This window comes from Argiope bruennichi, chromosome 3 (assembly GCF_947563725.1).
Source record: "Argiope bruennichi chromosome 3, qqArgBrue1.1, whole genome shotgun sequence".
Lineage (NCBI taxonomy): Eukaryota > Metazoa > Arthropoda > Arachnida > Araneae > Araneidae > Argiope > Argiope bruennichi.
The window spans coordinates 66,465,310-67,042,025 of NC_079153.1; the positions used below are offsets into that span (position 1 = coordinate 66,465,310).

Sequence of the window (576,716 nt, forward strand, 5' to 3'; positions counted from 1 at the left end):
GATATGACCTTGTGACTGCAACTGTAGTTCCATATCAAATTTTGGTGTCATTCGGTTGGGAAAAAAACTTCACAATATATGTTCTCACGATAGATTTTAGTAAAAATGCTAGATTCTCGGAAAAAAAATCTATATTTCATAACAATTTTCACCAATCCCCTGCAAGGTATTCAAAACCTTAGCTAAGATCCATAATTTTTGCGGAAGAAGGGGTTAAGACCTTTATTGGAGAGTTGCGAGAAAATTTCAGGGAGACCATTCCAAACGTTTAAATTCATGCACCTAATTCTACTTTCTCCTTTGATTCTTTAAATTTTAATCTTAAAACTGAGTTAATTATTGAATTTAATATAATTTTGTATCTTCTCATTTGCAATAAATATTTAAAAACTTCAATTTTTAGAAACTTTATGCAGTTTCTATACATTTTATTTAGACGTTTATAACATTGTAAAAAAAATTTTTTTATGAGTTGTTAATATAGTTTTTCCGTTGTTTTCGAAAGTGATGTTATATTATTTGATCAAAGTATTAGCCCTTTTTATTGCCTTGAACAATAATTGCAGGCTCCTAATAAAAGAAAGCTTTGTACAGAATGAATGTTATATTATTTTTATTTCCAAATTTCAATGAATATGAGTATATCAGAAATTGCATAATGTATTAAAATCACAAATTTTCCTTGAAAGTTGAGCATAAAACTGAATGGGATATTTCGTTCATTTTTATAAAATTTTATTTTTAAATGATATTTTATATATATATTTGTAATTAAGTAACATTTTTTACTTTAAAAATATTATTTTCAATTTCTATTCAATCAAAACATGCATGGCCATTTTATTGCAATTTGAGATAATTCTTACACATTAACAGTATAATCTTTCTTTTGCAATAATACTTGTATTTTAAAAAAATCCTCAGATTCTCCTATTTGATTAGTAAATGCATTCTACCATGCTTATCAATGCATATATTAGGCCTAGAGATATCTCTATAATGTTATCAGTCGTTTTTCACAAGATATCCTGATAAATACTTAAAATCTTCAAGTTAATTGGCAAAAACAATGTTCTTGAACAATAAGTTTTAAATAATTATATCTTCTTAGAAATTATGCTGTAGCTTCTACCACCATTTGTTTGGAGCAGCATATTCCACCGAATCTATAAATATTCAATAAAACTCTTGAACAACAAACTGAATCCTTGTAACGAATACAATAAAATTGTGTAAGAAAACTGATGCTTGTGATCAATGACTTTACAGCAGAAGTAATTTGCATGAGAACCAATTGATTTTAATACGTTCTGCTTTAGATAATTGTATCCTTATAACAATTATGTATATTATTTGTTTGGCTCAGAATGAACAAAATCTAGCTCTTCTCGATAAAACTCTCGAATTCCAAATTGGAACTTTTTAACAATTGCAATACGATCCTGAAACAAAAATGACTCAAGAGATCCATGGGTTTGCGGCAGAAATAATTAATATGTGGGGCAATTAAAATTTAAACTATTCTGTGACATCAGATGTGTTTCATGAGTTCAATTTTGGTATCCATTGCTCATTTCAACAAGAGGAATAAAGATATGACATCAGTGAATGAAGCAAGTCAGGTGCAATTGGATGACAGGTTCAGTTATGTTTGGCATACGTCAGAATTCGTTCAAATAGAAAAAAGAGTTAATTTGAAATAAACTAGTTGTCTTCAGTAGCCAGCTGTTCACCCACCTTTTTAAAATAATTTAATTCAGTCACATCAACTAATTTTGATGAATGAAATTTTATCTCAACAATAGAAACCTTTATTTTAAATTATACTTACATAATAGACACAGAGCAGTTTGACTGGTAAATGATGCTTGCAAAGCGGCAAAATTAGTTATCAAACAAAATTGGTGAAATTGGTCCACTTGTTGAAGTTGAGAGATTTATTAAGCTTTTTTTCCCTTATAGAATGAAAATAATGAAACATGGAAGACAGACAAACGATTATTTATGCACATCTCATAATTATAAACATTTATATGAAACGAAAATTTTTGAAATCGGAATAGTGATTGTGGCTGGGGGATTCTGTAAAAGCTTTCTTTTATAAAACAGAACGTACAGTGGAGTTTTTGAGGTTTCTCTGAAGAATGGAGTGGATAAGTAGTCATTGATACATATTTAAAAATAATGAGCTTTCATATAAAATTAAAATTGGTGAGGTTGGACGTGTTTTGGAAATTAATTCTTTTGTTTTGCTAATAATTTTAAATACACAGATGATATTGAAAATTAATTTAAGCAAATACAACTGTTTACAAAATTTGATAAATATACTAATTAAAAGGAAATATATTGCCAGCGTTTCACAAAAAAGAAACTTTTTCCACATGAAAACTTAATAGCCAATTCGTCACTACTCAATAGTTTAATTCTACTTCATTTTATGCCATTCCTTTTCTCTAATAATTACCCCTTTCGATTGTTGAATTTTAAAGTTGCATTTACAATCGCTTTCTAATACAAGAATAAATTTTCCACCTTTAACTCTTGGAGATCTCTTTTAGATTTTAAATTAATGACACCGTTGCAAACGAAATTAACACTCAACCGAATATATCTAAAGCACTGCAAAAGTCATTTCACCATTTTGGCCCGAAGACATGAAAGGATTGAAATGCCAGTCGTTAAATGAAAACGAATTACTTTTGCCCAAAATTATGCTTCGGAAACGCTTTGCGATCGGCTAATAAAATGCTTCATTTAAAGATACAGTTGAGAAACATTACTTAATATTCGAAATTCGTCCTTCAAGTATTAAATGTAATATTTTAAAAGAGTTATGCAGTCTCTTCGAGTTGGAAGTATAGCGGATCTTAAAATTTAAGAGGATTTAATGTTGCGTATTATGGAAGTATTAGACACTTTTACAGACGTGCCTTTAATATTTCGAGGAAAGGGTTCATTGAAAGTTTCGAATTGTATATTTCAATGAAATGCTTAAATAATGTAATGAAATTTTAATTTTTTTTATATTTTTAAATAAATTATTGTGTCATTTTTCCTGGTTTTAAATTTGTCAAGTGCATTGATTGTTCATAATTAGTTGCGAAAGATTATTTCTTGGGAAACAGCAATGTTCAAAGCAGTTGAGGAATGTTGAAGTTTCAAAAAGATCTTGTGAATGAAAAAAATGTAATATTATGTACATCTTGTGAATGAAAAAAAAATGATAATATATAGATTATAAGTAGATCTTGTGAATGAAAAAAACAATTTGATAATATGTAGATTTTTTTTAAATGAAAAAGTTTAATAATATGTAGATTTTGTAAATTAAAAAAAAATGCTAATATGTAGATCTTATGAATGAAAAAAAATTGATATGTAGATAATCTATAAATATATTAATGCTCATATATTAAGAGTATTTAATGCAAAATTCGTGGCACAGGAAAAAATGTCGATATTGTATTTTTTTTTAATTTTTGAGTAAATTTTAGAGACATTTTCTTGTTTTTAAATTTGTCAGATATAATAATTGTACATAATTAGTTACGAAAAATTATTTTTTGGGAAACAGCAATGTTCAAAGCAATTGATGTTGAAATTTCAAAGAGATCTTGTGAATGAAAAAAAAAATTGCTAATATATAGATAATTTACAAATATATTAATACTCATACATTGAGTATTTTATGTAAAATTCGTGGTACAGGAAAAAATGTCGAGTATACATACTTTTTTAAAACAACATTTTGAGTAAATTCTAGTGACATTTACCCTGATTTTAAATTTGTCAGGTGTAATAATTGTACATAATTAGTTACAAAAAAATATTTTTTGGGAAACAGCAATGTTCAAAGCAATTGATGTTGAAATTTCAGAGATGTTATGAATGAAAAAAAATTGCTAATATATAGATAATTTACAAATATATTAATACTCATACATTGAGTATTTTATGTAAAATTCGTGGTACAGGAAAAAATGTCGAGGATGTATACTTTTTTAAAACAACATTTTGAGTAAATTCTAGTGACATTTACCCTGATTTTAAATTTGTCAGGTGTCATAATTAGTTACGAAAAATTATTTTTTGGGAAACAGCAATGTTCAGAGCAATTAAAGGAAGTTGAAGTTTCAAAGAGATCTTGTGAAACAAAACATTTGATAACAGGTAGATAGTCTATAAATATATTAATGCTCGTGCATTAAAAGTTTTTTTTTTATATCTGAGCATTAAATTAAAGGTACTAAATATAAAATTCATGATACAGGAAAGTATGCGTAGAATGCATATTGTGCCTCTTCCCCATTGATTTATTACACTGAAAATTTAATACAATTACATGACATCGAGATGACATACAGAATATCATTTATGCAACTTTTTGCACTTTTGAATTACAGCGTTCATTTATTCTAAATAGATAGAATCAATTCATTGATGGATTTGGGTTATGATTTTATAGAGATATGTTTTTCTGGTTATCAAATCATTTAAGAATCACAACAATTTGATTCATTACAGTTTTCAGCTGTCATGTTCATATGAACACGGATGTGCAGACAGACACTTTCTGTTGATGGATTTTGCTGAAAGTTTCTAAATTTTTATCAATTTTGGACAAACTAGCGTAATATTAAGACCACATATTAAATTTTATTTGCGTAGTTTTTTACAGATATCATGTTCTCATTTAGACATACATAATTCCAAAAGTGAGTTTCTGGCCCATGGAGATCTAGAAGTTCCAATGGCGCATTTTCTGGACAATTCAATATTTTCTCATTTTATGCATCTTAAATTAGCAAGTAAAAATGCCATGCATGTATAAAAAAAACTGCATTTTATCGAGTTTTTTTTTTTGTACAAAGCGTAAGGCATACATTTTGCACATTTTAATCAAATCATTATAACTGTGATTTCTTGGAAATTGTTTTTTGAACAAAGTCTATAAATTAAACCGTTGGTCAGTGACGTTAGACATATATGAAGCATAGATTCAACCAGAATATTAGTGGGGGGGGGGTCATTTGCATCTTTGTGCCATTTTTATGTCCAGAAATTCATTTAGCATTCTCAAACGTGTTCGATTGGATTTATGCCTAAAACATGTTGATAAAACTATCTAAATAGCTTCTTCGTCGATAAGAAAGTTACTCATTAATCAAGCCCATTTAAAACTCATACATGTTGTAAAGTATTACAAAATGTCCAAAACCTCATCCCGGTATCATTGACCCATTAAAGGTAATTTAATGATATGATGGTAGATCTGTCTAGCTATTTCATTTACATATTATGCATATTTGCTATCACATTAAGCACAAAATTCTTTTCGCCTCAAGCAAAGACATAACAGCAACTGGATCAGTCATAATATCATAACATATCATCAACTAAGTCATAACATCAATTATCAGGATCCAAATCTTCGATTCTTTTCCTGGTTTTTATCTATTTATTTTTATTACGCTCCTAACTATGAAACAGATACTTTTGTCTTATGATTTGAAATGATATTATCCTATTTTTTATCATCCTCAAAATGTGTGCATGTGCATGCATGTGTGTGTGTGTGTGTGTTCAGTTAATCTTCTTTTTTTAGAGAAAAAAATATCTTCCTTCGGTGAATTCAAGCGTTTTTACTAAAGCCACATGCTACATTAAATGATGCTTACACTCAAACCAACTATATGTGGATCCATTTCATGTAAAACCAACTCAATTCATATTATTTTGGCATCTAGTTATGGATTACCAATTCTTTAATCATTACCGAATGTTTTGCATAGTTACCAGTCTGGTTATATACATACTGGATATCATTAAAACTATTCAAAAATTCAGAAATCGACCTTCTCCTAAATTTTAACTTTGTTCATTAGTAGTATTTACCGTACTCTATTTCATTTGGATTGATAGTCCACTTTTATTCCATTTTATATTGTATTGTGTGTCTACTAAATTAAAGTGTATGAACATAACATAGAAATTTAATATTCGTATATACGACACTGATAGATGTGTTTCTGTTCTTTAAATCAACTTTATATCCTGTTAAAATGAGATAATAAAGGAATTAAAAATCATGCCCAATGGCTATATGAAGTGAAAGAACGCAATATCATTAAATTAAAAAAAAGAGGTGCTTTTTCAACTGTAGAGTTTTACAGAATAAAGAAAATTGAACAATCAGTTAAATTAATGATTGAATTATCGTCGTTTTAGCACTTACTTTTTTGAATTATTCTGGAAAAATTTTGTTAGCAATAAATCTCAAAAATAAACATTTTTTATCCATTTTTTGGCGATTAATCTTATTTATTGATAATTTTCTACTTAATGGCTTTAAAAATAAATTTCATAGGATAAATATTATTATATATATTATATACCTTATTAATATTATTTCAGAAATATCTGTATCATTTATTAAAAAAGAATTTCATTTATTTAATATTGAGCATTAAAAAAATGTTACTCGAGGTAATCGTTATCTCAGGAAAAAAAATTAAGAAAAAGTTATCTTAATTTCACCAATTACTTTTATTATTTTCATTGTTTTATCAAGGCACTTTTTATCTGACTATTTCACAAAAATTTATTCAGTATTTAAAATTTAAAAACAATTAAATAAGTAGAAAATCGCCTATTTCATTAAACAGCAAATAGTTTTGATTTGTAAAATTTAATCACTTTTAAGGCAACTGTATCAAACGTAGTTTACTCCAACCTGACTGATCTGTTTGAAAAACTGACGGCAAAAATTCTACTCTCAGTAATCATTACAACAGAATAAAATTAATAAATAGCTCCATTAATTTCACCAAATGTTTTTATCATTTTCATTGTTTTTTCATTGCATTTTTCTTATTTGTCTATTTCGACAAAAAAAAAAAATTATTCAGTATTTAAAATTTAAAAACAAATAAACAAGAAGCAAGATGTTCATTTCATTGAATAAAAATTAGTTTTTATTCGTAAAATGTAGTTTAGTCTAACCTGATTGATGGTTGAAATAATACATTGACAACAATAAGTGTACTAACATAAAAAGAAAAAGTTTTCATTCTTAGATTGGATCAATGAAGCGGAAATGATGTTCAAAAGCTTATTACACTTAGTCGCATGCAACCGAATAATAGCCGCCATCAAAAACTTTTCATTCGAACCATCCACGTTTCCATCGCCATTTACAAAGAAAAATTGGCAACAATGACGATCGTCGATTGAGAAAACACCTGGAAAAAGGCCCCACCACTAAATTAGATCTTTTAACGCATCGGGTATGCTTTGCTCCAAAAAAGAAAACCGTTTACCCCAAGAGAATGAGAAGGCAGACATTGATATAATACGCAGAAGACATTCATAATAAAACGCATGGAATGATCAAGTCGTGATCGAATCATTATATTCCGGCTGTTGGAATAAAAAAAAAGGGAAAAAGAAACGGTGCTCGCCTTTTCAGCTTTCTTTTTCTCAGCCAATACATAATTGTTGGCTTTGAAAAGCTCTCGGTCCCCCTATTTGCTGACCTTTGCAACGTGAAGTGGGGGGAAAACAAAAGGCAAAAAAGCCAGTCTCCAAGTCTTGAAACGTGATTGGTGCGATTGATGAAAATCGTGATTCGGGTTCGTTGGTCGAAATCCGTTTATATTCCTTCTTTTGTATTTTGCTTTCTTCATCAACTTGTCTTTGTGGTCTCGGATTGGTAAAGGCAAAAGTCATTTGTGGGGCCAGGCAAACAAATCACAGTTTCTTGCAGGATGGATTGCCCAATCGGCGAGCATCCGGCTCTAGAGTCACGTGTGAATCAAAGGGCCCATCACTGATGTGAATAGGAAAACTTATCGGTGAATCGAGGCGGTTTAGGTAAAATAAACAGAAAAACAAGCTTCCCCTTATTTGTATGACTAATGATTTACAGTTTCGTTACAAAAGCTGCCAAAAATTGTGTTTCCTTTATTGTCAATAAAGGTATTTACATTAGCGTTTCCTTATTTCCTAGGAGATAAGAATATGGAATACTTATGAGTGTCATGGAATACTTATGAGGAAAATGGAATACTTATGACATAAAAAAGCATATAATCGTTTATTTTGTTATGAAAAATGCAATCATACGGATATTCAATTTTGAACTATTTTGTAATCATAAACTGTAAAAAAGAATTGATTTTATTTTAAATTATTATTTATTTCATTTATTGAAGATGAATTATGAATCATATTTCATCATATTATTGAATCATGATGAATCACGAATCATATTTCACTGTATTATTTGAGTCATTATTAAACATGAATATTCAAAACGGAAGTGTTTTTATAATTATAAACTGTAAAAAGAGTTAAGTTTATTTATATTTCTCGTATCAAGAAATCTAAATAAAATCCTGAATTCGCTTGTGTATTTATATTGTCCCCAGAAAATACGTATTTATAAGTAATATGCCATGCGTATGCATTATAATTTCGGTGCTTATATTATATGCGAACACTTTGTATTGTTATATTAGCATTATTTCTGACTTTTTTAAGATCATAATCAAATACTGAAAAAGGAAAGCTCAGCACTAAAAATAGTCGCTGAATTAAAAAAAATACGAATATTTAAAAAATCTTAATAGAATTTAGAATTTCTAACAAATGTAGATATTTTAAAATTCAAAAATAAATATTGGAACCAAGAAACTGGAAATCAGACGTGAAACGGAGTCTATTGCGAATACGTTCGCACATTCGAACTAGGATTTTTTAAAATTATAATTTAAAATATACCCTGTAAGAGCTTGTAAAAAAATAAAATGAAAAAAAAAAGGTTCCATGATGATGTTGTTTCGAGAAGTGACAGGAGGAAAGATTTTCTGCTTATATAATTACATAGAATTATTATATTAATACAGTAAAAGATGAAAAATGATAGAAATTCTCAAGATTTTCTGGGTAAAATTCTTTTGAAATTGTGCTGTTTAAGGAAACTTTAAGATTTCTGTGCATGTGCAAACAACGGCTCAAAAATGCAATAATTTTCAGAGATCATTTTCATATAAAAATTATATTAGCTTATTTTCATTCATTTAAAAATTTGCTTAAATATTTTTATTAAATTTCCATCAATAATGGATTTTATTAATGTAAGGTATTTTATTGGTAAGGTGCGAATTTATGTTTATGTGAATCAACAACTTTAAATAAAAGCGATCCAAATAATTATCGTCTGCATAAATAAAACTAAAACGCCAAATTTTTTTGTTGCCTGTGGAAAAACAAATTGAAAAAGGGATTTTCTTCAAATTTTTCTTGCAAACACTCTGAATGTGGAAGGAGAGAATTTAATATCATTTTAGAGAATTAAATAAATATTTTTTGAATTAAAAACTATTTTTCCTTTGTTTATACATAATAATGTTCCAATATGCAACACGATGGATACTGAAACGTTTCTACTATTAGAAAAATGGTTTAGTGGTTGCCTGTTACTTAAAATTTGATTCAAAACTTCACCATTTGCTATAACTGTCGATGGAGATTGAAATTTACTGGTGAAAAAAACTGTTATATTCAACTTTATAAAGGCATATTCAAAGTACCATTCACAGTGTTTAGGAAAATTTTGTTCATTCATTTCATTAGTTCATTCAATTAATTGTCGGCTGTTTTATAATTATTAAACCTTTTTTTTTGCTATAGACTTTTTCATTTTAATTGAAAATAAAATAATATGCAAATAAATATAAAATAATATGAAAATAAAATGCAAATAAATATTATAATACTAAAAAAGATTTTATGTATTATGATATTTATATAAATATTATAATACACAAAAAGATTTTATGTATTATGATATTTATATAAATATAATAATACACAAAAGGAATTAGTGCATTATAATATTTATATTAAATAACCTTTTGTTTAAAAATATATATATTTTTTAAATTTGTTTTCGGGTTTTTTTTGGGGGGGATTTAATCGAGTTTTTATATTAGATACAGATTTAATTTTTCGCATTTACTTTTTTATATATAAAATTTATTTTATATGTAAATTTTATAAAATTTTTATTTATAAAATTTTACATACATACATTAAATCATAATAAGCTTAAAAAAAAGAGACGTGAAAATTTCAACTTAATGCTAAGTGTTAGATTTTCATATTTTATGCTTCATTATTATGCCGATTTTCTTTTTGCTTTGTGATCATATTTCCTCTTAGAAGTATGAGAATCATTTGCTCGTGATGTGATTTCACAAACGAGCCATTAAGTTTTTGTTCCTTCACTTTAAAATAGTTCATATCTCTGTGAACTTTCATATCTCTGTTCATATCGTACGTGTGGAGAGAAATTTTAAAGGAAGGGGTGTAAACTTATGTATTATTTTCATATTATGACCAATGCTCAAATTCAGCGAGTCCATCTTAGGAACTGAGCTTGGGTGGTTTTAAAAATGGTGAAAATCTATTCTCTTTAATAAATCTTCCAGTAATAAATTTATTCTACGATAATTCAATACTTACATGGATTCTAAAACCAGTTTGGTTAAACCAAGTAGTAATCATCCTATGCATTTGTATATACGTTGACTAGTTCGTTGAATCAGATTCATTTAAGCAGCTGAAATGAATAATTGGATTAAAAATATGCAATAACATGTGATTGCTGCTGTAACGCTCTGGAAACAAGTTGCAACAGTACAAATGCACACAATTATTTAATCTAGGATAAATATTGAATAAAAAATGTGCAGGGAAATTATTTACATTTCCCATTAATAGGTTCAATATTTAGAGATCAGGATTTTTTTTTTTTTAAATTGGTACTAGTCGGTTGTAACGGCGACCAAAAAGCGCCAATAAAAAAATTCGCTAATTGAATCGTTAAGCTATTTGCCACGTTCAAAATTTTTCATAATAAATAATAATACACTTGAGTATATTTTTATAATTTGGCGACATTTTTTTCTTGGCTCTTTCTGGTCGTCGTTAAAACCGAACTGTGCCAAAAAATCTTGCTGTTGAGTACCAGAGAATTTAGCTGGATCTTGTCCTCTTCCGACCGCAAGTGAAATCTTTCTGCTAAAGTTTCTATGTTCGTATCTTACTTTCTTCTTTTCTCTAAAAACTCATTATGCATTGTCGAGATATAATCCTTATTATTTCTTTAAAAATCTCGCTTTAACAATTGCCTCAAAAGTGAAAATCATTAGCATAACATCAACTAATGTGATAAATGAAAGGATCATCAAAATAAAAATGCTATAGCATTCTATTTACCACTTGTTCCCTATACAAAGTACTCATACGGTTAGCAAGATGTTTAGTGAAAATAATACACATTGCATCACATTGATTCAAGCTAAAACAAAATTTAAAATGTATTATTTTAAATTGTACTGGTTATAAAATCGATATATCTTGATTGAGCCTCTTATTTTCAAGATAAAACACTAAAATTCAAAATACATTATTTTAAATTGTATTGCTTAGTTATATCTTGATTGAGCCTTTCACTTATTGATTCATACCTTTTTTATTTTGTGATTGTAGAAAATAAATTTCGGAATATAAATCTTCTTTTTTTGTATGATAGTTATATAGAGGGGTTGGATTTTTTAAAAAAAAGTGCTATCTCTGCAGATACTTTGTGAGGCAAAAAAACTAAAGTAGAAGCAAAACTCTAAAAAACGTGATGCCCTTTTTTTTATAAATTGATGATACTCTGTTTATATATAGATATTCATGCAAAAAAATATATAAATGCACTTTATTCCTCTGTAGTCAAATTTAATGGATTTTAAAAATGATGTATAACATTGAAAAAGCACGAAAGAAGTGCGATTTCAATTTGTCTTCTGTCAGGCATAAACTGGACATTTTTCCTCACGCTTTATAAATCTCGTCATTTAGTGTTTGATAAATGTTAAAAAAGCGACGATAGAAAAAAATGTAGAGGAAATTCGGCGTTTTAAGTTTTGCTACCTGGTTTCGTCGCGTATGGATTCCAGGTTCCTCACAGCATGCCAAAATCGGGTCCCAGCGCCATTTTTGAATTATTTCTATAGAGTAAATAAGCTTATTTCAGGATAAAATAAAATTGGCTCTCAATCCAAGTGATACGCTTATCTAAATCATCCTAAAAGTTGAATTAAAAAGTTCTCTGAAGGAACTATTAAGGAAGGTAAAATATACAGATGCACGTTAAAAAGGAAACAATTGCATTTGTAGTAAACTACACTTAGAAAAGAGCACGGCATTATAAATTGTTTAATTTTCTTATAAAATCACACATGCTTTAAATAAAATAAATTTTTTGACAGAATTGGAAGCATGTAAAATGCAGTAAATTCCTGCCGAAAGCAAGGATTACGTTGTTAATACATTCAGTAAATTTAATTTTTATAAAAGAAATATATTATAGTTCAAACAAAAAAGGATGTATAAATTAAATAATCCAAAATATTATTGTAATTTAAATGAGAGAATGTAAGAAATGTTAATTGAAAAGATAACTATAATTATTTAATGAACATAATATATAATCATCATGTAATTATATTTTTTAAACGCTGGTGATATTTGCTTGAAAGTGACTTTTTAATAGTGCTGCAACCATTAAAAAATTTGGCAATAAAGGCAGCAGAATTTTTCACAGCCAAAAAAAAAACGTCCTCTTTATTCTTCATTAGGAGGGGGGGGGGGGTTCTTTTATAAAAAAAACAAGTAATGCCTGTTCCATTTGTATAGTTTTATTGAATTTTTTTAAAAGTTAAGATTATTTTAACTACTTCACCATCGTTGTTTCCATTGCCTGTTAATAATACAAAATCATCCAATTCATTCGTCATTTCTCAAATAATTATTGATTTTTTTCATTCTCCATTCTTAAAAATGCTTCACCAGTAATTGTCAATCAAATTTGTATAATTTGGCTTCATTTTCAATTGCTGGGAATCCTTTCAATTGTTGACAAGCTCTGGCAATATTCTGAAGTATATCTCTTAGGAATAGCCTTCGGGGTGGGCACTTCGAAATGAGGATGATATGCTTCCAGTATGGTGATTGGATCTCGCCACCCCGGAGGGTATACAAAAAGGTGGGGGATCTGGCTAATCCCATCGATGAGGGGACGTGCTTCCCTCTGGAAGGGTTGTACCGTGGCCGGGGATGGCCCTTAGGACTCAACCACAGTTCCCGCCAATGTTGCTGTTACGGCGGTCCGGTCATTCAGTTTTCTTTATCCGTGTGCCTTTGGGCGGGTCGGAGAGTCAATGTTATGACTATACCTCTTAGAAATGAAATTCTAGCGTTGAATAAATTAAAAGAAATCTTTTGATAGACCGCATATGGGCAAAATCCTGTTCTGAAGATATGCACGGCTCAGTGAATAAAATTCTACTGTTGAAAAAAAATTGAAAGAAAACGTTTAATATGCCACAGATGTATAAAAATTATGATTATAATTTCACTGTTATCTAATCTACTATAATGCATAATTGGTATGCTTTCCTATCTGAATATATACGAATAATAATAGATTATTATTATTCATAGAATATCTTGAATGATAAAAAATTATTTTATCATGAAATAACCTCTCCGTCGTTTTAAAAATGTCGACACGCGTGTCCTTTAAATATACGTAAATATGAGTGAAAACTTATCAATATTTTGCATTTAATAGAAATCAAACTACTAAAAATATTTTCTTAAAATATTGCTAATAAATATTATAAAACACAAAAGATTTTAGAGATGGATTACTTTATTATTTAGGCTTAACCTAGTATTGCTACTTTTTCATGAATTAAATTTTTTATTCAAAAGAAAAACTTATATATCAATTTAAATTTAAATCAAGTAATCAGCTAAACAATAACTTGACATTTCTAATAAATTTAAAGTAAATTATTTTCGTAATATTTTTTTGTCTCTTCATTTTGTGCTGATGATACGAAGATCTGAAATTTAATAACATAAACTTTTACCGTATGAGAATTATTATCAAAGTCACTGGATTTATTTCTGGGAATAAACTACTATTATTATATAATTTTCAAAAGAAAATTCAAACTATGATAAGTATTTGTTACTGAAACATGATATAGTTAAGATTTTTTAAATAAACATACCGATTTTTTATTCAATTAACTGCCACAATTTAATATTTATTTTAAATTAAATCTTCAGATCATGTTTGGAAATTCACTGAAATTCAGGCTGATTTTGTAAAATGAAGATAAATGCTTAATGAGATTTTTTTTTCTCTGGAAAAGCAATAATAAATAGTTCTGCAATTTCAATTTCAAGTCCTTTTGTGGCATTAAAACCGCTATACATAAAAAAACTGCATTTATTTATCATGGTAAACAGAAATAATTAATTAAAATTGAAAGAAGTACCGAGTTATTAAAAAGAGTAAATATATTCGAAAATGAAACTTGTTAATTAAAGAAAATCTTTACAATAAGCAATCTTAAAATAAACTGCAAATTATCAAAAAGAAAAAAAAATATCTATAATTTCTAAAAATTCGAAAATGAGTATGTTATGATAATACCATTGAAGTATTAATTAAGTTTTTTTGACCGTGTCTTACAATTCAATGCTTGAGTTACTGCAACCAAAATCATTAAAAATAGGTTATCAATTATTTACCCAAGAAAACTATCTTACGTTAGCTTTTGTTAAAAAGGGCATTTGAAAATTTAAAGCAAATATCTTTGGTTAGTTTTAAACTTTATTTTCTGCAACCCTGATAACCTAATGAATTATCTAATTTAAAAAGAAAAAAAATCAATTATCTATAGGACACTACGATGAAAAAAAAATATGATATAAATATTCTTAATATGGATAAAATATATTTTGCTTATCAGATAAAAAGTATAAGTCAAGTTTAAAAAAAAAAACACTGAATTCATTCAATTTTCCATTTTATTTGAACAATTTTTTTGAAATTATGTAATAAAGCTTTATGGGAAAATCTTATAAATTATAATCCAACTTTATAAAGAAAATTATACACATCACATGACTTATCTCATTTAAGAGAAGTCGGATTTGAAAATTGTGAAAATAACGATGGCTTTTAAACAGATTTCTGGAAAGATAATACTTGATGCCACGCCAGATGCCATGCTGTCAGATTTATCAACGGAATAAACGTAACACTAAAAAAATATGTTTTGACTACTTTCCATTAGTATTTACCTTAGAGCGGTTAAAAAAAAAATGGAATATATTTCAAACAATCTATAGCAGAGTGCAACGAAATTTTTTTTTTTTTTCATATGTCTAGTGTTGCTATAATTAAAGTTCCATTGTTCATAAAGCTCTAGAGTCGAGCCAATAATTCCAGACGAAACAAAATTTCAATGATTGCTCTGAAAACTGGTAAGAAAATTAGTTAAATTTTCATCAACAGGTAGAAATGTGCCAATTTATAGCGCGATTTTTTGTTAGATTTTTATTTATTTATTGTTAAATCAATCAAGGAAGGTTGTATTTTTGTTGTTACACTTTAGACGATACAGAAGAGGAAAAAAGTGATGACTTCATAAGATCCAATCTGCGCCAACAAACAAATATCAAAACTTGTCGTTCTTCCACGATGAATAAATAAAAATAGAATTATACATATTCAATAGGTCCTCCATTGCTTTTAATTACCTGAAAAGAGTTGGAGCTTAAAACCGTCACTCAAATCAGAAGTAATTTAACATCAATATCCTTTAAATAAATCCCTATCCGAAAATCGCATGGAGTAAAATCAGGTGATCGTGGTGGTAAAATTGGGTAAAAATAATATTTAGTCACAATACCTTGTGCGTAGCTATCTTTTTACGTAGTCTGAAGTGATGAAATAATGTAAAGTGTTACGCCATTTCGCAAAAAAAGGTTACAGGAATGAAGGAAAACAAATGATAGCATGTTCAGAACTGAATTTTGACACTGTTTTTATTTTTATTTTAAAAAACTCAATTGAACTATGCAATTTTGTTTTAATAATAAAAAGAAATTGTTTAAATATGACCATAAAGCTGTATAATGAAGAAAATTTTAAATATTTTTTTTCATTCTGTGTTTATTGTACAAATTATTTTTACATCTAACGAGTAAAATTTTGTTTTGTGTGGAGTCGTAGAAATAGATTCTTATGCTTTTTGAATTGTCTAACATTAGTTACAAAATCCCAGTATATTACAAATTCCTGAATTGCTTTTCGACAGTGCATAACATTTGGACCGTAAATGAACAAGAAATATATTTTTGACGATACAATTAACTTCATATTAGCAGTTTTGAATATCTAAATATGTATTTTTTAATAACATAATTATGCTTCTTATTGAAAATCATTCTTTGGCTGGCAACCCTTATAGAAGCTCTCTTTAATTATAAAGGCGAAATTTTGTTAAATGGATTTTATAAACATTATTTTTTTGTAATGATAAATAATAGCGTAACAATCATCAGAATAATGCCTCGTTAATGATTTTTGTACATATCTGTGTGTCTATCTACGATTCAGCACTTTTTTTTCTACTGAAAACACTTAAAATCGGAGGAGGGGTATATTTCTTTCATTTATTTTTTTAATTAGAGAAAAATAATCTATCCACTTATTTTGCGTTTACACAGAAAATAAATTGCTCAAGTGTAATATTAGTTAATGCAGAAAGTTTAAAAACAATAATTTAGAGTTATTGTTTCTTGAATTTTTAAATTCATCAAATAACTAAGCCAGCCACATGTTTAATATTTTTGAATTACATTTTGTTATTAAAATATACCGTAATTTGTTAAAGCTTTTTTTATTATGACTGCAACCAAAATAATTTTGAGACTTTTAGTATACGAAACATAAAATCGTAAGTATTGTTTTACTGCATGAGTTTAATTGGATGATAATGATGCACAAATAGCTTATTTTTATCATTCAAAAAATCTCTACGATGAATCAATGATTGAAAAATGGTCAGTTTTAGTTTTAAACCTTCAAATTTTAACATATTTTAATAAAACATTTGAATTCAAAATAATTTTTATCGACTTTTTCCAAATATAGTGAATAATTTCAACACATGATTAATCGTGACTTCATTATTTTTCTATTTATTCCCATTCGCCGTTCAGGATCATTGTTTAAGAAATAAATAAATATGATTCAAAATTCGCCCAGTGGCCTAAAATGGCTACACCGCCATTGCCTTGCCTTTGGAAGTGTCCCCAACCCAAAGATGATCGTCAATGCTAGATCGATGACTTTAAACTGAGTCATAGAGGGAGCAAAATCTGCATTTAGTATGCTCCAAGGCAGGAAAGCCGTGTATGTAGGGGGAGGTTGGTGATAAATGTTGTCATTGTACCCTCTGCATGAGGTACGATATAGTTGCGGTTTTTTTTATCCACCGACTAGCCCCCGGCTTTTCCAGCAATCGTTTTCTTTGTGTAGTCGCGCTGTTTTTTTAAACTCCGGCTTCAGATACGAGTTGAAAAATATGGTTTTACAAAAGTTTAAAAAATTGCTTTTCACTTCTTTTTGACAGCCGTGGCTTTGTGTGAAAAGGAATTTCATCTTACACATCCTTTACCCAATAAACGCCCGAAGCAGCGTTTGATTGTCTCTATCAATACTAATTCTCATCCTTATTTCATCCTTTTTAAATGAATGCAGGAGTTTTTGTATTTATAAGACTTTTGAGACAGTATGAATTGAGCTTATTGAAGAATGCTTTATTTACTATTTACATTAAAATGCAGCAAGTTAGGTTGTATTTACATAGAATACAGCGGCACATTTAAGCTTCTAAAATTACAAAAATATCGCTCATTTCAAGACTCTAAAATTCACATGCGTATTAAAGGCGAGATTTGTTTTAAGCCTTTAAGCAATTATTCTATAAGACCCAAAATCCATGGAGGTATACAAGATTAAAAATTTATTAGAAAATCTCTGAATGTCGCCTTTGACGACTTGTTCAAGGTTCGACGTTATTAGGAAATATGATTAGAATTGCTCGCAAATTGCAAAACGGAAATATGATTAGAATTGCTCGCAAATTGCAAAACGGAAATATGATTAGAATTGCAATGCAAAGCAGTTGTGAAGTTAAAATGAAAGGCTGAGAATTGAATTATGCAAATTAAATGTATAGTTTTTTTTACCTTGATGACTTTCAATTGACCTTCACCAAATACCTTTACTTTGATTCACTAATTGACTTTCAAGATAAGAGGCTCACTATCTTCTAAAAAAATGAATTCCTCATAAATTGTTTAACATTCAAGAAAGCTAATATTTCAGGCAATTAAGCTCATGGTCCAAAATTGCTGATTAAAAATATAGATTGTTCTATATTTTTAAGAATTTATGTTTGTAATTTCATTTGGCAATCATATATTCAATGAACCTCAGATGCCAAATTTTCAGCGGAGGTGAAAGTTTTCAAATTAATTTTATGATTATCATGTTATAAAATTTGTCCACTGGGCATTTATTAATGAACTAAATATATTTTTTACTGTGTATGACTAAATAATATAAAAAAATTTCCTACATGACCAACCATTAATCAGTAAGAATATCCCTTAATTAACATCCTTTTTCGGAAACATGGAAGACTTTTTTAATTTATAACTTTTTAAATATAACATTATTTATTTAAAAATCCTGATTTAAAAAAATTCTTATAAGGTCGACATTTATGATTATTTAGAATAAATAATATCTGTGGTTATTTTGTTTCTTTTCATATTTGCGTAAATTCTCAAAACATAAGGTATCTTAATGATTATATGAAATCTGAAAAAACTAAAGCCAAACTTTCTCCTCCATTCTATTCTGAAAACTTGTGTTCAAGAATTATTGGTTTAAGCAAAATTTCCATTTCAAATCAGCGAATTAAAGCATATTATTTCTTTATTAATTCTGATATCTTTTTGTATCATTGTGGTTTAAAACACGAGTGTCTTTGAGCAATGATTGCCATAGAGATTACAAGATAACATCTAAGTAACAATCACTTTCTATTCTTCCATGTTAAAGCCAATACAGAGAAATTCTATATCAACGCGACAGGCTTCTTCTTTTTCTTCCTTTTTTGATGGGGGGAGATGATAAGTGTTCAAGAGAAGCAACGGGTATGATTTCACTTATTCCCGAAAGAAGTAATCAACGAACAGTGACCCTCTTTCTAGATGGAAATGCAATTGTAAACCTTATTGAAATTCCGACTTGTCAGAAACTTTGCCATCCAGATTGTCGAAAAACTATGGTTTTAAGAACTGGGCGAAGCCTAGTCAATAGTAAGAAAATTCCTTATTTTGTTTTCCTCGTCTATTCTTTTTTATATATTTACATTCTTTTCGATTTTTTTCTAGTTTTATTGTCAATTATTTGGCCCTTTTGTTTTTGCTAAGGACTTTAGTGTAAATCAGCCGGTTTCAATTGGTCAGTTGATTGCCATTTCTCAGTGTTGTCATTTGGTAGACTGTGATTTCTTACTGGATGATTTTATTTTTTTCAACTTTTTCCCCTTATTGTGCTTTGGATCAGTAAAACAAATTTTCAGGGGGAATAAGGGTTTTTTTGTGCCCCTATTCTGTAGATCCAATATCATGTGGCATTAAAATATCAGACATGCATTGAAAGTTTGATCATAAGTTCTTGTTAAAGATTCATGAAATAACATCGGAACGCAGCATGAAATAACACAGCATTTTTTAAAACTATATTCTTCATACAAGCATAATGAAGCTTGCATGATCAACAATGAACGAATGTTAAACATGTATGTTATATTAATTAGCGTTAATATAATGTATGTTAAACGAATTTCCATAAAATACTACATTTTATACATATATGATCTTTTAACAAATACCATTTTTGAAATGATTGTGTATATTAACCCATTATCCAATGTTCCTTTTTTTTGGTAAGATGCAATATTTTTTATGTAAAAATATGTGATTTTATATGAAATCAAGTTAATTCCAGAAATGATTACTTTCTGTTAAATTTTCCAATCAATAACTTCGGTTTATATATACTAGAAGTGAATTTTCCCTCCAACCCCATCCTTCAACCTAGGCAACTGCCTAGAAAAAGCATATCAAGAAATTATTGTTCATACAAGCAAAAACTTTGACATTCCGTCTATATTAAGCTCAATTTTTTTCATCCTATCGTTGTAATAAGGAAATTAATTGTCGCTTATAATCGGTGCAATTGTTTAAGTTATGTTGTGCATGGCTTCATATAAAGTATAATTGAGTTCATTTTGAGTGATGAATAAGAACATAAGACAAAAAATTGAAAAGCATGTACAAACACTTTAAACTAATCTCCTATAACGACCGGTCTTTTCACACGAATATTGACTTTCTTGTCAATTAAACCATGAATATTGAATGAGGTCATTTAAAATGTCATCTTTTTATTTAATTAAGACAGAAAAATATGAATTTAACGGAATTAGGCTTCTACTGATTAAAAAATGTATGTACTATGAAATAAAAGCGGAAATGAAAATCCCATTTCGGAGTTCAATATTCAAATAAACACTTTTTTTAAATCTTAATTTTGACTTTGATAAAAAACATGCGATTGAAATGTTTGATAGAACAGTGATATCAACTTGGTTGCTAATTTATTAATATGGAATGCATTCATTTAAAATTTCACATTTGTACTTCATAAGATTGATTTAAAATCAGTTTACTACAAAACAAAAAGTTTATATACTAAGAAATAAACGCGAAAGTGTAAATCTTACTTCCGAGATAAATGACTAAAGGTAAGAATTAAAAAAAAAAATCTTAATTTTGACTTTGACAAAAACATACGATTGAATTGTTTGATTGAACAATGAAATTAGTTTGAAATTCATTAAAGCATTAAAATTACTGTTATGGAATCAAATTATGTGTATTAAATTAAATTTAAAAATTATATATATATATATATATATATATTCAAATTGCACGGAAATTAAATAGTGTCAATAAAAAGATAATTGTTTCAGCTTTAAGATAGACTACAAAATCTTTTTTATGAGCTAATAATTTTTCAGATGATACAGTTGAAAAGCACTAAGAGCTCGCTTATTTTTATTAACATATTTTAATTAACCTTTCAACTTTAAACTTAAAATTGAAAGTGACATTCCTCTTGTCTTTAAGAATTAATTTTTGAATCGAACTTTGAATTTCAAATTAAAAGTTACATTCCTCTTGTTTTGACGAATTAATTTTTAGACTGAACTTTTAACTTAAAATTAAAATTGACATTCCTCTTGTTTTGACGAATGAATTTTTGGATAGCACTTTGAATTTCAAATTAAAAATTATATTCCTCTTGTTTTGACGAATTAATTTTTGGACTGAACTTTTAATTTAAAATTGAAAGTGACATTCTTCTTGTTTTGACGAATGAATTTTTGGATCGAACTTTGAATTTCAATTAAAAATTACATTCCTGTTGTTTTGACGAATTAATTTTTGGACTGAACTTTCAACTTAAAATTGAAAGTGATCTTCCACTTATCTTGAAGATCACGTGCCAAATTTCATTAAGATCGTACAAAAAAATATAAATTTGTATAGAACAAACAAATTCTATTTTATGTATACAGATAGATTCTGATTTTCTTAATCTTTTTTGTAAAAATAACGATAAAAATATGAGACCGAATATCGTGTTCTAAAATGAGTTTATTGGCAGCAATACACAAATTCACACGCATAAAACATACATTAATACATGAAGTAAATTATGTACAAAAGATCAGAATCTTAGATTCCATGTATATATATCTATGGTGTTGATATTATGGTGATGATGTATTTAAGATATTCACACAATAATGTAACAACGACAAAAAATGCGAGTCACATAGAAAGTTGCATCGCGGTTCAACTTAACATTTTATTCTTATTAAACTCTTCGATACACATATTCACAGTTTACGTACAACAACGTCTCTTCTCAAAACGATCAGAGGAATTTAAAATGCTACGTACATACAAAATATACATTTTACTATTAAAAAAAAGAAATATCCATGAAATACCAGAGGTTTTTTTTTTAATTAAAAAATGATACAATTTTTTTTGTCGTCTTTGGATAAAAAAAAATATAGCTTTAAATTTAAGGGCCAAGTGTTTTTTAAAACCGGTGAAAAAATAAACATGCTATGAAATATAAAATAAGATTTTCCAATATTTTTATTAATAAAGAAAATTTAATTATGAAAATTAATATTTAGTGTACTACTATTTCATTTATTTTTTGCACAAATTTAAAAAGTTATTTTTAAGTAATTTTAATTCATCATAAACATAAAATGATATTAATTTGACCCTATATATTGGAATAATTTATAAGGATTATGTTAAAAACATTCATGTTAAATAATAAATAATTGAATTTACTAACAAGAAATAAATAAACAATATTTTAAAAATATTTTTAATTCATTAGTAAGGTTAAGAACAATCATGTATAAATAATAAATAATTCAATTCATTATTTATAAATAAATAAAAATTATTTTTAATTTATTCCAAATATGAAATAATATTAAGTTGACGCAACGTACTGGAAAAAAATTAGTTAATTAATTATTAATTTAATCATTCTAATAAAACTTGTTTTTAAATAATAAATAATTTGATTTATTATTTGTTATTTGGAACAAAAAATTAAAAATAAGTTAATTCGTAATTCAAAAAATTTCGTAATTTCTAAGCATGTAATAAAATTGATTCTAAACGATGTAATTGAATACTTTATACGATTCATATAAAGAGAATATTTAAGAAAAACCAAATTACGTAATTAATTTACAATATTAACCTCTATCAGTAATAAAACAGATATTTTTCTCATAAATTTGTAAACTAAAATTTCAAATTATTGCAAAAAATCCATTGATTTTAATTCGACATGAACATTATAGCTCCCATATTGACTCGTAATTCTGACAGTCAATACTAAGTTTAAGTTGAGGCTTAGTTATCAATATTAGCAAGCAAAGTACTCATGGATATCGAAACGAAATAATTTTACTATACAGGTAACATTTCAAAACTTAAATATCAACAGAATATTCAGAAATTATAGCATAATTTCTAAGATTATTCCAATAAACAAAACTGAAGACTGTTTTCGAAAAATTCTAGCTACAACGAGTGCACATTTAAAAAAACGATGCTTCTTCAAATCTCGCTTAAGAGTTCACAAAGTTCATATCTTCGTATCATACAACAAGTCACAACTGATCATTCAGCATCGACAACAGCAAACAAAAGCATCCAGCCTTTTACACAATAATGGGTATGCTTTAATCAATAAAATTACACAATTTCTTTTAAATATATGGCTTGTATTTAAAATTTCGATGAACTGTGACAAGAAAAATCGATTGCTTACAAATACAAAAACGGATTTCTTCTTTTAGAAATTAAACCTTAAGTTTTCTCATTATGTCAGTTCTTTTTCAATCTTATTATAAAGTTGTCAACTTGTTTTTGACACTTCGATTTAATGAAAATTTGAAAGAATTTATACAATGCCACTAAAAAATGCTTATCAATGTGCAATAGATTGTTAGAGTTAACTCAAGGATTTTCTTAACCTCAAAGGCTCTTAATCTCTGAACATTGCTATTACTGGAAAGAAAGCAGCAACATAAATACAATTGTTTAATTAAGCTGGAAATGCTGATTTATAACGTAATGACAAATTATTAGAATTCTTCATCAATTCAATTAATTAAAATAAAGTTGCAAATAAATAAAAGGAGGATAGATATGGTTTATTTAATATTGTTATAAAAAGTTTATTCATATTGCTGTAAAGCACACCAATATATATAACATTAATTAAATAATCATGATGACACTGTTATCTTGAAAGAAAATGCATTGCTGAATTCTAAATAATTACTATGCAGTCCTTTCAGCACAATCGTTTTGCTAATCATCATTGATCAATTCCATCATGTAGAAAGCTGAAAAGTCTTTATGAAATTCCATCAATTCCATGAAAAACATATTTGGAACTCATTCGATTCTTGAGATAAGGGGATATGTCAAGCAACATCACAGGGTTAAAGGTGAAATGTTTAAAATGTGAACACTGCTTTATGTCTTTAAGCATTCCGTAATCATTCATAGTTCGTAACAAGTAGATATAACAGAAAAATGTAGTATTGTCTTTTCATACATTTGAAATCTTTTTTTCTTCAACAGATATACATAAAAACATTTTATTCATTTTTTATATTACACATTGTCTTTCGGAAATGACGTTACTGACACGGTTTCCTCTGATTGGAGACCTTAAGCTGACATCTGGCAATCTGAAAAAGAAATGAACTAATCAAAACACTCAAACAGCTGAGTAAATAAATATTTAAAAAAAAGAACAATAAGTTCAGTATAATCAAATTCATAAAAGATAGTTTTATTTAAATATTAAAATAAACAAATGAAGAAAAGCTTACGAAAAGTGGAAAAAAACTATAAATAACATGATTTTAATGTTTTGAATCTTCTATTTTTATCCACTTTTTTAATGTTAACAGTTATATAGTAGCGACATTGTGAACATTAAAATGTATTTACTGTCGTCCAACGAGCGTGAATATAAATGGAACAACTAAAAGAAGCAAAGTATTGTTGTAAAATAAACTTAAAGTTAGCTCGAAAATTTATTAAAATTAGAGAAAAAAAATGGAAATAAAAATTGTATCAATGAAGAAATTATTCTGATACATTTTTAATTTAAATAGAAACAGAAATTCTGTCTTTTCTAATAGTGATTGTTTTCTTTCACTACTGACGCAATAGTTTAAAAATCACCTTACGAAAATAAGGAATCACATTTTCTGCGCAAATCGAAACAACGTGGTACTTGTATCATTGAATTGCATTCTATAGCATCCCATTAATCATATGATATGTGATGGTCCTAGCCTCCACGTAGGGGTTTCGACCTTAAGATGATTAAATAATTAAAGGAAGAATTAAATTAATAAGGAATTAATTAAAGAATTAAAGAAAGCGGAACAGTTGCGCCAATAAATTTTCCATAAAAAGGAAAATAGAGAAAGATTATTTTAATGAAACTAGTAATTAATATTTCAATCAATTGTAATAAATTCACATATATTGCAACCTATTCATGAATAACGACTGTATTTTGTTATTATATGTTACGTAATAAAAATAGAATAGAAACAATGTTAGTTAACCATGAGAAGATAATGCAATAAAAGTAATACAATTAACTTTAAATTTTTCGATAAAAATAAATTTGGATTTCAAGTACTTAATTGTGCAAAGAATAAATGCTGCAAATAAAATTAATAATAATAATAAATATATTTTTCAAATAATAATAAATATTTTTTTGAAAAAAAATCGACCACAGATTTTGATGACTTTTCATTTTAAGACACCCCTTAATCCAAAACAAAGTTATTCTGGAGACGGTGCCTATCTGTCAGTATTTTGAAATCTAGTATGCGGGCTTTACATCAAAACTGTTAGTTCTTATAAAAATTTGGACCGAATCAATCAACGTATAATCTACCTGCTTATCCTAAGCATGTAAATGTGTCAAACCGAAATCTAACTAAGTAAATTTTGCAACGTATTTCATCTGATATCTAAAACTGCCGCTCTATCATCCTGTTGTTCCATCTATTTGGTCTAAATAGGTGACATCATCAAATGTTTATTAGTCACTTTATTTATGAGCATTTGAACATACTAACTCAAAAATTCAATGAATTAGAAATATGGAATTGTAGTCTTGAACCACAATTATCGACATGTCAAAATTCAGATTCAATCCAGAAATGATCCATAATGTATACAGGAATTTTGTAGTACACTACGAAGCTTAACAAAAAACATACACTGTCTTGCTTTTATGGTATAAACATACGAGAAAATCAAAGGGAGAACTTTACTACTGATTTATCACTGAGTTTATATATTAAAGGAAAAAATAATTTTCAAAATGAAACAACTTACAGTACAACATGAACATAAAAACACTGTACTGATGTTACAGGTTTGTTTTTTAGTTTCCTCTATAAGAAGGCGTATAATTTCGATCAACGTATGAAAAGAGATAAAGCTGATACATCGTTTTTACGATAAAAAAACGAGAACAGTCCGAAAACTAATAAATTATGTAAGTGAAGAGCAGTTTTAAGCAGAAATATTTTGTGGAAGATTACCTTACATCCGAGCCCGTAAAGCTAAAAGAGAAATTTCGTAGGTAAAAAAATTATTATATATTTTTTTATTATTTTTTTTTTAAATATCGTATACCTAATTCCCCTCCCTACCAACACTTTCCCCTGAAAAATTTGCAATTCAAATCTACATGCAATTAGTGGCTAAGTTTTTCATTATTTTCTTTTTTCTTACAACTTATCGTCGCCTCGTGTTTTTTAATACTTTTTTTTTACTTTTCTCTCTGGAAAGCTTTTATCAGGTAACTGCAGATTTTAGCTATTAACCGCCTTTTTTCATTTATCCTTGGCGCTTAGGAGGGGAAGTCCTCGATTAGGTGTATTTCCTTATTTAAAATATAAGTAAAAAAATCCACGGTAGGAAATTAATGTTTTTGCAGAAGATTCTGTGCTCACTTTACGTTAAATTTCAGAATTAAAACATTATAACATTTGCTTTTTCTGCCTTTTCTGGCATGTGTAATATAAATGTTTGTTGTATTTTTTCGCTGAGACTTTTTCCTTCTAACTTAAATGTCTTAAAATATTTTCATTAATATGTTTGGCAGAGCCTGAATCTTTATTATTTTTTTTATTTATTTTCCATCCCACCTTCCGTCCCTCCGCTGCAGCAATGGTTTTTCCGCGTTTAATTTAAATGCTATTAAGCCACGGAGAATTTACAAAAAATGTAAGGGGAGGTGGGTGTAAAATAATTACTCAGAAATTCAGGCTTTTCGGATAGAATAATTATAAGAATCTAAGCTTTTAAGATAAACAAAAAAAAATCATAAATGGAGCTTAAAGCCTAATGAGAAGAAGAATGCAATGAAATCAGGGTGCAGAGATTAGTTATTCATAGATTATGAGTTTTGTGATGAATGATTCCAGCATTATCATATAAACGAAATTTTGATAATAAAAAAATAACTTCAATTTTTTTTCATCAAAAATTCCTTAATGTTTCTTAAATCTTCTCATTACACGCATGATTATATCAATTAATGCTTTTAATTACCAAATAAGCATTATCATGATAATTATAATAATAATTAATTAATAAATACATTCATTACGATTAAGCGAAATGTTTATATGTAGTTAATCACATGCAAGTTGGTTTCTTAAGAAGAAGTGATTCATAATTTGCATGGCAGGTTATTGAACAGAATTATGAATCTGTTATGACCGCTCTAGGTTAACAGTGTAAACTAAAAAAAATGTGAAATATAGGATACAACGCAGATTATTTTATGGTAAATTGTTAAATATTTTTGGATAAATTATACCAAAAGATATTTTTTCAGACATTCAAATGATTCAAGAGAAGAAGCGAAAGATAAAATTTCCCATTTATAATGCAGTAATTTTCTGCAATTATAAAAAAAAAGACTAAAAAAATAACTGCAAACTTAACATAAGAGATACTTTTCATACAGTCTGTTCTTATATGTACAATTTTATCACTGCTATGAGGATACAACATATATAAAAGAATCTGCGACAGAATTTTTAAGTCTAAATTTAAAAATTCGATTTCAAAACTATTCAAAATTTTAAATATTTTTAGATAAATTGTATCAAATGATACTTTTGGAAAAATCGAAATAATCCAACAGAAGAAATAAAACATAAAACTTTCCAGTTATAAAAGAATTATTTTCTGCAATTATATAAAAAAAAATCTAAAATGCATTGAAAATTTTACATAAGAGATATTTTTCATACAATTTACTCTTAGTTATAAAATTTTATAATTACGGAAAAAAAATTGTATAAGTAAAACCAATTCATTTTCGTACAAATTTCGATTTTCATTAAATTTATAGTCTCATCAAAAAACAATAAAAATAATCAAATAAAATTTATAGTTATGCAATCCATATTAATATTTTAAAATATAGGAGAGTCAATATTCCAAAAAGCCGACAAAAGCTATTAGTAAAAGATATTTTTCATATGTATTTATAAAGTTTTATTGTTAATTATAATGACAGTTTCAAACTATGTTTAGTGCCAAATAATAAACATAAAAAAAGACCTATAAAAAAAAGTACTTTTTTTTTAAATAGGGCTAAGGAATATACTTGAGCTAGTAACGAAAAATAACTTGAAGGAATAATTACGAAATATTTTACAATAAAAGCAAATGTTAAATTATAACACGAATAAAATTTATCAGATTAATAATTTCTACTACAATAGCTCTCATAATTTTCATTTTAAAGCAATTGATACATGGAATTAGAATAAATATACGTAATTCGTAAATGTATTTTCTGCACTTTTCTCTGAAAATGGTTTCAATAACTCCTAATTTTGAAATAAATTAAAAATAAAACTGGAATAAATGAACACAATTTATTTATTGTCACATGCATTTATTTCAGTAAGAAACCTAGTGATTTAAAAAAAAAAAAAACTTATCACACACAAAAAAAATTGCATATATCTTTATCTCTCTTAAAATGTGGAATTAAAAGTTTTCTATATTTAGGATGGGGATATATTTTTCAAAATATTATCTTTAATAAAGTACATTAAAGTTGATTACCAATATTTAATTACCATAATGGTACTTTGAAACAGCTGCGAACTAATTTTAGCGTTTTATACATCAATTAAGTTTCTTGTATTATTTTAATGAACTATTACATCAAATAGCAATATTTTGAAAATTTTTTGGAGCCGGCAAATATAATTTTGCTATTTGTCTAAAGTTATTTAATTGGAATGAAAAATAATTGTGAAAAATTCATTATTTAAAGTTACTAACGTCCAAAGATTTTTAGAATATTATATAGACAGGTTATTTATACTAAATTAACCATAGGTTTAAAGATTGGAAAATAATTCAACGGTAAATATTTCCTTCTCTATCGATATAGTATCAAAACAAAAATACTTAGCGAGTCAAAATTTTGAAAAAAAAAACCAATTTAATTGAAATGTCTTTTATTTCTCCTTAAGTTTTATTTTTTAAAAGTTTAAAATGCCATTTTATCTTAATTCCACTTCACTATGGTAATTTCCATCTGAGAACTCCCACATCTTAACGAATCCAGTCAGTGGCAAACTTGCTCCCAAGAAATTGCTTTTGAATTCCTTCTCCAATTCTTGCAAGCTCCCGAATCTGCATATCGTGTTTAATAAACGGTTAAAAATTCAAAAGAGCTTCCATTATCCAACCGGGGCGTTAAAGCCCTTAATATTATGATCATTGTTTTTGAAAAGTTCTCAGCACTTAAAACTGTTCTGGAACTTTTCCGGAACGCGTCATAATCGTCACGAGCGAGCGTCTCATTACTTTGGGGGGACCTTTGGAACGAAAGACGGTCCCCTCCTTTTCGCAATCCAGCATGAAAAGATTTCTCCTTATTCATTCCTTTTAAACTGCCATTGTGCCAGACCAGAAATAATAGATGGATAGAAAGAGAGAGAATCCAGAGAGAGAAAGAGAGAGTGAGAGAGAGAGAAAGAGAGGAGGAGAAGGGAGTGAGAGGAAGTGCAACTCCCAGGAAATCATCATCGCAACTTTGTTATTATTAAAAGGGGCAAAAGTTTTGGATTGGAGGGACGGGAAAGGGTAAACTGTTTCCAGAACGGATGATGTCTCATTCTAAGAGAAATCCACTACCCCCCCCCCTTCTGGACCATCGACATCCTATGCCGACCCACCACACACATTGTCCTCCCCCCACTATCCACCTTCAGCTTCCAATTCTGATTGGTTCGTAAAAAAGGTTTTTGTTGAATACATACTTGGGAGTGGAAACATCTGGTTGGGGCCATTAATGCCTGGCGGTCCATTCAGATCATGAGCAATTAGTAGATCCTTCAGCAGAAATTCATCAAAGAAGACAAAATCCATTAACTTAGCTGAGGCAGAGCAGCCCCGAAGATTACTTTGGGAGGGATTTCGTGGGGTGGTTGTGTGGGGGGCAGGCAGGGATAGTTACTCGGCGCACGGTATTTAATATTTCCGCTCGGCCGCCATTAGAAGGGGAGCGACGGTAATTCATTCAATAGAATATTGAGTTATCAACAATGGGGAAAGCAGGGCACAAGAAAATTAGAGCTCGTCACCGCAGCCTCTGCCAGACATATTTCACGGCGTCTTAATTAAAAGAGATCGAAAATTTCTCTCCGCCGTATTCGCGATGTTTCCTACTCTCTGCTGCTGCTGCTCAAACTTTTCTTCTCCCCTTGCCAGAAAATGACGTCTCGCAGAAAAGATTGTTATGGCCCCCTTATCATCGGTATATGGATGGGTCTCTCTTTTCCCATTGTCTTTGACTTCCACTGCCGGCACCAGAGTCCGAGAGATGAATGGGACACTGCCTTACACCGGTGTTCCCGTGCGGGGCCCGGCCCTCCAACATTTATCTTTTCTGCGGCTGTAGAGAGGGGGATGGAATCATACTTCATCGCAACCGCATCGATCCGAAACGATTTTAAATTTGAACAATTTATACCGTGGGAGAAACGAGGAAGAGTCCCCCTTGCAAAGCGGTTTCCGATGTCTTCTTGTTGAGTCAGAGATATATTTGCAATCAAGTGGAAATGCAGAAGTTTAAAATGTAATTTCTTAACAAATATGGCAGAAGGAAGAATCACGCTTCTTTCACATCAACCAATCTATCCAATAGGACTTTAAATTTGAACAATTTATACCGTGGGAGAAACGAGGAAGAGTCCCCCTTGCAAAGCGGTTTCCGATGTCTTCTTGTTGAGTCAGAGATATATTTGCAATCAAGTGGAAATGCAGAAGTTTAAAATGTAATTTCTTAACAAATATGGCAGAAGGAAGAATCACGCTTCTTTCACATCAACCAATCTATCCAATAGGACTTTAAATTTGAACAATTTATACCGTGGGAGAAACGAGGAAGAGTCCCCCTTGCAAAGCGGTTTCCGATGTCTTCTTGTTGAGTCAGAGATATATTTGCAATCAAGTGGAAATGCAGAAGTTTAAAATGTAATTTCTTAACAAATATGGCAGAAGGAAGAATCACGCTTCTTTCACATCAACCAATCTATCCAATAGGACTTTAAATTTGAACAATTTGTACCGTGGGAGAAACGAGAATCAGTTCCACTTGCAAAGCAGTTCTCGATGTCTTCTTGTTTAGTCAGATATTTACCATCAGGTGGAAATATACAGGTTTAAATTATAACATCTTATTTTCTTAGTAAATATTGTAGGAAGAAGAATCACGCTTCATTGAAACCACATCGATCTGAAACGATTTTAAATTTGAATGATTTGTACCGTGGGAGAAACGAGAATCAGTCTCACTTGCAAAGCAGTTCTCGACGTCTTCTTGTTGAGTCAGATATATATTTACAATCAGGAGGAAATATACAGGTTTAAATTATGTCAACTTATTTTATTAACAAATATTGCAGGAGGAAGAATCATGCTTCATTGAAACCGCATCGATTCGAAATGATTTTAAATTTGAACAGTTTGCACCGTGGGAGAAGGGAGAACCATTTCCACTTGCAAAGCAATGTCTTCTTGTTGAGTCAGAGAGATATATTAGCAATTAGGTGGAAATGCAGAAGTTTAAAATGTAACATCTTATTTTCTTAGTAGATAATGCAGGGGAAAGGATCATCCTTCTTTTACATCAACCAATCGATCCGAAACGATTTTAAATTTGAACAATTTATACTGTGGCAGAAACGAGAAAGAGTCCTACTTGCAAAGCGGTTTCCGATGTCTTCTTGTTGAGTCAGAGTTATGTATTTAGAATCAAATGGAAATGCAGAAGTTTAAAATGTAACATCTTATTTTCTTAATAAATATCACAAGAGGAAGAATTATCTTTTTTCTATATTAACCAATTGTTTCAAAAATATTGTAAATTTGAACAGTCTGTGCCGTGGAAGAAACAGGAAGACAGTCCCACTTACAAAGTTGTTCTCGATGTCTTGTTAAGTCGAAAATATGTATACAACAAGAGAGTGGAAATGCAGGAGTTTAAAATACAGTATCTTGTTGTTCAATAAATATTGCAGCAAGTGCAATCACAATTTATCCTAAACATGTCGATCCCAAAAGGATTTTAAAGTTTGACAGTTTGCGCCGTGGAAGAAAGAAAACACAGTCCGATTAATTGAGTGATTCTCGATGTCTATTGAGTCCGAGTTTTGCTTGCATTTGAAAAATGTAATGTTTGAAAAATTCCATCGACTAAAACTGATATTGCCATATATATCTTTCCTTAAACTGTAATGTAAACAAAAAAAAAATATGTTTATCTGTCCATCTTTTGCAAGAATGTTTTGAAATGGAGAACAACAGCAATGGAAAATGGTATTACATGCTGCGGTCCATTTATAAGGTAACAATATTACTGTCAAATTTAAAAGTAATTATTTCTTAGATATAATAGAAAATATCATTGCAAATTCTTAAATGAAAATCATTATTTAAGTGCACATAGTGACGTAAATATCTATTTTTTCAAACTCTTCCTATGTATGTATTTACACTCGGGCAGTACAAGCCATGATTGAGCGCAATAAAGCAAATGTTGCGCCGTAATGAATTGAAGAAAGTTGACGAGACGCATATTTTATGATAACTTTCATTATCTGCTCAAGGTTCTATGTGGAGAAGATTATTATGTAATTAATATTCAACAAGAGATTAAATTTCACATATGGACAAAGTCAGGAAACGAATGAATAATAATAATATTAAAAAAGAATTAACTAGCATGGATAAAATTTCGAATTCGAATCCATTCTGGGCTTAACCGAATAATAATAATAATAAAGGAAACTGATGATTTACAAAAGAAAATTTATCTGCAAAGATAGAATATACTGTTTAAAAGAAATCAAAACTGCAGTTTTTTAAACAAATTTAGTCATATGACAACGACACAAAAAGTGTATATTTCATAATATATAGAGACCGCAAGAAATGATTACTGAAAATAAAATACTTGATAATTTCAGAATTATAATTTATAGACGTGCTATTTTAAATCTGAGGTAAACTTATATATATATATGTGTGTGTTGGTTAAAATTTAAAAACTCATCATTTTCGACTGAGGAGTACTTTATTTTATTTAGTACTTAAAGCGTAATTTTTTAAATTTTGCAACGCATAACTTTTATTTTTACTTGTAATGATGAATTATAAGTAAAAATATATAGCTTAGATAATGAAGTTTGGATTTTAAAGAATAATTTTCATTGGTAAATTTTAAAAAATATATCACAACTCTTTAGAATTTTTCAAAGGAATAAAAAAATGTTTTTATAATAAACTTTTTGAAGCCAGCGACTTAAATTGTATTTTAATTCTAAGCACCTTTAATTTTATTCGACAACTGAGTCATTGGAAGTTTTAAACAATCACAAAAGAGGGTAAGTAAATATCAAAGAGCAACAAAGTTCTATACAAGAATATTTAAAAGTTTTCAAAAAGTTATCTTTAAAATTTTAATACTTATTTATTAACTATTTTAAGATTAGGCCCGTTTCTTATCTTTAATTTTGAATATAAATAATATAAACTATTGTAAAATTTTCTTTGCGATGCTCAATATCAATGTCTTTTAATTTCAACAAAGAATTATCCATGGGAAGTTTTTAAATGACTTCTAAAAGATGGTTGACCAAAAATAAACTATTTTAAGATTATCACCGTTTTTTATATTTTGTTTTAAATATAAATAATATAAACTATTGTAAAACTTCATTTGTAATGTTAAATGTCAATGTCTTTTAATTTCAACAAAGAATTATCCATGGGAAGTTTTTAAATTATTTCTAAAAGATGGTTGACCAAAAATACACTATTTTAAGATTAGCACCGTTCCTTATATTTTACTTTGAATATAAATAATATAAACTATTGTAAAACTTCCTTTATAATGTTAAATATCAATGATTTTTAAATTGCTTCTAAATGGTGGTTGACTAAAATAACCTTTACATCTGTCGATAAAATATTTATCTTACAATTGTTTAGATAAAATTTCTTGTTTCATATTTAAATACTTCATGTATTATCCGATTTTTATACAGATCTGAAAAATTTTTAAATGCTAAAAAAAGTGAACTCTTTATAAGTTTCACCTTTTTTTATTTCAATTTAAATGCTTTTGTTATTCCTAATTCCCATTTAATGAATCCAACAATAAATATGTGTTTTTTTTATATAAAGAAAAAAAATGCTTTTCTTTTCTTTAGGAGCATAGAAAGAAACACTGTTTTCACTTCGTCTTCTGTTTCAATTCTAGCATTTACTTTCTAATTAAGACAAACAGTGATGTGATATAAAAAAACATACATTTTAATAAAAAAAATTATTTTGATAAAATCCTTGCCTAAACTTCTAAAAATGTTTTCAAATAAATGGATGGGTACAATTACTGCTCATTAATTATTCACATGTAATACAATATTTATTTAAGATTTTCTCATTTTCATATTTATTTTGATCAATTGTGAAAAATAAATGTGAGGATTTGTGATATTTTTGTCCCATTAATATCATTAGATTCATATTTCGATTAAAAAAAACCTTTATTATTGGCCATTTTTTACAGTATCTAGACTATTAAAAAGAAGATTATACTTTAAAAAATTTAAAAGGTGGGTGTTTTTGCTTACTTTGAAATTTTTCTATATGAAAAGGAACGGATTAAAAATACTCATAAAATATGCGAACCATTTCAATTTATAGCGAAAGGCGGGCAAAAAAATATATAAAATAAAAAAAAAATTAAAAAGCGTTTAATTTTCTGAAAAATTATATTTAAAAAGAAATAAAAAATGATATTTTAAAGTAATAGTAAAAATTATAATTTTATTTTTAATTGATAAAATAATTAGAAACCTTAGAATTTTGAAGCTTAATATAAAAATGATATTACACATGGTTTAAAAGCCTCTCATTTATATAACATCGTGCATAAATTCAGTCGTACTTATAGTGATACTGATATTATGATTTCGGAATTTTTCACAACTGATAAATTATTAAAATTCGCATTACCTAATGTTAATCTAAGCTATGGTAAAGAAGAATGAGGAAAAAATATTCTATCAATTTTTAAAGAAGCAATGGATTGAATTAAAAAATCTCGAACTTATTTTGCACGTTAAAACTAGTAAAAAACATTCAATGAATTTAATATAATTCATAATGATTGCTTAATACATATATTAAAATGCATAATTATAAAATAATTATGCATTAATAATTTTTGCATATGAAAAAATACAATAAAGATATCGTAGTTCTCAATTTTGTTATACATTTTTAATTTAAAAACTTAAGTATTGTACAATACTATGCAGTACCAAACTAGAAATACCTTTAAAATTTTTAAATTATTATGTCTTAATGAATACATACTAGCAGCATTAAACTTAAAAACTCAAAATCATTAATTAAAATTTCATTTATACATCATTTTATAACCTTGCATTTATCTTGTGACGTATAAATGGTGCTTTACTGTTTCAATGTATCCTCAGTTTTATGACATATCCTAATATTTCCCAGTCTTATGATATGTACTAACAGAAAAAATATTAATTAAATGACAAATTTTCAATAGTAACTTATATAATTATTCTGGAATGGTGCAAAATCTATGTATCATCAAAATATTTGTACGTTGAGTAAGAACTTATCTGCTTACAATAGAAAGATAGAGTTGAAAATTCCCACTGCTTTCTTCTAAATAATGATTAATCAAGTTGTCATTCTGAATAGCTTTTGCATGCTAATACAAGTTGAGTTAAAACAAATATCACTATTTCGATGCTTTAATTTGCAACTAGTAGTTGCTACATTTGTTTAAAAGACACATATTTCCAGTACACAAATTTTGAGTACAAGCAACTGCACACATACTCAATATGCTCTCCGTTTATTACAACGTACATCAAGTCTATAGCACCGTTCTTGCTAAACTTTCTACAGAATGTCTCTGTCGAAGTTGAGATGGTAGATGTAATACGAGCTATCAAATTAATGATAGTCATTAAGAATGAAGGAATATATTCTATGCTTCTTTTAACAATCACACAAAAAGAAATCACATGGAAAGAGATCTGAATATTCTGATGCTCAAGATAGCAGTTCTTTATCTCTGTGAATGGGGTTCAACAATACGCATCGCTTAGTAAAGCTTTGAAATTAGAGAATCTTTTTATTTGCTAAACCGCTTAGCTTAGATTTTAACAGTTTAAAAGCATGACAACATTTTCGAAAACTTCAAGTTCATACACGCAAATTGAGATAGATTAAAAAGTTCTCATTATATCATCGCAATCAAATTTCAAAATAACTACATTAATTTTTAAAAAAGGCTTTAAAAGTTAACAGATATCAGACGAAAAAACAACAAAAAAATATGCCTTCTTACCATGGCCATTGTTCTCACTTTCAGCTATTGAATTTCTTTCCCTCTCTAATTCCTGAGACAGAGTGTCTGTGGAAGAGAAGTAAATACTTCACTCATCAGTGTTTTAGAAGCAAAAAAATATATTGTAATGATCAAAAATAAATCAATTGAACTCTCATATATTCCAGAAAATGAATGCAATTTCAGGAATCCATTTTCAACTTAAAAATTACTACTTAATTAATTCAAATATAGCGTTGAAATTTTAAGGTATATGACTACGTTCCGGATGAATTTTTTGAAAAACGTTCGAAAATTGTTATATTTATGAATATTTGAAAAAAAAAAGACTAGAAAAACATTTTTGAAACCAAAATATACCAGTTAGATGCCAAAAGTGTTTCAAAAAAATAAAAAAAAATGGCCTTTTTTGGCTAAAAAGAGGTATAAAGCAAAAATCTTCTATCATAGAGATTTATCAAATGATTTGCTCAAAACTTTGCAGATAGCTTAAGGAATATATTAACTAGTTCTTGAACTTAAAAAATAATCTGTATTTCTACCCATTCTTTAAATATTGGCGTTCGACTGACAAATAACACGAAATTTTCGATTTATTTTCACATTGCGAAACACTAAAAAAATTATAAAATATTTCTAAATGAATAGATTATTTATTCTCTAGTTCAGGAAGTCCAGAACGTATTGAGAATTAATTATACCAAATTTGAATTTAAAAAAATATATTAGATTTTAAATTTAAATTAGATTTTTAAAAATGTGCATTTATTTTTCGTAAGAAAATTCTATCATATTCTATATTTGAGAAAATAGCATCTAAAGATGTAAAAATTGCATTGAAACGCATGTAAATACAAATATAAAAATAAGTGTAAACACCCAAAAAATAGACTTAAAAATAAAATTCTAAAGCTTTTATAAAGAAACCTATCCAAACATTGAAAATATTAAATAAAAAAAATTCACAGTTGGAAAAAAACGCCATTTTAATGCAGTTACTGAAGATAAATTATAATACAGACAGTAACGAATTTCGAAATATTTTTACCACTGCCGAAACAGAACATTTTCATTTACCACAAGTTACGCATATAATCGGAATGTTTAACAAAATTGATAACTCAAAGCTGTTTACAATTATATTTACTCTTCATTTAACAATTTTTTTAGTTTTGTTTTAAAAACAAGTTTTTTTTTACTTGAATTTTTTTTTCACTTCAATGATATATTACAAAAAAACTTAGACATATTGAGATTTATTTTGTGTTTTTACAAGTAGAGATATGTAAAGGTGACTACTGGTTATAACCACCATTGAGTAAATATTTTTTAACAAAAGAAAAGAAAATCCTTCTTTAAACTTACAAAGCTTTCTCTTGCGTTTTCAACACATGAATCCTAGTCTTAATTTACAACCGCAGAAACACCGGAAATAACTACTGTTGAGTAAATATTTACCGAATATAAATCATTCTTTAATCCATATATGTTTTATTTCATATTTTTTTACCTTATAGATTTCTATTACATTTTAAGCGTAAGTCTTTAACACATAATAATATATATTTAACTCCAACCATTAAAAAAGAATGTTTAGATAAAAAAAAGACTGGTAGAAAGTGTCAGCAAATAGTACACCTGCTTCGGAACAACAGACGACAGACGACTCTTTAACTCCATTTATTCCAAAACCAATTAAAAGTTATTCCTGCTTCAATCTCATTTAATCAGACATTTTCCCGCTAATTCAAGCTTTTCAGAGCGTTCCAAATAGGCTTTTAGTGATTTAATCCTATTGAAGAAACCAGCATCCTTGGCTTCTTGATTAGTTTTACTCGCCGAGTGAAAATGCAAAAGAAAGGCAATGCAGAGTGAAAAAAGCAGTTGCCGACTTCGAAAGAGTCGAATTTACTGTCATAGCGAACACTTTTAGCGAGAGCTGAGTGCAGGTTGACATATGTCGGAGCATTGTCGTCGCATTATATTTCACAAATTCAATTACCGCACATGGGTTGCCGTCTAGAGCGGTGAAAATATTTCACTTCCACTTTTTTTTCCTCCTATTGTTTTATTTTTGGCGGTAAGTTGGAGTTGAACTTTGGCGATTGGAACAATGTTGCTTTTATTAAAGAGACGATGAATTTATTTAACTTTTTTTCTTCATATACCTTAATATCATTCATAAATTAAAGACAATTTAAGAAATTTTTTTATTGATGAAATTGATTTTAGAAGTTATTTTATTTGTGATTTTTTTATATATATTTGATTTTTTTAACTGCATAAGAAGAATATGTCAGTTTCATTTTTATTATAAGAAGGAAACAAACAAACAAAAAAGTAATGTAATCGTCAAAAATTTCATTTCCGGTTGTTTAATTTAATCTCCATTTTTTCAACCTCTCATTTTGAAAATTATATCTGCCTTTTTGTGGTATAATTTTAACGATAACTCAAAAGCGCAATGGACAAGATGGTTGAAATTTGCATAAGGTTTTTAGACTAACGTTGCAAATTTTTATCATTTTTTGACGAAATATGGATGTAAATATGATTTCTTGTTCATTTTTCTGCATGTCAATTCGATAACTCAAAGTCGTCTCGACATTGATAAAATTCACCAAGTGATTTCATAACCAAAAGTGCAGATTTATATCAAAGTTTGGATAAATTCATTGAAATACTGATATACTTTCGGTCTATTCTACAACAATGCCGTACATCAAAAACCCAAATCAGATAAATGAAATTTGGTATGTGATTTTAAGACAAAAATAAGACATTTTTTGGCTTTGGATCAAATTGATTGGATTGGATCAAAAATTTGGATTAAATCGATCAAAGGAGGAGGTTTAGAATGTACATCCTATTTTCTTTATTATATACGAATCTATGCTCAAATCGCAGCATGTTGAGAAATTATACGTAACAGTTGAGAAGAAAACTTTCTTGCAACTTCTTGCAAACTAGGCAGTAATGGCGATATGAGGGAATTGAATTGCTGAAATATGCTAAAACTGTTACTTTTAAAAAGGAGGCAAAGAATACATTTCATTTTTTTATTCGTATAACTTATAAAAATTCAAAAATTAAACATTATTTAAAGAACTGCATTTCCTAAGTTTTCCTATTTGTTAAGGTTAGTTATGGTTTATAAATTAATCATCTTATTTTAATACATAAATTTCATTATTTATCTCCTAAAAATGAAATAACCGTCATTAAATAGGATGACTTCAAGCCATCATATTGGTTCGTAGTACCTTATTTTCAGAAATGAAATAATCACGTAAAAGATTTTTAAAAAATTCGTAAATAATAATAAAACAATATTTGATAGTATATATATTTATTTAATATAAAAAGTGCAGTTGAAAAATATAACTCTTAACAGATATTCCTTCATTTCGTGTAACATACAGATAAAAAACATTAAAGAATACAATAAAAACTCTTTAAGGTAGCATCATATAAATAATAACAATTTGAATCTGCTACCATTCTAATTTTAAAACATTTAGAAACACATTTTATTTCATGACCAATAGCACATATAAAAATCATGTATTAAGTAAATGAATAAATCCATTTTAACGGCCAAGAAAAGGCACTGATTTTCAGTACCATATAACCAATAAAATTTATATACAAAACTAAGTTAATTATACGCTTATGAAATTATAAAAGAAAATTCGCTGTTTTTATGTGAGCAGGAAGTTTGAAATGAGAAAAGTAGGATTATGAAGACGCGATAGAATTTGTACACTTCAGTGCTTATTTTGATAAATATATTTGATTAGCAAAGTCTAACTGCCTACATAGTGGGATTTTTTCGACGTATTCCTTTACAGTCAAAATAAATGAAATAATAGAAAAATTAGAAGTTTTTGTAATATATATCATATTTATTACAGGACACGTATATTTTCCCCTAAAATTTGAATTCACACTATATGTTGAACCCTAAACATGGGAATTGGGAAACCCGATAGCATTGTGCGGCATTTTCAGATCAAAGTTTCTAAAAATCCCATCTCACTTATACTCATTCTTTTGAATGCTCTCACTTATTTATGTTAACCCTTACTAAGGCCGTGGGAAGTATGCTTCCCACCAAATTTATCAATCTTTGTATGAAATTATGTAGGTTGGCATACGTTCTGACAAATTTTTTTAGAAAGACAGAAACTTAGATGCTTCAGTTGTTTATCTCACACAAAATGATGTGTCTTGGTTCGTCACTTAATTATTAATTAACCAAATTAATTAACTGATCAAATTAAATTGATCTAATAAGCTAAATGAATCCCTTTTCTTATTCTAATTTCAAGCCTAAAAATATTTTAACATAATATGACTAGAAAAAAATAGCCCTTTAAAGGGTTAAATAATATACTTTAATTATCTATGTTACCAAATAAAATTGCTCGAGACTATGACTTTTATAAGTTTACCTTACATTGCGTAATGTCTATTAGTATATCACGATTGTCATACATTTCAAAGGTGTGTAAATTAGAATATAATTAAATGTATATACTAATTTCAAATTCAATCTATAAAATTAAGATTCAGTTAAATTCAAATTCTACTTTATAAATACAAAGATTTAATATTGTTAATAATATTAATTTATTCTCTTAAGGTCATATTTACTATAAGTTATAAAAATGTTAAAATTAAGTTATGAAATGTTAAGTTAATAAAAAATGACAATGTTCATTATAAAACTATTAGAGTGAACTTATAATGTTACAATCTACTTATTTTCACATTATTAACTAAAATATCAAATATATAATCCTATTTAAAAAAATAATTATTAGGTATAAACGAGTTTCATCAACATTTCATCTTTTAAGTGTGCAAAAAAACCCAAAAATAAGTGGAAAAAGTGCATGAAATATATCTTAACATCAGCAAGCGCCTATTAAAGTCGAATTGAACCGCATGCGTATTTTAAATTTGAAAACATGTATATAATGCTTTAAAATATAATTAAAATCGGTTCAAAATACAAAATATTTAATGTAACAAGTACAAGAATTAATAATTCTTTAAGATTAGGAAATAGGTATGAGAAATATTAAAAGAGAATATTAACAGGAAAACGCAGAAACAAGAATTTAACAATATAAATTATAATATGACCTTTTGATGTTAAAAATAATAATTCAGGCTACTTTTTTGTATATACATTTTATGATAGAATAAAAGTTTTAAATATAGATATAATAAGAAAGTTTAGCATTCAAAATGTGTGCGTATGAAAAATTTAAGTGGTGTCTTAACAAAGTTATATATGAACCCCCAACAGACTTATTAACTAAATGTATTTCAGAGGATAGGTGAAATTTCTTGACAAAATATTTTCAAAAGACTATACTAAGAAGCCGTGCAAATGACTTGGCTTATTGATTAAGGACCTAATTTATTTTTTTTCCGCTCGAAAACTATTTGTCAAGTTTTGGAGGCGACTTCTCTATCTCCGTTCGTTAATGCAGCTATTTAAGTATAGATAATAAAGTAATCTCTAAACATGAAACGGCGATATCTGAAAAGAAGTAATTAAGGAAAGTAAAAACACTGATAAAACTCTCTCTTACCGTACTTTTATAAATGGATTCCCCTAACGTAAATAAAGCAATGTTGCTCAATCTGTAACTTTTACAGGTTAATTTATCCTTGTTTGATGCGATATAGTGTGCAACGGTAACGCGAAATCATAATATACGGAAGTAAACCTCCCCCTATCCTAGAATGAAAAAAGTAAAAGGGAGGAAGAGAGAGAGAGAAAAAAAAATTCTTCTGAAGAATGAAAAAAAGTTCGAAAAAGAGGATTAGAAAAATATTAATTTGTAATTAAGTTTTTCTGGGTACAGGTTTTTAATTTTTTTAATTCATTCTTTTAAATCGGTAGTTTTCTGCTGCCTCTTGAAATAAATAACGAACGTAAAAGAAAAAAAAAATCCTAGCATCGAATGAAGAGAAAATAAATTAAAATTAGATAAATTATATAGTTTAAAAAAACGACGCTTTTTTTCCCTCCACCGTTTTCTTTGCTAGGTTCCCTTTGTTTTAATATTTTGCAAGCCTAAAAACTCGCGCATGATGTTGTGTTTTAATATGCCGAGTAACAGACGATTAAACGTGGGTATTCAACGTAAAAAAATGTGCAGCTGAAAAAGCAAAAGGGATGCCTTAAATCCGTGACGGAAAGTTAGAGTGATTGTGTTCCTGATTTTTTTTCTATTATGTTTTTTTTCTTTCTTTATTCCTTAATTTTTTAGTTGTAATTAAAGAATTTATAGTGCGATAATAATGTGCCAGAAATGTAAAAACAGACGGCTCTTCTTTTTAGTAGTTTATGTGTTGGTAATGCTTCGAGTGAGATTATTTTTTGCTTCACTTATGAATCAAAATTATGTGCACTAGCACTCGATCGAAATTATATATTATCTTTTAATTTTACTAAGATGGAAATTTCTTGCCCAGTAGCTTCAAGTAGGGACTATAGAGGTAAAAAATTAATTTTCCTTGATAATTTCTTTCACTGATACTTCTTTATCGTGATGTGTTGTGTTATTTACTTTCATCACTAAATTATTTTCTTAACGAAAGAAATGCATTTTTTTCCTTCCGACTAAATGCAAAAAGGTGTATTTTTTTTTTCATCCTTGTTCAATTCGGTATCGCATACAAACTAAAATTAATGTATTCTGTGTGTTGTTTGATGAAAGAAATTTAAGATAGCAGCTGTTAGCGTTATCAGCTGCTGTAATTATTTATCATGCACTACAATAACGACACTTTATTAAAATTTATTTATTTAAATTCTATGAGCGGCCATTTTTACTACAGATGAATATAAAAATTTTTTCAAAAGGACAATAATTAAAAGGGCGCCAAATCTACTATACTAAAAAAAGTTATTTTATTTTTCAACCATTTAATGATCAAATGAGTTTATTGTTACATGGGTATAAAATGCCCAACAACTATTATTTAATTCTATATTGCTTTAAACAGCTTTGTTTAAGATTAAATGAACATTACGATAAAAAGTTAAATCTTTAGAAATATACGGATACATTTAGATAGCAATAGCTGACAAAAACGAATTAGTTTCCTTAAAAAAAAAGTGATCGAAAAAAATATTGTTTTCTGACTTCGTTGTTCTAAGTTAAAAAATAAGACCTTTTGGCACAACCCTTTGTAAAAAGATGAATGAAGTCTTTGAAGGTACTCAAATTGCCCTTAGATAAGTGATAGGTGCAAAGTAAATTTCAGAAATATGACTGAGAAAAAATATAATTTCTATAAAAAATTTCTTTGCAGATTATTTAAATCAGTTTTTATATTTTTGTATTCAGATAAAAGAAAAAAATTGAAAGATTCTATTATATTTTATAATAATTTTTTGGATTTTAATCATATCGCTTTATAAATATTAAAAAACTCCATCTTTCTCAAAAATATATTTTTATTTTGTAAATGGTAAATTATTGAAAAATAGTTTTTTTTAGTCGTGTCCGTATTTCGTTCGTATTTAAAAGTAACTGTTTTTAAACGAAATATATACTTAATTACAAAGCATGTATTTATAAAATACACTAATTATTACCGTTAAAAAGATTTGAGCTAATTCTCTGATATTTTCTTTCATTTTAAATCTAAAACAAAAATTACTTGCATTTTTTGAATAAAAGAGCCACCCTATTTTATACTAAGAAAAGATAAAAGATTTGAAATATAATTAAAAGAGATCCATGTGAATTAATAAAAAACGAATAATATATATATATATATATTATGCTTTAACCAGTATGCATCCTATCAAAAAATATTTTGAATGATTTACAAAAAAATAATTAAAACTTCAATTTTATACAAAAAAATATTTGCTATTAGTTTACTGCATAAATAGACAGCAAAAAAACTATCCAGACCATTTTACACTTTGCAATATTAAATCACAAAAAAAAAAAAAAAAAAATACAAACCATAAGCAACACAAAAAAGAATTAATGCTTTTTACAATTTGATATTTATTCACATAAAATGAGAATTAAATATCCAATTACAGAAAAGATAAAAAAAATAATGGCATAATTAAGAGAACTGTAGATAAATACTGAAAACAGTTACTTAGAAACGAATTCCATTACGAGTGGATTTAAGTGGAACCATTAATTAAAATACATAATTAAAGCATAGCATTGTTCGCAATTTATCATGGTATTCTAAACAAGAAAAAAAATCCACAAAAAAACGACTTCAAACGAGTTGAATGTAATTATTTATACATTAGATATCATATTTCGCGAGTTTTTCTTTCTGTTATAAAATAAATATTTAGTTTTCAAAACAAATAAATGCCTTTTTTTTTAATTATTTTAATAAGATATTCAAATTCGGTTTCCAATTGTTTACTAACTTAAGAAAACGAAACGAAAACTAAACAAAAAAAAATTATTTACTATTTGCACGCAGGATTTTTTTTTTTTTTTTGTTGAATTTTTTTTCAGTAATAACGATATTGTTTTGGTGTAATTTGAACTCATAAATGGGAACTCTTTTTCGAAAATCGAACAGATGTTTGAATGCCAGTTTTTATTTCATTCAAGCAAAACAAAACTACAATGCGATGTCATGGACAATAACATAAAACTACAGAACATCACAGCAGAAGAGATAGATAAAAAAAGAAGAAAGAAAAATAGTAAGTTTTTCTCTTCAGAGCGTGTTGCGATAAATACGAAAAAAGTTAATTAGAAAACGAATATTTTTACAGAAGTACTTTTCGTGTGTTGAAACCTTTTTCTGCCTTTTCTTCTCTTATTTTCAATCTTTTTTTTTCATTGCCCCTTTACCTTTCATTACATATGTTTTTTTTTTCAGTCCTTTTCCTTATTTTCTGTTTTTGAAAGAAGGAGAAAGTTTCAGGTTGAGTAAGAAAGCGTTACATTTAACAAGATAAATTAATTCCTGTAATCTGGCATGCGTATGTGTTTATGTGTGAACAGCTACACGTCAGTGGACCATTCGTTTAAAAAAAATTCCAAAAAGAATAAAAGAAAAAAAGAACAAAAAAAGTTCCCATTTCCGTTTCTGTTAAAATCTTAACATAAGCAGTCACAAGAAGATTTAAAAAGGCAAAGAAAAAAAAAACGAAAAGAAAAAAAAGTTTTAAAAACAAAATTTAAAAAAATGGGGCATTGTAAAATATTTTTTAACGATGCGTTTAATTGCCTGCCTACTGTTTGCCTTGTGACAGATGATTATATAATTCGCGAATTCCCTTTGCTTGATTTCCAGTCGCACCACTAATACCTCATTAAACTTAGAGAAACGGTATTTTCACTGTGAATGATGAGGCATTACGATGAAGCAAAAGGAGAAAAAAATTAGCAAGAGAAAGATACGAAAAAAAAAAAAAATGCAACTCATTACGTTTTCTAATGCATTATTATTTTTTTTTTGTGCGCAAATGTTACAAATAATTGAAAGAATTGGATGGTTAAGTCTCATATTTAATGCTATTGTTTCATTTTAATGACGTATTTGACAATGCAGACATTAATGCCGTTATTCATTTCATACTCAAAAATATTTTTTTAATTATTTCAAAACCTATTTTGGTATAAATGGAAAGAAAGGGATTAATTTTTTATATCTTGTTTGAAATGGATCTAGTAATCAAAGTAAAATAATATCTGTCAAGATATTATTTTCCTTTGATATAAGATTCGTTGTTGAATTAAACAAAATTAATGATCAATCGGTTTTACTATTGAAATAAAAGAAAAGGAATAGAATTCTTGAATGTAATATACTTCAGATATATCTAATGATTTCGCTTTAAAGGAAAATAGCAGTTTTTTTAAGATATGGTTAAGCTCGCAATGTATTTTGAAGATAAAATTAAGGAAAAAAAAGATTTAAATTAAATAAGTTTAAAAATAATCTGAAACAAATGTAAATGATAAAATAAAATCGAAAGGATAATATGTAACAGATGCATATCAGAAATTTAGTTTTCTATTTAATATTTAATTAGCATAATTGTTCTATTTTGAAGCAAAACGAAGTTTATTTAACTTTATCATTTAGATCCGTGATGAGACGATGAGGGCGACATCTGATCCACCAAACTTTCTCCGAAATTTCGTAGCACACCGAATTCATAGTATGTTAGAAATAATTAATATTAATATAAAAGAAATCAGTTTGTTTAGTTGGCTAGGAATTTTTTGCACGTAATGACATCTTATAAATATTACAAACTATCCACAGTTGAATTCCATTTCTTATTGGAAAATTGATCTTATAATGACATCTAATTATTTCCCAATAATGTTCCGAATAGGGATAAATTTTTTGTAATCAGGCGTTTTTTATGTAAGATTTAAAGCAAATTCTTTTCAATGATGTTTTTTTTTTTTTTTTTCAACATACCATCTATAAATTCTTCGATCATTGAAGAAAATATCGTTAAAAATATTCGACAAAACGATAGACTAAAAAAATTCAGCGCTTAGTTATTTCTTGGAAATAGTTTCTGAGAATTTAAGGAAAAATAGTTAGATTTTTAAGGAACTAAAGGTTAATGGAAATTTTAACGCTCATCCTAAAACTATGGTTCATATACTTGCACAATTTTTTTACATCACCTTAAAAATTCAATGATACTATTTCATCTTTAAATACAAAATTTTTAAAAAAATTATATAAATTTATATTATTAGCAATGACCTTCTTTTACACAATCACAACAAAATAATAAAACTGTGGGAAAATCTATGAAAATTTTAATAGTTCTAGTGTGGCCAGTAAAAATAAGTATTAGATTAATTAATAAACATTTATTGGAATATAACATATTTATTAGCAGAATTTCAGTTTATTGTTAACTAATTCTGTAATAGATTTCATAATATTGGAACGTTTTCCAATATGAAAAAGTTTGGACTGTCTGGCTTTTTGCGAAGTTCATGTTGTTAACTCGTTATGCAGAGAATGCAATGACTGGTGCAACCAAGACAGATGAAGAAATAACAGGTGATTCAAGCCTAAAACTTATCATTCTATAATGTTTATTATGACGCACTTGAGTCTCTTCCCTCCTCCCTTTTTCACAGGGTACGGATAGTTTCATTCTAAGCAGGTGTGAGGATCTACAGATTCGAAACTCACTAGTGAAACCTAAGTTTTGGATCATGGTAATTATCCACCAGCATTCCAATTAAACTTTTAACATCTAAATGCCCAATATTAGCTGTAACCGCGAATTTGTATCTGTATTCCTATATAATAACCCATATTTGGACTAATCTGCAGAATATCAATTCATCAATCATATCGACATGAAATAAAAACCTTTGTTTTAGTTTTAAAGTGGTTTAAAGGCTAATCCAACATCTCATCTACCACGCAGTTTATCTACGTATTAGGTATGAAACAATTAAAAAACGATCAAACAAACTATTATTTACCGTATGAATATACAAATGTAACTATTAAATAGTAAAATATGCGTAGAGACATACCGTTGAGAAGGCGAATTGTATCAGCCGATGTTGTTCTCAGAGCTTCTTCGTATTGGGCTCTTTTCTTCACTTCAGCTTCCAATTGCTCTTGGAATCGCCTCCTGGATCGCTTCTCCTTTTTTAAGCGCTTTTGGTACAGGACTGTGGAATAAAAACAAAAATTATCAAAATGTTTCTATACAAGTTTTGTAATCAAAAACGTAGCCTAACTGAAAAAAAGATTTGAATGGAAAGAATAACCGATAGTATGTTTCAGTGTATGAATTTAACGGAATTAATGGGGAAAAAAACGATCGTGATTTACCTCAAGAAAAATTCGATTTTACAATAGAAATTGAAATGACATCGTTTTAATTTTAAATCATTCTTTCGATGCATTTAAAGTATGACCGAAAAATTAAATTATTTAAATAAACTCCCAACAGTAGTTATCTCTCTAAATTTTGAAGAATACTTCTGAATAAAGGTCTTATGCCCCCCCCACCTGCATAAAATTATGGACATCAAAAAAGGATGCGATATGTCTTGTATGATTTGACGAATAACAGTTACAAATGTAGTACTTTGGTGTAAATTTAGTATTTTTAATATCTATCGCAAGAACAAGTGTTTTGGAAACATATTTGGCCACCGATTATTGCCAAAATTTGAACAAATCTACATTTGTAATCACAAGACAGCATGCCGAATTTCAATGATATAAGTCTTTGCCTTTATGTGTAAGCCAAAATACATACTGACATATAGTTAACCCTTCGACAGATTTGAATCCAAATTTGACCAGTATCTACATTTTAGATGTTAATCCTATGTACCAAATTTTACCTTCATAGCTTTCTACTTTTAATAGCGATCGAAATCACTTGTACTAGACAGACAGATTTTCTCTGAATAGATTATATTCAAAATTTGATAGAAATTTACAAATGTGTAAATTACTAAAACATATAAATTACAATATACTAAATTTCGTATATTTAGCTTTAAGTGTTTTTCATTTATTGTGTTCGCAAACAGACAGACAGACTTAATTCTAAAAATCTGTTTTTGAACTCAGGAAGTCTGAAATGTGCAGATTTGTCAAAATCTCGAGCACAAAGTTTTTGACGATTACAATATTTTCTCTATACTTCGAATACGAGAAAGGTAATACTCTTGATATAATGCAACCACGCTTAATTACAAGAAATAAATATTTAAGAACCTGGGAGATTCAAAATTATTTTCGATTTTATTTTGGTGCCCAAAGATCGTATTTTATATAATTCTAATTTGCTTAAAAAAAGACAAGCAAATTATTAGAATATTAACAAATATAACTTATTGAATTTCCTGCTCAAAAATCGATTAATAGTTTATAAATATAATATAATTAACTTATAAAATGGCACGATACAAAAATATTTTGTTTCTAATTCAAACAAGTTACGATGTGAAGTACAATACTGCCAATGTTTGCGCGGATTTCTGTAAAAAAGAATCAAATTCAGCTCTACAAAATATTTACCAATAATAATAATAATAATAATAATAATAATAATAATATCCAATTAAATTAAAACATTTATTTCACAAAGTTGAGAACAAAAAAAAAATACGTAAATAAGTAACATTTGTATCAAAAAATAAAATAAATACAAAAATCAAACTCAAATATTAACCTGAAAATATAAACTGAAATAACTGAAAATATTAATCTAAAACTAAGTAATTAATTAATCAATCTGGTCATGATGAATCAGAGAAAATTTTGTTGACAATTTTTTGAAATATTACATAAATTAAGAAAGATATTCTTTAGTGCCCATAAAGTTTAAACACTCAGTGACTGTTTTCAATAATCATATTACAAAAAAAATACTTTGTTTCAGTAAAAAATATTATTATATTAATTGCAGATTAATCCTTTCCACTTTAATTTAAAGTATGAATTCTATGGGAGCCAACAGAAAATGAGAGTGATACATATTACGTTATGACTGAAGGCGTTTATAATATTATGAGTGAATTATATGCCTATCAAAATTTGAAGTTTTAAAATATTTTGATGAAGAAGCTATTAAAGTAGGAATTGCATAAAATATTTAATTATGAAAATTTTAACGAACATTAAGATTGGCGAACTGGCTGGTCGCCAAAGGCGGCTAGTAATTTATAAGGATGAACTTAGCCACATGTTTTGGATGATTTCATTAATATTGATACAATTAAGCCGTTTTACTAACCCTGACAGATAATTTTTTTTAAATTCATGAACTTGAAATCATATAAAGAATTACAAACTCTGCGTTGGCTTGATTATTTAATAAAATAAAATAAGTTGAAAAATGAGACATGCAAAATAAAGTTAGCCTTCAAGTTTATTTCATCTCAGCCTTATGGACTGCAAGAAGAAAAGATTGATTTACGTTCTCTAAATAAAATATTTATAAGTCGGAACCAAGCAATAAAAAAAAAAATGGAATTTCTCTGAAATTTAAAGTTCTTATTTTGCACATAGAGTGTTTTTTTAAAGTGTTTATTCTGCGACAAATTCACAAGAACAGTAAAAGCAAGACAACAGTCCTCCGAGGGACCATAAAACATAAAAGTGAATTCTATTCCAACAGCTGCATAAAATGGCTCAGCATTCCAGTGAGGGAAGAAAAAAAAAACTATAAAGCCAATCGGAAATATATATTTCTGGCGAAAATAAATAAAATAACTTTTTGAGAAATGTGTGAGGAACGCAGTTGAAAAGCGAATAAAGTAGGGTTGAACTCCATGGAGGCCTTGAGTCGAGAAAGGAGAACTCCAGGTTAGAGTGAAAGTGGCATGAGAAATCTACGACCTGAGATGTGAAATAAGTTATTAACAGAGTATTTAAATATTAATATACAATCTGTTCAAAATTATTTAAAGAATTTTTTAACGTTTTAATAGAAATTGACTAAATATTTAAAATAATTCACTAAGTCTTTTTCCATATTTTCCATTTCCTTCCAACGACTAAAATGTTCCTCAAAAATTAATTTTAGTCTTGATTTTAATAGATATTCTTTCTTATTTTGAATACTATTTTGAAACAAAATAGTATAATACTCTTATTATACCATTTTGTTTGTATTTTATGAAATTATTATTTTAGAGTCAATTTTCTTCTAAAATTAGTTCTGATAAAAATATAAAATATTCAAACAATACAATTTTGTTAATCTTGCATAAATTGAATGCTGTGAGGTTATTATCATTAACAAAAATGTTTATTTGTCTGAGATCTGTTAACATCAATTGGTTATTGTTTGCCGAAAGTAATTCCAATAAATACTATTTAAGTCCAATTTAACAAAATGGTTAAATTTTAACTAATCCACCTACATACGTTTTTTTTTTGTTCTTATTAATACGTTTAATATTGCAATGTGTTTTTCTGAAATTATGTAAACAACTATTAAAACACTTTGCTATCATAATATTTGTTTTCATTTTTCGGTTAAAATAAATATATTCTTTGTTTCATTTCATTTTATTCAAAATTTTATATCATTATTCATTTAAATTTCAAAGAAAAATTTATTAAAAAATAGCGGAATAATGAAATACAAAATTATCCTGTTCAAAATTCTGAAATCATAGTTTTCAATATAATTGTCATGTCTGTTAAAATTATGATTTATTTCAAGTATAAAAAAGAGCATTTTAATTTTTGAATATACTTTTAAAAAATTTATATATTCTAGTAAATTAAACATGCAACATTGTCATCTATTTATGTTTTGTTGTATAAATATATTTTCATAAGTTCTTGCCATAAATTTTACAATCTTAAACTATTTACATAGCATCATATTATTATGCATTTTATGAAAGGAATCCTTAAAATTAAAAATAAAATTTATTTGCGTATGCCTGCAGAAAAAAACACAACAGATCTTTTATACTTAAGAACATTTTATATTAAAACATATTCAGTCTGCTTTCATATAGTTTGTTAGTCAACACACCAGTGTTGTCCTCAGCCTGGCTTTCTATAAAAGGCTAGAGAATGACGTCATAATCAGCAGACCACAGCTGAGTCGCAACGCTTTTTCGGAACAGTAGCCCTAATATCTAGCGCCGCAAAAATCCCCACAGTGCCCTTTTATTTCCAATTCCCTTACAAATATATATGACTCCAATATATATATATATATATATATATACGCACGCACACAAACCCGGGCAGAAAAGGCAGCGGTACATAAAAATCGTAACATCCATTCGAAAAAGGGACCGCTCGTATTTCTCTCTCGCTCTGGCGAAACGGTTATGATTATTTTTATACTTCCCCGGGACTTTGTCACTCGGACGACGGAAGCGGAACGGATTACGATATCGGAAATCCGATGAATTACGACATTGGACCGATATTACGCCGGACGATACGATTGCAGGAGACGAAATGACAGACTTTTGTCTTGTGTCATTGACTTTTAACTGGAGACAATTCGAAACGCATCATATGAAGTTCTGCTGGAGATAGACATTACGTAGTGAGACTATTCTATTCTATGGCACAGAGAGAGGTACTTTAATAGGAAAAAAATGCATGCCATTTAGAATGGAGGAGGAACTTTTATGTCCCGAAAAGGAAATTGTGTAGTTGTACCAACTCTATAGTTGGATTGTCTACTGAAACATCATGAATAGAATTAATGTCATTATCTGTCGAAGCTTAAGCTCGGTAATACTTTGTTGGAAATGAGAATCTGACAAAGACTTCAAGAATATTTTATAAAATATGTTATTTTTTTTACATTGTGATGTAAATTTACTTCAGTGACTGGACGTTGATTGGAAAAAAGAATCAAAAATTTTATTGAAATCTTTCTCCGTGGATTTGAAACAAAAATGAGTAGAGTTTTTAATACTGGATTTTAGAAACAAATATCTTTTGTACTTAAAAATAAGCTATACAGTCTTTCATAAACTTAAATTAAAACCTAATTATTCCTAAATATAATTAACAGTCTGACAGTACGTAATTTAAAAATATTCATAAATATTCTGTGAAATAAAACTTTATATTTAAAACAAAAATTGTTATTTTCTTTATTGATTTTTAGAATCCCGAAGACACAAACAAATATATATTATCAACTAAGTTCTTTATGACTATAGTTATAAAATACATGTATCGGAAAGACAGAAATTAAAACTGTATTTATTATCACTATAATACAGAAAGCAATGACGCATTAAAAATTTAGGATTTGCAAGTATTTTCTTAAATTCATCTTTTCAATTTATTACCATTAACGTGAGCAAATTATTTTTAATCTTTATTTGGTTTAAGTAAAGAGCTGTCCACTTATTTGACGAGTATGATTCTCCACTTTTACCCTTTTTTTGTGTGTGTGCAATTTTGGCGAATCTCAACTGCTTTTGAACAAAGTTTTCGACTTAAAATGTAATTTTACAATGGTGTGACTAACCGCTTATTAAAGAATAACCAAAAAGTGAATTCTCAGAAATTAAGGAGTGGGGGGAGGGGGGTCATATCACTGATTCTCCAACCCGCCCGAAGGCACACGGATAAAAATACTGAATGACCGGACCGCCGCAACAGCAACACTGGCGGGAACTGTGGTTGAGTCCAAAGGGCCACCACCGGCCACGGTACAACCCTTCCCTAACGAAGTAAGCCCCATCATCGATGGGAGGTGTTAGATCCCCCACCTTTTTGTGTACCCTCCACGGTGGCGAGATCCAACCACCATACAGAAAGCATCTCATCCTCTTTTCGAGGTGTCCCCCCCCAGGGGTTAGAGGGGTAAATACCCCAAAAATAATTAAACAAAATAACCTTCTAAAAATAATTAAACAAAACAAATAAGTAACTATAAATCGCGATTTCATATATTTAAAAGAAATTCAGTGCAAATATCAGTTAAATGATAAACCTTTCTCTATTATTGATTATTTTTAATTTGAGATTATTGGAACGCATAATATGAAATTCCTAGCGGAATAAAAACTACGAATTGTGAGAGCCACAATTTATTTTCCTTCTCTTTATATTTATGGCCTATTATAAATATTTTATGGCCCCTTATATCCTATTATTTTAAAGAGTAGCATTTGCACTCTTTTCAGAAGAGAGTGTTGAGCAATGCAATCGTCGAGATGGTGTGATTTTTAATCCTTCAGTATAATATATTTGCGTACTATACTTGAAATCATTTCAATTGCAAATAGTCTCTTCCGATTCATTACATTCCTGAGGTTATAAATTTTTTTTAAATATAGGAAAACAGAGTTTACGTTATGACGCAGTTCCAGTAATCACCAAGGCAAGAAAAAATTATTAATTGTTTCTATTACCTCTATCTGTAAGTAATATTTTTGGAAATATATTTAATATTATTCATAGAAATTCCGTTCCAAGACGCTGTCTTTGTTCGTATTCTCAATCAATTGTTTTTGAATCGTGAATTGTAGAAAGTTTAGGGTCGCGGCAATTAAAAGCACCAAAAGAAAAACTGCATTATATTAGTTGTGTATTTACAAATTATGTAAAAAATATACAAATAAGTCGTTAAATTCATACACTGAAACATACTAGAAAGAGATGGGCGTGACGGTTCTGTAAAGCACGACGGTATGTAGACACGACTGTTAGACTCTAACTGCTTATTATTTGAAATTGACTAGAAGACACATTGAGAAAAGTCAGAGAAGCAATGCGTCATGATGTTGATGAAATTTCTGAACAAAAAGGTAAAAGGTTGCACACTGATAAATAAAAATTCAAAATATCTTCTATTGAATTCTTTTCCAAATTTGTAAATACACAACCAATCTAATGCAATTTATCATTTGCCGATTTTAATTGCTAAGACCTTCTATCTAATCTAATACGAAATCTTGACTCACAGTTCACAAACAATTGACTGAGAACATGACATAAGAAGGACAACACTTTTCAAAATCTGTTAATAAATTATAAAATACTTAACCAATAATATAAATGATATTAACAAATTTAACCGCACATAAGAATTTTAACCGTAAAAAAGAACAAGAAACAACTTATCTTATTATGCAAAGGCATGCGAAAGGTAAGAAAATAATTCTTCGGTAATTACTCTCATTAACAAATTCAATTCGGCTGTTGAAGTTTTAAAATGCATATAAGAAACCATGAATTTAATGCAAATATATGAAAAACTCGTCAAATAACGCAACATTAAATTCCAATGCTTTAAAATTCCTCAGTTAAATTTAGTTCACATAAGAACAGAAGTTTAACAATGATTCTATCCTGAACAATACTTATAAAAAACAAAGAATCTTTGCATTCATTCATTGCTTTTGCTTCTTTCTTTCCTTTCTTCCTAACTCAACGACTTTTTAGCGGTTGTCTTTTTGCAACATTGACATTAAAAAAAAAAAGTAGTTTCTGTACTCATCCCACGTACAACTTAAAGTACAACAGAATCCAATACGAGAGATCACCCTTGAAAAGAAATGTTTTGAATTCCTTACGAGTAAGTCCCTTGAAAACTTTTGATCTGTTTCAGTCCTTTTTTTTTTTTTTTGTCCGTTTTGTCCTCCTTTCAGTGTTCTCTACCTCTCACACATGAGAACTTTTCGTTCTGTTCTTCTTTGGGGGGAAGAAAAAGAATTCCTTTTAATCCACTTCTTATTTTTAATTTTTATTTGTGTTATATTTCGACTGAGCAGCCTCCTGGATCTAACTTGAAAAAGAAAATTCAAGAGCTGGAGAGGGTTGCTATTATTACAGAAAAGAGGTAAAAGGGAAAAAAAAAGTATATTTGACTTTCCAAATCAGAAAACGTTTTACAACAGAATAGATAGAGGAAAGGATATCCTTTGTGCTATTTCAAGCAATGAATTAAAGATTTCTAAAATAACAATTAGAAAAATTTCGACTTCTTTATGAATAATTCTTTTTCGTTAAGTTTTTTTTTTTTTTTTTTTTTTTTTTTTTCCGTTTTACTTACGTCGCATACATAGCGATAGATTCTATTTCACAAAAAATATCTATGACTGCAATGGATATATTAAGCCTTCTTAAGCTGCGAGGCTTCTTAAACTTCTGAAGCATTGAGTTTATTGCGGGTAGTGAATATTGTAGAATATCACATCATAAAATTTGTAATATGTGCGTGCATATTGCAGAGTTATTGAAACTTAATCAATCAGAAGATGAAAAAATTTTCATGCTACAAAATTTTTCGGACAAAAAAAAATTTGCAAAAACTTTGGAAAACAGTTTATAAATGAGAAAATAATGCACCGATTTACGCTATAAACAAAAACTCCACATAAACAATCATTAAGCCTTTGAGTTCATTGCGTTTAGTAAATTGTGTAGATTATCACATCATAAATCTTCAATATATTCTCACACATCGCAGATTTATTAAAATTTAATCAATCAGAAGATGGAAAAGTTTTCATAGCTACAAAATTGACAACAAGTTGAACTACAAAATTTTTCGGACCAAAAATTTTGTAACAACTTTAAAAAACAGCTTATAAATGAGAAAATAATGCACTGATTTGCGTTTTAAACGAAACTTCAACATAAAGAATTATTAAGCCTTTGATATTGCAAGGCTTCTTAAGCACTGAATTCATTGCGTGTAGTGAATTTTGTAAAATATTACATCATAAACTAGTAAGATATGCTCACAAACGGCAGATTTATTGAAATTTAATCAATCAGAAGATGGAAAAGTTTTCGGATAAAGAATTGTTGTAACTACTTTAAAAGCAGTTAATAAAAGCGAAATTAATGCATTGATTGGCGATTAAAAAAATTCGACATCGAACAATTATTAAACAAAATTTGCTGAAATTCTTTGCTTCAAGATGATTTTTTCAACAATACCGACATACTGAAGAGGAAGAAAAATTGTGAAATGTTCAAGTTCCTGCCTTCTAAGCTGCTGATTCCCTTTAAATTCACTGACCAATGCAATTAGCCTTTGCATAAAGCAAAAGTTTTTAATTTATAAGTAGCTATCCTTAAAAGAAATTTAAAAAATTTACAGTCTGAAATCAATCAGATTCTCTAACATCAATAACCAAAATGTATTAAGGAAATCTCCTTGGCATCCATCATTTCATTTAAAAGCTTTTATAAACAATGCAGCGAGGAAATTTGTATATCTGGTTCAAATACTGTCCTCATCATCTGATCAAAGAATTTTTCATTTTCAAATAACCTTCCAGTTGTTTCAATACAGTTCATTAATACAATTAAACTAAATTTAAAAAATTGAAATCCCCTAGTTTGTTATATCGTTCAGTTCTTTATTTGCATATTTATTTACATTAAATTTATATAAATATTTGATCGAAAGAATATTTTCATGTGGATTGAGAATGTGAGATAAAAGTTTCAAATCCTTAAACTAAGCAAGCGACCAAAAAAGAATTAAAAGATAATTTACTTTTTCTAAAGTATATTTTGAAATTCAAAAAAATAGTATAATCTATCGAATATTTAATATTATGAATAGTAAATTAAATATGTTCATTAAATTTAAATTGGATTTGAAAGCAAATAGAATTCAGTGTACAAAGATTGAATATTTTCAAAATAAAAAATACATATTTTCTTAAAATGCGCAAACTCTAAACCAATTACAAATATACGCCCTAGAATTAATGAGAAATATATTATACTACAAACATAATGTTATAATCACGTTTTCACAATTTTTGTTATATAATTTTATAAATTTTTTAAATAAAAAATTCGTTATTTTATCATATAAAACTACCTTAAGCACAATGAGCCAAAAATATTAAAAGTATGTCTCAATAAACGTTGAGAGAAATGTTTTATGTATAAAGCAGTCTTAAGAAATTCTTTTTTAAAAATCCGAAAATATTTTGAGAAAAATTTACCGATAGGAAAGGTTTAATTTTCTTTATCATCAAGTAAATAAATTCAGCGCTGGGAAAATAATTGCTCTAAATATGAATGCAACTATTTTATTAAACATTGCATTTTGTATTTAATGAACTAGAATTTTTATGTCAATATTTCTAATCTTTGAATAAATAAGCTTGAGTTAATTAATATTTGTAAAAGTTTTTATTAAATTCCATACATGTAGTTTTAACTAAACATACATGTAGACTTAACTAAAATTCATCAAGACTAAAATTCTTTAATTAAGATATTCTTTGTTGGTTCTATTACGAAACTTGTTTATACATGCGTAGAATCATTATGCTAAAACAATGTTTCAATAAAAAGAAACTTTTTGTTTACTTTTTCATTAAAGTAGATATATATTATCGGTCTCCAAAACCGCAATTCAGTAAAAACATTTCTCAGAATTTACTCAAAATTAACGCAAATATTTATCGAAGAAGATTTTAAGAGAAATAATCACTCATTAATCTGCACAAAAATACAAATCGTCGAAAAACTGAAGTGAAAAACAATTTTTTTAGGTGATGAGGTAGGATTTTTGAAGTAATTAATTTGTCTAAACACATAAAAGCAAATGTCTTTAATGAGATTTAATTATCTTTGTTGCTTAAAATCCCTAGCCCCCAAATTATTTATATTGCTGGGCAAATAATATTTTTCTTAATAAAATAACATTGATTTTTTTTCTGACCTCTGCAATATCTACGCCCATAATTTTTTACTATTTCGCTGTCGAAGCTTTCATTTATCTTTGCGTAACAGATATTAACAATTTAAATCAATTGATCACATATCCATGATTGCAAGATTAAGGCGATAACTAGTGCTAATAATCAGATGATAACTAGCACTACTCTAAGTGAGAAAATAAATATAACTTAAATAGAAATCATTAGATCAAGTTGAAGAATTTGAATTAAATAAGAAAAATGTTGAAAGCATTTTAAAGCTGAGTGTTACTAAATAATGGTAATCTGAAAATAGAATACAGAAGGTAAAAAATCTATTTTATTTAGCATGAGCAATAATTTGCTTGTTCAAAATTAAAACATGTCATTGTAAGTTTTGACAACGTATGTATTTAAAAAACGATACATATGGTAATTATATGATATGGTAACTATATATATAAATATGGCAATTTTTGATATATATATGTATGTATGTATTTAAAAGATGATAAATATAGTAATTATATGATATGGTAAGTATATATATAAATATGGTAATTTTGATGTATATATGTATGTATATAAATGTATGTATGTATTTAAAAGACGATAAATATAGTAATTATATGATATGGTAACTATATATATAAATATGGTAATTTTGATGTATATATGTATGTATATAAATGTATATATGTATTTAAAAGACGATAAATATAGTAATTATATGATATGGTAACTATATATATATATAAATATGGTAATTTTTGATGTATATATGTATGTATATAAATGTATGTATGTATTTAAAAGATGATAAATATAGTAATTATATGATATGGTAACTATATATATAAATTTTTGATGTGTTATTTTTTATTCATTTATTGAACTGACAATTTCTTTCATTGACATTGACATCTCAATAAGTTTGTAATAGTTTGTGGCAGAACAGAAAATAATGTGAAGTTTAATAATTACGGGGCCCAATATAAGTTTTTAATTGTCATTAAATATGATAACTATATTTCTTGTGAGACACAGGTTATTTCTCTAGATTTTTTTTATTATATATAATCAAAGTTATTTATAGTTAGTTAATCTTGTTATTTATTACATTTCGTAAATAAATCAATTATTTTACGAAATTCATACTACTATAAGTAGCAGAAGTCATTGGGTAAACATGGTTTAAATACATCGCATTTAAAATATCACTATCAGCTAAATCTCACATGATTAAATCAAATTGATTATTATGCTTAATATATTTTAAGAGGCAAAAGCCACAAAACTATAGAGCAATATCCTAAAGTGAATTATAATTCCATATCCGTAAGCGTATTCAAACTGAAACAGTACTCCCGGTAAGATATACATTACTGTAGACAACGGTTGCACCACAGTGGTAACAAAGTTCATTAAGACATCAAATTTAATTAATGATTGGGAAAAGAACCAAATATTAAACAACAACAACAAAAAAAAAGAAAAAAAAATTTGACAGGTGTAATAAAGAAGTTAAACAAGTAGAAAGGAAAAAAAAATTCAGTAACATTTTCTTCAACATTCATGGAAATGATGCACATCGCAGTTAAAACACAAGAAACAATTAATAGCGCTTGATTAAATTCAAATGACTACAATACATAACATATTTTATGACGTTAAACTTTTAAAATTGCGAGTAAATTATAATGTTAATTATTTTCAATCCAAAACCGAAAAATACGTCGGACAAGGTATATAGCATAGAGTGCGGCAGCATAATTTGCTGATTTGTACTTCCACAAACAACCGCTGGTACGATAGTTGTAATAAAAACATCAAGATATTAGACACGTATAGATAAAAAAGAAAGGTAAAAAAAATGCCTACAAAAATAACTAAACCGAACAATGGCAAAGCAAAAGGGGGGGGGACTAAACCGCATTACACTGAAGTTAAAGCACTTAGAAAAATTTAAATAGTATGATTAAATGAAACTATTTCGACATAAAATATATAATAACTTCGATATATTACATATTTTATGTGGTTAAATTTATACAATCGAACAAATGATACACTAATGTGAATTAACATTCGCCATCCATATGCCTATTCAAATTCGAACAATAAGTCGAACAAGATATACAATACTTCCATCAAACGACCGCCAGTGCCATAGTGGTAATGAAGTTCATTAAGACATCAGACACGCATAGATGGGAGGAGGGGTAAAAACTATGACCAAAAAAAATAACTGTAACCGGCCGATGCAATGAGGGAGAAGGGGATAGAGGACAGAATAGCGCAAAAAAACTGTAACACTTTCTTCTGCATTTGTGCAAACGATGACGCAGCAGGACATGGATGGCGTGAGCTAGGGGATGTTTCGAATCGAGGTGCGTATTTCCCTCAGCAGATGTCACTGGCATTTTATGGGATCCGTAGTGATCCGGAGAAGATGCAGCGGAGATGAGGGGGAAGGAGGGGGTGAGCAGGTGGGGGATGCTCGAAGTTTCTCCTTCCCTTGACGTTGATAAATGAGTCCGCACTCTGTCTAACCCTCTTTTATATTTTCTTTGTGATTTTTTTTTCGGTCCCAAGAACGCTTTGTGTTTTTTCACGTATGATTTTTATTGTTATCATTTTTGCTTCCTTCTCATCAGTATCCGATCACTAGAATAACCACGCCTCCAACTATTCCTTTTACTTCATTTCTTATTAGGCGCCCCCCCCTTTTTTTTCTATGCATGTGTGTGTTACGTTTTGTTTTGTTTACTTTTTAGGAATCTTTTTCTAATGTGGGAAGATCTTCTTCTCTAAGGTTTGCCGAAATTTTTTTTCGTTTTTCTTTTATTTATAATTACGGCCGAAAAATGGCAATCTTTTCCGGAATAGACTCGTAAAACCATTCGGCAGCTTTTGTTCCATTTTTTTTCCGTTTGTTCCATTTTTTTTTACTTCTTTTTATTATTTTTATCACTTTATCTTTTGTATGTTGAATAACTTTGGTGGTATTTGCTTTCAATAAATACGACGAATTCGGAAAAGCGAAAATCGCGAAAAGAAGAAGAAGAAAAAGTAATAGAGATGGAAAAAAAAAAAAAAAAGAATATCTTGTCGATGTTAATGACGAATTAATCATAGATGATCTTCAAAGTAATCCGAAGTTACATGAAAATATGCAAACGCGTCAAAAGGATTCTATGTTATTTTTTTTTCAACGGAATTTAAGCAGCAACGGAATTATAAAAGTTAGAAAGAAAGAAAAAAAAAAGCATTTCTTTATATTTGTAAGAAACGAAAATTTTAAACCCTTTCAACAGGATTTTGGAAAAAAAAAAAGATTTCAAGTGATTAATTGGCGAAATGAATAGCAAAGCGTAAATATTTTTTATTACATAAATGCATGTTAACTATAAATATTTAATTCCACCAAAATTCAAAAGATTATAAGAAAAATATTTTTTTGCTTTTTGCAAATATAAATAACCTTTTTTAGAGATTAGAAAGACGTTAGAAAATTGGATACTGGTAATATTTTGATGAAAGTAATGGAATTTATGAAACACAAAATCTTATTCAACAAGATAATTTAGCGAAGTCTTCTGGGACAAAATTCATAGAATTTCACAGACATGTAAGACAAATGTTAGTAGACAAGTAATATAACTATAATTATTTTTCTAGTAAGCTGTGAGACAACGCGTTCTTTTTTCTCTCTCACATAATAAACAAAATGAGATTTGCAAGGCATACCTGACGTATATTGCATGAATATGAACTGATTTTATAGTTAGAAATAAATGCCGAGTAGCTAGAAAATAACTTCTGTTGTTTAGAGACATCTACAATTAAAATTAATGAATGGAAATCAAATTTCATATACCCACTGTAGAAGACTGAGGATATATTCCGCAAAACACCAAATGTTTTTAATGTAATATCTTGTGTACAGGAAAGATCAGCACATTGGAAATATTGATGTAGGCATTTACTTTAATATTGATTTAAAAAATGTTTCTATATGTTTCATATTGTATAACATTCACTTCTGAATGCCAAATCTTTATCTTATCTAGAATTTTATGCAATTGATTTTCTGTATCTTTATTGTAATTACTGATCGGCTTTTGTTCAAAAGCACTATATTTCTTCCTATAGGTGATTTTTTTAATTAATTTTTCTTTATGCAATTCATTTTCCCACGTCTTCCACAATCTACATATGATATCCGATTTCATCAGTTTTAACTGCAGATGTCATAGAACAACGAGATTTATTTTTCTGTCACCTTGCAGATTCATATAAGCATTTTTTCCTACATTTAGTTTTGAATATTATTCATTTACTATTTTCTATTAATAAATTTTTTGATTGAAATTTAAACTAATTGAGAATATTCACCTTAGAAAGTAACCCAAATATCTATCTTGAAAAATAACTATGAAAATTTTATTAGTAAAGATAGCTAAATCCATAATACAAAAAAAAAAAAAAAAAAAAAAAAAAAAAAATCCTTCGTAAATTAAGGAGAGGGAAAAATAAATAAAGTTAAGTCTGCAACCTGATTAAAATTTTAAAATTGTATAAACTTTAAAAAGCCTTATTCTTGCCAAGATAAATTGTATATAGTTTTATTCCATAGCGTATATTATAAAATGCTGAAAAAAAAGGGCAGAACATGTTTTGTGAATTTCTGTCAACTAATTGATAAACAATGGTAATAAAACATGCTTTCGTCATATTAATTGATAAGCAATAGTAATAAAGCATAGCCTGAATATCATTTTTTTATTAAACTTAAAACCTGTTTTTATTTATAGATCGAAAAACGAAACGCTATCATCAGTTCTGATAGCTGAATGTTTGCATTTAAAAACTCAGGAAAGAAATTCATCCATAAAAAAATTCACATATTTTTCCATTGTAAATTGTAGCTGAAAACGCAGGGGGAAAAAATGTTCGATTTCCATCATTTCTAATCCGAAAACAGAACATTTTAAAACAACCGAGGTGATTTTTTTCCCTCTGAAGGAGTTAAGGAGGAAACACAAGCGCAGTGGACCTCAACACGAACAGTGTTGATTTTCTCAGTGCAATTCTTCTCCTTTTTCGAGCAGGAAAGGAAAAGTTTTCTCTACTTTTCTCTGCATTACTTCTCTCTTTTTTTCTCTGCTCCCTCTTTCTTTCGTATTCAACTCCCCAGTCCAGCCCTCCCGCCTTCAGACGTGTGAAAAAGCGATTAATCTTTCTGTCGTTTGGAGTTTTTCCGCTTGTTATTCGCCAAAAGTTTCCTTCTAGTAAGAGAAAATACACAAAGAAATATATATCTAGATTGGTGAAGGAAAAAAAAAATAGTAAAGAAATCCCAATGAGAAAAAGAAGTATAGGTCAATGGAGAGCGAAAAAATATATCCTTTAAAGGGATCCAAAGATGGTAGTTATATCTATCTGTGTGATCGTATCAATTCCTAATCTTTTTTTTTTATCTGGAGATTGATTCATTCGTTTCTGAAATAAGTGCGGAACGATTTAATGCCCGTTAAGAGTCAGAGAAAAATGTTCTTAGTAAGTGAAATCTCCAATATATTTGAGAAAAAAAAAGTACTTTTATATTTTATTGGTAGCGATTAAGGAACTATTTCGGTTCATTAAATATAAAAAAAAACGATATGAATAGCAGGAAACAGTTATTGGAAGCATTTTTTTTTTAAGAATTTCGCAATTATCTTTCAAATAATTTTAAAACGAAAAACAAAATGAAATATTTAGAATTTAATTCTTTTTTCAATTTCACGTTTCACATTCAAAGACCTACTCTCTATATGTAAGAAATTTCCAGAAAAATATACATTTTCACAGTTACTAATAATAAATAAAATCACAATTATTCAAGAAACAGTGTGAGGTAGCAATTACGGATAAGTCGATTCCAGGATAATCCGTAAAATTACTGAAAAACAAAATAATTCAACAGGAAAACTCTTTTGAAACATTTCTATTTACAGTTTGAGGCCAATGCAAACAAATGATTTAATAAACAGTGAGTTTTATTTTACTTATAAGTTTGTTCATTTATCTTTTTTTAGAAAAAAAAATCAATCTTTTGTTTCGGTTTCTTGAATGTTAAAAATCTCTTTTTTTTTTACTTTCTGGTATACAATGTATACAAAGTATTAAAAACGTCAAATAAAAAAAATCGAACTCGTGATTTTGACGAATCTTTACATTTCAAACCACCCCGAGACTGAAAAACACATTTTTGATGTATAATTTTTATACCAGATTTGTAGATTTCTGACAAAAGCACACACAAAATAAATGCTTATGTGTGGGACTATGAAAATTAAAATCTGGGCACTCGCAACGTTTATGACCCTATCATATATCGAAAAATTTTATACAGGGGGAGGAGTTGGGGAAGAGCATCTTGAATAGGGCATATAGGGGAAAGTTTGAGGTAGATATATCTTGCTGGTGAATTAGAAACATTTCTTAGATTAACGCAAAATTATGAAACTTGAAGAATACTTCGATGTTAAATGCAGCCTTACTTTGCTATAAGCATTTTCATGCTGAACATTATTTTCCTAATTCTTCAAAAGAGAATTTTAATCTTATTATTTAAAAATTAAGGGAACTAAGTTTTAAATTAAATATTTTCTGTAAAAGAAATTTTAATGTAATTAATGTTACAAACAGCAATGAAACTAGACTGAATGAATAACTTTATTTAATCAAAAATTAATTGAAAGGAAATTTTTGAAACTTTACAAATAATATTTATGGTTGTTCATTAGATGCTAAGAGTTTTACGAAGAAAACAGTGGTGTACATTTTCCACAAATAAATAATCGAATCAAAGTTTATAACTCTAGAAATCACATTATTTTAAACTTTTCTATTTGTTAATTCGAACCAAGTGTGTCAAGACTTCATGCTGTCCATTTATACTTTGAGACAATAGGAGCATCCAAAGCTTTTATTATATATTTTAAAGAAAAACCCAAGAGCTTTATACCAAAGACGAATTATTTAAGATTATATATATATAACACCATATTACGGGGTAAGAATGAAAGTAAAGCTGTATAAGCAAATTCAATGTCAACTAAATGTTCTCAAAACAATAATCTAAGACTAGAGAACTTGTCAGTAATATAGGTGTGTGTGTGTGTGTGTGTGTGTGTGTGTGTGTGTGTGTGTGTGTGTGTGTGTGTGTGTGTGTGTGTGTGTGTGTGTGTGTGCGTGTGTGCGGTGTGTGCGTGTGCGGTGTGTGTGTGCGTGCGTGCTTACGAAAAGAATATTGTCTACAAAAATACATGCGGAGTTCTTACTTGAGGTGTACAATACTCACCAATTTAATGAGAGAGAAAAAAATATTGTCCATAATACAATGGAGCATATACCTGCGGTGCTTAGCAGGAAAAAGCTAATGAATAAAATTTTATCTACAACAATTCACACTTCATGAAGCACATAATACGAAGATATGTTTTTATTAATGTAAGATGGCTTTTTTAACACAGTAATTTTACAAATTAAAAACAAAGTTGCCTTTTCTTTTTACATCACAAAAAGATAAAAACAAAACGCTTGCTAAATTTGATGAATAAGAAACAGTCTCTCTCTTTCATATTCAAATAAATTTATATTTTATTATTATTGAGGTTATGGTAAATACTTTATTATGATTACATTTTTGAGAGGAGTTTTTGGCAAAAGTTTAGCGACCGAGAACCACGGAATCACAAATGTGTCATACGCAAGTCAAAAGTTGCCACAGAGCCAAAATCTTCATTGAGATTAGGCCATTTTTTAAAGTCAAATATGATAAAGGGACGAATAAATAAAACCATGTCTCTTCCACAATTTGCCTTCAAAAACACTGGTGATAACGGACGAAATATTTACATTTTAACTTGGGCGCTACCTATTATCGCTATACTGCTGATTCTTGGGCATATGGAGTAGGTCCATTTAATCACAAAATACCTTTACCTCCACAGCACAATATTACTTTATGGCAGGAAGCATTACTTTCTATAGCACGATATATACATATGTTACAAACTTTAAAATTCAAAATTAAGCAAATTCTTATTTTAAGATGTTCTTGTCTTTAAAAACAATAAAAAATTAAAAAACAAGAGAATTAGCTATAAATGTATGAGCTTAGTTAAAAAATGCTCAAGAGAAAAATAATTTAGTTTGGAAGAAGAGTTTTTAATTTTGTATAAAAAAAATTTTTGTTTGAAAGAAGAGTTTATATATATATATATATATATATATATATATATATATATATATATATATATATATATAAAGAATTGAATACTCTAATGTTTTGCCTATGGTTATAAAAATAGCGAAACTCTACTTATTCATAGAATTGATTATTATCGTTACATATGGCGCAAAAATTCATTTTAAGAGAAAATCTTTGCTTGAGACACAATTGATTTAGCTATCTATCATCATCATAAAGCAGTGTTGGCAAAATATAATTTCGACGATTACTTTCCACTTAATAAAATAAAATTTCGTTGGCAGAAAAAAAAAAAAAGGTTATTCAATCCAACCAAAATCAATTCACGACACAGTAGAATCGACTTGACATTCTTTCATCTTCTCCAGAACTGAACCCAATTCATTCCGATAATCACTGATCGAGAGAAGTAGTCCTAAGATCTAAAGAAAGAAATACTGTTTAAAAGAAAGAGGGGAGGGGAAAAAAAGAAGTTATAGATGGGCAACCACTTCCTCGAACTGGATTTCTTCCTCCCCCCAACGTTTTTTCGTCTGCCACGTACTACAAGACAGATGGACCTTTAAGCGATTGGCAAATATCTGACTTGGCCCCCAGTTGGAACTCAAACTCGATGGTCAAGAGAACTGTCGATGATGGATGGGGGGTCTGACAGACGTTGGGGAGGGTAGGAGGCGAAACATTATACGCATTAAATAACTATAGAGGATAAGGTATTAAAATGATGAAGGGAAAGCTTTTATAAGGGAACCAGTGGGAATCATGGGAAATGGAGGCGGAATGATGCAGTGGAGTTGATGAATTAGCTCCATAGTGAATTGAATTCGAGACTCATTCTTTCCAGTGGTTTTTCTTGCTGTGTGAGTGCAGATAAAACGCTAGATAAACGCACAGTAAATAGTTTGGTTATTCTAGGGGATTTAATCAAATGCTTTCTATAAAATTGATGGATTTTTCGGTTATTGATATGTATTTTTTATATACATTCTCTTCAGATTCGTTATTGATACATGTTCCATTTTTCTGAATTCGAAAGTCGATTGCCCTCAGCAATTTACAAAGTTACTTTTTTATCTTTCTTTTTATTGCTTCCTTCTTTGTGTTAAGCATTTGAGAAGAAACTCTCCAGTTTCTAAAGTGCATTTTATAGCACAAATTTTAAATTACAGACACTATAGTTGTCAGATATATAATTTCAGAATATATTCAGTGATTATTTTTCCGAAAATTTTTAACTAGAGTTTTTTATAGTTTTGATGTTTTATTTACTGAATATCAGAGATTTTTTTTTTAATTTAAAAATATTGTTGGAATTAGAAATAGCACAAGTGAATAATTGGGCACTCAGTATAAGTTCTGAAATGAGCAAACAAATGCATTTCAATCAAGATTAACATTATATTATATTCAATCTAACTAAACAGAAATTATTTTACCTTGCCAATTCAGTGCATTTTTGCTTTGTTGATTACTAAAATCTGCTCACATTATAAATTAGCATAGCTATCAAAATGAACTTTAAAATGATAACAGTAAGTTAGCACGAAGAACTAAAAAAAAACAGATAAGCAGCTGATTATAATATAATGCATTATCATCAAATACTTAAGTATTTCTTCATTCTTAGAACATTAAACTAACTGCATTTCCAATCAATCATGACAGAATACAACTTCATATTAAAAAAGATATTTCCAAGATTAAAATTTAAAACATGCGCAGTAAAAAAAGGAATTCGCCAAAGAAAGAAATTTTATGAAATCTCACGAAACAAATCAATACTTTTAAATGATTACAACAAATTATTTTCTTTTCTGAATAACCTTTCAAAGCAAGGTTGCTAATATACACGAAACAAATCAATACTTTTAAATTATTAAAACAAATTATTTTCATTTCTGAATAAACTTCTAAAGCAATGTAAGGGAGAAATAAATTTATTTCATACTGGTATATTAGTAACGAATATATAATTCAAATTTCTCATTACATGTTGAATTTTAAACCGCATTTCCAATCACTGATAAGAACATGTTTATTTATCTCGGGAAAAAAAAATCTGCATGCAAAAAAAAAAAAGCTTTATTAACAGAACTTGATGAAAATAAAAAAAAGATTTAAAAAAAAAGATTATTTTGCATTCACAAGAAAATTTAAAGAATCCCACGAAGCAAATCAAGATCTCATAGCCATTTCTTCTCCAACAAAAGATTCGAAATAACGGTTCTTTAAATAGTTGTCAGTCGCACATGTCGTGACAGATGATAGAAATGCGAATTTTATTTTTTAAAAAAAGGAAAGCAATCAAAACGATGCAAAAAAAGAAACATAAATAATAAAGGATTAAGAAAATTTCGAAATATTCTTTAGATTACAAACGACGTTACAGGTGAATAGATAATACGTTGAAATAAATGGAAGAACAGAACATGAAGTGAAGGGATGAGGGGATGTAACAAATAATAACGGTCCACGAAAAAAATTTCAGGGGAAAGGGGAAAAAAATTCAAAGCCACACAAAACCCCCAGAAATATAAATCTTACAATACCAGTTCGATGTTCACAGGAGGTGGTCCTATATACGTCACTAGCTTTCATTTATTCACATCCAATCCATAAGTTCTGAAAGGGGTTTCATTTATTCTGCGAAAACGATGACAATGCAAGCAGCGGGGGTAAAAACGGAACCGAAACTAATGAAGAATTGCAAGCGCCGTACAAAAAAAGAATGGTTTTTCGGAATCGGCATATGATATATACCAAGCATCGGCAGTAGGAAAGATGGTTCAGTAACTGCAGCAAAATTGTCAAAACGAAAAACGAATTAATCGAAGAACCATTTATAACAACTTATTGCGGAAGATTTTTTTTTTCTTTTTTACTAATGAGCTGAGCTTTTTTTATCGTTTGGTTCTTCGGTTTGGGTTTATTTATCTGTTTTGCATTTCTAGAAACAATAGATGTATGCGAAAACAAAAAAAGAATGAAAGAGAAATAAATGGTCTCCATTGAAAATAGAAATATGTATTTTGAGATAAATTAACTTCAGAAATTGATGATTCTTTCGGATATTTCGAAAAGCATTTCCTATTTTATTTATAACGGTTTCTTTTCTTAACAACAGTTTTGTTTTGAGAGAATGAACTTTAATTTTATAATGTAAAGTAACATTTTTCAAGACCGCTTAATCAGCACTTATAAGTAAAGTCCTTTTGTATAAAAATATGTAGACGCCAAATCTAATTATCAGAAGTTGTTCACAATAATCTAAATACAACTAACACTTTAATTAGTGTAAAATAAATGGTGATATAACATTATTTCTTTTTTATATATTCGTCATTATGCTATTGGAAATATTTAAAAAAAATTACTCTAAATTACTTCCATAGAATTCAGCCAGATGCTTTAAGGAATATATGTATTTTAGGAAATTTAAATGCAATCAAAAATTCAAAATCAATGCAATAAAATTAGTTTTAAACCGATGTTATGAAGTTACTTTTAAAAATAATATCAAATATAACTGAATTAGATGGGTAAATTATTTTTTTTTAAATTTAAAATTGCTTGATTCTATATTTGATACCCAAAAGTGCAAACTATAAAGTTGCAATCAGTTTCATAAAGTTTAAATTCTATAACTAAACAATAAAATTGTTTAATTCTAAATTTCAAAATTTATTTTCATCTAATTAATTCAATTCTTTCACTTCGATAAAGAAATAAATTTCTCTAGGATTTTAGACTATCAGCCATTTCTGCCATTATTGATGCATTCATTGTTTTTGTGTAATTTAATATCAGTACCAACCATTAGAGCTTTCTAAATGGGGTATATACATGGGGTATAAATATATATAGAATTTAATGACAAAAATTCATGTTTTAATTCATTAAATAAGTTAAATTAAAATCTTGACAGAATTAAAATTTATTAAACATAGAATCAGATGGAATACATAAAACTTTTTTTTATTAATTATTTATCATGATTAAACATTTTGGCATTTAATTATAAATGTACTATAGTTAAAAGTGGAATTATAATTTAATGCAGTTAAATCAACAAATTTATACAAACAATTAATATACTTGATAGAATGCATCTATTGCCTATATTCTTCAGTAACAGAATACTAACATCTCTTACGTTAAACTTAATGCGCCACTCTTAATAACTACACTAATAACGCTATTAATTCGTTTAAGGAATGAAACCTTTAGTCAATTTTGATTTGCAATTCCTTTAACATTGATATAATCTTTCACACTAAGCTTTAATAGAGAAATTTTTAATTTTAAATCATAATTTAATAGTTTATTTGATACAATAAATTCTAATAAAATACTGCTTATATCCAGCAACATTTTACTTTGGTGAATCAAATAAAATCTTTGTCATGTGAATTCCTAAACGTAGCTAGTTCCAAAAAAATTCAGTTGTGAGTCAATCTAATTAAATTCAATAAGTTAAATAATATGCCTTCGATTATTAAAAATGAAACTTGCCCATTCCAGCTTCTATTCTTTTTTTAAAAAAAATCAATTCATAAGAAATTGCACTTACTTCTTGTCCTTTGTTCTTCAAGCAGTTGTTTTTCAAGAGTCTCTCGCAATTCTCTTTCTCGAAGAACTTCCATTTTGAGCTCAGCTACATAAACAAGTAAACACAATTATTATTTCATTTTATTTCTTAAAACAAAAATCAGAATAATACAAATGGAATCAAATCAGTCCATTTTTTTTTTCAAATTATAATACTTAATTGAAACTTGCCAACTCCAAATAATGATTGAATCATAATAAACCGAACCTCAAAAATAAATTTATTATTCAATGAAATCAGTCAACCTTATCATGTGTCCGTGAGTAACATAAAAGCTGCAGACGATTTTCTCCCCTTCTTTTTATCCTAACCATAACTCCTCCCTCAACTTGCGTGACTGAATCTAAAATTAAAATGGCTATCAAAGACAGAAACAAAGGGCTGTCACACAAAATACGCTCATTCATCACATTTCATTCAGAATCCCCTCCTTCTGTGGTTTTCACCTGAATACGATATAGACACTGAATAACTCAGTTAAAAGAATGAAGGGGAATGAATCACTTCTCATTCTTTTGTTTCTATTGGTTGAAAAGAGATAATTTACTCGCTTATGGGACACAGCTATAAGGATGTGGCACACTGATTAAAAATTTGATTTTAAAGGATATTAGTTTCAGTGAGGACACGAAACAAATGTACAAAGAAATGAATTTAGTAAATATATGAACAATTTATTAATTAACTTATTATAAAGTTTATTTGTGTGTATTTGCTTTTCTATAAAATGATGAAGATCAGATTTTTGAAACATAAAAATGTAATATGTTATAAAGAATAAGCAGTAAAAAAATTAGCATTCCGAAATTCTTGAACGATTAAAAGAATATTACAAAATAAGACTTATTTACTGCATTTATTTATTTCTAAAGATTATGCGATATTTTTTTACTAAGATTGTCTGAAAAATTTGAAATTATGAGGAAATAACCAGGCAGGATATTATTTTTTTAAAAATTATTTTATCCAGGCATATTGAAATTTCATTTCACATTCTTCTTAAATTTTATATCAAAAATGTGTTCTTCAAAAACATTATGTTCTTATAAGAAAATTTAATGTTTAATAAATTTTCATCTAATTTATTTAGAAATTTATTGATGTATCATTGGCGTTCCACTCGGGAAAAAATTGGAATTCGTATCCATTTTTATAATTTTGACAGTTGAAACAAATATTTCGAGGTACGTTTTGTTTACTTTATTTTTTTTATCGAAGTTCAAGATTTTTCTGAAAATTGATACTATGCTGCAGAGGAAGGGAAAATATAATAAGAATCTTTTAAATTTCCTTGTATTGAAGAATAAAGTAACACTAATTACAAAGAAATGTTGAAAGCTCATATATGTATGATAATTGGAATGTATATATGCATAAGATATTCAATCCAATCATCATACATTTAATCAATAGGAAACTCATAAAAGTGAGATAATTAATTAAAACTATGGTGCCTTCGACAAATTTTCTTTCTATTTATCAATACAAAAATAGTTAATATAAGTAACTAGACAAAAGAAATTCATGCACCATATTGCTGTTAAAGCAAAATATGACAGCTGCATTATTCGTTCAGTCTTATTTCTAATAGATAATTTTAATTTCTTTGGTGTGAAGATTGTTTTCAAATTAGAAATGGAAACAGAGAAGTCGTATGCAATTCTCCATTTCCCTCAGTAGTGATAGTAAATTATTTCTTGTTTTGAAATTTAATTAAAGATATGTACAGATTATTAAACAATAATTAATAAATATCGCACTGTGTTTTCTGTTAACCGAAACTGATTTATGTAACAATTTCTGTTTATTAAATTATTCTTGAAATCTGATTTAAGGTAGCAAATGAATCATTCCACAGATGTAATTTCTAAAACCTGACATTGTTAATTATGAATGAATAAAGAAGAACACAAAAAAGTAAAATATTCTTCCTTCCCCAATTTAATTAAATTAATAGCTTCAAAGAATATTTTACATTCCTCCTTTCCTGAAAGAAATTGGAATTCGTATTCTTGTAGTAAACGAAAAAGAACTAACTGTGCCAAATTCAATAAAAGAAAGAAAAAAAACTTTTGTTAAATAAAAATTTATCTTTATATCTTCTTCAACCATTTAAAAGGGGAAAATAAAATAAGAAAGAAAACGAATTAAAAAGTAACGGAACCCACCTGTAACAGTTAGAAAAGTTCAGAAAGCGGTTGTCGTATTGCTAAAACGATTAAGATCCCATTTCGCTTAAACGCTCTCTTCCTTCTCTTTAAACGGTTTGAAAAGTGCTCCTTCAAACACAGAACAAACCGCAAAAGCGACAGTCTCAATTTGATTTCTGTTTCTACCTTTCTATTTCCACTCCGTATTCGTTTGCCATTCGTTCACTCCCTTCAACTCTCCCCTCCATGATGCTTTCCCCCTCCTCTCCGGACACGTGATTAATGACGCAGCCACGAGCTCCTCTCCTGATTTGCCAGTCAATCGGTTTTCGCTTTCTTCTTCTCCCGCCGCTCCGTAAAAGAGAGAGCGAAAGAGATAAATGTTTACACAAACCGAAAGGCAGCTTTTATACGCCCCGAGTGGCAACAAGTGGGTTGTCATTTCATTTCTCTTTTTCTCTTTGCCTTTGTGTCGTCTGTTATTCCGATTTCAATTGCTGTGTGGGATTTTCATTTTAGTTGTTGCTGTTTTTATTTCAGATTTATTTTTCTTTTTATTTTGCTTCTCTAGCTTTTATACTCTCTCGAGACTATTTTTCTCTGATGTTATTTTGCCGTGCCTGCTTTTCTACTGTTTTATTGCTAAGCCATATTCGGCAATGGAGTCGTAAGCGGATCTGGAGGGGAAGATGATTGTTATTTTTATTTTGCTTTTTTGAAGGTCAACAAAGCGTATCATAACAGGTGCTGCCTTTTAGTTTTATTTCTTAATATGTCTATATATTTGTTTCTCGGTATGCTAGGTTCTTTTTAAGCTTGCAATTTTTTGAAGTGATTTTTTTTAAGCACTCAAGAGGGAGGTGGGTTTTTCAGTCGAGCATAAATTTATTTTTATTATTCTTACTTTCTTTCTTTTTAGTTAAAAGTTATTGTAGCATTCAATTGCCGCGGCTCTTTTTTTTATGGTTAATCAAAGAAAAAGGAAGCGCATATTATTTATGATATTAAAAGACTTTTATTGTATCTTTTAGAAATACAGTGATGCTCGGAACATTATATTTTGCATTTTTCATTTTATTAAATGAGCTATCAAGAAATAAAAATCTTTCAGAAAAGTAAAATTTTATCATTATCATTTTTTTTTGTTTGAAATTTTGTTTAAGGGGAAATGAAGCAACATGTTTGCACGAAAAATTAATATTCTTTTAATAGTAATATAGTATATTTGTTTAATAGGATTATATTAATTAATATTCATATATTTTACTTTAAAAATTCAAAAATCGTACTTATTTTTAATTCCGCTATCAAGATAAATTTTCTTTGGTTTAAAAATAGGGAATTACTTTTTGAATTTTGATTTTTGTAAGACAGTTTGGCATTTTACTATGAGAATATTTAATTGTATTTTAATTTAAGATTTATTGCTCATGATATTTCCTTATATGATAGGAATAAATATTTTTAAACAATATAAAAAAATGGGATTCTGTTCGGATGAAATGCAAAAAAAAATTGGACATTTAATACAAACTTGAAAGATAAACATAGATTTATTTTATGCGATTAATTGCTTAATTTTATTTCTATAAATATTCACGTAATGAGCATTTTGAATAGTTTTCATTATTACACGTTATTTACATGTTTCTTCTATTTAATTTCTATCTTTCTTAAATCCATTTACTTAATTATCTATTTCGTAAATTCTGTCAGGAACAGATGAAAACTGAAGGCGAAATATACAATCTTACTGATGAAGTGTCTGGACCTTTAGAGAAATAATGGCAAATGTTATACCTATCAAACGCAATTTTCAAATTTATATTCATTTTTAAAAAATAACAGATTTTTAAAGAATGTCTATAATAAAAGTAGGAAAGAATTACGATGATTTTCTTTGGGATATTTTTTTTACTTTTTATGTCTTTGTTTTAATTTTTTAAAGAAATTTTACATTCTTAAAAATATACTAAATATTAAATTCTTATGGAATAAAATACACCATCTTATTTTACTAAATATTTAGATTTCCGTCGAAGCCATCTTTAAAAAAAATTCCTATTTAAAATATACACACTATCCTTGAAACGTAATTAGATTTCCAACTCTCATGGTGTTAATTTCTTTCTCAATGTAACTTTGGGTCTATGTTGGATATGAAAGATTTTATTGGTACTATTTCTTGCAATATTAGAAAATTACCGAACTATATTACAAGACCATACCGAATTTAAGTCATCATGCATGATAAATTACAGATTGGCAGACACTCAACCTTTTGACTGATTTAGTCAAAATTTGATAGTAATCTAATTTTTAAATTCTCAATCTATGTATCAAATTTTATCTACTTAACTTTTTGCATTTCGTAGTTATCGAGTTCATTATATATATAGTATATATATATGTGTGTGTGTGTGTGCGTGCGCGCGCGCGCGCGTGTGTGTGTGTGTAATGATATAAACGTATAATTATAATCCTAATTATTTTTCCCAATTTTTATCTTAATTTAGCCCATATTAACATAATTCTAAAATGTTCTCTTATTTCCTGACCCATTCCTGATTCCCACTTTTTATTTAATTGATTCCACACGCGCTCTATAAAACTGTTAGTTTCAGCATTTTCTCCGTCTCCGAGTGAAAGGATAAAAATCTTTAATGCTTACAGCATTCTTTTTAAGATACCTAAATTTTCCTTTTCTTAAGACTACATGTGTCAAAGAAATCACTATCAAAATCTCATTGTAAAATCACCGAAGGGAAAATTTCGGTCGCTTCTGCTCTTGTATCGCGATGTAGACTAACGTATTTTTGTACCTAAATTATGCCTTCCGCGGTGAAAATAATTTTAAAAGTTTCTTATATTCGGCCACGCAACTGTTAAAATATACTTACCAAAGTTATGTTAAGACAAATACATGTTTTACTAACTTAGAGAGGGCTGAAAGATAGAGATTCGTCAAACTATAGAGTTCTCATTTTTTGATTATTGCAATGTTTTGTCTACATGTCATATATTAAAAAGTAAAAATGAAATAGTAAAGCCGAAATTCATATTCTGTTTAATGAGCTGAAACTCAAAGAATTCTAATACATCTAACACACACACACACACACACATATATATATATATATATATATATATATATAAGCACATAATTTTTTAAGCACATAAGAGACTTTCGATTTTTTGACGTCGTTTTATTTCTTCTTGGAGGAGCACGCATTATGTACAAGCAGAAGCGACGAGCACACTCAAAAAACAGAACGACAAAGAAAGAAATGAGGAAAAAGCTCTTGAATATTTTATCCCTAGTTTTATATTACATGAAATATTGATAGGGAAAATATCTCCATAGTGCTTTATACAATGCGATTTCGATACGGGTTTTCGTTACACGCGCCGACGAGGCAAGGGAAACACAGAAATCTTTTTAAAAAAATTTGTCACGTCAGCGGTATTTTGTCCTGTCACTCGGAGTGTGGGAAAATGAGGCTTTTAGCCGATTCAGCAATTTTACAAAGCTACTCTTGAATTAATTAAGTAGAGAAAGTGGAATTGGATCAAAAATTAAGAGAATGAAATTACTATGGGCTAAATTAAGATAAAGCTTTGGAAATTAATTTGAATTAAATTAAGAGTTTAAAATATCACTATATATATATATATTGCACGATCCATATTCATCTAAGATATTACGAATTCTGTTCCGTGCTTAATCTGTCTTTTGTGATTTTCTCCCAATTAAATTCTCCCAGAAACAGGAGTAGAGAAAATGGCTCTATGTAGACACAAAAACTGCTAGACATCAAAACATTCTTTCAAGTTTCATAACTATATCAAAGGGATGCAACCACCAAGTCTATCCCATACTATTTCATTCGATTTCGTATTTATTCCACAATTCTCCATCTCCACCTGTTCAGTAAAAGCATTTCCGTGTTTATTCCGAGCAATATCCCCCCAGTCGCTCATAAGAATCCATCTGTCCGCTCATGAATTTTTACGCTTCCTGGATGTAATAGCATCCGTTAATGCTCATAGTCAACGTAATTCACTGTACGTTTTGGTTTTCAGTCCTTTCTTTTGCCTAGCTTTTTTCCTTTATGCTTGCAATAATAATAAGAAGTAATAAGGAAGCTTCCCGGCCCGAGGCATTTGGTTAATTTAGAGGGTCTTAATTTCTGATTTCCAACCTTTTTATCCGTGTAATAAAACAGAAAATTTGGAAAACGTACCACTCAGAAGAAGGATTTTTTTTTTAATTTTGCTCAGTATACCTTGAATACTAATGAGAACTAAATGGAAAAGTATATGGATATTTTTAAAGCAAATATTGCATTAAAAATAAACAAACATGCGATGTGTCTTTCTATAATTTAAGGTTACTTTTAAAAAGCTATATTCAGAACGGATTTCGTATACCATAAACGTGCAACCACTTAAGATATTTTTTATAATGTAAGTTAACAGATATATTCAATTTTAATAATGGATACAGAGAATTTAATAAGCATATTATAATCCATGTGAATCTTAGAATTAAATCTAGAAAAGTGAAAATTAATGAAATGTTTTCAGTTGAATATTTATAAAAATTATTATAAATTTATTATAAAAAGGTTTGTAAAAAAATTAATTACGCAATAAGATGATGATAAAAAACGGTTATATTAAGCATTTGTTTTTTTAATCATAACAGAAAACTTTATCGTAACAGAAAACTTTTAAAAAACGAAAGGTAAGAAAGGATAAAGGAATAAAAGCCAGCATTCATTTTACAATTTAAAAAGAAATTTTAATTTTTTATGCGTATGCTCTAATGAATACTAGATATATCAAAGGGGTAAAATTCTAGCAAACTTAATCTTTTTTTATCAATTGACGAAATAATTTTAAATTGAACATTTAAAATTTATAATGAGTATTTCAAATTTATAATAAATATTATATATTAGAGCTTAATAGAACTGGCTATTATGTTCTAACAGTTATATTAGAAAATAATTATGTTCCAAATGAGTCATATTATCCAAATGTTCCCTAATAGTTATATTATGTTCTCTATGAGTCCAAATTATGTTCTTATTTTATCATCATAACAAAATAAATTTACTCAGTTAAAAAATACTTTCTAAACTTTAAAAAAAATTCAAAAAAATTTAATTATAATTAATATGTTATTTGCAGCTATGCCGTTTTTAGTAATTTTTTTTCTTGACTAATTTTCAAAACTAAATTTACTAATGTTTAAAAAAATGATTAATCAAGGATTTAGAATTGTTCTGCTTTTTAAAATAAAATGCTATTTTATATCATAAGCTAGAACATTCATTCTGGTTTAACATTCATATTTATATAAGCAAACACTTTGCCCAAATATTAAATATTAAAAAAAAAATCCCTTTAAAATCTCGCAAATGAAACTAGTTTATCTTCAGGATACCGTCGGGTGACATCTTTTAGTTGTGAAGATACCAGAATTCAAAATCTAAAAAGAGTAAGAGTAACTAAAAGGAAGGCTCCATCATTTTAAAAGTAGACGTTTGAGGATGTTGATATCTTTTTCGTTCTAATGAGAAACAATGTTTAATCGGTCAGATTAAATACTTCTGTAATTTATCTGTAATCTGTAATTTATCATGCATGATGACTTAAATTCGGTATGGTCTTGTAATATAGTTCGGTAATTTTCTAATATTGCAAGAAATAGCACCAATAAAATCTTTCATATCCAACATAGACCCAAAGTTACATTGAGAAAGAAATTAACACCATGAGAGTTGGAAATCTAATTACGTTTCAAGGATAGTGTGTATATTTTAAATAGGAATTTTTTTAAAAATAAGATGGCTTCGACGGAAATCTAAATATTTAGTAAAATAAGATGGTGTATTTTATTCCATAAGAATTTAATATTTAGTATATTTTTAAGAAGGTAAAATTTCTTTAAAAAATTAAAACGACGTAAAAAGTAAAAAAATATCCCAAAGAAAATCAAATGAAACTAATTTATCTTCAGGATACTGTCGGGTGACATCTTTTAGTTGTGAAGATACCAGAATTCAAAATCTAAAAAGAGTAAGAGTAACTAAAAGGAAGGGTCCATCATTTTAAAAGTAGACGTTTGAGGATGTTGATATCTTTTTCGTTCTAATGAGAAACAATGTTTAATCGGTCAGATTAAATACTTCTCTGTTCTATCTAGACCCAGAAACTTTTAAAATTATCTCAAAATATTCGCTTGAGCTAATTATCTGTAAAAACAGAACCAGTATCCCCTTTTATCACATCCCTGGCATTTAAGTCTCAAACTTCACATGCGAGACAAATCTGCCCAATTTCAGACGATTTCTGGCATAAATGGATTAAAAAGTCCACAGCTTCCGCTTGAGGAGTACAGCCCATGCAGTCAGTATCTATCCTAAAAATCCTAACTGCCTTCAAAACCAGTGGAATCCCACCGGGGCCGCTAGCACATCAAAAACGGTCTTCTCTAACAACAGCACACCTGCGTAAAGATGAAAGACCCTCCTTCTGTTTTACGATCACCACCCACCAACCCCAGTTACAAAACCCCATAAACACGAGAACAGTACGTCGAAGTATGGGGGAAGGTTTCTTGATTACCAATAAGGCACCAAGTGCGATTATTCGCGGCGTTATCTGCCCAGCACAGAACCTCTTGTTAATGATTTACAAAAGAAGGCTTGCAGAAGGCAGCCTCCGGCCCTCTTTTGTTTGCCTCCTAAGATCATTTACGCGCTCTTGCGCTTCTTCTTCTTCCTCCGTGAAGATGCTGAGTGAGTTGAAGTGAAAGTGAATCCGCGATAAGAAGGGGCCCAGACACGCCGGTGGTAATTTTTGGTTTCGCACCGTTGATGTTGTTCTGAGATTTGCGAAAGGGAAGGGGCCAGATTTGGAAAACAATAGGGTTTTTAAAGAGGGGCTAGGAAGGTACGGATGAGTTCTTTCATAAACCTGTTCCACTGCGATTAGATCTGCGAATTCAGATTGCCTGAATCGTAATGTGGGTAAAGGTTAGCTTTGTTCATTAGCTTGATTAATCTGAATTTTATGATGGAATAAAATGAAAGCATTATTTTAGGATCACTTTCCAATGAAAGTGCGAAAGTTTTCATTAAAAAAGAGGAATTAAATTTAACGACTTTTGGTAATAGTGTAGAGGAAATAAGCATTTTATCAATTCCGTAATCAATTCCTATCAGAAATGGTGCGATAATGAACAAATTAGTTTTATTCATGTCCAGTGATGGCACTTTTTATATTGTTCAAGACTGATTGCTTGGCTATGCTGTAATAAATTTGTTTATTATTATGCTGGATGAGAAAAGCACATTGGATATTATTAAAATGTTTCGATGTGGTACATCTAATAGATGTCCTGGTAATTTCGCAAAGTTGAGTGCGATGATGGAATAAAATTAAATCATTATTTCAGGATCATTCTCCAATGAAAGTGTAAAAGTTTTAATTAAAAAGAAAAGTTAAATTTCACGACTATTGCTAATATTATAGAGGAAATATAAGAGCCAGTTATAAAAATCCCTACTTATACGGCTTAGTTCTGTGGTAACAGGATGACTGGCTTTAATTTAAAAAATGTATAGAAGAAATAATCATTTCTTTCTTTCTTTCTTTTTCTTGTTCTATTATCAATTGATATCCTGAAATGATGCGATAATGAACAGATTAATTTCAGTGATGTCCACTGATGGCGTTTTTTATATTGTTTAAGGTTGATTGATTGGCTATGCTGTGATAAATTACTTTATTATAATGCAGGATGGAAAAAAACACATGAAAGATCATCATAACTTTTCGATTTAATTGCATCTTTTCAATGTCCTGATAATTTCGCTAAGTTGGGGGCACACAAGCACGAATAATCCTCAGACAATTATAATTTAAAACATTGTACCAGATAGCAATAAAATAAAACTTAATTCAACAAATAAAATTAATTGATTTACTGCAAAAATATTTTCAAAAATAGAATCACAATAAATTAGGAGTTTTAAAAGATATTTCTGTTGTGTCACGTACATGGAGCGTGTTGTGATTCCCCATAATACTATGCAATATCCCGGATTATAAGAAAATAAAAGATAGAAACAGATGAAGAAAGTTGTAGAAATATGTTTGCCATCGATCAGATAACAACTGAATTTCGTATGCATAATTTTTCTTTCTTTATAATTTGAAGCAATAACACGTTTAACATCGAATTGAGAACATATACTACATCGCAAAGCATGAATAGCAACGCTCAGATCTTGCTATGTTGCAAAAACTTAATTCGGCGATGGAGAAATAAGTTGATGAATTTCTGATGTCAGCCTTGTCGCTGAAATTAATAAGAAACCTACAGCAAACTAAATAAACACTTTTCGTTCGAATACGTAAAGAGAGTTTTCACTGTATCAGAGTTCAGAATATCAACTTATGCGCAATTTTTAGTACTAAACAGAATACATAAAAACAACAGTTTCAGTGTCTTAATGACGATAGTGTCTGGTGCGCAATATAATTTTTTACATATGCAGTATTCATTGATGGTTTAGCAATGCAAATAGTATGCTTTTCCCCCACTTATCGTGTTTGCTTTTAAAAAGCGAAGGGATTCCAAAACTTATAGACATTGCGACCCACTTTTTTAGAAATCGAATCTACAGCGATTCGTCTCATTCTCGGCGCATTATTTTCTTTCTTTATTTTTTTTAAAATTTTATTTATTATTTTGAAACGAACAGCACATGTTTTTTTCTAAAAAGGTTTTATGGACCAAAAAGGAAATTTTGCCAAAACAAAAACAAAAAACATTTAGTATTAAATATAGTAAATACTTACACACATAACAAGTTGTTTCGAAATTAAAAATCATATCATAACGAAACATATTATATCATATCGAACAATCATATCGAAAAGGAATTTCTAATTAGAAGAAGGGAATCTGAGCAGACATGAGCCTTTTATTTGTGTATTAAACCTGTTTTTTTTTATTTTTTTATTTTTTTATTGTGTTACTATTATAGGACATGATCCATTAAGACATCCATATTTTCCACAGCTTGTGAACCCTTGTATTTCTCCTCAGTTTTGTTTTAATGACTCGCTAACTCCATCAACATTTTTTTCATGGTAACACCACTGCCTAGTTTCAAGAATTATTTAAAAATCTTTTTAAAATCTTATTATAAAATCTTACTGGTAAATATCATCACAGAATATGTTTTATTTGTCGATATCTACTGCTTTTGCTTTGTATATATTTCTTATATTTCATTTTTAACGTTCCTTATAGTTTCAAAGAGCAAATTGGTGAGTTTCCCTGCTTTCCAAACAAATGAAGAGAAACAGAAAGGAAGAATATGCACGTGCATAAATTTCTATATGGAAGATGACCGTAAAATTTCGCTACACCAACATGATGGTAATCGAAAACAAGAATACTCATTTATCACACTGGCTAACATTAAAAAAAAAAAAAGACGGACCAAAAATGGCACTTTAAACTTCATATTCGATAACAATTTTAAGTAATTACAATCTCCTACTAATTGCATTTTGAAAGAGCAAATTTTAGAATTTTTCGAGTTGCCAAGTGAACGAAAAGAAATCAAAAGAGCGAAAAAAATATGCAAATGTATAAAAATTTTAGTATACGAAACGACAATAAACTTACTGGTGGTAGTCGAAAACAAGAATATTTTTCTATCACATTGCTTTAAAAAAAGTACCACGAAAATTGCACTTTTAAATTCGCATTAAACTCAAATTTCATTTTTGATAATGATAACAATTTTAAGTAATTACAATCTATTACTTGTTGCATTTTGAAAGAGCAAATTTTTGAATTTTTCGAGTTTCCAAATATAAGAAAAGCTATAGAAAGACAGAAAAAGAATATGCACATATATAAATTTCCACATGAGAAACAACGATAAACTTTCGTCGTTAGTCGAAAACAAGAAACTTCCTCAACCACATTAGTTAAACGGATGAACCACAAAAAACTGAACTTTCATATTTGCACTAAACTAAAACCGCATATTCAGTAACACTTTTAAGTAATTACAATCTACTACTAGTTACATTTTGAAAGAGCAAATTTTGGAACTTTCGAGTTGCCAAACGAAAGAATAGAAGCAGAAAGGCAGAAAAAATAAGCACACGTATAAATTTCCACATGAGAAACGACGATAAGCTTTCGCTATACCAATGTGTCTTCCCAAAACAAGAAAATTCCTCGAACCACAAGAATCTTTCATATTCGAACTGAACTGAAACCTCATATTGGGCAACACCTTTAAATAATTACAATCAACTGTTAGTTGCCTTTTGAAAGAGCACATTTTGTAACTTTTCGAGTAGCCAAATGAAAGAAAAGAAGTAGAAAGAGAGGGGAAAAAAATGCACACGTATAAATTTCCACATGAGAAATGGCGCTAAACTTTCACTGTACCAGCATGTCGTTAATCGAAAACAAGAAACTTCTTCAGACCACGTTAGTTAAACGAATGAACCAGAAAAATCGAACTTTCATATTCGCACTGAACTGAAACCTCATATTCAGTAACACCTTTAAGTAATTACAATCGAATTACAGAGCCGACGGAGCAGTCCAACTCTCTTGGTGAAACAGAATTAGAGAGCGCACAGGGGTAAGAAACCTGAAGAAAAAAAAAATCCACCCAAACTCTTCCTTCAAAATAAAATTATTAACGCCACTTTCTCATCCACATATACAGACACACAAAAATCGCGCATTCCTTTTTCTTAGTTAACACTTAAACCGGATCAAAAGGTACGAAGAGGCAGAAAGAAAGGGGAACTATGCGGTTGCTAATCCAATAGAAAGAGATTCCCCTATCTAACACTCCGCATGTGCTGTTTGGTGTATAAGGCACACGGGGTGTGCACGCATGCCTGAACACAGTCAGATAAAACCTCTTCGCACAATGGCTTCCTTGGTGCTTAATTAAGAAGGGCAAGGGGGTGTTGGAAGGGGTGGAGTTGTTCGCTTGCGGTGCATGATTAAATTACTACATTTCTTTCCCCAGTTTTAAGAGAGGTTGTAAAAGATAGCGATTAGGTGCGTTTAAAAGCGCGTTTTGGGATGCGATGAAGATGAGGGTTTGAAGAAGGAAGGGGGAAGGGATGTAAAAATTGGGAGAGGGTGGGCGAAGGTTAGGTATATGCGTTGTAAAGTAAGTTATGTATGAATGACAAAGAGATGTAAATCTGAAATTCGATTAATTTTTTTTTTCAAAATGTATATTAAAAATTCAGCCTATAATTTGGGGACGGGGAAGCACGAAGAAGAACCAAGAATTTTTATTCATATCGCTTTTTTAAATAATTTCGTTATACTTAATAATATGATTATACTAGATCAAGGATTTAGTTGGATAAATGAAATTTCTCTGTTTGAAGTAGATTTTACAACTAGCATTATGTTTTGTATTGTCAATAAAAATTGAATTTCAGAGTCGAAAAGCATATCTTGTATAAATTATAGTCTTCACAAGGCCAATCTAATTCATAAATAACTTTGCTACATAGAAAATTCATATGCGATAATAATATTTATTTATATGTTTTAATATTTCAATCAAAAATTTTGATAAGAGATAAGGCATTTTTCAAAACTCAATTGTTGTGAACGTTTCGAAAATACAGATATCAAAAGTAACCATGAAGAAATTATAAAAGCTATATTTGTACTAGATATTTAAATTTTAGTGAATTTTTAAAAATTGGCAAAAAAACTGTATAAAATAACCACAATTACTACCTACTAATCCCAATTATCAAAGATTAAATAAGTGATTCATTTTCAGTGTCAAATCAAGAAAAAATTTTTAATTAGATTTCATTAAGTGAAGTATATTATTTTTACTATTTGATGCAAGCCCTAAGTTTTATATTTAGAAAAGAAAAACAGAAAATAATCCAGGAAAAGGGGGGGGGGATCTGAAAAGAATTTTTCAATCAGCTTTCCAGATCTGTCCCAATAAAGAATATAAAATGTAAAAAGATGAAAGTATAGTTAAATTTGATAAGGGATTGAATAAAGGCAATTAAAAAAATTTATGAATATTGAGAGAAGAGGAAGTATGTCCATTTTATGTCCAAATGTCTGATACATTTATACATTAATGTACGAAAAAAAATATTACCATACCCTGGGCGTCGTTTGCCACTGATGACAGCTGAAGATTGATATTATATCCCATATAATACTTAATCTCCCTAAGTCACTGATTCTATTCGAAATGGCACATAAAACTGAAGATGTCTAATAACTCCATCATTATTGAGATATCTTTTTATTGAAATATATTTTATCCTTTCTTAGCAGCGAAAAATTAAACTTTTAATAAGAAAGATGCTAAAATGGCAATTAAATGAAGAAATATATATTAGCAAGGTTTTAAAAGTATTTAATAACAATTATGTTTATTAAAAATGTGATATGAATTTCGAGAAAATGCGAAATGAATCGAGATTTTTTATTAAAAAGTTAGTTTATACAGATGAGGAAAAAGAAACAAAATGTATGAAATTGGAAGAAATTCAGGTTTAGAAGAACAGAGAGTCAAATAAATCATTAAATCTTTTTATGTGTATACAGTGGAAGTAAAAATGCAAGCTCACAACTATTATTTATTGACAGATAAGAAAAATAAAACTTTCAAAATAAGTAGATCTCAGCAATATGATTTCAATATTTCTTAAAATTTTAAAATAGATCGTAATCGAGATCAAATGCTGTGTGATTTAAATTTCTCAACATGAATAAAAATATATTTCCCAAATACATTCGATGAAATATTTCAAATGTTCAAGTACCAAGTTTTTATTTTAATTTCTGAGGCTGCGTCTAAGAAATTATTTCCTAATAAATGTTAAAAAAAAATTGTAAAAAATATTTCCCCAAAAATGTAAAGTAAAAATTTTTCGAAATAGCACCATTAAGTAGTCACCTAATTAAATTTCAATTTACTATCTTTTATGTCGATTTCTAAAACAATCAAACAATCTTTTGAAATTCTAAACAAACCTTACTACAAACTTATGCGCCTGTTTTAAACATAAATCATGAGTCAAAGTTAATTTTTATACATAACTTACCAGTCCAGTTGAGCAGATGGGGGAAAAAATAAATAAAACTGTGTCTCTTACATACCCAATTTTTAATTCAAAGCACAGAGCGTTTGTTTCTACTCTTGATGTTAGAATAATTTTACTAAAAATATTTTCGAATATTTAAAATTGAACAAAACAATCAAACAATCTTTTGAAATTCTGTATCTTTTAAACAACCTTTTCTACAAACTTATGCGCCTGTTTTAAACATAAATCATTAGTCAAAGTTAATTTTTATACATAACTTACCAGTCCAGTTGAACAGGTGGGGGAAAAAATAAATAAAACTGTGTCCCTTACATACCCATTTTTTAATTCAAAGCACAAAGCGTTTGTTTCTACTCTTGATGTTAGAATAATTTTACTAAAAATATTTTCGAATATTTAAAATTGAACAAAACTAGATAATATAAAAACTTGATATTATAATGATGATACTGAGCGGCTCAACCTTACTGTACTTCTGTTTATCACCAAAAGAACTTCCGCGATCTTTTAAACAACCTCTTCTACAAAATCCCATTCCACCTGCAACTCATTCCCGGGAATCCCTTTTATCACCTGCAAGAGAACATCTTACACATATCTGCTTCGATACTTTTTTTCCCCCTCCCAAACACTCTCGAAATCTAGCAGCACTCGAGTCGAAAACAGAGTGAACAATCGCAAACCAACTGCGGAAGTGTGAAAGCTGCTCATTAGCATAATTTTGGGATCTTTCGCTTTGTGTTACAGTCCGGAAATTTAAAGCAATAGAAGCGGGGTGGGGGTACACGGAAGGGGTTGGGGGTGTCAGATAGATATTTTGTATGTAGGAGAAGGAACCGAAAATGAGAAAAGAGAGGAAATATTTTAATAAGGTACATTTCCGAAGAGAGCACTCAAGGGTTACTCGTTTTTTGGATCATTGACGAATTTGTGGTCGCCAATATGAGACGCCAATGGGTCATTCTTTGCTATTCTTGCTATTGATGAGAATTTATTTATACATTTTTTGTTGTTGTTGTTAGCAAGGTCGGATTATTAAATAGGGGGCCCCGAATTTCAGGGGTCTCCAGAATTTTTTTGAAATATTCTCAGGGTTATCGAATATTTGGCTTTCATTTCATTTTAAAGGGTCTTATACTTGAGCATATTCAAATTAAAATTAAATATTTTTTAGAGTTCAGAAAATTATTTTTCATGTTTCAGATTATTGTTTTTTTCTGTGTTATAAATACACTTGCAAATTAATCTGGAACATTTATTTTTATTTATTTATTTTAATTTTTCAGTTAGCCAACGGATGCACAGTTTAACAGTTCTGGAAAATTTCTTACAATCCATTTTAAATTTAAATTGAACAATTTTTATACATTATATGGTAATAGCAATTATGCTGAGTATAACCAGCAATAAAATGTTTTATAATTTTATTTTGTCGTAATATTTGTTGTCGACAAACTATTTATATTTATATGAAATAAAAAAAAAAGCAATAATATAATTGGTGTCGGAAGTTTGGAAGTTGAAAAAAAGTGCAAAACTTGTATTGACTAATAGTCTTAACAGAGCTAAATCTGATCTTGAGAGCTATTTAGGATATATGTACAAATCTCAAATTTCGTTATGTTGACCCGAAAATATTTATTCCTAAAATTAATATTAAAAATCAATACAAGAATTTAAATAAATTAAACACTCGTTCAAATATTAAGCAGTAAATTTTCAAAAGCAAAACTTTTATTAGAATTCTCAGCCACCCGAATTTAAGGAATTTTTTGAAGAGTTCCCCAATAATTAAATTTAATCAAATATAGTATAAAATTAACCAGTTTTTATTACAAATACAAACTTTTTTTTAATAAAAAAACATTTATATTATATTTCATGAATAAAGATGCAGTTAAAGTAATGTTACAGTTTGGTAGAAAATGATCTAAATTTAGTTTTAATGAATAGTAGAAAATTTTATCCTTTATTAATATTTAATAATCACTTAAAATACGCTATTATGTCATTCGTAAATTCAAGAGTGATATCACATTTAAATAAAGCTTAACAGTGAATCGAAATTAAATAAGAGAATAAACAGATAAAATATCGTAAATTTGTGAGAAGAAAACATAATAAATGGTTATTTAAGTTTTGTAATTTAGGAACAAATACAGACTTCGTTTTTAAAAAATAGTATTCAATATTATCATGATTAATTTAATTCGAATAACATTAATACGACTGCATGTAGTCTATACATAAAATATATTATTCTTGTATCGATCCATTACTGCTCGTGATAATCATTTGCAAGGTTTACTTACTTTTGTTTTATCTTTAGAAATAAGGATAAATAAAAAGTGTGATTTCTGAATGAAACATTTAATTTAAATTTGAAGTCATATAAGTCATATTTGATTGTATATCCATTTATGATTTAAAATCTATTTCTGTTCTTAGACCAAGTTTATACAAAAAATGAATATGAATCATTTATAAGTTATTAATTTAAAAAAAATTCATCCCCCCCTATTGATATTGAAAAATGCACCAGAACTACTCTTTGTAAGTGATTTTAGAACGACTAATGGGACCTTAATTATAGTTTAAGTTACTTTTATAGATAATTAAAAAATTCTCCAAGATTTATAGTTTTTAACTTATTTTTTAATATAAATAAATATAAAATACGAAGTACATAGTAAACTACTAAAAAAATTCGCAATAGGATTTCAAATTGAATTGATATTATCCTTTCTAATAACAAAATGATGTTTTTCTGACAAAAACATGTCTAAAGGCACCCTATATCGCCAAATGTGGGGGCCTGTCCCTTGGCTTTTATCCGCGGGTAGAGCAATGGAAAAGCGCGTCTTTTACGAGGGGTCGTAAAAGGCGGTCGTGAAGGAGTTTACGAGGCGGTTGATGGCAGCGATCGCACGCCAAGCCTGATGAAGAGCTTTTCACACGAGTTTTCATTTTGTGTACTTTGCTTTTAATGAGGCCCCGCTGCCCCTTGTTATCTGCTCCCCACCTCGCCGGCCCATATCCAGATTAGTCCGCCAGATCAAATCTTGCTTCCAAATTGAGCTGGATTCGAGAATAAGGAGTCTCTTCACTTGAAAATGAAAGCTACTTCTCCCCTACTACAATCTTTTTTTTCTCCCTTCCGCAGTATTTTCGTTTGGTGCAAAAGGAAATTTGTTAGTTTGTTTACTTGCTTTTTGAAATCGTCTGCAATATGTGTTTCGTTCTTTTTTGTGAGTGTGTTATGTATAAGGATATATATGGTCTATCTTCTTTTTAAGCCAAATTATTCTCTCAACTTTTTTTTTTCGAGTGTAGGAGAAAAACTCCAGTAAGAATGAAATGAATAATCAAGGCTATAAAGGATAGAAGAGGCGACAGTAAATTTCGTTTGTTTTGTACATTCGTATATATTTGGGTTTTTTCCCCCAACTTTTATTTTTTATTTTTTTTTGTGTTGTGTATTCCCGTGTACTTATTTTACGAATCTAAAAGCGAGATTGGAGATAGCTTTCTCCTAGTCATAAAAGAAACCCTTCGTAAATTTTCTCTTTAAAGGCTTTAAAAGCAAACATGTTTGTTAATTAAAATAGTTGTATTTTTACAAAAAATATTCTGAAAAACAATATTATCTATTTAATTAGAAACATTTCATTTAAGTAGATCATTCAATTATCCATTTGTCAGATTGTGGCTTTGTTGTAATATTTATTTTCACATCACAATTATTGAATAATGCATTGTTCATTTTTTTAGCAACTTTTAGAATTGTTCGTAAATTTTTTTTCTGCGTAACATGCTATAAATAGATTCTAAATTATCTTTATTATTAAAAACATTTTAAAATTTTTAATGTGATATATTAAAAGTTCAAAGCAAAAATAGTAGCGATTAGAGTTATTTGTGAATTTGTGGAAAGTTATGCATCGAAATAAATGTCATGCCATTTCCTTTCGTTTAAAAGTATCAGTGCAAAGAATGCTGTACGAATCCTCGTTGTTGTTGTTGAATCATGTTGAGTAGAAAATGAATAAAATACTTCACATAATCATTGATTTGAAAACATGAAGTAAATACACGGTACATTTTCAGATACAGTACTTCCAAAAATTGGTATTTGTACATTTGGGTATCGTTAAAAAAAAAAAGTCAGCATACATAGGCAATTAGTATCGTCAAATATATGGTTTCTTTTGTATGAGATATAGGAAGACAAATTAAAGTTTATTAGAAAAATTATCATTGTCTTTTTAAGATGGATAAAAGTGGCAAGCAGAAAAATAATAGTATATTCTACAAATGTAAAATCAATCATTTATTAAAGGAATTCATGTATTTCTCGGTTATTTATAAAAATTCCTAAAGAAATTTCAATTATAAAAAGTTCCAAAAGATTGAAGTGTGTTTTTTGATAATTTTTAATTAACTTAATTATAAATACGAAATTGCGTTTACTTTAAACAGTTAAAAAGTTGATTATGAATTCGGTTAAGTGGTCAATACCTTTCTCAATGTTTATCTGTCTTTCCTGCTGCCTAGCGTTGTCGGCAGCCACCTTGAGTAGGCCTTGAATGTTCCGGAGGAGTGTTTCGATAGAAGAAACCACTTGACCGGTCGGGGATCCGCCGTCCACTGTGAGGTGACTGAATGGAAACATTTGACTAGGAGCCAATCGCTCGCCGTTGGCTGTGCTGCTGACATCGGGGTGATCACTGAAATCTATAGTCAATACAAGAAAAGGATTAAGCAAAATTTCAAGCTTGAATTGCAGTTCATCTTATTAATGAAAAAAAAGTGATTAAATAAAAATATTAAGGATATACTGGTAATAAACTAATAATAGATTCAGCCCTAAATTTTAAAAAAAAATTGCTTTCAATATTTTTCAAAAACATAAATTATTATCAATCACTCTCTCTCTCTCTCACACACGCACGCACGCACACACACACGCACACACACACACACACACACAGATAGATAGATAGAGAGAGAAAATAATTTTAGGGCTAATCCATTAATGTTGAAAATCTTTTTAGTTTTATGTCCTATTATACATGTTAACTTGGATTTACTAATAAAAATTTTATCTTAAAATTGTCTCGTGTTAATACAGTGCTTTATATCGTTCGTTATCGGGGGAGAGAGAGAAAATGAGATAATTCATATTAAGACAATTTCAATTTTAAACATGAAGTACTTCTTATTGTTTCTAGGAACATGTCAAATCTTTCTAAATTCAATTAAAATAAATAGTTCATAAATACAGGTATTCGATAAAAGTTCCTTATTAAAGAAATTTTTTATTCAATTTTGATTTTTTTTCTTTCAATTAATTAAAAATTAACACATATTCTTGAAATTTTAGAGTTTATATTTTGTTTAAAACACTATTGTCTAAATAGAAATTAAAAATAATCACGCAATTTTTCAACCTTGTAAAAATTTCTCAGAATTTAGATAAAAATTCCTAAATTCTTTAAAGATATTTAAAATTATCTAAAAAATATTAATATTCCATTGACGATATTAACATTCGAATTTTGAATACTAGCCAAATATATAAACATACAACACCTATACAAAATATAAGTAAGCAGACGTGCTTAATGATAAAGTAATAATTATTATTAATAATAATAATTTAATATTTAATAAAGAGACCTTGATCTCTGTCATCATCATCATCGTCACTATAGTCATCATCTGCGCCATCATTATAGGCCCCTTCGCTGCCACTGCCCTCTGCACTGTTGAGGTGGACTCCAGGACCTCCTCCACCACCACCACCAACCCCGCCGCCTCCCCCACGGCTGCTATTTTGAGAGAGGTTGAGTACGGGACTATGACCGCTACCACCTGTTCATACAGAAGAGATTTCAATTAGCAGACGATCAGATCAGATTACACGCAGATAGGGGAAGAAAAAAATTAATATTTTTTTTTTAAAAGCGACGAAAAATTGATTTGATATGATTGGTGGAATACAAGGTATTTAAGAAAAAAAAGTGGTTCTAAACTGAATCGTAACTCTCAGATAGTATTTAGGAGTCATTTCAAGCGTGGTTAATGTAAATGAGGCGGAAAATCGCCACACAGGTCAGTAAATCGAATACTTGTAATATTAAAGATTACATGTTAAAAAGTATAAATAAAATGTATTTAATTTTAATAAATTAAATATCTAAAAAAGTTTAAATAAATTAAATATAAAAAAGTTTAATCAAAATTATTTTGTATCATTGAAATTCTGTACAAGTAAGTGTATATTACCAAACGTTAGACTTTATTAAGATACATTTGATAACATATTGCAATTTAATGTGATAATATCTATGATTAACGATATTTTCGTAAATTACTGTGAAATATTCAACTGATGACATGGCTATTACTTGACCAAAACTGATTAAAAAAGGGGGAATAATTCAGTTTGTAATGCATGTATTGTAAAACTGTTAAAACATTTTTCAGGTTACATAATATAATATTTAAAATGAAACTTTTTTTTTTGTATTCCTGGATAAGAATTTCAATACTCATATTTAAATAAGGTATAAAATTTGTCTATTACATAATTTTTTAATAAAAGCTAGAGTTAGCAATTTTACTAACTTATATATACATTTTATCTATTTGTAAAAAGAACCTTAAACCAGACTTTTTTTTTAGAATGTTATTATGAAAAGTTTGGTTTCATAATAACATTCTAATTTTAAATGATATATTTTTTAATCCTTTGAAAAAAGTACATATAGGATTACTGAATTTTAGAAGCAAAATAATTAGAATAAAATTTATTCAATAGTGGCTTGTCATAGTTGGATGAAAATAATATTATGCATTATTATTATATTTCAGCTTAAGCTAACACAGCATCACATGTTTAATTAATAAACATATTCATTTTAAGATTATCGTTTTTCAATCAGTCTTACCATTTACATAATTATCCTTCGCTCTGGATACATCATAATACATCCTGTCCTTAACTTCAGAAGCATCTACTCTATCATCACGTAATCTGAAAAAAAAAAAAAAAAAAAACGTATATTGAGTTTAGTTGGGAAATTTATAAATCATATTTAATAGGAAATAATATAAATCAGAGAACGAGAGAGAATGAACTCTATTTAGATCTTTTCGTGCATATAAATATAACTTCTTTTATATGCAATAGATTTAGTCTAAATATTCATTCAAGAAATTTGTAAGAAAGTTTTAAATAATTAATAGAAATTTAACTGGTGTGTTTTTATTGTTTCTTAGTTATTAGTTATTAAGGTTTTTTTTTAATTTTTACATTCGAATTTGCATATGCCACAGCATTCCAAGTATAGCACACTTCCCTTATTTTGACAAGGGGGCAGTGATATCATTAATGTATGTAGGGAGAAAATGAAAAAAAAAAAAAAATAGTATATTTCTGAATAAAATGAAATGAAATCAACACTGACTATTCGAGTGGTGTTTTAGAAATTGTATGACTTATTTTAGTCGCAAAGATGTTGTATTTTATGTTTTAATATTATTTAATATCATTTTAATCAGTGTTTTGATAGATACAATACCGTAAAAATACCTTACAATATTTTGCGTTTATTTAATCCTAAGGTATAAAAACTTTATTGTTTATATCCATAAGGCATATAAATTATAAAATAAACTTAGGAGAATAATTACTGAAATAACTAAACAGCGCAGTATAACAGTCTGCTCTACGTATTACCGCAGTTGCAGGTACAATTCTCTTGTTTTTCAAAAGAAATCATATTTGAATATTTATGTAATTAAATTAATATTTTGTTCATATGAGCTTTTCTGGAATAAAACTAGTAACATTGAACTGTAGCCAGGTAATAAATACAACAGCTGAACATGATCCACCTTCCACACCAACGAAAGAACATTTGTCTTAGACCAGAGGTTCCCAAACTTTTTTTTCTCGTGGACCACTTTCAAAGTTTTACTATTTTCGGTAGACCCCCTGCTGCTACATTTCTATTGTATTCCCAAAACTCCTAAAAAATATCACCTTAAATTGGGGGTGTTAAGAAGAAAAAAAAAGTAGCTCATTTTCTTGTGTCCTATTTATTAAAATAATACTTGTGGTTATACAAAATTATAAACGTTTATTATTACAAAAAATCAACAATGAACTCTGAAATGTAAATCAACAATAAAAAATAGTCATACTTTTAATGATACGGATGTACTTGATGAATTGACAGCAAATTATTAATATTTGGCTTCAGTTTTGTAAGAAGTAATCTCAAATCTCCCCATTCTGTGATGTTCAATCTGCTCCTTTATTTTTGTTAACAGGTTGGTAACGGCACTATAACTTATTTCGACAAGATATGACGAGGGAAACACTATCAAAAATTTTCTCGCAATTTCCCACAATCCAGGATATTTTTCGCTGATTTCTGCCTGCAGCCAAAATGTTTGATAGAGTTTTTTAAATTCCACCTTCAGTTCCTCGTTGGTGCTGAGCTCAAGTAGCTCTTCTTGTAATACCACATTCGCCTCTTCCATTTCATCAAATGGGGTTATGATCCATGGTGGTATTTCCATCGTCAGAATATCTTCCAATCTATTTTTGAAGTCATCATGCAGGGCATTTAAATGTCGAGCGTATGTCTGAATATTCTCATCAAGACATTCTATCTGTGACAAGTGCGGAAACTGGGAGAATTTTCGCCGACTAAGATTTTGCTTCATTAATTTCAATTTACCAAGAAAAGTCGTAATTACACCATTTGTTTTTATTAAATTAAGGCTGTCCCCTTGTAACTGCAAGTTAACGTCATTGAATTTTATGAACAAATCTGTTAAGTACGCAATTTCCGCTTTATATTTGATCAGATTTTCTTTTAAATCTGGTGCTTTAGTTTCCAGACACTCTATCACTGATTCGAAAAGTGAGTAAAATCTCGATAAGCATGCACCTTTCGACAACCAGCGTACTTCAGTATGCAAGAGCAGTCGTTGGAAATCTTCATCATTTTCATCGCACACTAGTGCAAATAAACGGGTATTCAAAACATTGCTTCTTATTTTATTAACTGCGTTAATCACAAAGTGAAGCGATTGGTGCAATCTATCACTCAAATTTTTCGCTACAAGGTGTTGTCGGTGGCTGACACAGTGAATTGCAATTAGTCCTGGTATTATTCTTTTAAGATGGCTTATAAACCCAAGACATGGCAGGATCTCCATCTGCTGCCACCGAAATAATGTTTGTAAATGGAATAGATTTTTCTGTGAAAAAATCACTCAGGACATTAAATATCGATTCGCCTTTAGTGTCGTGAAATTTTTCGTTTTTAGTGTTTAGCAATTTTTCGTGAACCCCCACTTACAACTTGTGAACCCCTGTTTTCTTTTCACGTCTACGTGGACCCCCGTGTGGTCTCCTATGGACCCCTGGGGGTCCACCTGGACCACTTTGGGAACCTATGTCTTAGACAAATTCACCAGGTCATGGAGAATGAGGTTTCGAACATGCGAATCTCTGGTCCGGAAGGCTAGGCCACCGAAACCATTGGATAATTGTTTACAATAACTATTTTTCAATACAAATAAATTGAACGATATTTATAAGAACATCAGAACAATGTCTTCACAAGACCAATAAAAACACTGCATTTTTCTTCCTAAACAAAACACTGTTTAAAAAAAACTAATCAGTACCACAAACGATCCCCTCCGATGACTCCCCTCCTCCCAAAACCAAAAGGTGGAGATAGCCCCATTCTAAAACACCCCACCTTTTCCTTTCTCAAAGACAAAAGAAAAGGCAGAAGATGCGAAGTGGTGATAAGTATCGAGCTGAAAAGTCGTCTGAAATCCAAAAGTAGTAGGAACGAGATGTTTCAACCATTATCCCATTTGTTGGAAAGTGTTCACTCTCCTAATTTACATACACGTTTAATGAAACACAGTTCACTTCAACACTCCCTCTTTTCCTGGTGCTTCCTTCCCCCCAAAGGACTGGTGATTAATGAAATCTCAGCAAATGTAATTTTAAGCGCGTATTTTTCGCGCCCCCTTTTCACTTTTCTCTCGGCCCCGGACTTTCGTTCCAAGCGAAAGTGACGTGAAGTAACTTTAGTTGGAGGAGGTTGCAATAAGCTGTTGTGGAAACTTAGGAGAAGTTGTAGATACTTTTATAAAATGTATATATTGATTTCTTCATTATTAAGAAACACAAGAATAAAAAGTTCCAATTAATAGAATTATACATTTCAGAATGCTCAGGAAAATAGGTAATGAAAGCAATAGGAATCGCCTGACGCTAAATGCAACGTATATTTATATTTTCTCACGATTTCAAGGACATTTTTTTCTTTTTTTTATGCAAATTTAAATAAAGTCACTTTTGCAATTTATCTATAAGAAACAGATTTTTAAAGTTCGATTTTTTTATAGCAAATAGTAATCTTCCATGTTAGATTTGCATACAATACACAAAAAATGAATGCAAATTTTTATTTAAATGTATATAACCTATCATGTATATAACAAATGCACACGCATAAAAAACTATTACATTTACTCACAAAAAAAAGTATGATATTCTTTATAATGGAGTCCATGTCTGTAGTGATTTTTAAGAATTTCATTTGATGGATAATATCACGGAAATTCAGGAAGCAATGAATGTCAATGAATTATTTTTAGAAAGAAAAATAATTCAAATTTTGTACTGTCTTTAACGCAGAAATGTCTTAAAGGCAAATTACATAAATTCTTATTTAAACTGATTAAATATAAAAGGCAAACTTTTTCAAATACAAAAAAAAAAAAAAAAAAAAATCAATAACCTTCGAACTTTTTTAATAACAAAAAAAAAAATGATTCATTATTAAAAATAATTATATCTTAATTTAAAATGGTTCATTTATCATGGTTTAATTCATTTACGGCAATCAAATAGATATCAATAGTCCTTAAAAAGGTTCTTTAAAAGAAAACTAATGATCTTAGGAAGCAGTATTAACGACAGTGCTGACTTCGTGAAATAAGTTATTAAAATGTAACCACCCATTATACATGAAATATACTTTTACATTATAACTCTAAAAATTATATAATCCGTGAATCAGAAACATGTATGCATATAATATATTTACCTGTAATACATATAGACACTTTTATATCAATATATCATATGTCAAAACCATAAGTATGCAAAATTTTAATGCAATTATTGAACCACTATCGAATATTGGTCCCATATGTAACAATTATATATTTTATAAACAACAATTTGAGAACAGACGTGTTTTACTTTTTTACGAGTGTTTTTAGAAATAAAAAGTTCCAGCACATTTGATATACGAACATTTTGATTTAACAGTGACAATATACATTAAAAGGGTTCAACTTTTAATCAATATTTCAGCGAAACAATTTTTTTTTATTATTCACAAATATAATATTATTCAAAACAATAATATTTTATCCTTATGTAGTTAGTTAAGCCTAAAAAGCATTCAAAAAATAAATTGATTTTTTTTACTCAAGAATAATGCCCAAACATGTATTATGAGGGAAGCTTTAAATTCAACGTAGAAATCTACCATAAAAACACCTGGTCTGACTTACGCCATAGTGCCAACAAATGAGCAAATTCCTCTTACTTCCGATTGATAAGTGGGAAAAGATAAGGCAAAAGTGAAGCTTTTGTTTTCTACTGTTTGATATCCAATTTAACCGTTTGTCTTTTTCAAAAAGCTTCGAACAATGAAGTCGGTAATTCAGACGTCAATCTTCAAACAGAAAGTTTCTTTTTAAAAACAAATTAGCATCAGAATGATTCAAAGATACTTATAGCTTTATTTGTTCACCCTGTTCAAAACAAGAGATACCGAAGAAGGGGAACAGTAGGCTAATTATCGTGTGGGTTTTTCCCTTTCGGTAATTTATAATTGTCGATTTTCGGACTGTCTGCGGTGAGGATTTCCAAGTAAAATGAATGAGGTTTTCAAATTAAAGGATATATATGTTCCTTGGTAATTTAGTGAGTTTTTCGAAAAAAGCAAAGTTTGTTTTGAAATAATTTCTTAAAAATGTAAAGGAAATATTTAGGAAGGAGATGATTGTTGACTAAAACCGGTGAATTTGTTAATGGCATTATGGTTTTGTTTTCTGATTTACTTCAAGAGGTTGTATATTATTCCTCGATTTAAGAAATTTTTTCGTCTCTAAATGCCTTAAATGTAAAAAAAAAATAATAATAAATTGTTTTCAATATTTTTTTAAAATATAAAGGAAATATTCAGGAAGGAGATGCTTGTTAACTGACATTGGTACAGAACTTGAAACGGTGTTACTTCAAGGGTTTGTATATTCCTCCTCAATTTAAGACATTTCTTTGCCACAGAATATCCAAATGCAATAAAAAATAAATTGTTTGAAATAATTTCTTAAAAATGCAAAGGGAATATTCAGGAGGGAGATGCTTGTTAACTAAGACCGGTTACTGAACTTGAAACGGTGAGATGGTTTTGTTTTCTTTTTTTACATCAAGGGCTTGTATATTCCTTTTCGATTTAAGAAATTTCTTTGATTCCAAATGTTTTAAATGCAATAAAAAATTTAAATCAGTTGTGATATTTAAGTACTCTTTGGGTGAAAATTCTTCATTAAAATTTATTTCTAATTTTATATTAATAAGCATTTATTTATTCCAATAACCATGACAAATTTTGGCAAATTTCCTTTTAAATTTGACACATATCTATATTTTAGATATTAAAACTGTGCATCAAATTTTGTATATCTAGCCTCTCTTCGTTTTGTAGATATCCTATTAACTTACGTAGGACAAATAGACTTCCTCTGAATAGATTTCGTTCAATTTTTGATAGAAATCCTCAAATTTGGAATCACGATCAAATATCAAATTTGATCCTTCAAACTTAAAGCGGTTTTGAAGTATCATGTTGACAAGCAGACAAAATTCCAAAGGTGTGAAGAAAAGATTCGTCAAAATCTCGAGTTAGAATTCTTTTACGATTACGATATTTGCAAGACCGATGATCAAGGTTTCTTCCATGCAAGAAGGCATGAAAAAAAGAAAACCTCATTAGCAAATGCGCAGTTAGAAATAAGAGATATGTTTGAACTTGCAGAAAGTCGTCCGAGATAACATGATTTCAAATTATGCAGAATATATTCTCCCTCCCACGTTATACAAGAGCTTACTACATAAGACAAATTACCACGTAAACATTATTCACGAAGTTTTATTTCCTGTTTAACTGTCGATGTTTCAATAACTTCCGTTGAAATCCAGGGTGAAAATGTCATGAAATTTAAGTCCCATGAAACCATATTAATTGTAAATTTAAAGCTAAATATTTTCTTTTATCTGTTTTCATCTTCCTGGCATCTTGTTCTCAAGAAACGATACGGATGCAGCCTGATTCTCGGCTCCCTTACAAACTGGCGGTTTGCTTTAAAACCAATGTACCAAAGATTGATTCAAAGAAAAAATGGCATTTTAAGTAGTTTATCCATGGAACAAATTTAGGGTTTCAAATAAAATTTCAACCTGATAGCATTTTTAAATAGCTATTAAGTCATGAATGTATTTTAAAAGTCTTGTTTTCGATCGGCGCCTTTCAAAATTAAACAACTATAATATAAACGGCTATAATTCACACGCTTGTTTTTAACGAGATTCGAGAGTCTCTTCAAAATAATATAAAATCAGCGATATCTTATCAATCGTATTCTAAAATTAGGATATTCCACGTTTTGAATTCATAAAATCGTGTCTGTAATTCGAGGTGTGTTTTTTCCCCTTGCTATGATTTGATATATTCGGGAAGTTATTCAATTTTTCTCGTCCAATGGTCAAAAGTAGCTCATACTTTAGAATCAGCTGAAATTTAATCTAAAACGTTTAAATCAATATCTTTCATCTATAGGTTGCTTTCATCTGTTCCATAACATAGTGTTTTTTAAATTGCAATGTAGGACTAGTCGTATAGTAGTTATTTTTTCAGATCTCTATAAAGAAGTTGCTGAAGCTTTGAGTCTTACATTCCAAAATGGTAATTAGCTGGAATTCGATTTAATACTTTTTATCTATTGACTGTTTTCAGTCGTGCCATATGGCAACAGTTTTGCTTTGAAATTGTAATGTAAAACTAATTATATGGCAGATTTTTTTTTTCAGATCTCCATCAGGGAGTTTCTGAAACTTTGCGTCTAATATTTCAAAACGGCAATAGGTTGGGATTAAATGTAACTCGATCTAAAAAGTTTAATCCAATACCTTTTATCAATTGACTTTTTTGGTTATTCTTTAAAACTAAAATGTTGGCCGTGCCATAAGGCATTTTTTCTTTGTAAAAGTTCCAATGACATCAAAAGAAAAGATTGCAATAGGAGACTGTGTTTAACTATGTTTAAAATTGTGTTGTATACGGAAAAGTAATAATAAATAAGAGTAATATAAATAGTAATAAAAATAATAATAAAAGTAATATAAATAAAAGTAACAAAAAGTAATAATAATAATAAATAAAGTAATAATAAATACTATGGCTTGCAAAATGCTCGTATTCAAATATTATCTTTAAAAAATATCGTTAAAAATTAAAATAACAATAACACACTTTTAAAACTTATTGAAACGCACCTTCAAAAATTAATAACACAAATAACATTACATGAAAATGCAATATAAGTAATTTTATATAAATTACGAATTGAAAAGATTAATATCTTCAATATGCATGACCGGGTTAACCAATTATTTGAATTCAGTATCCTTATTAAGGTCAGTATCTATTCGAAAAATTATCAAATTATATTTTTGTAAATATAATTTAAAAAAGCCTTGTTTCTGTTTTGAAATATACGTTTTAATTTTCCGTGAAAAAATATCCAACTTATCTGCATATTACTCTACCAAAAGTGTTATGAATATGGAAAAATTTGCACTTCCACAAATGGCAACTAAATCATATTTTTTTTCAACTTTTTCTCTCCCTATCACTTTTTTTCTCTTCTTCATTCTACACTTTGTTAAAAGTGTTTCGGTCATTTTCTTCTTCAGTAGTTTTTCATACGGATGCTCATTTTTTACCTCGAAAAATCTAAATACTCTGTTGCTCTGTGTTGCATATAAGAGCAGCACATTCGTCTAAATTAAAAGTGCCTATTCCCCTGCCGTCTAACCCTTTTTGAAATGCATATTCATTAGGGAACGAGGGTCTTAGAGTTGAGCAAAAGGCAAAAGACATCCAGATTTTGAATAATAATTAAGCCCACCCCCCCTTTACACACATATATACATATACAAACCGTCTTTTAACTTCCCTTTAGGCCAAATTAAAGCCCCTGAAGAAAGTGGCAGAGATGTGATTATCTCTTTTCCCCTAGAAACGATATGAAGGTTTTAAATCTCGACTATTTTTTTATTCATTTATTACTGGAAAATTTTCTTCAGCCTTTTCTTTCTTTTTCAGCTATAAAAAAAAAGTCTTTTTTAAATATTTCTTTCTTACTCTCGTACTCTCCAGCGCTTCAAATTCGCATTTTATTTTATTTTCTCGTCATGTCCTTTTGCTTTCTTCTTCTCTTCTGGTCCGTTAATTTTTTTTTTCCTTTATTATTCATAATATGCCGCTTTCTTTTTAGCACTTTTCCCTGTCTAATTACTTATGGGATGGAAATAAATGAATGTGTGAATTAGAAGAGAGAAAGAAGAAGAAGAAATATATTCATGTATGTATTCGTTTAAGTTTATTAAGAAAAAACGAATTAACAAAGAGAGAAAGAGAGAGGGGAGGTAAGGAGAGAAATAAAAAAAATGCATGATTAAAGTCATTATGAAAATAATCTTTCAAATGTAAATTCAAGCCTGACCGAATGCAATAAATATTTCTCTTAAGTCCTTTTAATATCTAAGACAGATGGAGGCGGCGAGACTCTTTAATGTGGTTTCGGAAATTAGAATAAATATCGTGATCTCTCGTTTTCTTAATCTGTAGCTTAAGTCAAAGCAGAGATATGGAGCGAGTTCACTTTTTTTTTTTTTTTTTTTTTTTTTTCGTTACGTCGACTGAATTGCTTAAGAAGTTAAAACGAAGATGATCGGGACCTAGCGTAATCTAGAAGAGGAAATAAATTTGCTGTAATGATGAAAGAGTGGAATCGTACTTTTTATTTAAATAAGGAAATATTTTAAATGGATAACAGGAGTTTTATACTTAATTTTTAGTTCAATGAAAAATTGTAAAGTAATTTAATTAATCGAGTATGATTTGGAGATTCATTTACAAGAATTTCTTTTTTTTTCCTAAGCCAGTGATTAAAAATTAATTTTAAAAAAGCTAATATGAACAATTAAATAAATAGAAACGCCAAAGTAAGGAATGTTCATGCCATATTGTGGCCTAAGGAAATAAAAAAATTGTGAATGGTCGATAAATATAAATTGAAGGGAAAAGGTAATAAGTCAAGTCCTCTCATTGTTTTCTCATTACCATTAATCAAAAACCGCTAGACTGTTGTATGGTTTAGCAACAATGTTGAAATTAAGATGCATGCTGATACTTTTTTGGATTTTCACTAAATGAAAAAACAAACCCGGAAGTTCTCTAAGGAGCAGCTTACCCTTATATAAAAAAAGCAGTCAAGAAATTGCTACCTATATGCTCCAAAGTCATTTTGACTAACAGAAGATCTCATAGCCTTCTTTAATCATCAGCTTTGGACTCATGACTTGGCCTAGTTTTTGCGACTCCGATGTATTTCTAATAAACCACTGCTACATCTAAGGGATTCTTATATAATGAATGAACAAATCTGTTCATTTGAATTTATTGAGCTTCCGTTCTAAATATCAATATAGAAATCTTACTTAGCGCGGTTTTCACGATGCCAATATATTTTCACATAAATCTATTAGGGGCAGCGATACCCAAGTAATCCTCAATTTAGACAAATTAACCTATTTATTGATTTAAATTGGCTGAGTTTTCGTTCTAAATCAAGGGAGTCTCTACCTATGTTAGTGAATCGCTACCTACGTCAGCACAAGTGAGGAATTCTCTATCTATGTGCTCCAAGATCATTTTGACAAACAGAAGATCCAGGATAGGTTTGAAACATAACTACACCTAATTTTCCCGCACCCAATATATTTCCACATAATTTCATTTGGTTCAGCGATTCCCAAGAAATCCTTAGTTTAAACAAATGAACTAATTTGTTAATTTGGATTTTTGAGCTTCGTACGTACTTATTACTACATTCTGCGAAATGCACTAGCAATTAAATGACAAACAATTATTTATTTTCAAAATCATTTTGATTAAAATTATTCCCCAGATATTTCAAACAACTTTTGTCCGAAGTTTCTTTTTTCAAAAAACAAGATACGACCCACTGATCTAGAATTATTTCTTTCCATAAATTGTTCGCATCACAGTCCATGCTATTTCCAGAACCTCACTTCGATATCTTTAAAGTTTACGTAAAAAATAAAAACGAAAAAAAAAACTCTTTTGGAACAAGGTACCGCACTTCTTATTATTGCACAGATACTGCTCCCAATTCAACAAAAATTTTGATCAGGGAAAAAAAAAAGCAAAGAAATGAAAGAAGAGAACGCAAGAGAAAACTATCCAGTCGGATAGAATGGGAGAAAAACTATCTAAAATATTTTATCGTCCATTGTTTAGGTGTGGAATTCTGGGACGGAAAATTGAAATGAAGTAAATTCCGCACGACCATCTATCATGCTAGCAGTGACAGGAATACGCAGGGCTCCTTGTATGACCAATGACATCAAAGGCGAGGCGGGGCTGGATTGCCTTTTATGGGTAGAAAAAAAATTACAAAAAGGTACAAATGTCAAGTAGAATGACAAATCATATCGCTCGCTTTCCAGTTATTCATCATAAAAGGACATTTTGCAAGATTAAGTATTCTGCAAAGGGAAAGGAAGTGAAGAATTTTGTTGCAGATCACGCAATTTTTTTTTTTTTTTTGGGGGGGGGAGGACAATTGTATGGTTTAGAGCATTGTATTCTGGTAATATGAAATGGATTTCTTTGAAATAAATTGATTTAAGTTTCACTATGAGATTTGAAATATCTCATTTGTAAAGCGCTTTGGGCTTTATTTTATAACTGAAGATAACTTAAAACTTCTTTTTTGCAAAATTTTAATTATGATGTTGATTTTTATGCTAATTTGTTAGTTATTGAAGCTCTAAATATTTTCATCTAAATCAACAACAACGACAAGAACCCCCCTCCCTCCCCAGATAATCCGAAATATATATATATATATATATACAAAAGTATTAGAATCAAGTTAATAGGAAATATTAACTTGATTCTAATACTTTTGTATAAATTCATCTGTGTTTTAGAAGTAGCTGCAATTGCGCTCTCTAAATACTATGAAGTTCCTTTTTGGTTTTAGTTTAAATAGATAATAAATTTTAGTTGCGATTTCGAAACTGTTTTGTTTCGTTTTCATTTTAGTTTCGTTTTCAAACTTTTTCTTACTTTAGATTGGTTACTTATATATATATATATATATATATATATATATATTTAATGAATTGATTTCATTGCCATTCTGGTATCATTTATAACAGAAGAATCGCATCATACTTTCTAATTTAAAGTAATTTAAAATCGGAATACTTTACAGAATTTGAACTGTGATACTTTTTCAACTCCAAGTCGTTTTCATTACTATATCTAAAATTTAAAAAAAATAACATAATTTTATTACAATTTTTCCTCCAGCTTTTTCAGATAAGAAAGTCAATAAATATATTAGCAAATACTGAAACATGAAGAACTAATGGAAAAATTTTTTGAAAAAAGGTACATACAGGAGTCTTATATCAAAAATCTTTACACATTCTTATGAAAATGCATAAACTATATTTATAATTCTATTTTCAAGATAAGTTTCATTAGATCAAATATCCAATGCCAGCAAATTCAACTGTAAAAATAATCTTAAAAATAAAAGAAAAAAAATGTATTGGTATCAATATCTAACATACTTATTTTCAAAATACCTTTTCAATACACTTTAATCAACTCATAAATTTATAAGCTCTTCTCTAAATTAAGGATTTAAAAATTAAATTAGAAATGAATATATTGTTCAAACAACCGATAAATTAATAATAAATTTATTGAACCCATATTAAGCGAAGTAAAATCAAAAAAGTTTTAAATTAAAAATATTAAATTTCTTAAAATAAATCATGTGAAATTTTTATCTGATTTTTAAAGCAATTGAAACAATAAGTAAGATTTGCTTTCGTAGAAAAATTAAATTTATAAGGGATCACTGAAAATAAATATTTCTTTGATTTTAATTCAGTTTAATTAGCGTCTTCTTTTATTTTAATGAACTCATTAAAGTATATTCAAAATATATCCCAATATATTTAAAGTTTTAAATATAAAGTCTTTTGAAACCTCATTATAGTTTCCCTCATAGATATACGGAAACTGTAATTAAACCACAATAAAAAAATCGACTCAATATAATCAGATTTAATTTAATTTCTACACTTTTTCATCCCATATTAATTCCCCTACATCATCATCATTATTTTTCTTAAATCAAAAAATAAGAAATACTATGAAATTAACAACAGATGCAATTAAGCCAATGAATCAATAAATATATTACAGAAAATAAAGCCAGGATTCCATATGCTGGCAACAACTCTTACCACATTTCATCATCATACTCCTGTTTCCATCCTCATCATCACCGTGCTTTCGAAATGGAACTTCAATCGAATCTTGTATAATTAAAGTTTAATTTCAACCCCCGTCTAATGAGGTGTGAGTAAAAGAGTTTGCAACAAAACCGGAGGGACAGGACGATGTTTAAATTAACATCCACCAAATCACCCCCATCCCAGAGATTTGGGGTGTTGAGTACAACTCTTGGGTTGCATGAATACAACAGGAAATTCGGATCATTCTGTCTCAGAGTGATTAGCAAAGGTAAAAGGCTTTAGGTTTGGATGTGGGATTAAAATGTCATAAAGGCTTAAAATTTTCCAGCTTGCCTTTTCATTAAAGGTGGTGGCGAAGAATGGGAATATTTTGTTTTGTTTCCGAGTTGGTCCTTGTGTTGTTTTGAGATTCGGTTTCCTGGGTTTTGAGTGTAAAATTTAAAACTGTCGTTTTGTAGTGACGTAAATGTGATAAACGGTCAGGAAGGAGAGTGGTGTGATTTCAGAAGTTGGCGATGAAAACATTAGCCGAGGTGGAATATGCTGCAGCTAATCTCTGAACGTAAATTTGATTTTTTAAAATTCTTTCCACTCTATCTTCAATAAAAATATGCTAATAATGAAAGAAAATAGATCGAGTATAAAATTCAAAACTCCTCTTTATGTAATAAATAGTCAGGAAGGAGATTGGTGTGATTTCATAAATTGGCGATGAAAATGTTGGCTGAGTTTGAATATTCTGCAGCTAATCTCAGAAAATATATTTGCTTTAAAAAAAAAATTCTTTCCACACGATTTTCAATAAAAAGTACGCTAATAATGAAACAAAATATATTGAGTGTAAAATTCAAAACTGTTGCTTTGTAATGGCGTAAATGTGATAAACGGTTAAGAAGGAGAGTGGTGTGATTTTAAAAGTTGGCGATGAAAACGTTGGCTGAGTAGGAAGATTCTGCAGCTAATCTCTGAAGATAGATTTACTTTTTAAAAAAGTCTTTCCACTCTATTTTTAATAAAAATTCTCTAATAATGAAAGAAAATTAACTGAGTGTAAAATTTAAAACTGTCGTTTTATAGTGATGTAAATCTGATAAACAATCAGGGATTTCAGTGAAAAAGTTGTCTGAGTTGGAATATTCTATGGCTAATCTCTGAAACTAGATTTTTTTTTTGTTTTTTTTTAATTCTTTTCATACAATTTTCAAAAAATAAAACTGTTCACAATTTAAAACTGTTGTATTGTAGTGACATAAAGGCGATAAATGGTCAGGAAGGAGAGTGGTGTGATTTCAGAATTGGCGATGAAAACGCTGGTTGACTAGGAAGATTCTGCAGCTAATCTCTGAAAGTAGATTTACATTTTTTAAAATTCTTTACACTCGATTTTTAATAAAAAATAAGCCAATAATTAAAGAAAATAGATGAATTGTCAAATTATATGAAGATAAGAGGAGAATATATATATATATATATATATATATATATATATCAGTTACTGATCAATTATTGAAAATATATATATATCAATTATTTTATATCATTTTCTCTGCTTTTTTTAAATTTATGTTTACATGCTATGTACATGTTTTTTTAATGACAAAAACAATAGGATTTGGAAATCAAAATGGAACTGCATTTTATATATCTTTTGCTTATAACGTGATTATTTTGATTATCAGTTGCATTTTAAGAACAATCAACTTTAGTTAATCCTATACTGCATGACTTTTATAAAAAAAAATGTTTGTTTTGAATAGCTACATATAATTTAGAAATATTATTAAACCCATTTTTTAAATTAATTTTTTGATAAATTAAAAAAAAATTAAAATGAGCCAGATGCCTCCATTATGAATTAAACAATATCTTAGTTACACAAATCACATCATAGTAATTTTGAAATAAAAATGAAAATTCTTTTTTACCAATATATTTTTCGCATTGCAAAAAAATATTTCGATAGTGAAAACATTGCTGCTTTGATATGATGTCAATACAATGTAATTTTATTTTCATCTTTTTTTTTCTTCTTTTAAACAGAAATGACATGGATTTTCTAAAAAAAAAAATAAAAAAAATGTTGTATTTATGAAAAGTTTCGTTTAATTTGAGCAAAATTTCCGAAACGCTTTCACTTCATAGCTCTTATTTCTCAAATACAAATTCTCTTTCTCTGCATTTCAGAGTTTTCGATTTAAATTCAACAAAATAAAAACATTCGGTGCATATTGGGCTTAAATGTATGCAATGCATGAAAACTCTATCTTAGATTACTTTTCCATCTTCAATAAGCAATACTTTCTATTCCACCCCCACCCCCCATTCATCTCATACATATATGAGTCACTTTTTTTTTTTTCTTCCCAGAATGGACCTGCAAGACAGCACCGGTGCATTTGTTCACAAAGTGGTCTCTGTCTTCTACCTCGGAAAGGAAGGACATCGGCGAAGTAGGTGCGCACGCATCCAGACAACTATCCCCACCCCCTTTTCATCCAGGGCGGAAAATTCTTGACACCTCAGTGATGGATGATACTCAACACCGAAACGAGAGAACGAAGAAAACGGAAAAGAACGCACAGACGGGGCTAAAAAAATTAAGAGGAAGGCGAAAACATATATGTATGCCTTATGACTGTGTGTATGTATGTGTTCATGTAGTAGATAGACATATATCTATATAAACTATACGGGGGGATGTGTCGCGGCAGAGGGGGGATGGCAGAAAGGCTGGAGTAATCCATCATGCTGTCGGTTTAAATTAACTCTGCAACCGAATGGAACGGGGATGAGTTCGGAGAGGGTGGAGGCCATATATATTTTTTTATTTTAGAGGAGAAGGGATGGCGCACGACCATGCTGGAAGGTATAGCCAAAAGATAAAATTTTTGTGAAAAGGTGTATGGAAAATGTATAAATATATATACATGTAAACTTCGCTTCTTCTGAAAAAAAGTGTGACTATATATACATTTATTTCCTTCAAAAGTGGTTGGTGTCATAGTGTTGGCGACTTTATCGCTAATTTTGAGAGGTTACGAAAAAAGGATGAATGAGTGTAAAATAGATTGAGTTGGAGTAATGACTGGAGGAGGTGAATGATGTGGAGTTAGTTTTGTTTGTGCGCCTTTTGTATGTTAGGAATGACGGTGAAAGGTCGTTTGCCTTAATCTGATAATAAACTAAAAGTCGAGGCATGATATGCATTAGATTAGCTCATTTTGTTGTAGAAAGTTTCCGAGGAAGTCAATATTTATTTTTAACTAAAACATAAATGTAATACATATCGTAGATTTCTTTTTTTTGATTTATTAACTAATATCTCTATATACAACATTAAAATTAAAAGTTCTAAAGTTACAAATGCTCTCTCGGAAAGTAATTTCTCATCTATCATTTTAAAAAAAATCTCTGTATTTTGAAAAAAGAAAGAGTATTTAATTAATGTTAGCACGAATATAATATTAAACTTGGAGGTTCTAAAATACCAATAATATATCATAATTCAATTTCTTTGGAATAAATGTCGAATTGAATGTTTGAAATAAATGTCAATAATATGTCAAAAAATATTTTTCATTAGTTCTTTCTCCAAATTTTCCTTATAAAATAATAAATAAAATTCGTCTTCATTATCTCAAAAAAATTTCCGAATTTAATGTTGACAGTTTCTTTTGATACAAATATTTATTTTATCTACTTGGAAATTTTATTTTATAAAAGCATACCAGAAAACAATACTTTATCAAAATTCTTCAAATTTATCCAAACTTATATATAATATTTAATTATATATATTAAAATAAAATATATCTTTCATCCAAATTTATATATAATATTTAATTATATATATTAAAATAAAATATATCTTTCATCCAAATTTATATATAAAATAAATTGGTGATCAAAATAATTTTTATTCCGTTTTGTTATATATATACATTTTTTTCAAAGTATTAGTAATGTATTCTTTCGAGTACCTTAAGATTACCTCGGTCTATTTTACTATCTGATAATTTAAGGACGTGTCTTAAGAACTGTATTAACATATAATGATATGCCTTTTTTTTAATTCATGGTATATAAAAAAAGAGGATTTTAACCTGGATTCAAAACCTTTAAAATTCTTTCATTTTCTGAACATTTTGTAAAAACAATCAGATGAAAAATATATACTGTAACACAGTGTAATAATGTTTTATTTAATATAGTATACGTGTATATTACTATGCTACTTTTACATTTTTCAAAGAACCAGAAGTTTGAACATTGATGTAAATTGGGGAAAGAGTGAAGGAAAATTGGCTGCATTAATAATCATTTAAGAAAGGAACCAAGAAAAGTATTGTACGTAAAGAACATAATCATAAATGTGGTGTAATAGTGTATAGCTAAATGCATTGCAGGGTATAGATGGAAAAATGTGTATCAGCATATCTTTTAAAACTGAATAACTTTTTACTCCATAGTTAAAAAAAAACTTTCAAAACAACAAATAATAATCTGAAATATTTTTTAAATGCTGCATTTGTTGTAATGCAAATATATATCTCGGTAAATAAATAATTTTCAAACCCCTAACATTTTTTTATGATTTCAAAAATAATTTTTAAAGATTTTTTTATAAAATTTTTTTAATCGAAGTACAATGCAATGCTCTACATTTAAAATTGATTTAGTTGCTTCAATGACAAAAATATGAACAAGAATACTATGTATCCTAAAAAAATTTTTTTCACATCAGAACTTAATATCTTTATGCTAAATATTGGCTAAATGTTAGCACAAGATTTTCTTGTTATCATGTTCAATAGATACTTCAACATCAACATACCAAACCAACATTTTTATTTATTTATTTAAAAAGGTAATTTTAAAAATATCTCTCATCATTTCCAAGTCATTACCAGCTACAGCAGTGTTGCAAGTAGTATGTAAGGAAATACATGGGTCGATAATGACCAATCAATTAAGAGAAGGCTTTTGGTGGAAGGGGGTGGGAGAATGGTGAGGTGAAAGTTACGGTTAGGGAGAAGTGGGGCTTATAAGAAAGTACACACCAGATGGCGTTAATTACCATGTGCGACATCAATTCTAGCGGTGTAAAAAACACAAGTGAAAAAAATCTAGAGTAATCAGCATTAAAAGAAAAAACAGGGGGAAAAAATAGCTACTATGCGCGGCTTACCATGGTACAAAACTTAAGAATATCCGCAGGGCCGAAAGAGTGACAAAAACTGCGTTCGTTTTTATTAATAAAAAGTGCTGGGATGACTTTAAAAAACGACACATGAATAAAAATGAAAGGTATTAAAAATGCAAAATTAAAAACTGTGTTGAAAAAAATTTCTCTAAGGTTTTTCTCAATTAAATGTTAAAATAATGGATTTGTCTGGAAATTTATTGGTAAAATAAAAAAAAAAGATAATAATTTGCAGATCATTATATAAATTATTTTTAAATTATCAAAAGAATTACACGCTTATGGCTATATTTTTAAAAACAAAAAAAACATCGACATTTGTTTATTATCGGACAAAAGAAGAAAAAAGAGAGAGAAGTGTTTCTTAAACATTAGTTAAATTTTTTCTGAAATAAGGATAAAATGTTAAAACTAACTTCGGAAAATAGTTGAATAAGATTGTGAATAACATTAAATTAACAAAACGTTAAAAAAATAGTAGATGTAAGCTTATTAACTTGTCGTTTAAAATATTACATTTAAATTTAATTTATTAATAACAGTTAGCTGAAAATTAAAGAATGTATGTAAAGAATTTAAGGCAAGTAAAAACTTATATTTATTAATAAATTTAAAATAAAAAATTAAAATGTCTGAATGCGCTAAAAGCAAATACAAGAAATTAGAACGAAAATATTGTTTGCTAACTCTACACCAAATATTAAATTTCGGTCGTAATTTTATCAAATCACTTATGAGAAATCTATTTATGAAGTATATTTATCCTTAAATAATAATTCAAAAACACAGCAAAATAGTTTGAAGATTTTGTACACAGTCTGGACATAAAAATTTTAAATCTGTATCAGATTTAAGATCTAATCCTTCAATTATCGATTTTATAATTGTTTTATATACTCTTATTTCTTTTGCAAACAGACCGACTATTTATAAAATAAAAGTATAAACATTTTTTGTTCCAAGTTTATCAAAAAAATCTATTTGTTTTTACATGATTATAGAAGAAACAAAGATTTTTTTTAGCATCAAACGTTAAAAATTATTTTAATTGCTTGAAATTTAAATGAAGAAGGGTTTTTTTTTTTAAATTCAAGATCAAATAGTGGGTTTATTTTCTATCGTTTTTTTTTTTTTTTTTTTGTCTCAGTAGTAAAACACTCATAGAATGCTTTATAACTTTTTTAATTAGCATTTCGATTTTATCATAAAGAAAGTTTTTAGTTAGAGTTTACCGTTGGATCTTTTATTTCTTTGAGCATTATTACATTTAACAGTTATTTATTAACTATATATCATTCATTAAACCTTCTAAATATTAAAAATAAATCTTTACTACAAATCTTCATTTTAAAAATCGTCATTTCCATCCATTTATATATTTATATTCAATTTTATTCCTATTTCTATGTCTTCTATTTTCATTTTTAGACTCAGGGTTTCTTAATTAGAATTTTAGGATAAATTGATTTTCTATCGTAATCTTTTTCATTTAAAATCCATCAAGTCGGAATTATTAAAATTTTATTTTAATAAATTGGAATTCCAAATAGTTTTTTTTCCGGAGATAGGCAGGAATAAATATGGGGACTCACCAAAATCTAGAGATGAAATTTTCGACGATTATATTACTGTCTCATTATATACTTCTCGTATGAAAGTGTAAAAAGAACTGAAATCTCAATTTTAGGCATAATAGAACATTAAATTACATCCGAATCAAAATTTCAAATTGTTTTTCCCGAAGATATGAAGGAATGGCTCAAAAAAAATCTATAGATGGAATTTTTGACGATTATATTACTATCTCTTCGTATAGGAAAAGTTAAAAACTGAAATCTCAATTTTGGGCATAAGAGAATATTAACTTTTTCTTTCATTTTCAGTGTTAGTTTCAATTGCTAAGAGGAGCTTTCATGAAGTGACTGCCCTCTCAAGTACGTCATAGGCACGAACTTCAGTTTCTCTTCTTGATTCCCTAATTAAGTTCTGAATGGTGATTTATTTGATTCAAATGAAGCTCTCACAGCACTGAAGTATCATTTCAAAACGATTTCAAAGTACTTTGTTTTATGGTACTCTTTAATTCCAATTCTTCATTTCTTATGCAATCTCATTTTTTTCCCTTGGAAATTACCAACGTCAATTCCAATAAGAAAAACATCAATATTTAGGGTATTTTTAGTTCTCAGACTACTTCTTCCAAGACCAAAGAAAATAAATCCTCAACAAGCAAACAGTCGAAGCATTTGTTTTCCACTTTTAGCGAAATTCTTTTAAGTGTCCTTGTATGAAACGAAAGAAGTGTTGGTAGAAATGCGAAAAATGTGGTAAAGTTGAAACATCAATCATATTATCAACCGTTCCTTTGAGAAAAAATTGAAGCAGCCAGCTTTTAGGTCATTCCATTCATTTTAAAAGGACAATTCACGAGTCAGTCAGCTATCAAAAATCCTCCAGTCCCTTTCGCCGTGTGAACTTCTCCTTTGTTCTTTCTATTACTTACAAAAGCCGCGAAACTGGATGAAAAGAGAGTAAGCGAAAAAAACTTGATTAATTCCATTGAAAATGGAAACGAGTGAAAGGGGAGGGGGCAGGAGAAAAAAGAAATATTTGCGCATTTAAGTGTGAGTCGGTAAAGCAACATATTACATTTCCCTCGACGCAAATCGAACAAACAAAGACCACATTTAATTCTTTCCGATTATTCTTCATTTTTTGGTGCCATTTAAAAGAGCTGCTGTTGTATTCACGTAGACGACGAATTAAAGCGGAGTTGTGTTGTTTGAAAGCTTTTGCCGAATGCGTTAATGCATTGTTTCGCAATAATAAATGTAACTCATGGTTTCGAATGCTTTGTTCTCTATTTTGCGAGAGTAAATATTTCCAGGCATTTTTTTTTCCTTCTCCCTATCCTTCCCTCGTATTCTTTTCTTGTTTAAATGGAACATGAGCTTTATGTAACGTCAATGATGATTGATTAAAGAATAAATTAATGTTTTATTTGTTGAACATAAACAGAAAAGAACAAGAAGAAGTGAAATGTTAATCTGATTCTCTTTGTTTGGGGTATTTGAGATTTAATAACCTTCCTCAGAAAGAAAAAAAAAGAAGCATTTTATGCTCATTTCAAAGAGTAGTAGCTATTATTAAAGCTTATTTTCTGTTATTTTATAGTAAAAGGAAGACACGCAATTAAATAAAAGTTTTAAATAAAATGTTTATTGGAATTAATTTTATTATTTTTTTTAAAAACATAATTATTAAAGGGAACATCAAATGAATTTTAATATGCAAAGACCCATTATTGAAAGAAGGCAATTTTTTTATGAAAAATGTATTTAATTTTTCGGAGAAATTATTCTTTTTCTCGATAGAATTTCTTGCTATTAGAATGGATATTCAGCTATTATATTTTGAAATATAGATTCACACTTTTTTAAATATACTTATAGGTTTTAAGTCAAGATTCAGATTTTAATTTTAATTATCGAATAAAAAAATGTTAGCACATTGTAGTTCTGAAATATTTGCTTTCCATTTCTAATGCTTCCATCAATTGCACTTCGTTTTTCTTTACAGGCTTTCAAAAGACTCCTAAGTAACGTCTACCACACGGAAGGAAGGTTCAAGCTCTCCGCCGGGCGGTAGTTGGAAGCCAGCGAACCATAATTTACAGTTCGCACGTTCTGCCTATCGCTAAATGAAAACAAGGATTTTTATCTGCCAGCTCCGAGGCAAACAAACGCACCAAGAAGAACTTCCAATCTCTATCTGAAAAGTTTTCGACGCATTTCGGAAGCAAAACTCATCGTAGCGTTGAACGGATACCACTACTACACCTTCCAAACTACTAACCCGTCCGCGTATCGTAACGACGGTAGGAAACCAATTTGCTAAAATGAACACCCAAAAGAGGGGAAGGCATAAAACGCAGCCCGGCCCGGTCTTCTTCAGTATTCAAAAGGGTGTGAAATATTTCACTTTTCTGAGTTCTGCCGGGCCAGAGCCCTCCTAATTCCTCTCTTCATCATCATCTGCCCCTCATTATTAATTCTTCTAACGATCTTCTAACTTGAAGTTGTCACTCCAACACCAGGCTAAGTTTCGCAGTTGTGCAAAAGAGAGAAAGTGAGCAAAAGATTCTTCTGCACCTGGTTCCTTCCTTCTTGAGTCATCTGCTTTATCCGCTTGCTTGAGCCCGTGAAGGGGTACCCCCACACCACACACAAGTAAAAGAGGTTTAGTATTAATCACGAAAGTGGGTGGGTGGCAGTGGTAGTTTCCATCTTGTTTTGCTGCAGCAACGGCGGAGGTTTTGGTTTATCTTTGCTTCCAATGGAGCACGGTTCAGCGATGGCGTTATGAAATTTTCAATATGGACACAGAGCACAAACTTCTGGTAGAGTGGTTTAGGATTTGCAATTAGCGTGAATGTGATGGAGGAGGGGCGGCAGGGAAAGCAAGTTGAATCTTTCGTGTTTCGGTTGCTTGTAAAGCCCCTTCTCCAATTCCTCCTGGTGACTTTCAACGGCGGTTTAATGCAGTTAGCGCTTTTCGCCTTTTGGAAAGTTGATTAACTTCAACTGTCATCGGCGAACTCGAAAGCGAGTCTTTTCAAAAGTGCAATAACTCGCTCGATAGTGGTGGAAGGAATCCTTAATCCTTTTGCTCGTCTTTTCATGCGAGATTAAATTCGAGTTCCGATTTGCTGTCTCTCAGTTTTTCTTTTTTTTTTCTCTCCCCACCTCCCCCGCACCCACGCTAGCGAATTCTTGCGAAACCATGTCTGTACTTGTTAATTTAAACTTTTCTCTCTCATCCACTTTTCAAAACTTTAATCCCGTGCATCACCTAATCATGGATTTGGGATGCGCTTTGCCATTGTTAGTACTGGACACCTTTTGTAAAAGCAGGTAGCTGGCTTTAAAAGTGGATAGAACATGAAAGGTTTTGAATTTTATTCCGTTATTGATTCGGTGGCTTTTAATTAAATTATAGGATATGCAAAGCTAAGAGTGTTTTATTACATTCTTAGTTTCGTGCCTTCAAAATTCTATTCTCTTTGCGATCGCAATCGGCTTAGAGATGACACTTTTAATTAATTAGAGATTAATTAAAAGTATAAACTAATTAAGAAATCAAGACTCAGTTAATATGAATGTAAACTTTTCTTAACTTTATAATTTCTTAGTTTTTAAGCTGTAATACGTTTCAAATTACGTTTCCCCCCCCCCATTGAAAAGGAATTAGTATTTTTCATTATTTGTTTAATAAGAAATGAAAATTGTGAGGAAAACATAATTTTGACGAAAACTTGCATAAATTGAAGAAATGGGAAACGTCATTGAAAATCATTTCTTTATTTAAAGTGTAAATTTTAAAACTCAATATTTTTCAAACAAATCTCACTTTATGTCAATAGTATTAGTTCTTTAGGATATACTTTAAATCACGTAATATACCAACTATCATGATAAAAACTCATATATTTTTTTAAATAATTCCATTTGTTCATAAAATAGCGAAAATTAAATGGAAAAAATGAAGCGTCTGCATTTGCAAACACTAGAATCCAAAAGAATAAAAAATTAAATGAGACTAAAATTTAACATAAAAAATAAAGAGGAAATATCAGAAAATCTTTAATTTTATAGACTGTTTGAGACAAAGAATTCATGAACTGTGTTATGATAAATATTTAAAATAATATATTGAACATGAAAATTTGTTACACAATACAGAAGTAAAATAGTTCATACACATACGAAAACTCTATATAACTGTGGGATTAGAAAGATGGAAAAAAAAGGTCCAAAATTTCAGCCGCGTTTACATTGAATATTGTTTTTTTTTTCAATGAATAAAAATCTAAACAACATGAAATGTTCATAATAAGTCAGCACTCAGAGATATGTAATTTAATATATTACGATATATATTGACATATTATAATATGACCGCTGTCACGTCCTTCAAAAATATAGTTGAAGTTTTGTTTTATAGTCTTTATTTCATTAATTGTACTTGTTCGTTATTTAAAAATTTTTGCATTGAAATCTAAAATTCGTAGATTTGAGGATAAATTAGGAAACAATTTCCAGTATTTATTAAAGCAAGGCTTTTTCACAGTATTCCTGTTTACTACCAGTGTAATTTAGAAATGTTTGCACTATCATATTTGGCAAAAGAATAGAAAAAAAGATACGAATGAATGGAATGAATACGAATGAATGGAAGGAATGATACGAATGAAGAAACGAATGAAAAGAAAAGATTTGTAAAAAAAAAGATACGGATATTAATAAGTTTAGAATTATTTGAGCATTCTTTTAAAGTTTTTTTCATGTATGTATCATGTTGCACACTGTATGAAGCGTAATATTAAGTAAAATAGTTGCAATATACACAATATAAGTTTTAAAAAGATATTTTCCTTCTCTAGCAATGTAATATTTATCTAATATTACATTCATTCACACAAATAATAATCAAATTTTATTTCATCTTTCATTAAAGAAATACTTAAAATAAAACGAAACAAACATTGTCGTTTTATTTATTATCCAATTTAATTTAATTTATGTTAGGGTCATTTGTAGAATTATCGGTAATTATTATAATTACCTTCCATGGAAAAGACTAATCTTAAATCTTCAACCAAACAACAGCACTAAGATATCATCCTTTCACAACAATATAGCTTTTAAAACTGTTTTTCTCTTTTTTTTTAAGTTTTAAAAGTATATATGTAAAGCAGTTTAAAACAAAAAAAAAAGTATTTTTGAAAGAAAAAAAAGCAATTTATCTTTTACTTAATGTCATATCACAACTTCATCTCACTTGAGAAAACTGTGTAAGAGAGAGAAAATTTTGGGCAAAAGAAATTTTTTCCTCCTTCATTGTCTGAAACAAAAGTCTTTTCTTAATCATCATTTAAAATCTAAAGAGAAGGAGAAGAAGACGCAAAAAAATTTTCACCATCGTGTCAGAAAGTTACAGACACTCCATCTTTTGCCTCTCTTATTTATAAACACCTGCCAAGGATATTTTACAAAAGCTACTTTAAACACTTTCTATTGTTCTATCCAGGCAACTAAAATAGAAAGCTCGTATTTTGAAGTGGGGAAAAAATTAACAAAACCGATACAAAAGGTTATGGAGTTGCAAAGGAGTGAAAAAACATCTCTACTGCGCTTCTAACTGAGATCAGGTTCGGAAAAAAAGGGTTGAAAATTGTTCACTTTAGCGGTGGCATCGCCTGCACGTCAACGGCAACTGTCGAACGAACAAAACACCGAGATTATTTTTGCCTAGGGTTAGTAATTAAAATGGATAAGCTCCTCCCCCATCCCCCTGAAGATTCTCTTTTGTTATAGTGAACTAATTAATATTTCTGGACCAAACAACAGATACCTTAGTGAAGATTTAAAGAAGTGAGGGAAAAAAAGCTCTTTTTGGTGATTATCAGGAGCCGTGAAGCCATTGTCTATCGGCTTTAAATCACTAGTATAAAAGAAGTTTTTATGCATGTAGCCAAATAACGTTCTTTTCCAGGAAGTAAAAGTGCTTATATGTTTGATAAATTATTTTACTCTTGATTGACTAACTCAACTGCAGCCACAACTTAATGAATTCAAAATGCTATCTAAGAAAAATTATTAAGTATTTTTCAAGGGACAAAAAAATGTTGAAATCTAAAATTGCATCTAGAAGATTATTTTATGCATAACGGAAGAATATCTGAGAGCTCCCGGAGCAGATGCTCAAATGAGATAATTTAATATAAATTTACTACTAATTTATCTTATAAGAATATTTTACTTATTCAGATAATTTATTTTATAAGATTATTTTATGCCTAACGGAAGAATATTTGAGAGTCCCATGAGCAAATACTCAAATGAGATAATTTATCTTTAACATAAATTTACTACTAATTTATCTTATAAGATTATTTTACTTATAAGATAATTTATCTTATAAAATTATTTTTTGCATAACGGAAGAATATTTGTGAGCCCCAAGAGCAGATCACAAATGAGAAAATTTATCTTATAAGATTATTCTACTTATAAGATAATTCAACTTATAATTTATCTTATAAGATTATTTTGTGCATAACGGAAGAATATTGGAGAATCGCAAGAGCAGATATTCAAATGAGATTTAATATAAATTCAAATTTATATTTAATAAAAATTTATTACTAATTTATCTAGTTAGATTATTTTACTTATAAGATAGTTTATCTTATAAGATTATTTTATACATAACGGAACAAAATTTGAGAGCCCAGGAGCAGATGCTCAAATGAGATAATTTGTCTTTAATATTAAATTTACTACTAAATTATCTTATAAGATTATTTTACTTATAATTTATTTTATAAGATTATTTTATGACTAACAGAAGAATATTTGAGAGCACCAGGAGCAGATACTCAAATGAGATAATAATTATTTTCTGGCGAAACAAAACTCGTTATATGGGTCTGTTTTAAATAAGATGCTTACTATTTCAGATACATACAAAAGATAAGAAAAAAATACAAACATAAAATTAAATTATGAAGAGCGCATGAGTGTTTGAAAATGCTAATTAGTATTTTTTAGATAGAATTTGTTACGTGAAATCAAAAATTTATAATTATCTGAAGGTGTTATACTTGTTACTAGAGTTAAATTGATTTTTAATATATATTTTTCCAAATTTTTTTTCAACTTACGATAATAATTTTAATTTTTCCATTCATGTATAGGTAATCCAAAAGGTAATCCAAAAATTAAATTAAATCATCTTCTTTTTAAATATCTGGAAAAGAGCGTAAGTTTAAAGTAATTTTATTCAATATTATAAGACAGCCAGTATAAAAATCATAATTAGCAATAAAGTTTAACGGACCCAAATATTTCAAATTGTATCAGCCAGTTAAATCATATAATCTATCCGAAATAATTAAAAAGATAAAGATTTAAAGAATTATGTTGAAAAATGTTTTTTTCTTAATTCCGGAATTATTTTTTTACGAAGTATTACATTCCTTTTTTTAATCAATACTAAATAAGTCTTCCTTGTTTTACGCGAATGTAATGTTTCACAGAAATGCATATTTAATATTGTAGAACAATTTATTTTATCGAACAATATATTATATAACAATAAACGTTAATTTACACAAAACTTTTCTATTGTATGCGATTTCCCTATTATGTTCCCTATTGAGGTTGGATTTTTGTTAGATACACTATTCGATAATTCCGAATAAGCTTAAAAAATGAAGAGCAGAAGTTTGCTTTTATGACAAAGTTATACTGTTTAATTTATGAGTTTTATTTCAAATTAAGAACCTAATAAATCTAATCTTAATCATTGTCTTTTCTTCATCTTCCCGAATAGCCTAACTGACAGCACCAGAATTAATTATGAGGCTCCCTAAGATTTTTCGTTCATACATTTTTTCAATAAAATATCAAACTTGCTTTTAACAGTCAACTGCGAAATTCAATTATCCACAAAACTTCTTTGAAAGAAATAGCGAAATAGGCAGATAGAATGGATGTGTTTTAGTCCCATTGATAATTGACCAGAACACTTGGCGAGCAAATAGGATTATAACAGTCACCCCGGGACAGTTATGAATTCTCGATGCCATATCCCAAACCGCCAAAACCAATTACTCTAGCCAATACCAAAGAGGGGATAAAAAACCTCGCCGAGTTAAATGATTAGCCTCTTCAAACCTATCCAAAGACTTAAAGTAGTTTTTTTGTTGCGTGAGAATGCCCTCTATTTCCTCTGAAGTCAAATAGCCCCAGGAATGATTAAAAGGTCTACTCAAGAAGTGAAAATCTTTATTCTATCCTTTTCCTCACTTTTTGCGAGAAAATTAAGACACTCAAGTGAGGCAGTGGGGTGCTTTTTAAGCGAGGGGAGCAAGTGTAAAGCCGTGTCTATATGACTTGCAACTTCTTCAGTTATTTCCAAAGTAAATATTCGCATAATTTGAAGACTCGATGGCAGCAAAAAAACTATCATTATGTCGTTCTATACCACGTATAAGCATTCAGCACTATCAGAAGTGAAAAGCCCTTCGGATATAATTTTATTGTTTGTTATGCTCTCTTCTTTCTTATTTGAAAGCATGAAAAGCAATTTAATCATTATAGGGGAAATTAGTTTGTTTAAAGAAATTATAATATTTTTTTTTAAGTTTTATTAAAGAAGAACGAAACGAAATAACGCATTTTATTTGATAATTTTCCAAAATTTCTTTTTCAATGCAAACTGCTCATGAAGATCATAATTATTAATTTGTGTTTCTAAAATAAAGTAATTAAATTTAATCTTTGAACAAATAAATTCTCTTTATAAATTCAATAGAATATGATAATTTTATGAATAAATATTCTTTTTATTCCAATTTGCTTTATGAATTAACTAAATACAGCAAATAAAATATGCGAAAAATTTTGATATAAAAATTCTGTCATGTTACCGAATATTCTCTAATTTATAAACAAGATGCACTGTATTTAAATTTTCATATATATGGTTTGTTGATTATTAGAATATCTTTCATTGTTCAAATTTCAATGGAAATTTTGAACAATCTTTCCGATAATATTTTTTTAGGCAGACAAATCTTAAAAGAATTGAAGAATCTTTAAATGTTATAATAATACAACGAATGAATACTACGCCACTAAAAAAAGAATTTCTCACAGTTGAAAATTCAAAACATTTTTACAGCTGCAAATTAAATATTTTTTCAAAAAACGAAAGGTGTTATTTTCGCCCCTTTAACATTTCGCCGGGGAAAAAATGAATCGAAAAATAAATAACATATCATATGTACCAAAGAAAAAAAAAATTCCTAACACTTTAAACAACCGTATCGATTCCACTTAAATGCATCGTAAAAAAAATACGTTTATGGCGTAAGTTACACCTAAGGGAAAAATTAATTTGAATGAAACTGCACTTCAATTACAGTGAATCTTGAAAGATTTCCGCACATGACCGACAATTGTTATTCATTTTCATTTCATTTTTATTCTCTGTATTTTTTTATTTTCATTTTGGCAACGTATGTCTCTACACAATTGTTCTTTTTCTCTTTTTTTTCTTTCGAATATTTGTATAACGATAAACAAAACACTCTTCAGATATTTTATTCAAACGCTTTTTCTTCCTTTTCATTGTTATTTTTTCCAAGTGCCACTGTTCTATTTAATTTTTTTTGTTTCGTTTTTTTTTAAATTTTATTTATCATTATTTCGTTTGTTATTTTAACGACTATTTACGGATGATTTCGAAAGGCAAAGACTTGGTTATTGTTTAAATTGCATAATTTAAAAGATTGGAAATTATTCATTGCAAGAGAAGGGATTGGTTTCTTTTCCCCCCTTTACAGTTTTATTATTTATTTCTATTCCAGAAAAATGGGGAAAAAGAATTAAATATGATAAAAAGAGCAAAAATTCTCTCTTTTTTTTTCTCCTTCCCTTTTCACTGCAGCAAGAGCTGTATTATTTACTTATGAAGAAAAAACTTCTTTTGGGAATAAGAAGGATTTATATCGCTTCTTAAATGCTGCCAAAGTAATTGTCAGGGATGGTAATTTGTTTTATTTTATTTCATTGTCTCAGAATGATAAATTGCATTTATGGCAGGGAGTGAGGTTTAAATTTAATACGTGTCATCTCGGCCACTTTTGAAGATGCAAATGTAAAACAAAACAATAAAAAAATCGTTCCAGCTGTTTTTCTTACAATCATTTGAATCCACTAATTAACTCATTCTAAATACCAGGTGACAAATAAACTTTGATTTATGGGGACTCAAAGATTTTTTAACGCTATCATTATTTTAATGTTCTGCAGCATTATTAAGATACATTAAAATTATATTCCAGAAAAACGTATATATATATTCGTTTGTCCAAATCTCTCTCTCTCTCTTTCTCTCTCTCTCTCTCTCTCTCTCTCTCTCTCTATATATATATATATATATATATATATATATATATATATATATATATATATATATATATATATATATATATATATAATGATATTTTAAACTCTTAATTTCAATTTATTTAATTTCCAAGATTTTACCTTAATTTAGCCCATAATAAGTTCATTCTCTTATTTCTTGATCCAATTTCACTTTCTCTACTTAATTAATTCAAGAGAAGCTATGTAAAATTGCTGAATCGGCTAAAAGCCTTATTTTCCCACACTCCGCGTGAAGAGACAAAATACCGCTGATGAGGCAAATTCTTTTTTAAAATCTCCCTGTGTTTCCCCTACCTCTTCGGCGCGTGTAACGAAAATCCCTATGGAAATCTTAATAATATATTAGCACTGTAAAGAAATATTTTCCTTATCAAAATCTCAGGTTATATAAGACTAGTGATAAAATGTCCAAGAGCTTTTTCCTCATTTCCTTTCTGTGTGCTCATCGCTTGTCCGTATGCTTGCTTCAAACAAAATGAAATAAAACGACGTCACGAAAGGGGACACACACACACACAAAATTTTCATATAAGGCCTTTCAGACAAACTTCGAATTCCAAATTTTTACTTATTTAAATTTAATTCTTTAAAAGCTTTTATAAAAACAAATAAGATAAATACTTATTTATGAAAGAATTTAAAAGGTATATTTATTTAATAGTAAAACTGAATAGTTTAAAACATATTTACAGCTTCTAATTAAATGTGTTTGTAAAAATAAAGGTATAAGTTTTATCCCTAATTAATTTACTAAACTAACGGAATAAAAGTTTGGAGGCATCACATAAAGGAATGAAAGAAAAATTACTTTTTAGTACTCAAGAAAAAATTATTCTCGTAAGTTTTAAGGGAGGAAAAAAATTAATTTCCGAGTTTTACAAACCCTTTTATTATAGAAAACCATATTTTACTTCGGAGGTTGGAGCATTAAGATTAATAGTTTATCAGAAAAACAGTTAAGTATCAAAATGCTATAATCAGACATAGACTAAAATAATTAATATGTTTAGTTATAGATATTTTAGAGGCAAACGTACAGCATTATTTATGGAAATGTCATTTTCTAAAGAGACATGCTATGTTTTAAAGATAAATTTCATTTTGAAAGACTTGAAAAATCAGATTAAATCTCTAGTAAATTTAACTTCTTCAACATCACCATTTTAATGAGAGATATTTTCATTTTTATATAGAACAATGATTTTATATAATTCTTACAAACTATAGAAATGCTATATTATTAGATTTTATTTTTTTGCTTACGGTCTAATACATATACTACACTATTAACAATTTATCTTCATCTAGTTAATCATCGTAACTCTAATCACGATATTTTTCTATTCCCTTGTTCAACTGTATCAATACATGTATGAATTTGAGTTTTATTATTAATGAATTATTGCTCTTATGTTAAAATTTCTTTTTTAAAAAATATTTGAAATTTTGTTTAATTATCTAGAGAATAAATCTACTCTCCCTTTTTTTTCGCCAAAATATTTAGCATTCAAATAAATTAAACGTATATCTTGTTTCCGATATGTCTTTAGTATGCTTAGAACAAAAAAAATGCAAAGAAGAAAGGACAGATTTTTCCCCACCCGCTTTCTACCTAAGCACTGTTATACTATAAACCCATCTCAGTTCTATTTCCCGTAGAGAACTAATCTGTGTGGTCTCTAAAATAATTTTATTCTCTTTTTTTATTGTTCCAATATACATAAGATTAGTAGACTGATTGTTAATTAGCTAAGATATAACTAGGTTAAAGTTCATTTCTTTTTTTCATCAAAATCCTGATTCTAAAAGAATATCTGAGATTTTGTCTAGTCTTTATTTTGTATTTCTACTTCTTTTCCAGTGTAGCATAATAGATACGAATGAAATAAATGTAGCGCATGCCTTGTTGTTAGGGAAATACCCCCCTCCCCCCCTTATATAGCATAGCCAAATGATCTTCAAATTTTTTCAGATTCACAGCACACTCAGAATTATATGATCTTCTGGCATTAAACTTTATACCTTTCTCCAAAAGTATACATAATTTAGAGTTTGTAATTATATTATATATGTGCTGATGGTAAAAAAAAAGAAATAAGATGCAGCTGAATTTAAAATTTCCATAAAATTATTTTATTTACCAACTTAATAATAGCATAATTCGCGTTACTAATGCATCGTATTACATCTTGACAACAAGAAATTGAGATGTGCTTGCATTTTTTTATACAAACAATTGAAACTTAATTCTATACAGTTTTCTGCAGGCTCGTTTTGTATTCATTACTAAGCCTTCTGCAGAATCAGCATTTCTAGAATGGAGTATATTTTTAATACATTTTTATGAGATCGCTTTCTGTTCTCTTTGTTTTATCTATTCGGTGAAAACTTTGGAATCGATTTTAACTTAATCTCCAGGTGATCTGGAAACTTTAAACATTGTTCAGAATTGGATGACAATGCAGTATCAACCCTCTTTCTGGCATGTCTATTTGTTTCTACGTTCGATACAAATCTTGCGATAATAACTTTCATTACCGATAGATGGCGCCATGCTAAATTGATTGCTCATCGGGAAGTTAGTTTAAAATCGATTGCAATTTCACACACACAAGACTAAAAAGCAAAAACTAATAATTTACATAAAAAATAACATACCTCATTTTTAAAACGAATTTAAAAGTATAAAATAACTTCTCTTTGCCTCATACAGATATATAAGCCTATACAAATTGTTTTGAAATTTAGGATTGTGAATTTTAAAAATGTGATATAATTTTTTATTTTATTTAAATGATTAATTACCATTCGTAGCGCATAGGGTTCTACGAAACCGAGTTTGAAGTCTAGTGGCAAAGTCTAATTTATTGAAACTGGGTTGAAAAAAGATGTTCTAGAAATTTTGCTCTGCGATCGTCGGCCAAGGATTTGGTAGCGGAGACATAAAATACATGTCATGCTGCGAACACGTGCTCGCTTGTAAAAGATGAACAGAGACTTTGGCGAAAGTTATTGAAATAGCCATTTATCCGAGGCGAATGACACAAAAGAATCGATAGCATGTGTTTCCGTCAAGATTAATGGAAGTCCGATAAATCGACCTCTTTTAATTTTCCCCTCACTCCTTTGAAGCCGACCCTCCCTGCGAGCTCGGGTGATTAGCGCAAACTGCGGTTTAATCGTTCGGATATTGTTGATCTTATCTTGGGACGGAAAACAAACGTCAAAGTTGCTGCCATGCGAAACTGTTACAATGTATGTGCCTGTTAAAAGCGCGAGCAGTCATCGTTCCACTTTCCTCGACTCTTTTTTGGATGCGTTGCCTTGTTGAAAGTCAGCTTCATCACCAATTAGAAGGAATAGTCATTCTGTTGAAGGTCAAATCATTAAAAATGAAATTGCTTTATCGCAAAGGTAGCAGCTTTTAATACAGTTAGTTGTCTAACATACAGTTGTCTGTATACAGAGAAAAAATAGCAATCGTTGAAAAAAAAATTTGATTTCGATTCGTCGAAAAATTCAATATTTGGACAAATCTTTATGCTTTAGATCAGTCTGAGGAAAAAAATTATTTTTGAAACTAAGCCTATCTGATACCACTTTATGAACACGATAATTAAAATATGAAACACAATAGAAAGATAAAATTTTGCCTGTGGTTTGGTTTCTTCATACTGAAATTGCAGATCTCTCAAATTTTAAAACAAGACAAATTTTAGACAATTTCCATCAGCAGAAAATCTGTCCGTCTGTCAATAGCATAGTTGTTCAAAAATGCAATAGAGCAACATGGATGAAAATTGGCATATGATTTTATGACCGAAATTGTAGTTACGTAAGAAGTTTTTAACCATATCCATTTCCAGATTGAATGCTTGCAGATAATGCAGTCGTTCAACAATTTATAGGAAGGAAGAATTGACACCGTCAAAAAATTCGACCTCGATCTTTTGACTTCACGGTTTAGAAAATTTTGAATAAAAATAAATAATATCAATTTGTTTTAATTTATATATAATAATAATAATAAAACAGAACAAGTTAGAAAGGTAAAACTGGACTTTTTTTTAATGGAAATTGTAGATTATCAAAATTTTGATGATATCCATCGGTAGGAAATCTGTCTGTTAATCAATTAGCATGTGAAAATAATGTACAATAAAAAAGTGCATTTATGAACAAGATAGATTGATTTTAGAATATAGATTTATCACCAAAATTATAAATATGTATCAAATTTTGAACCATATTCGACATTGTATTGATTATATGGAATGCCTTTTCATTTGCATGCAATTGATGAAGCTCAGAAAAGCAATATTCTAAATGGATAAAATATAGCACATAATTTTTTATCCAAAACTGTAAATCTCTGCAAAATTTTGGAACCTATCATTCAATGGTATATAGACGAGAATTATTCTTGACTTTTCTATACTATAAGAAAGTATAGAAAAGTCAAGTCAAAGTCAAAGAAGTCTATACTATTCTTCTTTTCTATACTATAAAAAGATGGAACAAAATACATGGTATTTCCAGTAAATAACAGGGGACAAATTCTGGAAGTTTAATTAATACTCATTCTATTTTAATTTCATTGCGAAAGATATAAATATTCTTAATTTGGTATCGATAAATTTTACAGATGGTTCTTTTTATTACTTTTATAAATTTCAAATAATAAAAATTTAATAATAGAAGAATTGCAATGTTAAAAGTTAACAAATGTTAAATTTTAACAAATTTCAAAAGATATTTAATAGCATTGGAAAGTATCTAAATTTTCATAAATGAAACTATTCTATTTTTTCCCCGATTTCATGAGTAATTTTTTTATGTATGTTGTTATTTCATTGATGGAATTTCACTATCATTCTGATGATATTATTTCACGCCTTTTTAAGAAAAATATTTCTTAAATGTGTTAAATTCATCAAGAATTATAGATTTTTGAGTTGGCTAGAATTTTTAAATAATCTAATAATTTCTAAAGGAATGTATGTGATTTCCTTGTAATCAATAATATTCTATTTCCTAAAAAATATTTACCTCCAATTTTTCACTCAGATAAGTCATTACTTTGAGTCAAATCTAGAATCAGATAAGTCTTTGCTAAAATCGGATACGATTTCAAATATCCATAGTTTGCCATTTTCTCTCTTTTCAAAAATGAATAATTCGAATATTTTAATGCAAATTCTATTTCAATAATTATTACTACTAAAATTATTTGCTAATACAGCAAAAACAGATTAAATTACCCAATACAAAATGTATTATTATAAGATATTTTTGTATTAGAAGTCAGTATTTTTATAGGACGGTGATAAAACATTGAAAATTAAATTCTCATTCTGATGGTTAAGTTAGGAACAATGCAATTAATCAGTAAATATTAATAAAATCCGATTATTATTCATATTAACCTCAAGAAATTTTAATAATTAATGATTTAAAAGCCTAATTAGTATTAATAATTATAGATTAACCATATTGAGAATTACAACTATATATTTGATATCCCCAGGTTATTTAATACAATAATTAAAGGTAAATAATTTTTAAATGCGATTTTTTTTTACCTTGTGGAGGCTATGACATCACTGCCCATCTGTCGTTCCCTCGTGACTTCCCCTCTAGAGGTGGGGTGGGATGAGTGGGAGGCTGTGGTCGCCATGGAAACGCCTCCTGTGATGACACTGTTATGGTGGGAGGAATTGAGAGCCATGAAGGGTAGAGGAGAAAGATGACTTGTCGTGCCTGGATGACCATAGCCGTTGGGCATCATGTGTTTGTCCAGCCGGTCACCTGTAAGGGGCAAAATTTTATTAAAAATTTCGTCATTCATCGTAACTTATTATAAACTGAAGATAATATGTTTTGTGGTTCTGAAATATGTAAGATTTGATGTTGTATTGAGTGCCCAAATTAAAAAAATAAAGAAATAAAATGTATATTGTATATTAAGGAGGATTAAATTTTTTTTTTACTCTATATTTTCAAAATATAAATATTTGTAAAGAACACCAAAGATTACAATAAATATCTCTAATTCGTTTATTAGTGCAGTAGAAGCTCGACTATCACTTGTGCCGTAATCACTTCGGATAATCAAAAATTTGGTTTAAAAAAATGAAACTAAATTTTAAATAATGATTTTTTTGGCGACAAAATTTTCCAAAATTGTCATCAAATAAAAAATATAGCTTTTCATTTGAAATTACAAAAATTAAACTGCTTTTTTTAACATTAAAAAAAATTCATTACCGATTTAAAATTTTACGAAAATTACTGTGTTTTTGTTGCATTTTTAAAAATATTTCAGTTTGAAATTTTCTGACACATTTATATAGGTACATTTTTTAAAGAAAATGTGCGGGAGTTGTTCACGTCTATATTAAAGTGTTTAAGTGTATTTTTAAGTGTAAAGTGTATTTTTTCTTCCTTAAATACTTTGCAGATTAACCAATGATTGCGTTCCAAGAGGAATATCATGGACTTTTATTCCAATGTCAATTAAATATCTTTTCATGGGATTTTGGTAATTTTTTTATTTTAAAACGTAAAAGATAGTTTAATTTCTATTACCGACTTGGTTAAAAAGTAATTGGTCAGGATGACCGGGTTCTACAGCACTAAGGCGACAGAATTTTCATTTTTGCTATTTAAAAAATGTATTCTCTAAAATTAGTCAAATTATAGCTATAGTCTTTGAAAAATAACGAATATACTAATTGTTTCGTTTATTAAGAGTTACAAATTGAACAAATTCAAAAAATATTTTAAGCTATTCATATTTCTTCATAAATCAATTAAAATGAGGCAGGGGGACTGAAAAAGTAGACTTCCCCTGAACTGACATCGATAAATTATATTATAGTTTCAAAGGCGATAAATGATATAAAATACATTAAATTTTTCATTATTTATAAAAGCAGATTATTTTCCTTTATAATTTCCGACAAGCTTGACCACAATAGTTAAGATCAGAAGTTTTGCTCCTAGTTGCAACATATATAAATGAAACTTATTACGCTGACTCTATTTTTCAATTTAACGTGATCTGATACCTTGAAAAAGATTGACCATTTTCAGTTCGTTTAAAAGCAAGAATAAGAAAAAAGGAAGACATAACACATATTATTGGCAAAGAAAATTCCAATTGCAATTCCTTGCTGAATCTTTAAGCGCAAATGCCTTTAACTATTGAATAAATTGTCTTGAAACATGTTTCACAGTTCCGCTGCCATTTTTCAAATTTTGAATTATTTCACAAAACCTTTTAAGTGATTGAACATAAATCACGTGTTGAACTATAAAAAACTGATATAGAATCGTCTTTTGAAACTGACATAGAATCGTCTTTTAAATAGATATAATTATGTACACTATCAAGGCATTTTCTCTCTCCAGACAATCATTGCTAACTCTTCCACTACGATAGTCGGCATGATACAATACAATTGTGCACGCAGAAATCTTTTGATACACTTTTGAACTTGTCAACACCGACATCAATGATTTGTATATGAAAAAAAAAATTGATGAAAACATTGATTTCGATTATTTTTTTTTCATTCTCCTTTAAACCAGAACGGCTATTCTGAGAGGCACTGATATAAATTATGAAATTAAAAAATGAATTTCACTTTTTATATTTTCCACTAAAACTATAAAAATTACGTATTAGATTACATATTTCTCGATGCCGGCAAAAATCAGACTCGAAAGACGGTTTGTTTATTGCAAAATTTGAATTGTCAAGAATGAAATAATGATATGATAAATATTAAGTCATGCAGAACAGACTTCATACAATTAACGTTATTATCATTTTGGCGGTTTTGACGTGATAACAATTTACTGCTTTTACCTAACTTTTTATATCTGCCTTTAGGGTAGATGCAATACACTAAAGCGTCAATTTTATACACAGATCTAAAGTAATGAAAGAAGCTCATAAATATGAACTTGATTATAGGCTATGACTATAGGCTATGAATTAAAGCTGTTTGGGAAAAAAATTTACAAAGATATGAGAATTAGATAAATGTTGGGTACTTATAAGTTCATGAAAATGTTGTAATGCTCAAAGTATATGTCTAAATCATGACTTCTTTCACTTTTCTAATCTTTACTTCTTTCAGGGCAGAAAATAAATGGCAAAAAAAAAGTAATTTTGGGTAAAAGATTTTAAATTGTTTCTAATATTGGAAGATGAATACAAAATTTTACATTTACTAGTTATAAATGAAAATAAATTCCATTTTAAACAGTTAACCAGGAATCTTTAACGAAATATTCAAAGTCACAATGACAATCGTAATAACATTTGCTCAAAAAAATATTGAATCATTTAAAAAAAAAAATTGGCGATACATTTTTTAAAATTCTAATGGAAATATGTGAAACGTGATTCGCTTTCTGTGGTATAAATATAAAGCATTGTAAATTGATTGTCTTACCTGAATCCTGCATTTTACCTATTTTAATTCAGTTTTTGTGATTACGAAATAATTTTGGAATATCTGTTTAATGATGTGCATTATGATATATATATATATATATATATATATATATATATATATATATATATATATATATATATATATATATATATATATAATTTAAATTTTAATTCATATCCTAATTTTAATTTTAATTTTGCCCATATAATTTAATTCTCTTATTTCTTGATTCGATTTCCATCCTTTATTTGATTAATTCTACACGAGCTCCATAAAACTGCTGATCTCAGCATTTTCTCACGCTCCGAGAGAAGGGATAAAAATCCTTAATGCTTACAACATTCTTTTAAAGGTACCTAAAATTCCCTTTCCTAATTCGACATGTGCCAAAGAAGTTCCTATCAAAATCTCATAGTAAAATCACCGAAGGGAATAATGTCTGCTTTTCTATAGCATTGTAGGCTGATGCATCTTTTCCCGCTTTTTATCTATACAAATTATGCCTCCCATGTTAAAATAAATCGGAGTTAAACATTTAAGTTTCGTCATATTCGGCCACAAAACTGCTAAAATATGTTTACATATATAAGTAATAAATCCTTAAATTAATTTAACTAAAACTATCTTTAACTACAGTTAGCGTCTTTCAAAAAAAAAAAAAAAAACTTGTTGCCATTTTCAGCTGTTAAGCATAGTCATATGTCTCCACGTGTTTCCTGGCTTCTTCCTTATGTTTAATCAGTGATATCTTATATATTGCATTTCGAAATGAGAGTTATTTCCCTGTTTCAAATTCATAAAATGTTCAGTCACTAATCAGATACGCTCTTTCCAGAATTTGATCATCAAGGTGATACGTAAAATTTCGCATCAAGATTTTTTTTTTCAATGAAAGAAATAAAACATTCGGCTAAAATTTAATCCATAGTTTTTCTATCTAGTTATTTTACCAAATCAACTATAAAGTATTTTATCCGAATAACTGCAAAGAATGAAAAATCTAATTATAAACAGATATATTTTTTGCAAATAATTTATCAAAATAAAAATATAAATATGAATAACGACAAAACAAATATATTTATCCACATGATTACTTAATATTCTTATAACGTTTAAAGATAAGAGTTCGTCATCACTGGTTAAAAAAAAAAGACACTAATCTAAAAATCGAATTATTTTCATGGCGAGGAGCCCGTGTTCGTCAAATACCTCACTGAGTGCTCACTTCGTTACATCTGTCAAATCTGTCTCTTCAAAAGCATGGGAGAAATGCCTTCGCAAAGGCAGAACTAACCTGACATCAATAACACTGTCATTTTGATGTTTTCAGAGAGCGCGTTTTGATTGCTGGGGAGATTGACATTTTGCAAAGATACGCCCAGTTCTTGCTCAGGTGCAAGATGGTCTTTTTTTTTTTCTTCTTTTCCTTTTAACTTAGTATTATTGTTATTGTTTAACTTTTTATTGATAAGTTGTATAATATTCATGCAAGGTTTGAAGGTCTGCCAGTGAAAGGAGGGTGTTCGCACAGGTTGGAGTATTTTGGGTTCTATAGTGTTGAACGATTTGCCGTTTTCCGCCACTACTGAATTTCAAAAAAATGTCAGCTCATACAGTTTTCAGATTATTAATTGCTTAAATATTGTATATAATTAATCTGAAGCAACTATGACTGCAATTTAACAGATTAATGATTAAACAGATTAAAAATTTAAAGGAGGTTCGCATTTCAATCATGAAGAATCATAGGATGATAATATTTTAGCTTTGTTTGGACCCAAGAAAGAGTATAATTTATTTATAGTCGCGCTTAAACTTTTTTTTCCTATTTATAATCCGAACAGAAGTTTCTGTTTCCTTAAATGGCTACATTTCAGTTCCAGATTCAGCATTCGAATTCTGTATTATTAGTTAAGTTTTCTTATTTTAGTTTTATACTTTTTTTATTTATCAGTAAATAAATTGCTTATATTAAATAAAAATATTTTTGGGCTACTCGAACAATTATTTATGATGACGGATGGGCTTGATTTCTCTTTTATTTTACTTTTAAAATCTATTCTTAAATATATAGCAGGATACACTACATTAACAAATTGTATTCAATATCGTGCGAAATTCTGTAATTGAAACAATGAAAAGAACTGTCAAAAAGTGTAATTAAAAATATTCTTAAAAAATTTAAATTACAGAAAAATGCTTGAAAATAAAATTATTATAATTAAAAAGGTTATTTTTTTTGAATTTTAAAGTGCCATAAAAATAGTTTTTGTACTATAATACATTTCAAAAATATTGAAGATAATCTTTAAAATTTCGTTTAATTTTTAATTAAGAATTTAATTAAAAGTTTAAAAACCAGTTATCTCTTTCTACTGAAGAAGAAAATATGCACCAAATTTAGTTTCTAGTCATTTTATAAAAAAGAAATTTTAAATCACAACTGAAATCTATTAATCATTTTTATCACACTGTATCAATTATTATGAGAAAATTCCAGGAAATAAATAAATACAATGAATCTCGCAGTTTAATCAATGAATAAAAATAATTATAAAAAAAGCCCGAAAGATAGAATTTTTTTTTTTTCATTTTATTCAGCAATGAGAGATTTTATCATAAAATAGTATAAAATGTAAAAGGCGTTCAAGACATTTCAATATAAATATTATTAGTTGCTCAGACAATGTTGCAACATCGATTTTTTCCCAAGACTATTTCATTTATAAAAAAGAATATATAATTCGGCTATTGACGAAAATTAAATATTTTTGAATCTGAACATTTGTACTGTATTTTTAAGGAAGACTTCAATAATTTTAATTTATATCTGTTTAATATATGGATATGCCGTACTACAATAATTGCATTCGATAGTAAGAAACGACGCAAATAAAACACCTGCAATATTTTATTGTCTTTTCATTATTCGTAAAATGTTCTAAAAACATTAAATATCTGCTGATATCTATTAATAAATGATGTAATCTCTAACATGAGACCACTAGGTACAAAATAACAAATAGAAATTATTAGTCACTGTACAAAGTATTTTTCTGTTAAAGAATGAGAAAATTCTGCATTTAGTATTAAATGAATTTTACAAACTGTATGAAACTGGTTTGACGAAAAAGTCGGCGTCAAAACCCTCAGTGAAAGAATAGCCTTAAACAATAGAAAAAATGTAATTTCTTAGATATAATCAGTATTCAATACAGGATCGAGCATTATTTAATACAGGCGTACCAAATGATTCTTAATCCAATAATATTCAAATCATTCTTAAGCAAAATAGAATGGGGGAAAAAAAAACTACCTAAGACTACCGTAAAAATAAATTTCGTTAACTAAACAACTGCTCATTTTTGCTTTTAATTCATTCAGAATTACACACTTAACCTCGTAAAGCGTAGTAATTTTTTTAAAATTGATTTATGGCACAGTGTAAAGGATTGTAAAAAACACTTTTTTAAAAACTCAAGCTATTAAAATTATTAATAGTACAAATAAAAGTCACTTTTCTTCAACAGGTAGACAGAAATGGTAGTTTTTTGCCCGATATATTATTTCTAAAAGCAATTTCTTTTCATTATTTTTAGCTGTATATTGCATCATATATCTTGCTAATTACAAGCAAGAATACTAATTGTAATTAGCATTCTGATGTACCGTATCCTTTTAATTTTAATTCATTTCAATGAAAGTTGTTTCTTCTACTATCTATGATTACTAATGCTAAGAATTCTGACAAAAACATTTGTTTCAAATTTTATGAATTGAAAATTTGAAGCTCCAAAACTTTGACCATCGCTAATGAGCAAAGTATGTTTCAAAGGAAAATAAAGACGCAGTATATTCCACGCTTTATTTGTCTATTCTAATCATTCACTTCCTGTACAATCATTTGTTTAAATCGAAAAGATAAGTTTTCCGAAACTTGAGTTTATAAATAAGACTAATATTTATGCATTTCGATGATATCATGAATATATAGGGTTTAACCCTACTGACGGTACTTAAAAGTACCATTTAAATCTGGCTTATATCTTCGTAATATGACAATTTTTGCTGATGATATTCTAAAGAACACGGAGAATGTAACCCAAATAGCAAGAAGTCAGTATAAGCTAAAAGTAGGAATTAAAAATATTGAATTAATAATTAAATTAATTAAGATATTTCTATTAATTAAAATATTTTTCTTGGGTTCCCTCGGATTATTCTGCAAGAAAACTTAACTACTAGCGCAAAAATGAAGTTGAAAAATTGATGGCAACATAATTCAGTTAATAAAGGGTTAAACCTTTTCTATCAAATAAATGCAGTCAAACAGGATTTGATAATTAATTTTTAAGAACTGCAGACCACAATTTTAAAATCCGTGGGAGTTGACTTTCTGAAATTTTTTTGCATATTCACGAATAAATTTTTTACCCCCTTACTCCCGCATAAAATTGGTAAGGCTGCGATGAATGATACTTACAAAATATAGGTTTTTTTTTTTTTTTTTCATGAATCTAGCATTTTTATCGAATTTATCGTGCGAATGTATTTTGAATACCTTTTTACCGATTGATTGACACCAAAATTTAACATGGTATCACAGTAGTAATCCCAAAATAATATATCGAATTTCAATGATTTAAGTCATTGATTATAGGAGCTAATATGTTTATACGTTACGAAAATTCAGGCCGACAGACAACCGAATGTTTGATATATTGGGTTTAAAAATTGATAATTATATTATGCTAAACTATATTATATTATACTATACTATATTATGCTAAACTTAAGAACGAAATCTTATTTACTTTGTTCTCTGTGTTTTGTAATTATAAAGTTACCATGTATTTGAACAGATAGGCTTCTTGTGAATGAATTTCGTTCAACATTTGATAAAAATATACAAATTTGATTGAAGGTCAATGTCAAATTTCATTGGTAAGCGTTTTTGCGTTATTTTGTCCGTAGACAGATAGACTGACTAATATAAGTTCAAAATTTAATTTTTCGTCTCGGTGAAGTGAAACGTGGAGATCCATCAAAATCTTCAAGTTTTATTTTTTATTTTATTTTATTTATTTGTTTATTTTGCGATTACAATATTTTTTTCTATGCTTTATTTACTAGAAAGCAAAAATAATTGTACATTATGATATAAAATCATTTAATAATCTAAACTGAAAATGAATTCAAATGCTTTCGACATAATGAACTAAAAAAATTGGACATCAAACCAGTTTTTCATAAGACTACAAAAAGATACCATTGCTATAAAAACAGATAATTAATAGTTTTTTCTTTGTACTTTTAGATATTGCTTCGTAATTTATTACAAAAAACAATGTTTGATTTAAAATAGGTTATATTTTGTGATTTCAGAGCTTTAACATTTAATTTTGGAATTTTTTTCATGTTTTTTTTTTATTTTATTTGTTGGCTACTCTGAAAAATTATAAATTTTCGATTAGCTCAAGGATATTTTTGAAAAGAAGTGCAAAATTTCTGAGCAAAATATTGAAAAGATCTTAATGTTATCATACAGCAAAATAATTCTGATAAATCCAACTATATGCATTGAAAAGCATTTTTCTTTTCTTTTGAAGACACAGATTTTGCCCATGCGAATTTCTAGAAAATATTTTTCAAGACATTTATTTCATTTTTTGTTCTTTGTTTCTTCTAAGGCGTTTTTGAACTGCTTCTCGATAGATGGTATAATGCTAAAGTCAAAGGAATTTTTCACACTTAAAAAGAAAAATAAATGATTTTTTTTTTGTTAGTCAGCCATGATTGATGAAAAATCAGATGATCATAAAATTTCATTATATTTTAGTAAAAATTTAAAAAAAATATTTCAATGAATGTTTTTCTTCTCTTTTATAACAAGTTAAATTTATGGTAAGCATTAGATTCATATAAACTATTTTTAAAATTTTTTTATTCATTACATGGTAAAATTTGGGGAAAATTATTCTTTTATTATTAATTTCTTAGATAAATGACATCTAAACAATTTATTTAATTTATAATGAATCGGATGAAAATTAATAAAGCAAATGATGCTCTCCTGCAGAATACTCTTAAGTAAATTTGTTAAACCTAAAAAAAAAAAAAAAATTAATGTTTTTTTCTCAAACGATTTCGTTAAGTTTTGTTAAATTTTTATGATTGTTTCCTTTGCATTCCATTCTTTAATTTAATTATTTATTTTCTAATGATATATGAATTATACGATAGACATTTCTGCAAATTGAAGTGATTTTCTTTTCAATAAAATTTAACCTAGACCTTCTAAGATTTATATTCGATCTAATATTTAATAGTCAACGCAAATAGTTTAATTAGTTCCTTAAAACGATTTTTAATAACCTAATTACAAAATTCTATTGGAAGGAAATAGCAATAACCATACACCAATTCAAACAAACATTGAAAGATATTCATATACCATCAATATACATCATGCTGATATCTTGGGTCGCAATTTTCCTTGTCCTCCTACCTGGGGTGAGGTGACCCCTTGCCAATTCCCCGGTCACTTCCACCCCCAATTAATTAAATTAATATTCTTGGCGACGTTCTTCCCCAGTGTATCATCTCCGTGGCAAACCTATTGCTCCCTGCAGCGAGCGGGAGTCAAAAGTTCGCCAAGCCCGAGACGTTGATAGCCAAGTGAGATGGGACCACCGACGGAGACTGTCAACGAACGCCAAGGGCTGGCGTCAAACCTACGCGGTTGTGCTTGTCATATCTAGCTCGGAATGGATATTTAAGTTGCCTTCATACCTCGGGCATAGGGAGGATAAGAAAACAAAGTGGATTTTTATTTTTATTTTCCGTTTTCTCTTGTCTCTGTCGAATTTAGATAGTTAAAAAGAAAAGTAAGAACATGAAATACATTTGCTGTAAGTTGTGAGTTATGAGCTATGGGAAAAGCAGCCAAAGAGCAGGTTGGAGAGCATAAATCTACAGTTAACCTGTTGCCAAGATAATATACCATACAAATGGGATTTTGTCTATGAAGAATGGAGGTTTTCAATTAACTGCTTGTTCAAAACAAACTGAAAGCAGCAATTTTGAATAAAATCAATTTATTTGCGAATGGTTCATAAATCTAGACCATTCCGTTTCAGAATGAGTTATATGGATGCCAAATATATGCATATTCCAGCGATCTTGCGTACATATTGCAGGAATTTTTGGGTCAAATATATTACATTTTCCATATTTTTTATGTTGATTTTTAAAAAAGAAGATGATTTATGAAAAGCCCAAGAGGATGTGAATTCTTCAATGTAAATATTGCCAATTTTGAGACAGACCTTCAGTATTTTGTACACTAAATATTCAATGCGAAAATTCAATTAAAAATTATAAAAAATTATAAGTTTTGGCAGTATTTTTCTAAATATGAATCTTAATTTATAAAAAGAAAACTAAAAAAAGCAATAAATAGGTCAATAAACCTACTTTTTAAATAAAAATATTCTTTTAAAAAAGAAAATGTGTTTCGATGTATTATTATGCATAGTAGTGATGAAGTACATATAAAACGATCGATTCAATGTATGCAAAACTGAGAATAATATGGTAACATAAAAATTTTAATGTTACTAAGTATTTAAAATTTATACCAAAATAACATTTATACTTAAATTATTCATTTTTTTCTCCATATTTATATGAACGTGGAAATACAAAACCTTTCATTACGATATTAAAAATACATGTTTTATAGCCTTTATAATAATAAAATTTTATTTAATGCAGCACATTCAATTCCGACAAAGAAATAATGAGACTCAAAATTTCATTAGCTTTGATATTTTTAATTCTTACCATGAAAATAAGTGAAGAGGGAATAGCATTTAAATAAAAGAGATAAAAAGTCGAAAAGTTTCGAATATGAACATTCTCATTTGAAATTAGTATTTTAAAAATTCCATTGAGTGAAGTAGAATTCTAAATCTAACTTTAATAAAAGAATAATTTTTATTATTCTATTAATTAAAGCAATTATTTCTATAGCTGTTTGATCAAAGGAAAACCTATAATGAATCTAATGTTGAAAATTTTTATTTTACATTAGCGAATTCTTTTACAGCAATACATAAAGAAAATTATTCGTGCTTTCGTTTGAAGTTATTAAGGGATGCATAGAAACTGATATTTTGACAAAAAAGTTTTTAATTCTTTCTGAGGTATACAGAAACAGTTTTACCTGTCAAGTTGATAAAAGGAATCAAATAAGAAGAAATATTACAGTTACTATTTAAATGGAAAATATTTTTAATTCTTTAAAGTAGAAAGTTGAAAAAGATGCAAAATTTAATATTTCTAAAAGCGAAATGGCATTTCTAAATAGATTTTTCTTTTTTTTTGTTGCAAAGTCGTTTGAACCGACAACTCAATTCATTTCATGAATGTATTAATCACCAAATAAAAACACATTTTTAATGGCTTAATAAACACAAAAGTTTATTTATACCAATATTGAAAAACAATATATATATATATATATATATATATATATATATATATATATATATATATATATATATATATATATATATATATATATATATATATATATATATATATATATATATATATATATATATATATTTGGTTTTTATTTTAGCAAATAGTTTTATACAGTAATGAAATAAATTAATAAATAAAAAGTGAATTTTTTACAGTTAAAATTTAGATCATATCAAATTTTCCTTATAAAAAGTTCACTATGTAGAATTAAAATTCTAAATCTTTTATTCTTGTTAGAAATAAATTCTTGTTAGAAATCTTGTTAGAAATCTATTCTAATCTATCTTAAATTCTAATCTATTCTATTTATCTTAAATTCTTGTTAGAAATCTATTTCTTTTCATATATATCAAAATTATATAGAGGTAATAAGAAATGGGCTCAGATAATTTGTTCTTGTGTTTTCTAAAAATGAATCTTCGAATGTATGTAATTTTTGTCTTTTTTATTTCATTAAAACGCAAGTAAAATATCATTATTAACATTAAATAATATTTAATGAAGGTATACATAAATATAAACTTCTTACATATTTGAATTCTTAAATTATAAAACTTCATTTAATTTTTAAAGTTCACAAAATAAGTCTCAAAATCGATTCAGTGGACACTGCAATCCTTAAAAACGATATCCATTCTAAACTAACTTTTTAAAAAATTTTATCCTTTAAAGATATATGCCACAAAATATATTTTAATGGAATAAGTAAGAAAAAAAGACAACTGAACTAAAGAAAATTTTCGTTCTCTGAATAACGATATTCATTCTAAACTAACTTTTTTTTAAAGTTAAGTTTTTTTTAAAGTTAAGTTTCTCTTACAAAAATGATCGTTCCCTTAAAAATGATATCAATTTTAAACTAACTTTTCCTTAAGTATAACTTTAACAAGAATATGGCATAACATAAATTTGATTGAAATAAGTAAGGAAAAATGACTACTGAACTAAAGGAAATCTTTAATCCCAATAATTAAAGAAATTCAAAAAGTTTTTTATTTACTTGTAAATGTGGAAATTAACAAATATATATTTCTTGTTTTTTCGAATTTCTTTTAAATTCTCATATGGGTAGATTCTATGGATTTGTAGTATTTTAAAAATATTCCACTGGTATATTATTCATTTAATTTTAGCTTTTCATATAAATGGTTTAAGTTAATTTTGTGATATTTTAATTGGAAAACAGATGTAAATAATAATATAGCATTTCTTTATAGATTTGCATAGCTCTTAATTTCTTTACAAAAAATTTTAAAATCAACTATTGTTCTTCCTCTCTTCTTTTTTAGAAAAATCCATCTCTAGCAGACTTCAAAATCATTTCCATTGCCCATGCGACTCATTCCACAAAATAAAGCCGTAAATGAAACCACAATTTCTGCGAAGCCAGTAGACAGATGAGTGAAGTCGTTTGAAATGACCCGACAGCCCGTTCATCAATCTGACACTCAGACCAAGATGGCCCTCACAATCTTACAATTCTCGTCAAAAAAGAAAAACATTCACTTTCCATGGAAAATAAAGATGCAGACGATTCTATCAATGTCACATTGCCTTGAATGAACCCAATTCATAAATGGTAAGCATAGCATTGCTTTCAAAATTCAAATATCGAGACAATGAAATGAAATTTCTTGAAAACTTCTTCACTGATAATTGAAATACGTCGACATGGTTTTTAACGAAATATCAGACAGCTAATCTAATGAGACTTCTGTGAGTTGTTTTTTTAATACATTCCTCTTTTTTCCCTCATGTACGTGACTTGTTTTAATGAATTATTGGGTGACTAAATTTGAAAGAAAGGTTGATTAGGAACATGTTTTGACAGCTAATAAAGTTTAAGCTCTCAGCTAGGATTTATGCTCTCAATTAAAGGTGCGACCGATACTTTTATGTACTTTACCTTTCGGTTGCTTCTCCAATTTCTTTCCTCGCCGCTTTTTTTTTTCTATTTCTATTTCTTTTTCCTTCTTTGTATTTTTATTTGGTTAAGAAGACGAAGAGTCAAAAGAAAATGCTAATATTGACCATTAGCTAAATTGATAGATTTTTACGGCAAATACCAGTAAAAAAGAGAAAAGGTAAAAGCAAGAAAGAATGTGAAATCGTTGATTTAAATTATTATAAGTAAATACTTGAGTGTGTATTTTAAAACTACAATAGGTACAGTGTATTTGCTTTTTTTACTGTTGAAAAAAAAATGACAAAAAAATTATCTTAATGCAGCGTCTTATACATATATTTTCTTACACTAAAGAAAATACACAGCGTCTTATACTTACTTTTCTTACACTTCTCACGCTAATATCTCTAACTTCAATTATTTTATATTATATATTTTTATTTTTGAATATTAAATGCATTTTATTTTATTATCGCATTAGTAAATTTGACTGTTTTTCTTATATTTCATGGAGTGAAAAAATGAATACATACACGCACATAGCAAAATCAAAACAAAATAGTTTGTTAGCTGATAATTTGTTAATTTAACTCTATAAATGAAAACTCTATAAATGAAATGAATCACTATAGATTCAACATTTGTAAAATAAGTTTAAGCAGCTTTGCAATAATCGAATTATACTTCCTAATAAACAATGTTATCATTATACAAAGATAAATTTTTTTTTATATGCTTTAATACAAATTTACAATTTGTGTTCGATCTTGAAATTTAACACATGTTCTCTTTAAGAAAAAAGAGAAAGATCAGTGCCAGATTTTCGAAGATTTAAAAAATAAGCAAGCTTTTGGTGTTTTTCAGCTGTTTTTTTTTAAAAACATTAAACTGACAAAATATTAACTTGTTAGCAGATAATTTGTTAACCTCATAAATGAGGAATATATTTAAAACACTATAGATTCAATACTTGTAGAATAAATTCAAACCATTTTGCAACAATCGAATCATCCTTTCTAACAGACAATATTAAAATCTCTCTATACACAAAGACAAGTATTTACTTACATGCTTTAATACAAATATACAATTTTTGTATGTTCTTGATGAAATTTGATTGTCTTTAAGAGAAGATCAAGGTCATCTTTTAGAATATTTTTAAAAAATCAGCAAGATTTGGGCATTTTTTAGCTGTACTTTCCGAAAGCATTTACTCATAAAAAAATGAGTTTTACATTATTTTAAAACACACACAAAAAATATCTTCTTTATGGAACGAATTTCAATTTAGTACAATTTTTTACACTAATTTTAGAAATTTATTTTGTTTGCAGTCTGCATCAATGTTTTTATTCTTATAATGAAATTCAAACGAATTTTATTTTTTTCATCAAACCAAACAATCGTGTATTTTAGCCAATGTTAAAATTAAGATTGAAAAAAAAATCGTTTTTTATAGGGGGGGTGCACTAACTTTTATACAGTTATTCTTTTTAATTCTCATTTTCCGTCTTATCAAACAGTATTGTGAAATTTTAAATAAATATATTCTATATAAGAAAATTAAAAGACTGGGAAGTCTATTTTCCAAACAAAAGCGGATCTCCAAAGATGGTTAATAACTTAATGTAATTTGATTTTTTTTTTTTTTTTGCTGAGGAAGCCATTAAATCTGAGTTAGGCAAAATATTTAATTGAAATTGTTTCGCAACCATTAATTTTAGCGGAATAACTGGTCGCCAGAAACGGCTAGAATATATTCTAACGTCGTATATGATAGCAATTTTCTTTTTTTAAATATCTGTGTCGCATATTAATAAATAAATAATAGACTTGACAGTGCTGCATAATTTCACATCATTTTATTGTTGGAGTCCTTATTTTGATAACACTAACAAGACCCCACCGCAACACTAATATTCCCTTCACGCAAACTACAGGTAGTGAAAAGTCATTTATATCAATAAACACCCATGCCATCCTAAGCGCCAGCCTTTTGAGTAAATTCGCATTTTACAAGGCTCTCAGCCTTGTTTAATACCAGAGAAATTTCCCTTCCCCTTGCTAAGCGAGCGAACACTGACTACCATCCTAAGCGCTCGCCTAATAAACGCTTTAAACGACGAGTTTCAAAATTTTAACCATAGCTTTTAAATCCTGCGGCCTTTGGGGAAATCTATCGCATTATCGGGAAAGATTATCAGCTTGGCAGCTTTCAAAATCTGGGGTCCGTCCTCAAACTTTTGCTTTTATTAAAAGAGGCATATCAGGTCGGCCCTGCTCTTGGAAAATCCAGAAGATCTAGTTGCGGCTAAATCTCTACTAGCCCTTTAAACGTGGAGGGGTGGGGTGGGGGGCTTGTTACGTCAATTTTGAGCCTCCCTTCTCCTTCCCTGCTGTGGGTAGGAGGAGGAGGTGATCAAGTAGAGATGCTCTGTCTGCATCTTTGCTGGACTGCTACAACACGGTGCTCGAGCGTCGACAACTTTCGCCTTAGGGTTGTTGGAGTGGGAGTTGGACGCCAAACTGGAGCATTTTAAATCGCCAATGAGATAAGGGAAATAATTTTGTTTCTCATAAAGCACCTTCGTCCTTAGAAATAATATAAGCAATGAGAATTATGTTTCAATGACAAGGTTATTCTCATATTTAGATAGGTATTTAATTATAAATGAACACTCATATTTAGCTAATTTTTTGGTTAATAGTTTTATTTAAAGACATTAATATATACTTAATTAATATGTGCATATAGTAACGTTAAAAATAAATTAAATGCTCTAATATCATGATTGAATATTTCAAGATTATTGTAACATGTCTATATGATTTTCAATTTTATTCTCCTGAATTCATAAACGAATCAAGAACGATTAGCATTTTCAAATCAAAGAAAATTATAGCTTCGACAAAACCTGAATAATATTTAGAGAAAAAAATTAATTTTTAATGTAAGTGTGATCACAAATTTTTACCTTAAATATAAAAATTTATTACAATATAACCATGCATTGTGATAATGTAATTTTGGTATCATTCAAAAGTTCATTTTTAACAGATTTTTCATCAATAAATAATGGCATTTTGTTGTCAGGATTGAATCAGCGATAAACTTTTAAGGCAGACATCGTTTTAGTCTGAAATGGTCTCGATGAAGGAAAAATCAAAACGTATGCTTTAATTTTAATAAATGAAACTTTCGATGTTGTTATAAATGTAATGTAAATGTAAAGGTTTTAAAGCCATTTAAAAAAACACTCCTGTGATATTATTCCACTTATTTTCGTGGGGGGGGGCATTTTAACAGGGAAAGAAGTTTCACGACATTATTTGACATTGAAAAACTGAAGGCTACAATAAAAAATATACCTCGTACATCATTACAGACGATATATTAAATATTACGTGTGAATAAGAATACCATTTTGATATTCTCCAAGTATCAAGGGGGTCTATTAAAGTGTGCATTCTGATTAAAAAATTTACAACACAATGGATCTAAACAAACATACGTTTTATATACAAACATAAGAATAATATTTGCATAATAAGTTTTTATAATCAGGACTTTTGTATTCACTCGGTATTTTTAATACACCAGCTTATAATTTTATGAATAAGAACGTGAGATGTTTAAGAGATAATAACTCATAAAAATTAAGAATTATCTTTTTTTTTTTACAGAAAAATTGTAATAGCTTTTAACTTTAGACACTAATTCTATAATTTTAAATTCTGCAATGGTTACAGATTTCTAGCCAGCGAACTATTTATGGTGAAAGGGTTATAAAATTTAGTTGAAAAGATTTTATTAGCCTGCTTTTTAAAATAAATTAGACAATAATTTTCTACAAATAAAAACAAAGGATAATAAAAAATGTGTCTAATATATTGTGGCCAGATTTCTATCTATTTCCCTATATTCACTTAAATATCATAGTAATCATATGTACTAAGTGTCTGCTTAATAATACTATGTACACATGTTATGTCACATATGTCAAAATAAATAAATAAGCAAACATACACATTTTCACAAAATTACTTAAGTAAATATTAATCAATAATTAATCATTAAACCCTTATTTGGTTTAAAATGTGTTAAAACATGAAACTAAATGGATTAATTTTTTAAAGCGAAAGACCTCATAGTATGCATTGCTTAAGGCTACAAAATACCTAAATTCATCAATACTCAGCTGCAAATATATGTAGATAGGTTGATTAGTTAAAGAAATCAGCAGACTTTTGAAGATGCTATGTTATAATGCGTATCATAATTAAAACCAGACACTCTAACCTTAAATTGAAGGCTTGGACACTTTTGGAATAACTAATGGAAATGGATTTAAAGTTTAAGAAAGGTGTTTCATTGTTAAAGAGTTAAAAAGTGAAACTCTAAGTTAAAAGAGTTTTTATTAATTAAAACAAAACAAAAAAAGGAAAGTGAGTTTTTATTAAAAAGTATTAAAGAGAGTATGAAGTCTGACAACATACAAGATACGTATCAAAGATTCTGCTTTGCAAATTGTACTGTAAATGAGGATATAAATAGTTTTTTTTCGAATGATTTAATGAATTTTCACATGTACATCGAACAAAAGAAAAATTGCTCTACTTAAGTCTTTATAAATCTCCCCCAAATAAATATAGTTCTCATTAACAGTAATCTCAAAATACATTCGCTTTCCATTTAGATTAAGCAAATCCCACATACAACAGCCATGCTGATGCATTAAACATCATAAAACAACCCAGTCAATGCTGTTATTGTTTACACCGACACAGCTTGTGACAATTTGCGTGACACAGCACAGACACCTCATTAGTCACTATCGAAAGCTTTCCGCTTCGCCAAGCCGCTGAAAATCAGCCAAATATGCACACCCGCCGCACCATCCCAATCTTCATCATGATGCCGTTCATTCGCCTTACGAGGAAAAGGATAGGGACGCTTCAGAAACACAACACAACGTTGACTGGACCTAATCCATCATGATTATCTGGTCCGCATGATTGATTAATGCAATACGAAGACAGCTTAACTGTGAAAGGGAGCAGGGAGACCGAACACTTGGGGGCTTCCTAAAACCCAAACGAACAACAGATCGCCGGCGGATGAGTGGGTGTGGATGAAGATGATGCGAAAGTTTTATTTCGCGCCACCAAAAGTGACTGAAGACTTCACTGATGTCCCCTCTTCTCGCGGGATCTAACTCCCCCATGGAACGTGCTATAATTAATGCTTTTAAAGTGGTCAAGTGTCAACTGGCGTTTTATTTTAAAACTTAACGGCCCCGACTTGATTGGGTTGTAATGAAGCGGGGGCTTATACATCATTGAGGTGTGTTTCCGGTGGCAGTGAGCTCGATTGGCGCAGATTAGATGGATGCAAATAAAGGACTGGGGACCTCTCAAAGATTAGGAGGTGTCAAACGCTTTGGTCTTTTGATGCTGGCTATTGAAAAAATGTTAGAGATAATCTTTAATTAAGTGGGTATCAGTTGATGTGCCGAGGGGAGCTTGAATGCCACTGTGAGGTTGAGCAAGATTATATAAAATAGACTTTCAGCGGCTTTTAAATCGATATTTAGATGCTTGTTCGCAAATAATTGTAAAAATAATTAAAATATTAGCACATGGAAACTTTAAAAAGCTATTTGCATTAGTAATAAATTATTAAAATAAACTGATATACCATATTACCTAGTACTTATATTACCATTTTATCGACGTTTATAACAGTTTTTGTTGGCCTCTTCAGATTGACAAAATATTTTTCATCTATGTCAGGAATTCCCTGCGATTAACATATTACTACTCTAGTTACTTGAAAAGTACGAAAGAGATGTAATATTACTTACAATTTAGTTGACTGCTGGAAAAATTAAAATTTAGTAATGCTTAAAAGGTTTCAAATAAATGAAGCGCTTTTCTTATAAAAAAAGTTATGCAAGAAACTTGCGGAATCAAAAGCTTCATGAAATTTACCGGAATAGATTATTTCTAACTTAGCATTAACGATTATATTTTGATATTTTATCATAATACAAAACAGTCAGGATGTTAGTACCTAAATTACTTTAATATACAATAAATAAGTAAAACAGTTTAATAATGTTTTGAATTATCAGTTTTAGTTATGATACCATTTCAAAGCAAAATAAATAAATAAATCATTTTTAGAAGTTGTCTAATACTATTAACTTTCAACTTAAATTAGATTTCAAAATTTTGTAAAATTTCAAGTGAAATAAATAATTTTCCAAGAAAGAGAAGTGTAAATTTTCTAATTACACCTATATAGATAGAATATTTGCAGTAGCAGAAAAAAATTATTTCAGAAAAGATTTCAAATATATTTTTTGTTATTACTGTTGTTGTTGAAAATGACATTAATCCCAAACAAGACAATTTAGATTAATAATATATATGCTTTTACCTGTTATGTGACCGTTCTCATAACCATGATAATCGCCATCCATCCGGGACTTTTTCACCAGACCACTTGTCGTCACACTAGACGGCATGCTGACCATTGAAACCCGCTTTGGGGGTCTGCCAGGTCTCGAACTAGAATGGAACATTAAAAAACATTAATATAACTGAACTACATGGATTCTGAGAAGTTCAATAAATTAATTTTTGTTTATTTAACCCTTTAAAGGGCCATTTTATTCTAGTCATATTATGTTAAAATATTTTTAGGCTTGAAATTAGAATAAGAAAAGGAATTCATTTAGCTTATTAGATAAATTTAATTTGATAAATTAATTAATTTAGTTACTTAATAATTAAGTAACAAATAAAGACACGTCATTTTGTGTGAGATAAAGAACTGAAGCATCTAAGTTTCTGTCTTTCTAAAAAAATTGGTCAGAACTTATACCAACCTACGTAATTTCATACAAAGATTGATAAATTTAGTGGGAAGTATACTTCCCGCGGCCCTAGAAAGGGTTAAGTAAGTTATTTTATTAATCTTTTTAAATAAATTATCTATACAGGTAATAATTGTTCATAGTAACTAATTCAAACTAAATTTAGGAAGTTTATAAAAAATGAAAAGAAATTCGAGTCCTGGTATATTATAAACACCGGAAAGCTGACAATGTAGTTTTGTTATTAAACGGTAGCATATAATATTGTTCTAAAAAATACTCATTTAATAATTATAATATAATGTTATAGTTTAAAAAATTATTCATTTTCAAGTCTTTATTATATTTCTCTTTACTACCGCCATAAAAAATCGATATGTCTTTCAGACAAAAAGGGTCAGTTTAACAACTGACAAAAGTCAGAATCGTACCGTTTCTATCCGTCGGGAATAAAAGGAAATATAGCTACAGGATTCATTAAATAAGATTATTTTTATCCCTTTCAAATTTATATGATATCTATAAAGGATGTCTCAGCACCAGGATCATAGACTTCTAGGGACAAAAGGGAACATCTATAAGATTCGGACTCACATAGCAATGCTGGGGCAGGAAAGCTTGCCAGATATGATAGATGGCTTGTACGTCATTTTCCGTGCGTTCCCTAAGATAATATTTATTTCAGCATTCCAAAGCAAGATTCAATGCTCGTAACCATTAATACCACATAACTCTTCATCTGAACAAAGCAAGATCACGACCAATGATATAGCAATGATGTCACAACTACAGTCAGCAGACCCAAAATTATATCCAATATGCATAGTTCATGCGTAGAAAAAACAACCTTTCCCTCTTCAACATATGCATATCAATATTTCAATGAATGCTGCCATCAAGATTTTATTATATTTTTGAATTACATAAAAATAGTTTGACATTCACATGCTCGTTATAATTTTTTGTTTTTGGTTGATTGAAAATGTAAGGTGGAATGAATCTCTTCACGTAGTGGATTATTGTTGTTCCTATCAAAGTGTATGGTACGTTTTGAATCGACTGTGAAAGTGTTTTTCGCAACTTTGATATGATCTATCCATTTTAGTCCAGCTCTGATTGACGTCGTTGGCTATACATCATGCTCTTTTCAATGCGAACAGCTGTAATGTCATTGGTTACGATCATCAATTCTCATTTTGGAAGGCCGAAATGAAGATTCTCTAAGTAAGAACTCACGCATTTGCAGACGTGCAATGTCATCCACCAAGTTTAGCTAATATTTCCAATTCAGCAATTCTATATCATTCCGTGTCGTCTAAGTATATTCTATCCTTACTAGAAGTTTGTACCATGATGCTGAGACACTCTGTATACATTTTTAAGTTATAATTAAAATGACTGCAAAGAATAATTGTAAATATATACTTTTGTTTTGCAAAAGTATGTTTGGTCGTTAAATTTAACTAAAGAAAAATAAATAAAACTACTCATATAAATATATCAAAGCTTTCATGTTTTTTTTCTGAGAAAATAAATTATTTTTACTAAAGAAATTGAGGACATAATATAGGTGTACTTATTATTAAAAAAAATATTTCTGCAGTTTCTTAAGTTATAGAAAGGAGCATAACTAAAAATACAATAATATATCAGAGTCCTGATTTTTAAAATCTAATCTCATATGTAACATTTTATTTTAATTAAATAAATCTTTAATTTAATTTATGTCTTGTAAATAAATACAGTATAAAAAATTAATAGTCAAATATACATCGTCATTTGAATGCTTAATTTTAAAAAAATGGACATATTTTCATTTTAAAACTTTCCTAAGACCAAATGATCATATAATTTGCAGTGTATTTTAAAAATGAGACGACGGAAGATAAAGTTTGATTTAATAAAACTCAAAATAAAAGCGGTGTCACTATATTAGTATAAATAAAAATTTACCGAACCAAAGATTTTTGAACAAAAGTTTGGATAAGAATCTTTATTGGTTTATAGATGGATTTATAATACGAGTTAAATAAAAGTTAAAATCTATCTATCTATCTATCTTAGAAGATTATGCCGTTAAAAAATATTAAAAATTCATGCGCAGTCTCTGTGGCAATCTGTAAACACGCCGTCAAATTTACCAAGAGTTGAATCGTATCAATATGTCATTCCGTCAGTTTATTTTTGAAAGCAGTTTGATGAAGAACCGTCGCATCAGATTATAAATCTCATTTCTAGTGGCAGTAAACAAGTCTCAATCAGGTCAAACTCACTTTTCATAACCCAAGAACAACTCTAAAAAAATTTCAAAGAATGAAAAAAAAAAAAAAAAAAAAAAAAAAAAACGAAGCTAGAGAGAGAAATCGAGTTTACGCTATCGTTTTAAAAAATATGCAGATCCGTATACTATGAATATACTATCGTTTGGCCCACCTACTCAGATATTGGCAATTACTATCCCTACACGGAAACCTGGCAACAAGTTTCAAATTTTAAAACGCAATTTTCCGCTACTTATGAAAGATTTATGGAATTCTTTTGACTGCTATGTAAAAATGAAACGAAACAAAAAAGAAACACCTTACTGTGTTCCGTGAACTCCCCCCCCCGTCCCCTTCCCATTCTGTATGGAGCCTGATTCGGTTCTGCCCTTCAAAAACGTGGGAAGAGTGCTACTTTTTAAAATTTATCGCTTTTTCATCTTTGCGTTGATTTTGTAGTCATATTTCAAGCACCATTCTGGCGAGGAAAATGTTAAATCAATGAATGATTTGAATCTGGGCAAATGCAAAATTTCGGTAGTTGTTCTTTCTCATGACCAAATAAGGACAGAAGAAGGATGATTCTTGTTTGGTGATTAGATAAAATTTTTTTAACATCAATATGAACAAAAAAAAAATGTTTATAGTTTTAGGACTTGTGATCATTTCTTATGTCGTTATCAGCAATTTTATAAAAATTTATTTAATATAGAGACTAAAATTAACAATTTCTTAAAGGTTAGAGATAGGCATACATCTCCAATTCAAAATAATATCTTATATCGTTAGAAAAATCGAAAACGAGACTATTTTGAAAATTGATTGATCTATATAAATTTGATTTTCATTATTTTAGACCAATCAACAATCGTTTCGAGAAAGTGCCATAAACTTATTTACAGGTTTTCGTCAAAATGGTTCAAAATATTATAAATAACTTAAATAATTGATACACAAAGCTTCATAACTCGGTCATTTTTATCTACAAAAGAGAAACATTTTTCCTTTAAAATATTAATGCAATGTGAATATGATAACGTAATTTTCTTTGCATTTATTGAGTCAAGAACATAACATATACCTCCCCCCACCCTTTCATTTAAAAAAACTCATCCACAAATATATACCATCAAACGATTTAGAAATTAACTGCAGAGCCAGACTTAGAGTTATTTCCCTATATAAAAAATACATATAAATGATTTATAATATTTATTATGATTTCTATTAAATTATGATGTAGTCATCAATGAAATATTAATGCCTTTCAAAAACGATTGCTAAAAATTAGATATTTGAATTGGATAGATTAGTTTTAAAATATTTTGAAGAAATCAGAAATAAATTTTTCCTGAATTAGGGAAACTTTTGATAAAGTTAATAATGCATCAATTATTTTCTTTTTATGAATTTGCATAAAATATCTAATGGAATATGGCATATTAAAATGTGATTCATACTGAAGTCACAAAGAAATGATTTCTTAAGATCTTACTAATAATTAATATTTTGAAATTTGACAACAAAAATAGATAGTTTTTTTTAAAGAAACTTTTTTGTATAAGAAAGGTGTTAAAAGTTTTTGGTAGATTTTTCAAAGATATTTTCATTTATTATTCACAGCTTTGTTTAAAAATGTCATATTAACTCAAGAGAAAGCGAGACTAAAATTAATTACAACCAAAATAAAACTAGCACGATTATTATGAATTATTATGAAGGTTTGAAATTTGTATTTGAATTTTTTATAAGTAATAAATACTAATTTTAAATAAGTAAAAACATCTGAATAAATTTTTTAAAGTATCGATAATTTTTGATAAATCTTTAATTTTTCCAAAGAAAATTCATCCCATTAAAATATTTTTACTAACGAATAAAACCAATCTTAATCATTTGTTTAAGATTACCAGTATTTTCAATAAAGCAAAATCTTTTCATCTCTAATTTAATTTCTATTAAAACATTAAAGATAAATCATTCTTTGATAAACTACAGAGTTCTTAACCACAAAACTTTATTTAAAATTTTAAGAAAGGAAGTGAAATTAATATATGATGATTAAAAGTTGTTAAATTTAGCAAATATAAAACTCTTACGAATTAACAGAAGAAAAAAAACCAGGCGATTTTTTTTTTTTTTCGAAATGTATATACTATAATTTTCGTTTTTGGCTAGAATTGGCGATAAAGTCCCCGCCAAACGCATTTTAAAGTAGCCAAAATGGCGGTGCCGAACAACCGGACTCTGCTCTTCCTTCCTTATTTTCCAAAACACGATAGTTATTTGCAGCAGGGAAGAATGATAATCCTTCGACTTTTCGATAGATATTTTCCCTTAAATTTTAAAGTAGGTGCAAGATTACGCGTCCATTCTATAATGTATATTTAAAAAAGTAGACAGGATAAAAGGATGAAAAATAAAAGGACGGATATTTGCTTCCCTTCCTCTGTTTGCTCTTTAAAAATATCTGAAAAAAATACGATGGGATTTCTTTTGTATAGCTCGGTTTTGTTTGGAAAAAGGTATTTTGAAATATGCTATGAATACGTTTCTGTTTGAGTACCAGGGGAATACGAGTTTGATACATTGATTAAAGCTACAGGTTTTGAAATGTAAGTACTTGGTATAGATTTGAAGTTCCACGCCAAAAAAATTCGCCAATGTCATTATTAATATTTTTTTTTCTTTTTACTGGCATTGCCGTTTAAAGATACGGAGTTTTTGACAAGATTGGGAGTTATTTTTCAGCTCCACTAACGTCTTCATAATAAGCGTTTTTAATAACGAAATTCAGAAATTACTTTAGAAATTCAAACATGTAACAACCAAACAGTATAAGAACTAGCGAAATATTTAATTTATCATTCATAAAGATGAAAGATTTAATTTTATTGTTTGCATAATATCAATTCTATGAAATATTTAATTATACTTTTAGAATAAAATGAAAGCGAATTCATTAAAATGATATACAGGATTCCCATTGCACCCCAAAAAATAATCTTTAATAATACTGAATCATAAAAAGAATTTAAGAATTTGAGGATTGTACGAACAAAAAAGGTTTGCAATTCGTACAACAGCAACTAGTGCACAAATTTTCAGCAATTACAACTCACATTTTTAAAAGATTAAAAGTATGTCAATGAAAGTGAGTCTAACAAAATCCTTTTTTAGATTCTCAGTTCAAATAACATAATACAAATAAATTTTCAGATCAATAAATAATTCTCTTCTTATAACAACTGAATTTATCATCAAATGATCGAAAGGGAATGAATAAAAAAATTCAATTACTAAACAGCACTTGAAGAAGTAATGTATCATTCCTAAACACTTACTTGACCTCACAAGTTTAGGTTACAAGGTAGATTAAACTTCAGGCGATAAAAAATTATTTCCTATCCTATAACCTTGACCGAAGGCCTCGCATATGTTTCTTCCTTTTTTTCGTCATTTATCAACTAAATATGTTACTGTAAAATTAGTAATTCGACTTTTTTTTACAAATTGAAAGAATAAATAACAAGTTAGTTTTAGTTACACTGTATATTTATTTATTCGTAAATGAACATTAATTATTCCTTTTGCACCCACAGCATATTCTGCATATGAATATAATTTTCTTTTTTATTCACTCTCTGTCACTAGATATCAGCAGAATTATTTTATGAAATGATAATTCTACAAAACTGGTGTAATTATTGAAATGAGTTTTTATTTTTCATTCTTAGCATTTTACATCCTCAAAGTTATAATTACAGGTACAGTTATAGTTATAATTACGTTATTAAGGTTATGAATTATGAAAATTGAGATTTCATAATTCATAATCGCAATTTTAAAATCATACTAAATCATTAAATTCACACCGAATACATTGCTACGTGTGAATATATTCTTATTGCACACTGCCTAGACTCTATTTTTTAAAATAAAAAATGAAGTAAAATTATTAACATATGAAATTGTTTTATTTATCAAATTGTAAACTCCAACAGGGGTACACCTCAGATACGAGGATGAGAAGCTTCCTGCATGGTCTTTGGTTTTCACTATCCGGGAGTGTACAAAAATGGCGGGGCCAGGCTACTTCCTACGATGACAGGACAGGGAAGAGTTGTACCGTAGCGGTGTTGGCTCTCAGAATTCAAGCTTAGTTCCTGCCAATGCTGTCACGGCGGTCCGAACATTCGAAATTTATCCGTGTGCTTTAATTAGCTGTGTCGGAGTAGCCAAATTGTGGTTATCACATTGTAAAAAGGATTGATTTTATTTATTAGTGAATAAAATTTCTCAGAAAGTATTGCTTTGTATTTAAACTTTTTTTTACATATGAGAATCATTTTATTGTGCGTCATATTGTGCGGAAAATGCAAAAAAAAAAAAAAAAAAAAAAAAAAAAAGATGGTTATTAAGCTTCTGGCTGCGTAATTCTTTAAAATCACCATTTAGATACGATGTTTGCAAATAAATTCAGATATTTTTCAAAGAAAGTGAACTGATACTATATAATATAATATAATACAGGACAATAATATAATATAATAAAAAACTGTAATTGTAAAAATAGACACTCTAAACCGCGAAAAACGAGGGATGCAGCAGAAAACGGACTGACTGCCAATCCGTGAAAATTGCGGGATACGCAGTTGGAGGGTTAATTTTACTCAAAATTCGGAACAATCACAATATTCGAAATCTATATAACTCATATCAGAAAACAGATTTTTGTATAAATCTAACGGCTTCTGTAATATTTCGAGTCAAAAGTTTATATATATATATATTTTTAATTCTGACCGTATGTTCCAATTCATTGTTCTATTTTATTTTAGACCTTTCATAGAAAGAAACCCTTAAAGCTTCCAAATTTTTCTAATGTAATGGACAAACGTCAAATTAAAACACAGAAGTCACAGAACGTCAAGTGCTGATCTGGAACATTTCCTATTTTTATTAACACACCAAACTTTCGATTTCATATGCTTTCTTTTTTTGTGGCCCCCATTTAAATCCCCTCTTACTCCCAAACAACGGGTTAGGTGCAGAGATAAAAGACCGAAATCTCCGGCAGCAGTCGACGAACAACCCAACACTATTTCCGTTTTTAACGATTCTGGATCGTTTGCCATTTAATTGGCCCGGATGTTTCGATTTGATTGTTTTTCCAAAACAACTCTCAGACTTCACGACTCTTTTACTACCAGCAGAACGGAGTAAATTAAAGAAGGCAAAACAAGAAGAAAAAAAAATGGCAACCAGCAAACAAAAATCTTTTCCCTCCGCGTCGTAATTGTAACAGATCTCATGAAAGGAACGAAATGAATCACTGTAGTTTGGGCGGGAAAAGAAACAGCAGCAGTAGAAGAAGAGGAACGTTTCAGTTTTGTAGGTGCAGTAGAAGTCTTCGGAATCGAATGACGTTGTCGTGAGTGCCTTTAGCTCCTTCTGTGCCGTAATAAAGCTAGTTTTACGTTCCCGCTTGCCCGGGCATCGGAGGGCGTAAAATCATCGTAAAACAACGCACTTTTAACCTTAATAAACCTGGCCGGCCAAATAAAGAGCATTAACCCTGTATCCCAAGCGGCCGTCCGACAGACAGACAGTCTTAACCTCAAAATAAAAGCCTTTCTCTCCCTTCGCTTTGATGTTAGGGGAGAGAAAAACGACTTATTTCACCTTCCAAGTTAGGGGAAATCAGAACAGCCTATAGCATTCGGTAAATAACTAAAAATGGTATTATTCTTCCTAATGTACGAAAAGAATTGCCTCCCTTCATCATTTACTGCTTATCATTCGATCTTACTGTCGTAATAGCGTGGTTTATGGATATGCTCATGAACATTATGACCTACAGGTATTTGGTTCCATATCTCATATCTTTAATAATAAAGGACAATTACTATGAGCAACTATAGAAAATAATTTGATTAATTAATGCAATATGTGTAAGCTATTTTAAAAGTACTTTTAAATAATAAAAATTTTCATTCGAACCGGAATAGCAATTTTTACTTTAAATGAACATTATGAGCTACAGGTATTTTGTTCCATATCTCATATCTTTAATAATAAAGGACAATTACAATGAGCAACCATATCAGTTAAGATAATATTTTGAATTAATTTATGCAATTTGTGCACGATTCATTTTAAAAATTTTTAAATAATAAAAATTTTTATTTGAAACAGAATAGCAATTTTTGCTTTAGATATCTCATAAAAACTATGAGTTAGAGATATTTTATTCCATATCTCATATCTTTAATAATAAAGGTCAATTACTATGAGCAACCATATCAGTTTACAAATTGTTTTGATTAATTCGTGCAATTTGTGCAAGATTCATTAAAAATACTTTTAAATAATAAAAATTTCCATTCGAATCGGAATAGCAATTTTTGCTTTAGATATATACATGAAAATTATGAGTTGCAAGTATTTTGTCTCATATCCCACATCTTTAATAATAAAGGACAATTACTATGAGCAACCAACCATATGAGATTAAAAAATATCTTGATTAATTAATGCAATTTGTGTAAGATTCTTTAAAACTATTTTTAAATAATAAAAATTTCCATTTCAACTGGAATAGTAATTTTTGCTCGTGATATATCCATGAAAATTACGAGTTCAAGTACTTTGTTCCATATCTTTTTTCTTTATTAAAGGTGAACAGTTTCTGAGATTAGTTAATAGCAGTACAAGTAATTTTAGCATTAATTTCATTAAGAGTATCATTCAACTTTTTATTATAACCGTAATGATACCTATTTCACTGGATTAAATCTATGTTTTGGATATAACAATATAATTGCTATGATAAATTAAAAATATTTCTTGATATCAAATACATTTAACTACAATGAATAAACTGATACCTTTATTGTATATTTACAAAATATGACAATTTTTGTCCACTGTATTATATTGAAGAAAATCGAGTACATAGTTTAGACTCTTTCCCTTTTACCGATTGTATCCACAATTTTGATCAAACCTACTTTCATTCATCTAGGTGCAATGTTCAAATGCACACGAATAGGCAGACAATCAACCTAATGATTATTTAATCTAAAATTTCAATTCAAAATTCATTTTCAAAGATAATGCAAATTTCATTCATCGGCTCGTTGTAAGGTTGGATTGATAATCGGTTTTTGCTGTATCCAGTACAGATTGATAGTAATACATGATTGCACCGGATACTTTTACCTCACACTTATGTTCTTGATACAGGAAATGATTTTTTCCCCGTCCTGAAACCGGGTAATCCGCGAATATCGGTCTTCGCACATTCGCCGAGACTAGTAGATGATACTGATATTCGTTCATATCATATGATACTGATATTCAATCTCATATCATATGATACTGATATTCAATTTCATATCAGATGATACTGATATTCAATTTCATATCAGATGATACTGATAACAATATGATTCCAAATTTGGAACTCGCTTCTTCTGAAGAGATACTGACGACGATATAACAGTAGCCTAGTTTTTGAGAATGATTGACAGATGGGTGAGATGAGGAGAAAAAAAAAGTATTTCTGTTATAATTATTATAATAGAAAGTGAAGGTTCTTCAGTGGTTTGTGCATCGTTATTTGGATAAAGAGCAATAAAGTTTGGAAATGAAATGTATATATTGGAATAAAAAACATCATACTTGGCCATTATGCCGTTGAGGCAGATTGGTGAATTAGAGCTATAAAATCTAATACAAAGTATGAAAATCTAATACAAAGTATTAGATTGGTATAATATCTACCAACTGCAAAAGAATGCGTTAAGTGAGATTAACAATCGAGTCCAAAAACAGATAGTCTTAACCTGTATTAGTTTTATATACTTGATACTTTTGCATGACTGACAAAAAATATAAGGCTTATTTATGCAATATCACCCAACCCTAGCTCCTTACAGATTTCAGTCATCATAATCATGAGCAAACAGCAAGAGTAATATGTCCCGTAAATGAATTTCACCCAAACATTTGACATAATTTTTTTTTAATGTAAAAATAGCATATAATACTCCATTTGCATAATACATTACGTTTATCATATTTACAGACAGAGGGTTTTTTTTTTTAAAAAAATGCTATTTTATTTTTAAATTTAGGATGATTTTAAGAGCTTAGACTCATCAAAATCTTAAAATAGAATTTTTTTATGATCATAATACTTTCTCTTCGTATAATTGGTACTCGATAAAATAAAGTAAAAAATAAATGCAATTTAAACTGTAATAAAGAGGAAAAATTGATACAAGCACTCTAACTGTTTTTCACAGACATAATTGATAAATTAGTAATGGACAGTTTATTTTTATCAGTCTTAAAGATACTCTTGTTTCATGAAAATAAATGTGCCATTAATGCAATATGAATCACATTTTTAGCCCGCTTTTGACGAATACTATCTACCTCGTATCTAATGTTTATCTGGTCATGGGAACTGGACTGGAATTTATCTGGTCATTGCTGAACACAAATGAATAAATTCCAGCTATTGTATCGATCTCGATTTGAGATTATGAAGTTGCAAAGTATTCTAAAGCAAAGTATTGATTATGTTTAAAATAAACATAAGAAGAGCTTTAGCAGGGAGATACATAGCCATTCGTTTGAATATCGTCGATATTATATTACTGAATATCGTCAATATAGCAGCTGAAATCGCACTTTTGCCAACTCAAAAGTAAATGTTAAAGCACCAATTTCTCGAAATTTTAACATGTGAAGGTTAATGAAATTTATAAACGTATGTAACAATTTTTTTTAATTTTTTGCATTGAAAACATAAATTTAATCTACAGAGCGTTTGTATTTCTGAAATGTGAGATTTGTAATATAAAAAAATTATATGAAAAAAAAAATGCTTTTTTTCTGGGCTAGAAAAATGAAGCTATACGTTTAAAATAATTAGTAAAAACAATAATGCCTCCCATTGGACCCATTACGCGAATTTTTATTTTACATAAAGTCTTACTTAACTTGAAGTCAACGATCACCTGTTCCCCCCGCGCATACACACGACCACCACTATTACCACCCCTATTTTTAGAAAAATCTCAAAAATATTACTTCACTATTGTACAACATATCATAAGAGGAAATTTGACTTTTAAAATATTTTTACTAAGGGAATCATGATGAGAAATGAAAGTTATGAGAAAAAAATTAAAAACAATCAACATTCTTGGCAAACCATCTGGTCGCCAAAGGCGTCTACTTTAAACAGATGCAATTTAACAAAAAAACTAAATGAAATAATTCAGCGTAATTATATATCAACTCAATATAACATAATTTTATACCAAGTTCGTAAAAAGTCGGTAAAATCGTTAAAATGATTCATCACATCTTCTCACTATCACACCCATTCGCAACTGCCATCAATTGTATTCCAAACAAAATTGCTTCAGTAGAAGAATGCCCATGAATAAAATAAACAGAAAACCAGCAGCAAGAATTTTACTCCAGACTGAGTTACAATATTAAAGAAATGTTAAAAAAGCAATACCACACACAGAACAAGTGTTCAGACTAACGACTCGAGGAACAAAAGAAAAGAGCTATTTCATTCCTCCTCCTCGGTTTCCTTTGCAACCCATCCTTTGCAATTCTCATCTCTCTCCACCCACTTGAGAACGACTTAGTCTGCAATTGCTATGCCATTTGCAACCGAGTTTTAGGATATATTTGAGTGCGTGTGGGTCTCTTTTTCTTTTTCTGCTTATTTATTCCAGACTACTTCTTTCTATTCGGGGATGGTTAATAAAATGGTAGGCAATGAAAGAAATGGCTGGCGATTTCGGTGTGTAATTGTCAACGAATCGTTGTTGGGGTGCTTAAAAGGTGGGCACTAAGTTAGATATGAATATACATGCATACACTTAACAAGTTACCAAGTACGTAGGATGAAAAATAATAGTTTCTAAGCTTTTAATAGATGAAACAGCATGCGTAGAATATATTTTTTGTATCGAATTAAAATTCCGTAATTTTGATAACTGAATACATTCTTTTTCGCTACTCTTATGTTTAATATTTCAGAGGTTTCACTTCTCTGAGCAACATAGTAATTTCAGACACTTTAAAAAAATTTCGTCACCTATAAAACTAATTGCTGAAATCCACTATGAAGATTTTTGTGACTTTCTTTATGTATGTATGTCCATAAACTCTCTCTCTCTCTCTCTCTCTCTCTCTCTATATATATATATATATATATATATATATATATATATATATATATATATATATATATATATATATATATATATATATATATATATATATATATATATATATATATATATTAAAGCAAGAATTTTTAGGCAGAAGACACTTAAAATTTTTAACCTTCCTTTTATTCCATCCCTGGAGGCATAATCTATGTACAAGCAAGAAGCAACAAGGTACTTCAACATCACAATACAAGATCGAAAAGAGAAAAAGCCAACGAAATATTTATCCCCATGATTATATACTGTGAGATTCTGATACCGATTTCTTTACACGTGTTGATTTAGGTAAGGGAATTATAGGATCTTTTAAAAGAATGTGTTTAGATAACAAATTTTTATCCCTTCCCTCAGAGTGTGGGAACTTGTCGATTTCAGCAATTTTACAGAGTTTCTGTTTCTTTAATTAAATAAAGAAAAGGTGGTATAGGAAATACGAGATTTTAGAATGAAGTTAATATGGGCTAAATTAAGATAAAAATTAGGATTGAATTTAGATTTAGAGCCATCTTTACATAATTTTTTGGAAAGCACTTTTTTTACTCACTGTTTATCATCCATTTGCGGAGTAAAATTGTCCAAAAGTGATAGGCACGGTTTTCTGAAGTGTACAGTACTTGTTATATAGCTATTTAAATGAAATATCAGTGTCTCGAGTTAAGCCATGTTTTAATTGTGTACATTAGTATATGTTTTATGTATTAAAACATTTTATTAAAAATTAATAATCATTTGAATTTAAATAAATTAATCTTTCTTTACAATAACGTATCAAAAGTAAGTAGCTAATTCTTCTATGTTCCCAAATGTTAAGTAAATTGCGAACTATTGCCCTTAAATAGGATGTCTAATTTTGGTTTCTAAACTAATATAAGAATGATATTGAAATTTCACTTCTTGTTGTTGCCAATAAGATACAAACTGATTTTATTTTTTAAATAATTTCTAATATGTTTTTGGCAACACGAATGCTGGGGATTTACTTGTGACTGCATGATCTTTTGTTTTGCTTCTGTAAATGAGAATAATAAATACTTTATTTCACATCGTTGAATTAAAAATTGTTACTTAGAAAAATAAAGTATTTAAATCTATATTTATTATTGCTTACAAATATCCTTGGCGAATTACAATATTGTGTTACCAATTGGCAATGAGCGGGTTCTTAGCCTTGAGCTATATTTAAAAGGAAATATAATTTTTATAAAAGGAAATATATTTAAGAAATTAAAAAAAATATTTCGAAATTAACTTTTTTAAAAATTAGAGATTTAAGAATTATGACAAGTAAGCTAGCTACTTTGAATGTAAGAAATAATATTAATTGTTTTTAGTAAGTTTTCATCCAGGGTTTCTCATTAAAATAATGCTGCGAATCTTTTTAAGAAAAACTTATTCCATTTATATTATTAAAGAGTTACAATCAAAATTGATTTTTTCAGACGATAAAATAATTGATTATTTTAGACTCAATGAAAATTGTTGTGAATAGTTTCAGAAATACTTCCTGAAAATTTATTATTTTATTTCGCCTTTTTTTCATTTATAACAAAGTTGTCCGATACCTGTATATTATAAGAATAAATTAATAGAAAAGCTTTTTAAAGTAATTTTTATTTCTACATTAATTTGCATCAGAAAATGATAATAGTACTTTGTCATCACTAAAATATATTTGAGTTGATTTTATAGAAACAAATATTGCGATAATTCATTTACGTTTGAAATTGTTTTCATTGAATTTCTTATAGAACAGATAGGGAAGGACAGAAATGATTTCCTAATTTTACTAATCATTTAATTCACAATAAATATTAATTCCCTAGATCTTTAATATAAAAATATTCGATAACAAAAAATTATCAATAGCTTTCTAGATAATTTAAAATTTTACATAAAAACGAAAAACAATAATAAAATCTCTTTAAACATATTTTCACGACAATATATTTTTAATGTATGTTGATAACATTAATGCATAAAATTTTATAAAACCTATTCTATTACTATAAATTAAATGGCGCAGCTTAAATGAATTTAAATCTTGAAAACATATTAATTTAGAAAAAAAAATAACGGAGTGCTTCATTTTCGAAAACTATTATTCAGGAAAAATCAATAAAAGAAAAAAAATCGTCTGCAGCTATTAAAAAAAGATTCTTCAGAATTGGCATCTCTATAAAACATAATACACTAATTTAAATATTTGTTTTTATTTTAAGTGCGATTTTTACTTCGAATATTTATTAATTTGTGTGAGAACACCATTTCATTAAATTCATATTCCATAAAATTTCATTATTTTTCGAACAATGGAATTTTAAGCTTTTTTTTGTCAAAGAATTTTCAAAAGGCAGCATCGAGAAATTAATTGACAAAGAACAACATTAAGAAACGTTATTCTAAGAAGTCAAATAAATCCAATTCTAATCGCTTATACATCGAGAATATATCTACATATTCCTGGCTCAATACATCTACATATTGAGCTAGGAATCTTCAAACGGAATCCAAATCCATTTCTTCGGAATTTCTATTATTCGAGAAATTAACTTCCCAAGTCTATTGTCTTCTCAGTCTCTGAAGTTCCTGCTTTCCAAATACAAAAGTAGTATCTTTCAAATTAAAAAGGAATCAAAAGATATATTTCTGGCAACACTTTTTCAATGAAAAAATCCTCTCATTATATTTTTTCCTAGATCAATTGCTAAGGTAACAGATACTTTTAATTGAACAAAAACACTCTTTCAATTCAAATGAAAGCTAAAAAAGATTTTTTTTATGCAATTGCTTTCCAACAAGCAGTGAATACCCACCCCACGTTTGAAAATGATTTTTTAAATTTATTTTTTTCTTCCTATTTTTAATTCTTAGATTGTCTATATGCTGAGGAATGATTTTTTTTATGTATGCATATCATTCGATTCATTTCTGAACAAATCCACATATAAATGAATAGGTAAAATCGCGAATGAAAAAAAAAATCGTCTTACAATAAGTTTTTATAAGAAAGACAAGAAATAGCTGAAAATGTTTTGTTTTAAATGCGACTTTGTCAGAATTCTGCATTTGAAGTAGATCTCCAAGGAGAATTGTACAGCGATATTGAATGCCTTGTATAATATAGCGTTACCTTCATTTAAAGAAAGGGACGATTTAAATATTAAAATATGTGATTCGACTTCAGATACATTTGGTAATTTGTTATACTCAAAAAGAAAAATCATGTTTTTTTTTAAAAAGAATTTGCCGAAATAGCTAAATAAATGTTTAATGCATTTTGTCGATATTTTTTTTAAATAGATTGTTACTTTTCTAAAAAGGGCATTGTTTTTATGAATATTATTATCCAATTGAAGTATAAATTTTATTTGATGAAATTTGTACATCATTTCCATGCTTTAACACAAGCACGATCTGGAATTTTTTACTATTTACAAACTATTTTTTAATTATTCTAACTTAGAATTTAGTTAACTTTTAAAATTTCTCAAGTAGAAAGAAGGAAATAATCTAAAAACTTGTATAACAATCATAATATATATGCTAAAGTATGTAATTCATTTAATAGGATATCTAGTTATTTCATGAAATAATTTAGCGTGATTTATCCATTATTTTAAAGAATATCTAGTTATTTCACGAAATAGTTGATCATTTTCTATGAAAAAAGAAAACGGATTTCCTATTTTAACAACCTACATATTATGCTGTTTTTAATGTTTTACTAACAATTATTAATATATTTTTCATGAAATTTATTATTTCAAAATTTAACAATTTTGCATTACACATGCATTGGAACATTTTATAACCGCTTTTTCTAATGAATATAAATTTTATTAAAATTGTTTTTCTCAATACAATCTGTCGTATAACTTGTTTACTTAAGTAATTCGGCCTTTCATTAATTTAAAACTTGTAAATTGTTTTATTTATAAATTTGATAATGTAATAATAAGTAAAAAAAATGATAATAAGTAATAAAAAAACTATTTAGAAATATAAAAAGCTTTCACAATTTAAAGCATATATAGATCGATAATTTATATTTAATTGCAAACAAAACGAACCAAAGATTTTATTATTAAATAACAGTTTACCTAAATTAATTCAGATAGATATTCTTATGGATTATTTAAATAACTAATTGCATGAGATCATGAACCACATAAATTTAATTTTCAGTAGATCCCTTTCCAAATCCCAGGGGAGGGAGCTCCTCTCTTAAATTTCCGTAAGAATTCTATTACCTCTCATTTCGTTGACTCAATTTTTATGGCATTTCTTTCTATCCCCCTCCCCCTTCATCTCTCGCTTTGCTCTTGGAGTTATTCTGTGGTGTTTCTTGTACAATTTGATGTATTTACTTTTAAATTGGAATTAGTTGTCTGATAAATGTATCCTATGCAGCTTTGAAAAAAAAATAAGCAGAAATTCTGAAAACAAAATTATTATTTGGGTAATTTTATCTTTTCTGTTTGAAGGATTATATCTGGCATAAGCTGATATTTCATAAGCGAATTTGTTATTTTAAGCTTAAAATATAAAAATAAGAATATATATAAGTTACAGCTTACAAAAAAAAATTAATTTCATATTTTTGAATTATTCTTTGAGAAGTGGTTTGGTTTGATTTGAGGTTTTCTTGGCCCTGAAGTCATTAGGTTAATTATACTCCTCCAATCTCAGTATATAAACTTTAAAAAAATTACCATAGTACCATAGTTTATTATTGTAATAAAATGAAAGACATTATTAATTTTTTCCGCGAAAATGACTATAATCATTAATAAATATAAATTATATTAAAATCTTCTTTTATTAGCAAATGAATTTAAAATCTCATAGAATAAAGAGAATTTGAATTCATTGTTTATATTTTTATGTTTATGTTTTAATTTGTAGTAGATATTTTGTTACTATTTATTATATTATGACAATATCATTCATTATAACTATTAAGATTTTTTAATTATAAAAGTTAAAAACCATTACACCAGCACAAAATGTACATCATATAATGAAACTTTATATATGATAACTTCATATTGCATTTATAACAAACATAATAAAATATCAGATGTTTAAAACTTTATGAAATTACTAGCTATATTTAATTTGTTTTTGTTTTTAATCAACTATCAGAACATGCGAAATAATTTTTCGATTAATTCTATACCAAGAAATAATTCTGAATATGAACTAAAAAAATTATGGGTTATTAATACTTTCACGTTAGTTTATAAAAATATGGTGCCGTTATTTTCCGGTGAAGTCAATGTGGTGCGATCAGTATGTGACTGATATATGTCACGTAAGCTGTTCACATCTCATGAGAAAACCACAAATTTGATGCTAAATCTTGCAAAATTGCGTTATATTTAAAGGACTGTTTTGCTTCCTATCATCAAAAATAGAAATATTAAATGAATGCAGAAGTGTGTTGAAATGGAGTTATTTTCTTTTTAACTAAACAAGAATATATTTTAATGACTTTTTTCAATAATTTCCAAAAATCACATTTATTTACATGCATCATTTTACAGCAGTTAGACTTATTATGCTGTAAAAGAATTTTATAAAAAGTTCCAATGATAGAAAAGAACCCTTTTGTAGACAGCGCGGACATCAAAGTGCTCATTTATTTCTGATGGAATACAATCAATATTATTTTAGAATACTGTTTGGGTTTCAAAGACATTAAATAAAACACACTTCTGAAAAGTTACTTTTTCACCCAATACTCTACCACACGATGTTATTATTTTTTAAGTCTTTATGTGGTTACGGTCTAAACTCAAATATCGCTTAAGAGTTCCAATTTCCGCAACAGCGCGTCCCAATCCGCAACACAAAAGAAAATAGACCACTCTTATTCAGGTGAGTTTCACACAGTAGTTCAACACTACATCAAACAATCCATTACAATCAATTTACTTAAACCACGAACACGCATTTTCTTACTTCCAGCAACTCTCTTTTCTTTGAACAGGCTTGTATCATTTTCCACAATACAATAGAACATTCGAAAGGTAATGCCGAAGCGTTCCAAGTACAATACCTTATCAAGTTCGTATTTCTTAAATTGATGAAACATTGTGAAAGATAAGACACGGCGAAAGAGAAAATACCAAAAAGCAAACAACTTGCGGTCACCCTTAAACAATCCAGTATCGTTTTTCAAAGCGGTCGTTACCGGACTGTTCTGTGAATTGTTATTTAAATAATAGTACAGTAGAGAGGTGCCTATTATTGATGTATGGGCTTACTAGATGGTGAGGTAGGAAGGGAAAATAATCTCTTGCAGTAACATTGTTTCATTGTAATAAGAAAGAAGATATATTGATTTAAGGGCACACTGGTATGATGGAGGATCCCGGTTGGAACGTGAAATGCTGGGAACTGAAATTCGAACGGAATCTCAAGCTATGTACAGAAATACAGATTGATTTTATTTTAATTGTTTATTTTTTGTTTTAAATTGAAGGATAGAATTCTACATTTTAAATCAAATTTTAATCTTAGAGTTAGCTTTGAATTCATCTTATGATAGAATCTATCAATTTTAAGATTCTTATATTTTGGGTCTTTCAATTATCTCCAATAGTTAATTAAAAAACATCAGGATAATATTATATCAGTGTGCAACCTAATAAACTGAAAATATAATTTACTAATAAAATGAATTTAATTTCCTATTGAATAAGTTTAACATCAAAACTCAATGTCGTTAAGAAACAGAAGAACAAAACACAATTTCATTCACTGCATAATAATTAAGATTTTCTCACAAAACTGATTCGAGTAAATAATGAACTAAATTAGTAGTAAAAATTCTTATGTTTCTTGCAATATCATAAAATAATAGTTCTTAAAATATCAATAAAATAATTTATATGATTAATTAAAATTAAGTATATCATAACTTCCAATTTATTACAAACACATACATTAGAAGTAAATTCTTTTTCCTTAGATTAAACCGTTTCAGATATAGAATATCATTCCGAAATAAAAATAAAAAAACTGCAAAGCTTAATTTTAAAATTATGCCATTGCACAGCATGTTCCTGTACGAAAAAATAATACAAGCAAAAAATATCTTCAAAAAATTGATAAAACTTTACAACCTCAATATCAAAAATATTTTGCATTTATTTCTCATAGCCAATGCGAGATTTTAAAAAAGTTATAATTACAGAAAATTATTCTCAAATTCTAAAACAAAATGCTTCCATTATTTATCTTTAATTGCGATTTAAATATCGGCAAAATAAGGAATACAGTTAAAATTTTGCAAAAATGTTAGATGACATAAGCATTACAACTGAGATAATTTGCAACAAAATAAAAGTGAAAGCATCTTTATGAAGTCGTTTAATGTATTTAATTCAAAAATACGAGTATTATAAAAAAATGAGAATTTATAGCAGACGTTGAAAAAAAAAATATCAAAATAAATAATATTATATATCAAAACTAGCTACTTGTTTAAAATTGAATGAAATGTCTATGAAAATTACTGAAAGTTTAGTTTATTAAATTATAAATTTCCCAAACAAAACATTTAATTTCTAAAATAACGTTAAATCAATCTGATTACTGAACACTAAAATTTGCATTTTACAAGCTTATTTTAGAGATTAACATCACATCAGATATTAAAACCACTCAGTCAAAAGAAAACATAACGGAAAATATAGAATCTTTCTTTTCCAAGTTACTTTTGCTTCATTTCCTCTCATGTAACATGCTAGCTTTCTGTAACGTTGTTTTTGCTGCTTGATACCTCAACAGCAAAGAACATATTAAGAAAAAGAACAGTCTGGACTCTCCCCAAAGTATGTCAACTCCTCCTCAAGCCGTTGAAGGATAGATTTCAACTAAGGGCCCCCTTGAGTGACGTGCTTCATCGTCAGTGGTCTCACAGGGGTGCCATCAAGGGAAATTGCCACAGTGTGAGCAGCATTGAATGCTTAGTTTGATTATTTGCAACTGACGTTTTGACTGCAATGGCCAACTCTGGTCTTTCCCAAAACATCATTTTTGTTGTTGTGCTTGAAATGTGCGCTCAGATTTGGAATCAAATAAATGACAGCTGTAGTCTTCGTTTATTTCTATATATACATAATCATTTCGTTTCTGGTTGGTAAATCAGGCAACAATATATCATTACAGCTGACATAATTTTGCATCGTTAATTATTTACTTTTTTCTGTCAAAGTAGAAGAAGTATTTAAACGCAGAATAAATTTTTTGTAATTTAATACGACTTCATGAACGGTAAAAGATAATTTTTAAGTTGTTAATCATTTTAATGAGAGAATACTATAAAAATCGAGCAAACTGCATTGCGTGATTTTTAAAAAATGGCAACATTAAGTTTCTGTAACATAACAAACTTTCATTTTAAAATCCGCATGCTTATATAATTTTCGATGTTTCAACAAAATTTATAAGTTATTTATAATGCATCTAAAAAAATTCAATAAAAAATTATAATTTACGAAGAAGAATTAGTAATTTATGAAGTCAAAAGTTACGCAGCTTTGTAATCTTTATTGTAAAATTTAAGAAAGATGGAAACCTTAAAAAAATGTCAAAAAGTGAAAAAAAAAAATTAATTATTAGTAAAGTAATATTTTTTTTTATCTCTATGCTGAAAGTCATATTGACGGAATGAAAAAAAACATAACAATATGAAAGATTACATTTTGCAATTTAGTTAAAGAAAAACCTCCATTAATACTCATCTGGTATCTTTGATCAATCTGTAAGAAAATATCGCTTTAAAATATTACAAAATATCACATCAAATATTTAGCTAAACTTAGTCTTCTTTTATATTTTTATTTATATGAATTATTATGAATTATTAAAATTTTTTATTGTGGTTTTAAATATCGGTATTTTTTTAAAAAATTGCGCAAAATTTTAGTTTAAAAAGAAATTTTAATCACAAATTATTCCATGGATATACTATTCCAACAGCTATGATTATGATATTAAAACTTAAATCTGTGCAGTTTTTCCAAGCAAATAATTTATATTTAAATAATTATTTAGACGTTGCTGATATAAATGCCATCTTAATTCAAATTAATCTCTACCATAAAAGTATTTCATCTTCTAACATATAATAATCCACAAAACATTGGATTATAGCACACTGAAAAAAAAACCATCACGGAACATGGTTAACAACCAATTTACTAATTGGTGGTTGTTTCCAATAATACAATGCACCATAATTGGTGCTTCTACGTGTTTTTGATTCAGCCCGCTGAACAATTATTGTGCGACAAAGTTTGTCAAATTGCTCATCAACTCATTTTTTTATGTGCGTTAATAATCTATCCATTGTCTTTTCAAAGATACCTTGAAGATTACCCAATGTAAGAAACGTGTTCAACAATAACTGATTCGTGTTTGATTATTATGCGAATGGTGATGCATTTTATTTCGAAAAGTTCAAATAAATGGGAACGATGTCTACATGATAGATACAGGAAAAGTTTAGGGTTTTGAAATAAGCAACAGTAAAATCTGTCTGCCTTTATCAATGCCAAATTATTTTCACAGCATCTCTCAATTTCTGGACACAATTTTTTTTTCGTTGTATATTTTTCTGATGAAAGAGCGGTGAAAGCATTCAAAATGATTATTTCCTTTATCAATGACAAATTATTTTAACAGCATCTCTTAACTTCTGAACACTCTTTTCTTCACGTTGTATATTTTTCTGATGGAAAAGCACTGAAAGTATACAAAATGATTATATTCTTCAACGACGTCAAATTATTTTAACATCATTTCCCAATTTCTGGACATTCTTTTTCCAACGTTATATATTTTTTCTGATGAAAGAGTGGTGAAAGTATTCAAAATGATTATATTCTTTAACGTCGTCAAATTATTTTAACATCATTTCCCAATTTCTGGACATTCTTTTTCCCACGTTATATATTTTTTCTGATGAAAGAGCGGTGAAAGTATTCAAAATGATTATTTCCCTTATCAATGTCAAATTATTTTAACAGCATCTCTTAACTTCTGAACACTCTTTTCTTTACGTTGTATATTTTTCTGATGGAAAAGCAGCGAAAGTATACAAAATGATTATATCCTTTATCGATGCCGAATTATTTTAACAGCATTTCCCAATTTCTGGACATTCTTTTTTCCACGTTAAATATTTTTTCTCATAAAAGAGCGGTTAAAATATTCAAAATGATTATTTCCTTTATCAATGCCAAATTATTTTAATAGCATCTCTTAACTTCTGAACACTCTTTTCTTCACGTTGTATATTTTTCTGATGGAAAAGCAGTGAAAGATTCAAAATGATTATATCCTTTATCAATGCCAAATTATTTTAACAACATCTCTTAACTTCTGAACACTCTTTTCTTCACGTTGTATATATTTCTGATTTAAAAAAAAACAGTGAAAGTATTCAAAATGATAATTTTTATTAAAATTATCCTTCTTGTTTCTATTTTTTAAAGAAAGTCCAGAAAAATGCCCACAATTTAATTCGGTTGGTTGCAGTTGTCATGACATTTGAATTCAAATTAGATCACAGTTAATCAAGTATTTCAGCTATGAAATGAAAGAAAATAGTCTGGACTAAAGCGAAACGACGTACTAAAGTCATTACATTCCTATTTTGGAACGATGTAATTTACGAGACATCAGTTGTTGCAAATGAAAACAATGTTGAAATATCACAGGAATTTTTCAAACGTCTCATTTACTTCTTTATTTAAATTTATAACTTTTCTTACAGACATACTCATTTTAATTTATTTTTATGTATGCCTTCTTCAGCAAAGAATATTTTAGACACTACGCCATTGCGATCAAAATGAAATTTAAGAATTTATTTCTGGAAGTCTACTTTAACACCAGACTACGTTCTGTCGAATGCAGTTTTGTTTCTTAATCATTAATTTTAATTAATTCCGCTGCTTTGTGCGCTGAAATACTTTTAGACATGGTTCTAATATAAAAGATTGCTGTAGGTCTAATTATTCTTGGAACTTTTTTTAGTCATTTAATGCATATTTCCAGACAACAAAAGTAATATATTTAATTCTCAGACCTCGAAGACCAACTAAATACTGTTTATTTAAAAAAAAAAAACAATTCGATAGAAAAATGGAGAAGCAATAGATATATACATAATCGGGGGGGGGGGGCGTCTGGACTTTGAAAAATATACTATTTCTTTTCTACACATTTTATTTCAAAACTTGTTAAAAATTCATTTTGTGATTTCAGGACAGGAATGTATTTTACCAAAGTTAATGTTTCATCATAAACAAAAATTTTGTTTTAGATATGAAAGCATTTTATATGCGTTTATTTGAGTTTTTATTTTGATTAGTCGATATCGTTTTAAATTATTTAAAATAATCATCCTCAAATTATTTAATGTCTTCCTTTTTTCACTCCACTTATGTTCTCAAAAATATTAAAATTTCTAATTTAGTTAACTAGCTCATTCAAATGTAAAAATTAGATCTCCTTTATTTAATTTGGAAATTAAACATAAAATTTTAAAACTATGCATCTGTGCTTTAAAATTTAAGCATATTCTCTCCTAATGTGTGCAATTTTTGTTTAAATTATCATTTATTCTGAAAGTACATATCAAAATAAGTGGATGAAAAGTGGAACGGCATGAAGCCAAAACATCCAAAGTAATAATAGAACTCTATCGTAATTGACAGTTCGCCGGTTGCAAACGCATGTTAAAAAATAAACAAACGAACGTAAAAAATTTTAAAATATCAGATTTGCTTCACAATAGTTTCACAATTATTTATTCTGCAAGTGTATAATAAAATAAATAGATGAAAATTGAAACGGAATGAAGCCAAAACATCCAAAGTAATAATCCAACTCTATCGTAATTGACAGTTCGCCGGTTGCAAACAAATGTTAAAAAAAAAAAAAAAAAAAAAAACGAACATAAAAAAAAAAAAATCAGATTTACTTCACAATAAATTCATTCATTCCTATCTATGGAGGGAAGTGAACGAAATACGAGGTCATTTCTGTACGGCACCCTTCTCTGATGCAATTTTTCTTTCTTTTACTCTAACTTTTAATTTCATTCCAAACCCCTCAGTCCTCCACCCTTCGCACTTTATGAAACAATACCACTCCTACGGGGGAGTGGAAAAAAATAATAAAAAAAAAGGCGAGTGTTCTGTTAACCAGAATAAAATGAAAAACATAATAAATACGGTAAAAATTCGTTTTTATCATCCCCTACCTCTCTGGTACTCTTCTAACCCTCACCCCCTAAAGTAAAGGGGTGGGAATAGCGGATAAAAAAATTACTACACCCGGCTTGTATTCTTTCGCCTCCCTCGAAATGAAGCACTATTTTCTTCCGCATTAAGCATTAAGAAAGAGCATTCGAGGCAAAAAAGGGGGGTAAGCAAGCCCGAATGGAAAAGTTGCTTTCTATTTCATTAACTCGTGTTTCAATCATATTAATTTTTAAGGACCATGGCGTGGTTCGCGCGAATAGGTATATAATAATCACAATAGAGATAAATAAATAAATAAAAAAAGGAATTATTTTACTCCGCTCTTTTGTGAGGCAAGTGTTAAAGAAATTTGAGAGAAGTGTGGGTAGCAGCAGAAAAAAGGGGAAAGAAACACAGAGGGAAAAGCCTTCACAAATTTAATTACAAATATCGGATTATATGCAGGTGTAAAGGCCGGGATATGGCAGAGATACGAGATGACTTTTTTAAGATGAAGCGAGAAGAACAGTGGGGATGTAAAGAGCGAGAGGAAGCACTGTGGCAGGGGGGGGGGGCACAAAAAAAAATAAGACCAGACGATTTCAAAAGCTCATCTTCACTCTCCAGAACCCCTTCTTCTGAACTGAATTGAAAAAGAATAAATGAAAATGAGAGTGACTTTTGAGAAGATCCCGCTTCTCGCTATAAACGAAATGAATTATAATAATAGTAATGAGATCCGCCAATAAGAAGTTGAAAGATATTCTAGTCCAGTTTCTTGTTGTTGTGGGTTTAGATAGGGTGAGATATGAGGCCACGGTTGGGTAGTTCCATCTTTTATCATTTATTTATTTATTTACTGTTGCATTTTTTTTATATATTTCTGGTGGCTCATCATGGATGTGATGTATAATGAAATGTAACTTTTAGGAAGAAAGTATCTCGGCAAAGTGCTCGTAAGCGGTCAATAGCCTGGAAAAGTTCGGAAGGAGGATGATGGTGTACAAACCAGGACCCCAACGTTAATGAATTCTGAACAGCTTAATTGCGTTTTGAGGGTGCTAATTGCATTACAACAGTGGAGAGCGCCGATGCGCAGACAACGAATTGGTCCACACAAGTATAAAAAAAAAGCTCAAACATGAGAGGAAAAAGTGATCAAGTCTTAAATGGTTTTGGGTTAAGAGTTTGAATAACAGCTCTAAAAAAAATCTGTCGTCTATGCTTATTGTGAAAGATGATGTGACAAGACCGCTTACGTGTTAAAGAAATTTGGTTGAAGAACCACTTAACGTAAAATTCAAGGAAGATTTTTATGTGAATTTTGAGGGGGTGGTAAATTTGTGGTGACGGCTATCAAACTTGTTTTGCGTGCTCACAAGTAATATTCGAACCAGTTTTTCAACCTGTGCGTTAATAATTACTTGTTAGAAACAACAAACAAATTCAATTATTGGCACTGTTTAAAATATTGTAAACAAGCTTTTTTCCCCTTATGCATGGAATATTTCATCTTGAAAAGTTCACGAAATTTTATAGAAAAACAAATTTTTAAGTAACTAAAATATCTTGCAGTAAAGATAGATTAAAGATATTGGGCGTTTCATTTAATAGAAATTTAAAAAAAAATTTAAAGAATGTGCTATCTGTTATAATAAAATATTTGTTTAAAAATGGAGGCGGACTTAAAAATTAACATTTTAAATTCCCGCTGGGACAATACTAAAATAAAATTATAACGGTCCATCTAAACTTTCAAAAACCTCTCTAAGGCTGAAATTAAAAACTTTAATTAATGCATTCAATCAAGATAAATGCATTGTTGATATATATAAGTGGTAATAAACAATTAGTTAGAATTTAATTCCAGCATTTCAATAAAATAAACTACAATATGAATTCTTTTCCATGAAAAAACAATAATTTAAAAAATATATATATCTTATAACCTTTTCGATTGAATTGAATATCAAAGAAAATATTATTGATTAGAAATAACTCAAAATCATAACGAAATCTGATAACAGGGGATAATTTTTTTTTTCTTTGCTCAGTATTTTGCATGTTAGTGATCTTTAAAATAAAGAATCAGAAATTTACAGATTCAAGGAACTTCTAAATTACTTGTCTGTGAAACTCACCGATAGAGGATAAATATAATTTAAAGGAGGATCAAACCCTTTGAAACTTATGAGACAAGATAATATTTTAGGCTTAATTCAATAATCTTAATTTTAATTTTTCAAAATTTTCTTTTAAGTACATAGAGGTAATTACATGTTTCAAATGTAATCATGTTCTGTTTAAATGCAAAATCTAAAACAATGGCATGGTATTGTTGTAAAATATGTGTATAATATTTTGAAAAATCATCATAATTATAGCAAAAATTATACGGAAATACGAAGGATACCTATATAAGCTAACATTCTACATTTTAAATTACTATAAAAACACTTTTTGTATGATAATGTACTTACGAAATTATTGACAATTTTTTTAAAAATTATATTAAAAGTTTTTTAAACTCTTTTTTTGGGATCAATTACTTTTAAAAAAATAATTACGTGCCATATTTTATTACTCTGGGTTTATACGTTTGAAGAACGGGACAGTTTTGAAGGATTTTCATATTGCATTACGTATCTCAAAAATTAAAGGTCATGTGCCAATCTATAGCCATTATAATGTTAAAATCAGAAAATCTTTAATTTAAAAATTGAAATAATTTGCAAAATTAATTAATAAAATAACATTTTCCCCATATTTCAATGATTAATTTTTTAAATCTTTTTTTTATATATATATAATCCCTGAATCGCGAATGGGAATATATATTACTAATTTTAAACACACAAGGATTTATTTGAATATCTGGTATACAGACGGATATTTCTGTATTAATTTTAGTTACTATTAAATCTATGATATTTCCTAATATAAAAAAGTTGTTTCTTGAAAAATCTATTTAACTGAGAGGCATTTTACAATAGTTTGGAAGATAAAATACTCAAACTGACATTTTTTTTTCACGCATTCATTCAGAAATACTTGTTGGAAGATCTCTATTATTCCAAAAAGATTCAATATATCAGTAATTTTTTTCTTTTAAAAAAATGCGATTTCCCAATAGAATTTTCATGCCCCATCGCTTTCTCAAAGAAGAATGTTGAAAGGTAATGATTAAAATACTTTTAATTCAGATAACACACAAAATATATCGAAAAGAAAAGCGTTCGAGAAAAAAAAATCCTTGACGTCAAGATGTTGTTAAACTGAAATCTAAAGAAACACAAAAAGATCTGACAAAAGACAAATCTCGAAACTAGACCCCTATAAAGAAAAGCAGATTTCGTGTTTTGCCTAAAGGTTTAAAAACATGATTGAGATTTGGGCTGAAACAATGAGAAGTTGAAGACTGCAATAGCAGAAGTGATGGAATAAGGATTTTTCACACAATCAGTGTTAATAAAGAGAATGAGTAAGTAATATAAAAAAAAATCCAATTTCTGGAATTTTTTTCTCTCTCTTTTATTGATTTGATCTTTTTTTTTTCTTTCCCTCTTCATCTTTTGCGATTGAGTAAGTATACCATTGTTTCCTATGGATCGCTTTCCTTTCTTTTCAGACAAACATATGTCGCTCTTCTTTGTTTGATTTGCGATGATGACGTTTCAGAACTCATTTCTGCGAACAATAAAGCGAACTAGACTATGCAGCGAAAAAAAAATCTAGAAACTTTTATCTATATTGAATTTTAGAAGGTTTAAAAAATTGCGATTAGGAAATAGAAAAATAAATCAACCCTCAAACTTTTAGATAAAAAGAAGCAAACGGCTTATCAGAATTAACCCTGAGGGTTCGAATATTGTTAGAAGAATTCTGTTATATATACTTACACAATTCCTTACGATATATTCACAGCATTCCATTTTCTTAACAATTCGAAAGAGTTGTTTTCTTCTCTCTCTCTCTCTCTTTTTTGGTTCGGTATTTTTTTTTTTTTTTTTTTTTTTTTGTAAGAACTTGCGCATTGGGTTTTGAATGGGTAATTTTTTAAGGGAATTTGTATTGTAGAAATCGAACGTTCATTATTTACTTGTTTTTGCTTGAGAGAATAAAAACTAGAGTTAACTATATAAAGATTATCATAAATGAGATTTTTTTCTTTACATTTCATTGTACAGAGGTTTTTCAGTTGGAGTATCGTACTAAAATTGGAATATTTAATTAATCTATAGCAAAGATTTAATTTAAAATAATTCTCGACGATAAAATACAGAACTGTGAAAACTATTATTAATAGTATTTGCTACGATGAAGTTGCCGTAGCCAACAACAATATTTCCTGCTGTAAACATACAATACCTTGAAAACCAATTTTCTCTCGGCAGGGTTTTTTTTTTTTTTTTTTTTTTTTTGTAAAATTATAAATAAAATCCTATTCTATAGCTCTTTTAAAGGTATAAGGGAAATCTAATTGAATTGTTAACGAGGGGTCGAACATGAGAAAAATGCATAGGAGTCCAAAGCCCTAAACACGACTCCACCTCTGATAAGCCTATGTGAGTCATGTATAACCATATGCCAATATTTAGTTATAAAAGAAATTGTGTTAAAAATCACGTTTTTTCAGAAAAGACATATAAATATATAAACTTTAAAAGCAAAACCTTATCTGAATATAAAATTTGATCCAAATCGTCAGATCCGTTTCCGGGAAACATCAAATAAATTTTTATATGTACAAGAATTTTTCGTTTAAAGTTATAAGATGAAAGATGTAACACTCAAGAAAGATCATTGTCATAACAGATATGCAATTAACAATTACTTTTAAAAAATGTAATTTTTATAATGTTAACCAATTTTAAACTTTATTGTTTGAAATTACAAAACATATTTATAAACTATAATAACTATGAGGGCAGTATGTCGTTTTGGAACACTTCAACGGCGTTCTAAAAGGATTTTATAATGGTAAATAATCTTTTTTCATTTAAATCAAAATTTATAAAAATATTTTGTTAGAAAGCATTCAAAGTTTTTTTTCATATGTCTAGCGGAATTTGTTTAAGTAAATTCCAGTTATATTTAACATGCTCAGCCACTGGCTGTCAATTATAAAAGAAATAGATTGATATTTCAAAAAGCAAATTCACTCCTTTCCAATTTTCATCCATTTCGGTTTAAGTAAAACAAATGAATATTGAACAATATCAGTATAACCCATTTCGTTAATGGCAAAAGAATAGGCCTGTTCATGTTAGTTCTGTCTCTTGGAACAAAGCTTAAATGGTACAAGTCCAGCAGATGCTGCTTACTAACTAAAACCGTTTTTACCTGAAGCAAGAAAGTGCCTTTGCAAGAGCAAGAGAAAATGAAATAAGTTTGCGTTCTTCAGTTGTTTTAAGATTCTTTCAAATTCAGAATGCTTTTATCGGATTTATTTCATTTTCATTTATCTATTAGCACCAAATGCCTAAAATTTTCTGAAAGAGTTGAGTTCTAAGTGAAGCGATTGTTCCTACATTCTTTAGATATAGAGCGGTAATGGAAATGGCAAGGAATAGAGTCGTTATCGGAAGATGAATTCCATCTGAATCCGATTTTCATTCTTGATAAAAAAAAAGTTGTTTGCAGTTTATCATGGGAGTAATTGTATTATAAAACCATAACAATAACACCATCGAGCCATAAACGAAAAATTTTCATTGATTATTTTTTGCAGTGTTACTTGACTTTAAAAAAATTGCATTAAATGACAGCATTAATAAAAATAAACTCTTGAACTGAGCAATCAAAACTGAAGAATAACAAAAAATAATTCAATATGAAACGATTTTAGTTGATATTGGTTTTTCACAAAGTATATAAGGTTAATGATGTGATAATAATGTTAATAACAAGGTTCAGCTCTTTTCAGAGTAAGAATCAAGACTCCATGATGTAATGTGTTCACATGCATGAAACCATGTATCGCATTTTCCTTATAATTACATATCTAGTTTATATGTTTTCAACACTCGAGATTTGAACCTTAGATTGATTCCATTGAAACTAGCGTTTTTCCAATTTTATCTTATACATATAGATACACCAGGAATTTTTAGAAATTCAAAAGAAACTAGCGGAAAAAGTCTCACCGAATCTTTCCATATACTAGCTAATAAATGTACTTGTGTATTATTAACCGCATATCATTGGCGAAAATTAGTTAAAAAAGAATCGAATAGTGCTCGATCTTTCGTGATTTATTTTTGAAATTAATCGCGGGGATAATGTTAACACACAAGAACAAAAACACAATGTGTATTTCGGACTAATAAAACCAAAACTGGACATAGAATTAAAATTGTTTTCACAAAATCATATACCGGATTTTATGTATTTAAATTATTGCGTTATCACGTTCACGTGCTTGTGTAAACACAGACCGGTATTGACAGATTTGATTTCAAAATTGATACGTATCTTCGCGTGAGATGTTCAATAAAGCATATGCAGTGGAGATTTACTCACTAATATATTTGGCATAAGAGATTTATAAGTATATTTAATATAGTAAAATTGTGGTTAATATTCAAGCTGTCCAAGATGAGGCACTTAATAAATATCATAATCGAAAATCTTTAATAATTCGTCTTAATAAAAAAGTTACATTTCGATCCATCAGTTAGATGCAAAAAGATGTATTAACAATACATGCCAGGCCTGTGCCAGTGTTAGACAATTTATACTATATATTTTATCAATGGCGGCATGAAATATTTATATATAGAGAATATATGTCCAACTATAAACTTTGTCTGGTAGTTACGATTCAGAACTTTACAATAAATTTTATATTTTGCTTTAAATAATGTAACTAGGTGCGGCTATTAAAATGTCTTTAAAATTATTTTTATTGTTTTTTGTAAGCTATAGCTCACAGAGATGTAAAAAAGCTGTTCCAATAAATTTGATCAAAAGTTCTTACTCAAAAGAAACTTTTTGAAAGAAAAAGAAATAGAATAGAAAATACAATTAATTTGGTTTCAAGTTTCATATTTAAAAGAAAACAGTTCTAAACATCGTTCAAACACATTGGATATAATAAAACTTGTTAAGAAATGTCAGTCAGAGTATTGTAATTTATTTTGTGTTTATACCTGCATGAAAATAAGAAACTTGAGGCTTCTTTTATCTATAAGAAAAGCTGGAAGTTAAAGATCGAATTGCACACACAACAAATTCTGAGACACTTAGATTCTATTTGTTCTTCTTAAACAAATCATTCTCAGGTTTTTCGATCGTCACAGTCGTCTTATTTCGGCAGGGATCGCCTGTCATCGGAGATAGACGTATGACGTCACGCTTTGTCGTAATGCTGGCTGAAAATGACAGATGAGATTCGGGGAGCATCAAGGTTTCGGTTTCAATTCTTCTCCTCAGTTTATAGAAGAGTGCCGGCAAACGATTTTTGATCAGAGACATCTGCATGGGGGACGAAAGGGACGATTCATATCGGGTGTCATTGTGTTGGGTGAACCCCGTGGGAATAAAGGGGCTTTATCTCCTAGTATCCAAAAAGAATTTGTTTTCCCTCCTTCAAAAAACGAATTTTCTTTAACTTATTTCTGCCCTATTTTTGATTAGCAATAGTCTTTTATTTTAATTCATTCGAATTTCTTCTTTATTACGTCATTTTTTTCTCGATTCTGGTTCATTCCTATTCATTTCACTAATTTAAAAAAGTCTTTATAACTTTATAAATATTAGATCATTTGTTACCTGAACACTGGGGAAAAAATTCTTTTTCCAAATATAAAGACAATCGCATCAAATAAGAATTTGTGGGAAACAAAATTCAAAATTCAAATTTGAGCAATTATTTGAAAATTTAATTAAATTTAAATGAAAATCAATCTGCAATAATCTTTTTAATAAACTGTGATGAAATTATTTGGAATATTAAAATGTATCCAATCCAATAATGATGTTTATATTTTGTTATATGTTCTATTATTCAAAAGAATCAAGTAAAAGAATTATATTTACATTATTCAAAAATGAGTTTTGGAACTAAATTTCTATAATTATCATTAAAAAATGATCAATTAATTAAAAATATTAGCATGGTAAAAGTGCATATTTTATCATATCTTGAACTAAGATTTAATAGTACTTTGTTTTGTAATTTAAATTATTTTTTATATTCAGTGCTATTATTATGTTTAAAAATGAATTTATTTTGATGATTAAATAAAATAATAAATTAAATTCTTCTTTTTTTTTTTAGCTCGGATAGAAAAAACGACAAAGCAAGCACTTAACAGAACCGAAATTTAAATTGAAAGATCTCTAATGCTTACTAGCAAGTATAGTTAAGTAACTAAATCAAACATGTCAAATCGAAAAGTTAAAAAAAAGGCTCTTAAGTTGTTAGTTTCATGCGTTAAATGTTTATTTTGGAAATTATAGCATAAAAAAATAACAAATTCAATGGCATAACAAGTTCTTTCGTTACCGATACTCAACTTTTTTTTTTCTCTGATACCATTCGGATTTCATTAAAACAATGAAACAAAGAAAATGCAAAAATAATTCATTTTCCGATATCGACAAAACATGAATATCAACAATATGAATCATCCTTGAGCGATATATTAAAAGGTTTTTATTGTAATATAGTACAATAGTAAGAAGATGCGGTAGATTGAGCAGTTGACTAAGGCCTCATGCTGATCAATTAAAAAGAATTATTAACTTACTTGCCAAATAAATAAATTTGTAAAAAATTATTAATTCAAGGCATTATTGTAAAATATTATTATAAAAAATCAAATTTACACCGTTTTAAAATTTAAAAAATTTATAGTTCCTTAATTAATTAAATAGTTTTAATTAATAGTCGTGCAAAGTTTACTGAATTTTGGTGATTCTTTGAAATTTTGATAATTCTTTTTGGATTAACTTCCATAATAGATTTCATTGTTGCCTTGAAATTCAAACCATTTTCATTATTTCTTCAAATATGTAATATCCTGATTTTTTTTCATTATTAAAAGTTAAAGAAGAAGGATTCTGTTTAATATCAGTGTAGTTTGCAAAAAGAATAAAAACGTGAAGTAACAATAACGCGAAATTTAGAATAGCATCATTATTTTTAATTGTAATCTGCCTTTTTATAGCGTTATTTGTCATAAAACTGGTCTCCTTTAGAAGAGTTCATTTACACAAAAACACATACACAATACAAGACAAATAAAATAACATGGCTTTAATGTTTGGCAGAATTAAGGACATGGAGTTATATCTAAGGGATTTAATTGTCAGCTAGTCACCAAAGAGAACTAGTTCTCAAATAAAAAACAACATCTTATGCATTTATCATATCATTATGAAATATTATTATCTATTATGAAAAAATGAAATGAGTTGAGAATCTGCTCTTTTCCAGCCTTGTACATATTTGGTTAATTAACTGAAATAAATAGCATTCGACAGTACATGATAGATTAAAAGCTTCTTACACCTTCATTCTTTGTTGTATATCACTGCAGAGTGTAAGAAGAAGTATAGAAAATATATTTATCACATGGTAATGATTAATAACCACATCAGAAACGCAACTCCCCTTTTAATAAGAGACGTAAATTAATGAAATACGAAAGAAATCATCATTTTGCAAAGTATTTCTTATAGTTAAACACTGAAAAAGGTTTTCACAACAATTTTTACAAATTAATTAATTAACTCATATACCAGAAACTGAAATGATTTTTTTCTTACATTCTCTAAATTTTACAACTCGGCTCTATTTGTGATCGCAGTTCATAGTCTCAAAAAATAAGGAAAGTAGATGTCACAAACGAATTAATGTTAGTTTCTATGCGTATAAAAAATGTACCATATTCAGACGGTTAGGCTTATATATCCTTATTTCATGCAGAAACAAGCACGCATGAAATTATTACACATTTCGGGACACTGCCCATACTTCTATAAAGTAAGGAAAGTAAATGTTAAAAATAAATTAATACTGGTTCTACTGTATGAAAATTACCACTTTCAAACAGCTATGCGTGAAGTATTTACCACAATACTATGCAGGAATTACAGAAACAAACACGCAATTCCAAATAACAGGGAATCCGAACTCAGAAACTCGAGTAAGTGATGCTTTCTTTACACTCCCGGCAAACGACAACGAACAGAGTTCCAGCACAATTATTCTAAACACTCCGACCCTCAAATTTATTATTTTATCTTTCAAAGACTGCATTCTCTTCAACAGCAACAGCACTTACACCGCTGAAAGATCCGAGTCGAGGTGGTGATTTCAAACTAGGGCCCATCCACCCTAACCCCTGATGACAGAATTCCGTGACGAATCCCGGCTGGTAGTCATATCTGGCCTGCTTCGAAGTAACAAGAGACCACGGTTTGCAACCATCCCCCATGAAATTCCACATACAGGGAAGTAAGTGTTATTGTTGTCATCACGATCAAAAAACAAGGCATTGATTTAAGGGACTGGGTTCTTTTTAAGTAGTATGCCAAGAAAGAGTAGATGAATTATAGGGTCTTTCTGTTTAGTCTGTCGCGGGGGACGATGCTTCGTACGAAACAAATGGTTGGATTTAATGAGATTGAAACGGAATGGTGTCTGGTGTCGTTTTTCCAGAAGCGGGTCGCTTAGATTAGACGTTACGGGTCCGTTTATTTTGAGGTCACGAATCTGAGCAAAAATTCTTAGAAGAAATGCTCTTTCCTGCACCTCAAGGAATTTCGAGTTTAAGAAGTAAATATGTGACGCGTTTGTATTTCATATGCAGTGTATAATGGTCGTACATACAAAATGTGAAGATATATCATTTGAAACTGAAATTAGACAATGAAAAGAATACAGAATGAAAATGTATGGAGTTTCTTGCTGTATTTTATTTAAACATTCAAAACATTCATGGGAAATGAATCATTTATATTCCCTTAACTGTTTTGCCCTATTTTTTATTATATAATTAAATATTACTTTCCGTTTCGGGAATTCGCTGTCTTGCCGATTCATTTATGAATCCATGAAGTATTTCTAAATTATACATAATCTTTGTATTGAAATACAACAGTTTCAAATGCTTAAATTGATCTTATAAGTTTGAAAAGTGATAATTCGATGCCCATATGTCGCAAGAGCATGACGATTAATCAGAGACAAGAATGAATACGAAAATTAATACGCAACGAAGAAAGGAAATAAAACTTATAGATGCATAAATTTCTTTTTTGTTTTTATGTGCTCATTTTTTTTCAACATTAGATGTAATCATAAACAGTAAAAAATTAAAATTAAATAAAGGAGTATCAATTAAATGATGAAAAAAATCAGATGCTGTTACGTAATAATCGATTAAGCACTTCAAGATGCTAAACAAAAAAATATTGTTACTCAGTTATATATTTAAAATTGAAATTCACGTATTTACTATTGTTTGTACAATTATTATTTACTATTGTACTATACTATTTGTACTATTTTTTTAATTACAATTATTTTATTATTGTACAATAATATCTTTCGAAGATTTTGAAGTTCAAAATTTCAAATTGATCAAATTCTATGTAGAATTAATTAATTCATCTGATAAATAATTCCAATTTAAATACAGGATTTGGAAATTTAATAGTACCATCTAATAATAGCCGATATTGGTACTAATTTGGTACTAAAAATATTGGTACTAATTTGGTACTAAAAATATTGGTACTAATTTGGTACTAAAAATATTGGTACTAATTTGGTACTAAAAATATTGGTACTAAGATTATAGTCCTCCTATGAAGATTATAGTCCTCCTAAGTTAATAAATTTGAAAAGATTATAGTCCTCCTATGAAGTCCACAGTAACTAGTGCAACTAGTTTTCAGCGATTTTGAATTCAAAGTATACCTGAAGCACTACCAGTTCTACTGATGGATCAAGTAGAACGATCTATCGGTTTAAGAGTGTTTGGAACATTTACGCAAAGAATGCCACGAAGAATCTAATTCTTTCAGGAAAATAATCTTTACCACTGGGACTTATATTTGGTTTGAGAAATTCTCAAATTCAGTGAACATAAAACAAAGTTTCAAAATTGATATTAGGATAAGCTATAGAGTTTTAAATAACAAACCATCTTATTGAGATTTAGAACTACTTTAAGTAATTTTCTATTTTCATAGATAACTAATTGCATAAAATACTAGTGACTTCATCAAATGATCATTCAAGCAAGTATCATTCTTTTCTAGTTAGATGGTTACCACAATTAAATTTCCGACCTTTGTAATTTATTAATCAGTTATATTAATTGGCACAAAAGAGCGTTAAATTCTCAAAGACATGTTTATTTCACCTTGTAAATGACATACACTCATCAACAAGAATCTTCTAGAATTTATCACGCGAACAGATATTCGAATATTTTTATCAATGCCTTTTTCTAAATTTATGATTAATTTATTATCTTCGCGTTTTAAAAAATAAAATCATGGGAAAAACATTACACAACCTCCAATAAATTAGAGCTTTATCAAAGCATTAGCCTTCCACAAGATTCTACTTCTTTTTTTTTTTAGTTTAATTTTTCTTACTTTGGAAATAAAGTTAAACCATATTTACTAACAAAACCGCAGTGAATCGCTCAATAGACGATTAACAAGATTACAGAATGATAAAAAAAGAATGAAAAAACATGAAACCCGAGGAGTTGTTATGATAAGGCTATCAAAACTACACTAGGAATGGAAGAAAAATTTGAGTCACTCTCTTCACAATGGCGCCAAGTAGAAATGCACTCTTAGATGTCACGAGAAAGTATTTTATTATTGTACCACAGATTGCTTTTTTTCATTCTTCCAAAGAATTTCCCTTTCCATATACAAATACTCTAATCCATTTGCTCTATTTAAAGATGAAATAAAAATATAAGAATGATAACAATAATAAAACTGTGGAAAGAGCTATTGTGCGCCATTTTCATGGCTCTATATCAATGTCGAGGTTTTAGGTTGGAGGCGGAGATAGTGATTTATCGTGCTGCCACAAGAAATATGAAAAATAGCTTTATCGTTATCGTTTGCTTGAAAGTATAAGATGTGATTGGTATATTCGATTTATTTTTGTGAAAATAAAATTTGGAGAATATCCGCTTCATTTTAAGTCGTAAATGCAATCGAGTTTATGTGGAATGTCGCAGCATAAGAGATTTTGTTTGAATGTTTCGTTAGCAGAACTCTGCTATATGTAGTAAGAGATATATATTCATGCGTTCCTTAAAAAACAATTAAAAATGTAATTCAGTGTCGCATGACAAATGTAAAGTGGTCTACATAAATTCAAACTGAAACCTACTGCTCATGCTGGAATTATTATTTACTCTAAACGTTAAGAAAATTTTTCAACTGTTTCAAATAATTGTTTGTTTTTTACTTTATATTTTGTCTGAAAACATAAATCTTGTTCTTGTATTAAGATTTTAATTAAATTTTCATTTTTTCAGTAGTTCTTAAAATTTATTCAGTTTATTTGACATGGTTTTCAATCTAAATTAAAATCATATGTGCTAAGTAATATTATTAATCTCCAGGATCAAAATCAATATAAGCTGTTTATCTTCCACAGTAGAATATTCATTTTATTTATTAATTTATTAAATCATTATTAAATATTTTTTAAATAGTAGGCAGTTAATAAGTTTGAACAACAGCGTGTATGATTACAGAAATGCAGTAGCATTTAGACTTAAAAACCAACATACTATTTTTATTATTCACAAATTTTTAATAATCTAGGATTACTTTAGTCCAAATTTTATAAACTTTTTTTTATTCGACAGTCTCCTGACAATCACCTCATTAAATTTTAATAATCAAATTATAAACCATAGTATTTTTCCTACTCATTAATTTTTATGTAAAAATGAAAACAATGTAAATATGGTATAATGAGTTAGATAACAAGTGCATATCCATTATATCATGCAAAGCACCATTTAATTACTTCTGTTTAGATCTCCTGACCATCACCCCCATTAAAATTCTAAACTATAGCATTTTTTCTACTCATTAATTTTATGTAAAAATGAAAACAATTTAAATTTGGTATAATGCACTAGATAATAAGTGGATATCCATTATATCATGCATAGCAATGAAATCCACTGGTGACCAATCATACGTTTGTTACGTGGTCGAGACTTCTTGTATACAGCCAACCACCCCGCCACTACTAAACGAAGCAGTATCATAGGATGTGTGGTTAAGACTCGTAGGAATTGATTTTATTTAAATAACAGCATTAATAGTAATTTTTAAATAATGCATCATTTCACATTTCACTCCAATTAAAATATTATTTTATTCCTTTATTTTTTTTTAGACCTTAGGTATTTCGAAGAATTTTAAATACAGGCTTAATGTTCTTTACATCATGCGCAAACCAGAAATTTTCAAATATGTCTCTGAATATAAAGAATATAAAAATTCAAATGACCTTGTTAATATTGCCAACTATAAATTTAGTTTTACGACTATTATGATTAAAGATTTGTTATGACGATCAAATATCTAGATATTAACAAAACAAATATGTATTATTTCACTTTTAAGTAATTAATGCATTTAACAGGTGGAAAATGCTTTTGCAAACTAATAAGTTATCAATAAGATATCGTGCCAAATTATAATTTTTGATACTGAAAACATACAACATTAGCAATACTGAATAGATATTTTCTGAAGATCTAAATACGTCTTCTCAGCGATCTAGTCAGATACAACTTGAAAATAAATCCATTAATTAAAGATAACGATTGAAAGAAATAAGAAATAAAAAAAAGGAAAAGTGTTGTGATGTATTGCTTGCTTGGATTTATTAATTAAGATAAAAACTGGAAATGATATTGAATGCAAAGCAATCTCTCTCTCTCTCTCTCTCTCTTATCGTATTTCCAATTCTAGAGATCTCCATTTTCACATCAGTGACGCGCAGATTACTAAACCAGACTAATAAAAGTAATTACATAATTCAGATATAAAGTTCATTTTCCAAGCTTCAACGATTTGCTTTTACTTAAAATAACTTCATCGAGGGCATTGGAGAACAGCAGCTCTTCCCAAATTTTTTAAGAGTGTAAATATAATCATTAATTTAATCCATCTCACACGTGATATCTAAATTACCAGCAATATATATATCTTAAGGATTTCAATGTTATGCAGAAAAGCAGATGAAAACAAATATCTCTATTTCAAAGAGAGAAAGAAATTCTTAAAAAGTGCTAAGTTTCCAATAATGCTAATTTCTACTCTGTGCTTCGTAGTAACCCACAGTAACCGAGCACACAGTGTGCAACCACAGTAGCCAAGCTTAATCGTTCCGTTGAGTGTTCCTCCCCGTTTTAGGAACAGAGAAAAAACACTTCCGGAATTGTCGAAAAAACAACTTCTTTTTTAGAGATGCTAAAAGCAATATTGAAATGTTTTAAACCTCAGAAGAAAGGAAAAAAAATACGGTTTTGCGCTTTGAATATAAATAAAAAAAATGAAAAGCAATTAATTAAACAATACTATAGTCTAATAATTTTTTTCATAATTAGTTATATTAACATTCTTAGATGAGTATTTATTTTAATCTCATACTTTCATGAGTTTTTATTATGTAGCGGTAGATCAGAAAATATTTATGAAAAAGGATGAAAAAAAAATGTAAGGGAAACATTGGAATGGAAAACATTTATTTTAAAGTTCAAATTTTAATTACAATTGATTAAAAATTAGTATCTTCATAGTTTGTTTTTTAACACTAATTAGCATCAAGCGAAAATCAAATTATTATGTTTCCTTTGGCGAATAACCAAATGAATTTCAATTAAATAGAAAGTGAATTTATTGTTAAATAGTGTACTATTTGCTGTTCAAATAGAAGCTACGCTGAAAGAGCTTAGTGGATAATATAGTTTAGATATCAAATCCCTCTTCCATTGCTACAATGCACCAGCCATTTGTGGCTGCACTTTTAACAAAAATCACGAATCCGCGTACATCGTTCAATCAATCCACACAACAACTAAGAAGATGGCGAAAAAACTGGTTAAAGTTGACGTTAATTTTGTTAATTGACGCTAAAAAGACGACAGAATAACACATAAATATGTTTACATTAATATGCATAAGAAATTTCGATGGCTCTCTCTACAGCCGCTTAAGAGATCTTGTGTTCGGTAATCACGCGATATACTTTACATGCCAACAATCTTAAAAATCTTTTTGAAAGACGTAAACATGAATGAATAGTCTCCTTTATATTGTGTTCTTTTCCCGGTCTCGGGGTTCATACAGTTTGTTCCGCCACCTACGTTACTTCATCCATTTCACAACTGACAGTTGCGACACCAGGCTAGTTCATTATCCTAATTGCTTCGTCTGGCCGCATCCAGCTTTGCCATGGCTTGCTTTTGAACCTGTGAATTCCGTCTCACAGAACAATAAGAAAAACAGCGCTTATCGTTTGTTTTGTGTTATTTTCCGATGGCCGTGTTATTAGCCATCCTGAATTTCAAATCTACTAAGTGATTTTGTTACCTCTTTGAAGAGACACAGTACATGTATAGAATAATAACACGCAGAAAATTCCAAAAACTAATTCTGACAAACGAGAAATTCTGAAATACTCATTTTCGTATGCATTCCGGCCATCAAAATGATACAAAGATGGCTGAGAAGAGTAAAAAAGGACTTAGACAGTATCGGCAAATTAGTTAATAAAGGTTTCAATGTTATTCGTGTTTATTTCAATTTCAAAAGAGAGGAAGTATTCAACGCTTGACTGTTTTGAATATTTAACTTGATATATTTTGTGTTTAACATCATATAATTAAGAAAACAGAGTATATCATTTAGACTTATTTATGTAAACCGATTGGAGTCAAAATTTGAAATTGATCTAGAAGTTTGATATCAAGAATGCATAACAAATTATAATTAACGTGCTCGCTGTGTTTGTTAGTGTCCACAAGCGCGTGGCTAGACTAACAAAGAGTCGCGCTATCCTTTGGCATATTCATCTCAAATTTACATTTATTATTTTGGGACTGTAGAGGGACGAGACTCTTCATACCTTCATTATGAGGTAGATGAAAATAATAGACGAGTTTCAGGAACAGTTGTTTTAATTATTTTCTAAATGACTCTTTATACCTTCATTATGAGGTAGATGAAAATAATAGACGAGTTTCAGGAACAGTTGTTTTAATTATTTTCTAAATGACTCTTTATACCTTCATTATGAGGTAGATGAAAATAATAGACGAGTTTCATGAACAGTTTTTTAATTATTTTCTAAATGTCTCTTTATACCTTCATTATGAGGTAGATGAAAATAATAGACGAGTTTCAGGAACAGTTTTTTAATTATTTTCCAAGTCCCACATTTCACAAGACAAAACAAACACTAAAATAAACGACATCCACTTAGATTACAGTCTAATAATGACCCCCCAAGAAGGATTATGGAAAATATACCTTGATGTTAATAAAGAAACGCCATCTGTTGTATCAAAAGAGAAGGTAGTATTGTTATGTAACCGCTACAGGGTTAAAATTATAATTACTTATCTATTTTATTACTTTTTTGAGCTATCGCCTTCATATGTCCATGAATAGAAAAATCTCTAGACATTTAGCCCACAAATAGATTTGGTTCAAAATATGACACAAATCAAAATGGGAAGAATAAAATCATACATAAAATTTTATCCATAGATTGTCGAGTTTCAGAGCCAGCTTGAAAAACCGTGATATATAATTCGAAAAATAATTGTTTCGGACTTGGAGCGGTTCAAAATTCATTAAAATCTCGATGCCATACAACTTCTTTTTCTGCAGTACTCTTTAAACTTTCCGTTTATGAGACAACAACAAAAAATGGATATTGATTCTTAATGGAAAGAACAACTTGTAAGTTACCAATGCTATTTTTATCCAATCTTTCATTTTCAAATTTGAAATCCCTAATGTATATTGTTTTTTAAACAAAGAAAACGTAATAAAAAATCACAAACAAACGTTACACAAAAATTATAAGCAGAAATAAAGTGCAATGTAAACAATGTCTTTACAATTTTTTTTGTTATTAAAATTCGTCGACTCCTTAGTACATATTTCTTTTGTGACTAAAGATTAACTTATATCAGCCATTTCAAAACATTAATCTAGCTTGACAAACTAGAATAATGATAATAATAATGAAAAAATAAAGGAAATGTCTGAATTTAACTGCAGGAAAATAATATTGATTTAAAGGATAAAAGGATTGAATTTTCAGAAAGAAACATTCGCGTAGTTGAAAAAATGAATAAGAAACTTTTATTCAGTTGTGAAATAATCATGGCCATTTGGAAAAATAAAGTTATCGATACTATTCTTTTTGAACTATCCAATACTTGCTCAAACTGTTAACTGCATTAGTGAGTTGTAGATTAATCCAGTTTTTATCTTTTGGGTTTAAAAAACGCTGTATTCAAATGCTAATTTCTGAGCAACTGACCTTGAATTCTGCAGTTATGTGATACCCTTTTTGGTAAAATGATCTACTCTATTTTTCATGAAAATTAGCATAAAAGTGTAATAAAAGGTTATAACTTCATTACTAAATCAAAAATTAATAATCGGTTTTGACACTAATGGATAAGGGATGATATAAGAGATACCAAGAGATGACAAACTGGTTGGATAGTATCTTTGGATGCTGCTCCTGTGTTCAGTAGCATAGATAGGGGTGGGGGGATGTATCATCGCCAAGCCATGAAGAAAAATGAAAAAAAAAAATTAATGTAAACGGTTTCATTTTACTATAATGTTTTTATTTATAAATTCTGTATATATTTCTACTGTAGATATTTTCGTATTTAATAAAATTTCCGTAACATACCCATCAACCATTACCACTCTGTGACCAGAATGGTTACGAATACGGGGTATGAGACGCGTTCTGTTCTTTATATTTCTGTAGAAGAATAAGGATTGTGAAAGAAATTCCTTTCCCATGTATGTTACAAATTGCGCTGTGTTAAAATCACTGTATTAGTTGGTTTGTGATTATCTAGTCAAGATTAGTCATTCAATCCATCTCCAAGTAAATAAATTAATACAAATTGGTTTAATTTTTTTTCTTTGAAAATTGTTCAAGTTGCAATAATAAACATTCAATAAATGGCAGAGTTGCAAAATTTCAAACATATTTCGCAATTTAATATCTACAGAAAACTACATAGTTTATTAGATTCAGACGGTCTAAAAACTCATCCATGGTTGCACGAATTTCATAGTCTGTAATACTAATCGATTCATTTACTGTATTTTCTTATTTTAATGCATTAATCAAACAATTCTGATATAATTGCATGACAGAAAAATTTTGATGTTACGAGGAAAAATTCTTGGGAAAACAAAGATGAATTTGAAAACTGTTACCTTAATCATATCATAAGACAGACAATTTATTTGCTTGTTTATACAATTGTGATTCTATGCCATTAGTATTACGTTCCAAAGCTGTCATTATTCCTATTTATTTTCATATTTATCAATATTTATGTTTCAATGTTTTAATATTTTATTCTCTTACCTATCCCCCCCCCCCGTTAAATACTGCATGTATATTAAAAAATATTTCTTCTAGCGAATTACTGTGCGTCTTAACATTTTCTAAGTCAGAATGGGAAATAAAGAAAAGCTGTTATTTTTAGCTGTTTGTACTTAAATTGAAAATATATACTCAAGATAAACGAAAAAAGAGAAAAACGAATTGAAATTGCACAGAAAGCTCTTGAGAGACAAGTATTCAATGTCTTTCTTCACATATCAACGAAAGCATTTCTAAGCGTTATTAAATATGATTAAATAACTAGCAGAAGATAAACAAAGGACATAGCATGAGGTTGTTGATTTAAACAATACATAAATCAGATATCCACGGACGTAATATTGAGAAAGAAATGAAAAACGGCCTGTCTCCAGTCTAACTAAAGATCTCTGGTTCATCTCACTTAAAATACTTGGAGTCCATTCCGATGTCAGTTTTCACCTAATCGAGGAGACGGAAGCGGATCTGACATTCGATTGAATCATAACATGCCGGGGTCTGCTGCCACCAAATCACGCGGACTATCTGCTCTGTCCAGTATAAACAACCAAATATCTTGAGCGATAAATACCAGAAAGAAACATATGCCCGTTTAAAATCCTATTTATATCTCGAGGGACAGTATTTATTTCTCCAGCGTTTTCTCACCAGAGGAAAAACAATCTGATTCAACCTACGACCTTCCTCGCCCGTAAATTAGGATAAATTGAGGTCAAAGGATAAGAGAGTTGAAACGCGAACAGCAGTCGCACCCCCCGAAACTGATGATAAGCGAACGACAGGCTGTAATGATGAGCACTTTGGGAAAGGTTTAACCACTCTTATCATATCCTAATATAAAGAGCAAACATAATAAACTCAGGCGACCGTAGAAAGCAAAAATAAAATCAATGCGAAAAAAAAATGCTTTGTGGAAATGATGGACAGAACTTTTTCCCATCTGTTTTCTGTCAATATGTTTACGATTTCATCAAATGGTTATGAACTTAGTGTTTTCTCTCCTCGTAGCAACAGCTTGAGAAAGCAAATTATTCAATCACCAATCATAACAGACTTTTGACTTTTTAAAACTGATTGTTAACATATTTCAAAACTTGGCATTTAAGGCTCTCAGTTCTTCTTGGTAATGTTTCTAAGGCATTTAAAATTCCTCATATGACTTCCAAAATGTTGTCGAAGATATAAACTGGGTTTTATCATATACTCGAGAACGTAACTTATGAAATAATAAATATAATAATGCTGCATAACAGACTTCTACCGTTTTAAAAGTGTTTGTTAACATATTTCAAAACTTGTCATTTAAAGTTCTCAACTCTTCTAGGTAATATTTCTAGGGCATTTAAAATACTTCATATGACTTCCAAAATGTCCTCGAAGATAAAAGCTTGTCTTTATCATATACTCGAGATCGTTATACACGAAATAATAAATAAAATAATGCTGCATAACAAACTTGTGCCTTTATAAAATTGTTAATTAACATATTTCAAAACTTAGCATTTAATGTCCTTTTCTATGTAATATTTCTGGGACATTTAAAATTCCTCATAAGACTTCCAAAATGCCCCCGAGAATAAACTCTACATTTTGTCATATGCTGTAGAACATTAAATATGAAATAATAAATAGAATAATGCTGCATAATAGACTTTTCCATTCTGAAAATTGTTTGTTAACATATTACAAAATTTGTCATTTAAGATTCTCAACTCTTCTAAGTAATATTTCTAAGGCATTTATAAAATTCCTCATTTGACTTCTAAAATGTTCCCGAAGATAAAAGCTGAATTTTATCATACATTTGAGATCATTACATATGAAATAATAAATAGAATAATGCTTCATGAATCTGACAGAAATCGATGAAATTTATGAATAAAAAGATTGAAATATGATCAAAATTGAAATAAGTTATTCAAATATCAAAAAGATATTGAAAAACATGAAGTCACCACGATAACTTAGCTCTTTTTGATAGTCACTCCTCTTTTTTAGACATAATTTTAAACTTTTGGAGCAAATAAGCAGAGAAACTTGAAAAAACTTTATAATGAATATAAGAAATTTTATTAATCATACATTAAGAAATGGTTGTCAGTAAATTACTAACTTTCGGAAAGCTATAATATTGCACATGTAAGATTTTTGAAATTATTTTTCTCAAATTGCGTTATGTTATTATAACAGAGTATGTTTTTTAAAATTTCGATAAATCGTTACCTTTATATACAAAAAAAAATAAATAAACCTATAGCAGTCAGTCTTTTGGGGATTTGCTTAAAAAGGTACTTAAGTTATTGTTTTTACGCATACACCAATCAAAATATTTTTTTTATCAAACTTTTTTTCAGTAGACAAATTATACTTATTTAAGACTTTCGCCGTCTAGACTAGAAATTCTCATCAATATCTACAGCAATTAAAAACTACATACAGCACGATTGCAAAAGGTAATTAGCTAAAATGGCTGTTTTGCGTTTAAAATGTCTTTTTATCTTTTTTTACTGATTTTTTTTGTTATACATTATTCCATCACACGCTCTATTTTTTTTATCGAAGATATATAAAAATATTTTTGGAATTAAGATCTATTTAAAAAGAGATTATTTTAATTCATTAAAGGCAAATAATTTAATTTGATTTTTCATTTAATTAACTAATAATTAATCAACAATTAAAGATGCCCCTTTATGGTTTGGGATAAGCTATCAAAAAAAATTTGTTACATCAGAAACATGAAACGATAAAACATGCAAATTTTTGTTTCAATGTCATTTAATGACACATTACTGCCTCAAAGTAATAAAAACCAATATATGGTAAATAATTTGATTGCTAAAACAACATTACGTTGCTAAACAGTATACTGACGTTTTTTTCTGATTTCTGAAAACTACTATAGATATTTAGAAATTGATAAATTGATGATGAGAATATGTCCTTGGATCTTAGTATGGGCTAGCATAATTCTGAAAGGATTTTCTACACCTTCATCCCCGTCGGAATCGTCAGCATTTACTGCTTGTTCTTGTTCACAAAAAGTTCATGATTTTTCAAAATTTTGCAAAAATCTAGGAAATTCTCAATTACACCGCAGAATTGCTTTAATCAACTTTAGACAAATTTTCATGCCCATTCAGAATTTTATTTTCGTCGTCTTTAATACTCAAATCGGTTCTTTTCTTTTATCTTTGCTTTCATAATTCAATCACAGACAAAAACGTTCCATGACTATCCAAAAATTTTCAAATTTGGCAGCGTAGCTGTGTATTCAACCAGTTCAGATCACCTTGGACCAAACAAACAAACAAAAAAATGAGCTACATACCATGAGGAAAATGACCCTCATACGTTTCTTTACAAGTGAAGCAAAAAGTTCCATGAACGTTATTCTAAGACTTTTTAATTCATGATAGCATTATACAATGTGGTGATCACATTAAAAGAATGTACATTTGAATGCGTCTTTTCAGGGTCAGAAAATGTTGATTATAAAGCAAATAATAGCATTAACTGCCATCACATTAAATATCGTTCACTATACCAGCAGCTTTAAAATATAAGAGGAATTAAGACATAGTTTACCGGCATATCCAAATGAAATAAAGACATAAGAAGTAATTTTTAAAAATTTAAATAAATGACCATAATAATAAAGATTGACAATTTGTAATTAAGAAATTAAAGAATTATAGGCAACATAGATTGATGCATTCTATTACATATTCTTTGATTGTGATTAACTGTAAGTGTTTAGAAATCGGAATTAATTCCAAAGCATTCATGGAATGTCAAATTTTTTCGAAAGAAAAAGTTTGTTGTAAGCTTTTGTGTAGAAATCTTCTATTTTCTACTCAAAAACTTACTTATTAGTGTTAAAAGTAATTTTCAAAGAAAAATAATGTCAATAAGCCGTTGCATAAAATGAATAAAGACAATCAAAATCTGATAAAAGTGTCTAAAAAGAATCTTATAAAACTTATTATTGCTAACAAATGTAAGTTCAGAAATACATTTACGTACTGAAATATTTTAAAGTTTGATTTATTTAACAATACTAGCTACAAATAAACTTAAAAATTCATTTTTCCGATTAACAATTAACACATAACTTCTTTTTTCGCATGAATTAAAATTTCGCATTTTTTAAAAATGAAAATAAGTATTCCTTTTTTTAATTTATTTTTAAAAAAGATATTTTAACTTTTTTTTTCACAAGAATAAATAAAACTCCGCCAAATCCTATGCAAGTAACAATGATTTCTAAAATAGACTCTTATTCAACATGCCGAACATTCTATTAAAAGTAACCCTTTACCAGCAGTTATTTACACCGCTTGTCATAACAGTGAGATTTTTTTTTTTTTTTTGTGCGGAAGATATCTACCGCATTTTTGACGGACACTTTTTTCTCATGCAGACCCGCCTATTTATCGAAGTTTTGCTTCTCGGATAACATCGTCTTATCTAACCGGCATCAATACCAGCTGAAAAAAAAATTGCTTAGATAACTGAACAGCAAAACATTCAGACCACGTCCTTCTGTTCTCACAAGACAGAAAGAACGGAGAAAAACTAAAATCAACGATCTCTGCTAATGTATCTATTTAGAATACTGACAGACTTATGTTGTACAAAGTACGAGAAACGTGGATGGCTTTTACAAAAACTAAAATGCAACTGATGTTTTTAAAAATATTTTCGATTGATCTTAATGATAGGATATGACCTTTTGTTTAGACATAGGTTAAATTATCATTTTTAAAAGTGTGAGATATTTGGTATTTAAAAGCAAAAACTCCCATGCGTCTTCAGTTGCTTTTTTTGGACGAAAAATAAGTTAGAAGCGGTTCATGACCTTTAATTTAAAATATCTTTATGATTTTTTTTCAAGTGCACTAATAGCGACAGACAATCATGAACATAAGGATAAGAATTTCTTTAAAGATATCACATGATTATTGCACCACTTTTCTCTTTTGGAGCACTGAATACTGCAATTTTTAACCGAATCAGAGAAATACAAAGGAGGATGTTTTTAAAATATCGCATAATTGTAGTACCACTTATCTTTGACGCTATACATATAATCAAATTTAATCTAGTTTGCCTCCTACAAATTAGTAAGCTGATAAACATTAAGGAGACTAATGCATTTCTGATTCTATAGATTACTAGCCGCCTTTGGCGACCAGATGATTCGCAAAAAATATTGCTTGGGTTCAGTTTCTTTAATACAGAATTTGCAATCTTTAATACAGAAGTTTGAATCCTCCAAATTCTTACAACTTCTGCAGAGTATTTGAAAGTATAAAATTGTTATATATACGAGTCGTATTATTTTAATAGCCTTGGACTTGTTCTGTTTATCGTGCAAAAACCTTCTTAAGGAATTAAATCTCATAACATCATAATAGAAATGATCCGAGGAATCTAACTTCTATTTTATGTCACCTTATGAGATGTTGCTACTTTAGTTTCTTATTCTTTATATAAAGAACGCAGGAACAGGATCTATGTATGGCTTTCAATATTAAACTATTAAATCAGATGAATACGAAAATCACACGATTAAATATTTGACTGAACAAGGAAAACGGTCCTTTTAGAACTGCACGACAAATAAATTGATATCTTTAAAAATATTATTTTCTAAATTTTAAAATGGCGTAAAAATATTTTTTGTGTAATAATATTTTCAGAAACTGTGACGGAAAAAGCGTTTAATTTTTAATCATTAAAATTCTAAATACGAATTTTTAAAAAAATCGGTCTGAAATGTAAATTATTATCCTATGATATATATTTGTACAAATTTAGAGCCCTAGATCAAACGATCTCTAGAAGACTGACACATGCATATACTCTTCTTTGTTATTAGTAAAGATTTAAAGTATATCAAATCATTTTTTTTTGGATTAGTTTGAATAATTATATATTGCTCCAATTAAAATAAAACTGACTGTATAAATTGGAAAAAGCTATTTCAAAAATACACAATCGCAAATATATATTTTGACATTGAATTTAACATAAAAGTTATATGCCTTTCTATCATAAACAGACACTGAATAGAATATATTTTTCTCAGAAAGAAACAGCAGGCGCTATTGTCGCTAAATATGCAAAATTTGGAAAACGAATTTAGATGCCCTGGAAGCTAAGGATACCCTCCCCCCCCCTCAAGATCTGATATCCATTCTCCCCTTTCCCCATCCCATCTGCATTCGAGAGACGACCTCACATTAAAAGATAGCACTCATTGAAAATGAAAACATCATCTCATATAATAGCAAGATTTATGGCATTTTTTACAATGGAAGTGAATCACAACAAATCGAAAAACGCGTCCGTTAAAAATGTGTATAACTCTATCCAACTAGTAATAACATTACCATGGCACATATTACCTGCCGGTTCACTGATATCAGATGCTATACAATGAGAGCTGCATTATTTATAAGCTTGTCTGCTTCACAATGAAACTTAATATCTTATAGCCTGGGGCGTAGCATGGGCGACTACATTTCGCGGATTTTTATCTGAGGGAAGTTCAGGCCCCTATAAAAACTGCAAAAGAAGCGCCCTGCTTTTGTTGTGAGCAATAATTCTTGTTAGGTTGGTATCAACAAGACGTCGTGGTTTTATGCGTCGCCGGTTTTGCATAGATCATGGATGATGTATTATTATATTTCGTGTGTAAGGAAATGTCGCCTTAATATGCAGTTTATGAGATTTTTTTGAACGCAAAGATCATACGTTGCGTAGTACTTATCTCAATATAATCAACACAACGAAAGTTGCAATTTAGATTTACTAAAATAATAAAATAAATTCTAAAATATTGAAATTTAATTCTAATAGTTTCCAGCTTGGCCTGATTTGTAAAGGAAATAAAAAATAATTGACAAGCGTCATTTTTGCATAGATCATGGTTGATGTACTATTATATCTTGTTTGTAAAAAAAAAATGTTGCCCTACTATGCTGCGTATGAAAGTTTTGAAAGCAAAGGTCATATGCTTCGTATTTATCTTAAATTAGTCTATATAGTAAAAGTTTTATTTCAGAAATTAGATTAACCGAAATAATAATTAAGGTTTAAAATATTGAAATGTAATTCCAGTATATTTTCCAGCAGAAGTGGAAAATTGTGGTGATTTGTAAAGTAAATGAAAAATTATTGATAAATGTCATTTTTGCGTTGATGATGGATGATGTTCTATTATATTTCGTGTGTAGAAAAATTTCGCCCTACAACACTGTTTATGAGATTTTTGAACGCAAATATATACGTTGCTATTTTATTTTAAAATAGTCTACATAGTGAAAGTTATATTATAGAAATTAGATTTACCAAAATAAAATCTAAAATATTGAAATGTAATTCTATTAGATTCCAGCACAAGTGGAAAATTGCCGTGATTTTTAAAGGAAAAAAAATTATTGACAAGCGTCGTTTTTGCATAGATAGCAGATGATGTATTGTTATAGTTCATGTGTAGAAAAATGCCACCTTACTATGTATTCGGTTTATGAGATTTTTGAAAGCAAAGATCATACATTGGATACTTTATTACTTGGATTCTAGTAGTCTCCAGCAGAAATGGAAAATTTTGGCGATTTATAAAAGAAATAAAAAATTATTGACAGACGTCGTTTTTGCATAGATCATAAATGATGTACTATTATATCTCGTTAATAGAAAAATTCAGTCCTATTGCGCTATTTTTGATATTTTTGAAAGTAACTATCAAACATTGCGTACTTATTTCAGTATAGTCACTGCAAAGAAAGTTGTATTTTAAAAATTAATTTTTACAGAAATTTAATAACGTTTTTAAAGAACTGAAATGTAATATTCTTGCAAGTATAGCCAAAATGTGTAAAACTACCCTGATTTATAAAGTAAATTAAAAACTACTGATAAACGTTGCAATTAGGAAGATTGGATTTTAACATTCCTCCTATTCTTTGTATTCAAATTTCTGTTTTTGCTAGTTTTTACTGAATGTTATTTACCAATAAATTTTTCGCCATTTTAATAGCTGATACAAAACTAAGAAAGAATGTGCAATTTTTATGTAATAAAAAAGAATAAAAGAAGGATGTTTATAAACAGCAAAATTTTATAATTTCTAAACTATGGATCTGCCAATAATATCTTATATGAGACTTTAATTTTTCCCAATAAACTCTTCGGTAATAAAATCTGCATCAGCAATTCTTATTGTTTCTTGAGATCTATCGATCAATTCCAAAACAGAAAGGTACTATTTTTCTTTATCTATTCTTTAAACAGAGTATATAAAAATCCATACATCTTAAGAGCTTTTTTCATGTATTTCTGAGCGCATTCAATTAAAGTTATAAATTTTAAAATTTCGGAGTATATCAGAATTTCGGGTATCTTTAGTTGCTTTTTAGTTCCAATCCCATTTTAATAATTACTCCATGATTTACAAATTATTCATTCACTTCTTAATTTACTAATATGTAATAGCTAATACGAATTATTCTCTTGAGACATTTGAAAATTACTAGAGCATTTTAGTGAGTACCGATACAAATTTACTAATATGTAATAGCTAATACGAATTATTCTCTTGAGACATTTGAAAATTACTAGAGCATTTTAGTGAGTACCGATACAAATTTACTAATATGTAATAGCTAATACGAATTATTCTCTTGAGACATTTGAAAATTACTAGAGCATTTTAGTGAGTACCGATGCAAATTTACTAATATGTAATAGCTAATACGAATTATTCTCTTGAGACATTTGAAAATTACTAGAGCATTTTAGTGAGTACCGATACAAATTTACTAATATATGATAGCTAATACAAATTATTCTCTTGAGACATTTGAAAATTTCTAGAGCATTTTAGTGAGCACCGATACAAATTAAGTGTAATCTTTTGTCATAAAAACTAATTTAAAAAAATAGAGATTTTTTTTCAAAGAATGTTAAAAGTGAATTCGAGCTCCTTTCTACTTTAAAACTGGAAGCAACTCATTTTTAACACTCATATATCAATGCCATTAACATCATTTTTTAGACTTAACAGATCTTTCCTTTCTTTATTTTAAGAAAGAACGAAGAAGAAAAAAGATTTTTTTTCAACATTCAATAAGATGTATTTTTTTATCTTAGCCAATAAAATTAAGAAAGAATTTATAAAGTTTTTTTTAAAGATATTTATGTTTCTATAAGCAAGAAAGAAATTATAAAGCATGAAAATAAAATGAAATAAAATAAAATTTGATTTTGTTCAGCTTGATCTATTAACTATTTAGAATAAATGGCTTATTTCCATTTTTGGAAAGTATGCGAAAGGCATATTGTCCGCATAATCATATTAATGGAACCCGCGTTACAATTCTGCACAATATTAATAATTACTCTTAGAAAATGTGTAAAATATTTACCACACAGATTGATCCAAAGTGATACCTGACAACCTGACGATCCATTCCACAAAACTGCAGGCATGCAGTTTTAATTTATTAGCTGAGCTCAGAACCAGATACAATGATTCAGGTGAAGAAAAAGGTTTTTTTAAAGGTAATGTTTTAAAAAAAAACAGACATTTTATTTCCCAGTTTTATTTTTTAAATGAAAAATGCTCATATATTGAAACGTTATCATTGTTAATATCATTATTTTTCTGCTATTTGCAAAGTATCTACTTACATAAAAGAATTAATGGAGACCATACTCACCAAATTCAAAAGAGTGCGTTGTATTTCAAATAATTTCAAATATTGGAGCAGAGCCGATGTGCGCTGTTTTATTTATGCATGATATGCACTTTTTAATTATTCTATAAGAACAATCTTAATGCATTTTTCTGTGAGTTTCGCAATTCAGGAAGAGGAAGAATTGAAATGATTCTAACAACGAATAATTTGTATAAACTTCAACGTAAAATAATCCCGGACAAAAAACAAAACAAAAAAAAAACTCTATCCTCATATTTCCAAACCTCACTATTTCACCTCTTTCTTAAATAATTTTGCTCAGTATTGTTATAACCTATTGATGTATTGCTACTAACTTATATTTTTTATCAGACTCTCATATTGCTAAGAAATACTTGTGCAACTGATAGGGGATACTTAGGGTTAGACTGTATTTCTGTATCTCATTCAATTTTTCATACAACGAATTGATTAAATTATTTCCTCTAGATTTCTACGGTGATTACATGAAAATTATTTAGGAAATGTACCATATTTTTTCATATATTTACTATTTAATCAGTCAATTCGATTATAGCAATCAAATATTCATGCTCTGTTAAAGCATAGTTTCTGTACAACTCGGAAAAGGAATGCATTGTTTTTAAAAACACAAAATTCAAAACATCATGCAGTTAAAAATAATCCACGTTTAATTATTTGATGCATTTAATATGGGAAAGTATTTGATAATTATTTTCTGCAATTTTCGCAAAAAAAAATAAATAAATGTATTTAAAAAGCCAGTAAAATTATCTGTAATCTAAGTTAAAAAGTGCGTTTCAAAAGGAGAAAACCTCCCACATTCATCAAATTATCGTTTATAAAATGTAAAACCACTATTTTTAGGACTACTTATTATTAAGTATTTTATTTAAACCATACACATTTCAAATCTTACTATCCAAACAGTTAATATATTTTATTATAAATTCACATCACAGATTGAAATAATAGGTTCACTTAGTGAATCGTTTGCAAAAAAAAAAAAAAAAATGTTTTATCCATTCTCTCTAATTATTAACCTTGAATAATTATTGTGGGATTTATTTTTGCCACGAGATTTTACTTATTCGACAAAGCTTTAACTAAAAATGTAAAGCGCATTCATTATATTTCTCAGTAACAGTAATAGCAATTTTTACCTCAACGTTTCGTATATTTTTATAAATAGTCAGCATACTATTGAAAAAAAAACCCTATACAATATGCAGAATAATGTTATAAAGAAATCTTTACACGTACAATTCTTGTGACTGAATTATTTTATATTATTACGGTATTGTAAAGATCTTCATATAGATAGCATAATATTACAAATTCTTTGAAACTTGGAAGTTCTTGTGGTCACATTACATAATATTACTGCAATATTTCAGATTTTTGATTGGCTATGCAATAATATGAACAACTCTTCCCAATTTGAAAATTTTCGGGGTTAGATTACATCATATTGCCTTCCATTCAAAATCATATTAAAAGTATTTATTGCATATCAGATAAACTATTTTATCTACCTTGACCAAATAACCTTGAAACTCTCATATATTTTTTTTAATTATAAAATAACATAAGATTTCGAAGTGGTAATTCATTGCGAATATTACAAGAATAATGTTCCAAAATTAATTCAAATAATACTTCATTTTAATTCGAATAAGTTCGATTGTATGGTCTTTCAAAATTAAATGAAAGCACCTAATTAAACAGCTTTCCAAATACTAAAAAAAATCCCAAGAGATTGTGGACCCCAAGACAATAGTTTAGGGATCGTCACAACTTTAGGCCTAGAACTTTAGTAATCCTGTCCTAGTTCAGCCATTTCAGTTAGAAACAAATTACTGTCCCTCCTCTAATCCAATTTCAGTTTCAGAATTTTATTCATATACATTTTTAATCTTACAAAAACATACCTAAATTTCTTAAATAATCACAAAAAGCATACGAAGTCGAAAGTACGATTGAAAATTTGTAAGTAACGAAGTTTTTGGCAAAAGGAAAGGAAAATAAAGGCGTGGTTTTTTTTTAAGATGCGCTTATTTCAAAATAAGCTTGAAAATATCATCTATGTAACTTTTTTGATGCGAAATATTTAACTTCATGATAAAAAAAAAACATCAATTAGTAGGCAATATTTAATATTATTATTCATACTAAAATTATTTAATGACATAGAAAACTTTCTAAATAATTAAAAATTTTACAAAAATTGTATATTGAGAATATAGGAGGAATACATAACAGGAAATTTTAAATAAATTCTTCTAAGACTTTCAATAGTCAATTTATGTTAAAAAAACTATTATCTCTGAAGTCTATACTAAATATTTACATACGTGCCTCAAATGCAGAAAAAAAACTGCTTTTAATAACAATCAAAATGAGCAATAAGCAATGTTATAAGAAAAATAAATCGCCTTTAATTATATAATGATACATTAAGTTTCATAAAAATTATCAAAAATTAGTCATACGACAGAACATTTCAGAGAAACTGACCAATCCAATATATATTCATACAAAAATTAATGGCGAAACACAATATAATGAGCACGTATTTGTGTACCGAAACACTATTCATATTTGACTTGAGGTTCGTTGACAAACTGTATATCACACGTTTCCATTTAATCCGAGTAATTTCACTGAATAAGTAGATCGTTGGCGGTTAATTTTCATAGAAAATGCCGTTAAGTGAATACGCCTTCGAATTGCTGTATCCCATTGGTCAACGACGTGGTCGTCACGTGATCGCGTGCCCCCGACTCCACCTGAACTGTAACCTTCCCTACGACTAAATATAAAAGGAAGAAAATTAAGAATAATAATGATAAAAAAAATGAGAAGTCAGTCACGATTTTCGCATCACATAACCCTCTGCGAATCGTACGTGTTCGTTTGAGAAAACGTATTTCCATTACTGAAGGCCATTCTTTCCACGCGGATGTCTGATTCCCTTAGCCGTGGGAGAGCCGCAGACATCCGGCGCGGAGACAGCGCCTCTTGTCGGTGAAGAGAGATTCTGTCGTTCTTGAGAGCTTGTATCGGAATTTCGCTCAAGAACATAATAATAAAAGTTTTTTTTGTTTGTTTTCCAGAAATTAGTGGAAAATTCCCCTTCGTTTTTCTTTCAAATGTTTTGTTTGTTCCAAATCTAAAAAGATTTTGTTTAACTAATGGTGTTAAGATTAAGTCAGTGCAAAAAACAGCATCACGATATAAGCAACTTCTGTCACGAGCAATGATAGATAAGACGCAGTGAGCAATTTTTTTTATTTTACATTTTTTGTTACGAAACTTACAAAATGATAAAAGATAATTCAGTGATTGAGCAAAGACAGTAGACACATATTAGAAAACACAGTTCAACATTAGTAAAACGCATTTAAAGTATTTTAATTTATACACTGAACAAGGAAATTTCGGGATCTAGGAAATTTAGAGTGGTGAAGTGCACATTTCTTGAAATTTTTATATCCCTTGAATGCGTCTATATACAAAAGTATGAAAATACTATTATTACACTTTTGTTTCTTTGGCGTTGAAAGTAGAAAAATATGGGAAACTTTTCCAATTCTAGAAATTGGAATTTGAAAAATTCCAATTTCTAGAATTCCCAAATTCTAGAAATCCCAAAATTTTTACTGAATCTTAATTTAAAATATTTATCCAAAAATTACTTCGCAACAAACAATTAATATTAGTTACTAACTTCATACTTTCACATAACTCTCACACACTGTTATTAAAAATTATCTTCGGGACATTTAGTAAAATAAGTATTTTTTTCTCTAATAAAAGAACATTAATCATTCACTTTAAATAACATATTAATTATTTTATTAGTCTATATTTAATAAACTCCATTTTAATGAAAAACTTCTGGTTATTTTTAGAATATTTTGAATAAGCTTTTGTGAACTTTATAAGCTTTTACGCATTCTATATTTAAAATCGATATTTTTCCCAAATAGAAATGAGTACCAAATTATTTTAAGGTTTAAAAATTACATCAGTTGTATTCCTAATTTTCGAAGTGGTTGGAAAAATTATAATATCTGTCAAGTAACAATTTTTGCGCTAATTATTTATGAACCAATCAAAGAATAGCATGATTTATTATTTACATTTTTCAACACTACAGCCTTGAAAACGGGAGAAACTAGCATCAAGGTTTCCGCAGATTCGCGCAAAATTTATTTTTAGCTTCAAAGAAATGCTTCACCTTAAGCTTCCGGGAAATAATGTTAACAATATAAACACAAGAAATAGCCTATTTATTCATTGTTTTTAAGAACGTAACTAAAATTTTATGCATATGTCTTAATTTTTATATATGTCATAAAAAGAGTTAATAATTTCTATGCTACCAACACATTTAATACATAAAAAATATTCAACTACTATTTGTTATATTTGATTCTAAACAAACATAAATAAGGAAAAATGCGAAAAATTCAAACTTTTTTCAGTTATTTTTTTTCACCCTTTCAGTTAAAGCAGATACACTTAACCAAATGTCAAGAATTTAATCCAAAAATTTTGCACAATTTTTGATAAAATAGATATCTAAAAAAACACTGTCAAATCTAATTCATATAAAACGATTTCGATTAATTTTCGAAATGATAGATTCATTCACATAAAACGATTCTGTGTCTTCTCATATAAATAATTATTATACATGTATTTGTAATATCGCAAGACTTAAAACTTTAAAGCTACAGACAATAATAAAAAATCAAATTGAATGAACTAATTATTCGGTATCATCCTTATTAAAAATTTAAAACTTTTTTTCGCATTTTCAAAACATTTATTTACTTTAAAAAAATTATTTTTCAACTCATTAAAATTTTGTGACTTTAACCCTTTGCACTCGGATGGTGACACTCACCTACCCCATTCTAGACGGTGCATCACTTCTACGTTTTATTTATTTATTTATGATTGTTAAAAAGCTTATGATTGTTACCTACAGAGTAATAAGAAGTTGTAAATTAATTAAACGGGAGAATTCAATTTAAAACAATAATTAACTTAAACAAACAATATTCAACTTAAAACAATGTCTTTTTTTTTCGGAGCAAAAAAAAAAAAGTATTTGCATTAGTTCAATAATTATGCATAGAATTACTTTTCCAAATGCAAAGGGTTAATATAGCTAATTCATACTTCCTAATTATTCATAATAGATTTTAATGCATACAACATTTCAGTGCTATGAAGACCCAAGAACAAATCCTTAAAGTAAATAAATCATTTATTTGTTATTAACCCGTTAAAGAATAATAAAAGCCTATAAAGAGTGTATACATAGAGCACTGATTCAAAAAAGACAAAAAGCGCAGAATCATTTTTACATTTAATGCAAGTTTAAGCTAATAATTTCAGTTTTTATTATAGAGAAAAAAACAAAGAAGGTTTTGGTTAGATCAAATTAAATTTTGGGAATTTGTACCAATAAAATTCGTGATGTTATATTACATTTTCATTCATGGAAAACTAGAATACCACATTTAAAAAAAAACCTGAACTAAAACAGTTGATTCAAACATCCATATCATTAGTTAATTGATGAAGATAGGAAAAATAAATGGTAACATATTTGAATCACAATATATCGACTATATCAATCTTCGATTTTCTTGAAATTATAAGTGTGCTGTTTTGTGCAACCTACTAAAAAAATATTCCTATATGCACTTTGCATGAAGATTTTAAATTTCTTTCGAATTATGATTAAAGATTCAGTTGAAACTAGATAATACATTTTTATTATACCTAACATTTTTGCATATTTTTATTATGAAAAAATGAAAGACCATTCAATGATTAAATTTCTATATTGAAAGGCAAATGAAATGAAAAGCCTTTTCATTTACAACATTTAATTAAATATTGTCGAAAATTACTATTTTAACGGAGGGTTTATTTATTTATTTTTGAATATCCATGATTTTTTGTTGTTGAAATTCTTTTACAGAAAAAAAGAAATTAATTTTCTTGTTTTAAAATTTTGAAATAAAAAAAAATTACATAAAAAATTAAGAATGAAGGAAAAAAAATAAGAAATCCTAGTTCAGAATACTTTAAGGTAATAATATCATAATTACCTTTAAATCATATATTATCATAAAGGTAATAACATCATTTGAAACGCTTTATGAACGAAAGATTCTCTTTTTTGAAGCTAATATAACATGCCTTAGTTAGGATAATTGTTAGAAATGCTAAGAATTCTAATACGTAAGTACCGAAAAATTCTGAAGCAAAACTGCTGAACTGCTGTTATTTTAGTTCACAAAAGTGAAACCACTTCATCTTGAAAACAAAGCATAAAAAACAAGTAGCAGTGAATTTTTAATATAACATATGCCGTATTGTCGAATATGGCTGTTAATATCGCCATGAAAATTTGACTGATTTTATGTAGAAACTAGATAGATTTGCAATATACGATTCCGTCTATATCAAATTATTTTACAATTCTAATGATAAAGGGAAACAGAAAAGATTAAGAATAAGTATTTCATAGCCATCGATCAAAAAACACGAACTGATATCTAATGTTTCCACTTTCACAACCCAAAGTATCCAAACTCGCATATTTATGAAAACGTATCATGGCACAATCTGACAAAACCCATTCACTTCTTCCTCGCCCCACTTACCGATGATACAAAAGAGACAGTCGGAACTCTTTCCTTTCCCCCTGCCTCCACACAAAAAAATGGTTAAAATGTCCGTGGCCCATTGAACAAAAGATTTCCCGAAGGTCCCACGACATCTGTCCATGATTCTACATGCACTGATGCCACAACTTGTCTGAGTGTCACTGCAGAACAAATCGCCAGAGAACTTCTTGGGTGACTGACGAGTGAGCAGGAAAAGTGTCTGCCGAATCGGGCCAATGCTTCTTCCCAGTTAGGGGCACCCCCAAAGGACCCAGAAGGACCGACAGCGGGTCATCCGTCTTCATCGGTCATCCCTAAAATGTCAAACCTTCCTCTGCATCTTCTAGCTGCTTCGGAAATATAACTTTTTTTCTCCTCCTTTTTTTGTATATGCCTGGTTCTCTATCGGGTGGATTTTTGTCGCTGTGTTGTATATTTCCTTTGTGAGCATTCGGTGCATTATGCTGTGTTGGAAGTTTTTGGAAATAAGGGTAACTGAGGATGAATGCGCATTCGTTTGCGTTTGTATAGAGACGCGGAAACCTCCTTTTTTTTCGTGTTATTACAGTAGCATCCGAGCCGTGTCATAGATGCGTCAAACTGGGCGCCAGCTGCTTCTCTGTGTCTCTGCAATGTTGGGTAAGGATATGATCTTCTTATCAATTGAATCGAGTATTTCTCATTCTAGTTGCAAAGGGCAAGTTTGGACAATTTTCAAAAAATGGATATTCATTGAAAAAAAATAACTATGATGTTCCTACAAAAGTCAAAATTTCAAGGATAGATGCTTAAAAATCTGAAATTTTGCATATTACTGTGATTCTTCAAATATCGTGAGTAACATACTGGGTAATTAAAAAAAGGAAGGCCGCATGTTAAAAAATGTCACTAAGCCAGGTATAATTTGTAAAAAAATATAAATTATAGGAATTATAAAATAAATTTATAATTTAAGTATAAGTAAGATAGTAAGTATAATAATAAGTGTAATAATCACATTTCGCCAAATATAATTGATCAGACATCTATCTGTTTTATTATGTTAAAACAGTTATTATAGCTATTATAAACAAAAAAAAAGTACTTAAATATTATTGTGTACAAATGTTAATGTCATGCAGCCATTAGTTACACTGAAAAACACAAATAAAAACCAAATAATAAATGCATACGTTTTTCACGTAACTAATAAGGTATAAATAAAAAGTATACATTTTCACAAAGACATTAAAAAACAATTTAAATTAAAATAAACAATTAACATGTTTATTAAGATAAAATTTTGTTGTAACATAAAACTAAATTGTCTAATTTATTAAAAAGGAGGGAGTTGGGGTTTCATAATTTACATTATCAGGGTCGCAAAATACTTAAATTCGTGATTACTGAGCAAAGCAGTAAAAACGAATAAGTGTTACATAGTATTTTATACGAAAAATGTTTTTCTATCTGAAATTGAAGAGCACATCATTAATCATAGTAATTATTGTTTCCTTTTATTATTTCTATTATGAAAAAAAAATTTTTAATTTTTATGTAAATTTATTGATTTAGTCTACTAACTATAATGTTCTATTTTATTCTGTTGTTTTTAAATGCCTTATAATTCACAACACATGCAATATTACAGGAACTTCGAATCATGCTTGAAGCCTTATTGATAATACTTTTTCTAATAAACTGATATTTATGTTTAAAAATTTGCTCCAGAGGAATAATTAAAAAGAATTTACAGCTTAAAGGAATATAGTGAACTGTTTTTAAAATATAGTGAATTTTTCCTTAAATAAATATATTTTATTAACTCAATCAATACTTATCTAATCACATATAATGGATGAAAATCTGTAAAATCAAAATATTCCTAGAAATTCAGAAAGTATGGCATTCGGAAGATAATAATTTAAAATACATCCAGAAAATTCAATATTTCAGCGATAATTTCAGAAGGATTAAGGAAAGTAAAGAGACAAAGATGAGTTTATTTTTAAAAAAATCGCTGACACATAACAATTTAAACAATATAAATATACATATATTATATATATATATTTAAAAAAAAGCAGAAAGAAAATAGACCTTTTATTTGACTCAAAGATAACGAGTTATTTGAAAATTCATGGAAGCCAAACATTTTGTTTTAAAATATTTTTAACACAAAATTTCGGAACATATTTTTTTTTTAATTAAAAGTTAAATAACACTAATACAGAGATTCTAACGAAGTAAAAGAGTTTCGTTTAAAATACGAATAGAAAATTGTACGATTGAGATTAACATAAAAATGCATTATCATTTTTCTGTTATTTGATTCTTAAATACCGGCTATGATTAATATTAGAGCACTGAACTTTCATTAATAAAGTGCTGAACTAATATGATTTCTTAAACACCAAACATAACTGTATAAATGTAGAGACGTGTCAGAAGCACTGAAAAATTGCAGCCGAGTCCAGATGAGCTTCCCAATTACAATGAGTTTTTTAATCTCATTGTAAATACGATACCTTGTAAATTAAATGGGTGCGTGATTTTCCCAAAGAATTCTACGTCTACAAAAGGCAGCAAATACTATATTTTATTCAGCTTTCCGGGTATGGAGAAGTATTTATATTCACCTAACTATTGTTATTTGTTGCACATCCCCAAGAACAGTCTAAATCAAGTCTATAAAATTGTGCACCCTGAAAAAGTCCAAAACTAACAATGGATTGTCCTATATCCTATAAGATCCTACGAGGAGAGGCCCAGACAAATAAGAATGAGATCAGATGAAGCATATTCCTTAATACACTTGAGAAAGACTTCAAAGCGCTTAGAACCCTCAGAATATATTATTGCTCTAAGATGCCCACTGAGAAAGCGAGTAAGAGTAGTCTGATCCTGGCTAATACAATCAAGAATCAGAGAGACCCCTGGACGACTACTCTTATACCAGTGATGTAATGGTGGGACCTAACTGCTGCGAAACTAGTAGAACAAAAGTTAATTCCCAATTAACAAGTGAATGGAAATGGAAAACAGACGGGAAGCGCAACACGAGAAAATTCGTGAGCGATCCGTAACAGATAGAAGCGAAACACGAGAAAATTCGTGAACGATCCGTAACAGATAGAAGCGAAACACGAGAAAACTCGTGAGCGGACCTTAATGTGTTAAGAAATATCGATATTTAAATTAGTAAAAATTTAAAGGAAACCACCAACTGTTTTTGTCAAACCTATTTGAAAATTTTCGATTTTGATTCAAATTTGTAACGCTATAACAGTTATCTATATGCATATAGCTCTATTAAATTTCGCATTAAACACCTGAACAAAAAATTAAGTCGTTTCACGAAGAGTAAAAACTGCAGTATATACTGGAAAACGCATCTGTTCTCTCGTGCTTCATAATAACACTGTGCACTGCAATTACTACTAATTGCTTTAACGATAAGTATTAACTAAACTGCACCTCTTAAAGCCGCACCTTTTGTTATTTGAATGCAGAAGCATGCTTGATTTTTTCCCAACTAACGATCACAAGAATGGCGTACGAATTCATGGGAATTTCGTCCGCCGATATAACCGATAAAAAGTAGGGGGTAGGAGGGTACCTAGATATAAAAACTGTAGGGAAAAAAAAAAGAAACAACCGCAATAAAAGGAGTTTCAATGCCTCACCTCAGAAACTCATTCACTGGAGGAATTTAAATGGTCCCGTCGCTTCTGAGAGCTATAATTTAGGAATAGAAATCTGAATAACAGCAGAAATCAATCAAAAATTAGGTCTGGGAAATGACATTGGGAGAAAAATACTCTATTATCGAAGCCATGTGGAAAACGGGAGGGGAAAAAATCCGCCAGTAGCAAATGCAAGCTCTTTTCTTTATTTTTTTCTATCTTTCTAATTTTCGATCTTTCTATCCATATTATTTTTTTTATTTGTGTTCCCCCTTCTTATGTTTTTATAGATAATAGGTCGTTATTTATACGAGAGAGAATATCAACAGGTGACATGGCAATACAGTTGGATTGACGGATGTTTGAGTGAGCTCTCCCTGTAATAGGACTACTTGTGCGGTTTCAACCGTGGGCAGTTGTGGTTAAGGGGAACAGGTAAAAATGCTAAAAAGCGATGAGTTATTTTTTCACCTTTGCAATGAAATAAATGAATGTATTCAGTTCAAATGAATGAATGCATTCAGTTCAAGCAATGTTGATCTTTAACATTAAATAATCTCCATTACACTTTATAAGTGTTATCCCACAATTCACTATATTCAAATATTGATTCATGTCGCACTAGCAGGTAGAAACAAACAAGTTTGCACTGCCAGGTGGTTTAAAGTAACACAATTTTGATTCTTATAATGAAATATTCAAAAAAAAGTTTAAGTAAATGCCATCTCATCCTTATAATAAAAATAGGTACTATGAAAGTGATATTTCACATCATATTGTATATATTAGAAAAAATATGTTTTACTATAAGTTAAATACTTAATTATTCATTAGCTTTGCAAATAAAACACAATTACTTTGAAGCGAAAAGGACTTTATAAGGTCAGACGTCATTCAGCTCAGACGTTATATGTGAAAATACTGTTTGATTGACTCATGATAATGAAGTCCGATTGCACAATTGTTTAATATTCTTGTATTTCGCTTTTCAATAATTTTAAGAATTTATTATTACAAATTTCATATTGTATTCCAACAACTTCACAATTTTTGGGCTTTTGTATAAAGCAAAGTATGATTTTAAAGGCTTTACTTCAGGACGTCTTAAACGATTCAAATGAGCTTATACAGCTATTATGATGTTTAATAAATAAATAATTTTAAATATATTCCTATATAGCTCTATAATTTATTAACTACTAGATTTATAAAATACAGAAAATCATTGATACAAAAACAGAGCGAACGATTGCCGATAATATCTTGAGATATATTACGAAAAATAATTAAAATAAAATATTCCAGTTGAAATTACAGTTATTACAATTACTTTATTTAATTCTATTTATTGAATGTAATGTATCTAGTATAATACCTATACAATATATTAGAAACGAATGCATCTCACAAGTGTGCATTTCATTTAGTACAGTTTAGTGCTCAACGATGAATTTCATCAAACCTAATTTCGAAGTTCGTTAAGTCAATGTTCGTTCAATCGAAAGTTTAAGATAAATTTCAAATAAAGTTAATATTTAATAATGATAATCTTGGAATTCACTGTAACTGCTTTTGTTTGAAATACAATTTCTTTCTCGTTCGATTAAAAATAACTGCTTAGTATTATATCTTTTGCGATACTTCGAATGCTGGTATTAAAAATGTCCACTATATAAATTACATTTTGCGAAACTACATTACATCGAATTATTGCTTCATCTCAGCGAACACATTTTTTTAAGTTTATGCTTTTTGAAACTATTGACTGTAGAATAAAGTCAAAGCGATCATAAAATAACTTCGTGAAGCTTTATACATCGCCCCTTAAACCAACATATGACTCGTTAGAAAGACAAACCCTGCCTACTTTCCGCTAGGCGAATTAAATGGTATTAAGAAAAAGTTTTCCTTATCGAAGATTGCGATAGGTTGAAGATCGGAATATAATATTACAACGAAATGACCATGTCTTTAAAATTATCGCATTTATAGCGATTATAGAAATTACATGTCATTATCGATGAGTTCTAAAGCTGCCGTTTCTCGCTTCTCATTGGTCCAGCGGGTACGCTCCAAGTAACACCTGTTTTTTTAACTTTAGGGTGGCGTCATATCAGGTAGCAATGAATATGAATCCGATTTAATTTATTTTTCGCATTTGTATTCCTTTATTGACTGGCTTTACAGTCTGGGTTCATTCTGGCTAATGTTAGTTTGACGAACAGCTTAAGGTTGGCCTCGAATGAAATTAAACCTCGGGGAAGAAAGGGTATTGAAGCTTTAATGATCGTTACATACTTTCTAGTCAGCATTTATAACAGTAAGTCATTAAGACTAACTATGAATATCTAAAATAATTAATCCATTTATCAAATATAAATAGATGTAGTCTGAGCTAGTAAAAAGATATAATTTTTGAACTGGAAGTTTCTTATTTTTAGACGTTTTTCTAATCCTAAAATTAATCTACCTCCTCCGAAACTTTCTCGCATACTTTCTAATAAAGGTGTTATACCAGAGAACACCCTGAATGGAATTAGAGAACAACAGTTATGCAATATTAACCTTTGGCATGAAATTAACATTTTTACTGATTCTATGGTGCCATCTTTGGCGAGTTATTTGGCGATTAGGCAATGATATGCAGTTAATAGCTTCCGAAAATCGAAACTATGTTTTAGATGCGTTTTTTTTTTTTTTTTCCCAAACGATTGGAATAAAAAATGTGTTAAAATACTATACTTGTAGTCACAAAATCCCATACCAATTGTAATATATTTAACTCGATTCACTTTTGAGCGTTTATATGTTTCTGAAATTACAGACTGACAAATGGTCAACCTCTCATTGTATTTGGCTCAAATTTTGAGAAGTGTCTACATTATAGATGTTAAAAGTGTATACCGCATTTTATCCATCTAACTGTTTTCGTTCTGCAGCTATCAAGTTAACTTATATTCAAACAGACGGACAAATATATTTCGTCTGAACTAATTTTGCTTCACATTTGATACAAATTTGCAAATTTGGTGTTAAGATCATATACTAAACTTCAGTATTTAGGTATTCGGTCTAGCTCAAAGCCTTTTCGAGTTATCTTTGTCACAGACTGACAGATGGACATTTTCTAAAAATTAATTTTTCGAAATCAGTGAAGGCTAAAACATTGAGATTCAATAAACTCTCGAATTCGCAGCAGTTCACACTATTACTATACTTTCTTTATACTCCGTATACAAAAAAGTAAAAAAATAATCACATTACCATAATTAAAATTACAAATGACCTACATATCAGAAGTAAAATGCGCAGCAAAACTTTGTAAAATTGCATTTCCGAAATATCCCCCCCCCCTATTTTTAGACATATGGCTACTCTTTATTTTTAACTAGATTTCATGAGGCTTCAAAGAAAAATATAATCTCATAAACTAAGATTTCAAGTAAGTAAAAACCAAATTTAATTTTTTACACTTAAAAAGAAAATATATTAATTTAGTTTTTTCTCTAAGCACATATATATTAGCAAGGACAAATTTCAATTTCAAGGATAATTGAAAATAAGAAATCTTAAAGCGAGATTTCTTAATATATTTAACCAAAATTGTAAGTGAGGCCTAAGATTCCTCGCGTGCTTGGTGGCTGACGCGCATATAAATCTGTCGTGGTCACAAAGTCCTCCATGTCGAGAGTAATACCACTGGGGGTACTGGATCAGGGGTGATCGTTCTCTGATTCAGGTCTAAATTACGATCTGTGGATGAGTGAATGAAATGCGAGAATGAAGTAAGCCCCGTAAAAAGGGCTGTGACGTGTGTGTAGTTAAGTCGTACTCTTGGCCCTAGTTGGCTCTGAGATAAAAACAAGAGGCCCCTAGGTAATTGGCTGTCTTCGAACAGCGGGCTTGTCCGAGGCAAGTGTCATAAGTAACAACAACAAAATTGTAAGTGAAATTTTCTTTATGAATATACAAGTGCTTACGTCGGTGACTGCAGACATGCTTTAGAATGTATGGCGTGAAATGGACTAGATATTGTCTATATTGTCTATATATAGGACTGTCTAGATATTGTCCGTGTGACCAAGGGAAGTCGCATAAAACATCTATGACGTATGTATACAAAATTTTGAAGTTCCGTCTACATTATGTGTTAATCTTATCGATAAATTCTTTTTAATTAGATAGTTATAACCATTTGTAATCGCTACATTTTATTTTGAATTACCCTGTATAATGATGTCTTATTTTTCTATGCAAAATTAAACTAGGAACGCCACATAATGTTTTCTTAATCTTATGATTACAATAATAACACAGATCTCCCGAAATTTATGCTTTATTTGCTAATAAATAACATTTTTCTATAACTTCTTTTTATCCCAAGAAATACACAATGAGGACGATTTTGACGGCATCCTGGAATTCCTGGGTCTTCAACTTCCAAGATCTAATTCTGATTGAAATATAAACGGTCTAACAAATATGTTGAGTGTGAATTTCAAAAACTGCCTTTATTAATTCATGTCTTAAGTGTAATTTCTGGCTGAAAATGCAATGCCCAACAAAAAATTTCTTAAAGAATTAGTAGGAATTAAATAGATAAGCATATTTTTCAAAAACCTGCACTTTTGGGCCAATAAATAATAGTTTTTTAAAACTGCTTTTTATCCAAAATTAATACAAATGAGAGAGAATAAATTTTATGAAGTCCCTGGACTTTAACCACCAGAAACTCTATAACCTTGCAGTCATTACAAATATGTTACTTTTCAATTTTAAAAACTATTAATTTGTTGCGTAAACAAATTAAGAGATGCAAAAACGGAATGTTCAGCAAAACTTTTCTTAAGGAATTCCAGGAAATTATTAAAGAATTCCAATTTAAAATACATGCATATGTAAAAATTTTTTAAAAATACGATCGTAAAAGATGATTTTAAGAAGCTATAGCATCTAATCAATTAAATTATGAAGCAAATATTTCAGATTCAGATATTAGACTTGAAAACCTTGACTTATAAGACTTTGCTATAATTGAAAGAATGGAATGAAAAATATGTTGTCTCGAACTTTTAAAAACTCAGTATAATATTTTGCGTCTTAGTAAAATGGAAGAAAGCGTAAGTGAAATTTCAAAAAATAATTCTTCAACAAAATCGTAAGAATAGCAAATATCCATAAATTTCACTTTAATAATAATTTTAATTAGAGTTATTTTAGATATCTGACCATAGAATATATTCTCGTGAAATTATAGGATACAATGAATTGAAAATTTGAAACAAATATTTTAGAGTCAAATCTAAAGCAAGTTTCTTTTATTAAATCTAAAGTAGGTTTCAATCTGAATTTTCTAAATAATAAAAGCGAAATTCTTTGAATTAGAACAATTGCCTTTTCTCCTGTAAAATTCTTTTCATAGGGTTTTCTATCCTTCTTACGTTAATAAATTGCAATTTATTTCTTTTATCAAATTCTTCCAAGGCAGTTTCTTTTTCTTTTTTTGTTTTGTGTTAACGTTGTTTTTATCACCATTTTTATGTTGATATTTCCGGCGAACATTCTTTGAAAAATAGAAATACAAAGCAAGTGAATTTGCAGTTTCAAACAGCAAGCTGGATAGAAAATACCTCAATATAAATTGACGGGTTAAAAAAAAAATGTTTTTGAAACCCGAGGGGAGAAATACTCAGCAGCAAAACAAAAAGAAAACTCAATGAGTTGAGAAGTATGCAACAAAAAACAACCGTCGATGGTTCGGGAGAAAAAAAAAGAATTGGAGATGAACCTAACAAACAAAATCATCGACAGAGATATGCCAATTAATTATATTTCTTTGTTTTTGACATCCTGCGGTAGCAGATTATTGTATGCAGCATCCTCAAGTTCAATGTGTTTTTTTTCTCTTGCGTTTTTTCCCCCTCACTTTTTTTCCCTCACATAAAGCCAGCCTCTTCGCAAAAGACCAGGAATCGAACTTGTCTATTGGAATTAATTAAAACGTCTGGAATTATTTGTTTATTTTTTCCCCTCCCCCCGTCATCTACGATTTTTCTTTCATCACACTATGTCTATAGATATCTGTATATTTATCCGCGTGCGTTTGAACGAAAGGTATTTTTCTAACGTACTTAAGTAGTACCCACCGAAAACAGCTTTCCGCTAACACAAAAGAACCCGCAAAGCATGTGTGGGGGAATGATGAGACAGGGAGAAAAAAATATGGCAGAGGGGTTGAATAGAGGGACATGAAGATATTAAACAAATAAGGAAAAAATAATTAATTAATTTCAACTTCTACCGGTTTATGGTGCCTCTGAAGTATGTTTGAAACGATATAAGAACGAATTATCATTCAAGTCTCAAAACAAAGAGAAGTGAAATGAAGAGGACGGCGTTATTAGTGTGTTAGTGTACATGCATGCATGTATACGTGTATGAATGAAAAGGGGGGAGAAATTTTTTCACCATGAGGGGAGGGGTTGTAGATGGTTAAATACCAAAAGTAAAGCGCAATTACAATACGGGGTGTGGTAAAGAATTAAGTTGCTTCGCATAGGAGGAAAAAAAAAAATCTATTAAAAACAGCTCAATGCTCACATGCCAATAATCATGCTAAAAGAACTTAAAGAAAAATATTAAGGGATTAAATTTTTGCGCTAATACTGACATACTGTCAGCTCAGGCTTTTCTTAGGTAGAAGCAGTTTTTGGTATTTTTCGCGGATTTGTTTATTTTTTTCCCTCCCTTTTAAAAATCTTTTTGCAAAATTTGTAATTTTTTTCTGTTGTTATTTTTATCTCGCCTGACGTTTGTTTTGCTTTTGCAGAGGAAATGGCTTAAGCTTTTAGATTTTGTTTGATCCAGCAACAGCCACACCCATTCAAAAAGCAGAATTAGCAAAAAGATCAAAAGAAAATGTTTAAGATGACGTTTCTTATCGTCTTTCCTTTTTTTTTTTTTTGTCCGTGTTTTTGTTTTATTTCAGGGCAATCACTTTCTCATAGAATTATTTAAAAACTAATATATTGCTGAATTCGCCTTTCAAATAAATTGCTCTGAATTCTATAAAAGTTCGTTTCGTAAAAGTCGTTTTCTTATTAGTGATAAACATATCTTCAAAAAAAATTTTGTTTTTAAATCGTCTGCATTGATTTTTATTTCAGTTCAGCTTCAGTTTCAATTACTTAAAAGTATAAATATTAGGAAATAAATATACAATTGAATTCCTTCTTAAAATCTCATAATAGTACAATTAAAATGTGTCAAATTCTTAACACCATTAAATATGTCTTTAAAAAATGCCTGCATTAAGTTAAATTCGAACTCTTACACTGATAAATGGCTAAATGTAATGAATAAAACGAAAACAACATGCTACCAACTGTTTTCCAAAATTATGTCATTTGTCAGATTTAAATAGTTTTCTAGCAGAATTATAACCAAGCAATTTAGTTAGTACAGTTTGTTAAAATAATGAAATTTTAAACATAACCATTGTTTTTTTTTTCGGTTATTGATACAGACTTAATATAAAACAGAAAAAAATCTTATTTAAAATTAAAATTTCTTTTATTTTGTTTGTCTAAAATTGAAAAAACAACCAATAGAGAGTTTTATAAGTAAAATTTAATGTTCATATTAAACACAAAAATTCAATATCTTTCAAGAGTACAATTTAAATATTATTGTTTACTTTTAATGATCTAAATACTACAAAATTTTTATTTCTCATAAAAATAGATTGCATAAGAAAATTCATAACTCTTTTCAATTGTAAGTAGAGTTTTATAATATAGTAAAGTAAAAAAGTTTATAAATACCAAAATGAAATTTACTAACAATATGTTTATATACAATTTGAAAAATCACTGTGAGATGAAAAATATGTTTAAAAAAATCTAAACTTATTTGCATTTCAGAAATCAAATAAAAACCATTATTTGTTCTATTAAAAGAACACTGATATTTTAAATACAACAAAAGTTTCTCTAAAATAATTTTACTTCGAATAATGCAAAATTACTCGATGCCAGTTTACATCCTTTTAACTGGAAGTTATGAAAATAGATCATTTTTAAAAAAATTTATTTGAAATTTTTCAGTATTTTTTGCATATTACTATTTTTGCTTTTATTTATATTAATCCAGCTAATTAATATTACCTGCTGCAGCTACATCACATATCAAATCTTGATTATATATAAGTCAAATATTATTTTCATCGTGTATGGGAAATAAACTTTCGAAATGTAATGTAAAATTTTTCACTCTCGCATTTTCATCGTAAAACATCAGTATTCGCATTAATGTACAAATTAACATTATTAAGGCAATGCAAAAAAAAAAATCCTAAATAATATAAAGTTTTTAAATACTTTTTATAAATACAAATGTATAAAAGACAATAATAAAAAAATTAAATCAAATAAACAATTAATCTCTCAATAGGTACTTTATCTGCTTTTAAACTATTTTAGCGATAGTTTAAAAGTTCATTATTTTTATTACTGACCATAATTATTATTACTGTTCATTAACTATTTCACTGTTTCTTGGATGGAAAATTAAAATTGAAATTAAAAAATGTTACTATTCACATAATTAAAAATTTTCTTTTTCAAGATTATTAAAATTTAAATTACTTTTTATTCAGCATAAATCAAATATTTTTGAAAATTAAAAATTTGTTTACAATTTTTTTGAATATTTTTATTTACTCTATTTTTCTATGAATTTTGCATTCCCCTTACCGAAGTAATAAGTAACATACTTTAAAGAAAGAATATTTTCACAAGATGTACTCACTAAATATTTCAATTCTTTAAAGTTTTAACTCTCTATAAAATGTCAGTTTGCTTTAAAAGCTAGTTTTATGTAACTTCTCTTATATCTATCTAAATGTTTAAATTGATGTTAGTGATAATTTTAAATATCAAATTCTATACATTGTCAATCATCAATTTGGTTAAAAAGTCACTTTCTTCATTTATTGCCTTATATCTAATGTCTGAATTGACTATGGTGATTCGTATGATCTCAGGTTTTATATATTGGCAAGCATCAATACGCTAAAAAAGTTTCTTGGTTTATCTCTTATGTTAATGTCTGAACTGATTATTTTTATTCTTTTGATTTCAAGTTCTAAGCATAACCAAATATCAATTGGCTTAGAAAGTGTATTTCATGGTTTATCTCTTATATCTAACATTTAAACTGATTTTGGTGATACTTTGAATATTAAATTCTACTCACTGTCAAATATCAATTCGCTAAAAAGTTAATTTCATCATTTGTCGCTTTAAATGTAATGTTCTAATATGTATATGATGATATGATGATTCTTTTCATATGAAATTCTACTTATTGTTAAATATCATTTCACTAAAGAAGTTAGTTTCTTGGTTTATCTCTGATATCAGCATCAAAATTTCTCTCTGGAAATATCGAAATTTAAAAATAAATCTTACAGATAAACATTGCATCTCTGATATTTAAACATTTAAATTGATTGAGATGATATTTCTGATACAAATTCTATTCGATGTCAAATATCAATTTGCTTATAAAGTCAATTTCATTATTTATTGCTTTATATTTAATGCCTGAATGGACTATAATGATTTTTATGATCGCCAATTTTACATATTGTCAAAAATCAGTTGGTTAAAATCAGTTAAATTGGTTGGTTTACCTGTCATTTCTAATGCATGGATTGATTATTTTGATTCGTTTGATCTCAAGATCTACGCATAACCAAATATCAACTCACTTAGAAAGTTTAATTCATGGTTTATTTCTTATATCTAAACGTTTAAACTGCTTGTAGCGATACTTCGAATATCAAATTCTCCTGTCTGTCGATTCACTTTAAAAATCAATTTCATCATTTGACGCTTTAAATTTAATGTCTGATATGACTATGCTTATCCTTTTTATATCAAATTCTACTCACTGTCAAATATTAATTCGCTTAAAATGTTAGTTTCTTGATTTATAACTGATATCTATAGTCTGAAAACACCGAAATTTAAAAAGAAATTCAGCGAAATTCATGAAGAAAGGCTAAATTATGAATGAAATTTAGGAAGGAAGTCATTTAATTTCTGTATTATTTAAGGATAAAACAGTTCTCGCGAATTCATTCCTTGACTGAAAATATTACTGATGATGAAATAGGAAGGACCTACTTGTCGATGGGGCCGTATATGGATGAAGTGGCTGCCAAGTCATGATGAGGGAGATCTCTGCCAGCACTAAAACATCGCCTAAAGTGGAAAAGAGAAAGAAAACCAAAAGCGGCAGATCAGTTAAGCAGCAGGCAAAAAACACAACAAAATCATAAAAAGTTATTTATAAGAAAAACACAACAGAAATTCAAAATAAATTAAAAATATACTCATGCAAATAATACTACAAATTCTGTCCACTGATCCTACCAAAATAGCAATGAATTTATTTTTAAATCAAGAATCAATTTCCTGTGAATGTCTGTTAAATAATCTGGTTATCTGCAAAATTAAACAATAAATTGCGATTTTTCCATTTAATCTATCCGACTTCCTGTTTTTTAGTTTATAATTTGTCAGAATTTATTAATAATAGTATTTATGTTGAAATTTAAACGCTATGTCATTGTTGCAATGTGTTATTTTAGAAACTATTTTATATAACAGACTCGTTTATCTATCTACAATAGTATTATTTAATTGATTCCTGAATAAAGAATATCAATTGACTTTGATAAAAATTAAATAAAAAATATTTATCAAAGTTACCAGCATCAAAATCTCTATTTTTTTTATTTTACAGTTTTTTTTTTAATTTAGTAATAATATTGTTTATTTTGAAACTCAAACATCATGTCACTGTTGCAATGTGTTATTTTAATGAATACTTAATGTGAGAAAATCCCTTATATTTTTTAAGTATGACCTAAGCAGGTCTTGGAAAGATATTAAAAATCAACTTTTCTTAAAATCTTAATTAATTTTAATGGAAATTAAAAATAGCATTTATTGAATAAAACTGAATGCAGAAGAAACTTATTGGATATAATTACCAATTTAAACAGTTATATTAGATTTACAATTTACAAAAACAGGTATATTACAATCAGATATAATTTTTTATATATATGATTGATTTAAAATTTCTTCTTAAAATCGCAAACATAAACTGATTGAACAGTTAAAATGAAACTTCAATCATAATTCATCAGTGGACAGAACTTCGAGAAATATCATAGTATCATTCAAGAAATTAGACAGCATTCCAAGTCAATCATTCTATCAGAAAATGCACAGTTTCCACTTCACATGTCATACATATTTAGAAAAAGAACTTAAATTAATAGTCTAGAACTGAGTTCACATGCTACAGAAGATTCTAGATAGATATGTACTGTGGCACATGCTTAGAAGCTCATGCGGCTGCTGAACATACACAAGAAATTTCACTAATCTGAATATTTCGTTTTCTTTCTATTCAAAGTATAGAAGACAAGTCATTTGATCATTTACATGAAAGGAGTGTTACTCCATCGTCATCTCACACTTATATGAAATTTTATGTCAATATCTCACAGCACAGACAAATTTTATAGCACAACTTTCTCATTTAGAAGATGTGACGTTTTTAAATTAGCCCCTACTACTTATACAATGAAAAAACTAAAAAAAATTTTTTTTTTTTTTAAGTATAAGCGAGTTTTATTTAACTAATTGATATTTTTAAAGGTTTCTAAATCTTTATTTTTTTTTTTAGATTACGTTAATTACGTTAATATTAATTATTTTTGGCTAGTGATATTTCGAAGATAAATAACATGATTTTTCAAGACATGATCCAGAAAAACCTATTAATTTGTTTCAAATTTACAAATCTAAATATATACAATTTTTGTTTAAAAAATTGTAGAAAAGTTCTAATGCAAATCAGACGTATATCTAAAATATAAATAAGAAGATGAAGGATAATCATTTCCAATTTTAATTCTTGCTTATTTGAACTTCAAAAATGGTGCTAGTTTCATAAACAATTATTGTTTTATCTAAAATACTTTAATTGAAAAAAACTCCATAAAATATTGATTGTCAAGGAAAATTGAGTTAATTTATTTCTATCCTTTTAACATATTGATAACCACGACGAAATTCATTATTATTGAGAAATTTATAATTTTTAATATAAAAATAATCATTTTTAATATAAAAGATTACCAATGCTGGTATATTAGATTTGTAAATTATATTAAGTACAATTTATAAAATATAAAAATTATTAAAATCACTCTTGATACGTAAATATGGAAAGAAAAAAAATATAGTGATATATACGCTATTTGAACCATAGTCATTAAACATTTTCCTTTTAAAAAAATTTGAAAAATTCAATATCATTTCATTTTAGAACTGTGTAAAAACATAAGAAATCTTCATGAATTCATTTATCAAACTAATGCTAAAAGGCTAAATAACACCATTTATATAATTTTAAAATGTGAATTAAGCAAGCATTGAAGATGTTTTATTTTACACTCGATTCTTATTATATTCTAAAACATTTAAGTGCTAAATACTTATATTTTTACTATCATATTCAATTTAATAAGTTTTAATCTTAAAATTGCGAATAACACCCGTCTTTAAAGTAGATTTGTGAAAAACAATGCATATAACTTAATTTCTCTGCTGTGCGCCGATTTGTATCTGAAAATTGACCATCGCATTACCTACATCAGTGCTCGTCACCCCAACTCGAGATTTTACCACCCGACTAAGAGGGGGAAGATCCTACCCTCTCAGTAGGGGTGGGGAAAAAAGAAAAACAAAAATGTAACAAAAGAACAAGAAAAAATAAATAGTGCTATCGATCTTTCGTCACCTCCCCCTGTATGAACATAGCCAGGTAATTTCACGTTTGTTGCAAACTACAATTATTTATTTACCTTTACGTCCTTTGTTGGCGGTTTCTGTTGTTTGAAGGCAACTTAAGCAGAACACCTGGAAAGTCAGCATCTGCAGCTCTTCAATATTTACAACAAGTTATTTTCAATGTATTATACACCCCATATGCTATTTCACTAAGCACGCATGAAACCGTGTAGATATTTTAATAAGTCAATTAATAATATATTAATTTCTTTAATATTATTATCGCACATTTAGAAAATAGTATTAGAAGCTTACATGTATTTTGATCATTTTTCACTTTAAAAAGACATTTACTGAGAAAAATTGGTACAATATATATCAATCAAAATACGATTCCAACATTTTCTACGACTTTTTCCCATTTTCGTTCAATAAGTCTTTCAATTGATTGTCTTCTAATTTTTTGTAGTTCCCCAGGCCGTTTTTTGTCATTGACATCGAAATCCCCACTCTTAAACCGTTGAAACCAAAACCGACAATTGGGATGTGACGGAGCGGCATCACTATGTGTGCCGGAAATGTAATTTGGAGCGTTCCATGATTGGGGTCTTTAAACACTGAATAACTCAATAATACTAAATGGTAAACTTTCAAAATGATAACAATAAAGTAATAGTAAATCAGTAAAATCGAAACCCATTGTCGTTTATATAGATACTTCGCATGTTTACCAATAGATGTCACTGCTTAAAATACATGCAAGCACCTAATAAATTTAATTAATGTAAAATTAGCAACTTCCTCTTGGTAACGTCTTCCAATCAATACACATACACACATATGTGAGTGTATACGCATATATTTAATTTATTTTAACAGCTTTCATAAAATTATTTCTTATCAACTGAAATTCGAGCTTATAAATTCTTAGCTCAATTGCTTGGATATCCCACGCCTATCAGGATAGAATAAAGGTAATTTTAGCTGCGTTAAACTCTGCAATAGTAATTCTTAATTTTGGTTGCAGCGTATCTCCCAAGAACGGGAAACCCTCTATTTTTTTCTTCTTATTTTACCCTCCCCCCCCCCCTTTTTTTTTACTATTAAATCTACAGTGCCTCATTTAGCCATGGTTTTTATTTCCATTTATAAGCTTCACATGATTGTTCCAAAGGGCAACAATGAGTGCTTGGAAATCCTTTCTTAAATGTTTTTTGATAAACATTAGTAGAAAAGACTTATATATCGCAGTAACGGTACTAGAATTAGATTTAAACTAGAAATTTGGAAATATAGCAATAAGACTGTTGTATGAATAGTTCCATCATAAAAATACTAACTTTCTTTTTGCATTGTAAAAAAATATATCGGTGAAAAGGGACTTTTATTTTTATAAGTCCCTTATAAAATATAGTATAAATATATAGTTATAATGTGATTTGTATCATAAGGATATTGCTTACTTCATAATTTAGCCAAATGGAACATTAATTTTTTTTTTATTTCACAAAAAAAATTAAAAAATTTATTTTAACAATTTTTTTTTTTCAAAATTATACACTGCTATTGAAAACACACAAATTTGTTTTGTAACAAAATAAAAAGTCATGCGTTCTAGGGTTAAAAACCGCAAATTAGCTTCTTCATCCTCTTTTTGCTTCATTTTCTTAGAAGCAAAGCTACGATGCATTTCTCACCAATTGTCTTCTTGGCTCAAACTTGCTGCAATAATATCGAAGATAGTATTCAAATTTTTTCTTAATCAATCATTTTTACTAATCAGAGTATTGTTTTATATTAAATGACAGCAAATTCTTACAATACTCTGCAGAAAAAAACACAGTTTACCTAATTTTACACGTACTCTGTGTGTGTGAGGGGGGAAGGGGGGTGCGTGTATGTATTTAGATAAAAATTACGTTATTACGTTATGAAACTATGAAAATTCATAGATAATGGATAATTAGTAAAATGATACATAATTAATTCAGGGAATTTTTTTCAAATCCAATTAAGATGCTTGATTTTATTTTTATAGAAGTGATAATGTCTAGAAAGAAAATCGCATTCAGACATATCTAAATGCTACACCAATTTTATATCTTGATGTTATGTCAAGACTACTGAAATAGGATATTGCATTTGTGCAATATGGTGGAGTTTTATGGCACAAAGTAGAGAGCGAGATATATAGTGCCAAAAAAAGTTTGATAGAAAAATAACAATAAAAAAGGATTATTTTCAAGAATAACAGAATACTTCAATGGTAGAAAAAAAACTAACGTTTCAAACAAACTATACTAATAAAAAATACTGTATCGAAATATAAAATGTTAAAATTTCATGCAGAAAAAAAAAAAAACATCAGTGAAAAAATCAAAAAGTCCATGATGTAATTTTTCAGCACCCTCGGAAGAGAATAGCCCATTTGAATCATACATAAATGACGAGGATGATACTTTAATCAATATCTCAATGTTTCCATGAAATAACAAATAAACGAGAAATAACGAGGGCGAAAACACCAATGAAATAACGAGTACGGAAACTCCAACGAGTATGGAACTCCAACCTTAAGAGTATGATATTCACGCGCAATGTTGATTCTAAATGACATAAAAATTATAAATATGTTATATTATTTTATTTCACTGTATCGTAAGGTTGTAGCAGTTGTATTATTCTATCTTTTCTTTTGGATAATAGATACCAATGCCTGATTACGTACGCATCCCATAGTGCATTGCGATTGTAATTATAGGGAGATGATATGCTGTTCTGTTAAAGAGATGCACGCATTAATGTTATACCTTCGTGTTTGTTTTGTGTGAAATGTGATCATTAAAGAATGTTCTCGAAAACATGGGTCCTCTTGCTTCCAGTGCACAGATCATAATGATCTTCATTCCACTACAGGTTAAAATTTATCTTTGGACTGCTGCGACACTCAGTTCAATTTAAAATTTATGGGAATTCACCTAAACAATACATTAATTTGATAACAGATTTTTTTAGATGTAGATAGCCGGCGTCCTGGCATAGGGCGTGGCTAGCGTGTCTAAACGCTAAACGCTGTATTCCTACATTGTTATATACACAAGCAAAATGAATTGAAATTTATTGACAAAAAAATTAATCGTTTCATGATATAAAAATATACTTCAATAGAATTACTGCCTTCCAAATTTTAAATATGGTTAAAACAGGCATTTAGCGTGTCTTCCCCGTGATCTAGGCGTCCTGGGTTCGAGTCCCGGCTCGGGCATGGTTGTTCTTCCTCTGTTCTATCTGTGAGATGTGTAAATGTGCCCTCCTGTAAAAAGAGGTTGTGCAAGCGAATAAGTGATGCTTGAGTGACAAAGCCGTACTCTCGGCCCTAATTAGTGCTACTAAAACAAGAGACGCACCCTATCGGCTTAAATCGCTGTCTTCGTAATAGCGGGCTTGTCCATAGGCAAGTGCCATAAGAAACAACAACAACAGAGGTAGATATTAATTAAAGGATACATTATTAAACTATTTTGTTGCACATAGTTCTTGAAAAGTGAAGAATGCAAAAACAGTACATTGGAATGAAAATATAGACAATACGCATTTGATAATTCGGATTGATAATGTATCCTAGATTTCTGAATCATATGATTCAAATTTTCAAAGTTTATTGTCTGTGATGCTTAAAAAGAAGGATATACCGATAATCGATTCCTTAGGAACAGAAAAAGAGAAATAATTATGTTTGTATTTATCTTTCAAATTGAAAACCAGAATTCTTGAATTAAAATTTTCTCAAGAGGTACATGAGAATAAGACATTTGCCTATGAAGGAGTGCTCAAAAATCAATATTAAAAACCTGGCTACTTCAAGGCAAGAAATGGCCAAAAATATAAACTAGAATGACGGAACAAATAATGGAAAGAAGGAAACGTTCCACATTTTTCATGATGCTTCTTCTGCTATTCTGGAATGCTCCTCTGTAAATCTATTTGTCATCGTTTTCCAAACAATTATACATTCGTACTCCAACATCCCTCTACTAATCAGCAACCGCAACTAATTTATGACGTCACGATCTCTCGATGAGTGAGCGATACAAGTGCCTCGTGGTTTTCGTCACGTGACGCGGGGTTTGTTGCGTAAACAGATAATTTAGCCGAAAATTCTTCCCATCTGTTACCGGAAACAGACGCACTCTATTTCCGGTTCTTACGAATTGGGTTTTTAATCGGAATTTGGGCTAAGCCGAGAGAAGTCAGTAGCTCGCTCTGTCCGACACATTAATGATGATTCCGAGAAGATTTCGCCTTTCAATGACCAAGAAATGAACTTATTACAGTAACGGATATTATCAATTTTTATTGCATATTTCCTGGAGGCAAGCAAATGTCCAATTATTTTACTGTTAAAACCAAGAAATTCTTTCACCTTTCTGAGGTCGTTGAATAAATTAATCGGCCTAAGCGTTATTACAATCCATTTGTGCTACGAAGAAAACAGTTTTATCTTGACTTTTAACTAATCATTCCCTACTATTCTTTTACACAGTTCTATCTTGACTCTAATTTAATCAGTCTGTGCTATTCTTTTATACAGTTTAATCTTTAACTAATCAGTCCCTACTATTTCTTTACACAGTTTTATCTTGACTCTAACTAATCAGTCCCTTACTATTCTTTTACTTGCTAGATTTTGTCATGAAGCATCTGAAGTACATAGCAGTGAAACTAACATCTGTATTCTTAACAAAATGATAGTTCAGTAAAAATTTTAGTCTTTGGCCATGGGAGACTAGTTATACAGTTTGGTTTATTTATTGGAGGAGTTTAAATTCAAAATTCGATTTCATCTTTAATGTGTTATGTTTATGGACCGTTCTGGCTAATCTTAAATCTGCCATCAAATATTTTTATGTTGGCAATACATAACAGTTTGAACAATATATACCAGTTGGAATGACTTATAATCTGATTGCGGTTTAAAATTTAAAACACCTGAAATACATAGCAGAGAGGCAAACATCTGTATTCCTAATAAAATGATAGTTCAGCAAAAATTTTGGTCTAAAGTCTAGTTATACAGATTGGTTTCTTTATTGGAAGATTTTAGATTCCAGACCGGATTTAATCCTTGAGGAGTCATGAATATGGACAGCCTGGATAATCTTAAAGCCGCCATCAAATATTTTTAAGTTGGCAATACATAAAAGTTTGAACAATATATACAAATTGAAATGTCTCATCATCTGACAGCGGTTTAAAAATTGTTTCATCCCAAAACAGCCCTCGATTATCTTCAAAACAAGACGCAGATGTAGCAAATCAAATTAATTAAGAGTTTGGCATTTATTTGTGACTGGTTACCATAATCTGTTTTCCGAGTTTCACTCAAGTAGCAAATTAATTAAAAAGGACAACTATAATTAATAATTTCACATTTGTCTCACTGCACTACAGCGAGTGCAGTGCTTGGAAAACATTTTCAACTTTTTCTTAAAGCCCAATTACTTAATACACTAAGTTTAGCAAGGAGTTCACTTTTTAATGTCTCATGTCATATTTCCATGTGAAACATGTTAAAATTAGTTTCGATGATAACTGTGATCACTCATTGATTTGCAATATTCGATATGATATGCCATCTAAAATTCCAAAATTGGGATAGAATATGTTAAATTTATACTAAATAAAATGCCTTATTGACAATCTGAATGTGCGTGGTAAATTCAAAGAAATTATCAAAAGCCTGAATTAGAATCGATTCGAAATTATTAATTTTAAATAGAATTTATTTGTGTTCAATAAGCATCGAAGTTCCACTTAACATTCATTAAAATGATTAATTTAACGATAAATTATAAATATATAGAATTTTGAGAAGAATACACACAAAAAAAAATATATTTAGAATATGCAGGCTTTTACAATGTTAACATAATAATTTCATATTATACAAAATCAAATTCTGATTCCCAAATTCCAAGATTAATTTAAATCTCTTGGAAAAAAAATAAAAAGAAATGAAACAACAAGCAACGGAAAAAGAAAAATAAATAATAAATTGCTACTTAATGCGTCTGCTTGACAAACTAATGAATGCTCTAAAAGTACAATCTGCATATTTCAACAATTAGGAAAAAAAAAAAAAAAAAACATGCATAAAATAAATTCCTCTCGTTCTAGTTATAAATATAGCAACCGACATTTCTACATGATTATTATATTTCAAAAACGCATTCCACGTTGAAAGAAACCAAATCATTAATTTGCAACCTATCACTTACTTTTCACATTATCATTCACAAAAAACAATCCTATTTGGATTAAATTAATTTCCGTCCCCAAGAAATCAATCTATTCCATTCTGGGGAATGCAACAGACAGAACAAACTTTCACGAAAGCACTTCCACCAAAAAAGGATCATAATTTTTCTTGAGCATTTTATTAATTAATACGAGTCTCCCTCCAAATCCAAACAAGCATGCAAACGAAACCAGCTGGCGTCGTCATAGATCATAATTCCGAATGTTAAGAAGCAAGCAGAAAGTGCGCGGGCTCGTACCAGCGCTTCCCACTTAAAACAAGAACCTTCCAGTCTACTCCCGGATGAATAATTACAATCGTATCTGACAACTGCAAGCTTTGTTCACCTGTGAAACCAAAACCTCCGCTAATTCAGTTCACAATCATTTAGCGGGGGATTTTTTTTTTTTTTCGTTTGTTCTCTTTGTTCTTACCTTTTTATAAACAGATATGTACTTTATGTTTTTTATTTCTTTTCTTCTCTTCTTCTGGCTTGCACTTACTTACTCAAATTCAAAAACCAAAAAATACACGAGAAGGATTTTTTTTTTCTTATTTTTTAATACGCCGCGTCTAATTTCTTTCCGTAAATACCACTCCGTTTCGTCTTTTGTCTCTTTTTCGGATGTTATGACGTTTGTGGAGTAGTGGTGTAGTGATATAAAGAACCTAGAGGCATGTATTTTTATTTGTTACTAATTAAAAATTGCTAAAGATTTTTTTTTGAAAAACTTCAAGAAAGCATTTCACTTTGTGGCAATGTATTTCAAATCACTTCATTAATTTTTAGAATAAGTTGATGCAAAAGATATTTTTGAATACGTTAAAACTATTCTTTTAACAGACATTCTAACATAATAAAAATTACTATATATATATTTTTTTTTGACAAACTTTAAGCAAAGCGTTTTACTTCGCGGCAATGTATTTCAATTCATTTCACCAAGTTTTTAGAATAAGTTGATGCAAACGATAATTTTGAATGCATTAAAATAGTCTTTTAGCTGATATTCTAACATAGTCAGATAAAACGTAGTAAGTTTTTTTAAAAATGTTTGCTAAAAAATCAAATAAAAGTTAAATCTGTCATACAATTTTTGACTAATGGTGTAAATTCTTTTCTGAGAAATATACTTTTCACTTTAGCCTATTAGATTTTACTCAAAAATTCTTCCACTGAATTTTTCTGGTAAAAGCCCCTTTTCTGATTGTGCACATTAAGAATAAACGCTTGGATTCTTTTTTAAAAATTGCATGTAGTTACATGATAGAAATGGCCAAAGAACTTTAAAACTCAGGTGCAAATAAAATGTTTTTCTCAAATCTCAGAACCTTCAAACATGATTTATTAACAAAATAAACGAGAAATTTTAAACGATTAGAATTATCATGAAAAAGTTTTTTTTTATTCATTTATTGTTTGGTAAGTTTTGAGCAATGCATAGTCATCCGCATTATCAGAATATTTTACATACACTAAGAATACCCAAAGAGAATTAAAATGTTAATAGCAAACGATTTTTAAAAATTTTCTTTCATTATTTATCTAATATTGTTCATTTCTTTCTAAAACTAACAGCACGTACAAACGCAACTTTATTTCAATTAATTATTCCTGAAATCCTATTGTTTCTAATTCTAAATGGTAATGAGAATTTCTAATTTGTTTTCTTTCTTCTACTTCTTCTGTACATAGTATACAAAATTTTCACCCCTTCTTTTAAATCAACATATTTGTAAGAATTAGTTCCATGAAACTCAAAATAAATGTTGCATAATAATTTATTATTAATATCAATTCCGGGTAAAATCAAAAATTCGTAAAAAAATAATTAGAATTTATACTTACAAATATAAACAAAATGATCCGATCATTTTAATCAATTTATTCATATAATAATAATTTTTTTTCTCTATCTCAAACTATGGTATAAAACATGGATGTATAAATTTAAAATGGATCAAAAGAATTGCATGGGGAATTTAAGAAATCGAGTTCCAGTTCTTACAGATGAAGCGTTAATCATAAAACAGAATTAGATTAATTCGATTAACATCGGCAGTTTTTCTCTAATCTTGTTAAGCAGATAAATTAATTTTCGTTTTTAAGTTAATTATTCAGTTACGAGGCATAAAATGTTTCCGAAACTTTACTGCAGAAGAATTTTTTTTCCCCTGCTTCGCCTTCCTAAAATGTTACCTATTTCTTTCTTTCTTTTTTTTTATTTATTTCTACATGAAAATGTTTATGAAATGTAGGATAAGGAAAATTTTATCCATATTCATTGCTATGTTTAAAATTTATAAGGAAAGAAATTTTTGTCCAGGTATTTTTCCAAATATTTTTGCATTCGAACTTTGAAGAATAATTTATGAATAATTTTGATTATTAGTGGCAACAAAAAAAATAGTCTTACGCTCTAGACCATAAAAAAAGAATATTATGAACCATTTTTCTCTGAAAATAGATTTCTTGATATCTTATGTTCAGATCATTCCAGTGCTGGACTCTGAATATTTAAATTCAATCAGCCAAATTTTTACTTCACAGAAATAAAATTAATCTGAAAATTTTTTAACTAATATTTTTGAGATATGATATGAAGTAGTATAAAATAACATATAAAAAGGATTTAATGTGAAGAATTGGTATTTGATTTTCCTCTTTTTTTTTTTTTTTCTCCATGAAATATATATAGAGAGAATCTAGCAAAAAAAATATAAAGTATTCTATGTCAATTAAAAATTTCATTAATATAGCTCATATATCTAGTGCTGATTTTGATGACATTGAAATATTTATTGAATTTTCGTAATATATATATATTTAAAGGACTATTTTTATCTTGAAATATTCAAAAACCTATATTTATGTTATATTTTAACCCCGATTCTTTTACAGGTCTTACTAGGATAATCCAATAATAACTTTTTATACATTCAGAATCTTTTAAACAGAGCGGTTGCTAACTACTTTTAAAAAGTAATAATAAATAAGGAATTTTTTAAGCACAACAACAGTTAAGAATCAAATATCTATTTATTAAGTGGACCAAATTGAATTTTAATTTTGATACTTTATTCATTAAATAGAATTACATTTTCACGTTGGCATCTTTTGCGCGTTTAATACTAAAGTATTTAATGTATAGTTTTTTTTTTTTTTTATGGAGATTGGGAAAATTCTTCTCTCTGGATTTTATTTGTGTCCAGATAGATCTTCCACCCTTTTTTGAATTGAAATGTTCTCTAAACCACTTCTCCATTGAATCACCTCTTTACTTCTCATTCACCCTGCTTTTGTCATCTGATTATTTCTGTTTTTCTTAACTCATTTTCATGATCTCGACCTCCCCACCGCTAGACTACTTCCCCTCCTCCGCCCCCAAACTCCAACGAAGCTTGAAAATGTGGTACGGAGTGCAAGAAATACGTTAATCAATATTAATTACGTTCGTTTGTATTCAAGGCACATCTTCTGTATTTGCTCAAGCTTAGCTCCTCTGACAGTTCTATAAAGTAATGAAATTTTCTACTTAAGAATCGCCTTTTGTTTTCCTACCGCTCAACCGAACGCTTTGCTTTTCTCTGTGAATATGCGGACTTTGAGAAAAAAAAATAATCAGAAAAAGAAAAAGAAATTTCGCACACATGCACACACGGTTCCCATTCGTCATGACTACCATATCGCTTTACGGGCTCGCATTCGTTGTTTTTTTGCCCCGTTCTAATCTTACCTTCTTTCTTCTATGTATTTGTTTTTTATTACGTCGGAACTCGCCAGCATGAATTTTAACCCTCCCCTCTCCCTCGCACAACTCTCAATTTAATTCCTCCACTCTTTTTACCATTTAAGAGCATCGTTCTCTAAATGCTCGGATGAATTGAAATGTGTTCCTTTAAATGTTTTTAAAGTCTGCCAATTTTTTGGATTTCTTTCACTTTTTTTTTTTTTTTTTCCTTTCTTAAATGGTCGGTTTGGTATGTTGAAGTATTTACCCGGGTGTTGAGATTTTATAATTAAAATAAATACTGTATTTGATTAAAGTCACGATATTTTTTTTACATATTCGGGATGTTTAATGGTCAGAAAAACTTCAATTATCCGCACTGCAGCTATCAGGATCGTTTTGAGGAGAAAGTACCGAAAGAAAGCCAGAAACAAAATTATTCCGAATAAAAATGAATAAAGAAAAGTGAATTAGCTGACTTTGATCGGTATGATCACGGTGGTGTTTTACTATAGTATGGAAGTATACAACGTATAAAAAGCACTGTTTTAGTAAAAATAGCATCTTATAAGAAAAGTTCGTTATTTTTTCTAAGAAATAGCCTTTTTTTTTTCGCTAATTATCTCTTTTTTGGATATTCCTTTAATCGATTTGAGTCTGGTCCTAATAATAGCTGGAGTTCCACGGCATGAGTTCGAATAACTGGAGTTCTTATGCACTAGTATGAATGAACAATTATTTTTTTTCTGTACTAATCTGGTAGGTCATTTTTGAGTCTAAAAGAAATTTTAGACTCAAAAGTTTTATCAAGCCGACACTACTTATGTAAAAACCAAATTAATTACGGTCCAGGAAATAGGCAGAACATTTTCCACAATTTAAGTTAGCAAGAAAAACATGATGAATTATCACAACTTATGTACAAACAATGTGTAATGAGATAGACAACACACTGTTTATACATGAGGCATTAATTTGACTGTGGCATTATGTAGATTATTTCTGAACATCAACTCTATCAACACTTAAAAGCCCCAAACTCCCGTACAAATAAATTTCGGCGGCCGCCTAGGATGCGTGGATGTCATTTCTTTCATTAAATGATATTATATATCAGAGATGTGTGTTTGTTCATTAGAGATTCTCGACCAGAAGAGATGCTTTCTGAGAACTCTCAGAGAACGTCCAGACATGCATTTTCTAAATAAACATACGCTAAAAAACTTGTTATATATTTAAACCCATTCAAGAAATTTCTTTCTCATGAAATATCTAAAAATATCAGTTTTACTTTCTCGTATGCGAAGTATAGAGAAAGTATTGCTGTCGTCAAAAAATTCGAATTGCAGAATTTGGTGAATTTTTACGTTTCAGACTTTTTTGAGTTACAAATACTACACATTTTTGGAATAACGTTTTTTTTTTTTTTTTTTTTTTTTTTTTTTTGTCTTAGTCAGTAAGTTTGTGAACAAAATATTGCTTTGAGATAGAAAACTGAAATTTGGCAAAAGGAAAATACGACCAAATTTGTAGATTTCTGTCAAATTCTGAGATAGACTGAAATTTCTTCACAGGAATTCTGTCTTGCTGTTCCAGTGAACCAAATAACTTGTAACTAACTATCTAGCTAAGCACAATTTGGTATGCAGTTTTAGCATTTAAAATATAGACACTTATTAAGTTTTGAATCAAGTTCATTATATATGTTGACCTGTCTGTCGGGTGGTCCTTTCGCAGGCATGTAAACGCAGTAACTCATAAATACATTAAATTAAATCAATGAAATTCGGAATATTATCTTGTGACTACAACAGTAGTTTTGTATCAAATTTTAATGTCAATCGGCCGGCAAAAAAAGCGTCTAAAATGTATATTCTCGCGATAGATTCAATTAAAATGCTAGATTCCTGCCAAAGATATGTATTTCGTAACTAATGTCCGTTAATGCCATGTAAGACATTCTCGACCTTATCGGAAAAAATTTATTCTAGAATATGCGAGAAAGTTTGGAAAGACTGGTCCTGCTTTTTCCCCCTTGAATTGAAAGACTACTTAGCATGGTATCCTAGTATATGGAGTGTATAAAACAACGCTATAGAAACCAATTTAAATAGAATGCTAAAAATGAAAGAAAAAAACTGAATAACATATTAAAAAGATTGGTTATTGAGATATCATTCTACATTTATCAAAGTTCTTGTGTGAATATTATACCACGGAAATTAAGAATGAACCAAAAGTGGTACACGTATAAAAGATGACAATCCTTCAATATCTTATATCCTTAATAAAGGATACAGGATACTGAATAATATATTATATTAGTCATCAAGATTGATGCAAATTCTCATTGTGGAGTTCAAAAAATAATACGTCTTACGTCATAAAATTTCCGAATACAAAGTGCGATCATCACAAAAATATAACACCTCGAACTCGAGGTTCTTAAGAATCTCCTCATCTCAACCACCCCGAGTTTTAAAAAACGCATTTTTTAATATGTTTGTTTATCAACGAGATAATTCAAAATCTAATTAGGCAGATGACATTTGGTACATGGCTTATACTCCAAATTTGTAAATTTTTGTCAAATTAATAACGAAATTTATTTAGAGGATGTCTGTCTTACTTTTTGTCCAAATATATGTCAATATGATAATTGCAAGACTAAAAAAGTTAAATGGATGAAATTGGGCACACAGCTTTAAGTTTTAAATTGCAGGTATGTATTAAATTTGGAATCAAACCCGTCTGGGATAGACCGTCTGTCGGTCTTTACTTTTATAAGAATGCGAACGCAATAGTTGAAAAATGAAATACCATAATAATATGAAATTTGATGTACGATTTTGTGATTGCAATTGTATTTTTATGTCAAATTTTGGTTCAACTACTTGGAAAAGCGATGTACAAAATACGCATTAGGTTTACTGATACATTAGTATTAACTGTATGCCAGAGATCACTCGCCAAAGATCGCAACCTAATAACTTTATTAGATTGTGGTCTTTGAAAAGTCAGAATTCTTATTATAGAATTTCGTAAATGTTATTCGCTAATGACATATAATTAATAATACGCAAGAACATTCATTGGAGTCTATGCGAAAAAATTTCGGGGAAACCATTCTCGCTGCTCTTCGTAAATGTTGCCTTGTGTAAAAAAGAAATAAGTAATTTACGTCATGAATTTCTCGCTTATGCGTTTTTCGCAACAGTTTTCAATAACAGCATATTTCAGTTAAAAAAAATTAAAACATTACAAAACGAATAAAATAAATTATTATATTTAATTTCTATGAAAATATGTAAGTATCTTTTTTACAAATTCTTAAAATTAAAAGAACGTTTTTGCCTTTTATCACAATAGCAAATAGGTGTCGAAAAGTTTTACTTTATTGCCTGCTTGCCAAATCAAACTATTTTAATTGGAGCACCGAATTGTTAAAATAAAGAGAAAAAAATGAAATACATAAAAAGAAATAAAAATAACTAAATGTGAATCTTAAAAAAAATTGAAAATTTTCGTCTTCATTACAATATTGTCCATAAAAACGGTGTTAATACAAGGACTACGTGTCAATGTTACAGTGCCAATCAGTACAAAGAAAAGTAGCAGTGCAGTCTTTTAATTATTTAATAATCTAAGCTTCATCATTATGTTCAGGTTATTTAGAATATACATAAATGCATGAAAAGTAATATCTTAATACAGATAAACTATATCGGAATTTTCTATGATAAATTACTAAGTTTAATATATACTTTTATTCATTTACATTTATTTAATGTTTGAAAAACAGGAATCTTGAAATTGATTTTCTAAACACTTCCTAGTTTGAAAAAAGTTTGAAATTTCATACATCTATGTTCTTAAAAAAATAATTTTGTTTAAATATTTTCAAAATAATAATTATTACTTAATGAAACTTTCATTCTATACTCAAGGAATATACGTAGCAATGAATTTAGAACAGACTGACGTCAAGATTCTATAAAACTTATCATCATTAATTATAAATTGAAAAATAGAAAATAACTAAAAGGAGAAATTCTACTCCTTAATACATTAATAACAGCGTATTTTTAAAAACTGTTATTATTAAATTTATTCTAAACTATATAAGGACAAGCATCGTTTCAGTTCAAAATAAAAAAAAAATTGTCGCAATTTTAAAGAAATATTTAGTTCTTTAATTAAAAAAAAAATGGATTTTTTTTTTTTTTTTTTTTTTGTATAAGAAAAAAATTTCGAGATATAAAAACTATAGAAAAAATAATTATTTTATCGTCTAGAAATTTCAATATTTCTTTTAAAATTATACTTTTTCTAAATAATTTAACTTATTTAAAAAAGAGAGTGAGAATAAAACCCTTAAAGACTATGTCTTTTTCTTTCTTTTATTTCCATTGCTTTTAGTTTAATAATTTTTATATGTCATTTAATTGCATGGCTTTATATTTTAAAGCTGCTCTTCATTTACTTTAGAAAAATGACTAATTTTATATGCTAAAATGAAACATTCTTAACAAACAGTTCGCTTTGATATTAAATTCATTTTCATACCCCCCCCCAAAAAAAAAAACATATCTTCATGATAATGAAAAAAAAATTGTTACTCTTTTCGTCATTTTTTTAAAATTCTTTTTTGAAAGAACATTTACGCTACAAAACAGGTAAAAAAAATGAATTGTAAAATTATACTTTATAAAAGTATGATGTATTTTTGCCACGGACATATGTTTTCTTGTTTCTCTTATAATTAGTTTCAAGTTATTTTCAATTAAATCCAAAATCTATAGCGGCACAGAAAAGCACTATAAAAGTGCATAAAAAAAGCGAATTACCAATCTTTTAAAACCCCACACCCCTCTCGACTACGACACAGATAAAAACATAAAACCCTTTCATAAACGGAAACCCCTTGTTCCCGTCCCCATTGTCCTCGAAATGAGTCACCCGCACCCACACACGCATTCTTTGGAGAACATTCTACGGCTATCCTTTCTAGCAAATGCCATCAACGTACTGGTTTAAGTCCTCGATAAAGATATTTAATATTTGATCAGAATTATAAATAGCATCTTGTTATCTTTTCAGAGATATTTTGCAATGCACTGAAGCAATAAAAATGTTTTCAGACCTTATTAAGAACGTAAGGTAGTGTTTGTGGAATTATAGTTTATTCGAAGATTGAAAATGTTACACAATGTTTTAAAAACAAATCTAAGTGCATGCGTCTTCAACAAAAATATTATACAAGGTCTGAGGCATGTACAAACATCTTTCTTGTATTAAACAAAAAGAACCATTAAAAATGTTCTTCTTCAACGTTTAATCCTCAATTAAAAAGATATGCAATATTTTATTAGAAATTTACATAACATCATATAACGTATTCAGAAACATTTTGTATCGCATTGAAGTAATGTTTTCGAACCTTATTAAAAACTGATGCCATTAATATGTATTAAATTCAAGTCGATATAATATTTTAAATAAATTTTAGCACACATCATCTTTTCTAATATTAACATGAAGGGAAATCTTAGTCTTCTTATTAATATAGTTCTTCTATACTAATATAGTTCTTAATAATAATGTACTTACTTCTATCTTAAAGAAAATTATAAGATTTTTCACTTTTTTTTTTCCTTGATAATTAGAAAATTCTGCACAAAAAAAAATTTTTTTTTCTATAACAAGACGTTGATTAAAATAAATAAAAAAACGCTTTTTTTAATAGCCCAATATGAAATATGCTGTGTTAGTTTGAGTGCAATTTTTCAGCCTAAACATAAAATCAAGCCGAATATAAAGCAACATATAAATCATAGTTCTTTGTAATTCCTAGATCCTAGATAGTCCTTTGTAATTATCATTCCTAGAACTCAGAAACCCTGGTTCATTTTAATCTAAGTAGTTGATAATATCTTAGTAACTTAGAAAAATAATTTTAAATTTTAATCTGTATGTTTATAATATATTCTAGTACTTCAGATATACTGGTTGTAAGTTCTAATTGCAATAGCTACTAGTATGCTTATAACTTAGAAACCATGTCTCAGTAGTTATCAGTTTCTAATAACATAAAAACCATGATTCTAGCAACTACAAGTATATTAATAGCTCAGAAATCAAGTAATGTAATCATAGAAATATTTTAGTAACTTAGAAACAATAATCTTAAGTTTCAGTGGCACAATTTAGCCAAAGTTGGCTCTTGCTCCATTAAAACTCACATTCAACCAACCAATTTAAGTTTCAGTATAATTAGTTAGAAGATTCTATTACTTAAGAGAAAATAGTGGTAAGTTGTAGTTTCAATAATTTCTAGAATTCTAATAACTTAGAAACTATGATTCTAAGTTCTAATTTAAGTTGTTGCTACTATTCTAGTAACATAAATATCATGGTTATATTTTATGATCTAACAGTTACGAACTTTTCTAGTAATTTATCATAAACCAAAAGTGACTAAAAATAATTACCAAACAAATCATAAAATTTATGGGCAATAATTGGAAATTGAATATAGGAATTGAAGAAATCTTTTGAAGTAATTATTTTCGAATTACTTGTAAACATCAATCTAATATACCCTTTCACACTGACTGAAAATGAAAATCTCCCAAATAATATCCTGAAAGTTTCCGAAATTCCCTTAAAGAAACATTCTTATGCAACAAATTTTTTATGAAAAGAAAGAGAAACGAAGCCACATGAAAGAAATTAGCGAAAGATACAGACGTCTACATTTCTGATAATAAATGAATGAATTCCCACGAAATGGAGAAATACAAGATTTCAGGATCCCTTATAGTTATTACATGACTTTCGTGGTAAATAAATTTTTTTCTTTCTAAGCAATTATAATATGTGATGCAAAAATTTCCCCATTTTTATAATTATAAAGACTTTATGTAATAAGAAAGTACGCATGTTCATTTTTGTTAAAAAAAATATAAAGTTACACATTTGTAAATTTTGAAAACTAATTAAAATATTTTATCAGTGGAAAACTAATAATTTACTTTATATTGTTCCTAATTTTGTTTTTTTTATTTAGTACTTTATAAGAAAAACGGATATAAGTACTTTCTTTAAAAACTGACGATTCAAGTTTTACATAATTTTTGGAAATTCAGAAGAAAAACGATTACTACGACGGCTGGAAAATTTGGAAGTAAAGTAAGTTTGGAAATTTTTAGTAAAACAACGTAAATTAAAAATTTAATGCTTTTTTCTTACTTTCGATTCGAGATCAGATATTTCTCGGATAGTTATCTCTCTGCTTCTTTATTTGTATGTTTAAAATCTTACATAAGAGAGTACATAGAAAATCTTACATAAGAGAGAGTTTTTCATAAGAGAGTCTACCTAAACTAACTTTTGAAACAGAACAAAAGAATAACTGAACAATTACAACTCGCTTTATTAGATAGAAACAAAAATTATAAATTATGGAGGGAAAAAATCCAGAACAGATAATAAATTTTGAAGCAATACTTTTTACTATATTGAGTATAAATGGCAATTCTTGGTTAGAAAAAACTGTTTAACGTATTTTAATAGTTCAGATTTAACATCAGTTCTTCTCTCTTTTTTTTTCTTACTTCTATTTTTTTATTAGAGGCATTATTGGATTATTTCTCCAGAAAATAAATACATTTTTTTTACAAATCCAAGCAATATATAAAATTTTTAAAAATATGAAATTATAAAAAGGAACATGTCATTTTCACATAAATTTGCCGCAAGCATTGCACTCTTTACGTGGATATGTTTTGTGAAAAGTTTTTGCCCAAATAAAAATTCTGAAAATAATCATACGCATTGAAGAAATTTAGAAAGTTTGTTTTCATCTACACAGCCTTTTTAAATATGGCCTACACAGCCTTTTAATATTAACAAATTATTATGGCGAAAGTTTCTTAGATTTATTAACGGGGGTGATTTGAAAATATTTTAGCATACTTTAAATGCAGCTCATGCACACCAAATCAGTTCGGTGTAGGAATATATATGCAGAAACATTATGTCTGCGTGCTTTGTTTGATAGCAAATGAATTGGATAATTTCTGCCATTTTATTTCATTTCTAGCAGTACAGAAAGTAATATGGAATTGTACAACACAGCTGAAACGGCAGACAAACATTTATTTTACAGGTAACTAATGGAATTGAATAACCTTCTGTGTATTTGTATGAAGTAATAATCTGAACAAGTGTTTGGCCCACCATGCTGCCCGTTTATCTGCACCAATTGATTTGAGAAATTAGATTTTTCACAATTACCGATTACAGTGAGCATTGATTGCGAAAAATCCAGCTTCATAAAACGTTTGGTGCAGACGAGTAGACAGTTCATGGTTGGATGCGCGTTCACATGGAAATCTTTTCCGATGTATTTACATCACGTTTCAATCTTTCACCATGCAATGCCCGTCTGTTTTACATTACATGTGTATTTACATTACATATCGAAATTAACAAATATCAATATTCTCAGGTGAATGTCAACATATACCAACAGTAAATGTCGACAGATCTGTGAATGCTGATATTCACTGGAGAAAAACGATATTCTCCAGATATCGGTCTTTTACAGTTACATATACAATAAATGTATGTATGTCATCTCAAATATATTGGATAAATCCATATAATTTTCACTGCGTTTTTGACAAAAAAATAAAATAAAATGGCTTTAAAATAAGTATGCAGATAAAATGGCTGGAATTGGTTAATTCATATAAAATCAAACAATGTCCTCTAACAAGCAGAAATAGCATTTCCATCTATAAAACTGATATAGTTTTGATGAACAGAACAACCTTTACCGATTGTTGGATCCTTTTCGAATCACGTAAAACGTCATTAAGATTGAAAAAAAATCTTTTCAAATTAAAATGCTTAATCAAAATTTAATAAATATATTAGTTTAGTTTTATATTTAAATTTTATACATTACTTTCTTAATTTTCCTGTTTTTAGTTTTATACTTATTAGGAAATTAGTGTTAATATTATTATTTTGGAAGTATAAAGTGCTTGCGTTAAACATTCTAAAGTCATTAGATAATAATTAAAAGCTTTTAATTATAGCTGGTTTAGCATATATGTAAAGCAGAAGCGTAGTGAAGATAAAGTGTTGAATACTTATACATATAAATTTCAGATAGAACTGAAATACAACTGTCATACAACAGAAATCATAATGAACAATCAATAGAAAATATCGATAAAAGAACCAATTGGGACTATTCATAATATGACGTTACAGTTCTAAATGATGAATGTGCGATTATATTTACTCTAATAGTAAGGAACGATTAATTTTTTTTCAGATCATGAAAATAATTCATGAAAAATAGAATCGGCTAAAAATTTCAGAATACAACGTTTTCTCTTCATTTTACATAAGGTCCATTTGGAAATTCCGCCAAAAGATAGATTATTTAATAATCCGCATATACAATCAAATATTAATAGTTAACGCATTTTTCGCAGGCCCATTCGCTTTTTCAAACTATTTGCTTATAATGTAAAACTGATTTTAAATTCTGTTGCATTTGGTGCGCTCGGTTTAGAATGTTATTCAGCTTTTGAATTTTACACAATTTACATACTTCCTAAGAATTTTTTTTTTTTAAAGTGTCTAATTACAAAAATCACAGAATTCCTTTAGCAATTAATTTCACTTGAAATAATTCTTCTAACGATATGATCTTTGTTCCTAAGTAGACACTTGATGAAATTTAATTTTATATTATTAACCGATATATTGTTTAAAATAGGCGTGGAACATCGAAAGATTTTTCAATGGGAGGTTGTTTCTTTTTTCCCCACAATGGATGACATGCACCGGTTTCGCTATTTCACAGCATTCATAAAGCCTGTAGATGTCGAATAGCCATTGGAATCATGTTTCTGCAGGAGTTGGTCTGTTTCACGCCGATTAGTTGGATCCGCTTTCCCCTCCTGCCTGTTATTCTCTTATCCTCTCTATCATATTTTCAACCCTTTCTCTCCGACCCACCCACCCCTTCACCCCCCCTTCTCCTCAACAGGGATCTTCTATTCACCAAAACACAGTAGGTTCAAGGTGAGTCCAGAAGAAAGAAAAATTGTCCATCTGATTTGAAATTGCCGAAGAAAATAAAGGAAGCGGGTTTTCAACAAAGGGCTCGTATGATGAACACGTAAGCAATAAATCATGGAATAAAATTCAGATCTAGTATTATGATAGAGATTGCTGGTGCTATTGGAAATAATGTGGTGTGGTTTGCTCTGTCACAAGCATGTACTGCGTACGAAGTATTTTATCGGTGTTCAATCACTGAGGCGTGAATAAAGAAGTCTGTATTTATGTTGTCGATGATTGAGAGAAACGTTCACTGATTGTTAGGCATGAAGAAAGTGTCAATAGATGAAACATGTTTTTTGGTGAGAAATTTCCCACGGACATCATTTTTATGGTATTTTTCTTTCTTTAAGATAAATGTCAGTACGGTATTTAAACTTCTCATTCGTTTAGATTTTTATCACACGCTTTATAAATTTAAGATTTTGCATGTTTACTGATTATACTTGCATTAGGGTAATTATCACCCAAGAAAAGTTAAATAATAATTTAAAAAAAACTTAATTCACAGATTTGGAAATTAGTTAAAATTATTAAAATGATCTTTAAATTTTTCATAGCTGCAATAGTAGAATCTTCTAAACTTCGTTAACATCCATAAAAAATGGTTCTATATGTAATTGGACGATAAATTATTAAATAATATGGATATTTTTGAAGGCATTCTTTTTTAATTCAAGCTTTTGGATCACTAATCTACTCATCAAGTTCAGATTAGTTTAGTTTAGTTATATTAACGTCCCGTTCAAAAGCAACACTAGGGCTATTCATCAAGTTCAGAAGCACAGGTTAAGAGACGTGAAATCATGGAAGACATTATGTTATCTTTAATGATATAGCCATCTCTTATATAATTTGCCATATGTAGAATAATTTTTAGCTGATAAGGAAAAAGGAATAGGTTTAAAAAAGGAAATTATATTTGAAGTTGAACTTTCAACCCAAGATAAAGATTAAAAATAAAATTGTCAATTTTAAAGGATTGATTATAATTCAGACAACACAAAATAATACAAATAAAAAATAGATATCTTTTAAAACTACTCAAATATTCTTTATTTAATAAAAAAAAAATGGAAAAAGCAAAATAGAAAGCTACAAATCTACTAAAAATAATCTGAAACTAATTACTTTGATCAACTTGCATCTTATGATAAATTAGTTTTATAAATTTTCCTTTTAGATATATAGTTCTAATAATAATTAAGTCTATTTAATTCAAACTTCGCAGATGGTAAAAATTAAAACATTCCTTTTAAAGCAATAGAAATTTTATATCTCAAATGTTGACAAGCAGAAAATTATTTACGTGGTAATGTAATCTTATTCCTTTTCTCCAATGTTTGAAGATTTCTATTTATTAAAACCTGTACTTACAAATTCTGAAGGACTCAGAAGATGGATACATAATACAATAATATCAAAATATCAGATTCCATCATCATCAAATTTCAGATAATTTTTATAATTTGGAATAAATTGTCCGAAATTTTTGTATGCTAGTAGACTTTGTAATAATAATTTTAAGTTCATTTATTCGAAATTTACTGATATAATTCTTTAAAGAATATGAATAGGTACAGAATAAGAGTTTTTCAAAAAGAATATCTCTGCTACTAATAAAAAAAACGTGAGCATGTATTTAAGATTGATCGTGTTTCTTAGAGCAGTTAAATTTGGTACAATATACTCTCGAAGGTGGAAATAAGCATTGCGGAGAGATTGTTTTTAAATTTTAATTAATTAAAAATTAAGCAAGATTTTGGTGTTTTCCCACAACTTCCCAACACACTACTGCACAAATTTGATATTAATCTTATTTTAAAATTCAAAGAGTTGTTTCATTCAATTATTCAAATTAGAAATCCTAATTTTTTTTTTCTGAATTTTGATTTTTTTTTAAATTTGCATAATTTTTAGAAATACTTTGTTATAATAAAATTTAAATCGTTTTCATTGTTTCATAAAACACTCAATTAAGTGAATTTCTTTCTATTTTTGAGAAAAACTAAGAATAATTTATTCTTCTTATTTACACTTTACACATGTGATGAGAAAGTGAAGTTACAATACGACGAAAAGTAATGTACGATTTGAAAAGGATTATCTAGTTGCTTATATTTTTAATGGCATATGATGTCATGGGACTCGACTTCATTAGGGAGTTACAGTGAAATAAATAAAACAGAAGTAAGCTCTTAAAATAATATGACTTAATATTTCCATCAATTGAAGCTTAAAATTTAAGGAATTTGTTAAGGAAATCATGAACAAGAAGTAAAGCATAACACATTTGCTTGAATTTAAACACAGCAAATATTTTTGGCGATTTAGTTGATCACCTCAATTTTCGGATGAAAACTTTAGCTTTCCAACTTCAAAACACCTATTCAAAATCAAAAAAAGTAATCTCATCAAATAATAAGAGAATTTGTATCCTGTTTAAGTATTTTCTGAAAACATATTCGCCTCGCACATTTTGAAATATTATGAATGCACATTTTAATTTTACCAAATCTATTCATAAAACGTTTGAATTGATCTAAAGATGAATTATTCCTAAGTTACGATATTTTCTTCTTAATATAATGAAGTACTAAATGCAATACATAATGCAATTTTCAAGTATTTTGGTTTTATGTATATATTTAATTTTAAGTTTCTTCTGATTGTTTTTAAAAAAATGTTCCAAATTATACTCCAAGTCTTGTAAATAAATATAAAAATGGCACAATCACAGGTTTATTAATCGATGATTATTTAAGAATGGAAGCTATGTTATGATACGAAACATACTGGCTTTTACACTTTATGGAACAAAACAGACTTTTACACTTTATGGAACATACTGGCTTTTACATCTTATGGAAGATACTGGCTTTTCATCTGAAAAATTCATTCACCAACAAGAACTAAGGTCACAGTTCATTGATGTTAGTGGAATTCAATTTAAGACATTTTAAATAATTCCTTCATAAAAAAGAATTTATGAAATAACTTTATGAGAGAGTTAATCATTTTATCAAACGAATAAAATTCAGTGATCTCACATGGCCATTTATTTGGTTTCTGTACAGATTTTCTTTCTAATTTGAAGAATTAATGAGGCAAAAACATTTTAAGAATGAAAATCTCAAAAAACATTTAAGATAGAAAAAAGGAAACTAAAATTTAAAATAACGTTTTGGCTTTAGAAATTCAATTATGATTACGAATAAATAATATATTAATTATGCACATATACATTTATAACAACATTTGTGTAATTTAGAAGTCTTAAAGACTTACTAAAGGATCAGTGAATTTTCTGATTTAATCATCATCTTTATTATATAAAAATATAATTTAGAGCTTTAAGCTAACATTATTTTAGTATCGGGTCAGATTAAATTATTTCTGATATTACATCTCGACATTTTTTTAACTATATTTATTTTTTCGAAAACAAAAAGTCAAATACAGTAAATTATTATTATCATCCACTTTATAAATATTTTTAGGTTGACATCTCCATTTCGTTAGATTTTAACAGGTTTTTCAATAAAGATAAAGGGGACATTTTTTCTTTGTTTCAATCGCGGATGCACAATCAAGGACACCTTTTTTTTAGCCATCAAGAATTGGTTAGAGAAAGGCGGTGGATTCTTAGATAAAATTTAAAAAAACATGTAAATAAATAAATAGAAATATTAAAATATTCAATTTGCTTAAAATATTTTTAAAAGAAATGCAAAAATATATTACACTATTGGTTTTATGATGTTTTCTTCAAGCTGATTTATCCAGACGTATCTAAGCAGATGTCCCTGTTCTATATATAGTAAACGTTTTAAAGAGTTTTTAGTAACGCTTTTTATAGTTTCAAATCTAGTTTATCCATTTTTAAAAGTATAAACTATTCATTAATAAATAATAAGCGCGATGCTCCGAGACATTTTAATCATATGGAAAAATTTTCAACCCCAGATAAAGAGTCGAAAATTGCGACGATCCACGATGCTTGGTCACTTTAAACATGTAGCAAAAACTGAAAGGAAGAACTTAACTTTTTTTTTTTTTTTTTTTGCTATTGAATTTTTTTTTTTTTTTTTTTTTTTTTTGTACATTTTTAACACTTAAACTTTGTCAATCGTTTAAAAGTTGGGTTATTTACTTATAAGTAAAAAAGTCGGAAATCTTGAACATTTCATTCAAGTCCGATACAATAAGAAACCCTTTTTCATTCTCGGATTGTTTCGAGTAATGAAGTGCGTCTGGTCATTTGGTGAACAAAAAATCAGAAGATCTGTATTTTCTGATAAAACAAACTCAGAATAAGATCTGGCACAATGCATTTTTCTTCAAAAGGGGGGGGGATTTAAATAAATGTTAAGTTTAAGGGTAAAACTTTCCTGTTTCTGTTGTTTCAAACTGTTGAACGCAATCGGGGAACAAGCAACCATGTAATAACCGCCCCCCCCTTCTCTTTCCTTTGCTGACATTCAATTGGATACCCCCCCCCCCCATCTGTTTCACGCTTCATGATTGAAACGTTCATTGAGTTAAGATTATAGTCTTCTTTGATTTTTGCTTGCAGTTTTATGATGCCCCATTTCATTAAAAATTCATGGTAGACTGATTACATTTGAATAATGACATTTTATATTTTCATCAATTCTACGAAAAAATGATAACTTCATATATTAGGAATGTTTCTTTTTATTATTTCAACTAGAAGAATAACTTTCAATATAATATAATGAATTATATAGGAACTATTTTCACAGCGAAAACTGGTTTATTTCATTTATGAAATTTTAAAAAAGCAAGTATCAAATAACTATTTCAGAATATATGTGGTCTCATCAAATGATATGCATAAATTACAGATGAATTTCCTTTTATTCATTATGCGTTTAGAATTTCACGCAGAATTTCAGAACGTAAACTTAAAAATCTTTTGTTGAATTTGCTAAAGTTTTAATTCGATAATTTTTAAAAAAAATCTATCCTCTATTTATTTATTCATTTTTTTTTCTTTATATAGTAACATTTTCTATTTTTGAAAGATAGAATAAAACAGCATTGGAAACAAACCGTACAAAAATTCTGAAACAGTATTTCGGCAATATAAATGTTCCCATGCCGGATTTTAAACGAAAAATCTTTTATACTAGATTTGTTCTTTGTCCCCGAAGTGAAAAAAAAAATATTCTAAAACGCCTTCTCATTTGTCGGGTTCTCTGATTACGACTCATTTTCGTCTGCCTGTTCTGCACCCCAACCCCCGAACAGTGCAATTCGTCTGCGGCAATGCACCCCTCTCTTTCTCCGAACATTTAACGCATGATAGACAGAAAGAGAGAGAGAGAGAGAGAGAGATAAAAAAAATAACGTTAATATACAGAAAGCAAAACGAAAAAATAAAAAACGAAATTCACCACAATGAGTCATTGCGTATATCCCTTTATCTGTTTTCACTTCATGCCCGATGTCAATCCCTTTCATTCATTTGTTCTGTTCTTTTAAATTGGAGTTTGAGTTCTTAGCAAGCTCCCTGGTTACTCTCTCCTCCCCACCTTGAAAATAAGGGGGGGGGTCATTTGTTCCCCTTCTCTTGAGTCAGGGAAAGGGTTGCCTTCGATTTGGAAGGGGATGAGACACAGTGGAATTTTTTTTTACCTCCCTCCCGTCCTCTTATTGTCAGAGATTTATCAAGTTAGTCAACCGAAATCATTCGGTTGTCATTTTAGATATGTCTGAGTTTGATGCTAAAAGTGTAACCCAGTACGTTTGACCGGACTCCCTATATTTTTAAAGATACAATAAAATATTATTTTTAAGCATCTATGAAAAATTATTTTTATTTGTAACTTAAAATTCATTTGAAATATTGGTATTTCTTTTTATTGGAAAAAAAGTATAAAAAAAACTTTTCAAAAGAAAATGTATGCCATGTATTTTCAGCTTACTTGTTTTAATTCAAATATTTAGAATGCTTGAACGAAAATGAGTAGTTTCTATTAACTTACAGATTAATGAAATAAATAAATATATCTTCTATTAACTAATGGTATGATGAAATTAATTGATAAATTGCCGGATTTGTAAACAGAAGATACAATATAATAATTAACATTTCAATTTCGTATTACATTTAAACGTCTAAATCTTATTGCAGATTCAGTTACTGCATTAAAAAGAACGAATCTAAAAAAGCTTGAATTAAGTAAAAAGTTAAAGTTAGTTAAGGTTTAGAAAAAAGTTAAAAGTTCAATTTTAGAAAAGTTAAGAGTCAAGTTATAAAAGTAACTTGAATTCCAACTAAAAACTTTCTAAATCCATTTTTCTGTTTATATCTCTGTTTTCATAATACCAATCTATCTTTTAAAAATTCCTGCAAAGAAGTTTTGCATCATCATTTGGTCAGGAAAATAAACATTTTTTTTTCTCATCAACTTTCGAAATCGTATAATGCTTAGGTCTGGGTTTATTTTGAAGCAAAACAATTTGCAGTTTTTCGAAAACAATTCTATATTTGCAAAATTTTAACGCGTTTATCTAATTATCATACAAAAAAACAACATTTTGTTATTATGTGTTAAAATTTTATAATAAGGCGCTTTGCCGCTTTGGAAAATCAAAAATAATCACGCGTTTGATAAATAAATTTTAAAGAAAGTAAGACATAAAAATACATAAATTGAGTTAATTTTATTTTAAAGTGCATTAGATAGCCAAGTTTTTTCAGATATTCTGTAATCATTGCCTAATATAGTGTATCATTTTCTTTTCAAAATATCATAATCGTTTCGCTTTTCTTTATAACTACTCTTCATTAGATTGTAATGAATTTACACTGAATTCCCTTTTCCCCAATAAGAAATTAATATTTAGGGAAAACATAATGTATTTTATATATTGAATATGATAATGTAAAATCTTAAGGGTATACTATAAAGGTATACTTTTTAAAGTGTAATTTTATAAACGGAATATGTGATATCGATGGAGGAAAAAAATACGCTGTTTCTTTTTATTTATTTCAAAATATTCACCTTCAAGTATGTACAATTTTTAAAAAAAAATAGTCCTTAATATTCTTTCAGAATTTCTTTTACACTAAAAAAGTTTTGAAATATAATTTTGCAAGTTAAATAAGAAAACACATTTATCTTTAGTTAGCAATAAATAAAACTGTTGAGTTATATTTTACTTAAACGCCTCTATACTCTAACGATAGTTTCCAAAGAATTCTTCCAATTAATTTTCTTTTCAATAAATTTTATAGAATCTTGCGAAGTTTTCGCTATTCAGGGATTTCTGTAAGCCATACCATTTGGTATTATTTTGATTCGAAATGCATTAGATTTTAAAAACTGAATAACAAGATGTCTTACAAAAACTAACGAAATAGCTATTTGATCTCCAATATTTTTAAAAAAGTTTATCGTTTATATTTCATTATTTAAAAAAATCATATTTCTTTTTACTATAGGACATTTACTATTAACTTCTGTAGTTCTTATTATTTTATAAATTATGCGTGGTTGTACTCCTACTTCCCGAAATTTAAAACACTTACAATTAACAGTTAAGTTAGTTTCCAGTCCGAAGTTCCGATAACAAATGCGATGTTAAGTATAACTGGAATAAAGTTGTTGTGGTTTTAAAATCCACTTGAGAATGTTATCTAAAAACATCTGAAATAAAAGACTGCTTTCAGAAAAGTTCAAATTGACGCAGCCCATGAAGATAAAGATGGCTATCCGATTGCAGTCTGATTACGTTTTGGAAAAACGGAAAGGTTACATATTTATAAAGAATAAGCTATATAACACTTTGAATTAGCGACAAGTGTTGCTAGACTAAGAAAATGAAGAAATGAAATACAAAACTCAATTCATTGAAATTAACTCAAATCTCTATGTAGGTATGCGTGTTAAAACACATGAATTCAGAGTACTGTAGTACTTATCAAAAAACAGCGAAGAATTAATAGTCAAATTCGTGTGCGAAAAGAAATTTCAAAAAAAGAAGTTTGTTGGCATACGAAGAAACTCACTGTCTATAAAGCTTAAGCTTCAATAGCTTTCTTATTGCATACGCATTATAATATTAATAATCGCAGGAATATGATTGTTTGTTTATTAAGAAGCTGCTCATTTGCACCGGTTGAATTATTTCGTATCATTCAACCAGTACAAATGAGCAGCTGGTTCAGTTAATCAATTGCTTTAATTAACTAACCTAGTAACTTAAGTTATTACCTTAGTTAATTAGCAGTAACTAAGTGTAATAATTTTAAAAGGTATTAATTTAAAACTGAGCAGGTCAGCTTAGTTCTATTTAATTTAAATACATTTTACGTAAACAAATATATACTAAATTATAACTGTTTGATAAATGAAAATTTCAAATTCGGTCAGATATAGTTTCATTTGAAATTCATGTTAGAAATATATTGCATTTCTCAAGTCTAACCTTTACAAGCCAAATTTCAATTTTTATTCCATCAAGATTGCAGCATAATACTCCATATTAATAAAAATGTAGAGTAATTAAATGATATTGACTTTGCGATGTATTGGCTATTATTTTTATAATATAAATAAAATATGCAATTACAAACAATAATTGCAATTAATTGGTTTTACAAGCAAGTAAACTATGCAATGACCGTTACCATTTTCGAATTCTACTTTTTTTCACCCTTAGCCTTTAATTTATAACATTTTTTTATAAAAGCACCTATCCTGATTACCAATTAAAAAAAACACCACTTCATTCCTCGGCGAAATACTTCAAACCATAATTCATCCACAGTCGTTGCAGTTGTTATCACGTTCATCAAATTCAGATGAAAGACATTACATGGAAGATGAACGGTTACAGCATTCGAATTTGAAAAGAAACAGATGCAGTATTCGGTACGTTGCACTATATCATTTAACAACTATCATGGTGTGATAAGTTATAAATCACCTTACTAAAAAACTAAGCTCTGAAGAACTTGTTCGGGGGAGAATATCAAGGCCGTTTTCGGCCAGATGTATGATCGTATTCAAAATAATCGGCATTAGATATTCAACTTCTGTAGACAAAACAAGGAAGTTAATTTTAAGTTGAAGCGAATAATTTACTCGTAGTTCAAATTCGATAGATAAGGGAAAATATGTTCTACAGAAATAAATACAGGACGCGGCTGAAAGTACATGTAAGAAAGGTCAGAAAAGAAATGTAAAGATCCGAATTTTCATACACAACTGAAAAGTTATAATTTTACTTTTTTTATACTTTGTAATTACCTTTCTGTTGAATAGTTTTTCAATTTTATTTTTTAGCAAAAAAAAAAAAAAAAAAAAATGATAAAAAATAATAGAATAAGTAATACAGGAGATTCTCTTTAAGTTAAATAAAAAGAATAGGAATTAAAATTAGATCTCCTCATAATTAACTGCTCTCACTCTTAGATCGTCTCATAATAACAAAAAAAATGTATTTCTAGTTATAAAATTTCGTGGGATAAATTACAATAATTAGTTTTTGACAGATTGTAACAAAAACATTCTGCTCAGAAGAAAATTCTGCTGGAAATAATAGCAATATATTAATTAAAATTAATAATTTATATTTGATCATGATTCTTATTAATTATTTGGAGCTGAAAAATCTACAATATTGTTACAACTTTTTATTTTGAACAAAAAAAAATGTTTCAAAGAAAATAGGTTATTAATATATTTTGCTGCTTATTGAACAGCTGTTATATAAAAGCTGAGTTCATCTCAGTTTTATAAATTATAGAATAACTTTAATAAGTAATTTAAAATTAAAAAACTGGAAAAGGCAAAGTTAAAATTAAGTCATCTAGTAATTTCAAAATTAATTAAAATTAAACTCTTAGTGGTAAACTTGAAAGTTAGAGGAATCTTCAATTTGGGGAAACCATTATAGGAAACAAAAAGCACAATAACCTTTCTCTAAAATTAAATTGTTTATTTATATTAGAATTCTTCTATTAGATAAACTTTATATGTAACTTTAAATAAATTTAGTAGTACTTGAATATTTCCCTCGTATTTAATATTAAAACATTAAAAAAAATTAAACAATCTTTTACAAAAATAATAATTATGCTTTAACAGCCCTGACTAATTAATCTTTAAAAAGAATCTTTAAATACCAAGTAAACTGTTCATTATATTGAAACATTCGAAACTTTCACTACCAGAATAAATAATTAATAGGAGGAAAATTGTGTTTAATGCTTTGTTTGCTAGCCAGTGAATTGCTAATCCAGTCAGGTTTTTTTTTAAATACTTTTTGTATGCAATATATTTCGTACAATCGAAAGACATTTTAAGCCTTCATCCGCGAATTTCGAAGTACGTTTATTCGATTTCACGGCTTCAAGTAAGGGAACAGAAGTTCCGCTTAGACGGGTAACTTTTTGAAAGAAGTTATGAAATTCGTTTCCTTTTAATTTTAGAAGAAAGGCTGAATCTCTCATCTGTTTTAGACATAAGCATGTATTTTATGTTGCATATAAATAATTTTATTATATTTTTTGATTAATAATTCTATAACTAGGAAACTAATTTTTTGATATTTAGCTGTTGATATTCAAAAGATAATTAATAGTATTATTCTTTTTTTATATTTATAATTCCACTGTTAATAGTTAGAGAAAATTAAATTCGATCGTTATGTCTTCTAAACAATGTGTACAAAATCTTATGCGATGTAACGAAGAAATATTTTTTTATTTGAAAAGCTTTCACTTTTTTTTATATACTAAATATTACATTCATGAAGTATTTGTTATTTACTAACAAAAATTTCAAATCTATTCTATAAATTTAAAAAAAATGAAAAGAAAGTATAGAATTTTATAAAAGAATTAAAATATGAAGGATCCAGATTTCTGTCTCTTTTTTCACTGAATTTTGAAAAGGAACTAATGAAATGATGACTATTTTTTAAAAATAAATACTAACATTGATTTTTTTTTCAAATGTAATTTAGAAAGATGAAGTACGAAAGTAATTTAGAAGGTTTTATTAATTTCAGAGAATTATTTAATTTTTTAAATATTTTTTATACATTATATGAAATGGATCTATTTTTTTAGTCATCATAACGGAACTTTATACTGTCGGCTATTAATTTTAATTAAAAAAAATAATAATAATTTTTTTTAATTTTTAAAAATTAATATTTGGATATAAAATACCTTATTACAAAGCTGCAGAGTAAATTTATGCTTGCTTATAATATTGCCTTTGTTAGGTTTAAGGAAAAAATTAAATGAAAGCCTAAAACAATACATTTAAGAAGAAAAAAAAACTAAGAAATTTAAAAAAAAATTAAATAAACCATATAATGTTGATATATTTCAAGTTCTAAATGTATTCTTTTAAATTCATTTTAGCCACCATGGCATTAGGAATCAACATCTATTTCGTAGAACTTTAGTTCCTTTTAACGCTTTGGACGTTATAGAGTGCTCTTTCCCACAGGCATTTTTCTAGTTTCCACTACAGCAATTTTGTTTCGACAATAAGTTTACTAAAGAAGACATTTAATAGAAAAATACGAGATAAAAAATAATTCACATGATGCCGACATTATTTTCATTACTGTAGTAATGAGAAAATAATACAAATACCGATATATTGACCAATGATGTCCAGCAATAATTAGATATTGATACCGAATTGTACTTCAGATAAAGTATTTAGTACTCAATCGCATTTTAACACATTTTATCTGCATTCAAAAATAATTTATATAGGATCTTTAATGCAGAGAGTAGCTAATTTAGAATATTTTAAACTATTTAACTTCATAAATAGTTGAAATTTGATTTGAAAACTGATTTAAAATTATTCATTTTATTATTTTCATGGAACTATGGCTAATTGCTTTGTTTAGGAATATATTTTTCTCTCAATACATTTATGACTATTATTACCACATATATTTCGAAACAAGCTATGAGAATATAATTTATGTTTGTCTCTAATTTACTCCCACATTTTCTTGGAGTTAAAAATGTTCTGCATATCTTTGTATAGAATAATTTAGATTTTGTAACAAAATTCTTATTTCGTCTCTATTGTGCAGAATCAAAAATTTCATTACAAATAAATGTACGAAAAATTCTATTTTTCCTTAAATTTTAGATTTTTATAGATATTGAAGCATTTAATAAAATAACTATGAACGAGTTCGACTTAGAAAAAAAGGCATAAGATTCTAAAAAAATGAATTTAAAATAAGTTTTTTTTTCTATTATGTTTTTTAAGACGAGCCTCATCGTAATGCACAAGAATTAAAAATAATGAACATTTCCAAAAACAAACTCTGTTCAAAAGTATTGAAAGCTGAGATACTGCTCTATTAAAATAAAGTTAGTGAAAGCAAATTGCTGGAAAAGAAGTATATTTTGAGTGAAAAGAGTCTAAGAAAAAAAAAAATTAAAGAAAAAAGAAGTTCGATGTTCCTTACCTGGCTGTGGTACAATCTTTGTAAAGAGCATCAAAGTCCTTGCAAGAAAGCAGCTTGCACCGGTTAACTCCCGGCTGGATTGCTCCTAGACCCCTGAGAATCCGCACCTGTTCCACGTTGCAGACGATGGGGGTGATGTCAAGTCGCTTGAGCTTGGTGTAGACGGTATGCAGACCCCCCACGAGGTGTTTCAGAAAGAGTTCAAAGGCCTGGGGTAGGCACAACAAATAGTCCCCTTGAACCAGAAAGGCAGCAATCTTTGCGCCCCTATAGTCTATTAGACGACAATCATTTGTCGTCATGTCCGCGGCGATACCCGGTGGTGAAGACGAGGGATGTAATGATCGGTGGTACCCCAAGGGTGGGTGTCCCATTTGGGGATGGCCCACGGAATGGTGAGCTTGCTGCATGATACTTGGCCCACATGATCGTGGAAGATTTGGAGGAAGACCTCCGTTGGATTGAGATGAGGTTGCCTGGTATGGTTTGGTGGTGACGAGAGAAAGTGCCGGCCCAGGGGGACTGACAGATGAACTACGCCCCAAGGATGACCCAGGTGACCCCATCTGGGACAGTCCTGTAACATGCTGCTTCGGGCTGACCACACCACCGTTAGATGGGGGGTTTCCCTCTCCGCCGGACGACAATGTCATGTTGTCCAAGTTGGGTGGTGTCTGGAGTGACCGCGGTGATGTCATACCAGTGGTCGGGGACGATATCCCCTGACCGACATCCATGCCTTATCCGATGAAACAAACGATTTCGAGAGCACGTGGCAATGGATCCTTGAACAAGACCGCCACCGCGTGGTCAAGGGTGTGTGATAGCTGGCTGACTTGAGTCCCAAAACAAACTACGCCCGCTTGAAGAGTGCAAGTGTGCGTTGTTCGCGCGGTTTTGGGATTGAGCGGTGGGTATGGGGTGGGGGAAGGAGGAGATGGCTCAACCCCGATCGAGGTCCGCGGCCAATGGCGTGTAGCGATGGGCGGACTGTTTGACGGTGACGTCATTGACACGCGAACCGACGCTCATAATTCTAGTTAGCCGGGAGTGCTTTTTTGTTCTCTTATTTTCTTTCCACCGCGTCTTATTCGGGCACTAGTTTTGGCATTTGTTTTGTTCATGTATATGTATTTTTTTATGAGTGCTGAGAATTGAGAGAGAGAAAGCGGAGATTGAAGAGGGGAGGGTGTTAGTCGCTTTTGTGGGTGTCGAGAGGTACCGGTGAAAATCGCTTGGTACTTCTTCGGAAGTTTATACGCTCCCATCGGGAAGTTTTCGCTCTGTCGGAACATAGTGGCGTCTGCACTGCTTGGTTCCAAATGTGATTTCGTTATCCATGTTTCCTTTCAAATTGTTTGGATAATATTTTGTAACGTTATTATCTACTTTTTAATAATTTAAATGATTTTTATATTCTTTATACATATACATTCTACCATATTCATAAAATATTATTCCGGATAATATTTGAAGGGTAATAAAGTTTATGATTTTAAGTTCTTGATATTCCTAATGTAAATGTGGCATAGCAAACAGAATGAAAAGGAGAAAAAAAATTATCAGTATTTTCACGAATATTACAATAACCCTGCATTTTGAAAATTATAATTTTTTTTTAACTGGGTGTGCTCCAATGATATATTTCACAAGATTTTAATAGAAAATTGAGTAACTTTTCAAATCTATAGCATATTGTCTCTGGTTTACGTTACTCTCAAATCATCATTAGTTTTGAAATACACAGAATGAACAAAATGAAGCGGATCTTAGAATAATTTACTCATTTCTTTTAGAATTATATATAAAAATTTTTAATGTCAAATAAAAATAATTTTAATTTCAATCGATTTGTTTTTTTATCTTTGCAAATGTGGGAATGATTGAATCAAATGAGATATATTAACAATTATTTTCTGTCTATTATTGCTTCTAATATAAAATATTTAAAATCAATTTCAATCCTTTTAATTATGATGAGAGCCCGTTTTAATTAAATATTAGTTTATTAATCACATTAAAGATTTGCAGTAAACTGAAATTAATAAAAGATTCCATTTTATCTAGAATTTAATGGTTATTGTTTGTGGAACATTCGAGTATACAAGTAACTTACGAATCATCAAAAACCAATCATCATCAAATATCCGATACATTTTATTCTTATTTCGGTTTTAATGAGTTAAAAAATGATACCTATTAAAAATTTTAGCTAATAAATAAATAAAACGTCAATTAAATTAAGGGTTTCGTTGCTTATTTTACAAAATGTGAATGCCATTATGGAAAAATTTTATTTTTCAATTGAAAATGCTCTTAAATTATTTCATTACACAGAAATATGTAAAGTTACGTTCTACATCTCAAATTGCACATTCGTAATAATCTAACTTGCAGATTATAAATGGCATTATTGCAAAGATCAAAATTCAGTTTTCGAATAGTTTCAAGTGCTTTATAAACCAAACATGATATTAAAAATCATTTGATTTAAAATGTCTTTTTATAATTTAATATCACAAATATCTAATTCTGAATCAAATTTCTTTTCTAAATATTCTATTAATGCCGCTGAATTTTTTTACCATTTTTTTTATATCTAATACTTTAGCCAACGGATTAATTTGCTTCATAAATTTCATAGATCAGGATTCAGAATTGAAAAGATGAAAGAGTGAAGGCTAGTGGGGAAATGCGGACTTTGCATCCGTGCTTCCCAGATGTTTCCTCCACTCTCAAACCCTGGCACACACACACAAAAAGTATGAGGCAGCTGAAGTATGAAATGTTAATGAGAAACGAGGCAATGAATTAACACGCACTGGACTGTTAAAATCGACAGAAAATGAATGATTCGCCAATCATTACTAATGAAGCGTTACATAAGCCATCACATAACCTGTGACGCAGTTTTAGCAAATAATTATCTGAAAAACGTGCTTATGTTGATGTCATTAGAAATTTTAACATGTTATGTTTATAAATTAATTGCAAAAATCATTCAAAAGGTTCTACAGGACAGACCGTCGGACTTAGAGCTACCAGATTCGCCATACAGTTCCTTCTTGTGTAATAGGAGCTCACAAAGAAGGAGTTTTCAGAATTTGAGTTTGACTTTTAGCTAAAAATTAATCGAAATTCGAGCTTTTTCTCTCAATAACTTTTGTGTATATAACCGAACAAAAGAATTTCACACTATTTTAAAATTCAAAATATAAGATTTCCTGTACTGTATTTCCATATATATATTTCTAATTTGAGTCTTTTTTAAATGCATTATTAAGCAAATTTTGTAATAATGCTTTTCATTGTCTTAGTTATTGTATTTACATTTAAGCACATTTCAACGGTAAAAAAAAAAAAAACTTTTTTTTTATGTGTGTATATGGATATCATCGCGACTATATAATTAAGAGCAAAATACAAAAATATTGAAAAGATAAACGAATTAAGCCTAAAATAGTGTCTTGCTTCGAACTAGAGATTTAAATCTACTTTATTTATCTTTTATTCATGTAATATATAATGATAAAAGAAGATGTAGGTGTATTGCCGTTTTATGGCACTGATGGCAACCAAGAACTTTGTGGCATGGTAAATACAATAAGCATCCTGATGAGAGTGTTATTTTTCTCTTTTTCACTATATTGACATTGATGATGTAAACGCACTAATATTTTGTATTCTCAATACTCGCATGTCCTCCATTCTATCTCTATCCATTCAATCGATATTTTCACTAATTTACATCGAATTATAGAGAAATGAGAGCTGTTGCTCGCATTTGTTTGTTTCTCCACTTACCTATACTAGAATATCTTTGTTCGAGAGTATAATAAAAAACGTGCTCAGATATTTTCGAGTTTATGCCGTTACTTTTCTGTAACAAGACGATGCTTTTAAAGTTTTCTTTTAATATTTAGTAAAAATATATAATTAAATTTTAAATTGCCTTAAAACATAGAAGAATTACTTTTTCTCATGTTTACGTAATTTATATGATTTGCACAAAATATATTTGGCCTTTTCTATTACAATTGATTGTCAAACTAATTGGTGGAATGCCATGTTAAACAATTATTTTATAATACCGCGACATTTAATTATAGTTTGCTTAGACAGCTAGCAGTTAAAAAACCTCTCTGTACCGACAAAAATCTTTATTTTTTTTAGAATTATTTTTAAATAAAAAACAAAGATGGTTAGCGCTTAAATATAAAAAGAGAAGAGACTTTTTTGTGTATGTTGATTTCTACTTGTAAATGTGTGTTTTTTAAAGCGACCTACTGTCTTAAGATTGACTTATCATTTTCAAATTAGATTTCAGTAGACAAAAAGAAAAAAAAAAGTACTAATTTTTTTCCCAGCATGATTTCAACTGAACTCACACATATTCAAAAAACATATTGAATACAGAGAGAATACATATTGAAAAAAGAGAGGAGTGAAGATATTAAAATTTAGGAAAGATATTTTCGAATAGAATAATTATGTTTTATTCAAGTCATTTAGCAAGTGGCACTAACTAAATAGAATTTTTGTCTGCTTATTAAAAAGCCCGGCAGTAGAATAACGAAGATAGATAAATACATAGAAGGCACAAAAGAATAGAATACATAAAAAGAAAAGAAAAAAAGGCAATGATGCACACACATATAGACACAATTTTCGACTCGTTATCTAAGTCATTCATTTATAGTTTCATACAGTATGTAATATGTTACTTAATTTTAAATATTTAAAAAGAAATGCATTAAAATTTTATGTCAGCATCCTTAACGAAGGATGGTTTAATGAAATATTAACGGAACATTTTTAAAAGACCTTTCCCAAGTAATATTTCTTTAAAATATTGCACAAATTATTTCTCTACATATTCTTCTTAAACACAGCCACCATTTTCCCAAAGTTTGAAGAATTTTCTTTATATCTTTGCATGATAAAAAAGTAGGATATTTAAGAAGTTGATTATACACACATTTTTATACTTATTTATATGATGATAATTTTATAAATCTTGTACTCTTTTTTTAAGGGTCTTATATAAATATCAGTGCAAAGAGGTAAGTTTGGACTATAGGAAGAATGTACAAGTGTTATTGATGGGAAATTCAATATGTTTCTTGTATTCATCCAGCAGTTCGGATTCTTGCATAGTCTTGGAGAGAGACACAATTATGAATCTAAAAAGAATAATTTGCTCCATATATTGCTTTAAACATTTGTAAGAACTCACAATAGTATAGTACATTCGTCGTTCGCTAACGTGAAGAATCGCCTTATCTCAGAAGAATAATAATTCTCCATCTTTCATCATGAATTATTATTTACATCAAAAAGCATCGCCAGTTGTTTCGTAAATTTTTTTGAAAAAAAAAATCTTTTTTTCTCTTTAAACTGATTTATTTAAATTTCGAGATCTTGTTGTGATTTTGAAAAAAAAATTCCAGCATATTTTGAATGATTAATGCCTCTTCGATAAAAATTCCCTGAACAGTTATTCGCCTGTTAACATAAATCATATCTAGCAAATTTTTTGCCCCAATTATGCTTTGAACGAATTTAATTTTTTGGATACAATTTTAAGACAAATACACAATTTTTTAAACATCTTGACCCATTTATATATTTGTGATCCCAGTCGAAGATCATTATAGAAAGAGTTATAATCTATTCCAAATAGAAATAAAGAAATAAAAAAAATTATAAATTAAACAAATTAAAAATATAGTGCAAATAAAACAAATCTGCACAAGGCATGTTTGAATAAAAACTATTTAACAAAAATGTTACAAAAAAATTGCAAAATCAAAAACATACAAATAATGTTTAGGATTTTTTAAAAATCAGTCTTTCACTCGGAAGAAAACTGTTTTGACAAGGAAAACTAAAATTTTATTGAAGAATCGTTAAAATTTATTTCTTGTAAGAGATCGCAAGACTGCACTGAAAGACAGTTCCGACTGCTATTTCCAACGGAAAATATTAAAAATGATATTGTCATAACATGTCTCGAAGCAATATATGCAGTTTAAAATTTTCAAAGGGTATAAAAATCATCGTAAAATTATGTATAATGGCACTCTTTTATTGATTTAGGGATTCCTAAGTTTTTTATACTCCTGTTCTTTGAATAATCTGTTTTATTTATGACTAGCCGCCTTTGGCGACCAGCCAGTTCGCCAATCTTAATGTTCGTTAAAATTTTAATAATTAAATATTTTATGCAATTCCAACTTTAATAGATTCTTCAGCAAAATATTTTAAAACTTCAAATTTTGATAGTCATATAATTCACTCATAATATTATAAAGGCCTTCAGTCATAACGTGATATGTATCTCTCTCATTTTCTGTTACCCCTCGTAGAATTTAAGCTTTAAATTAAAGTGTAAATGATTCATCTGCAATTAATATAATAATATTTTTTACTGAAACAAAGCATTTTTTTAATAATATGATTACTGATAATAGAGTCACTGAGCGTTTAAACTTTATGGGCACTAAAGAATATCTTTCTTAATTTATGTAATATCTCAAGAATTTGTCAACAAAATGTTCGCAGATTCATCATGAACAGATCGATTAATGAACAATATTTCATTTTAAATGCATTAAACACTAAGAAAATAAAATGAATCGTTTAAAATAATCGGTCTAAAACAGGTTTAAAAAAACTACTTAAAAAACGATGTACTTAAAACTATAAGCATATACAAAAAATATATAACTAACATAAATACAATTTAATTACAAAAGCATGCAACTAACCTAAAAATAATTTAAATCATTGAAAACAGGTTTAAAAAAAACTACTTAAAAAACGATGTACTTAAAACTATAAGCATATACAAAAAATATATAACTTAAATACAATTTACTTACAAAAGCATGTAACTCACCTAAAAATAATTTAAATCGTCTGTTGAAAGTGGTTGTCATGACAACAATCAGAACAATGCGCATGCGTGAATTTTCTTCGGAAACTTCTTTTTCCTTTCCAGCTGTGTTGCCATAGAAACCGGCGCACAGCTGTTTACACGTTTATGTCTATCTATTCAGATTTTATAATATCTAATCAGAGTAACGGTGAATATCAGTGTGTTCGTGTTCGTCAATAAATGTTAATTTTTTTAATAACATGATTAACGAAAACAGAGTCACTGAGCATTTAAACCTTATGGGAACTAAAAAATATCTTTCTTAATTTATGTAATATCTCAAGAATTTGTCGACCAACCGGTTCGCCAATCTTAATGCTCGTTAAAATTTTTATATTTAAATATTTTATGCAATTCCTACTTTAATAGCTTCTTCATCAAAATATTTTAAAACTTCAAATTTTGATTGTCATATAAGTCACTCATAATATTACAAAGGCCTTCAGTCATAACGTAATATGTATCTCTCTCATTTTCTGTTAGCACCCGTAGAATTTATGTTTTAAATTAAAGTGGGAAGAATTAATCTGCAATTAATATAATATTTTTTACTGAAACAAAGATTTTTTTTATAATCTGATTAATGAAAATAGAGTCACTCAGCGTTTAAACTTTATGGACACTAAAGAATATCCTTTTCAATTTACGTATTATCTCAAGAATTTGTCAACAAAATTTTTTTAGATTCATCATGAGCAGATCGATTCATTAACAATGTTTACTTTTAAATGCATCAAACACTAAGAAAATGAAACGAATCGTTTAAAATAGACGGTTTAAAACAGGTTTTAAAAAAACTACTTAAAAAACGATGCACAAAACTATAAGCATATACAAAAAATATATAACTAACATAAATACATTTTAATTACAAAAACATGCAACGAACCTAAAAAAAATTTAAATCCAGTCCGCATCGGTTGATAATAATTCGTCAACACAATGCGGAATTCAGAACACACAGCGCATGCGTAAATTTTCAACGCCAGTTACGTAACGCAAATACGTGATTTTTTTTCTACGCCAGTTGGGGTAACGCTATGCGGATTAGAAATTTTTAATTTCCTTTATTCTGTTTTATTTTTATTCAAAAGTTCTTCAGAATGAATCTGAAGGATCGATTCATTAACAATGTTTAATTTTAAATGCATCAAACATTAAGAAAATAAACAGAATCGTTTGAAATAATCCGCCGAAAAATACTAACCCTAGCCTCATTACTGTTGGGAGAAAAAAAACCCGGAAGCCTTACTCATTTGGCGGTGGCGAAAATGGAAGATTTTTTTGGCGGAAAAGTTGGCGGTGGGGAAAATGGAAGATTTTTTTGGCGGGAAAGTTAGTTTTTAATTAATAATTAAAATTCTAATTAAAATTTCAAAAAAAGGGACCCCAGGTGCACATTCCCGACCTCTAAGGTATACATGTATCAAATTTGATAGCTGTATGTCAAATGACCTGGCCTGTAGAGCGCCAACACACACACACACACACACTGAGCTTTATTATAAGTATAGAATACTTGTTTGAGTGAGAAGTTAGTCCTGCCATAAAATATCTTCATGTAAAAGAAATGTTTATTTATAAAATGTTTAAAGATTAAGTTCAGCTTAAGAGTAAAAAAAATATGAAATAATTTAATAACATTTATAGGATTTATTTTTAATTTCGCATTTTATTTTATTTTTATAACATTTTTATAATATTAAATAATAATAATTATTTTTACAATATTTATAGAAAATTTCCATGCAGTCATGCCTTTATTTTGATTGATGATGATGATGATGATGATGATGATGATGTCGTATCCGCGTTACCACGGAAAGGGGTTGCAGTAGCTTCTGAGTGTAAAGACCCATGAGCACCCAAGGGCAGAAGTCTGACTTCTAGCTCATATGAAGATGAAACTCACACACATTCGCTTGCACAACCCCGTTTTACAAGGGGGCACATTCACACACCTCACAAATAGAACACAGAACAACCATATCCGAACCGGGACTCGTACCCAGGACGCCCAGATCACGAGGAAGACGCGCTACCCCTATGCCAGGACGCCGGCCTTTATTTTGATTAACTGAATTTTATAAAATTAAGCTTAAATGACATACATAATATTATACATAAAGTTGAGTCACGTTTATCATGATATACAGAGTGGTCACAAAGTCTTCACCAAATATAAAAAAATTATTGAGAAAGAGTTATTATAACTTAGCATATGGTTGTTTCGATATATTGTAAAGATGTTTATAAAATTTATAATAAAATCACTTACTTGGTAAATTTCAAAGTGTGTATCCTAAATAGCTAGAAGAATGTCCAATTCTCGCCAAGTACTGTACTGTCCAATTCTCGCCAAGTACTGTCCAATATTTCGAGTGTTTCCCTAGACAATGTATCTGTAATCCTAACTTTACGTGTATCAATATCTTCAAAATGCGTTGCAAACACTTTGTCTTTTATATAACTCTAAATCTCGTCATTACGATAACAATCGAATGTAAAATCATCATTCCTGCATTGCCTGCAAAACCAAAATGAATAAATAAATAAAAATTAAAAAAAGATCATGATAATCTCGTAGCCAAAAATTTTCAGCATTGTTTTCAATGGTTCTCTCATAATATATATATATATATATATATATATATATATATATATATATATATATATATATATATATATATATATATATATATATATATATATATATATATATATATATATTTCATCAGGAAAATACTTTGACCATACTGCACATTCTTAATATACTCATAAGGCAATTACTTCTTTTCATAAATTCTGTGTTCATGAAATCTTTTAAATCTTTTACTGTGTTAACACTGAGTTCTTAACACTCTTCTTTCACTTCGACTGGTATAACTTTTATTTTCACATGAACTTGAAGGAACAATAGTCTACAACTGTTCACTTGTAGGTAGATTCCTATAAAAAGACTACCAATTGCAATGGTTCTCATGGCATGACTTCGGGAAAAATTTCTTCAGTTTTTCACCGATCATGGTCCCTAGGGTCCCCAAACCACCCTTTGCCCATGTTCTCGTCATGAACAGGATAACAGAGTAATTTTGTCTGAATTTTAACTGGCTTGGAATATGTTGTTAGAAATGTAAAAATCTCGGATGAGTTCATAAATGGCTCATCTAGCTCAAAGGGGGTGGAAATGGTGGGGAGAGGTTGAAATTTTTATTTCGACATAACTTTTTTATTATTGAAGAAAGAAAAATAAATCCAATGAATAAAATTAGCGCCTTATTAAGATAAACAACTTTTGTATTTGAAATTTTGGCAATATCTTAGACGTTAGGAGCTGAAAAGTGATTTTAAAGCCTTAATATCGACTGTTTGTAACATCAACAATTTATGTTGCCAGGTAGTAACTTAGATATAAAGATATATATCTACCTTTGCCTTTCAGTTTAACTAGAGGAATATTTTTAATTATCCTGCCTCATGTGTTTTCCACCATTATGAAAATTAGTTTTTGCTTACACCAAATTGATTCGTTCTTTACCTTAAGAAATACGTGCATAAAAAGTTGAGAAACTTTATTCATAGCTAACAATATGTAAAAGCTTGACAACAAAATGAAACTACCATTTGAGCCTTTTAAAAATAAAGATTTTTGCACTAAAATAATGAGTTGCGATTCTAACAAAGTTACGATGATATATTTCACTTGGAATGATGATTATATTTAAATAGAAACATATACGAAATTTTGACAGAAATCATGTTTATTCAATTAAGTGAAATGTTGAAGAATTGAATTAAGATAAGGATTTCGAAGAATTTTAAGAAAACAAACATGCTCTAGTCGTACGGAGGACAGAATTTTGTTTAGGTGTTGAAAACCATCCAAATATACTAGCAATATACCAGCCTAAATAATCAGCACTGAGCTGAATTTATTTTCTAAATATTTCATTATTGCTTCTGATTTCACAAATTTTATTCCTGGTGTGAAATAACTCGTTAAAAATAACTTTATGGTTAATAGAAAAATAGATTTGCTATCAATTCTCTTATAGAATGTTGACAAAGATAAAATGAAGTCGATATATCATGATTACTGTGGCAAATTGGATGCTTAACCAACTTCTGATGTTTATAATGGATTCAATATATCTTTACATGATACACGTCAAACTCAATTTGGGAATCCATTGTCATTTTAAAGAAAAGAACGTAATGTCACAAAGCACCATTACTGAAAGCCAATTTAGGCATTTTTCATGTAACTCTAATGTCACATTCGAATAAATAAACACGTAATAAGTAAAATAATTGAAAAATTATTTACTTTTAAATAGATCAATCAAATTTTGTTTGATATTTTATGAAAGTTATTAAAAGTATATACTAATTATACATTAATATTTAATGATTAACCTCATAAAAAGTATTCCACGAATTGTTTTTTTTTTAATTTGATTTTCAAGTCAATTACAAGATTTAAATTTTTAAATTTACTCATTTTACACGGGGAGAGAACAAAATTCAAGCATAGCAAAATAAATAATATTAACTCTTTATTACTCAATAATGAAATAGCCAGTCAACAAATGAATACTACTAATCTAATGTTATAAAACTGCATTAATAGATTTTAACTGTAGTGATACAATATAATCACTATAAGATTGTTGTGAATGCTTGAAGAGATTAATTATTTATAAATACTAATATTACATGATAGCTTATATTCCTAAATTCGTCTGACATTAATAGTTGTCGATATCAAACTTAAATTTTGAATTCGAAAAGAGTCTCAGGAATAGCATGACAATAGTTAGTACAATCTATTCAGATTTCTCTCCAGCAAAGATTAGAAACGTTCTAAATAACTCTAATAATTCCATTCTAATTCTTCATATGTTTCAAAAATATTAAATAAGGAAAATTTTTTGTGAATATACCTTTTTTTTTGTTATTTTTTGGGAAGGTACGATTAAAACTAGTCAAAAGTCAAAAAATATAAATACGCCGCAGTAGATATCGTTTATATTACACAATATATCCACGCTATAAGATCAGGTATCTGTCACTGAAAATTCTGCTCTGCAGTTCAAAAATTCTTCAACAAATTTTAAAGATAAGGAACGTATACGAAAACAGTTCATTTTTACAATAGAAGGCAGAGTCACAGAATGTGGAATTTGACTTCTGTTGACTTCTTTTGAAACAATACAGGGCTCAATGGAATACATATATATTACATATAGAGGTTCATTGGAATACTATAGTACAACAATATAGTGGAATGGAATAGCATGGCAATATAGATTTAATATAGTATATATTCACACACAATAGGAATACATATTCAGTATAGGAGAATACAGATTTTCTGGTATATATAACACTTCGATGCAGGTTTAATAGAATATATATTCACTATAGTAAAACAATAAAGACACTTGATAACTACATTATTAGCAGTACGCGGCATGAGAGTGGCATGTAAGACATAATTATATATATATATATATATATATATATATATATATATATATAAACGGACCTTTGAGTATTTAAAGAACATCCGAAATGATACACTTTTCGCACAATGTTACTTATGAAAATGAGTTATTGTTTTACACTGAATTATATTCCATTGATATTTCATTGTATGCTTTATCTCGTGTTTCTTTTTCTCTTTTTTTACAAGCAAAGGGTCTCCGGTAGCTGTCATCATTAAGATTCATGCTATCGAAAAAATTATTTATTTAAGTCAGTCTAAGAACTTTTGAACCGTCCTGCACATCTATCTATTTTATACTAGAAGAAGGCTCGAAAATTAAGATGCAGGGATGATAATCACTACTATTATAGAAAAAACTGGAAATCATCTAAAGCAGTTCTAACTTTTATCGCCTTCAATCAGATATTCTTGTAAGCATTCTACGCTAACTTAAGAATAGTTCCCAAATTTTGCTTTGCTAGAAAGGCATGATCTATTTAAACCGTGCTCATCACGGAGAATCTTCTGCAATTCATTGAATGCTGTTAGAAGCCACGCTGAAAGCTTCCAGTATAGGCGCTTCATGCATTAATGTATAAAGACAAGTTCTTTTCCATATATTCTGTTTATTCAAATATTGTTTGCTCCTTCTGAGAAATTGCTTAGAAATTAGATTGAGGGTTGTTCTGGTTGGCAGAACTGAATTTCTGCAGTTTTATCACTCAAAAGAGCTGCTGAATTTCCTGCAAATTCAGTCGGAAAAAAAATAACTAAGAGTCAGCTAGATTAGAATAAAAATAAACGATGTTGTTTCTTACGCTTTTTCCCACTTAAGCTAAATTTTATTCTAATAAAGAATGAAACTTTTTTTATGTGCAAATTTTGAATAATTTTCTTTTATCTTTCTCTCCTTTATTACGTTTTCTTCATATTTCATTGAATTTCAATATAATATTGATTAATAACTATATAACCATTTTGATTTATATCGGTTGAATATTCCTTTTTCCCTTTAACATTGCTCATATGACATCATCGTCTTTAATCTGCTCTTATGTGCATTTTTTTCTTTTAATCTGGCCGGGGGGACAAAAGTTTTGCAAAACTTTATTTCCTTTTTCTTTTCAAGAGTTTTTCCAACTTCTTACAACGCAAAAAATAGAATAAATAAACCATTTCTAAAATGCTGTATGCTTTACATTAAGTAATGAAGAAGAAAACATGGTTTCTCAACAACATTTAGCAATACAGAAAAAAAAATGATAAGGCATCTTATTTGATTGCATTTGATTATTACTTATCATTTCGTATTCGTAAGTGTGAAGAATTGATGGCATTGACCTTGAAACGTCATATCTTCGTGCGAAGCACGGAAATTCAAAAACACGTGCTTAGAACTCATATGGAAAAGGTTTTTTTTGTCAATTTTTTTATTATTTTAAAATAAAAGGTACGCTCATTAGTTATAACTGAAATGAAACACACAAATGCTTTTCTTTACAGTTATGATTTGAAACTTCACAAAATAATTCTTTTAAAATAAATTTATAAAAGAGTAAATAAGTCTGAAATTAATCTGAAGTAGTAAGTTAATGTACATAATAAAGAGTATTTTTTAATAATTTAAATTTAATTTTTTATAAATATTTTTAATTGTATATTAATAATTAAAATTGTTTACTGACAATTGTATAAATACATCATGAAGAATTACTCTCTTGCTCATTCTTAATATCTGCAAAATCCCATCTTTTTCGATTAGTCGATTCTCACAATGATTATTAATTTGTCATAGAGTTTTAAAATTTTCGATTAAATTCAATTTTATTTAATTTAACATGATTGATTCTGTAAAGTGTTTTATGACGATGGAAACAATTGGCATGAAATTTTAGAAAAGTTTTAGTAAAATTGAAGAAATATAAATAATATTTAAAACAATCGATATATTAAGAATATTTCTTTATTAAATTTAAAGTTTAAGACATGCCGAGTTCACTGTGTCTGATGTATATAATAATCATATCTAACGAAAAGTTAGTTTCACTTTAAAAGTGTTATGCTTCATTATATTAAAAAAAATGAAAATTATGCATCTCAGTTGTTTGATTTTTCATCTTTATGGTTGCATATTATTTTAAAACTTTATTATGAAAATCTCTTTATTATGAAAAAGGTTAAAACCAGAAACTAATAAGTTTAGCACCGATGAATAAAAGAGATCTAAATTTATTTCATCGAGATTTTATTCCAATTAAATCCAATAAATTTTTAATATTAAATAAAATATTAAATAATGTTGCAGGTATCGATTTTGATATCGACTTTAATTTCCCATTTTTTCATTATAAATCCATGGATGCTTTGCTCCTGGAAAGAATTAAAGAATTAAAATCCTCAGGATCTTTAGTATTTAAAGAGATACCTTTCTGGTCTATAACAAGTTTGAAGAATTAAAGAGCTTCTTGATGATATTCTTACTTCAGCTCCAATATTTACTATAACATAAAGCACGTATATAATTTCAGTGAAAGTTATACTTTTTAAGCGATAGTGTTATAACTTTGGATTTTTATTTATATTATTTTTATTGAATAATATTATTTTGCATTTCGCATTTCAGACAATTAACCACACTTCATACTTTTTATCTTTTAACTTTTTTTTCTTTTTTAATAATTTAATAAGACGATATTTGCTGTTACGGAAATATGCTCTTTTGTTATATGTAAATGTGTATGCTCAATAAAGATTCTACAAAATACTTGCTGTGTCTGTGAATTTTTTTTGTGTTAAATTATAGCATTTATGAATAATTCAATTTCAGCTTAAAAGTTTGAATATTTAGTGTCCCAATAAACCATTCGCACGATGCTCACGGGCCTGAAATCTGATTCTTTATGTCGTATTTTTCATGTATCATACGTATATCATAAGTGATCAATATTTTTTTGAATTTGAAATGTAACTTTTAAAACTACAGTGAGCTTATATATCTACCATACGTTTGGTGACATAATGGCTAAACATGATTCTAGATGGTGTTAAACATGATTCTAAACATTATGGTGTTATGACAAAACATGATTCTAGACGTCATGGCTAAACATGATTCTAGACATTATGGCTTTATGGCTAAACATGATTCTAGACATTATGGCTTTATGGCTCAACATGATTCTAGGCGTTATGGCTAAACATGATTCTAGACTTTATGGCTTTATGGCTAAACATGATTCTAGACATTATGGCTTTATGGCTAAACATGATTCTAGACATTATGGTTTTATGGCTAAACATGATTCTAGGCGTTATGGCTTTATGGCTAAACATGATTCTAGACATTATGGATTTATGGCTAAACATGATTATAGACGTTATGTCTAAACATGATTATAGACGTTATGGCGTTATGGCTAAACATGATTATAGAGAAACAAAAAACAATCATCCAATCTTTTTTCCTTACAACAAATAAACGTGCCTTCATAATTTCAAATAAATGCGAACGCAAAAGTAAAAAAGTACTAATGGCAAGTAATAATTTAGAAATAACAAGTAATCATTTGGAAAAAGTTATATAAATGCATCCAAATTAAATTACTAGACTAATGGAAAAGAATTTTATTTGAATTCATATTCTAAGAAAAAAGCCTTTATTTGAAAACATTGTCGGTAACGTTATAATTACTTATTGTATCATAATAAATGTCATATTTAACGGGTTGAGCTTTTTTTAACATATTTAACAATTCTTTTAAAGAACGAATTAAAAAATGTTTTATAGGTATATATTTAAGTACATAAAACTTTTATAGGCTTTAGAAATGTTTCAACAATAATGTAGATAGGGTTTTCAAAGAATAAAACTGTTCCTTGTTTGTACTTTCCTTAAATTGTGTCTGAAATGAATGAGTTGCGAAAAAGCTTAAGACTATTCATTAAAGGGAAACAACATTTGTTTTAACGACCATAAATGATTTCCGCAGCAGAAAAAATAATAATAAGTACGCATATATTAAGGTGGTAATTACAAAGTTTCAAAGCGAATGCCCAGAAAACAATCCCTCTTTATCAAAATGGAAGAACGAGAAAGAAGAAAATGAAAAAAAGAAAAGAAAGAGAACAAGAAAAATTAAGCCTTTTACATCGAAGAATTACAAAGAAATTATAAGAAAACAAAACACTAAGAAACCGTCAAAAAGCGGCAGAGGGATTTTTCCAGAAGTCAGCAATCTGAAGAACGCAATAGCGATTGAAAACAAGGCGAATTGAACGCCAAACAAGCCCGATCAGCGGAATTCTAACGGAAAAATAAATTGCCGTTGAAAACAAAAGATCGACGCATCATTTATGACTTAAGATGGCGTGGTGTGAAAGTGCAGACGATAACTACACAAGTTGAAAAATAAAATAAAATAGGGGAATAATAAATAAATAAACGAATAAATAAAAGACGAAACGAAGTGAAGGGAAGAAGAAATGTCGAGTCGCGTTTGTTCGGCGCCGACATTAACAATGATCATTACCGTTGTTAATGACTTAATTTTTGTACCCCATGCTGCAGAGTAGAGAATAAGGGGTTTTAAAAGATGGATCCCGCTGCCGTTGTGCGTGTGTGTGCTTTGCTTAAAGAAAATTATTAATGTTTTAACATTCTGCTTGAGAAAGCGAATGAAACGTGTTTTCGAATTAGAAATCGAAAGAGGTTAGGGAAGGGGGAAAGAGGCTAAGGGAAAAAAAGTAATAATGAAGATGTAGAAAGGGGGAAGCGGTTTTATGTCAATATTTTGGAAGGAATTTACAGTCGAATCATTAATAAACAGTTTTCATTCGAAATAATTTAATGGGGGTTTAAATTTGAAGAATAAGGGTTGTAACGAGCTTAATTATCAAAATAGAAAACTAGTCATATACATTTTGAAATTTTGCACTGTTAAGAAAGATCTAATACATTTATAGGAAAATGATAATATTACTTGAATTAAAGTCATCATACCAGACCTACAAAAAAGGAATAATTTTTAAAATACCGAAACAGCGCTTTTTCACTTTCTGAAGCGCATAAAGAAAAAGAATTACAATCGTTATAAATTTGGTACAATGACTTTATCAAATATTCACATCAGAGTTTTAAAAAAATGAATTAGAAGAAAAATGACTATGCAGTGATAGGATAGATGGTTAATGTCGTACAAAGGATGCATAACGTATGAAATCATACCTCAACCGAAAATTATAAGAAGAATATTTCATCGGATGATAGTGCAAATTATATAGGGACATGGAAGATTTTCTGACCACTTCTACAGATCCGGAAGGATGAAGGACAACATATGTATGTAATGATTTTTTTAAATCTAATTTAAACTTAATTAATTTCCAAACTTTTATCTTAACTTAAACCATATTAACTTCATCTTAAAATATTCTTTTATTTCTTGATTTAATTTCCTTTTTTTAATTAATTAATGCTACACGAGCTCTGTAAAACTATTGAAATCAGCAAGTTCGCAAGCTCCGAGTGAAGGGATAAAAATTCTTTATGCTTAGCAAATTCTTTTAAAGATAACTATATTTTCCTTTCCTAAGTCTACACGTATCAAAGAAATCGCTATCAAAATTTCATTATAAAATCACTGAGGGAAAAATTTCGGTCTCTTTCGTTTTTTTGCTCTTGCATCGCTTTTTGAACTGGCATCAGTTTCATCATCTCTTCTTGTACGTAATAAATCGAGTTTAAAAATTCAAAAGTGTCGGCCGCGCAATTGCTAAAAAAATATTTTTACATGTATATGTGGGGAAATAGGCTCAGTTCAGCACTACATGGCTGAATGTGTCGAATTGAAGTCGCAGTTTTAACGCAATATTGCAATGCCCTGGAAATTTTAAAATATTTAATGAAGTTATTGAACAGATTTCTAGCCTTTCACCAACAGTTTGAAGATTCTTTTAACTTTTGTTGGTCGCTGTTCTCTTATGCAAAATTTGGATAGTTAATGAGCACAACAGTCAGTCTCAATAATCCCTGTTTATACGGCTTAGTTCTGTGGTAACGAGGAGGCCGACTGTAATTAAAAAAAGTTTTAAAAAAAAGCATGATTTTTAAGATTTTGATCGATCTCACGAACGGTATTAAGTAAAAAACATTGTTTGGTATCTGACCTTTTCTTACAATCATAAAATTCTACTAATTTTTGAATGAAATTTGTTAAAGGATAGAAAATCTATTTACTTATCAGTCCACTTGCATGTTAACATGGTGACTCGAAAACATTACAAACCATAGGAAGTGGTTTCCTTGAAATTTCCTCGCATACTTTGCAATTAAGATTTTCTCTCCCACACCCCTCACAAAAAACTACGGACCTCGGGAAAGACTATGAATGCTTTCCATAGAATTGACGAGCAATAGTTGTGAAATATAAATCTTTTTACTTGAATGTGAATTTTTATTTAATGTATTGAACGAATATGTATTTTGAGCACTTTTTTTTCCAATCATTTGAAATCAAAATTCAACATAGCACTACAGTTGTAATCACAAGATTATATAACTGAATTTCTTTGATTTAACCCATTTCGTTTATGAGATATTGGGTCTACATGAAAGTGAAAGAATAGACCAATATACGGTCAACTCTGACAGATATGGTTCGGAATTTGATAAGAATTTTCACTTTAGATGTTAAACCTTGTACCAAATTTTATGTATCTAGCTCTTTACGTTTTGTAGTTATAGAGTTCACTCAAAAGCCAGGTAGATACTTTCTCTGCATGGATTTCATTCGAAATTTGTAAGTTTAGTATAAAGTCTATATATCAAATTTCATTCGTAGAGTTTTAAACCTTTTTGAGTTGATATGTTCATAGGCAGCCATAATTCCAAAACTGTGTTTTTTTTTAATTCATGGTGATCTGAAATGTGGAGATTCGTCAAAGCCTCGGGTTTGAATGGTTTTTTTTTTTTTTTTTGATGATTGCAATACTTTCTCTGCAATTTATATGCGATAAAATAAAAAGATAAATGAGATTTGATATGTATATCTGCGAGCTTTAGTTCTATATAAAATTTTGAACTTCTTCTATTAATGAGATACAATACAAAATGTATGACGCGTTCTATTAACTGAAGCAAAAAATTACAAAATCTATAGTATTTGTCAGTCGAGAGAACAACATTCCCATTGATTAAACTGATATTAGTCCAATATAAACCCTTTTACGAACTGATGTTTGATTCATTGCTTGAAAAATTAGACTATACTTATTTTGGAGATGTTTATTTCACGTAAAATATTTCAATTTGGTTTTATTGGTTTTGTTGTTATAAAATATTTATAAATTGAAAAAGTTATGCAATATCCGCTTGCAATAATAAAAGAATAAGGCTGAGATAACTAAATTTCAGAAATAAAAATTTCTTTTAGATTTGTAAGTAATGATGTATGGGTTGCGGCTATTTGTTTTATGGAGATTATGGACTAAAGTTGGTATAGTATAAGGTAAATATTTATTTGTTTAACCCCCCCCCCAACAATTCCTCCTATCTCAGGCGGTGTTAGGGGCACGTAAACAAGAAGATAAAAATGCATACATACATACATACATACATACATACACACACGTACACACATACATGATAACATATATACAACCATGCATAGGGCTACTTTTGGATTCTAAGAAATAACTATAAAATAAGTATTGTTAAGTATATATTTTCTTTTACTCAGGTTATTTAAAAATTATGAGATGTAAAATCGCACTGTGAAGTTCTGAGAGCCACTGAGAAAGTTTTGCTTGAAAAGGCTTCCATTTTAAGGAATAATTAATTAAATTTACGTCTCATTTTGAAATAAGATAATTATTTTTGGATGTATTTCACTTTTCGCAATGGTAGCATGACTAGGGTGACACCTGAACACGCATAACATTCTCCAATTTGACATGTCACACCAACGTGGTAACTTTTGACTCTTAACGGGATATTTACCGTACATAAACTAAGTTGTTAAAGTTTTCTTGCACAACGACGCATTTATGATGACCAGAGTTTTGATAGAATTTATACCATTCGAACCCAAGAGGACACTATGACTTTTTTGAGCGGTAATGTCTCAGACAATTAAACTTGATCAATTGACGTACTTGATTTATTTATCGCTGATTTAATCTTAAATCCTTTTAGAAAGTTAAAACTCAGTAATATCTACACAAATAACTGATTGTTCTAGAAAAACACTAAAATAAAAAATAAAAAAAATATTATACTTCGTGGAATTTAAGCAATTTTTCAAATTTAAAATAAAAAGCGAAAATAAGCAAATATGGCGTTATGAATGTTTAGCAAATTTTGGAATTTAGACGGTATATCATTTTATTTAACTACATTTAAATAAGTAAATATAGATAATTTATATAAAAATATTTTTTTTATTTAATTAATGATATTAATTTGTGAATTAGAAGAAAAATACACGTGAAACATTAGTGTACAAAATCAATGAGGTTAACATAGATAATCTAAAATCATCTAATCTAAAAAACGTCGGATCTTATTTGTTTTCTCCCATATTTATTTAAATTCACCCTCGAAAAACAATTCTTTGTGTGTTATAAGGGGAAGGTTAGAGCGGTAAGTTCAAAAAGGCATGACATTTTTAACGGAAAAAATAAATGGATAGGTATTGAAATAAAAATCACTATAAAAAAAGGAAAACATTTGAAATACTTTATGTAAAAAAAGATAATCGAACGTTATCAACTGATAACTATTTAACCCATTACCATTTTTATGCACGTTTATACTAACGACAAAAGTTAGACAGATCAATGCAATTAAAAACTTTTGAATAAATGAATTACAGCAACAAACTACATACTTTAATTCTTTTTAATTAAATTAAAATTATTTACTGTTAGTGTATAATTCTTACATAATCTTCATTTCATTGAAACAGTTCTTTTTCAGAAGGAAAAGAAAGAATATAGGTAAAAATATTAATAAAGCTATAAAAGTTCTACAACTGTTATGATTCTTTGTTATTTAAATTCAACATACCCCATTCAAGCACCCTTTTCTCCCGCCTAAGAATTTTCGACCATCTATTTCAAAGCATTTACCGAATTCTACATCTAAGTAAATGCAGGGACATGATTATACTAATGAATGAAATAATGATGAAAGCCCGGTGCAACCTCTCGCAAAAGCAGAATGCAAACCCCGAGTAGACATTTTCGTCCTTTATTTCAAGCCACACTAAGATTTATCTATTAATATTTCAGCCGCCCACCGCGGTCCGAGTCCGAACGAATGTCTTAAGACCTATTTCGTTTGCGTAGGTCCTCAAATTAACAATATAATACGAGTCGTATAATGTTCAACCACCGCATCCTTTCAGAAGAGTAACTAAACGTGTTTTAGATTAACTCGAATTTTCCGCCTTCTGCCAGTATTATTAGAGAGAATATTACTACTGATTTGCATATTATATGCCTCACTAACACATGTGGCATGCTGGCATTATTATTGCCTTAATTAAAACATAGCTTTCGTGTGATGTGCAAAAGACGATTACATGTGCAATAATTTCGTGGGTATAGGAAGGGAGAGTTAGGAAGGAAAAAAAAATGTGCAATGACTCGGAATAGCGGATGACAAGAAAAAAAAAAAAATCGGAGAGTTAAATTTATGTATACGATATGGGCAGGGACAAAAGTTATTAAAAGCTTTAATGATCATATCTAGGGAGAGTCGGGCAAGCTCGCAACCGTAAAATTGCCATTGCGTAATGTATTTCGCCTTGCGACTATCTTTCTTTTGTGATATAACCGCCAAATCCCTATCGGGATAGCAATATCATTTCGGGGCATCAATTTTTGGCGGTTGTATCGCGATTTTTTCACTCTACGTCGCCAATCTTATTTCTGTGATGTACAGGAAAGAAAAGTTTCGAAAGTTGATATCAATATGATTAAATATTGCTCGATTTTTCTGTGTGATATTTTTATCACATTTTGTAGCCTAATTAAGTCGAGTTTTATGAAATCATTCAGTTGCTGTTATTATTAGTTTAATAATTACTAAAATGATTCATTTCTTAACAATTTCTAGACGGAATATTAAATTTTAATACGGAAAATCTCTAGTGGTGTAAATATTTCTATAGATAAGTTTTTATAGATTGGGAAAAAAAAGATGAAAATATGATCGTTAAAAATTAAGACTATTATGTTATCTATCTATTAGTTAAACAGAAAAAGATCTTTCTTTTAATTATGTTTTCAACTATCGATATTTTTCGATTTCTTAGAGTGGTTTTTCTTTTAAAGTTTCAACATTTTATTACAATGTAATTATATTTTCCCATTTACAATTTTTTATTTATTTCTATACAATCTGGGTAGCATTTTCACAGAATATAGTGGTAAGAATGTCAAACTATATAATATCAAATTTATAATACATTATAGAACAAAAATGCTCTTTTGAAGTTAATTTGTGTCTTTTTATTTTAAAATAGCTTAATGAATTTTAATTATTTTCTAATAATGAAAACTGAATAAAACTGGCTATAAATATACAGCTTTTCGATGCTAATATTAACTCTAAAATGCATAATGACTTTTTTTTTTTTTTTACAAAAAATATATGTGTTTTGTATAGTTTATATAATATAGGAAACTGATTAAAAAAATTTATAATTATTTTTTTCGCAAAATTTTTTTTAAAAATTAAATAATCTAATAGCTACATTATGAATTGAACAATATCTAAGTGACACAAATAACCTTACAACAATTTTTCAATAAAATCAAGAATATATTTTCTCCAATATATTTTTTAGAATGAAAAAAAAATATTTTGATAATATTTTTAATGACAGAACTATTTATACAGCAGCCATCTTGGTATTTTTCCAAGTTTACAATTTAAATCTAATTCGCTAATCCGCTTGGAACAGTCACGTGAAGTTCATAAATAGAAATAAAAATCTGTAGCAAATGGCTACGCGTTGCACTGTAGTATTAATAATTGTAATTTTTTTTAAAAGTACAAGTTGTACACAGTACAGTACAAGTTGTAGTATAAATATAAATTAGCTTGGCAAGGCAGGATTCTGATCTTATATGAGAAGAAACAGCACAATTATATACTTCAACGTATCCAATATCTGAACCTTGAGTGAATTTTACACTCTAGTACATTTCATATTCTATAAATAAAGAACATCCATTTAATTCTTTAAATGCCTTCTTTTATCTCGTCAACAGATGAATAGAATAATTAAATTTATCAATAAAATCGAAAAAAATCTTTCTCGAATTTATCAAGAAAATGAAAAATTGTATATCGAATTTGTTTTTCCTTTTTTACACGAATTCGATTTAACGTATAATAAAATGTCACTAAAATTATTTGAAGGAGCTAAATCTATAAAATTAAAATTTTAATTACATATAAGATGTATTTTAAAAAATTTGTGTTTGATAAAAATTCTTTTGTTTGTTCAGAATATAAATGAAATCAGTGAAGCGTAAATTATTAATTTAATTAAACTAAAAAATATTAAAGAGCAACAAAAAATACTGAATTATTCCGATTTTCGTAGATAAATTTTATAGTCATATACTTTAAACCATTGTCACCATCTTTACTGCTTATTTAATAAAAATTTATATGCGTTTTAAGCAAAAGTCATAAAAGCCTAATTTTATGAGATATAAAATATATATGTGTATAAGATGTAAATTTGGAAGTACAAGATTCATTGCATTATAAAATATTTGATGCCAATATTTGATTTGACAAAGAAACACAAAGAACCTTTGTAATTATATACTTTTCAAATGATTCAAAGTACAAATTTCTCTCTTTCCAATTTTTAGAACCCATATTATACTTATTTAACAAAATTTCTCTGCATTTTAAGCAAAATCCATGAAAGCTTAATTTTACGAGAAATATATATCTGAGATATAAATTTGGAAATACAAAATTCAGTGCATTATAAAATAATTTTTGATGACGATATTTGATTTGAAAAAAGGAACACGAAGAATCTTTAGAATATATATTTTCATATGACTCAAAATACAATTTTCTCTCTTTCCAATTTATCAATCCACAATATGTCATACTGCCAAAAGAAGAACTTTAACTACCCCCTTCTTCTGTTATAACAATATCCTTAATTTTATGATTAATTTAATAAAATAACTTTAATAATATATGACATTTGAAATATCTAAAACCAAACCTATTAGATTTCTTAATGGAAGTGAATTTCAATGGAACTTTGAAAATATTTCTACTCTTTAGACTCATGATCGTCAATCTGGTCAGCCTTCTGACACGGCCGGCTACTCCATATATCATCGCATCTCCTCAATACAGTTTTAACAGCAAACCATCTTTTCAGATTACACAAGCCCTATATTTATTTCACCAATACAAAAGTTTAAGACTATTTAACTCATCGCCTTAAATATTCAAACACCTCATCAACTGACCAAAAGCAACAAACACCGAAGCAACGCACAACAACTTCGCAGCAAACCTAGAAACCCTCCACATGGCTGAACCTCTGCAAACTCTTTCCCGCCAAACTCATCCACTCCCACCACCCTCCACGACGAAACCACCTTTACCTAATAATTCCGAGATCCAAAGAAGCGCGTCACCCCACGTATAATATAATGACTTTCACGCTCTCTCGGACGTCCGAACATCCCCCCCTTCCCTTTCCCCTAGCGTAATTTACGCCTAGGATACATATATCTATGCTAATGTGTCCGTCGTATAAACTTGGGTTAATAAAGGCTTGAATAATGACGAGTATATCATCTTCGCAAGCTTTAAATTCGGACTCGGCTTTTATGCTGCGTACTAGTATGGGTACTGTTGTGGGTTGTGTCTCTCGCAAGCTTGTCGACTGATTATACGGACTAGTGTTATGACCATTATTATTACGGGAGGAAATATCAAAATATTCGGGCTGAAAGGAACGAGAGGATATGAAATTGCATTGGAGCCGAAGAGAAATTGGTATTAGATGTATTCCTTCCGTTATCCCCCGCTGTATTAAACCTCCTCCACCGCCCCGGTGGTTTTCTACGCCCATCTGCGTGGAGAAAAGTTTGTCGATGCCTTAGCTAAAAGTTGAATATTCTTATAGGAAGATCTAATGTGATGTAAAACGAAAAGTTAAGAAACGTGGGTATCAGAGAAAGTAATGAGTTATTTAAATGTGCTATTTTGTTGCCGAGGCGAATTCTGAATTCTTTTATAACTCTGACCTGTTTATATTCTTCGGCATAAGCTTCGAGTTTTATATTTTATAATGTGGGGATATTTTTTTTGTATGAGTTACATAAAACATGAAAATTTTATATTCATTTTAAATGACTAACACATCTGAATTTTTAAAACTAAATATTAGTCATTTCTTTGTAGCGAATTTTGAAGATTAACACTTTGCACTCGGATGGTGACTCTTACTCATCATTCAAGATGTTGCATCATTTTTGGTGTTTTATTTGTTTATTTTTTAATTTTAATTGTTAAAAATGCCTATAAAATGGTAAGAAGACGTGGAAACTCGAACATGAACAAGTCCTTGCATCATAATTTAAACAGGAACAAGTCCTTAAGTCTTTAAATATGCATCAAATTACTTTTCCAAGTGAAGAGGCTTAATATTATAAATTTGAGCAACTTTTAGAAAACAGGAGTCAAATGATCTTCCAATTCCCCCCCCCCAAAAACCTGTCGATTTTTGGAGTTTGAAAGTTGTTCTTTTCGTTAGCGAGATATAAGAAATCATTGAATAATGTTTTCGATCTTATTTTTTCTGAAATAGCTATTTTATAAAATAAAGATAAATTGTAAGAAAATGTACCAAAATTTGAAAAGTAAATATATAAATATTTTTTTTAAAGTTGATTTGTCCCCGAGAAAAATTTTATAGCACTAAATGAAAACGAGCATTATCAAACGGACAATATCCGTATTCTTTGCGCATTAAAGTCGAATTTAAAAATACGTAAAAGTAGATATCTGAGAAAGTAGAATAATCAGAGCTTTCATAAAACTCAAAAAGTCTTCAGTAGAGAGTAATAATTAACAATAATCAAACTTGTAATAATTAAAATAATAATCCATAACATTACAATATAATTATTTAGAAATCATTGATTTGCTTCAAAATTTTCTTTAGCACTATAACAAGATGACTTTTAAATGGATAATTGGACAAATGCTGTTTTAAAAGTTCCCTAGTGGGTCGTAAGATTGTTATCGAATTACTATTTCAACTGATTACATAGATTAAAATATGTAAAGCATATCGAGTTTCCAAGCAATTATTCTCCACTCCGTATAGAATCATGAGTCGTGAACCATAAATAAAGTTCTACCTTACAAAGAAATATCAATATCTTCAAGGAATACAGCTTCTTATACATCAATAATTGCATAATTGCATTCCGATTTTTTTTAAATTATTGCAGAGATATATAATAGAATTAAAAAAAAATCACCTTTTTTCATTTTGCCAATTTCATCAGAATCTTAACTCGGCTTTTCAATCTTAAAAATAATTAATTATATTCTCTTCGTCCAAAACTGTCGAAATTTTATCTAGACTTATAATAAAGCTCAATGTGTGTGTGTGTGTGTGTGTGTGTGTGTGTGTGTGTGTGTGTGTGTGTGTGTGTGTTGGCGCTCTACAGGCCAGACCATTTGACCTACAGCTACCAAATTTGGTACATGTATACCTTGGAGGTTGGGAATATGCACCTGGGGTTATTTTTTTCGAATTTTTAATTATAATTTTCATAATTAATTAAAAACTAACTTTCCCACCAAAAAAATCTTCCATTTTCCCCACCGCCAACTTTTTTGCCAAAAAAATCTTCCATTTTCCCCACCACCAAATGAGTAAGGCTTCATTTTTTTTTCTCCCAACAGTAATGAGGCTAGGGTTAATATTTTTCGGCGGATTATTTCAAACGATTCTGTTTATTTTCTTAATGTTTGATGCATTTAAAATTAAACATCGTTAATTAATCGATCTTTCAGATTCATTCTGAAGTCTTTTGAATTAAAATAAAACAGAATAAAGGAAATTAAAAATTTCTAATCCGCATAGCGTTACCCCAACTGGCGTAGAAAAAAATCACGTATTTGCGTTACGTAACTGGCGTTGAAAATTCACGCATGCGCATTGTATTGACAATTATTATCAACAGATGCTGACTGGATGCAAATTATTTTTAGGTTCGTTGTATGCTTTTGTAATTAAAATGTATTTATGTTAGTTATATATTTTTTATATATGCTTATAGTTTTAAGTACATCGTTTTTTAAGTAGTTTTTTTAAACCTGTTTCCAACCGTTTATTTTAAACGATTCGTTTTATTTTCTTAGTGTTTGATGCATTTAAAATTAAACATTGTTAATGAATCGATCTGTTGATGATGAATCTAAGAAAATTTTGTTGACAAATTCTTGAGATATTACATAAATTAAAAAAGATATTCTTTAGTGCCCATAAAGTTTAAACACTGAGTGACTATTTTCAGTAATCAGATTATAAAAAAATGCTTTGTTTCAGTAAAAAATATTATTATATTAATTGAAGATTAATTTTTCCACTTTAATTTAAAGCATAAATTCTACGTGTGCTAACAGAAAATTAGAGAGATACATATTACGTTATAACTGAAGGCCTTTATAATATTATGAATGAATTATATGACAATCAAAATTTCAAGTTTTAAAATATTTTGATGAAGAAGCTATTAAAGTAGGAATTGCATAAAATATTTAATTATTAAAATTTTACCGAACATTAAGATTGGCGAACCGGCTGGTCGCCAAAGGCAGCTAGTTTTAAAATAAAGACAACTTTTAAAATAAAGTACACATTGTAGCTGATGCAAAATATTGTATATCAAAATAATAAGCTGTTCTCGAAATAGAATAACAGAAAAATATCAGTTAAAAAAATATTTTTAATCACAAATATATACTGTTTTGTGGTATGATAATCCTCTGGTTCATAACTGGTATACTAAAAAAAATAATAATTTCACCTCAAATCAATCGAAAATTAAAATAATAAATATAGGAGTATGATTCAATAACTACAATAAACATGTTTTCATTTTAATTAAAATTAAAACATGTTAATCATGTTCTCTTTTAAAATATTGTATAAATTTAAAACCTTTTTTTATTGAAAAGAGTCAGAAATATACGATTATTCAGGAATGAAATAGAAATAGATTTACTAGAAACTTGATGCTTCTGAATACTATTTTCTAAAATTTCATATGAATCCATTAAAAAGAATTCTACATATGGTTTCCAAAATTTGAAAAAAAAAAAAAAAAATGCTTTAAGAAAACTGCAGGAAAACAGTATTTTTTTTTTATCAGCTCAATTAATAACATTTAAAAAATTTCTACTTTTGAAACTAATATATAATACTGTGATCGGTGAAATGCCTCTTATTTTGCTAAAATAAAAATGAGAAAAAAAAAACAACAACATTTTTTTGAAGGTAGAAAAAGATAAATGGTCTAAAAATTTTTTTGAAGTGAATTTCAATTGATTGCATGCAGCTATACTGATTTCAATGATTAAAACACTTTTTTCTCTACTCTCAAAAGAAACTAGGTAAAAGTTTCTGATCCTTTTACTAGGAATAAAATAAAAAAGAACGGATTGCATTTGTAACTAATTTTTTTTAAGAATATTCTTCAGCCATAATCGTGCAAATCTTTTATATATAAAGAAAAAAGAAATACAGGAAATCTGAATTAAAAAATAAATTCCACAAATTTTTAATTTAATTTATTTTGTTAAATCATCTATTACAAGTAAGCAAGTTAATTCTTTTATTAAGGATTAAACGCTTCCAAATTAATTATGAAAGGACAAAACAAATAAATAGTGTAATATGCTTCGCTGCTCAGTGAAGGATTTAAAAAAAATATCACTTCCTTACGATTAATCGCATGAGCCGCCATGATTAACTATCAGATACTATTAAGGTTCATGTAATCACATGATCATGAAACGTCATAGTTATGTGAGAAGCTTCACTTTGCATGACACCGGACATTTGATAGCAAGTTAAATCACACTGAACTGTGATGTAATGCGATGTGCTGTGATAAGATTTGCAATGGATAACAAAATTATATTATTAAATGTTCTTGATGCATATCGCGTGAACATGAATCATATGAGTTTGGGAAATGGAAATTATTTTCAAGGCCAATAATTATATGTATGAAAGTAAGCAGAGTCATTTAGTGTAACTGGGACCTAATTTTGCAGATGTTGCCAATTTTTTCAATTTAAGATGATATAGAAATGAAGTCTATAATTTATGAGACATGAGATGGAAAATAAGTCTAATTTATGCGAGAGACTGATAAAGTTCTGTAGGGCTTATTAAACAATGCTTTTTATACAAATTAAATTATTAACCAATCATCTTCAGTTATAGGAATAATTATTGCAATGGGTTCCAAATTACCCTAGAAGATACGGAAAATTGGGAACAGATATATTGGCTTATAATTACAGTAATGCGCTGATCTGAAGAGAATATAACTGAAATGTTGAGAAATTGCTGCATATTGCAACAGAATTTATTTTGCTTTTCGTTCCCAATTTCTGTTCTTGATCTCATATGAAGAGCAGAAGATAGGAAATAGAATAATCCTAGGACATTTCTTTACTCCTAATCAAGACTCTATCGGCTACTAAAAATTCATAAAAAGAAAAAAAAATATTTATACATTTTATACTCAGTCATTAATCTGTAAATATCAGTAATTTCAAATTTTATAAAAAATATCGAATAACGATTTGAGGAATCCAGTATTGTTTTGATTATACAGACCTCATTCAAAATAATGGAGGGAATTTTACTCAAATTATTGCATTATTTTTTCCCTGGTAATTGCGGAATGAATAATTACAGTAAAGTTTCAATTTGGGGAAGTATCTAGGTTTATATCTAGATCTGTTTCGTTCCTAATCTTCGAGTTAAGTCACATGAAGTAATAGAGAAATATTGATAGGAGCTCGAGTTAAAATGATTTTCTATCCTTTGACTATTAATCAGTAATTAATGGTTTACTTAATCTAAATAATATTAATTAAGGAGAAATAATGCTCTAACTGTAGAGGGTAGCTAAGTATTAGTATAAAATTTATTAATTCTACCTATCTCACAATAAGTGATTAACCTTCTAAATCGTATATCTTTACTTTGTAGCACGCGCGCGCACACGCGCACACACACACACACACACACACACACTTTTCCGGAGATACCATTATTCAGAATTTCATGCAAGTTTGCTATATACAAAAAATTTATTGAAGATATTTTGGTTTCTTGTACAGGGTGTTCATTAATTATTGTCGGGGTTTCCGTACCTTATAACTTTCGAATAAAAAATATTGCGCAAAAACCGATTACGTATTCGTAAATTACAACTCAAAGAATTTTATTAATGATATTAAAGTGTAAAGCAAATGCGCTAAGATCGCATTGTTGCCAAATAAAATTCTTTGAGTTGTAATTTACGAATACATAATCGCCTTCAGCTGAATGCCTACAAAGTGCAAATTGTGCAAGCTTTACACTTGAATATCATTAATAAAATTCTTTGAGTTTTAATTTACGAATACGTAATCGGTTTTTGCGTAATATTTTTTATTCGAAAGTTATGAGGTACGGAAACCCCGACAATAATTAATGAACACCCTGTATTACCATTTATTCGCAAGTAATTGAGCATTTATGTATATCAGTTATATACATTTTTGCACATTTAGCTTATATATCTTTTGAATTTTATTTAACCAATTAATGAATATTAAGAAATAATTATTATTTACTGTCGGTTTAAGTTTAGCAGTATATTCATCATTGATCAGTGAATTAACAAGTGAAATCCCAAACCTGTTTGGGCGTCCTTTCCTTCTAATTCGTGATATCCAGTTCCTTTGATATGATGAAAGAGATCTATGTAAGGTTGAGATAAGATAGTATAGTTTAGATGCATTACTTTATGACTTCCGGAATAAGATTATACTTTATTATCTCCAAATTAATATTAAAAGAATATAGTTTTTAAAATGTATATCGTCAGTCAACATGATTAACGCTGCCCGAATAGAATTATTGTCAGTCAACAATGACTTGAACGAAAAATACCAAGTCATCACCTATGACTTATGAGGTACGGAGTGAAAATATCAGTGATACCAGGGACGGATGCAATTCCGAACGGAAAGTTCGGTGTCAGTCACCGCTGACAGGCATGACACATAATGTGTTAAGCCTGGCTGATTAATGGGCTTAAAAATATTGTGGCATTTTACTTTTGTATAAATTATAGAAGTAATGAAAAGAATCATTCCTCTTTCTTTTTAAAATGCGTTAGAAAGCGTCGCAATATTAAAATGATTTAATATTTCGACATTTATTAATGATTTAATTAGAATTCAAAATCAAATGATACTGTAGTTAAAGATAACAAGACTCCTTTTGAAAGAAAAAAAACACAGTTAAAAATTTAACATTGTATCACAAACATCCATAAAAACAATTATTGCAATAAAAATTATAATTTTAATTTTTATCTGTTATGAGACATTGAATAGAAAGACTGCAATATATATAATAATCAGAGTATATTTTATTATTTATGTTAGTAAAAATTCAGGGAAGAGAAAGTTGTATATATGATTACTCAAGGAACAATAAAAATGCTGTGAAGATAAAAATGTTGCACAATTATTTAAAAGCTAATTTTTTTAAATTTAAAAAGTGCTTTTAATGCAATAATTTTATTTACGAGCAACTGATATACCCGGAGTAATCAGTTTTTAAATCAGTAAAAAAAAAAAAAAAAAAAAAAAAGATATGAATCAGAAATTTAAAAAAAATGGTATAGTAAGTAAATCGGAATTTTATTATTACTGTACTGCAAATTCGTCTACGTTAGTTTTCCAATAATAATAATTGAAAAATAATAATTTTTGAAATTGTTCAAAGAAAAAAATACATAGAATGGAATTTAATATAATTGAAATGGAAAATTTAAAGTTTTAAGAGAATATTAAAATATTTGCTGTAAAATATTTTGCTCCGAAGTCAAAATAAATTTTTAGTTAATTTCTAATTAGTTGAATGTTAATTAATTTTTGCACTTTTAAAAGTTGACGGTATTCTTTCTATTGTTCTAATGAACAAGTATGCAAACTTGATTGAAATCGGCTGGTTGTTTAAACGGAGATGTGGAAAATACATAGTCACAGTGACATATTAAGATTATAAATTTAATAATATTTTAAAATAATCATAATATTTTATTCAAAACCATTCTTATAATGTTATACTGTATGCTTAAAGGAAAGGTCTTAAAAATTGAATCAAGTTCTGACAGCAGGATTTTTTAGAATGGTTCCTTTATAGTAATCATTAGATATAGCAACACATTCTAATCATCTATTCAATTCATAATTCCTCTCCTGTTTATTTTCCATAAAAACGTTTTGCAGATAAAAATCTGCCTATGAACAAGTAACTAAAACTAATTTTAGTATTTTTTTTTTTCCAGAATGAGGTTATTTCTTTCCAAATTTATCGTGATTTGCGTCAAAAGAACGTCATGCTTTTGGGCCAAAAGGTTCTTACAATATTTATGTTTTTGCACATATTTATTAGAAGGGAGCTTCACTAAACAAATTATCCTTTCACTCTAAATATAAACACAGAAAAATAGGATTTCCAATTTTGCTTTCACCTTTGAATGCTTTGCCCTGAAAAGTATTGCGAGTGATGATCTTACCTTACATTTAAATTAAAAAATTAAAATTTTTAATGCAAATTTAGGTTATTTTATTATCAAAAGCTTTGAAAGACTGTTTCATTAAATATTTCTTCCATTATTGAAAATAATGCATATCGGAATCAATAAACTAGCACAATAAATTTCTAATGGCGTAAATGTATTTTAATGGATGGAAATAATAACTGTATAAAGATTTATTTTTGAAATTTTAATTCAGTTATTAATAGGGAAAATTTTTGAGGTCATTCCGTGATGTCTTTCGAAAATTATTGCATAAAAATAATTTTTGTATCATTTTAAAATTAATAAAAGACTATATTGTAAAAGTATTAATTTTTCAGGGAAATTTTTCTTCCTGGATTTTTTTAAATTCAATAATACTTCGCTTGTTGCATTTAAATTCAATAAGCTTGCGTTATTTTGTAAAATACTAGCCGTCTTTGACGACCAGCCGGTTCGCAAATCTTAATGCACGTTAAAATTTTAATAATTAAATATTTTATGAAACTCCCATTTTAATTGCTTCTACATTAAAATATTTTAAAACTTCAAATTTTAATAATCATATAATTCACTCATAGTATTATAATGGCCTTCAGCCATAACGTAATATGTATCTCTCTAATTTTCTGTTACCCCTTGTAAAATTTAAATTAAAGTGGAAATGATTAAACTGCAAGAAATATAATATTTTTTTTTAATGAAACGAAGCATTTTTTAAAAATATGAGAACTGAAAACAGAGTCGCTGAGTATTTAAACCTTATGAGCACTAAAGAATATTTTTCTTAATTTATATAATATCTCAACAAGTTTTCAACAAAATTTTCTCAGATTCATCATAAACAGATCGGTTAATTAACAATGTTTAGTTTCAAATGCATCGAACACTAAAAAAATAAACAGAATCGTTTGAAATAATCTGTCGAAAACATATTAAACCTTCAAAACCAAGTTCGTATCCGTTGTTAGCAATCAGAACACAATGCGCATGCATGAATTTTCAACGCCAATTATGGTAACGTAAATGCGTGAATTTTCTACTCCAGTTGGGATAACGCTATGCAGATTAGACATTTTTAATTTCCTTTACTCTGTTTTATTTTAATTCAAAAGTACTTCAGAATGAATTTGAAAGATCGATTAATTAACAATGTTTAATTTTAACTGCCTCAAACATTAAGAAAATAAACAGAATAGTTTGAAATAATCTGCTGAAAATTTCTTAAGCCTATCCTCTTTAGCGTGGAAAAAAAAAAAACAAAAAAAAAACAACTGAAGTCTTACTTATTTGGCGGTGGGGAAATGAAAAGATTTTTTTGGCGGGAAAGTTAGTTTTTAATTAATAATTAAAATTCTAATTAAAAATTCAAAAAAGGGACGCCAGGTGCACATTCCCGACCTTCAAGGTATGCATATGCCAAATTTGGTAGATGTAGGCCGAGCGGTTTGGCCTGTAGAGCGCCAATACACACACACGCATACGCACACACACATTGAGCTTTATATAAGTATAGATTTAATCGCGCAAGAAAGTAACGTGTAACAATAAAGCAATAAACAGTGTAAAATTAGAAGACAGATTGCATGGAGATTTATGGTGTCAATAGTGCTATGATGAAATTCTAACTACTTTAGGTAGGTTCACGTACACAAACAGACACTAAGAGGCTTAAACACTAAGAGGCTTGATTTAAAGTAAGCGCAGCTAATATTTTTAACGAAACAGCTGGTCGCAAAAGGCGATTAACATATAGCGTCTTGAATAAATGAAGGGAAACATTAGTTTGATGAAAACTCTAAAAATTCGATCGCATTACCTTCTATGAACGGATGGATGCTATTTTATTGTATATTTACACTTGAAAAGTTATGTTTTTAATTGTTAATTTTAATTAAAAAATAACTAATCGTTTGCTATGTTAGATGTTATTTTTGCTGAATGATATTTCACTTTTAATCTACTTGCATAATCATAAAAGAAAATTAATGTGTATATCTATATTAAAAGTATCAGTGTTATTTTAATAATATTAATGTAATACACGATGATATGTATGCAACTTTTAATTATTTGTACTTGAAATATTCAGTTATTTTAAAAGCTCCTTTCATATTTTATTGATAGCACCGAATACTTACACAGTCTATAACTGTTCTTTTCTCATACATCGTTTATGAGAAATTCAAAAAAAAAATTATAGCTGAATTTGAAATTCTACATAATGCTGTTTTATAACGAAATATGTCACTTAACAAGAATATAATTCATACTACTGCAATTTCTAAACTTAGATCACTGCATCTAGTGACCAGGATGTACAAGTACTTACATTTTTAACACAAGCAAATGAAATCTAGTTCTAAAGACGTTATCTTCAGTGGCATTTCGTACTCATCACTAAGCTTTCGTTTGAATGAGCCTTTGATATTGAGGGGATTTTGATCCCCCCCCCTCATTCTCGGCACCCTAACGGATATCTCAGGGCACCCCAAGGCTCCGCGAAATCCAAATTAATGAACACTGCACTAGATCAAATGAGTTAAGTGATAATATCAATTATTTTATTTTGATTTGTCACACACATTCATATGAAGATAATAACGAAATGTTGCATTATTTCCCGTTGATTCATCCAATCATTCTCGTTGTTGGCTATGCAGTTAATTCAGATATTATGTAATAATAATGAAATTTTAAGAAACTGACCGCGAATTTTGCTTCATAAATAAATAAAAAAAAAAAAAGAATAAATCTTTTTACTTCATTGCTAATTTTTAATAACTGAATAATTGTCTTTTTTTTTCTATGATCATAAAAAAACTTTAATGTGTAAGTAATAACATCTTTTTCTTTATCTTCATTTAATCAGAGTTTAAAATGCATTCTAGACTCCATTTTTTTATATTTTTTATTTTATAGTAATCAACTTTGAAAATATTCTTTTCAATTAAGATAAATTCATTTTCCATGATTTTTATTAACAAAAAATAAATACATGCATTTTAATTTTTGAAATAAATCTGATCACATTTAGCAGTTTGAAATCATACAAAATAATTTTAATTCCTACGAATTTTAATCATAGAATGGCATATTTCCCAGAAATGACAAATAATTATTAATTTTACTAGTGATTTACAGAATTTTTGAGAGCTGACGAGTCTATCTAATCTTCTGGTATGGCTCTCTCGTTACACTACATGGTCCGATGCCTGTCTGCAGTGGATAAACGAACTGCTTAAAAAAAGGAAATAAAAAAAACAATTTTAACCTTTGAACATACCTCTACCGATGAGAAGGTAGCATTGCAAATACATACATACATCCCAAGAAAGTGGAACAAGTTTATGTTCCTAAATATTGCACATATACTTCAAGTTTTATTAAAGAAACTGAGCAATTGTGTGAAAATATTTTGGTTTCTGCGAAGGTTGATGATGAAATTTTTTTACAAATTAAGTTTTATATGGTTTTTATAATGTAAAAAGCGTCAGTCAGTAAAATATTTCACTTACATTCATCTATGCTCACAAGGATTCACACTTTAATATATAATATTTGCAAATATATGTTTAGTTCTTAATATGAAGAGGCTTATCACAAATCGAGATGAAAACATTTGTTTCCAGGAATGCACATTTATTCATTGCATAAAGAATTGGTATAAGCAAATGCCGGTCTAGTAGAATCCATTCATTGTCTTTGTCAAAAAAAAAATCTTTGTTTGCAGTTATATGCATGATACTGAGCTTTCCTGAAAATAGTAATATAAAAGGAGCATTTCGATAATTGATGCTCCTTGTATACTATTATTATTTATTCTCTTGATTTAAGCTGCCTGTTATGTAATGCAACGGTTTGTGTATGCAAGTATTGTTAGAAGAATGCAAATTTATTACAGGTATCGAAAACGCTCAGTTTGAAGCAGTTTTGTAAATATTTCCATTATGGTAATATTTGACAATCTTTTTAAATTCAACAAGAGTTAATAAATTCATTATTAATTTCTTATTCAACTTTTTTAATAGCCTATTGTGATATGAATATTATTCCTAAAATATACAGTGAAAGATCCGTTCAAACACTAATCAAAGATATGGGGGGGGGGGAAAAAAATCATTTTTTTTTTTTTTTTTTTTTTTGATATGCTTGCAAATTTTATAGACGAAAGCATGAAATCTTATGCATGCATAGTTGAAAGTAAGAGAAATATTTTACAAACTGAAGACTTTTTCATTATAAAGCCTATGTGAACGAATTATTTTAATTTTTAATTATAATTCTACAAAATTCAAATTGTATTAATACAATTAACTATTTCATTAAATGAAACTTTTAAAATGATGAATACATTTACTAATAAACTTGGAATAAGGGTTGATTTGAGTGTTAGAGAAAAATTGCTAAAATGGAAAAGTATTCTATTTCAATGCATCCTTTTCTTCTACGGAGCTCCTCTTCATCATAACTATATGTGCGTTGCTCAGTTTCAATTAAGATCCAAAAGATATTTACTGCTGCCATCTATCGTACAAATATAGAACTAGTCAAATGCTATTCGGAAAGATGAAGAAACTGAGGATTTTGTTAGTAATGATTCTTAAGATGTTATGTCGGGCAATAATCATTTAAATTACGAATTTTGAAAATATCTATTTACATGATATTAGACGTTTTATATCTATTATGGAAATAGTGTAGTTGATACGCCTAAGACGGCATTTTTAAGATTCAAATTCTTATTAAATGGTGAAACATATAAGCTATTATATAAAATACGATCCCTAAAAGCACATTATAAGAATAAATCATACACACTCAAATAAGAAAAATGGTATTAGAATAATTTATTAAATTGATAAATTATTCTGAAGATGTTATACTAATAGTTTTTATCTATTTCTGGTACAGATACAAAGTATATATTTATCAAAGTTTGTAGCAAATTTTATTACATATTTCCTGTGAATGACCTAAATAAATAGTCAAATTAATCCATTTGTTGGATTATGTTCAAACCGCGTTTAAAAATTTCCAAATCAGGTGATCTTACCAAAAGGTATAAGGAAATACATTCAGGTAGATGATGAAAACGCAAGTAAAAACAAAATTATATATTTCTGGAAAACGAACCAAGATGATTTAATGAGAAGAAAATATTACAAATGGTCTTTCAAAAATTCTTTAGCTCAAGGCTATTACTATTTGTGGAATTGACACATTTTGTCTCTTAACTGTGTAAACGTCGTTATAAAAATCCTGCTAATGTTCAGCATAAATGCTTTTCAATATTTGATAATTGAAAAGAAAGGTTTTTAATCACATATCAGATGGGTAGGACATCTATCTGGATGTCTGATTTCTTTTACATAACTACTCAACTTAATCTGCTAAATTTGTCAATATTATATCCTAACTTGGAAAAATTTATTAGATACCCCTAAAAGCACTATGTTCAAAGAAAAAAGTATCAAATGTCTGTAGGCGTTAAAATTTAAGCCTAAAATTACATTGCTTTTAGAAAATTTTAAAAGTATGGCTTTCACGAACATCACTAAACTTCAAGTAAATAGAATTAAGATTTACAATATAAAAGTTTATAACGCTGGTGAAATTTATTTTGGTCGAAAAATTCTTTAAAGTAAAATGTTTAAAAAACACAACCTGTTCATAATAATCAAAATTTTTCGGAATAAAAAATACATTTTAGTGTTCCAATGAATATTAATAAATACTCCAAAATAAGTCAAAATATATGAATTAGATTACTAAATCTGAAAAATATGGATGAAAAATTACAAGATATTTAATTAAAACTCACGTTAGCAGTTAATATATTCTGACTCACAAAGCAAATAATCCAATGCAAATCTTTTGATGAGTACATCATGATAAAATGTTGCCGACTTGAGGGATTTGATTATTAATTGACATTTAAATAATAATTACTAAAAAATGTAGTTAATGCTCCATGATAGAAATTTCAAAAATTAATTTTAGGAAGAATGGTAAGTGAATCAATTGCTTTCATTGGCAGTGCCTTCGCTTTTATTGGCAATTTAATACTCATTTCAGATTAAATCTCAGCATTTCAAAGTATTTATAAATTTATATCAAAAATAGATCAATATAGAACAAATTATATGACATTTAGCGAAAATTAAATAAAAACTTATGTAAAACTTTAAGTTTTATTATTATTAGTAAATCTTAATAAGTAAAGTAAAACCTAATATTTTTTTGAAATTTGTATGCTTAACAAAAGTACAAAGGAAAAATGTAAACAAGTTCGATATGTTGTTAATGAATCAAAAAAAAGAAAAATTTCTATTATTTAAAAAAATGTTTCAATAATTTGGAGTTTTTTTTTTGTTTTTTTTTTGGCTTGGGAGAAATAAAATAAATGGCAAATTAAAAGAAATTTAGAACACTTGAAATATTTATAGAAAGCAAATAAGAGCAAGATAACATATAAAAGTCAAATTGTACTGAGAACCCCCCCCCGTTTTACTGTTAGTTAATTAGGATGGAAAGTTTGGTGGTATTAAATATAGTGATCAATAGGTCATAGATTCATAGAATGAACTTTAAATACATCTAAATTACACTTGTATTTTGAGAAAATTAAATTACATTTCTGAATTTGTTGAACTTGCCCTTATTTTTTGTGAAAAGGGGGCAAGTATTTTCCTAGGTTGATTCCTAATGGTCTAAGAAAGGAAAAATAATTGACGTTTAGAATTCTTAATACTTTCTGGAATGTTAGATAAATCTTTTTCTCGTGCAGTGTCATGTTTATTTTTTTTAACTTTACAACCAATTAAATTTAAAAAAAGAACTTTAAACTGGTTTTTCTCATTCCTTTGTTAAATTCTAAGTATGGGATATTTATATTTCAGTAGTAACAAAGCTTTAAAATAAACTCTGTTTTATTAGTTATGAGTTATATAAAATTATTCATAAAAACATTTATTCCCATATACATGAAATTTGCTATGAGTTATATAAAATTATTCATAAAAACATTTATTCCCATATACAGGAAATTTGCTATGAGTTATATAAAATTATTCATAAAAACATTTATTCCCATATACAGGAAATTTACTATGAGCTATATAAAATTATTTATAAAAACATTTATTCCCATATACAGGAAATTAGCTGTTCCTTCTAAAGAAAAGCCTTTTAAATATTCAGCTTGTACCTGTACAAGTGTATCTTATTTGTTACATGTATCCTATGTGCTAATATGTATTACTATTACATGCTACATCTACATGCTTCATTTATTGTTAATAATGTATATATTAATCCAAAAATATAGTGATTATTAAGCACGTATTACTTTTGTTTTAAAAAATAACTGAATTTTCATGCACCAAGTGATCTTTTAAAAAATTTTTAAATTTCAGGGATAGTTTGGAAAATAAAAGAAAACACCGAATTTGTCAGTTTTCATATGTTTACAATACATCTTCAATGTAACTGTTTCAGTTGAAAAAAATGACTGAATTTTCTTGTACCAATTGAATTTTTAAAAAAAATAATTTGAAATTTTAAAGACAGTTTGGAAAATAAAAGAAAACACCGAATTTGTCAGTTTTTACATATTTACAATACATCCTCAATGTTACTGTTTCAGTTTTCTTCAGACACAAACACAGATTTGGGAGCTATAAAGTCAAATTAGTTAAAAGGAGCACAACGCATCACAACGGAAAAATAATCAGAGTGGAGAAAATTAACATTGCAATATCAACCACTAGAGTAATAGAAGCTGTTATATCTGAAAGAAAATAGAAATTTCAAGAAACCCCTGTCAATTAAAACATACTCCGAAAAGTACTTCTTGGTTCTCAATTTACATTTCTGCATACCCCTAATTGCAAAACGACAGTAGAACACTCGGAACGAAGGGCATAAAATGAGAAGAAATTCGATATCCCTTTCTCAATCTCAGCATTTACAGAGAGAACGTTCGTTCAATAACGCAAACGAGTGGAAACATCCAATTTTTTTCCCCTTTCATTCCTCCTTCAATCCCAATTCGCTTAGAAGCTTTCAGTGTAACGCAATATACATCCCCAGTGACAATTCCACGGAATAAATGACACATTTACATATCCTCATCAGAGGATAATTCCCGCCACCTCATTTAAATAAGTGTTCTTTCTTTTCCACTCATATTTCGCGTAATAAAATTTTCCAGTTGAAGATATAACCTGGAACAGTCGGATCGAATTTTCCTCAAAACACGCCAAAATACAAAACATTTTATTTAATTATGGACACTTAAGCCGTAACACGAATCATTATGGGTCCAGCCACACTTTCATCCACACCCACAGTCGTCAGCTCATGTTCTTTTCATTTTATTTCTAATATCTTACATATAGATCGAACAAGACTTTTGCCTTTATTAAAAGCAACATTTCTTATTAACGAAATGTACACAATATCGGGGAGAACTTTTCCGGGACCGAAGTTATTTTCATTACTTTGCTAATTATTGCGGGGGCCTCTTTTCGGTAAGTTAATATGCAAATTTTCGAGCAGACAAGAGCAAACACAACTTTGTTCGAATTTCTCCCGAGATGAAAACATATTCCGCTATTTTTACGATCCACTCTTGTTGCCAGATCCGGATGACGAGATATCGTCTGCTTCCTTCGAGCTTTTGTTTGGACAATGTCGAATGCTTGAAGATGACGGTGATGGCAATTCTGCGAGAATCGATCAGGGTGAAATCTGAACAAAGACCGTTATAATTAGTTACGGCATCTAACGTGTTCGGCTAATTGAAACAATGGCCTCAGCTGCGCAAAGATGAAAGTTTTTAGCAGACCTCGCGGAATTTGTTTCGGTGCCTGACAAGTTTAGGCTTGATCCAACACCGAATATTTGTGTCTTGCATTTGTTAGAATGCCTCTCTCCAGCTTTTCATATGATTTGGCAAACTTCTTCGGCCAGGTTTAAATTTACTATCATATTCGAATTAATTATTTCCGAATAAAAGTTGTTTCTTGTAACACTGAACCATGCATGTAAAATCTGTTGTGCTTTTATTTTAACAAATGATTAATATCGATTAATTAATTTATTTCAAGATTTAAAAGTATCAGAACATATTAAGTCATAGCGTTAATAACTCAATATTTTCTGCGTATCATTTAAATTTGTTTAATGGATAAGATCTCACTATTATAAAGTTACATATAAAATAATTAAAATTGGATAAATATATTCATAATATTTACAATAATAATTCTCAAAGCTTTAAGATACAAAACTGTTTTAAAACATCACCCATTTACAGAAAAGCACATTTAACTCTTTTTTTAAAATAAATATTTTAAAAAATATGTCCTACGAACATTAATATTTATATCAAGGTTCACAAATAATTTAATACTTATTTGCTACTTGAAACCATACTCACAAAAATAGTTAACAAATGTTAACAAATTTGGCCCACTATTTTAATGCTTATATCAAGGTGCACAAAAAGTTTAATAACCTGCTACTTGAAACCATACTAACGAAAATATTTAATAAATGTTAACAAATTTGGCCCACTATTTCAATGTTTATATCAAGGTGAACAAAAAGTTTGACAATAACCTGCTACTTGAAGCGATAATCACAAAAATAGTTAACAAATTTGGCCCACTATTTTAATGTTTATATCAAGGTGCACAAAAAGTTTAACAATATCCTGCTACTTGAAACCATACTCACGAAAATATTTAACAAATGTTAACAAATTTGGCCCACTATTTTAATGTTTATATCAAGGTGAACAAAAAGTTTAACAATATCCTGCTACTTGAAAACTATACTCACGAAAGTACTTAAAAAGTGAAAGAAATTATAGCAGTACATTAACTTTTCGAGCACCATTTGTTTTGATCATATAGAATTCAAGAAAGAAAAATTAAATCTGTCTTGAATATACAATGAACTTTCTTTTATATTTAATCATATCTATAAAATATTGAAAATGCTATGCACATGAAGATACCCAAGAAAGATTACATATAATATAAATTATCTGCTTTTGAACTGGACATAATCAGCCATTAACAGATTCAAAATTTTGTCTAAAAATTTTCAATATTGATAGCCCCATAAAATGTAAGCAAAGAAAGACATTTCTAATTAGATTTCTGGAATAAAGTGGACATAGTTGGCATTTGATTGCTCTTCATAATTTTTATTTTCTAATATATACAAGGAAAAATTATTATAATTTTCAAAAATTTCAATCTGAATATTTTGAGAAATCTCCACATTTTACACCACCTTGATTTCTAAAAACACATTTTTGGAATTATGATTATGCGTCTACCTGCCTCTTTGTATGAGTATTTGAGCACGATAATGTAACAATAAGTAAATTAAACAAATAAAAAGTAGTATGTGTTGTTTAAATCACAAATTTTTGTCTATGCCAAATCTTAAGTTCAGAAGTTTATTTTTCAGAATGCGTGTTAACAGAATAACTCGAAAACGCAGCTAGTTAGATAAATAAAATCTAGCATACCGTTTTCATCACAAAAATGTAGATTACAATGCAATTTAGAATCATATTTATGATTTAGTATGTGGCGACAGCTTCATATGCCAGTTAACAACCTCCTTATAGATTAATCACTTTTGTCTAGTTATGTTACGTGACTTCGGACCCTAATGTCACGGGTTTGGTCCTCCTGTATGCGACCTCCACATTGATGACCTTGACCAGACATCCTTCGTGCAGCTGTCGTAGCGCCATCCACCCGCATCAAAAAGTCGCCAGACACACTTGACGCAGCAACAATAACAACAACAAAAATAAATAAAGTCGTCAGACACACTTGACGCTTTTGACACGCGCTCAATCATATCCCTTATCGCGATAATTATGACAAGCTTCATAAGCCAGTTATCAGTCTTCGGATTGGGGTGATCACTTTTGCCTAGTGGTTATGTTACTCGGATACGAACCTTAAAGTTGCGAGTTCGAACCTCAAACAAGCATTAGTAGACAGTTTGTCCGTTTATCTGTCCGTATATATGGGAATACGAGGACTCAAATAAGAGACTAGTTGGGTGAACGAAATTACTCACCCGGTATTCTTATCATAATGGCATATATGCATCAAATTTAGAACCAAATCGATCAAAGAGAAGTTGTATTGTTCTAAATTCATTATCTAATTTCTTCAAAATTTGACAAAACGTAACCTGAAATACAAAATTCAATACAAAAATATGGAGAGCAGAACAGTTCCTATTTAGATTCTAAGCCAAGTAGAAGTATTTAAGTAAGTAAATATTTAAAATATTTAAGTAAGTAAAATATTTAAAAGCAGAGGGAGCGATCTCGCCACAATTTTCTCCCATATTCTGTAATAAATGTTCTTGTGTATAGTATGAATGGTATGATAGAGTCTATTAGAGTGTTATCTTTGGCAAGTTTTGTGGCGCTTAATTGCTGGGATGAGGTTAATGCACAAGTATCGAAACAAATGTATATTTAGGACGCTGTTAGGCGAACAGACAAACAGATGTAATTTCAAAAATGAGTTTTTTGGACGAGTTTCGGAACGTGGATATTCTTCAAAATTTCGAGTTCGAATTTTGTGATTATTGCAATCGTTTCTCTTTGTATATTTCGAAAAAACGAGAAATTAAAAATCATTATGTGGATAATTTAGAACTGCAACTTACTCTATAGATAGAAATGTATATAAATATATAATGAAATCTAATTAAAACAATTTATGAAATTTAATTAATGAAACGTAAAAAAAAGTATGGTTGTATTTCAAAATGATTTGGGAAAAAAAATTTCCTCTTTATTATTATTATCGGTACTATTAACAGGATTGTCAAAATTAATTTTAAAATTTGTATATGCAATATGAATTTTTTAATTAATTATATAACAGCATATGGAATTTATAAGCTTTTATATAAAAAAAACAGATAAAAATTCCAGAGAAGTAATTTGTATTAAAATATTTTAACACTGAAAAATAAATTTCTAATGTTCTTTAACTTGAATTACGATCAGTTGTAATACTGAATTAAATAAAGTTCCTTATGATGTTTTCATTTGGAAATTTCTTAACAAAAAAATAAACTTCAGAAAAGTTTAATTTAAGAAAAATTTATTAGAACTTTAGAAATTATAAAACTCGAAAAATTTTATACCCTATTATCCCCAAAAATTTTGCTAAGACATTTTTATTCGTGCTTTTCAACTGTAAAATTGGAAAATGTATTATTTTGGTTTCAGTTTAGCGCGTATTTATTGAATATCATATTATATTTAGGGCGCTTATATAACGACAGATTTCGTCTATGTGTTGTAACAAATGACGTTATTAAAGAGGAAATAAATGATAAAGAATTATAATTTATTCCTAGTTATGTCTACATAAAAATGTTTTCCAATTTCAATAAAAAAGATTTCCGATAAAAATATTAACAAAAAAACATTTTTAAAGAGCAAAAGTTGCAACAACTAAATAATGATCATATTTAAAATCTAAATGTAAACTTAATAGTTTTAAATGTCATTATGTTATCTCAAGTTTAGAATCACATTCAAAAATGGACAAAATATAAATAAAATAGTGCATCATAACTTTATTCTTGCTCTCGGAAATTTAATAAATATATTTGAACTTGAAGTATAAATATTTCTTATTTTATTATAAGAAAAAAAAAATTCTATGTATTATTTACTATTACAAAGTTACTATTTGTAAGCATTAACTATGGTAATTAACTGTGATCAAGTACTTTTATGAAAAAGTATTTTCATAATTTGTTTCCAAAAAGTACAATTTTTTTTTATTTTAATTGTTTAAAAAGTCAATCGACATTTAAAAATACATTTACTTAAAACATTTTTGAAAAACAGATTTTTGTAAATGCATTAAAATAAAAATGAGAAATTTGATTACTGTAATAATTTTCTAATTTTTCATCCTCATTTTATAATTTATTATTATAAATTTCATTAAGTCTTGAACTAAATTTTTATTAAATTCACTGTCAGATGGCCTTCTTGTTTATAGAATAAAATTTCAATCAAACAAAATCCGTTTGTGCATCCGTTTGTGTTCGGAGGCAACTTTTTTTTTTTTTTGAAAAAATATTTTTTAATGTTTTTTAAGTACGCATATTTTAAAATTATGAACATATTGCAAAATTAAACTGTCAAAATACCATTTTTTAAAAATTTAGCAGCTTTTCGATTTTTGAATGTTATTTCCAGTCCAGTATGTATCAATAACAAAACAACTTTACTCAATTTGTATTTCAGGCAGTTTTATAAAGCTTATAAAACAGCCTACAAAAGTACAAAGACGATTTTAAACCAGTTCGGTACTTTAATTTAATAGTTGATAGTTAAATTAAGAAAATAATCAAATAGTTATCAAGAATAAACAAATGTACAAAATTTTAAAAATTCTAGCACATCTATACTACGATTATAAATGTGAAAGTTCGGATGGATGGATGTTTGTTAGTCAATCACGCCAGAACGGCTGAAAAGAATTGGATGAAATTTAGCTGAGAGATAGATTATAGTCTGGAATAGGACATAGGCTACTATTTATTCCGTTTAATTGAGTGGTTAATTCTTTATTAATTAAAAACTAACTTTCCCGCCAAATGAGTAAAGCTTCAGAGGTTTTTTTCCCCCACGCCGATGAGATTAGGCTTAACATGATTTTGACTATTATTTCAAACGATTCTGCTTATTTTCTTAGTGTTCGATACATTTAAAATTAAACGTTAATTAATCGATCTTTCGGATTCATTCTGAAGTACTTTTGAATTAAAATAAAACAAAATAAAGGAAATTCAAAATTCAAAATCTATATTGCATTACCACAACTGGCGTAAAAAATTCATACATTTGTGTTACCCCAATTGGCGTTGAAAATTCACGCATGCGCAGGAGTAACTAAAGATAAAGCCATTGATGCTATAAATTCCAATCTATTTCACGACCTTCGTATTACGAAGGTCGTGTCTATTTCCACGCGTACGAAGTCGCGGGTAAAAGCTAGTCAAGAAATAAATGCAAAATCGGCTGTAAAATTCCATCTTACCAAATATGAAGCAAATCAAGTTAAACAAAAGTGTATGCATATAAAATCAGTTGGAGTAGTCTCCCTTAAATATTCTCGCTTACTCTCCGATAAAGCTCTTATACTTCCACACATAAAATTGTGGACCTTAGATAAGGCTACGAATGTCTTGTATCACATTGGCAAACAGTAATTACGAAATATAGGTATTCAGCGTATATCCTTGGTATTTTCAGCATATTTTTAGCTATAGCATTGAAGGGGTTAGGTTTAAAATAGGTTTTCGCAGGATTTACCACTTTGCAAAACTTTATTTTTGATGCCTTTTTAGAGACTAATTGAAACCAAAATTTCACATGGAACTACAGTTGTAATCACAAAATCATACAGGAAATTTGATATACTTACATTGCGTTTATGAAACATTGAATTTACATGTATTTCAAAGTCAGATCGACAGAAAACCTATACTTTAGCAGATATCGCTTAAAATTTGATAAAAATCTATATTTTAGATGTTAAACCCGTATACAAGATTTTATAGATCTAGATTTTTGTTCTTTTACAGCTATTAAGCTCACTTTTACTCAAACACCCAGACCAATTTAAAAATATTAAAATAAATGTCCTTTACTTATATGAATTAAAATGTCTTTAAAATCTTTAAAATTAAGCGCAATATTTGGTTAAATTTTCGGAAAGATTAAAAAAATAAATAAACTGAGTATAAAAGATTAAACAATAGGCGAAAGTTTTAAAAACAAAGGATAACTACAAAATCGATAAGTTTAAAAGCGGTAATTTAAAAGAAGATTTACCTTTATTTGTATTTTGTTGGAACAATAATATGGGAGTATTTTTTCTTTCGTTCGTGGTAGTAGAGGGAATCATACATATCAAGTTTATATATATATATATATATATATATATATATATATATATATAATAAATAATATAATAAAATTCCAATTGAAATTCTTAAAATATCATCATTTTAACCCTTTCTAGGGCCGTGGGAAGTATGCTTCCCAAGAAATTTATCAATCTTTGTATGGATTTATGTAGGTTAGTATAAGTTCTGACAAATTTTTTTAGAAAGACAGAAACTTAGATGCTTTAGTTCTTTATTTTACACAAAATGATGTGTCTTGATTTGATACTTAATTATTAATTAACTAAATTAATCAAATTAAATTAATCTAATAAGTTAAACGATTACCTTTCCTTATTCTACTTTCAAGCCTTAAAATATTTTAATATTATATGACTAGAAAAAAATGGCCTTTTAAAGGGTTAAGTAACATGGAATTAACAGAATATACGAATTATTTTTGAGCGCCATTTATTCTGCAATAAATTTCAAAATATTTTAAGACGTTGACTTGCATACCTCTAATTTTTCTGTACAGAAATTCCTGTACCGTTTCTATCGTGCTGCACTCATCCTATTTTTAATACAACAGATGATAGCTTCATTGCGTTTGATAAATAACTCTGTGAAAGGAAATGAGAAAATGCCTAATCTCCCCTACTGCAAATGATTCAAGTCACGTGCCAAATCAAGCTAAAGTCAGACAACTTCTTTTAATTAAAGACTCCCATTTTTTTTTTTCTTTCCTCCTCCACTTTTTTTTTCTTCATTTTCTTTTGAAAGAAAGATGAAAAAAAAAAAAAAAAAAGATTTAATGAGTCTATCTCGTCCCTAATGCGGGCGTAACAAATGGAATATTTTGTTATATCACTTTTGTGCTCTAGGAGCACGTCTGAGCATGCGTACTCATTTGAATTCCTTGTTTGACTGCTAACATAAATCCTCCCTTTCATAAATAAGGACACTTTTTTATGCATATCCGTCTGTGTATTTATAATTATTCTTATTCTTTTTAATTCTGGGGCAGAATTTTCCAAAACTGGAATAATTTGCCTTCGTGATTTTTACCACCCCCAACGGTATTTTTTTCATTCATTATTCATATCGGCTATCCCCCTCTCGACCCCCCAGCTTAGCCATTAAGTGAAGGTTGCTGATTCAGGGGTAGGGAGAGAGATCAGCCGACCCCCCCCCTACTACCCTAAAAAACGAAAAATGGTGCATATAAATGTATATTCTCGTCTGTTCATACCGTTTGTTCTTGATGACCCGAACAAATCTTTCAAATAAGCTTCAAGGTTGTGAAAGAATTTTCGTTCTGGAATGAAAATTTTGAAATATTGTACGTGATTACTGGAAAGTTTATTTGTTTCGAAGGTATTAATCTGCCGGTGGGTGAGGGGGAAAAATTTGAGGTGCCCTTTTTGCAGAATCCTTCTCCTTACTTTTTTATTTGCCCATCTCTTTTCAGTTCTTGATCGCAAAGTATCAAATTTTTAGATTAGATTGCGTCTGGGAATCTTTAATCTTCTCAGCTTGTATGATTTTCCTTGAATCTTTTATTACCAAATTTAATCGCCTTAGTAGAAATCTTTTGTTTTTACTTTAGTGAAGCTGCAGATTCAATTTGGTCAGATAGTTAGGATTTTTTAAGGTTTATTTCATTATTTTTATTGATGTTTCTTTTCAATTTTGAGGAATTAAAGCTCATTCAAAAAGTAACAGATTATGAACAAAATTATTTCATTATAATTTAAGGACGGAAATTCGATTTAAATCAAACCTAAATAATTTCTCTTCTAAACTCACCTTTTAGCGATCTTTTATATTATTAATGTATTTCTTATAAGAAATAAGCTGATAAATCCTTAAAATTGATCTTGAATTTCATTTTTTATGAAATATGTGCACAAACCTCCCTCTTTAATGCATTGATTTTCTCATTCATTTTTGAATAATTAAATTCAGAAAATATTCACATAGTATATTGTCATCGATAATGAACAAATATTCAAAATTTATGAACTTTAGCATCAAGAAATGAATGCAAAGTCGGCTGTAAAATTCCATCTTACCAAACACGTAGCAAATCAAGTTAAACAAAAGTTAAGTTAAAGTTAAACACACACACACACACACACACACACACACACACACACACACACACACACACACACACACACACACACACACACACACACACACACACACACACACACACACACACACACACACTTGAGGCCTAGAGAGAAGATACCAGACAATATCTGGAAGAAAAATATTGTATTTGAAAAGCAAAAAAATATTATTTAAAATTTAAGGATTATCACAATCAATAATTTGCAATATACAATAATTTTAATAAAATCTGTTTGGTAGCCGAAAGTGATCATCAAAATTATCTGTTAAGTTAAAGAATAATTATCTAAAGTGATAAAAAATGATAATTCTTTTTTGATTCGATTAGATAATAAAAACACACACACACACACAAAAAAAAAATACAAAAACCTATGATGTAAATGAATTTCAAGATTTCTAAATATTTTTTTTTTCTTTTGTCTTTTTAAGATTTTCTGAAAACCGAATTTTTTAATCGGTCCATGTGAATATATAAAAACTGAAATCCATTTCATGTAAGTGATTGAGACTATCATTTTTGTGCTATAAAAATAGTCTTCAGGAGAAGAAATATTTCTAACACAACATGCACTAAAACGTGATGCATTGTAGAAAAAACTTACTTTTTTACAGGAAGATAAAAACAGAAAGGGAAAGAAAAGGAGAACTTGCATCTTTTCTTTGTCTATTGCAAATAAATATTATTGAAAAGCAGAAATAATACATTCTTTCATTGATATTAGAAGAAATGAAATATACAATATTATCCATTTTTATTCTATGATTTAAATCTTAAGCCACAATGTATTTTCACTTTGAAGAGCAAAACTGAAACTATTCTTGAAATCCTAGACATGACAATTGATAAATAAGTCAGAAAACAATGATTTCTTTTCATCTTTTGCATATATTCTTAGAATTTTCAACGGCAAAAATTACTGATAAATAGAAATGTCTTTTTGTTAGATTTTAGAATCAAATTTTGCTTTCTCATTTCTATTGTGTGCCTCTTAATACATTTGAAATGTTTTTACGGAATTCGAAATATTTTGTAAAGACATTTTAAAAGTAGAAAAATTTTCGATCATAATTTCTTTTATTCACAAAATTAATGCAATAAATAGAAGCTTTAATTTTCTTGCTTAAAAATGCTTGTTTTTTACGATTTTGAAATAGTTGAAATTATTCTTCATTATGGCAAAATAAAGAATTCATATAAAAAATAACTGTAGAAAATAATGAATTCTAATTCGTATCAACATTAAAAATTACTTCTATAAAAATATTATTAATGTGATTTAAGGAGGACCACATTACTACTATAAAACATTACTGCTATAACTATTAAAAGCTTTTTATATTAAAATGAATTGTGAGTATAAAATTCCATAACTTCCTGTAAGTGAAAGTTTATAGTGAACTAGCTGACATACTAGGCGAGGTTTCGGATAAAATTTGTTTTCATGTCTTTTATTTGATTAAACATTAATTGTTTAATTAATTTTCTAAAAATCTCCCGAAAACTTTTTCTTTCGTTTTATTATTTTTGAATAAAAGTTAAAGTACATATATATAAAAAAAAATTCCTTACTAAAGAATCTCCACATTTATTAAAAAATCGTTAAAAAGGTTAAATTGTTCAACTAATATATTAAATAAAAATAATTTCTTTTTTCTGCAAACTAAAAATTAGTTATCCATATCCAAAATTCTATTGTGGAAGTAAAAATAGATCAATCTGCAAAGCGTTACCTTTGACTTATAAAATAAGAAAGTATTTTACAATAAATATATGATAAATGAAGTGAACAATTGTATTTATAGGAGATCATATAAATTATTATTAACTACGTGATTTTAAGTGTCATACATATAGATATGTATGTATGCGCGCGCTATAGATATGTTGTGTTTTTGATGAAAAAAATATTATAAAACAGAACATTATTCTACTCAACATTCAACAAGTTTATTCTTCATTAAAAGGGAACTGGGACTTTGGAAAATGATCAAAATTTCAGTTCTAAATTAAATGATTTTTTTTTCTGTAAACTTTATATCTGATAGAAGATTTAAGACACATAGAATGAATGATTTATTTTAACTATAAAATACTAAAAAAATATATGTTTCTTAAAATATTTGTTTTTTAATAACAAATCGGATATCTGTTGTGACAAGATAATTTTCAATTCGCAACCACAAAACGGCATGATCAAAAAAGGTATTTCTAAAAATCACTCCAAAATTAGCATAATGTATGAACATATATATATATAATTACAGTGAATTTATTTTCATTTAAATATCCTAATAATAAAAATTATTCCAAAAAAATGAATCTCAAAAAACGCGAAACTCTAAAAATATTTGATATTTTGCATGATAAAAAGTCTCTAAAGAATAATATTACTGCGAACAAAAAATAAAAACAGATTTAAAAGATGCGTAATATTTGTAAATACTGATGTATAAAATTTCATTGATTATAACTTATTTCGAGACAAACAAATAAAAAAAAACGTTCCTTTTATTTTTGAAACTCCTGTTAGACTCATTTTTAGAAGATGATTTACAAACTTTCGACTTTTCAAACCTATTCAAATTATATATTTTTGTAATCAGTGAAATGCTTCTTATTTTATTAGACCAAAATTGTAAAATCAGTTTTGAAGGTTCAAATGTTCGCAGTTACCTTGAAATAAAAGTATTACCTATCTCAAATACTTCTAAAGTTTACAACTTTTCCACCTGCAGACCGAAGACTCCCAGTGTATGTGGTGGCTGGTGCACGTATAAATCTGTAGTGGTCACAAAGTCCTCCATGTCGAGAGACCACTGGGGGGTACTGTATCAAAGGTGATCGTTCTCTGATTCAGGTCTAAATTATAATTTGTGGATGAGTGGATGAAATGCATGAATGATGTCCGCCCCGTAAAAAGGGTTACAACGCGTGAGTAGCTAAGATGTATTCTTGGCCCTAGAAGACGGTACTGAAAACAACAGACGCTCACTCGGCTTAAAATCGCTGCCTTCGTCAACGGGCTTCTCTATGATAAGTGCCATTAGAAACAACAACTTTTCGAAAAATGGCTGAATGTACCAAAATGTATTTAAATACCGCTGAGAGTTAAATTTTCCATAATTTGTTAATAGTTTTTAAGTAATTATACAAACCTGGATTAAAATTAAGAGTATAAATTGGAAGGCAACTAAATAAAACAATTAAATGTACAATATTTTTATAATGGGAAATAAAAGGCTTTAATATGAAAAAAAAAAAAAAAAACTCTGAAAAGTTTTTAAGTTGTAAGAGGTCTGCATTAAATTTATTAACATAAAACCTTCATGAAAATTCTTATATTTTATGATAAATCTCAGCAAAAGTGAATGAATATCTGATTTATTGTTTGAACATTTACAACATACGAACTTTTTGTGAATTTTTCACTTTAGGGAATAAAATAAAAATGCAATTCGTAATAAAAAATTTATAAGATTTTCAAAAAAAAAAATTTAAAATATTTAAAAAAATATTTAAAATATTTAAAAAAAATATTTAAAAATATTGCAATATTTAAAAAAAACTGCAAAATTAAATTTTTGGTAAGTTAATAATTCTTGAAGAATAATATAAAATTTACTAAAGATTACATTTGGAAACTCAGGGGAGGGAATGTAAATGATTTAAAATATCTACAATATATGCATTGATTTGGAACAGCAATACTAAAAATAGTATAATATTTTTTCTGAATGAAAGCATTATAATTCACGATAGCGTATTTTTGCAGAAAGTTGGATACTAAACAAAAATGATTCTGTGACCTTAATTACATAAATTGAAGCTGTTTATAAAAATTGTAATTAAAAAACAATTTAAAGGATTTATAATATATTTTATGATAAGAATTGAAAGGCTATATTAAAAACTATTTCGAATCAATTATGCATTTCTTATTATTGAAGCTCATTAATTAGCATTTGTCGAAAGAGGACAGACAGTAACAACATTGTAGCAAGATAGATAATTGTACCCATTAGACTTTTTAAGTAATAAAAATAAACTGTTCAATTAATTTCTAAAAATCTTTCACTAAAACCTTTCTTATGATTCAAAGTATTTATGAGCAAAATGACAGAAAACTTTATTCAGTAGTTTCAAATTCTATAACTTCGAAACTATTTGTGCGCTTTTATTTAGGCAGACAAAAGAAAAACATTGAAAATAATAACCTTATGTCTAAACAATGCAGATTAAATAAACATGATAGAAGCAGCATTTTGCAGAAAACAAAAATTGTTTCTCAATTTAAATATTTATACTAAAAATTAGCTTTTATAAATATCTTACATTTCTATTTGTAATTATTTCAACTTACAACACTAAAATTTAAATGCATATTCATATTAAATATAAATAAATCGAAAGGAATATTTGAAATATCTTAATCACTAATAATGGTAACAAATGGCGGATTTGTTTTAAAGACTAAGGTTTTTCCATCTTTAAGGTGTTATAAATCAAATATAAACACTAGAGTTGAAATTACTGCTTTGATATGTAATCATTTAAATGATTCAAAATACGAAAACTTCTTTAGTAGAAAAAAAACCCTGTTAAATGAATTAGAACGGAGAAAAAAACAACAAATAAAACTGAAATCAAATTTAAAATAAAAATCGAACCTGCAACCTAGAATTAATCCATCTGCTCTGAGATATCATCATCGGAAAAACCGATTTATGGAACGAAGTTGAAGCGAGGAAATAAAAAAAATGAAGCAACAGATTAAGAAAAAATAAAAGAAAACCATCAAACGGAACTAAATCCCGTAAATATTTCATGCCGTTCTTTTCTGCCATTCAAGCTTTTTATGACCGATGAAAAAAAAATCGTCTGCACGCTAAATAGAATTATAAATGTTTTTATCGCCGATACGAATTACTTTCTTCGTTTGGCACAGTCGGGAGATTAAATACAATTCCAGGTTTTTCTAGCGTTTGCAGTGCTGGGCTTATAAAAACAAAGGCGAGGAAAAAGAATGTTAGTATCATTTAAAACTCACCGTGGGGATTCTAATTTGCGATGCTCTTTTCTAAATATTTTTTCTAGATTGGTTTTTTTTATCCCTTACTGTTAAAAAACAAATAAAGTCTTACAGTATAAATAAATGTAGAGTAACGCCTTTTGTTTTAATGCTAGTTTTTTATTTAAGTTAAGGCAATACGAGTAGGATATTATTCCTCATTCAGTAACTTATCACCTACTCATTAGATAATTAATGGTGATAAAAAAGTAACAGCTCTTTTTTTTCCCTTTCTTCTTCATGTCAGCGTATACATTGCTAATTTCAACGCTACTTAATAGTGAGGAAATTGATTAGGAAATAAATAAAGATTATTTAGATGCCAGGAAAGCTGGAAAAGAGCTTAAGAAACTAAAGAAATAATTAAAATTTAAACTATTTTGTAACCTAATTTAGAAGGTGTTGGAAGCCATTTTTTGCTCAAGACAATATATTTTTGAAATTAAACCTGACAAATAAAATTAAAATATGGATTATAACAAGGAACGCGATATCATTGTTTGGGAGTCAGGATATGTTAAACTCGTGCTATACTGGAACTTTATTCTATTTAAAATGCTCCGAAAAGATATCTTCTAATTTCAATTTCTTATTTAAAAGTGATACGTATTGCTGAAAATAGGATTGCTTATTTTTTTTAACGTCTTAAATAAATTTGTTGACTCGCATTCAGTAAAATAAACTAACAAATATTTCAAGATATGAAACATTGCTATCTGGTTTGAGGCGTTTGTAAAAGCGTTTATGTATTGTATTTAAAATTTGTAGATTAAGATGCGCTTATTTCAAATGACAATTTCTTCATGTAATTCTCATTAAGTGTTTGTTCATAGATTTTATATTAAAGGGCTGTTAATTTAACTTTTCTATTATCTTATTTTTAAAAAGTGTTTCATACAGTATAAAAATCTCGTAATGATTATAAAAATTAAAAATCAATTGCAATAAATGATCTAAATGTTTTAAGCAATTAAATAGTATAAATGATTTTGAACAAATTATAGAAAGAAAGCGAATGCAGAAATTAAATCCATCTCAATGATTTTAAAATCAACTTTTTTTTGAAAAAGGACTTTTTCAGCTTTAATTCATCTATATTTTTAGTTAATACTTCTCATAAAATGTGGCTCAGGTTAATTTAAGGTTTTAAAAAAACGTATTCGAGCCTTAACAAGATAATACTTTTAATAGTTATTCACATCAAACAACATAAACAAGATTTTCTTCAAAAATATTAAGTATTATTTTGAAAATTATTTTATTACCATTCTTTATTTTCCTGCAATTATTCTATATATTTTAACAAGTAAAATAATATTTACACTTGATATAAATAGAGAAAGATTATGCAATAAAATAGGAATAGGTAAACATAATGAATACAAAATAGTGATACAGTATTTAATTGCCACATATACAATAATAATTATTATTTTTGAAATTATATTTTAATAATAATCAATGTTTGGGAGAGGGGGGGGGGGCTTATTTTCAATTTATTTCAGTTTTTACTGTACCAAGTGTGTAACAATTTTAGACATAAAATTGCTTTAAATGAAGAGCGCACTGAAATAAAATATAACTTTTAATGTAGAGATTAAAGGTTTAAAATATTTTTTACTAATTTATTGAAATTCTAGTTCAACACAAATTATTGTAAATTGCATAGAAACATTTATTGTTTCCTTGGATTTTGTTTTTATCCTTTGCACATGTAAATTAAAGAAATAAACTCAGAAAAATGAATTTTATAACAGAAATATAAAGAAAAAATTTTTTCTTAAAAAAATAGTATATATAAAAAACTGATAATAATAATAATCAACTAAAAACTGAAAATAGTTCAAAAACAGTTTCTTAATTTAAAATGAATTAGGCCATTTCTGTACCATAAAATGTAATCATGATTGCCATCAAGGTCTTGCTAATTATTTTTTAATTATTACATAGAACAGAAATCATAAAATGAAATAATATAAAAACAGCTAAGAAAACAGTTTAAACGTTTATTTTTATATTAATGAACATTTGATTGATAAGAACAACATAGATAAGAAATTATTTCTTGGAATTTCTTTCTAAGAATTATTTCCAGATTCTATTTTTGTTTTTTATCAAATTTTACTTTAATCATTATTAACTTTATGTTTGATTAGCAAATAAGAGAAAAGCAAATTAAATGAGAAATCAGATTAAAACATTCTTTTAATACATTTAAAATTTATCGGAATATCATTTACATTCGAGAAAAGATATTTGATTATCTTAAATATTTTGATCACATATTATTTTTTGAAAAGAATTTGACCTTTTCTGAAACCCATTTAAACGAACATAATGAATTCCTGAAATTTTTCTCTCAGATATTCTTAATAAAAGTGTTACCCCACAGACGCTTGCGGATCTTGGGCAAAGAAGTGAATGCTACTGCTCTAATTTTTATTTTGAATATTACTCTTGAGAGTTATGTGTTTCCGCTGTACAGAAAGAAAATGGGTATTACGTGTTAATTGTATGACATTAGCAAATGATAAAAAATATTGATATTTGGCTTGTATTTAGTATTTTTATTGAATCTAGTGTGAGATCTTTGGTGACAAATCCCTGGCATGTGGTTAGTACACAAGTACCGAAAAACCGAACATGCATTTTTGCTCGATTGAAACCCAAATTTGGCACAGAACTACAATTGCAGTCGCGAAATAAAATACCAAATTTCATTTATTTAAGTCAGTGCGTTTCTAAATTATTGCATTTCTTGAAAGATTTTGTTCAAAATTTAATATATATGAATATAAAAATTTCATTAATCTGTGAACAAATTTTATCCATCTAGCTGTATTTGTTTTATAGCTATCGTGTTAAGTTACATACGGACAGCCAGATAGACAGACTTTTCCTATGAATGGATGGATTTAGCACTATATTTGATAAAAATCTGTACATTTCAGACTTCGAACTCAAAGAATTTTTGAGTTTCGTTTACGAACAGATAATTCAAAAAATGTTTTTCGGACGCAGGAATATTTGAAACTTGAATAATCGTCAAAATGTCGATTTCAAAATGATGATTATTACACTTTCTCTGTACTCAATACTTTCTCTTAATAAACGAGAAAGTAAAATTAAAAATAAAAGTTCTGAATTTTTATTCCCATTCTTAATACATTTCAAGTATCTAAACATGCTTTACACTTACATTGATTCTATGATATTAAGTTTATTTTTGTTTAAAATCTTCTTGGAACAATTCTTTAAACACGAATATCGATTATCGAAATATTCAATGAGTTCTTATATCTGGATCAAAGCAACAAAATTTCTGAAAATAGAATGCATCAAACAATTTAGGTATTAGAAGGACTTCCTGTTTAAGCAATTAACGAAGCGAAAGACAGATCTTACTATTTAATCGCACAAATATAAATAGAAAAGAAAGAAGAAAATTTTTAATGATAGCTAAATATGGAAATTTCAGTGGAAATCTTTATCATTATTTGAACAAGTTTTTTTCAGACGATATCCAGTTGAAGCTCATTAAGAACTTCATAAAAAATTATTTTAATGTTTAATAGACCTTCAGACATATCAAAGCAATAAAACATTTTGAAATACAGAACAAATAATTAACTATATGTATGAGTTTTATGTCATAAAACAGCTTAATTTAACACATCAAAAGTAAAAAATTTGGAGAATATTTTTCATTTAGCACAAAATTTTCGAAGGAAAAATCAGTCATCATCTAAATAAAATGTAATTTTAGTTTACGATTCCCAAACTGAAATATCAATAATATTCCTTTGTTTCATTTCCAGAAAAATTCTACGAAAGAAGAGATTCCATTCTCTGATGTGTTCGTTCGGTTGTCGATCTTACAATAGACATATTGCTGCACGTTAAGAAGAGCATGGAGGTACGGTTCTGGAGGAGATCATGGGGTTGTCACATCCTTCACGCACTGCTTAACACCTGCTCTGGAGTCGACTGCAGACGATCCGGGAGCGAAAGAATAATGCAGAGAGGGAGAGAAAGAGCAACAGGACCTTCCCGGATCCTCATTAATCATCCGGGAACTGTCAGGTCTTCCCTGGATATTTGCAAATCGCTTAAATCCCCATCCGTCTTTTGCAGAGCGCGCCATGCGGGGTTAGGTACTACAGAGATCTCGATTCGCTTGTAAATATTAGCAGTTACAGCACAGGAGGAGGAAAACCTCATCTTATGAATCTACGATTGTTAAATAAGGCTGAGTGATGCTTGTGTTTCGATTGCAAATTTTAATAGTAAGAAAGTGAATACGTTGAGCCAATATCTACATGAATAGTTTACATTGAATAATCACTTACTGTAAAAAAAAACTATATTGATTTTGATTCAAATTTAAAGCGAACTGAAATATGTAGAAAAATACTCTACATTAGAAATAAAGATCTTTTAGTAAAATGCAGTATTACTCTTATTGTTATCGTTTAAGGACAAGATTAACGAAACCCGGATGAATTTAGATCAAACCAGAAAAATTTTCAAAGTACATGTAATTTATTTAAATGTGATACTTTCTATTATATTTAAAATCTTGTTTTTGATAAGATTTCTTTTGAGCTCTATTATTCTCAATATAATTATTAATCTTTTGAATTAATTTAAAACATGTAATTTTTCTGTAATTTATTGATTTAACAACTTCTTAAACCAGCGGGAGTGTTTTCCTCAAGACTTTTTAGCATACTTTCTATTAAAGTTGTTATCCCAGAAAATGCCCTGTATGTCATTGGCGCATAATAGTTAGGCAATATAAAGTTTTGGCATGAATTACGCTTTATTGAATCTATTGCGTGATCCTTGGCGAGTATTTTGGCGGTTAATTCTCTAGCATGCGATTAATAGAGCCCAAAACTCGAATTTGTATTTTTGACGCACTTTCCGAATCAATTAAAACAAAAATTAGATACAAAACTATCATAAACTAAATCTCAAATCAAATTTGATGTATTTGAGTCATTGCTGTTTTGAGTAACCGCGTTTACATGTTTTTGTAAATAGAGATCGACAGACGGTCAAACCCTTCTTGGATTTGGCTCAAAATTTGAGATATGTCTACATTATTGATTTTAAATATGACTACCAAATATTTTATATCTAGCTCTCTTCGTTTTGTAATTATCGTGTTAATTTATATTCGAGCAACGGAACAGACGAACTTCCACTCAACAGATTTTTACTGAAAATTTGATAGAAATATACAAAGTTGGTGTAAAGACAATACTACTGTGTAGCTCAAAGCGTTTGAGTTATTTTTGTCACAGACAGATAGACATTTTCCAAAAATGATTTTTTTTCGAACTCAGGGCAGTCTTGGACGGGGAGATTCACCAAAATCTCGAGTTCAAATTTTTTGACGATTACTATACTTTATCTATACTATGTATGCGCTTTAACTTTCGTATTCGATTTCACTATACTTTATCTATACTATGTATGCGCTTTAACTTTCGTATTCGACTTCACTATACTTTATCTATACTATGTATGCGATTTAACTTTCTTTCGTATTCGACTTCACTATACTTTATCTATACTATGTATGCGATTTAACTTTCTTTCGTATTCGACTTGACTATACTTTATCTATACTATGTATGCGATTTAACTTTCTTTCGTATTCGACTTGACTATACTTTATCTATACTACGTATGCAATTTAACTTTCTTTCGTATTCGACTTCACTATTCTTTATCTATACTATGTATGCGATTTAACTTTCTTTCGTATTCGACTTCACTATACTTTCTCTATACAACACATATGCGAAAATAAAAAAAAAAGATATCACTGAGAATAAGTTTCGCATGCTAACGTAGTGGATCGATGAAGACGAAATTCTCAGCTTGAAACTCTCTCTCCTAATTTCCACATTAAAAAAGTATAAAGGCGTTCGATTCTGAATAGTTATAAATACCCCAAAAGCATAAAGTAGTGAGAGGAATCAAAGCTAAAATAATCTATTATCTTTAAGAATTACAGATATTATTTACACTATATTTAGTTTGCTGCAAATGAAAGATAGTTTTACATTAAAAAAAAAGGTAGAGGTATAATCTATAAAGAAATAAAAAAAAATGAAGTACTTTATTTTAATACAGTAAGTAAAATATCTATTCCTATTTTAAATTAAAATTGTTATAGTTCTAGTTATGTTGAGGAAAAATAAAACATTAGTACTATCGCTCTTCTTTAAATTTTTAAAATATATTTTTGTTTTCACATTTGATATTCACTCAAAAATGTGCAGAAATTTTTTATAGGTAATATAACTAGTAAAAATTTGGCCGTTTTTCCTATATCTACTAATGAATCGATTTCTACAGAGTTTTATTTTAATTAATTAAGAAAGAAAAACAATGATAAAAAGTCATGTTTTTATCATTTTTGCAAAAAAAAAAAAAAAAAAAAACACAACTTTAATTTGTATTTGAAATTTTTCAAATACTAAAAAAATTTTTTCAAAGTTCCAAAAATTTTAATGGATCAGAAGTTTTACAGCATTTCCAACAGGTTAGAATAAAATTCAAAGAAAATGAGTTGAAATTTGAAGAAAAAGCAGAATTATTTCTCAAAAACTAGGTTTGTCAAGTATTGTTGATTTAAACAAAAAGCATTAACATTTTGAGAAAAATTATCACGCATTATCGAAGAGCAATAAACATTCTCTCAAATTCAACTTTATATTTCTTCAAATCAATTCCTGCAAGAAAAGCTTAAATTTATAAGATTAATATAAGAAAAATCACTCAGAAAGACAAGACTCAGATTTCTTCATCTACATCATAAGTTATTGAACAATATATGTAAAATTTTCTTAGTTTTCTGCGGTAAAATCTTTTTAATTTTTCTTTTCGTGATAAGATAGCTCTTTTATGATAAAAAATTTAAACTTATGTTCAAAATGCAGTGTGGTAGCATTGATAGCTTTGGTTATATCGCCTTCAGATACGTTTCCTTTTGTGCAAATGTACAATCTTAATTTTAATTATATCTACACTCCGTCCCGGCAGAACATACAACAATGCATTTTTATAAATACAGTTGTAACAAACAATCTATTTTTATTTTAAAATTCCATTCCCATATTAAAACTAAGTTTAAACACGATGTAGTTCAGTTGCCTACATAGAATTTACATTAAAAGTTTTAACACATAAAATTCAACAATATTAACTAAAATATAATACGTGTATAAGTAATTTTTAAAAAAAAGTAAATATTCCTAATATGTAAGGATAAAAAAAACGATTTTTTTAATAAATAAGAAAGAAATTAAATTTTATAATTAAAATTATGATACTTCTGAAATGATGATATAACGTGATGAAAATAAATAGTTTTATACATTTTAGAATTTTCACTCTCATAATGGGTTCTGGAATAGAAATAAAAACCAAAATAAAATTCAATTATTTGAGAAAGCACATCGGATACTTTTATAAATTTGTCTGTAGGATACATTGAAGAGCACCTGTACTTTCTAAATTAAAATATGATTTTCTTTTAATGGATAGAAAAATTCTTCTCCAGTAAATTCAGTCTTAAGATTGATTTTATTATAATCGTCACTAGCAAATTCACCTTGGTTAATAAAATAGTTTTAAACTCATATTTAATAAATCAATATGATCAGGTACAAAACAAACATTTTTTTTTATTATACTTGCAAAAAAACATCTTCGTTGGTAAAAATTTTAAACATACATTTTGGAAGAATGTCGTGATTTCATAAAAAAGAAATATTTTTTAATTAATCTGAAAAAATGTAAGACAGTAAAATTTAATTAAAAAATGCAAAACTCAACAGATAAAAATTTAAATATCATGATTTCTCAAACGAAATGTGTGAAATGAAAACAGAAATGCTCAAGGATTGGTACTGCATATATTAGACACACTCTGAGAGGTAACTGTGGAATATGCTTTTGCCCCAATTAGCATTTTAATAGCCTCATTATTCTTAGAAATGCGTGGTTTATTGAATTACAGATATTTCAAATAATTGAAGTTGTTTTAATTTTCATCAGCGCTGCAGAAAGTGCTTCACTTTCTTTAGAAAATAGAAATTTCAGAAATTAACAATTCCTCTCACAATTTAAAAGCTAGATTTTTCATGAATGATTGATGCAGTATTTGATATAAACTACAAGATCCTGCATGCTTGCTTTACTTTCAGGAAATTAATTTTCATATATTTCTAATTTCCTATTATATTTCAGCCTAACCACAGTTTTTTTTAGTGATGGAGTTTTCTCTTTATTCTGGCTATATAAACATCCTATGGCTACTTTTTAATTACCTTTTAATATTCAATTCTTAATGAAAATAATTCTCTGCTTTAACGCTCTATTTAGAATCTAATGTATTCAAATTAAACTGAAGCAGGTATATGTTTTAATTTATTCAACTGTCAAATAAAATTAATTCTTAAGAAAATGTTTTATCTTAACCGTAAACACCTTTTTTGTTTTTAATTTGAAGTATGTTTTCAATCTTCCTTTCTTGAAAATAATCTGATGGATAAATTAAACAGAAAATTTAAAAACTGATGTTTTTTAAGAATTATTATTTTTATTTTTGCTTGATTAGATGTTTATAAAAAAAGCGGATAAAAAAGTGCTGAATGCATGCTTAGAAAACAGTAAGATTCTCATATTACAAATTTTATAGCTTATCTTTTTCCATAAAGTTCGTCGATATTTTATAATTTTCATTTTCGATTTACAGAATCGAATTTACCGAAATTCATTGTTAAAATGTGCACATTGCTTATTTGCATGGTAATAATGTTTCATGCAAAATAATTAATATAATCAGTTTCCTCAGGCGACAGGGAGAAAAAAAGCTCTTTTAGGAACTCTTTTAAAAATATTCTTTTATAGATGCATTAAATAAAAGATTTTTCAAAAAAATATTTTCTACATTTTAGCCTTTAATTTGTAATTCCTTCTTCTAAATTTTCAGTCAATTCCTGAAATCAATCATTTTCTCAAATTCATTACACATTAGATGCAAAATTTTTCATATATTTCTTATACATGAGAAAGAAATTTCACTTTTTTCTCTAAGTAGATGACTGAAAAATCTCTTACAAAATCTCTTTAGAAATATGAAATAAGTAAATTTAAAGAAAAGCATTAAAAGAAGAAAAACGCTAGAAACGTTTCCATACAAGTTCAACAATTTAAATACAAATTTCAGAAAATAAGAAAAGTTTGAAAGTAGCATATGATATTCAATTTCAAAAATTCTAGCTTTGAAAAAATTTTACGATCTCTATAATGATTACAGAAACTGTGTCTTTCGAATTTAGCAGGTGAATGGTGGCTTGGCTATCGAGACTTCACAGCTGCAAAACTCCCTCAAATTCTTTTTAAAAAACAGTATTTTGAATTTGAATCTTACTGAATGTACTGAAGTTTCGATATGGAGCTTAAAATTATGAAAAAAAATATTTAAAAGGACAATAGAAGTTATGAAATTAATCATCAAAAGAAACATAATATAAGGATGCACACTGAAAAGCCCAAGTAAATATTAAACTTGCTTAATGCTTGTAGATTAGTGATATATTGATAAGCTTTCCCTCCTTGAACTTAGATTCATTGGGCTGAAAGTTTGGCAGATTTGATTTGGCATTTAGCCAAATAACATTTCCCCTCTTTTCTTTTCCACCCACGGTTCCCTTTCTCTCTATGTTTTTACCATGCTTTTTCTCGTTCGCAAATTTTTTAGTTCCGGTTTCTCTTCCATGCTGTGCTACAATATTAATAGATTTGGTTAAACATATATTAGTTTTCATATACTGGAAGAAATGCATAGGGAAAATATAAGACTATATTTTTTTAATAAAAAATTCAGGTAACCACAATTAAATTTTGGGGCAACATTGTTGTAAAGATGTTATTTTATAAATTGTCTCCTTTTGCGGAGTAGTTTATAGTACTGTTTGTTTTCAGCTGACAAGTCGCATCTGTCAAAATTTGCATATTTTAAAAATAGAAATATGTTATAACTTTTCAATTTATTTACATAAGCAAAATTTAAATTTTATGCTGAATAAATATCTAATAATGGAGCAATGCATTTTCTGTCGTCAAATGCAAAAGTAATTTTCCTACTAAAAGAAAACTTTCCTTCTTTATTAGACTTTTAATTCTAACACTTATACTTAGAAAAAAATGAAACACATGTAAAAAAGTTATTTCTTAAGCGACAAGCAAATAAATAAGTGATGAATCTCTTTCAAAATAATAATAGAAGTTTTATTTTAAAGTTGGTGTAGTTCAAATAATATATCTGGCATCGTCCAGCAATATTGAAATAAAAAGAATTTTTGATTAAACGAAAAAAAATCTTTTTTGAATTTCTACAGTTATAAATCAATTATAAATTACAAAAAGAATGAGAAAATTGAATTCCATATTTCTTATCATATATGGTTATTATATCAATCAACAAACACAGGGTAAGTATTAAATGAATTATGATTAAGTGTATTTTTTGAATACGAACAAATAGCGCTATAATATAGATAAAATATTTAGTAGAGAAGTTGTTCCTAATACATAAATCTCATATGCTAATTATCTAGTTTCTTCTAAAATGCTACTTCAAAAAGTATTAAAAACATTTAGAAATTTTCAATATATACATTTGATATTGGTATAGATATACAATTCAAAGTACAATTAAAAGTAAATTTTGAATTATAGCAGAAAATTCTAAATTTTTATTGTCTATAAAAAGCAACGTATTTCTTTCCATCTATTAGTTTTAATATTAATGTTGTTCTTAATGCAAAAATCTCATATGCTAATTATCTAGTTTCTTCTAAAATGCTGCTTCAAAAAGTATTAAAAATATTTGAATATTTTCTGAATATACATCTGATTTTGGTGCAGATAAGAAATTCAAAGTATAATTAAAAGCAAGTTTTTAATTATAGTAGAAAATTCTAAATTTCTTGTCTTAAATATCAATATATTCTTTTTCTTTTATTAGTTCCAATATAACTAAAAATTCTTAAGCAAAAATAATATACACCACATTATAGGAGATTTTACAACATTTGCTAAATAATATCTATTGATAAATGGTTTTCCAGCATTTGGCCCACAAGATAAGCAGGTGTATTTTTTCTCTTTATAACCGAAAATATCCCATATCTTTAAAACCAAACTTATTTATACTTCTCATGAATCTTAATTTAGTTTAAACTTAGCTTTAACAGATCTTTTTTTAAAAAAATTTATTCCCTAGTTTTCAATTTTTTTTTCTTGCACAGCCTTTCAGATTTTCGCAGAAATTGTCACCTTATTAAAAAAATGTACGCCCACTTATCCTAAAAGAAGAAAAAGTACTTTTTTGGTATGGACTCCAGAAAAAAAAGGAGCTTCATTACTAAACGAAGTGTCATTAAGAAATCGCGTCCATATATCCTGATGAATATGATACTTTATTGCCCAGAGCCGTATACCTGAAGAATATTTCAGTGCTGCTTCCATCAAAAATTTTTCCTTGTTTGGAATAATTTTTTTTTCTTACGGTCAAACGCGCTTGGATTACAGAAGAGTAATTAAAGCCGTATCTGTTGCCAGGTTTTGAAACCCAAACTTTCCTTTTTTTTTTCCCCCTCCTCCTTTCGTACTTGGAATGGGAAAAGCAGCAGACGATAGCTAATATCTGAGACAAATGACATGAATTATGCATGAGTTTTTTGGCAACACCGCAGCCCGTCAAAACTTTCACTATTTAAAAACCTTTTCTCTTAGCCGATGCCAGCGTAAAAAAGGGAATCACAATAATAATAAACATAAAAATTCGAATGAAATAAAAATAAAAAAGAAGTTTCTTAATTAAGCACGACCGCAAATGAGAAATCTATGGAAACATTAAGGTAATAAGGTTGCGCTGTGTCGTAGTGTCTCCGAATCTGCAACTTTTTTTTTTATTTTTTTCATCGTTGTGTCTTTTAGTTCGAATTTTTTAATGAATACAGTTTCTTAGCAAAGAGGTTATTAGAAAAAGAATGAAAAACATTGGTAATTATTACTCTGAGACCGGTATTATTAGATTTCTCTTAAGTTTTTGTGCTTATGAGAATATTGGGTTAATCCTACGTCTGAATACAAATGTCAAAATATGGGATCACGCATACGTAAACTTGAAATATTTAAACGACACTGCGTTGTTAATTCGAACTTTTTGTTTATTGTTCCGAAACCCAAGATTGCAATTTCAGTTTTTTAATGGGCTGTAGAGAATTTGTGTTTTGCCTAGTATTTTAAGTTCAGCAATGAATTTTGGAAAATGAAAATAAAGAAAATACAGATTTTGTATTTATTTAAAAAAAAAGGGGGGATTCTCTTGCTTCTTTTTTAAAAATAATAAAAATTTTGTTGAATTTTCTGTATTTTTGCTTTAGATCAAAATTAATCAAGTTAAGAGAAATTAGCTCAAAAATCAGATTGACAAGATCATTTTAACAAAAAAATCCTATATTTGGTATCAATATGAAAAATCTAATATTTTAGATATCGTCGGATACACATTATTTTCTAGGAAAAAAATATGAGTATGCAATGAAAAAATAAAATATTCCAAAGCAATAAAATAACTTTGATAAACATTCATAAATATTATAATTAAACAATATTGACAGATACTTTTTTTTAGCTACCTTTGCGTTTAGTGATCTTTGAAAATCAAAATTTTGTCTTTCATACATTCAAGTATTAAAGTGACATTTTGAGAAAGAGAAAAGTTCCTTTTATTTTATTCTCATAGAAATTTTAATTTATTTCTTGATTAACTTAAGCAATGTAAAATTTTTTTAAGTTTCCTAAAGTAATTTTAAAATATTTTACATTTTTTTTCTTGATAGATCAATTAAGGATAAATTAAATATCGCAAGCGAGTTTTTGATATTCGTCATTCAGAAAAATCAATTTGAAAGGTGTTTAAAAAGCAAATGTTAAAAATTATAAAGAGTTTTCATTAATTACCCTAGCTAAACATTTCTTCACAGTTTTAATTATAAAGCAATATATAATAATAAAATACTACTACTTAATACAGAAATATTCGTAGTAATGTATTAAAATACAATTAAATCACAGGAATTGATCAAGAATCAATTAAATTTCTGAAATAAATGATATTTTAATTATTTAATATGTTAGTCTGGTACTTAAACATAATTGTAAGAAGCAAATAAAATCTGAAAGATAATTTCATTTATTGAGCTATTTTTAAACTCTTATAAATAATTTAATCTGAACTAAGCCTTCTTGAAAATTCTTTATCATTAGATTTGAAACTAGTCTCAGACTGAGGAAAACTAAAATTTGCATTCAATTATGGATTTCGCAATATTTTCAAATTCATTTTTTCCCCTTTCTGTACAAAGCCAAGATACCTTTCAATTATTTTATTTAATTTAAGACAATGAACAAAATGATTCTTGGAGAAAATGAAAGAACTAAACAGCTTTACTTTTTCCAATATGGGTTTTATTCAAAATAGTGAAAACGATTAGCATAACATTTCTCTTAATCATCTACATTAACAAGACTGAAAATGCTTCAAACGATAAAAGTTACCTTAACTCTCTAAAGTAATAAATACCTTCTCAAAAGTAATTTCATAATGGACCAACTTGGAATGAAATGATGAAAGAGCATGATATTTGCAATGCATTTTTTACTTGATTAGTTCCAAGAGCATTTAGTTGTTTTCAATTTCGAGGGCCAATTGCTGGTAAGGATGAATTCAGAATTGAGTGGAAAAAAAAAGAAAAGAACAACTAAAAATGCCATTAACGAAAGATTCTATTAGACAGAAGTGAAAACAAGTGTTTCACTCACTCAGTTTAACAATTCAATTGCGAAAAGATTTAACTTCACTTTTGGAATGAAATTCAGATGGAAAAAAGCGTTTAAAGCATTTAAGGAGTTAAAACTATCTTCCAGAGAAGGCAGCATAAAAAGTAAAATAAAATTAACGAAATAAAATCAAAATGAGGCCAGAGGTAAAGAAGAAACCGAGGTTTTAAGCAGGGAATTATTCATCGTTGTCTTATGTAAATACAATTACTTAGCTACATTTGCATAATGTAAACGCTGCCTCGGAAAGGCGAAACAGAACAACTCAAAATGGCAGCTGGTAATACGTAGAGGTATAAAAAAAATAAAATAAATGAAGTTGGAGCCAAGGAGAAAAAAAAAATAAAAGCAAAAATACTTGCTGCAAATTTACACAATTCCGTCATTAGTACTGCACAACTTCCTAGAGTGTGGTGTTACTGCCTACATATATAATACCAACTGTTATGACAGGAAGCGCACACATACACAAAAAAAGGAAGAAAATTTGCAGTTGCAAAGATTTTTCGTTAAATATGACATCCCTTTTTCGTCTTTCGCTTTTTTAATTTTTTAGTAGTAATAAGAGAGACTTAATTTATTCAAACTTGTTAATGGCAAGGGTTTCCTACCAACCAAGCTCTTAACCTGAAATAGCGCTATGAAATAAAATTTTGTTTGCCGAGGACTTAATTCGAGCCTAATTTACAGTTTTAATTGTGGAAAGTAATGTTTTGAATTAATTTCCGGTTTTTATGATGTATTAAGTCCATGCTTTTACTCCGCATTTAGATTAAGTTTTGTTTAAGGTTTTCAAACGTATGTTTGAGGGAGAGGGAAAAAAATGAGAATTCATCATTTACTTTACATTCATTTAGTTTTCTAAAAGAGCCATAATTCTTAAGGCTAGTGATAAGACGTTTTCTTAAAAACAAAAGACAACGGGCTTGAATGGAAATGAATACTCATTGATTTTGCAAGCTCCAATGATAATATTTCATCTTTAATTTCAGAGCCTCCTTTCAATGAATAAAATGCAATCTGATTTTTTTTGGTTTTTAAATCTGAGTGATTATAAAGAGGCTTTCTTAGAAAAGGGCATAAAAACTAGTATAAGCGTTTTTACCTCTCATTCGTTTCCGAACAAAGATAGACACGTTAAATGCGATGCTGATTGAAAGAAAGAAAAGTTAGATGGGTTTCATTTGCTATAGACAGGCAAAGGAAACGTAATTACTTTATCTTTATGTAGCTAAAATAAATAATGTGTCTTCAAGATTCAAAATTATTTTCTGATTTTGAAATTTTAAAAATTATTATTCAGCGATTCATCATTTTTGAAAGAAACGTCTGAATTCAGAATTTTATTTTTTTGTAAGTATATTTAATGATATTCGAGGAATTAAAAGATGTTTAAATTCCCCTTTGAAATTTTTTTGATTAAATGGAATCTTTTAGTGTTATTTATATTAGTATCAATCGCAATTATGATTTCTTCGACGTAAATTAAAGAATAATACAGGGGAAAAAAAGTAAAGATCGTAGATGATATAAAACAAAGATAATATTGCAGTTATAATCGATGTAGATAAGCACACGAAACAAAATAAAGGATGTTTAAGTTTCTCTTTGAAAATTTTTTGAGTAAATGGAATCTTTTATTGATGTCCAAATTAGTGTCAATTGTAATTTCCTCGATGTAAATAACAGAATAATGCAGAAAAAAGAGCAAAGGTCATAGATGATAAAAAGCAGGGGTAATATTACAATATTAATCTATATCGATTGGCACATGAAGCAAAATAAATTAAAATTTTAATTCTGGTTAGTTTTTATTAAATAAAGGGTAAAGCAAAAGTATGAAATGTCACTAGCGTTACCACTTCAAAAAAATTCTTTTTATAGGTTTAGTGACTGAAAAAACTTAATTCATACCTATTTTTGATTATTCTTATGAATAGAATTTTTTGCAAAGTAACAGTTCTTTGCAGTAATAAAAACATATTTAGAGATTTATTTCTTAAATAAAAGACTTATCTGAATAGAATAAAACAAAGAGAATGTATAATTACTGAAAAATAATTATTCATAGAATTCAGCTTCCTAGTTAGCTTTCTTTAAAATATCTGGACATTTAAAATTTGAAAACAGTGGACGTTTCAGGTTTAAATTCCAAAAATTTTTTAATATTTTATTGGCTGCAGAAAAAAACTTCAAAAAGCTTTTAGTAATGAAAATTGTCATTCTATTAAAACTATGATGCTTTCAGCTAATAAAAGTCTTGCAATTATTATGATTTTTACTAGAGAGTTCCATTTAAATTGACCAATTGAAGAAAACAAAACCATAAAATTTTAAAATTTAATTAGTAATATATGTGGTCTGGTTAAACTAAACAAGAATTTTCTGAATTTCCAGCTGAAATTAGCTTTTCATTGAAGAAGCTTAATCGAAAAAACTTATATTTTAACTTCTCTTAATGTTTGATGGATTTTTTAAGACTGAAATTAATGTGAAATTTTATTTGGTAAGATATTCTGTAACAATTTTTTACGCCTTAAATTTTTATTTAGTATCAGATCTTTAGCATATCTGTATACGGTTCTTTTCATAGCTTTATGAGTAGTTTTAAGAAAATTTCTGTATTTTTTGATCGTTTTGTTATCTTCTAAAATGTAATTAATCTGTTTGTATTTGTATTATAACCGTAATTTTATACTTAAACTTTTCACTGTTCGAATTAGTTTCTTACACACTCAGGGAATGTTTATCAGAATTTGCAGATAAATAAAGAGGAAAAAGTTTGATACGCAAATAATTTAGTTACAATTTTGTATCAATTTTTAACAGATTTTCGAATCTAGAATAAAGAGGATTAACCTTTTTTGTATGTATATGTGAGCTTATTGATACTTTACAGGCAGACAATTTTCGATCTACAGTTAAAAAATTTGGCACAAATATACTTTGAAAAGTAAAAATGTACACCTTAGAATAATCTTTTTTTATTAAAAAAAATTTCCGACAGTAATTACAAAGGTCATCCACTTCTGAAAATTGTATTACATTTTCACACCATTTTAAAATTAAAAATTTTTTTTTAAATTTTACAATTTAATTATGCATTTTTTTTAATTTAACAGTTTATTATTTAATTTTTACAATTTAATTATGCAATTTGACAATTTTTTTTAAAAAAATACATTTTTACATACTTTTCAACAGTAGTTTTCATCGTTACAATAATTTCAAGCAGTTCTCATTGTTTCACAGAATATTTAATCTCGTAATTTTCTTTCATTAATAAATGCTAAGAAAGATTCTGATTATTACAGACGCTTGCTGTATTGTTTACATAACGAATAAGAAAGTTGAAGCTGCAGTCCCGTTAAAGAGATCATTAGATATATTAATTGGATAGCCACGCTTTTAAAAGTATTCTGAAGTCACAAGATTTGTCACCATTAAAAAAAATTAAGTCCACAAAACAGAACAACTGAGTGGCTATTAAAATAATGCATCGATAATACTTCTGTTTTGATCCTTCGAATTTTTCTATTCATCTCAAATCTTAAACATCAATTTTATGTATAAATTATTTAAATACAAAAAATATTCCTAGTAAACTAGATGGTCGCTAGAGGCAGTTGGTTACTTTATCAACAAGCAATTTTAGATTTTTTTTGTTCATTTTATTGAATATTTTATTTAATATTGAATTGCATGAACATTGAATTTAATATTGAATTGTATGATTTAACATTGAATATTTTATTTCTTTTATTTGACTAGATATTTATCTCTCAAAAGTCAGGTATGAAACCATTTTAATGATTAGAATCTTTATTCTTTCTTAATCAATAAAATTTCATCAAAAATAATTTAGGAATATACATAATTTCTCTGAAATTTTAAATTTATGATCTAGAATGCTAAGTAAATTATTAATAATCCAATTTAATTTCACTATTTCGTATTCATTCACAAAACAGTTAATGAAAATCTGGTTTTTAATTGAAGTCTATTGATAAAATAATTGTTGTATAATTAAATTAATTTCTTCAGTACTTTTTATAGGGTGAAACAATAGTTCCAGATTTCTGATTACGCTATATCTATAAATATTAGACTAGAGTCTCTAAAAAATTCAATTGATTTCATTCTTTTATAAACTTTCACTTTACGCTTGGGTACATTTTACAATTAATTAGTATGGATAATAGAATGAATGAACAGACGCTCAGATGGAACCTTTTAAAGTAGAGGCGCGAAATTATAAATGCAGAAATAAAATTGTTCTAATTCATGAATAGAGAAAAAAGAAATAAATTGAAACAAAAGAAAAACTCATTCATTTTTAACATATGCCCACATGAACACGAAAACGGTTAAATTACAAAAAAAGGGAAGGTTTCAGGCGTTACGCCTTCAACGCCTAACACATTTAAGTTTTTCAAATGAGTAATTTTTGTAAAGCATCCATTTAACAAGTGTTTCGATATTCGCTTCAAACATCGACTTCGCGGTTTTGGAGCAAAAACAATGCAAATTTGCAATGAAACCAATCGTACATACCTTTAAAGTATTCAAACAAAACCAGCTGCACGCACTACTAGAATTGGAAAATTAGAAATATACCAGAGCGGAAAAAATCGTCTGCGCTGTTTATTCTACCTATCCTCCCCCCTTCAATGCATTGCGATCAGCAAACGACGAACACATTTGTAGTGTTTTATTTCAGTGAGGCGTAGAATTGGTATCTTTCATGAACGAAAGTAAACACGCCGATCATCAAGTCATATTTACGCAAATTTTGCAAAGACAATGGAGTTTGGAAGAAAGGTTTGGAGGAGGACGAGGGAGAAAAAAAAATCAATCCGGCCGCGAATTCCTTTTCTTTGAATTATCACGAAAATGCAAACTTAAATGTCAGATTTTCTCCCTCCACAGTTCCAGAGTGTACACTTTGGAATCGGACTGCGTGATAATCTGGTGTTTTGTTATAAATGTAATGTTTAAAGATGGCTACTTAGCGGAATACCTCGAAACAAGAGTGATGGAGGAGATTTAGAGGAGAAAAAAAACAGTGAAAAGACGCTTTGGATTTTATTTGTATTCCATATTTATTAAGTTTACACAGATTTGGAGAAAGGAAGTAATCCGTATATCGCGTTTATTTCCAGCTCGAGGCGTGTATTTTTGTTGGTTTTGAATAAACTGTATTTTTATTTATATTGAGTCTAGATTGAATTGCAATGTAAATGTTTAAAGCGAAGTATAATGTTTTGGAATAATGTTTCATAAAATTACGATGCGTTTTTCGATTCCTTGAAAAGCTCGATGAGAACCATCTGGTTCTGCTACATATATGCATGAAAATATGTTGTTTAGCTAAGGAATATGTTTCTAATATTGCAATCTTAAGCAACAAAATTTCTTAAAAAATAAATACGCATTTGAAATAATTATTTACATAAAACGTTACAGCAAGTACCCAATTACCTCGACTAGTACAAATGCACTTTATCTATTAGTAACTGAATTTGAAAATGAATTTCTACTATTTTATATAACATATACAAATAGCTAGTACTCATGAACGATCAACTTGTTCATATATTAATTTTCTTGTCTGTTAATGTATAAATATGGAATGTTTTCATTTGAAATTTTGCCTTGTTATTTTATAAAACTAAAATATATATATAAAAAAAATTATATGACTATAGAAATTACTGCATATACAAATTAAAAAAAATATATGCACTATAAAAGCGAGAAAGAAAATCTTATTTCTAAATAAAAGTCCAAGGAAAGACGTTTTTTAACCTTAAATTTAACTATAACTAAAACGGTTAATTGAATGGTTAGATGGTGCGTTGAAATTAATTTGATTTTCATCATTTCTATAAAAGAATTGTTACAGGTTGTGTAACAATTAAATTTTAAAAGTTATTACAATTAGAAAAAAGAATTGTACTGAAATGAAACTGATACCATTAAAAAGGTAATGTTTAAAAGTTATAAATAGAGTAAAAATCCTTTTGAATGATAGTATTTTCGGAAGATATAGCTGTACCCCCCCCCCCCCCCCCCCAAAAAAAAAAAATTGATACTTTTATTTGCTATAACTGTGTAATGAATTAAGATTTTAATTAAATGACATTTTAATTTTAAAAAAACTTTAATTTAATATTAAGTATTTTTTATTTAATATTAAATTAAAGCTGACCATGAGAAACCCATCATTATTGCTCAAGTTTAATTTAAAATATTATGGTATAATTTTTGTGATAACATGTATTTTTTCAAATTTAATACAAAGTAATACTTTAAATAATAAATAGTAATAATAAGTTTTGTTAATACTTACCGTTTCTAGAGATTATATTAATATTATTAAAACTGTGTTGGCCAGTTTGATAAAAAAATCTTTTATGAAAGCAAAAGAAAGTATTATTTTAACTTCTAAATGCATAATAGAATAGAATGTTCCGATCCGTTAGCTATGCTTACAAAGTAGCATCTTTGTTTTTGTATATTCTTCAAAAAAAAATCATTATAAAAAAATAAAAATACTGTTTAAAAACAAATTGGTAAAACCATTTAATATTCATTCCACTTACCTTTAATTTGACTATTTTGAATTTTCCAAGTAAAAAAGAAAAGTATTGATTAATTTAATTTTCGTTTTAATAGTTTGAGAAGATGAGAAGGAATGTTTAAGGAAAAGGTAATTTAATGACATATTTATGACACATTTCAGTGTTGCAATTTCAATTTCACATGCAAAACATTTCTTATCTGTGACATAATTTGATTACAACGTGTCACTTTTTTCTTTCTTCATCTCACAGTTTTGTTCTTTCAATATTTTTGCAAAATCTAGATTTAAAAAGCCTTGCATATTCATTCCAACTTTTAATTTCCTCTTCAAAACGCAATTGTTGGTATGACTAGATGACAGGATTTAAAACCGTTTCGCTGATTAATGTCCCTATGACTGAAACCGTCGTTGAAAGTTTGATCTTTATTAAGTGACTAGTGGCAACAGGGATTTTATTTACTCTGCAGCTCGATTGTTACGCGGGAAGTAATCTAATTTCAAGCTCTTTTAAAATTCCCATTTCCTCCTCGTCACCTTCTGAAAGAACAGTTCTTTTATTTATGATTATTTTTTTATTACTCGCACGTTGTTCTATCGGCATTTCCAAATTCAGAAGAATCACTCACTAGGAAGTCATTAAACATTCATACGTCGTTTACGAAAGGCAAATGTTTAAAACAGACGATTTTGAAAAACACAATGGCGACTGTGGACAGACGATTTTTGCTTGGCTTCTTAAAATGGCGTTAAATGCAATTAAGAGCGAACACGTTTAAAATGAAGTGCATTTCTCCTTTGCTGACATTCCAGGTTTAGCAGCTCATCGCTCATGGGGTTTACATTTTGTTCGAAAAAATGCAAATGGGGACCTTGTAATTGATATTAATTGAGAAAGCATTTGCCTTTTTTCATTTGAGAACTCTTTCCTTTTATGAAGTGTATGATAAATTGAAATGCATTTTTAATCAATTTCTACTGTGGCATTTTGGGGTGTTTTTATTTTCCTCTGAGTGCAATGCTTCATGATATGCATTTAATTTTTACACGACAAGGAACTGACATCTCAAAATTGTGAATTAAAAAAAGCGTGATTAAAAAGTCAATAAAATAAAATCTTGCTCTTCATTTTTATTTTCTTTATCCATAGAATGAGTCTGAACTCATTTTAAAGATTTTATTTGTCTAACGATTACGAAGACAAAGAAATTGATTTGGATTTAAAGAATATAAAAGTTTTTTAGCTTAATTAATGTTGATTCCAATTTCTGAGATATATCTTATTTTTACAATTGGGCAAAAATATGAAAATCCAATTATTTTAAGGAAATAACAATGGATTTTCCCATTTACATAAAACTAAGAGGAAAGAATAAATGGATATTAATACATATATAAATAATTTCCATTGTTTACTTGGTTTTAATATATTTTTTAAATAAATTTTGCAAAGATATGACATTAAGTGTCAAATATTTTTGCGCAATTTCACTCAATTCATTCATTTTGTTGTTGAAATTCCAAAATGAGCAAAACTACAAGTTCATAATGATTTTATTTTCGTTAGAAAGCATGTATGTTAAATACTAACTTTCGATTCAATTAACTTTGTAAATTTACAAAGTAATAACTTTCATTTCGCTACTACTTAAAATATTAAATGATGGAATTTTAAAAAAAACCTCATCAATTATTAAGTATAATTTTGCATTATTATCCCATATTTATTTTACCATCATTAATGTTTTCTTGCCGTTTACAAAATTTACATTTACATTACGCTAACATTGCAATATTTACATTTTATAGCCTCCTCAATTCAGAATTCTATTTATGTAAGTGGTACCCGCCATTTAAGAGTTTACTCTTGAATTCTCCAGATCCTTTAGAAAGTGTAAAAGCAATGCATTGCTGTATGTCAAACCAAATGTTAAAGTTTATTTTCAAAATTTTCAAGTTGGAAAAAACAACTTTTTAACGAAGATTTTGAAATAATTTTATAAAGTATATTGTAAAGGAGAGATCTCGAATAATAAGAAGAAATATAAAAAAATAAATTAACATTTAAAAAATGAATTTTATCGTGTTACAATGAAACCTCACTTAACGAAAGTTAATTCTTTCCGAACTCTTAGTCGTAATGCGGAACATTCGTTTATCAAAACAATTTTTTTTCCCATAGGAATCCGCGTAAAGAAGGAAAATGCGTTCTATTCCAAAAATAAATAAAAAATAAAAATAAAAAATTTTTTAATTAAAAATATAAAAAAAATTAATAAAAACCTGATAATGTATTTATAATGCAATCGCTTTTTACAAAAAAATTGTGTAAAGATATTTATTTTACTTTGGTATACTTCAAAATTTGGCGTAAATGAAAATACAGCATTACCGTTAAATAAATTTGCAGCGAAAATATCTGTTGTCTTATTAAGGTGATGCTTCTCTACGTAAGATAAAACATTTCCCATGCTTTCAGCATCTTCCTTATTTCACTGGAAGGTTGTTATTCTGTTGTATCTATTATCTCCTCCTCTCTTGGCCAAATAACCTTCCCAGCTTTTTGCAGTAACACAGAACGCTTCTCCATAAGCTCTTCGGTAATTCTGACTATATTCTTGCACCAGACCAGTCCATCAATGTGATCATTATCCACTTGTAGCCCCATAATCATGGCCCGAGACAAACTCCCATCGATTGAGGCTCATCAGGAATTTTCAAAAACTTCTAGGAGTGGCGTGCGACAGCATTGACCGACCAAAACTTCTTCCATGTAAATATAAGGTCTCTCTTCAAACATGCTCTCAACATATATTGACACAAACCAATCCAGCATGTGATATCATGGTGTCTCCTCGCCACTCCTGAGAGACACTCTCGTTAAACGAGTCACATTTTTACATTTTGCTCTGCTTTTTATGAGAATCGTTCTTTATGAAAGGTATTCGTTAAGCGAGAGTTAATTGCATTATTATTATTAATAATAAAGGAGAGCTGATTTAAAAATACAAAGTTAAAGATCTAAGATCTTTATTGCCTTATTTTACGTCATGTTATCAATACATGACTTTGCCTACGCAAGTTGCAAAATTATATATCACAATGATAATATAAATCAAGTTTAATAAACAACGTTCGTCCATTAAAGATATTTTGTAAAAGTCTTTATTTGTCCGAAATTTGGTTACTTTTGGCCCAAAATCTGTTTTTTTTTTGTTATCTTTTAAAACCTTGCTCGTATGACTGTTAATGCATACAATCAATACTGGTAGCTTTACCGTATTTAACTTTTAATATAAATTCGATTTATATGATTATTTAAATTATTAATTACTCTTCTCTGAATGCTTACGACACACTTTTTTCCTTTCTATTTAGTACATTTCAATATCTCTAAAAAAGTAAATTAGATGGAGATTGATTGCAAGAAAAATGCAATAATTATCCCAAAAATATCGCATTATTCAGAAAGTAGAGTAAACTTTCGCCAAACAAACAAAAAAATAAAGTAAAAATTTTCTCATTTTCAAACATTTTGCACCATTTCCAAAAAGATTTCTATCATAAATCAAAACGCAAATGTATCCCTATTAATGCTTTTATGCCGGCAATGGAATCATTAGATGAAACTTAAGTTTTTCTAAACTTATCCGTTTCCACTTCTATACTTTCCCACCTTATTTCAAGCAGCGAGTCGCCTATTTTTCTTCTTTAACTGGTAAAACAGAGAAAAAAATCTCGCTTAAAATTCCCATTGAAGGAATTAAATACATACAGCTATTTCAAAACTTTCCAAAATAAAAATCTCGCTTTAACAAGAATACTCCTACAACAGAATATCGAAATTCGGGAACGACTTCAGCGGAAAATGGGATTTCTTGCAAAAGGGGGAATATTTTAAGTAGGATACATAATTGAAGACATTTAACTTTAGAATAGGAAAGTAAAAAAAGTACTTTTTCCCGTAACTTTTAGGCTATAGAAAGCTGACCATCCGAAATGGTGAAGGCCACGCCCCATAGAAAGCAAAACTAAACCGTTTCAGCACTAAAGAAGACTAATAAATGATGAAAGGCCACCAACTCTGTTTTTCTGAACAGAAACCCTTTGATAGGGTGTGTATATGTAGAGCATCTTTTCTCGCCTCCAACTCGAAGAAAAGGACGATTTGCTTTGCATAATTATAGCCGCAACGGAGTTAAAACAAATGCTTTTCCTCCCAATTACGAAGTGCAAAAGTAAAGGGTTGCTGCCAACGTTCGAGTATTCGGAAGCGAACCTTCCCCCTTTCTTTTCAACCCTCCCTCCCCTTTACTTCACTCCAGCAGAATGTAAAAGACCTCCCCCCCCCTCCAAAATTACTCATACTCTTTTGTATTGCTCTAATTGTCAAAAGCAAAGAAAGCATGTGTGATTTTTAAGGGAGAATTATAGCCATTGTTATGCAAAAAAGAATTCAACGAATAAAGCGCGAACTGTTTTTTAGCGTTATACCAAAATTCGTATATTTCTGTAAAACACTATTTTTACAAAGAAATACCAAATTTTTAACTTTGCTCGCGTGATGATAAAAAAACTAGGCAATTTTCTTTTTTCTCATATTTGACTTCGTTGAAAAATCTTACAACGTAAAAGTGGGAGTTCGACCTAAAGTTTCGATATCAATGTTTAAATATTGAATATTTTCAAATATAAAAAGTGATCTCGTTTTTTTAGTTTTACATTTTTTTTTAAAAAGTGCTATATTTTTAAAACAAATTTTATAAGCAGTCGAAATTCATTTAGATTATATTCCATTTTTAAAAGTCGGATTTCTGTGTTTATGCTAATTTATTCCCAGAAAAAAAAATGGCTATATTATAAAAAGCGTTATAACATATAAAGCTTTCATTAAAACAAAGGTATAATAACTTGGTTAATTTTGATATTGAACCTGACAATTTTATCTTTTCTTTTAATTAGAAACTATCGTTTTATTAGTGCTTTCTTGCTCGAGCTATAATATTATGAGAACATATTTTAACTTTCTTGTATACGTAGTATAGAGAAGCTATTGTAATCGTCCAAAAAATTTTAACTCGAGATTTTGACAAATCTCCACGTTTTAGATCTCCCTGAATATGAGAAACATTTTTTGGAAAATGTCCCTCCCTCTGTCTGTCTGTCTGTCTGTATGTATGTATGTATGTATGTCAGCGATGACGATAATTCAAGAACGCTTTGAACTAGCCAGATGGAATTTGGTATACGGTCTTTACATCAAATTTTTAGACTTCTACCAAATTTTGAGATAACCCGCTCAGGGCAAGTCTGTCTAATCGGCTGTCCGAACATAAGTTAACACGATAACTACAGAACGAAGAGAGCTAGATGAATAAAATTTGGTGCACAAATTTAACATACATAGGGTAGAGACCCATCAAATTTTGAGCCAAATCCAATAAGGTCTGTACTTTCAGAAACATGTAAACACCCACAAAAGAGCACTGTCTTGAATATATAAAATTTGACATGGATTCTGTGATTACAAGTGTGATTTGTATCAAAGTTTTGTTTCAATCAGTTGGAAAAAAATGTATCTAAAACACAAATTCGATTTTAAGATACTATTAACCGCATACCAGGGATTAATCGCCAAAAAACTCGATAAGGATAACACAATAAATACAGTAAAAATACCAAATTCACACCAAAGGTTAATATTTCGTAGCAATTGTACGCCAATTCCATGGAAGGCGTTTTCAGGGATAACGATTTTAATAGAAAATATGCGAGAAAGTTTTGGGTAGACAACTCCCACTGGTTATAAAATGTAAATTATTTTGGAAAACTTTTAATGGTATTAAATATTGAATATTATCTTGATTTTCTGCTACTATGTATGCTGTTATATAGTTCTAAATGATATATTTTTAGTTTATCTAATTTTGAGATCACCAGACAGAATACTGGTTTTGAGATGAGATCATCAAACAGAATACTGGTTTTGAGATGAGATCATCAGACAGAATACTGGTTTTGAGATGAGATCATCAGACAGAATACTGGTTGTGAGATGAGATCATCAGACAGAATACTGGTTGTGAGATGAGATCATCAGACAGAATACTGGTTGTGAGATGAGATCATCAGACAGAATACTGGTTGTGAGATGAGATCATCAGACAGAATACTGGTTGTGAGATGAGATCATCAGACAGAATACTGGTTGTGAGATCATCAGACAAAATACTGGTTGAGAGATCATCAGACAAAATACTGGTTGAGAGATCATCAGACAGAATACTGGTTTTGAGATCATCAGACAGAATATTGGTTTTGAGATCATCAGACAGAATACTGGTTTTGAGATCATCAGACAGAATACTGGTTATCTAATTACTTTTAGACTAATTTGGACCCTGGTCTATTTCAAATGTCTCTATAAATATTATTTTTCTAATGTAATACTCGTGTTTATATGTATTAAAATACTTCCCTGAAACAGATTAATGATAGGTAATATTTCATGTTTTACAAGTACATTCAAATTCAGGATGTATTATTATTTCTACAGTTATAATTTGCACTTTATTCACTTTAATTATTTCAAGCATGGTGGTTTATTTTCCGAATCATATCAAAATACTTATTAAATTTTTAATAATTATTTTTATTAATATGAAAGCCGATAAATTAAAAAGCATATTTATAAAGTTTAAAAATATACTTTCTTTATTAAGCGGTTTAAAAAATGAACCAGAAAGCATTAAAGACTTTAGGATAAATGGTCCAAAAAATAACATAGCAGGAAATCATAATAGACAAAAACATGAATCTAATTTTTAATAAGATTTCGCATGTAAACACATGAAATTAACCATAAACAATAGTTTGTAAATAAACATGTGAACCTGGGGCTAAATCAATAATTACAAATTCAAACTTGTCAGATACAAGAATCATGGTTGAAATATTTTGAAAATCGAATGTCCACATCAGCCAATTTCACAGCATTGCAGTTGAATTAAATGTGAGGATATTTTTCAAATATTTGTGCTTAAACTATTTGCTAGAATTCCTCACAGAAGTCCTTTCAAAAAATATGATTCATTATTAAGAATATGATAGATACTTATAGTGTCCTATAATATATAGTTATATAAGTATTAATGCATACTAACACTTATTTAATTCCTTCGAATATTGGCATACAAATATGCGATTCACATTCTGTGATCATGAAAATCCTTTAATAAAATCTTCTCCACTTTTTTACTAGCTTCAGTACATTGAATTCTACGAGCATTTCGCCTTGAAAATTTTTTTGTACGAGAAATATTTATTATAAAATTATTCAGTTAATTGCAGCATTTAAAACTTCTAGAGATACTTTTTCAGTTACAATGCCATGGATCTCTTTGAGAAGAAAAGCATGTAAAATCTCTCGGAATATTTCACAGTAGTTTTCAAATACGTTTAGTTTGAACTGGTGATATAAATATTATTTAGAAATTCTTTTTCTAAAAAAAATTTGAAGAAGAATATTTTGTCCATTTTTTTTTAAATTTCAGTGATAACTTCTATAGTTAAAAATCACGAATATTTAATATTTTGATTATGAAATAATTTTGATAAAATTTCAAATATTATTAACTATTCATAAAAAATTTTTTATAAACTTTTATTTCATTCTAAAGAATACGAATGTTTTTAAGTAAAAATAAAATAATAAATAATGATGATGACAGTAATAAGCGGGATTCTTTAATAATAAAGGAAATAAATTTTCAATTATTTGACATAAAAAAGTATTTAACATGATTTTGTTTAATCGTAAGTAAAAGTTGTTGCGATTTATTTTTGAAAGTAACAATATTTCGGGAAAAGTTATGTGAATAAGTTTCTGTGGTTGAAACTTATGCAGCCACAAAACATACTCCCATGTTAACTTATGCAGCCACAAAACATACTCCCATGTTAACTTATGCAGCCACAAAACATACTCCCATGTTAACTTATGCAGCCACAAAACATACTCCCATGTTAACTTATGCAGCCACAAAACATACTCTCATATTAACTTATTCAGGCAACAATTTCATTATTCAATTCTAAACTAACAAATTATTTGCATCACTATATTCATTTCATATTATAATGTTCCTTACAAATTTGTAGTTTTATTTGTAGCTGAACTTATAACTTCAAACTTAAACGTTTCAAAGCATTAGAACAAATATAAAATTTTATTTACAAAATTAAAAAAAACTTTGTAAAGAATTGACAAATAAAGCAAGATGATTAAAGCGATAATGAAAATTTATTTTGTTTAAGATTAGAATTTAAACTATATGAATATATAGTATTCAGAAAATGAAAAGGCAACATGCAAGATATTGAACATTTGAAAAAAATATCGATTTCATCTTTGGAAATAGCGTTTGTGTGCAACTTTAAATAACTTAATGATTTAAAGAAATAATTTAAATATGCTCTGTGCTGACACATTATTAGCATATATCCATGGGCAGTTTGTTAATTATTTATTAAATAATAAAAACTATTGCATGTATATACCTACCCTTAAATTATAACATGTAATTGAAAGAAAACAATTTTCTTTAAGCATCCTAAATACAAAGATTGCCAATAAAGCACAGTGAAATGAAGAGAAGAAAAATTTAAAAAAAATTAACTTTATTTCCAGCAAAACTTAATTTTCTTAATACGGACAGATTTTCAGAAATTCGTTTTTTTTTCAGTAAAATAAAAAAGAATTTACATTTGAATCTGAATGAAATGCACATCTAATGCCTTTATAATTTACACATGCGTATCAAAATAAAATCATTCCCGATCACAATACAAACCTCCTAAAATATTTAACAGATACATTTATTTTTGAATCTGAAAACGAAAAGCACATCTAATGCCTTTACAATTTACATATGAGTATACAAATAAAATCATTCCTAAATACATTACAAATCTCCAAAAATATCAAACAGTTCTGAAACAAAACATAGTTCCTTTCTGCATACCATTAAAACCTCATTCATCCACAAAATCTCCTTTCACCAAAGGGGTTCTTTTCCTGAACGGGGGGATTTTTTAGGTCCGTAAGAACAGCTATTAGTATTTGTACTCACAAGTGAATTTCTGTAAAATTATAATTTAGAAAGATGGTAACTGATGAGGATATCTGTCTAGGTTTTTTTTTAAATACTTCAAAGCTAATTTCCACAATTTTCGCTAATTCATCAAACTTCCGAACTTGTTTTCAAATCTTTTTGAAAGGAAAAAGTAATACATATTTTAAACCAATCTTGTTGCATCAGTCATAATGCTAACAATATGTGATTAGAAAGTTACATTATATATTTCAGTTAGCTATGTACAGACATATTTTTATTTTAAATTATGAAGCATTTATTTATTTGTTTGATGCATTTTCAATACTGCTCATAATGGTCTAAAAAGGTACATAAAATTGTGTCTAAGATATGATTCTATTAGAGATCTAAATAACCGTTTCTCGTTTAATATTTAATGAAATAATATAATTCATGTTGAGGCATTTATTAGAGAAGAAATAAGAATAATTAGTATATTTTTTAAAGTCTGAGTAACTAATTTTCAGGTCACAAGATTAAGAATGGTATTTTTTATCATAAAAAAACGAAAACAAAAATCGCATGTTCAGATTTAGAACAATGTGGTCTAATTTGTCCATTCACCATCCAAATAATTGTCTTTAAATGCCTATGATTCGAGATTTCTGATCATTCGCCAATTTTCTTTGGCGTTGATATCTTGAGATAAATACGAAATATCTAATTACATTTTATGATTATATAATTGCAAGTCATTCAGATCGTTTGGTTGTTATCTTGATGAAATGTTATTTGCCTTTAAATCCTTCTTTTGTGCAATTAATCATTAACAAGTAAAAATATTATTCAGAATCATTAAAGAAAACAATTGGTAAAATCACAAAATAACTGACATTTGTTAATATGTGAGTATTAGACATTTGGAATTTTGACTTAAATATTTTAATTAAAATATTCGGAATCATTCACTATAGCTTTCTTGTCTAATACATTTTAAAGTATTTTAACATACTTGAAAAATGTAAATTTTAATAAGAATGTAAAGTTTCATTTTTCATTTTAAAAAAGGAACGGATTATTACACTATTAAAGTTTAGGAACCACAAGATTTATTTTAGATTTCAATCTTCTAAGAAATTAAAATATTTATTTTCAATTTTTTTCTATCATTTCCTAAAAATATTAATTTTGAAAATTTGCAGTTTTTTTCCCTTATTGTTATATGCGTGGGATGTTTAAAATTTCAAATATAGATCTTGGATTAATCAGCTGTTTTGGTAGTATATTTTTTAAACTGATTCTTTTATTCTAATAACAATTTACAGACATTTAGAAAATTAAATAAAGCGTGCTTTTGAGTTTCTGAATATAAGAAATATTGATAATGCAAATCATACATAAAAACAATTTCAACATTAAGTTCATTTTGCTGATTAAATATGATCATCAAAAAAGGTTTTAGGATTCACTTTCTACTAGTAAATATTTTTAATAGATCGGGTTAATTAATACTCTATAACCATCAAATGCGCTTCACCAAGTTAATTTTGAAATTAATTGTATATCATTTTAGAGGAAAATGGACATGAAATGTAGCTATATATTAGAGGACATAGCATTTCCATTTATCATATGATGTGATATCAAGCTAATTAGAAAGAGAGAAGAAAAAAGATACAGTGTTGTGATGTAGTTAACATGGCCATTTATAAAGCCATTTCCGTTTATCAAGTGACGTAACATTGAACGAATCAAGATGACAGAAAGGGAAAGTTAGGGATGTAGTTTTGCTAAGTGTTAGAGGACAAGTCCGTTTGCCATGTGATTTGAAATCAAATAAATGCACTTCATTGCTTTCAATTTATCTTAATCTTTCGATAGTAAAGAGATATGACAACCATTTGCATATTGATGAAGAAAAAATATTCTATTACTAGATAATTATTTAACATTTTAAATTATTAAACGCATTGATATCAATTATTATACCGTATTTATATCATACCATCATGTTTTTTGCCCAACCTTCCATATTTTATAAAGAACTACTCTAAATTATTGTATTATTTTTTTCTTAAAAATTCATTGACGATATCATTCCATAAAATGTTATTTTACAAAATCCATAAATGCTGAAAACTTCTCAATTAGCTATAAAATTTTAAAACATTTTGGGGATCGTGGCGAGGATTTTTTTTCAATCTTTTATATCCTACACTAAATACTACTCTATAGGATCTATCAATTTCCTTTATTCCACCAATAAAAGAAAACCTCGCAATGCATTATTTATTTGCCTACCACCTGGATGTGTCAACTGTTATATATTTCCAACCTCCGTCAATCCCTACTCCTTCCATCGAAATATTTCTGTCCCAGCTCTTTTTCCTACCATTTTCTCATATCATTACTTCTCACACTCGATTTCAGAGTCAATAAAAACCTAAAATCGTTTTTGACATTCAATAGTGCCAGTAGTCGAAACACAAACGTGTGAAAGTAAGAACGGCGTGCGTGTATTGCTGCCATCTGTAGCTGCCTTCTGATGATCTCTATCATGAGACCAACAGCTGACGCGAAAGGTGGCCGGTCACTTCCCTGGCGAGTCCGAGGTCCGAGCAGTGGCTCTTTTTTACGACTCTGCCTTATTATTTCGGGACTTGCTTTCGTTTTTGTAGTCTATGAACGTCGGTAGCAATAACTTGTCCTCACTCATGAGGAAGGGTTAGCTAGCTCTCCTTGGCAGAGGGTGGACTACAAAATACGTTTGGCATGAGGTGAGGAAAACACCTGAATTAGAAATGGCAGAAGTAAATTTTATTTAATTATATGTAATTTTCACTTATTTTAGGCGCAGCTCTGAATGTTTCGAATTATAAGATACATTTATACAAATTTTATAACTTAAATCTTAAAAATATCAATACTGAAAATTATAAAAGATAGTGTTAAAAATGATCACGAAAGCATGTAATTTAATTGACAGATACTTCCAAGCAAACAAATTATATCTAGATTTAATAGCTAAAATGGGATGAAAAAAAAATTCAATTGACTATTTGAAGCCCTGTTTATACTTTAATAATTTCTGCTTAGTTCTGTCTCAGCTATTGTCTATTGTTAGATACGTCAACTGTTTTTGTAAGAATTGCAAAGATAATGCATTGTGAATTAAAAATTTCAAGTAACTGAGGTATTATTTGACAATATATTATATGTATTTTCAAGTAACAATACATTATATGTATTGTCAAAAATAGTTTTGTTTTAGTAACATTAGGAAATAGCTGTTATAAATTTGGCAACAATTTTGATTTCTCTTTGCTTAGCCATTCCAAGCAGATTTTCTACAACAAGTATAAAAAAAAATCCATTTTTAAATGCTTTAATATATATCAATTTCGAATTAGCTATTAAACGGCATTTAGGAATAATATGAAACTACCAACCCAAAATTAAATCTTTATGAAATAACTTAACTCCCCTAAAAATGAGACTAATTTCTGTCAATTTTAGACATCAAGATTCATTAATTCATTCTATCTCCGATAGTAGTAGAATTGGAAATGCTACCCAAAGGAGTCATTGCTTTAGGATAGAATCTAAATTAACTCTTCGAACACACACCATTTATTTACAAACGGAAAAATTAATTATTTTAGTAATAAAACTTTAAAGAATTAATTACCTAATTAAAGATTTAATTTAATTAATTAAAGCTAAATTATTTCATTTAAGCTTTAATGAAGATTTAATTAAAAATATTTATATAACTAAAATCATTTTTTTATTTCTAAAGAATTAATTAACTAATTAAAGCTTTAATTGAATTGATTTGATTTAAAATTATTTAATTAAAGCTTTAATGAAGATTTTAATTAAAAATATTTATATTTCTAAAACCAACAGCGCTTGCTCTTTCTTCTTTAATTTCTTTCTTTCTTTCTGGATTGATTAACAATTTAATTTTGAAAAAGCACTGAGCAGGCTATTAAATGAATGAGGGAAGGACATCACATTTTGGTTTAAAAGAATGTACAGTTATAAAATAGACGAAATGCGCAATTATATTTATTATGCGTTTGTGAAATCAGAAAACTGATTTTATTGTAAAATATTTAAATTTACTTAGAGACGTTTACTTTATTTCAGTAAGGTTTTATTTAAAAAATCTTTGCCTTTTCTAATTCGTTTTCATGTGCAAATTTTTATTTAATGTTTATTTAAAGTTAGAACAGTAATTTCGTAGGAATTAAAAATGATAATTCTTATTTATCCTGAATACTCTAAAAAACAATCTAATCACTAATATGAAGCCATAATGTATCTACAAAAGAAAATATCTCTTACCTCAATACAAGTATTGACACTCTGCTGTTTTTCAAATTTCCTGATTCAAAGAAGTTGTGAATTCATACTCAATATTGTCTATTTTCTTTAGTAAGATGCACAGATTTCCTTACATGAAACAGATTGTTAATTTTGATCTTATATCAATACTTATTATATAATCTTTGTATAAAGATAGAGTTTGTGTTTTGATGAGTCTAGTTTCATTTAAAACAAAAATTTATAAATATGTTCCTTATAAAATATTGTCATTCAAAATTATGAATTCTTTTACAATAAAAATTGAAAATTTCAATATATTGATTGAAACAATTTTCTGTCAAGACTAAATTTACAATTTACTTTTTTCATATACTTTATAATAAATTTCATATACTTTACATTTTATATTTTTAATACTTTACATACTTTTTTTAATAATTTTCATATACTTTATTATAAATGCATTCGCAGGAAATCATATATTTGAAATTTTATCCAAAAAGTATTCTAAACTGTCATCAGAATTCTAATTTTCATATTCAATAATTCTTGTACTTAACACTTTTGATATAAACTATAAAAAAAGAATGCAAGCAAAAAATAGTAATCAATATTATTGATAATTATTATTATCAGTTGAAAGAAATTTTATGCTAATATTAATTCTTTCTTTAAAATGTATTTTATGGATATAATATTTCTGGTAATTCTTTAATAATGACGAATATAAAATAAAAAATGAATGTTATGATTATAAATGAGAAAATGTGAATAAATTTTTATTATAATTATGGACAGATATATAATTTGAATGAGATTTCCAGTGAAATGATTTGTTAAGAGAAATCCTCAGTTTTTTCCGTCAGTATTTTTGAAGATATTATTTATTTTTTCCAAGTAATTAAAGCATTTATCTTTAATTGTTATATCTCTAAGATGTTTATTAAAAATGAATTAGATATTTCTTTTTAATTTTTAATGCTTTGGATACTTTTCCAAAATGACAAAATTTTAAGTTTCTATATTGGCATCATTTCATGTGACACGAATGTCACATGCCAAATGTGATTGCCCGTGCTATCTTAGATATAGCCTCAAGTTTACTTCTGAAGTGCAATGAAATCGTGTCCTCCTTTCTTTCTGCAAGTTGCAAAATGGACTCCGAAACTGAACTGTCTTGGTTTTCTTGAGAAGTGCCATTTGAGCAGAAATTAATTAAATTCTTCTGGTTTGCTGAGCTAAGTTAGTTTAATTTAGTTATACCAATGCCCTGTTTTAAAGTAACACTAAGACTATTTTGTAATTGACCTCATAATTTTGAATCGTGAGCAGATGATTAGGGTGGTGTTTTCGTCAGCGACCCTTCTAAAAGCTTTCGCGATGTGCTGGGGGGGGGGAGGCCCATTTGGCCGCGATGGATTCGTCATTATGATGATTCTTCGGTGGAATCTGGTCTCGAACCTGGAACTCTCCAGAAATTTGAAGTAAAAGCCATATACCAAATTTCCTCATTCTAGCGCAAAGCATTTTTGAGTTATCGTGTTCACAAACACAAATAATTCTCTAAAATCTGTTTTGCAAGCTCAAGGCGGTGGATATTGGTAAAATTCTCGAGCTCTAATTTTGTGAAAATTATAATACTTTATATACTTCGCATATAAGAAAGAAAAAACAGCATAAAAACTTACTTAAAAATATGTATGAAGTATTTTTATGAAACCACAGTGGCACAGATTTTATAGAAAAAAACAATTTCATTTAAAATATAATTATCCTAAATTTCCTATTCGTTTTAAATTTTTTTTATAAATAATTCTCTGTAAACATATGTTAGCTCAAATTTTTAAACTAGATTAAAAAAATACTTCCTTGAAAAACCGAATCTCGTTTTAAAATTTTATACTTGCAAGAAAAGAGCATAATTCATAGTGAATTACTTGACTTATATTATGGTGACATGTGTGTATTGGAAAACTAGTTACGTTGTGGTTAATAGATAGTTAATGTTAGGAGAAATATTTCCAATTTGGCACGTCTGGATTATTAAATCATAGTTATTCCCCAAAAAATACTTGACGAAAGACATTATCATGTTTCAACTGTAAAGTCATCTTTAACATCTTCTCAATTTCACAGAAATTAGATACGCTTGAAAGAAAATTCATTACATAATTAAGAACAGAATATTGTCGTAGAAGTAACTTTGCTTTATTTACTCCATTTTTACAAGCAGCACTTTAGCACTAGTTTTTTTTTTAAATTTTCTGTTGGAAAAAAAATTCTGAACTTCATAAGCAATTATTCCTCAGTAATCCGTGAGTACATGTAAAACAGGGAAACAAAAAAATAAAGAAGATGTTTATCAAGAACAAAGAGAAAAACCATGATTATATAAAGATGTTTAAAAACTTTTTAAAACAGAGCGCTACAAAAATATAGTAATTTCTTAACTATTTTAGTTATAATTAAATATTTGATTGAAGAAAAGCTAATGAATGGTTTCGTGTTGCTAAAATTTCTCCACACAGTGTATTCATTAAAATATAATAAGTTCTTCAAAGAAAAGCGAGAGAACAATAGAAACAAATGCTCAAACAAAAGCTCTTGAAACTGATTTAATTATGATTTTAAATATGAGGTAAATATATAAATAAGAGTAGGATTTTATCTAATCAGCTATTGCCATTACAATGTTTTCATAATTACGCATATCAGTCTGCAAATGTTCATATGAAGACAATTAGTGAGAAAATCATAAGCTATGCTTGCAGTTTATCCAGAGAATGGATCTTGTGCTAGTATAATATTCATTCATAAGCTATGCTTGCAATAGAAGTTGCTTACGTTATCAGTGATAAAATAGGTATATGTGTGTTGTATAATAATAATACATCAAATTTTATTATATAATCCTTTATAGAGGGCTTTATCAAAGAATGTTATAAATTGCAAGTACATAAATATTTTCTTTGGCCCATAGGCAGCAAATTTTTTTATCACGATTCTGAAGAGGCGCTATATTATAGGTCCAGACGCTTGAATTGATAAGAAGGTCCTGCCCACACAATAGCGACAAAGATTTTTTAAAAAATAGTGTCAGATAATACTTAGTCTTCATGTTCTGTTATGTTATCGAAGGCTCAAACACAAAACGCTGCTCTTGACGAAGAATACAGTAATGTAATATGATTATGTCAATATTATAAAATTGAGTATTATATCAAACACATCCAATTTGGTTATCCTTTTCTTTTCCTCTACAAAATATTTAGTATGGAATACATTTTGATCATTATTATAGAAAGCTTCACTTCATTTTTAATTAAGGGTTCCGTGTGTTTATATCTCAAATTCTAATAAATTATAAAATTTTGAATAAGACTTTAAAAAATTAATTTGTGAGTTTTGTAAATAATCATTAAAAATTTTTTAACAGGTCATAAATGTTTTGTACCCTCTCACATAAAATGTTTTATTTCTAGTAATGTACATATGAATTTCAATTTCTTTCAAGAAAATACAGATCTGACATGAAGATCGAAAAATATTGCCCTTACACTGTCATTCCAACCCCTTTTATTTCGGGGTTCCAAAGAAAATATCCCAAAAGAAGGGGGTAGGAAATCCTACTACCACAAACACGAACTTCATTACTCGGGGCAATAAACGGAGCCCAGAACCGATATTAGGATCCGTACCTCCTTTTTATATCACCCGAGAAATCGGTATCCATCCGTTCGTATTTCGGTTCGAACCCCAGTAATTGTTTCGCCCTTTTATGACACAAAGACTTAAGCCGAGAATAGATTTCTTTGTGTTTTTCCCGCCTTTTCTCTTTCCATCGCTCCGAATCGTTTGCTACTTTCCTATTGGCTCAAAAGCGCAACGCGATTGGCGCCAGGGTGAAATCGGGTCATAAAATATGGGGTTAAATGAACTTTTTTTGGAGCCCTTTTAGCTTCAATACTATTTTAATTTCTTAAGCAAATAACAAAGGAGATGATACAAGATGCAAATACCGCTGGGTTTTGAAAGTAGAACGGAAAACGATTCTTTTTTTTTCATAAAGTTTGATTAAATTTTTTGTTCCCTGCTAAAAGTGGGAGCATTCATTTAGCATTTTTATTTTGGAATACCGTGAAGATTTTATTATTTTTCATTTTGTTTCATGTTGGAATTTTTTAAGCATTCATACTACGATTGAGAAGTTATTTAAATCTATTCATTCAGTTTCAATTCAAGTGTCAATATTTAACAAATAAAAGAATTTCGAAAAAACGTGACCAAACGTGGATCAAAGTTTTTATTTAATACTTCTGTTTCTTTTAGAGAGAATTTTTTTTTAGAAACTTGCTTAAGGAACCAAAAGAAGTGAAAAGAGAATCATTGTTTAGAACAGGGATTCAAACTTTCCCCACTTTCTACTACTTTGGGGTTGGTAAAATATTTGCAACCACATTTCCGTCTAAAAAACAATGCTACTCCAGTAAAGTTAGAAGACATAAATGAAAATTGACCATTAATCAAGAATGTATAAAAGGACATTCAGTTTAGAATTAATATTTAAAAACCTTTCCCCCTTACATATTCTTATTCTATTTATCATAATTAATCTTGATTACAATCGAAACCAGTGGGAGTAGGCTCTTCAAAACTGTCTCGCATACTCTCTAATAAACTTGTATGCCAAAAACGCCTTACAAGGCAACGACATACAATAGTTATGAAATATCAACTTTAGAAGTGAATTCAGCATTTTTACTAAATCTATCGGGTCATCCCTGGCGAATTCTTTGATGATTGATCCCCGGAATCCGTTAATAGTACCTAAAAATCAAATTTTTTGTTTTACACACGTTTTTTGTAACCAATTAAAACAAAAACAAAAAATTAGCATAAAACTGTAATTTTGATTGCAAAATCCCATACCAAATTTGATATATTTAATCATTGCGATCTTGAATTACGGTGTTTACATGTTTCTGAAAGTTCAGACCGATAGACTGTCAACTCTTTGTTGGATTTGACTCAAAATTTGGCGGGTGTCTATAGTATATATGTAAAATATGTATGCCGAATTTTCTATTTAGATCTTTTCGCTTTGTAATCATGGTGTTAATTTACATTCGAATAGTCGGACAGATGGATTTCCTCTAAACAGATTTTACTCAAAATTTTATAAAATTCTGGAAATTTGGTGCAACGACAGTGTACCAAATTTCGCCAGTATAGCTTAAAGCGTTTATGAGTTATCTTTGTCACAGAAAAGGAATTTTGGACATTTTCCAAAAATATATTTTCCGAGCTCAGTTCGGATATTTTGGCAATTGATATACTTTCAGTATACTACGTATACGAGAATGTAAGAACTAACGTGAAAACAAGTAATATAAAAAATATTTTTTTTATTGAATTCCTACTTATTATATTAATATATATATATATATATATATAAATATATATATATATATATATATATATATATATATATATATATATATAAAGTTTTACTGGATTTATGCTCTGGTGTAGCGTCAGTAATCTCAGAGCTTGGCGACAAACTTGGGAACCATTTGGCGACCTGGCGATGGATTTGGCAATTTTGGTGACAAAATTTAAATTACTGGAAAATTTAATTAATATTTGAAAAAACTGTATTAACATAAGTGTCATCCACTACAAAAAATGTATTTGAACTTGAGTGGATGAATAAAAAGTATTTTATTAACGATTGAAAATTTGAACAAGATATATATAGAGAGAGTGTGAACTAATAGTAGGAATTGAAAAAGATCAGGCAACATTTTTTACAATATTATTAAATATTCGTCCTATTTTGGAGACATGCAAAACTTAAAAATCGAGAATATTTTTCTATCTAATATTTATCAACGGAGAGACGTTTTATTTATTTTCATACCTCAGCGGAGTATTTCTCATGCACAAAAAATATATCTTTCCGTATTTTGTTCGATAATTTTTCTGTAGATATCGAATTTTTATGTAGTAATATTTGTTGAAAATTATAATATTTGATACATATACTATTAAGATCGTATATTCCACGAGGAAGTACAGGAATTTGGTGCATTTATTTTTTGGGAGGGGGCTTACAAATTTTTATGCATATTACATAGACAAAGAGACGTGATTACAAAAATGCTTATTTTTTCCAGCTCATTAACGTTAAAGCATTGAGAATTATGAAAATTTCGAAATTTAAGTTTTAGAATTGTGCATAAAACTTTTGAATTTAAGTTCGTAATTTGAATACATGCATATTCCTACATGATATATAAACGGTTTTGTTTTTTGTTCCAAATGATATCATTGTTTATGATTTAATAACTCGGACAATGAAACACATTGCATGCGCTGAAGTACTAAAAGACACTATTTTAACGATCTTCTAGACTGAATTCTTTTTTTATAGTATGTGAAATATGTGATGAAAAATTACTGTAATCATCAACAAATTCAAAATTGATGGGAAAAAATTCAAAAATTCAAGCTTTGATTAATCTTTACGTTTCAGATTGCCCTAATTTCGAAAGACAGGTTTTAGGGAATTAAATCTGTCTGTTCTGCATACATGTCCATTCAAAATTACTTTGAGCTGGACAGATAAAATTTGGTGCTTAATTTAACCCTGAATTTGTAGATTTCTATAAACTTTTGAACTAAATCCTTTCAGAGGAAGTTTGTTCGTCCGGCTGTCTAAGTATAGGTGAATATGATAACTACTAAACATAACAAATGAGACAGATAAAACATGTTTAGTATTTATTGTGTAGATCCAAATTTTTAAAATTTTGAATCAAATCCGTCGAGGGATTGGCCATCTATTGTTCTGTGCTTTCGCATGACTATAAATGTAATAACTTCAAAGTGCAATGATTTAAATAAATAAAATTTGGCGTATAAATTTATTATTAAAATTGTAGTTTTGTATCAAATTTTGATTTCAGTTGAATAAAGAAAGACGGGCACTTGCATAAGAAAGAAGTGTTACTGCAAATGTACGTAAACTGTGCATATGCAATAAAAATTTGTTATACTACAAGGCACAAAACTGTCATGTGCGGATCTCTGAAAATAAAAACATTTGTGACCCTCATGACCTTGCCAACTGTCATGTGCAGATTCACAATTTTATGGAGTGGGGGAGGGGATATAATAACGTTATTAGAAATCAAGCGAGATAGTTTCAAAGAAGTCACTTCCTCTGGTTTGAAAATATGTGCATAATAATAATTTTCATATTACATACATATACATCCACATTTCATAATAAAACAAAATATGAGTAGCACATTCTACCCATATTATTTCAATAAATTCTTAATATTAAACTCTTGCACATTTATAATATTAAATTACCTATAAGATATTTTTAATAATAAATTAACACTGTTTTATTATTAGAAATAATTGAATTTATTCCGAGAAAACAGGGAAATGTTAGTATTTTTACTATTTATAAAACCAATACCTGTTCTAATATCTTAATTATCTCCATTTCCTTTATTATCAATAGAATGACAACTTTTATTTTCAGCAATTTTTTTTATTATAATGATTTAATTAAGATGACATATAAACTAATATAAGAAACTATAAACGGAAAAAAGCAATCATTATGAAACTAAATTAAAAGTAAATATTTCCTGAATCAAACCAAATAAAAAGATATAACGTATTTAGAGAGCGCTAATGCTGCTAGATCTAAAACACAAATGAATTTAACCTAATTAGAAATAAATATTAAGTTTAAATGCAAAAATTGAAGAAAAAAATGATGAATTTTGATTGAAGACTTTTACAAGAGTCATACTCAGGCAGGGATTCAAACTAGGGACTTTTTTTTCAGAGAGGGGTCTGACTTTCGTCGAAAATATTTACCCCTCGTGATCCGAAAATCCCAAGAAATAGAAGTTTTGGTGATAAGAATTAGTATCATAAAATCAAAGACAATAAATTATTCCATAATAATCAAAATATTATTTCAAAAATTTAAATCCAAGCAAGACTACGGCACAAAAAGCATCACTAAAGCAAAAAAGCAAGCTACAGCAAAATTGAACCAAACCAAACTACAAGAAGACCATTAAATCATAAAACAAAAAACATCAATGAAATATAAAAGCAAATAACATACCAATTGAAAGTAAAAACTCCAAGAACTTTATGAAGAAAATAAACCTGTAAGTGCAGACAAAAATAAAATATTTTTAACTTTCCCGCGTTTTGAAGTTGAATACGCCTGTAATGCTTGATCAAAGTGCCACGACATCATAAGAAACACATTGAACGAACTCAGCGCCATCTATTGAGTTAAAAACTAAAAAGAATGAACTAGAAAAGATAACTTTAATTGTGAAAAAAAAAGTAGAATATATGTTAGAAAATAGATAAACCTTCTCTTATTAAAATTTCTATATTGCAAAAGTTTTTGGGGAAAATATTAGAAGTTCAATTTTTAATAAGATAGTTTATTGCTCAATATAAGAAATTTTGTTACTACAAATTTTTTTATTCCTGTTAAATTGTAAGAAAATCAAATTTTTGAAAAACCGTAAAGTTTAAATTACAATGGCAATTACTAAGTTTAATTACTTTGAAGTTAAATTCATCCCTTTTATTGTAAATACCTACTAAAGTTTATCTATTAGTAATTTCTATTTTTAAATCCAGATAGATACCTTTGTGTTGATTTTAGTTCGTTTCAGTTAAACTTAAATCTTTTAGATAACAATCAATAACAACGTTAGCATTATCTATGATTAATAAAATTAAATCATAAATATATCTCCAATCATTTATTAAATTATGTTTAATTTTTTTTTTTTTTTTTTTTTTTTGTCATAGTAATGTAGAAAAATAGTTAAAACATTTGAAAAAACTGCTCATATTGGAATTTCCTTTACTTATTTATAAAAAATTAATTCTGATAAAAATATAATTGTCAGAAATATTAAATTTACGATAAAAATATTAAGCGGAAATTACAAATATTAAGTTTTATTAATAATATCTCTATTTAAATATTCGTCATATATAAAAATACAGACGTCTATTAATCTTTCACGAGGTAGATTTGTGTACAAATTTTTTAAATTATAAGTATTAAATTTATTTACATTGTTATCTTATAGAAAATTTAGAACTTCCTTGTTACTACTGATTATAAAGTTATCCTCATCTTTAATTTTATTCAGGATCATTTTAAAGTATTTAAAGAAATGTTTTCCCCTGTAGTAATTATAACTGCCAGTGCTACAAGTTAAGAATGTAAACTTTAATCGGTTTTATATGAAATTTTAGAATAGGGAACAAATAAGGATAGTTAATTAAATTTAGTAATTACAATTCTAAGTAAAACTCTAAAGTTTTCAAAAATTTGCTTTTCTCACAATTTAAGAGAATTAAAAAAATTTGTAATAGCAAAATTTCTTATATTGAAGTAAAAATTATCTCATTTAAAACTTAACTTATAATATTAGAGAAGGTATATCTATTTTCTAACATATATTCTACTATTTTTTCACAATTAAAGTTATCTTTTCTAGTTTATTCTTTTTAATTTTTAACTCAATAGATGGCGCTGAGATCGTTCAATGTATTTCTAATGACTTCGTGGCACTTTGATCAAGCATTATAGGCGTATTCAGTTTTAAACGCGGGAAAGTTAAATTTATTTTGTTATGGTCTGCTCTTATAGGTTTATTTTCTTCATAAAAGTTCATGGAATTTTTACTTTCAACTGGTATGTTGTTTGATTTTATATTTTATTAATGTTTTTTTGATTTTGTGATTAAATGTTCTTTTTATGGTTTGGTTTGATTCAATATTGCTGTAGTATTGCTTAGATTTAAATTTTTGAAATATATTTTATTTATTTTGGTGTAATTAATTGTCCTTGATTTTATGATACTAATTCTTATCTCCAAAACCTGAATTTCTTGGAATTTTCGGGTCATGAGGGGTCAATATTTTGGAGGAAAGTCAGACCCCTCAATGAAAAAAAAAAAAAAAAATCCCTGTTTGAGGGTGACCCTTGAAAAAATCTTCAGGCCGGATTGAGCATTTCCTTCTTTTTTCTCCAATTTTTGCATTTAAACTTAATATTTATTTCTAATTTCGTTAAAAAAATTAATATAGTAATATTATTGATGAAATTTAGGAATAAAGATTTACTATTCTTAATAATGATATTTAATTTTTTTGTGTGCATATTTTAAAGTTTATCCACTACATTAATTGAAAAGATTTAAAATCTGACAATTCGATGAGCAAACAATTTAAGAATAAATTAGTAAAGTGGTTAGTTACTTGCATAAAGCAGCGATTGCAAATGATTTTTTTTTTTGTCGTTGTACAAATCTAGCCATGCCTATTTGAGAATTCTTTATAAACATACCACTGAAATTTATGTTTAAGTCTTCTTTTTCAAAAATCGAATTTTAATCTTTTTTTTTTTTTTTTTTTTTTTTTTTTTGTACAGCTCGGAATTATTTCTACCAATTTACTTATTTCTCAGAGAAATTGTTTATTGAATAAAAAGTAGGGTTAAAATGAAGATTAGTGTGCCTCCTGAGTTTGTCACCAATATGGCAACCCAATGGAACATTCTTCTAGCAACCCTAATGCTGTTTTGTTTACTATTTTTTAATGGTTGAGTTGTGCATGAACTACAACTATTTTATGAAAAATGTTAAATTTAAAATAATAAAAAAAATATCGATTACAGATTTTAATTTTGTTCTTTATTATAACTAAAAACTTTTTACAAATAATAAGAAACTACAATTTTATTTTTATACGAACAGAAAATATGTATTCTTTTTCAATTTTTTATTGTCAGAATGCGCTTTAAAAAATCGTCTGAATTCTTACTTCACGAAACCGTCTGCATTCTTTATTTAAAAATCATCTGCAATGGAATTCTTCGCAGTTCTCATAATTCTTTTGGTGCTCTAACGGTTGGTTCTCTTGATAATTTATTGTATCGGTAATTGTGGAAGAATGGATGTCTCTTGAATAGGATAGCATGAAGTATTTTGAATCTGCAGAATGGATGAAGGGTAAGTGGAATATATATATATATATATATATATATATATATATATATATATATACGAGTTGATGAAGTTAGGTAAGGATGTTTTTTTGTATGCACTGTTCCTGTTATCCACACCGTCCTTATGTTCAATGTGTTGGCGAAGCTGCTAGGTTCCAGCTCCCGCCGCTAGTGAAGCCGTCGGATGTTGTTTTATTATTTTTTTTAAGTTAAAAAATTCTGCCTGGTGCTTTCATCAGATGCCGACAGGCATCGTGTGCTCTAAGTTTTGCTTTTTATACAACAGACCGGCGTAGCCGGTTTGAGAAACTTCTTCAAAATTGTTAAGATAAACAGCGATAGTCATCCCAAATGTTAAAAAAAATTTAATAAAAAATTCAGATACAGATTAAATAAATCTTAGATTAAAATAAAAATTACAATACTTATCACTAAAGATCATAATTTTAATGCATAAAGTGGTAACCATAACTGTTGAACAGAAGTGTTTGTTTATTTTGTCCGCCATCTTTATTGCGGACTTGGCATCCTTGGCGCAGCAAGGGGCACACTAAACTTCACTTTTACGAAAAGTAAATATTTTTTAACAGTTTCATTAAGATTTAAAATATACTTTCATTAAAATGTATGCAAAAGATATGCAGTGATTAGAAACAGATGAATGCATTTGATATGTTTTTAGAATGTTATTATGATTCAAATTTAGGTTGTGTAAATATGTGATATATGTTCCATGAAGATAACGTTTAAGATATTTTTATGTAGCATCAATAATGTGTTATATTGTTTGAGATGTATTAGTTAAGGATCTGTATTTCTGAGCTATGACCATATGATTAATCTTATATTTTTATCTCGCTCTTTCAACTCCAAATCAAAGTGAAAAATTTGGATTAAAAAGTAAGATTTAATTGGCACTAGACCCACATTCAACACAGAGCTTCTCTCTATTCTTAAATCATGATTTCAAAATCAAGATTAAGTTAGAGCTTGGCTCTTTTTGAAAGACCCATGTTCATAATAATATGTAAAATGTTGTTATGGACGATCATTTTTTTAAATGACCATATGTTAGATAATTAAGGACTCCTAATTATCTAACATAGATAATCCGGATATTACTAATGCAATTGATGCCACCTGTAGTGAATTTGGATCCCAATCCAAAGTGGTCACTACATCCGAATGATCAATGCATCCAAAATACTTTAAAAATGATAACTTCTGTAAATATACAAGGATAGTAGAAAAAATCGCAAATCATCACTTGTATTACCCATTCGCTTTAAATACAAATAGAAAAATTGATGTCATATATTGGATTAAAAATATTCATTCAAATGTTTAATTTTTTATTCATTAAATGTTCATTCTAATTTCATTCATAAATTCATTTTATTCATTAAATGTTTAATTTTTTTAACATTTCTTGAAAATATTGTTGAGACTGTCGTGTTATCAAGTATTCTTTGTACAAATCTTTCATATGAATGATGTTTAGCAAAAAAAATCAATGATTTTGAACTGATCTTCTTGAGAGCCAAAGGACTTGTAGAATTTCGTGGATTAATAGCGATTTCTTTTCCGAGTCTTTTCACCGTCATTTCTTTTTTTATGCCGCCATCTCTTCAATCCATCCGTGGATGATAAAATGTTACTCCGGCAGGTTTTTAAAAAAATTTGTCTTCCATTTTGTGTCGATAATGAACCAAGATGCATAATCCTTTTAGGAAAGATGTCCTGACATTTAAATGAATTATAATCATTTTCTTGATTGTTCTAATAAAGCTACCATGATGAATTGTCTGAATTTCGAAAGTGAACACTATAAGAAAATTGTTGATTACTAGAACCAGATTTTCTATGCATTTAGATATGGTAGATCCTTCTTCGATGTTTGATTAGTATAGCACATTGACCACTATATCTCTGATCATTAAAAGTTATGATATCTCTATAAACAGTATATGATTCCATTTCGCAGACAGGGAGTTATCATTTATGATGTATATTACGTCTAAAGTGAGCTGAACATCCTTCCACAGATGTATTTTGGGGTAATGGAGAGTAAGGACTGTCTCCTCATATGCCGTCTTCATCATTTTATCATTGTTTTAAGTAATCAGATGAATTAAGTTAATCGAATTCCATTCAGGAACTTCTTGAGCATAGATAAAATATTTGTTATACACGCTCGTCTTGAAGATATAAGGAAATTAACATCTGTTTAATAATGAAAAAGATGTTGCATCAAAAAGCGAAGACTTTTAAAACTGATTACTATAAGAGCACAGCTAAGTACAGTTGCCTATATTTTTAATGCCTCCAGTTAAAAAAGATTATTTTTTAATCGGAAAGTTTTAAAAGATATGGAAGATAATAATTTCAGAATATTTTAATGCATTGGGAAACAATCCCCTTTCCTCTCCAAACCCTTACACCATTTTTTTTAAAAAAATTCAGTGCTCTCTTTAGATGAAATAGAGATCAAAAACAGTGTCTCATTACCAAAATAGTGAAATAACTCATAGAAGAAATTCAGTATTCGCATTCTCGGCCATTACGTGGTGCAATAAAAAGTAATAGTCCAGACCGCTATCGTGCCAAAGCTGCCACATGCAATTACAGGAATAGAGGAGATATGGTTTGCAAAAATTTTTATTCTTTCAACTTCCATTATCGGCAAAACACCTGATGGCAAGTCTTTAATTAAAAACAGTTCATATATTTCTGCCAGCCGGTTCTAAAAGGTAATACAATTAAAAATATTCTCCTGCAGTTACGGGAGAGAACAGCTAGAAGCTCGCCAAACTTGAAGTTTTCTGTAAAAATTTTTCCGCGCCAAAACCTTTTACGTTTTAATTGAGACCAGCAGATTGCAAGAACACAAATTAATAAGTGGCGAAAAAAATACGCTGCATCGCAATACGTGTTGCCAATCGCTAAATATTAATGTCCGGCAGATCCGCTTCAACTAGATGCCTCTATATTTATATGCTCTTGGTCGGATATATGTATGCATCCATATATATAGCTCTAATGGTCTGGGTAATTAAAATAATGGAACTTACTGGCAGGAGATTTGAAGATTATTAGAAAACCTTGGTAGGTTCCTGGCGAATTATGAGACTGCAGAGGGTGGGAGGGGTGGAAGAGAAGGTGATCGAACGGATTGTCCGTATTAGAACAGAGGTGTAGTGGAAGGGGTGTTTTATTAGAGTAATTAATATAAGCTAACGGTCATAACGAAGCTCGGGTTTCCTGAAATTTCGTCGTGTTTCCGGCAAAACGGCATATTGTGTTTTTGGCGGTGTAATTGGCGCCTGTCCCATCAAACTGGTCGTTTATCTGAAGTACCTGCCGCCAATAGTATTGGAAGATAGGGGGAAAAGTGGTTTAAGTTAAAAGTTAGCGAGAAATTATAATTTTTCCAATTGTGATCTTCTGAGAATTTGTTGTTGATGATCAGCCCGAGACGAGAAATTCTTTGATATAGAAAACTTCATTTAACCTTTTGTTGACTAAAATATTGTGGTAACTTTTATTCAAAATATAAAAACAATTAAACTTCAATCAATTTTTTGTTAGATTATTGAGATTTCTTTTTTCCTCTTTTTTTTTAATGGACCTTTGTGATTTTTTGATTGTCATCCTTACTACAATCAAAAACTCATATTATTTTCTATATATATGTTTAGATAACAAGGAATAGAGAATGCTACATTTAGACTCACACCATAGTACCTATACAAGAGTCATTAGATTCGTCTAAGCTATGTTTAACATAGAAGTGAAAGAAGGAGATATTAATCTTCCTCTTTTTAATGTGACTAGGATTCTAATTACTTAAGAAAATATCATGAACTTGAAATGCATGCGAGATGTATTTTATTCAGTGCTCAAGAAATTTAATTTTTTCCTATGTCTAAGAGGAATTTATTTTTTAGTTTCAGAAGATCATTGATTTAAAGCGGATATTTATTTGCATAAAAATGACAGGTGATCATTATAGCACAAATTTCAGTGGAAATAAATATTTATAAAAATATAATTAGTATAAAATTATGAAGAAAAATAGAACATTTATATTAAAACTAAAATTTATTCGTTGTTTATTCTGACTTTCAGCTGGGTAGAAATGAAAAAAAAGTTAAAAATAGATAAATTTAATTAAAAAATTTTTAACCATTCATTTGACGAACTCAATCACAATCAAGCGTTTAAGATCTCATAAAATTTATTACGGATTTATAAAATGATTTTCTTTAGAGTGTATTATATTTCTTCAGTTAAAATAGATAGAAACTTTGTTTTTTCTATTGAACTAAGGGGAAAAAAACTGTAAGAACACTTTAGCCCCATAAAAATTTTACACTTATTTACAATACCATGATTTTAAAGATATTTAAAACAAGTGACATTTAAAGTGTATATATTAAAAAAAAAATGTTAGGACTATTAAACCGACAAAGCAAATAAAAATTTGAAAAATATTTAATTTTTAAATTAATTGAAGTTGATTTAATTCGATTTTGGTAAAATTACAATGAAATTGTAAGCCTTTGTTAATAATGTCGATTAATAAGTATTTACTTACTTATAATTTTGCAATTAATAAGGCATCATACATCATCTATCTCTAATAAAAGAATTATATTATTCTCTTAAATACATTTTAGTAATGCAATAACTTACATAAAATAATAAATAATGATTTAATTATTAATTAATGTTTATTTTATTAAAATTTGAAATCGATATCGATTCAGCTTTTAAAAATTCGATTTTGAAATGTGTGTTTTTATTTATTAATTTTAACAATATAATTTCAAATGGATGCAATAAACAGAACTTTTTATCTTCACGCTTGAACAATTTATTCATGGCAGATTATATAAGTTTATAGAAATATTTGTTTTTGTAGAAACATTAAAAATGTATATCTTTAAATTTTTAATTTTTTTTCTAAAAATAAATGCATTTCAAACTTGTAAATTTAAGTCTTACTTAATATTATTATACAGCCTGTTTTTTCATTTTTGTGTTCAAGAAAAATAAACAGAGAGGTAAGGTATATATTTTATTAAGAAATTATTCATTTCATAACCAATTCTTTCAAACTGTATACTCTTGAAGAAAAGGAAAAAGACAAATATAAATAAGTAATTTGAATTCTGAGCAGTACTACGGTGTTTTATAATATGATATTACAGATATATTTTCTACATCTTTGGTAGGATAATTCTCCTTTTGATTTTTGATTAAAAATTATTCTTAGATAGTAAGGCTTGAATTTTGAATTTAAGAGTTAATATGAGGAGTTTTATTAAGGACTGGCAAAATACATTATAAGTTATCTATATGGAAAAAAAGGAGGGTTTAAACTCCTTTCAGAGTGATATTTTTGACATTTTTATGAATTCAAAATAATGGATTAAATAAATAAAATATTTTTCTTATTTCCATCAAAATTGCAGTTTATTTTGTTATGCTAATTATTTTTAAAGACGAAACCTTTTAATTTTTGGTCTATTTAATTTTTTTTGTCTACAGTATCATATGTCGAAAAGGAATAACATTAAAAGCTCTCAGTTAAAGTTGCAAATAGAAAGAGGAAAATCGTATTGTCACCATACCACTTTTATTCCAAATAATCTGTGAATCTACTCTACTTCTATTCTAATTTACTTTCTGCCCTTCAAACAGGCTTTCCCTCCACTTTTTTTCAGCAATTCTTTCTCCGTCCCAGCTATAAACTGAGTGATTGGCCCCAAAATGGATCTCATGCCTTCTTTCTGGGTATTACCATGTACATTTTCCCCTACCCCTTTTCTCTCTACCTAAATAATCGTAAACAACCCTACTAGAATTATAATTCATATTGAAATTTTGACGTAGATAAAAGTTTTCTGTCGCATAACTGCTAATTGCAAGTTGGGGTTGTTCAGTTTTTTTTTTTTTCACTTCACTCCTCAATTTAATAAAGTTTGATGGGTAAGAAAAAAGTAAAACCGACAATGAGACTATACTCACACACACCAAGTAACCGAATAATCACTTTTCACTTTTATTTACGGTGCTACTACTTTATTATTTTTTTCGAATTTATGTTTTGAAAACTCCTCCTTTAACTAAATAAATCGTCCTTTTGGAAGGTAAAATTAAGGAAGAAGCAGCAGTTACCTTTTTGTCTCTTTCTTTCACCTTTTTAAAAAGAAAACCACAAATCCGAAAAACTCAAGACCAGAGCTTCCGTTGGTAAGAAAACAAAATTTAATGACCATTACGTACAAGATATTGAACAACGCGTGTTTGTTGAGGTAAAGAAAAGGCGTAAATCGTTTATGTTCTTAAATCTATAATGGGATGTTCCTTCTAGAATGCGTTGTTTTGTGACACAAAAGGCTACATTATGTCGAAAAATTAAACGTAGAAAAAGGCCATTCTATGTGTCACTTAATGTAAGAAAGTTTCATCGAAAAAATGAAGGCAGTTTCAGTTATTTTCCCCTTCATTCAATTTCTTTTTATACAATATTCATTAATGGTCAAATGCTTTCAAATGAAACCGTTGTTTTAGAATTTCAAAGCAGACTACTATTATTAATTAATTAACTGGCATCATAATAGCAGGAATTAGCATTCATAGTTTATTCTCCAAAAAGATTGGAAGCAATGATTTTTGCTTATTTCTTAATGTTGTGTTTATTCAGAAGAGTTGGACATATACTAATTATCATTACATTATACACTTCTTTTAATTAAAGCAATGGTTTTAAGAATATAAAAGCGACTATCTGTATTCATATTATACATAGGCTTAAAAATACTTGAGTTTGATTTTACTTTCAAGTATTAATGCTATTATAGTATGCAATATAAACATACCATTAAGAATTTGTTGAGCATTATTGCAGAAATTTTTGAACAATATCAGAAACTATTAAACACTATTGTACACATTTATAAAAGTAACAAAAGAAAAAATCTTCGTCGTTATCTTGATTTTTTTTTTAATTTCTTGTATTTTTAATGTGTTTAAATACTTTCTTAGATTAAACATTCGATTTATTTATTTCTTTAACAGGTTAGCAAGCAGAAAATATTTTAATGAAAGTCAATAATAAGCAGACGATTTGTTTTTAATTTCAGTTGAGATTAGAAGAAAAAGATAAGATTAAAAATAATTTTTTATTGAATTATGATTTTATAAAAATTCTATTTTTTTAATGCTTATTTCTGATTTTATTTCCGTCGTAAATTTACAATGTGCATTAAAATTTTAATTTTGTCTACTATAGAAAGCATATTTTGAAGTTATGAAGGCATTAGTAGTTTTAGAATTTGTGTATAAGATATTTTCCATTGGGACTGACACCAAAATTCGGATTTCTTGACTATATTCATTGTAAAAATTCGATTTATTTTGACGAGTCACTTATTTTATATTACACTATTGTGAAAAAAAATTATTAAAAATATTATTATTAAATAAAAGATATAATTTACTGGTCAAATGAAGGGGCTACATTTTCTGCTCGCTAAATTCAAAAGGATCACTAGATGATCCAAGTTCGCTAATCAGTTACGCATTTCAGCTAGTAATAAGAAATTATATTTACGGTCAGTACTAAAAGAAAATTTAAATTAATTGCAATTGCATGTACTGCTAACATTAATTTTTCATCTATTACTAAAAGCTAAATCCTTAATTTTTAAAATTAAAATTTTCTGATGACTGAGAGATATATATGTAAATGTTAGAAAGCAAAAATAAATAATTCTAAATTTTTTAAAGCTCAAAATTGAATTTACATCTTTTTGCTTATATTATAAGATGCATTTCACCAAAATTGTTCGGCAGAATTGAAATAACATTGAAATAATCGTAAGAAATGGCGGGTATGAATAAGATTAATTTAGCTATGTCTATCAACTTTGATGAATGCAACTTGTCCTGAAAAGATACCATGTTTTTTAAAATCTTATTTTAAATTATACGTAAGCAATAATAATAGAGCTTTTAGAGTATATAGCTACACTTTAAAGTGGCGAAATTAAATGGCGATTTTGTAATAATTCATAAACTGAAACATAAACACTTCTATTTTATTAATTTTGAATGGATTTGATTGAATTGAATGATTCTACAACATTTTCATTTGTCGTATCTTCTCGTTTTTGACGATTTGGATTTGTAATCGAAATTTCTCGTTTTATACAAATTTTTTTCACATCAAGAAATGTAAATGAAAAAAAAAAAAAACGTCGGATATTTTTTTGCCAAAGCAAGAATGTAATTAATTCGGACGTGCGAGCTGTTGCCAAATAGCGATTAAAAAATTCGGCTTGATTTTGTGTTCACATCATCACTGTATAGATATATAAATATTTATTGCATCTTTTCAAACTAAATTTCTCCTATCAATACATAATTTAGAGCTGCTTTCGTAGGATTTCTTCAGAATTGACAGAGAATTTCGCATCATTTCATCAATAGATTCAAAATGGTGGTAGAAGAAACAGTTTTAACTCGGAAATGGTAAAAAAGGAAATACCACAATATCTGGTGAGTGCGAAATTTATGGAATCGTATTTATTGAATTTTTTTCATCAAAATTTACGAATTAAAACAGTACTATCTGAACGCGCATTAACTCGGCGCAAAACCCATGAATTAATCTTACCAAAACTCAAGGCGTTTCAGGCATAAGAGCTTGTTAAATGCTCTAATTGTCGAATAACAAGCACTGAGCATAAATTCTCCGATCTGATCGACATTTTGATGATCCCACGCGATAATGCTTTCTCACATTTGCGGGAAGAAGCAGTGCAGAATAGGGGAATTTTTTTAAATGACTGTCAGAATCGTAAAAAAATAATTTAAGTTCTCTAAGAATTAATCAGAATTATTAGTTAATGATAATTTTATTTGTAAATAAGTCTAATTTTCATGATAAATTATTCTGAAATAATAAACTTAAAAACTCGAGCATTAAAAATCATTTTATGGGTCATATCAAGCGAAAAATAGCCTAAAGAGTTAAATGAATAATTACCATTTCAACATATAATAAATAATCAATTATTAAAACTTGCTTAATAGTGATTTTAATAATCCAATGTAAATAGGTATAATAGTCGTAATATTTTATGAGTAATAGAATTCATATTTTTTACTACTTATTTTATTTGCATGAAAGCTAATATTTTTAATAGACCTGCTTACGACTCATCTGAGACCAGTAACCCTAGATAACCGCTAATTTTGCAAATCAGGAATCATTCCCAACATAAGTACAATGAAAGTATCTGCTTTTTTCTTTACACAAGCGAAACCAGTTTAGTTTTCCAACAGTTATAATTTCATAAATTAATGGTACATTTCTTTGGATTTTTTAAAATTACTTTTGAACTTGATGTTTAATATTTAAGTTACTTATTAGCAGAAAAGAAAGAAGCATGCCAAGCAGTCGGTAATTCTGCGTACAGCTGTTTTCTGTAATTAAAAGCGAGGGGCGATAGCTTTGAAATATTTGGCTGCATCGTGGAAGGAGAATGTATCAGATTAAACTCATCCCTTTATTATTTCTCATCAATGCTCAAAAATTATCCGACATCGAAATGAATCGACGCTTTTCTTAGAATTTCGGCCCTTTGGGTTTTTAGGTAAGCCTGTTTTTTAAATGCAGCACTAAAAAAATTCCATCTGCAAATGTTGTAAGACCTGGCTTTTTTTTAATATGAAAAACAATTTTTTTAATCAATTTATTCTTTTTAATCAAACTGAGAACTGTTGAATGAATAAATACTGTGTGGGGTAATTCCGTACAACATAACTGATTCCTGATTTTACCCCATGCATTTTTTTTTTCATCTATTGGATATTATATAAATATTATAGACGCCACAAAATTATACGAAGTGCGTTTAAAAGGAATCTTGGAGCTGGATTCATTTGCAAGCAGCCGTTGAAACTGTTTGACAAAGACCGAAAAAAGGAAGATTTTTGGAAATTCCTGAATCTACCTTACATCGAATCTTTCGGAAAATGACTTTGGAATGAAGCCGTTTTATTTTTTTCAATTTCAGAAGAACAAAAGTTTGCTGGATACGCTTTAAAACAGCCGAAGCTTTAGTTACCGAAACGATTATTACAACCGATTAACTAGTAATTAGAACTGAAGATTTTGTGGGCATCTTAAAATTGATTTAAATTTAAAGTCGACCAATTGAAAATTATTTATCGAATTGACAAAAATTGCTAGTTTGGAAGGATAGGTATTCTAAGGCATTATTTTTTTAACGCAATCCATTCATATTATTGAAAAATACAAATCGACAAGCAAAAATAGCATTGCTCATTTTAACAAAGTGAAAAAAATTTAACTTTTTTAAATATACAAATTACATTGCAAAGCGAACAATGTATTTTCAGTATAGGCGAAATCCAGTAATAACGATTCAAAAGACTGAAAATTTTGAGATAAAAATGGACTAGAAAAAATCTGTGCCTTAGAATCTTAAAGTGTAAATACCGTAACAGTGTTTTGTGCTTTCAATGCTGCAAAGTTTAGAAAATTACAAAGATAGTAATGAGTTTATTTTAATTATAAATAATTGATTATCTATACTTATAATAAAGCTCAATGTGTGTGTGTGTGTGTGTGTGTGTGTTGGCGTTCTACAGGCCAGGTCATTTCACATACAGCTATCAAATTTAGTACATGTATACCTTAGAGGTCGGGAATGTGCACTTGGGGTCCATTTTTTTGAAATTTTAATTAGTTTTTAATTAATAATTAAAATTCTAACTTTCCCGCCAAAAAAATCTTCCATTTTCCCCACCGCCAACTTTCTCGCCAAAAAAATCTTCCATTTCCCCAACCGCCAAATGAGTAAGGCTTCAGTTTTTTTTTTTTTTTTTTTTCCCAACAGTAATGAGGCTAGAACGCTTTTCGGTGGATTATTTCAAACGATTCTGTTTATTTTCTTAATGTTTTATGCATTTAAAATTAAACATTGTTAATTAATCCATGTTTCAGATTCATTCTGAAGTACTTTTGAATTAAAATAACACAGAATAAAGGAAATTAAAAATGTATAATCTGCATAGCATTACCCCAACTGGCGTAGAAAAATTCACGCATTTGCATTACCGTAACTGGCGAAGAAAATTCACGCATGCGCATTGTTCTGATTGTTGTCATGATAACCACTATCAACGGATGATTTAAATTATTTTTAGGTTAGTTGCATGCTTTTGTAAGTAAATTGTATTTATGTTAGTTATATATTTTTTTGTATATGCTTATAGTTTTAAGTACATCGTTTTTTAAGTAGTTTTTTAAACCTGTTTTCGACCGATTATTTTAAACGATTCATTTTATTTTCTGAGTGTTTGATGCATTTAAAATGAAACATTGTTAATGAATCGATCTGTTCATGATGAATCTGAGAAAATTTTGTTGACAAATTCTTGAGATATTACATAAATTAAGAAAGATATTCTTTAGTGCCCATAAAGTTTAAACGCTCAGTGACTCTATTATCAGTAATCATATTATTAAAAAAATGCTTTGTTTCAGTAAAAAATATTATTATATTAATTGTAGATAAATCATTTACACTTTAATTTAAACCATAAATTCTACGAAGGATAACAGAAAATTAGAGATACATATCACGTTATGACTGAAGGCCTTTATAATATTATGAGTGAATTATATGACTATCAAAATTTGAAGTTTTAAAATATTTTGCTGAAGAATCTATTAAAGTTGGAATTGCATAAAATATTTAATTATTAAAATTTTAACGAACATTAAGATTGGCGAACCGGCTGGTCGCCAAAGGTGGCTAGTACTTATATAAAGCTCAATGTGTGTGTGTGTGTGTGTGTGTGTGCGCGCGCGTGTGTGTCTGTTGGTGCTCTACAGACCGTTTGACATACAGCTACCAAATTTGGCACATGCATACCTTGGTGGTCGGGAATGTGCACCTGGGGTCCCTTTTTTTAAATTTTTAATTAGAATTTTAATAATTAATTAAAAAATAACTTTCCCGCCAAAAAAATCTTTTCATTTTCCCCACCGCCAAATGAGTTAGGCTTCAGTTTTTTTCCCACGCTAATGAGGCTAGGGTTAAGATTTTTTCGGCCGATTATTTCAAACGATTCTGTTTATTTTCCTAATGTTTGATGCATTTATAACTAAACATTGTTAATTTATCGATCTTTCAGATTCATTCCGAAGTACTTTTGAATTAAAATAAAACAGAATAAAGGAAATTAAAAATTTCTAATTTGCATAGCGTTACCCCAACTGGCGTATAAAATTCACGCATTTGCGTTACCATAATTGGCGTTGAAAATTCACGCATGCGCATTGTGTTCTGATTGTTGACAACGGATACGGACTTGGTTTTGAAGGTTTAATAGGTTTTCGGCAGATTATTTCAAACGATTCTGTTTATTTTTTTAGTGTTTGATGCATTTAAAACTAAACATTGTTAATAAATCGATCTGTTCATGATGAATCTGAGAAAATTTCGTTGACAAATTCTTGAGATAATACATAAATTAAGAAAAATACTTTTTAGTGCCCATAAGGTTTAAATACTCAGAGACTCTGTTTTCAGTGCTGATATTTTTAAAAAATGCTTCTTTTCAGTAAAAAAAAATATTATATTTATTGCACTTGAATCATTTCCACTTTAATTTAAATCATAAATTCTACGAGAGCTAACAGAAAATTATAGATATACTTATTACGTTATGGCTGAAGGCCTTTATAATATTATGAGTAAATTATATGACTATTAAAATTTGAAGTTTTAAAATATTTTGATGAAGAAGCAATTAAAATGGGAGTTCCATAAAATATTTAATTATTAAAATTTTAACGTGCATTAAGATTGGCGAACCGGCTGGTCGCCAAAGGCGACTAGTAATAAATAATTCAAATTTAAAATGATAATAATTTTTATCTCATTAAAAACGAATTTATTTTCAGACGATAATATGAAATCAAATGCTGAATATTGCTAAATATTTATATGTCGAGAACATATTTCGTGAAATTTTGCAAACGATTTCTAATATACATATATTTGAAATTTAAGCATTCCGGTATATTTTTGTTCACAGTAGTATTTCGTGATAGATATTTAACAGCAATATTATAAACTTTGTGATTAGATATAAAGTTGTTAAAATTAGTTGACTTTTTAACATTAAATTTTTACAATCGTTCTAGATGGAGGTTTTAGGTTTGGTTCTAAATTGTTTTAATTTTAAGAAAATTTTAAATAGGAATCTTTCACAATTCATGCTTTTGGATTGAGTCAGATATTTGTAGCATAAATTCAAACATCCATCACAAATGAAATACATGTAAAATGTCATTTGGTTTTAAATCGTGACTTTTTTTGTTAAATACATAAAGCATTTCAAATGACATTTTAAAACCTGACTTTTTTTCTTCTTCTTTGATATCTATTAAGAATATAGGAATGGTTTTAGTTATTGAATTTTTTAAAATTGTTTCTGATCAAGGATTTATTTTCTTTCTGATATTATTGATTTTAGTACAGAATATTCCTCAATTTAATACGGAATTTATAATACGTCTTTGAATAGTTATGAAATAAAAATCTATACATTGATGTATTTTTTTATAATCGGTTTTGAATTTCGATGTTTTCTCTTTGCTATTCATATACTTTTCTATACCAACACCACAATTTTACTAATTATGTCTCTTTTTCACATTTCAAGTGAAGGGCAATTTTCACGTTGCATGTCTATTTTAACGTAGCCAACTAATTTCTGAATAATTAGAGAAGTAACATATTTCTATTTGAAAAATTGTTTAAATGTCATAAAAAATTATATTTAACACACATGAGGCTTACACTATTTATATGATTTAAGGAAATTTAGATGTCACCAGAAAGATTAGTGGTTTATTAAGGTGGATTAAGGTGGCCGTTGATTGGCCTAGAATAATGTAATTCAGCTTCATAACTCTGTCACTTTTGGTCGTAGCAGTAAGGAAATTTTTTGTTAATTTTTTTTTATTATCTCATGCAAATTTTGCTGAACAGGACTAATAGAAGTGAGATATAGCATAAAACCTTAGAACTCGTAATTTTTTTAGAAAAAAAATTGTTGAATCACACAACATGGAATATAATTTAAGTCTTCATAGCCTTTTCTTAACTGAAAGTATATGCTTGTGTTAAATATTTTAGGAATTAGTAAATATATGATGATTAAAGAATATACTGTGTAATTTTGTACATCAATAATACTGTAATGACACTCAAAAAGATTGTTATATTTTAAGAATTTAACTTTTTTTTAAAATAAGCTATTATATAAACTCTTATACATAACGATATAATATTTTCTGTATTTTTATTTGTAAATATAAAAAAAAGACAAATCTTTGATTACCAAGATGTTCTTAGAACAATGCAATTAATTTTTATCAGTATTTTCATGAAATAATTTATAATTTAATTCTTTTGAGAACTAAACTTGATTCTGAAACAACTTAAAAAATACTGCTAGGCAATCCACTTTCTCTTTATGCTATCCTTATACCCTTGATAATAATACAATTAACAAAAATTTAATCCTAAATTATTAATTGAAAATATTTAAATTATTCGAAATTGTAACTGATCTCTTTAACTCGTATGATAAATATTGTTATCATACTAGTTATGTAATTATTATGTAATCCAACCTTTATCTTTTACTAGACTAATTTAATATTTCTTTATCCCATACAGCTCAACCTATTTCACAATATAATATATAATATAATAAACTAGTTTTTCTATCAAGAACTGTATTTTGTATGTCTTTTTTTCAATTTGGGTTAATTGCACAATTTTATATATGATAAAAAAAAGCATAGTTGTGAGAGATTTTGACAATTAACATATGACACCTTTTTTTTACAATAAAACGCTGCACTATGCATCTGTAACATGAAAAGTTTTCGAAATCTCCGAAGAAATAAATGGGAGGCATTCAAAATAGGATTATCAACAAACCCAATGATCTGCCTCAAACTAAAAAAAAAAAAGCTTGCTTATAATTTTTCTCCCCGATTTTATTACTTACCTGACATCTCTCGCACACGCAAACAAACATTGCTCAAAAAGAAACAGTAAAAATACTTCTTTAAAACATTGGTAGCAGTGGCCGTTTCATTTGCACATTGGTGGTGTAAATCCATTCTGCAGAAAATGAAGTGAAACGAAGAGGATACCTTGGAACTTCAATAAGCGAAGGAAATGTCTTCATCAGCCAGCCTACTCCTCAACTCAACCCTAATATTATTCCCGCTATTTTTATTACCTCAACTTTGTCTTGGTCCCTTCATTTAATACGGCCGTTATTTAGCAAGTCTACCGAAACATGGCCATCTCGGGAGCAAAAGTGGGTTATGTCAGCAAGCAGAATGATCGACTTATACTTTTGATAAACCGAATATTATTAACAAAGTATTCACTTATACAAAAGAAATAGTTGCTGCATATGCAATACTTCTTATGTTGACTTTTTCGTTAAATGCTATGTTGATACCACAATCGGTTGATACAATTGCTATATTTTATTGGAGTGATCCACTTTAAAGATAATATGAACCAAACAAAAAGTTTATCTATATTAAAATAAAATTGAATTTTTGTGTAATAAATTTTTGGAGAATTAATTTATTTTTTAAAGTAAAATAAGCCGGTATTTTGTAGCCATTGTGTGAAATATCATTTTTTCTATAGATTGCCACGACATTTTTAGTCAGAATATGAAATATAAGAATTACTTGAATATGGTAGATATTTTTTTCCTAGATACTGTATGGAATCTCTGGGCATTCTATAGAATGATGGCTATTTAGGCAAAGTATGTAAAGGAGATCAAAGATGAAGTTTTTGTTTGAAACTTGTGCCTTCTGTGAAAATACAAATGTTATTTAGAAAAAAAAATCAGTGAAATTATATCATTGAAATTCTTTTATTTTATATAAATAAAAGGAAATGAAAAAAGAATTCTTAAATAATAGAACAGGAATTGAGTTATAGTATCAAAATGTGAATTTTTAATTTTTTTAATTGCATTTTATCTCTCATAAAATGTTTACTTTGCCGTTTTGTCATTTAGTTCTGTATTGATTGCTTAGGAAATGTATGAAATATTAATCATTTCATGCTTTATTTAAAACTACTTAGGCATTCTATGGAATGCCGGATTTTAAACTTAGCCGGTAAGAGATAGATTTTTTTTTCTTAATTTTAGAAATTAAATATTAGAAAGTGTTTCTTTTTTGATTGTATGTTCAACTAAATATAAATTTATTTAATTAACACCTGTCGCATCCGTCTTGAAAATCTACTTCCTACTTAATAAGGATTTAAATTTATTATCCACAAATTTCACTTTAATTTCTGGGTTAAAAAGTATTTCAATAATTAATTTCTTGGATATTACTTTTGCGGAATAAATAAATTTAAATTATCTGGAATTATACAATTAATTTTATATTAATTCTAAGAAAATAAGGCGTAAATGCATGCAGATACTTAATTCTTTAGCATAAATCTTTCGCGTATGAATTATAAATAGTCAATGAGGGTTATGAAATTTTCAACGAAGGTGCATCTTAATATTTAAAGAATTCATCTATTTTAATATATTTTTTTCATTTTTTTTTGTTTTTGGCAGACCTGAAATGGGAAATTGTCTTTCTAAATATTTTTTTATATGTATAATGACAAGAAACTCTAAAACAGAATGTTGTGCTGAATAATAATGAAATATGAGTATATGATCGTAAAAGTATTGTTTAGAAATTGTTTTTAATCTCTTTGTTGGTTTTAGGGAAAAAATAGATTAATTACTTTTAGAAAGTAAATATTTAATTTCAATTAATTCATCTCTTTTAGTGTTGCATTATCAAAAGATATATTTCTTCTTAATAACATATCAATTCTTTATTAATAGTGCAAATAATTTGGAAGAGCTTTTATTGAACTAAAATCTATCCAATCTACATAATAAAATTTTTGCCCATGATAGAGATCATTTGATACTCATAGATTTATATATTTTATGCTATCTTGATTCCGTTCATAGAAGCCGTACTATACGCATTATGACGTAACACAGACTAATAATTTTTAATCAATTTCAGATAAAGAGGATAATACTTCACCTGACCTTCACTTTTTAATATTTTATATGACACCAAACGCAAGGCATTGACCTCAATATCTCACATATCAGATCCACATAGGCAGCAGATGATATTTCGTTGATTTAGATGTCAATTCCTTGAACTTCTGGTCTTAAAGCCAAGACACCACATGGTCTTTCTTAGGTATTCAAAGTTTCCAAATTTGGATCAATGATATTATAGAGTAGAGAGTAACGTGTGTACCTAGGAGAGAATTTAGGGATTTGAAATTAAAAAATTAGTTGAAATTTTGACATTTTTCAGAAAAAACTTAGAAAAAAAAATCCATAAAACTTTTTTTGATGAAATCCGTGACACTATTTTTTAAAGCCGAGTATATTTGGAATAAGAAATGAATATTTCCAAGGAAACGTTCATTCCAAATATAAATAATGTTGAGTCCTTTAGCTATGCAATGTTTTCAAAAATAAATGGTCCACATTTTTTTGAATGTCGTTCCAAAAATTTTAACTACCTTTCATTATTTATTTTAATCAGTTCAATAATTAATTTATTAATATTTATGAAATTTTGAGTGTAGTTTATTGTTTTCATACATATATTGTAGTATAATCATCTTTTTTTCTTATTAATCAAATCTCAACAATTAAATTGCCACAACAGCCATTAAATCTCAACAATTAAATTGCCACAACAGCCATTAAATCTCAACAATTAAATTGCCACAGCAGCCATTAAATCTCAACAATTAAATTGTCAAAACAGCCATTAAATCTCAACAAATAAATTGTCAAAACAGCCATTAAATCTCAACAAATAAATTGTCAAAACAACCATTAAATCTCAACAAATAAATTGTCAAAACAACCATTAAATCTCAACAATTAAATTGTCAAAACAACCATTAAATCTCAACAATTAAATTGTCAAAACAACCATTAAATCTCAACAATTAAATTGCCCCAGCAACTATTAAATCTCAACAATTAAATTGCCACAGCAACTATTAAATCTCAACAATTGAATCACCAGAATAACGATTAAATCTCAACAATTTTTTTAATTAATTTCAAATATAATTTATAAATGCTTCTGAAAGTAAATAATTTTTAAACTTTTTTTAAAAAATGAATAAATTTATATTTATTATTTTTACATCTACTATTCTCCGATTCATCAAGTATTTTAATCACAAACTACTTCCTTTGTTTTGCCATTAAATTAATCGTTAAGTTATAAATAAAAATTGTTATTTATTTTTCGAAATATTTTTATATACTTTTAAGCGCATCTTATCTGTAAATATTTAGTTTGAAAATATTAGTATTAAAATAATTTTTCATTTTATTAAATTTTAACGAAACACACCACTTTGGCTCGAAATTCTTCTAGAGCTCTTTTCCCGCAACAGCTAACGGTATATCAAAGGGGTAGCTGTTAGAACAGAAACTGAGGGCCATAACTCTGAGCTCCATTGAAATTGTCAAAGGATCACTCATTAGAACATATTGGAGTATATGATGGCTGAATATTTTCTTGAAACTGACTGCCAAGTTCGAGCTTCGGGCGCTAAAATATTAATAAAAAATGATAATAATTTTCTTTTCTCTTTAATTTACGAGCTTCTACTGAAGGGGGAGTCTCGCGCTTTTCTCTTTTTCTTTTATTACTGGGACTCTTTTTCTGCTGCATGCATTAAGAGTTGGATGGAAGTCTTATTTATTTTTGAGTAGGAATTCAAAATCAAAAAGAATTATGGCATAATGGAAAAAAGTATCCTTTTGTTAAGGTATATGTCTTTCAAGGCTCCTGCTACTAGTCCTTACCCTTAATGGGTATAATTTTCAATTGAAAATCTGTATTAATTGTTTCCTTAATGTTCCGTAATAAATTTGAATTGGAAGCATTTGTGTTTTATGGACGTCATTATTATTTCTTTTTTTTCCACTGTTTTTGATAAGGAATCATCTATTTATTCTTTATTCAATAATTGAGAAATGTTTGAAAAAGTAGAATTAAGGAAATTCATTGCATAAAAACTTGACAATATGAGTAGCTTCAATGCTACGTTAGGATACTAAAACGGAAATTATGCGTTTGATTAAGGTATATATAATAAATAGTTTAAAACTTAAAAAAAATGTGTAAAAATATTTATCTGAATTTAAGACATATATTTTTGGAATTATCTGATAATTATTCAATGTTTAAAACATGCATGTGCATAATGTTTTAAAATTACCCTTCTATCTTTAGTATAATTTATGTTTTTTACTTCAATTATAAATTACTATTCAATGGCACTAACTTTTTTTAAATAAAAAAATACCTGAAGGCAGTTATGCTATTGGGAGACAATTCCATAAACTGCAGTTTTTCTATATTCCATTATATTTAAAATATTCTTGGAACGAATAAAGGTGACTGATATAGCAGATCCTAATATTCAATATTTAGATATACATTTATTAAACGGTTTCATAGAAAAGACTTTTTATTAAAAAAAAAGAGGGAAATTCGAATCTGTACTGTTCTTCGACTCACTGATTCAATATCAGCATTAAATTTCCCACTCTTTAGACTTCACGAACCATAATTTAATTTTTGCTTCTTTATTCATATACCGGACTCCTGACCGAAACTTCAAAGCTCTAAATGTTAAGAATTACCAGCTAATGTATATTTATCAAGTTTATTATTAACTAGAATGGGCAATATTTTCTTATTAATTTCCCTTATTGAAAAGAAATGCACTAAAATTAATATTAAAAAATTAGATTATAAAGAATTACTGTGTTTCTTTTAATGCCTATTTTCACATGTCCATTATTTTTCAAAATAAGCTACACGTTCTTGGATAGTATGTTATTATGAACTATAATTATTTTAATTCAAACCCTACATGACATAAATTGACGAATAAAAATGGTCTTATCAAAATGATTTTGGAATGCATTGTCCATCTTCAAAAGAAAAAGTAAGTGAGAAATGTTACATCACTGCTTATGCTAATGCAGTTAATTGTTAGATTCTATTCTATTAACATGATGTGATAATGATGTCAAATAAATTTGCTTCTATTTCTCAAGTAGGAAGCTATCATGAGTATTGTTATTAATTCAAGAAAAGTTTCATTAAAAAGCTATATTTAGAAAAGGGAAGCTTCACTGTGAAGAGAAGCTTAAATACTTTCCATAATAAGTCTATTAAATCTTAAAATATTTGTTAAAATTACTGTAAAAATTATATTAGACAATAAATTTCAAAACGGTTATTGGATGAAGAAAATAATCCAATTGGCAATTGTTTAGAAAACATGAAAATTGTTAGGTTGAACCAAAACCCTCTATATTTCCTTCATCAACCAAGAATGAGATTATAGGAGCAGAGATTTAATGGTTTGTGTAAGCTTCAGCTCTGATTTATATAAATGACAGCTTGCTGTTCTATGCTTCCCTTTTTAGGAGAACAAAAGCAGTAATTTAATTTTTATAGATGACTTTAGTTTGCAAAATGTACTAACCAGCTAGAGCTGCACACCCATAAGTCTTACAGAGCATATCTGGGATGCACTGGGAGGATGACTACGATTCTCTTTATTTCTCTTTTAAACCTTTCAGAGCCAGAAGACAGCCAATTTAGACGGCGGATATCGAACGCTTTATAAATCGTCCTATTTTCCGTTTGATTTTAAAGACTTTTTAATTTTTAACTGTAAGAAGGGATCAAATCCCTATTAGCTCTTTTTTTATTCGATATTATGATTTTTATTTGAGATTTTAATTTTATTCTTGTAACTTACTCAAGGTATACGAATTATCCATATCTATTAAAGAATTATTCTTAGCATTATATTATATTTATTATGGTTAGTAGTATTAGATATAGCTTATTAAAAATGTTTTTTTTTTAATTTTTGGGCTCCAGTTTTAAAAAAGTGTTTTTAAAATAAATCAAATAACAAAAGAACAAAAATTGTAAATGAAAATTTTACTTTCAGATATATTATCTATATGCTGAAGTGTAGAACAGTAAGAATATAATTTGATAATATTTTTTTTCAATAAAGCAAATATCTCATACTATATGAAATTTAAACTTTTTTAGGTTGTTTATTTGATATACTTACATTTATAGTTTGTTTCTCACTACCACCCAGCGTTAGCCATTTCTTAAAATGCCATTTTTTTCCCTACACAAATTATTTCAAATCTATCCATGTTCAAATTTAAGTTAACTATAAACTAAAATCGAAAGGAATTAAAACTTTATTAAGTAAATAAGCATCAATAGAACCAAAGAAGCTTTAATTCAATGAACAAAATTTTTCATCAAAATAAGCTTATGAAAACGGACAACGCCACTTTCATCACTACAAAGATTTATGAATATATCACCATGTTAACCGCGTGATGTTTCTTTTTCACAGTTTTATCAATTTCGCTTTTACGTCTGTTTTCAACTCAACCAAGAGGTCACCATGGCAACCTCAATAAAACAAACAGGTCTTACGTTTAGAGTTTCCGTTAGAAGTCGTACATCCTCATAAAGCGAATAGGAAACGCGTGCCCCAAAGCATCATATTCATATCCCTCCTTCACATTGCACATTCACGATGATTCTAATCCCTCCTCTAATGCAAACACTCAAAAGATCACTGCAATCAGAAAGAAGACACTCTCTTCGAATCGAATCCAAGCACTCAAGTTTTCTTGCGAGGGCCACGTCTCTCTCCGATTATACAAATCATCACAACATTCACATTAATCGTTGGAGATTAACCATCTCCAGTCTCGACTTTCTCTTTTGTCTTAGCGTTGCAAACTTCCCCTGCAATATTTTACAGACTTTTCCCTTTTCATATCTGAATGCTTGGATTAGGATTCAATCCTCGGTAAATCAGAGAAACCGGATTAATATCGAATTTCTGAAGGGGGTGGGAGGCAGCAGGAAAAATATTTTTAAGCGCCAAGGCCTCCAAATGGCTTCTAATCCGAACGATTTACGAGCAGCACTTATTGAAATGGCCCTCTTGTTAGATGAATTTCTGGCGTCGCCACCCAGCCCACCGTCCCCAGAGAAGAGATATAACATTATGTAAATTTTTCCATCCAACCTCCCCGTCCCACTCATTGAAGGTTCGCCATCTTTAGCAGTTAATGCCCATAAATGACATCCACAATGCCTTTTCGCTTTATAGTCTCGGCCTGTCCCGGGAAAAGGCTTTTCGGACGTTTTATTATTAATGTTATTGCAATTAGATGGAAATGTTCTTTATTAAAGAAGAGAACTGGGAGTGATTTATTCAGTTGATGCCTCTTTCCAGCAACTGGTGCCCCAAACTGCTGCAGAAAAAGAAGGATTGTTGTTTCACAGTGTATAAGTTCATAATTGCTTACACTGATCAAATGGATATCGTTGATTAATTGAATAGTTAGAGGGCATTAATACTGCAGACTAAGCTGAATACATCAAAAACATAAACAGAATTGAGGTGAGATAAAGAGTTGAAGCTGCCTTTTACCATCAAATTCATTCCATTCTTATCTTTTCTACATCTGAAATTAACTTACGCCAACTTTTTGAGTTCTTTGGTAATAAATGATTTCTCCCAAGTCGATTTCTTATCAACATTATGTTTAAATAACGTCCTTAATTCCTATTATTTGGTTCATACAAATCAAAACTGCTTTAATTTTTATTTTTGAATTGTTTTTGCTATTTAAATAGTGCATACTTTCTGTCTTCAGGTATTGTGTGTAAAAAGTGATTAAGACTGTTAATTCATTCAATTATTGTACTGTTAACAAAAATACGAATATATTTAGTCTAAAAAAATCGTCCTTTTTAAATAACAGAAAATGTGATTTCTGGATCGTATTGTTTAATTTTATAGCTATATTTAATATACTGTATTATATACTTGAAATTATTATCTTAAAATAAATATTTTTTAAGATTATAATTATTACTACTTTATTTATTGAAATCAATGTTTTTATTAATAATACATTCTATTTTTTTAATTGTTACATACTAAAAATAAATCTTTACTGTCATTTTTAATTTAAAAACTTTCATATTCTTTTGCTACACTTTTTTTCAACCCCAGTCAAAAATAATTTTTAAAATTAATTCTTATTATTGACTTGAATTAACTCAGAAATATAGCTTTTTAATTTGCATTAAAACTTATTTTCGCCTCTCATACCAATTGTAAAGTAGTAGTTGCATTTGCAATTGCAGTATTAATTCCCTCCAATTTTTCAGGTTGTTTATTCACGAGCATTCGACGCCAATTTGGCTCTCTTTCAGTGAATGTCTCATTTCTATACATCTCAAATTATCTTTTCCTTTCATCCCAAACCTCAGCCTTCCCACTTGTACTCGGTGAGCACCTAAAGGAAATGATATGATAAACATAAATTGAGAAGATACGAGTAATTAAATTCATTTCTAGCCCATACCATATCGTATGAGTATCAAATTAAATTCATTTCTAGCTCATACCATATCGATTCCAGCTGGTTGTCCGCATTGACGATAGATTTTATATTGCTGAATGGTTTCCTTGTCGTCATATGGAACGATCATGAATTATGAACTTTAGAATATGCCCAAATATATGAAGCATCGGTAATTTTTTTCGGTTTGGGTATTCAAATTCCTTTTATTTGACAAAACAAATTCGATTCTCATTTTTCTAATCAGAATTAAAAATTTAGATTCTTCCTTTTTCACTGGAAGTCACTTTTGCTTTTTACCATTATTATTTTCATTTATAATTCGGCTGTGAATACCTGAGTAAATTCTGTATTGGGAAATATACAATAATGTTTGTTATATGAGAAGACTGATTCAAAATACTTCAATACCCTGCTAATGATATTCTGAACTCATATTTGTTGAACAACTGCCTAATTTTATCAATTAACTTCTTCATATTTTATCGTTATCTTGTAATTGGTCAGACAGACAACAAGACTCCCTCTGAAAAGAATTTGTTCAAAACTTGGTAGAAATATTCAAATTTGATGTTAGGAACATTCACACAATTTCAACTGTATCTGTCAATATTCACAAACTATTACAGACAGTCATAAGCTGAAGGGAAGTTGAAACATAAAAATCTAGCGGTAGAATTTTTGATGACTTCTGATTTATACTTCGAAGGAGGAGATAAAAAAATACATTAATAATTAAAAATTTAATATGTTTAAAATGTTATTTTCAGATTAAGAGTCATAAAACTTTCATTAAAATTATGAGCGACGGAACAACTTTCCACATTCATTTTTCTATCTATCTTTTTTTTACAACTTTGCCAAAATAATTATCCGACTCTATAACTTTGAAATATCATTCACTTTATTTTAAAAACAATTCATTGCACATTGAAGAAAGGAGTCATTATTAGCATTTAATAAACAAACAAAAACATAACAAAAGATCGAGCAAACTTCCCTCCTAAAAAAGATTTCTCAATGATAAAAAAAAAACGAATAAAAGAAGAAACTAAGTAAAAAAGGTCTTAATTCGCATTCCCCTCGAATGAATAATAACTCATATTCTTCCAATACAGCCATTTTATTTCCATCGCTCTTACTATTGTGTACAAATAAACAGTAAGCCGAGCAATGCTCCAACAAACCCGTCACCACGAATCAACTGCATTATGCATCAGATTCCATTGAATTGTATTTGAATGGAAATAATGCAGGCATTGAAAGTAAGGATTAAAAAAGTGAAAAAGACCAACCGCAATTTTTTTTATGGCGAAGAGAAATAAATATACATGCAAACTTTTGAAGAAATTGAAAGATAAAGCAAGAAAAGGGTGGCAGGCTAGAAAGTAATTTATCATTACTGTCTGACAACTAAGTCTCCCAATTGGGTTTCGGTTAAAAATGGCGTTTTTATATGTAGCTTTTAAAAAATAATGCATATTTTTTGTACAAAAAATAGTTCATATAATTTTTTACTTACTGATATACCCGGCGTTACTCATGAGTAAATTAGTTTCTTGTCTAATATTCTTAATGTAATAATTATTTTTGTATACAAATATTATAATACAGGAAAAGTTTTTTATTATCCGAAACTATTTTTTGAAATTAAAATGGGAATATTAATTAAGCCAGATGGTTTTTTTTTAAAATACAAGTTCTAATGTTCTTTAAATCTTGTTCTTTCTAAGTCAATAAACTAAATCAATTAGTTATTCCTTATTTAATTATTAATAATCTGCTTTTAAACTTTTATTTTAATGTTCTTCCAAATTCTGGTAATGTGTTCTAGAAATTGCATCTTCTTTCTTATTCTTGTTTTCCAATTCTTGTCTTCAAAAAAAATATTATAAATATTTCACAAATTGTCTTTTACGTCAGATGAAATGTATTGTCGATACTGATTCATTCAGTGGTGGCGGAGTGGTCGGCTATTCATAAGATGATAAAAAGCATTGCCAATAATAATAATAAAAAACAGAATTATCAAAAAATGGCTGTAGAATAGTTCAAAATTTCAACGGAATTAGTAACGGAATATCTACTAATTCCCTTATCAAAAGTGCAGTTTCGTAGATTCATGTTATTATTATTAAAAAAAATTAAGAAAAATATTCGCAAAAATTGATATTATTGGAAATATTTAAATTTTGATTTTAAGTGAATATAAAAAAAGTTTGAATAATTTAATCTGAAGTCACTGCAGAAAAGTGAAATATATGGATTTATATCTAATTATTTGAATATTGAACTAGCTTTTACACTATAAAAAGTTTATAGTATTTATTTTTTCACTTTTCTTAAATAAAAATGACGCAACGTTTGTTTGAATACAGCCCGATTGTTTAGGAGAAGAATCGGAACATATATACATAGCCACAAAGTTTATCATTTATAAAGGTTGTCCCAAAATTAACGCAAGGTTTGAATTTACCACCATCCGTGCAGTAAAGTATTTGCAGCCCTATTAAAAAAACCATTTGACAGATGATAGCTTAGGACTAGTAAAAATAGAGCGTTACACGATAGAACAACGTGTTTTCATTGTTGAACAACATTTCAAATATAATGAAAGTCTGAATGAATTTCGTTTTATGAAGTTATTTGAAGTCGAAGATCTATGCCAAACGCCCACAAGGACACATGCATTGAAGGAGGACATTCAACGCTGTATCAACGAAATCCAGCCACATTATGCAAAATGGTCATGGAAAATTTCGAGAAAAGTGGTCATGTCAGAAAATCCGTGAAGGCCATTTGCCGTATGTGTTATTCAATACATAGCAATATCCTGTGTACTTTACAATTCCATAAAAATATAAAAAAATAAAGAAATAGTTATTTAATTCAAATCGCGCGTTAACACTTTGTTCTACCGTGTAACACTTCATTTTTACTAACTTTAAATTAACAGCTTTCAAATGGACTTTTTTAATAGGGTTGCCAACACTTCACTGCGCGAATGGTGGCAAATTCAAATCTTGAGTTAATTTTGGGAAGATTTGAATTTGCTTGAACACTTTAGTAAGATGAAATTTTAAAATGACCAGTATTTTGAAATCTTTAATAAGTTTTACAAGGCTATGAATAGGCTATGGATTTACAAGACTGGTTGGTAGAGCGTTGGATTTACATCCCTTAGGTTGCGAGTTCGAACCCCGCTGGCCGAAGATTCACCGCGTGCTTAGTGGCTGACGCGCGTATAAATCTGTCGTGGTCACTAAGTCCTCCATGTCGAAAGTAATACCATGGGGGTACTGGATTAGGGGCAATCGTTCTCTGATTCAGGAATAAATTACGATCTGTGGATGAGTGAATGAAATGCGTGAATGAAGTCTGCCCAGTACAAAGGGTTGTGACGTGTGTGTAGCTAAGTCGTTCTCTTTGCCCTAGATGGCGCTACTATAAAAAAACAAGAGACGCTCCCCCACCGACTTAAAATCGCTGTCTTCGTTACAGCGGACTTGTCCATGGCAAGTGCCATAAGAAACAACAATAACAAGGTTATGGAAATTTTCACTAGGGTAATTTTGGTACTAAAAGTTTATTCAAAACAAATTCATCAAAATCAACAACATATAAAAATTCATGACAGTTAGAAATAAAGAAATCTAAGAAATCAAGAGTGTTTCTAGTCACTACAGTTTGAAGAAATTGGTGATGCATTTACTTTTATTTCAATCGTTTATATATCTGAGTAATTTTTCAGATAGCATATTAATAAATTTAGATACATATTAATTTACTTAAATTCAATTTTCTTATTATATTAATAAGTCGTCAAATTCTTAGCAACGAATGATAAAATCTCTAAGTGGGACACAAATTTAATAGATTTAGCAATCAAACTACGAATACAGACATTTGTATTATTGTCTATAAACAAGAAAAATTCATATCAAGTCCGTAAGTAGCAATATCAATAAAATCTTATTTTATTATATTTCAAAAGCCATTTTATAATTTTTATCTAATTTTTTTACCTTTAATTTATATTAAACTTTCGGGCTTTTTAATATTACTTTTAGTTTCTTATACCAAAAATATAGAAATTACAAAGTAAGAAAAATAAACTTGTATAAAGAGAAGAAATTAGGAAATGAAACATTCAACATAGAAATTAAATTACAGAACACTTTTTTTTATCTTAAAAAAATACATCACAAAAATTTCTGAAAATGCTGATAATTAGTTACGTTTTATTCACTGACTTTTGTGTTAAAAAAAAGGATATTCCATGTCAAACTAATTATTTTATAAATTTAACTAAAAATATTAATTAATCTTATTTCTTATTTTTCTGTGTGTAAAGATCATTTTCAAGGGCATTTGCAGCATTTTATGCAAAAAATTATAGCAGACTTTTCTGAAGCATCATCAAGTATTATATTATAAATAATATATGAACAATCCATGATTAATTGCTAAAATTATAGCAATCTTTTCTGAAATATCATAAAGTGTTATATTATAAATAATTTATATATAATCCATAATTAGTTGTGAAAAATTATAGCAACCTTTTCTGAAATATCATAAAGTATTATAAATAATTTATGTATTATCCATAATTAATCGTGAAAAAGCAGAACATTTTTAAAAGGTTAATTTAATAAAACAATAGAAATGTGAGCAATGTTTGAAAATTAATTAAAAGAAAATTTATTGCATCCAATTCCTTAATTTTTTTTGCTGTTGAAGCAATATTCTTCTAAGCAGGACAATATTTCATTAAGACAAATACAGCCATTTTCTATTTCACCAGCAAAAAAAAGGAATAATAAACGCTTCTCTAAAAATTAATATTTCTCGGCAATTATCAGCATGGCGAGCATTTTCAGCTATCATCGCCAAAGATCATAACCGAAAATGAAAAGGGAGAACCGAATGTGTACATACATATATACATATACATTCCCAAACCCATTCGAAAACGATACAAATGGACGTCATTTAAAAAGACATAAAAATAAATTCTTCTCTCTTAATATTCCACGGCTTCCTTTTGCCAAATGAGTAAATGAGCAACAACTTATATATAAGCTATGTTTAATTATTTGGTGTAGGAATTGCACCAAAAAAAATGGAGGGGAGTTAAACTTAAAACAATTGTTAGGCATTACACATTTCATTAAATTCCTTGCATTTTCCTCACGATTAACCCCACAGGGAGAAATTAAGACATATCCAGATATACCAGTCGTAGAATTTTACTTCATTTACTGCTTGGAATAAGTTCCACAAATGATTCTTAATCACCATTCGTTCCTTCTTTCTTTTCCATCTTACTTTCTCACTCTTTTTTTTTCTTTTACTTTTCTCTCTTTTCATTATGACTTCACACCATTAATTAAGAATTACCGTTCATCTAATGAAACGACTAATTTCGTGAAGAAGATACTATTCGGTTCTGTTTCTTTTGCATTTGAAGAACAGTGGTATGATACGATGAAGTGGTGACTTTTCAATATTTATTCTGATGTGGATTGGTGCTTTTAAATTAGATGTTTTGTAATTACTAATGAAAGTGATATTTGCTGAGGATTTTTTTTCTTGTTAGAACATTCATTGATTTGTTTTTCTCATCCTTTCGTTTGTACAAATTTGGACATTTAGCTACAATGTTATTTTTATTAAGCGAACTGAAAAAAAGGCATTTAATTTGATGACTAATTGTGCTATGTAATTAAATTTCATATTTTTTATTGTTTTCATTAAAAGAAAAGCATCGATATTTTCTTTCAAGTTTTTTCAGAAAAATCAACATCTGTTATACATTTAGTTCATGATTTTTTTTTTGCCCTACCATCTTACGAACACTATCGAGTTTTCATGAATTATTCTTTTTATATTAGCTGCTCTTAATATTCTTTAAATATTGAACAATGAAAAATTCTTTAGAAAGTACTATAATCCTGGAAACTTTTCAATGAATGGAAAAATTTTCTTGATATATTTTTATTAAATAACACGCTTTTTGAAGTATATACTGGAAAAGTTCATCAATTAAAAATATAACATTATGAATGAATAATATATTAATAATTTTTATTTTACCGGTTTAAAAAACATTCTTTTTATTTTATGTGATATTAATCTTGCTTCAAACTTCAGCATGTAATAAAATGCAGCTTTTTGAATGTTAATTTAAAATAAAAATTCATTGAGTAGCCACTTAAATCAAATAGCTAAACATATTCAAAGACTTATAAATTCATTAAAAAGTATTTGGGGGTAAATTTGCATTGCAATCATCACACACAGAATTTTCAGAAAATTGCATTGCACAGAATTTACATGCTAGAAGAATAATTGAACAGGAATCCGTCTTTTTACCAGACACGTCATTTATGAAAATTTAAATTTTAGAAAATAAAATTTTGGTGCTTTTAAATTAAATACGGGGTCTTACTACCATTAATAAACTTGAGAAATTTATTACAATCTTTCAATACAAAAATGTAAGGTTTTTTTTGAATCGGTAAATGAGGTGCGATTCCTAAATTTTGACATTTAGATAGAAATCTCTATATTTTTCCTCATATAAAATGAATACTCTTCATAACGTTTTGTAAATACTGGCACTTAAAATTTCGATTTCGTGAAAGTTTTTCAAACGTGTTTCTTCCAAGGAATAAACATACAACTTATATTTTTAGACTTACTGATGACAATTTAATTGTTCACACTTATTTTTCTGAGTATATGGTTTTAATCCCATAAAGAAAAGATATTCCATAATTTTGATCGACATGGAAAAATGGTGCTATTGTTCTAATAATTTGCAAAAAATTGAAAATATTTCAAATTTTTCTGTCTATATAATTGTACATGAAGCAATTTGTCATTAAATTATGGTTTTAGTGACTAAAACACTAATTTTACCTGATCAGTGTCAATTTTTTTACCCGAGAAATACAGCCTTTCTGTTGCGCTAAAGGCATTTATACTGACTGCATCGAAGTTCTTTTATTATAATAAATATACGGGAAATGCCTCTATGTTTCGAAGAGATTGAAACTTTGGCAGTGAAAGTTGGGAAGGGCCACAAATCAACTGAAATGTATAGAGCTGTAGAATTTGTGCCTGTTATTCTTGAACAAGCAACAATGAAGACACATGATAGCAGTACCGCTGATGCAGTTTAAGAGCATTGCATTTTAAACGGAAAGTCATTGTAAATATTTTTTCAAAAATCAGCAATTTATTTGTCCATCAACGCTATTTTCTCTTGTATCTGTCAGTTAAAATGCGATTCTTTTTCTTCGAAAATCAAAGTAGTATATTTAAGATTTTATGTGCACAAAATTTAATTGAGGTCCATCTTATAGTTTTTGTATAGGAGGTGTAGGTGTTTAAACATATGCTTTTTTATTTGGATCACACTATGCATTATACTAGATATCTTTCATTTTAATTTAAGGGATGTGATATTAGGTTAGAATGTATGAGGTATTGTGGATTATTTAAATCAGATTATAAAATGCATACAACTCGTCGTACAAAATTTTATCATCCATATTCGTGTTGTTTCCGAATATGGATGATAAATTCCGGTTTCGAGTTTTTATCATTCATTTGTTGTACTATTATTTATTTTATATAAAATCTCTAGCAATTGCAAATCACTATTTTAAATTGTTACAGAATGTTAACGAAGCCCATGTGTGGGTTGTGAAAATTCCAAAAATCCCAATGATGCGTAAAAGAGTGCAACACAAAAGCAAGATTTCTCAATAACAAAACGCAGGCAGAGCGCAAATAGAGCATCTATTGCAATAAACATTGGCACTTAAGAAATTCATTTATTAAACTAATGTAATAGCATAAAGCGCTCAGGGTGATCTTGCAGAAGATAAATTTCGTATTTCGTTTATTGACTCAAGTCTGTGAAATCGTCTGCTACTCTCAAATAAGAGACTGACTTCTGAGCTTTCTCATGTCTTTTATAATTTTTATTACAATGCGAGGAAAGTTCTAGAAAAAGTATCGTATCTTCACTCCTGTTGGGTATAGCAAATTCTAGCAATTTCAACAGTGTTCATTAGTCAAATAATCACCATGGTCGTGGTCATTGGCTTGGCAAAAAAAAGTGGATTTAAAAAAATTCGTTCTAACTTTTTAAATACAGGCTAAAGTAAGCAGTCTTGTACATTTCTTATTGGAAGTCATCACCAAGGTCATTAATAGCATCGTAAAAAGTTTTGTATTTCGAAGTCCTGACAGGATTTGATAGATATTTTTGTAATATTAATATTATATTATTTGAAATGTTAATTGTAATTTGAATGATGCAAAATGTCAAACAATATTTTTATCAAATAATTATGTGCATAATATAAATATATATATAAAGCAGAAAAAAATTAGAACTTACCAAAATGCAAAACAAATAAGTATTTTATATATGCAAACACGTAGATAATTTTCAACATGCGAGGCAGCATCTTGGCCTTACATTATATTTTATACTTGTCTCTAGCAAGTTTCCAAAAAGAAATAATATTGTGAAAGAAATAATCATCCAATAATTGAAGAACGAATTTCATTGAAATGGACTTTAAAATTCCATTTTATTATTCTTAGACAGTTTAAATTATAAAAATACCAAGAAAATAATGACGAGACTTATAAATTTCGTCAGTAAATAAACGGTTAAAGCTATGTTATGTCGTATTTTAAAGGCTAAATTCATAAATGAATATTGAAGGATAATTGGTAAGCAATGAAAGCTCAAACACATGCAAGAGGGCGTTATTAATGCTAAAAAATCACTTCACACTTTATCCATCAATAAATATTACATAAACACAGTAAATAATAACTAAACACTGTAACTAATATTATAATTAAATCTTTTATTAAAAGGGTATGAATCAACCAATATACTAAGATTATTTATCCTTATGAATGCCATACAAAGTGATCACGTTGCTCTCGTTCAATGGTTAAAATGCTTGTTTCTATATCAATAGAGCCAAGTAATTTTGTTACATAGAGGTTTTGTATATATATATATATATATATATATATATATATATATATATATATATATAATATAATGTGTGTGTAACGATATTTTAAACTCTTAATTTAATTCAAATTAATTTCCAAAACTTTATCTTAATTTATAGCCCATCGTAACTTCATTCTAAAATATTCTCTTATTTCTTGATCCAATTCCACTTCCGGTTAAATTAATCCCTTTGTAAAAATAATGCGCCATCAGTACTACGTATCAAATGAAAGTGATATCTTCTGTACCCTTCAAAATGTGTCAAAGGTCACACGTGCATTGAATTGGCGCCTGGCCAAAAATCCTATGTTATATAAGACTAGTGATCATTTGTTCTTCCTTTTTTGCCTTCTGCTGTGCCTTTTTGAAAAAAATCGTGTTTGCCTCCCGAGAGACAATAAAACGGAATTAAAAATACAAATTCTCTTCACTGCTTCGAACTTGCATTCTACTTAAACCAAAAATATGTTTTATATATATATGCTTCATTCATTTAACTTGACTTCTTTCATGCTTATAGCGATTAGATTTTGTAATTGATTTTTTACTTATTTTCAATCATTCAGGAATTTTGATTCTATAGAGTAATATGTTCAGGATTGCAACAGAATATATTATCAGAGCTTAGGTAGTAATTTTTTGATTTAATTGAGATTCAAAATGAAAGGCACCTTCTAATGGAGAATTATATAAAAAAATTGAATATAAGATTACATAATAATCATAATAACGAATTGGGAATTATATTAAAGGCTGAAAAATAGAAAGTTTTAAAAAACACCTATTTATTAGTGTGTCAAAAAGAAACTAAAATTTGGTGGTCAAACTAAAATTACATAAAGTGCTGAAAATAAATATGGACTTAGAAATGAAGCTACATAAAATATCAAAAAGAAATTTCTAAACTATTTAACTTTTATTAAAAATTAAAATACATAATGCATGTGATTATAATTCCTATTTTCTCCATGTATTTATTAACATTAATAAAATATTAAATAACTGAATTTAGCAAAGTGATTATTAACAAGTTTGCTTTCAATTTTATCACTGATAAATCAATAAAACTATTATTATTTTGGTTTATTACAATATTTATATTTGCCTAAAATTTATTTTAATTCAGTTATTTAAAAATGTGATCGAGTTAAGGAAACTTTTTGCCATAACTCATCAAGTATAAAAAATAAACTGTTTTTCATAATAATGAAGCTAAACGTGTATTGTTGTATTTTGATTACAAATAGATTCCGTATTTATTTTTTTAAAAAGGATTTCTTTTCAAAATAAATAAATAAAAAAGTAAATATAAGAATTTTTGAAATCTTAAATACTTCAATTTGAAAAAGAATTTTTCTGAGTTATCATACTAATTCATAATGTTCTAAAATTCTTTCAAAAGAAAAAAGTTCTTGTTTACAATCCAATTGTAATTTTATTTTAATAGTTTTTCAAGTTTAATGTTTAGTTCAAGTTAATTGTTTTGTTATTTCAATTATCATCCAAGAAATTTCATTGGCTATCTTGATACTCATCGTTTTACTATGATTATTAATAAAGCTAGTTAAAAAAAAGTTATTATAACTTCAGTTTTAAATTGAACATTTAAATATTCCCAATCATTTTTTTTTCCTTGAAAATGTAATTTGCTGACAAAAACTTCTTTCTGAAATAGAAAAAAAAATACAATAAAAGAGGCTAAAATATTGTAAATATATTTTTCTTATTCATCGAATCAATTAAGGAAAGGAAATCATATTCCTTTTAAAAAAAATCGCCGAAACAAATACAAAAATGTTGGCAACTTTTAAGTACAAAAAGTTGTACACAAACTTCCAGTGAATTACCGCACTAATTCACTGTACTCTAAGGCTTTTCAAATGAAAATAGTTCTTGTTTATAATACAATTGTATTCCCATATCCGTAAATTTTCAAAAGAAAATTTTTTTAACGGAAAGCCCAAATTTTGTTTTTATAATCTTATCTCCAACAGCGGAAATATTAAACGCATTTGGAAAGATTGGGACCTTTTATCTAAAATGAAGAAGCTCTCTTAAAATAAGCATTTTTCTTTCATTTTCTGCATCATACAACAACTCAAAGATAACGATTATCTTTTTTTTTCATACTTCCAGATCATCCTAAAAACACGCCCTTATCAGTGAATTTCTTTATTTTTAAGACGAAGCAAAATTTTTCAAGTTTATGGTGATTCTTATTATTTAAAAAGCAAATTTAATATTATCCCTCCAGAATATTATGAAGGACGCATTAAAGAAACTGTAAAGTAATAAAAATGTTGAAAATACCGAAGGGTTTGAAAATTTTTTTCTTTCTTTTTCCTTCTCTCTTTTTAATATTATTTTTTAAAATGTTCTTTCTAAATAAATGAACTTAAAAGAGATGTTTCGAAATGAAGTTATGTATTGGTTCGGTGCTGGTGCTGTGTGGTGTTTCTCTCTACTTAAGATAATCGTTATCAAACTCCGGTAATTCTTTTTTTCTTCTGGAGTTCGAAGCACAAACTTTTATTATGCGTACGCGATGTCGGTTCAATTCTTCATGCCCGGAATTCGTAATTACCGAAATTGTTTTGCTCCCGAATTTGCATTTTCATGAGTTACTGGTTTTCATTTTGTTCCAAAACCTCTTGCTGCAATTAGAGACAATGAAGTTTCGCATAACGTACCCAAAAAGAGAAGGAAAAGAGGGTAGTGGGGAAAAGAAAAATGGCGCTCCCTGAGAGAGAATGCAATGTTTTCAAAGTATGATAAGGAAACCTAGACGATAAAGATGAATCTTTCTGATTTTTAAAATGACGATAGCTGTTCATTTGAAGAGGAAATATTAAGATTTGTTAGCGCTAATTTTCAAATTGTGTACAATTTGGTTAATTGGAAATCAGTATTAAAAATATACTGAGAAAGAGCGTTGAAATTACTAACATTTTGTTGAATCTTGAAGCTTAACCTCTTTGTCGTCCGTAACGCGTCTAGTGAGATCAAGTAAAACTTCTGTAGGGCAGCCATAACGCGCTTGAAGCGTTTTTCTACATTTTAAAACTTTTGAACGTTTAAAACGCTTTGTAAATGTTTACTTGTTTGAATTTTTATTTTTGTTTGTTCTAATGCAGTGAAAAACAGAGGAACAACAGAAATTTTCGCTGGCAGGAGAAGACGGCGAAAGGGTTAATCTTCTTGAGTACTGAAGACCCATTTTTATTTTCTAGTATACAAAGAATAGAGAGAGAATCTTCAGAAAATTCGAACAGGGGATTTTGGTAAATCTTTATTTTTCAGTCCTCCTTGAATTCTAAAAATACACTTTTAGCTTAATATCAGTCTGTAAACTCCATAACTTAAAAGCGCTCTGACATGAACGGACAATATTTGGCATACGGATTTCAGATCAAATTTGTAAACGTCTGCCAAATGTTAAGCGGAATCCAGTCAGAAGAATTCTGTTTGTCTTGCCGAATTCAATAATTACCCAAGTTCAATATCTAAAATGCACATACTTATCAGATCTTGAATAAAATCAAAGGGATGGAGAAAAGCGCGTTTTATGCAGCTAGATAATGAAAATGATCTTAAACGAAATGCTTAAATAAATGAAATTAGGTTTGGTCTTATGATTTCAACTGTAGTTTCATGTGAAATTTTGGTTTCAATTGGGTTGGGAGACAAGTGCCCAAAGTACATATTGGCATAACAGATTCAGTAAAAATGATAGATTCATGCCAAAGATCTATATTTCATAATTACTGTTCGTCAATCCCACTGAAGGCATTCGTGGCCTTGCGAGTAAATTTCGGAAAACGAATTTCATTTATTGATGAAATTTTTTTGACTTTTACAATATTTCTCTTTAGATGTTTCATAAAGAAATGCAACGTCAAATAATTTGTCCTCGAGATTTTGACGAATCTTCACTTGCCAGAGCACTATCACAATACTATGGCATAAGTAAAGTATTCAAGAATATTTTTTGACAGTTAATTGAAGCGCTGATTTTCCAGTGGTTAAAAAAATCATGAAAATTTCCTCCCTAGCAACGTTAGGATTATTAGTTAATAAGTAAAGTAAAAATAAATAAAATCCGGAAAATTCACGAACTGAGGAATCATATTATAATGACTTCCTAAGTTGGTGGGTTTGATTTTAATTACAAAAAGATTAAAACTGATCATTCTACTTTTTACAGTAATTCGCGTTAGACAGTTAAAGTTACAGATATTCTTCTCTGAGAAGCAAGGGAAATCCGAACACTAAATAGCAGAACTAAAAGAGAAGCTTGATTTCAAATTGTTTGAAAATAATTAGTTTTAAATTGAACTTATTAGACGCACATACATATAATATTTTTTAATGTTTTTTTTTTCTGTATGTGATTATCTTTCTGATAAATTCCTCTCAAGTTGAAGATAAAAGAAAAAGTAATTAGAATCCAAGTCACGAACGTTCTTAAATATTTCAACCAATGTTCCAACATTTTATCACGAAACCATTCATTTTCTAGATTTTAAATCTAGATCAAAGATTTGCCATTTAATAAATACCACTTGAAACACGCTATCAGAGATACGAGTAAAAATCAGCTGCTGCGATTAGAAGAATGAATTTGAATGTCGATACAAATGATTTCTTTCAAGAGATACAATTTTTATTGGCAACACAAAACTAATTTGGCATTTCCACACGTTCGCAGACGATAATGGAACACGGTGAGATAGATAAATCAAACAATCAAAATAAAACGTTTCTAACAGTGGATAGAATCCTAGCCGATGTGTGATGGTAATCAAGGGCTTGGTAATGCGAGAAGGCCAATGATGAAAGAAGACGTGTCTGATTTTTACTATTGCCACTTTTAAATTTACAATTCCAATCTCGCAAGCATTTTTACCTCTCTTCTTTCTTGTTCTGATTCTTAATTACCTTCACGCATTCATTTAAGGCCTCGTCGCGTTTCACACCTCGAGCTGAGATCGGGGCGAGGAAAAGTGGTGCATGTAGTTTTATCGAACTTTGAGCAATTTATGCTCGTCCTGTTGAAAGACATATTTTTTTAATTATTTTTATTTCTATTATCAAGCAAAAGAGAACGATTCTGCTATGAGTAAGAGTAAGCGATATGAATAAGAAACGAAAAACAAAGCATTTTCTTTTGGATAGTTTCGGTTTCAAGTATGGCGATTTCGAAGCATCCTTGGTGGTTTTTAATAATATGCTTTTATCGGCAGTTCCCAGAAAAAGAAAGTTTTACAGCTTTTATACAATTATGCTATTTTCTGAAAAGAAAATTTACTATTTTATTCAATATGCGATCATACTGCAATGTAATTACAAAAAAAAAATGTAGAACAAAAAAATTTGCCATTATTGATAAAATATTTCCACAGTGCTATGTTACACATGATTTTATCGCCTTTGATTCCTTGGCATCTGAATATAATTCAAAATCATGATGTCTCTTTGTAACAGTCCTCGAATAGCCTCAAAGTTAGACATTTATCTGGTAAATTAAATCGAAAAGTGTTATTTAAAAAATTAGGAGGAAGTAAATTTAGAAATATGATTAAAAGATGAAATCTGAATACAAACAAATATAGTCTTATAAGTTTTATGGGGTACCGGAAAACTTAAAAATCACTTTTTTCGTTCACACGGGTTTCTAAAGTATCCGAATCCAATAAAATAATGTCTCCTGAATAAGAAAAGGAATGTAATTTTGATGGAATTATGTTTGAAAAAAAAGAAAAAAGAATGGAATTTTGCTTTATAAAAAAAATGCTTGTTTTATACTTTTAACAAACGAGCAAATATATACAGAAAAAAAATGATTGGATAATTGTGAGATTGTATTTAGCATTAGAGCAAGGCACTATGTAGAATCCAAAAATAAAATTACTCCATGCAAATAATTTAGAATGATTTATCTATAGTAGAAAGATTATCTATACAAAAGAAATGAAAAGAAAATACTTTACACACTTTGTAAATTGTAATCATACGTAAATAAGTGTTTCTAGATTTTTGGAAATAATGACGATATTGATTCATGTTTGGAAATAATCTAAGATGTTTAAATAAAAAAATATGGAAGCATTTATTAATCAAAATTAGGAAAAATAAATAAGGTAAATTTACCATAAATTTTAAAATTTTATGATATATTCAAAAGATATATACTGAAGCATTTTGCAAAAACTAGAAGTGTTTTTCCTTTAAACTATATAAACAGTGGTAAATACAAATGGAATAGTTGTTTGACTTCAAATTTTATTTTTGGTGGAGCCAGTACTTCTAAGTCAAGCGGTCTGGCCTGTAAAGAGTCAATGGATCAACGCGTATTCTCAGATATTTTAAACAATTGCCTGTGACGACCAGCTAGTTAGTCGAGATGAAATTTAATTTCACTTAAATCATTCTGATATATTTTCATCTCCATGATGTCGTCAAATTGTCAAGCATTAAATTCGGGTTTTCTTGATTGTTTCACAAATGTTTTATTCGGGATGAAATTTAATTTCACTTAAATCATTCTGATATATTTTCATCTCCATAATGTCGTCAAATTGTCAGGCATTAAATTCGGGCTTTCTTGATTGTTTCACAAATGTTTTATTCATTGTGCATGAAATTTTCTATTGGAGACCAATGTCGTAACATCAGAGCACTATTAAAAACGTAAACGTCCAATACTTCTATCTTTTAACTTCTTTTTATTTTTTTTATTTTTCTTGTACACTACTCATATATGAAATAGAATCCTTCTACCATTTTCAACAATGGAAGAAATACATGCAATTAAATATTTGATGAAACAAATAAAGTGATTTTAATTTCAGGACAACAATATTGTTATTGTTCAACAATTATTCCAGCTAATCTATTAGGGGAAATGGAGCTGATGCTTTAAAAGAAAGCAGCATTCTATCGCTTTAAATATTTATAACTAGTCGGCTTTAGAGATCAACTGGCTCTTCAAGGAAATTGGTTGCCTTTAATTTAAATTAAATAGTTTAGATATAACTTTATATCCGTGATAACTTTGTATCCATGATGGCTCATTTATCTTATAAATTTCGGGGCATCACAATTTCACTCTTTGTCTAAATAACAAAGATATTTTTAAAAAATCCGTCCTCTTTAACTTTCAACTGTGGAAGAAGATGAAACTATGGAAATTTTATAATCTATTGTTGGAAATTTAGCAAAAGAAAAAAAAAGATTAAAAAAATTGTCAAAATTTAGCAGACTATTAAGTAAATACTATTAAATAGACAGATTTTTAAAATGTCGAAACAGTGCATTTTTTTTTTTTTTGCAATAATATTTTTGGAAGTTATCTCAAAAAATCCTCTAAAATTCAACTTAATTTTTACATAGTTAAAATTCGAATAAACAGTTATAACAAATCGCCTCGAGATGCACATTTTATCCTCCACAATGTATATGTGACAAATTTGGTAGCTGTACGTGAAACGGTTTGACCTGAAGAGTGACAGCACACAGAGACCCACACACTCATCTTTATTATTAATAGAGGTTGTCATCACTTAAAAATGTAATTTCAAAAGTGAAATTTGATCTTTTATGATTTATATGATGAAGAGTCGTTCTTGATTTCAAATTAAATTTATTATTTTGACATCAGAACTTATTAAATAAGCAAATTTCATATTTTTGCTCTGCTTTTATTTCAGAGCTTAATCCGTTTGGCCAGTTATTCAGCGCCATACAGATTATATTGAATTATTTGGATTAATCGAATGATTTCGTCTATTTTGATTTTTATCTGTTTTTGGGGGGAAGGGGAGGGGAGGGGAGGGATGATAAATTCTTTCGGTTTTGTAAGAAATGTATGTTTATTTCATTCAAGAATGAAGGAAATATCGAAGATTTTTATTATGGAATTACCTATAATAAGAAGGTGTCTACTGTCTTCAATGGTTTTATTTGTTAAGAAACAAGGGAATTCATAGGAATATAAACTAACATTTATCTAATTTTTCTGATGAACCGAAATTGAAATCTTACAAATAAGGAAATAGCACACTGCTTCAGAGAGTTGATGTCTTCAAAATCAATGTGCAAAGGACGAAACTTTAGCAGTTTTCTTAAATATGATGAATTAATTTAGTCATGAGACATTAAGAATTTCACAGAAATGGTCTATTATTATGATAATGCGACGTCCATTAAACATCACAAAATAATTCAGAAACATTATAATTATATTTTGTAATTATCGACACCTTTAATTTTTGCTTTTTAATATTAAACTGTTTTAAAAAGTATAGAAAATGAAATTCAAAGTCTATAGGAAAAAATTAAACCAATTATTTTAATTACATAATTATTTAGAGGATTAAGCATCAATAAACCATAATATTATAAATTTAAAGCTCAATCGTTACTTTTGTTTTCTTCCCAAAAGTTTGTGGAGGATCTGAAATATTAAAATAGTAATCTTTTCAATATATATATGTAGTGACGAGCGCCTGTTGGCGAGCGCCATCTGCTGGTTGTTAGACGGAGTTGACGCTGGTTAGACGGAGGGCAGATCAGACGGATCTGGACGAGAGAAAAGACGTAGCAGATCAGACGGATCTGGACGAGAGAAAAGACGTGGCAGATCAGACGGATCTGGACGAGAGTAAAGACGTGTCAGATCAGACGGATCTGGACGAAAGACGAGACGCGACGTATTCGACGAAATCTACTGAATGTTCAATTCTTTTATGTTAATGTATATATATCCTAAATGTCCTAATCGTCCTAAATGTAATTAAATGTGCGTTCTAAAATAGTAGTGATTTCTGAGTCCTACATATATATATAAATAATATTATTTTAACCTTTTCTAGGGCCGTGGGAAGTATGCTTCCCACCAAATTTATCAATCTTTGTATGAAATTATGTAGGTTGGCATAAGTTCTGACATTTTTTTTTTAGAAATACAGAAATTTATATGCTTCAGTTCTTTATCTTACACAAAATGTGTCTTGATTTGTTACTTAACTATTAATTAACCAAATTAATTAATCAAATCAAATTTATCTAATAACCTAAATGAATCCCTTTTCTTATTCTAATTTCAAGCCTAAAAATATTTTAAAATAATATGACTAGAAAAAATGACCCTTTAAAGGGTTATGTTATTCATGTTTTCCCTTACATAATATAATCATAATGAATTTTTTCAAAATTTATTAATTAACAAATTTTATTTTATGATAGCATTAAACAACGAAAAAAAAAATTCTTAAATAAAAATGTAGGAAAAAAATACTTTACATTACAGACCGTTTAACCTAGAGCTATTAAATTCGATACACTAATGACTTAGAAGGTGAAAATGGGCTCCTTGAAGCTATTTTTTCCAAATTTTAAATTAATTAAAAATTAAGCAAGTTGATGGTGTTTTTCCGCGATAACTTCTGAAGATATTACAGAGCAAAATTGATTTTTAAGTTATCTTAAATTTAAAATATATATACCTTTCAATGTTACCAATTTTTTGGGCATATAATTTTCAAAACATTTTGAATTAATTAAAAAAATATTTTGAATGTATTTTACAACAATATATTTAATTGTTGAAGTGAAACAAATCGTCTTCAATGTTGCTACTAATATTTCATTCTGACTTTTTCCATTTTAGATTATAAAGATACGAAATTTCGGCTTATTTTTCCATATTGAGAAATTCTCGGCTTGGGGTTTACTTACAGTAAAGGTTTTAAATATTTTAGCAATTGCATCTAAAATTTCACTTTAGAAGTAAATAATGAGCAATGTTTTTTTTTTTAATATTAGGATATCTTTAAACACTTTTGAACTATTTCTTAACTATTTATTAGTTTACTTGCTTTTTGTAGGATGCTTTTTTTTTTATTAAATTTGTGATTTTTTTCCCATTATCTTCCTTTTATTAAATATTTATTTTATTAAATCAGATTTTTCCATTGTCTTCCTTTTATTCAATAATCTTTAATATATTTCTTAAATCATGAAATATATACTACCAATTATCCAAATATTCAGTAAATATCTCTTCTTTCCGTTTTGATATTTATTACAAGCGACGTCGTTTTTACAAGAATGTTATGGCTTAAACTACTTTCTTTTTCAAATTAAAGATCAAATCTCATTCGAGACGGTAGAAAGTTAGAGTTGCATAGAACTATGAAAAGAATGGTGCAAACTTCTCAAAGTAGTACGAGTTACCTGACCATTAAAATTTGAAAACATTTTGCTGAGGAAGTCATTAAGAATATGTTATGTATAAAAGATTCGATTTAAACTGTACAAAACTTTTCCTAGAAGTATTGATTGACGCATAATGCAAGAAAAGAAATCAAGAAATCATCTAATCAGAGAGATCCATAATAGTATAAAAAATTTGGTTGAATAAATAGCATTTACTAGTTTTAATAGTCCTTTTAAAAGAGTTATTTTAAAAAACTCTAGAATTAAATCATGTGATTTATTTCTATCTGTTTTAATTCACTAGTCAAAGTTTTGAGGGTTTTCATTGTTTTTCAATGATTTCCCGATGAATTGATGTAAAAACAGTTTTGTTCTTGCACTCTGAATCAGATTTTATGAATAAATGAAAATTTCATGCAGTCATAGTGGGGAAGTCAGAGATTCAGGAGCAGAGTTTTACAGATCCGATTCCAATCAAGATTTACTTTCAGTGCCAATTTGGTGATCGGCAACAAATGCTTGTATTATGTTTGAGTTTGGTGATAAGTGGGCGCCCAGTTATCATTCTCATCATTTGATCATAATTTAATAGAAATAAGCCTTAAAATAGTTCTATAATTGCTTTAAACAGAATGTTAAACCAACAGAAAAAATATATTTTATCCAATCGATGACTTGTTATTACAAGTGTATTTTTATGATTTTCATTTGATATTTACTTCTATTTTCTCAATATACTTATCAGATATTATTTATATTGCCCATGTTAGTCTCTAAATTGTCAGGCTCTTTCTTCAAATTTCTAGCTACTAAAGGCAATTTACATAATTTTCTTTTTTATAAAGGCGAGGAAGGCTGATATTCAAACCAATACAAATTAAAAATAATTTAAGAAGCCTTGAACTTATCTTTTGCGCCTCCGAGTGTGGAATCTTTGGGGAATATATATCTATCTGCATATACAAATATTAAATTGTATTTCTATAATCTAATACCTTAATTTTCATGAAATTCATTCCATTATATTTTCGATGAAATTCAAATGTCAACAAATCGGTGGATAAAAAATTCAAATTATTTAAAACTAAATTTATGGTAAAAGGCATATTACTCATTAGCTTAATAAGTTATGTAAATATAAGAAATTATGGCAATTTCATGTAATAGAGAGTATGAAAAATTGCATTCAAAACATATATAATTTACATTATTCAGACAAATGTTTTTGTTTCAAAATTTGTTTTCATATACTCACGTTCTGATTAATTTAGAGAAATATGCAAGTTAGTGACATAATTTAACTTGTGATTTATAAATTCAATTATTAGAACTATATTTATTTAAAAATTCTGCAAAAGCTTCAATATTTATTTTAAATGCAAAATGACCGAACATAAAATAAGTTACATTTAAAAATTCCCAATGAAAACTAGAATAAAATACAATTTCTTTTCATTTTTAATATTTTGTATTGGAAGTATCAGTTGAGAAATTGGAGTTCAACTTTCAAAAAACAATAGTCATATGATTAAAACAAAATATTTCTACAAATAAAATTACTATTTTTTGCGATTTATTTTTAAAATCGGAAAGAGGAAAGTGTAAATTGTGAGGCCAAAACATAAAAGGTTTTCTGATAATTTATATTATAGTTTCAACTTTTCTAGAATGGTTTGAACTTCGTTCACAGGTCTCGAAAGATTTCAGAACACATAAAAAAATTCTTGTTTAGGTAACATTTATCCTATTTAAAATCGAACAAAAATCTTTGAAAAGAACATTAAAGAACGTTTCAAAGTCATCATTACAGAGAACTTTTATCTTTGTAATGAATTGCTTCTCATAAGTATGTTTAGTGTTTAGAATTATACGAATAAAATCTGATCAATAAGTGTCATTCTTCAACATTATATTCATGAAAATTATAATCTGACTGTAAACATTACATTTGTAAAATCATTTAAGTCTTGATAGTGAAAAGAGAAAAAAATATGAAATAAAATGTACATACCTTGAAATTAGAAAAATTTTAAAGATAAGTTTTTTTGCTTTGCTAAAATTAGTTTTTAAAACCATTATAAAATTAATAAATTAAAAAATTTCATTAAATAATATTATTAGGAATAATTAATTTTTAAAGCTAAATATTTCTTAGTTTATTTAATTGTTTTACAATAATTGAATAAAAAAAGTAAAAACTAATTTTGCTTTGCATCCTAGTTAAGTAACAAAATAAAATTTTTCTTTTCTTTCAATTAATTATAAAAAAACGGATACTTTTTTAATTTTGTAACCTCGTTCGCATATAAATTGAATATAAGCATTAAGCTTAGAAAAGCATCTCAGCCCTGAAAGCGGTAACAAATAAAATCTATTGGAAGTGATTCCCTCAAACTTTTTCGCAAGATCCTATTCCATTTCCTCCACATAAAATTGGGGATATTGGGTAAAGCTGCACATTTTTTGCATAATATTGGTAAACGATAGTAAAGAAATACTAATGTTTGGCTTGAATTAAGTGTTTTTATTTAACATATCGCCAATTTTTTTTTATTGAATAATCGCCAATCGTTTTTATTGAACATAACGTATTTTCGGCGCTTTTTTTGCTGGACGACAGTAAAATTTGTTTTGGTAGTGTAATTTCGTTGATTTAAGTCATTTCGTTTACAAGTATATATAAGTATGATACGGCAAATGATCAGCTGTTTGATAAATTTGGTTCAAAATTTGATAACTAACTATATTTTAAATACTAAACATGTGTATCATATTTTATCCATCTAGCTCTTTGAATTTTGTAGTTATTGAATTCCATTTTACTCCCAGACTCGGGCAGATTTTCTGTATATAAATTTAGTTCAAAATTTAATAGAAATCTACAGGTTTTACTGCAATTCCATATACTAAATTCCAACCACCTAGCTTAGATCGTTTTTGAATTATGTTCACAAATAGAGAAACAGACTGACAGACATAATACCCAAAATGTGATTTTTGGACTCGGGAAATTCTGAATCATAAAGATGCGTCAAAACCACAAGTTCGAATTTTTCGATGATTGCAATTCAAATAAATCGTATCTATATTTCGTATATTACAAAGTAAAAAAACTATATTTCTTATTTAAAAGAAATTTTGTTTCCTTTTAAAATCTGAAATGCAAGCATTACTCTTAGAAAAAGATTTCAGAGCTCAAAGTAGGAATAACAGCAACAAAAGAGAAGCAACTGAAAAAAAATAAATGATATACGCCATTGAACAATCGCGTGTTATCTGAAATGAAACGAAGAGCAACAATCGGAACGAGAATTCCAACGAGGTATTCCCCTTTGTAATAATTCCATCCCCAAATCCGACTCACGCCGATGTACCTCCAACTGGCTTTGCCTCTATAGCGTTCCTTCAGAGCTCGCCAATTAATGCTATGCAAATTCGTCTTCGTAATTGTATCTGCATTTGGAAATGATGGATAACTTTATATGCAAATTAAGTTTCCGGTTCTTACCAGTGATGCCGGGGCGCACGGTTCGCCTTTCTGCATGAAAAAGGGAAGGGGGCGCCCGTGTTTGGAATACTACTTTAATTTCTTTTTCACCGATATTTATAACTGCTAATACTGGTCCTCGCTAGGGATATTAAGACGCCGTTACAACGCCATACAACAAAACGTCAAAGCGATAATAGGAATTATTATTATTTTGCATCGGTGTTAAAGAAGTGTGGATGCTAGACATGGGTGGTTGAGCGTGCAGTACGATAGATGTATTTATAAACGATGATAAAGCCCCTGCTTTTGTTCTTTATTAACTTGCAAGTTCGGCTTCTACTTCGAAGAAGTGATTATTTTTTTCAATTTACTTATTTATTTATTTAGGTGGCATTAGTCGACGTTTTGCTTGCTCTTATGCGTCGGAAGTATGGAGCTTTCAAATGGCTTAAGTCTGAAAAAATTATAATACATTATTTTGTTTTATGTTATTACAATCATGTCTACTGCGAATGAGGTTCCATCAAATTTTTAAGCAGTTAAGAGAGTGTATTCGAAATCTTTTAATAACTGACAATTACAATGATGTTGCTCCGTGTTTCTATTAATTTTACACAAATTATTTAACTTCGAAAAGATATGTAGTAGATACTCTTCTAGGTATTTACATATAACTTATTTTAAATCAAAACACAAATTATCAACAACAGAACACCATCTTTATTTTTATATATTATTACCTGTTGCCACAATGTTACATTGAAAACAAACTTTATCAAATAAATAAAGGTAACACTGGTTTACATGACAGATCTTATTGTTAGAAAATTTCATATTAGAAGACAAAATATTTTAATGAAGTATTTTTCATTGTAATAATGTTAAATCAAGGGCCGACATTAGACATGTGAAGATGTAATGAATCTAATATGGATGCTGATTTTTTTCTTTTTAGGATAATTTTTTTAAGAAAATTATCCAAAAAATTAAACTTTTTTTTCTTTGTAGAGAGAATAATGTAATTTTTTTCTTGAAAGGAAAGTGGTTCTTTTCAAATTATTCTCCTGGTGTAATATTAATAGAATTTTCATTTTTTATATTAATGGCGAAATAAAAAAAAAATCTTATTTTTGTACCTATTAAAAAGTACAAACTGAAGTTACATTTTACATTACATGTGCTATTTATATTACATTAAATTAGCTAGTTACATTAATTATGCTACTTATTATTTCATAAAATGAAATTAAAGTTTCTTTTAAAAAATGTTTATGATTAATAAGCGTATGATACCTTTATTATTTGTATAGAATCTTGGCATTTGTATAGAATTATAGAATCATCTTAATATAATGAAGTTTATTCAATATTATTTACAAAATTATTTTAATTCCGTGTTTATTAAATTTCTTTGCAGCAGCGCCATCATCACAAAATGAATGAAAAAACGTTTTTGATGTATGAATTGATTCAGTATTTTTTACATTTTTCAATTGTAATTATATTTAACTCAGTTTTGAGTCGCAATTGCTATACTTAAGATTAAAATAATTTAATATTTCGTCATTTTTATTCCTAGAACTTCAATAGAAATATGCAGTGGCGTAATTTAAGTATTTTGCATCTTTACAAATTAGTTTCAGTAATTTAGTTTTATAAATATTCTAACTAAGTGAAAGTAATAAAATACATAGAAGCGTGACTAATTATACTTGATAAATTAATTTTATTTCAATAGTTTGACATTCGCATCATTTTAATTTTCTTTTTACTTTTTGTTTGTATTTTCATGTTTATTTGGCGAATAAAAAATTAATGTTCCATAATCAACCTGCCCCTTTCACATTTTTGTCCATAGGCCTTGTCTGCCTGATTGGAAATCCGGTACTGGAATCATGTCGCGAACTGAAAACATATAACGCGAGTCATAAAAGCTTTATTTACAAAATATTTTATTTCAAATGATTTTTTTTTTATAATGCAATTTTCATATAGAATTGATAACATATTTAAGTAGAATTCAAAAACTTACAAATACTCAATTAAATCAAATAAAATGCAGCATAAAATAATTTGAGCAGAAGAGCGGAAAATATTACGCATAAAAAAAGTAAATACAGAACTCGGATTTCAGAAATAAGACGAGAAAAGTATGTATTAATATTCTGATTGCTTTTCTTTGGTATCTTCCCTTCCACTCTTAATCCTCTTTTGTGGATATCACGAGCTCTTTCCGTCGTTTTGTGCGACATTTTTGTCAATCTTCCATGATAATTTTTAAAACTCTTGCGGTGACGCTTTATAAGCCAGATAACAGCTACGAGACATGAGAAATTTCTTTTGTCTAGTGGTCTTGTTACTCGGCTACGAACCCAAAGGTTACGAGTTCGATCCTCGCTTATCGCCAATAGCAACATTTGGTGACCCGATGACGTGATACACAAAAAAAAACCCTTCATACAACTGTTGTAGCGCCTTCTACCAGCAATAAATAAATAAAGCTGATAAATAATCGGCCAATAAATAAATGAAGCTGATAAAAAAATCAGCCAATAAAAAAAATGAAGCTGATAAACAGTCATCCAATAAATAAAGGAAGCTGATAAATAGTCAGCCAATAAATAAAGGAAGCTGATAAATAATCAGCCAATAAAAAAAATGGATAAGGCGCAACAGCCAATATATCACCACTAATAACAGCAAAAACAGGACAAAAAATCGTTCGTCTCACCCCCGACGAACTGAAGGGGGAGTAATGTGGTGACGCTTTATAAGCCAGATAACAGCTACGAGACATGAGAATTTTTTTTTTGTCTAGTGGTCTTGTTACTCGGCTACGAACCCAAAGGTTGCGAGTTCGATCCTCGCCTATCGCTAGTAGCAACACTCTTCTTTATTCTAATTGTTGCTTGTCGTACTTAATTGTAAAGATGAATCCCCAAATGGGGTTAGGTTCTGGAGATAGGTAATAGATGTACAAGGTTAGCCAGAAATAAGTTAGTCACTTCAGAGGACTTTAAAATGCATTCTACTGATCCAAATGAGATAAAATTTGAACTACTGATTATTGAGATGATACGCTTTACATTTATAAATTAAAAAAATAGTATAAAAATTATCCATTAGGTGGTGTTGTAATACACTTAAAATCATTTAATTTGATTTATAATTGTTAAATAAATTAAAATTAAAATTGCTCAATATGCCCTCCTTCATTTTCAACAATATGTTCTAATCGGAGAACCATATTTTCTATAGATGATCGTAGTGAGTCTGCCGGAATATTAAGAATATAGCACCGAATGTTGTCCTTCAGATATGGTGGAGATGATGGCCTTTGATGGAAGATATTGTCCTTCAAATAACCCCACAACCAAAAGTCGCAAGGGGTGATTTTCGGCGAGCGAGGAGGCCATGCTATTGGGAAATGACGGCTGATAACTCATGTTTCTGCGAAATGCTGTATTAACAAACGCTTTACACGAAGATGAATATGAGGTGATACAATATCCTGCATGCATGAAAATAATGTCTTGAAGGCTTCCACGCTGTAGAAGAGTTGGGATTACAAAATCCCTCAGCGTATCATGGTACCGTTGTCCTGCGACGGAACAGGTTTGAATTCCATTTGAAGTTATCTCTTCAAAGAAATACGGATGATAAAGGTAACTGTGAAACCAATTAACTTTTAATAAATGTAATAAATTAATAAATGTAAAGCGCATCATTTGAGTAATCTGTAGTTCAAATTGTATCTTATTTGGACCAATAGAACGCATTTTAGATCACTCTGATGTGGGTAACTTATTTTTTGCTAACCCTGTATTAATATTTTACTTTACAATTTATATTAGATGGTTATTTAGATGATTCGTTATGAACAGTCCGAATTTTCCAATGATCGTGACAATTTTTTAAATGATTAGGTAGGCAATTCGATTAATTGTAGACTCAATTAATACTAAAATTTCTACGTCTGGTGCCGTAATCCTGAGATAATAACAGGTCCCTCACTTCACTGCATTTTATCTCACAAATTAATTTGTCGATTTCCGTATTTCTGCCGATTTCTTTACACCAAAAATGGCTTCCGATATGGCACCTTAAAATGTAATCCTTGTTCATTCAGATTAATTCGTATATTAGTAGCGTTTTCTTATTTTCTTCATTTAGCAAGATTCTTTGAGACATTTTTTATGCACGTGCTACATTAGTAAGTCCTCTTGGGTTTTTTTTATTTGTCTGAAAGTTCTATATTCGTCTATATTTGATATATTCGTTGTTGGTTTGTCATATCCGTAAAACGGCTGCTTTATCCATTTTTTTTTAAATTTCGAATAACGATTTTCTCATTTTTCTTTAATTATTATTTTTCTCGTTTCTAACGATACTTGTTTTCTGATGGCAAAATTTTCCGAGTTTTTTTTCCAGAAAATTTTGGAAATTAATATGAAAAAATTAAATGTGAATTTTGCTTTTTTCTAAAATTTACATTTATAATCTAACTTTGTTTAAAATTCTGTAAGAAAAGTGGTAATGATTGCGAAATTGAACAAAAAGAAAACGAGGATTTGTCAATAAAACTAAATATTAAATGCCAATTAAATATTAACAAAGAGTTAAACTTTTCATGAATAATTACCTATCCATGCTACTACAAGCCATAAAATTAAAGCGATGTTTATGAAACTAACTTATAAAGTAGATATTTCTGATGACCAACTTTTGCTAAATATAATCAAAAATACTAATGTTGTTATTGATTGTTATCCAAAAGAATTAAGCTTAACTGAAACGAACGAAAATCAACACAAAGCTAGTTATTTTGATCTAGAGATAGAATTTTTAATGGAAAAAATTTATATATTTAAAAAATGTAAAATTTCTATACTTATTTGTAAATTTGTATTAAAAAATGGTATTTAGGATAAAAGGGAGGAGTTTATTTTTAAAGTAATTAAACTTAGTAATTACCATTCTCATTTAAGCCCTAAAGTTTTTAAAAGTTTAATTTTTTCTCAATTTAACAGAATGTAGAAAAACTGTAGTTACAAAATTTCTTCATTTTTAAATTGAAACAACAAACAATCTTATTAAAAACTTAACTTTTAATGATTTCCCCAAAAATTGTTGCAATATAGAAGTTTTAATAAGAGAAGGTTTATCTTTTTTTCTAGCCTATATTCCTCTTTGTTCTAACTTAAATTCTAATATTTTAACAACTGAAGATATACTTTCTAGTTTAGTCTCTTTGGTTTTTTATTTCAACTTAATAGATGGCACTGAGATCTTTCTGTTTATTTCATATGATGACGAGATAAGCGCGAAAAATTTGAATTTAGATTAGTATTTTTGTCTGAAGTGATAAGTTTAGTTTTCTTCATGAATTCTTTTGGATTATATTTATTTCAACCAGTATGATCTTTGCTTTTATATGTTATTGATGTTTGTTGGTTTTATAGTTTGATATGTCTTATAGTGATTTGGTTGATTCAATTTTGCTGCGGTTTTGCTTAAATATGAGTTTTGAAATAACGTTTTTTTATTATTGTTTAATTGATATTAATTTTTGTCTTGAAGAAAAAACTCAATTTTGTATGATTTTCGGGTCACGAGGTGTCAGTACTTGAACCCCTCACAGAAAAAAAACCCAGTGGTTTGATTCCTTGCATGAGGGTGTCCCTTGATAAAGCTTTCAGGCCGGAATCATCATTCCTTCTATTTATTCCATTTAATTATTTTTTTTTTTTGCAATTTAAATTTAATATTTACTTCTAATTTGGCTATTCATGCTATGTTATTTTATGTTACAAACCAATAATGCAATTCTAATAAAATGTTTCGAAGAAAAACTAAGTTTACTTAGAGCATTCATAAGATAAGTGATAATTTCGTTAACCCAAAAAATTAAATCTTTATGTAAAGTTTCATTATTATTTTGTTATTTAAAAAAGAAAGCGAGCTGTTTACAATAAATAATTTGATTTTTTTTTTTTTTTTTTTTTTTTTTGCATAAATACTTTCGGGTTGTACTCGACGAACTCATTTGCATTAACTCCTAAACTCTATATAATAAACAAAATACATGTTCAATGAAAGCTGTTTTATTTATTCGTCGATATTTAATACATTTAGAAATGGACTTAAAATTGTCTTTTCGAGCTTAAAACCCCTGTAGCAGGCGAATTGTGTATATCATTTTATGATATCAGTATATATATATATATATATATATATATATATATATATATATATATATATATATATAATCGTTTGTAATGTTTGACGAAGTTAAAACTAACCCCAGCCTTTAAGTCTGCGTCATTATAGGATGCAAAATATCAACTTATATTTTGGCATGTAGCAACTAATACTTGTTTTTTAGAGATCTTTAAATTGATTGATTTATTTATGTACGAATAAACCTAAGTATGAATAAATAGAAAGGTCAGTAAGCTGGGGTCTGTAATTTTTTTAATTTTAAATCTATGCTAATTCTTTAAAGTCTCAATTCACAGATTAAGTTGAAGATTATTGTCAGTATTTTCTTTTAGCATTTTTATATATTTGTATTCGGCATTGTATTTTCTTTTTATTAGTGGATTAGTATTTGTTTTAATCCTATTTCAGTGATTAGTTTTGATTAGAAAGTTCATGAACTTTATCGTGAACATTGCAGAAGATCCCATTGCAAGGAAATAACTAATGTTACTACATATTTTTATCTACAATATATTGTAAATATTAATTTTTTATTATTTCTTGAACACTGTACAAATGTCCGTGGTACTTTCTACTTCATTTTTTTCTTAATTTGGAACAATAAGATATGATATATTTTTAACAATTTAATAGCCCATCTAGACAGCATATCTTCTGATAATGTTATCTAGATGGGCTATATTCAATTCCAATATTTGCAACATTATGCAATATCATATAATATTCAACAATATTGTACAATGTAGTATTTGCAACATTATGCAATACCGTATAATACATTCAACAATATTGTACAATGTAGTATTTGCAACATTATGCAACATCGTATAATATTCAACAATATTGTGCAATGTAGTATTTGCAACATTATGCAATATCGTATAACATTCAACAATATTGTGCAATGTAGTATTTGCAACATTATGCAATATCGTATAACATTCATCACTATTGTACAATGTAGTATTTGCAACATTATGCAATATCGTATAACATTCAACAATATTGTACAATGTAGTATTTGCAACATTATGCAATACCGTATAATACATTCAACAATACTGTATAATATGATATTCGCAACATTATACAATATCGTATGATATTCAACATTATTGTACTATGTTATATCTATATGGAAACTACAGATTTGATATTAAAACACATATAAAGTTACTGAATATAAAACACACGCCATGTATACACTTAATATAAAAAATAGCTTTCTCCGTTATTCTTACCATTATCTTAATGCTCTGTAAAAGAATTTATAAATATTTCTCCAAAATTTATTAGCAATCCTTCCCCCATTTTTTAAACCTTATAATGGTTCAACTGAACTTCTCAATTTCCGATACGCAAAAGTATAACAACAAGAACATCCGAAAACTAAATAAGTTCCCAAAGAAGACGAATACAGGAGCGCCGCTCATCATTACTGAAAAAAAATTGTCTATCATAATTCAACCAAGACAGAAACGGTGGGTAATTTGGGCTCCCAAATTCCTCTGTAGCTGTCTCATTAACAGGTTTGTAAGAAAATAACCTTTTGTTTTGCTTGCCTTACTTGCACGAGTCAACTATTTCATTAGAGGCAAGTCCGCAACTTCTACGATACCGGTGCCTAATAAGGTTTAGTCCCGCAAAAAGGGAGGTGTATTTTTAACAGCTTCTGTAATTAAGACCAAGCGTGAGATTTTGCCGTGGTAACAAAGTTTCTCAGCTCTTCCGCAGAGTTTGTTGGGAAGTTTTTATAGAGTTTTTACTCGTTTTCCGTCTCTTCTACGGAACATATCTACATGAAAGGAAGGGTAAGGTGCAAATTGGCCATGTATGGAAGAGGAAATTCGCTACTAATATCTTTTACTGGCAGAGATAATTGTCTGTGTTCAGGGATTGAGTTGCCGAGAGCAAGTAACCAATAAGTACTGAAAGGCAGTCCCTAAATGGATTACTATGGTGAGGAAAATATGAACGCTGATCTAAGAAATATATGGAAAAAAATGCTCCGTACTCTTTCATGTAATAATGAGAAGATGAAAGCGTGAGGTCTTTTGTAGATGGGAAGTCAACATAATAATTTGGGTTAAAAAGCGCAGAATTGTATCAATTGGATAAAATAAGAAAATTTCTAATTGGTTATCTTTTTCAAACTACTCAACAAATTAAGTCACTCTCTGCCAGTGACTTAATTAAAAGAAAAAGATATACATAAAACTGTACAATGCAGAATTATTGGAATGCTCACTTTAAAAAATTCGGAAGTTTATTGCTGATGTTATGCCCTTCTAGCATGTACTTTGTCATGTCTGTCATGCTGCATGGTCTTATGTATACAGCTGTTAGTTACGGCATTCTAAATTTGTAATTCATTATACCTATATTGTATATTTTCCTCTTATATCCTTTACTTTTACTTAATTCATAATATTTAACTTCCATCCTTCCTGAAATGCGTACAGCTTCAAGTAATTTGCAAAAAAACTTGTTTTTATGTCCCTGGTCTATCTTTAAAACTTTATATTACTTTTTGAGACTATGGGTATATCAAATTTAATAGGTATCAGAAGCTCCTGATATGATGGTAAAAATGAGTATAAGAAAAAAAAATTCGATTGGAGTTGCTTTCCAAAATGATTCAGACAATACTTCAAAAAATTGGTTAACAAACCATGGTCAAACAGATAGAAAAAAGTCAGGTAATTTTCGACGTTTATATGGAAAATAAGGGTTTTTAGTGGCTAATTGTGGCGACTGACCAATGTTGGAGATCTTTTCTTTAGGAGGTAGCTTTACCATGTCAGTTCAATGACATTGTTAGAGATCCGTTGCTGAATAAGTCTTCATGGAGCCTGAATATCAAGGTTTGAAGGGGGATTATCTTTCTGGTTAGCAAATTTAATAAGAGAAAGAGTGTCAATTAATTCTATTTATCGTTTTTTATGCAATTACAAAGAGTTTTTATGCTAATTCTATTACAGTGGAAAGAATCGATTATGCATCTTAATCTTCTCTAAAATACATTCGGTTCAAAATTTAGTAATGAACTACAATTTTGATATCAGTATGATGCAATCTTACAAAGTTTGCTTGCTATATTTTCGAATTACTGTATTCCCGTACACACGGCAGATAATCAAGTAGTGAATATAATTTTTGATGGAATTATTAAAAAAAATTGTAGTACATTCATAACAAGCAAAACCGAAATTGATAATTTTTTTAAAATAATGCAATCCATATAAATTATTTAACAGCCTAAAAAGTCAATTATCTCAGTAAACAAGCTCGTCACTAAGAGTGGCTATTATTTTTGTTTCATATTTGAAAGTTTAATGGCAATTCATGAGATAGAAAAGTTACTAATTTTATCAAACAAATTCTTCGTATAATATAAAAAAAATATACAAGCAAGAAAAAATGAGGAAAAAATGTATCACTTAACAAAACGCAAAACAAAGTGCTTTATATATGCAATATACGGGGAAGATTTTTAATCTTCTAGGGATTCGACTAGAAGATTACTTTATACTTACTTTATTTTATACACTCGAGCAACTTCTTTTGGACTCTATCATTACTTGGATCTTTCAAAGTATCGATATAGGAAGTTAAATGCTGTTAATCATAAACAGCATCTTATGACTATAAGAGGGAGGAGCAAAATGAACTCTTTCTAACCTTTTGTTCCTGAAAATGGACTCTACCTAATACTGATACAATGTATATAATTACTTTTTCTCAATAATTTTTCTTTCTTATTTTTCTTTTATTTTCTCTTTTCTTTAAAATTCTCATATTAATAATTATTATACTTTCATTAAAATAATTATTAATAATCAGTAATATAAGGCTCCTTATTAACTAGCTGGTACCCGGCGCGTTGCTGTCCTATAAGAAATGATTTTGGAAATATCGTTTGAAATTTAAAATAATTAGCTTGTTTAAAAAGGAATTATAGAAAAAAATTATTATTGAAATTGATTGATATATAGCAAAGAAGTATAATTAATATTTATTCTATTTTTATTTTATTTTTTTTACTTTATTATTCAAGTATAGTTTAGGATTGACAATATTTTTTGTTTTTCTGTCTTCAACAAAGACAAATTTCTTTGCTGTCCGACTCGTGAACATATAACATACAACTGTTCATGTGAAAAACATGGATTTTCCTGTTTCAAAGCAATAAGTTTGCAAAGTTTTTATCGCCATTGGATGACCGGTTCAGCAATGCATAAAATACGAATAAACAAACATTCATTTTTATATATTAGATAAGATATCATTAAAAAAGATTAAATTTATTCAAAATTATATTAACGTTAATAAACTAACAATTTTAAATGAATTACTTTCGGAGGTTGGGCCAAGGTGGCCTAGTAGAAAGGTATTGGGTTTGAGGCCGAGGTCTCATATTCGATTGCGCTAAAGTTCCATCGTGTATAGGGAGCTAGTGCATTGTAAAAGTGACAACGGGATCGAAAGTTATCCTGCAAGTGGAAGTTGGAGAAAGGACTAGCTATTTAGGTGCCGTCCTAACCATCTGACCACTGTCCAAAAATAGTGCTTGAGTTGCTTAAAAAACTGGATGCTAATAAAATTAAACTAATTCTGATGACTCGATGTAATTCAGCGGCAGGAAGTCCCAAGGAGCTTATTCTGTTCTAAATGAATCCGAAATCAATAAAATAGTTCCATAACTGAGCTCATTTATCACAGAATTTCGAAAATAAAACAAAGCAACAACAACTTTCAACTCTTTAGAGAAAGTTTCAAATGTTATCTGAAAGCTAATTAAAAATACTTTGTAAAATCACCAGGCCAAGTTTGTTCAGCTTTATCATCTCTCGCCAAATATCGTTAATTGTATTTAATACACTAAAAACTCAGCAAGTTTCAGACTTAAAGACTTCTTTCCCGATTAATTCGAAATCTTTATTTGATATTTGTATTGGGTAACATTTATATGACAATATATTTTTGTTAATGAAATCGCCTAATACTTTTATTCCGATTATTTAAAAAATTGCGATGAGAAAGGAAAATGTCATGAGATTTCAAATAATATCAATTGCACCATGAAATAAATATTCAGCATATCCATACAGCGAAATTCATCTTAGTGATTCCTAATGTTTTTATTTTATAATATTCTCAAAGAAGCGATACAGTTCTTTTTATTCTTCAACAATTGCTTTGAACTGGTGACAGAATCTTCACTCCGTATTACACCAAAGATTCATATGGTGTATATTAAACATGTGGAAGTTCAAATGTTCTTTCTTTAGTAAGATATTGAAATTCGAAAACGATTTATTTCGTCGTGTCTCTTTCTATTGATCTGCTCACAGTCTGAAACTATGATGCCTTTTCCAAAAGAACCCTTATCTGACTTCAAAACGAAATGACAACTAAACAAATTTAAATCTTTTTCTTAAATTTCTTTGGTTGGCATAAAAATGGTTGGCATAAGGTATATTTTAGTGCACGTATTTTAAGTTCAATAAAGAATCTATATAAATATTAAGGCATATTTTGAGTAACAGGGACAACACTCACTGTCGCGTACCTTGACACAATTGATGATACTTTTCTTGCCAACACAAGTTTATTATATTTTAAAGATTAAATTATCGATAGCTGTTTGCGTATGTACAAATAAATTTCGATTGAAATCTAAGCTCATTTCTCAGAGTTCACACCGGAGCTCCTACCAACACACACTCTTACCAGTGTCTTTTAGTTTAGTTATATTAACGTCCCGTTTTAAAGCAACACTAGGGCTATTTTGGGACGGACCTCGTAATTTTGAACCGCGGTCAGATGACGCTCTTACCAGTGTCAGTCACCCATTCCCGCGCAACCGTCCTCTCTCTTTATTTCATCTCAGCCGTGAGATCGGAACAGCTAACTGACTAATAAGAGTAGTTGTGAATTGTTTTTAAAAATGCTAAAAAAAAGAATTTAGATCTGGATTTTGAATATCCAATGACTTTAGATGATTAATCTTCAGTTGATAGTGTAAATATTTACTATTAATCCTTTAAGAATCCAAATTAATCCCAGCAAACTGCTTGGTAACTAGAGGCGGCTAGTCATAAAAATTTAAATATATATTCCCGCTCTATTATTTTAAAGGGTTTAATGGCAAAATTAATGAAAAGGTCATAAATAATGAGAGAAAACAATTGCCTATAGAATTCAAATCACCGTGCGCATGTTTTGGATCAAAACTGCATATAATTAAACTTTCGTATTTAATAACAAAGGGGAGAGAGGTATTTCAGAAATTAATTTAAGACTCCGAGAACTAAAATTCCAAAAATTCTTTTGATTTTGCTGTTTTACTCACTAATGATTTCCTACTAGCCCAGAAAGTGCCTTAGCACTAAAATATTCCCTTTGTTTAATGGTACTTATAAAATCGAACTTCTCCTGCCTTAATTTTACGCTTTTAAAAAACCTTCCTTTAGAAGTTTAATGAAAGTAAAAAAATAGGCTAATAAGGAAAGGTGTTCTCTGTGCCAAAGAAAACTCTAATAACGGCAGCAGATTAACATTTAAAAAATATTCCCCTTCCTTTATTCAACTCGTCCGATGTATTTTTTTTTTTCATTATTATTATTCTTTCCCCTTATTACGATCTTTGCAGCATTCTGCATATTCTTTTAATCCTAGTTGTGGTAGATCTGAATGCAATTATTTATGCAAAATGATAAATTATTAATGAGAAACTCAAAGAAAAGGTAATGTTGAACAGTAACCACGTGCTCATGCTGCTAATGACCATGAATCTACATCTGTTTCCTGACTGCACGAGAAACCTTATTTCTATTCGCTACTGCCTCCCCCCTTGAAATAATAAAAAAAAAATATTTATAATCTAGCATGGGAAATGCTGTTTGAAATTACAGTCATCCGTTATTCGGTTTAAATGTTATTAATTTCGCAACATTAAGAAATCTCTTTCGACGTTAATCTATTTTTAAGCTGGCTTGAATGTTGAATATTGTTGTTGTTTTATTTTTAATTTTACTGATGAATTTAGTATACGTTGCAAATAAGTATTCAGTAGAGATGTTTTTAATAATAATTAGAAATGAAAGTTTAGAAAAACAGGAAATGGTATTTTGTAATATTAAAATATTCATTTTGATATGTACATTATGGATTTTAGTACTTTTTTGTAGAATCGTTAATATTTAACGCTTTTATTCTCAAGATATCTTACTTATCAAATTAGAATTTTTATCCCTTTCGCCACCCTCTCTTGTCCGCGTAAAATATCTGGTTTTTTTTTTGTTTGTTTTTTTACCTTTTAACATTTAGAAAGCGTTTTAAACGTTTTAAAATTTTAAAATTTAGAAGAACGCTTGAAGCTAGTTACGGCCGCCCTGATAAAGTTTCACTTCAACGCGCTAGACTAGTTACAGACGACGAAGAGGTTAAACTTTTTGATTCCTTAGCTTAGAATGACTCCATATGCATTGAATTTCAAGTATTTTAATTAATGATTAAACCAAGACAACAATTTATTTAACTATCTATTAACATCTTATTTGAACACCTATCCATTATTCACGCTCTTATATGGATTGAAATAAACAACACTTCAAATAAAATTTGTCATATAATTAAGAGTTAAATGAATTTGTTTGTAGAAAGGGTAAAGAGAAAGAAATTTATGCCTTAAGTGTATATATAGTTTCTTTGAATGCTCTGCTAAAAGAATACCATGTTTATTGAATTAATGCTGTTATAAATTAAGTGCAATTAGATTAACTTACTTTAAATTTTAAGTAGGTCTTGCTCAGAGAAGAATAAGGGAGAGCTGTCACTCCTTCACCATGACAACATGAGAAGATTTTACTCCAATACTAGATCTAAGGAGCAGCAAGAGCATTATATGCTGCGTTTTTGGTTCAAACGAGCTCCGAACACATTACCTTTCTTAGTTTAGTTATATTAGCATCCCGTTTTAAAGCAACACTAGGACTATTTTGGGATCGTCCTCGCAATTTTGAACTGCCGTCAAATGACAAGGACGACAACTGAGAAAAGCGCATTTGCATAATTTCATATTTGGTGCATTGAAACAGAATAAAAATATTGCATGTAATTATTTTAATTTTTTTTTTTTTTTTTTTTTTTTTTTTTTTGTAGAGAAAAAGTATATTTTAGTAGAATTAAAAACACGACAAAATTTGTTATTAAAGAAAAAAAACACAAATTCTCTTATAAAAATTTTGAATGTCATAAAGAAATAACAATGCTACTATTTATTAAAATATGCATAACTATCTAATTATTTTCAAGAGCAACATCCGGAATCTTTATATGAAACAGCTGATTATCAAAACTTGTTTAAGAAGCGAAGGAATCATTCATTTTGGAATATATCAACTGCGTTGTAACTTATTCGAAAATCCCATCAAAAGCTCTTAGTAAGCATTAAAGAAAAAAATGTGAAAAATATGCTTTTCTTTTTCTCTAGTTTTATCCATAACGGTTTCGACTGAGATAACTTTGGAACGAAAATCCCTATTATTTCTTCTCCATTTTGAGGAATCGTTTTCTTTGGAAAATCAGAGCTCGGTTTGCAGTAAAAATCGTTTACCATATCACTTGGTTTCGAAAAGAAAAGAATTTTCAACTATCGTTTGCAAAAAAAAAATCATGTTGCTGACACACGCAAGAATTGAGCAATTGATTTCAGTTCCCTCTTCGCCGAAAAATGTCATAAAAGCAGCGGTTTCTGTATTTTGATTTTATGTATCTTTCTTGTTCTGCACATATCTTGTCTTTTATAGGAATTGTTTAGAATCACTGTATACATACTCGGGAGAGAATAGACCTTTATATTTATCAAAGACAAGAAAAAGGAATGAAATATAGCCATGTCCGATGCTATTTCCGGAGAAATAGTGAAACTGATAAATAGAAGAAAAGTGAGAAAAACTTTTGTGTCGATGCTTCATGTTTTGGAGGGGGGAAATGAATGCCAGAGGTTTTATGTCTTTATGGAAATAGATATGTGATGTATAAATGAATTTTTATTGAATGTGCAATCTGATAAAATGTAAGATATTACATAAAAGATCACGGTAATAACTTTAGTTTTCCTTTCCGGTTGGCTTGATGATGGAAATAAGTTGGATCCGTCTTTAAAAATATATTCAAAAAGTAAATGGTAAGAATTTACATTTTAGTCGAATTCTGAAAGAATGCTATTATAAAACAGTGTACAAAGATTCCCGTATTTAACCTGTTAACCGGGTGATTAATTTATATTCAGTTCGTTTTGCATTGAAATAATTCGTCATACCCAATTAACAGGTTAAATTAGAAGATAAAATTCAACAACAATTTGTTTCAAAATACAATTAGTTAAATAGTATAAAGAGATATCCTGGCCTAAGAGGAACAAATTTTTAGCACTTCAATAAGGTCTATGGGCCGTGATGGCGTAGTGGTAAGGTTTCGGCCTCGGAACCGGAGGATTTCAGGTTTCAGATCCGATTCCACCGAAGAAAATTGTGTAAGCGGGTTTGGTACACGTTCAATCCGTCGGGGCCAAATGTCTCCAGCTAGTGTGATGTAAAAGTTTGGAGAGGGGATACCAGCTCAAGTATAATCCTCGCCATCTGAACGCGGTTCAAAATTACGAGGTCTGTCCCAAAATAGCCCTTGCATTGCTTTAAAACGGGTCATTTATATAACTAACTAAAGTAAACGAATAATTTCTATCGAAGATATGTGTACACATTTCTTGTTCTATAAAATACGATTTTTATGAAATTTTATTCAACATAATAGTTTAACTCCTTAAGCAGCAGATATTTTTAAAGGAAATTCCTTTGGCATAAAATATTATTAACTTAATTTTTTTTAACATTTTCTTCGAATTGGATTGCTTGGATGTTTTTCTAGTACAAGAGCCATGATTTTGACTATGTTGCACCAAACCAGGGTTAAAATCATATAAATGTAAGATAGTAAGAAAACGAATATTACACGAGTACTTAAAAGAAGATTTAAATGAATTGATAAAATTTATTTTAAAAATTTAAAAAAAAATCGCAAAATTTAAACATGCGATGTCTTATCAAGGGGAATATAAATCAAAATATACCCTGGTTTATTTCGCTAATAGATGTTTTAATCCTACTTATTTTCATCAATAATTTAAAAGCATTTTTTTTTTAATTTCTGAAGGAGATTCTTTCTATCGAATTGGAAATCTCATTATTTTATGAGACACAAAGTTCTCTCAACCTATCTTTACTTTTTTTTTTTTTTTTTTGTCCTTTTTCTTCCTTATCGTCATTCCTTTTCAGCCGGTTTTTTGTTTTGAAATTTCTTTATAATACCCCCTAAAGATATATAATTCACTTCTAAAATTCAATTTAAACAAATTATTCCATTTAATTCTGATATTTCCTTTGTTAGCGTTCTAATTTGAGCTGTTTAATAAACCGAAATACATACATCGTATAGATTTTTAAAAAAGAAATCATGAATCAAAAATTGATCGATAATTATTTTGTACTATTTTCTAGTAATCAGATGACATATATTGACAAAATCATCAGCTGCCCTTGTGAATTCAACGGAACAAACCAAATAAAATAATAAATAATAATAAATTTAGAAATGTGATTTTATTAGGGCACAGAAAAGCAGAGAATTGTTTTTAGAATATATCAGTCAAAATGAGTTAATATAATGTAATACTTGCTTAATAATATTGTAATATATTACAGTATTTACTTTAGAATGTAATAATATGAAGTAATATTTACTTAATATCATTACTAAATGAAAATTTTAATCTCATTTATAATGCATTTTAATTTTCAATGAATTATCTTCTAATGCTATCGAAGGTCAATTACAATATAGAATTGTTTTTACCACTTCATGCTTTTACTATTTTGTAATGACTTTTATATATTTAATGCAAGGGGAAAAATTGTTTATACAGAACGCCAGTAAAAACATTTTTTTTAACTTTATTTTTAATTTGTTTACATTTCGCATAATAGTTAAAAATATCATCATTACATATTACAAAATCCTAAAATCTATTTTTCTCAAAATCAATACTAGGTGGCGCCATATATATGGAAATCAAACAGTTTATCCAAAGTTAAACGCTGGAATTACTATACTGTATTGTCACTGGGTATAATTTCATACACAACTATAAAAAAAATACCCAACTCTAACGTGAGAAAAATTGATATTCCATCTTCACGGGCTTAAAACAAGTCAAGGTATGCAAATACCAGAAGATGTTATTACAATCATTAATTTTTTAGATATGGAATGCATTTTTTTTATAAATAAAAACATCATTTTTACTTTATACAAAATATTTCATTAAATTCTGTTAAATAAATGTCAACTTTCAGAAAATTGTATATTTTAAAAACACATGACGATTGAGGATTTAAAAGGGTATTAAATCCTCTTCCAAAACTTCTTTTATAATTTTAATTCCTTTTCTTTTCTACTTCCTGATATTTTTTAACACTTTCTCATTAATTAAGATTTTTTTTTTATCAAAGACCGGAACAAATCAGACATTTAAAATATGCATGCCGCGTTTTCCATTTCTAGCGAATATCCGTTCCTGAGTAATTAACACATTTACAGCTTTTAACACTTAAATCGTTATTGAATGCTAAATGCATTCTTTCATTAGTGTTAATCATATCTCTCTCTTGATTTTAATTCAGTGGATAAAAAAAAGACCGTTTTTTTTATTTCCCTCTCACTTTTTTTTTACCTCTTGAAGTTTTTTTAATGAAAAAGTACCTCAAAAACTTGCTCATCGGGAATATGAATAATGTAATTAATAAAAACATTAATTATTTCTAGTATTCGTAATTAAGTCCGTTATTACAACGTTTGAATACTAAGATTACATATCAATTAGAAGAGAGCTCTAATAGTCTTTAATAAAAAACTTTTTTTAGGGGCATGCCGGGTCACAGTTATCTCTTTTTATTTAAAAAATGCTGGTTCTTAATTATCGTTTAGAATTTTTTTTTTTTACTGATTTTTTAACGAAATTCTTTTCCTTTTTTTTCTTTAAATATGTATTTAATTTCTTTTACAAATTTGTGCTTAGCATTTAATGCAAATCCTTGCAAAGAAATATAACTGAGATCTTTGTCTCAAATAATTTGGAATTCTTACTCATTAACATTTCTAGATATTTCCAGGAATATTCTTTTTATTTGGTAACTTGCAAGCATTTTAATTTTAAAGATTTTGAGAAATAACAATTGATATATAATTTTCTCGTATCTGAAGGTGTTTTTTTTTTACCTTTATAAAGGCTATTCTTTCAATTTACTTAAATCTATTTATTATTTCACATTTTTTTCTACTCATTTATATTACATTTTAAATACTTTTCTAATTATTTAAAAATTACGAATTTCAAATTATTTATTTCAGTTAAAGTTCTTTCTATTTAAATTTTGTATTATAAAAAATGAACCATTCATGTTTGATTTACTTTAAAAATATTTTCATTTTTTTAATTATCTGATTTATAAAACATAATTTATTAGCTTCAGTTTCAATACTTAACATTTGTTTTTATTATTTTTTCTTAAATCATAGAGCACACTAAAAATTACTTAAATTGCTTCAAACTGATTTTTCCCTCCTACCTAATAAATTTCGGACATATTAAGTTTCTAGTTTCACTTTATAAGGAAAAATTCCAGTATGTTGATGAAAATTTCAAATCCTTTTCAAACTACCTCTTTCTGCTCTGAACACTTCAGTAAGGTGGATTAATTAGATTAATGCCGGGTTTACACTAGGCCAGTTATAAGATGGCCAGTAGGCAGCGCATGCGTAGAAAGGAAGAAAAACGCTGCTCGGTCCATGGTAAGTACATGTCCCGATTGATAAAAAACATGCCGCTCTATTGCATTTTTTACTTACTGCGCATGCGTTTGTAGAATATGGTGGGGGGGGGGTTTGGCATGAGAAAATTGATCATTTATCACAGATTAATTCCAACATTTTTTACTCTTTGTTTTTGTTAAAGTGATATCTTATATATCGGCTGTGGATTCAGTCGTTTGATGTTAGAGTACTGCAGTGGAAATGATGACAAATAAAGTCTCCAAAGATTGGGTCCGACAAAAGGAAAGGTTTAATTTAAACACAATTTATTAAGAGGAAATTAAAGTGAACTAATAATGAACTATTTACATATATGATGGAGAAACTTATAAATACACAGAGGTCATTTCAGGACCCGAGACCAGCATCGAACCAATATAACAAACACAATGACACGTATTTATATCATGTCTTATATTTGCATATTAGCTACGGTTACCGGCTAAAATAAATGTTAGATACGATACCGATTAAATAGCTATATGATTAATGTCAAGTGAAATGATTTAATCATACTAATGACGCATAACAGCAGGTTCAAAATGCATTGCATCATTTTTCAATAAAGTACGAGAGACAAAATAATTTGGAATTTAGAACCTTAATGCCGAAATTTCCTAACAGTTTTTCTTATGCGAGGTTGTGGGTTTTTTTTTTTAATTATTATTATTTAATATGCTATTTCTTTCCTACGGTTTTTTAAATTTAGGTATGCTGAGCTTTTTTTAAATTTTACCATGTTTATTTGTGTAAATATCCATCATTATAATAAGAAACGCAATGATAAAGAAAAATTCAAGAACTCCAAAACGACAATTTACAGACAAGCATGGAATGCCTGAATCTCCCTTTGAAATTGTGGCAAACATAAATGAGCCCCTTTCTTTGCATGCGCTGTCTACTGGCCGAGTGTAAACCCAGCATAAGTATTTTAAACTTCAGATAATCAGTTTTTAGAATAGAACGATTTTAAATAATGGTTTTTACACAATTGAATCTCGTAAATTGCAACTATGCAATACTGGCTGAAAACAAAAAGGATTTGAAGTTCTTAATTATCTTTTATATGCTGGTATCTAGAAGTTTAGTTAAAATTTCAATTTAAAGACAATTCTGAAGATATATTTTTTTCTATAACTACTGGAGGCCTCGGTGATCTGGTGGTGAGCCCTCGGCATCGGAACCGGAAAACCTCAGGTTTGAGACCCGATTCCATCAAAGAACCACCGTGTAAGCGGGCATCGCGCGTGCCAAATCCATCGGGACCAAACGTCCTCCCACCAGTGTGGCGTGGATTCCTGGAGAGGAGGGTAACAGCTCGGGTGTCATTCTTGTCATCTGATCGCGGTTCAAAATTGCGATGTACGTCCCAAAATATCACTAGTGTTTGCTATAAAAATGGGATGTTAATATAATTAAACCAAACTTCTATAACTATTATCGAGTTTTATCTATTCTGCCTTACGAAATCAAAATCGAAAAAGTACATGAGAAGCACTCTGGCAGTTTTATTGATTTTGGAAATGGATATCCGACTTATTTGAGAAATGAAACTAAAGAAATTGCTAGTTCACCTGTTTCGATGAAGCTCTTGAAAGCATGTTTCCCACAACTCATGAATTAAAAAGGAACTGTTCCCCCCACCCCTGGAACTTTGAAAACAAGTTATAAGAAAATGATTATCTTTAAGTATGCTTCCGTCAAGACAACAATGTTGAGTATAGAACTGAAATATAATATATGGTTTTTTTCATGAACTTCGTACCTTATCTCTAATTACGTTCGCCAATTTACGAATTTTACACGTAAATCGAATTTTTCCTCAAACTCAGATTCGAAAACAGTTAGATAGGTGAAAGTATTAATAATAGCCATCTAAATAGATCTCTTAATATCTTATTTCTGCAATCATTTAAAAAGCTTCTTTACAAAAATTGTGTATATATTGTTTTTAATTAGTATGCACATATAATTACAGTATGTATTCCCACAAACAAAGAATTTTGAAAGTATTATTAATTTAATGAAAAGGGAAAAAATACCCAATCTAATATTTAAGCCATTCTATCACCAATATTAGATAAATATATAAAGATAATGGAGTCTCCATGTTCAGGAATTTTCTCTCTAAAAAAACATGTTATTTAGGCATCAGTCGCTTTTAAAGATCAGCTGGTTCACCGAGAAAATTGTTTATATTCAAATTCAGATAATTAGCTTTAGAAATAACCATTTCTTTGATTCCATCAAATTATCAAGCATTAAAGTTTTGCTATTTTAACCTGTTAACCGGGTAGTTAACTTATATTCAATTCGTTTTGCATTGAAATATTTCGTCATACCTAGTTAACAGGTTAATTGCTATCCCTTTGTTCTATTCTTTCTGTTTATTTCATAATGTAGCTAAAAACTTAAATATATGGTTTATCTATCTCCTGAATGTTGCTGTATTGTTATCTCCTATTTTTTATTCTTGTATACGAAAATTTAAATAGAATCTTTCTTCTTTAGTTTTCAACAATGGAAGTAAATCAAGCGATTATGAAACAATTTGAATTTAAACGCTATAATGTAATCTATTGTTGTAAATGAAGTAGAAAATATTTTTAATATCAGTTTTCAGGGAAAACTTACGTGATTTTAATTAATGTTATTGAAAAGACAATTATTTGTATTTTTAGACAGTGGAAAAAAGGCATTTTTTCCCTGCAGAAACATAAAGGGCCACGTTGGCTTAGTGGTAAGGTCTCGGCTTCGGCGCCGGAGGATTTCAAATTCGAAACCTGATTCCCCCTAAGAACCGTCGGGTAAGCTAATCCGGGGAGTCGTGTAAGCGTTAAATCCGTCGGGGCCAAACATGATCCCGCTGGCGTGGTGTGAAAGTTTAGAGAGGGGATACCGGGTCAGGCGTCGTCCTTGTCATCTGATGGCTATTCACAATTACGAGGTCCGTCCCAAAATATCCCTATTGTTGTCTTAAAAAGGGACGTTAATAAAACTAAACTAAACTAAACTTAGAAACATCAAAATTGTGCTTAATTTTAATATAATCAAAAATCTAATTAAACTTTCTCATTTCTAAATATAATTCCGATTTGCATATCCCCATTCACCAAAGTATAGAATTAGCATGAAATAATACTCCCGTTATTTCAATTATCTGCAGTTCAAATTTCATTTCATCTGTACCAATAGAACTCATTCTAGAACCCTCTGAAGTGGGAAACTTATCACTTGCTAACCCTGTATATATGTTTGAAGTTTGGTGTCTGTAGGTCAGACGACCTGACCTCTACAGTGCTAACACATACGTGCGCGGGTTTTACGGTGTTTAGCGGCGAACCATGTTAGGCTATACTGCTATAAAAAAGGCAAATGGAGATATTTTTTAATTATATAAATAGAAAGGGCCCGAGCCCATGATGTTTCATATTTCAAGAAAATTAATTGTGTTAGCAAGAATTTTAGCAACATGCTTTTGATTAACTTTGATTACTTAAAAATTATTGATTGAAAAATTGATTCAAAAATAATTCATTCATAAACATACTGTGCTTAAAACCCCTTCACTGATTTTTTTTTCTTTACAATGAAATTAGATAAAATTTGTAATTTTCGGAATGTTTTGTCGTTTTGATACAATTCAGAATTCATATAGAACACTATATAATTTTTCTATATAATTTTTGTATAGCATTATAACAATTATGAATAGCTTAATTGTTGTCTGAAGGTGTAAAAATGAGATAAATCGATGCACGCATGACGTACGGGCAAACTGATTAAGGGGTTAACAAAAGATTTGCTGGAGTCCTGGCTTAGGGGTAGCGCGTCTTCTCCGTGATCTGGGCGTCCTGGATTCGAGTCCCGGTTTGGGCATGGTTGTTCTTCCGTTGTTCTATCTGTGAGGTGTGTGAATGTGCCCTCCTGTAAAAAGGGGTTGTGCAAGCGAATGAGTGATACGTGAGTAGCAAAATCTTACTCTTGGCCCTAGTTGGCGCTACTATAAAAACAAGAAACGCTCCCCCACCGGCTTAAATCGCTATCTTCGTAACAGCGGGTGTGTCCGTGGCAAGTGCCATAAGAAACAACAACAACAAAAGATTTAAAAATTTCCATTTATTTGTCAGCACTGCTTTCAATAAAAATGCTTTCTTAGAAATTTCCTTCAAAGGTAAAATGAGATTAAACTCCAAAAACTGAAGTTAAATTATTATAAATAAATATTACATAATAGTGTTAGAACTCTGATTAGATCTACATATAAATACAAATATATAAAAAAAAGAATTTGGGAAATAATAAGGTGCATATTTTATGCTTCATAATTATAATTCCGTTTTTATCAGCTACTAAAGGCATGAGTTGATATCTACTTTTTTTTTCGATTTTTAAATCAGCTAACAAAAGGACTTTTAGCGAAAGCTATAAATCCTTCAGTTTGACTCGAATGCATATTTGGGCCATTTTAATATTTTTTTCATTATTATTATGGTACATTTTACTTTCAACAACCTCAGCTTTATTTGGGCGAAGAAACAAACCTCAGATAATCTTTCATATAATCCTTAACTAAACATAAAAAAAAGCCAAATCTATGCTGAAAGTAACGATTTAGACCATCTGCAGAGTATGGATTCGGTGTATTAAAAAAAATCTTGATGGGTATCACCGAAGTCTTAAATCTAGGGAAATATCCTCTAAAAACAAAAGCTCCGCATAATCCCAAAACTTGAAACGCTTGACGAAAAATAAATATTGCAAAAAAAGCAGTCGCCACATCATATTCACTGTCAATTATGCAAGTTTTTCCTACCCAAGAAAGGAGACTTTTATTAGAATAAAAATATTTTCGCTACGTTTTCTCTCAGCCGTCCAATCAGAGCGGCCCAAATTGTTTCAAATTACTAAATCCGGAAGGCTTGTCAAACCCTTCTTCCCTATCATTATCTACCCTCGAATTTCAACACATGTCACAAGGGGGAGGCTCTGCTTCCAACTTTATCTAAGTTGTCTCTTTTAAATTCTTGTCGCACCCCCACCCCCCAATTGCAGGAGGCTCGAAATCAGTTCCCTCCACCCCCTTTTACAGTCATTAATCACCAAAGTGTCAAACTTTTTTCCCACTTTCTGGGTTACTTCTCATCAGGCCTGCAGCAGGAGAAAGGCGTTTAAATTCCTATCCCTATTGTAATCATCGGGACAACCTTATAGGAAATGCAGTGTAAAAGGATACTTGTGCTGCTTATATGTATCTTCGATATTTATTTTAAGACTTTTTTTTTTGTTGCTGATGCTGCTGGTGGTGGTGGCTCGCCTTTTCTTTTCTTCGCAGTCCCCTCGTGCTGCTTTAATTATTCGGAGGTGTACATGTGTAACAGAAGGACATGTGCGTGATCAATCATTCGAGAGAGGTAAACAGACAGAGTGACTCCTTCGGCCTAAGTGCGAAATGTGTTTTAATGGTGCAAGGTGTTAGGTGATTGGAGTGGGACTGTCTGATGAGAAGAGCTTCAGTGAATGTCATGGAGAACATTGAGTCCCTAAACGAATTCTGCCAAAGAAAAAGTGTTGCAATCATATCCTCCAGTAGCAAAGTTGGATGATACAATCGTTTTAAAATCCATTTTATATTTTCATAAATTCCTTATTAGCGCAAAGATACTGTACACAATTTTACGATACTGCTCGTTATTCTGAAATTGGGAAGATATTTTTTCGTTATTGTAGAGCATCCTCTGCTTTTTAGTAATATTTACAACGAAAATAATGTATTACGTTTGCAAAAGTGAAAGTTAGAACACCCAGTCTAGGTTGAATTTCCGGTAACAATAGTTCGTATATGTAAATGTGAACTCTATATTTAGATACGTGGACATTAACGACAGACTCTAGTCAATACAATGAGTAAAAGCATGAATTGATTAGCTATGAACTAACATAATTTTACGATGCTGCTCATTATTCTGAAAATGTGAATATATTGTCTCGTTATTTTAGAGCCTCCTCTGCTTCTTGGGTAATGTTTATAACGAAAATAATATATTTCGTTTGCAAAAGTAAGAGTTAGAAGATCCAGTCTAGGTTGCGCTTCCGGTAACAATAATTTGTATATGTAAATATGAACTCTATGCTTAGATACATGGACATTGACGACAAATTCTAGTCAATACAATGAGTAAAAGCATGAATTGATTAGCTATGAACTAACCACAAATCAATAGAACTTGACGAGCTCTAATTTTTATCGACAATTAATACACACTCTTCAAGGATATTAGTTCCTTTAATAATTTCAAAATATGACGAAGGTTGATTCTTTATTTTATATTTTCTAATAATCATTAATGAAATTCGTTGTTTTTAAATCGAAATCTCCAAAATGAACATGCAGATTCATTCAATCAATGCAACTTTACTTTTACCATCGTATATTTTTATAGGTAGATTTGATATTCATTTAGATCAACATAATTTGAATAGCGATTATATTCTTAAAATCTTTCTGACAGTAAATTTCACATTTTAAGCAACAGCGTTTCATTGAAAAGGAGTTTAGAATTACTGTCTTTCTTTACTATCAATACAGAATTGCTAGATTATTATATAAAAAGTAAAAAGATTATTAATTAAAATTCATGTATAGTACATTAAAATACAAGAGATTTATAGAACTTTTATAACGGAATTAATTCACTATTATATGTATTGAACTTGAATACATTTTGGTAACATAAAGAAGATAAATAATAAACCTTATTCTTTGAAATGAGTTACACTCAAAATATGCTTAAAGGTTCAGATATATTCTGCGATTCTTTCTCTTTAAATCCCCGATCTGCCATTACTTCTTTAAAATAATATTTAACCAAAAAGTGTAAATTCTGCGAATAGCATTTAATCAATACAATTTACAATATCTGGGAGAACTCCAAGTATATATTAAACAAGAACCTTGATTCTCATATATAAATTGAATTTCTGAAAAAATATTTTCATCTAAAAAAATAACTGAAATGTAAATAGTTTTTATCTTTACTTTAATTGGGCTTTTGTATGTTTGATTGCAATTTGGAGAGTTAACCTTTAAAACATTCAACTAATCTATTAATCTATTATTATAAATAATTCAAGATTTTATTTTTCAAATAATTTAGAATTTAGTTGGTTTTTTTTTTTTTTTTTTTTTTTTTTGTTGTTTTTCCAAAATGTCTACTCTTGTCCTGATACTTGCAAAAAGTATTCTTTTATTCAGTTCAAATAATAAATCCAGAAGAACTTTAAAATTGAACTAAATATTTCAAGAATAAATACATGAATAAAACTTTCCGCATTTAGTTTCTTTTTTAAAATTAGTTTAAATTACATTTTTTTTCCAATGCAGGAATCCCCCCAGGGGGATCTCGAAATGAGGATGAGAAGCTTACAGCATGGTGGTTGGTTCTCGCCACCCTTGAAGGTATAAGAAAACGTGGGAGTCTGGCACCTCTATGATGACGGGACGTACATCCTTAGGGAAGGGTAGTACTGTGACCAGTGATGGCCTTAGGACTCGACTACAATTCCCTCCAGTGTTATGTAGCGTCGATCCGGTCGTTCAGTTTTTTTTTTTTTTTTTTTTTTTTTTTTTGTATCCATGTGCCTTCGAGGCGGGTCAGAGGGTCTGATATGACTTTTACAATGCAGGAGAGACTGATATGCTACTGCAAATTAGGAGTTTGATCACGTCACAGAAATTGATATGTTACTACAACTTGGAAGTTTTATCTTGTCTCACATTTAAATAATATAGAGAAAAATCTGTAAGAATGGTCATTTTCCAACTTTAAAGAACAGAGTTGTGTTTAAATATTTTTACCTAAGTTCTATTTATAACAATTCTAAAACAATGAAGGAATCGTTTTTTTAACCTTCTCTTGACTATACACTAAAGGCAGAATTAAATTTATATAGAATAGAGTGAAATATAGAAGTGGGGAAAAATAAATCCACTGGATTCTTGTACAAAAAGTAGATGAAATCATCTAAACCCAAGTTGTTCATTAATAGATTATTCAGCAAAATATTTTTAAGCTCCAAATTTTGATAGATATATTGGGTGCTTGGATGTATTTTTATCATTTTTTTTCACTTTAAAAAGGCATTCATTGAGAAAAATTGTTACAATATATATTAATCAAAATATTTTCCATCATTTTCTACAATGTTTTCCCATTTTTGACTAATAAGTCTTGAAACTGATTGTCTTCCAATTTTTTTGGTCTTCCAGGCCGTTCTTTGTCATTGACATCGAAATCACCGCTCTTAAATCATTAAAACCAAAACCGACAATTGGGATATGACGGAGCAGCATCATCATAAGTTGCTAAAAAGGTCTGTTTGGCTTCATCAGCAGATTTCTTCAAATCAAACAACAAAAAAATAAGCAATGAATGTCTTAAATGCAATTTGGAGCTTTCCGTGATTGGGGTTTTTCTAGACTAAATAACTCAGTAATACTAAATGAAAAACTTTCAAAATGATAATAATAAATTAATAGTAAATTGGTAAAACCCAAAACCATTGTAGTTTATATAAATATTTCGCATGTTTGCCAATAGATGTCGCTGATTAAAATGCATGCAAGCACCTAATATAATGCGTGTTATTTCAAATTCTTTGTCATTATGATAATTTTTACTATGTGTTTTATCTGTTAGTTACCGTAAAATTCGAAACAAAAAAAAAAGGGATTCACTGATATTTTTCTGCTTAGCAGTATAAATTAATTTCTAATCTAAGACATTATAAATTTTGGTATTTTTTTCATGTTGGTATATTTTAAACACACACAAATCTTCTAAAGATTCTTCTATGAATCAGGTATCAATATATTGTTTACTTTCCTCAAATTTGCTTTGCTAACGATGACGTGTGAAGAACAGAAGTTTACTTTCGTTATTTTACACATTTTATTATTTTTTATGTAAATGTCGATAGTAATTCAGATTTAAAAAATTTGAAACTTAAATAACGAACTTTTATTAATAATTTTGATGTTCATGATATGTTTAATATTCGTTAAGGGTTCTTATGTATTCTTGTTGAAAAACAAGCTTAAAATATTTTTAAAAATTTATTATTGCGATAAAATTGGCATCATTGAAAAGATGATTTCTTATATTTTAAGATGATGTAAAAAAATAATTTTTGTAGTAATATTTTTTTAAATTATTATGGAAAAATGCCAAGAATTTGCTTAATTTTTAATAAATTAAAGTTTTAGTTAAATTTTAATTAGAACTTTAATTCGCTCTTTGATGAATATTCTCATTCTCTCAGGTATATATGTGCCAAATTTGATAGCTCTAGATCAAATGGTTATTATATCCAGTAGAGCATCAACACACACACAAATAAAAATGCATCTTTATTATTATTTGGTTAATCGCCCTTAGCGACCACCTGGTTGTTAGGATTAAAATTCGTTGAGATTTTCAATTCAATATATTATGTAACTTGGTCTCTTAATAGTTCATTCAGGAACATATTTTTAAACTTCAATTATTGATAGTCATATAACTCATATTACAGTACAAGGAGTCCGTTCGGTTCATTGTACTACGTGTCTCTTTAATTATCTGTCTCAACTACCATAACCTAACAGAATCCAATTCATAAATTAGTACTGAAATTATTATAGAAATGAACAAATATATTCATATATTATATGTTATTTGATTTAATTTATTAATTAACAATGATATTTAAAAATTAAAATGATTATCACATTTCAAGGTATGTAACGAGGATGAACTCTGGAAATTTGAGCTATAATCAAGAACAAAATCTTAAACTCCAAACTGCTACATCACATTAAAAGATATTGGGCATTATTCATTGTTTAATGTTTGAAGAAGTTGTTTAAAGTTTCATACTTAAGTTAAAGAATTTTTGTTAAATTCTACATTCGTTATTCACCCTCAAATTTCACTTCATAAGGATAACTCTAAAAAAAACATTAATGCTGTAATGAGGACTCACAATCAATGCAGTTGATCAAAGGTGTAAGGAAAAAGTGAATCGTGATCTTTTTTTGAGAAGGTATTAGTTGATAGATCGACATCTGTCGTGTTTTTCTGTGAAAGTATAGGGTATTAGATCTGCAACTGCCGACTGCAGAATGGCATGATTGCATTGGAGTGTTGCAGATAAGAAAAAAAGTGCAGGACCAAAACAAAAGTCCTGGTTATAGAATGAAATTTAATTTAAAATTTGAACTAAAATAGATTTTTAAAAAATAATGGACAAAAGAAAAAGAAGAAACAAAGTACAAAAACACACATAAAAACATATGATAATCCGAGACAAAGTACCGGCATAGATGGAAATAAGTTTTACAATTTGGTGTGTAATCACTATCATAAATTTGCATCTTGAAAATTTCAAGGTCAATCCAAAATATCCCGGACAGTGCTAAAAAATATCTAAATATGAAAATGTATACAGAAAAAAAAATAGTTTTTCGTAAAACAGACAATTAAATATCACTGAATCTCTAGTGAAGTGATCAGATGGTCTTTTAGAATTCATTTTTAATAAAGGCTGTATACCAGTTGGAGAAAATGACATCAGGTATTGAGGACGCTGCAAATGAACTTCATATTATCAAATAAACTTCAGAAATAATCAGATCTTCGCCTTAGTGGGGATGTTAGCAAAAACTAGCTTCTAGATCCGGCGTTGGTTCCCTCAGATGAAAGGGGGCAGTAAGAGTGCAGAAGGTGGCGTAATGTAGAGTCTCCCCAGTTTCACCATATCCGCAATGTCTTCCTAAATTTGACAATAACTGATACTCTTGTATATTCAAAATATCAATAAATCAATTCAGATAGTCAATACAAGATGGCTATAAAATAACCTTCCGTGTTTGAAGGCTTCTTTAGCAAAATGAATGAATTTCTTATACAGACCGTTTGAAGGAATGAAAAGAGGAATTTAAGAAAAAAGTGTTCCAAAATTCAGCAATGCATCCATGGAAAGTCAGTACACTTTTACAATTGCATTAGAGCCCTGCCATTCTAATATTGATTGATAAAAGATGATCTTTTTATGAACTCCATACTGTATGTCATTCATCTCTGCAGATGAATTTTTTTAATAAACATTAATGATGTTTTGTATAATCCATTTTCCATGTTTTCATTAAATTTAATGATCCATTTTTGTTCGTAAAGTTCCAAAATCGATGACGTCAAAAATATATCTATCAAAAATATATCCCAATGTTTTTCCCAATTATCAAATAGTATTTTAAAATTATTTTCCCGATAGCCCTTCAGATCCCATAGTGTATTTTTTTATTGAATAAATGGACTGAAAATGAAAATAAAAAGTAATTTCAGCAGCTGAATTCACATGGTGCTGAGCGATTGCGAAAATTGTGGATTTGTACATGGTAATTTATTTTTAAAAAAATTGATGAATAATAATTGTATTGTGAAAAGAAAGTATTATCTTAGTGCAAAATCCATTAGATATTTCCTTCTCATTTTTATTTTCGAAGTTTTCCACAGTGCCTATAATTATTAAAAGACGATCACTAAACGCTAATTCTCTGATATGATCGATATCAGAGAATTAGCGTATATCAGATCAATATATTAAATGAGACACAATAAATGAAGAAAATAATACAACATTTCATTTTCTCCAAAAACTTTGTCGTGTAATAAGTGACAATATAAGCATTGAACCAATTGAACCATTTGATTTACAGTTATTCAATTTGGTCTATGTATGTTTTAGAAAGTGAGAATATGCGATTTTTTTTTAAATTTTAAGAAGACATTTAAATAATTAAAAATAAAGATGGATTTTTCGACATTTTCCGCCACAACGTTCAAAAGTGTTACTGTACAGAAAAATATTTTACACCATTTCGAAATTTATAAAATTATCTTTTTAATAACTTCAATTTAATAGTCATACAAATTTTTCTAGAATTTAGACAATTTGTAATGCTTTTTTTTTTTTTGCTTAGTTTCCAACAATAAATTTCTTTGCTGTTCTGAAATTCAAAACATTTTCATTGTTTAATCAAATATTTAATCGCGTCATTTTCTACCTTTGTTGAAAGCTAAAAAATGGCATTCTTTTTATTATCTATGTAATTTACAAGACAAATTAAAAAGCGAATTACAGTATCGCGAAATTTGGACAATAGATTAATCGAGTATTTGTGCTTTTAATATTGTTTTAATGTCAGGGAATTGATCTCCATTAGAAAGGTTCATGCATATAATAAACTGAACTTGAGAACACAATTAAAATAACCTGGTTTTAATGCGAGTTAATTTAGCAGAATCACGGACATGAAGTTATTTCTAAATGATTTTTCAGAAATTAAATATAAGTAAATTCTCGAAATTCCAACCGGTCGCCTGAGGGGGCAGTATTTAAATAAAATGAGATATGAAATGAAATCTTTATTAATTCTTTTTAAACAGAAACTAAATATAAATTAGTTATAAATTTTATTTACTTGAAATTTGCTTTTGCTTACATTTTTATTACATATTTAACGAATAAAAAATTACGGAAGTAATTTTTTCTAGTCCTTCCCTTTATTATTTCGAGGACTGAGACTGATTTAAAAAAATGATTTACTATATCACATAACATTATTTTAATTTCTTAATTTCCTTAATTAATAATTATTTAATAGATTAAAGATAACTTTTTGGCTTAATATAACAACTTAAAACATTTGGATTTTGTTTAATCGTTTTTATTTAGATGTTTTTGTGTGTGATTTCTGGAGTTAAAGAAGCATTTATAAACGGAGATGATAAAACCACTTACATTTAAAATGGACATTTAGAAAGTGAATTTTGTGAAAAATACACTTCCTAATACTTATCGAAAGAGTTAGTTAGGCATTATATATAATATAACATGAAAGAATTGTGCAGTGATAATTTTTTATAATGTTTATTTACATATAAAATATATATCTTAAATTGTATATAACCATTTTGCCACTACCATTTAATGAAAATGACTTTCTACTGACACTTTGAAATTTAAAAATATCTATATAAAATTCTATATAGGCACCTGTTTCTTATATTCCAAATAGATTATTTGTATAATTAACATTTGACTGGAGATTTAATAAATTTTAAAGTTATTAAATAAATATGAAAAGTTGGATAGCCAATTTCATACTCTTAGGAAATATGCATCAAAATTCCTGGTTGCACAAATTATACTTAGGCGCTAATCCTTTTAAATTTTCTTTAAATCTTCTTTCATTTTTTTTAAATTTCAGTTTTGAATAAAACCTGAAAGAATAAAATGTTTTTCATCCTATATTTTAATTATTTTTCTAAGCCATTACGCTTAACCATTATTTATTGTGATTATTTATATTGAATTACACTATTTACGCGTATATAAAAAAGAGATATATATATATATATATTAGAAGATGAAAAAATTTAATAATTGATTAATAGGAATTAACTTGTGAATTGAAATGCTGTATTAATTTATTTAAATAAATGGTCGAATTTAACATTTAAAAAATTTTATAGTTATTTATAGCTTTCATAACCTTTTTAAACTTGTTAATTACGTTTTTTATAATTCATTGTGAATATTTTTTTCTAGTAGTTTAATTTTAAACGTTTTGTATGTTTTGCTGGGCTATTTTATATCTTATATTATTTTTTGGGATGAGTACTACTACTAAGTTGCTGAAAATTGGTTGTTTCTGAAAACGATATATGAAGGTTTTATTTTCTTGATAAGACAGAGAGCAAATCAACTTATCCATTTTTGGTAATAATAGATTAATACGTACACAGGATTGCAATGTGAATAATATATAGGTATCATCAATAACAAGTTATCCAGTTGGTGTAAATGTAGCAAAGCATTGCTTTTCCGTACATTTATCCATATTGCGCCTAGTTCACTCAACGATTAAGTTTCTTCATTGCTGCTATGCAATCATTCACTATTGCATTTCGATAAGGCCATATAATTTTTATGCATCTATGGCCGGGTCTTTTGAATTATAAGAGATATTTTGCGTGGCTGAGCAAAAAATATGATCCTTCATTCAAGACCGAGAAGAATAAACTAGCATATCCCTATGAGTTTAAAGCATTAATTTAAAAACTAGTTCTTATATAACGAAAGAAAAAAGGATTGATTAGAACTAGCATTTGTTTGTATATTGCCAGTCTATGTCTATATATAAACATAGGTCTAGCATAGCTTGGCCCTGACAAAGTGATGACTAGCCTTCATTCTGAAAGAGACGAGTGTATTTGATGATTAGGAGAAAAATATCAATCAATCAGCAAATTACGGGGAAACAATTGGGTTGTTATAAATACGAATTTCGCATTTAAGTTGGTCGATATTTTTCTACTTATTATAATTGATATGCATTTAGCCTCGCATTATCAAGAAGCAAAGCACAACCAGATCTTGCACAATTTAATTCGCATCTTTATCAAAATAGAAATGTCTGATTTATGAAATTCTCATGTCACATAACTAACTCGTTGAACTCAGATTATATATGCAGAATGCGATTGATTTCGGTCCCTCGTCATTTCAATAATAAGACAATTATTCTTATAATTTTTTAAAACTATAGTTGTTATGAGCCTCTGGGAATAACTTGTGTTTTTTAAAACCATTAGTGATTGAAAGTTTGAAGCCTAAGAGACCGGGTAAATTATTAAATGGACTATCCTTTGAAACAGATAATCTGTGAAGCAAAATTTTTAATGTGTAAGCAACATATTGATAAAAAATCCATTAAAAAATGATTGACAAAAATTAAATATTTTTTTTGCAAATCTATAAAAAAATGACGAAACAAAATATGAAATATGTTTCTTATTGTTAATTTTAAATAATGTGTGTGAAAATGTAATAGCATAAATTTTAAAAATATGAAACACCAGAACTGAAAAAAAAAAAGAAATAGTTTAAAACATTGTGCACTACAACCGAATAAGAGTTTTCACTAGAAAATTTTCATGTTATTTTTTTTTTTAATTTATTTATAACTCATAAAACTTAATACATTTGCAGAGTTCTGCCATACTGATCAAAATAATTCAGGTCCTGACGTTTCTGTATGGTTCAGGTTTATACAATACAATTACGATTATTGGATAAATATCAAATGAAAACCAATTTTTATACAAATCTAAGATGATACAAAACATCCTTTCGTATGATAATTTCTTTTATATTTAATTAGAGGGAAAAAAGCCTAAATTTTGAAATTAATAATAACTTTCAATTAAAGCAAAATTATAGAAAAAAATCTGAAAATATTTTTATCACAAATTATAGTATTGTTCAAATTAGATTAATATATTCATTTTTTTTCTGAAAATATATCTTCTTTCACTTTTTTTTTTTTTATTACTCACCAACAAAACACACAGAATACCTTACTATTATAGATCTTAGTCAAAAGATGGCACCACTGACTTCAAAAGATAGTAATTTAAAAAAAATAGAATTTGCAGAATTTGTTACAAGATGGCAGCACAAGTCGTCAAAGCATCAAAAATCTTCTTTCCACATTTCTTTTATTTCATTATTATTATTTTTATTTTTTTTAAAGTGGATACCAAAGAAATTTCTCAAAAATTTATTTTAATTTTATTCGCACCTTATGATTTATCCGGAAAGAAATTATTCCTTTAAAATTCAAAATTAAGGTAGCTCTTTAAGAAAGCTAGAATTTTTTTTTCTTTCAATTTCAATCATTTTTTCATTTAAAACACAATCTTAACAAGAACTTTTAAACTAGAAACTAACACTTTGTTCAAACACTTCATTGCTAAATATTTTTGAAAGAAAAATAAAACAATGATTTGCAATTAATTAATGAGTAAATAAACTTCATTGCCTAATTTAACTGAGTAATACCTATTTTAGACCTAGAAAATTAGAATTTTTCAGTGATAAAATAGCCCATTTTTATTTCACTGCAAAAAGCATTTCGACTTTCAGAATATAAACAAGTGTGGCTAGATTAGCAGATTCATATTCTCGTCTAAATTCAGGAGCAGGTTTTTTTTTTTTTAGTGCTGTTGCTATTTTTAAGCATTATTATCTTGGTATAGCGATAATTAGTGACAAGCGTAACACATAAAGATGTCAGAAAGTAACCAAAACCTTCTGCAGTTGAAATTCAAAATATTTCATTGCTGGTGCTCTAAAACTCGTTACAAAAAATTTTTGAATTCCTTTTCTGCTTTTCAGTTTCAAAACGAAGACGTTTGAAAATTAAATTTTAACTAAAGTCATATATATCAATACTTTTTTTATTGATTATAATAATGAAAGCAAAGTAAAATTATATTTGTATTATCAGCGTTTTTCTTATCTTTATTTTTTAAAATTATTTGAATGAGGCATTTATATTTAAAATGTAATTAATATTCAAGCGCCAATGAATTTGCCTTTGCGTTTCAGTTGCAATGAAAAATTCAAGCATTTGCTTTAAAGAAGAATATATATTATGAATGGGAATCTATGATATTGGGCATCTGAAAAGTTGTGCAAATTTGAAATACAGATCTAGCGAGAGCTTTATTCACAAGAAATAATGGAAAAAAAAATACTAATGCACATATAATATTTTTTTCAGATTTAATTAATAAATAATCTGTTATGAAGCAATTAGAGTTAATTAAATACGACACAGCAAATTACGCACATTGTCCAATTCGCAATTGTAGACCTAAATTTTATTAAATTGTTGACGATTTTTTATTGTACTACCATATCCAATTTCAATCGTATGAAATTAAAAATAACATTTTATTTCTTTTATCGAATTTATTAATCAATTAATATTTCTTAAGAATTTAATTGAGTTTCTATACTTCTAACAAATTCATCTAACAGTGTGATATTCTCAATTAACCGATAATCAACTGTAATCAAAGAATGTTGATTTTTTAGATAAGAGTTCGATATCCACAATGACATGTTTTATTTTAACTGCTGACAACTTTAAAATTCACAATCTGTTGCTCTACTTCGAACAAAAAAAAAGAAAAAAAAATAGAAACAAACAACTAACAGAAACTGGTACTATCCAGATGATCACAGAAAAATGATAAGTTTACATAAATAAGAGACTTAAAATTAGATTTCTTATCTGAATATCTTTATATAAAAAACATATACCCCGAGATATCACACGTGATATAATTCAAAGCGAGACGGCAATAGGTACTTATAATTTCTTGTGTGTGGAGATAATTTCTTTTTATCGATGATGATGAGATTTGTCTTATCATTATCACACTGATTATGTTTCCGCTAACGTCTCAACTCACGTGTCTGATTCTAAAATGCGCCATGGTCTCCACGATCAGAATTTTGAGAAAGAAATGTTTTTCTTTTTCTTTTTTTCTTAAATTTTTTCCCCTCTATTATGTGGAAGAAAAGAAATAAATAAAATTAAAAAAAAAAGAACTAAACGTTTCCCAGAATATTATTTTATAGTTTTTGTTTCTTTTCAAAACCAAATGACCTTGGTAAGTTCATTTTATATGTTAGATGTACAAAGCGGCTTTAATAACAGACTATCCCGCATCGTTCATAGCTTCGCTTTCTGCAGTTGAAAGAAACGGGTTTCTGATAATTTATTACTATTCATTGCCTGATGTCAATGATGTCTTTTTTTTTTTCTTTTTTTTTTTTTGCATGTGTTTCTTAAATGTTTGCATCTGTAAAGGGTTGTTCCAAATGGAAAAAAAGATTAGGTAAGAATAAAGAATTGGATATAAATAAGAATTAAAAGATTTGATATAAATAATTAGAAAGAAATATTAAATTTAAACTGCAAAAAAGGAATAAAATTGAATAAAAAGAGAAAAGATGAATCCGGCCTGAACACTTTATCAAGGTTCATCCTAACGCAGGGATTCAAACCAAGGATTTTTTTTCTGTGTGGGTTCTGACTTTTGTCCAAGTATTGACACCTCGTGACCCGATTAAGGATTTTAGAAGGCAAGAATTAATATCAATAAGCAATTACATTAAAATTATATAATAAAATATTATTATTGTAAGTAAAAGGAAAACAATTATTACAAATTAAACAGAAGTCGTCATTATTGTTCAAAACAATGGCTTTGTGGTTTCCGTAACGAGTTAATGCTCTTTGTGTAAAATGATTGAAGTTTTGTTTGAAGAAGTTCCACACTCCTTTTCTAAGTTCGAATGTGAATGCTTCCCTTGCAGGAATTTCTTTAGTGGTCCAAAAGTGTCATAATCATATGCTAACAAAACGATTACTGAGTGTTTTCATAGATATTTTTAAGATCTCCTGAGTCATGTTATCATGCAAAAAAACCAACTTTCTGTGATATAAAGCCAGGGAATTTGCTTTTAATTGTTTTGTGAAACTTTGGGAGAATACTGAAGTAATGTACAGAATTGATAGTGCAGCTTCCTGGTTGAAAATATATCAATTTCTCAAATAAATTGAAGAACATATACTTGACTCTTCTTTCAGTTAACATAATTTTTAATTTAATTTTTTTTTAACTTTTAACTTTTATTTTCATAATACATGATGAATGTTTCTATTGCATACTCGCTTTCTTTGATTCAGTGTGTATTTGCGACCCCAACTGGATGCTAGCATTTATTAATTTCAAAAATGCGAAATCTTCGTTAAAACTGATCAAATGTCACCAACTGTCAACAAGGGTAGGTGTTTTTGTGGCCAATGTGCACACATTTTACTCATTGCAGCTATTAGTGGAAATGTCACGAATCACTAGAAAATCGTAGTATCATCTCTGTTTTGTTCTGGGCGTATATATTTTATCACGTGATAAATTCTTTTTCAATGCTCTCACATGAGCGAGCAGGTGAATCATCTAAACACAAAAATTCCCAAACGTTCTGTTACAAACATTAATAAAAAGGGCTGCTTCGATACTTCAATTATGAATGCTGGTCCATGCGTCTGATTTTCAGTTGCTCAAACTGTAAAGTTTCACTTTTTTATGAAACTTTATATGTTTATTATTTTACAAGGAATATGCAAAGATATAAATTGTAAACATCAAAAAATTCGATTGAAAAGTTAGATAAATGTGTACGTTTCTTCTCTTATCATAAGAACAAATCTCCTGGAGTGAAAATCACTCATTCGTCTTCTGCGATTTTGAGCATATCGGGGAGAGGGGAGCGATAACAATGTAGCAATCTAGCTACCCTAAAGCTAAAAGTTTTATAATTTTAAATTCTTTTATTTGTAGCTTTATGATTCTTCCGTTTCCAATATTAATTGTTTCACTATTTATTTATTACATTTCAATATTTGATTTCAAATTTGTAATAGAGGTTTATTGCAATAGATATGGATAACACTATTCAGCTTTGGCATTGATGATTATAGACGTAATTCATTATTGTAGACGGAAAATGCATAAAAATATTCTTTATGAAGAAAACTTGGTTCCTGCTCTAAAATATAGGCTAAAAATCGCATCCTGTAGTAGTGTAGTAGTATCAAATATAAATTGTCCTTTCAGAAAATCTCAATTCTTATCGATAAGCCGTTTCAAGCTGTTTCTCCCTGCACCTCAAACCATCTCTAATTGATGGAGATGCAGAAAAATGATATTATTGGGGTTGCTTGATGGTTATGTCTTTGTTGAGAATAGCTAAATTCAAATCTTAGACAAAATTTGAACTGCGCCCTCTGCTGCTACTTTTTATTCTTATTTTCTTCTTTTTGTTGTTTTATCCTGCCTTAATAGTTTCCTTTTTTTATTTTTTCAATCAGTTCGCTACAATATGCAAGACGATTGCACTTGCAACTTTCGGAATCAAAGGCAGACAGAGTAACCGACATGCATTATTTCAAAAATGTGTTTTTCGAAGTCATGGAAGCCTAAAATGTAGAAACTTGTCAAAATCTGGAGGTCGAATTTTTTTTCTTTATTGAAGACTTCGATATTTCGTCTCGATATACTTTTTATCCAAGAAAATAAAGATTAAGATGAGGGCAACGAAACGTAGAGAAAAAATACTTAAATCGATAAATATTGTTCGATAAACAAAAACACTGTTCCATTCCTTAAATCGATAGAAAAAAAAGCGTTCATCAAATGTATTGTTTGTATACATATCAGAAAGTAATCTTTCTTCCTCAATTCCTCAGACGTTTTGGATTAATTCAGAGAAAACTAAATCCATTTGCAATCAAAGAAGTATCAGTATTTTGTCAATTTGGGCACCAATTTTATCTATCAAAAATGTTCTCAAGATCATAAAGGAATGTCAGAATTTGAGTTCGCTGCATTGACATGTGTATCCATATCGTTAGCAGCGTTCTGATAACGAAATATTTGGTATAAATTTATCTAATAATATAATCCTTTTCGTCAAACTGACAAGAGGGATTTAATCTTCAATATCAAGGTCAGATCATGACAATTAAAGATATTCGTTGTTTTTACAATTTTAAATGTCCCTGATATAAATACATAACTTCAGTAGCTCAATGACTGGAAAAGAAAAATAATAATAGATAACGTGAATTAAAACGCACTTTTTATTGTTATAATCGTTATGTAATTATAATAGTTATTAGAATGCGTGCTTTTCATTGATAATAGCTGCATATTTTTGCGATTGGAGTAACTGTTAGTTTTCAGACTTTTCATTTTTTCCCATAAGTATTATAATAAATTCTTTCTAAATGTAAATGAAGTTCTAATCTTATAAAAATGATATAAAATTTGGAGGACAAGTTTTCTAATTGGAATTTGTATGCGTAGAAATAATGTATTTGAAAATATCTCATTACTTTATGTTAATTTCTATTAATAATAAGGATACGTGTGTTAATAATAAGGATATGTGTGGCCGTTGTACAGGACAGAGAAAGTGATTTAGAAGTTCCAATCTTGGCTCATATATAATTTTGAGGATGGTACATGCAACTCGGAGCAACTTGTCTGAATTTTAATGAATTAAAACTCAAGTGAGATTTCGATGTGTTTTTTATTATTGTATAAAATATTACTGCAATAAATATAACTTTTACCGAATATATTACTGCATAAATATAACTTTTTTCATCATCTCAAAAATTAAAGTATATTTATTTATCTTTCCAATTATATCAATAATTGCTGAACAGTTTAAAAAAATATATTTTTAAATGCATTTTGCAACATTATATTTCATTGTTGAAGAGTTCAAACTGTTTTCATTATTGATGCTAATATTTTACCCTACCTTTTTTCATTTTTTTTTTTTATGATCAAGAATATAAGATACATTTTTAATAAAAAAAAAATTGAAATCGTCTTGTACTTAGAATAAAAATTTAACTCCAAAATTATATTATGAAGAAAATTTTTTAATGCACACTTATTTTTAAACATTGCTGTACGTATAAAGATATAGACAGAAAATTAGGGAAATGCATAGCGAAAGGAAAATAAAGGTGTAAGGCTTTTAAAGTGGTATGATTTATTAGTTTATAAAAATTTGGAGTTCAAAAATATTTTGCTGAAAAAGCCTTTAATAATAACAAGCTATATAAAATTTATAATTAGCACATTTAAAGAACCAAATGGTCTCCAAAAAATAGCTAGTATTTAATATTATTGTTTAGATACGGAAATAAACTTACATTTTTTAAACTTATTCCTAGTTCCTGAAAACCAATTTTGCAAATATTCTTGATAAACTGCTACATAAAAATATGCAATTGAAATTTTTAGTACCCTTAATCCAGCAAAGCAACTGGTCTCCAAATTCGACTATTACAAAATAAATATAAAAATAAAATTTTTGAATTAGATATAATTAACTGCAGTAAAATAAAGTAATATTGAATTTATTTATATTTTATTTAATTAATATGGAAACTGTTAATTGTATTTTTCCAAATAAACTCATTATTCGAGATTTCGAATGCGAAACTTGTGCAATATTTAAAAAAATTACTGGACTTATTTGGTTAAATAATATTTAACCAAATAAGATTTTAAATTATTTGTTAGTTAAAATTCATAGCTGATAATGCGTTATTACAGTGTTGATGGTGGGGTTTTTTTTTCACAAAAATGTACTTGGATAATAAAAGTTTGCTCTAATTATTGCATGATTAATTAAAATTATCTCGAATAAAATGCTTGTTATTTTGCAAAGCATTTGCAATTTTGGCTGAAAGAATTACTATAAGAAATTTATTGACTTCTTATATGAAATAACTGATAATTTTTTTTAAAGAATAGGAAGAGGACTTTGGATGTTTCTTGCTTTCATAATTGAATCTAGTAACTTGATATGAAAGAGAAATGCGACAAACTTTCAGAAATTTCATAATTTTAAGACTATTTGGAAACAAAAACATAGTTAAGCATTTAACTCTGTCTGAGATCTTGGGGAATATACTTGTTACCAAATGTATAGATGTCTTTATAAATATATGTGATAAATTATTTTAATATTTCTGATTTGTTTTGCTGCAAGAATAATTTGACTCTTAATAACTGTAAGAACTGCAAAAGTTTTAATTGATAAAAACTTTAATCATATAATATGACTCTAAAAATCAACAGAGTTATCAATATAATTATTGCTATTATGGCGAGATAAAAATGTGTCATTGTTTGAACACTGAAAAAAAGCTGACGTTATATTCTCACCATATTTTAATCACAAGCCATAACAGAAATGTCTTGATTTATTTAAAAATTAATGATTAATTAATTTAATTAATTCTTTATTTGGCGTAATTACTCAGAAGCAATGGGATTTCATTGACTGTAATGGGAGATCTATAACTCCAAAGGTTTTGCATGGATTTTGTAAGCATGCTTTTGGACACAGGTATATGTGTAATAATTAAAATGAATATTACTATATATATTTCTACTATGAATATTTCTATAAATAACTACATATATTTCTAAGAATAAATAAATTGAAAATTTTTTAAAAGTTAGTAAATATATTATACATTCATACTTACTTAATATTTACATTTAAAAACAAATTTTACTATGATTTTTAATCTGCTAATTAAAGAGTTATCAAATAAATTAATTTAAGCTAATAATCTTAACGATTTTTCTTAAATAAATATTCCACCTAGAAATACTTTTGTATACCATTAAAGGAAAAACGCCATTGAAAACATTTAAATATCTTCTCCGAGTGTTGTAAACTGTTAGTAAGATCTCAGTAATGATACCGTAGGTTACTTATCTTGAGCCTCGCCTCTATCACAAATTGACTCCAAGGACAAAATGCCGATCCATTGGAGTGTAAATTTCAAAGAATGGAGCTGGTTTAGGTGTCTTGCTTATTATCGGAGCTTCTTTCAAAACTATGAAATCCATATCAATATATCCCTTATGTTACCTCGAAATTCGAGCATTGATTTATGTGTTACGTTTATATACTAAATTCAAGTCAATCGCAAGTATTAGGCTTGACTAGTAAACGTTTCGAATCTCGTAGTATAAATTAGTAAAATGATTTTCTATGAAAGATATTACAATAATAAATGATTTATAGCAATTATTATTTGTTTTTGAAAAAAAATTATTATTTAATAGAGAATTTTCAGTAAGAAAGTCAGTTTCAAAATTTGCAGTTTTCCGAAAAAATTGCTTGTTAATCTTTTACTCCAACTCGGAATAATCTTGCCTATCAGATAAACGCCGTTTATCTTATATCTTTAAGAGAACAATTCTTGTTTATTTATTTATTTCTTGCATCCCGGAAATAATATTGTGTATCTCGGAAACTCGTGGATCAAATTTTATATTTAGATAAGGTTTTGCTTTTTATCTGTGTAGGTGTCTTTCCTGAAAAAAAGAGACTTTACACACACATTTTTTTTATAACTAACTATCAAAATAAGTATATTCAAATTTCGCTTCGAAGTGTGGGCAATGCAGTATAGTATTCAGAACAAGATGAATTACGCGTGTGTTGGTGGTCTTCGGTTCGAGTCGCGTTTTTTTTTTTTCATTTATGTTTAATACGTTTACTTTTTATGTTTATCTATATAGGTATCTTTATTGAAAAAAAATTAATAACTAACTATACGTGCCTTTTTCTATCTTCTCTCATGCTGACAATGTCACATAGCGCCATCTTGGACCCGATTTCACCATGGTAAAAACTGACTGTAAGCTCAAAAATATAAATAATAACAGATAAACTGTAAAATGAATGCGGTAATATAGCGGATTGTTTCGAAAAACGTGTCAAAGCGCATTCATGATTTTAAAAAATTTAAATGACAAATTCATATGCAGATTAAAAAATATAAGATTGAAAAATATTCATATGTAATCAGTATGTGATTCACATCTAAATATTTTCTTCAAAAAAAAAAAAAAAAAAAAAAAAAAAGCTTGCGAAGCTTTGTTGTCTAGATATTCAGATATAAAGCAATTCTATGGATAGAAGTGATATTACCTCAAGTGGAAGCTGATAGGCACCTTAATATCAATCACATTGTGATCTTGTCTTTTGGAATGTATTTAAATATGAACATTCCAGTTCCATGAAACAGAAACTCAGTATTACCCAATTAGTTATGACAATAAAAATCATAATTTCAGTTACCATGGCCTGAAATGACCTTTACATTCATGGCTTATATGCAAGAAGACAACTTGTACTGTGTCCATTTTAACTTGTAAATTTACAGAAGTGGCCATTTAAGTTGGACTAAAGCAAGCCATACTGATTGGACTATTTTATATTATTTAGGGCTATTTTGTACATTATTTTTGATCGGCAACACCAAATGTGTCTTGTGGACCGATAACTTCTTGATTAAGACAATGAGCGAATTTCATATCTTACTTGAATAGTTTAGAGTACTTTTGGGCTATCTTAACAAAGAAATTATAGTTATGTTAACCTTCAAAGATTTGTAAATGAATTGCTGTAAAGGTAGCTTTATGAGTAGACTTATATAACAACCATAACTTGAACAACTTGACAACAACTTGATTTACCCTAAGAAAAGCGATGGCAATCATGTATATTAATTAGAAAAGCAATTATTGCTCTATAAAATGCGCAAGTTTATGAAAATTGTTACGAAATTTGAAAAGATATTTGTGCAAAATAAATTGCTATTCCTAAATTTATGATTATCCTTGCAAATTATTTCCCGTTATTGTTATTACTTTTAGCGAATAATGTGTTTATTGTTTTTCGTTTTGTAAATCAACCAATCAAATTTGTACTATTTCGTTAGAAATTTTTAAAAAAAATAAATATGAATGCTTGTCTGTGCTTGTGTTGACGGCTTTCAGGATAGACCATTTGATCTAGAATTTCTAAGTTTGGCACAGACGTAATTGAAGAGAGGGAATGGAAAAATCAGGTAGATATTTTGGGGGGATTTCAATTCAATAACACATTAAACGAGGCTTTGGAGTTTTTTTTATTGTAAATCCTTAAAATATTATTGAAATAAAACTTATTTTAAAGACGCTTTAAAATTTAAAAAAAATGTATTTTTAGTGATACCAATTTATTTCTCGTGTAGCCCCTCCCTTGAATTTTATCATTTAAGATAGCTTTTTTTTCATTGCGAAGAAATTTAAACATTTTCATTGCTGCATCGAATATAATACCACAAGTGATTTCTTTCATTTTGAAAGCTAAGAAAGAAAGATTATACTTATTATCTGCTTGGTTCACATTAGGAATGAGTGAGCGCAATCGTATTGCCGCAAAAGAAAATGTAAAGTTAGTAATAGAATAATCAAAAATTAAGGATTGTTATGATATCATGTAACTTGACTCTATTAAAAATGTTTACGTACACAATAAACAGAAAAGATGCAAGGCTATTAATTTAATACGGTATTAATGTTTGTATCAATTACAAACTAAAAATACATTGAAACGATTCTTGAGTATCAAGTTATGCATAAAAGACTTAATTGAAATTTTAAATAACCAATATTCTTACTGAAGTAGCTAGTCGACACAGGCGACTAGTTATTTATATTTTAAGGTATGCGAATAGGTTTGGAGAGGAATTTTTTTTAAAAAATGATGCATAACTGTTTTTTTTATTGTACCAAATATCTAAAACAGACTTAAAAGGTCACTATTAGAAGGAAACAATACTCATTGCCTTCAGTTTTTGAAAAACTTTTAATTTAATAAAAATTTAGCAAAATAATTTTCAATGTTAAGAAAAACAGAGCAAGTTAAAAAATAATAGAAATATTTAATTTTTATTTCACTTGTATATAGCTCAAACTACATAAAATGTAACAGACCACAAGATAAATATTATTTTAATAAATAAAAATTTTATAAGCATTTGAAGTTGCCGTTAAAGATTTTTTGTTACAATTTGTCTATGTTTTGAACTTAAAATGTTTGTGAAATATGTCTAAATAAAGCTATCTTAAAATCCACTGTCTATCACATCTTCAAAGGTTTTTGATACATGCATACAAAATTTCCTGAAACTTTATTGAATTAATTTTGAGAAATCATGTTTTCAGCGAATCAATCGCCGTGAAATATTCTTTTATCAGAAAATGCATGTAGAAATTGTATTTGTAAATTAATTCATTCAGATGCGCTGGAAACGAATATAGTTTTGGCGCTTTTTTAACAGAAATGCCAAAAATAAGCAAACTACTGCTGAGTAGGTAGAGAATTTACATAAGCGTATCAAATATTATTTTGGAGAATTTTGATAAAAATAAAATAAATCACTCATTTTCGGTTAAAAATACGACTTTTTAAAATTCCATTTTTGTTTCTTGTGCATTATTGAAGCTACTGTATCTATAGTTTTATCTTACATATATTAAAAGCAAAGTCTGTTTTAGAATCCACGAAATTTGAACTTTGTTTTCTAATCATAAAAATTATCAATTTTTTCTGAAAAAACTACCTAGTCGAATCTACCTAGCATCTTTACTAGCTAGTCGAATATCTTAAAAAAGAATGAAATATTTAAAATAAAAAGCTTGAATAAATGGGTCATGATGACATCATGCAAACTCCCAAAAATTATCAATGCTATTATAAAGATCATAAGTCTATACTTAATATTATAATTATATAGGATGTATTCCAAATCTCATATCAAGATACGCTATATTTTATTCCAATAGAAATTATTTTACCATTTTATAATTCATTTCTTCAAAATTTAACAAAAGAATCTTACTAAATAACAAGGAGTTTAGTAAAAAATGTACTTCAATCAAAATATTAAAGAGTAGAAGGCAGTAAATATAAGCACATAGCTGTAAATTAACGAATTGTCACGTGCTACTTATTTAATTCGAATAACAAATTATATCTAATCTATTTTACTTTTTCCTTTGTATCTTAGGGGAATACCGAAGTTAGAATTAAGGAAAAAGAGATAAGTTCTGAGATGAATATAAAAATAATCAGGCATTCATTGAACTGATAAAGTAACCGCTATAAGCACCCGGAATTCACGCTTTTTGTTTGATAAACCAGTTGTCATGGTGATGTAAATATTTAACCAGGTATTTATTATAAAAAAATATTTGATAATGGAATGATAGATATAATAATATCATTGTGTATTAAATTGAAACTGTTTGATAAAAATAACGATTTTGTTTTTTAGTTTTTATTATTTCTTACATTTTTTATAGACGTGCATTTATTCTTACTTTGATATTTAAAAAAAATAAGAGACTAGAAATATATTATCATTTAGTTTCCGTCTTTTGAACAAAAAATCTATTAGCGCGATGTTTGGAACAAATTATTTAAAGTATCGCCAGAAAATATTTAAATTATTCAGAACGTCATAAGAAATAAAAATGCATTGAAAATACATTTTTTCCTAAAACGTTTTAAGCCTATTTATTTTTTTAAATATCAGCACGAAGACAAAGGGGAGATGCAGCAGTATTCAAAATCGTCCATCATGAAATTCTCCAGGTAACATTGTTAAACTTTCCCAAATGAAGACTTGCAGCAGTTACTGTGGACATTGAATTAACTTTGATTCTTTTTGTAGTTATCATTGTTTTCAACATGATGGTGGAAAAGCTTGATGGTGACAGATACTGATTCAAAAAGAACCCTTTTGTAATTTTGAGGTGAGAGACAGCTTTTTGTGAAGAATGTGAAAATATTTGACCAGATATCTTGGAATCATGGTTTCAGGCTTAATTTTGTGAATAAAATCCTAATTAGTGTATAAACATTACTGACCATACTTATAAGATCGAACTAGCAGAGTAAAGTAAAGTAAAGTAATTATCTACAAAAACGTTTTATGATGCTGGAAGAGATTCAATGAAGATCAAAAACATTAATAGAAGAAAGATCCAGAACTCAGAGAAAAAATGGCCACTGGAAAATGATTTTATTGCAAACATTTGAATTTTCCTATAGCAACAGAAAATTGCTTAAGTTATTGTCAATAATTATAAAAAAGATCTTATAAAAATTATATAAATTAAATAAGTTATTATCAATACAATCTAGCATGATTATTTAAAATTTGAACTGTCATAAAACTGATCATATCTAGAACAAATTTCAAAGCAGAAAGTGAAATAATTCTCCTCTTTTCTTCATATATTACCATAATATGCTGCCTACCGAAACATACTTCCGAAATTTTTACATCAAATCTATCAAATTTTTTAAAATATGTCTTTAGTTAGATAAGAAAATAATATTCGATTTTTCCCAACTTTGAAGTACCTTCAAATCATAGGATATTAAGAATTATCGCGGTACTTGTTCAGCTTTCGCAAAATTGCAAATGATATTTGATTCCCAGTTGGTGATATTGATAATAATGAATGTTACAGAGATCCAAATTTGTACAATTTCAAGATCTCATGAAAGATACGTCGAATCAATGATTTAGATCAGCTCATTATTGTTTCAGCTTTACAAGAATTGCTATTCCCTACGTATAGCTCGATTGCCATATCCTACATAACATATTAAATGGGAACTCCTCTATCAAGAATGGTCTACTTCGTGAATATTCTTCTAAGCGACCTATTTCAACTTCAAACGACAAAAAACGAAAATAAATGGCTATACTCTATTTTTGTGTTCTTTCAAAATAAAAAAAAAATTAAAGAATGGAAAACTTGTTGATTTCCCATATATATATATATATAATAATATAATATATAAAACCTTACTAAGAAACTGCCCATTTAGTAACGATTGAAGGCAGCTAAATGGAATGAACGGTTGAAGACTACAATAAACAGTCCGATTTGCATAAATTTAACGCAAATTTCACTTCAGTTTATATCAGATTGTTGACTCATATATGTCTTTGAATTTTGAACTGTAGATGCCGTTAATTTTTGAAACTATAAATATGATTTTTCATAAAAGTTCTTTTGCTCTGATCCGATTTGTGCAAAATACAATTTTTTTTATAATTCTTATTTGTTTGTTTGTAATAAATTTTTAGATATGTAACGAATTAATGATACATCCTTTGATGATGTAATATAGATATAAAAAAAAGGAAAATTTTATAGACAAATTGTGCACGTTTCATTAAAATAGTCCTCATTGAAAAAAGTATTGGTTTAAAATCTTTACTTTCATTTTCTTCAAGTGTTTTTGTTTGTTTTGATAAACTAGCTGTCATTGGTAAAGCTGTATCTGACCCAAAAATAGCATTTTGCCAAACGTGATAATTATTGTGAAAGTAAATCGATGTAATAAGATAAACCTTTTATTTCTAGAATCTCACAGGTCTTTTTTTTACGATTAATATTTAAAATTCTTAGTTTATGCCGATTTTATCATTTATCCGTGATTCATATGAGCAATTTGATTTGGAATTTGTCAACTTACACTCGAATATGGCGTCTGGCAATAATATATATTAATCCTTTTTATGGAAGATATGTGAAAGGTAAAAACGATTAAGAATAGAATAAAAAACAAGAATAAAGAAATGGTATGTATTCAAATAACTAGAAAATTGGCAAGTTAAAAGAAAGATCTGAAGCCTTAATTTAAAGCTTCGACCTTGTCTGTGAGAGCTTCTTCAAAATGAGACTTCTTATTCCTTTGTTAACCAATCAATAAAGAAAAGAAATACAGGTTTTAGAAAAGATGTGGTTAGTTTGCCAATACAAAATAATGACATGAAAGCATTTAAACATGGCTCCTGGGAAAGTTTTGAGATTGTATCATTAAGGTTCAACACAAATTCTTAATTTTTTGCCCACTAGTTTCCTTTTATATGGGTGGGAAAAAATTCATTTCCATATTAATTTTATTTTATATTAATTTTATTTAAATATTAATTATTAAATTTCCATATTAATTTAATCATTTCCATATTAATTTTCATCATAAAAAATGAAGGTACAAATAAACATTTAAAATGAAACATTAATATTTGTTCTCTAATTATATTAATAAGAATCCGCTTATTTTGGTGGGAGAAAATCATCTCCACACTAATTTTAATTTTAATTTTCGTAACAAAAATTTAAGATTCATATAAACTTAAATTGAAACTTAATTCAATGATAAGCAAAAATAAATTATTTTTTAAATAATTCAGCAATAAAATTCATTAAAATTCAAGATGATTATCTTGTAAAATTTGTTTCCAAAATATTAAATTATCTAATAGAATAAACTTCCACCAAAGGGATCAATAAAATAATTAAGATATTTTACCATATAATAATTTAAACCATATAAAATATTTTCCACTGTTTGAAAATCTCAATTCTTTTATATGAATTTCGGTATAAAAAAAGCAAAAATTATATGAATAACTTTTTTCAACTATTTATATGTTTTTGACAGTCAATTGAAGAAGAGACAGCTACTTTTTCTCATTATTAAAAAAATAAACTTTAGATGCTTATACTTTAGCTCTTTACCAATTGCCTCAGTGTCCTACATTATTCCTATTTGTTGACTTACAGGAAAATTTGTTATTCTAATGAATGCAAAAATCGTTTGCGTTTCTAGTATAACTGAAGAGTAGATATTGACTGGAATTTCTATAAAATTCAAGAGGACAACTTACCTTAAATGCCATTTCGTTTATTCATGGATAAATTGTTTAAGTCTCTTGAGAAAACGATTTTCTTATGAAAAAGTTCAAATTCAATTCTTATTTATTTGACAATCCAGAATTTCTTTTATCAATTAATCATTTATTTAAATTATTGCTATAAATGATAATTGTTAGAATTCAATGCATTCAAAATCACTCCTAGTAATATGTTCATTCAGTTAACACTATTACTATAGTTATTCAGAAACTTTTGCAAAATTCAAAACAATTCCTTAACACTAAACTAACTATAATAGGTCAAATGATCTTTTTTTAATGACAGCTTCAATGTATCAATGCGTTTAATGTCTAGATCTTTAAACCAAATTTATATTTATTTTTGACTCAAGAATCTAAATATTAGGGAAATATAGTAACAAATATATTAGTTTGAGATACGTACAACAAGCGTTTTATATCAACTACATTATTACAACTACATTTATCGACTACTTTTGATATTTTTTGTTGTAAATTTTTCATCATTTTCGAAAGTAGCGAAATTTCTTCAAAAAATACATATGTGTATCATATACTGTAGATCAAAGCACTACCATAGAAAAAGAATTAATGCTATTGATTTATTGATACTAGAGCACCTATACATATCTGTAACAAAATATTAAATACTTTAAGGCTGATTACAGTTCTATGAATTATAATTATATATAACCGTTTACAAATATTGAAATTTCATGGGTAAATATGGGCAAATATAGTTGTACGAACAAGTTTAGTTGATTTGTGAAAACAAAAATAGCATGTTGAAATAGCGATGGGTAATTTATTGTAGATAAGATTGTAAATACTTACTGATTAAATAAAAAAAAATAACAAACTTTTAATTTTATAATTAAAGTTTAATTATAAAATTAAAAGTTTAATTATAAAATTAAAAGTTTAATTATAAAATTAAAAGTTATATATAATTTCAGTTTGTGAAAAATTAATAATGATTATCCTGCGAACTTCAACTGCTTCAAAGATTCTAGGACTGTTAAGAAACTCAAATATTATTCTTTTCATATAATCTTTATATTTCTGAAATGGTAATTGACATGTATGATCGCATTTGTTCTATTTAATGTTATTTATAAATTAATCATAATTTAAAAGGTTTAGAAATTGAAAAATTAATCTTTGCCCTTATTTATTTGTTCTGAATCACAACAGAATTAGATTGTAATAATTTTTTGATTAAAAAATTAAAATTCCATTTCTATCGCATTTTTTTCTTCGTTTACAAAAGTTAAAAAATAAATTAATAAAAGGAGCGTTGATTTATAATCCTTGCAAAAATTCATTCAAAGCAAAAAATCCGTAAAATAATAACGAGCAACATTTCTTTTATATTTTTTTAAGTGTGTGATTTTTATTTTTAACATTTTTTCCCAAATGTTAAAAATCCTGAAAGAAAATGCCAGTTTTGCGAAATTTCTTGAGTCTAATATTCATTTATTTTGCTGATTCCACTCTTTTCTCGATGCACTCGGAGTTACGAACTACAATTTAGGAAATTATAATTTAAAAATTCTTCAGTATATAAAATATTTAATTTGTAAATAAAATTATTAAAAATATTCTTTCGATATAATTTATAGATTTTATTGGTAAAATTCAAAATCTACGAAAAAATTCCGAAAAAACTATTGAAAATCAAACTGCATAACTGTCTGACTCACTTTCGATCAGACATTTCGTAAATAATTGGCCATAAATAACAATAGATGTTATCAATGATGACAGCCGATCCTGCAATACCAAACACTTTTTTTTCCAAGTCTGAGTAATAACAAAAACAATGCAATTTCTCATTTTATCTTAATATTTTTTCTAATCTTTATCACACAAAAAGAAAAAAAATTATCATATAATTTTAGACAACGATTCCACGAACTTTAAGACAAAAATAAATATAAGATTTGAAAGTAAGTGAAAATTAATAGAGCTACTCTGATCAAACGACTAATACAAGTTCGAACGGCGAATCAGAATTGAAATCGAATCAGAACAGCGAATCAGAAATATTTTCTACAGAAAAAAAAAATATAATGAAAATTCGCGAAAAGATAATAAAGGTAAATATATATTTTATATATTATTATTTCCTAACATGCGATATTGTCTTGAATATTTTAAAATTTTTTCTTCCATTTGATGATGAGAATGCTGATTCAATAATAGAAATAAAATGCAATGGAAATGAAAAACAGAAATTGTTACGTTAATTCTTTTTTCATAATGATGATTTTTTTTAATAATGATTACTCTACTTATAATATATTTCCATTTTATTCAGAATTCCTTGTTTTGATTGTTGAATGTAAATTCTTTGTTTAGATTTTGTAAAATATCGCTAAAGAATTACGTGATTAAAGTTGAATTCTTTAAAAAGTAAAATCAAGTGCGTTTAATAAGAAAAAGAAAATGAAATGGATTTTAAGCTTCTAAAAGTCATTATTTTCAAAAGCAAAGTAATAACATTTTACAAGATAATTAATGGAATGAAAATGAATGCTATATAATTGAATATATTAGCTTAATTAACTCTAAAAATAACAATGATAATATTTTAATATTTATAATTTAATTTTATTAATCGTATTTATTTAATGAAAAATATATTAATTAATGTAATAAAATAATTAGAACTATTAATGTATAAAATAACCAGCACAAAAATTCTCCACTTAAAGTATAAAACGCTTTGATTATAAGTATATGGAAAATTTAACAATTATCTACTCAAAACACGTATTTGTAGTTGTGGGCGTAACAAAAAAAAAAAAAAAGCACACTTAAAAATATTTCTCTGTTGACTGATTTTATATTGATTTCTGATGAAATAGACTGTTTACAGTTTTCTTTGTTTTTTTTTTATTTTAAAAATTTCTTTAAAAATTTCTGATTTGCAGTTTTACTAAATATTACATAACAATAAAAATAAATGTCCTCGAGTCAAAGTGCAAAAAGTACGATATAAATTACAAACAAAATTTTAATATGTTGAGAAAGAAATTTACTGAGTTCAAACGATGAATTGAACCTCAACAATAATATCAAAAGAAGTCTTTATTTTTTTTCATCAATGCACCGATGTTTTATTGAGCAATAAGCTTTGTTTTGCTAAAAGAATTTTAAATAAATCTGTTTGTAACTGTCAAAGAAAAAGGAGGGTGTCTTCTCACTCATTCTATTATGCAATTCTATAGCACTTATTTTTTGTATTAAAATTGAAATATAATTTCTTTCTGTAACAGTAGTTAAAATCGAATTTTGTATCATATAAACAAATATGATTCCTTTTAAGTGATAGGAAAGCTTTTAAATTTATTTAGAATAGTAAAAAAGGTAGCATGCAATACAGAGATGTTTTATTTTTGAATATTTCATTAATAAGATACATTTTTCTAGATCATAATATTGGCTAAACTTATCTTTTCGATGAAGAGGTGATGATTGCATACCTCAGTGCTAGATGCATCTGCTAAAAATAACATTAAAATTTCTAGGTTTCATTAAAAATCAGAAATTAAGATTTCATCATTTGTCATTTTAATGATTCAATTTTATGTTAAAAACTATAAACGGTAGCAATACAATAAATCCCTTCTAATCCATATAAAGTTAAGCATCATGTTATGAGGCAAAAATGTATTTAAAGTTTATTGAAAAATGAGAAACAAAATCTTTTCTATATTTGGAATAATTCTGTGTTGGATTAAATGAGAAAAAAGCAAACAAAAATTATGGTTGAAAAATTAGAGTTTGATTTCACTGTAGAGAACCTCAAATAGTAAATAAAATTGGTTCATAGAAAATAATATTAAAAAAAATGGCAACATTAACAAAATTTTTCAATCTGGAAAAAGAATGTGACGAAAAATTTTTGAAGATGAATATACAAAAACCAAAATAATTTATAAAACTGATGCATTTTATGTGACATAAATAGCAGGATAATTATACTTCCATTAAAAAAAAATTCGTAAAATCCCAGGAGTAAAATTCCTGCTTTATTGCAAATTCTTTAGCAAATAATTCAGAATATTATGTGATACATATAGTCCATCATACGTATATTCTAAAATACTTTTATTAAGATAACAAAATATACATGCAGAATGCCCGAAAAATTTGAGCTCTTGAACTGTTTATATATTTATTTTGTATATAAGAAAGCATTGTAAATTATGAAGGAATTCAAATTAAAATAAGAAATCAGATCTTGAATGATTTTCAAGTTGTTCGGTTTCAAAAAGCTAAATTCTTCAATAATATTTAAATTCAATAACTTTTTCGGCCAAATTTATTGTCCCTTTGCTGCAAGTAGACCACAATGAAACAATTTCCATTATCACTTGACTGAAATATAATAAATGTTAAGTTGTCATTTATTTTATCCTGATATTTAAAATGCTATTTTACCAAAGAAAGGGTTCAGATGCGAAGTAACGATGTCATTTCCATTAAATCAAAATACAGGGTGTTTATAAAGTCCCGTACCCATTTTGATGTTTAATAACTCATAAAATAATAAAGATCTAAACACACTTATGGCATTTATTGATGGAATAACTCATATATTTTCCTTTTCAGGTTTGAATATTCTTACTTTTGTAAATATCGTCTACGCGTGTGGTTCATTTCAGATAATTTCATTTTCCAGTCTAAATATCTGTACTTTTCTAAATATTGTCTGCTTATTAATTGCAATTGGCAACTATTGCAATGTTATATTTACTTTTGATGTGTTTGTTCTATGTAGTACTTTTGTATGTGATGTTTTATTCGAGCGGATATTAATGAGAATGCATACACCACAAGAGAAAACATAGATTTTATGGTGGTTCATAGAAATGAAATCGATAGTGCAAGCACAGAGAAATTTCAGAAGAATTTACCAAAAAGATCCTCCCTCCAAAAACAGCATCTTGCGGTGGAAAAAGAATTTTCTAGAAATTGGAAGTATCGAAGATAAGAAACGTTCCGGACGTCCTTGCACAAGTGATTTTGATGTTCAGCGTGTCAGAGAGACATTTTTACACAATCCTAGGATATCTGTGAGATCAGCGGCAACAGAATTGGATATGCCAATTTCGACGGTGTACAAGGTTATTAAGAAAAAATTAAGACTGCATGCATACAAAGTTCAAATTGTTCAAGTTTTGGAACCGAACGATAGGCCTAGGAGGATGGCCTTTGCAACAGATATGCTAAGGAGGATAGAAGATGCTGCTGATTTTCTGAAGAGCATAATGTTCTCCGATGAAGCATCCTTTCATGTTTCTGGAATTGTTAATCGCCATAATGTGCGCAATAGGCTCTGTGGATGCCGACATGCTTGCCGCTACCTGGCGTGAAATTGACTATCGACTTGATATTCTCCGTGCGACGAAGGGGGCACACGTGGAAGTTCATTGACAAGGGTCATGAAACTTTTTGAGTCTATTTAACCATTTATGTTATTAATTTTAATCTATCTTTATTATTTTATGAGTTATTAAACATCAAAATGGGTCCGGGACTTTATAAACACCCTGTATATTAATAAGTACGAAACTAATTTTAAACAAATATTCAAAATTGCGTTAACAAATATTATTCGTGGCCTTAAAAATAAATCCTCGGGGTACATGAAAGTATTTTTCAAATTTTAAATAAGTTATAATAATAGCAATTTATTTACAGACAAAGTATGAAAGACATGAAACTGAAATAAGAATATTTTTTAACTTATAATGTATCGTTACAAAGAATTATTTTTGATATGCATATGAATTAAATCCGAAAATAAAGTTCGACTCAAAAACCTCGCTCAAAAACAGGGAAAAGGTTAAAAGTGGGATAATAAATAAATGATACAGTTTTATGAACTCGAATAAATATGAAAAAAATTTGAATGTAAGTGAATTTTAATAAAACATTACATTGTCAGAACTCGTGCAAATTGATATTATTGTTTAAATTAGAGAAACGTGTAGAGAAACAAAACATCCACAAAATCATTTCCTTCATTTCCAATACATAACTAAGGATTCAAAATAAGAAATCTGTAAATATGTTAAGAGTGTATGATTTAATTTTAGATAAAAGAATTTTCTAATTGACGAATTTTATTTAATGTGAGTCATACAAAAAACATCAGACTAAGTTGTAATCAAACGTAGATAAATTTTTAAAAATTAGTGGGAAATTTGGAAATTTTTTATATTTACCTTGCCTTTTTTTTTATCTTATCTAAAAAGGACTTCAAGCATGCTTTAGTTTTTTTTTGAAATCCGAGTAAATGTTTAATAGTTTTAATTAATTAATAAATAAATTTAATTAATTAAAAATTTATTAGTTTTAATTAATATTAATTTTTAATTTAGATTTTGGAGAAGAATTTTATCTGCAAATAATACTCATATTATTGAATAAATTATGTTTTCCTGCATATGCAGTTTCATGTATATACTTGTTATACATTGATTATTTTAAATATCAATATATGCTGTGTTAATTAATCTTTAAATAATAAATTTGATTTAAGACGAAATAAAGAATCTAATTTTCATAAATTTAGAAATTCCAATTTTGTGAAGTTAAGAAATTTTTAATTATGGTTATATCCACATTACAGTTATCCCTTTAAAACACGATGTCCTTTGAGATTATAATAATTCAAAGTCAGTTAACGGATAAAGGATATACGAACACAAATTTTAAAAACATTAAGCAGTTTGAATTCTAAGACAATAAAAATTCAAAATATTAAATATTATAGAAACAAATAAATTTATACCTTCTGAGCCATAACAGTATCTATCAAAATTTTCAGCGTTCAAAAAGTTATTTGAGAAAACCTCGATTCATCAAAAAAAGTTTTACATTTTCATGAAAAAAATGCCAAAAAATTATTTGTTAAATTTTTAAAAAAATACTTCCCAGATAAATTATCAAACCACTATCATACATGAAAATTTAAATTTTCTATTTTTTTTTCCTGTTGTTTCTTCGACTAAGATAAATTTATCACATTCATCTGATAACATCGTATAAAAGAAGATTGCAGTTATTTTCACGCAACAATTTTGATAAAATAGAGAGCAATAAAGTTTCATCTAATGACATAATTATTGGGATTAATATAGTTCATTATGAGATAGCGATAATTCTTGTTCAAGAAGATGAACCGAGTAAGTAAATATTTAAGATTGAATTTTTTTTCCCTATTTTTATTGTTGGTATAATCATTAAAGTTTGTAGTTAATTAACTATTTATTACTGTAATGCAACAAATTTGCATCTGATATAAAAATTCGATTTCTAATAAAGTTTAAAAACAAAAAAAAAATAATTAATTTGTATTTATTACATCATTCATAAAGCTCAGCTTTTTGATTCGCAATATATATATATATATATATATATAAGATTGAAAATTCAAATAATAAGTAATATAAACTAGTTATTTATAGTTTTAATTTTCAGTTTTTAAAACTGCAGATGTGTCTGCAGTTTTAAAAACTAACGCAAACTAAAAACTGTCTGCAGTTTTAAACGTTTTAATTTTCAGTTTTTAAAACTGCAGATGTGTCTCTTAAAATTAAAGCGTGCAACATTTCAAACAACGAAAAAGACGATTTTTAATTTTTCCTTTTTTTTAAGTTTGTGTATAAGTTAATTGCTGATTTTTTTTAATTCCAAAAATATTAATAATTTATATATAAATAGAAAAAAATAAAAAAAAAATAAGTTAAGTGGTAACTAAGACTTTATTTTTCGGAATGTAAGTTTTATATTGAGATTGTTTGTGGATTTGTTTTCTGAGTTATGTTTTAAAAAGGATAATCTTTTTTTTAATTTGGAAATCTTATTTAGAAAAAAAAAATTAAGAGATGGGACTAAAAACACTGGATAAAGAATAAATAAAAAATAAAATAATAAATTCCTTTTAGGGAAGATATAGTTAGAATGTTCGGAAAAAATTATTTAAATTAAAACTGAACATAAGATGCCATGCAGATATAAAGAAAAAATTATAACTTATAGCAATTTTTTTAATTTAAAATTCTGATATTCATCAAGAATTATAGAAAGAAAAAATTAATAAAAAAATATCAGTAGAAATAATAAATATTTGAAAAGAAATTTTAGAAAAACAAAACATAGCTAAAATTAGCATTCTTACTACTTAGTAACTGTAAGGTGAATTTAACCACAATTTTTTAACCGGATTCTCTACAAATTATGTCGAAATATAAAACTATTTCTATTAAACTATTATTATAAAATTAAACTTCTATTAAACTATTTCGAAATATTTGATTTGTTCTATACAAAATATTTCAAATTTATTATTACAATACATTACAATATTCAAGATGTAGATATTGTTTAATGAATTATAAAAATTCTGACTCAAAAATAAAAATAAGCATTTCTTTCCATTCAAATTGCACTTTCCCCATCATAATTCGGGTAATAATTTTGTTTCTGAAAAAAAAAAAAACTACGTGCGGAAAATGGCTTTTTATTTATAGGAGATGTACAAAAATATTTATACAGCTTGTACAGCTCTTGACAGAAACTTAATTTTAAAAAATACATTTATCTCTTATAGAAAATTTAGAAACATCATTTAAAGCTTGAAAGTAAAATGCCGTTACGCAAATAGAATGTCTTCAGAAGTTGATTTTTTTATGAGAAATAATTTATTTTGTTCTAAATACATTTTTTTTTAAAAAAGGGATTATTTTTTACAATTGATGCTAATATTGACATATATGCTATATTTGAGCCTTATATTAATATTTAATCAACTGATATAGTGTTTGCATTACTCAGAAGATTAAACTGTTAACTTATCACAGAAATCAGTCTTCGATATCGTTAGTTTAAAATCGTTTAACATAAGAAGTTAAATGCTACATATGATGAAAATAAAATAATTTATTATAATAAGTAAAAAAGTAAAGTTACTAAATTTATAACTTTAACTTTACTAAAGTAATAGTTATAAATTTTCACAAACTTATGAGGTTAAAAGAAAACTTTTTAGAAATATCCGCATGATTATTAACTTCTTTAATATTTAGTTTTATAATAATAATTTAATACAAATAGATCTGTATTTCAAAATAATTTATATAGAATCTGGTTAATAGTCAAAAATAATCATCTTTACTTTTTATTTTACGAAATTCGCATTTTAAATATGTTTATAATATTTATTCATTCGCTCTTGTTGAAAATGGTTTATAAGCACCAACAATCTTCATGAATATCTTCTGCATTTTATATTATTACTTTCATCATTATAATTATTTCAAAAAGAAACTGTCTCACACTCTGACAAAAATTTAAAAATACTACTACGCATTAATTGAATAAAAAGAGAAACCCCTCAAATTGATGAAAATGCATGTTAATAGAATGGCCAGAACTCACGTCGCACAATGGTTTCTGGCAACAATCTGTGAATCACTTTTGTTTTTTAAACATATAAACACAATACCGTCTGCTAAAGTAGCAGGTGAAATCTTCGATTTAATATGAATGTGTTTCGATCAGTTAGATTAGCTTACATCTGCGTTTGAAACAAGCACCGTGACAGCAGCTTATTTTTATTTAATTTCATGAGCATTTATATGAAAAAGAAATACAGGTATGCACTTGAAATTCTTAATGGCCTTGGTTTAATTTTATGCTTTTTTTTAGTAATTGAAATTGTTCATGTTGAATCATTGAATTGTACATGAAGGATAGTAAGTTTTGAAAAAAAAAAAAGTACTTTCTATTCAGTAATAATGAATGCGAAAATAAAACATTAAATAGTTTGTCGAGAAATTATTTTAAAATCATTGTAGAAATATGGATTCACAAAAATCATACTTCAGGCTATCAATACTTAAATAGTATCATCAGAAAATCTATTAACTTCTTTACAAATGATAAAGTGCTAAATATAAAGCTTGTGCATTCTGAACATTTAATAACCAGTAATTATAAAATCTGATAAGAAAAATCGCGATGTTTCTTGTTTTTTAATAGCAAATGAATAAACTATTCCATAATTGAATTGAAAAATTTTCAAATAACATTTGAATTTTTTTTTATTAGCAGTGTTACACAAAGTTATTCGACACGTAGAAACTTAACCAAATTTTTTTTGTCGAATTTGAGGTTATAAATTAATTCTATGAAATAATTTTCAGGTTAATGTATATTAAATTTTTAGTACAACTTTTAATATCGACATAAGAGGAAATCTAATTTACATTATTTATGTACTTAAATAACACAGTTTACTGCTTGATTTAAAAATGGTAAAAAAATGCTGATATAATATTGGTGAATTTTTAGAATTCTTATAAATAATTTGAATTAGTATAAGTAACCGAATTTGCATTTATTTTTACAAAACCAAACGATTTGTAAAAACAAAATCGTTTGCATTTATTACATAATAATGTAAATATTACCTGATACATTTGAAAAATCTAAAAACAGAATTTTTAATATTCAGATGAAATCGTTGAAACATTATCGGAAAGAAATTCTAAGGATGCATTCCCACAAAATTTATTATTATTGATAAGCAAATTATATGCATTGAATTTCTGCAGGTTTGTTTTACGTAGTAAACTAATGATGAAATGTAATTTTCAATAGGAATTTATAAGCCATAAAGTTATCGTTTGGGTAATTGCATTCCTTTATACCATAATCGTTCGAAAAAAAAGTATTGGTGCCGATTTATTATTTTCATTTGCAAGAAAAGAAGAAATCACTAGATTTTCTAATTTATAAATTTTCATATCCATCTGAAATTTTTGCCACAAGATTATCAAAAAGAAATTCTAAAGTTGTACTCCTACAAATCTTATTATTATTTATAAGCAGATTACATGCATTGAATTTCTATAGGTTTGTTTTACACAGAGAAATAATAATGAATACAGTTTTCAACAGTCAGATAGAAATTCATAAAATTACAGATTACATAATTACGTTCTTTTATTCGATATTTGCTTTAGAAAAAGTGTTGCAGCCGATTCATGATTTTCATTTGTAAAAGATAAGAAAAAAAAATCACTAGATATTCTAATTTATCTCATTCTCAAAAGATCTCGTTAACAAACAATTGCTGAATTTTAAAAGTAAGCGAAAAAGAGAACTATTTAAACAAATATAAAGGCCCAATTATTTATTCATTTATTTGAAGTGTTGTTCTTACTAGAAATTGAACAATATGGTTAAAAATACTGCATGCATATAATTCTAAAATGCATATTCTACAAAATGAGAATACAAAATATCTGTAAATACATGTACATAGTATTACTCAAAACCTGAAGAATGAGTTGAAATCCGAAAAAAGCCCAAGAACGAAATAAAATATTGAAAAGTACCGCAAGAAATTTCATTAATATCGACTAACATTACAACTCAGAAACTCCTCGATATTGCAACACTTGCTTGATTCAGCCAGTTTTATAATGTCCTAGAGGAAGTTGAATAACAATAAAAACGTGGAAAATCGACGCTAAGAAACCTCAGAAACATTCTGTAAAAAAAGAAATAAATATTTCCGCTCACGAATGGAAGGAAAAAAAAAAAAAGGATTTCGTTGCTATGGGAATACGAACGCACATCATATATTCTTTTTATTCGTGGTTTCAGCGCAGGGAGATGTCACCTATTCTTTTAATTATTGGAAAATTTTCACGACACAGTATAGTCGTTTTAGAATTTATATCGTTTTTAGTACGCGAATACCTTTAAGAGCTTTCAGCATGTGTGGCCATATTTTGCCATTTAAGCTCTGAAGATGTAAACATAAGAATTTTGCTCAGTAAAATAGAGTTTCATTTGAAAACTTTATTTGAAAATGATATTAATTGATATTTCGCATCTAAAAATGCTTTACAATGACGGTCTGACAAAAGAAGTAAGTTTTTTTTTTTTTTCATTTTCTGAGCATAATATTAATTATTTTTTGTAATTAAAGTTTGTTTTAAAAATGTATCAAATTTCTATTGTTAATTTTTTTAAATCGATGAAATACTAATAATATTATTGAAGTTTTGTTGTAGAATTTTCATTTTCTAAGCAAATTGTTAAGGATATTCTAGTCAAATTATTCCTATGAAATTTGTACTATGCAAGTTTGATTTGAATTTATTAACATCTTTCTCCGAAGCCATATTATTGTCTACTGGAACAGGCTACTAACATAAAATAGTTGTCAGATGGTGAAAAAGACAACCAGTCTTCTAATTTCTTTAAAAATCCAACATAGAATGCTTGGCTCCCAAATAAAAGTTTAACATAATACACACATTCCTGGCAGATCTTCACATAACACTAATAGTAAATTTTAACAACTTAGAAGCGAATGTTTGATTAATCTAGTTTCGAATCCCAAAGTCGAGAATCTGCCAGTTAGTCATTGCCATGATTCAAATTGATTTTTGACTTGTTTCTTCAGAAACGATTCATCATCATTTATATGAATGTGTGAAAGTTTCATTTATCAGCAAATATTTGTATTGATTTATTTCCAAATTCGTATTTAATGGATTAGTGCATATTAAATTAATAATCGTCACATAGAGAGTGACATTTTTAATTGTTTACATAAATTAAGTTTTTTTCACCTTGTCCAATGATAATTACTTCCGAAAATTGGAATAAAAATAAATGATGTCGAATAGTCTTTGAAGAAACAAGCCGTGAATTAATTTGGAATTCAAATAATTTATGCATATACATCTCACCATAATTTAACGAAAGCTAGCATGAAGAACCTTTAAAAATTGCATTGTATATGACGCTAAAAAGGCTATTTATTTCCTTTAAAATGATGAAAAATTCTTAATCTGTATTTTTACGATAAAAAAGTTAAAATATAAAATATTATAGAATTTCTGCTCCTTTTCATATTTTGTAACCAAGAGTCTTCAAGAATTTATTTAATACTTAAAGAAATAACTATAGTATAATACTGTAATGGACAGTAGGAATAATACTGTCTTTGTTTAAGTCATATGTATTCTAATTTTTTAAATTTATTTCTTATTTGTGAGTTAAAGAAAACGGAAGTATTTTTCTTATTATTATATTTTTATATTTAATACGAATCTAATGTAGTGCCTGTTGATAAATGAATATTTAATAACTAATAGATATTTTTAAGAAACAGCAAATAAGCAATCTCATATAAATAAGATATTTATTTCGTTCCTAAGAAAAATGTATTTGCGTACGACGAACATTTTTTTTTTCCATTTTAAAGCAGGATTTCTTGTAACCTCTTTATCAAATAGAAAAAAAAAATGTCGATATCATAATTTTATCGGTTAAAAGATGTATTGTACCTGTATTGGAAAATATTTAAATAAATAAACACGAATAAACCATAAACTAAAAAAAAATAGATTTAAATTGTTGCTCAGCTAATCTCAATGGATTTTTTTTAAGATAAAATTATTTCCTTCATAATTTTTGCCTACGAAGCTTAGAGATTAAGAAAAAAAGACAACATAAAAAAAACCTTATTAGAGTTCTAAGCTGGCTTATCAAATACCAAAATGTCAAAATGTATAGAAAATTCACCTTTTAGACTAAATTTTATCCAAAATCTATATAGTTTACTGAAAAAACAACTTATTACTAATCGAATTGTTGATAAAAAATTATGTGAGAATTGCAAAATATGATTCAGTATTGTCATATCAGGGAACACTAGTTGTTATGCAATTAAAAATTTAATATCATTTTATTCTCTATCAGAATTTATACCCACATGATTTAAATTTTTGCCCTCGGAAAAGTTATTCGATGCAAAATTATTCACCTAATACAAGGGCTTGTTTATTGTTCCGAAAAATAAATATATAAATCTAAAAGTTGAATTTCCCTGAAAAATTAATCTACATATTTTTTACCTGTTTTTGTAGGCGTTTTTAACAATCAAAATTAAAAAAATAAATGAAACGTCAAAATGATGCACCGTCTCGAATGGAGAGCGAAAGACGCCACCCGAGTGTAAAGTTTTAATTTTCCACCTAAAATCGAAGCTAAAGTCAGTCTTCGCATAGGTTTAATCATATAAATAGCATCATTTTTTTATAATTAAAGCTATTATAATAATAGTAAAATAGAGTATAATTTATTTTTTGAATCATTTTAAAAATATAATTTAAAGCCAGATAAAAGTTTCTAAGAAAAAGATAATGAAAAAAATACTTAAACCACTTAGGATTGTTTGTAATTCCTTTTTAAACCCTGATTTGAAGGATTCTTCTTACAATTGAAAAAAACATACAAACGAACAGCAGTTTTCCCATTCTTTCTGCTGGGATAAAAAAAGTCATTTAGTGTTTTTGCATAGAATTTTGAAGCAAGGAGGAAAAGTTCTAATTAAAAATAAAATTATTAATTCTAATTGACTTCTATTTATTTTTTGTAGGAAATTTAAGTAATGAATATAATCATACAAGCCTATGATTTGTATATTTAAAGATTAGTGATATACTATGCTTGTTTTGTAAAAGTTAATAATTATTTCCATAATTTCAATTTATAAGCTCAGTAAATATATAACTCAATTCTGATATAAAAGAAAACGCAACAGGTAAGCAGATAATTCATTAGGGTGTCAATTAATTTGAGAAAGAAAGCAAATAAAAAACGACTTTTTTTTGTTCAAAAAAAAACCTTTATTTTTTAAAAAAGAAATAAAAATAGTGAATATGAAATTTTTTGAAAATTTTATGAATGCATTCGTTAATTACAAATTGCTAAATTTCCCCCAAAAATACAATATCTGGAATGTTAAAAAATCAGATATTAGCTACAAAGAGAAATAAAGCGAATCTAAATTGTATTACATGAAAAGGTGCCCCTACGCCTTAATAATAATAATAATGTATTTTGTCGTGGTGTTTTCATTATTCTGATCACTTATTTTTCTTTTATGTTATATCCTTTAGCATTTTTCGTAGTCTCTTAATTTATCCCAATATCAAATTTCATTGCAAAAAAAGAAAAGAAAAAAAAAAAAGAAAAAGTGGGAAATTATATGCATATTTACTGTTTTTTCACACAAGTAGAGCTAGATAAATAAGTCTCATTAACCTAACTTTGTCATTTTACTAAATACTTTGGTTAGAAAGAATTAATGGCTCTAGAAACTTAAAATTAATTTTTGCACCATCTTCAATTTTACTCTTTTCTTCTACTTTCAATTCATTTAAATAACTCAAAAATATGTTTACAGGACATCTTAAAGACTGATACACTGCAAATATATCCGTCCTTCTTTTTCCTACCTCTCTCTATACTACTGAATCGGTAAGCTTTTAATTAGGGGTATAACTAGACACTTTGACGGCAGTGGAAAATGCTTGAATGGAGCCTTTTAAGAATTTAAATCACCATTGTTACTCATTATGAAAATATTTCATTTTTTTTCCAGATCTTTCTTTACTGTGTATACTACCTTCAGTTGCTTTTAAAGGATTTCTGTACTTTAGAAGTACTAGGGAACTAATTAAATATTTATTTGCATTTTATTTTAATACTTACTTAATTTCAAGTCTTTTAAAAAAAGAAAGTAACAGCATTGTTGTCAATGCAACTATGATCCATGGATCGGGACTTCCTAGGACCATTAGATTCCGATATTACCTTCCAAAATACAATTACGCCACTGCCTTTAATACTTATACCCCTTACAATTATACCTACCCTGCCAGCACAAGAAGACACTGTATATCTCTATAATGTTGTCCGATATGTTGAATGTTGTGTTATATCACGAATATGCATTAACGATATTGCTGGGCATTTTTTGTTGATAGGTTAGATCACCCAACATTTTCTGCCATTATTTGACATTCCTCAAATTATTTTAACAGATGCAGCAGGATATGCAGCCAAACATTCCCCCTCGAAGCGACAGTTCAAGCAGCAATAGCAGTAGTGACAGCACCGACAGTGCAAAAGAACTGTCCTACAGTAATGGTGCAGACAGTACTGATAGCGGAGCTAGCTTCACTTTTCGCCAAATTTCCACTTCAAGGTCAAACACACCTCAAAGCAGAAAAGCGAAATTTAAAGACATCGAAAGCGTGTCCAGAGAAGTGCCCTTAGCAGCATTTGCCTCAAGTATGGTTGACATTGACACATGCTCTGTGTCCAAGAAAAGAGCTTCAACACCTAACAGCATTGACACATCTATCGAGATGTCAAGCAGAGAAAAAAATAAAATAATGAGGTAAGCACAGTGTTTTTTTGAAATGTATTTCGCCGTTTTAGAACATTCAATAGATAATAAATTCGTAATTAATAGCTTGTTAATTTGAATTAGTCAGATTTGACAGTTGTTCTGATTTATTGATTCAGAAACTCACGGTTAGTGTGCCAAATATGCAGTTAGGTTTCTGCGTGTTCTTTTTTCCAATAATGAATCTTCTTTATCATTTAATTATTTTATTCTAAAATAAAAAAATATTTCACAAAAATAAGACGACACGAACTCAACATATTTCATCATTAAGCACTTAAAGATAATAAATATAAGTCCATTTTTTTTTCTTTTTAAATCAATCACCTACTAAATCCACACTTATTTGCCCATGTTTTCATCCAGATAAGCGGAATTTCCAATCGGGTAGATAAGCGTGTGTTGTAAATTTTCCTTTTGGGGATCTCTTATATTCTGGCTTTAAGTTGTCACAGTTAGATTCAAAATCATATAAGGTGATCACTAAATACTATTAATAAAGTAACTCGTAATTAATTGCTTTATTAACAGTCATTATGATGGTATATGTAAAATGTTAAGAAAAAATTTTGTAATTTTTTTCCTTCTATAATCAAACATTATATGAAATGATTACACATGCAATGTATTAAAATTATTAATTTTTTAAAGTTACATGATTAAAGTCCTTTTCAAAATTGCAAGTGAATTACTTGAAATGAACTACGTAATTTTGAAATGTGGACAAACAATAAAGAAGTATCTTGAACAATACTACTAATCGAAGTTTTATGCTGCACCATTGTAAACTAATATGCCAATTTATGTTGGTACAGCGTGAAATGTATTACTTATCGTCGCGAATTTCTTCTATTTTGACCAAAAACAAATAGGACAAATCTCTAACTTTTTTACTTATTGTCGAACCTTCACAAAATATTGTCGATGGAAATTGTTTGATGGGACAATTCCAATCAACAAATTTATTAACCGAGTTAATTAACATGGTTAATAAACTACTATGTCGAAATTTTGCCATTACGGAAATCAAGATTTTTTAATAATTCGATTCAGCAAGGTATTTTCCGTTCGTGTATTAAATTTTGTTCCAAAATTTATAGTAGTTCTTGAGATATACTTACTTTTGTTTTCTGAAAATTCCGCCCAAAAAGAGACAACACACAGAGGACCATATTAAGTAACTTTCAGTTCTTTAATAACGCCGATAAATAGAAAAAAATGAAACATTCCTACAGCTAATCTGTCCTGCAGTCAAATTTTATATTTTCGGAGTGAAAGAGAAAAAGAAAATAAAATTCATATTAAATTAAAATCATCTGATCTGAAAATAAAATTATTATTTATTTAACTGCCATATTATAATTGCAGTTGAAGTCTATAAATACAAATAAATTTAATATGCGGTCCGATAAAAAGTGGGTGTTGCAAATCGACTGTCTATATTTCAAAAGCTATTTGAGACATAAGCACAATTTTTTGTATTTAGACTTTTTAGCATGTCATCTTTCTAGCCATGTAAAAGTTTTACTACGTTATTATATTCTATTCTTTTCACCATCATGATTAAAAATTCATAAAAAATATTAAATGTATGTTATTTATGCATTTATTTCGTGATTTAATGAAAAATTATAATTTTCTTTTAGTGAGAGAAAAAATGTTTTGAAAAAGATATTGCCGAAAATTCATACAATTTATTTAACAATGAGAAGCGTCATTTTTCAAAATCCTATAACTTTCGAAATTATCATCAGATTTTTCATAAAATTTTAGAAGTTAATTATAAGCTGATAAATCGATTCAGCTAATCTCGATTTCGGTAATGGTAAAATTTCCGAAATAGTATTTAATTACCCATATTAATTAACCATGTTAACCGAGTTAATTAAGTCAGTATTAACGAAACTGATAACAGTTTGTCGGTTGGAATAAACCTATGCACTCGAGCCATTTCCATCGACCCCAATTTTATGGAGATTCGACAATAAATAGAAAAAAAATTACGAATTTTTACAAGTGGAATCCAAAGGTGCCCCGTTTTTTTGTTGACGTCTGCAATTCTAGTACCATAAAAAATCATTCAGTCCCGAATCAATCGACCTCTAATTTTCAAAGCATGCCAATCTATAGCAATATAGCAATCAAGAAATAAAAGTTCGGTGTGAAATACTACTAATTTTATTAAGAGGAGCGATGTTCTCAAATTTATTATTTATTTGTCTTACATTTTATTGTTTAAGAAAGAATTTTTTTTCCTTTGCTGTCTCTATTATTATTATTATTATTTAGAAACTAAGAAATACATAACAAGATACATAATGTAATACAAAAAAGTCCTGATAAAAACTAATAGCTATCAGTAAAATATATCTACACTAGAGATAAGTAATTTAAATACATAAAAATTTAAATGGTTTTGAAATCTGAAATTCAAACTTTTAGAGCATGGTATTGCTTAAATAAAGAAAAAAAATTATAAACATATAGTGATAGCGTTTTAAGATAATTTTTCTTCATTAAGTGATTGCGATTATAACGCATTCAAAATTTCGGATTTAAAAAAATTTTTCCAATTCAAAATTCATAAAATAATTGCCTCACTATCTTTCTAAATTTTTTAAAACAAATACATCATGCAGTGGTTGGTTTCAGATATAATATTACAATAAAAATGTAAAATATCTTTGAATAGAAATAATTTAGATGCTATGAAACGTTATTTATTCACATAACAGACACATCTTTGCCTTTAAAAATAGATAGCGTGATCTTTGCCTTGAAAAATAGATAAATGTAAATATGAATCAGAATAGACTTATATAGATAATTTATTTAATATATTGAAAGCTATCGAATTTTTTTGCATTCCACAAACTATTCTTTTCCAGGTAATAGTTCCTCATAACAAACACCTGTTAGCATGCGCATTTCATGTTCTAAATGAATATTTGGAAAGCTAAGGGAAAATCTATTGTTTAAATCAAAACCAACGTCGTACTGATCACATTTAACTTATTTTTTTAACAAAAAGAAAAAAAATGTAAAAGAAGCAGTTGTTAAAACTTATCCACTCCGCCTTTAGGCAACTGGCAAAACAACTGGTTTTTCAGTGATTAAAAAAATAACTAAAAATTGTCTTTGAAATATTGCCCTTTTCATTGAATAATTTGCTTCTATAATTAACCAAGTAGATTATTTAATATAAACTACTTTTAATGAACTTTTACCAGTTACCTTTGCTTTCACTAATGAAATTTTGAATAGAATGTACGAAAATATATTTATATTCTTAATTATTTGAAATTATGCTAAAATTTCACTCCATAGTAATTCTGAAGAGTTTTGAAACTAGATTACAGCCACTCTTTACAAGCAAATCCAAATTTCTGCAGTTGAGCTTCAGAAATGTAGAGGAGCCAGAACTCCGCGGAACGCTGTTCTGGCAATGCTTATTATTTTACTAAAAATATATAGTAAAGTGTAAGATACTTTCTTGAAACAGCGTGATCTTTGCCTTGAAAAATATATCCATTATTTTAAATTTGTAAAATAGATAAACTAGCAAGCGGTGGTGGAAACGGGTTGAGAATACCAAAGTTACAAGCGATTATATAAATGTGATGCATTGATTCTAAAAATTCATAATAATTTTTAAACCTATTTCATATTAATATTGCTTAGTTTTAATATAATTGTTTTCTAAGTTCCACATTTCACAAAACAAAACAAACACGAACACGAAAAAAACACGACACTCAGAATACAATTTAATAACGACCCCTAAGAAGTATCGTGGGAAATATACCTTGAAGTTAATAAGGTAACGCCATCTGTTGTATCAAAAGAAAAGGTAGTAGAGGAATGTAACCGCTACAATACGTTTTTTATGTATTGAATTATAGTACGAACTATTGAAATGTTAGATCAAAAATGAAATATAAAGTAATAACCGCGAAATATGGATTATCCCATTGTTCATATTTTATTATCTAACGATTTCAAGATTTAGATATAAATACATGTTTGTGTGAAATTATTATCTGCTTATCAGCTCAATTCCGACTCCTTCCCCCATCAATAATGCCATTTATTTCTGAAAGTTCCTCTGTTATTTAAATTATGACGTTATAGTTAATTTTCATCAAATTTATCATTCAAATTGTAATTTTTGCAGAAAGAATCTAACTACCATCTACAGTGTCATCTACGGAATGCTTCTCACAGTGATGGGAGGTATCATTTACATAACCCATCAAAGCGCAGAAACAAGATATGTTAGCGAGGTAAGAATTTTTTTGCACTTTCATTATTTAATGATAAATAATTAAAGTTTTAAATGAGCATTTGCAGAGTCTTCATCTAACTGCCCACACCAAAATACCAAAAATTTATAATATTATTATTTATATATTAATATCCATTTCAACGGGAGTTAGCTTATTATTTTAATCTAAAAGGCCGCATGTGGCACACTTCTTTCATCTTTGAATATACTTTTTTTTTTTTTACTCCTTGTCAAAAAATAATTTATCAAATAATTTATTATATCAATATATGATTTCGCATGCATAAGTCAAGTTATTTCTCGCGTCCCAATAAGGCCAAACGATTTTTTCTTTTTTATGTTGTGCTGATTGGCATGTTAGAAGGTTCTTGTAAACACAAGACATTTTTGTGTAATTTTCCAGAATAGTGTAATAAAGCATGTGTTATGAAAATTTTGCCTTTTTATTCATAAATACAGTTCAAAATTTCGTTTTTTTTTTGTTTGTTTGTTTCAACAGTTTTGATTTAAGAATTACTGGCTAAGAATTATCGATTTAACAATATATTTTTTGAGATATCCTGTTAACATACAAATATAACTAAAATTGGTAAGAAATCTAGTAAAAATGTATACAAATGGTGAGATAAATAAAGCTTTTTATTGAAAAGAAAAATGTCGCATTAAAAGAAAGTTCCCACTTCAAATACATCCTATATACTAAGAAAATTTTGAAAGTCTTCATTCTCTTATTTCCTAGAATTATTGCTCACCTGTTTTATAATGAACAGCCAACTGAAAGAAGTTTCTATTCATGATGTGTGCACATAAATGTTTCAGCAAACAATAACAAATGTCAAGCATTAGCTGCTTACATAAATATGCGGAAAACACTCTGATTTACAGAAATCATTACATCTGGAACGTTACATTATTAAATGAAATCTGCAGTTACCGACGTGGGAAAAGTTTGATTGCTTTTATATTTATACCCCCCCCCCAAGTAGGAACTCTTAATATGGGTAATACTCTTAATACATATTGGTCAATTTGAATTATTTTGCAAACTGATTTTTATCATTGGATCACAACTTAACATCACAAGTCTATTTTGGAACTCATTTATACATTCTGGTAAACTGTGCATTTACAATGTTATTTCGAATTCCATCAACAACAACATCATTCCTTTTCCAGAACACTCCTGTGTTGTGTAAGCTATATAGTGCTGCACAGTACATCATTGAAAAGAAAATATGTTCACAATTTTCAATGACTAATCGTAGTTTGTGACACAGTGTCTCATTTAAATATTTCCCGATTACATAACTATGTCTAATTATCTGATATAAATATGCCTACCATTTGCAACTTTTTGATTTTTTTTCTTTTAGATTTTTAGCACATGTATATCCCTCATGGGCATGCTATGGTTAGGCTTCTTCCACATTGACCTACATCGTTATAAGAAGAAAGCTTTGAAACGAATGATGGGAACACCTGATCAGATTGATCGAATCAGCACTTGTACAGACTTCAATTATGCCATCACTTTCATCGGCAACGAAATACCACCATACCGATTTCTCACTGGCAGACACAGTGGAAGCTTTTACCTTAAGGCAGGAATGGCCGGTGAGTTTATTTGTGAATATTCCTCAATATCTTTTGCTGACATATCTAGGCACTGAAAACACTAATGGAATCAGTTTTAATTGAAGGCATAAAATTCAAAGATTAAACATTTTTTGACTGTACCAACAAAATAAACTCTCTCTCTCCTCTCTTGCTGTTCATAACAACTTTCTTTGCGGACAAACTGGAGCAAATGTTTTTCAAAATTATTCTTTAAAAAAATCGACCCTTCTCGAGAAACTTATGTGAAAATAGCTCTGATTTTGCAATCGCTAGTTTAACTCTCTTATTCTATTTTAATTTAATTATATCGCCATCCCATTTTGAAACTATACAAGGATTAATTTGGTTCTGAAATCATCATTTTGAACCGAAATTAGAGGGGCAAAGGCAACACCTGAAGTGGTACCTCCTCTCAAAATTTTTGCACCACATAAACGGTTAACATATATATATATATATAATATTTACTTTCTACTTATATGACATCTGGATTTTCTTTACTTTGCCCTTCCAAATAAGGAGAAAAAGCAACAGCATCCAAATGGAAAGTCGAAGTTGACTTTTTTTTTTTTATATTACATCGATTTGTAAATAAGAGACTATTTTCTTACATATTTGCCTAAGAATGACAATTTTAAGAAAATATAAGGTGTAATCCAGCAATTATTTAACTGTTAAAGAAATTTCGATGGAACTGAAAGACCGTGGATACTTATTATTGAATGAAAACGATATTTTTTATATAAATTTTGATAGCTCTTCCTAATTCAACAATAAAATTTAGGGAAAAAAAATCACTATTTTAGTAATATGCTAATACTTTAGTTTATGGAATTCCCACAATTTATTGCACATTTAATAGCTTTTTACCACTGCTATATAAGGGCTAAATATAATCTAGCATTATCTACAAGGTATTTGCCAATTCTTTGTCGCTTTTCAGTCGATCAACGTTTAAAAGACATAAAAATGTTATATTCCTTAAGCGCTTGCATATTGCAATGATTTAATAATAAATAATATATTTACAATTAAGTGGCATAGTATTTATATAAACATACTAAAGAAAATATTTTTTCTAGTTTACACGAGCAAACATCAAAATAATATTTTTTCATACTACCGAATTTTTCGAATTTGTTCTATTCACTACTCTTAATTAGGAGGGGGGAGGGGGAGATATCATGGCCCATATTGCATTGCGTAAGATCTATCTTGCCGATATTCAAAAGTGGAAATTAATGAAAGAAATAGTTCATTACTTAATAATAATTTTAATTGAATAAAAATTTTAATAAAATCTTTTAAAGCAAATATTATTTTATCAATTATTTTGCTTACAAATGTTCAAGCACATGAAAGAAAAAAAAGATGTGTTAAATTTTTTTTTGCCTGTATATTACATTAATTTTCGTCAACTTCAAACAAACTACTTGAGATTATGAGTCAGAATTTTAGATGTTAAAATAATATTCTCATTGATATTCATATCCATGGATTGGAAATTATTCTAAAATGACTTCTTCATTTTTCTTCATAGCTTTTTGTTTCGGTCACCTGATAAATGAAGGCTTGCAGCTGGGGCAGCAAATTGTCGATTTTACATCAGAGGAAAGATCTCTGTTGAATTGCGGAGAACTACCGACACTCCTCGCAAGAATAATCAGACCACTTTACTCCTTTTATCAATTATTCATAGTATTTAAATATTCAAATGTAAGTATGCTTTATAGAAAACTTATTATTTAATTAAAGCATGAAGTAATTTCTTTCCTAAGAAAATAGAATCTTAGGTCTGTTACATGTATCTGAATAACTATCTTGGTCCTCTGAGCTCAGATTCGGTCTAAATTGCCCCAGTCTATAAAACCTTGATTATGGTTTTGAAATATAGAGGTTAAAGGTAATTCGCCACTTGCCACTTACATTTTATTATCATGCACGAAAAATTACCCCGGGTTTTGAGGCACTGGAATTCTTATACTAGCCAAGGTCATATAGTTAATACTAACAATGGCGGTGTACAGTTCAGACCGTTTGACCTAAAGTTACCAAATTTGATATAAATAAACTTTGAAAGGCGCGAATGTGCATCACGGAAGTATTCTTAAAAAAAATTATTTTAATTAGAATTTCATTTGATAAAAAAATTGAGAGATATGTTGGCGTTATCGTTTTCCGCGATAACTCTTGAAATTTCTATTGAATAAAGCAGAATTTTACACGATTTTAATTATTTTTTAATGATAACAGTTTAATTTTTGCAGTAACATTTTTTACTGAATTTTAACAACTTCTCTTTTGTATAAATTTGAATTACAGTTTTCATTGTTGCAATGAAATTCAAACCATTTCCATCAAATATATATTAGCATAGTTTTATTCTGTGGTTGGAAGATAAGGAAGAAAGATTTATCATTTTATCTGAGCAGTTTACAATGAAATTACATTACCATGAAAAGCAGCATGCCATTAGAAAACTACTTGGATAGTTACGTTTTTAATGTACTGTGATGTTATGAGACCTGACTCCATGCTTTATATATATATATATAATATACACAGTGGATCAAAAAATTGAGAGTACACCTTACTTTTACTTGATAAATCCGACTTTCAATATAAATATAACGGGAAGTGCAAACATGTTTTTATTTTTTCACATAATTGTTTAATTTAGAGTAAAAATAAAGAAAAATCAACGAAAAGTTTCAGAAGAATTTTAAATAAACATCTCAGAATTTTGCCTCAAGAAATTGAGAATACACCAATGAAATTTTTGCAATATCACGCATAGAAACAAAATATCACTATTAAGTTGCATGTCTTTTGGCTCTTATAATGGCCTCTAAACGTCATGGTACCGATTCGATCAATTTCTAGTGGTATCTGGAGATATTTTACTCCATTCTACTTGCAACACTTGTTTTAAATGGATTTTGTGTTTCTGAACTACTTTTTCGAATATGGCCCATGAATATTCAATGGCATTGATGTCGGAGTACTGTGGTGGTGTGTGTAACTGCTGCTTACAATGAAAAATACACCCTATTTTAAGGTTACGTGCATTCTGTTTGGGGTCGTTGTCCAGCTGGAAAATGGAATTTCTAAACCCAAATTTCTATCAATTTCCTTTAGATTGCTGCTACCATATGGTTCATTCCACTTGTTGCAGAAACTTTTCAAATCGTAGGCAGAAGTGTAAGTGCTGAAAGTGTGCGAAATGTCATTAGACAGGCTGGATATAAAACTCGCATTGTTAGAGAGAAACTGTTCATCAGCTTGCATATTCAGAAGAAGCATTTGCAGTTTGCAAAAACTCATCAATTGAAGACCAATAACCTTTAGAAGAAAGCTATATTTAGTAATGAAAGAAATCTCAGCATTTTTGGCAGTGAAAGCCTAATATTGCTTTGAATCCAAAATTTACGTCCTGCAGTTAAACATGATGATGACTCCGTCATGATTTGAGGTTGCGTGGCTTCATCCGAGGTAGGAAATTTAATTTTTATAGATGGCATTATAAACGATATGGTTTACTTGGATATACTTCGCAGCAATCTAAAGGAAAGTGCTGAGATTATATAAATATTCTGTTAATTTTAATATTTGACTAGTAGGTAATGGCAGTAACATGATGGTCGCCAGCAAAACATAGAATTAAAAAAAGAATAAATAAAATTATAGAAATATAAAAAAATAATGATTTTTTGCACGATTTTTCTTCTTGTTCCATAATATCGTCTGGCGACTACAGATGATAAAAATCGAAATAAAAGTGCGCTAAAAAAAAAAAAAGTAGCATTGAAATTTAAAAATTTTAATGCAAAGTAATTTTTTGATTCATGATTTCCTAATTCAAGCTAATATCAAAGGCGAATAATTCTTACTAGACCAATAAAGACGTAAATTTTCTTTCTGCAGATCAGCAGTAAAATAAACAATTCATTAAAAATGAGTAAAAAAAAAAATCCATTCTGATCGTTTTTATTTAAAATTATAAATGCTTGAAAAATGACCTTAAAAACTTTGGAAAAAGATAATGGAATGAAATTTCGAATGCAGAAATTTTAATTTTAATTCTTAAAATTTTTTCAACAAGTGACTTTTATTTATAATTTCGCAAAATTCAATAAATTACAACAGAAGTGCCAAAAGAATTTCTTTAGAATGACAAATGCGTGTTTCCTTCGATGATGCACTATCTCATACGTCCCACTCCCCTTAATTACAAGAAAAGAAATCGCATGCAGATACTTGAAAAAAATCGTGAAATGCACAAAAGATTTAGAGGTATTACGATTACTTGTGCGTCAAATTAAATGGTTATACATTGAATAGATTTGTCTGGATGCCATTGACACACGTACATATATCAATATTTTCCTTCATAGGTACAGATGACATTATAAATTGTTTTCGCAATCTTTAGAGGAAAATCATATTCTTTCAATTATTTATTCATTTGATTATTCATTTAAATCTAAAAGTCAAATAATAAGAAAAAGATAAATAGAAGTGAAAAAGTTCTAAATTCATATTTCTTTTTTTCTTTTCAGATCGTAATAAATCGCCACAAAGTGCTTGCGTGTTTTGCTTTGATGCACATCATGGCCACATGTTTATGCTTTTGGTTTGGAACCATCGTTGAAGATGCAGTGGAAGATTACCATCACAAATTAAGCAGAAAATCCCACTTGACGAAAAATGCAACTCACTCTTCAGTATTAGGTAAAGTATTTGCATATGAAAATAATTCATAAACAGTTAATAATATTTCAACCTTACCTGCTAACAATCATTTCAAAACCATATTTTAAGCGACATGTTTTCTTATAAATGATATTACATAAACTATTACAGCAGAGGACAATTATTTATAAAATATAATCATTTCACTCAATGCATGCAATACTAAAATCAATAAAAAATAAACCAGTTTGAAATATGTTTAATAATGAATTCATAATCGAATCAAAACACAATTGACAAAAACCGGTATTAAAGTTGAATAATTTAATCAAAGTGAGTTGAGTTTACTTTTATTATAGTTACTTTTTTTGCTTTGAATTTGCCTATAATATGTTTGAGGAATTTCCAGCCTCTGAAAGTATTCCATCCAAATAACCTCAGAATATTATCATAGGAGCAAATATCAAACTTTGATTGGAAATTCCCAGTATTATCATCATTATTAAATGGATTCAAAACAAAGTACAGAGCAGACTTATCATATGTATAATTAGTAGAATGATCATAAACTAGAACTTTAGGGAAAATTCAACCTTTCTAATAACCAATAGTATATCTGCAATGAAGTGAACATTCACCACACACATTTGTTAAAATGGAAAATATTCTCCACACATAATATTCAGCCAGCATTTATGTTTCAGAAAAAGCTTAACATTGTTCAATCCAACACTTCGCTTTCCTTTTTTCAGTCTCAAGCCCTGAAGCGGAGTGTTTCCCATACTTTTGCACATGCTTCAGCTGAATTATTTCACCGAAATAAGAATAAGATAACAAATCGTGGAGGATTGACACATTTTTTGTAAACATATATTTATATATAGAAAGATATATATAAACATGTGATTTAATTCATTCACTTATTATACATTTTTAAAAATATTAGAATTTGTATTTTTATGAATTGCTCTTGTTTGTTATCACCCCTTTATGAAAAACTGTCCAAGAGCAATAGGTGAGTTGTTTAAAAACTAGCAATATTGCACTAAACTAAACTCAGTGGCACGACAGCCCATGTGGGCCAAGGTCTACACTGCCCATATCTTCTTTCTTGACCGTGGGATGCAAGACATATGGCCCGGTTAGGTGGCCTAACGCGGAACCCCAGTGTTTACTTCCCAAACATGCTTGGTCCTCATCTTTTCTACTCACTGAAGGGATAAAAGGCTGAGTCGACCTTGCCCAGTCCGAGGATCGAACATCGGACCTGTGAGATGGGAGCACGAAGCGCTACTACTACGCCACGGGACTTCCATTAATGATTATTATAAAGAGTTATCTCCCTTATTTTTAATAACGATTAAAAATAACTTGAAATTTGCAGTACTTGTAACATTCTTTATAAATTATTTAAAATCATATTTACTTTACAGATCATCCACTGTGTGCAGAATTAACCGAGAACCAGTGCAAATGTGCACTTACTGCCGTTCTATCCGTCAACAACGTTCAAGCCATACCTTACCTATACCCATTTACAATCGAATACAACCTTTTATTAGCCGGCGTATGGTTCATCGTTTGGCATAACATCGGTAAAGAACATCACCGAGCAAATCCTCACCATTTCCATCACAAAATCCAAAATAACGATGGCATTGAAGAAGTGACTTTTCACAGCAACCTAATTATAAGTGCTGATTGCCACGCTTCCAACAAAGGACTCTTTGCTGGTCTTTTTATCCTCCTGAGTGCGATTGTATCGATCATTGTATTTTTCGTAGCAATGAGTACCACAGAATATCAACAAATAGGAATATCAATTCATTTCTTCCAAGAAGGAATTTTGACAATCATTACTTTAATTTGTGTTCTCGCTGCACAAAGGCAGCTCTCGAAGCTGGACTTCAACAAGCATCCAATTCACTTTCTGGACGATGTTCTTCTTTTCGTGCCATTGCCATTCTATTTTATTCAGGCGATCATGACGATTTTCTCTGAATACCAGAAGCACAGTACGATAAGAATAGTGATGTCTATTTTAATACCCATACAAGTTATATTACAGACGCCATTCATTATAGATGGACTTCGCAGATGCAGCAACTCACAAACTCTTCGATACAAAAAGCCAGGAAGAGAAGTTGTGACCTTCCTCATTGTGTGCAATCTTGCCACGTGGATTATCAACACTTTTGAAGCAAAAAGTGTTGAATCACACTATGGACTAAATGCATATTTTGGAGAATTCGTGTGGATGTTCGTTACTCATACATGCTTACCTTTGGTGTTGTTTTATAGATTTCATTCTTCAGTATGTTTAGCAGATATCTGGAAATCTGCTTATGAAAAAGGGGAATAAAATACTTTAAAAAAAAAAAACTTTTTTTTTTTTTTTTTTTTGCAACAAGACATTTATGCTGTGTGAGATTTTTCTCAAAATCATCCATCTAAAGCAAGGGGAGGGGGGGGGGGAATCATTTAAAATTATCAAACACTACTGTTTAACCTGCTAACTGGGGAATAAACTTTTGTTCAATTCACTTCATAATAAAGACAATAGAAAATTAAAAATATTAAGCCAAATTTCCATGATGCAAAATGTTGTCTTGCCCATTGCAGTAGTAGTTTGTGTATGACAAAATATTTTGTCGTACCCAGTTAACAGGTTAAAAGATAACATTGATCTATAAAAATTAATGGTATTTATATAATGCTTGAAATCGATGTAAAATAAATTTGAATGGTATAATCTTTAAAAGAAGCATCTGTAAATAATTTCAGAGTTGCAAAATGCAATTCACATGAAAAATTTTATATTGTCATTTCAAGACCCCCTTACAATAGTTTTTACATCAAAACAATACCTGTACATTAATCTGATGTATATTTATCTGTATAATATTCAATTCATTTGATCACTGTATTATATACATTCATTGAAAAATTAAAATTATTTCATCCCTGATTCACTATGATTTTTTTTTTTTTTTTGTATATGGAAAAGAAATTGCAATTATGATACAAAATGTTAAATCTTGAAATTATTAGTATTTTTTAGATTAGATAAATATGAGATAATGTAATAAAAACTTAATCAAAGCCAGTCCTTTAAAAACATTTAAATTAGAAAAAAAAAAAAAGACAGATGAAATCCAAAATCAATTTCAAGAAAATAAGACATTTAAGCATAGAGATATATTTACAAAACTCCCTTTAATGGCTTGAATCAAAAGTAGTAATGAAGTACCCAAAAATGCAATTCTCATGCAGTTTATGAATGCTAAATGGATAATTTATTTTTAGATTATCCAGAATTTTTTGACTTATTTAAAAACCTGGTTAAATTTAAAAAGTATTTCAAATGTTTACCAACTTTTGGCTAGAAAAGATTAAATTTTGAAACTTTATTTTATATATTAATGACAAATAGAATTCATTAAATGTTATATAATTATCTTAATTATGCATAAAATTATGAATACAGAAACATCTATACAATATTATCCATCTTTTTAAAGGAATAGTAGCATAAACTAGAAAAAAGAAATAATCAGAGGAAACTACTTACGCTAATATAGAAGAGCAGGAGGGAGAGATTTTAAATCCAATCAACCCTTTAAACCAAATGTGAGATAATACTACATACTAAATTGCAAATTATTTGAAGAAACACACATTATTCGTATAAAAAAGAATTAATAATCAAAGGCTGCATTTAAAATTTTCATAAAAATTAAACAGATGTTTTATATAATTAAAAATAGTATAGACAATATTTTACTGGCTGCAGAAAAGGATTAGATTGGATTCAATACCAATTTTTTGGTTGAAATGTTAGTAATTACCCAAAATGCTATAAGCATAAAATATTCAGAGTTCACTAAATAGGTATGAACAAAAATAGCCAGAAATAGGAAGATCGGTGAAATTCAACATCATTTCTAGTTCCAATAAAAAGTATTGAAAAATTGGCAATAGAAAATTTTTATATAACAAGGGCAGTAACTCTAATATAAAATGTTCAAGTCTAAACTAGAAAATACTAAATTTGTAATAATTTTGAAACAACTGCTCTAATATACAATAAATTACAAATAAATTTGCAAGAATCCTTTTACATTTCCATGCTCTGATGAAAAGTATGAAAAATTTAGTTTAAAAATCTAATCATTTGAAGAAGTTTTTAAAAAAAATATTCATTTGTATATAAATTTATTTATTTTTACATTAAACAATTTAATTTTTAAATTATTATTATTATTTTAAAATCTTGAAATCAGCTGACTTTCAAATTCACTCCAGATAGTTTTCACGGGTTTATTCAAATTGATTTTCTGATTGCAAATAATTGAGTTCCAAAAAATACTAAAATGGAATATCATTATTGGAAACATAAACATATCAGGAAATGAATGAAAAATCAGTCAGAAAATTACATCTTATAACTATAACAGAAACTAAGTAAAATAAAATACAGAACTAACATTTCTAGGTAAGGGGAGAAGAATAACATCAAGGTAGCAAATATCTAACAGCCTTAAAAAGAAAATTATGTTTTGAATAATTATTTCAAAATTTTAAAAATTCTCTTAAACAATGCATTCAGTTAAGTCAGATCATAATAGAAAAAAAGTAAGAGAAGGGGGGAAAAAAGGAAAGAAAGAAAGGAAAGGAATTACAAGACGTTAGTCAAATAATTTTCAATATTTCTAAGATTTCATAATAATGGAATGTTAACTGCATACGACAATAGAATATGCACTATTCCGACAATTTCAGTCACTCCCTTTTATTCATCAATGTTTTTTTTTTCTTTTTGTAAACTGTGTTAAAAGGTCTGCTCAAAAAACAATTTTTAATGTAAATTTGGGCTATAATTTTAAAATTAAAAAAAATATATTCACTGATGTATGTAATATTTTATACAAAAATTTAACTTTTACCTGAAGAGTTTAACAAAGTACTGTCAATTTTTAAAATAAAATTTTATTTACAAGTTATTTACAGATAGATATACTTCATAAATGTCAGTCATCATCTAAATTCCTCTGTCTGGCATTTCTTTTTGCAGAAGATCCAGCAAATTTTCGTTTTTTAAAAGTCACTCCTTCAGAAGGGTCACTGTTTTCTATCTGGCCAACGACTTTCTCTTTGAACTTTAGTTTTGGTTCATCTTTTGCAACAGGTATAACAACTTCAACAAGATCTTCATTTGGCTTAGGCAATTGTAAGTCAATTTCCACGGGTTCTCTGTCAACAGTAAACAAATATCTTAAATATAATGAAAAAAGAACAGAATCAATTCAAGATCAGTGATAAAAGTAAAGCATTATTCAATTCTTGTTTGTAAGGTTTAGAATAGTACAATACACATTTTGATTTTTTTTTTTAAGATTTTTTTAGCAATATAATCATAATTCACATATTACCATTTTTAATTAGTACTTAATTTAATATTGCTTCTGTTTACATCAGTATCATTTATGTCAATTAGCATTATTGGATCAAGATTATTTTAAAAGATAGTCATTTTTTTTTGTAAATTTTGTTTCAATTAAATTTAATAAATAATAAAAAGAAAATACCCAGGGCCGAGAAAAATATTTAAGCCTAAAAGAATACAAAGGTTTACATTTTTCCTTTGAAGTTTCACAATCCATGTGTAAAATAACAAAGAATTATTAAGTAGGTACTTCAAAAAAAAAAAAAAAATGTATAATATTTCTTCTTTTTGTATAACAAAATTCTGCAGAAAATATAACAAAGTCCATAGTGAATAGTCCAAAGTCAATAGAAAATGTTAATAAAAACTATGTAAGCACTATGTCATACAATGCAATGCTGAATTGCATGTTTACATGACATGCACAATTATGCCTATCATGTCACTATGAAAAAACATGACATAATCTATTCTGCATAGCATAGATTTTTAATATGACATTGCCTTAGTTAAATACTTATGCTGTATTAAATATACAATTTGAAATACATTTATCCTTTAAAAAAATAAAGAGCCAAGACTAATCAAGTTAGGGAAAACAATAAAGAAACTCTAGAGCTAAAAAGTATGTATAGTTTGAAAGATTAAAAAAAAGGGGGGGGGCTCTAAAATTTCATGACCAGCAATAAATGTTAGAAGCAATACCTTTTAATTTATGTAGATACAACAAATGAAGTTGAAAACCAACTTTCAAGCATAACTTTGAAATATTATTCCATTTTAAATTTTACTTAATCTGTAACTTTTATTATGGAGAGAAAAAATAAGTAAATGTGACAAATCTGTGATCAGAGATTAATATGATATTTATAAAGCATATATTTAATAAAATTCAAACATGAAAACAAGAGATAATATTTTTCTTTAAACATTTTAATGATTAAAATTTTACTTATAAGTTGGTCAAAACAATATTATAATTATATCCTGAATTTCAAAAAATAAGTTTTTAGAGATCAACATGAATATTTCATGTCAATCTAATGATCAGAATAATTTTTAAACTGCCTGTTTGCTAAACACTATATACTTAGTTAATGAATTTGATTGTTCTTTAAATGATAAGAATGATGAAATATCTAATGCTTTTATTGAATCTGAATCATACTGAATGAAAAAAATTCATTTGCAATTAGATAAAATTAAAGTATAATTACTTTGATTTCATTAAATTACTACATTATACCTCCAAATCAGACACAACAGAGGCCTAGAGTAACAGAACAGCTGAACTTCATAAAATAATAAACTGCTCTAAACATAAATATCAAGTAGTAACATAAGTATGTTTAATTGAATAATAAAATGACTAAATTTATGTAAAAAAGTTTTTTAATTATAGAAATATTACATAAGAATTATATTACATAAGAAGAAAATTTTACATAAGAAGAAGTTTAGAAATATTACATAAGAGAAAACTAATGAATCTCAAGAATGGTACAATTTTGATTCCAGAGAACCTGAAATCTGCATTTCTGAGGAAATGCATCATGTCACTCAACTCTCATTCAAGAGTGGTATTTTTCTGTTATATACCGACTATTTCAGTATTAAATTGGCACATTTTAGTTGGAGATATAGGGTTGCATATATAATTATTATTTTCAATATGCTAGCGAAGTAATTAGGTTCCCAATGCTTGTGAAGTTATCTGATGTTTATTAAGCCGATAAATTTTTTTTGTGCTCACTTATTTATTATTACAAATGATCTGTTGATGAAAGTGATTTGTTTTGCTTCTGTTTGAATACACAAATGAAATAGACTAAATTATGAATGAGATGCCCATGGCATCTTGAGTGGACCAGCAGCAAAATTTAAAATACTATATCATATATCTTTACTCGCAACAAAAGTGGAAATCGAATAGCTTTGCTACTGCATTGGAAATAGGCATATTAAAAAATAAACGAATAGTAAAAATAAAATTACATAAAAAAATTTTGAAAAAAAAAAAAAACACACACACACATCAACAGAAAAAAAAGTAGAGCAACATTAGTGATGCATAAGTCTAAAATAAATTCCAAGGGGGGGGGGGGGAGTAAAAAGTGGTGTATTTATAATGAAAATGTACCAATGTATTTAAAAGCAAAAGGCCTGAATAAGTTAATATCTGCATTAGATCAGCATTGAAAGTTTTTTTATAATTATAAAAATAATTTTGAATAAAAGAAATATGTTAAAATTTACAGCAATAGATTGAAACACATTTTAAGGAAAATAATGTCAAAACACAAATAATTCTTCCGAACTAATTCCACACATTAACAACTACCAGTCCATAATTACCATAATAATTCTATGCTCAAAATATGCCACAGAGTAGGAAAGTTTTAAATAACTTGAATGCCATTTGAATTTTCAGCAATTACAATAATTTTACTAATTTTAAATAAAATGCAACCAAATTTCTTAATGAATTAGATGAATGGAACATTAAGATGAATATTTATTTAGAATAAATGAAATGTAGAAACATATCTAAAAAGAAAGCAAACTTTTTTTCTTGCAAGTAAGAAAGTTGTGCTGTCAAAATGCTAATTCAATGAGATTACGAATGCAAATAAAATTCTTCAAAGAAAAACAGGTATTCAATAATTAAAAAAAAAAAAAAAATCAATATTACTTTTGAAATTTCAGTTTTCGTGGTACATTCTTAGTCTAGATGGTAGCTCCAACAAAATAAAATCTTATTTTTTGTATATAATGCCTAATTATTTTCATTTGAAATGGCATTTAAAGTCAACAAGATCTTTCCATAATTTTAGATTAGAAATAATAAGCATTAAATGATTAAGCCTTTTTCCTCCAAGTAATTTATTATAATTATAAACTTAATTAAATGTGATTAAGTTATTTCGAAATTGAAGGTTTTGGAGAAATCCTGAAGGTGTGACATGAAGAATGATTTTTTAATTCTAAAATTATATCAATGTATGTCACTCACATAGAGGTGATTTTCTAAAACACCTATCTTTTTAAGTAGCTACAGAAATTTTTCAAATTTGTTCATTCAAAACAGATGTAGATAAATAAATTCTATAAATAAATGTATAAAATTAGAATATGCATATTAATGTATTTGAAAATTAATAATTAAACATCACAACAACAGTGCATTAAAAGAAAATCTTGCACTTTTGAATTGCATTAAGAGAAAATCTTAATGCAATTCAAAATTCTCTTAAATGCACTGAATTCTCTTAAATACACTCTATTCAAAATTCTCTTCTTTCTCTTAATTGCACTGAAGTGCATTAAGAGAAAATCTTGCACTTTTAATATATCGAATCAACATTTGGTTTCCACACTCTAATTTTTTATTCAGCATTGAAAAACAATAAACACAGAAATGTGCGGATCCTACAAAATAAAGCGAAGAGGTGTTAGCAGAAGAGCAGCAGCAAATTTTAAATTGAAAAATGTCATTTGTGAATATTTCAACCAAAAACTTTCACATAAAAATATCATTACTTTATATAAAATCAATTAATTAAATTGGAATTTTTATTTGTTGTTATCATTTAACAATTATAGCTTTCATATATATATATATATATATATATAGTTTGCACTTGGTCAGAGACAGCAGGGAGAGGTGAAGCAACAAATTAATGACTCAAAAATGGAAAATAAGTATAATAAAAAATGCTTGTGATACATTCAATATTATAATGCACGAAACGTTTATACAATAAACAAAAAAATTGCAACAATACAAATAAAAATTGTTAACCAATAAGCATGCAAAATACATGTGTACACACACACATACATGCATTATTACATCCTTTATAAAAATTAAGTTTATCAAAATAAAATAAAAATTCATATATATAAAATTATTATAAACAATTTTCTTTAGGGGAAAAATTAGAATATAAATCAAAATATAAAGTGAAAATAAAAAAACGTAATTAAGAAATTAAAAATAGAGAATTCAAAATGTATTCTTACTCTTTCACAACAGTTGTCCATTGGCCATATGGATCTACTTTCGGTTGTGGACCAAAGGAATACACAGGTTCTTTTTCATCTTCTGCATTATTTTCTTCTACGACTTCTTCTTCTTCTTCTTTCAATTCTTCTTTAATTTCAGGTACATAATTCTGTAAAAGAAACCCAAAGAAATTCACACAAAATTCAAATTAGTCATTTATTAAAGCAGTTAGAAATTGCATGCAATTATAAAGATTTGTTTTAAATATTACTAAGCTCAAGTGCAATCGTTTCTTTCATTTAATATTGAAAAAGAAAAAAAACATAGCAATAAAATAACTTGAACATCAAAACATTAAAAAAAAAAGGAACTTAATAAAATATAACTTGAACAAAGTGTACAAGTCTAATATACCATCAATATTGTAAAAGTTAATACTATTTTGTGCAAAACATTTCCTATAATTACCATATATTTCCAAGTACTTTAAAAAAGTTCATTCAAACGCTGCTGAATTAATTGAAAATGAACACATTATTTTAGAGATTTATTAATAAAAACTATCAGTAACATTTCCATTGATCTTGGTTAATTGATTTCTTCAAATTTCTAATTTAAAGGGTCAAAATAAAAGATCCAAAACAACTTCGAATACTATAATAGCTTCTTATTTTCTTCTAGACAAAGAAAGAAACCAAAATTATCCAAAATAAAAATAGGGGGTTTGGTATTTACTTTAATATTTCATTAATTATAGAAACTGTTGTCAATAATCAGAAATATTTTAATCATTACAATAAATTTTGACATTTAAAAAAAAAGAAATGAAACAATAGTAATTTTGTTGCACAGCAGAAGTAATAAATAATATGATAAATCATTAACATTTTATATTGATATTAAAATAAAAAAAGAGAATAATATTTATATAAACATCCAAAATACTAGCACACCTTTAAAATTATTTTTGATTCTATAAAGTTTTCATAAATTGTTTATTTTTCTAAAAAATAATCTATACTTATAATAAAGCTCAATGTGTGTGTGTGTGTGTGTTGGCGCTCTACAGGCCAGGTCATTTGACATACAGCTATCAAATTTGGTACATGTATACCTTAAAGGTCGGAAATGTGCACCTGGGGTCCTTTTTTTTTTTTGAAATTTTAATTAGAATTTTAATTATTAATTAAAAACTAACTTTCCCGCGAAAAAAATCTTCCATTTTCCCCACCGCCAAATTTTCTGCCAAAATAATCTTCCATTTTCGCCACCGCCGAATGAGTAAGGCTTCGTTTTTTTTTCTCCCAACAGTAATGAGGCTAGGGTTAATATTTTTCGGTGGATTATTTCAAACGATTCTGTTTATTTTCTTAATGTTTTATGCATTTAAAATTAAACATTGTTAATTAATCCATGTTTCAGATTCATTCTGAAGTACTTTTGAATTAAAATAACACAGAATAAAGGAAATTAAAAGTGTATAATCTGCATAGCGTTACCCCAACTGGCGTAGAAAAATTCACGCATTTGCGTTACCTAACCGGCGAAGAAATTTCACGCATGCGCATTGTTCTGATTGTTGTCATGACAACCACTATCAACGGATGATTTAAATTATTTTTAGGTTAGTTGCATGCTTTTGTAATTAAATTGTATTTATGTTAGTTATATATTTTTTTGTATATGCTTATAGTTTTAAGTACATCGTTTTTTAAGTAGTTTTTTTAAACCTGTTTTTTTTTAATTATTTTTTTTTATTAATAATAAGTCAATCCTTGTGCACCACAAAGTACAGCACAAGGCTTACAGAGGTAAGTTGAAACAACTACATACATAGAAAAAAATATATGTACTTATAAAAATAAGGATAAAAACAACAGGAAAAATAAACAACAAAACTAATTAAAAATTGAAGCAGCAAAGGCAAATTTACAGAATGAGAAAAAAGCCATTTTGTTGTCGACCAAAACATGAAGCGGAGGTGGAAACTTAATATTACAGGCATCTAGATCCACAATAAAATCTCTTCTCCCTTCAGTAAGTTTGGAGCAATCAAAAAGCAAGTGTTCGACATTTTGAACTCCACCCACGCTGCAAGAGCACAGATCAGTGTTCGATAATCCAAATTTCTTGAGATAGTAATTGAAATTACCGTGTCCAGTAAGAAATTTTGTTAACTGAAAATCACTGAAAAAATGCTTGTTATTCAACCTTTGAGAAATTGTGGGGAAAAATAATTTGGTTAAAGAGGCAGTTGACGAATTTTGGTACAGCTCGCTCCATAAGAGAATGGTCTTTTTGCGATTCTCATTATGAATATGAGATTTGGGAATGCTCATAGGATCAATGATGTTTAGTTTTGTAGCTTGCTTTGCAAGCCAATCAGCTCTTTCATTCCCTAAAATGCCACAGACCGATTATTTTAAACGGTTCATTTCATTTTCTTAGTGTTTGATGCATTTAAAATTAAACATTGTTAATTAATCGATCTGTTCATGATGAATCTGAGAAATTTTGACAAATTCTTGAGATATTACATAAATTAAGAAAGATATTCTTTAGTGCCCATAAAGTTTAAACGCTCAGTGAATCTATTATCAGTAATCATATTATTAAAAAAAAATGCTTTGTTTCAGTAAAAAATATTATTATATTAATTGCAGATTAATCATTTACACTTTAATTTAAAGCATAAATTCTACGAGGAGTAACAGAAAATTAGAGAGATACATATCACGTTATGACTGAAGGCCTTTACAATATTATGAGTGAATTATATGACTATCAAAATTTGAAGTTTTAAAATATTTTGCTGAAGAATCTATTAAAGTTGGAATTGCATAAAATATTTAATTATTAAAATTTTAACGAACATTAAGATTGGCGAACCGGCTGGTCGCCAAAGGCGGCTAGTTATAAATAAAGTTGCAATTTAAAAAATTAGTACACAATGCAAAACTGAATGATAACCTACTTCAACATCTTAAGATAGAAAAAGATTTTTGTAACTAGATGTGTGAAAGGATTTCTTTGCTGAATAATAATATAGTAACTTACTTTTTAATATATCATTTAAGTATTAAATATCAACTTACTTCTGTCGTTGTTTGAGAATTTAATGCTTCTTGTTCTTCTAAAGAGACAAATCCTTCTTCAGGTGGCTCCCAACAAGATTCTAAATTACACAAAAAATAATTGTATAAGTAAACACTGTATAAGTACTGAATAAGTTTCAATAAGTTTATTGAAACTATTTTTATAGTTCTCAATATATTGTATCAGCACAGAAATCATAGTTTGTTTATGTATTTCCTTTAATATTTTTCTAATAATTCAACAACATTCAGTAGGCAATAACATAATATACATAGCATCACCACTGAGCGTGCTAATTGCCAAAATATTAGGAGAATACTTATCACTTTTATTAAAATAATCTGCAATTTAAAAAAAATGAAAAATATGAATAAAGTATTCATCAACAAAATTCATAGCAGAAGCAGAACCATGAATAGAATTTATAAACAATTTAGATATAATAATAAATGCTAAAAAATAAATTTAAATAAATAAATAAATGCTATTGGAGAATATTTTTGTGGCATGCTAATATCTTTGGATATCATAATAAATAATTAATATTTATATCCTTGTTATATTCTTTAAGTGACCAGGTAAAAGAAAATTGACCAATGTGCTATTTTAAATGTTTTATCTATAACACACACACATACACACACAAGCAAAAAAAAAAAAAATTTCAGTGTATATTATACTATCTATTGATTGATTGATACATTGATCTTATATGATATATTCTGTCATAGAGATAATATTTTAAAATAATAAAACACGATATTCTTTTCCTTTTGATTTGGTCACTTTTAGAAACATTAGTGGGTTTTTTTACACATTTTCTTTCCTAAATGTAATTTATCACATAGATAAAAAGAAATTTGAAGATTGAAGGTTTAACTTAAAAAGGCAAGCATTAATTTTCAATCTTTGACCATTATTGCACCATAAAAAAAATACATGTATTGCAGTAAAGGCAAATATAAAATGAAAGCTTAAATCTAGTGAATTGATTCTCTGTAGCTTCAAGAAAATAAAAAATACTCTAATGCTGCAATATAATATTTTTTTTAAAAAAAAAGTTGATGGTACTTTCAAGAGGTTGCCGAACTTAATAGAGACAAACTCAAAGTAAGGCATTTACTACATTTTGCTAGTTGAGGTAACAAAAAAGATTTATTACATACTTATTTAAATGGCAGCATCTAATTATATAAGTAGTTCATATAACATATTAAGTGACATATATATGTGGGAATTTAATACATTATAGCAAAGATATTTACATTTAAAGCTTCTACCGACACATATTTAAAAAAAATATTATTCAAACTGGATTAATACTGGTTTCACCAATTACTTTGCCATTTTGATGGATAGTAAATTTTTTCAATATTATCAGCAGATTCAATAGATTTCCCCAAACAGACTTTTTATTTTGTCTACATTTCTAGTACTTTTCACTTGAATTTTCATCTTTCCTTCCCCAGAAACATGCCAGGAAAAAGAACAGGATCATGTCACAAGTCCACAGTTATACTCTTGTAATTTGGAAGATGGCAAAAAATGTTTTACATTTCTTTTTTTCACATTCTGACTAGATCATCTTATGAATGGTTCTTCAACATCTCATTCCCCCCCTCCCTCAATCACCTCCATTTTCACTGGATTCAACATATAACAAAATTGTCACTCAAATCTGGAAAAAAAAAAAAAAAAAAAAAAAAAAAAAAAAAAATCCCTGTATTTTCCCTGTGTGTATATTCAAGATACAAGGAAATGCAAAAATAACATTCATGTGCTAGTTATAATGCAATATGATCTTAAGGAATGAAAAAAGCAAGGAAAGGAAGCAACATTTTGGCAATATTCAAAATAATAACATATTAAATGCAAATTTACATGCAAAAAAAAATCTATTATCTAGAATTTAGCAGGACAAAATTTACGTATTAAGGGGGGGGAATATATTACTTCTCATGTTCTTTAACTGTAAATCATACAGAATTAAGGATTTTGGTAAAATAAAACATAAAATTTTTTTGTTACCATGATAGGGAACAGATATGATGCAACAAGTTTTATTACTTACTTAAAAAAATTATTACAAATCAAGATTACTTTTTTTATTTATTCCTTTCTGCCAATTCATGTATTTGGGTATAAACTTCTGCAAATTCTTCAACTATCAGTTCTATGGTGCTAATTCTTAACAAATAAGATTTGACATTTTTGTACGGCATGACATACATTTTTTAACTATTTCACGTTCAGTGAAGATATGTGAAACTTCTGCAAATTCTTCAACTATCAGTTCCATGGTGCTAATTCTTAACAAATAAGATTTGACATTTTTGTACGGCATGACATACATTTTGTAACTATTTCACTTTCAGTGAAGATATGTGAAAATATTTCTGATATTTCATTGAATGGATTAAATAATGAATATGATGCAAAAGTTTTAATGCACATAAAAATTCAGCTTTAAATTATTGTTCTTGAACTAAAAAGTTCAAAGTCAGTTTATTTTTAGACATTGAATTTGACATGTCATATTTTCCTGTATTCCTTTTAGATATTAAGTTCAATATCAATGATGACTCTTTTGTACTGGCAGTATGCAACAAATGGATTTTGCAGAACTCCTTGAATCCATTCAGCAAAATCAGGATTGATTTTTCTCCAATTTGTATTAAATACGGATTTTAAGCAGCTCATTGTTTAAAAAAATTCTTTAATCTACTTTGAATAAGCTTACAGTTTCTCAATCAATAATCATTCATTAACTCACTAAACACCATTGCAATGCTTTCCAAAGACCAAATGTTCCTGCCAGAGAAATGTATTCTATTCTTTCAAGCAGTTATAGAAGTATTACACATTCTCATTAGCAGCAATTCAGGGATCTCATGGAAGCAACTGTTTTGTAAATCGAAACCAGACTGATCTAAATGGAAAAAATGGGAGAGAGTAGTAGTTTGTATCACACAATTGTAAATGCATTGTTTCATTTTTGGAAGCTATGACTTGGCAATCTTCCATCTTATGGAAATCTTCCATTCTTGCAACTTTAGAAACCAGCATTTCTTTACATGGGGGAAAAATAACTAATAAATTAAAAATTTCCTGTTTTTTCCTGGTTTTTATGAAAATATTCAAATTTCCTTGCATTTTCTCATTTTTTTCTGTCAATTTTTAAATTCCCTGTTTTTATAGTGGAGTGAGAACTCTATATAACCAGGACAGCTTGCTTTAATTGAAGTTTCCTATTATCTGACTCCAAAATAGTATTGTTTCAGATTTTGCTAGGCAAGCCTAGAAAAATCAAGGCAAGCATATCAATCTGAGCAGGCAAGCTGTTGCCAAATGATGATCAGTAAATTCAGCATTATTTTGTCTTATATATAGATGCTAATAAATTTCATCAACACACAATGGACCACATCGGTGGTTCTAGCATATGTGAACACAAAAAATAAATATCAATAAAAAGAAATAAAATAATGAATATACTTACCAGAAGTATCAACATGCCAATAGTACTTATAACCTTCCTCAGTTACTACTTCATACCATTTTCTTGTTTCAGGTACAGATTCTTGTGGTACTTCAATACCATTTGAGCCTTCTTCTGGTACCTCCTTTTTCACTTTTACAGGTTTAGGAATTACTGATAATTTTGCCTTTTTTGTCTTAGTTTTATTTTCTTTGGATCTTTTGAGTTCACTGAGAGCTTTATCAATCTTAGAAACTGCAGGAACACTGTAAGTTGAATTTGCGATGCTATGAGCTAAAGTTGGATTGGGAATTGCCTCAACATTATTTTGCAAATCTTTCTGATATGCAGCTAAGGCAGCCTGAAAATAAACAATCAAAAAGTAAAAAATATTCATTTATAAATAAATAATAAAGTTAAATTATCACATTTAAAATATGTTTCACAGTAACATACCTTTTCAATTTTTTCCATATCTTCTTCCAGCTTTTTTTGTTTTTTAAAATCTTTGATGCCCCTCTTTTGTATCTATAAAAATGAAACATTATTATTCAAGTGAGCTTTATATATTTTCATGATGCTCTAGATATAAATAATTGATGAATGATAGAATTAGAAACTTTTCAAAATGCAAACATTTCCAGTATGTTTTTTAAATAATTTTTAAACAACAAATGAAATAATACATAAAAACTAATATTAATTACAGAAATTCTAATTTATTATGCTCAGAACTAGAATTTGGATTGTAAAAATGGGTGATTTCTTGACATTTCTTTCTTTCTTTTTTTTTTTTTTTTTTTTTTTTTTCATTTCATATAAGTATAATGACAAATAATAATGAATGAAAGAATCCACATATCTAATTTAAAAAAATGAGTAAATTTAAATCACTCTAATTGGAAAGAGACAGGGGGACATAAAAAGGTTTGTCTTCTTATTACTTTATAACTGCTTCATAAAAGATTTTGTAAAATGGCAGAGAAATTAAATTGCCTCTATTCTTTGTAACTATGATCTGTATTTTTATTACTTTCTATTGTTAAATCAATTTACTTTTATAAACAACATAATTCTTCTAAATTACCTACAATTTTTTAATAACTAAAATAATAGTATTGTATTTTCAATGATAAATTTTTAAATTCTAGTTATACCAGAAGCATAATTAAAAATATATATATATATTGCGCCGAAAAAAACAACTCAGTTTAATTGTAAGTTACCTTGTTATTTCAAATAAGTAATAAATAATAAAGAACATCACAAAATTACTTACATCCTGTATTCTTTTTGCTGCATTTTCTTGATGGCGCTTACCTCTTTCATGAAATTCAATGCTCTATTTATGGGAATAAATTGAAAATAAAAATGAATAAACAAGAAGTTTGTTATTTCATGTTACATTCATGACAAGTTGGATATTATTGATATCAAAGAGTAAAATACAAATATTTTATATGAAGTCCTACTAATTACACTTTAAATTCTTTTTAAAACCATAAAGTATAAAAACTTCAATAACACTGGATAAGTGTCATGGGGTTGGATAAATGTCAGAATACAAATAGACAATAATATATTCTCTACTTTTATATTGAGCAAAGAACATCAGAACATGATGAAGAACAACACATCAGATTTCCTCATTCAAATAAATTTTAGATTTCATTGTCAATATGTCTGGAAGTGCAACATGTAAGTCAAATGGGAAGGGAAGCATGAATTTAACAAATGCAACCTTTTTTTGTTTGAATTTTTTTGTAATTCATTTTCATACTAAAAACACACACACAAGTGCAATCTATTATGTGTTTCTATTAGACATTAAGCTCATAATCTGTACTGCTTTTCATAAATATCCAGATTTTTATGATTTTTCAAATTCAGGGACAGTTTTAATTAAAGATAAACTTCAAAAACAAGCAATGATGGGAAAAAAATTCAGTGTAGAGAAATGCATAATTGCTCATTTAGCTAAATTTTTATATCTTTTTGTAGTATAAAAAATTAAACTGTATGACACGACAGCCCATGGGTCAAGGTCTACAGGGACCATATCTGCTTACTTGACCAAGGGCTGTGGATGCAAGGCATATGTCCTTGTTAGGTAGTCAGCCTAACACGGAACCCCCAGTGTTTAATTCCCAAGTATGCTTGGTCCTCAGTTTATTGATCCACTGAAGGGATGAAAGGCTGCTTATTGCAGCATATTAAACTTTTTTTATAATTGAAATTGTTTTGAATAACTTTCTGTGCTATTACATAAATCATTAAATACATTCTAAATACACAATTCTAGAAAATGGAACCAATGTTCAATGATTCTAATCTCTTTCTTGATATTTTTTAATAATATGCTTCAATTCAGCAAACATGTAATTAAGTAAACTTGGTTTAATCACTAATTAATCAAAAATTAATTTTCAAATTTTAAGTAAAATTTCAAAAGATTAGGGATGCACATAACAAACTTGAAGGTGCAAGGTTTTTAAAACTGTACAAACTATATTTTTTAAAATCTAAATTTAAAGTTTAAAATACTCTGCTGAGAGAGCCATTAAAATTAAGCTATGTATAAAAGATTTAATTGAAGTTTATTATAATCAATATTCCCAGTGAACCAGTTGGTCATGAATGGTGGCTAGAAGCTTATATTTAATAAACAATAAGTGCTTGAAGGAAAGAAAAACAATTTATTTTAATCATTTTAGAATATTATCCTTAAGGAAATTACTTACGGCTTTGTTATCTGCAAACCAACATTTGCAAATATCACAATATTTGCGAGGCAATGATTTCCAATATTCTGACCTATTTAAGAAAAATCATATATAATTGTATGTTTTGACAACTGATATCTTAGATATGTTGCATATTCATACAAGATGACTAGAAAAGTCTTTAAAAAACAAATTACCCCCAAAAATATACATAAAAATACTATTAATATGTATTAGACATATAAAAATTAATTTTATAATATATAATATTTTTTCCAACTTCTGAAATATAAATTTTTATTAATATGATCTGCCTTTTCAAACCCTCTTGACAAGTTTAACAATTATACAATTAATTGGCAGAAATAGTTTTTAATTAAAGTAGATGTTGTCTATGTTTTTATATAGTTACAAATCCAATTACTTCACCCAATTAAAAATTCTACAAGCAACATTAAGAGTAAAAAAGTGTTTGCTGAATAACAAGACATTAATCTAATATTAATTCTTAAATATTTTTAAATTGGTTTATGTGCTTGACAGAACAAAGAGGGATAATGTCAAAAAATTTTATGTTACTAATTAAAATTTTCAGTCAAAAGCAAAGTACAATAAAAACAAAAAAGAGAGAGAAGGGAAGAATAGGTTTGGCTGACATAGTATTGACGGCTAAACAATCAACTATTATGACACAAATTGGAAAATTATATTTCTTATACATAATATGGCACGTATTATATATTTAAATAGCATTTTAAATGAGCATTTATGCTTTTAAATAGAGCAAGAAATTTAAATCCTATTAAATTTTCATATCATTCCTCTTATTAAAAGCGAATTTAAGTAAAATATAAATATAATAATGCACTATAAAGTTAAAAAAGTCACAAAATATATAAAGGGAATTTTTTGATATTATTATCTGCAGTTGCTACAAGAAATTAATAAAGAAATATTCATTCACATTTTACGTAATGTCATATAAATTTAAAAAATCATGTTTAAATATTAAGAATTAAAATAAATTGTACATATCCAACTGTTTAATAAAATTAAACATTCTGATTAGAAAATGAAAATTTATGACTTACATAATACACAAAACTGTGAAAAAAATATTTTAATATAAAGGTATCGATGAAAGGAAAAGTAACTATTAATAATGTAGTTAAACTCTAAAAATTATTCTTGAAAACTTTCGTAACCCGTACGAACTTCAAAATAAACAATATCAACAAATTCTTTTCACTTCTGATCATTTGAAATTAAACAATGAAATGGCAACTCTGAATAATGTCATGGAACAAATTTGGCAACAAGAATTATGTCATACTACGGCTGAACAAAGATTATTAAAATTAAACTCTACTTCATCTTAAGTGAAATAATATTTATTTAATTACTCTTAGGTACATTTAACAATGGAGTAAAAAAAAAATCATAATAGTTATCATTACTTACTATACGATTTGGGGGCCTTTGATATTCAAACAGCTATGCTGTTCTGCTCCAAATATGTTACAACTTCTTTCACAGCCCTATTACAATTATTCTTCGCAATTATTCTCATGTACTGACATTCATGTAAAAATAAAGTTCAATTGAAATTAATTTTTTTCTAAGAAATTCATTTTGCATAAAATATATTACATGAAATTGAAAGATAAAAACGTTATTTTTAATGAAAAATGAAATTTCTAGAATGGTTTGGCGTTTATTGGAATATATTTTTATATTATAATCAGTACTGTTTATTCTCATTCAGATAAGATTATTTAATTAATGGTGAGATTACAACACGACATTTAAAAAGCAAAAACACATCTTACAATATTTATTAAGACAAGTATCTAAATAACATTAATGAATTAAAAGGAAAATTTGTAGAAATCTTCTAAAATAAATAAGATAAATCTTCGAATCTAGCTTTGTATTAGGAAGCATTTCAGGATGTTAATACTTTTATATGTATTGAAAGTTTTATCAATAAATAAAGTCAAAGGCGGCGGCAGAAGTTTACCTATTGTGTGGGACAAGATTAATCTGACGGGGGGGGGGCACAATTTCTCGAATTTAGTATCAAAATAACTTGTTATAATTCATAATTATATATTTAATTAAAACCAATTAAGTATTAATTAGCTCGTTAAAATCCCCCCCCCCTTTAATTCTCTCTTATTTAAATACTGACACTATTTTTTTTTTTTCTCATACTTTGAATTAAGTTCTAACATAACAGGACACTTAATTTTCTGGATTATTTTCAATACTTATAAGATATTTCAATAACAATAAAAATGGATTAATCAGGCAGGGCTATAGTAATTTATAAATGCCTAATCTTGGATGGCAATAAAATATGTAAAATAATACTTAATAACATAAAATAACTGAATTCAAAATTCATAAAAGGTTTTCTTGATTAGTTCATTTTCTTGAAAGTTAACAATACTTTTACAATACATAATTATTCGAAAAGAAATAATCCAAAACGAAAAGAAATAACGGAAAAGGAAGAAATAATCCAGAAAAGAAATAATAATGTCGACGCAAAAGGAAACATGAAAAATATAAATCATATGTTTATTTTTATAAAAACCTTCCAATACAAATGGAAGCCCCCGCCCCACAAAACCTTTAACAACAACATTCTGAAGAATATTAGAAATTTCATCGTCTTGAAGTGAGGAATTTTTAATGAAATAATTTCCAACGGATTCTTCCTTTTTTGTTGCCTTTCCTTTCTACCTTATTTCTAAGATTGGGGCTATTCGATTTCGTTGTATTAATTTGGGATGCTTCATACTTGTGTGTGTGTGTTCAGTGTGCGTGTGTTTTTCTTTGAGTATTCAGCGCGAAGGCATTCTTGATTAACAACACATTCTATTTTGTTCCGATTGTACTTCGATGACGTGTAATGCTAAAGGAATGAATGCACGCTCTTACAATGAAAACTATATAAAATGAATATAAAAATTCAAAATTAGAATGATTGTAATTAAAAAGAATATTAAATTCAAATAGTTTTAAAAATGAAATATTTCAGAAATACAGAAATTTTTTTAAAATCTGTCAAAATTGATTTTTTTAGAGTAGTCACCTACCAAAGAGAATTCTCAAATATAGATTGCAAGAACGAGCAGGAATTCATATGTGCTTCAAGTCTGATGTGAATAAGTTTTTGTGTAAGAGCAAGAATTTACAATCGTTCTTTCATGTACAATATAGACAGCGGAAAAGATACGATGATAGATACGACGAAATGAGAAAATTTTTTGCAAATGTAAAGAATGCTATGGGTTTCCTCGATTAGAAATTCGGGGAAAAAAAGTCTACTGTTTTTTTTTTTGAAACTATTCACAACTATTCATGGATTTTTAAAAATCCGGCATCAGTAAGAAATTTGGAGACAACACACGTGGTTATATGGTAAGGTATGGGAATGAATTCGTCGCCATTGATATCCAGATTGCATTTGAAGGGAAATGAAATTTGATTGCCTCTGCAATTAGACCCCTTGCACCAGTTTTTAAGTAAAATAAAGGACCTTTTGCCAGAATAATTGTACCACTCATAAGAATCATAATCTGTATTTGAAATTCGTGACCTCTCAACTTCAAGGCAAATTAAGTAAAATAGCATAGGACTCGTGTATAAAGATTGTGCTTCCTCTTTATAAAGAGCGAACAAAATTTGCGAAGAAAGTCTGTTACCGTCTGAGGACAGCCTAAGAAAAGGGAAACAGATTTAACAATAAAAAGCTACGAGATGATGGTTACGATTTCTACATTCAAAGACAAGCAACAAATATTTTTATTAAAAAGGAAAGATAACACATGCATTTCAAAGCCATTAATCATTTCTTCTGAAACATAATGAAGATACTCTCAAGATTATTACCATTCGGTAAGTCAAGGGATTATTTCAGTGTGAGCTTTATTATAAGTATAGTTACTTTTAGCTTTTTTTAATACCCTGTTACAAATCAAAAGTAAAAGGAAAGGGACACAGGATTTTTAATGATGTTACATCGTTTTGAGTAATATTTTACCAAAAGAGGCAATGCATTCTTATAATTGTATGAAAGGTCTCATGAGACATATTAATTTATGCAGATACAAGAAGCACAAATTATATAAATAATAATATAATTTATATTTTTAAAAACATTTGATATTTCTGGTGGCATATATAAAATGCGAATAAATATGTATGGCAGATTACATACAAATATAGATATATTTATAATATCACTCGAAATGTTTGCCAAAGCTGCTAAATTTGAAACAATTTAAAGCAATTAAGCAATGGAAGAACACTTTTTAATATTTTCTTTTGATTATTAAAGTTTATTTGCGTAAAAAATAAAATTAAGTATCGCAGTGAAAAAAAAAAAAAAAAAAAAAAAGAACACATGTCGAAATTCTAAATTTAATTTTTTAAAAAAAAGAAAATACCAATAAAATTCAAAAGCAATAGTCGAGTCAAAAATCATACTGAAATTCTTTTGGGTGCATTTTGATTATTAATGCAGTTTTTTTTCTTTAATGTTTTTTATATAGTTTTACATTTTTGTGTTGTACTCCAAGCATCAGTATGTTTTTTTTAAAGATTAGAGCGTTTTAATTTAGTAAAGTAAATTTTCGAAAATTAATTTGTATATATATTGCAAGATGATATAGATTTTACGTCTTTTGATACTTCAATAACAAAAAACAACAACAACAACAAAATGAATTACAGAGGAAAATGCTAAAGAGAGCTATGAGATAATTTATTAATGATGTACTTTGCGCACACTCGGTTGCAATTAATTAATTAATTCTGTTGCATTTATTTGTCTGAATATATTAAATTCTTAATCTAGCTTCCTAACTATCCCTGAGAAAGAAGGTTTCAAGATTTCCATTTCAGACGTTAATGTTCTAGTGCATTTGAATTATATATTTTCAGAAATGACAATGACATTATTCAACTAGAAATGCTAGTTACATCGATGCAAATACGGAAAGGTCATATTCATTTCATTCTCATTAAAGGCTATTAACTCATAAATGGATTCCTTTTCATTATTTACTTATTTTTCATTATTCACTATCATCTAATAATATTCATTCGCTTAAGATGAGTTGAAGCCTTATAATTATAATATTAGTTTATATTCTTAGTCGAAAGAAGTGGACAAATGTTTAAGTTCCTTATCTATATGGAAGAATTCAAAACAAATTAAAAATTAAATCTACAATCGCAAATTTTAAGTTATCATGTGATATTATTATTATTATTTTGTTATTATTTGTTTTAATTTGTCATTTACCGGTTTGAAACAATCACGAGACTTCTCTATCGGTCTCTGTCCCTCTCTCTCTTTTTCTTTCTCTCTCTCTCTCTCTCTCTATATATATATATATATATATATATAATAATAATAATAATAATTTTTTTAAACTTTCATTTTCAATTTTTCTAGCTGGCAAACAAAGTTTGGAAACAAAAACATGTTCTCACATGATAAAAACCAAACAAACAAACAAAAAAAACATTATTTTTTTTTATGCACAAATAAAATATAATAATATTATTAGAACTCTTCTCACTTATTTGAAATCTTATAAAACGCAGCCATATTATTTTCACCTTGATTTCCATTTTGACATTTTTTTGATATTAAATATTATTTCATAGCTACTATATAATAATTTGAATTTGAGAAATGTCAGCATATACATTTTTATAATTTTCGGATTTCCTCTAATATTTATAGTTCTGAAAGTGAAACATGAATTTTTTTCGATGACAATTATTTATTGCTTGTGCCCTGATCTGGCTCAAATTTTTAATAAGGATATTGTTTATTTTACACTCAGTCTAATAATTTATCTGCAAATTTCTAAGAAATTGATGTTAAATAAACAAATAATAAATTACATGAGAAAGTTAATTTGTTTTATTTGTTTAAGAAATTCGGTGAAACTTTTTTATATTTTCAATTTATTATTTCATATTTTATCTTTACTACTAATAAAGAAAAATGTGTGCGCGAGTGTTGCGTCGGCATTTTACAGGAAGACCGCTTCATCTCGAGCAATCAAATTTGGTACAGATATTCTCTGGATGATGGGAATGGACAATTCATAATGATTTTTTTTTAAAGAAAATTCAATAGAATTTTATTATATTAAAAATTAAGGGAGATTGCACGTTTCTTTTCCTGCAATAACTCTTCAAAATATTACACCACAAAAGGATTTTACACCATTTTAAATTTTTAAAAATTACCTTTTTGTTGATATTAATTTAGTTATCATTCACTCTATTTCTGAATTTCGGCAATTTAAAAAAAATTATTTTTACCAATAGATTTTCTTGTTGCAATGAAATTCATTTTTTTTCATTGTTTCATCAAATATTTATTGTGTGACATTTTAAACCATTAAAAATAAAGGGAGAGAGATTCTCTTTAATATCTGTGTAGTTTACATGAGAAATAAGAAAGTGAAGTTACAATCCCACGAGAGTCAACGTGCAATTAGAAAATAGATTAACGGACAGTAAAATTTTTAATGGCACCATGATGACACAGTACTTGACTCCATTAATAATTTTCAAATAGATAATAAATAGAGCAAATGTAAGAATATAAAATACCATGTTTTTAACATCAACTATAATCTGATGCCTAAAAATACTTTGTTGAAGGAATCGTGATTATCAGACTATGCAAAATAGAATTGTTTGACTTTAAACTAAACTGATATTTCTGATAAACAAGATATCTTTTGGTTCCATGATCGCAAACCAAATTTCCTCCGTGGATTTTTATTTTTCTCGTTAAACAGATTTAATTTCCCAAGTTCCAAATTTGTCAATAGTGGGAACCATGTATTGGTTGTATATTTACGTGTAAGTGGACGTTCTAACGCAGAACTGGAACGATTTATACAAATAAAATTTAGTTTGTGGTCTTATGGCCAAAATTCCAGATTTACATCAAACTTTGGATTCCAGTCTATAGAAGAAGCGTCTAAAATGCATAATAAGATTTTGTTTTCATTTCACCGAGAAGCACAATGTACAATACTGCTTTAGTACTCTCAAAAATTGGAGAGAAGTTAGATACTAACGCATATGGATTGTTGCAACTCCTTAAATATGCCGTCTTTCTTTGTACACATTGTTACGTAAGCATGTTGCCCCGCCTCTCACTTGTAACGCCCTCTAGCGGTATATGTAAAAAACTATCAGTCTTTGTAACATCATCGACGAAGCAGCAACGCCGAAAGGCAAGGCTCAATCCAACTCCCGAAAGCGGAGAAACAATAAAATCTTTAAAATACAAAAAAGGTCCGTCATCATTATTGAACCTCTCCAATCTGGTCCTAGCGATCCGGAGACGAATTAGCGAAACTATGGAGAAAAATAAAACTCAAAAAGCCAAAGAGTTAAATAGAATCCGTGGAAGGATAAAGGCGAAACTAACAAGTGTTAAAAAGTTTGTTGAAAGTAGTTCAACGGTTGAAGAAGAAAATAAGTTCATATTAAGCTGTCAACAAAAGCTGGCAATTGTGGAAGAAATAAAACAAGAATTAGAAATTTTATTCAAGGATTATTTAGAAATCGACGAAGATGAAACACTTAGCCAGAAGTGCGATCAAGAAATGTTGGATATCGAAGAAGAAAGAAACGAATTAGAGGTAAGGTTGAAATACTTACTCTCTAATTATAATGTCAAGGAAAATGTAATGCATAATATAAATGATCAAAATTCAAATTTGAACGCTTATATCAATCATATTCAATTAAAAACGAAACTTCCGGAAATTCCCTTACCGTTATTTTACGGAAAAATGGAAGAATTTAGTAATTTCAAAAATCAATTTATGTGTCTAATAAACGATAATATCAAATTAACGAATGATCAAAAGTTATTTTATTTAAAAGCTGCCCTCCGTGGTGAAGCTAAATTTATAGAAACAAGTGACGATACATTTGAGTCACTGTTTGCTGCTCTCGAAGAACGCTTTGAAAATAAGCGAGTAGTTGTTGATATTCACATTCGAAATATGCTAAAACTAGAAAAATTAAATTTTGAGTCCGCAAAAGGCTTACGAAATATCACAGACACAATAAATAAAAGTCTAAGAGGTTTAAAAAGTTTGAATTTAGAATGTAATGACTTAACAAGTGCTATATTAGTAAATATAATATTAGAAAGACTTGACAAAGAGAGTAGAAAGGCATATGAAATGTCCATCCAATCAAAACAAATTCCTTCATTGAAGGAGCTCTTGCAATTTTTAGAATCAAGAGCGATGGTACTCGATCAATTAGGGAAATACCCTACAAGTAACAAATTCCACAAGGAATTTCAAGGCTCAATAAATAAGCCGAAAAACTTTCTTCATGATGCGAATAAACTAAGTAATGTAAAGCCATGTATTTTATGTAAATTTGAACATCCTTTACAAAGATGCTCTGCATTTTTAAAATTGAGTGTTACTAAAAGAATCGAGCTTTTAGAAAAATATAACATTTGCAAGAACTGTTTGAAATTGCATAAGCCACCCTGCAAATCCACATTCCTCTGCCGAAGCTGTCAAAAATCAGGCCATAATTCTTTGATACATCTGGATCCTAAACTCTTAAGTACGCGCCTAGCAGAGGTAACGCCCCCAGACGCGGGGGAGCAACTTTATGTAAACAATGAACCGTCTGGCTCGTCGAGGTTCCCCCAAAAACTGACCCCTGAGGCTGAGTCAGCGCTTGCAAGTAACTCGAAACTATCTTCAAACCTTCTATGCACCGCGCAGTTATTTATTGAAGACGCATTTGGTCAAAAAATAAAAATAAAAGCCCTGTTAGATTCTGGAAGTTCGGTAAACATAATAATTGCAGATTTGGCCAATTCTTTAGATTTGAAGCGGGAAAAGGTTAATGCATCCATCTCTGGTATTAACGGAGGAGAATTCTTCGTTAAAAATAAATTAACCACTACCATTTTTAATGAAGGCAATGATTTTTCCAGAACTGTATCATTTTTAATTATGCCTAAAATAACGAATTCAACTCCTTCTAAAGAAATTGATATCTCAAAAGTTAACTTCCCAAGTTTGATAAAACTTGCGGATGAGACTTTTCATATTCCTAGTAAAATTAATGCATTACTCGGATGCGAGTTGTTCTTTGATTTATTGAAGGCAGAAAAATTTAGATCATATGATAATTCACTCTTGTTACAAAATAGTGTGTTCGGATATTTAGTAACTGGAACAATCAACGGCAGAAATTCTCATTTCTTTTCTGGATTAATTTTTAAAAATGATAATCTGGAGAATTCTTTTAAAAATTTCTTTAACTTAGAATCTTTTCCTGGTGATAATACAGATGATTCAGTCGAATCAAAAACATATGAACAAACTTACTGCGAGGAACATTTTCTTTCCACTCATAAGAGGGATAGTACCGGAAGGTATGTTGTTAAATTACCAATAGTTGAAGAAAAACGTTCTACACTAAGCGATTCAAGGGAAATGGCGGAAAGGCGTTTAAATTTACTTTGGAAAAGATTAGATAAAAATAAAACAATGGCAATACAATACAAGGCTTTCATGGATGAATATTTCCAGTTAAATCATATGGAAAGAATTTTAAATTCTCCTGAAATTGCCAATAGTGAATATTATATTCCTCCTCATGCCGTATTTCGCCCAGAAAGCACATCAGCACCCTTGCGTGTCGTTTTTGATGCATCTGCAAATTCTAGCAATGGAGTTTCACTTAATTCCATTTTATTAAACGGCGGTACAGTTCAACAGGAACTATTTTGCATCATTCCAAGATTCCGAACATATCAGTTTGCATTTAGTGCTGATATAAAGAAAATGTATCGCCAAATCTTGATCGCAGAAGCAGATAGAGACCTGCAAAAAATTCTGTGGAAACCTAATAAATTTGCTCCTGTGGAAACATACAGACTACGGACTGTGACATATGGAACAAAATGTGCTCCATTTTTAGCCACCAGAACACTCAAGGCATTAGCTGAGAAAGAAAAAAGTGAATTTCCTCAAGCATCTGCAGCACTTCTTACTGATGTTTATGCTGACGACATTTTAACTGGTTCAAATAACTTATCAGAAACCAAGGCTTTACAACAGCAGTTAATAGAACTTTTAAGTAAAGGAGGCATGCAACTTCACAAATGGGTTTCAAACCATCCTGAATTATTAGGGAATAAATCAAAACTTAAATTTTGAATTTCCAGACTTAACAACAGTTAAAAATTCAAAGATGTGTTATCATCAAGAATCCCGCCAATGCCTCAGTTAAGAACTACGGTGCAGTCATCTATGTGTGCTCAATAAATAAATCCAGTGAAGTGAAAACAAGTCTTTTGTGCAACAAATCGCGAGTGTGTGCAATCAATAATGACTTTATGAAAGAAGTTAAAACTTTTTGTGAATTGAATTTACTAACTAATATTTCTAATAATTTTATTTGTAATATTTTAAATTTAAGTAACAACTATACTAAAATTGTAAGTTATCTTTTCAGATTTATTAATCATTTGAAGTGTTCTTCCAAAATGTAAAAAAGGTAAGATAATAATAATGGAAATGGAAGTAGCATCCAACTTCATGGTAAGCAAGGTGCAACCTTCTGAATTTTCAGAGGAAATTAATTATTTGTCAAAATGGCAAAATTAACTAAATTAGTACAACAAGTTTGGAAAAATTAGAAACATAATTATTTGAATAATTTACATCTTAGAAACAAATGACAGTTTGCTAAGAATAATGTAAATCTTAATGATATGGTTGTAATCAAAGATCCAGATTTGCCTTTATATAAATCGAGACTGGGTAGAATTCAAGAATTATTAAAAGGTTCAGATGGTTTAGTCAGAGTTGTTGTAATAAGAGTTTTGAATGGTATTATTAAAAGAGGTATTAGTCAAATATGTTTATTCCCAAAAAATTAATTGGTTCAGTAATTCATATTATATGTGTATATGATTGTACATAATATATAGAGACTTTAACTCATTTGTATAAATATGTATATATAAGAATTATTTCAGTATTATTTTGTGTAAATTTATATATAAGAATTATTTCAGTATTTTTATTTGTTTTTACATTTATTCATTTTTTATAATAATTCTGTCTAATTTATTGTGATGTGTGAAATTCATATAGTGTCTGAATATTGAAATTGTGCAATTTCAAGGCGGGAGTATGTTACGTAAGCATGTTGCCCCGCCTCTCACTTGTAACGCCCTCTAGCGGTATATGTAAAAAACTATCAGTCTTTGTAACATCATCGACGAAGCAGCAACGCCGAAAGGCAAGGCTCAATCCAACTCCCAAAAGCGGAGAAACAATAAAATCTTTAAAATACAAAAAAGGTCCGTCATCATTATTGAACCCCTCCACACATTTCCAACTCGACCATGTTAAATGTCCAGAGGTAAATAAATATCAATTATTAAACTGATACATCTAAGTAAATGATAAAGTGGTAGGGAATATATTTTCGCTGGTTTTAAATCAATAGCTAAGAAAAGGTAAATAGCGATCAAACCTTCATATTAATTTTTTGCTATGTTTCCTGTTTAATTCACTGATTTTTGGCTTTTTTAATCATGAAATAAACGCAGAAATATTACTTTAACGTACTATCGAAAACGTCATTTCATTTACTAAACAGTCACAAAAGCTCGTGCTTTATCTATATCAAAAAAAAGTTTATGTTTTGTGTTATTTGATTACTAATGTCATTCACTTTATTTGAATACCAGATTCTACGCAATAAAGTAGATATCCTTAACAAAAGCAAGAAGCTAACAACCATTTTTTAAAATCAAAAATTTTAAATCTTTTTTTTTTGGACTGTTACAACAGCTACTTTCTCTAAAAAAAAAAAAAAAATGTAACAATGTTGCCATTTACTTAAAATTTTGAATTACAAATGTAAATATTGGAGATCGAAAAATTTTATTTTTAATGATACTAATGTTTAGCCAACATATTAAATTTCTATTTTTTAATGATTTATTAAAAAAAATAATTCAACCATATTTATCGCACGAAATAAAAATAAAATTTAACCTTCACGAGAAAAAAAATAGCACGTGCACGGAAAAAAAATAGCTTTTATCAACTAGTTGCCATTACATTGACAAAAACTTAAATTAAAAAATAAGTTAAATATTATTGCAAATGAAATAAATATGAAATATCATTTTTCTAAAAAGTAAATGCAAAATATAACAATTGCTTTTGCAATGCCTTTAGAACGTTAGAGGCTATGCTAGTCATTGGTGACTGACTCTAAACTTTCCGTTTGGAACACACCAGTCACTGTGTTTGCTCAGGCCGCATCAGTCATTATTCACTGATAACATAATTTTAGTTTAGATTACGCTAGTCATTGTATCCTAACAATATACATTACAAAAATTACTTTCTCTTAATAAATTATTATCTGGAGATCATGAAACAATGCATTGAGATGCATGCAATCGTATCGTATGTTTACATAGATCTCTGATTGTCAACATATCAAAGAAATCGGATTTCGTGGGCTGGACGGAAAGATTAATAAATGGGATTGGCGCTTAACGTGTTAATACTGACTTCTTGGGTATCGATATTTTCCCTTTTTGTTCCTTCTATAAGCCCAAATGTGGCTGTTTTAATAGCCTTATGCATCCAAGATCATGTAATAATAGAGGGAAGGTGATAATTTCGATTTATGTACCCATTCATGGAAACTTAGTTGTCCACAGAAGTAAAAGTCTTTCGATAGCTCCAATAAATGGTAGAGAGCAAATTCAGAGAAGACTGGTCAGCATTTGTGTCTTATTAGATGGAAAGCCAAGAAGATCAACGACAGCAAGCAAAATCTTAGCGTCCGAAGCTGCATCGGTCAATCAATTTCGAAAAATAGTGGTAAAGGACAGAATTTGAGGAAAAGACTTACAACTTTCTACTCTCTTTTATGCTTTTCATGCTTGCAATGTCTTAACCAATTCGGTCATCGGTAGATATTTATATTTGTAAACTTAAGTAATTGCCTTGAAATCAATTCAGGTAAAATAATTTCAAAATTAGTTGATCAAAATAATTTTTCATTAGGTGTTGTCTTACATTTTTGATATAGAAATGCAATAAATTTCTTTTTTTAAAAAATTATTATCAATAACTTTAATCAAAGAAATGATTCCAGATAAATTACTAAACCTTAATAATGGAAAGCAGTAATATTTTTAGTTTAACAGTAATATTTTAGTTTCCTTATAGTTAAAAAAATAAGAAAGAACCAGCTATCTCTCCATTCCCGACTCAATTCGCCAATCAATTTCGCCAATTTTTATTTTATTTAAAGGCTTTCTATATATCATCAGTATACGCCCCATTCTCCTGTCTATCCCATTTTCGGGACAAATCTCAATAAATCTTTCCATTTTTTGTTCTCTATGATAAAAAAAAAATCGTAATAAAATTCTCAAAATCCGACTACGGCACTGATTTTGTCCTTTTTATATCCAATTATGACCAATTTATGATCTCTATACATATTATGAATGCTCGCCTATCACAAACATCCATTTTCGAGAAAAAATCTCGAAATAAAAATTTTGACAACGCTCCCAACGTCAATATTTAGACAATTTTATTTGTCGATATACCCCCCCCCCCCAAAAAAAAAATATCAAAAGGAAACCAAAGAATTAGCCTACTTGCCTTAACCGCTGTCCCGATTACTTCATTTTTAAAACATATGATGGCTCAAGACTCTTGAATGCGTTATCAGTGGTTCGCCTATTCTCCCCTCCCCCTCTTTCTCCGTCTTTTTTTTTTTTTTTTTTTTTTTTGCGAGAGCTATCAAAACTTTTGATAGAGCACCCATCTGAATAACTCTGAACAGATTTCGCCAATTAATTTTACTGCATTGCAAGAAAAGCAGATTACTCCATTTTTATTGCGAAAATATAATTAATTTTTTTTGCTTTGATAAAATTTAAGTAGTTTATTAAAGTTGATTGATATGACTAAAATAATGAAGTTGATTTACTGGATAACAGCTGACCTTTGAAGGTGGATAGTATTACATTATCCCGTGTAAGTAATTCTTAATTAATATAACTATCCATTATTATAGTAAAACAATTAAAAATAACCAATTAACCATTTATTTGAATTCTTTTAGCAATTAAATAGTTATTCAAATATGTATTCTTATTTGAGCATTAATTCTTATTTATTTTAATGGTTAATGTCATCATTAAATTTATAAACTAATAAATCCATTTTCATAATATTTCAGATAATTTTATTATTTATAATTTCAATAGATGAATGTATGATTGCAACTATAAGTGCATACATGGTAAATTACCTTGAAACCTCCAACTTCAAGTTTTCTAGATTTTTTTTTCTTTGGAACTCTTTAAAAAATAAATACAATGCTCAAATAAAGCAAAATAAACTTTATTTTCCCGTTTATATAATTACTCGATTTGACCTGTTGTTATTTCCTACTCAGAAGCAACAAATAATTTCGCAAGATGAAATATGAATGCAAGAAATCAATGCTAATCAAACGAAGAAAATTAGCTAATAATATCGTTAGAGGAAGTTTAATTACTTGAAAGATTGTAGTAATTGAATTAATGTACCGTACTTTGATCTATTTTGCACTTTTTCTTTTTAATTAAAGATATCGATGAAGCATCTTGGGCTACAGGGAAAAGATAAGGAAGAACTAAATTCTTTTTTTTTTTTCATATTTCAATAAAAAAGTATCTTTCATTTAATTGAGGCTTTGATGTTGTAGTTTGAGATGCTGATAATTAATTTTGATACACCAAACGGATACTTCATTAGGTAACGAGAGATTGCAGGAAAAAAAAGCATGTTAATTAACTTCAATCAATAAATGCGAAATTAAGTATGCAATAAGAGAATGTAAGAAGTTTAATTTAAGTAACATACTTCAGAAGAAAAATTTCTGAGAAATATTATAGTTTTGGGTACGTTTGAAAACTACAGAATATTTAGTTCAAAGCTTGAACAACAATATCAACCAGTGTTTCTTATTATTTATATCTTAATTAATGAAGAAGATGAATATGTGAGTGTTGACGCGCTATAGAATAGATACTTTTACTTAGAGCAATCAAATTTAGCACAATTATACTTTGGAAGGTGGTAATGTGCATCTCGGAGTGATTTTTTAAAAAAAGTTTTAGTTAATTAAGAAGTAGGCAAGATTAAGATGGTTTTTTCACCAAAAATTCCGAAGTATTACAGCATAGAAATAATTTAACATAGAAATAATTTTAACATAATCTTAAGATATGTGACTACGTTTGGGATAAATTTTTTGAAAAAAGAGAAAAAGAAATCATTAGAATACTTTTATATTTTTGAATATTTGCATATAAAAGATTGTTAAAACATCTATGAAACCAAATACACCAGTTAAGTGTGAATTTTTTTTTTTTTAAATTTGGGGAATAGGCCTTTTTTTTTTTTTGGTTAAAAGTGGTATAAAATAAAAATTATTTAAGTATTTATATAAAATATTAGCAATGTTTATAAAACAAATCTATATTAGAAAAGCTGATACTAACGAATATCTTGTACTAATGGGCAGTGATGGATTTAAGTATATTTCAGCCTTGGTCAGTGCACATTAAGAGGCTGTTTTTTTTTTTTTTTTTTTTTTTTTTAATAAAACGGTCAAACCACTTTCAAATTTCAACATATTTTTAATATATTAATGAGTTATTTTAGATTAATTTTTTATTTTCCTAAATTTATTAATATGCATCTGTTTTAAAGTATCTGTGCCTTGGATCTACGTTTTTACTCAGTTTTATTGAAGCAAATGCTCGGTTTCATAAGCATTTTAATAATTATATGAACACAATGAATCATATAGGAACCTAACCAATTATACTTGATAAAAGTTTAATATTTTCCCAATATTTTGTTATTTATAAAATTTCTATTTTTTACAAATTAATTTATTCGGCATTTATGAAAATAAAGTTTTTAATTCGACCTGCGTGCGGTCTCCTCTCAGCCTAACGGCTCTAATTAGTTGCCTACCCTGCTTAGATGTAAATCTACCACTACTAATAGGAGTGCCATAGACTTACCTTTTTTCATTGAGTGCCCTTATTATTAGCATATTATGGAGGTACGATCCGCTCCAAAAGTAACATAAAATACAGACTAAATCCAAAATTTAATTTCATCACAAAACAATAACAGACACTTTCTTCCAAATAAATAAAGTAACCATTCTCTGTCATAAGTATGAGTTAATAAATTAAAAAGAAACCCTTCCCTCATCTTCATATCAGCAAATATAAAGTTAGGTGCTTAATACGGCCCTATTCACTGTTACACAGCACCTGAAATTACTTTTAACTGCACAAAAATAACAGTGGCCTGGAATTCCATCCATTTACGCATGGAAATTTTTATGTCCCCTCTTTCACAATAACCTGCCATTTAGGGATAAAATTTACAGCGTTAACCATCTATTTTATGACTGCTTTATGGAGAACACCTACAGCGAAGCGATGAACTGTATTAATCGGCGACATCTCGCGCAGTTAAACTTCGGTCCAGCTTCATAAGTCATGGTAATTAGGTGGAACAAAAGAATACGTTGGATGTATCGTGTGTCGCCGAGGTTTCGCGGGTCTGTGCAATAAAGCCCCAGTTTGCACCAACCGTGTCTTGTGGTGGTGGTTGGAAGATCTAGAAGGGGTGATAGAAAGTATTTTTTTTCTTCTTCTTCATTGTCAATGAGAATGGGATATATAACGTTAGAAAAGGAACTTCAGTTAATCTAACGATAGATGGAGGCACTTAGAAATAAAGTGTCATTTTCACGGTAATGATGCAACAGATTGTTTTAATCTTTGTGATAAAGACAAAAATTCAGTTTTATATACAAGCATTGAATTAAGAAATGACTCATCTGGGTTTATTAAATTTATCGTACATTTTCTATTTTATTCAAAAAAAAATTTGTTTGGGGGTTTATTGGAATTTTTTTTTAATACTTCATTTTTTAAAAAAATGTTTCTATATCTCTCTTTTTTACTTTTTCGTATGCAAAGAGAAAGTATTGGAATCATCCAAAAATTCGAATTCGAGATTTTGATGAGTCATCATGTTTCAGACTTCTCTGAGTCAGAATGAATCCTTTAGCTGTAAAATCTATTGTTCAATGGAGTTTTAAAAAAAACTGAATGAGCTAGATATAAATTTATTATATGATTTTGCTACTTAATTACGAATACACTTGACATTTTTCACGGAAATTCAGAAACTCAACAAGCAAATATCATCTCATCATAATTTTTCCACAGACCTTTTGAGTCATCTTATCCATAATAGAAATATTAAATAGCTCTTAAGATTATAGGGCGTTAAAATTGAATAAAATGGAAATTCAAAAAGTTATGAATCCGGTCTGAAAACTTTATCAATGTTTAGCAAATAGGAATTCAAATTATTATTATTTTTTTTTCTATCAGGGATCTGACTTTTGACCAAGAATATATTCCTCGTGACTCGAATATCTGAAGAAATATAAGTATTTGGAAGACAAAAATTAATATACATAATATAAAAATAGTAAATTCGACCATTCAGAAAGTCATAAATAAAACTACATGTTTAGTGAAAGAAATATTTAAAAAAAGAAGTCGAATCAGAGTCAAATCAATCAAGCATTGAAAATTCTGAAATCCAAAGCTAAATATATCAAAGGTAAGATATCAATCTTTAGGAAATTTAAGCATTAGTATGATTAAACGAGAAATAAACTATAAACTATAAAACTAGTAAAAACATCAAAAAAAAATTAAGTTCAAAATCTATATTGCGTCATACAAGATGAAATTAATTATTCTTTAAACAGATTTGAAAATAAAAAAACTCTCACAAAGAGAACACATAATTAATTCCTGCACACAGGTACAGCCAGTAATTTTAAATTTCCCGCATTTAAGGTCGAATAGGTCGAATCTACAAAGTTTAGTTAAAACTCGTCATTGTCACAAGATTACATTTGAATAATTACAGCGCCATTTATTGATTAAAAAATAATATCAAAACAAATAAAAATTAGAAAGCTGATTTTAAGGAATTTTATTAGAATATAGAAAAGCTTCTCTTATTAATTCTGCTATATTACAATAGTATCTAAAAAAATCATCAAAATATAAAATTTAAGAAGGTTTCTTGTTTTCTCAATATAAGAATTTTTATCATTACAATTTACAATTTTTTTTTTTAATATTGCTAAAATTAGAGAAAAATTAGTTTTTGAAAATTTTTATGTTTATATTAGAATGGAAATTACTTAGTTAATTACTTTGAAGTGAAACATCTCTCGTACTTAAGTTTTCCCATCAAAAGGTTTTTTTATCTTCAAATATGTACTTTCCAATGGTTTTCATTACCTAATTTAATTTTAATTCCTTTGGATAAGAATTAACTATAAAATTAGAATTATTTATGTTTAAAACAAGTAAGTCATCAACGTATCTAGTACAATTATTTTGTTTAATTATTTTTTCTCATTAGAAATGTAACAGAATATTAGTCAATGCACTTAAAAAATCTATACCCATAGAAATTCCTTTCACTTCGTAGAACTTAATCTTGTTAAAAAGATAATTTTCCGAAATATTTAAATTATAACTACTTATAATTTATGATTTTCTTATTACAACTAATTAATTAGAACTAATTATTATAATTCTAATTAATTAGTTCTAATAATAAAATCTTTATTTAAGTATCCTTCATATATTAGTATAAACATGTATTAATTTTTCATATGGTGGATTAGTGTACAAATTTTAAAAATCATAAATATTAAGTTTATTGATATTATTATCTTTTAAAAATTCCGGAACTTTTTTGTTTTTTTAATTATAAAGTTATTTTCACTTTTAATTTTATTTAGCATTTTTTAAATATTTAAAAAAATGTTTTTCTATGCAGCAATTGTAACTACCAATGTTATAGGTCATAAATCTAAATTTAAATGTTTTTTAAATGGAGTTTGACTGATGGAAATAAATATGGATAATTTATGCGGATAATTTATGTCTTTTTACTGAAAGCTAACATTGTCTTGTCGATTGCTATCTAAAATGTATGCGGAATTATAATTATATTCGTTAATTAATAATTCTTCATAATAATATTTACAAATTAGACAGAAATTATTTGTTCTTTGTCTATTATAGTAATAATAAAGTTGTCTTTAAAATTTTTAATTTCTTTATATAGCAATTTGTTAACAAAAATTCCCCTTTCTTTGGATATCTATTATTAAGGTTAATTCAAGTTTTTATTTCTTCAATAATTCTCACTTTCATTTTCCACACCTGGAGTACATTGATGATAATATTTCTTAGATAGAAATAAAAAATATCCAAATTGTGCCTAATATAAATTAATTTTTTTTTATATTGAACATTTTCTCAATCTAAACTTGCATCTCTTTTCTATAAATTTTTTTTAAAAAAATACTTTAATAATCCTTAATATTTATAACCTTTAAATTATAGATTTAATAATCTTTAAATTTCCTATTATAATATGCCCTTTATCAGCATCTATAAAATCTTTATAATTTTTGTTGTTACAAGTGCAGTTTATTTAATTTATCTTATTTAAATTTTTGCAATAATATTTATAACTAGTTCGTTTCCTTAACATTATAGAGCTTACTGTCGAAACGCCTGTATTATTCTTGATAAAAAGTTCTTTATTGTCTTGCACTGTTTTTGGCACCTCCAGGTTTTCGAAAATTATACTCAAAAGTTTGGCTGCTTAGTAATCTTTATTTAAAAGGTTTTGTTTTTATCTTTAAAAAGTAAATCGTTTTTCTTCAATTTAAATTTAATCTAAATTTCAGATCTAAAATTTTAAATCTAGTAGAAGAGTCTTCAATATTAAATCATTACTTTTTACATTAATAAATCATTTAATTTTTTTCTTTGCAACAATGTTATCACAATTATGTTTCAAATTGCAATATTTCAGAAACTCCTAAAGTACAATATCTTAATTACCATTTTTTTCTTTGCCTATCTTAAATCTTTTAATAGTATTCCTTTTCGAAAAAAGATTTTAAAAGAATGTTAAATTTATTATAAAAAATAAATTTATTACAAATGCAAATATTATCTAAATCGACGAAATCTTCACCATATAATTTGCTATTGAGTCCATATGGAAATAAAATTTTTAAATTACAAATATAAATGTTTTCTAAGTCTAATTTTCTACTCAAATCTGCAATTTTTCATCAAAATGTAAATATATTTTTGAAATTATTAATTGGAAACTTGGAAGTTCATAGTTATAAGATCAAGTTTTTCTTAAAAGTTTTCATATTTCATGTGGTCACTCATTCTTTTACTGAGTTCAGTGCTGATTTTGCCTAAATAATTTAATTTGATTTCTTTAAGAACTCAAAAAAATTATTCTCTCAAACAAATAAGGTTTTTGTTTTTACAGAAATTATACAGATTTGACTTTTCTTATTTGAAATCTGTTCTTTTCTAGCTAAAAGGAAAATTTTACTGCTACCACAGATACAATATTTTTTCTTATTTATCATCTTTTTTTAATGAAAGCATTTATGCAAATCACTTTTTATCCGTTAATGTCTGAAGCATACAACTATCCACAATGCCTCTTCTTAAAGCGCGGGACAAGTTTTGTGCCGTGAAAAATTCTTTAACAGACCTTTGCATTGTTTTATTTTTTGAGCATCCGAAAGAAACTTTTTCTTTGAATCTCGACATCCTGGAATTCTCGATTCTATTACAAAAATGAGAGTACTTTATAAAATTTAGAACATTTGGAATTAGCTAAAAAGAGCAAATGCAGCTTAATTATAGCAAAGTGCAGATATAAGTTCATACAGTAATAAATAAAGTTAAACGTAATTTTTTGAAATTGTCTTATTAGGGAAATACTTTCTGAGGAAAAAACGAAATTTAATGAAAATGATACATTTCATTTCTACAAAACGAAATTTTAATCTTACTACAAATGGCTAGAATTAAATTAATACAAAATTAATCGAGCTGACTTAATAATCTTTTCATTTTTGATTTTTATAATTCATTTCATTTTTATAAAAATGCCTGATATATCTTTGACTACCAGTTGGTTTGTCGGGAGTAATGGGTGTGTTTAATTTTCATTTAATTATCCTCTTATGCAAAACTTGATGCTAATGAATCCTTCAATATCGTTTTTTAATTATCAAATTGTGACATATATTACGACATGTTATTTTAGGAGTGTTATACCTCTTCTGTTTATTGTGCATATGGACATTAATAATGAAGTTTAGACTCATAAAATCACAGTGCCATTGAAAAATTTCGCGTCTTGGTAATATATTTTAAACTACGCATTTTCTTTTGCTGTAATGTAATTTCCCTTTCCATCACCTCATACTGTCATACCAAAGAATAATAAGTAACATCAATCATTTTTAATTTTCAGTAATGGAAGGATGCCAAGCGATTAAATATTTTGTAAACAACAAAAGAGTTTGAATTTCATTAAAACAATTATAATTAAAATCTGAAAATAATTCAAAAGATATTTTTAAAAATTATCAAACTTAAGGATAAAATTTATGGCATTAACCATTTTTAGAATTTTATAATCGCGTAAAAATGATTTTCAGAAGTTATTGGCGAAAAACATCAAGATCTCACTTAATCTTTAATTAATTAAAATTTCAAAAAAAAACATGCTTATAAGTGCACATCCCTACTTTCAAAAATATATATATGTGTCAAATTCTGATGATTCTTGATGAGATGGTTAATCCTGTAAAACATCAGCACAAAGACTCACACACACGCACACTTCTTCTTTATTATTAGTAGAAATAGTGAAAGACTTGAAGAAAACATTCACTTTGGTTAAATATGGAAAATCTTGCATCTCTTTTCTTTATTTGATGGTGAAATAAAGCAGAGGCTACTACCTTTTGAGACGAGAAAATGAAAATTATATTACCGGTTTGAAAGCTAAATATAGGTTGAAAAGAATCCTAAGCCCCAGGCGTTTTCAACACTTCTTACACTGCCTGCATTTAATGAATAGAAATCTTTTTGACTGGATGACATGGAAAATGACTTGGTATTTAACAATATTTTTCTAAACTGTATTTGATCCTATAATACGGTAATCAAGCCTTAAGATAATGTAAGGGAAAATTTTAACTTGAAACAAGAAAATTACATTCGCGTTTGTAGAAGCTGTGCAAATGACGCGAGAGTAATAAGAAAAGGTGTTTTCTGTATGTAAAGGATTAAGAAGATTAGACTAAGTTGTTAAGAAATATATTTTCTAAATATTCTAAAGACAGGTATCGTAGCGGTTTTCTTTCTTGCTATTAAATTGTTAAATATGAAAAAGATATTTCAAAAAGTCATTTATGAAATATTTGTGCTTAAATACGCAATTTTTTAAAATTGAAATAAATGTTGATATCGAAATTAAGTAAAGGGCAAGTCCTATATATATAGACCTTATTGAAAATAGTTTTAAAATGATTTTTAAATTTGTATCATATTTTTGTTAGACGTAAAAGGATGGCTTCTTAATAATTGGTTTTTATTACACAGAAACAGAAGATTTAATACATATTTAAAAATTCAAAGTAAAAAAAAAAACTGTCATTTTTATATCTTTAAATAAAGTTACCTCGTTGGTAACTTTTGGGATATTTTAATGATTCAAAAACTAAAGCTAAATTTAATATTCTGGATTTTTATAAAGGAGAAATTCTTGTTAAATACAGTAAAATTAATGATAATTGATATTTATGTATTGGAGATTCAATGATGGATTGAAGTATTTTGTGACCATATGTATGTACATTATTATACCCTCTCTTAATAAAATAACCCTTTTAATTCAATGAATTACCATATTTTTAATTTAATCAATAACTTAATGACTTTTTTTCAATTTTATGAAATTTGTATTATTATTTATTTATTATGACTTAGGTCTACAAAAGATAAACGCTTATGTACAATATTATTTAAGCAGCTGCAAGGCTGTAATACTATAATAACAAAACGCTTTTTATGATACGCTTTTTATGTCTACCACGATTTGCTATTTAAAAATGTTTTGTTGAAAATATTATGAACATCAAGTTGAAAGGTTCAGTTAAACATAAACAAACACACACACACACAAAAAAAAAAACCTGGAGGCGATTAATTACGTCATTTTCTAAGAAAACAGAATATTAATTTTTTAATAGCTTATTCAAAATGCCTTGACGTGAATAAAATTTTTATATAAAAATATACATATTAATCATAATAATTTTTTGAATGTTAATTTATATTTAAGTATTTGTCTATATAAAATATAAGCAATACTATAAAATAAATAAATTTGTATCAGAAAATCTGAAAATTAGAGCATGTTTGCTTTACTTTAAGAATGTTAAAACAGTTTCTTTGTATGGCTGTTATAATTAAGTTAATTTTAAAACTTAATGAAGATCTATTGAAAGAAAAAGTACATTTTTTAAAATGTTTTCTCTTTAATAAATTATGACATTTTTACTAATTGAATTTTTCACGCTCTATTAACGATGTTGAAATGATAAATTTAAAACGTCTCCGAAAACTGCATAATTTATTAATAATTTTCTCTATTAATAAGTGTCTTTCAAAAAAAAATTGTGTAACTATAAAATCTTAGAAACCATTACTAGGAATACGAAGAAAAAAAATTAGCACATATTATTCAAAGTGTTCGGTTAACTGTTAACATATTGATTAAAATAAAAGAAGACAAAAAATACCTTATACATAAAAATTGCTTTATGCTGATAAAAGTGTTTAAATTCAAACATTGTCAAATTTGGGATCAAGTAAGAAAAAATTGTATTTTAGCTATTCAGAAAATAAAATGCTTGTACTTCTTGAAAAAGAAAACATTTAATGGTTAAAGAAAATGCTTTAAATCTTTGCTTTAAAGCAGAAAATTCTAGCATAATTTGGCTAATTATTTCACTGTACACTGCTTATTTCGCTCGGCTGACTCTGAAATATTCACGCATTAGAAAGTTTAATAGTAACAAGAAAAGATACTTAATCTAATGTTTAAACTATTTTTTTAGCGCCGCTTTGTACAGAACTTTCATTTTAATACTTTTTATCTGGAATCGGTGTTGAGATTTTTACTGCCCAGTCATGTTTATCATACGAGACAATGAAGCTTCTTTGGTGCTTGTTTCAGCGAAGAAAAACGAATTGTCGGTTTTCAAGTCCAGTTTACACGCCCTAACAGTCGAAGAAAAATGATGTTCGCTAAAAGAGATTTAACGTCAGCTTTCTTCTTACAATTTTTCAGATTTTATTTTATTGAAAATGATTTCCAATCTTTGAAAAGAAATTTTGAAGATGAATTACTTTTAAAAATGAATCTGCTTTGCTTTCTTGCAAAGCCAACATATTTTTCTTTGATTCAAAGTAATTTTTTTTTCCATTTTGAATTATTTCTTTTGTATGGTTAGATAAAACGCTAATATTTGTATTCTTCTTATTTTTCACGTTTCTTAAAATATATATCTCTTTTGGGATTATTTATTAAAAACGCTTTTAAGACTTTTTAAAATAGATTTGTTTGTAAAAGAACTTAAAATCGCTTTTCGACAAAAGATCATAAGAGAATCATTTCCACATCTATGAGAAAAACCTAATTACTTTAGAGATCAAAGGAAGAAAATATTTATGATAGAAAATAATATTATTTGATTTTATAAGCAAAAACAATTGAAATAAAATGAAAGGGAAATGTATTTGATTCGGAAGTTCTTAGAGAAAAAAAAATACATTTGCAAAAATAAGCAAAATAATTTAATTACTTAAATACAATGATGAAAAATAACACTGACTGCTATTTTTATTTACAAGATTTTTAGAAATTTTTTTGAAATACTTTATAGTTCACAAAGATAAGTTCTCTAAGATGAGTGTAGACAATTAATATGTGAGGAGATAAGTTGTTTCTAGCAATAAACGATGAAAGGATATTCTTTTACCCTTATATATTTATTTTTTAACAAAGTATCCAATCAATGTCTGATTTTTATTATTATAAGAATGTTAACACTCTTGTAACGAAAGAGACGCGTGATTAGCTTTACAATATTTTTAGAATAATCATAATACTTACAAATTTTCTCCGGGCTATATGTGGTAAATGTGAACATGTGTTTGGACTTCGAATTATGGCAAAGAAATTATTTGAAAAGACATATGGTATAGAATATCAGACTGCATTATACTGTCTGTAACTCAAACCTCTACTGCTTTTAAGTAAAAATAATCATAGGAGTTATGGATTTAATATCTTTATTTTGGAGTATTTTATAATCATTCTATCTGTAGTTACATTTGTATAAAGTATGCTTATAAAAATAAAAATGGCTGGATATTATGATACATGAAGAGGAAATATTTAGAGAAATACTCATTAAAGTTAGCAGACAGAATATTATGATAAAAAATATTAATGATAAAAAAATTAGTCATAGCAATTTCAATTTATGTTAAAATGTTTAATATACTATTGAATAAGCAGAAAAAAATATCAGTTAAAATTAGTGATAGAAATTTCAATTTATGTTAAAGTGTTTAATATACTATTTGTTTGACATTCATTTAACAAGTAAATAAGCATTCCAATCCTACAACTTAAACAATCGGATCAACAAGTATAGTCTTTATGCATGACAACCAATTATGACAAACTGATTACTCGCCAAATTTGAATTGTTAAATTTGAAATTCTTACTGTTCTTAAGCTTCTCATATCCAATCAAATCCAGCAGTCCCAAGGATGTAAGAATAATGAATCTTCATTTTTGAACCTTCAGCATCATCATGCATTCCATTTAAATTGTTTTCTCCATCGCCGTGGCCTCCATTTCTTGTTGATATGAATCAAAATCATCAGATTTAAATTTTTAAATTAGTATTAATTAATTACATTTTTTCATACTTGACAACAACGATTTCGAATAATTATTAATATTCAAGTTTCATAAGTAATACATATACATGTAGATAGCATGGCAGAGTTTTTAGAAACGTCATTTTCTAATTTGACATAAAAGGATAAATCTTAACTGTGAGTGAGGCATCCCTAGGTTAATAATACGTTCTGTCATATAATAAATTAGCCTCTCTCCCTCCCTTCCCCTCCCCCCTCTCTCTATATATAGGGTTTATACAATGAAATACATCAGAACTGGTCTTTGCAGAATTTGCATTATCGCAACTTTCGTTGCGATTCTTATTTCTAAGACAGAGTTGATCTATGTTTTTCTAAATCACATTCTGTTTGTATTAAAGTCCATATATTAATCATTTAAGAAAAGAATTACAAAATGAAATTATTCAGAATTGATTGAGTTCGTTCGAGGTTTTTGGTACTCGTTTGTTGGGGATTGGCAGATATATATTTTGTCACCAAGTCATCGTACCTTTCTGATAAATTTGAGAATAGGTTAAGTAAATTTCAAATAATCTTAATTATTCTGAAACTACTTACGAAAAACTTTCAATCTTTGATGAAAATAATTTTGATAATAAATCTCACTATTTAAAAATAATTGTATAATACAGGTTAAGTATAATGATAAATTATTATCAAACTTTCGAATTTTACCGATTTTTATTAAAAATCATTACTAGAATTGAATTTTTGAGAAAGAAATCTCACCCCTTTTCCAGATTTCCCTAAAGAAATAATAAATTCACTGGGTTGAGCTATTGATTCTTTCATGAATCAGTATACACGACAGTCCGTGTTATTTGCGTAAAAACCGCCCTCCAGCGAAAGTCTTGTTTTTTGTCTGGAGCAATTTCCATGTCTTCCTACAATGGAAGTTTATTATAATGAACAGTAGTTAGAGGAAGACGTTATCTGTCTCTATTTTATTATTGTTCATGAATGTAAGATAAATTTTTATTTTTTGGGATCCAACAATTTTTGTCCAATATTTATTTCATGTACAATTATAGAATAATGTTAGATCACATTTTATACTGTTGCTATTTAAAGTCATTGAATAAAATTAATTTCTGCAATACAAGACTTCAGATCTAAATGACACAAATATTGAATATAAATATTACGTTCATTATCTTCCTGATTATTATTTTGATTACAACTATTGTATATCAAAACTTGGGGAAGTTTATAAAAAAATGCTGTAAATGATAGTCAGTTTAATTATTTTTATTTTAGAAAATATAGTTTGATAATAAAAGAAATGTTTACTTGGGGAATTATTGAGAAAATAATTATTTATTCACTGGAAGAAACTTTCAATGAATACTTAAAAGTCATTTTTATAACTGACATCTGAAAAATATTTAACTAAAAACCCTTTCATCTGGGAGAACTTTGGTTTAAGTGAGAACGTGATTTGAAAAGTTAAGACAAAAAAGTTAACAGCAGAAACTGTGGAATAAATGTTTTTACAAATACAATTAAATAATTAAAATTATAAAGTTATTGAAATAAAGATTTAAAGGGGCAAATTTCTGACATTAAAGCTATTATCTAAAGCAATTTGAGAGCTTTATCACACTCTTAATTTCTCGTGTACATAGTATAGAGAAAGCATAGGAATCGCCTAAAAAATTTCGAACTCGACATTTTGTCGAATCTCCACGTTTCATATATCCTTGAGTCCGAAAAATACATTTTTGAAGAATCTTCGTCTGTCTGGCTGTTTGTGATAAAGGTAATACAAAAACACTTTGAGTTAGATAGTTGAAATGTGGTATATGGTCTTTAAACTAAATTTGCAGATTTCCGTCAAAGTCCATCTGTCTGGATGTTCGAATATGGATGTTCCGGATGTTAACACGGTAATCATGAAACGAAGAAAACTAGGTAGATAAGCAAATTTAATACACAGATTTAACATTTATAGTATAGACACCTGTCAGATGTTGAGCCAAATCCAACAAAGAGTTGACCGTTTGTCAGTTTGTACTGTCAGAAACATATAAACGCGATAATTCAAAAACACGATGACTTAAATGTATTAAATTTGCTATGGGATTTTGTGACTACAAACGTAGCTTTGTGTCAGTTTTGATTCCAATCGATTGAGAAAAAAGTGTATAAAACACAAATTTCATCTTTGGATATTATTAATTTTAGCCAGGGATTATTATTAGGAGGGATTATAATTTTAGCCAGGGATTATATTATTATAATAATTAATAATTTGCATGCTAGGGATAAATCGTCAAATAGCTCACCAAGGATCACACGATAGATCCAATAAAAGTACTGAATTCACGTCAAAAATTAATATTTCGTAACTATTGTAATTATTCGTAATAATTCGTAAATATTGTAACCCTCGGGGGGCACCTAGAAATGAGGATGAGATGCTTCCGGCATGGTGGTTGGATCTCGCCACCCTGGATTGTACATTAATAGGTGGGGGATCTGACTCCTCCCATCGATGACGGGACGTACTTCCTTCGGGGAGGATTGTACCGTGGCCGGTGACGGCCCTTAGGACTCAACCACAGTTCCCGCCAATGTTGCTGTTGCGGTGGTCCGGTCATTCAGTTTTTATGGTTTAAATCCGTGTGCCTTCGTGGCGGGTCGGAGAGTTAGATGGCTGACTTTCGTAACTATTGTAAGCCAATGCCATGTTCGATGACATGTCAAATTTATTAGAGGCGTATACAAGAAAATTTTGGGCAGACCACTCCAGTTCGTTCTTTACATAATTAAAAATTACAAATCTTTCCTTGAGGTAAATTTTCCTAAGATTTTTGCAGTTGACTTTTAAACCCCTTCTCGAGAAGAGAGTTCACAATACCATTTTCTTAGACTTTTGAGAGAAAAAAAAAGCCCATTAAGGCTTGAGCTAATATCAGGATATTAAGTCCTCTAGTTTTTCTTTCGCTTCTAGATTTGGCTACAAATCACAAATCTTTAACAATCTGATCACTAATTAATAGAAACCAGTTACTGAATTGATAAGTGATTTAAAATAATTGTGAAGTAAGTTTTATTTTCATGCAAACAATACTATAAATAAAACAAATATGCTGAAACATAAATTAAAATAAATATTTATAGCCACTAACAGTATTTCTTATCAATAGTGAAAACACTGAATAAAAATATTTCCTTACAACAAAACACTTTTTTTTTGAAAATATCGAATAAAATTCATGAAATCAATAAAAGTTCTCAGCACTGGATAGTCAGGTACTGCATAGCGAATCAATTTAAAGGTTATTTCCATTAATTTTCATTGGAAATGCTGCATTACGATACTGAAATTAAACTTCAACCGATATTAAACAGTTCATTAAAGCGAATAAATTAATTACCATACCGAACTAGGACTACAATTTACATTGTATATGAAGTGAATTTCCCACTCTTTCCTTTACATACTTAGATATATATATATATGTATATTTATAATTTTCCTAATATAATTAGGAGTTCACTAGGAGATGGGAAGGGAAGGATTTCGAATAGAAGGCATTTTAATATATTAAAATAATTTTCATCGAAGCTTCTATCAGAGGGTTGTCTTGAGACGCATAGGATGTCAGTGTTTGGGTCCCAAGGCTCCTATTTATCAAATTCATGGGTTTAATTAAATATGGTGTCGTGTCTTCTTACATCTAAAGTTTATGGGAAGCGTCTAGGAAATTTCGATATTGGTAGGGAAAAAAGAACAAAAACAGTTTGATTTTAATTAAGAATTTTGTATAATGTACTTCCGGATGTTTTGTAAACAATGATTTTTATTTTGTAGATATAATGGAATAAGGTTAACTACGGTATTCCTGAATTTGAAAGAAAAAATTTTAATTATGTAAGATGCTTATTTTGAAATTTTTATTTCATTGAAAAAAGTATAATCTGAGTAATTTGAAACGTTCTGTATCATAATAAAAATTCGATTTATTGAATAAGTATCTAATTAAGAGAAAATGGAGTACATCAGAAGAAAATTATAATTTTTGAAGTAAAAATGACAGTTAATATTATATTTTTTTATTAATTTGCAATTTTAAAATATATATATATATATATATATATATATATATATATATATTATAAATTAAGCAATAATACTTATAAATTAATAATATTATAAATTGATAATGAACAAACCAGCATTAATTATAGTCAAATAATTTTGAACAATAACAATTTAAAATAATAATAATATCAATAAATTAATCAATAATTCTAATTAGGTAGTAATATGCAACAACTGCATACTAACAGTGCTATTCACAACAAGAGTACTGAAAGCTTTTCTTAAAACATAGAGGCATTTTTATTCTTTTGTTTATTATATTTGTAAGTTCATTGTAGAGCAGTGAAATCTTTAAATGAGAATGCAGTTTCAAGTTTTGATTTAGAAGGAATCAAAATAAATTATAATTTTAATTGACATTTTAACATAATTTTAATAGGATATTCAACAGCCAATCAAGATTCGAAATATTGATGATTTAAATTTAAAAAAAACATTCGAATCAACAAAGATTCATTGTTTATATCGGACAATAAAACAATACATTTAAATACAGTAAAGTATTCAAACAAAAAATGTGTTAATGTAATTAATTGTGAAAGTTCTGAGAAATGGACCATTTATTTTGAAAGTGGTGCAAGATTTTTTGTTGTTATTTCTGAGAGAAAATTAAATTATAAAAATGGGCAAAGTTATTTTTGGGCGAGTTCGCAAATTGTACAGACTAAGTCTATGTATGGCAAAGGAAACCGACGTGCTCTGATTGGTTTAAGCCTTGGCATCTTTTTGGCAATGTTTTGCACTCATAATAGTGTAGTTTTCGCTTATTTGGCTCAAATCTTGTACCTTTCATTAGTTTTATGGAAGATACGAATGAATATCAACACGATCTAATTTTTGTTAATATAATTGTTTTCTCTAAATATTACTAGTAATACTACTAATTAATAATAATAATAATAAATATTCCTAATAATACTTGTAATACAAGTAACTAATGTTGTTTATGCACAGAAGTATAAAAACTAATTGAAAGTAATTACTCAACATATGATGCAGCAATTAAATAATTCTTATTTTTCTATGATTTTCGTGCCTTTATTAGATAATTTATGCAGTCATTGAAACTTGTTGCTGAACGTTAGTTACTTTCCCATCAACTACATATGGGGAGATGATTACTTAATGGCCAAAACGTATAAATATGTAAGCATTAACGGAATATGTGATTTCGTAGCTAATTTTTTCAGTTATATAAAAATAATATTAAGAAGAAACACACAAAAAAAATATTTTTAATAAATTCCAATTTTTATATTTCCTGAATTTAGGTATCAAGATCTTTTGATCTTTTCTGCTGTATATGTGTTCCAGATTAATATTACATGTAAACCGTAAAAAATAGGGAGGCGGAGATAAATTCACAAATTTTATTTATTTTTATAAAAATATATTTCGGTAAGGCATTTTTTTGGCAAAACATTGCCAAAAAAATGCCAAGATGTCAAGGCTTAAACCAATCAGAACACGTCGGTATCCTTTGCCACAGACTTAGTCTGTACAATTTGCGAACTCGCTATTTTTGGCACATAAAATAACGCAAATATAACCATGTGATCATGCCACTTATGTCAATGGAAATTGGACTTAATCTCGGTATACAATTCTTTTTAGTCAGTTTTAAACCGAACAGAACATTACCATTTTTTAAGATATTAAATATTAAAAAAAAATAAAATGTTTGCTCCAGATTAATCACGAATTACATGATGTTTCATTTTTTTAAATGGTCTTATACCACTTTCAAAATAAAAGGCTAAATTACAGATGAAATACCGAAATATAAATAGCATAGGAATAACAGTTATTGCATTTAAATATTAATAACTTGATCGAATTTAATTTAAATTCTTCACCAACGAATAATTTTATGAATGATGAATAACCTTTAATAAATTGCATTTCCAGCAAATTAAGAATTCTAAAATAATTTAGAAAAAACAAAAAGAAGTGAGTTTTTAAGAAAAACGAAAATCGTTGCCAAAAGTAAAAATAATATATATCAAAAGAAAATGTTATCATTCTTGCAGATATTTGCGCTTTAAATGGTAAATTTTTTTGTCCCTACTTCTTATTTTTTTCTGTGGAAGCGGTTTAATCGGTAATAAAATGATTCTACAAAAATATCTTAATTCGGCTTATAATATCTGTAATATATATCTCTCTAAATATAAAATCTATATTTGGACATTTATTACGTAAGATTCATTATTTGGATCTTAAACCTTTTCTTATCTCTTCCCCATTTTCTTGAAAAAAGTTTTATTTAAAACATTTATTTTAGATAAAGTAAAGAATATTATTAAAACTAATTTGAATTACGTCATGGTCACGTGACCAACAATCTAAGCATAATGTCTACCATTTAAATATCGTTTGTCGCCTTTTCTTTTGCAAAATTCATAATGTATTAAGAAGGGTTTTTTTAAATGCATTTTATATTCGAGATATTTTAAAATGTTCATCAATTTTTGGCATGGTTATCTCTAAATAATATGAGATCTATTTTATTTAAAGTAATTATGATGAATTCTAATGAATACCATTTAATATACTACAAATTAAAAAAAAATTTAAGGATCGTATAAAAATAAAATAGACATTTTCATAGTTACAAAAAATTTCAGCTAGGACTAAAAATGAAAAATGGTCTATTCCATAGAAAAAAATTCTTTTGTAACTATTGTTAATGCATAACGTTAGTAATAATTTCTCATAATACGTGTTCATTTCTTCGAAATAAACACGTATTTTTTTTTAAAAAAAATCTGACATTTAAAAAACAAAAATAAATGCAATGTTATATCTATTTGAATTTTTTTTAGTTCTTTAGAAACAGTTTGCTAATATCAAGCAAAACAAAAATCAGAAAAAAATTTCAATAGTACAAATTTTTAAAATTATTTCCTTACAGGTTTTTGTTTAGTAATTTAATGAAAGCTCTGTAAAATTATTTTAAAATTCTGAGAGACTCTTGAAAGCTTAATTAAGGGCTTCTCTATCTAGAATAAAAAAAATACTGAATTTATTAATGCATAGACATCTAATAATTACTGATAATTTTATTATACATTGCTACTCGTTATACTGAAAATTTAATTTTTTCTAAATAACTTTAGATTTCTGCTTTTTAAAAAGAAAGCAAAGATTATTAAAACAATATTTCCATATAATTAACATAGAAGTAAAAGAATTATTTTGCAATGCAACTTCAACCTATAAAATTAATACAAACTCTAAGATTTTTAGTATCAATATTTGACATTAATTATTGCTATAATACGCTTATATTTGTTTCAAATAAAATTAAAATATCCCTAAAAAATCCCTAAAAGCCCCGAAGGTAATTGAATTCAAGGAACTGTGTAGCTGTATAATTAAATTAAGGAGGATTGAGATGAAGCAATAAAAAAAAGGTGAGGAAAAAAAAATAAAGAAACATTATTGATCCAAATGCTCGCAAATACGCTTAATGCAAGAAAATCCAGAAAAAATTACAGTGAATGCGTGTCTTAGGTTATTCTTCAAGAAAATAATAAAACTTTATTTTGCTGTATTAATTTACACTAATTTACAAAATTAAGTTTTCTGATTTCTGTCGATTTTATTTAAAATAATTTGAGACAGTTTATTAAGACTTGCCATGCATTTAAATTGATTCAATAAATTTTCTTTCATTTTCTACAGTTTTTCATTCAACCTTTAACTAAAGTTTTTCCAGAACGTATCTGCCCCCTGGAAGCGGGATAATAAGCGGATGTTTTTAACAAATAAATTTCTTTTATGTCGTCTTCTGAAAACACAGTTCCAATTTGTATGAAGGGGGAACACATTAAACTTTTTGTTCTGTCAAGACATAATCCCACTGCGGAGCACTTCAAAAATGAGGATGACAAGCTTCCAGTATGGTGATTGGCTCTCACTGCCCTGGTGGGTATAGAAAGACGTAGGGGTTGGCTACCTGCCATCGATGACGGGAAGTATTTTCCTAGGAAGGGCTGTGCCGTGGCCGGTGATGATAATTAGGACTCCGCCAGTGCTGCTATCTCAGTGGTCCGGTCATTCTATTTTATTCGTGTGTCTACGAGTGGGTCAAGTAGTCAGCTAATGGTTAATTCTCCTGCCCAAACATAATCAACGGGCATGGATTTCCGATACAGAAACATAAATTAAAGCACTGAAATAAGAGGCTACAGCGCATGGATCTAAGTAAAACACTAGGAAAATAACATCATGACGGAATGCTATTACTATCAAAAACATTGACTTTATCATTTTCTCAACTCGCACTGCCACTTGATCATATGTATCTATTTATTTTGACTAGATGTCATAGTTGTCACAATATTCAATTTTGAAACTGAGCTTCTTCGGGCTGTGAAAAGGTAACAAGAATAATTAATTACTTTTACATGCTTATAAGAATAATTACCTTTTCAGCATCGATGTATTAGACAAATACAGATCGTTATTGGCCGTCATGACAAGTGGATGACCTCTGCCAGGGAGCATTTGAGATCTTTTAACTTTTTATTCCATAATCTGGATGCGACTATAATTTTTAAAAAATAATCTTTTTACACCAGGGACTTGCTATTTGCTTTCTGCTTTCAGAAAATTCTGTATCTCATTTATTTATTCCCACATATGCGATCTTTAACTGCTTTAGGATTTCATCAAATATTGCCAAAAAAGATTGTAACGTTCCCCGTTTCCCTCATCTGATCAGTGGCATTCCAGGCTATATGTAATATTACTTGTTACTCTCCCACACGTTGTTAAGTGCCTCCAAACTGCCAGATGGGAGATATTCTTCGCCAATAGAATCATTGTGTCTGTTCATTAGTTGTATCCAGATAAATAACCGCAGATGTGCGTTTCGTCGTTTCAAAGAGATCCATCATGTCTTCAAAGAAGAAGAACGTCAAACTATCTAGATGTTAAACTTTTTTTTCCATTATGAAGGGATTATAATTAACATGTGTTCGGGATGAGTCAGCTACGAATAGGAATCATTAATAGATATTCCCACGATCGACTGGAGACCATTGAGAAGGCATTTCTGAACAGCTATTGGGTGATAAGGAGCTCAAGTGCAACAATGAGAAAATGATAGGCGGAGATTTGAAGGAAATAAAATGAGGTATTTTTTGAAGAAAAGACAAAACAGCAGTGAGAGCCGTTTTAAGGAGGGGTTGGAGAAAGGTGTTTCTGATTTTGTGTGAAGCTCAGTGTGATTCAGGCTTCTGTGTTATGATCCACCCGATAAAGAACGGTGGATTTCTGGAGCTACCTCTTGAGTAGCCATTTGAGCTATTAGCGTTTTTTATGGTGTTTATTCTCTGACTTGATAGATGAACTGTTTCATGATTAACTTTCAACTGTTGTGTGAATATTGTAAATATTAACCTAGATGAGAACAAATTGTTTTTGTGTACATATAAGGCTGTAAATAAAGGAATTGTTTATTACGCTTCTCTCTTATTTCATCGGTCAGGATCAAGACATTACAAGACCATAGGATTCACTCCGCCTTGGAAATGCACAAGTGAAGAAATTGTCACGAATGTTTGTAAACTTTGTCACTTTAAATGCACCGTAGTTTGTGTATTTGGCTTTAAGAATTTTTATCCTTATTTAGAAGCGTTTTAGCTGTCGAGTTTGTACTTTTTAAAGAGATCTCACAAAATGTGAGAAAGATTTCCAATGTTTATGCATTTTCCAGTTTTGCCTTTTTTCAATGACATTTACATTACATGAATATTGGCTATATATGGATATATAGTGGAATGGATTCATTTTATTATTTCATCTTAATTTATGAGAGCCTATTTAACGTAATTTTAAATTATCGAACAACAGATTATTTTTAGAAATTCTATTTTTGATCAATATTAAAAAGCTACTATTAAAATTAATTAGAATTTCTTGAAAATCTTAAGTACATGAAAAATTTGTTTTATCAATCCTCTGCAGATGATCATCGAAGAAATATTTAAAACTTCAGCAATGTTAATATTAAATTAATATTTGTAGAATATTTTACTCATCTAAAAGCAACATTTGATATTTTGGATCATTTATTTAATTTTTATCTTTGTCAGACGTCAGCGGTAAGAAATTTCTTAATATATTTTAATGATTTTAATTCCCAATGCCTTTTGTTCTGAATGTGACAAAGTACCACTTGCCATTAGTTTTTTTGGAAGAATCTTTTGCCATATTATTTGCGTTAAAAAGCATTCAGAATGAAAATTATTAGTTTATTGACACATGCAATATAAAATTGAATTCATTACATACTACTTACCCAAAATGATTAAAATAACTATACATTTTGTCTTATAATGCAGAGTTTTATTGTTCAGTGAATTAATTTACTTTTCACCTTTTTATGCAATGATGGCTCATAAATGGTTAGTTGTTTTATTTTCAGTTGGACAGCTTATTATCAAATATTAGAAAAGGCTAAGTGACACATAAACGAAAAAAATGAATCTCTGACAGAATTGAATATATTAATATCTTAAAATTGTAGTTAAAAAGCCGTTACGTTATTGTACATTAAGATTTTATTTATTTTGTCATCAGTTGAAATGTTTCTATTTTTTCGTATACGAAGGATGTAAAGAGTAAGTATAATAATTATAAAAAATAATTGTCTTCAATTTTTGACATATCTTTATTCTTCAGATCACTCTGAATTAGAAAGTACATTTTTAAAATTTATCTCTATTTATCTGTGAATACAATAATGTAAAAATATTTTGTACTAGAGTACTGCAGTTTGGTATGCAACATTAATACCAAAATTATAGATGTATATCAAATTTGAACGAAATATCTTGAAGAGAAGTCCTTCTGTCTGTTTTAAGTATTATGAGAATATGATAATTCAAAAATGCAAAGAGCTATGTGAAAGACATTTTATATGCAGATTTAGCATCGGAATTGTAGATTCATTTAAATTCTGAGCCAAATGTGTCATAGAAGGGACCGTTTTTAAGTCTGTATATTCCCTCTGCATGCAAAAATGATAATTAAAAAACAACAACAATGATTTAGGTAAATAAAATTTGGTATGCGCTCTTGAAGGCAATCCTATACGTGAAAATCGCGGGAGGTGCACCCATGTTTGCCGACAACAATCATCTTCGAGTTTAGTTTAGTTATATAAACGTCCCGTTGTAAAGCAACACTAGGGCTATTTTGGGACGGACCTCGTCATTTTGAACCGCGGTCAGATGACGAGGACGACACCTGAGTAGGCACTCCCCTCTCCACGCCACACCACACCAGTGGGAGGACGTTTGGCATGGCAGATTTAACGTGCAATAGACCCCCTTACACAAAGGTTCTTCGGTGGAATAGGGTCTTGAACCTGAAACCATACGGCTCACAAGCCGAGACAGTTTACCACTTGCCTATCTATTCTGATACTTGCCTATCTATTCCACACATTAAATGCTAGAGCTATGTGCCAAATTTCAGCCACCTAGATTTTTACGCTTTGGCTCTGTAGCAATCTTTATCCATCTAACTCAAAGCGGTTTTGAGTTATCGTGTTCATAAACAGAGAAGCATAGTTCCAAAAGTGATTTTTTTTTTATATTTTTTTTATTTCAAAATATATGAAACTTGGAGACTCGTCAAAATTTTATGGTGAAAGTTTTTAACAGTTTGAATTCTTTCTCTTTGCGTATTTCTTATATAAAAAAGTAATTATCACTTCTGATTTCGGCATTTCTTAAATCTCTTAAAGCGACATGAAATAAATACCGTAGAAAACATGTCTGTCGTAATCAAAGTTTTCATTTTAGCAGTTTCTGTGGGAAACATATACTGTGGTAAACATAGTTCGCTTTAATTTTAATAATTTCTTAAGATGTGAAGTACATTCATTTGTTTCTAAATGCCCGTGCATAGATATTTTAACATCTTTGACTAGAGTCATTTTTTAAAAACTTAAGGAATTGTAATAATATTAATGAATACTTTATTCACATACTGTAGCTTACGAATCAAATTAATTATCACGTAATTATTATCTGAAAATAATAACTTGAAAATAAGTTTTGTATAATTTTTTGTCAAGCTTTTCGACGAAACAATCTATAAATTTCAATTTCTCACCTCAAACCATTAGTTATAATTTGTAAATTAATTATTTATTAATAAAATCAATTTTATCTGATAAAATAAAGAAATTTGTTTTCGTAAATTAATTTATATCTCAAAATATTTTTAATATAAATAATATAACAAAATTTAAAGGATATTCGAACCTGTAATCCACAACATGCCTAACTACCTGTTAACGGATCAGGTTTCATTAATCTAGCTTGATGGCGTAAAAAGATGCATTCTACGAGTGATGATTTTTTTTACTTTTTTGAAATTTACTGGGAAAATAACAGCAAAAGTATTAACATCTTTAGAAAGCATTTTTGGTCTTATTAAAAGTTGAAAAAATGTTTTTTTATGTTTATTCAATTCTGAAATTATATTTTTGAGATTTATATTGTTTTTAAAAATTTGATCCTAATTGTAGCATTTGTAACGTGTGCTCAAAAAAAGTGTGCTTAATGTTGTGGCAATGTGTATAAACGCTGAATTAAAACATGCAAAACATTTTTTTAAAACATGCTTAAAAGTAAATTTTCAAAAAAAAAAAGTGTAGGTGTTTCTATCAACTAAAAAAGTGTAGGAAATCAAAGTGGTATCCCTGAAAAGATAGGTTTTTGAATTTTAAATCAGTCAAAAGGATTTTAATATGTTTCGAAGTCATTGGGGGAAAATGCACAATTGTAAAATTAAATTTTAGTCAAAAATTCAATTGAAATTTCAAAAGTAATTTCGCTATAAGGAACTTCTATTGATGAAGTAATTACGTGGCAAATTTCATACCTGTGTGGGTGTATGGATTGATTTCTCCATTTAAAGTGTTCAGAGCTTCAAAAAATTACTTGGCACTTCAGAGCTACAGCATTTTTAACAAGAACAAGAGTGTGTTTATTTTATAAACAAAGAACAAAACAAAAAAAGATTGACAGAACAAGTTGAAGTATCCCTTTAGAGCTGTGAAAGAAATATTAAGTTCTTGCCGGCCAGATTACATTGTGAGTAGTGAAACAGCAGTACCCACACCTCTATGTACTACAATTTGTTCTTATTGTACTATGATAATTTTTCTTACACATACGGTGCAATTTTGCTCGAAAATCCAGTCTGTAAATATTAAAGCAGTAAAATAGTCCAAAGAAGCAAATTTTAGCCGAATAAATATTTTGAAGAAATAAAGCAAATTCGATAGAATTACAATTATATACTTTTACAGATATTAGCCCACAATAATCTTACTCGATTAACCTAATATTTTACATAAATGTTCACTTTCTATTGTATTTATAATAGTATTTCTCAGCACTACTCCTTTTTTTTGTTTTGGATTGATCTAATATAAAAACCGGTTTTGTAAAACATCCCAGGAGGATCAATCATACACAATGACATTTGGTCCTTTGTATTTTATTGAATTACGAGTACCAATTCAGAACATACTAGAATTCAATGCTAGGAAACTTCTAGATGTGTACATTTGCTTTGAATCGTTTCTCCTTTTTGAAAACTAAGCTCTATTAAATTTCAAGAGATATCTCTTTATTTGAGCTATCGTTTGAAGTCTTGTGCTCGTTTCTTACTTAGCTTATCTCCATGGTACGTGAGGCATAGGAAAGAGTTTCTTTTTTTATTAAAGATGGAATTTTTATCCTTCTTTTTTCAACTTTTAACAGTCAACGATTTTGCAGCTCATTTTATATTAATTCAATATGAATAAGAAATTATGTTGTGTAAAAGTATGGGGACCAAATATAACAGATTTATCAGGATATTTCCAAATTTCGATGGCCAGATGGGGACTGTCGGAATTTTATTTACAATCAAACAGTTCATATTAATAGACGATTAATTAAAATTCATTACAAATTTTAATTAATCGTTAAAATTTTATTACAAAATTTACGATTAATCTCCCTCTGTACTATAATAAAGGAAAATATAGATGTGATTTCTCAACTGGGCAATTGTTTCGACCAAAACTACTAAATTTGGACCTGCTATGAATTGTAGAAAAATTGCCTGTTTGAGAGAAATTAATTAAAAATAAGCGATGTTGGAAATTTTTCTATAATAAATCCCCAAAAACATTTAATATGTAAAACTAAGTTATACGCCTATTTAATTTTTTTTAAATGGTCTTTTTAATAATGTAAATGCCTTAACTTTTACACAGAATTTTAATAGTTTAAAAAATTGCCCTCTTTTACAAAATTTTAATTGATAATTTTGTAAATACAGAAAAAATTATATAATCTATACAATATTCCTTGCGCGGTTTTCTTTTATTGTTGTAAGCCAGGGAATAAATAGTTTGCTAAATATCTGCAATATTTACATGTGGAATCAAGAAATGAAATTGCATTACAGCAAACGATGACGTGCAATTTGAAATATAGTATCCAAAATACTTAATTTTTTATGATCATATAATCTCAAAAAACTCGTCTCCATTTATAAGGTTCATGTATACAATTAAAAGAGCAGATGTGAGGCTATTAAAAAAGATGCTTTTAATGTGTGCCACAATATTATGTTTAAAAGTACTTTGTGGAATGAACCATGAATGTAAAGATGTATTTTGTTGAATGAACCTATGAGATTTAATTGAATATAAATACAAAAAATATTCCTAACGAACCACTTGGCCACAAAAGGCAGTTAATTTTTTTATAAAAAAATAATGTGAAATTTCCTTTCATGCTTTAGCTAAATACACAAAGAAATCAAACATCACGGAATAACAGAGACAGGTACGATTTAGATTCTTCAGCAGAATCAATTTCTATAAAACAAATGTCAAGAACACATTTTTATTAGTGCATAAAAAAATAGAATTTTTTATTGTAACATTTATTTATTTTTTAATTTTTATATTTACAATTATTTGCTATAAATGTTATTGGATATTTTTTCCCAAACTCATAACTAGGTAATATCACGATTATGTAATGAAAATATAATGATTTATTTAGGGGTATTTAAGTGCTGAAAATATTCCACTTCCTAGAAGGCAAACATTTTGTTGATATATGAATCTTAAATATGGCATTTGGAGACTGAAAAATATATTACATCTAAAAATAATAATTAAAATCTAAAAATAATAATTAAAAAGTTTTGAAATAAAGCTGAGAAGTGTAAGATACTGAAAGGATTCGTATATTACCATAGAGAACATACAAACGTTTAAATTTCAAAACTCCTGTACATTTTGAACTGAATACAAATCGTGAGATAACAACATGATGTACAAACATGTATATCATGTTGATATATCATGATACAGACATGATTAATATTTGATACAAACATGTGAGCATTCAAGTTAAATCAAAATGTATAAAATAGTTTTGAAATGAGATCATCTCGTATTGGAGATGTTTAGGATTGTCCCATTATATATGTATTTTATAAAAATTGGCATATCTGAAAATTTTATATTCTTATTTGATTTTTAATCACTTTTCCTGTTTATCATTATTATTCTTAAAAAAAGTTAAAGGTTATTATATAATAAAAATAATTGAATCTAAAAAATACATTGTTTTTTTGTTTTAATTATATAAAGAGATGAAAGATTTTAAAGCTTTTTACATAAATAAAGAAAACTGAAATTAAAATATTTATTAAGGCAATACATAGAAAATTAAGCATTATCCTTCTGAAATATAATAAAGTAACATCATCTTGCATGCAAATAAAATATTTCTTCTCTTCTCATTCATTGTTATATAAAGGAATATTTTATTATTAATTAGTTAATTAATAATTTAATAATTATTTGTTATTAAAATAATAATTATTTAATAAGTATTTATAATTACTAATAATTTAACAAAAAATAGTAATTATTTGATAATTATTTATAATTAATAACCCTTAACAATTATTAATTATTTATAATTAATAACCCTTAACAATTATTAATTATTTAATAATTAATAATACTATTATTAATTATTAAATAATTACTTATTATTAATTTGTTAATTAAATGAATATCAAAATAAATGTACTTTTTATTTATAAATTTTCATTTTCATTTCAGACAAATTTGCATATTAGAATTGCTACTAAAAGGAAACTCCATTTTTGTAATTGTATTTTGTCGTGTATTCACCAAGTGGTGTGATTCTCGCTTCCCTAGTGTAAATAGAAAAGTAGCGTGATCGAGTTACTGACACTTCAGTAATGGAACGTACCTTCTACAGAAGGGATTGTAATACGAATTGTGAATATAGAAGAAAGTTCAACTGAGGTTATTAGGTTTTGACCCACAGTTTCAGCCAATGTTGTCGCAACAATGATCATTCAATTTTCATTGGATGCTTAAGTAAAGCGAAGTAACTCTTTATGTTTATGTGTTTATTTTGCACTCTATTTCAATCACACTACTAACATAAATATTTTTGCCACTTAATTTTATCGTATATATAAAAAAAAATCCGAAATTTATTCAGGAAAAAGTGTTGACTGAAGGGTTTGAAATCTCTTATAACAGGCATTATGAGCTTTTGATTATTAGCTGAAAACTGAGAAGGACAATCAAGAAAAAATAGCTAATTATTATAAAATGCTGAGTAATTTCCTAAATCTCTATTATTTCTGCATGATGTAGCATGAAGTAGCCTTAGCTTGATTTTTAAAAAGGAATAAAAATAAATCACATTTTAAATACTTAAGTGAAAAGAAGAAAGAAAATTAATTTAAGGAGTTTTACATTATAAATATGCATATGTTCATTTTATACCCAGTGTGCCAGTTTTTTTAATGTAATCTTCAAGTACTGCATAAAATGGATTTTGAAATAATATAATTTGCATAATATAATGATATCGCTTTAAGAAATGCTGTGTAAGAATGATCTATCCTGAGTGCTTTACTGTTACGCCTAAAAATATGCATAAAAAAAGTCCTGTTCTAAATGAAGTTTTTTTTTTTTTTTTTTTGCTAAATGGTTTCTTTTTTCCCTCATTTACTACCCAGAGAATGCGTAAAAAAATATAATCTAAACGTTCTGAGAAATCTCTTATTTTATTTTTAATGACCCGTTTAAAATAATAATGTAAGTTCGGATATGATACTTTAGTAGTTAGAAATTAAATTTCCAATTATGCTAATTGAATATTTATAGGCCCTGTCTTGTATAATAAAAAAAAGGTAATAATTTTTTAATAAATAAAATATTTACATTTTATTTACATTCGTAAGTGCCATAATATTTTCATGAATATAAGTAAGTGATATTCAAGTTTTTTTAATACTAATTTACAGGTATCCACTTTAATCGTGATCCAGTAACTTATTTTTGAACCATTCGACTGGAAACGGAAAAATGGTCTAAATGTTGTAAAAAAATTATATTTTAGTTTATTTTAATTCAATAAATGAATTGTTGTTATCTGAAGAACAAAACAAATGCTGCTGAAATTATTTTCACACTAATTTACTGACACTAAATACATTTCCCACTAATCGTGCTTCAGTAGCTTTTTTCTAAACCATTAGAGTTACTGGATGGAAAAGTAAAAATGGTGTAAATGACGTAAAAATTATATTTTAGGTCTAAATATTAAAAAAAAATTATTAAAGATATTGTAAAATATTAAAAATGATCTAAATGTGGTAAAAATTAAAATATTACAAATGATCAAAATGTAGTAAAAATTAAAAATATTGAAAAATCTAAAAAATTGCCTAAACATTGTAAAAAATCAATATTATTAAACATATTATAAAATAATAAAATGGTCCAAATATTGCAAAAATATTATATTTTAGTTTGCTTAAGTCAGTAAATGAACTGAAGAACAAAACAAATCCTGCGCAAATTCTTTTAATACTGATTTATAGAAATGACATACTAATCGTATTTCAGTAGCATATTTCTAAATCATCAGAGTTAGGGAATGGAAATGGGAAAATGATTTAAATGACGTAAAAGTTATATTTTAAGCTGTTTAAGGCAGCAAATGGATTGCTATAATTTGAAGAACAAAGTGAAATGCTACTCAAGTTCTTTTAGCACTGAATTTCAAGGTGTTTTTAATCGTTTCTAAACCTCTGATTCATTGAATGGAAATGAAAAAATGTAGTAAAAAAAATTGCATTTTATGCTGCTTAAATCAGTAAATGGACTATGAAAAAATTACGATATCGAAATTTTTATACAATTCCCTAGCACTATTATTCATATTAAATAGAATATTTATTAATAAAAAAAGTTCCACTCTTCTGCAACCGAGTAAAGAATTCTTGATTTTTCTCTTATTTTTGAGGGCAATAAAAGACCGCCTCCAAGAAACACTGACAGATTTTGCTTCGAGGTGTCTACTGAAGTGATCTAAAATGATGGTAATTAAAACTTCATGATCTTGTAAATTTTGACTCTGAAATGTGAGATTCTTTGTTGAAAAGTCTGTGTCTTTGTTGAAAATAAAATGTGAGATTCTTTGTCAAAAGTTTTTGTTGGAAAGTCTGTTTTTTAATTGTTATGATTATTTGGCCTGGGTCTGTATAGAAATTTATATATATTTTTATTTTTTTCTGAAATACAATATTCACTGATTCAAAAATATAAAATATAAATTATATAGTTTAGAACAATCTTCCCATTTGAAATGTTTGACTATCTCTAACAATATGGAAATAAAATTATGAGTCCCAAATAGAGTGAATATTCCGAGAAAATATTATGCGCTAATTGGTTTATTTGGTAACTTTAACAATTCTTCAAAATATTTTAATTAAATATTTTCTACTGATGTTTCTAATTATAATTATAAATAAATTAATTCAAATGTTATAACTGATTAATTAAAAAAATTCTATTATTCAGAAAAAACTGTTACTTTTTACAATAAAATATTTGTTTCAAAATAGAATAGAGACGAGGTTGTATTTCTGCTACAAAAAGCATCATACGCTTAGGTTTGTTTTTACTTCCATTTTTTCCTGTACCTTTTTGTTTTGTTTACTTTTTGTTTTTTGATCGATTAAGTACAGATAATATTAAAGCAAGTGCATACGCATGCGCACACTTGAATCCTGACTAAAAAGACTAATTCTATTAAAATTAATATGTATACAATAGATGAAAAAATATAACGTAGATATTACAATAAAAATCACAAAACGATTTAATTCCAGTATATTAAGCGTAATAAAAAAATAAGTACTTGATTCAACTTAACTTATCGAACGCTTGCCCATATATAAGCATAAGTGGTTTCTACTATGTATTATAGTAAATTTTCATTAGATGAAATTTCTTTTTCATTTCAAAATATACAATAAAATGTTCTAAAAAAATTTACATTCTTCTATTTTATAAAATGTGAAAGTTGCTATTAATAAGAAACTTTTTACTTGAAAATAATAATCTTTGTGGATAACGATTTTGTCTCCATAAGGGTTTTGCTGATTTACTGTCTCTTTCTCTCTATACCAGGTACACAGTATTAGGAAAGAATCTTTTCAAAATTTCCGAAAATACTTTTCAATAATGATTTTCTCAAACAAAGTTCTTTCTGAAAGATTAGTTCTTTTTAAAGTATTTATGAATTCTTTTTGGAAAAAGGAATTCTTCATTTATTTATATTCTGAAGTTAAGCTTATAAAATAACTTTCTTTTCTTTCTTTTTTTTTTTTTTTTTTTTTAACATTTCCTTTTCTTCGAAATACTTTGCGATTGCGATAACTTAAAATAGTATAATGATCGTTGCCCACAATATTTCCGACTTTTAAAGAAAAACATTTCTACGGAAGAAATTATATAATAAAACTTATACCTCCTAAAACTTTCTATGATTTTTTGATGCCCTTTCGTTAAAAATATCATTTTATAGCTGATTTATGTAATAAAACTATTTAAAAGCTTTTGATGAAACTGAAATCAGAGTTTAAATAAGAATTTGAAGCATTTTTTTTCCGAGTCAAGACCTTAGACTCGTATATTTTGGATTAACGATAGAATCTTAAAGGAGGGGCCACAAGAATAGAAGCAAAATAATGGAAAGTCGGTTAGACTGCAGCTTTGTCGAAATAAGGTAAAAAGTTTGTGTTTTAACTCTCATTACTTTAACTTTATTCTCTTACGTTGAAGTTTTTACCACGTTTTCACTTCGAAAATTATTGCTAGTTTTGAAAAAAATAAATTTCTGTCAGTTACTTATAATTTTCATATTTAAATTTTATTTCTAAACTTTTGATGTTTATAGTATGCATTTTGTGGTTTAATTTCACCTGTAATCAAATTCGACTTCAAATCCTAAAATCATATTTATTATCCACTCTAACAAGATAATATCAGTAGATAATTAATATTCTATACCGCAAGGGCAACAAATTTAGAGGAGAATTCCTTATTTGTTAACCTGATATAATATTTTCAGCGTTCAAACAAGCATCTGAAAACAATTACGGAAAAAAGAAAAACGTTTCAAGAAGAATCAGATAAAATTCTCACTACTCATACAACGCTTATGATATGTCTGACAAATTAAGCATTCTCGGGATGAAAATTCCATACTTTGATCATGCATTTCGAAATGGAATTTTCTTTTAAGATATCAGAATAGAAGAAATGAATGTAGAAGGGATATATTCTAAAAAGTAATGAAGAGAACAGAATGTTCAAATTAATTTAATAGAAACTTTATGTTTAATTGTAAAAATTAGGAAGAGTTCTATAATTTTCCCTAATTTTATGCTTATTGGTTACAAGAGAGAGAGATATTGACATTTATTACATATACATTACTATTTAGATCGAATATATAAAAAGAGAGATATTACCTAAAAGCTATTATTTGGATATAATATTTTTTCATCACAATTGCAGGTTTATTTAAACATATTGTATTATATTTCTGCTAATAAAATATTTTAAAACATTCTTTCCTCTTTTTGTCCATTTTTTATATTAGCTATTTTTATGTATTCCATATCTTTTACCTATTTAGATATTTAAGAATTTTTGATTAAAAAATATATTTAAATATAGTTAGATTTTTTTTTCTCAAATCACAAAGAAAAAAATACTTTATCAAAAATTAGTAAACAATTTTTTGAATGATTTGCCCAATGAAATGTTTCAAATATTAAGAATTCTAGTCTTATTCTGGCTGCCGAATGTATAAATGGTATTCCATATTTGTGTCATTTCTTCTGAAAAAAGTAGTAATGTTTCTTTAAATATTTAAAATAATTATGCTTTAAACATAAAATATTAGGAATTACAATAAATTATATATCAGGTAAAGTGATGAAAGATTCTGTAAATGAATCGTAATCTAAAAAAAAAGCATCATACAGTTATTAATAGCAATATGGATATATATAATTTCTTTGGAAATTTCACGGTTTGGTAAAGTGATAGTTTAATAGTTAGCGTACAATATAATACCATTTTATAATAGAAGTTGTTCTTATAGAATTCCTGATGAAATAGTTAAAAGTAAAAGAGAATTTGAGGAATTTATGAATTAATTTAAATTTTCTAAATAACAAAAGTTTAAAATGGCATTGTGAGATGCAGAATATAATTCACTTAAAGCTGAAGAATTATTCATTCGCAAATAAATGAAGGTTTTTAAGATGTCAATTACACAAAAAAGCTGCAATAAAACCGGATTTTTGTTATCACTAAGCTTAGAATTGGAATCGTGTGATTGTAATGTAAATGAGGGAGTGATTCGTTAAATAAAATGAGGCTTTGTGAAATCTTAGTTTTTAATAATCAATGTGTAGCCTTTCTATTCTGAATAATAAATTCCAGACAAGAATTTATATCACCAACAGCAATAACAATAATTATTATTGTTCATATTTTATCTTCACGTTAGAAATGAGTCTAGTACTACGAGCTCATTAATTTACAATTACCTTGCAGAATGCCAAACACATCCTGCTTAAATTTTCTGCTGAAAAATAATTAAGACACGAACAAAAGAAAATGGAATGATGTAATTTGCAAAGAAAGATCAGAAGGAGAACAAATATTTTTGGTTATGAAGGTAGAATTCATTTATGGCCCAATTTATCATTTGAGACATCAAATGATTGCCGTTGAACTACAGATGAACGAGAGATGGACCGTGGATATGTGTGGAATAAAGTTTAAATAGAATTGAAATCAAAATTTCCCAGTTTAACTTATGTTCACTAGTATAACCGTCATAGAAAATGCTTTTTTTATACCAACAAGAGTCATTAATATTGCTCATATCTTTTAAATACTATCAGAAATAAAGTCTAAAATTGAAAAAATAAATAAATGTAGCTCATATTTATGGCTGACAGAACGCCATGAAAGAAAAATGACCCAATAAACATTAGTAAGTCGCTATTTTATTCAATTTTTATAATGTAAGGAAAGTGGCATCTGAAGCATGATATGATTATTTCGTCTATGATATGATTATTAGTGCGAGGAAAGTGGCATCTGAAGTATGATTTAATTATTTCGTCTCTGATAGGCATGACAAGATTATTTTGTTCTTGAAATAATTATTTATCAGTGCGAAGAAAGTGCCAACTGAAGCATGATATCATTATATCGTCTCTCATATGCATGATATGATTATTTTGTCCCCAATCGTCATCATTAATAAAAGTTAATGGCATCTAGATCATGGAGTTATCCCCCCCCTTCATTTGACATACACTAATATTTGTTTGATATCTGAAGTGCATATATCTGCATATAATTAAAAAGTGACATACACAAATAGTCTGCGAACATAAATGCCGTTCAAGACCGATACAGTGGCATCTATACTTTCTTTTCTCCCTCGATCGCTATGTCATTGATTCAGTACAAAACGAAATCTTAATAGCTGCATTAATATTAAAAAGTAAACTACGCTCCCAATAAAGTTCGTTCTCATAGAAAAAAATCCATTTTATATTCACCTTATCGGTACAAGCCGCATCTCTTTCGTTTGCGAATTAATGATTTCTAAAGTTGCTCTGTTTTTCTGAATATTCATGAATTTTTTAATGATTTCTGAATTTTTGACTTATTTCTTAAAATATTTTCTACTACAGGTGAATAACAAAACCAATGTAAACAAAAATATCCTAAATAGTTCAATTCAATCCACTTTTTATTATAACTTTTGAAATTTTATTTTGACAAAAAAAAAAGCATTTATTCAGAGAATAGTGATCGCTTCAAACGTTACTAATTTTTAATGATATAATTGTAGAACATGTAAGAGCAATTATATGATGATCTATCATTACTGTAATTGAATTTTAATTTTTCATGAATTTCTTTTCCAATAGTTTATTGAAGATAAAAAAAAAAGCAGCAATGAAAGGTTAAGAGCAATAAAATAAAATTTCTCGAAATCTTAGTTTGAAGTAAGAAATCAAAAATAAAGGACTGAACTTTTGGTATTCAGACAATTGATAATTAAATTGAAATGAAAATTATTTTTAAATAGAAATTAAAAGAGACTGAAATAGCAAGCACATTTTTCTTTGCAAGGTTAAGATAATTATATAATTGAAAATAATTTTTATAAAAGCACCTTTCGTAATTATAAACGATTTAAGAAAATTAGTCTTTTGCTAATTAACGAATGATGTGCAAGTTCTTTAAAATAACAAATAAATTTCCAGGGACCTTTATATATATATACATAATTGATTATCAGAAGTTAATCTAAAAATTTGAATAAAAAATATTTTAAGGCTACTGTTGAATAACAGGAAATTCATTATTATAATTAAAACTGAAGTAATAATTAATTTAATTGGTCTAATTATTTACTGTATATTATAGTATAGAACTAAATTTTGTTTTCAAGTATGACAAAACTATTTTAATGACTTGCTTTTCAAAAAAATCAATAGAATTATTAAATTATTTTTTGCAACTTGAAATGCAATTTTTCATATTTTGAATATAGAAGAGAGATTTAAAAAATATTTTTAAATAAAAAGAGTTTGTAATTAGAATAATTCTGTTAATGTAATTTCAATTTAATTGGTATGAATAATGACAATACAGGGAAAAAATTCAAGGCAAAAATGAGTAATGTAAAAATGAGTCAAGTGCCATTTTTTCCCTTTTATGGGAAAAAATGGCACTGCTGCAGTGTAAGTAATAGTAAACTTGCATCAAATTTAGAAAATAAAAAAATACTGTTACAGAAATTCGATCGGTGGGTGTATCGTACAAGACTAACAAGCTCTGCGAGGATAATGGTGCTTTATTTCGCAAGAAAAACAAGAAAAATACATAGTAAAATGCATATGAAATGTGAACAATTTCAGAAACTCCCACACAAACTGTCAAAAATAGCAACAGATAAATAATAGCAATAGCAGTTAAAATACTACCTCCGCGATTAACACATCAAATAGAGAATTCGTTACTTATATCAGTAATTAGCCTATTATAGCCACCAAAAACGGTAATGAATTTTCTGTAAGGATCATCAGTTCTCTACACCTAATATAAATATTACATTATACAGAACCTTTATTTTTGTAAAATTTTTCACTTTCATTCAAACTTTTTTCAAAACATGAAAAGATAGATCTTAACATAACCATATGCTATTAAATTTTATTTGTATATAAATTTAAAAAAATGAATAATTGAATCACAAAAGGCCGCAATTAAATTTGTTTTTAAATAAAAAAAATTATATAAGATTATTAAATAATAAAATAATATAAATATTAATATAAAAATGTAGTTATAAAAATTGTATGTCATTTATATTATAATGCAATATTATAAAGAATTTAATATATAATTATTTTTTAAAAAGAATGACCTACTTTTATTAAATTATATATCGTATTCCCCCTCAGAATTATTTAAATTGCATTCGGACTGCAAAGAAAAATTGCGAATTCGTGTGTAATTTTAATTTGAAATTGTTAAACTAATTCATTCCTGTTAATTTTGTTCCATAAGAAAGTTTTTTTCAGTGCTTATTACTAAATCCTTAATATTCTTAAATTTTACATACCATAATAATTTTATATTTGTTATTTTTTTATACCATGATTAAAATTAAACCAAAAAAATACTTCAGAAATGTTTTTGAGTATTATAAAAGAAAATATTTTTTTAAGAAGCAGCTTATTTGCAATCTACATGTCAATAAAATAAAGAAAATAAAATTTGTGAAAATAATTATTAAATGGTAATTAAAACAACAAATGATTGTAATAATAATAATAATAATAAACAGTATCGAGAATCGTAACATAGTTTGACCTTTTCGGTTACATATCAATTTAACCAAATTCTTTAGCAAAATAATTGCATTTAAATAAAAAAAAGAATGTTAATAATTCGAGACAATTAATTAAGTAATTTTAATTGATTCTAATTAAATGTACTTCGGTAATTAGTAGATTAAGTCTTTTTTTCGCTGCATTTGTTTATCACATGTGCTCAGTCAGTTAAGGATATAAATGAAAATAACATTTATGAAAATAAGCCAAATAATTTAGTTTAAAAAGCAATAATAATGTTGAAGACAGTTATGTACTTTTTCCTATTCGATTTCACATCAATTTAGGCAATTCTTTTAGCACGGTAATGACATCGAATTCCATTTAAAAAGGACAAAAGATGTTTATAAAGTAATTTAGCCTGGAGAATAACAGAAAATTGAACTACTTTTCAAATGTCGGAAGTTTTTTTCTTGTTATCCAAGATTCTTTTCAAGAAAAATGAATATATTTACTGACTTCATTTCCCTTCAATTCAGACGAACAAATAATGCTAGTCAGGATATAATGAGGAGTAATATAATGTATTGTATTTTCTGCCGTATTTTAAAGACTTCAAACATTTTTCACACAAAATATGTAAATGTATTCTTTTCAATAGCATTGAATTCATTTTATTTACGAATAAAAATGTCAATTTTCTGCATTGAATTTTTCAAACTCTAATGATTGTTATCAGCATCCGAATGCAATTCATTTTCCACCATCCAGCTCTTTTTACATTTTAACCATTCCGAGATTCTGTGGGAAGATGATTTCATAATTTTCATTTTATTTTGCAGATTAAGGCAATTCAAAGGTATAAAGAACTATGCATAAATAATTTGTATCTGCATATTTTATAACGACATATTTCTTCATTAGATTTCCTAGTATGATTGAAAATTATTAGTGAATATATTTTAGCTTTTCTTCTATTTTTAATTTTAACTCATTTTCAGCAAGCTTTTAATATTAAAAATCTCATTTTTAATTATAATTTTTATCCTATCTTAAATTTTTTTCCAGTTCTTAATTTCCCTTTTAATACCAATCTAGAAACGCATTTGAAATTGGAAAATATTCATTTAAATTCATTTTAGAACATTTTATTCATTTGAATTTAAATAGTATGCATTATATTTGAATTGTTCGGAACTAAATTGTTTTTGTGGTGAAGTTTGAATATTACAGCTTGTTTTTATTATTAAAATAATAATTTATTCATTTGTATCATTTTCATTGATTTTGTTGAAACATTATTAACACTCTAAAGTTCTTGATAAAAGAAAGCATTATTGATAGACTTTATTCGTCAACAATTATTATTTTAGAAATTCATCAATATTAGAATAATTAAAATGGATAAATTATTATCATTTCAAAACTGAAGTACAATACATCTTTAATTATGTAGTGACGAGAGTTACAAGAAATACACATGTTTTCAGAGATCAAGTATGTGAATGAATTTAGATGTAAATGTTATTTTATTATCTAAATATTTTATAAAGAAAACTCATAATAACCAATATAACCCATTAATTATTCAAAAATTTTCTAAATTATGAGGGAACTATAATTCATACAACTTAAAAGTCTTACACAGTTCTGTTCCTTTTGCTAAGCATTTCTCAAATTTTTCATTTGTTTTTTTATACATCAAGTTAGTTAGTTATCACAACATAAAGTTATTCTCATCGAGTTATCACAGAATAGAACGGCAATATTTAAAAATGGGCATACAATTTTTTTCCCTTGCTTGCTTTAGAATTTAAATCTCAACTGGAAGTACAACAAAAATTGAAACATTTTATTTAAAGCATGTATTACTCAATATTCAAAAAATTATGAGCCTTCATATCTTGATCATAAACAATGGAAAAAAAATCCATTATTAATGATGTATTAGTGTTAATAAAGGAAACAATTTTAATTTCACATTAACAACAAAATTTATTGTAAAATATATTTCAAATATTTTTTAAAAAATGTATTAAAATAGAACAAAAGCATTACAAAAAAAATTAATGTCATTGAGCAGATATTTTAAAAATTTTAAAATGATGAAAACATTATTTTTGTGCTGAAATATTTTTGGCAGCTATCTAGGAAAGCGTTGAATCTTCATTTAATTTTTAATCAAGTAAATTTTTAATTAAAATATCTAATATATCCAAATTGATTTTCTTTGGAAAGTAAGCTATGCCAAATTTCATAGCTCTAGCTTAAAAATTTCGGCTTGCTGATCTCCAACACACATACATACACCTATTTGTATATAGGCACATATTCCACTTTATTATAAGTTTCGATATTTCCGAATTTTTATATAATGGACAATGAGGAATTTTTGTTTTGTTTATGATGATGTTTCTTACATCATCATTACATTACATGGCTTTAAATTCTTTTCCTAGTTTACATGTCTCAGAATTTTAACATTTTTGTTAATATTTTTGATAAAAATAGTTTTTTTTTCCCTTTTTAATACATTATTAATAGTCATCTTTGAAAAAGATCTTTTATTCTTATTATTGTTTAATTTTAAGATTTCATTTCTTATGATATTCATTATTACTTATAAAAAGATGCAATACACATAATTTTTAGTGGGTTATCAAATGCAGCCACGCTGACGCTCTAATGCCATGCGCAAATTAATAAAGAGAATCAATCATGTTGGTAGCTTTAAATTTACATCCCTTTTTTCATTCCGGCATATAACATTTCCTTATAAAAACTTATTTTTTATTTATATTTTAGATTTCGAAGTGTAAATAATTTAATTTCTACCTAATTATATATTTAATTTTCTACTAGAATAACAAATATTCTAATTCGCATTGGTTATATTTTTATTCTAAGAATGAACTTTTAGTTCTAATTTTTTTAAATAATATTTTTAATTCCTTACATAAATTAATTTTTATCAATAATATGGAAGTCAAAACTTCCCTCATAAAAGCCTGGGCTTCTGAAAGAAATATTCTTAGAAAACTGGAATTTTTATTGCATTTGTTATATATTTAACTTTCAAAGAATATCCAAGAATTTGTTTTTGTAATTACATCTTGTCTCATTTCTTTATAATACTGCTTGATTTAAAAATTTTAAAAAAATCTATTTTTCATTAGATGATTAGTTGTTGTTTAAAACTTTTCTTAAAATGTTTGTCATTTCCGTCTCTTAGTTTTCCCTAAATCTCTTAAGTCCAAGTTACAAATATTATGAAATAAATAAATTATATATTTCAAATTAATATTTTGACAGCACCGGCACTGTGTAGTTATTTTTAGTTAAATTAATTATTCTGGAATCTGAAATTATTAATATATCCCATCGTTATTTGTAACCAATCACTTCCTGCAGCAGTTCATAATGAATTCAAAATTCCATCTTTGCAAACATGAAACAATGTTAAGTAAAAGCTTTTAAAAACAAAGCGACCTAAAAATGATTTTTTAAGCCTTTACCTTTGAATTTAATTTTCTAAACTTCACCTTTTTTGAAAGCTACATTTTGCGCGTTCTTGACTTGTGTCAGACTGAGTAAGCTTCATGAGAAGATTAACTTTCCTTATGAACTTAGGTCCTTCACAGATGTGACTTCTTACCGGCCAATGAAAGATTCTGAAGGGAATTAATATTATCTCAACTTTTATTATTTTTATATATTTAACCTTTAAACTATGACTTGAAAACTCTTAAACATTCTTTGACTGCGTGGTTTTGAAGAGGACTTAGAACATATTTATACATATTTTCAAACAATTAGAATAAAGGATCTGCGAATTTTTTAGATTATTTTTTCAGATTAAAAAGTGACCTACGCACATACGCGCGCGCGCACGCACGCACGCACGCATGCGTACACAAACACACCATAAGTACCCATTAAATAACATAAGTACCTTTTTTAAATGTTTTAGGATTGAAATAAATCCCCAAAATAAGATAATGCTATTTTTAGACATTATAAAACTAAGACGATATAAAACTAATTGTATTATTAAATTGATTTCATTAATGTATTCAATATTGGATAAATGTAACTGGAGCTTCTCAAAATACGCGCATACGGAGTACTACATACATGTTCTTTAGTTATCATTATTTAATATTTTACTTGATAATAAATAAATTAAAAAAATTGATATATTCAAGAAATATATTGCGATCAATCATTATATAACTATTTAAGTTTTATAACATTTGAGATGTTGATGTCAATTGACTATTTGATTTTAATATCTTTTTTGTCCCTTACTGTTTTTTGCATATAAAAATCAGGCAGATTCTTTTATTTTTCTTTGAGCCATCTAATGCTTTGCAATCATTTCCTAAAGAATTGTAAGTATTGATTTTTTTCCTCCAATTGAATCCCCATTTACTGGATTTTTGTAGTTATTTCTCCTTTCAAATTCAAAAGAACGAGTAAAATTTTGAATTTTTTTTCTCTTCTAGGGTAGTTCCCCAGAATTTCAAATACCTAGCATACTTTTTAAGACTGATCGTTGAAATTGTTCCTTATTCTATTTGAATTTCTTGCATCCAGCCTCATCATGTGGTTTTGTTCAGAATTCTAATATTTCTCAATCTGGCTTTTTCCTCTCTTTGCCATGTTCGTCTCTTTGTGAAGAATTCTCGGAGCTATTTAGAATGTTTCCATTTTAGACGGATGTTCCGATTTTCTAAAGACTCGTTAGAACAATTTTTGGACAGAGCTGAATTCTGCGATAGCACTTTCTTTTAACAAAAGAATATACATGCTGATAGTCGTTTTATGAAAGAAATTTATGAATTTTTAAACAAATTTATTGTCTAAAAAACTCGCAAAAAATAAATTTGTGTGATAGTTATTTCATTTTAGTCTTTCAAGTAAACGATTATTAAACATTAGTTCTTAATTTAAAATGCTAGAAGAAATTCACTTATTCCACATTATTTAAGCGAAATTAAGAATTGGAAAAGTATTTACTCCATCTTTAAGCCGGACTGTGGTGGCCTGGTGGCAAGGTCTCGGCTCCGGGTTCGAGATCCGATTCCATCGAGGAACCGTCGTGTAAGCGGGTCTGATGCACATTAAATCCGTCGGGGCCAAACATACTACCGCTGGTGTGACGTGGAAATTTAGGGAGAGGGATGCCAGCTGAGGTGTCGTCCCATCATTTGACCACAATTCAAAATTATGAAGTTCGTCCCAAAATAGACCTTGTGTTGCTTTAAAACGGGGTGTTAATGTAGCTGAACTAAACTAAACATTCTCTAAGCCAATAAAAGATAAGACATTTCCTTGTGTAAGGATTTATCGATCGATTATTTTCTCTTTTATTGTCAATTTATTTATCACGCATGTAATGCAAAGTGATGGAAGTTATTTAGTTAGGTTATATTTCAATATCTCTTTAAAGCTATAAGAGAGTTATTTTAGAACGAATCTCGCTATTTTGAAATATGGTTAGAAGAGGAAGATAATATTTGAAATTCCTCTGTAATTTCCACACGCTTACCCGCCGACTAAATTTAACCCGCCAGTACAGGCATGGAGTCTTTTTGACCCTATTCTTTCTCTTTTATTTAGAAATTCTAGAAATTTATAAAAGTTTATACTTGTTACTTTCTATAGCCCATGGAGAAGCTAGAAGAAAAGGATTCGAACAACAGAAATGAAAGAAACAATGTATCTCATTTTTTTACAAGAGAGTTGGTGCAAGAGAGACCCCAGTGTGTGTCACCATTTTATATTCTGTTAATGCTATGAGTATGTCATATAGGACCACAGATTCAGAGATCTTCTCACAAGTCTTCCTACTTATAGACAGAAAGCTGATAGCTCAGCTTCGTCATATATTCATGAAATTTTGGAAAGTGATCACGATACAGAGCCGAAATAAAACGCAGATTCTGAATACTCCTGAAAATTTGATCAAATCCTTTCCTGCTCGTGAAAAACGTAACCAATCATTTTATAAAAGAAATTATCTTATAATATGGGTAAATTTTCTTGAAATTCATTTTAACATTTCATTTTATTCTGAATGAGAACAATAAAATATTTTTTGTGTATGTATATAAAATGGAAAAAAAAAAGATATGAATTTTCAAAGTGGTATACTTAAGCTTCTTTTTATAAAAAAAAAATTCAAATGTAAATGATATGTAAAATACAGATTTTCTTTCTTTTCGAATATTTTTATATAGGAAAAAATTACTTATATTAAAAATAATGTTTAGTATGAATGGAATGGGTAAATGGAAATAAATATAGAAAAGTATGGGAAAAAGGGGTTAAATTCCATTTAGTTTTTCTTATTAAATAAGTACATATTTCCATGGAAATATATTTCTATGTTCTGATCTTTTTTTATTTCTGTACAAATATATCCAATAAGATAATGAGTATGTGCCTGATAATTTGTCAAAATGACCCCCCCCCTTGTGCCTATGTGTGCTGAAGGAACATTTATTCAAAGAGTATTTTCCCCAGTATCTGGTCTTCCACTTAGGACTCTTCATCTTTAAATCAGAGATTCCGCAACAGACCAGACAAGGCAAAGAAGGAAAACTAATTTACAGGGTTATTAGTTATTCGAAAGATGAGACGTACTAAAATTAGACATACATTCAGTGATGTAATCGTTTGAATCAGCTTTCATGCAGACAAAAATATATCTGTTAAAAGAGACTGAACTGATAAAAGCAGGCCTGAAACATTTCTTATCCTGTCGCGTATTGTAGCACTTTCACTTTTTGAAAGTGGCATGTAAAAATCAGAGTCAAAATAAAAGGATAGAATGAAGTTGCGATCAACTTAAATGTCTGATCATTTTTACTTTTTAAAAGCTTAATTAGGAGAAAGGGAAACAGTTTGTTTCTGCAAATCTCAACAATATCTGCTTTTCACTACCTCATTAAAAAATAGTAAATCTTAAAACGATGGATGAATAAAATATTGGAAAATCTATTTAAAAAGGAATTTAGCCAGAGAAAAAAAATACTTTCCTTTTTGAAAATTGGCGAACATTTCCGATTTTTAATGGTATTTTCGTTTCTTGGTTCTTTCATTTACAATATATTGAAGTATCACAACATATCCTCTAGGAAACGAAAGCAAAAATATCTAAAGAGTGATTGACGACATATAGATAAGTTAAACTGGAAAACTGAATAAATTTTTACAAATTTCATGCAAAGAAAGAAATTTCTATTAGCACAACATTTGTTTTTAAGATAAAGATTACGAAGCACTATCGTTTACAGCACACTCATATTCATCATACACTAAAAATGGAAAAATTTTCCTTTCTATATCGAAATTGCCTCTGTATCCAGTGGATGAAGTAATCGCCTTCTAATTCATCTACTCTTCATTTTCATTATCAAAAACTATGATTTGTCGTCTAGAATTGAATCAACCGAAAACTTTTTATAATGAATGCAAAAATTCTTTTTGGAAATATTCAAAATGGAAATCTTTCTCCATATTGCTTTGTAAAAACAGCTGCGTTTCGAAATGTTGTCTTATAGATGGTTCTTTATTGCATAACTTGGTACAGTTATATTTAAGCTGTTTCAGCAGTCAAATCCATACATACGTCAGCGCTTAAGTGTCCAACTCTCATTTGCATAATAACTTGTTGCAGTTTGATGAAACAAGTGTCTAAGCTTTAGATATATGGCTAGAATGCTAATGTAATACGCATTAGTATTTGTAATGTTCATACCACTTAAATATTATATTAAATTCTCTCGCAATAACTCATTCTATTTAAAATGTCACTAGCATTATGCCGATTGAGAGATGATTTATCGAGAGTTTACAGTGTCTATTCCGCATATAGCAGAACTCGCATTATGGTAGGGGAAATGTTTTAATCAAAGAGAAATTCTAAACAGAAGAGTAATTGAAAAGTGTACTTATATATTCCATGTGATAGATATATCAAAATTATGCTGTGTAAAAAGGACAGTGGCTCAGAGTATAACACAGAAAGATTTTCTGATAAAGAAATATCTATTGGTTAGTGAAATTAAAAGGGAATTTGCCAAAAAAAAGTTATCCTTAAGTGTTTTTGTAGCTTATCCAGAAAAATTTGATAGCTCCCTGTTAGTTATTAGTTAGTTAAGTTATCAAATGTCAAATTAAAATTAAGCACAGGATAGGACAATGCTCTCCTTCAAAAATAAACAATTATTATAATATTAATATTTTCCTGCAAATTATTATTACTGATACAAATGCTACACTTTACACATTGTTATGAATCTGTAATATAGCTTCCTTGAATACATAGTCTCATCGCTGGAAACATAGATTCACAGTTTTCTTATTGAATGCTATAGATATCAAGTCAATGATCAATGAAATTGGCGATACACATCTAAGACTTGGTGATTTTAATGACAAAATACAAGGTCCTGAAATATACAGGCATTTTGACTCTATTTCTAGTAGGAACTGAAATCTAAAAATTCTTCTGGAAAATTCTATTCCCCATTGTGAAATCTATATTAACGAGAGAGGCTGAAGGGATTTAGTCGATTCTCTCCTAGGATTGTTGATCATAGAGCAAGATCTCTGGCTGCACTCTAAGTTGTGGATGTGGGTCTTGCGGAATAAAGCATCTGTTTCCCATGATCCAATATATTTTATTTACTTTATTGTACACTGATAATTTTTCCGTAACATCCGCTGGAAGATATTTCTTTCCTTGCATTGGATGGTTAGATAGAAGCCAATATGGCTTATGCAGTATTTCCAAGACATTAGGATTTCTATTCCCTCATCTCATGAAAAACTGAAATGCTGCACTAGTAAAGATATTGCCTATTTACAGAATGATGTACCACCAAACCATTTGGATTTCATTCTCCTAACTTTGCTAGAGTGTTGGATCTCTAATCATTCTGTAGATATTATTACTATCGTGTTCTATTGTGTCACGATATGCATGATGGGTTATTATTAACAATAAAAGAAAGTAATTTTATTAACAATAAAAGGAAGTAAAAAAATACCTTACATCACATGGATTTTAAAGATCATAGATTAAAATGAAGTTTAAGTAATTTCCTTCTTTAGGACTGAAATGCCCACCATAAGAGGAGATTTATCAATTGCGATTAAAAGTAATTTAAAATTTCATTAATTTGTAAACCTTTTACTAAAGGTTTATACAAAAGTCAGGAAAAATATTAAAAACGACTAGATAGGAAACAAACGGTGACAGAGGGAAGTCATTTGCACAAAAAAGATGTCTGAGAAGCTGTTATTTTAAAAATTGAGAAACAACTTAAATTTTGCATTCTTTATTTTATAAATGAATAGATGACTCTGCAGTTGGAAGAACAATTTTTTATATAATATTTTAAGTTGTGCTTAAAAATATATATCGTCTCACTATGTATTCAAATAATAAAGCAACAAAGCAAGAAACTATATATTTTCATAGCATTGAGCACCATTTTTATTGATAGGATAGAATACTTGTATAAATAAAACCGAATGCTTGATTGTATGTCTTTTATTTTTAAAAAATTAAGTAAGTTTTTGATACTATTCAATTATATTATCACCCAAATGTAATTTTTATATTATCGTAAAATAAAATAATTACACCTTTAATCGTATAAATTTCATTTTTATACTTTTTTTTTCAGGTTTTATTAAACTTTTAATTTTAATTTGATACACAATCTATAATAATATTTTTATATGTGATGATATTCTGATTAATTTCATTATTTCATCAAAACATTCACTCACGTGATTTTGGGGATATTCACTCCAAAACAGGATTTTCTCTTCCGTTTTTATTTCGTTGCATATATTTTACTGTCACTGTATGAAAGGCCTGCATTTTGTATAATATATAAGCACTCTGTAAAATGATATTATTTAGGTAAAGTATTAAAAAAACGTCATAAAAGGCCCTTATTTAAAAAAATATTTCGTTACTCAAAAATAATAAAAATTCCACAATATTATTTTTTAAAAATAACGATAGCGGGTCATTAAAAAATCTAAATCAAAATATGAAAAATGAAGTATAATACAAACTTATGACTTTCTTAATAAAGAAAATCAATTAAATATGAGTCTAATTGTTGCAATAAGAAAGTAAATAATTTTATTTTATTCACTTGATATTTTTTTATTAACTGCCATCAGCGATCAACCGAATTAATGGTGGCTAACAATTTCATATGAATAAATATTTTAGTTCATTTGGTCTTAATGGCTTCCCCAGCAAAATATTTTTAAGTTTCAAACTTTGATTATCATATTACTCAAAATACTATAGAAGTCTTAGACAGTTCTATTCATTATGCCATTCATTCTTTAATTTTCTATTTTCCCTAAAATTTAAACTTTAATTTGAAACGATAGTGATGAAATGTTAATAAAATTTTGTGCTGAAACCAAACATATTTTTTTTTCAAAATATTACTACAGAAACAGAATCGCTCAAACTGAAGTCTTATGTGTACTACAAAATATTTGTTTTTATGATTTATACAATATTTGTAAGTATTATTCTACAAAATATTGACAATTTTATTCTGTTTGCCAGTTGTCAGTTTTAATTTCTAAAGGATTTAAATGGAAGGAAGGAAATTACAATAATATTTACTTTGTTTCAGTCAATAAGTGCAATTCTGAAAAAAATATAAATTTTATGTAGTCTTTATAAAGTCCTTCGATTCATTTTCAGTAAAGCATTCTTGATGCTCCAATTTTTAAGTAAAAAATGTACAAGTCTTCAGCAAACAAATGAAGGAGTTATGAAGTTTTGAATATCATAATTTTACGATAATTTACAATATTATTACTATATACAAACTAGCTTTAAATGAACTCCAGGTGCTAACAAATTATTTTTTTCCTATGGCAATCAAATGAAGAGGTTTGAAATAGCTTATTTTTATAAAATAACAATTTTCAGAATTTTAATTCAAACAAATCTTTTTGTCTTAAAAGAGTGAAATTTCCTCTTTATGAGAGTCACAAAAATATTTTATTAAATAAAACTTATAAAACAAAGAACTTTTAGATAAATTTAAAATTCTGCAATACACTAGAATATTTATTGACTCAAACTACACAACATAGAATTCTTTACTTCATTTAAACCACTTTTCTTACTGAAAGACTTTGCCCATTACTAACTATTTAGAAAATAGCTGTTGAGCACTCATTAGATTGGATATCTATTATAAAAGTTATAAAAATACTTTTTTGGGGCCTTTATTCATCTAAATCTTATTTCGAATTCATTTTATTTGTCTAAAAAATATCACCAATCAAATTTGTTTTGTTTCGTACAGACACGGACCAAAAACTATAATTTTCTATATTTACATTATTAAAGTTACAGTATTTTGTAGAACTTCTTGCATTCTTTTAAATTCATGTTTATCATTTTTATGAAACAACTAAGTGAAATTTTAAATTTTATTAGGGAAAAGTGTCCAATGGGTGTGAAGTGCAAGGAATCCAACAAGCTCGATAATGAATAAAAATGCTCTATTCCAGGAGAAAACATGAAACACAGATAACAAAAGCACAGCTGAGGTGCACTTAAAAATGGCATATGCAGAAATTAACAACACAACGCCAAATCATTAACAGAAAACGCAAAACATTTTTAGCACGTACTGCTATCAATGTAATCAGAACTTGAAAAAGAGAATTCATTATGTTCGTGTGAGCATCTCCGCATATATATTCTCCAGACGAGCAGTCATGTCTCATGGAACTTCTTTAAAAAAATATCTCGATCTATATTCCTAACAAAAACAAGGTCATATTCTTTCATTTCTTAGAAGTTTCTTTTTTTATCGCCAAAGATGTCTGATTCATTATCAATTCACCAAAAGATGCAATGTTTTTTGCCATGGTCAGAAACTGTCTATTCAGCTGACTAGATATCTATTCATCTTTCATCGAAAATGTCTTTAAATCTCCCTTTCCTCCAACAAGACTAAGCGAGCAATAAAGCAATATTACAGATTCGGAACAATATTTATTGTTACACTGCTAGAAAGCCACTAATTTGGGCGAAAAAGTTGGTCTCCACAGGCGACTAGTCTAAAAAGAAATTGTTATTTTTTACATTTACTAATTGAAAGAATCGATCTTTGTTTGACAGTTATGCAGTTGTAATTGTTGACTGAAGAATAGCACATTCAATATAAGTAAATGTTTTTTATAACATTTGTTTGTGAATTATTTAATTTGAAGCTTTTCTTCATTTCTGAAAAATTTGTAAGTAAATACTAAGCTTAGGCGTTTCATGTTTTGGGAAGTTTTGAGCTTATTTCGCCGAAGAAAAAACTACATTAAAAGAAGCAAAAGACCGAAATAAAGAAATGAACAAGAAAACAATTACAGGAAACAATTTTCTCTACCAGGATGAAGTATAAAATGGCTTTCATGAGATCTTGATATATCAGTTGAAAAGGTTTCTACTAAGAACTTTCGAGTAACTTATAACGAGATTAAGTCTTAGATTTTATAGCTGGTAGTATTGAAGCAACTTAAAGCTGGAAAACAGAAAAAAACGACAAATAAAGTAGAAGATATGTTTTAAGGGTGAACATATATATATATATATATATATACTGACAAAATATGGCAAAATACATGGCGAAATCACTGAAAAAATGTAGAATTTTATGTGGATATTTTAAATCCCATGATATTTAAGAAAAGAACTACCGCTTATCTTTTGAAACGAAATCCCCCTTTTGTGAACAGTTGCATTCATAAACATTTATTTTGTACAAAATCTAAAATAATTTTAACCATCCTGACAATATTCGTTAAATTTATTCTAGAAATATTTTTAAATATAATGTAACGAGACAATTATATCGTTTGTAAAAGAAGATAAAAATACGACACACACTACAACGCTAAAATTGTTTTTTTTTTCATTCTCTCTGAACTATGCTCTCAATATCTGAAAGAGCTCGAACAATGAAAGATACAAAATAAAAGCATTTTTTCATTTCAATAGGATTTTCATAGTTGCATGACCAAATATCAAATATTTATTTTTCCAAAACTATTACACACAATATAATCAGTAATACAAGAAAATAAAGAAAAAGAAACATTCACATTTTTTTCAGTGACAAACGTTTGATAATGAACTTTTCGTATTACGACTAACGTATAATCTAGAGTACAATCGTTCCACAAATTTTCAAGTCTTACACAGTCAGTAGTGTTTAGTGCAGAATGGATGCATTTTTTATGTTCACAGACAGAGTTCGGTATTGAGGGCTTATAAACAAGATCTTTAGCGTAACCTCATTAAAAGAAATCACATTAGTAAGGTTCTGGTTTTTGGTAGTCATATGACAAAGAGTAAATTAGTGTTAATTATACTTCCAATCCAGCGTTTAGAAGCTTCCCTAGGTAAACTATGATAATCTAAATTCCAATAGAATGGAACCCCATCTTGTTCAAAGAAAAGATTCGCACTATCTTTAAGTAATTGTGGATATAACCCCATTTCCAACATATCTAGATGAATGCCATCTGTTGAGAGATGTTACACGCTAATTTTAAGAAAATTTTCTTTCTTTTTATGTATCACTATTTATATAACACGAATTAGTTTCGAAAATATAAATTTTTAAATTTCTACATATTAAGACTACATAATTAAAAGAAGAATCATTATAATTAGCAGATTCTAATAAAGCAATTTCCTGAACTGAAAGAAAATACATAAAAACATTTTAATAAATTTTATATCATTTCAATTGAATTTGTAAAGTTTGAAGTTACCATTGATTCTAAGGCATTTGATTGCAAATCACATAATCCAATCCTGAAGTAACAGCAAAAGAAAAAAGAAAGTTCCACTCGCCCCACCTCAGGACATCTGGAGTTTGATGAATGATTTAGACATCACGACAGCAATAAGATGGCTACTAAGATTAAGGCCTAAGGGTCTAAACAGGTTATAGCAAAAGTTCTTCAGTAAGTAGTACATCTCCTCATCTGCAAGGGTAGCTCAATCTTACAACTGGAAAGAACTTGGATGGTAAAAATCGTCCCCTATGACGTAAAATTCGCGTACCTATATCACGGGTACCTTTCGGTAAGTGGAATACTAAATAAATCAACTCAATTGATTATTTTCAATCCATAGAGTTTTAATTTCATTGGTGATATCATTGGAATCTTAAAGGTATTTAGAGTCCAAACACAATAAAAGCCTTGGAGCAAACGTAATGTCATTGCGTATAGTATAATATTTTTTCGAGTAATTAACAAGAAAAGAACTCTCTTCAAATTACGGCTTTATTTTTTTTTATTCAATAATTAGACAAAATACTGAGTTTTTATGAGTTTAATTTTTTTTTATCGAATCATGATCATGACGAATCGACATGCTTACCAAAATGATGTAAAAGAGGGAAAAAAGATCCACGAAAGTAGTTAGACTTTCTATATTTTTAACGGATAGTTCCTCTGAAATTTAATGAAGCAAGCATTTATTTCAGTAGTAAAATTTTCGAGTTAATATAGTAGCTTCACGTAGAAAAACAACAGAAATTAGACCACAAGAAAGGAGAAAAAGTCAGAACCCTTTCCACAACTCGGAGGTTACAATGAAGTTTTCACTCTGGTTATAAGTTTAAAAAAATAATATCTCTTTAAAAAGCAGATAGGTTGAATTTGTTATATATATATTATTTAGACCATGATCAATCGATTTAGAAAGAAAATAAATTTTTTATTTTCGCCACAAAAAATAAAATTTTATTGTGCAAATTCAGATGCAGGTTGAATTTAAGTAATAAAATAGACACAAAAACTTTAAAAAAATTTACCTGACTTAACAATAACTAATGACATCATGGTAGAAATTCTTAACAATTGCATTTTTCTTTTTAACATTAATTTTTTGCATAATATTGTAAGAGTGCTTGAATGTTAATTGTTAAATTTTATCACCTGACCTTCATCCACTTAATTTTGTTTGTTGAAAGGTATTTTAAAGCGGTATATATACTTTGCAATTATGGATAATTTAATTGAGTTATGCATCACTGCGTGGAAGATAGATCAACAGAGGCATAGTACATTTAGTAATCAATAGTATCAATTTCAAAATAACCATGGTCTAATACATTCATTGGAAAGATGTTGAGCATTTATATAATCTAAATTTTAATAAATAGCTTAAAAATTATAAATTAAATATACTAAACAAATGCGATTAAAACTAATTTAATTTTTTAAAGATATTTTTAAGCATAATATTAGAAACAATGATTATATTTGAAAATTAAACATCTATCATAGAAATAAGAAAATATCACAGATTCATTACATATCTTGAATACTAATTATACATTTCATAGGTTATATGTTTGGTATTCATATATGTAGATATGTTCAAATAAAAGTATATTTAATTATGGTTTGGGTACGGACTATATTTTAATTTTAAATATACCGACACGAATCGAATTAAGCTATTTAATGTTTTGACAAACGAAACAGTTTCCATCTTTTCAATGGGGTCTATTTCAACTTTAAAGGAATAACTTCATTATATTCTTCATTATCATCGTTTAAATTAACACCAGCCAATTTGACTTTATTTTCTCTTATAAGAAGAGAATGTAATGGTATCATCAAAAAATCTCAAACTCGGGATTTTGATGAACTCTACGTTTCAGATCTCACTAAGTCTGAAAAACACATTCTTGGAATAATGCTTGTCTGTCAGTACGATAGCTTAGCTCCAAATAAGTCTAAGCTCCAAATTTATATATTTCTATTAAATTTGGAACTAAATCCATTCGGAGAAAGTCGACCTTCCAATCTACCGAGTACTATAGAATTAAAGAACTAGACAAAATTTGGTACAATGGTTTAATATTTAAAATATAGATTCTTATGCAATTTTTAACCAAATTTGTCATATATTTGAATGCCTGTTGTTCCATAATTTCGCATGCATGTAAATACAATGACTCAAAACCCTACTGATTTAAATAAATGATATTTGGGATGAAATGTTTTGTTTATAATTATATTTCGGTTCAAGTTTTGCGTTTGGGTAAAAAAGCGTTTAAAATACAAATTCGAATTTCGAGTACTTGTGAATTAATCATATATATACCTGGGATGAATGGCTTAAGAATATTTCCAAAAATCACAAGGTAAATGCTAAATAAAATTTTTATCAAACATCAATATTTCGTAACTATTATTCACCAAAGCCATGCCAAGATCCACAATGCTATGCATGGGAAAGGGGATAACACATAAATTTTTTTCTTTTAATTTTTATAATTTTTTTTTTCTTTTCAAATTCATTTCGGTAATCATTTGGATGTCATGATATTGTTATAACATGTAATGGACTTCCGAGAATATGAAGGGATAAATAGTTATTGAGGTAGATTTGAGAATCTTAGAAAGATGAGAACGTATATAATGGAAGCTGTGTGTTTTTTGCATCATATAAACGACGTACACTCATGTCCATAAATTAAGAATAATCCAGTGTCTAATGGAAATCGAACTCTAAAATACATATATATCATCCGTAAAATGACTAAATAGATCTTCAAAAATCATATGCAAATTGCAGGAAGTCACTAGATGACACCGATAGTACGTCACAATGACGAGAGTGTAAGAGAGTGATGTATAAGGAATACAGGCAAAGGATTAAAATTATTCGCAAGCGCTTTATAAGCCTTTCAGTGCAATAACAGCAAAGTTATGACATAAACGATGCATTTGGGTGATTTTTTACGTGGTAGAATTATCAGCTGTCTGGAAAGTGAGAGTACCCAGCTGGAAGTATCTGAGGAACTCAGAGTGTCGTCCAGAGTGTCATCTCCAGTCTTTGGCAACGATTCCAAGATGATGGTAATGTGAGTAGATGTTACAGCACAGGTCTCCCCTGAGTTACAACACCGCATGAGAACCGGTATTTGGCAGTTACTGCCAAAAGAAACAGGGCATAGCATCAGACCTGTCTCGTCAGCTCTCTTCAGCCACTGGTACAACAGTTTCAAGGCAGACTGTGTACAGACGCTTAGGTCAGATTGGTCTATATGCTCGTAGGCCTGTCAGATATGTTCCACTTACTGCAACTATCACTGTCGCCTGCGGTTAGTCTGGAGTAGAGAACATGCATTGTGGACACCGCAACAGTAGGCTTGTGTGATGTTTTTCGACGGGTCCAGGTTTAGCTTGCAATCTGATTCTCGCCGGACTTTCATAAAAAGAGCGTCAAGTACCAGTTACCACCAAAAAACTTCATTGAACGACATCGTTACGGTGGTGCAGAATTGCCCGTTTGGGGAGGAATTACTCTATGTTTCAGAAATGATCTACATCTTCAAATTGGAACGATGATAGGCCAAATCTATCGTAACGTCATTCTGGAAAAAAATGTGTGTTTGTTTCAGGGCGCTATGGGCTCAGAATTCGTGTTTATGGATGACAACGCCCGTCCTCACCGTGAAATCATCGTAAACGAATGCCCTCGATCGGAGGATATCACCCGTATGGACAGGCCAGCATTCTCACCGGAATTGAATCCCTTTTGAACGAAATCTAGTCAGAGAAAATCAGCCTATTCGATTTTGAGAAAATAACTCAACTTAATTACTAAGAAACGAATATATCTTAGTGAATAAAATATTGTATGCAGATTAATAATTACAATTACAAAAAAATTTGGAATTAAATATATTAAAGAGTTGACTGTCTAATAATCTATATTTTCACAGACAAAAGACTGAAAAAAATTAAATTTTGTGACTTGACTCATTGGTTTAAATAAATGAAATTTGGTGATTCATTGATTGACTTAAATAAATAAAATTTGGAATGTGAATTTCTGACTATAACTGTAATTCACACACACACACACACACACACACACACACACACACACACACACACACACACACACACACACACACACACACACACACACACACACACACACACACACACACACACACACACACACACACACACACACACACACACACTAACTAACTATTAGTAGAAATTACATTAATTACTGTAATGTCAACTTCAGCTCTAAGAGATTGGGGAAAACTATTTCACTAAAGTCTCCTTTGTGATAAAATTAGAAATAATTTGTGATAAAGTCCTTGGATTCAAACATATAATTTAAAACGCAAAATGAAAATCAGCAAGAAGAATTTTGAATTACATTAGAGAACTTATTTTGGGATTACTTAAAGGAAAAATGCGTAGGATTCACAAACTATATATATCAGGTTAAGCAATGGAACTTCTTTTTTTTTTCGCTTTAAAATAATCTTGCGAGATAATAAGTCAGATGAGGTAATGGATGCCGAATTTTCGATTCAGAAGAAAAATGGATGCATTTTATTTAATTTAATGCTCTTCCTATGTTAAAAATATATAGAATGAGTTTCTGTAATAATAGGTATACTTTCCATTGTTTATTGAGATCTCAAAGGCAATATGGAATTTGATTCCAATTCAAAAATTGTATTGAATATCTTATTTTTTACTTAATTTCACAACTTTCTTAACGCATTTTATTAGTAAAACCTTTTATTCCTAAAATCGCTTTTTGTTTTAGAAATCCAACGAGGTCCAGAAATCACTTTTCAAAGGCTTAACTAGCCGATTCATAAAATTTATTATCCTGAAACTGAAAAGAAATGAAAATAATCTTTATTATTTTTCTATGCAGTGTTATTGCATGAATTTTACTTTATCAAAAATCATTTCTGCTTAAAATTAAACTAAACTAATTCCATATATTTTTAATATTTAAACATGATGTAGAATTTCTGCCTTGACTAACTCCCTAGGATTCTGGCAGAAGTACTTCCCTAAAACGGTAGTGAAAGTTCCTTATTGGTCTATTTATTTATTATTTACCAGCCGCCTTTGGCAACCAACTGGTTCTTCGGGTATATTGATTATATTTGATTTCAGTTAAATCGCTTCAACGAAGTCATCTTCAAATTGATAAATAATCGAACCATACTATTTGAATCGTCTTACATATTTTCGGTTCACTATGCATATGCACTTTCCTAATGAAGACCAGTCCCATGACATCATAAAAGTATTAAAACCACACTTGTACGTTGCATCTTTCTCCTACCTTTTGCTGTATTGTAATTTCACTTTATGTTCATCTTGTATATTTCACAGATATGAAATAGAATTCCGCTTTCTTAACTTTCAATAGTGGCAGAAAACTCCGCATTTAATTATTTGATGAAACAATAAAAATGGTTTCAATTTCAGGTCAACAAAATAATCTAATATTAGAAATTTGTCAAAAATTATTTTTAAAAAATGTCAAAAATCAAAATCAAAAATGTAGGATTATGAAATCGTTATAGTGATAATTGAAACTTTCGAAAGACCATTTTTGTACAATTATATTTTCGAAATTTATCTCTGAAGAACTTCAAAGTTTTTCTTAGATTTTAATTAATTAAAATTTTAATTAAAAATTGAAAAAATAGTTTCCAATTACATATTTTCACCTTCCAAAGATATACGTATCAGGTGTGGCAACCGTAAGTTAAGTAGTCTGCTCTATAGAGCGTCACCACCTATACATACATTTAATTTTCAGTGAATTAATTACAACGCAAGAAAATTTACAAAAATTAATGCTCATTAATATATCTGTTCTTTCGAGTAGCTTGTTTTTCAAGATTAAAACATCACTGACTGAAGTATATGAATTTGTAATTAAAATTCGTTACTGAGAAGTCTGGTAGTTTCTTTGATATTTATATTTATGTAGAAACGTGAGAAGACGAAAAAAGTGACAAAAGAGCTATATATATATATATATATTCATAAATGACAGCTTCCATGTCTGCTCGCATTTCAGAATATTCAAATGCTTTTTAAAGGATTCCACAACTTAGCTGATACGTACACAGACTGAGGTCAACGACTTTCATCTGTTTAAGACTTAAAAATACTTTTGCAACAAAATCTTGTATTTTGGTATTAGACATGATAGACTTGGATGGTAGACGGAGAGTTATATGCGTGTATATTTATTTTTTCTTCAGTAACAATAAAAGTCTATGATTCGTGATTTAAGGATTTTTTTTTACAAGAAAATCTTTGACTTTCTGAAAATGTAGCTTGTTAATTTAATGCGTATTAGAGAAACTTTGCAGACATTGAGAATCACATGAAATATATAAATATATCCTTAAGTTCTCAGCATATAATAGCATATGAGATTAAATTTTCCTATTTGTTTTAATCTGATTTTTCCAGGAATAATTTTGAGACTTAAATAATTTATACAAAATATTTTTCCGCGTTATTTTATATTTTATGAAACACAAAGGGTGATAGTAATACAAACAGTTACGTAACAGAAGAGTCGTAATAAAATAGCAGTGGTGACAAAATGAATTTCATTATAAGTTTACAAATTTTAATTTTGCTTAATGATAAATTAAATGAAATTTTAATCGGATTTACCTTTCAACAAATATAATTTAGCCTCTAAATTCCTAAACAGATAAAGGTGCCGAGGTGACCTAGTGGTTAGGACTCAGGTTCGAGACCCGATTCCACCTAAGAACTGTCGTGTAAGCGGGTGTGGTTGACGTTAAATCCGTCGGGGACAAACGTCCTCCCACTTTTGTGGTGTAGAAGTTTGGTTCTAGTTTTGTGCCAGTTCAGATATCGTCCTCGTCATCTGACCATGGTTCAAAATTACGTGATCCATCCCCAAAAAACAATAGTTTTGCTTTAAAATAGGACGTCAATATAACTCAACGACAAAATCCTAAACAGATGAAAAACGAAGGATTCAACTACAGTCCCATTTGCCAAAATTAATTTGTTGAAACATTTGTAATTTTAAATTCTTATTCACATGCTTATGCTCTTTGTTTCTTAAAGCAGTATGTGGAGTTTGATGAAGATCACTGATTAAAACATATTACCATCTTTCTCAGTCAAATATTTTAATAAGTTTTAGATTAGAGATCTCGATGATCAGTAATCTTAGAATTTTCTACAACAGCATGGGATAAAATTTTCTAATTAATTTGACTCTCTGACTTTTACTTTGTAACTCTGCAAAGAAATATTTTCGCAAACATTACGAAATTTAGACATGTTTGAAGTCTTTTCGAATCGTTCATTATATTTAGTGTCACTTTTATAAAATTAAACAGAAATCAGTTTGCTGACTTACTTATGCTTTACTTATTACTTATACTTATTTTTTTTTCTTTATCGACCCTATGCGCAATTAGACCCTTTCTGGACAAAGAATTGTGAAATAAAGTTCATTGTATTTCCTTTCGTCTCAATTTTCAGAAAATGAAATAAATATAATTACATTTTTATATTTTCTAATTAACACTTTTGAAATCATGACTGTTTGATCAACACTTGGGTTAAGATGCTATTTATCAATATTCATACAAAAATCATCCAAAATTTATTGCTTTCTTTAGTGTGATCAATATGTCGTTATCCCCTAGTTGGCTAAAGATTTCAAAGCTAAGGAGACCTATAATTAATTTTCATTAATGAAAATTCTATTAGTCCAAACATTTTAATAAATATAATGTTATTTCTAAAAAGGAGTACTTACTGGATATTTCTGAAATAAAAATGTTAGAAAAGTTTTCTTTTAATATTGAGTTGTTTTTTTTAAGATTTATTTAAAAAAATAGTTGCTTTAAGATTTATTTTAATATTTATTACATTGATAAATAGAAAATCTATATATTTTATAAATAAGTTTATAAATATTATCTCTATATCTACTATTAATAAAGATGAATGCATGTGTGTATGTTTGAGCTGCAAAGATCAAAACGTTTGACCTAGCTTTATGAAACTTGGCACATGTATTTTGTGAGAATGTGCAGCTTGTGGTAAGATTTTAGATCAGTTAACTAAAAATTAAGCAAAACTTTTGCTCTTTTCTGTGAAAACTTTCGAAAATAATATAACATGAAAATTATTTTTACATCATCTTAAAATTCAAAAAGTTTTATATTGATATCAATTTCTTTTGCCAAATAATTTTTTCCTATTTTTTTGCCAATCTTCAAAATATTTTTCTAGAATATATTTAATTGTTCAAATAAAATATTTGTTGCAAAAAAATAAATAAAAAAACATTAGTAGTGACAAATTTCATTCTGACCCCCCCCCTTTGTTGAGGATGAAATTAAAATATTACAGTTTATTTTTACATAATGAGCAAGTTAAAATTTAATTTAAAGTATGTTTTTAATATATATCTTGAAATTTATTGTATATGCGATTGAAGTTG

General features: G+C 28.2%; 3 protein-coding genes across 7 annotated transcripts; 1 reads left to right on the forward strand and 2 right to left on the reverse strand.

Moving 5' to 3' along the window:
* Window positions 1–22,624: 22,624 nt before the first annotated feature.
* Window positions 22,625–260,794, reverse strand: LOC129963732 (dachshund homolog 1-like). 2 transcript variants are annotated; one of them, XM_056078258.1, is made up of 11 exons: window positions 259,916–260,794; window positions 224,564–224,641; window positions 149,380–149,510; window positions 129,593–129,818; window positions 93,973–94,058; window positions 92,699–92,893; window positions 91,538–91,753; window positions 71,661–71,744; window positions 48,223–48,363; window positions 36,674–36,739; window positions 22,626–24,380 (listed from the first exon to the last, which is right to left on the reverse strand). In XM_056078258.1, the coding sequence occupies exons 1-11, from the start codon at window positions 260,650–260,652 to the stop codon at window positions 24,361–24,363; spliced, it is 1,980 nt and encodes a 659-aa protein (XP_055934233.1). In that variant the 5' UTR covers window positions 260,653–260,794; the 3' UTR covers window positions 22,626–24,360. The 2 variants fall into 2 exon arrangements, with proteins under 2 accessions (XP_055934234.1, XP_055934233.1); XM_056078259.1 differs by lacking the exon at window positions 224,564–224,641 and having other exon boundaries at window positions 22,625–24,380.
* A 198,342-nt stretch (window positions 260,795–459,136) lies between these two features.
* LOC129964252 (proton channel OtopLc-like) lies at window positions 459,137–486,970 on the forward strand. Of its 4 annotated transcripts, none has more exons than XM_056078996.1 (7): window positions 459,137–459,245; window positions 473,079–473,437; window positions 477,621–477,729; window positions 479,105–479,345; window positions 480,889–481,064; window positions 483,908–484,079; window positions 485,474–486,970. In XM_056078996.1, the coding sequence occupies exons 1-7, from the start codon at window positions 459,219–459,221 to the stop codon at window positions 486,400–486,402; spliced, it is 2,013 nt and encodes a 670-aa protein (XP_055934971.1). In that variant the 5' UTR covers window positions 459,137–459,218; the 3' UTR covers window positions 486,403–486,970. The 4 variants fall into 4 exon arrangements, with proteins under 4 accessions (XP_055934971.1, XP_055934972.1, XP_055934973.1 ...); XM_056078997.1 differs by lacking the exon at window positions 459,137–459,245 and adding an exon at window positions 464,247–464,348; XM_056078998.1 differs by lacking the exon at window positions 459,137–459,245 and adding an exon at window positions 466,744–466,819.
* A 2,039-nt stretch (window positions 486,971–489,009) lies between these two features.
* Window positions 489,010–504,016, reverse strand: LOC129963607 (WW domain-binding protein 4-like). Its single transcript, XM_056078075.1, has 8 exons — window positions 503,881–504,016; window positions 502,808–502,880; window positions 501,346–501,408; window positions 500,523–500,594; window positions 500,088–500,427; window positions 496,588–496,667; window positions 493,510–493,661; window positions 489,010–489,293 (listed from the first exon to the last, which is right to left on the reverse strand). Coding segments are annotated over exons 1-8 (1,005 nt in total). The 5' UTR covers window positions 503,883–504,016; the 3' UTR covers window positions 489,010–489,070.
* Between the last annotated feature and the right edge of the window lie 72,700 nt (window positions 504,017–576,716).

Coding starts and splice junctions, on each gene's coding strand:
- LOC129963732 (XM_056078258.1), bottom strand. CDS start 260,652: ATGGATGTCGGTCAGGGGATATCGTCCCCGACCACTGGTATGACATCA. Junction 48,364..71,660: donor TGAAGAACAAAGGACAAGAA/GTAAGTGCAATT, acceptor TTTATTCCACAG/TCCTGTACCAAAAGCGCTTA. Junction 24,381..36,673: donor AAGTGAGAACAATGGCCATG/GTAAGAAGGCAT, acceptor TTTCTTTTTCAG/ATTGCCAGATGTCAGCTTAA.
- LOC129964252 (XM_056078995.1), top strand. CDS start 469,046: ATGATATTAATTGATATTTCGCATCTAAAAATGCTTTACAATGACGGT. Junction 469,106..473,078: donor ATGACGGTCTGACAAAAGAA/GTAAGTTTTTTT, acceptor TTATTTTAACAG/ATGCAGCAGGATATGCAGCC. Junction 479,346..480,888: donor CCTTAAGGCAGGAATGGCCG/GTGAGTTTATTT, acceptor TTTTCTTCATAG/CTTTTTGTTTCGGTCACCTG.
- LOC129963607 (XM_056078075.1), bottom strand. Junction 501,409..502,807: donor GGTTTGCAGATAACAAAGCC/GTAAGTAATTTC, acceptor TCCCATAAATAG/AGCATTGAATTTCATGAAAG. Junction 493,662..496,587: donor ATTCTCAAACAACGACAGAA/GTAAGTTGATAT, acceptor TTTCTTTTACAG/AATTATGTACCTGAAATTAA.